General features: G+C 40.3%; 5 protein-coding genes across 9 annotated transcripts; 3 read left to right on the top strand and 2 right to left on the bottom strand.

Moving 5' to 3' along the window:
• Positions 1 to 23,952: 23,952 nt before the first annotated feature.
• LOC149323272 (metalloprotease TIKI1-like) lies at positions 23,953 to 106,770 on the top strand. 2 transcript variants are annotated; one of them, XM_089510563.1, is made up of 7 exons: positions 23,953 to 24,190; positions 43,963 to 44,523; positions 78,806 to 78,952; positions 83,977 to 84,151; positions 97,672 to 97,762; positions 101,668 to 101,943; positions 105,753 to 106,770. In XM_089510563.1, exons 1-7 carry the CDS (start codon positions 24,044 to 24,046, stop codon positions 105,940 to 105,942), a joined length of 1,587 nt encoding a protein of 528 aa, XP_089366689.1. In that variant the 5' UTR covers positions 23,953 to 24,043; the 3' UTR covers positions 105,943 to 106,770. The 2 variants fall into 2 exon arrangements, with proteins under 2 accessions (XP_089366689.1, XP_089366699.1); XM_089510573.1 differs by having other exon boundaries at positions 101,668 to 101,926; positions 105,753 to 105,808.
• Positions 106,771 to 115,579: 8,809 nt separating this feature from the next.
• Positions 115,580 to 302,687, top strand: LOC149323271 (dynein axonemal heavy chain 6-like). Of its 3 annotated transcripts, XM_089488669.1 has the most exons (77): positions 115,580 to 115,644; positions 118,496 to 118,777; positions 122,310 to 122,486; positions 125,550 to 125,800; positions 129,608 to 129,875; positions 131,414 to 131,548; positions 131,640 to 131,763; positions 131,890 to 132,031; positions 139,748 to 139,916; positions 144,659 to 144,772; positions 147,284 to 147,484; positions 148,582 to 148,702; positions 151,338 to 151,489; positions 152,134 to 152,286; positions 152,490 to 152,741; positions 153,796 to 153,924; positions 154,978 to 155,091; positions 159,509 to 159,652; positions 161,607 to 161,819; positions 162,442 to 162,534; positions 165,266 to 165,385; positions 166,378 to 166,558; positions 167,095 to 167,191; positions 167,349 to 167,544; positions 168,913 to 169,077; positions 169,470 to 169,583; positions 171,141 to 171,266; positions 171,746 to 171,901; positions 174,171 to 174,332; positions 175,688 to 175,825; positions 175,913 to 176,080; positions 179,765 to 179,913; positions 182,175 to 182,282; positions 186,427 to 186,982; positions 187,721 to 187,843; positions 188,120 to 188,302; positions 189,691 to 189,834; positions 190,803 to 191,024; positions 193,128 to 193,275; positions 196,474 to 196,631; positions 199,070 to 199,201; positions 200,480 to 200,651; positions 204,382 to 204,528; positions 204,633 to 204,706; positions 207,468 to 207,622; positions 208,924 to 209,155; positions 211,882 to 212,034; positions 212,390 to 212,530; positions 213,863 to 214,105; positions 215,895 to 216,062; positions 216,939 to 217,174; positions 219,666 to 219,927; positions 221,043 to 221,166; positions 225,305 to 225,501; positions 225,931 to 226,134; positions 227,740 to 227,865; positions 231,969 to 232,133; positions 234,143 to 234,210; positions 239,692 to 239,872; positions 241,473 to 241,652; positions 242,999 to 243,232; positions 244,834 to 244,969; positions 245,421 to 245,578; positions 246,147 to 246,337; positions 247,676 to 247,836; positions 248,809 to 248,897; positions 250,375 to 250,521; positions 255,615 to 255,753; positions 268,985 to 269,104; positions 276,728 to 276,849; positions 278,776 to 278,905; positions 289,931 to 290,058; positions 294,609 to 294,794; positions 296,553 to 296,625; positions 298,203 to 298,354; positions 298,610 to 298,832; positions 302,401 to 302,687. In XM_089488669.1, the coding sequence occupies exons 2-77, from the start codon at positions 118,502 to 118,504 to the stop codon at positions 302,502 to 302,504; spliced, it is 12,495 nt and encodes a 4,164-aa protein (XP_089344795.1). In that variant the 5' UTR covers positions 115,580 to 115,644; positions 118,496 to 118,501; the 3' UTR covers positions 302,505 to 302,687. The 3 variants fall into 3 exon arrangements, with proteins under 3 accessions (XP_089344795.1, XP_089344797.1, XP_089344796.1); XM_089488670.1 differs by lacking the exons at positions 115,580 to 115,644; positions 118,496 to 118,777; positions 122,310 to 122,486; positions 125,550 to 125,800; positions 129,608 to 129,875 and adding an exon at positions 129,504 to 129,548; XM_089488671.1 differs by lacking the exons at positions 248,809 to 248,897; positions 255,615 to 255,753; positions 268,985 to 269,104; ... (6 more) ...; positions 298,610 to 298,832; positions 302,401 to 302,687 and having other exon boundaries at positions 250,375 to 250,467.
• An 88-nt stretch (positions 302,688 to 302,775) lies between these two features.
• Positions 302,776 to 461,862, bottom strand: LOC149323270 (neuronal acetylcholine receptor subunit alpha-7-like). The gene is made up of 10 exons (XM_089488673.1): positions 461,480 to 461,862; positions 408,204 to 408,343; positions 357,667 to 357,711; positions 355,625 to 355,734; positions 352,881 to 352,960; positions 350,066 to 350,233; positions 346,261 to 346,455; positions 344,719 to 344,805; positions 317,738 to 317,847; positions 302,776 to 305,271 (listed from the first exon to the last, which is right to left on the bottom strand). Exons 1-10 carry the CDS (start codon positions 461,547 to 461,549, stop codon positions 304,750 to 304,752), a joined length of 1,527 nt encoding a protein of 508 aa, XP_089344799.1. The 5' UTR covers positions 461,550 to 461,862; the 3' UTR covers positions 302,776 to 304,749.
• Positions 461,863 to 524,800: 62,938 nt separating this feature from the next.
• Positions 524,801 to 539,532, top strand: LOC149323269 (neuronal acetylcholine receptor subunit alpha-6-like). Its single transcript, XM_089488674.1, has 6 exons — positions 524,801 to 525,202; positions 528,192 to 528,331; positions 529,561 to 529,605; positions 530,302 to 530,411; positions 530,507 to 531,503; positions 536,297 to 539,532. The coding sequence occupies exons 1-6, from the start codon at positions 525,124 to 525,126 to the stop codon at positions 536,417 to 536,419; spliced, it is 1,494 nt and encodes a 497-aa protein (XP_089344800.1). The 5' UTR covers positions 524,801 to 525,123; the 3' UTR covers positions 536,420 to 539,532.
• An 8,106-nt stretch (positions 539,533 to 547,638) lies between these two features.
• Positions 547,639 to 573,180, bottom strand: LOC149323268 (neuronal acetylcholine receptor subunit beta-3). Of its 2 annotated transcripts, XM_089488675.1 has the most exons (7): positions 573,140 to 573,180; positions 572,175 to 572,286; positions 564,517 to 564,668; positions 561,214 to 561,258; positions 552,289 to 552,398; positions 550,899 to 551,772; positions 547,639 to 547,916 (listed from the first exon to the last, which is right to left on the bottom strand). In XM_089488675.1, exons 2-7 carry the CDS (start codon positions 572,227 to 572,229, stop codon positions 547,782 to 547,784), a joined length of 1,371 nt encoding a protein of 456 aa, XP_089344801.1. In that variant the 5' UTR covers positions 572,230 to 572,286; positions 573,140 to 573,180; the 3' UTR covers positions 547,639 to 547,781. The 2 variants fall into 2 exon arrangements, with proteins under 2 accessions (XP_089344801.1, XP_089344802.1); XM_089488676.1 differs by lacking the exon at positions 573,140 to 573,180 and having other exon boundaries at positions 547,833 to 548,111; positions 572,175 to 572,604.
• Positions 573,181 to 576,716: the final 3,536 nt, after the last annotated feature.

The following is a 576,716-nucleotide window of genomic DNA, read 5'->3' as shown; positions in this document are numbered from 1 at the left end:
AGCAATTACTGTACTTCCACGTTTATTTGAAAGTAAGTCTCATGAATCACACTGGGACTTACTTCTACTTAGAAAGGAACAAAATTTGTACTATAAAATGTTTAGTAGAGAACTTTTGAATCTATATTGCTGAAATCAATGTCACTATTTTCTCTAAGCTTTTATTCCTTCCCTTAACTTGGTGTAGGGTAATAATTCTAGCCTCTTTGAATAGTTAGGATTAATGTGAGGATGGGATGTTAATACACTGGAAGCTCGTAGAACAAGCAAAAGTTCTATGTAGATACTAATTATTAGAATTGATCCACAATGTTTGGGACAAAAGTAATTCAGTCTTGTGAAGATATTTGACAGTGAACAAAGATTAGTCCTAAATCCACACCAGGTTTCACTAATACACTATTCACTACCACCAGCTATTACAAACCTGAAGAAAGTTGACAACAGTGTGTTACACCTTTCCCGGTACTCTTGCAAATGGGGTGGGTATGGAATGCAAGCTGTATTTTGAACTCCAAGCATAGAATTGTGTCCTGAAGATGTATATTATATATATTTCATAATATACATCTTTTATAATATACATACATACATATGTCATAATATACATCTTGCTTTTTAAAGTTTGCATTACATTATTGCGTTGTTCAGATTATCTTCTGAACCGTACACATACATTATCTTCTGGATTGTACACATGTATGTGCTCCTTTTCACATATCTTGTTGAACGGTTGGACATCAGTGACTTGGTGGAGACCCAAATCTGCATGTTTATTGAATGCATGGAGAATGTACAAATAGGATTTTTAGTGCAGGCACAGAGAATGCCAAGCCCTAGCATTCAGTCCCTTCAATTCACACAGTTGACACATATTTCTTTCTGGCTTTCTGACATTTTACTAATCTTCATCAGGTCTTGGAAAATTTAGCTTTTAAACTACAATTCCAGGAATGGGCCAGCCAGTGTGGAAAGTGAAGGGATTCTGGGAGTTGTAGTCCAAAGAGTAAATTTTCCAAGCTCTCTTCTCTTGCCTTTGACGTGGACCCACACTGCCTAAGATTAGGGGAAGAGCGTGTGTGTGTGTGTGTGTGTGTGTGTGTGTGTGTGTGTGTGTGTACGCATGTGCCTGCCTTCAGGTCACCTGTTGACATGTGGTGATTCCAAGAATTGCATAGGGTTTCCCAGGCAAGGAATACTCAGAGGTGGTTTTGTGAGTTCCTTCCACTGAAATATAATTTACAGAACCTGGTATTTGTTGACTGTCTCCCATCCAAGTACTAATCAGAGTTAGATCAGGTGGAATCTGGTGCCTTTGAGGTATTTAGTCCCAGTATTACGGGCATTACCTTTTCTTGTTCTGTTAAGATATGGATATATATTTTTTGCTAATATTTCTTTTTATACCTATTTAACAGCTTGCTTTTTGAGACTTAGCTGCATGTTGTTTTTGTCATTCTTGCAGAGCCAGGCTGGAGGGTTAATGCAATTCATCCATCCCTGTTCTGGCCCTGTAGTCTCTCGTCATGCCCTTTCAGCGCCTAAGAGATTTATTTTTGTTTAGCTTTCTTTCTCCATTCACTTTGAGGTGACTATTATTAAGATGTGTTTAGAGTACACTCTTTCCTCTTTATTTTGAGCTTCTGGCTGACTACGCTTGGTAATTACATGTAACCACTTCACTTTGTAATATATTCCCCATATTTCCCTTCCAGCTGACCTAACACTTTCATACAGTAACATACTACAAAGTTCACTCACCCTTTTTATCTGAAGGAGTAAGTGGGCCTCTGTTGCATCAGCATCTTTGAAATCCACATCTTTCCTTCTAAGCAAACTTCTTTTCAAATGCAGATAAGGTAGAGGACTTTCCTGCACCAGCCCTCCTCCCTTCCCCACTTTGCCCCTGAGCCAGAATGAGAAGCCTTGTTCACTGCCTTACATAATATCTATGTTGTTGCTTTATACAAAAGATGCAGTAACATTATGTAAATTGCACATGAATATAGCATCCAGCTTGGTTGGGTTGCGGTCTGTGTGCATGTGTATGTGCACAACATGCTTGTTTCTTCCTAGCCCATTTAAATTATCATTTGAGGTCCATGTGAGAGAAGGCAGTGATGTAAGGCAGAGGCTAAATGTAATTCAGCATGGTGTAGTGGTTTGAGTGTTGGAATACAATTCTGGAGATCAGAGTTGGCCATGGAAATCCACTGGGTGATTTTGAGTGAGTCACACACTCTCAGCCCCAAAACCTCATGATAGATTCATTTTAGGATTGCCATAAATAGGAAATGACTTAAGATACACAACAATGTCATAACATTTTTAAGAGACCTCAGCTAGATATCCCAATGCTGCATACATACAGGCATCCAAGCGCAAATACATCTGTGCTTATTTTAACTTGAACCTCTGGCAAAGGGGGCCAAAGGAAGAAGAACACAGTTCCATAGTTTAAGCACTGTTCTGGTTGCAGAAGGTAAAGCCATCTGTGGTGGATACTTGCTTACTAGCGCCTATAACAACATGCCTCCCATATCTCTGGAGCAGCCAATGCAGAGAGCAAGTGGATTACAATAAAAACTTAACACACATGTATGTATGCCTCTTTACAAAATCTGTGGACATCTGCCTGGCATATGTGGGGAAGGGCCAGACTGTAGGCTAATGCACTTCCTTGGTATATGAAACAGCTCCCTATTCAATGCTTAAATTGCTGGGAAATCTTATGAGCAAGTATCTCTGTTTTCTCTACAAAAGCGTGCCATGAGCTGGAAAGTCCTTGTTTCAAATTTTGAGCCAGTTTTGGACCCTACACACACACACTCACACTGCCTACAGCAGGAACGGATACAACCCAAAGTCCTATTACCTCTTTCTGTGTGATGTTTGTTGTTGTTGTGTATCTTCCATTTCCAATTTATGGCAAACCTATCATAGGGTTTTCTTTGCAAGATTTGTTCAGAGGGGTGTTGCCTTTGCCTTCCCCTGAGGCTGAGAGAGTGTGACTTGCCCAAGATCACATTCCATGTTGGTCTTGTTTACACTGGATACTGTCTTTGCATTATTAAGCCGCTCCCATGTAAACTTTCCACACTATGTATAGATGCACTTACCACTCTCTCTAGTTTATTCAGTAGCATCACTGGAGTTGATGTGGTTAACCCATGCTGTCATCCCCAGGCTGCCTGGCATACATGCCACACACACCCTCTGCCAGCCAGGCCACCTCTGCCATGGTGGTGTGCTGTTACTTCTGTCCAGTAGCCTTTTTCTCATTCAGCCAGCAGCCCTGCCAGAACCAGAAGAAGCTGCCAGGCAGCATCAACACCCCACTGCCACTAGCAGAGAGAACCAATGGCTGGTTGAGGCTGGTGGAGGGGGATGACAGGAGGGGTCTTGGGATGGACAGAAGCAACTAGCCCACCGGGAGTTCATCCCCCTCTGAAGTGTCATCAGGTGTAGTCAACATCCCCCCCCACACACCTAATAATGCCCAGAGTCTATTCGTCTGTAACATAAGCATGCTAGTGGTGTCCACATTACCTGCTTGGCATTCTGAACAGTTGGACTTTCTGCCTTCTTTCACTTCCTTTTAACTACTAGAATTAGACAACCTCATCTCCACTCCCCAATGTGTCGAACCATCTCTTCCTTAATCTCATCCCACCATCCAATCTGCCATACGACTAAGTGACTAAGTAAGATCCAAAACACACTGCAGAAATTATTCACTTTGAGACCACTTTCACTGCCCTGGCTTAATGCTAGGGAATCCTGGGAATGGTAGTTTATTGTGGTACCGACAGAGAAGGCTTAATGTTCCAGAAAATGTCAGTATTCCTTGTCCATGATCAAGCATGCTAAGCATATCCTTTTTCAGAATACTCCATTTCCAGAATTCCATAGCATTGAACCTGGGCAGTCAAAGCGGTCTCAAAGTAGATTATTTCTTCAGCCTTCAAGGCACACAACTAATGCATCCCATACATACATACATTTTTGTTTTAACTTTTGCAAATCTTGGGTTTTCCCTGGGATTACTGACACTTTTGTCTTGTGGGCACTTGGTGCCATTGTAGCTACATCAGGAGCCATATGCAAAGAATGAGTTCAATTACTGGCATGTAGGACTGTGTTTCTCAGCCTTTGACCATCCAGATGTTTTGGACTTCAACTCCCAAACTCTCTCCCAGCCACCATAGCCAATAGTAGGTGATTCTGAGAATTGACATCCAAACCACCTGGAGGATCAAAACTTGAAAACCATTGATGTAGGCTAAAGTAAATAATAAATTATTCTTGTAAGAGGTATGGGATATAACTGTAATCAATAAGTTCATGTTGTCACAGAAATCTTAATTCTCCAGAGGAGAAATAAAAGCAGTTTCAAGTGCATCAGTACTCAACAAAACATTCTTTTAATGACAGGGGCATCCTTAAACTCTGCATTAGCAGTGCTGCCTCGCTGCCCAGACAGAACTATGAATCATGTTGATGGCATTGATTTTGTTGTACAGGTAGGCTTAAAACTTCGCTTTTTGCCAAAATGTAACAATGACATTTCCTTTCTATAAATTATATCACTTCCTCAGATGTTTTTCCCCATCACACGGTTTACTTTAGTGTAAATTGTATTTCTTTACACTCACCATGGAAGGAATATTTTGGACAAACTGAAGCTCTATCTGTTTATGCTGCTTTTAGCTGAGCTGTGGAAAATATGGTATATGATGCTGTGGGTTAGGCAAAGGAAACTATAGGGTAAACTAAGATCCTTGCAGTGGAATAATGTATGTAAATATATCTTTACATCTGCATTTCAAAAAGAAATTAATAAAGTAGTGTATTTTACACATACACAGAGAGAGAAAGAGACACAAACAGAAAGATATCTTTAAGAAACAAACCTTTTAATCTTCTGTAATGAAAGCCCATGTACTCGAAACTGTAACTGTTTGCCTCCAAACTACTTTGTCAACAGGAGCAGGCGATGGGCTGTTGAAAAATGTGAAAGGAAGGAAAAGGTAATTGACTGTGCTCTCACCTAGGAGCAAGTCTCACAACCCCTCCTCTCAGGGATGTAGCAATGGAGAGGGGGAACAAAAGGAGGGCACCCTCCCCATATGAATTTTGTCACCCTCCAATGAAATTTTCCTCCAGTCTCCTATTTTCTGGCATCACAGTAACTTAAAAACTTCAGCTGAGCATTTGGACGGAATGCAAACATGGCAAATGTACAAGTTCCACCTATATAATGGGCCCTTGGTATCCGCTGGGGTTTGGTTCCAGGACCCTCTGTGGATACCAAAATCTGCGGATGCTCAAGTCCCATTCAGTACAATGGAATAGTAAAATAGTTTCCCTTATATAAGATGGCAAAATCAAGGTTTGCTTTTTTGAATTTATATATTTTTTAAATATTTCAACTTGTGGATATTCAAATCCATGTAAGCCTGAGGGCAGGGAACTGTCTATTATCCCCTCTGTTGTAAGCCGCCCGGATTCCCAGTGATTGGGCAGCATATAAATAAATCCTATTATTATTATTAAAATAATCTGTGGATAAAAAATACAAAGGGTTGACTGTATTAACTACCATCAAGGTCTCACTCGTGCAAAGGAAAATTTCATTTGGAGGGGCAGAATTCTTGGGGGGGGGGGGGAATGTTCTCATTTTGTCTCTCCCTCATAGGTATCCCCTGCCTCCTGCTCAATGATAGGGAATGTCATTGGTTTCCTCTGCTTAAGAGAGACATGAATGCTTTTCTGACATTAGCATTCCTTACATCAATCCCATCCTCTTCATCTCTGACTTTGTTTCATGTCCAACAACCAACAAAGACTTACTGCAGGATGAGTAACCCTTTAAGAGCCAAAAGGTGAAGAATGAATTCAGGCATATAGCAACGAACAGCTAACACTATACCTGTGTGTTGACACAACTGTGTGATGTTTCTGATATAATTGCTAGCACCAAACATGTAAATATATCATTCTTACATGGGATATTTTCAAATTCTGAAGTTTCATTGTTTTCAAGGGAAATTACTCTCATACAAATGTGCCTAGGATTGCTTTCTTATGATCCACGAATGGATGGAAATAAATCTCACTAGTTTCAGAAGCATCCAATCCTCTTTCATGTACTCTGATTTGTATTATAGTTGATCAGTGACCAATACGTTGTGAACCTTTAGATCAGTGGTTCCCAACCTGTGGATCAGGACCCCTTTGGGGGTCAAACGACCCTTTCAGAAGGATCGCCTAAGACCATAGGAAAACACATATTTGCATGTAGTGATGAAAAATAATTATATGATTGGGGGTCACCACAATATGAGGAACTGTATTAAAGGGTCATGGCATTAGGAAGGTTGGGAACCACTGCTCTAGATAATTTTGGTCTGCCATTCCCATCAGCTCAAGCAGTACAGCCAATAATGAGAAACTGTGGGAACTGCAGTCCAGCATCTGGAAAACCACACATTCTGGCTTAGGACATCAAATGTAGCTAGGGTGAGATGTAGAAGTGCATTATGCATACGCATAATGCAATCATCTCAGTCAAGCTGATGATGTGAATCTTTCTCATTGACAACATCCTGCATGGTAAAGTGACAAATGCTGTGGGAAAATCTACCTCACATGGCTAAGAGGTGCCTATCTCTGTGAAATTTTTACAATATGGGAGCAGTTTCCATGCTGTTGACAACATTTCTGATGGGAGTGAAGTAAGTGTACTTTATGCATAGGACCAGCCTGCTGGTATCATTCATTTAACTGGGAAAACTAAGCACATGATTAAGGTTTCAGTTCTGAATAACTGAATTAAGAGCATGGTTGAACGAACTTGGCTGATTCTGATTCTAGGGCAGGTTACAGACCGCCTGTTTGGGGCAGGCTGCACCCGCCCCTTTCCCCGGGGTATTGGGGCCTCAGCGTCCAGAGCGGCAGCCGCTGAGGCCCCGATCCGCCGCTTTCCAGGCTGCAGGGAAGCAGCAGGAGGAGCTCCGAAACGGAGCTCCTTCCTGCTCCGCGCTAAGGGCGCACTAAGCGCCCTGATGCGGAGCGAGGACATCACATCCACGCCGCCCCGTATAGAGGTGGCGTGGTCGTGACGTCCTCATGGCGGCGGCCGTGTGGAACGGCCGCTGCCATTTTGTGTGCGTGGAGCGCGCACTAGAGTTTGGGGGGTGCGGAAGCACCGCCCCTTTCTAACCCTAGTACGCGCTCCGCGCGTACTTTCCTGCCTGTTTGTAACGGGCCTAAGTTCCCATCCATTCTACATACGTCTAATAATTCCACTTTCTAATTTCCCCTTCATTTCCAATAATTTTGTTAAGTGCTCACACTATACATGTGCTACTTGTTCAGTCCAAAAGAACATGCTGTCCTACTTGTTCAAGCAACATGTTAATTTAGGGACATTCACGTACTTCTTCTTCTTTTTTGTAGCACCATTTGCTAATATGACTTTCAAATTAGTAACTCGTGGCCCAATTCCATGTTTTTCTGTGCTAGCAAATATGTGTAAAGATGGAGGGTCTGTTGTTCCAGATGAATGCCATAAATAATCCAAACATATCACTCTTTCCAGGAACATAATTTTAGAATGACTGACCATTAAGTATACTACCATATATCATTCAAAGACATAGCCGTGCTAGTTTGGAAAATTAGTTTGCAAAGGAGTTATGCAGCACCTTTGAGACTAACTGAAAGTCAGAAGTTAGTAGTATGAGCTTTCATAGACTTGAGCCTACTTCCTCAAGTAGGCTCAGGTCTATGAAATCTCATTGTACCAACTTCTATCTTTCAGTTAGTCTTAAAGGTGCTGAAAAATCCCTTTTCATACCATATATCATGGGCCCGGTACATACCTTCCTTAATGTGCGGAGTGGTGGTGACCTTTTTTCCGCCAGAGGGTGGCCACAGTCACAAAACTGTGTGGCTTCCCGCCTGCGGAAAAAGAACTCACAAAAAGTGGGTTCTTTTTGCGCCGCCATTGTGATACCCGAGTGTGCCAATGGTGCACTTGTGATGTCACAAGTGCAGAGTGATGTGTGGACACTATGTGTCCATCACGTAACAATAGCGGTGCCCATATACATGGGACACCACCATTGTTACGACGCCGCGCTGTACTAGGGTTAGGGACTGTGCGGTTGCTGTGCAGTCCCTTAACCAGTATGCGCCAGCATGGTGCATTTGGCGCATCTGTACTGTGCCATGGTTTCTTTAAAAGAAACCCACACAGGCTGCATCCACACTACAGAAAGCATCCAGTTTGACACCATTTTAACTGCTATGGCTCCATGCTATAGAATTCTAGGAATTGTAGGGTTGTTAGACATTTAGGCATCTCTGTCAGAGAGATCTGCTGCTACAATTAACTACCAGTCCTAGGACTCCATACTGGATGATGTCTGTGGTGCAGATGTAGCCTCAGGATGCACAGGATGCACCTATCTCTGCTTTACATTATTTATCTTTTGGTCACTCAGGATACAACAGCTTGAGTCCTTGTTTTCCAATCCACTTTTCAAATGACAAGAAGATCATTTATGTGAAGTTTTATTTTATTCACTTTCATTCAGTCCATTACTGCTGTTAAGACACAGGTTTAGAAGTAGAACTGCTTCCTTGGATTTTGATGGGAAGGGGAGACGAAGCTAGCTGAAATCGATCATTCCCGCTTCTCAGAGGTCAGCTGAGAGTGTATGTGCATTACACAACTATAGCAATTTAATAGCCCCACTATACTTGTGTTACACTATACTGTTCTACTATGCAATGTTTGTTGTTGTGTGTTTTCAAGTCATTTCTGACTTACCATGATCCTAAGGCAACCCTATCACATGGTTTTCTTAGCAGGGCTTGTTCAGAGGATCATTACCTTCCTCCGAGGCAGAGAAAGTGTGACTTGCTCAAGGCCAACTAGTGAGTTTCACAGCCAAGTGGGGATTCAAATACTGGTCTCCAGTTGTAGTTCAGATCTCAAACCACTACACCACACTGGCTTGGATACATTTTACTATAAAGTTTTACCACTTTAACTTTCTTAGTCCCATCTTATAAAATCCTGTGATTTGCTACAAACCTCTAATGCTGATGTTCAGGGTAGTGGTCTATTGCTCCCTCTGGCAGAGGATTCTAAATATTTCACCATACTACAAATCCCAGGTTTCCCAGGAGTTGTGGCAAGCATCAAACTATGGGGTGAAGTGGATACAGGACTTCAATAAATTACTTGCTAAGGTGACTGAAAAAATCCCTGAGTCAACTGAAAACCATCCAAAGCAACCAGCCTCCTGAGGAGAGTGATTCAACTTGTATTTTTAGCCAGTTTTTTGTGTGTACAGTAGTTTTATCTTTATTTTATTTTGCTTACCAGCTTATGCATTTCCTGGAAAGCCAGCATAAAAGTGTTATAAATATCACCCTTTCACTGTTGTTGTTGCTTCACAAGACAGAATAAAGGATATGGTTTGTTTGCTTGTTCCTGTAAGGCTGAGTCACTAAGAAAAGAGTTCAAATGAATGTCATTTCTTATGTTAGACCTTATGCAAGCTGTCCAGAGGACAGAAAGGTTAGGCACTTCAAACAATCAGCATTTCAGAAAATGTGAAAAACGGATCTGTGGAATTTATTGTTAAGATCAATTAGAGAAAAATGAATGTTTAAGGGGAGAGAATGGAGAAACAACGTGTTTGAAAGTCATTATTTGTTAAATCCCCCAACTTCTCCCTCCTCTCCAAATAGCTCAGATTCCCTGCAGTGAAGGAAACACTGCCAATGGAAATGTTTGGAGTCTCGGTGGCTGTTTTTGGGGCAAAGTCCTTTAACTTTCAGGGCCGGGTGTCTCAAGTCTTGCAATGTGTTACTCATGTGATTAATTACAAATGACTTTGTCAAATGACAGACGGAATTAGTTGACACTCACCTTGGGTTTGTAAATCTTTGGCCAGGATCTTATCAGCTCTGCTGGTGGGATAACTATGCCAGAGAAGGAAGAGATGGAGATGGGGGGGGGGGGGGGAGATGGGAGAAAAACAGTAAAGAGGAGAAACCTGTCCATTCAACATTCCCAGTTTCTCTGGCTAGGAGTAAGCTCCTTCCATATTGCATTGACCCAATCCACAGTTTGTTGTTGTGTGCCTTCAAGTGGTTTTGGAGTTATGGTGACCCTAAAGCAAATCTATCACAGGGTTTCCTTGGCAAGATTTGTTCAGCAGAGGTTTACCATTGCCATCCTCTGAGAGAGTGTGATTTGCCCAAGGTCACACAGTGCATTTCCATGGGCAAGTTAGGATTCAAACCTGGTCTCCAGAGTCATACTCTAACTTCCAACTCTAGGATTCTATGGTTCTATGCCATTCTGGCTCTCCCACCCACAACAGCCAAACATTCGAGCAACAGCCCGTCCACAGCCGACCCCTTCTCCTGCTACCAAAAGCATACAGGGAACAGGTGATGTTATGCCCATTATACTAGCATACTGGCCCTATGGCAGTGGTGGCGAACCTATGGCACGCGTGCCAGAAGTGGCACTCAGAGCCCTCTCTGTGGGCACATGCACCATCATCCCAACACAGAGTTCACTAGAGTTTGTCACTAGAAATCCAGAGGGATGCGGCACTTTGCAGATAAATAAATGGCTTTTGGGTTGCAGTTTGGCACTCAGTCTCTAAACGGTTCTCCATCACTGCCCTATGGGATCCCAGGCATTTCTATCAGGCCTTTCTGGGCTACTTAAGATCAATAAAAGAACATATTAAATGCTCACCTCCCAACGTGAGGTGGGTAACAGCGAGCGAGAAGGGTAGATCTTTGTATTCCACATTATGACATCCCTGTAATGGAGGCTACAAAAACCATCATCTACAGATATTAACAAGTTGTTGTTATGCTAAATACTGTTGCATCAGTTTTTAAAATAAAAAGCAGTGTTTAAAATAAAAAATACTGCTGAGCACAGCTTCTCTTTGGCTTTTAATGAGACTACAGCATGTGAGGAGGAGGGCAGAGTTAAGCCTACTCCTCCCACATTCCCAATTAAAAACACAAGGCACTGGCTGCAAATACTGATAGGATAAAGCTCCCATTTAAAGCAGGACATTTGCAATAACATATAGAGTACATCTGCATAACACATCTTTTCATGGGTAGATGTGTTGGCCATTCAGCAAAGTATAATAATATCCAAAATCCATAAACCAGTGGTCCCTTTATTGGGCCAACCAAAATGCATAAAATGCATGATGCAAGCTTTTGAAGCTCCACTGGCTTCTTCATCAGGCAAAGGTGGCAAAAATCGTAGAGGAGAATAAAAAAATAACAATGTCACATGCCTCCATTTTGCCCAGTTGTTGTTACAGTTGTTCTCATTTGCATACATTGTTATTGCACTTTGATGCCACTTTATATGCCATGTTTCAACCTTAGCATCTCCTGGGATTTGTAGTTTGTTAAGGCAGTCTGCTGTTAAAGAGCTTTAGTAGTGCTGTAGTTCAGAGGACTTTGTTGTTGTTGTGTGCCTTCAAGACTTTTCCAACTTCAGTGGTGTCACCCAGTGCAGTCCCCACCCCCCTAGTCACACTACTGACTCAAACCAGTACATCATGTTGACTCTGGACTTCAAAAAAGCTCAGGAGATTAAGCAAGGCCTAGGCTTATGCACCTAACTTTTAAAAAAGCTATTGGGTCTGAAAAGCTTCATTAAAAGCTGTTGTTCTGCAAAAACAAAACAAGAACAAATGCATATGACCACCCTAGCACATAGGCACCAAAGTGTGCGCACACACACACTCAAAAATGGCACTAATGCCAATTTGAGAACAGATACTTGGTTCTCAAACTTTCGTCCTCCAGATATTTTGGATTTAGTTTTCAGAATGCCTGACCATTGGCCAAGTTGGCAGGGGCTTTTGAGAACTGTGAAGTCCAAAACAGTAGGAGGACCAAAGGAGGACCACTACTCAAAGATACACGTTTATGTCCCTTGTTAAACTTCAACTCCCGAAACTGCACATGGCACAGCCAAAACAATTAAAATGGCAGCAAACTGTTGTAACTGTGCAGTGTTACAGACTTTTGCCACATTGCAGAAGTGATGCAATTTGAGACCATTTCAACTGTCATGGCTCCATCTATGAAATCCTGGGATATCTGGTTTGTTGTGGCACTAGAGCTCTGACACAGAAGACTAAATATCTCTCAAAACTACAAATCATTCCTCAACATTGAGCCATGGCAGTTAAAGCGGTGTCAAACTGCATTAATTCTGCAGTGTACATGCTGTGCAGTTAAATTCCTTATGATCCTCCTGGTTAGGGGGAAGTGCTGAACTTGATGGGAAGCATTCCCTGTTTCATGGCCCCCAACCTTATTTTCACATGTCCTTGATTCAGGTCTATTTCTTGGTCTTCTAAGGCTGAGGTTGTCACATGCAGCAGAATGAACTGATACATCTTGAGGCAACACAATAGAACCCACCATTTTGGATTGCAGGGAATACATTTTGGAATGCGCCACAAGTTTTTTTTAAAAACCCATAACTAGGAATGGGCAGTGCCAAAACGTTTCCCCCTAAAGGTTATAGGGATGTTTGGGGTTTTTTTTCTTGCAGATGTTTTGGTGGTGTGTGGCTTTGTTTTGTAATAAATGTGTGAAGCATTCAAAAAATATGTAAGATATACTTATGTAGCCTGAAGGGTGCACTCTACCATATAATTCTGCAATAGGTAGAGGCAGAATCTGGAGTTTATTGCAAGTGAACAGAGGAACTGCAAGCCAGCATCTCTGAGTAGGTAGCCAGACTGCCCCAAATTCACCCTGAACTTCCCTCTGCCATCTTGTTTAGGACCTAGGAGGGACCAAAAAGCTTTGAGGCTTTGGCTAGAAAGTGGAGCACAGAATGTGGGATCTCCATGTATCCCTAATAATGTTGTTGCTGTTGTGTTTGTGTGCCTCCAAGTTGTTTTTGATTTGTGGCACCCCTAAAGTGGCCTTTTCATAGGGTTTTTGTGGCAGGTTTCTTCATAGGGGGTTTGTGGACTGTGGCAGTGAGACATTTAAGTAGTCAGTCCTGCCACCAAATGGGAGTGGGAGGTGGGGAATAACTAAAATGTAAGTCCTATATTCCTATTTGGGATATAAGCAACAACATGACATTTACTTCTCAGTGGAATTTTGTAGTGAATAAAGTTTCTAGGTGAAATAAAGTATAGGACCTCTGAGCTATCATGGCATAGTGCTTTGGGTTTTGGACTATGACTCTGGATCAGGGTTTGATTCCCAGCTCAGTTTGATTCCCACTGGATGATTCTGGGTAAGTCGCATACACTCAACCTCAAGGAAAGGCAATGGCAAAACTTCTCTGAACAAATTTTGCCGAAAGAACTTTCCATCATACAGTCCCGTCAGGGTTACCATAAGTTGGAAATGTCTTGAAGGCACACAACCAACTCCTGTATCTTTAATGGTTGTATAGAACAGGGAATTTGATTCAGCAGGTGTTGCTCCCAACAAGCAACACCTGCTGAATTTTTCTCTTTTACACAAAGTGCAGGATTCCTTTCCTTTCTGTCACCTGGCAGCCCTAGCAATGAATCTCGGAATCTTGGAAATTAGCTTTGAGGTATATTTCACCTGTCGGCTTGCACCACTATCATAATTTATCACAAAGAATTTATACCTTGCACATTTGTGAACTGTTCAAAACTCTTGTTCAGTATTGAATTACTTTTCATAAGAGTGCTATAAAACAGCAAAATAATACTGTTATATCTACATTACATACGGGAGAAGTGTTGAGGCTTGCCTAAAGCACCCATTCTTTTAATGCCTGGGCTAAGATTTGAATCAGAAGCTTCTAGCTCAGGCTCTTAACCATTAAACTACACTTGTTTCCTTTGCAGTAAATTAAAAGAGCAATCATTTACATCATTTTCCTCCCAGTGAAAATAGGGGTGATTTTTCCCCTCCTTCTGTGAACACTAGTTGTTCTGACATCAAAGTTATTTTTATCTTAAGGCTTCTTTTACACCACATCTTAATGTAGCAGGAGGGCTGTGATGCAGCACTTTTCTTTTTATGGTACTTCTATTTCTTGCAGTCAGGCACCCACAATAAATCTAACCTTAGCAAGCTTGCATAACATAGTGGCTGAAGCAGAGCTATGAACCAGAAAGCCCCCATTTCATGGATTGCCCTTGCCATGAACTCATGGGATGGCTTTAGGTAAGCCACTCAGTCCCAGGGCAAAAGGCAAATTGCTTGTCCCAAGTAGAGCAGACCCATCAAATAAATGGGACTTGTTCAGTCAACACTTATGTAAATCCCATTGATTCAACAAATCTGTTCTCACTGGCACTTGCAGTTTAATCTCCAGTCTCATATCTGTAATGTAACCTTAATTCAATTGTGAGTCCCAGCAAAAGCAGAGCTGCTGAATCAATGGAACCTATGTTGCTGGGTTCTCGTTAATGAAATGGGTCTATGCTAGTGAGGAACTAGAATGGGCAATGTTCTGGAGCATGTGATAGTCTCCACATTCCAGTAGTTTGTTGATGAGATGAATTATCTACATCCATTTTGATCTGGCTCCAGGCCTGACTATGGGATAGACACAAACCTGGTTGCCTTGGCGGATGAGCTATGCCAAGAACTGGACAGAGAGAGTTGTCCTTGTTGGTTCTGCTAGACCACTTGGGGACCTGATAGAGACACCTATGGCTTGGGTCCAGACTATCTCAAAGATCATATCTCATTATGTGAGCCTTCTCAAGGTTTAGGATACATGCAGGAGGGCTTTCTCTTGGTCACATCACCACTGTAGGCACATTTGTTGAGGACACAGAAGAGACCCTTCTTGGTGGCTGCTCCCAAGCTATGGAAGTTTCTACCATGAGATGTCCAGTTGACCCTTCCCTGTTGTCTTTCCTCTGGTCTTTAACTTGTCACAGCACACAGACCTTTAAATGAGAACTGTTGTGTGTATGTCTTTCTTATGTTTTTAGTAAACAGTATTTTTAAAACAGTATTTTTAAAACTGTTGTAATCTGTGTTTAAAACTGAAATGTTGTTTAACTGTTGTTGTTTTTTTTAAATTATACTAATTAGCTGTATATTGTTTTAGCTGTATATTGTTTCGACTTGTGAGCTTCATAGAATCCTGTGGTGGGAGAAAGGTGGAGTAGAAACTAAGAACTTTATCACACCCGTTTTTTTCCTCGTTACAGGTATGTATGGGAAAAGGATGTTCGTGTGCGCACGCAACCAGCCAAAATTGGATTTTATCGCACACCAAAGCGCTAGTATCATCTTTCTGTACCTATAATGGGGGGGAAATTGGTGCGATAAAGTTCTAAATAAAGAACAATTTGACTTGGGCTAGGGGTGGGAATCACCTGACTGGACTCAGGATGTTGTTGGACTCCAGCTCCCTATGATGGGTAGGGTGACTGGGAACTGAAGTCCAACAACATCTGGAGGACCACATGCTCCTCACCCCTGTTTTAGGCCAATGATATGAACAGAGTGATTCTGAAGCTTGCTAAGTGTTTGTCTTTGCAAGATTATGTCCTGACCTCTCTGATCCTATTCTCATGTTGCTCGATTAAACAAAAAAGCGAAATCACTTCCCTTTCAAGTTGTAAGCATGCATGACTATTATTTCAAACCATTCCCATCCTTTTCACAGTTTCGCTGTTCTATATCTCTTACAGTAGCCTCCTGCCCCACTTCCCTTAGGGGGATATGTTGGTACCTTCCCGGTTGTCTTTTCAGTGCCAAGTGAGGGCTTTTTTAAAGAAAAAGTATGCAATTTTAAAAAAATGTTACACATTTTTATAGAGATTATTTTAAGGTTAAGCCACCTTGGATCCCATTTTGGGAGAACAGTGGGACATATGTGCAATTAATAAACAATGCTACAGTAAATAAGTTATAATGATAAATAAATTCAGAATCTACAGGACTTAAGCAGAGGAGTGGAGAACAGGGGGGTTTGGAAATGTCTCATCCATGGAGTTGGGGATGACTCAAGGGCAGTTAACAACAAAGTTCTGCCCCTATGATCTGCTGTTGCACTGTGTTATTGTTGTTAATACTAGTAATTCTGTGTCATGTACTCCTTTTTCTTAAAATGTAATGCAAACCCTTTATGCATAGAATCAGTATCACAGAGCTGGAACGAACCCCAAACACTAATCCAACTGCCTGCCATACAGGAATATACAGCATCTTACACTTTAAAACTTACAACGTTAAAAATAACACACAACACCTTTCAGTAAGCATAAATTGACAGTTAAAAAGCCAGCAGTTGCATCCTATCAGATGACCTGGGAGTTGAGAATTGTGTTTATTCTGATTCAGAAAAGATGGTCAAGGATTTGAGCATCTCCTTCACCTGAGAGAATTTCACAAGAGAAGAGGGAACAACTGAAAAGATATTCTTCTTTTTTACTATTTTCCAAGCCCCTCTTGGAGAAGTTACTCAAAAGAAGGCTTTATTGTTTTATACAGCTCTAATATTTGCATTTTGTCAAAGCATCTATGACAACCAATATGGTGTAGTGGTTTGTAAAGGTTCAAATCCCTATTCAGCTGCAAAACCCCATTAGGTGACCTTGGGCAAACCACGCTCTCTCAGCTTAAGAGAAAGGCAACTGCAAACCTCCTCTGAATAGATAGATCTTGCCAAGAAAACCTTAGGATAGGGTTGCCATAAGTCACAGTCAACTTGAAGGCACATAACAATAACACTCAATCTATACTTCTTACTTAAAACTCTCCCTGGGAATGCTAACACTGAGGAAGAGAGACATAGGCTGCATCCACACTGAGGAAATAATCCAGTTTGACACCACTTTCACTGCCATGACTTCATGTTATGGAATATTGGGATTTGTAGTTTATGGAGACAGTGAGCCTTCTCTATCATAGAGCTGTGGTACCACAACAAGCTACAATTCCCAGAATTCCAGAACATGGAACCATGGCAGTTAAAGCAGTGTCAAACTGGAATATTTCTGCAGTGTGGACACAACTATAGCTGCATTATACTGAGTCAGACTATCAGTCCAGTTGTTATTATTGACACTGTCTGACAGTAAATCTCTGATACTGTCCAAGGCAGGACTGTCCAGTCCTTGGAGATGCCAGGAACTGAACCCAAGACCTTCTGTATGCAAGTGTTCTTCCCCCAAGTCACGATGCCTTGTTAGATATAAATTTTGAAATAAATGCATGAATTACAGATCAGCCTTGATACTTACTCCCAAGGAAACATGCATAGGCTTCAGGTTTAATTCTGTATTTAGGAATAAATCCCATTGAAGAAGGTGGGATTTACTTTTGAATAAATGTACTTAAAAATGCACTTCTAGCGTTCAAGGAAACTGCTACATATGCAGTACTTCAAGTATTTCATTCTTTAAATACTATTAATAACTAAACCCAAACCTTTTGTACATCCATGACATGTCTTTTTAGATTGTAAGCCTGAGGGCAGGGAACCGTCTAATTAAAAAGATTGTATGTACAGTGCTGTGTAAATTTACAGCGCTTTATAAATAAAGGTTAATAATAATAATAATAATAATAATAATAATAATAATAAAGCAACATTGTTTAGTCAATTAATTAGTTAGATTGATTGATTGGAGAGGTGGAATGTGATGTAAAAAGTTTCAAAATAGAACAATTAAAATCTAGCTATATTTTGAAGATACTAACAAAAATGTACTATATAGTTTGATTTGGGGGGAGAGCATTAAGAATATATAAATACTGAAATATAAAATAAATATTATGATATTATAAAATAAAATATTATTTGATTTGATGTTATATGATGATATATGTAGTTCTTAAAAGTAAAAATATATAGATTGATTAATCAGTTGAAATCAGGTACAACGTTATGGGACAACATCTTTTCTGTGGCAGCTTTGGACTTTCAGTAAAATTCCCTTCCCTCTGAAAATGGACATGACTCCTCTTTGCTGGACTTTAGGATTTTAGAGACTTACTTATTCCAGTCTGTGCTGGGCTACATTTAGTGGGATGTGTGTTTATTTTATTTTATTTTATTATTTTATTTTTATCCCGCCTTTCTCCCAAGTTGGGACTCAAGGCAGCTCACAACATATGTGTTTAGCTAGAGATGTTACTTGTTGCTGCTATATTACTTGTTATTTTAATGATTTATATATTGAACACTACAGTATTGGTTTTTGGAGGGTGGTTGATATTTTGTGTGTGTTCGAAGTCATTTGTAATTAACATTGTGCAGTTTTGTATCCTGTAAGATGAGCTAGAAATCTAATAATATTTCATTCTAAAAATTTAATTACTTCAATTGAACAAAAATAAGTTGACCTTATCGAGAAATTAATATTTTTAAGCATTAATATTCTTATGTTTGGGAAGCGGCAAGTCAATTATAGTTTGTGTTCGTTGTGTTAATTGGGTTTGTTTTTCTTCTGTTAATTGTTAAGAGTTTTATATCAGGGAGAGACTGAGGGGATGGGGGATAATTTTGTAGGGTTAGGATTTTATGTGTGTGACTGAATGTTTTTTACTTTGTATGTTTTATGTTTTACACTTAATAAAAATATTTTTAAAAAATAAAATAAAATTGAATTACTATATGTTAATTCATTGCCTGTGAAATTCATTGGGTCACAATAATTTCACAGGCTTATAACAATAAGTACATGATAACTATTTTGTTCATATGCAAATTTTACTGGATAAAACCTGTAGGAGCCACCAGCTAAGATTTCTTTAATCGGGTCGTGATCTGAAAAAATTAAGAAACAATTTCTATTTTAAAATTATATTTTAAAAAAATCAGGTCATGGCATCAATCTTATACCTGTTCTAGAAAAATGAGGGTGATAGACAGCCAAATCCTAATTGTGTTTACTTTGAAGCAAGTGTAACTGAGTTCTGTCAGACTTACTCCAGAGTGCTCTCCATGCTTAATTTGGGTGTAAGTTCCAACTGAATGTATGGGTATTCATGCAGAAGCTCAGTGTTCCCCTAGAGTTGGAGCCCACAACGCATGCTGCTGTTGTGTGCCTTCAAGTCCTTTCTAATTTAGGTGAACTATAGCTCATCTTCACTCCTTCTCTTCAAGTCTTTGCTTCCTGCATCAAAAAGGGAAGAAAATTGGACATTCAACACCATCACATCCCCCAAAACACTGATTTTGGAATGGATGGATGGATCATCTAAATCAGTGAATCCCAAACTTTGGTCTTCAACGTGTTTTGGACTTCAACCTCCGGAAGCCCTAGCCAACTTGGCCATCAGGAATTCTGGAAGCTGAAGTTCGAAACATCTGGAGGACCAAAGTTTGAAAACCACTGATCTAAACAGAAGGAACAGAATAATTACAATTTGACACATAATAGTACTTTAAAAAATATCTTACTGAATGATGAGGATACATGCAACAGTGCTTAGTTACCCCCATGCTCAGTGGGGTTAGCTCCAAGAAAGTATGTATAGGCCTGTAATCCTCTGGTTCCAGGAAGGAACCTCACAGCTATTTTAAGATGTGGAGGCCTCAACATCCTGATGCATTGGCAGGTGGAGGGCAAATTCCATCTTCATTCCATTACTCCCAAGTAAACAGCCTTAAATGTGAAGACTCTTTACAAACACAATGTGCACTTAGAGGTGCCCTCCATGTGTCCAGTGTCACGTACTCCCAAGTAAATGTCCACAGGATAGATTGCCTTATTATTCCTGGGAGGGCTCTATGAGAATCACATTCTTAACATTTCTTAGTGCTTGGTCATGTTTGTGTGGTATAGTGGTTTGAGCACTGGGCTACAACTCTGGAGATCAGGGTTCGATTCCAGCTCGGCCATGAAACCCACTGAGTGACCTTGGGCAAGTCACACTTTCTCAGCCTCAGGGTAAGGCAATGGCAAAACTCTTCTGAACAAATCTTGCCAAGAAACCCCCATGATAGGTTTGTCTTGGGGCCGCCATAAGTAAAAAATGACTTGAAGACACACAACAACATTTGAGGAGGCTGAACTACAAAGGATCCTCCAATTTTTCCAGGTCATTTCATGAGGGATGCAATCCCCCATCTTGTCTTGGGGAAGCTCGAGTCCTCTGTCTTGCTCTCCATTCCAGTGCTTATGTTCAATTGTACATGGAATGCACAGAACAGAAGGGATGTGTGTGAGAATCCCATTAGGTAGTGTGTGTTTCAGCAATACACCCCATAACCCTGAGTGAGAATGTGTAATCTTCACAAATCCATCATACCAGATCTTGATCTGGCAGTGGGATTTCTATCTAGTCTGTGCCTCATGCGGGCACTTTACATCTGGCCATTATTTCTTGCTGTCTTTCCCCACTAGCACTTGGGGCTGGAACCAATGGCTGCATTTTGATCTGACCAACCTTTGTATGTATGTATGTATGGAGTTTATGACACGGGACGGATCCTGTGCAGAAACTGATTTAACGTGGGGGAAAAACTTGCAAAAGTGGGTTGTTTTTCGCACGACACTCATGAGTTAACATGAACAGAAATGAGAAATAACCCACAAAAGCGGATAGTTTTTCAGATGATGTTTGCATCAATGAGAAATAATGTAACATTAATTGCAATGCAAATTTGAAGAAACCTATTCCTTTTTACTTTCGGGAACCTCCTGTACATTCAGTACTGAGAGTCAGTATGGTGCAGTGGTTTGAGTGTTGGACTATGACTCTGGAGACCAAGGTTGGAATCACTTGTAAAACCCATTGGCTGACCTTGGGCAAGTCATACTTTCTCAGCCTCAGAGGATGGCAATGGCAAACCTCATTTGAAGAAACTTGCCAAGAAACCCCCATCTTAGGGTCACCATAAGTCAGGAATGAGAGCCAGTGTGGCATAATGGTTTGAGCATTGGACTCTATAGAGACCAAGATTCACTTCCTGCTTAGCCATGAAATCCCCTGGATGACCTTGTGCAAGTCACACTCTCTCAGCCTCAGGGGAAAGCAAGGGAAAAAACCCTCTGAACAAATCTTGCCGCAAAAAACCCATGATAGGTTTCCCCTTAGGGTCACCATAAGTCAGAAACAACTTGAAGGTACACAACACACACATGTTGGGAACGCCTGGACAACAACAACAACAACCATTCCACACTAGAAATCAGGCTCTGACTTGAAGCAGGTGAGCAATGGATTGTCTCCCTTGAGGTGCTGACAGAGCATCTATTGCACGCTTTCTCATCCCACAACCTTTACCCCTCGGGCAGGGTGATCAGATGGTCTCACTGCCAAGGAGGACAAGGCACCACAAAATGTAGGATGTAACGGGGGAAAATGTAGGCCAGTGCTAAATAATTTTTTTAAAACCACAACAACCTCAAAACACTCCTGGAACTATAAAACCCTGTTTCTTAGTCTTGCTCCTTTTGGAATTCCCCCCGCCCCCAGACAAAAAGTTGAGATGGAGGATAGGTCCTGGAAAAGTAGGATGCCTGGGCACCTGGCCAGGGGGATGTTTTCTTCTTCTTTGATGGCTGGGCTGGAATCAGTGGTCACTAGGGGGGTGCAGGGTGTGTAGATTGCACCAGGTGATACTCTAAGGAGGGGTGACACCACTTGTCCTCAAACACCTACCTTTGGGCAGAAATGGGCTGTGGCAATAAAATCCTTTAAGAGATGGTGGGAGTGGGTTGAAGCTCAGTGGGAGGGAAAAGGAGATGCCCCAGAATTTTTTTAAAATTAACATTTCAAAATTTCATTTTTTTTTAAAAAAAGTAAGCTTTTTGGATTTTTTTAAAAATTAATTCTTTTAAAATTTTCTTTAAAAACATCCCATTTGAACCTAATCTTCACTCTGTAGATGCCAGTACATTTAGGTGGTTCTTCGTGGGTTTTTCAGACAATGAAGCCATGTTCTAGAAGGGTTTATTCCTGACGTTTCACCAGCAGCTGTGGCTGGCATCTTCAGGTGGTGCATCTGAAGTGTGATTTTTAATTTTGCCAGTTATTCACGTCACAACCATGAGTGTGACCTTCTGTGGCATATGGGGTGATGACTGGCGTGTAACCTGAGTGCAAAATTAAGGATTCTGTATGGTGTGACATAGGAGGAGGTCAATTATTTTATTTATTTATTTATTTATTTATTTAATACATTTATTTGTATCCTGCTCTTTTGCCAGAACTGGGACTCGGAGCGGCTTCACAACATTATAAAACAGTATAATTAAAAATATAGGAAAAAGTACACTAAAGAGGAATGAAATGATTACAGTATTAAAACAGATAGTTATTAAAAAAAAAACACATTTTAAAAAGATAAAACTATATATATATATATATATATATATATATATATATGTATATAAAAAACTGTATCAAATTTTTAAAACTGGTCCAACATCCCAGCCTGTCCTTTGAGCAATTCCTTAAACGCCTGTGTGAAGAGGTAGGTCTTCACCTGCCGGTGGAAGGCCATCAAGGAGGGAGCCATTCTGATCCACTCGCATCCCCACCAACTGTGCTTGTGATGGTTTGTGGAATGGAGATAAGGGCCTCTCCAGAGGATCTTAGAGTCCAGGCCAGTTCATAGAAGGAGATATGGGGCCCGTACAGACAGGCCAAAATAAAGCTGCTTCAGGTCACTTTGGAGGTATGCTGTTTAAATGACATACACATCTTAAGAGTCCAGAAGTTGCGCCAAAGCTGCGCTCCAGTCCTTAGGACTGGAGCATGGCTTTGGCATGGTTTCTGGCCTCTTACACCATCTAAACAGCATACCTCCAAAGTGACCCAAAGCAGCTTTATTTTGGCCTGTCTGTATGGGCCCATGGTTTGCCAAATAGCGTGGACCTGAGCCATGTAGGGCTTTATAGGTCATAACCAGCACCTTGAATTGTGCCCAGAAACAAACTAGCAGCCAATGAAGCTGTTTCAGAACGGGGTGTTGCGTGTTGTCTCTGTAACCTGCCTGTTAGCAGCCTGGCAGTAGCTCTTTGAACCAGCTGAAGTTTCCGAACACTCTTCAAAGACAGCCTTGTGGAGCCCATTACAGTAGTCCAAATGGGATGCAACCAAGGCATGTACCACTGAGGCCAGATCCAGCATCTCAAGGAACGGACGCAATTGGTGCACAAGTTTTAAATGTGCGAAAGCAGTTCTAGTCACAGCAGAGACCTGGACCTCAATGTTCAAAGCTGAGTCCAGGAGTACCCCCAAACTGCAAACCTGCATCTTCAGGGAAGTGTGACCCCATCTAACACAGGCTGATCTGCCTTCCGACTGACCAGGAGCACCTCTGTCTTGTCTGGATTAAGTTTCAACTTGTTTGCCCTCATCCAGTCCATTTGACCGACACTGGTTTAGGACCAGGGCAGCCTCCTTGGACTGAGGTGGGATGGAGTAGTAGAGTTATCATTGGCACATTCGTAGAATCATAGAGTTGGAAGAGATTGTGAGGGCCACCCAGTCCAACCCTCTGCCATGCAGGAACTCTCAATCAAAGCATCCCAGACAGATGGTTGTCCAGCCTCTGTTTAAACACTTCCAAAGAGGAGTGTGGTGTGTGTGTGTGGGGGGGGGGGATGACACCATGAGTCCCAGCAGTGGGTGACACCAACCCTAGAGGCACCAGTGGCTGGGATCTGAGCTGCAGGTGATCCAAGGAGGAAGAAAGGCTTGAAGAAGGGGGGAGAGTTTAGGTTAGTGTGTGTGTGTGTGATTGTGCTTGTGTGTGATGCTGCTGTGCCTCCTCCATCCAGGGGCTGCTCCAGGAACTGCACCTCTTGCAAACTGCAAAAAAGAGGGGAAGGGCTGGGAGGAGGAGGACCCCTGGGGAGGGAAGGAGGGAGCCTTTAAGGGGAAAAGGAGGAGGAGAGGAGGGCTTGGCCAGGGGCTGGCTGGGGATTGGGCCGAGCAGGAGGAGCAGGGGGCAACACACAAACCACGTTGGGCGCTTTAAAGAAGAGGAGGGAGCCCTGGGGGCCCAGGGCAGGAGAGGCGACCCAGGAGGCAGAGGATGGGGATGGTGGCTGCAGGAACAGCAGCAGCAGCTCTTGGCTCCTTTGCCCGCCTCCTCTGCTCCTTCTCCTTCTGCCTCCACTTTCTTCTCCTGGAAGGGGCCAAGCTCAGCCCGGACGCCCACAGCTGCCAACTCCAGAGGAAAGTAAGTAGCAGCAGCAAGGAAGGAAGCAAGCAAGGAAGGAAGGAAGGAGTGAGTGAGTTCTTGGGATCTGCAAGACTTGGAGTTTCTCCCTCTTGGGGGGATCGGGGGGGGGCGTCCTCCATTTCCAGGACCCCGCCCCCCTCTTCTTTTATTTCTTGTGTTTTGCAGCCCGCCTTTCTCTCCAAAAGGAACCCGAGGCGGCTCACACATTAAAACAACTTTCTGTCCCAGAGTGAATTCTTTAAACAGAGCTTGGGATCAGGCTTGGCGTCCTCCTTTTCAGCCTCCTCTCCGGGAGGAGTTTCCCAACGTCCTCCCTTCGGAGCAGGGCGTCCTCCTTGTTCTCCCCGGACGCCTCCTCCCCTTTTTAGAGCATGGCGAGGAAGATGCAGGGTGACTAGGCGTCCTCCATTTCTGCCTCCCCTCCCAAAGGTCCTCCCTTTAGAGCATGGCTAGGAAGAACATTCAGGGTGGCTAGTCGTCCTCTTTTCCCCGGACGTGTCCTCCATTTCAGCCTTTTCTTGCCCCCCAGGCCCTCCCTATAGAGCATGGCTAAGCAGAACATCCAGGGTGACCACATGTCCTCCTTTTTCCAGGGCATGTCCTCCATTCCCATCTTCTGTCCCAAAGGTTTTCCTTCCCTTCAGAGCATGGCTAAGGAGGAGCACATTCAGGGTGGCCACAGGTCCTCCATGTTTCCAGGACATGTCTTCCATTTCCACCTTCTGTCTGGGAGGAATCCTCAAATGTCCTCCATTTGGAGTAGGGCTAAGGAGGACATTTGGGGGTGACTAGACATGCTTCTTTTCCAGGACGCGTCCTCGATTTCAGCCTTCTGTCAGGAGGACTTCCAAAAGGTCTTTCCCTTTGGAGCAAGGCTAAGGAGCGCATTCAGGGTGACCAGAGGTCCTCCTTTTCCAGGGCCTGTCCTCCCTTTTTGCGCCTTCTGCCCAGGAGGAATGTCTTCCATTTGGAGTGGGACTAAGAAGCATGGATTTGACATTTCTCTTGAGTGTTGCGCTTTTATGTGGGCAGGTCCTCCATTGGTCTTGGATGTCCTCCCTTTTTGTGGGGCCTTGGCCTCCTTTGCAGTGAGGTCAGGACCCCTGGGCTAGGTGCTTTTTTGCCCCTCAGAGTTGGGCCCTTTTTTGGCAGCACTTCTAGGAAAGTTAGTGGTGGTGGTTGTTGTTGTTGTTAAGCTTTGTCAAAAGACCTGGTGGAGGTGAGATGGCAACTGAGGCTCCCTCAGACTGAGAGCCTGAACAGACAGGCCAAAATAAAGCTGCTTTGGGTCACTTTGGAGGCATGCTGTTTGAATGCTGCATGCGTCCTAAGAGGCCGGAAGCCACACCAAAGTCATGCTTCAGTCCTAAGGACTGCATTTCTGGGCCTAGTTGCGGAGGGCCTTCCAGCCCTTTCCAACTCATGGAGACCCTGGCCAGGTTTGTTAAGCGATTTGTTCTTCTTAAGATTTGTCCTTAGGCTGAGAGTGTGTGACTTGCCCAAGGATACCTAGTGGGTTTCCACGGCCGAGAAGGGACTCGAACTCAGGTCTCCAGAGTCGTAGTCCAGCGCTCAAACCACAACACCACCTGGCTCTTCTGTTAGACTACAAATGCTACCAGAGTGTCACTGGTTCCCAGTGCAATGTTGTTGTTGTGTGCCTTCCAAGGCGTTTCTGACTTATGGCGACACTATCACAGGGTTTTCTTGCCAAGTTTCTTCAGAGGGGGTTGGCCATGGCCATTCTGTCAGGTTGAGAGAGTGTGACTGGCCCAAGAACATCCAGTGGGTTTCTGTGGCTGAGCATGGACTCGGACTCAGTTCTCCCGAGTGCTCAAAACCAACATTCCACGCTTGCTTTCTGTAAGACGACAAATGCTGTGAGTCATTGCTTCCCAGGACACTGTTGTGTGTGTTCAAGTCATTTCTGACGTAGAGTGACCCCCAAGGTGGACTTACCATAGTGTTTTCTTGGCCAGATTTGTTCAGAGGGGGTTTGCCATGGCCATCTTCTGAGGCCGAGAGAGTGTGACTTGTAATCATAAAGCTTCCTGGTTGCTGACTGCTAACTAAACTTGCTTGGCCCTCTCTAGGTTGTGATCCCTAGACCCAGTAGGGGTGTTTGGGGTCCAGCCCAGCTTTCCTTGCTCCCATGTCCTTGGGACCCAGCTCTATGGGACTCCATTAGGACCAGGGCTACATTCACACTGCCCTGGCTCAATGGTAGGGAATTCTAGGAACTGTAGTTTTGTGAGACACTTGGCCTTCTCTGTCAGAGAGCTCTGGTGCCATAATAAACTGCAGTTCCCAGGATTCCCTAGCACTGAGCCAGGGCAGTTAAAGCAGCCTCAGACTGGATTATTTCTGCAGTGTCTTTGGGACCTTGGACTCAAAAGTCCTATAAGATCCCTTGGCATACTGATTTTTCAGAGTGAGGCTTTATCTGCACAGCAGAAACAATCCAGTTTGACACTGCTTTAACTGCCATGGAATCTATGCTGTGCTATGGAATCCTGGGATTTGTCATTTGTTGTGGCACCGCATCCGCACTGGTTTGCTCTGGTGCCGTGACAAACTACTCTTCCCAGAATTCCATAGCCTTGAGTCATGGCAGTTAAAGTCATGTCAACCCAGATTGTTTCGACAGTGCAGAGGCAGCCTCTGAAAGTGCGTGGAGCAAGAACTTAAAAGTGCATTCCTCTAAATGAAGTTGAGACTATCCACCTGAGGAAGAGGCTTCCTCCTTCAAGGGAAGCACTTATTAGTCTCTCCTTAGTAGGAAACACCTTTCTGGTGGTGTTACATTAGGCCTTACATCTTCTAAGGAGAGAGGGGAGGCGGGGTGTAAATTAGCCCTTGATGGGAATTAGAGTGCCTTTAATGAGATCCAGCAGGGAAAGGAGATAAGGTTCAATGGAGGTGCCAGCCTGCTGTTTGTTTTGGTGGAGGGCCTTTGCAGCTTTGTTTACTTTTAACACTTCTCACTCCTTTGCTAGCCTTCCCTCCACCATCATCACTACCACCCCCAGCATCCTGCCAGGAGGGGGGAGAGGGGCAGGGGATTTTTGCTTTCCAAATGCACCTCATCAGGGCTTCATTTGTTCTGTTTGTTCTGTCTCCTGTTCCTATTAGGGGAGGCATTTGCTCTTGCACGCCTTAAAAATGGCAAGATTTAACTGGGCTAAAGCCTTCCTTCCTTCCTCCCCCTCCATCCTTTCTTTTCTTCAACCCTTAGATGTCTCCCAGCAGGCTACTGAGAAATCTTATCTGGCAGAAATCATACCCTGTCTGTTTCAAGTCAGGTTGTCAAAACATCTTGGGCTAAATCCAATTGTTAGGTCCGGCTAAAGGAGGCCGGTGGAACTGATGATCCTCACAGAAGTGTTGACTCAGTTTCCATTGATTAAAAGAATCTACTCCAGTTGGGACATGCTGTTGGATTTAGTTTTCCACTGATAGTTTTCTTTACAATGGATTGGAAGGTCCAGGCGGCTCTGTGGATGATCTCTCTAATCTGATATCCTGGAATTTCTCATCATGCCCTAAAAATGTTGGGATGCACTGGTGAAATTCTTCTGAAATGAACAACGTGCCCCTGGCCCTGACCCAATGGATGGTTACCTGGTACTATTCCATTGCACCTATCCATTGGGGCTTATTCTCAAGTGAACATCTAGAGTTGCACTTTAATGTAGTGAGTAAAGTACCGCAGAACATAATGGAGCTTCTTCTGAGTAGTGGGCATAAGAAGAAGCTACCTTGAAGATGTTTTTGTGTGCCATTTATTCGGAAGCTACCTTGAAGATGTCTTTGTGTGCCATTTATTCGGAAGCTTATCACATGTTTTGTCATGTAGTTGTTGTGTGCCTTTAAGTACTTTCTGATTTATGCCCCTCTTCTCCATCCCTTTAAGGCAAACCTAGTTTTCTTGGCAAGAGGTTTTATTCAGAGGAGACTCAAATAACATAAAAAATCCATCAAACTGATATTTTTACTGGCCAACCAAAATGCACAAAATACATGTTGTGAGCTTTTGAAGCTCCACTTCATCAGGCAAGGTGTTAAAAACCATACAGGAGAAAAAAGTTGAAGATGTTAGTCATAGGCCTCAATTTTGCTGTTCCTATTCTCAGTTCAGATGGTATGGATGGATATTATTTGTAGGCTTCACCTCCTCCTCCTGGCCATGTGGCTGCTGGGAGATTCTCAAAGTCAAATTCAGAGGAGATTTACTATTGCCACCCTCTGAGGCTGAGAGAGTGTGACTTGCCCATGGTCATCCAGTGGGTTTATATGATCAAGCCGAGATTCAAAACGTGGTCTCCAGGGTCCTAGTGAAACCACTACCCCATGCTGGTTGTCATTGCATTTGTCATGTAAGGAGTGCAGAAGTGTACCAGCCTTTTCCTGAAGATCTTTGAATAAGATCTGCCAATGGAAGTATTTTAATGTCATAACCTTGCTTACACTTACTTGGAAATCTGTGCCTTTGAAATGGTTATGCCATCCCCCCCATGCTAATTAGATTTAAAAGAATGGCTACCAGTCCTTGCACATGCCTCAAGCGCATTAATTTGGTTCCTGTTGGTGAGAGTTTAGCCACCAGACTGTGTGAAAGAGTGTAAAACATCTGAGAAGAGTAGACAAGTATCTAGCCAGTGTAAGAGAAAATCCAGAAAATTTCTCTTTAAATTGTTTTTTTGCCAGTCTGGTTTGAATATTACTTTCCTTGGAAGGAAGTCTGTGCCGATTCATTGCTATGTCATGGATTATGGTATCGGTCAGTCAAAGTGGCCTGAGATACTGTTCTAAGTCAACTTTGACTGATGCCCCAGTCCACTCAACACTACTTAAAGTAATGGTCTATGGATCAGTGCCAGGCTGTGAGCTATTAGCTGTTGGTCCATGGAGAAGTTGCAGAAAATAATAATAATAATAATAATAATAATAATAATAATAATTTATTTTCTGCCTCTCTACACAATGCAATCAGGGCGGCTTACAAGGTTAAAATATAGAAAGAAACAGTTATAGTAAAATGGGCACAACCGTGGTGCTGGTTCCTGGCACATTGGAGGAAAAAACCCTACACCAGTAGATAATGTAAGAGTCACTGCACTAAAATATTGTTATATGGCCTGATACAGACAGGCCAAAATAAAGCTGCTTCGAGTCACTTTGCAAGTATGCTGTTTAAATGATATATGCGTCCTAAGAATCCAGAAGCTGCACCAAAGCCATGCTCCAGTCCTAAGCTTTGATGCAGCTTCCAGACTCTTAGGACTCAGGCATTATTGAAACACCATACCTCCAAAGTGACCTGAAGCAGCTTTATTTTGGCCTGTCTGTATAGGGCCATATTTATTCTTTTTTGGGTAGCTTATCTGAAAACACAATTGATAAAGGCTACATCTGCACTTTAGAACTAATCCAGTTTGACACTGCTTTAACTGCCATGGCTCAATGCTATGGAAGCCTGGGAATTGTTTGTTGTGGCACCTGAGCTCTCTGACAGAGAAGGTTAAATATCTCTCAAAACTACAATTCCCAGAATTCCATAGCATTGAGCCATGGCAGTTAAAGTGGTCTCAAACTGGATTATTTATGCAATGTGGATGCAGCCAATGCGAACTTCTTTAACAAAAGGCACTATAAAAACTGGGCTGCCTTGGCAGACGTTAGCTATAACTAATAGATATATCTTTTGCGTATGTATTCAAAAGCGAATCCCACTGAGTTCAATGTGACTCACTCCTAGGAAAGTATACCCAAGATTGTGGCTGTGTTCCCAGTGGAACTCAAGCTGGCCAATGGAACTTAAGCTAGACACAAGTTCTGTACCATTTTGTTTTATGGTAGTTATGGGCCACTAAGTCTTGTTTAATTGTATCAGTTGCATCCAGTGTACTCTATTGATTCTAAGCATGCAGAAAATGCTGATAGGTAGCAGTGGTGCTATCTGAAATAATGGATATTTCAGACCGATATTTTAGGCAACACTGTCCTGATGCTTTCGGTTGGTTGATGTCTCTGTGTGTATGTATGTATGTATTTGTAAAATCTGATTTGAAACTGTTCAGGTCTTTAAAGTACGTAGAAGGATATTGCACCACCTTTGAGACTAACTGAGCGAAAGTAGACATACCGGGTTAACCATGCTGTCCATGTAGCGAAGTAGAATAACAGCTAAACTCCAGTGATACCTTTTTGGGTCAACCAAAATGCACAAAATACATGTTGCAAGCTTTCAAATCTTCCTTGGCTTCTTCGTCAGGCAAAGATGTTAAAAATCATACAGGAGCATCTCTCTTTGTCTTGCTAATGAAACTTATTTTTTGTTTTCATTTCCCGGAGTACCCACATGGCCAGAAGGAGTGTTTCCCTCCAGTACCACATGAACTGAGAACAGTTACATCCTGGAAAAATGCAGGCTTGTGACTGACATCACCATAATTTTTTTCTCCTCCTGCATGATTTTTAACAGTTTTGCCTGATGAAGAAATCAGTGGAGCTTCGAAAACTTGCAACATATATTTTTGTGCATTTTGGTTGGCCCAAAAAAGGTGTCACTGTTCTGTGGAATTTGAATGTTATTGAGAGAAAAAAGGTTGGAGCAGGGCTTTAAAAAACATATTGGATCGGATCATTTATTGTGGCACCAGAGCTTCTGACAGAGAAGGCTAAATGTCTCACAAAACTACAGTTCTCAGAATGCCCTAGCACTGAGCCAAGGCACTTAAAGCAGTCTCAAATAGGATTATTTCTGCAGTGTGTTTTGTACCTCTGTGCCAGCACCTGAAAAGGCGTCTGATTCCATTTGCAAGAAGGCAGAACACTTCTTCCAAGACTGATCTCCTACTCCAATTTAAGCCCCAATTTCTACCCTAAATCCCTTCAGTGATTTATGACTTTCATAGCTTTCTTGTAATTTGATGGAAAGGAAAAGGAAATCAGTTCATCATCAGTATTCTGGTGACAATGCATGCATATATCTGTATGAGCTCTCCCAGTGGTGTCATGTAGATGTTGAATATCATGTGAAAGGGTAGGGAACCTTGCAGAAACACACATCCATGCCCAAGGATATACATCAAAATAAGTCCAGCAGAAGCAACAGAGAATACTCTTGTTCTGCTGAGGGACTAACATGGTCAAACCTCATTGTGTCCACAAGCTAAACAGAAAAGGATCTAGAATAGGGATGGGCAGTGTAGTCCAGCCAACTCCCATGATCCCTGCTATCAACTGTGTCTAATGGGATTTGTAATCTAACAGCTTCAGAAAAGCACAAATGTACCCCTGACTCAGACCATCACTGTTATCTAGAAATCCTGTAGTTGCCAATCCACACAAAATGCTCTAGTACTTTCCTCAAGAATGGTATATGGATGCTAGTTGATAAAATCAATAGCATCTAGAGACGTTTTCCCTGGCTAGGACCTTACCATGTCTTATTTCAAAAGATATGGCAACCCTAAGGCAACCCTCTCATGGGTTTTTCTTGGCAAGTTTGTTCAGAGGGGGTTTGCTGTTGCTGCCATCTGAGGCTAAGAGAGTGTGACTTGCCTAGGGTCACCCAGTGGGTTTCATGGCTGAGCAAGGATTCAAACCCTGTTCTCCAGAGTCATAGTCTAAGGTTCAAACCACTATATCATGCTTGCTCTCATCAAAAGTTGTGAGACAACACTAAATGCATTATGAGAGTTTTAAACTCTGCCATCCTGGTTACCATACTTTCTTTTATTCCTTTCACTTCACTAGCCAGGATGAAAATGGGCCAAGGGAAACCCCTCCACATAGTTACTTATAGAGGAAAAACTGAAATGTATCCAGTAGGGAGTGTACACATTAATTCGTTTTTCTTTTATAAATGTATTAAGGATCCCCACTGTACTTTGAACTCAAAGCTGTTCAGGCCTTAATTGTTATTTTGCTTGGATAAAATTCCTTTTGAATTAAAAATACTGAGTATCTTAAACAGAATAAATTGGTCTTCTAAAGTTTCATATAAAACCTGGGGTGGATTCAACGCCAGTGTCTGGTACAGATTCTTATGGTTGCCTGAAGATGCTTTTAGGCTGGATGTGGAGCTGCTATGGACCCATGGATCTGGAGTATTTCATGAAACATAAGGAGTGCCATGTAGACTGGGCTCTAAGGTGCAGCACTTTATGTGCTCCTCATCTCTGTATGGAGCAAGTGGATAAAAAATTGGTCTATGACACAGGAGTTTCCAATCTGACTCTTAGTTTTGCTGTGATGGGAATAGAATTCAGAGGCATAGCCCTGTAAGTCTAGACTATCAGTATGCAAACGGGTTTTGTAGCACCTTTGAGACTAACTGCAAAAGAAGTTGTAGCTTAAGCTTTCGTAGAGGTACGGAAACCAAGTCTATGAACTTTATCACACAGGCCCTGGAACGATCGGCAGCGGCGGCGGCGTTCTCGCTGTGCAGTAAACAGCATTCTTTGCCACCTCCCATCCCCATAACGTTCCCTTTTAGAACCTGACAGGCCTGTTCCAGGGCCTGCGCGATAAAGTTCTTTGAAAACTTATGCTACAACTTCTTTCATACAGTTAATATCAAAGGTGCTACATGATTCCTTTGCACTTTGCTCTGAGCTCACTGTGTAGTCCAGTGATCCCCAAACTGTGCCCTTTAAAAGATTTTGGACTTCAGCTCCCAGAAGCCTCAGCCATCATGGCCAATAGTCTGGGATTCTGGGAGCTGAAGTCCAAAATTCCTTAAAGAGCACAGTTTGGGGACCACTAAGCCTTGTTCTGCCCATCTATAATAGGGAGATAACTAACTAACAGGAAAGTCTAAATACCCTAAAGAAACGAGATCCCATCTCATCTTGGATGCTAAACAGATGAGATGATCCCATCTCATTTTGGACGCTAAACCCTTGGATGGTAGACCACCAATGACTACTAAGTGCTGTAGGCTATATTTCAGAGGAGAGAACTGGCAGAACCACCTTTGAGTATTCCTTGCCTAAGAAAATCCTATGCAGTTCATGAGGTCACCATAATTGATAGGCACATACACAAGGCACATACACAAATGACTTACAGGGATGTTGAAAAGAACATTGAGATAATTTATGCTAAAAACTTAGCAATTTTTAGAATTAGGCTCTTGTCCCATATTAACTCAGAATGTTGTTTGGGCGTGTGAACCCTTTGCAAACTGCACAAAATTTTGGATGCAGTTGCCGTTGGACAAAAACCTGATACTTATTTCGGCTTTAAGTGTTGTAATCTGACCTCTGGACTTCACTTTGCCAGATGGAGTCATGTTTTAATATAGAAGCCAGACCTTCAAGAATGGGTATTCATGATCAGAAGAAAAATGATTTGATACCAGGTTCAGATTGTCCCATCCTTATAAATGGATTTAAAAATGCCTTTAATTAGATTATGGCCCATTATTATTATTATTATTATTATTATTATTATTATTTCTCTCCTTGCTGCACTGAAATGTACAGTTTCATTCTGTACGTTTTGTCCTTTGAAATTCCTTTATATGGTGACAAGTCAGTTTTTGACAGGTTTTGGTTTAGTGCTGGGGCTTTATTGGTAGTCATGAGATTTATACACCTCCTGATCAGAAAGAAATGGGAGTTAGGAGTGCTTAATTTTGGTTGGGCCAGTGGCCAGGATCCATGGGGGACAGCTTGTGGGGAGAGCTTGCCTTCCTGTCAACCTGCAAATGTGGCTTTGAAACTCCCATTTCATTTCCCATAGAGCCAAGGCCCTGAATGATAGCCAGAAGGTTTTAAAAAAAGTGTTAATGAGGGCTCATTATCTCCTGATTACTCGGCCATTAAAATGTGTGGCCACCTGTTGCTTTTCTTAGTGTTAATCTGATTCCTGCAAGTTGCCCTGAAAATGGACAAAGAGCAGCTCCTTAACTGGCTGGGTCAGTCACTTTGCATAGCAATGTTACCTGGTTCCCTGAGAAACTTAAGTGTTAATGCAGTCTGTGTTTGCTCATTATTTACTGTATTCCATTTTTGTCTTGACCTTTCTCTTCTTCTTTTTGTTTTTTGGCTGATATCAACCATGGAAGGTTATTTAGGTTGGTTTTTTTTCTTCTCTCTTACATTTACAGAGGAAGAGAGAGAGTCTGTCATTTTCTTGATGATCAAGGCTGCTGCCAGACTGCAGAATTAATGCAGTTTGACACCACATTACCTGGCCCATCCTATGGAATCCTGGGATTTTTTAGTCTGATGTGGCGCCAGAGCTCGCACAATGACAAAAACCAGAATTCTGAAGCACTGAGCCATGTGCAAATCTACAGCGCTATATAAATAAAGACTAATAATAATAATAATAATAATAATCGTAGGTAAAGTGGTGCCAGGCCGTATATTTCTGCAGTGTATATGCAGTCATAATGATATTTGAACTCAGGTGTACCCTAAAGGCCCCAGATCCTTTCTGACCTCAGAAACTAAGCAGGGTCAGCTGTGGTTATTACTTGGATGGGAGATCACCAGTGTTGGAGGATGTATTTTAGAGCAGTGTTTCCTAGACTTTGCTCCTCCAGGTGTTTGGGACTTCAATTCCCAGAGGCACTGGCTAGTTTAGCTAACAATGAGTTCTGGGAGCTGAAGTCCAAAACATCTGGAAGATCAAAGTTTGGGAAACACTGTTTTAGAGGAAGAAACTGGTAAAAGCACCTCTTGAGTATTCCTTGCCTAAGAAAACCCCTATAAAATTAATGGGGTTGCCATAGGTCTGAATGGACCTGCCAGGGAGCCTGAAGAGACACACACTAACTCCTCCATCTAATCTTTACTGCACTTTGCCTCTTCTTTCTCATTCTTTACTACAGTACTTTCCCCTTGCCTTCTACAGTACTGTGTCATCACACGTTATTATAAAATAAAATAATTACTATAAAATTAGTCAACTATCTTGATATGCAGATGTTGTACTCTTTTTCCTGCCTGTGCTAGTTATGTATGTTTCCCATTCCCATATCATGCAGATGTATTTATATCCTGCTTTCAGGTACAGAGACTCAATGTGGCTTTATTCACTTTCTAAGTTAAATGGCTACAATGGGTGTTGTGGTGTGATGGCCATAAAATGTACAGTTAAAATTAATTTGCAAAGTCATTTGTTACTGAGAGGGTAAAAAAATGCCATGTTCAGAGGAATTGTTCAGAAGAGGTTTGCCATTGACACCCCCTGAGGTTGAGAGCATGTGACTTGCCCAAGGTCACCCAGTGGGTTTCATCCCTGAGTGGGAATTGAACCCTGGTCTCCAGAGTCACAATCCAATGCTCAAACCACTTCCTGGGTGGGCTACAAAACTGTATCTTTAATGGCCATTTTGGCTAGCAGCAGTTCAAGCATATCTCAGTTAAACCAGAGTGCAGATAAGCCTGTCACCAAAATGGACATCATAGGAAGAATTGAGCCTTTTGAAAGAGATGTCATTCCTGGGTGTGTCTTGGAAGAAGGCTTCAAGTGCTTTTTGAGAAGTGCAGGCCTAGCATGTTTATATCTGACTAAATGAATTTTGGTTCTTGGAGCAGTGTAGTTTTTCTTGTTCCCAATGGTTTAATATCATGTGAAAAGAGTATGCAATGGATATTCATGCTGTTCTGAAAAACAATGTTGTGGGAAGTGATAGTGAGGCAGTGACTTGTTAAAGTGTGTGTGTATGTGTTTGCTCTAATATGATCCACTAAACAGTTTTGAAATATTTTTTAAAATGGAAAGCAGTGGCAGATTGCAAGGTGCATTATGTTCCCATATGTAGAGGCCTAGATTCAGACAACTGGAGAGAACTGGTTAGTGTTTCTTAATTATTTCTGTCAACCTGCAATACAAAATATGCCGATTAACAAAAGAAATAGGAAGTATTTCTTTCTGGAATGGAATGTTACTTCCTGTTTTGGCCCTATAAATACCACCTTTTCCTTTGCTGGGGTCAGGAGTGAAGGCTGTCTGTGGCTGTGAACTCATTGGCAAACTTTCAAAATAGCCCAAGTGAAGTTGGTGTCTATTTTTAATGTTTTAAAAATAAAACTTATTAGAGAGGCAAGCAAAATATCTCTTCCCCTGTAGGAATGAACACCTCTATGCTGCCAAAGGCCATATGACAGTCCACTCAGACTCTCTGAGTGAAGCCAGCTTGTGATAAAAGGGAGCTGCTTGTAGCTTGTTCTGTTCACTTTTGTGTGAGTTGCTCATAAATCCCATTGAACTGTGTCGAAATTCATTCCTCCAGGCAGAGAGTACCTGTGTTGAGTATGGAAATCTATGGCCTCTTTTGTACATGAGCCTTCTAGGAGTGCATCTACAAATCCCAAGTGCAACTCATTCAATAGTTTGCCGTACAAATGTGTGTGCATGTGCCTTCAAGTCGCCTGTTGACTTACTGTGACCACATGAAGTTCATAGAGTTTTCTTAGGCAAGGAATACTCAGTGGTATACATCTGTCAAATCTAATTTCTTGCTTTGTAATTAGGAAGCATTACTTACAGGTTGAAACAATGGAAAAGCTTGCATTTATTTTTCATTTTATTGTAGTTGTGAATTTTTAATTGTATTCTTGGAGATTTATGTGTTGGGTTTCTTTGTCATACCTTTAGTTACTGAAGAGCCTGGGTAATGAGTTGAGAAGACGCATACGGTGCTAGTGAAGCTTTGCATGTGAAATTCTCCAAACGCAGCTTGATGTATCTGAGCCACATGTACGTGCACTTCTCTTTGGTGGGACAGATGGCGTGAAGAGGAAGAAACAGTTCTCTTCTTGTTCACAAATCTTTCCTAACTTGTTAAGAGCCTAAAAATAGCTCTACTGGATTGGGCCAAAGCTTACCTGACCCAGTTTTTTTCCTCTCCAGTGGCCAGTTTGGATGCCTTTGGGAAGCCTACAGGCCAGACATGAGGGCAGTAACACCTTCTGGCTCATGTTCCTCAGAAATTGGCCAAGGCATATGGATATAGGAGGTAGTTGACAGTCATCCTGGCTAGTAGCCCTAATGGTTGCTTAGAAGTGATTGTTACAAACTGAAGGCAACTGGTCAAGTGTCCATTCACAATTCTGTAATGACTTTATTTATTAACTGCAATGTATACCCTACATGTCTGTGGATTACTATATTACAAAAGTGGCTAGCAAAAACAGAGATGAGAACTTTTTTCCCCAGCAGGCCTTTGGGGAATGGGCATGTATAATATCCTGGATTTTTATTTGTTTTTAAGGGTGTTTGTTTTAACTGGCTTTGATATTTTTGTAATGTGGATCAGACACAGCAATGTTAATTTAATTACTTTTTAGCTTTTGTATGCTGTGAATATCTTACTATGGCCCCGTACAGACAGGCCAAAATAAAGCTGCTTTGAGTCACTTTGGAGTTATGCTGTTTAAATAATGTATGTGTCCTAAGAGTCCTGAAGCTGTGCCAAAGCTGCACTCCAGTCCTTAGGACTGAAGCATGACTTTGGCACGTCTTCTGGACTCTTAGGACTCATGCATCATTTAAACAGCATGCCTCCAAAGTGACCTGAAGCAGCTTTATTTTGGCCTGTCTGCATGGGACCTATGTTTATTTTTAGCTGCAGTATTTTAAGCTGCCTTGAGTCCCAAACTAGGAAAAAGGTAGGATATAAATGTGATGGGTGATGATGACAACATTTTAAAATATCTAATCAATGACATTGTAGATTGTGCAAGCAGGTGAACATGTCAAATTAAGAATCTGTTTGAACCAAAAACATGTTAGCTGTGTGTTTAAAAGCAAATGAAGAGGAAGCTTGGGGAAATGCCACTCTGATCCACAGTGGAGTTAGTGGAAGCCTGGGACCAACTATGTGAATAAAATTGCACTTTTAATGTGATGACATGAAAATCTTAGCAGCAATGTATCTGCTTACATTGGTTTGTAAAGAAGGAACTAACAACAAGTGCAATTTTTTTCTTCTTGCCTTAGTCATTTTGGAGTCATTTTGCACATCAGGATGTAATCTAGTAATTTAAAAAAAAACCTGTATGTATTTGTGTGTGTGTGTGGGGGGGGAGGCAGCATTGTATAGTGGTTTGAGGGTTGGGACTATGGCTCTAGAGACCAGGGTTCCAATCCCGGTTTGGCCATGGAAATGCACTGAGTGATCTTGGGCAAACCACACTTTCTCAGAGGATGGCAATGGCAAACCCCCTCTGAAGAAACTTGCCAAGAAAACCCTGTGAGAGGCTCTCCAGAAGTTAGAATGCACATGACAACTACAAATAGCTGAAAACTTGTGAATCCGCATCATTATTCTTGGTTACTTGGAGGGTGTATTGCTCCAGTGATAATCCTTAAAACAGAAGGATATCAATCATAATTTGCACTTCTTAACATTAGATTAATACTACCAGTAGTGCACCATGACAAGGCTAAAGATTTTAAAATCAACAACCCAAACTTGGTTGTGTGTACAACATGCTGCAGAGACTGCTTTGGTTGTGTTTCTCATTCTGTAGGGCCCTGGCTCTTAGCTGTTTTTTAAAGGGTGACAAATTTGTATTGAGGCGTAGCAGGGAAACCAATAGCAATGCCAGTATGGGAAGGGATCAACTGAAGGGCCAAACGTGTTTTTGTAGGGATGTGTTCTCAGCTCCACAGGTTAGATTTCAGAAATGGAAAATCTGTATATAACATTTCACATCACTGTAGAATTAAAAGTTATAGCCATGTTAATCTGTGGAATCAGTATGTAAAGAGATCTTGTAGCACCCTTGAGACGAACTGAAAACTTCATTCTTTCAGTTAGTCTCAAATGTGCTAGAAGATCTCTCTCCATACTGATTCCACATCACTGTTCCCATCCTAAACTTTTTTCCCTTGATTTTATTAATTCACCTATAGAAGTAATTGATTTTGATAGGCAACTTTCTAGTCACAATATTTAGGGTTAAAGTCTTATTTTAATTACCAGTTTATGGTTCACTGACATTTTGTATATGAAAATTGCCTCTTGTTGAAGTGAGCATAATGTCCACTTTAACCATAGGACCACTAATGCATATAACCCCAAAGAGGAATTGCATTGCCAAAAAGAGAGAGGGGACAAAAGAAGAAGCAGGTTAGGCTGAACACTGGCTAAGAGATGAAATCTTAGAAATAACTGCTAGAACTGAAATTGAAACACGAAACATGTCACTATGATAGAGAAGATAGAGGCCAGGTGAATTATATGCCTGTTCAGTCTGCTCTCCATGTGCTAATGGTGGATGGTCAATTTCAAGGCTGTTGCTTTCCCTTCTGTAGCTTCATGTTCGTTAAACTGGATTTGGACTGGACATTTCTTCAAATGGAGGATACCGTAAAACAGAGAATATGTCTTTCATTGTATACGACACATGGCTAGGGCTCTTAGATTGTTTGTCTCCTCACCAATGTGAACAGTGTTGCCAATGTGGTGACTTTCACACGAAAACGGGGACTTTTCAGAGCCTTTGGTGTGATTTTGGTGATTGGTTTTAATGGTAATTTTGAGAGTTGAAATAAGTATTTGGTGAGATATGGGGGGATTTGGTGAGTTTTGGCCAAACGTTTGGGGAATTATCTTTGAGGCTTGTTGGCAACACTGAATGTGAATAGTAGCTGAGGAAGGACAGCTACCAAAGTCTTTGATGGCATTTGTGTTTCAGGAAAAGGAAGTATTATAAGAAGCTCCATGTGATCTGTCTCTGTTGACATCTGGATACAGCCTCTCTAAACTGACTGCTCCCCATTGCTAGTTTTCAGCAGAATCTGGAAAAAAATGTTTTATAACAGCTCTCAGAATCCACTAGCCCAGTGATGGCGAACCTATGGCACGTGTGCCAGAGGTGGCACTCAGAGCCCTCTCTGTGGGCACACATGCTGTCGCCCTAGCACAGAGTTTGTCAGAGTCTCTTACTAGAAAGCCAGAGGGACATGGCACTTTGCAATAAATAAGTGGGGGCTGGGTTGCAGTTTGGGCACTTGGTCCATAAAAGGTTCACCATCACTGCACTAGCCAGCTTATTGTCCAGTTGGCCCTCTGAAGCTTATCCCTTGCTGATGCTTGTTTCTTCTCTATATTTTGTTCATTAAAACTGACTGTACCAAGTTGTACTTATTTTAAAAACGTAAAAATGTTTCCTGGAGGATTTACTCTCTTAGTGGATCCTGCATATTACAGGAGAGGGGTGAGTCAAACACATCTACCCACTTATTGCATGTCTGTTGGTGCAGTAGGAAACCAGGAAAATGGGAGCGTGCTGGCATTTTATAGCCACAGATAGGCTTGAGTGCCAATCTCTCACTATACTTAGCTATAGCACTATGATTCCACTTGTTACAGTGGATGGAACTATGGCTTCATCCCATGAAATCCTGGGATTTATAATTGTTAGCCAGAGAACTCAACAGATTGTAAACCCTAAGATTCTGTAGGATGCAGTCATGGCAGTTAAAGTAGTATCAAAGAGTGTGAGTGAATGAAGGGAAGAAAGAATGAATGGGATGGAAGGGTATGGGAAAGGATGCAGGAGAAGAGATGGGATTTTAAGGAGAGTATAAAGGGGTTTGTTATGCCTTTCAATACTGTGAGTGTTGGGTTTTGTGTACAGTTATACTTGTTTGTTTAATATGGTTTTTTTTTAAAAAAAGTAGTATCAAAGTGTTATGACTGTGTAGTGTAAGTGCATCATAAAGTCTAGGTGAAGCTACTTTCCACTGAAATAAGCAACCAGAGACCTGGGCAATGGCTGAAAACCCAAATACTTTAAAAGCCTGCTTTGGCATCTTTCCCAAAGTTTCTGGGGCAGTGTGCAAACCAAAAAAGCAGGGAGGCCTCTGCAGATGTTTTGAGGCTACTACTGTTAGTTCATCAGCATAGTAAAGTGGTTTCAGCATTGGCTAGAGGCCAGGGTTCAAATCTCTGTTTGGCCATGGAAACCCATTGGGTAACCTTGAGCAATTCACTCTGCTTCAACCTCAGAGGAAGGCAAGGGCAAACCCCCTCTGAACATATTAGGTTTGCCATAACTTGGAAAAGAGTTGAAGGCACATAGTAACAACAGCAACTATCAATGAATCAAAACTCTTCCTCAAGCTCTTTTCTTCCAGATATGTTGGACTATGGGAGTTATCCTTACATATCTGGAGGGCAACAGTTTGAGAAAGGCTGACTTACCATAATTAAGTAGATACAGAAATTTAAGGATGTGTGTTCAACTTGCATGACCACATCTCCCTTTCAGATAATACAGGGTTTAGAACAAGCGACTATGAGGACTAATACCCTACAAGCACCAGATACCATCTGATCTTGGAAGCTAAACAGGGTCAGATCCAGCTAGTACTTGGATGGGAGACCATTGACAAATTTCAAGTGCCACAGGATATATTTCAGAGGAAGGCAAAACCACCTCTGAGTATTCCTTCCTTAAGAAAACTCTATGAAATTCATGGGTTGACAGGCAACTTGAAGGAGTGAGGAAGGATAGTATTCTGGGATGAAAACTGGCCTCGTGCAAAACACCCACCAAAATTTAGTTTTAAATGTGCAGTCTTGGAAGACTTGACAGCTGCCACCAATGCCCTGCCTGGGATATTCATACAGATTGCAGGGCTTTGTCTCATTTTAGGTCTTTCAGTACTTTAGATCTGAAAACAGAGAGGGAGGTTAAATGAAATTCTGAACAGACCAGGGGGCAGTACCTTCTTTCTTTCTGAGAGGTCTTTTTGATAGACTTGGCTCCTTATGTGTGCTCTTTGTCACTTAAAGATCAGGCTTGTTTAAAACAAAGGAGTGTTGACCTTCCAACCTTCTCCATGCCTGTGGCAGATTTCAGGACTCTTTGTTTGCTTTTAAGCGGGAAGGTGACACTTCTCGCCTTTCTCTGGATTTTCGGTTATCTTCATTCATGTTATCACCACATAAAAGAGGGGTCTCTCCCCCTTCCCCAAATTGCTTTGCCTTTATCTAAGGCTGTGGGCAGGCCTCCAACTCTGTAAGAGATTTTTAGAGTAATAAAAATAGTTCATGTTGTTTTAGTATTGCATTTTCTTTCTTATGTGGAGATGCTGTGGACTTGGGCATTTTACAAAGGCACTTACAGAAAGTTGTTTTATATGTTACATGTCTTCTTCTCTTATGCTTTAAAATCTTTATCCTAAATAGTATCTGTTTAAAGAAATACATGTTTTCACTCAGTGGTCCTGTATGCACAAGCCAAATAAAACATCCTTCCCATCCTCTCAGTGGGGAGTTCAAACATCGAATGGTCCAAACCCCGGTTCTGGTGTGAACAGTTTAGCCAATGTCTGGCCAGTTCAGCACCAAACCCACTATATAACCTCTTTATGATGGATTAAAATAACTCCCCTTTTGCTCCAGATCTTCCCAGAAAGTCCAGACCCCTCTGTTGGATTGGATGCTGGGCAGCTGTTTATAATGCGTTCCTCTGGTTTCAGTTGGGATGTGGTTCTTTTTTCATTATCTGCCAAGAAGTAAGTTGAAATTTTGGGTTACCATTAGGGCCAGGGTTAAAGTTAGGGATATGACTAGGAGAGCTGTTTTAATCAGACGAAATTCATTGATTTTATTTCGGATTGGAGCATAATGTAGGGTTTGATTTGGAATACGGCTCTTTTAACAATGTTCATCAAGAAGGAAAGTGAATTTTTTGGGCTGAGGCTAGCTTTATTACAAGACTGTTTTGAACAAGCTCAGCGTACATTTGTATTGGGTTTCAGTGCAGAATATAGACTGGGGGTTTCATTTGCTATATGGTTCCATTTTCATTATCTATAAAGGAGTAAGTTCAAATTATAGGTTACCATTAGGGTTAGGGATAGGGTTATGGTTAGGAGAGCTGTTCTGAGGTCAGGTGCTCAGCAGTGTGATAGCTGGGTGCCTTGTTATGACCTCCAAGCAAGCACCTTGCAGTGGCAATGGCTGCAGTGAGTGTCACCGCAGGACACATGTGCAAACAGCTGCCCTGAACTGCAAAGGAAGTAGCCAGGTAAAAGGAAGATGTTGTGGCAGCTCCCTGGGCCAGACATATTCTGGCACCTGAAGACACCACCAATGTGCGTAGTGCTACATATTCCATTGATTTATACCTGATTTCAATCTGTTTTTTCTCTGGTTTTTATGAATCTGGTAGCCAATGCTTCTGCTTCTATTTACTGTTTTGCTTTATTTACATTCTCTAAAACTTGCATAAAAGGATAGCCCATGATGTTTTGCTATCCAAGGCAAAGGACAAGGTCTCTCCATCCCTCCCCACCCACCCCCCCCCAAAAAAAATTTCCACCTACAGAATTAAGTGGATGAACAGTTGACTCCTGACAGAGTTCTCTACTTTATTTGAGGGTAGCAGAGGTGAAGGGCATGCATCCCTGTCCTCCAATAAAAAGAAAAATGCAGAAGTTTCAGGAACAACATCTGAAGGTTTGCCAAATCCCCCCCCCCCCCGGCGCTTTTCCAGTATCTACTACCTGAGCTTGCCTTTGTTGTGTAGCCACTGAGGGTTGATTTTCCAGTATCTAGGAATGTTTATGCTGACACTCTAAATTTTTTGTAAAACAGGTTTAACACAGTTCAAATCTGTATTTTATAAAACAGGTTTAACACATTATCCCATCTTTCATCCCCAAGATTTACTCTGTTTTCTTGTTGGCTTCAGTCAGCCAACAATGATTGTTGTTAATCCCCTCATTTTTTATCAGTATATATAGTCCTGTTTGTCTTCACTACTATGTTTCTTTTCCTTCAGCAAAGTGAGTTGAACTCCTTCCTGTGGACTATAAAGAGAGACCCTCCATCATACTTTTTTGGTACTATTCATGTCCCATATACTCGAGTCTGGGATCATATTCCTGAGAATTCAAAGAAAGCCTTCCAGCAGAGCCATATTGTCTACTTTGAGCTGGACCTTACGGATCCCTACACTATCTCTGCTCTGACAAGTTGCCAGCTCCTGCCACAAGGTGAGAACCTTCAGGATGTACTTCCAAGGGACCTGTACCGCCGACTCAAGCGCCACTTGGAATATGTCAAGCTCATGATGCCTTCTTGGATGACGCCAGACCAGCGAGGAAAAGGCCTGTATGCTGACTACCTCTTCAATGCTATAGCGGGCAACTGGGAGAGGAAAAGACCAGTGTGGGTCATGCTTATGGTGAATTCTCTGACTGAAGTAGATATCAAGTCACGTGGTGTGCCTGTCTTGGATCTCTATCTTGCCCAGGAAGCTGAACGGCTCCATAAAAAGACTGGGGCTGTAGAAAAAGTAGAAGAACAGTGCCACCCACTGAATGGTCTAAATTTCTCTCAGGTAAGAGACCTGAAACTTCCTTAGTGTGCTTTATATGAAAAATGCAACCCACACTTAGATAATTTTCTGTTGATAATCCACAAATTTTTTCCCTTTGAAGAGGCAGGTACACATATACCACAAAATGTTTTGATCAGCTTACAGAGCTTGGAAAAATTATATTTTGGATGAAAACTGTTACAGTCCTCTAGCCAACATGGCCACCATGGGATTCTGAAGGTTTTGGTCAAAGAGAACACTCCCACCTATCAGATTTTGTGGGTTTATTGTGTGGGATAGTTTGTGGGAAGGACTGAGCAGTCTGATATTACAGAAGAAGCAAATGTGGTCCAGCAGTCTAGTTCATAAAAGTCTATTTCTATTAAGCTCCTCATCAGAGGAAACTTCTAGTTATTGAACAGTGTAGGTTGCTGAATCTTTTCTATGTGTGCAGTATTATTTTTATAACTACACACATACATTAGCTACTTTCAAAACCTTCAGAAAACTGGCTGCATTGATTTCTTCACTGTGGACTCTTCCAGACATATTATTTTTGTGTCACTCTGTTGGTGGCTTTGTTATTGATAATTATTGCCTTTCTTTTTAACATTCTGCTAATCAATAGGCTTTGGAGGCTCATTTTCCCCACTGCTTTTGTTCCTTCTGAGATTTCAAAAAACAAACCAATCAATGACTTCCTCATGCTGCTCAACTACATATGTTTCATACAGGCTCATTGGTTCTTTTATGGGCATGTGCTTCTTACGTTGGGTGTAATGTTAGGTCAAGGGGCATGTGAGGATTCAACTGGAAACAGAAGCAGAATTGGAGGGGAGGTGACAGGTTTGGATATACTAGAGCTGGCATCAAAAGGGCACCACAAGCAGATTTCTTAAATGAATAGAAATATGTCACACTTGAGAACCATGCTAGGTGGGGTTGAAAAGGAAAGGGCTGGAGGAAAATGCCCTAGTGTTCACAAAGGGAAGCAACAAGTAATGTTAAACAGCAAGGTGTGGTGTGGCACAAATCACTCAAAATTTTTGTGGGTTTTAACCCATGTGGACAGGGACATCAATGGGGGGGTGCGGTCAACATGAAGTGACACCCTAAGGGGAGGGGAGACTACTGCTCTGCAAACACCTGCCTTTTGGCAGAAACAGGCAGCGGTATTCATCTGCATCTTTTGAAAAAGCTGAAACTCAGTGGAAGATTCGGTGTGAATGGGGCAAGGCTCAGTGGTAGGAGAAAGGACAGGCCTTAGGTTTAAAAAAGATTTAAAAAATAAAGTTTTAAAGTTTTAAAATTCTATTAAAATTTTCTTTTAAAACATCACATCTTACCAAATTTTCACTTTAACCGCATGAAGTTATGTGCACGTAAATACATTTAGACTGTGTATGATGTAATTTGAAGGTATAATTTTAATTTTTCTAGTTGTTTATGTCACAACTATTGCCACTACATCCAGTTATATCTACAATCATAGAATCATAGAGTTGGAAGAGACCGCAAGGGCCATCCAGTCCAACTCCCTGCCATGCAGGAAATCCAGATCAAAGCATCCCCGACCGATGGCCATCCAGCCTCCGTTTGAAGACCTCCAAGGAGGGAGACTCCACTACACTCCGAGGAAGTGTGTTCCACTGTCGAACAGCCCTTACTGTCAAGAAGTTCCTCCTAATGTTGAGGTGGAATCTCTTTTCCTGCAGCTTGCATCCACTGCTCCGGGTCCTAGTCTCTGGAGCAGCAGAAAACAAGCTTGCTCCCTCCTCAATATGACATCCCTTCAAATATTTAAACAGGGCTATCATAACCTTCTTTTCTCCAGGCTAAACATACCCAGCTCCCTAAGGCTTTCCTCATAGGGTTTGGTTTCCAGACCCTTCACCATTTTAGTCGCCCTCCTTTGGACACGCTCCAGTTTCTCAATGTCCTTTTTGAACTGTGGCGCCCAGAACTGGACACAATATTCCAGGTGGGGCCTGACCAGAGCAGAATATAGTGGCACTATTACTTCCCTTGATCTAGACACTATACTTCTACTGATGCAGCCTAAAATCGCATTGGCCTTGTTAGCTGCCGCATCACACTGTTGACTCATGTTCAACTTGTGGTCTACTTGGACTCCTAGATTCCTTTCACATGTTGTCTCCTTAAGCCAGGTGTCCCCCATCCTATATCTGTGCATTTCATTTTTTCGCCCTAAGTGCAGTACCTTACATTTCTCCCTGTTGAAGTTCATTTTGTTAGCTGTGGCCCAGCTTTCTAATCTATTCAGGTCATTTTGAATTTTGATCCTGTCCTCTGGAGTATTAGCTATTCCTCCTAATTTGGTGTCATCTGCAAATTTGATAAGTATTACCCCAATTTTTTCCTCCAAGTCATTGATAAAGATGTTGAACAGTACTGGGCCCAGGACAGAGCCCTGTGGGACCCCACTGGTCACTTCTCTCCAGGATGAAAAGGTGCCATTGTTGAGCACCCTTTGGGTTCGTCCGGTCAACCAGTTACAAATCCACTTAACAGTTGCCTTGTCTAGCCCACATTTTACAAGCTTGTATGAGTGATGTTAGTACAAAAAACATTACTAAGGATTCTGTACGATTTGGTATGACAGGAGGTCAATGTGGGGATGGCACCATGAGTTACCCCACCAGGTGATGCCAGCCCTAGTGACATGTGGAAGAGCCCTCTGACTAAATCCAGCACATTACACATGACTTGACAGATACATTATTTATCACTTAATAGTTGGCAGCTGCAAACTGCACTTCAGATTTCCAACCTAAACCAGCAATATGATAATGTGGTCAGTAACTTAGATAGTGACATGCCATGGGTTTAGTAGAAAGATAATATATACATTATCTATAATAAAACATTATAGAGTACACTTAAATATAGTTAATAATGCATCACCCTTATTTTTTAAAATATCTCACTTCCATGGAACAGCTAGGTCACCAGTATTGGATGTAGAGGTAAATTGGAATTGGGCTGGAGCAGGGAATAGAAGATACAAGAATTCAACATAAGCAAGCATATTACCTTAACGTTAGGGGATCCTCAAACATTGCAGATCATATGCACAGCTACACATACACACAAAAAGTCAGACTTTAAAGGTGTGTTGAAAAGATAGCATGCTGTGTTGTGATGTATTTTAGATGTCATGGTATTGTCCTGATCAATCATTTTGCCATAATGCCCATTTTGTGTATGGGAAACAGTGCTGTGCCCTAAAATTATTTATTCAACTTGAACACAGAGCAATGTCCGATTTTAAAGAAAGAAAAAACATGACCAGGGTTGTCCTGACCCCTGAAGAGTTGCTGTATGTTCTTGTGTTTTCTCTTACAAGATCTGCTAGCAATAAGGCCTTTTGGACTTGCCTCTTAGAGATAGCAGGCAACACAAAAAACAAGTCACAAACAAGATATGTGCCCTTTTGGCCAGAGAACTAGCAAATGGTGGAGTGGGAGGCAGGGAAATGGAATTTGCAAGTATCCTGCAACTTGCTTACTTGAATGCTGACAAACCTTAATTTATTGTACCCTATTATTTGGTGGAGACAGAACTTAATAATTGTATTTTTGTGGGAGTGTATGTATATGTATTCTTCTCTGTATCTGTTTTTATGACTCTCACAAACACACACATAGTGCCCTAAATCCTATTGCTAGTCTCAACTAGAATACACTGATAGAATCAATAGAATTTACCTACGTTTTGACTCACCATTCAACAACTGATTCAAATGCATCTACTCTAGTTAGAATTAACCAACATAATCCAGGTCAGTATTAACAGCTCACTGATTCAGTATGTGAGAAATACATGTCTCCTTATATCTAACTGCTAGAATCTGTGAGGCTTGACGTTCCTAAATTTGGCTGCCTTATGTCCATTAAAATTGTTACCTAAAATTTCTCTGCTTCCACATAGAGAATCTGATGAAACAGTGATTCTCAAACTTTTTACCTTTGTGACCCCCCTTTACATCTTTGTGCAGACATCACAGCCCCCCCCCCACTCAAAGTAGTATATGAAGAAAATATTTTCTTTGTTTAGTCTGCATATTTTCATTTGCAATTCATGTATATTCATATTTTAACATTTATAAGGAAATAACATTGTTCAAGTTAGAACAGTTTTATTTAAATACATCCAATATTTAACTCAATTTGTTATTTGTTGTTGTGTGCCTTCAAGACCTTTCTGACTTACGGTGATTCTAATGCAAACCCTGGTATATAAGAGTTGCAGTTAGCACTCAACCCGCTGTGCCACACTGGCTCTCTTTAACTCAATATATGTGTAAATTTTACACACACAAAAGTTTGGAAAGAGGAGGAGGGAGAGATCAAGGTCTCTCAAGTATCATGCCCCCCCCTTAAGTACCTTTGCAACTTCCCAGGGTCATGCCCCACCAATTTGAGAACCACTGTGATAAAAGTCGAAGAGGTTAATGGGGAAATTCATATTATTCATTCCCATTTTCTCTCTTGTATAATATTAAATTAATGCACTTATTAACCAGTGTGGCTTAGAGGTTTGAGCATTAGACTAGGACTCTAGGGACCAGGCTTTGAAACTTGGCTCAGCCATGGAAACTGGGTGGTCTTGAGCAAGTCACACACTCTCAGCCTCAGAGGAAGGCAAAAGGTAAACCTGCTCTGAAGAAACTTGCCAAGAAAACCCCATGATAGGTAGACTTAGAGTTGCCATAAGTCTGAAGCAACTTGAAGGCACACAATAACATGTTTCAGTGGTAAGATTAACAACAAAATGGGGTTTAAAGCTCAGAAATAAATATTAAATGGAGGTACGTTTGATGATCTGTGGCTAAAGGTTTTTGAACATTTGCTTTTTATTTTCAAGCTGTTGAAATATAGTCTGGGAGACGGACTGTTTCATAGTGTAGCTTCACTTGTAGCAATATAGCTAACAATTCCCAGTCTGTTTATATTATCCATGTTAACACGTTAAAAGTAAGCAAGCAATCAAGATGACATAGAGGTACTTAGAGATTCCCCCCAGCAGGAATTCTTTCATACCGAGTCTGCTTACTTTGCTCATTTTTTATCTCTTAATTGGTGCAACGTATGCAGCAGTTCCCAGGAACTGCAGAAAATTGTACATATGCAATATTATGAAAGCCATAGGTCTCATTTTAAAACAAAAATTTCTACTCCCCACAGGTTTGCAGACATGTTATCCTGCTGAAATAACAAAAGATAAAGAAGTGGTCTAAGTAACATTTCCATGGCTAGGATGTATTTGTCCAGTGTTCTGCATGTTTCATTGGCCTGTTCCATGATAGCAAAAATAAAATAAAATAAAATAAAATAAAATAAAATAATATGAAACAGCATAAGAAAAAATGCAGAATGAATTGTGGATGTATACTTAGTTTAGGTTACATTTCTGGCAAAAATATGGATTGCGTATAAACAGAACTCTTGTTTGCTGAAGAGCAAAGATAGTCCTTTTAATAATAATCCAAGTTTGATAATGGTCCAATGATCCAATGTTGAGGGTGAGGAGACATTTCCTCCTGCTGCTGGAATTTTGTCATATCTGTATAGTCACTGAAATAGCAGATACTTAGTATCATTGGTTTAATGCCATGTTAAGGAAATAAGTAGTCTTCAAACGATTCTTCCAGAGCATGGCCCAATGCATCCAAGAGATGCTTCCAAGAGGTTAGGCCAACATATAATTTCTATGATCTCTTTGGAAGATTGTTTAACTTAATAACATTTATTAATTTGTCCAGGACATCTTGTCCCTTGTGTTGGTGACCTTTGCCACCTCTCTGTGAACCGATTGTGTGCAGAAAAATACTACTTTCCTTGAATTTGGTGTCAGTCTTCCTGTCTGTCACTTCAACTACATCTCTTCAGTTAAAAGTTAAATGACCAGTTTCTATTTGCTGCAGCCACACTCTTCATGCTTCTTTCCATGAGTTCCACATTTTCCCCTTCTGTTTTGGCTGACTGGTGTTGATACTTGCATAGCATAATTGGCTGTAAGCGGTACATTGTTTCTTACCATAAGCTAGAGTATTTGAGAATCCTTAGAGACTGTATTATAATATTTTGTAATGTGGGTAAAGGAGAGTGACTTGATGTTCAAAATTCAAATGACACATAATCTAGTTAAAAAAAATGTCACATACAGGAGCAGTTTAGTTCTTACATCCAGACTTTTAGTAGTAAAATCAGAAAAGCTTTATTCAGAAACTATAGATCAGTAACTCCCAAAGTGGGTGGTGTGCTCCCACAGGGGGTGATGGAAGAGTCCAAGGGGGTGTTGGGGGGAAAAGGGGCAGCAGGGGGTAGTGAGAGGGAAAAGGGGGTGGCAGGGGGGTCTTCAGTCAAATTATTGGTGCACAAGAACGTCAAGGGTCACAACGAGGGTGAAGGGTGTATGAAACATCTTTTCAGAGTCCCTTAAAATTATTGCACAGCTTGTATGGTGATGTCTCCCACTCTTCACCTCTGCACATGAGCTAACTCTCTTAGCCACATCTTTTGTTAGTAGTAGTGGTTGGGAAATTCCTACAAGGCTTGGGTGCAAGGCATTGCTTCTGTGGCTATGAGTGACACCATTTTGGGGCTGACTGACTGAAGCAAGGAATTAGAGCACATAGTGGTGAGGGAGAAGTAGTGTCAAAAAGGAGCTTTCAGATTTGGCATCCTGCTTAAGCTTTGTGGGCTTTGCTGGTATTTGGCTGACAGGCTGGAGCTGTGCTGCTGCTCCTGCTTTCTTTCATCAGACAGTCTGAGAGAAAAGGCAGCACAAGAAACAGTGTTGAGGATGCAAACATTAAAAACTGTGTGGGAAAGAGATGTCTCTGGGGAAGAAGGGAGAGGAGTGTCTGGGGTCAATTCTTGGAAAGAATCCTTTGCGTTGGAGTGGCTCCTGTAGTTAAAATCTCTCCCTTTCCCCATCCATGCCAGTCTACAGTTCAAGACTTGTGACTCTATGTATGCACAGGCTGCCTGGCTCTCCACCCCAACAAACGATTGAGAGTCCTTCCTCACTGAGGAGAAGGTGTCTCTCTTTGCACCTGGTCACCCTGGGAGCAGCAACTGAGAGACCTCTTGCCCACCCTCAAGGCCAGCATGGGCACAGCCAGCTGCTCAGTTGCTGTTCCTAGATTGACCAGGTGGCAAAAGGAGCAGCAACTGAGATTGGTTGTTTTGAATTTGCAGTAGAACAGTAGACTTAATATCAAGAGATATGCCAGGGGTGGGGGTGAGTGCTATGGTTGTCACCAAAGAGAAAAGGGGGTGGTAGCCCAAAAAAGTTTGGCGACCACTGCTCTAGGTGTTCACCAAAGATGTGTGTTGTCAGGTCTGAGACTCCAATGTTATTACCGTACAGTATACTTAAAGTATATACGTAATTATTCAACTTTTGAGTGGGCTGACACTCATCTTTCCATTAAACCAAACAACCTTCCTCTTTCCCATGATCACCCATTCTTTCATCTCCTACTATCCATTCTCATAGAAATGACCTAGAATCTCCAGGCACAGTCTCGCTTCCCATTTTTCCATCTGCTCATTAACCTCATTAATGTGAATTAACCGTCATACTGTGCATGTATGTTTGTATATATTGCATTTATACCCCACCTTTCTCCCAAAATGGGATTCAGTTAACTCGTGACTATATGGCCCATCATCCATATTAGTACCACATTATATGTTGTAAGCAAGTGAGCTACAATACACAAACCTGTTTTATTAATCATGGCAGGCAAACTAAAAAGCTCAGCTCCTGACAGAAAACACATACTGAATTTCACTGTAATATATTACTGTTTAAGAGAGAGATTATATTCTCTGTTTCCTAGCCAGACATTGGAAATATTAGTTTTTTAGATTACAAGTATGCTTCCTAGAGAACTGTAATCCCAAAAGTATTTTTACAACCACCTGTCTTGGCTTCTTTGAAAACAAATTCTGGACATGAGCAGTTTTGGATTGGATGTTCATTAATTGTGTCTTGAACATATGAAACAGTTTTCATTTTATGAAATTTCATTTTCTTCAAGAAGAATATTTTACTGCAGTGGTGAACTATGGTTTAAAATGAACAAAATGCATACTGGGACAGATAGCCTATTTGATAGTGCTTTGCTTCTCCTCCTAGTCAAACTAACCACAGATAGAAAATTTACTGTAATACTAAAATTTGGGGTCCTATTTTTTTTTAGTTGTCTTTTACAAACCATGATTTATAAAGCTTATAATTCCGGTTTGTAAAGTACAACAAACCAAGATACCATGTTTGGTCATCATAGCTATCCTTCAGTTTCTGAGTAACTTAATGTGTAGTTCCTTGCACATGGCTTTTTCTCCCATTTTGGGGCTATGTACCCCTTTAAGAATTTGATGGGAGCTGTGAACTGCAATGGAAAGACTACATGTTTACTTAATTCACAGCGACAGGAGGAAAACTGAAATTAAAAAATAATAATTTGACAGATAGATGAAACACGTGGGAGTGAATAGACTGTGTTTTGTCAAGTGGTTGCTGTGTGTATGTGTGTGTGTAATAAACATATATCCTTCTGTCTTGCTTGCCCTCATAAGAGATAGTGACACCTTTGCTTTCTGATGGTTCAATGTACACAAACTTTATTTAATGCACAAAAATATTTAAAACATCATGTATAAAATTACCTTAGGCTGCGTGTATAAGGTACACACAAAACATAAATGAATTTCATGTTTAGACTGGAACCATTATGCAAGATATCTCATTATGCATATGCAAAATATTCCATAATCTGAAAAAAATCCCAAACACTTCTGGTCCCAAGAATTTCAGAGAAGGGAAACTTTTTCTGTATAAATCTTTTTTATACCCTCACTCCCCACCCCCAGCTGCTGTTTTGTTTCCTTGCTGCTGGTTAAGATGCAGAAGGAAATTGGATTTGTAATAATTTAATATGTATATTCCCTATGTAGATCCACTTAGCTGTAAGACCAATTTAAGTTAGTAGGACATTTTCTTGGGTATATCAAAGGTCCCTGGTATACCCCCCCCCCCCCCAAAAAAAATACACCAGGAACTAGTCCTTCCCTACTTTTTCTTTATCACTGTTTGAATCCACTTTCCTAAAATCTAAGATTTGCACCCTTCCCTCTGTCTTCATTGATAAGATTCTATCTGTCCTTTTACCTATCCCCAGCTCCTCTTTTGCTCAGGGATGCGCACTCTTTTTGCCTCTCAGAAGTCTCGGGAAGAAGAAGTGGAGAGCCAGTCCATCCAGAAGTTGGAGTGAGAAGTTTTCTACCTCAGGCAGTGGAAAACCAGGGGCATTGAATTGACTTGCTTCCCAGCCCCTAGAGGACTTCTATGCTGTTGCCTTGCCTGCTTCTTCCTTTCCTTTCCTGCCTCTCACAGCTTCACTCTGGAACTTTTTTTTTTTTTAACCGCAAATACGGGAAGTTTATCACCTGAAATGACTGCCAAAGTGAAATAATGTGAAGTTAAAGTGAAGGTAACACGGAGAAAAAAGGTAGCTTTTTACTTTCACGAAGTTCCAAAAGTAAAAAACTGCTGATTTTCTCCATTGGCTTTAACTTCATATTATTTCACGTTAACAGTGACATCGTGTGATAAACTTCCCACATTTGTGGTTTTTTTCTAATTTAAATCTCATTTAAATCCTGTTTCTCTTTGGGATTTCCATAGTGTGATAAGGTCCTAAGTCTCTCTTCCTTGCTTCTTATAACCTACTGCTGCACATTCCACAATATCGTGTTCTCCTCTCTCCATGCCTCCCACCCTCACCCTCAAAAGAAAATATGGGTGCTTGCAGAGGTATTCTGGGTGGCACCAAGGCTGCTGCTGATCTCACTGCTGCAAGATGAAGACCAGAGAAAGAAGGAGACAGAGGGAGGCAAGGAGCAAAGGTAGCAGAAGCAGCAGTGGCTGGGTGAGGCAGGTGGAAAGAAGATGGCACTGTGAGACGGGGCTCTTCCTTCCAGATCAGCCAGAAAGAGAGTCCTGGCTGTCCCTAATAAAATTGAATAGGTAAGGAACTGAAAGCATGTCTCCAAGCAGCAAAGAAAGAGGAGACAAGCTCCATGTTCTCTAAGATGACCAACTGTTTATTCAATTTTTTAAAAGCCGAACCCGTTTCGGGCTTTATCTCTCTGGTTCTGTATTTGGAGAATGTTCACAACTCCAGTGATTTCTTTTGAAGGTCCCCAAGGAAGGCCTAGTGTGGTCGAAACATGTTGGGCTTTTGAAACACTGACTAAACAGTTGACCATCTCAGAGCACATGCAGCTTGTCTCCTCTTTATTTGCTGCTTAATAAAATGGAACTTGATTCCCATCACCACCAGAAGCCCAGCAAAAATGCATAATACTGTATCTGTGCCAAGTCATGCAAAAACAAATGAGTAAAATCAAGAGACTTCGTGGCCCCTTCAATACAACAGGGCTAACAATTATGGTACTAGCAAAAAAGTAAAGTAAAGAAAAGATTATTCAGTACAGGTTGAGTTTTCCATGTCTGGAATTCCAAAATCTCAAATACTCCTGAAACCAAAACTTTTTTCATGGGTGACACTTTTCTTTTTGGTGGTTCAATGTGCACAAACTTTGTTTCATGCGCACAATTATTTTAAAAATACTGTATAAAATTACCTTGAGGGTATGTGAATAATAAGGTGTATACAAAACATAAATGATTTTTGTGTTTAGACTTGGGTCCCATCACCAAGATATCTCACTTTGTACGTATATGCAAATACAGGTACTCAAAAAGCCCCCCAAATCCAAAACACGTGTGATCCTGAGCAATAAGGATACTTTACCTGCATGTTGGTACAGAATATAAGAAGTACTAGGTATGGTTGTTTTTCATAAGTTTTTAAAGAGCTGAATGTTGACAATCTCCAAATTCTGACTGGTAATATTATATACTTATAACATTGTATGTAACATAAAAATGTTTTGTTTAAATGTATACTGTACTATGATCTGTAACTCTCTTTCATGTCTGCAGTTTGTCTACAATTTTGAAAGATTGCAACGTCTTCCCCAAGTATGTCATACTCCTTGGATTAACAACTGGCAAATGACATAGTGTTTAATAATTCATCAGTAACTATGAGTCAGCCTAAGATTTGTGGAGGGTTATACACTTTTTAAAAGCTCGGTTGTTGTTTTGCACTAGAAATGATGATGATTGAAGGTCAGATATGTACAGCCAAGTATTTGGAGGACAGGATTTACTTTGTGTGGCGGACAGTGCATTTTGAGCCAGGTTAGAAGTGTTTGGCAAAATGGTCTATTGCAACCTAAATCCAGTATAACCAATTAAAGCTGAGAGCATAGCAAAGTTTAGGTTAGAGATTTGTTGTAATCACAGGCTGTCATATAACGGTGTGAGAAGAGATTTATGTAGCCAGCCTTGTAAATTTCTCAGAGTCTTGTTACCCTGCTATAACAAGATTAGCTCAGTTGCTATGTGGGCCAAATCTTGGATTATGTCTTTGTTGAAGGTGAACTACTTCATGATTTTGCACAGTATCTCTAGGGAGAGTAAAGACAGCTATACAGCACACATTTAAAGTGCCATTTGCATGTGCTGTATTGCCAGTCCTACTTGTTTTTAGACCTGACCCTTATCTGCAGAATGTGTTTTTCTTCCCACTTTAGCAGACAGCTCCTAAAAACAAGACTTGAAATGATACTATTTTGTTTTACACAGAAGATGTCAAAGAAGCTATGCTACTCAGAGTCCTAACTGTGATCAGTTTAAACCACTCATCCTCACACATCTTCATTACAGATTTGGACTGTTTGAAGGGATAGCCATTTTCCCTAGGGACCTCTGTGAATTCATTATATTGTATTTCAATTATTAATGATTTATATATATATATATATATATATATATATATATTTGCGGGGGGGAGGAATCCTTGCTATTAGAGAAGTCTCTGTTTTCCCCCAGGGTTCTTTGAGGAAAGTCATGGTAAACTGGTAGGAAACTATTAGAGTGGATCCTTGGTATCTGTTGGAGTTTAGTTCCAGGACCCACCATAGATACCAAAATCCGTGGATGCTGAAGTCCTATTAAATACAAAGGTGTAGTAAAATGATGTCCCTTATATAGCATGGCAAAATCAAGGTTTGCTTTTTAGAATTTATACTTTTATAAATATTTTGAACCTTGGATGGTTGAATCCATGGATAAGGAATCTGTGGATATGGATGGCCAACTGTATGAATTCCACATGCTCTCAGACATTACTGTCTTGAGATTCTTTAACTGAAAAACTCTGGAGACTTGGACTTGGGACTGTCTGTTTCAGAACCATGAGCTCCTTCCTTTCCTAAAGGTTTTTCTAGTTGCATATACTAAAATTCCCTCCCATAATTTTCCTCTATATATTCAGTTCCCCACTCGGTATAGAAACCCACTGGGTGATCTTGAGTGACTCACACACTCTCAGCTTCAGAAAACCCTGTGATAGGATCACTTTAGGATCTCCATAAGCCAGAAGTGACTTGAAGGCACACAAAAAACACCTAGAAAGGGCTGTGGATATGAGGAATGTATTGGTGCTCTTAAAGACATTTGTAAGAATGTGCAGTGTTAGCAAATACCAGAACAAATATTTCCTACTGCCTCCTAGAGAAATAATTAGGGTTCAATTTATCTCTGCCTGTGGGAGCTGGATTATTTGTTCATTTTATATTGTCATCAGGTTATGGATCTTCCATGTAAGGTAATGCGAAGATTGGACCCATTATGTGCTGCTTTGCACACAGTGAGAAATGTGAGAAAATATACACCTACAAGTGCACTCTTGCTGGTGTGTGTTTGCTTTTTTTCATGTCTTCATGTGCTGTAAGTGAGTAATAAAGGGTATGTGCAGACAGCTGGACTTGAGGCTCCCCTAGACCTTTTTGTCTGTTCTGAAATGCTGACACTTAACATGTATCTGTTTTATGTTTCTACTGGATTTTACTGTGGGACCACTATCTAATTTTGCTCTGTTAGTCTAATTGTAATATTTCTTCAAAGTGGCAAAATCTCTATTATTTTGGTGGCGGTAAATAATTAGCACCACTACATTTTTAAAATCCAATAATTTTGCATAGTGAACTAAAAAACTGAAAATGGCCCATCCCATTCAGAGCTCATGAGAGAGCTGTAGCAACACATAATTACTTGAATTAGAACAGGCTACTTTTCTCCAAATTTGGTGCTGGCCTAAAACTCAGAGCTGCATGACACTTGAAGCGCTAACTCAGCCTTTGGGAGGCATTGTTAATGGGCAGTGAAAACTGACTTGCAAAAGTAGACCTCTGCTTTCTCAGTGTTGAGTGTGCTTGATGGAGCATTTTCTTCTATGCTTTGAATAGACTGGGAGTCAGGGGCAACTCATGAGCAGGCCAATGCCACCTCCGTAGGCAGTGGCTAATGGTGCTAAGATTTCAGAACCATTAGGATCTTTTAAAGGGCTGCTTTGAGCCTGTCGGGGAGCCTGTCAGTTTGGATTAGTAAAGACATGCCATCTGCACAGTGGCCCATAGTTCCTGCTAGCTGGAGTGTAATGTTTTCATAACTTCCAGTAATTATGAGCTTGCTCAGGGCTCCTCGATAAAGGCACTCTTGTCTCCCTCAGTTTGCCATTGGTCATGGCGTGTGATCACAAACAACTGTTAGTCAAACTTGGGATTCTTTTTCTGGCCCCTCCTCGCCCCCACTCCACCATCAGTACGATCACAGGGATTAGTCATTGTGACATCTTGAGATCCTGTGATGGCTCAAAGGGCTTAGGTTTGGTGCCATTCTGGAGCCGGGATGCAGAGTGATAACTTCAGTCATTTTGCTCTTAAAGGCTTGGAGATAGTAGACTGAACCGCCCTGCTGGAAAAGTCTATTCTTCCTTCCCAGTGATCTGGAAGCAAAGAGATCTGAAATGTCAGTGTCCTGAAATTTTGCACATTGGAAGAGCATGGGTCGTACTAGAAACTTTCCAGTACTAATATGGTCTTATCCATGTACAGGTTGAGTCTCCCTTATCCAAAATGCTTGGAACAGAAGTGTTTTGGATTTCCTCCCCTCGATTTTGGAATATTAGCATGTAGGCATGTAATGAGCTATCTTGGAGGTGGGACCCAAGACTAAACACAAAATTCATTTATGTATCTTGTGGGGGTGGGCTATGGAGGAACGTAGTGGTGCAGCTATTCATGACCAGCTTAGTATTCCAACTAAAATGGAAGTGGTTCAGGACACGTCTGTATTATTATATTAACCTTTATTTATTAAGCGCTGTAAATTTACACAGCGCTGTACATACAATCTTTTTAACTGGACGGTTCCCTGCCCTCAGGCTTATTCAGCGTCTGTGACAGGTTGGAGACCAGCCTGTACAACCAGTGAATTACATGTAACTTGCTGACAGTCAGTGAGTCTCTTGAGATGTTTGCTGTGTTCTCATATTAGAGTAAGCCATAGTTTGGAGTTATGTGGGCAAATCCTGGGTGTTCTCTGTTTTTTATTTTCCTTCCTTCTCCACTATGCCTATAAGTGAGTGTTTGGAAACATTTCCTTCCATTTTAGACTAAATCCTGCTTGTCATTATATTTGTCTCCATGTAAAGTACTGTTAGTTTTGACTAAGGACTATGGGAATATATCAGTTTCAAACAATTTTTTAAATAGTTTCTGCAGCTAACCACAGCTGAAATTAACTACAATTTAGGATTCATATGTGTTTTATTTCATACAGGAGGGGAAATTTATAACCTCTTTCCAATTGTATCAGGATAGGAAGAGAGGGAGAGTGCGATGTCTTGAGATTCATGGCACTTCATCCTTATATAAGTCATGGAGAGCACCTTTCTAGAATAGATTTTTAAAAAGTATAGGCTCCTAATTATCTGGATTCTAGATTTCCCTATATCTTAAATATCAAACCTTATTCGTTTTCAGTTAAAAATTAATATTTTCTCTTTATGGGCTACCATTAAAATATCTGTCATTGTGTGATCTATGCTTTAAATTGGACTGTGTGTGTGTGTGTGGGGGGGTAGTGGCCTTCCAAATATTGTTGGACTGCAATGCCTATCATCTCAGTGCTTACGTTTTCTAGAGCTAACAAAAACATCTGGAAGGCCAAGGCACTTGGTGCTGAAAATCAGTAAGGATTAAACACTCTATCCTGCCATTTTTTAGATATGCTTGGAATTCTGGGTTATCTGGATTGTGTTTCTATCTAAATGTTACAATTAAGTACTGCTGTTTTGTTACTTGGGGTTTAATCTTCTGTTTTGCAATAGTTTACAGTGTTTTATTTACTGATTTCTTGTTAAACAAACCCTGAAAAAATGCTGTCTACTGTAGTCTGAAATGTTTAAAAACTGAATTTTCTTTTCTTTTCTTTTTTAAAAAAAAGGAAATTCTGTATTCTTTTTAGCAAGAGAAAGAGAGAGAATGCCTGGAAGCATCATGGGTTTTGATGCCATAGAAACACACCTAGACTGACTCTTTTTATGTTACAACAGCTTTGTAGACATGTATGCCAGACACCACAATATCAGCTTCATAGCACACCAAGTTTTCTGCTTTCAAGCCATCTTCTGATGCTTACATCACTGCCACCAAGTGAGGTGTTGGGAGAGGGTTTGGGTAAAGCCTGTGGCATCAAATGGCAGTAGAAACAGCAAGTGGAAACAACTCTTTGGAAAGCAGCTAGATATGAAACCCCTGCTGATGGCATAGATCTGTTGAAATAATTTAAGCAAGGAAGCAGGTTCTTTTCTGATTTTGTTTCCTGTCTTGTTCGGTTGGAAAATGTGTATTTCAAACAGTGAATAAGTCAATTATGTAGGAAATGTTTACTGTTTTGTACTGCTATAAAACAGAAATTGACCCTTATGTGGTGGGTCATTTTCAGCTCCAGCATCCCTACCATGTGCAAGGAAACAAACGTCATATTCTGGCCATTTCTATCTAATTTTTAGGGCAATTTTCAGTTGTTTTGGAGTGCTTCCTGAAACAATATTACAATACAAAATGATGCCCCCCCAACAGTTGTATTTCCAACTGAAAAAGATGGCTTTTATGTTTTAAGTTTTGGGGGAAACTAGCAGGACCCAAGTGCTACATGGGAGCCTACTGTGCTACACACATTCCATAGGGTGCATGATTCCTACTTCTGTGAAAGAGGCTAGTTATATTTGGAATAATTATCAGTTAACTTGGTATTTATTTGGCTTAGTTTCATCTGTCAATTTCTTGGTTTAGCGGTTACATCCATATTCCCCCCTTTCCTGCAAGGTGTTCAAGGTGATGCACATGACCGTCTTTCCCATTCTTATTCTCTATGGATAACAACCCTATGGAGGAAGTTAGACCCAGAAAGTGAGTGGCTGGCTTAAGGTGAGCTTCATGACCAGGTCAGGATTTGAATCCAGGATTCCTCAGTCCTATTCCAACCCTTCAGACACTATATAACATTATACTATTATTATTATTATTATTATTATTATTATTATTACCACTTCCACTGTAAACACACTGGCTCTCAGTGTGAGACAGCATACCAAGTATGGGTGATTGGACTGAACATGTGTGCATTACTTGTCAGCCTTTATGAATCTGGTTGTAGTTCTGTTTTTAGGGTGTTTTGACAGTAAAGTAAAATATGTGCTGACAAACTGAGTAAGAGTAAGGCAAGAATGCATTGTTCACCAAGTGATGAGGACCTTGGAAACAGGCAGAGAAATCCCCTCTGGAGATGCTGTAAGAGTTGCTTTTTCAAGAACCATAGAGCTATTCTGTCAGTCTTATAGCAACTAGTAAAAAGACAAGTGAATGAATTGAACACTTTTGTGTAAAATCCAAGTGGCAGAGATTCTCTTGGATATTCTCTACAATTATGTATAGCAGCAAATATTCAAAGTGTCTGAATTTTTAGTTAAGTGAAAAAGTATTTCTCTTGTCCCATCCCATTCTTGGCTCCACAACCCCGCTGCTTGCTATTTTGTCTTGGCCTTGTTAATACGATTTATAAACAGGCTGACTGGGGAGCTTAGAATATCACTGTACTAATATTTAAAGTACAGTACAGCATTCCAATCTACTTAATCACAAAAGAGCTGACCACTTTGGCTGCACGTATCACCTGCTCAGTATAGACTTCATTCAGGGTTCACAGACTGGGATTTCCATGCCTACAGTGACACCTGCAGTATGTTAGGGAAGCACTGCTCATCTGTAGTCATGACTTGGATGGATTTTCCTCGCAGAATTATTGTGAGGCAGGTTGACTGGAAAGCACCAGACAGTTCGTCATAACATGATGCAGGGCACTAATGCCAAAGCCAGCCTGTTCTTAGTACTGTTGACAATACTGAGCTCTTCTGGAATGTTCAAAGAGTATACTGTTCCAGTCAGTAGGCAAAGTACTTTTTCAGGATTCATCATTACTCTTTTCCTTGTATCTAATTTCCATTCCCCTTTCCAGTACTTGCCACTGAGACTGCTTAGTCCTCATTGGCCTGTCCCCATCCCAACACAACCTTTTTATTTTAAAGTCTACAAACCTTGTGACTTCACTGAGTCTGCTGAGGCTTCTTGTGCTCGGATTGTGTAATTTTCTCCAAATGTCATTACTTATGTCTGAATATCAGAAGTTCAGAAAAAAGGAAGACATGCAAGATAGTGTCCTGGAGAGAAACATTCCTGTTCATAGTTGGCTGGGTCCCTGGAACTTGCCCTCTTCCAAGGTAGTCCATTCCTTCCTATCACACTATTGTCATTTTCTCCCTTCACAACTGTTAGTATTCTGTTGCTGTGGCACATGCATAGTCCTTAGTCTCGAGGTTGAGGAAAACAGGGACAATTTGTGGTTGCAGAGAAGGAGGTAAATACATAAATACAGAGAAGGAGATGTTTTGTTTACATTCTTCATAATTTGGGGTCCCCCATTCCTCTTTTGCATGGGATATTGCTGTTTTGGCTAGAGTTGGAGAACTATGTAAATTTGTTTTGCTCTCTCATCTATATCATGTATAGCTTCCAAGTAAGGTACACTTCATAACAAAACTGAATTTGCTTCTTTATTATCTATGCAAGATGGCCTCTGTGTTCCCAGGAACATTGCTTTTTCTACTATGCTTCTGTTTGCTTTTTAGACTTGGATGGCAATCTATCAAATATTAAAAGTTCACTTTTAAAATTTGTAAACTTGTTATGACAGGGGCTAGAGCACTGGGTAATGTTCTTTATTAGGGAGAAGCAATGCTCAGCTGTCTAGATACTGTTAGAGTGTCAACAACACTTGCCGGTTAGCACTTTGCCCACCTCTGCTCTAGGTGGTTAACTTTCTTTTCTAACCTTGGGTACAGTCTTGAAAATCAATTCAAGATGGTTACACTGAGTCTGGGTACAGGGAGCTTACAGGTCCCTTGCTGTTGGGTACAATTGACAGTGACCTATAAAGTCTTGAACAGCTATAAGTCCAGGAAGTTTGAAGGGATGTCTGTATCTCTCTATACTATACGTATATGAGCCTCTCCAAGCTGTAAGATCTTTGTAGGAGGCCTTGGTTCCATTGGAAGATCTCTTGGTCCCATGCTTTTCCAGGCGTGTTTATGGATACAAGGGAAGAGGCTTTCTTGGAGGCTGCTCTCAGACTTTGGAACCACCTTCCTAGGATGGCTCCTTCATTGCTCTCCTTCTTGACTGCAATGGGCAGTCAACAATGGAGTTTGGGTTTGTTTTTGTTTTTTGTGGTTATTATACATCTTGTATTTTAATGAATCTTAAGTCATGTGCTCTCAGCCACAGGGAATGGCAGTGGCAAGCCTCCTCTTGAACAAATCTTGCCAAGAAAACCCAATGATTGGTTCACCTTAGGGACTCCATAAGTTGGAAATGATCTGAAAGCACACAACAAAAATAATTTTATTGTACAGATTGTTTAATTGCTTTTTAAAAGTAACTTTTAAATATTTTACATATGTTTTATATTTATTAATGTGTTCTGTTTTTAAAATTTTGTAGGTTTCCTTAAGTCCCAGTATTGGGGAAAAGGCAAGATATAAATGAAATAACAACATTCTCCATGGGGAACTAGCAGTGCATTTGCAGTAGAGGTATTTACTGATCTCAACTTGTGTAGAAATCATCTACATGAAAATTTATGGAGTAATTAGCTAAACCTATGGAGAATCGGCTAATTAAATTAATTTACTTGGAGAAATACACACACAGAGGATTAAGGATTAAGAGTACAAATGGGCTATTTTCTCACAAGTACATAATATTTGTGGATTTCTACAAATGTGTCAACAAAGTGAATTAGGCTTAAAATGTTACTGTACAATTCTTTGGGCCTAGGTTGGAGGACATGTTTGGGAGCCTTTTGGATATTTTTATCCCACCACCATCCTTGAAAACTCTGTGTTCCTTATCTTTTCTAGGCTGGAGATCTGATGCAAAGGAGAAAGGGGTTTAAATTGGTGGATCATACCTGAACAAGCTGGGATAGATATGGAGCCACACTAACCAGTTGCACAAGCTCACCATGGGGGTAGATGTATGCTGGTCTTGGCACTGATATAAATCATTCCCCTCAATTGCAGGGTGTGGGGAGGATTGAAAAAAAGGGGGAAATGAAGAAAAGAAATTCTGCTCCTTCTCTTTCACACTACTGGGATCATACTAGCTGGGTTTAGGAGGCTCCAACATCATTGTACAGGCAGACCTCAGTTAACAAAGGTGACGTGTTCCCGGTTATTACTGCTTTATCAGAGACAGTTTGTTACTAAAGGCAGAAATAACATGGAAAGAGTTGGGATATGTACCCGCAGCACAAAAAAGAGGAGCACTAAGATGTTTCAAACTTTTTCTTTAAAACTAACAATATTCATGTTTGAAATAAAACAAACAAGCCAAGCGCAGTAAACAAAAACATTTTGAACTTCCTAGAGACCACTGGGAGGAGGCATCTTCCAAAATGCATCCAGGTTTTTGTTTTTAACCTTTCACCAGCTTCACTTTTCTTACGGTTTCTTTTTTGGTGGCTGAACTTTTAACATGCTGGAGGTATAATCAAAGAGTTGAAAGAGACCACAAGGGCCATCTAGTCCAACCCCATTCTGCCATGCAGAAACTCTCAATCAAAGCATACCCAACAGATCGCCATCCAGCCTCTGCTTCAAGACTTCCAAGGAAGGAGACTCCACTACACTCCGAGGAAGGAGTGTGTTCCACTGTCAAACAGCCCTTACTGTCAGAAAGTTCCTCCTAATGTTGAGGTGGATTCTCTTTTCCTGTAGCTTGCATCCATTGTTCCGGGTCCTGTTCTCTGGAGCAGCAGAAAACAAGCTTGCTCCCTCCTCAATATGGCATCTCTTCAAGTATTTAAACAGGACTATCATATCACCTCTTAACCTTCTCTTCTCCAGGCTAAACATCCCCCACTCCCTAAATCGTTCCTCATAGGAACTGGATTCCAGACCTTTCACCATTTTAGTCACCCTCCTTTGGAGTTGCTCCAGTTTCTCAATGTCCTTTTTGAATTGTGGAGCCCAGAACTGGACACAATATTCCAGGTGAGGCCTGACCAAAGCAGAATACAGTGGCACTATTACTTTTCTTGATCTAAACCAGTGGTTCCGAACCTGTGGGTCGGGACTCCTTTGGGGGTCAAATGACCCTTTCATGGGGGGTCACCTAAGGCCATTGGAAAACACCTATTTAATTAAAGTTATGAAGTAGCAATGAAAATAATTTCATGGGTTTGGGTCACCACATCATGAGGAACTGTATTAAAGGGTCGCAGCATTAGGAAGGTTGGGAACCACTGATCTAAACACTATACTTCTATTGATGCAGCCTAAAATTGCATTGGCCTTTTTAGCTGCCGCATTGCACTGTTGACTCATGTTCAGCTTGTGGTCTACTTGGACTCCCAGATCCCTTTCACACGTAGTCTCCTTAAGCCAGGTGTCACCCTTCCTATATCTGTGCATTTCGTTTTTCCACCCTAAGTGCAGTACCTTACATTTCTCCCTGTTGAATTACATTTTGTTAGCTTTGGCCCAGCTTTCTAGTCTATTCAGGTCATTTTGAATTTTGACCCTGTCCTGTGGAGTATTAGCTATTCCCCCTAATTTGGTGTCATCTGTAAATTTGGTAAGTATGCCCCCAATTCTGTCATCCAAGTCATTGATAAAGATGTTGAATAGCACTGGGCCCAGGCTAGAGCCTTGTGGGATCCCACTGGTCACTTCTCTCCAGGATGAAAAGGTGCCATTGTTGAGCATCCTTTGGGTTCGGCCGGTCAACCAATTACAAATCCACGTAGCAGTTGCCTTGTCTAGCCCACATTTCACAAGCTTGTTTGCAAGAATGTCATGGGAAACCTTGTCAAAGGCCTTACTGAAATCAAGATATACTATATCCACAGCATTCCCTTCATCTACCAAGTTGGTAATTTTATCGAAGGAAGAGATCAGATTTGTCTGGCGTGACTTTTTTCTCTGAAACTCATGTTCGCTCTTTGTGACTAAGCCAGTAGGCTTATCTGCTTTCCTTTTATCTTTTCAGCTGTTCATGAATAGTCAGTAATGGATTTTGGAGGCAGGTGCTGTTTACCTTGCCTGCTTTAGGCATCCACACGCAACTACAGTAGGATCAACTAGAGTAGAAATTCATTATTTCCCAGATTAAGCTTTGTGGGAATACTGCTGTTTACTACTGCTGCGACCTGACATTTACTTTCAGCATTACAAGCTTTATCTCACTTTCTTCCAGCTAGATATTTTTTCCCTCACCAGTACAAATCCTGCTCTAAAATATTAAGTGGGTTATTTTTGTTATTCGTGCCTTCAAGTCATTTCAGACATACTATTGACCTTAAGATGAATCTATCATGAGGCTTTCTTGGCAAAATTTGTTGGGGGGTTGCTGGCTTTGCCTTCCTTTGAGGCTTTGAGTGTGGCTTACCCAAGATCACCAAGTGGGTTAGTTTTGCCAGCATCTAAATAAAAAGGTAGGATATGTTTTAAACAACAGGTTTTTCAAATGACTGGATCCTATTTCGTTTCAATTCTTTCTCCTTTTTTGTTGGAAAAATTACATGGTTGGCTAATGGCATTCAGCATATTCAGTGTTTTATGTATATTATCAAAATTATTTCTAAGAACAATCACTGTGAGTTTTGATGCAAAGTAATGTGTCCTGGGGGGAAAAGTTCCATTCATTAAAAAGAAACCACTTATATAGATAATTTTTTGTTTCATTCTCAGGTAAATATATGCTTCTGAAAAGCTTTTTGGTTATTATGACTAGTTCCCAGAGCAGTTTCAGGGTTTTTTGGAATAAGAGCACAAATGCATTTGGTTTTTCTTCGCCTATTTTCTCTACTCAAAAGCATTTATTCCTGCAATAGGTATTTGATTTTGATTGTTAGCTATTTGGGTAAAGAGTCTCTTTTGTAATGTGCTATTCAAAGTTTCCTTTCCTCTTTTCTTTCAAAGGAAGAAATGGCAGATGCTAGAATCAAACTCAGTTGGAAATGAGAGAAGTGATTGACACTAGAAGGTTGCTTTTAAGTAGATTACCAGGAAAAGATGCATGTTTACATCTGTACAGGGCAAGTGAGATGCCAAAGCATCAGCTGATTTGCTAGTGAATGCTTTGAAGTGGGCTTGGCGCTAATGTCCTTGAACTATTTCTTATAGGCCATTTCAAACCAAGGCACGATTAAATCAAGGCTACTTTTCTTTCTATCGCTAATGCAGGATTTATGTGTAGTAACTGTGAGCTGAGTCTCTCCAGTCAGAGAAGATGTGAAGTGCTTGCAGGTGCCAGAGCTGGGGGTGTTTTGAATGGTCCATGTACAATGTTGGCCATTTATTCAGCCAGGGTGACTTTCTTAGTAGCTGCCCCGGGCGCTCTCTACTCCTGTAATTCACTATTGTCTTAACAAAAAATTTTAACTTTGTTTTCTTCCCAATCTTTGAACAAAATGTTGGAAAGGAAAGGCTGAAGATGTATAGGTGGAAGTTTCTGCACTATATACCATAGTTGTCTGGAACCACTAGTGGTTATTTAAGGACTGGACCAGACTGGACAACATTTGATCTCTCACCAAATATGGCAACCTAGAGCTGAATCTCCTACATGTGTTGCTCTCTGCAGTATTTCTAGGTCTGGACGTCCTGAAGTCATTACAATTTGAGTTTCCTTACTCCCTCCAGTGGCAGCTAGTATAGGTGGAGACATGAGTATTGACAGTGACCTAGAGCAGGGGATGGGAAGGTTGCTTATTGGAGTATGACTCCCAGCATCTCCCAGCTACCCTGGTGCCAAAAGTTCAAACATGGTTCCAAAAGTTCAAAAAGTAACCTTCAAAGCTCCAAACATGGCTAACATAATATTTCTCTTGCCTCAAGCATTACGGAAAGATCAGGAAATGGACTTGGGAGTGCCATTTTTGGCACCAGTCCCCTGTTTCACTATTGTCCTCTAAAAAAGAAATAAAAAGTAAAAAATGAAAGGGTTTGAGAAAAGCAATGGAAATATTACTTCCAATAGTTGTTGAGTTAGCAAGATCTGAGCAGAGCTGTTGATAAAAGGGTAACTTGGGGGTCTCTCAGTCCTAGGGTCATTGTAAGTCAAAGCACACTTGACTTACAAGCAGCAAAGTAGAGCAGGAACACTTGCTAGGAGTCCCTGTTTCTGCTGGAGCAGTGTTCGTCATTGTTATGAGATTGCGTCTTTGGATGACAGGTCTGGCATGGCATGTGATCCCTTTGTGAGTAGGTTAGGCTTTTGACTGGCTGATCAGGAATGTGAAGCTAGGTTCCCCAGCTAACTGGGTGACTTTGTGACCTATGGATTAAAACAGTTGTTTGACTTGTGGATTCTTCTTGGAGGCACATAAAAAATTACAGTGGACCCTTCCTTTATGCAGGGGATCTGTTCCGGATACCCCTGCTAAGGGGAATTCCACGTATGCTCGCGCCCCATTGAAAACAATGGGGCACGTGCTTGCGGTACCACGCCATACACTTTATAGTTGCATGGCTTCAGTCTAAGCTTGAAGCCGCGTATAGTGCACTTGCATACAGTTCCGGTGCACTGTACTAGTGTTACTAGTATTATCAGTGAACTTTTCTCAGAATAAAGGTTAAGATTTAGAACAGTGGCCAAGTACAACTTGTTTGTATAGTGAGTTCTTAAGATTCTGTCATGCTTCAGTGAAACCAAGAAATGAAACCCACAGTGAGACTATGAAAATGGTGCTCCATGCTTTCTAAGGGACAAAGTTTATAATCTGAAATACAGTTCAGATGGATCAAACCTGCCTTTCACCCTGGTACTAGGATCACTGTGATTCTTGGTGTACATCCTGAGTTCTTCATTTTCTTTTGTATGAATGGTATAAGTTTTTCCGACCTATATGGAAAAGTGATGTGCTCAACTTAAAGCCACTGTTACAGTGAAGGGCAGACTCAGCTGACCTTCCCACATTCTGGGTGACCTGGCTTCTAGTCAAAGGGCTTCCATGAGAAATGCAGTATTGGTATTTTCAAATGCAGTATTGGTATTAGTATGAATACATACATGTCATGCTGTTATCGTGAAAGGCTATGTTGTCTTCTTTTAGTTTCTGATGGCTACATTTTGCCTGTTTTTTTAATTAAAATTTATTAATACATTCTAAAACAAAACATGACAACAAACAGTACACCAAAACAACAATAAATAAAGACAATAACCCAGATAAGGCCTTGAAAATTATAGATAAAAGGTGTATTTGGGGATCCTGAAAGACATCTTTCCATAAAAATTTTGCTAAAATTGGGGGATGTCTAGAGACTAAATCTTGCTGGATGTATTCAATAAATGGGTGCCAAATTTTATGAAAGGTCAATCCAGAGTGTAAGCCTCTCGCTCTGTTGTTATTATCTGCCATTTTCTCCATTAACCACAAGTCCCAGAGTCTAGTCCACCATCCTGCAATATTCAACTTTCCAGTTTTCCAGTTCTTGGCTATCTTAAGCCTGGCAACAGCCAGAAGCAAACTAATAAGTTCTTTATGCTGCAGGTCTTTATTTTCATTCATAAAAATGGAGAACAGGAGCAGGAGTGGTGATAATTGTATACTTTGTTTAGTGATCTTGGAGATCAATTGTAAAATTTCTGTCCAGTACTCATACACTAAACAACAATCCAGCCACATATGTAGAAAGGTTCCCCTACCTTCACAACCCCTCCAGCATTTTGGGTTAGCATCGGTAGACATATGAGTCAATTTGACTGGTGTTAATAGGGAAATATGTTTGACCTATAATGAGAACTTCCAGTGGAGCAGGAGCAATAAATAGAGTTAATTTAAACGTAGGAATCATGTGGCCTTCCAGATGTTGCTGGAATGCAAATCCCCGTGGTCTCAGCCAGCATAGTAGATGCTGAGGAATGCTGGGAGTAGCAGTCCAACAAGTTTGGGGTCAGCACCCTGGATTTAAAAGATGCTGTATAGCCCATATTAATGCTGTGCCTAGTTCCTCCTCTTCTTCATTGTCATGTGTGGTACAGAAATGCATAATATCACTAGGTGGCAAGACCATGGCCATCTTCACTCTTCCCTGCTCAGAAAAACTAGAGAGGAGGCAATGGCATCTTGGCTGCTTGTTGTTGTCCTTTACATTTTCTCAGTTAAGGAGGCTTCCAAGTGCTGCCACTGAGTCTCTTAATGTCACCATGCAATATATTTCTTTTGCTGCTGTTACAGCCATTGATGCTCAACACAGGCAGAGAGGTATACAAGGGGGAAAAATCACATCACACATTTTATTTCCATGTAAACACCTCAGGGTTGAGGATATGGAATAAAATCAGAAACTTGTGACTAGGGTGGTAGCTATCTGCTCTTGATAATGGCTACTTGAATACAAGCTTCACGATTTCTGGTAGGAAATGATGTTCCATGTGTTATTTGCAGCACAAAAAAGACTTGCTGGGGCTTTCTTTCTGCCTGATAACTCTTATCCCATTGTGGAAGGCAAAAACTTGGTAGAGGAAACAGGGAAGCAATAGAGATGGGATTAAAGTTTCATTTCGAATTCAGCCTGAATTTGAAGCTACTTTAAACCTGACATGAAATGGATTCACTCTGGGTAGTGGAGTATTTGCTATGTTAACTTTAGCTCTTGGAAATTTCATCCCACCACTTATTTATATCTATCCAGATTTGACAGTACAGCATATGGGATATTGTTGTTGTGTGCCTTCAAGCCATTTCCAACTGAGATGAACCTATTATGGGGTTTTCTTGGTGAGATTTGTACTTCCTCTGAGAGAGTGTGACTTGTCCAAGGTCATCCAGTGGATTTCCATGGCCGAGTGGGGATTTGAACCCTGGTCATGTGCATTTGTGAAAGCAGTTTGTAAGCAGATCCTTCTAGTAAGTGATGAGTTTATTGTGAAATTGTTTTAATAAAATGAATATTTCATGGCAGGTACAGGGAACCTATGGCCCTTCAGTAGTTGCTGGATTGGCATTCTTATTATCCTTTACAACTGGCTATATGTACCGAAGACTGATGGGATCTGCAGTCCAAGAACACTGCAACACCACATGTTCCCTTCCCCTGCTCTATGATGTGTGTGTTTAGAAATTATTACTTTTCTATCTGTTAGTTACCAGCCTAGCTTTATCTGTGTTTGGTTTACACTGAAGTTGCAGTAGGTGTTTGGTTTTAACATTAAAATATATTTCTGGAAAGCAATTTCAAAGCAGGCATGCTTTCTCAGAAATCCTGATTAAGCATAGGAGAATCTTCCTTTGCTATCCATTAGGATTAATAGGACATACAGTAAGTATGTAAGCTCCCAGCCAATATGGTGTAGTGATTTGAGCACTAGATTGAGCACTGGATTATGACTCTGGATACCAGGGTCTGAATCCCTCCTTGCCCTGTGATGGTTTGCCTTAGGGTTGCCATGTGCCAGAAATGACTTGTAGGCACAGAGCAGCAACAGCAATACATTGAAGGCTAAGCACCAAAATGGCATTGTGTTTGTTTTGCCTCTGAGGCTTTAGTCCAGGGATTGTTTGGAAACACTTGGGTCATATTTGAGTCATATTTGAGTCTAGTAAAAGAACCAAGGTAGCATAATGGTTTGAGTGTTGGTCTATGACTCTGAAGACCAGGGTTCAAATCCCTATTTGGCCATGGAAACCAACAGGGTGAGCTTGGAGAGCCTAAGAGGAAGGCAGTGACAAACCTCCTCTGAACCAATCTTGTCAAGAAACCCTGTGATAGGGTTGCCATAAGTCAGAAGTGATGTGAAGGCACACAGCAGCAGCAAGTATGTGTGTTTCCCACAGTGAAAGATGGATGAATGGCTCTCAAGTGAATGTCAATGGGATGGATGTTTGAGAAGTGAATGTCTGAGAACCACTAATGTGGTTACATAGGGAAATCCTACAGTCTTCACAGCAGTTGCACAGTCAGCCCTCCATATCCACAGATTCTACCATCCACACCTTGAAAATATTCCCAGCCCCAAAATTCCAAAATGCAAACCTTTAATTCTGTCATTTAAAAAAAATAAAGTTCACTATTTTAGTACACCATTGTATATACTGTAATGGTACTTGAACATCCATGGATTTTGGTATCCAAGGGCCAACTGTATTTTCTATGTAAATGCATGAGACGTGGCCTAAAGACTAATTTTAGAGAGAAATTGGAAGCTCCTCAGCAACAATGCACAACAGGATGTCTGTGGGCAAACCTGTTTTTGGCAAATGTATTAAACTGAAGGTTGAATTAGGATAACTTGCAAGGGAAACACTAGTATGGAACCATACTAATGGGAAACAACCATTGTATAAAATAACGTCCCACTCTGAAATCTTGCCCAGCCCTTTTTGTGTATTCATGTTCAGGGTGGTTCTTCGTAGCCACCAAAGAACATTCAGGTTATAGGCTTTGAGAAGGGCTTCAAAAGCAGCTGAGAGGCAGGCGTAGCACTTCTAAGGAAATATACACAGCATCTAAGCAGAGTCCTGCTTTTCTTCTCAGCTCTCCAGCACGGACCATTACCATGACAAAAGAGGATTATTGACTTTCATAGCCATGCTGCCTTTGATTCCAGGATCGCTTTGATTCCAGGCAGCAGTCTCCGCTAGAGCCCGGGTCTCTTTGCATCAGGTGAAGAAAGAGGGAGCAGGAGAAACAGGGCAATTGTTCAGGGATCCTGAGTGTGAGCAGCTTGGGTGAGTGTGGCAGTCCCCCCAAAAAAATAGGCCCGGGGGCAATTAAAAGCTGCTGAGTCCTCCTGAAGGAAAGGATGATGTTCTCCCTAAATTCAGGGAACTGAATGGCTCTTCAAACTGAGTGCTGAGCACACACACATAAACACACACAAACAGGGTATACCCAGAAAAAGAGAGAGAGAAGATGAGGCAAACAGACCCGAACAGATGTGGGAGCTTTTGTTGAGAGGCCTTGGAGGCTAGCGGGGTGGCGATAGGCTAATTTGAGGCACATAATGCCAGGTCTCTTTCATATGTAGAGCAGTGCTTTGATCCGGCTTGGATGAAAGTGATGAAAAGTGGAGAGGATGGCTGGGGGTCTTTTGTCTTTGACAAAAAAGGCATCTGCCGGGCTCTAACTCACACACACATACTCTCCGCCCCTTAGCCTAGCAGGCTGCTCCAGGAATGCTGGTAAAAGGGACAAGTGTCTCCCCCAGCCTTTGCCCCTGACAGCTGAAGAACACTCAGCCAGGAGAATGAAGCCTGAAGCAGTACATTGACTACAAAGCTTAATCAATTTTTCCACACTACCAAAAATGTGTGCGCATGTGTTGTGGTGGGGAAGGCTGCAGTGGAAATGGAAAGTTAAACATGAATGTGTGTGTGTGTGCTCACTGGGAGGGGGAGGTTTTCCAATAAAGTTGTTACTTTTGTTCTCTTGGTATATCTTTTCAGAAGACGCAACAATCTTGGCGTGACTACAGTTTAATAGGGATGGCATGTCCTGGTGTGGCTTATCGAGGATGAGAAATAGTTTCAGAAGGGCTACAAACTCAGTTCAACTTTCTGCAAATCTGTCCCAGGCAGGTTTTGGAACAGCAGAGGTGCAGTCCTGTAGCAGGGAACACAAATTGGTATTCAGTGCACTTTGTTGAGGAAGCGGCAAGGATAAAGAAATCTTAACAGTGGGTGATGTTCTGGTTAGCCACTGCCACCCAGGACAGATGGTTCAGTATATGGCTATTTTTTCATCAGAAACTTTTACTAGTGTTTAACATCTGCCTTATGAGGCTCAACCATGCATCAGTGACTTATGGTGGTGGCAGCATATGTGCCATATAGCATTGTAAAACACTTTGAGATTTCCCGCCCTTCTGGGGAAAAATGTGCATGTTGCATTACAAGTGTATACAACAAGGCTTTCATCGAATCTCAGGCTTTGAGAGTTCCCAGATGCCTAGAATATAATACTATATTGCTCTAAGAGTGGCTATCTAATTCTGTTGTATGGATTTTTTAAAGTGGTCTACTGTTTTATAATAGCTCAACATACTAATTTGTCCTAAATCTGAAATAGTGAATCTACAGTAGGAGTAACCAACTTGGTACCCTCAGATGTTTTGAACTACAGCTCTGAGCATCTGTTTTGATAATTGGTTATTGTGTCTGCAAGCTATAGTCTCAAACATGTGCAAGGAAACAAGTTGCATAACCCTGATCTACAAATTACATTCCACAAAAAGTCAGAATAGTTTCATGCATGACTCTTTCATTACGCTAGTGAAAATATGTTGTATGCAGAATTGCAGGCAAGAAAAAAACAGGGAGTAAAAGGCATAGTCCCGCATAATCACATTATTGTGTTTAAGATTTTCATATAATGTCACGCTCATCCAGGACTTCTCCCATGATAATTCTGCAACAAATCATTCATGGGGAGGTCCCATGAATGGCTTCTCGGTAGTGTAAATGACGTGCGATTGTGAGGGTGTGAAAGTTAATCACACTTCATTCGCACTACTGGGAAAGCAACCAAGGACATTTACCCAGACTGCATTTTGGCAGAGGCAATCCATTCTCATTGCCAGGACCAGTTTTGCAGTGGATTTTAGTCTTATTTTGAGATATGGGGGCATGATATTGTTTATACTGGATTAAAATAATGTGGTGAAGTAATAAATTTTATTTTATTGTATTTTATTCTGTGCAGGAGGTAAATATGATTTGCAGATATGCGCCAGAGTGCCAAAATGGTGCATCTGCGAAATGATCAGTTTCAGTGTACTAATGATTCATAATGATATGTGTGGAACACAATCACAATATTTTTTGGTATTTGTGTTGCAGTTATCACACAATTGTGTGACTGTGTGAAAATATCAAGTACTATAGGGCTATTGTTGTGCTAGCTTTCACTAACACAATTATTGCTGAATTGGCCCTGATGTGATAATTTAAATTTCCGAAGCAACGAGACTTCAAACTCCCAGTTTTTAAGGATGGAAAGTCATCTTGAAACATTTTGTCCAATAGAATTTTGAGGAAGTGCTGGCAAATAGTAGTACACCTGATCTGACAAGTGGACAGTTGTTCACTGGTGTCTATCTTTTTAAAAAAGTACCTGACAATAACTTGGAGAAGCTACTAAGCAGAATTTAAGCAACTCTATCTGAGCTTTAACACACATCCCACATGAGAGCAATATGGTAAGAAGAGCATTACAAGAGGTTTACCGTATTTTCCGGCGTATAAGACGACTGGGCGTATAAGACGACCCCCAACTTTTCCAGTTAAAATACAGAGTTTGGGATATACTCACTGTATAAGACTAACCCTCTTCCAATGCAAACCAAATAAAAATGTAAAAAACATCAGATTTGATTTCAATATGGTAATTTTAATTCAAATGCTTATGACATGCGGGTACTTAGCAGGAAAACTTGTTGTATACAAAACCTGCTTGGATTGGTCAGCTCTCCCTGCCTGCCCAGCCCTCCCTGTCTCCAAGACTGTCAGAGCGGTATTGCAAACACGGCTCTTTTTTCCATACCGCGGGTGTTCTAGACGCCTGCAGCTTACTCCGCCCTTCAGTTACATATGTGGTGACAGCAGATTGTCCAGTCCAGCTTGAAAGTTTCAGCACCTGCCGTATAAGATGACACCCGCCGTATAAGACGACCCCCGACTTTTGAGAAGATTTTCCTGGGTTAAAAAGTAGTCTTATACGCCAGAAAATACAGTACTTTTTTCCCCCAGGAACTGGGCAGGTGGAAGTAATGGCAAAATGGAACAATATCCACTGATGGCTGAATATAAAGTACTGTACCTTTTTAAAAGCACATGTTTCAAAAGTGCCTCAGATCTGCTGTAGCTGTCGTATATGGTTCTATACAATTATAGCTCGGATTGTATACTGTGAAGTCCGTATAAATTCCAAAAGCAAACTTTGATATTTCTATTTTATATAGGAAACACCATTTCTCTATGCCATTGCATTTAATGGGATTGGAATGTCCACGGATTTTGGTATCCATGGGGGTCTTGGAATCAAACCCCATCAGATACCAAGGGCCCACTGTACTAGTCCTCAGATCCACCTGCAGTACAGGATGATAACTGATATTCTTTTTCAGGATTGTTAAAATAGTATACATGAAAACCTTGGAATGCTCAAATCACTATAGAAACCCTAAAAATTAAAGTGAAAAGATGACGTTTTTCCATTTAAGCTAACATTCAAAAGGAAACTATAGAGTGGAAATTGTCTCACAGTGTTTATTTTGAGGGCTCATTTCTAGATAAGGTTGCATTTTATCCATTATTTCCCTTCTCACACTTTTGCAACTGAACAAAAGCATTTCCACAAAGGAAAACCCTTTCTTAAAATTCACAAGTGCAGGAATTTCCCGTTGTTATGAAACCCTGAGACTGTAGGTCACCTAACTGTGTACTAAAGATAAACTTTTCACAAAGGGCGCACTGTTTGAAGCTGCACCTGGTATCGCAATTGCTTTGTGCGATAATCTGAGCTAGAAAAACTGTATTGGGAAGCTTTTAGGTTCTGTTTCTGGATAAAGGGATTCCATTTATAACAGCTATTAGCTTTAAGTGATCCATCTGCCATAAAGGTACCACTGTTTACAGAATGTAAAAGGAGATTGGCTCCTTAACTACAATCTTATTCATCTCCTTGATAAGCCAGAACATAGATGCCATCATTAATTGTAGTGGTGTCATGTTATGACTATTTCTTTAACCATAGCTTTATTGGCATTGCTCATAACATGACTGTTCATATTTACTTGAAAGTAAATCCCATTGTGTTTTATCAGACTTCTTCCCCAGAAAATGTGCATAGGATTTCACCCTTAGGAAGAATACCTGAAAGTCCTATGCCACGCTGGAGGAGAGTTTCACAAGGTTGCAAAAGAATGAAGCCTATCAAGTATAAGAAAACTTAAGAACAAGTTGGTTGCTTTTATTCCCCCCATGTATTTTGTACATCGCATGGTTTTCTGCATGGGAAACTACTCAACATCTATTTAGTATTAGAATAACCAAAACCAATATACACCAGTATATTTCAGTTTCTAGAGAAGGTGTTTTTCAATAGGTGCTTCACCTTGTCTATCCTTTTAAACAGTAAGCTAGTATGAATATTAAAGCCTGGGTTAGGGACTAAAATGTTCCAAAACCCCACCCCCACCCCATTATACACACACACACACACACACACACACACACACACTTTTTTTAAATACACAAAGTAGCCAGATTCCAATCCAGAGATGTGGGATTGATTAATTATTTTCTTGGGACAACTCTCTCTTCTTGCTTTCTTGTTATTGCTTAATATTGGAATACATTTAAATTTGGAGGGAGGAGATGGTCCAAAGTACTGGGGACCCATTCACATCACACAATTATAATCCTATGATTCTACTTTAACTGCTTTAGGGAAGCATACTCAGAATTCTCAGCCAAAGTTTTCCTCTACTTCCAGACTACAAGCCCCCTATGTTCCATAGTATGTTGCCATGGCAGTTAATACTGAACCATAGCGCTGTCACTGTGTAGTGTGAAGGGGTCCAGGGTCTCAGTCAGGGAGGCTCTAACTATTGTTGAATTTCAGCTCCCAGAATCCTTGTTCACTGGCCATTCCAGCTAGGGCTTTGGAGAGTTGGAATCCAATATCTCATCCAAGGGTAAATGATCAAACAAGCTGTTCCGTCCAACAGTGTTTCATTCAGACTGTAGCCTGGCTACCTCTTTTTAAAATGGTGCAATGGGGATGAAATGGGTTGGGGGAAGCTTCACACAACTCAGTGAAATACATTGGCCGTTACAAATAAACTCTGTGTGTTTGTTTCTCTTCCACCTCCAAAAAAGCTATTCATTCTTGTAGCATACCAACAAAGGAGTTTATCACACGGGATTCCATGGGAAAATGGGAGTTAAATGAGATTTAAAGCAAAGAAAACCCAGAAATGCCCAAAGTTTATCACACAACATCGCAGGTAAGGTGAAATAATGTTTTTCTCTGCTTTGCATTCAGATTAACTTCACGTTATTTCACGTTAACTGTGATGTTGTGTGATGAACTTTGGGCATTTCCAGGTTTTCTTTGATTTAAATCTCATTTAACTCCCATTTTCCCATGGAATCTCGCTAGTGTGATAAACTCCTTTGTTGATATACTACAAGAATGAATAGCTTTTTTGGAGGTGGAAGAGAAACAAAGTTTATCACACAATGTCGCAGTTAACGTGAAATAACGTGAAGTTAATCCGAATGCAAAGCAGAGAAAACCGGCAGCTTTTTACTTTAGGAACAACCCAAAGGAAAAAAGCTGCCAGTTTTCTCTGCTTTGTGTTCTGATTAACTTCATGTTATTTCTCATGGGCAGGCCCCTAGTGTGATAAATTCCCCGAATTTGCAAGTTTTGCTTAAATTTGAATGTACTTTAAATCGCATTTAACTCCTGCTTTCCCACGGGATCTTGCTAGTGTGATAAAGCTCAAAGGGTTAAAGTAATATAGTTAGATGACTCTGAGACCTCCCAGTGTTAATTAATACCAATGTTCTTCTGATTTTTAATGGTATTAGTTATATCTCTGTTTAATAGACGTTGGGGTGAAGATGTGTACAGCTACAGCATATCTATTTTTCTCAGCTTAAGGACTGATGGGGAACTTTGCCTTTTCCTCTCCCCACCCCACCTCCTGCCTAGGTGATCTTTGCTTTGAATCAGACCCTTTTGCAGCAAGAAAACCTCCGAGCAGGCAGCCTGCAGATCCCTTATACAACCGAAGACCTGATCAAGCATTACAACTGTGGAGACCTCAACTCCATCATCTTCAATCATGACACTTCTCAAGTGAGTCTTGTCCTCTTACATTGCCAGTCAGCCTCGGCTGTCAGCTAGCTAACCACCCAGCATTTCCAAAAGACAGGAAATTTTAAAGGCATACCTTTTGTGCATTTGTATGAGCTTGAATGCTTTTCTGTTAACTTTGCACTCCACAATGCTACTGTGGGAGCATTATTGCTGCTCTTTCATGATAGACTGCTTCTGATTTGTTAGGCAGGCAAGGTGAAACAAGCAGATGTTTTTAAAAAATGAATAAGATGCAAAAGTACATGTATGTATGGAAAGAATACTAAAATTTGTTTTGTAAAATTTTAAAAATATATATAAAAAAACAAGCAGATGTCAAACCTTTAGCTCTCTAGCTGTTTTTGACTTTACCTCCCAGAACTCTCAGCTACCTTGCCTGGTGATAAAGAATTATGGGGGTGGTAGTTTGAAATATATTTGGGGCCAACTGTTCCCCAGCCCTGCATTCCAACAGGAGAATGTCACATATTTTGTAGTAGTATTAATGAAATGGGCATCTTCATACACAATCTTATACTAACTTACTTCAGAGGGAGTCTCATTCAATGCAATTGGAGTTGTTTCTTAAACACGCATAAGATTGCAGTTAGTTAAAATATTTGGAGCTCATACTGGCTTTTCCATCCATAGAAAAAAGTTAGTAGAAGGTAAAGTAGGTAAATAATGCCATTTTGCCTCTGCTGGTACAAGTCTTTTTAAAAAAGGAAAAGGGATGGGGGGGACTGAGATTGTTTTCCCATTATGGGAATGCTATTGTTAACTGCTGTCAAGTCAACTTGAATTTATGGTAACCTCATGAATTAAATTTATCCTAGAATCCTAGAGTTGGAAGAGACCGCAAGGACCATCCAGTCCAACCCCCTGCTATGCAGGAAATCTAAATCAAAGCATCCCCGACAGATGGCCATCCAACCTCTGTTTAAAGACTTCTAAGGAAGGAGACTCCACTACACTCCGAGGGAGTTTGTTCCACTGTCGAACAGCCCTTACTGTCAGGAAGTTCCTCCTAACGTTGAGGCGGAATCTCTTTTCCTGGACCTTGCATCCATTGCTCCGAGACCTAGTCTCTGGAGCAGCAGAAAACAAGCTAGCTCCCTCCTCGATATATGACATCCCTTCAGATATTTAAACAGGGCTATCCTGTTGTCAGCCAGCCTGCTCAGGTCTTGCAGATTTAGGGCTGTGGCTTCCTTGACTGAGTCTATACATCTATAATGTGGTTGTCATCTTTTCCTACTGCCTTCTACCTTATCAAGCATTATTGTCTTTCTTGGTAAGTCATGCCTTCTCATGATATGTCCAAAGTATGACAGTCCCAGTTTAGTCATTTTGGTTTCTAAGGAGAGTTCAGGCTTGATTAGCTCTAGGGCCTATTTATTTGTCTTTCTAGTAGTCCACAGTATCTGCAGAACTCTTCTCCAGCACCACATTTCATTGTTATCTCATCTAAAAGTTTCACTCACTCTCATTTACAACATGGCAATGGTGTGACTTGCAGAGGGCTGCCTTTGAAAATGATTTTGAAACGTTAACTGGTACAAAATGCAGTGGTGTGAATCAGAATGAATGTTACATCTTCTCTGAAATTGTTAGTGGTTGGCTTTCAGCTCCAAGATTTTTTTTTAAAATCTATCCATCATCACCACCATCATCATCGGTTATATAGTGCCATCATTATACATGGTGATGTACAAGAAAAGGAACAGGGAAAAAATAGCTCCCTGCCCTCAGGCTTAATAATCTAAAGACAGGACACAGGAGGAAAGTGGGTGGCAGTGGGAGAAGAGATTGAGTCCAGCAGATATTGCTTCTCCTTTTATCCCTCTGAGACCAGGGAAAGTGGCATTTGGGATGAAGGGAAGGCCCTTCATTTCTTAAAGCCTGTATGATAGCCTTGGTCTCTGAATACCTCAAGGGATATCTTCTCTACCAATTTCAAGCTCAACAGCTTTCAGAGTAGTCAATGGGTTGCTGTTCCAGGCACCATCTTTTTTTAGAATGGATATTGTTTTCCATAACTATCAAGCCTTTATTTTTTTTAATTGTGCTTTAAGTGCTGTGGAATTCTTTCCTCTGCAAGACCATTTAAGTGTTCATTTACATGCCCCTTTAGCCTCTCCTTGGAGAAATCTACAACTTTTGTTATTCTCCTAGACCTTTGAGAATATCCATTATGGCTTGTGCTGAACTGCTTGCAAATCTCCTCTGAACAAATCTTGCCAAGAAAACTCCTATGACAGGGTTGCCTTAGGCTCACCATGAAGGCATGCAACAACAAATTCTTTTTAAAAACTTTGTCAAGCATGAGTACTCTGTGACTGAATAAGAGGTTCACAGTGAGGCAGCCTGCTAGCCAGTGGTTTCTATGGCTGTGTCTTTCATTTTGAGACTTGATATGTTTTATATCTAGATATTTGTGAGGAACTGGATCTGGGAAAGTAGGAACTGGAGACCTTAAGGGTAGAGGCAGGAGTCTGAGTTTAAGTTCTGTTTCCCAACACAAGCCAAAGGGAGAGACTATTGCAAAATTATACCATTCATATGAATTAGATAGGCTGGTACTACATGACACCTTTTAAATCAGGAATGGGCAACTGTGGCATCCCTTGGGCCAGTTTTCTGCCCTGGGATGTTCTGGGGGCCCACCGGAGGTGGGTCTGCTGTTCTTCCTTACTTTGAGTTTTACAAAATTAAAATTTTATTGTAATTTTTATGGCAATGAAAATAGCCATGGATGAGCAAATCTGAAATCTTCAGTGTTAACCTCCAGTCAATTAAATCAGTGCGACATTGCAAAGTTCCCCCCTTCCCCTCTTTGAGTTTGTTAGTCATAACACCATTAGGAGGAGAGGTTTCATGTTCTGAAACCACTTGGCTGTTTGGAACAATCTGTAGTAGGGGTGGGCAGCTTGTGTCACTCCAGGTGTTGTTGGATTCCTCCTCCCATCTTTTCCTTATGAGCCTAGGCAGTAAGGAAGGATTATGGGAATTGCAGTCCAACAATATTTGGATTTTACCAGCTTCAGATCTGCAGTAGGGAGTGCTAGTGGACTGAATGGGATGAAGATGAATCTGAGTTACAGTTTGGCTAAGCTGCTTTCAGTTGCTGTTGTAAAGCCTCACTATTCTGGTGGGAGATTGAGTACACGGTGATATTTGATTTCATTTACTGTTGTGTTGTCTTCCAGTCATTTCTGATTAACTGCAACCCTGAGGTGAACTTATCATGGGGTTTTCTTGGAAAGATTTGTTCAGAGGAGGTATGTCTTTGCCTTTCTCTGAGGCTGAGAGAGTGTGACTTGCACAATCTCACCCAGTGGATTTCCATGGCTGAGCAGGGATTTGAAACCTGGTCTCCAAAATCATAGTCCAACACTCAAACCACTACACCATACTGACTGTCTCCTCTACTGTTAGATGGTATGAATAAACAAGAGCTTTGCTTCTGTCCACCTAGTCCTAAGGGCAGCTCACACTGGTATGTAAATGCTGAAGGTGACTGCATACAGTTGAACTAGGTGTTTCTCCCTGCAGCATAGATTGTGCAAGGAAGTCTCCTTAGCAACAACCATAGGCAATAAGCAGTGTGCAAAAGTTGCGGTGGAGAGAGCATGGAAAAGTTGCTTTCTTGAGAATAACTCTCAGAATCTCTCAGCCAGCATGGCCAGTGCTTTTCAAAGATTCTAGGAATTGCAGTCTTTATTGTTCATATCTCTGAGAGATCTACTTGTCACTTATGCCAGAGCTTTCTAATCTGTGCATTTAGGATTTCTTTCTTCAGCCCTGTAATATCATACCATATCTGTCTATTCATGCTTAGAGAAAGTAAGGCAACCTGTACAATAAGGGTGGGGAACCTCTGGCTTACTAGATAGTTTGGATAACATCTTCTTTTACCATTGGCCATGCAAGTCCAAAACACTTGGGAGGACAAAGGTTTCACACACCCCTGCCTTACATGAATAAAACCCCACAACTTGCAAAGAAACGCATTGTGTGGCTGAGCCATCTGTTAGTTTTGAGGAAAACTAATTCCATAACACACCGATTCTGTGTTACATGTAATTGTGTTATAGATCAGAAGTTATTATGTGGGTTACATTTACCTTCCATTGGAGCTAGCAGTGGTCTCTAGGAAAAGTGGGCAAGAACATTGATACTGTTCACTGAGAGAACTGGCAGTATGGTAGTAGTATTTATCTTTAAAGTACCTGGATTGTGCTCAATTTACTTTAGAGAATGGCATCTCCCATGTAGGCCTGTCTATCATTTTTGGTTGTCTAGGGAAAAAGTGCTTCACATTTGTTGTTTTTGAAGTTGCAGTGTGTTGCAGTGTGGAAGTGAACTAAGAGCTGTGAAGTCAGGATTCAGAAAGTAAATGAACATGGTTAGGGTACTAAGTAGAACCTTTTCTATAGGGTTACCTGTATAGCCAGACCATTCCCTTTCAGGGCATCTGCTGTGTTTAATTAAGGGGTTTCCAAAGTTTCATGGCATCTCCTATTACCTCATCTCTTTTTCTTCTTGGGCTTGTAAAATCTCTCACCATGTCCTTTCCTTCTGTAATTCCTTCTCTCCTTGTTTAGGAGAAACAAATATTAGACCTCAGAAGGAGTATTCCTGAAATACAATTTCAAATTTTAAGTAAAAAGTAGTTCATCATGTGATTTAACCACAATCCGTATTTTCCCAGAACTTGGAAAAGTTAATTTTTGAGCTATGGTACTCGGAATCCATTAGCCAATATGGCCACCGTGATAGCATGGGGGGGTTCTACAGTCTAAAAGAGTCATTATTCCACGCTGTGCATTTCCCTGCCCATTGAAGTGACTTGAGAAAGCCCTGAATTCAGTGATGTTATGTCATGTAATAACTTCATTATACAATTATTGTAGAAGCACCAGTTGGCAGCAATCCCATGTTTCTTTAAGAGATGGTTAGGCTCAAATATTCAATTTTAATCCTGGTTGCTTTTTAAACATTTTCTTTCACTTCTTGCATAGGTCCCAAATTTCATCAATGCCACTCTGCCGCCACATGAACGCATCACAGCTATGGAGATTGACAGCTACTTCCGGCAGGAGCTTATCTACAAGCGGAACGAGCGGATGGGCAAGAGGGTGAAAGATCTGTTGGCAGAATATCCCGACAAAAGTTTCTTCTTTGCATTTGGAGCTGGTGTGTATGTCTCGGGGTTTTTTAAATTTCAATTTCATCAAGTGCCAACATTAATTTTGATTCTGCTGATTCTGTACAAATACAGACTTTCATGTGTGGAAGTCCTTTTAATGGGTAGATAACTTGTGGCTGGTCTTTCACACCTTGTTGGACTTCATCTCCCATCTTCCTTCCCTATTGCTGTGTTGGCTAAAGTCGCTGAGAGCTGGAGGCCAACAATAACTGGGGGTTTAAATTTTGCTTTAGAAGCATTGAAATAATGACCTACATGCCTCAAGCTTTAGCAAAAGCACACCTGGGGTCAACTAAACACATTATTTTGAGGAGTTGCGCATAGTTGGGTACCAAGTATTGGCAAAAAGTTCAGTGGCTATCTGGTAGTACTGCTTTTATACAGTATGTTAAGAATTCTTTTAAAGAATCACTTAATTGTAAAACCAGGGCTAGGGAAAGTTTGATCTGTGGGCAACTTGTGACCCTCTACCCCACTTTTTTGCTGCTCCCCAAGTCTCTCATAACTATCAAACTCAAACACAAGCTCGCATTGAAATCAGACTGTGCATTCTCATAGTCACAACAATTCAATGGAAAATCACAATACAACTAGGTAAGAGTACAGAGTTTCAGTGCAACTATGAACTCAAAAGATGCTCTTACCCCATCCAGCTGTAAACTTCCCTCACTTCATCTGCCCTTTATTTCATTATCCTCCTTTCCCCAACAGAGTCATCTGAGTAAAGCTGGAGAGCTGAGTACTGTAAAGACACCTAGAGAGGAAGCAGAGCAAAAGACATGGGGAGGGAGCAGGACATTAAAAAAAAAACTACACTTAAATAGATAGGTGTTTAGGCCTTAATAGATATTTTGGTGCCTGAGTTGGGGGTGTGATTGTAGTTGCTCAGTGGTAAGGGAAAGGACATGCTTAGATGGACATTTCTTATTGCTACTGCTTTTGTGTGCCTCGAAGTTGTTTCTGACTTGTGGCACCCTAAGACGAACATGATTTTGTTTAAAAAAACAGAGCACTGAAGAGTGGGGATGGTTCCAAATAATGCAATTAAAGGACGATGGGGCTGCAGAATAAATCATAGCTGCAACTAGGTGCTGAGGAATACTCCAGTCTACTTTAAGAACAGATTCTTTTGCATAGATGAAATGCTCTACCTTGATACAAAGAAGCAGAAGCTCTTAGACTGTTTATAGTCACTTTAGTATAGAAGACTGCTAGCAAAGGTGTTCCAGTTTGATAAAGTAGCCCCTCTCTTCTAAATGAATTAGCTGGGTTTTGTCCATCTCCAAAGCATAAATCCTGAATATTTGGAAGCAGAGTCTTTGTTGACATAATTATGAAAAATTGAGTCTTATCCAGCAAGATACAGTGAAATACAGTCGGCTCTTCTTATACACGGATTTTTTATACACGGTTTGAAAATGTTCAAAAAAAGTATCACTTTCAAATATCAAACCTTGATTTTCCATTTTTTATAAGGGGCACCATTTTGCTATGTCATTATATTTAATGGGAGTTGAGCATCCACGGATTTTGTTATACATGGGGGATCTTGGAACCAAACTCCAGCGTATAACAAGGGCCCACTGTACAGAATTTATCAACCTAGATTTAAAAAAGAAGAAGAAAGAAACCAGAAAGTTGGGATAGGAGGTTCCTCAACGATGCCCTAAGTTTTCAGTGTTGCAATTGCCCTTTTCCTCAGGTAAACATAACAGTGGATGGGTTATGAGTATTATTTAACAAATAAAGCAGTCTCACTCTGTGCTTTATTTTGGCAGGGTGTCAGTTAACAGCTGCCACTTCATTTTCTTACCATGTGGCACAGAGTGTTTTTAATATGGACTAATCCCTGTGAGCAGTTAAGCTGTCCAGCACACACTCAATGCCAGTGGTTTTCAGACTATGAGTTCTACAGATCATGGATTGCTAAAAAGTCAAATAAGTCAGTACCACAATTCCAATGAGTTGATTCACTTCCTATCGGCTTTATTCAATGACCAGATTTCACAATCATACATAGAATTCAGAAATATGATGGCATGAACAATCCTGACTTCCGTATTCAATTATATATCTCTATACTTGAAGATCTTGTCCATTTCCTTCATACCTGTCCTTCCAAGTTCTATTCGTCTTCTGATTTCTTAGTAGTAGTGGATGAGTGGAAGAGGCATTTCTTGTTCCCTGCTTCCATTAATCACAGATACTGAGAACTGAGACTCATGCTTAATAATTGTTTGATCACACCAGGGTGTAACAGAATGCTGAGAACTGGATTTTTATATATATGTGCCAAGCGTTTACTCTTCCTTGGATGCTGAGTAAAAAATAGGAACTATTCCATTGCTCTATTATTTTGACTGATTATATGCTTCAGACCAGGAAATCATAGCTTCATATCCTTTTTCTTCAGAAACAAGTCTGAATGCATCAAGACAACAAATCTCTCTCACCAGTATTCAAATACTGTATATCATTTTCTGTATAGATGTCCTGCAATTTGTGAACAATCTTGGATAGTAGCCTGAATTTTTTTCCTGTCCAGAATTGGTGTTTTTTTTTAATGTGTGGAGAGCTTTTATATGTGTAACCTATTTTATTTTTCTTCACTTTTTTGCTGTCATTTTGTATGTGTGTGGCTTTGATTGCTTTCCATTCCTTGAATACTGTTCTTTTGTTGAGTTCACTGAATGCTCTTTTCTTGTTGAGTTCCTATTATGGAAACAATTACCAAATGCCAAGAGGAATCAGCTCCACAATTTATTTATGCCAGTATATAGTTAAGTGAATGTCTTACATGCCTAGTGTTATAGTTGCTGACATGAAGCCGTCTCCTATGAGAAGCTTTTCCAGTTTCTCAATGCCAGTAGAATACTACTGGAGTTACTCTGATTTTAGTGAACCTTATTAGGGGATCTATAAGATTAAAATATTTTTATATATTTATTTCCTATTGTATCAAGGCACAGTTCCAAAGAGACTTAATTTAGTTCCCCCAGATACTTGTTCTTGTATTTCACTGTTCTATGTGATTTGGACCATGAAATGATAAGAACCTCCTCACATAGGTATTTGTGTAGGGTTCTGTTATATTCATTGCCAGAAAATGGAGGTGATGTGTCACCAAAAGGAAAGGCAAAAGAGGATGCATTTTGTATACAATTTGCATTTGCTAATTTGTTAGTTCAGTGGTTCTAAAACTGTGGGGCAGGACCTGGGGGGGGGGGGACCAGAGTAGCTCATGCGAGGTTGCAAGATTTGGAAGCCTTCATACGCCTTACTCTTCCAAAACCTTTTTGGACCTGGAAGGGAAAAGGAAGGTAAGGAGGGTGTTTGGAGCCTCTGCCAGAGGGAGGAAGAGAGCTTTTTCTTTAAAAGATGTTATAATATGAATGTACATGGAAGTATTAAAGAAAAGACACACACTACACAAACATAATATTTTTATTCAGTTTATTCAGTATTTATGTTATACTACATTGAGCAAGCGGGGGGGGGGGGGGGGAGGATATCCAGACGTAGATGTAAAAGGAATCACAAGGGCAAAAAGTTTGAGAACCACTGTGTTAGTTCATTATTGTGTGCCTTCAAGTCATTTCTGACTTCTGGCAACCCTATCACATGGTTTTATTGGCTAGGCTTGTTCCCAAGGGGTTTGCCATTGCCTTCCCCTGAGCCTGAGAGAATGGGACTTACTCAAAGTCACCCAGAGGGACAAGCAGGGATTTGAACCCTGGTCTCTCAGAGTCATAGTCCATCACTCAAACCATGTACTTAGAAATAATTGTTACTATTTTAATAGAAATGCAGTGGTTTCCTCCATTGTAGGGAAGAATGTGACTGGGTTGAGCCCTCCTAGTTTTTTAATTTCAACACGAAATTAAAGCTCCTATGCAACCACCTATGTTTGCTTAAGTGTCTCTTGCTGTTCTTTCTCATTGGGATTGTTTGTGATTGTGCATTCAATACTTCATTGTTTAAAAAATCCCACCCATCATGTACTCTTCTTTTAGTATTTCTGTCTACGAGATCTCACAAAATATTTCCTTAAACTTATTGAAAGCAATGTTCTTAGAGTCAAGAGTACATGCACCCAACTATACTTAACTTCCCTCCCCCCCTCTTCTGAATAACGAAACCCAAGAGAACATGGTCTTTTAAGCCCTAGGTTCACACTATTTCCACCGCATAGCTTTTTCTTGTTGGTGAGCACTAGATCCAAAATAGTCATTTCTTCTTCCACATTCTGGAAAGTGGAAGTGTTAGTAAGACAAGCGAGGAATTCATTGGCCCTTACATTCTTGGCAGCAATTGACTTCTAGTAGATATTAGTGTATTTGAAATATTCAATCACAATCCATAGCTCCTCTTTCTGAATGTTTGTTAATCTCATATAGAAAGAAATTGTCCAAGTCTTTAGGGCTGCCTTGAAGGCTTATATAAGATTACTATGGAGATGTCACTGTTGTTTCCCACACATACTGTATATACTCATGTATAAGTCTAGACATTTAGGTCAAAAAATTGACCCCAAAAACTGCCTCGACTTATCCACGGGTCAATGTAAATATTGTATCTTAACTCTTATTTAAAGAAGGAACCATCTCCTGATGAAAAGCAAGAGTATAATATGTGAAGCACTGACCCCCTCTACTCTCTCATCCATCCAGTCTTAAGAGTATAGAGTTCATTTTGTAAGTTCTTTGACATTGTTTTGCTTTGCTTCATCCTTTAGATCCTTTGATATATGCCCCTAAGTTTTACCCTCGACTTATCCATGGGTCATAGCAAAGTCCATAATTTTGGCCCCAAAGCTTGCCCTTGACGTATACATGAGATCGACTTATAGTCGAGTATATACGGTATATTTTTACCCCCTCAACCCCCCTTCTGTACTTTAAAGATACAGTTAAGTATAGACTATCACAAGCCTGATAGTCACTTGCAGGCTATAGTCACAGCAGGCTGTGCCTTCAATGCCTCCCCACCCCTGCCCCTGGCAAAGCAACCAGAAGTGATAAAAACATAACTTCCAGTCACACAATTTGGCAGCTACAGTAGCATGGTGTTACCCCCACATGGCCACAAAATACTAGAAATGGCTCCATGACAATCAGCATGTGCTTCTACCTGCCTAAAAGAAATAATTTGAATGCTTTAAAGCCCCTGGTGTGTGGTTCTCATCCAGCGTACCTCATTGTTACCTCAACATTCAAACAGTGCAGAGTGAGCCAGCAACTGAACTGTGTGATATCCCCCTTCCTTTGTTTCACCAGTGAGAACACACTCCTGCAACTGTAAAAGTATCTAAACATTTACAGTAGCACTGTACTTTTACTGGAGTGAAGCTGCCCCGTGCATAATAAAATCAAGATTTATTTTCAAGACATTGCCAAAGGTGACTAATACAATCCCTGGAGAATAGTGATGGAAACTTTCTCCTCGAACTGCTCCACATACATTATCTTGTAAACATTGTAGCCTTTAAAATTTTATCTAAAGATTTTAAAGTGAGTGAGTGAGTGAGTGAGTGAGTGAGTGACTTGCTTAAGGCTACCTAGTATATTTATGCCACAGCCATGATTTGGACTCAAGCTTTATAATGCAAAGCTCCCACCTTTTGGGATATTATAAACATAGCTTTTAAACTGCCATTACACCAGGAAGGAAGCAGCTTTGGCAATACTTATCACATAATGATGCCTGTAGCTGCTCTGTCCCAATCCATCCGTTTTCATTGATGGCGGAAACCTGTTAATGACCTGACAAGCATGTAAGTTCAAAGGCATGCTTGGTAAGGCATAACACATGGAGGCATAATGGGGACAATAGCGCCAGTCACATGATTGAAAAGAGATGCTGTGATGGATTCTCGACAAGCAGTATGTTCCCCCCCCCCCCTTTTTTTTTTAAACTAGCATGATGGCTGCAAGAATAGGGCTCAGGAGAAAGAGTCCTTAACCACTATGCTACACCAGGAACTAGATTGCTGTCAAATGTATAGATTGCATTGCTCACAGTGCCATGTTCTTGACAAAGCTGTCCTCATTATATATTATATACCCCATATATATAATCTTTCAGAACATTTCTGACTGCGTTAAAATCCTTCAGTAATGAGAGTGGGACATAATCTGACTCTATAAATGTATACCAGTGTCTTGCAGAGGGCCTTTCTCTGATCTGCAGAGTCTTATTGCCACTTTTCACTTTCAGATTACTAACTATAAAACCTGGCTGCAGTTCTGAGATTTTCTGTGTGGGGCACTGGTCTCTCAGGTCTGAAGGTGTACAATTCAGAAACCAATCTAGGCCCATTCTGTACATGGATTGGAGACCATCTGGAAAGCTAGATCCACTCTCTTTTTTTCTTTCAAAAAAAGACAGGCTTGTAAGGCTAAATGTAGACATTGGCGGGGTACAGACCGCCGATTTGCGGCGGTCTGCCGCCGCCGCCAGTAGGTCCGCGGGGGAGCCGGAGCCTTCAGACGGCCCGACTCCCGCGCGGACCGAAAAAGAAGCTCCAAAATGGAGCTTCTTTTACCGTCGCGTTTGCGACGTAGCGAGGCGCCAGGGGCGCGCTCGCTACGTCACAAGCGGCGCGACGCGTACGGACGCTCAGCGTCCGATACGCAAAGATGGCGGCCCCCATGTGAAAGGGGCGCCGCCATCTTGTACGTATAGAATACGTACTAGGGTTAGGGGGGTGCGGAAGCACCGCCCCTTCCTAACCCTAGTACGTATTCTATACGTACTAAATGGCGGTGTGTATCCCGCCATTATTCTGCAAGTCACAATTGCATAGGGTATTTTTTAAAAAAGTAACAGCTGTTGAGGAGGGAATCAGGATCACAGCTGTAGTGTGGTGAAGTGATTTAACATGGACCTGACCTAAACTGCTCCCCACATCCACATCTGCTCTTTATTTTTCATTAAGTAATCATGCTATGAGCCGTGTCCTGGTTAGCACCATGTTTCATTTTATCCCAAATCAATATGTAGTCCCCAAGGGGCTAGAACCCTGTCTTTAAAAACAGCTAAAATATTGGTTGCATTCTCCCTACCCCCTGTTTGCCCCCTGTATTAGAAGTACCCAAGGGCGATGCTTCCTTCTTTTTCTCTCTTCCAAAATGGGAGCAGCAACATCATCCAAAAGAAAGAGTAAGGATGTAATCATTATTCCCAATGCCCTCCATGCTACACTGGCGAGGGCAGAAAGAATCCTGGGTGTTATTGTAGTCCAGGGAGCTGATCGCTGAGTGACTGGAGAAAGTGGAGGATGAGATCGTGAGAGACATCACAGGGTGTGCTATCTCACAGTTACAAAGATGATGCCTGCCTCTTGTTTAGAGTTGTGAGTAAGCGATGCTGCTTGTAAGAGAGAGAATCAGTCTTTTGGTGTATGAGAGGTGAAATTTGCCTCCAATATAAGGAATGCCAACATTAGTCCCAATTGGAGTAGGCTCATTGAAAGGAATGGGTCTTGTTAGTTGCCACTTAGAGGTATTCTACTCTAGTTGATATCAATAGTTTAGCCTTAAATATAGAAAGGATACAGGTAGTTTTGTTGTTATGTGCCTTCAAGTCATTTCCAGCTTAGGTTCGGCTTTGGGTCGCCATATCATTGGGTTTTCTTGGCAAGTTTCTTCAGAGAGGATTTGTCATTGCCATCCTCTGAAGCTGAGAAAGTGTGATTTGCCCAAGGACACCCAGTGGGTTTCCATGGCTGATCCAGGATTTGAAGCCTGCTCTTCAGAGTCATAGTCCAACACTCAAATCTCTACACCATGCTGGCCCTCGTAGAGGTAGGAAGTTTGCAAAAAACAATGGTCCAAGAAATACTGGGATGTTGATTTCTTTTACAGCCTAACCTTTTTGCATGATTGCAAATTTTAAAAAGGAATTCAGAAATCAATACCTTGTCAGATCTGAAAGCACAAATTACTCAGACTTTCCTGGGGAATGGCAGGTGGACAAAGCAAGGCTGCCAAATATCCTGCTCATTACAACAGTGGCACCTCGCAGCCTCTTGCTCGGGATTAAAACCAATAATCCTTGTTTATTCTTTAGTAGATGATTTGGCAGAATTTATACATGCAAGAAGGTCCTGCTTCTCCCCTCTTTTGAGTTTGGACACAGAAGAATAGAGATCGATGGTTGCCTACCCCCTGCCAGAGCAAATTGACCTCTCAAATGCATCCGTTCATCTAGTTGGTATGGGGGATAATGGAGAGAGTTGAGTACAAAAAGAGGAGCAGGACTGCTTCTTTTCTCTTTGGGGGCATTCAAGTGCATTAGGCCAAAATAGGAAACAGGTGAAAGAAGCCCTCCCCTCCTTCCTTAACATGCTTCTCTGGGCAGAGCCTCCCATCAAGCAGGCCTGTTTGATCTCATACTTTGGGAGAGTGAATCCCACTCACCCATAGTTTCCCCCCCCCCACTCCTTTAAAAAAAAGGGGGGGGGATTTTTAAGTGGGTGGATAGATCCCTTACACAGAAGCCATTCTCTGTCTGTTGGAGAGACCAGCCTCGCCTGTGTTTTGGGAAGGGAACCAAAGTATTAACTCATCACATCTTCACAAGGCTTGGAGAAAAGAACCCAAGCACTTGGTTATACAAAAGAGAAGGCCCTTGCCCAAGTTTAATGTTAATTGTTAGATTCTGGGGGTGGGGAGAAAGGGCTACCACAAGAGGGTGTAATGCGCTGGATGTATAGATTGTCAAGCAGAGGTACATTGTTGAGAGAAAAACAATGCCAGGCTCATTAAATGCAGCTCAAGAAGTGTTGAGGTGGGGATGTGTGGGATTTGCACACGTGCGCTTTTTGTATGTGCCTGCTTATTTTCTATCACACCCAAATGTTTGTTTGTTTTGGTCCCACATTTTCCCACAGTTGTTGAGAATGTTTGTCTTTGATCTTGTGGCCTGATCAGTTACTCCCTAATATTTGTGGAGTGCTCCAGTCTTAAACGATTCCCCTCTTAAAGGAAGAGTGCAGCTGGAGTGTAAAGAGTGTTGGGCCCATCCTAGTCCTGTCTATCTTTATTGAGACCTGAGTCACACTGTGTGCAATGAAGTTTACTTCCACATAATGTGTATAAGTTTGTAGCTTTAATGACTCTATCAAAGATTAATTCCACCCTGAATGCTATGGGCAAGCAGGACAAATAGCAATAGCAATAGCATTTACGTTTCTATACTGCTTAACAGTGAACTCATTTTACTGACCTACAAAATGATGGAAGACTGAGTCAACCTTGGAGCCCTGGATCGAACTCACAATGTTGTGGTTGCAGTACCAGCATTTAACCGCTGTGCCACCAGGGCTCCCTGAATATTATGGGGCTGCCATTTAGGGGTTTAATGGCAGTGGTGTGGTTCATTTCCCCCTCTTCTTTCCTATAAAATACAGTAATGGAAATGTGCTGTGTGCCATCATTAAATCATGACTATCTCCTTCCTTTTATCTATATCATTGATTGTCGCTAGGAATAGAAATGCAGTGGTTTTATTTATTTAAACCTTAAAAAATCTCTTATTCATGTGTCTGCACATTGTTCCCAACCCGCCCAAAAAGGGACAGATTAATATACATCAATGTTGTTGGTGTTGTTGTTTTGTGTCTGCAAGTCATTTCTCACTTATAGGCCCGTTACAAATGGGCTCTTGAGGCGCCCCCATCATGTGCTAGGGGTTGGCCGGGGACCTAGCGTCCACACCGGCCTCACCCCTAGCACGTGACGGGGGTGTAATAATGGCGGCGCCCTATACACACAGGCGCTGCCATTATTACGTGCCGGACGCATAGCGTCCGCACGTCGCACGGCGCTTATGACGTCGTGAGTGCGCCATTGGCGCCTTGTGGCATCATAACCGCGCCGCGGGAAGAAGCGCCATTTTGGGGCTTCTTTTTTGCTCCGCGCGGTTTGGCTGCTGCGGCTCCCTTGCAGAGCAACCAGCAGCGCCAGCAGACCACCGCTTTTAGGCGGTCTGTAACGTGCCATAGTGACCCTAAGGTGAACCTATCATAGGGTTTTCTTGGCAAGATTGTTCAGAGGAAATTTGCCATTGCCTTTTCTGAGGCTGAGAGCATATGACTTGCCCGAAGTTAATCTTGGGGGTTTCACGGCCAAGCTTGGAATTGAACCCTGGTTTCTAGAGTTGTAATCCAACCTTCAAATCACTTTTCCACACTGGCTGTAATATAGATCAATACAGTGGTGAGAGATACTGTGTTTCCAGTTAAATTACAGTAATTATTTCTAAATGTGTATTAATATAGATCAATACACATTTAGAAATAATTACTGTAATTTAACTGGAAACACTGTATCTCTCACCACTGTCAGGTATTGGGGACAATAGTGAGCAAGGAATCATAGTTAGTCTTCCATTCAGGCCCGCAGCTTTTCCTTCTTATGGCTCTATATCAGTAGCTCCCAAACTAGGGTTTCCAGATGTTGTTAGACTAGAACTTTCATAATCCCTCAGTGGCTTTGAAGGTTGGGGCTTCTGGGAGTTGAAACCCAAGACCAATATTTTTACATCACTTTACAGGTTTTAAAGACCACTGTCAAAACTTAGCCTGGTATTTTTTGTTCTCCACTTCACCTGCCCAAATTAAAACAGGTTACAAAGACCAGAACCATCAAACAAACAAACAAAAACCAAACAGAACATAAATAACGCAGCCCAAACAACAGATCTCAAAGGCTACTACTGTACTAGATCCCTCAAAAGCCAAAATGCAGATATAAAATAAGTTGAGGAGACAAAATCATTTTAAAAAAACAACCTCAGAAGATAACAGCATCCACATCATTTAATAGATAGGGTCACCCATAGAATAATAATAATAATAATAATAATAATAATAATAATAATAACAACAACAACAACAACAACAACTTTATTTATATACCGCCCTTCGAAACATCAGGGCGGTTAACAACAATAACAACATACATCCAATTTAGATTAAAAACAATGCAATTAAAACAATAAAAGAACTTGTGCCAAATCACAAAGTACTAACGGGGGGGGGGTAGAGGGGGCTCTCAGGGCAAAGAATCAGGGGTAAGCCTGCTTGAAGAAGAACGTTTTCAGCCCCTTCTTAAATTGGACCAGGGAGGTTGCTGAACGGAGCTCAATGGGCAGCGAGTTCCAGAGGGTAGGGGCCGAGGTGGAAAAGGCCCTTCTGGTGGTATTAACTAATCTAGCCTCCGGAACTCTTAACAAGTGCTGCCCGGTGGATCTGAGTGTGCGGGGCGGATTGTATGGAGAGAGGCGGTCCTTTAAGTACTCTGGGCCCAAGCCATTTAGGGCTTTATAGGTAATAACCAACACCTTGTATTGCGCCCGGAAGCGAATAGGCAGCCAATGTAGGTCTTTTAAGACCGGTGTTATATGACTGGTCCTAGGTATGTTAGTGACCAGTCTTGCTGCCATATTTTGCACTAATTGCAGCTTCCGGGTATGGTACAAGGGTTGCCCCATGTAGAGCGCATTGCAGAAATCCAACCGAGAGGTTACCAGAGTGTGTACCACTGTTTCTAGGTCCCCCCGGCTCAGGTAGGGACGCAGCTGGCGTATCAGCCGAAGCTGATAGCAGGTGCTCCTGACTGTCGCATCCACCTGAGATGTAAGGTGGAGCGACGAGTCAAGGAGCACCCCCAGACTGCGTACAGAGTCCTTCACGGGAAGCGTGATCCCATTCAGGACAGGTGGTACTACCGCCATCCCTGGGCCAGGAGAACCTATCACGAGTACTTCGTTTTCTCTGGATTCAAGCTGAGTCTGTTTTCCCTCATCCAGCCCATTACCGACTCCAGACAGGCCACGAGAGGAGAGATGCCATCCCCGGTCACTGCATCAGTCGGAGACATAGAGAAAATTATTTGGGTGTCATCAGCGTACTGATAACCCCGCGCCCCATGTCTCCGGATGATCTCTCCCAGCGGTTTCATGCAGTGCCCCCAACTCCCACCTCTGCCAGGCGCTCCAGAAGGATACCATGGTCTATGGTATCGAAAGCCGCTGAGATGTCTAAGAGCACCAACAGGGACACGCTTTCCCTGTCAATGCCCAGACGGAGGTCATCGACCAAGGCGACCATGGCAGTCTCAACCCCGTAGCCCGCCCGAAAACCGGTTTGAAATGGGTCTAGATAATCTGTTTCATCCAGGATCGATTGTAGCTGGATCGCAACCGCCCTCTTGATCACCTTACCCAAAAATGGCAACAGCGATACAGGCCGATAATTATTATGCATCAGGGGGTCAAGGGAGGGCTTTTTTAATAAAGGTCTTACAGTGGCCAATTTTAGATTCGATGGAAATTGCCCCTCCCTGAGAGATGTATTGATGATCCGGTGTAACATTGAAGTTACCACCGGTCCCCCCTGAGCCGCCAGCCATGAGGGACAGGGATCGAGAGAGCAGGTCGTCTTCCTAACACTCCCAAGGATTCTGTCCACATCCTCGGTACTTACAGACTCAAAGTGATCCAGTTTAACCAAGTCCACGGAAGCTCTGGGCGCCTCTACTCTGGTTTCTGCTCTAATACTGGCATCCAGACCTTCGCTTATCCGAGAGATTTTATCCGCGAAGAAGTTGTTAAATTGGTCACAGCAGGCCTTAGCAGGTTCAAGGATCTGGTTCGGGGCAGGAGGGAGCTGAGTTAGCTCCCTCACAACCCTGAACAACTCTGGCGGACGTGACTCCGCGGACGCGACACGTGCACCATAAAACGAGTTCTTAGCTGCACGTATTGCCTCTCCGTAGTCCTTCAAGAGATGGTCTAGGAGAGTCTGGTCGGATAAGCGCTGGTGTTTCCGCCAGTGGTGCTCTAGCCGTCGCAGAACCCGCTTCCTTGCCCGGAGATCTTCCGTATACCAGGGCATCCTTTTGGAAGCAGGTCTGAGAGGGCGCTTGGGAGCGATACTGTGTATAGCCCTGGAAAGATTGATATCCCAGATATCAGTCAGGGCATCAACAGAGTCGCCGTCGGTTCCAACTGTATACCCCTCTAGGGCTTCTGGGAACCCAGTTGTTGGCCAGCAAGGCGAGCAAGTATAAGTTTGTTTTTAAAGATGATGCCGGGGAATAGATGATAGAGGGAAACATTGCTTTGAGCAACCACAGAAGATTTTTAATACTTCATGCAAGCTCATACACACACCAAAAAGAAAGGATAACTATAGTAGACTTAACAATCACCTTTTAGGTCTGGGATCATGGCTTGGAAAAGCTGATGTGTCTGACTGCCCCTCCTTCCCTCCAGTTTTAAAAATGTTAATATTCATCTGCTCTCTTTTCTTGAACAGAAGGAGCTCAAAATAAAATACAAATAATTTTCTCTCTTTCTGAAAATTAGCCCATCACAACCCCTCTGAAGCATTAATGAGTGTTAAATAGACCCAGGTGATGATGTGGGGAGATTGATTCTAAATTGAACATATTATACATTTTCCCTATTATTTGAGGCTTTTATTTCTCCTTGATTATAGGTCATTTCATGGGCAACAATACAGTCATAGATGTTTTGAGGAGAGAAGGATATGAAGTTGACCATACTTCTGCTGGAGAAGTCATCAACAGGTAACATGTTCATCTTTCAAATTTGACATGATACCCCTACAAAAGCTGGAACACACTCCCATGTCTTCATGGAAGGAGTGAGCAACATGTACCACCACCCATTTTTGTGCCACCAGATTACCACTGTTAGGGAATTCGAAAGTGGCAGCGGTGGTGGTCAGGGTTCAAAACTAGGAGAATCACACTTCTGGAAGCCTCTGGAAGGAGTGATGTTTATTCAAAGCAAAGGATATAGCCTGGTTTTACCCCACAAATAGTGGACTTGTGAAATTAAAACCAAAAAATAAATCAACTTGTGGTCATTTTGGGTTTTAATATTTTAAACAATTTTTTTTGGAGAGTCACGGCAGGTCCTGGAAGAGCATTCTGCAATGGCTGAAGTTTTTGCTCTATGGAGTTAACCATCCCAGGGCTTGATGTGAGAGTGTAAGCTGTGATCACCTTCACACTGCCTTTAGTTTCATGTTGGAAGAAAGCACATTATAAATTCTCTTTCTGAAAGAGTCAATAAATAGATTTTTTTTCTTTTTTTCTTTTCCAAATTAGCACAGCTGGTCCTCCCCCCATTTCCCCCCAATTCCCTTAAAGGTTTGGGGGAAATCACTTGATTGCTATACATTTGGTGACTGTATAAAAGTTTTCCCTCTTGCTGTATTTTTGATGGTCACTTTGCATATGGAAGCCATAACCTGGTGTTGCATTCATCAAGTGAAAATGTGAATTAGTTCCAGCTCTCATGAGAATTTGTTACTTAGGGGAAAGTGTTTATAGTATTGAAGCCTCTCTGGTAGTGGATGCCATGAACCTGGAAAGTAGGAACTAGAATTTTGGAGAGAAGGTCAGGTTGTTTAAAAATTGAGACTCTTATAGTGATGATTTCTGCCCCAGTTATAGAAACTGAAAATCCTCAGTGTAGAGGACTGAATTGGTCATCAACTGTGAAATTGTATTCTGTATCTTTATACAATGACTTAAACTCACAATAGATTGAAACGTTGCTGGTGAAACCTATATTGCAGGGTTTAAATGTTAAAAATGTTTAACCGATCACCATTTGATTCATTAGTTTTTAATAATAGTTGGCCATAATCAAACTCTCAGAATCTTCATTATATCTGCACCTTCCCAAAGTGGAAAGGGGTTCTGCTTAAAGGGGGAGAGTTGGGGCATTATTTGTCCATGTTTGCACAGAAGACAAATGTTCTTCTGGACAGTATTTAATCATTGAAGCAGCCTTGGCCTACCTCTTCCTCCTCCCTTTCTTCAGTCTCTTTCTAGGATCCTAAATAACCTGCAAGAATGATTCATGAACCACTGACTCACTTGTCAGAGCCTAGAGGAGAATCCCCATCTAAGTAATCAGGGAATTGTCTGATTTAGGTACTTACACATAACTGGGCTTGCCTAGGGCTACTCCCTGGCTCATTCTCTTTTTTGGAGAAACAAATTCAGGGTCACTCTTGAGTTCACCTGTGACCTCCTAGAAGGGTCTTTCATTCCATCATCTACTCTTCTGTCTTTGATCAGTCTGTTTGAAATTTGCTTCACATTCCCACTCCCTTGTTCAGGTTCACCGAGTACATTTGGATGAGAATTAAGGGCATGGATGTTCTCACTTTTTTACATTTTCCCCTCCTCTCTAAACTCAGCTCAGCATTAGGGCAAGAAGAAAATAATAGTCTCTGTTTGTATAATATTGTCTGTTACTGTGTGTTGCTTCTGGCATATATTTTAGAAGAGATCTGTATATGATCCCTTCCCCGCAGTATTTAAATCCTGATCTTGTATAAGCTGCACTCTTCAAATCACATAATGGCAATTAACCACTACTTGAACATCTCTTTAAAACTTTGTATACCATGTGGGTCGTCCCTTCTTTCTGATGAATTCCTGTGGATAAAATGAGAATCTGGCTCTGCATCATTAGACCAGTAGTTCTCACCTACAACTCACTTGTTTCTAAAAAAACAACAACAGAGGCACACTTTTGTCTTCAAGCTTAAACAATTTATTTTCAGAGAAGAGACAATTCAGTTGTGATTCTGTATTGTGGGGATGTGCATCTTGTGGCCCTCCAGATGTTGGACTGGATCATTGGAAGTTCTGACTAGGGTTGGTGGGAGGTACAATCCAGCAACACAGAGATGATCATTCATACTCCATGCTTGCTTATTGGGAGTGATGGAATGATCCAATTATGGGAGCCCTGCCCCCTTTAGGCTGACTCCAGCAACGCAAGATTATAATTGTGAATGATGCAGACATTCACACCGAGGGAAGCCCTCAGTGGATGTGCTTCTTGGATGTTCTTGTTCCATGATACTGACAAAATGTGTACAGTCTTAAAAATAATACCAATGATATAACATATAAAATAACACTTCCCCCTACTCAAGAACAAATACTAATTACAGTTGTACCTCCACATTTGCGGTTTTGACTTTAGCAGACTTGGTTATTTGTGGTTTTGATTAAGATGTTCTCTCTAAGAATCTCTGTGTCCTCCAGCATAATTCTTCCTGAAGTTGACCATAGAGTTGTGCTGGAGAACATACAAGTTTTTAGAGAAAACATTTCTCTATACATTTGTAGGTTGTCCAGCATGATTCTGGATCAGCCTCTGGCCATAGAGTTGCACTGGAGGACTTGTAGATTCCTTAGGTAAAAAGAATAGTGTTTTGCTATTTGCAGTTTTTCCACATTCACTGGAGTCCTTCACCCCTAATCCCAGCAAAGGTTGAGGGACCACTGTATAATCAGTTGTCCTAAGGCCAATATTTATAAATTGGCTGATCATATTGCAGGTCTGGTCACATTGCAAATCTAGGAGTATTTCTCTAAACTCAGCCAAGAAAAATCTCTATCTATCTATCTATCTATCTATCTATCTATCTATCTATCTATCTAGTGTATTTCCTGTGGGAGAATAACAAAGGTGTGTTCATGTACATGCAGTGTAGTTTAAAAACTTGTGAGTGCACTTTTGAGTTTGGAAATAAACAATAAGGCTCTGCAAATTTTGCATACTAGGTATTACTGTGGCAAAAAATCAGTGGCTTGCATCCAGAGGTGCCAGGTTGCAACATTGAAAGAATGGTACTCCTTCTGAAAAGAAAGAAAATATGTGAAATATGATTTAGATACTGGTTTTCCTTTCCCTTCTGCCTGATTGCTTTAGCAAGGAAGACTCAAAATCTGTCCTGCAGATTTGGGAGTGGCCAATGCAATGTAAATTTTTGCTTATGTCATACTTCCATGGAAGAGTAAATAATTTCAATAGTTTTCCCCTTGTGGAATTACAAGTTTTAGTGTACAGTTGCCCCTCCATGTCTGCCGACTTGAGATCCGCAGACTTGAAAATCCATTGAGGGGCAACTGCCATTAATGTCAATGGGGCATACGCCCCATTCAAGCCTATGGGGGCTTGAATATGCAAGAGTTTTGGAACTTGCGGGGGGCTCTGGAATGGATCCCACATGAGTTCCAAGGGCCAACTGTACTTTAAAATGATTTTTCACAGTCTAGACCCTTATTTCTAAGAATCAGTTCACAAATGAGACTTGGTTTTTGCACAAAAGGACAACAGGAAATGCAAAATTATTGTTGTTGTTGTTGTTGTTATTATTATTATTATTTATATAGCACTGTAGATTTGCACAGTCCTGTACATAAAAACAATAAATATAAAACAGTGAACCTGCCTATGGCGTACAATCTAAGAAATAATAGGATAATACATCCTCATAAATAAACAAAATAAAAAAATCTGCATAGCAACTGATCCTCCATGCCAACAATTTATCAGATTTATAAGCTTGGAATACAGCTGAATCTTGGAAGGCAAGTAAGTCCTCCATCCCTCCAATCCTCCCTCAGTTTTTTAAACTTAATTTTATTTTTTGCAGTGGGAAGAATCAAAAGGCAGTGTCTGGCCTCTCGTCGTCTTCCTCAGAATACCCCTCTTATGTCATCTCCCAAGATCTCCATCCTCCCCAGCAATATCCACTGAAAGAGGAGGAGGAAGAAGAGGAGGAGGACGAGCTCCTGCCTCATTTGCTGCTGCCAGAAAGCATTGACCTGCTGGAGAAAGTGGACAAGAAATATAAAAAGAAGAGGAAGAAGCAGCAGAAGAAACAACGTTTGCGCCAGTTCAATGACCTCTGGGTACGCATTGAGGAAAGGTAATGAGCTTATGAAAGTGGCCAGTGGTGTTTTGTGCAGTGAGAGGCTAGATTTCCCTTATGCCCATTGTAACTGGTGGAATTGGGGAAGTAGATAAATAAGAAATTCAGAAAAATTGTAACTACCTAAACAGGGAGAAGACTGTAAGAGTCTGGTGAACAAGGGATTGTGTTAGTAAGCAAGTAAAGGTTGAGTCTCCCTTATCCTGAATTCTAAAATCGGAAGTATTCCAAAATCGTCCACATGAATGGCTGAAATAGTGACACCTTTGCTTTCTGATCATTCAGTGTGCACAAACTTTTGTTTCAAGGACAAAATTATTACAAATATTATATATAAAAGCATCTTCATGTGTATAATGTATATGTGTATAATGTGTATATGAAACATAAATGAATTTCCTGTTTAGACATGGGTCCCATATGCAGATATTCCAAAATCCAACACCTCTCACACACACCCAAAACTCCCTCTGAAATCCAAAACACTTCTGGTCTCAAGCATTTCAGATAAGGGAGACTCAACCTGTACACTATTCTGAGTACAGTACAACAAATTCTGGCAAAGCATCATCTGAAGAATGGCTTTTTGTAGGATTTCTGATTGTCATTTGTGATGGATAAGTGAAAGTATGATGACCTTAAGTTCCAGTATTATTTTTAGTAGCAGGAGCAGCTGTAGTGTTGCTTCTTTTTGGTGTTACGGCATGTTGCTGAAAATGTAAATATATATACTGTATATACTCATGTATAAGTCTAGAAATGTTAGACAAAAAATTGACCCCAAAAACTCGGGTCGACTTATCCACAGGTCAATGTAAATACCATAATTTAACTCTTATTAAAAAGTGAACCATCCCCTGGTGAAAGGCATGAGTGCAATCTGTCCTGCTCTCTGTTCCATCCAGCATTTAGTGTGAGCCAAAACCATATGCCTGCCATCATTTTGTAGGTTCTCTGGCATTGTTTTCTTTTGCTTCATCAGTTAGATCCTTTGTTGCATGCCCCTAACTTTTACCCTCGACTTATCTAAGGGTCATATCAAAATCCATAATTTTGGCCCCAAAACCTGCCCTTGACTTATACATGAGGTCGTCTTATAGTCAAGTATATACGGTATATGATGATTTCTGGTTGACACTCCAACTAAAGTGAAATCATTCACACACATTTCTAAAGATATGTGCAAAAACTTGACAGCTTATGAACAAACCAGGGAGCTCATTAGGGCCCAAAACATATTGAGGTTTGAGACCACTTTAACTGCCCTGGCTCAGTGCTAGGAAATCCTGGGAATTGTAGTTTATTGTGGTACCAGAGTTCTCTGAGAAGGCTAAATGTCTCACGCAGAATTCCCTAGCATTGAGCCAGGGCAGTTAAAGTGGTCTCAAACTGGATTATTTCTGCAGTGTGTTTTGGACCTAGGTTTGAGACAGGACCTTTCGTAACTTCAGGAGAGCCTGGTTCTGATTTCTTGACGCAGTGGGTTTTATTGCAGTACTTTGGTCTGGGCTCAATGTATTGACACATCTGCTGTCAGGGCTGTTGTTCTGTAGAATTGCAGCTGGCTCTTTTTGTTGAACATGTGAATGTCCTATGGGGGCTTGTAGCCATGGAGAAGTAAGTGTTTAAAAGGGATACTAATTGCTTTCAGAATCCCAAAGTGTTCCCTGTCTCTTCCTGGTCTTAATACACTCGGTCAGCTGTAGTAGCCTGATAGTGCTTAATTGAAACTAATATGTTTTTTATTTTGTCAGTTGGGATTTAATATCTGCAACTTAAAATAACATTTTGACCTAGTTATTCAAAGTGGGAATAATAGGCAAAGATTAAGACACTCAGCTTTTTTGCTTGAACCTTCATAAGATATATACACAACACACACTTCTGTGTGTGAGTAGTTGTTCTCCTGGATTTTTTCTTTACATCTGAGCATTTTGAGGGGATCTGGAACCAATTTTGTAGGCTTCATCTGATTTGATTTTTCTTCAGTCTCCCTCTTCCTTACATCTCATCTTCAATGCATTCATTTACTTGTAAGACAAAGTCTTGAAGTATGCCACAAGGGGGTGGGTGAAGATGATGGGATGGAAGGCTTCAAGTTTTAAGATTGCACTGGCAGATATAGCTATGCTGCTTGAGTAAAGATCTACTTCTAGAAAAGGCTCAATGGAAAAAAAGAAATGAGGAAAATCAGGGAGAATGACCCCCCCCCCCCTTTGCATGTTTTTAAAATCTGCAGTTGCTCATAAGATGTCATTATTTCCTAATTTTCTTAAAGGAAGCTACAAGCAATTTTAGCAACTCTGGGAAGACACTGCACTGTTTTCAAAGACCATTTGCAATTTAGGGTTTATTTTATGCAAAAATTTGCTGATGGTATTTTTTCACAGAAAACAGCATTTTTGGTTGAAAATAATATTTATGTGTAGAAAATGATTTTCTGGGCATCACATGCTGTTCCCTGCTCAGAAAATTCTGTTTTGTACACAACAATCCTTTGTGGTTTTTGCACAGAATAGCTCTATTTTGTTCACAGAGAACAACATTTTCAGCACTGAACTGCAAAGATTCTTGTTAGTCTGGCTTTCTTTTTTGTGAGGGTTTCTTGATAATCCAGAAACACATTTTCCTATCATTTCTTGCATATTTTTGAATACTCTTTCCAAAACTATACTGTTTTTATGAACCTTTTTTGTTATTGCGGTTTTTAGTTTTATATGTATTTCACCTCAAGTTTGATTTTATTATAGAAATACAAGTTATAAATATTGAAATAAAAGAAATAATGTATAAATTCTCTATGTATAGATAGTTTTTAGCTAGCTATGCTCAGACTGGAAAAATTGTATTTTACTGCATTTTATAAGAGAAGCATTTCATCATGGGAACCTATACTTGCAAGTTAGCTGTGGTATTGCCCACAGTGAGAAGCAGGCCTGAGAAATGCCTGGTTCATATGTTGTCTCTGCTCTGAACCACTGGCAAGTCTCCTCCTAGACAAGTCTATACTGATCTTTGGCTGCGGCCACACTGCAAAAATAAAGCAGTGTGACACCAATTTAATTTCCATGGCTCAATGCTATGGAATCTGAGCTTTGTAGTTTTGTGAGATAGTAAGAGAGCTCTGGTGCCCTACCACACTACAAATTCCATAGCACTGAGCCATGGAAGTTAAAGTGGTATCAAAACTGATTTATTTCTGCAGTGTGGCAGTAGCCTATGTCTGCCACAACACACGTATTCTTAGTACGTGCCCTTCAGATATAATAACATGGATGTAATGCACAAAGGTATGTCTACCGTCTGTTAATTGCTTGAGGGAATAATTGTTTTAAAAGGATCACTACTAACTATGGAATAGGTGGCAAGCCCTAATTTTAAGGATTGTTCAATCAATGTTAAGATCTATATAAATACTCAGCTTTGGGGTTGAAGTACAATTAGTCCATGTTGTTTTCTCCCTTTCAGTAATGTGTTATAAAACCTACTCCTCACTTCATAAGACTATGTATTTTTTGTCTCATTCCACATGACACACACACACACACACATCCCACTTTTCTCCCCAAACTGGGACTAAATGCGACTCACAACAAGATCAACACTGAAGAGTACAGAAGTTGTATCAGAACACAGTTAAGCAAAAATTAATATTTGTATGCCCTTGAATTATGAGCAGTTAAAAGTACAGCTATAAGGAAAGTACAGCATCCACCCATATGATTCTACTATTCTATCTGTCCTGCTGCTTTTTTGCTGAACAATATCTGATCAGAACGGTTTGTTCTGTCTTTCTTACCTTGCAGTATGACTGATCCACCTCCGCGGATCCGCATAATCAATGGATACATCACTGTAGAACCCCAGCCGCGGGGACATGGACGATCCAGTCACATCGAGGCGGATCTGAGCTCCTCCAGTGGGCTGTTTCTCTTTTTTTACACATTGACATTGACTTTGGTGCTGCCTACCATAATGGTGCTGATGCAGATGTGAATCCTCACAAAGAACTGCATACTCTGTTTTGGGGGATTTTGGTGGGCAAATGAAGAATGACTTCTCTGAATGGGAGATCATCTATGTGGGTGTGTTTTTAGGCCTCATCCTTTTCCTGAATCTGGACCATTTACATGATTAACTGGCTTGACTTTGCCCAATACAGGAAAAGGTATTTTTTAACGAAAGCCATTTTTTTTATCCTTCTCTTGCAGAAGAAATATTTCATGTTATCCCATAATGATTTTGGGAGATGTATATGTAATGTAGCTGTTATTTAGCTGTATGAAACTGACTTAAATGAAATTGGTTTGGATGTGTGTGTGTCATTTTCTACATTGTGTGTCTCTTGGCTGGGTGGTAAAGCAAATTTTAAGCACCCGAAAGCAATAACAACCTCAGTGGAAATAATATTTCAGTCACAATTATACCAGCTAGAATGTGATGCTGTCAGCCCTTGGCAGATGCACACAACACCTTGGTGCTTGTTCTTGTGTAATTTCCAAATGCTGCCCATTCCCTCTTGCTTTCCCCCAGTTCCTTGTGACAATATCTCATTCCTGGAACAGCTTTGTCTATTAAATGATGGTGTGTTTGATAGCTCTAAAGGTGGTTCCTCTCTTTGGTACAATTTAAGGTATATTTTGGTGCCTTTTTGAAATAACATTTTAGTGTCTGTTTGTAATAAATAAATGCATTATCCCTCTTGTCCCTTGCATAGGGTTGCTACAACCTTGTCTGGAAATTTGTTCATCTCACTGCTGGATTTCAGGGTTAGACCAACATGGTTACTTCCTGAGCTCATGTTAGTATGCCAGCCACACAGGGTCGGTCAGTCATCTCTCACTGTTTTTCTTTTTTCAAGTGTTGCCAAAGTGGCATGGGAAGCAGCCATGTTGCACCTATTCCCTATACTAGATATGTGATGGGTACACTGGGCTTTATTCCATGTTCATTGTTGCCTAACAGTGATGCTGCTGCAGTGATCAAGGTGGTAAAATATATTCAACTCTCCTAATCTTCTGTTGCCTTCATACACTTGAGACCGGGATTGCCATATAATACATAAGTTATTTCAAGGATCCAAAATGTGCTATCTGTTAATCCAGATTGTGCTGTGGTTGTGGTGATGGTGGTGAACTTCTGTGATTAAAAAAAGCCCATTCATAAACATTCCAGATGCTCAGTGTGTTTAAATCCAGCTTTGAGAAAGGGAAAGGCAATTTTTTTAATGATATGAAAGCCAAAGTTGCTTCTAAAAAATTCCAAAAAGATCTTTCAAAGTTGGGTGAATGGGTAACAAAAAGGCAAATGAGATTCAGAGATTCAAAAATAAATAAATCACAACTTCCCATATATATTTTGTCCATTTATTTGTTCATTTTCTCTCACCTTGAGGCAATGCACAACAAATAAAAACAGTCTTTAAGAAACAAATCAAAACACTGATGTAATTTAGATTGGCAGCTCACAACCAGGAAAGAGATCATGGGGTTTGGATGGCCTTTATTTTCCTTATACAGTGGCCCATGAACTGTTTGCCTATGCTGCCCTCATTTGCTGTGTGGAGGAGCCTCAGCGGCCAAACCACGCGACTCCTCCGCGCAGCAAAAAGAAGCCACAAAAAGTGGCTTCTTTTTGTGGCGCGGTAATAACGCTGCAAGGCACCAATGGCACACTTGCGGCGTCATTATCATGCCACAACATGCGGACGCTAAGTGTCCGCTACGTCAAGATGGTGATGCCACTTTCTGACCCTAGTACGTGCTGCACACATACTTTTGGCCCGTGCAGAACGGGCCAAAGTCTCCCAAAGCAGGAGGCTGAGGTGTCAGTGGGAGACAGCAGCCTCCAACTTGGGGAGTGGGGTAGAGGGAGAACCCAGGGAATCTGCCTCTTCTTAGCTCTAGACTGTTGCAAGAATGGGAGACAGCAGCCTCCAACTTCAGGAATGAGGTGTAGGAGGAATCTCTGGATTCTTCCTCATAATTCCCAAAGCAGAAGGCTCCAACTTCGGTAGTGGGGTGATAGAGAAACCCAGGGATTCCTCTTCCTCTTAACCCCCAGAGCCGAAGTCTGTTGTGTCAAATCTCAGAAGAAGCTGAAAGAATGTGTCCCTGGTACAGCCACATTCTCCATTACTGCCCTGAGACTGGTTCTTAGCTTGGCTGCCATCAATTGCAAGTTTTTAAAAAATCCATGAATGCTCAAGTCCCATTAAATACAATGGTGTAGTAAAATGGCATTCCTTATATAGAATGGCAAAAGCAAAGTTTGCTATTTGGAATTTATATAATTTCTAAATATTTTCAAACCATGGATGCTTGAATCCATGGATTAAAAAAATCCATAGATATGGAGGGCTGACTTTATTAACCATTGTGCTGTATTTAAAATTAGAGCAGCTTTTCTCCAACGTAATGCCCTTGAGATGTTTTGGACTATAAATTCCATGATTTCTGGTCATTGTCTATGGAGATTATTACACAAAGTTTTGAAACATGAGAAAAACTGAATGCTCCCGTCATTATAGTGCGTCCACGTGAAGATTTTTACATGACACTGTGCTCATCCATTACATGTCCTGTGAATAACCTGGAATCGTCCCGTAACTTCTTATTAATGGGGAAACACCATGAATGGTTTGCCAGTAGCACTTCATGCACACTATTGGAAAGGCACAGAAGCTAATAATGATGCATTTGTGCTATTGTGGAGCAGTATTGGGAAGCTTTTCCCAGACTGCAGTTAGGTACAGACAATTCGCTGTCATACCTAGGATTGTTTTGGGAGTAGATTTCTGTCTTATTCTGAGGTATAGTGCACTATTTTATTTGAACTGTATAAATATCATGTTGTTAAAAATATAAAATTTGTTCTGTTTGTTACGGAACCATATTTTTGGGACATGCGCAATAGCCTGATAATGACACGTGTATGAAACGCCGAATCATGATATACTAACAATACAGCTATCACATACTATTAGCTTTTGTATGTGGAATGTGACTGTGTTTTTCTTTCACTTTTATTTCGTTGTTATAGTGCAATTGCGCAACTCTGCAGAACTATAGATCACTATAGTGCTATGCTTCTGTTACCTTCCAATAACACAATTGTTGTGGAATTGGCCCTAGTGTGATAATCTGTTTGGGAGATGAACTAGGTTTGGAGGGCTGACTTAGAATAGTAACAGGTGGTTTGGGGTTATTTCGCACAACTTAAGATCACAAATATGCATGAATAAGGGGTGCTGACCTTGATTACTTATAGTAACCATGGTGTTACTCCATCCTTTCTCAAACTTTTTAACCTGGAGGAACCCTTGGAATCATTTTCAGATCTCAGGGAACTCTTGCATTAAAATTATAGGTTTCAGAGAACCCCTGCATAACAACAGTTATATCCGTAGCTCAAAAAGGTTTGTGGTTTTTTTTTAAGTTGTGATTTTTTATAGAACCACTAGTGATCTCTTATGGAACCCATGGGTTGCAGGGAACCCTGGTTGAGGAACCTTGTTTTAGTGTAAAATAAGTCTAGTTTATCTGTGTTTTAACTTTTGTACATAAAGCTTTTTAATTGCTTTGTTTTTAAATGTTGCATGTTTCCTTGGATGCCATTTTGGAAGAAAGGTGTAAAACATTAAAATGTGATTCTGAGTAGGGATTTGAAGAAATGGGGAGTAATGAAAGACTGCTCTTAAAGGGATGAACCAGGATGGAAAGCAGTGACAGCACTGGATTTTCAGAAGATAATTTATTTTTAAACAATGTGCCAGATGACTTGCTTCCAGCACACGAGTGAAGGGTGCTGAGTGCTGAAGTTGTGATCTCTCTTCCTAAGTCCTTCTTGCTTCATATGCTTTTCTCATCCACCAGAAATGTTTCCATCCATCCTATTGAACAGGTACATAGGTCATCTTTATCTTTAATTCGTACTTCTCTTTTTGATCTTCTATATTAGTCTATTCCTTCTCTCTTCACAGCATGACCCAATATGGCTTTTCCTCTCTGTCCCACTAGCAAAAACTCAAATCCATGCCCCAGTCATCCTTTGCCTAGGCTGTAGTCTCCTTTACAATCAGGACATCTTATACCAAATACACAAATGGTGCCATATTTAAAAAATGAACAGCACTCTTCTCTCACAGTCTCCCTCTACTGACTACTGATAAACTCAAGGGCATCAAAATCCTGTCATGTATCCTCTCAAAATCTTACAAATGGATGTTTTCCATTCCTCCCAGCTGTATGAGATTTAATTAGGAATGCAGCATTTATCTAAATTGTTATGAAAAAGCAAGCACTACTCTGGGAGAAAAGCAGAATATAAATAAAATATATTTCTCTCTCTGCTAGGAAAAAAGTGGGATAAATTTCCTCCATGCTGGGAGAAAACCAAGTTAAGTAAAATGACTTTCTCTGTGTACTGCAAGAAAGGCTTCTTCTCTGTGCCAGGAGAAAAGTTGGATAGAAATAAAATAAATAAAAATGAATTCATAGAAATGGGATACCCACTCACCTCTAAAGAGAACCCTAAAAGATAGCTAGTTTGGTGAATGTGCTTTATCTAAAAAGCTTTTTTTCTTTACACTGAAATTTTCTTGTAAAGTGGAATTATTTTATTCTCATGGATGGACACTTGTGCAAATTTAATCAATTAACCTAGTCAATTGACTACATTTCCTTTAGTGAGCCAATTGTCCCCGGCTCTGTAAAAACTATTTACAGAGAATGAAAATCAGGGTGGTTAAAAAGAGTAGTCTCTTCTTCATGTATTTATTGTGTACTTACTGTGTAAATGGGAATTCTAATCAGTATCATTCACACATACAGAATCAATGGCAGCAGTCATTTTGAATTAGCAATATTTCCTGATCCTGGTGTTTGTAGAAATTATCTGCATGGAAACCTATGGATTAACTAGTTTAAGACTCCAGAGGATTGGCTAATTAAATTAACCAATTTAAATTATAAATAAAGGTTAATAATAATAATAACAACCCACTTGGAGAAACATAGTGGGAGAGAGAGGGAGAATTAAAGAGTACGTATGGGCTTTAAAAAAATAAGGTCAGCAGCAGGCGAATGGGTTTTAAAACGTTACTGAACAATCTTGTGGCCCTAGGTTAGAAGACAAATTGGATTCCTTATCCCCCTCACCCCTGAAAACACTGTGCTCCTTACCTTTCCTAGGTTGGCGATCTGATAAAGAGAAGGTTGGTGGTAACTGAACAGGGTGGGAGAGCTGTGGAGCCATACTAACCAGTCACACAACTTTACGCTGGAGGGTGAATGAATACTGGTCTTGGAGCTCATGTACCGTAAATCATTCCCCTCGATTGATGCCAGATGAGGTTAAAAAAAAAGAAAAGAAAAAAAATTCCCTGCATCTTCTCATCCAGATTACTAAAACCATCAGTTTTAGAATTTATTGGAGGCGCCAACATCAAAACAAAGAAATATCTTAGCTTACAAAGGAGATATGTTCCTAGGCATTATTATTTTAATGGCAATTTGGAATCAGAGGCAGAAATAACATGGAAAGAAAAATGATAGGTTAAGCAATTTTTTAAACTTCAAAAGTTATCAATATGCACATGTGAAATTATACAAGAAGTCTTGCATAAGTAATCAAAAACATTTTGAATCTTCTAGAGACCACTTGGAAGCTTCTTCCAAAATGTGTCAAGGGATGACTTTTTTCTTTCTCCCATCTCCACATTTCTTATGATTTCCATATTAGTGGCTGAATTTATAGATCCAGCCTTTTTTTAACACACTGGAGGTAGCTTGTAGGTCAGGTTTATTTGCTCTCTTTTTCTCTGTTTTGCTTTTTAGGAATGCTCAGTAAGGGATTCTGGAGGCAAGTGCTGTTTGCCTTGCCTGCTGTAGGCAGCCACACACAGCTCCATCAGAATCAACTAGAATATAATCTTGTTATTTCCCAGATTAAGCTTTATTGTATTGTTTCCTGCATACCTAGTGCTGCAACCCAGCACCAAAAGTCTGCTTTTGCAGCCCTCCATCACCATTTGTTTCAGTGCCAATACTGCTTAAAAAAAACCCCTCTTCTAGCTAGAAAGAGGATTAGGAAGAAAGGAGAGCTGTGTTGCCATAAAATACTTAATAAAATACAGCTTTGCTGTCAGTGGCTTTGTTAAAGGTGGTATGCCTGTGTTTGAAGTCAGTGGGCAGGATTGCTCTATAAATGTATGAATAATGTAGTTACATTGTACCTAAATTTTGGAATTAATTGTTATATAATACTGTGCTCTCTGTCTGTTTCTCTGTCACTGTGTTTGTTGGGTGGAGTACTAAGTTTTTGATACAACTAGTTTAAGAAGTGTGTTGATGTGACCAAATTCACATGACAATTTCTTCTCCATACCCTTTACAGTCACCTTTCTAAGAAAAGCTGCATAATCACATGAAAAATAACTGTGTTTACATTGACCTTGCAATTAAGAAATAACCATGTCACTCATATCCACGTGGAGAGTCTACTGAATGCTATGGAGCTGTGTCAAATGAAAACAGGCCGGCATTTTGAACAATATATCACAGACTTGACACTAGATGTCGCTCAAGTGATTAGAGCTGAAATGTCCTTTGCTAGAAAAGTATGCACAGGTTGAGTTTCCCATCTCTGAAATTTGGAAATCCAATATACTCCAAATTCCAAAACTGTCCACATGGGTGCCTTAGAACAGTGACACCTTTGCTTTCTGACAGTTCAGTGTACACAAATTTTGTTTTATGCCCAAAAATATTATGTATAAAATTACCTTCATGCTATGTTTATAAAATGCTATACAGAACATAAACCAATTGTATGTTTGGACTTGGGTCCCATCTCCAAGGTATATACAAATGTTTCAGGTTCTGGAAAAAATCCAAAACACTTCTAGTCCGAAGCATTTTGGATAAAGCAGACTCAACCTGTAGTAAAAAACCTGGACAAAAGCATGTAGGCATAAGCAAAGCAGTTAAAACTTGTGCATACCTTTGCAGAGAGAGATATTGTAGTGGGCTATCCCACTTCAGTATTATATTAGGAAAGATATCCACTCTTGGGGTTACGGTAGCTTAATTCCTTCCATCCTTTGAGGAATAGGTGTAACAGTTTTGCACCATTGTTGCAACCATTGCAGGGTAGTCCAGAACACATCTATAAGGGCCATAAAAAACTTGTTTTCTGTAAGGACCAGTTTCTGTTTTGTTACCACTAATGGACCTCACTGTCTTCCCAGGGCCTAGTCAGTCATCCACCAGTTGAACAAACCAGGAGGGAGCAATCTCATAACTCTCTACAAAGGAGAAAGGAAAAGGATCTTTTCTTAATGTGAGAACTGTCTTTTGCGTAGCTGTAGAGTCCCATTCCCTCTCTCACCCATAAGCTTGCAACAATATACTTACTTCAGATTAAGGACTAGTAGTGTCAAAAGCACTTACTTTGAGACAACTGTATATAGTACTGCACTGTAGCTGGTCCTTGAGTGCAAGAACCCGCTGCCTTAGAATTCGAGCGAAAACATTCCACTTTTCCATTTCTTATTCACTTGTTTTCTCTACCTAATACTAACAATATGATTTAATGTAATTATATAGAATCTTAATAATTCCACTATTGATTTTGGGGGGTCTAAAGGCACCAGATCCTGTTTGATATTGAAAGTTAATCAAGTTTGGCCATGGTTAGTACTTGGATGGGAGATTGCCAAGGAATACCAGAGGAAAAATGGTCAAAGCCACTTCTGAGTATTCCTTGCCTATAAGAAAACCCTGTGAAATTCATGGGTTGACAGGTGATTTGAAAGTACATGCGCACACATACGGATTTTAAAGTTGTTGCTTGTAACCATGTAAGGAAAAAAAACAATTTCCTGATTCGGTATTGCAAATCCCAACTATCCAAACAGAACAATTCTAAATCTTACATGAGATTATAACCTGTCACGTCCCCTGTAAAGTCACAATCCTATTTTTTTCAGTCATAGCCTTTGCCCAGTAAATGTGATTTACATTATGTCTTAATTTAATTATAGCTCCAAACCCTGGATAAGTCCTACTCAATTTTACAGTACAATCCTATACTTCTCAGAAGTAAGTCCCATTTAGTTCCATGGGATTTATTCACAGATACCCCTATATAGCAGTTGTGGGAAACCTCTAGCTGTCCAGATAATGTTGAACTACAGCTACCCCATTCTTTAACCACTAAGTATATTGGTTAGGACTGATGGGACTTAGAGTCCAACATTGGAAGATCCCTTGGTTTATAGGACTGCAGCCTAAAAGAATTAAGATACTAACTTAAAAAGATTTATTATACCAACGTACTGTCATTTGTGATAATGTATTCCAAACCCATTTCCCCCCTTTTAACAGAATTATTGTGAACGTGCCTTTCACTTTCTTTTCATAAACATTTGGATTTGTATCTGATCCTGGCAACCTACTTTGCAATCTCTGTTTTTCAGTAATGCATTCCCTATATATCTGAAACTAGCGGAACCATAACAACTGACCTCTTTCAGTTTACTGTGACAATAAATATTATTTCTCTGTCATACAAAGTGTACTCCCAGCATTTATGAAACACAACTTTTCTAGTGTAATTAAAAAAAAAAGCAAAAACATATTGCCAGCAGCCAGGACTGACAGTATTTCTGAGGTTTTGGCATGCCCAGATTGTACTATAATCTTATACAATTGTTTGTTGTTGCTGTGTGCCTTCAAGTCTTTTTTGAGTTATGGTGACCCTAAGGTGAATCTATCATGGGGTTTTCTTGGCAAGATTTGTTCAGAGGAGGTTTGAATCTTCCCCTTGGTCATGTAATGGGGTGACCTTGGGCAAGTCACACTCTCTCAAGGGAAGGCAATGGCAAACCTCTGAACAAACCTTACCAAGAAAGCCCCACAGAAGTCATACTCTCTCAGCCTCAGAGGATGGCCATGGCAAAACCCCTCTGAAGAAAGTAGCCCCAAAACCCCATGATGGTCACACTCTCTCAGCCCCAGAAGCTGGCCAGGGCAAAAGCCCCTGAAAAAACCTTGCCAAGAAAACCCATGATAGTCACACTCTCTCAGCCTCAGAGGATGGCCAGGGCAAAACCCCCTCTAAGCCAAACCTTGCCAAGGAAACCCCACGATGGTCACACTCTCTCAGCCTCAGAGGGCAGCAATGGCAAACCTCTGAAGAAACCTTGCCAAGAAAACCCCATGATAGTCACACTCTCTCAGCCACAGAGGATGGCTATGGCAAAAACCCCTGTCTGAAGAAACAAGCCTAGAAAACCCCACGTCAAATAGAGGCATGATAAGGTCACCCCACTAGATTGCCCTTGGGCAGTAGTAAGTCACACTCTCTCAGCCTCTGGGGAAGGCAATGGCAAACCCCCTCTGAACAAATCTGGCCAAGAAAGCCCCATGCTAGGTTTTCCTGAGGAGGGTGGCCATGAGCCTTGGACGAATGGAGGGGAGGGTGGCAGGTGCTGCCTTCCCAAAAGCCAGGCCTTTGGCAGCCATTGGCGTCCCGCCCGGGGCATCATGGGAGAGGGAACGGTTGCCAGGCAACGGAAGGACTCTTCGGGCCTCGGAGGAAGAGAAGGAGGAGGAGGAGTGCCTCCATTTTGGGGAGAGGAGGAGGAGGAGAAGGGACTGAGGAAGGTGCCCAGGAGGAAGAGCCCACGGGGGGATTGTAAGGCTTCCTGGGGCTGTGGTTGTTGCTGCTGTGGTTGTGCTTGTGTGCCTTCAAGTCGTCTCTGATTTATGGAGACCCTATGTGCCAAACCTAGCATGGGGTTTCCTTGGCAAGGTTTGTCCAGAGGAGGTCTGCCATTGCCTTCCCCTGAGGAAGCTGAGAGAGTGTGACTTCTTGCCTAAGGTCACCCAGTCACTGGTTTGTTGCCTGCACTTGATTTGGAGTTTTCTTGGCTTGTTTCTTCAGAGTTTGGTTTGGTTTTTTGTTTTGTTTTTTTGCCCTGGCCATCCTCTGAGGCTGAGAGAGTGTGACTTACTGCCCAAGGTCACTCAGTGGGTTTTTATGCTGAAGTGGGGACAGACAGGGTTTTTTTTAGTCATGGGGAGCCATAATGGGCTGCATCTGCCCTGCAGAAATAAATCAGTTTAAGACTGCTTTAACTGCCCTGGCTCAATGCTGTGGAATTCTGGGAACTGTAGTTTTGTGAGACACTTAGCCTTCTCTGTCACATTAAACTACAGTTCCCAGGATTCCCTAGCACTGAGCCAGGGCAATTAAAGTGGTCTCAAACTGGATTATTTCTGCATTGTGTTTTGGACCTAACTCTCCTCTGTCAGAGAGCTCTGGTGCCACAACGAACTACAAATCCCAGAATTCCTTAGCATTCAGCCATGGCAGTTGAAGTGGTGTCAGACTGGATTATCTCTGCAGTGCAGGTGCAGCCTTGAATCATGAAGAGCCAAGCTTGAAAATTTCACCCAGTCTCTTATGGTTTTCTTTTCCCAATTGTGCTTGTTTCATGCCCCCCCTTTTTCTTTTAAGCAGTCAAATTTGTTGTTGTTGTTGTCGTGTGCCTTCAGGAGTGCATTTGCATCACAGAAATAATCCAGGTTGACACCACTTTAACTGTCATAACTCAGGGCTGTGAAATTTTGGGGTTTGCATTTTGTTGCACCTGAGCTCTATGTCAGGGAAGGCTAAATGTCTTGCAAAACTACAAATCCTATGATCCCATAGGATGGAGCCATGGCAGTTAAAGCCCTTCATAAGGCATTAATTCTGCAGTGCAGATGCAGTCTGAATAGTCTTTTAAAATGAACAAAGAATTGTTCTGAACCCTGGCAGGTAAAGCGGCATCAAACTGGCTTATTTCTGCAATGCAAATGCAGCCCACGTTGTCTTAGACTTATGGCAACCCTATATGTTTAATGGCTGTGTAGAAGAGTTTCAGCAGGTGTTGCTTGATACCAGGTTTAGTGCCAAGCAACACCTGGGGAAATCCCTCTTTCCTATGACCTTAAAGGTACAGCAGCTGTTGCCAGTTTTCATATCCATCAGTGCAGAATCCCATTTGAGACTGCTTTAACTGCCTTGGTTCAATGCTAGGTAATCTTGGGAACTGTAGTGTTGTGAGACATTTAGCCTCCTATGTCAGAGAGCTTTAATGTCACAATAAACAACAATTCCTGAGCCAGGGCAGTTAAAACAGTCTCAAACTGGATCATTTCTGCAGTGTGTTTTGGACCAAAGTGGAAATCCTGGGAATTGTAGCTTATTGTGACACTAAAGCTGTCTGACATAGGAAGCTAAATGTCTCACAGAACTACATTTCCCAGGATCCCCGTGGAGATGAAAATTTGCTCCTACCACCCATGCCCATTAGATGCCCACGTTTGCTTTAGATGTCCAGGTTTATGTACAGTGGGTCCTTGGTATACACTGGGGTTTAGTTCCAGGATCCTTCATGGATACCAAAATCTATAGATGCTCAAATCTCATTATATAAAATGGTATAGTAAAATGGTGTCCCTTATATAAAAGGGCAAAATCAAGGCTTACTTTTTGAAAGTTATATATATATTTAATGTTTTTAAGCCGTGGATGCTTGAATCCGTCGATAAAGAATCTGTGGATACAGAGAACCAAGTGTATGTGCATTATCTCACTTCTTTTTGCTTAAAATTCAGGAACAAATTGGTTGATTGCTAATTGGTAATTAGCAGTAGAGGTTTGAGTGTAGGACTATGACTCTGGAGACCAAGGTTCAAATCTTTTCTTGCCCATGAAACCTCCTGGGTGACTGTGGGCAAGTCACATGCTCTCAGCCTTAGGAGAAGCAAACCTCCTTTGAACAAATCTTGCCAAGAAAGCCCCATGATTGGGTTCCCATTAGGATCGTCATAAGCCGGAAACAACTTGAAGGCACACAACAACCGCAACAAAATTAAAGCTTATAAAATCCTCACTATTGCAGGGAAGATAAACGTGCTGCTGCATTTGTGCATGGTATATTTGTACAGTGTGTGTGAAATTCTTGCATATCTTGGGCCAGTGGTACAGCATTCAAGAAACCCAGCTATGTGTACTTAAACTAAATATCTACAGATAAACGTTGTAAACTCTTTTAAAACTGAAAAGTTCTTATATTGTAAATGGCAGTGATGTTTATTTTCTTTTGCTTTTGTACTTTAAAGAAGCTTCTGAGTAACAATGTGACAAATGATTTAATGCAAGCATAGTAGAGCAGTTGTAAAATCCCAACTAGAGTCTATCTGTTGAATCAATTGCTTGCATGGGTAAGTCGGTAATTATGTAAATCTCAGAATGGGTCTGCTGTCACTGGGACTAGCAATTGCTATTAAGACAAAAGGTTTAATTTTAAATTATATCCCAATGTGGACATGATGAAATGCTAAGTTGAGGGATATGGGAGGAATGGGTTTGAATTGGGTATTTCTAGATTGTGGCTACCATACAATTGTTTTGGAAGTAAATTATATGAAGTCAGTGAAGTTTAAAGCATATTTGTTAAAGTAGACTTCAGAAGTTATATCTGTTTTGTTTGCAGGCAATTATGTCTAAAAGGGTGTCACTGCCTTCTATCCAACCTCCTTCCCAGCCTACTTCACAACAGTCAGATACAGGCAGAAGTGAGCAAAGCAGCTCGGACGGAGAAACTTCCTCATCCAGTGGGAAAAATTCTCCTTTCAAAAATGAATTAACAAAGAGATTGGCTAGTGTAGCTCCACAAAAGATGGCAATAAACCCTGCAGATCTGAAATTTCAATATACTACAAAATCACAGGAGAGAACCAGAAAACGACAACAGCCCATAAAACTGGAGCCTTTGGTATGTTGATTTTAAACTACAGTGGGCCCTTGGCATCTGCTGAAGTTTGGTTCCAGGACCCCCTTTGGAGGTTTGCCCTTTGAATACCAAAATCTGTAGATGCTCAAGTACAGTACCACCAAATACAATGGCGTAGTAAAATGGTGTCCCTTTTGGAAAGTAACAAAATCAAGATTTGCTATTTGGAATTTATTTATTTCAAGGCATGGATGTTTGGATCTGTGGATAAACAATCTGTGCATACAGAGGGCTGACTGTACTCAGTGAGGCTCTGTTCTAGTTTTATCTTCTTTCTTCTGAAATTTACTGAAAGGCTTTATACTGCAAGGGTACCGTTTCTCCAGGAGCAAATAGTGACATGGTTGCCCATGCCCTCTATCTTGATTACAGGTTGATAAGAAAGTTTTACAGAAGTACTGTATAAGTCTAGAAATTTTATTTTAAAAATTGACCCAAAACAAAACCTGAGTTGACTTATCCATGGGTCAATATAAGTACTGTACTTTAACTGTTATATATTAAAAAGGAGTCATCTCCTGGTGAAAGGCAGGAGTGTAATCTTTCCAGGACACACTGACATCCTTCTTCTTCTCTCTCATCCATCCAGCTGTTAGTGTGAGTACTAACAGTTATATGTGCTCTAATTTTTAACTTCTTTGGCGTTTCTTCTTTTTGCTTCATCATTTACATCCTTTGTTACATGCCCCTAAGTTTTAACCTTGACTTATCCACAGGCCCCAAAACCTGCCCTTGACTTATATATGAGGTTGACTTATTAGTAGAGTATATATGGTAGGACCATGTTTGGCAAGAGTGTAGGGTTTTATAGGATCTGGAACCCTGCCCTCCATGTATACATTTTTATAATGCATGATGAAGGCAATTGATTCATGTAAATATATAAATATGTTCATTTTTACTAGTGTACTGTATAAGTCAACCTCATATATAAATTGAGGGCAGGTTTTGGGGCCAAAATTATGGCTTTTGATTTGACCCGTGGATAAGTCACGGGTAAAACTTAGGGGAATGTAACAAAGGATGCAAAGGATGAAGTAAAGGAAAATAATGCCAAAGAACTGAAAAATCCAGCAGGCACAACTGTTTGTGCTCACACTAAAGGCTGGATGATGATGAGGGAACTATGGTAAATGGTGGCTGTATGATGTGTGGGGAAGGCAACCAGCCTTGGTGGGGTTAAGAAAATGCACACATGTCAAAAAGAATGCAAAGGCAAGAGTTAAGATACAGTATTAACTCTTATTTAAAAGAAAGAGCTTACTCTGACACAGGGGCAGGTTACAGACCGGCATTAAAGTACGTGCGGAGCACGTAATAGGGTTAGGAAGGGGCGGTGCTTCCGCACACAAAATGGCGACAGCTGTTCCACACGGCCGCCGCCATCAATACGCCGCCATCAATACGTCAATACGTCACAGCTGCGCCACCTCCAAACAAGGCGGCGCGGTTATGACGTATTGAGGCCGGGCCATGGCACATAGTGCGCCCTTTGCACGACCCCGGAAGGAGCTCCGTTTCGGAGCTCCTTCCTGCTTTGCGTCGCTGGGCGCAAATTTAGACGGCTGCGCCCAGCGACGCAAGGGAGAAAGGGGCCAAGCGGCCCCTTACTCCTCCTCCCCGCCGCTGTGGGGTGTCCTTGGGGCTTGAAGCCCCAAGGACACCCCTTTCCAGGCTGCGGGGAAGCGGCCTTTTGCCGCTTCCCCGCAGCCTGCAAAGTGGCGGATCGGGGCCTCGGAGGCTGCTGGTCTGGCAGCTGAGGCCCCGATACGCCGGGGAAAGGGGCAGGTGCAGGCCGCCCCAAACGGGCAGTCTGTAACCCACCAGCAGAACTTTAATGAAGCAATGACCCTCTCTGCTATCTCAGCACTCTAAGGGAAAGCGCCAGTGATCTGCCACTGCTGTGATTTTCCCATCCAGGCATTCAAAAAGGCCAAAGTGGTGGCATGGAGGAAAGAGTAGCAGAGGGTCAGTACTTCTTTTAGGTTCTCCAGAACAGACTAAACTCTCATCTTTTGCCACACTACTCATAGAACTCTTTTTTTTTAATCAGAGTTAAAGTACAGTAGTTACATTGACCCATAGATCAGTCAACCCAGGTTTTTTGGATCAATGTTTTGACTATTATTTTTAGATATATATGGGAGTACGTACAGAACCTTATGTACTCATATATAAGGTACTGTATATACTTCCACATGAGTATATACAGTATCTTATATATGCATATTTACAGTACCTATAACTGGGGTTAAGGCTGAGAAGTGTAGGTAGTGGCAAAAGTAAAAACTGGTTGAGTTACTCTTATCCAAAATGCTTGCTATCAGAAGTGCACTGAGTTTTGGAATTTTTCAGATTTTGGAATATTTGCATATACATATAAATTTACCTCCAGACTACACATATAAGGTGTATACAAAACTTAAATGATTGGAGATGGGACTCAAGTAATTTAAGTTTTGTATACACCTTATATGCGTAGTCTGAAGGTAAATTTATACACAATGTTTTAAATAATTTTGTGCATCAAAAATGTTTGTGTGTGTTGAACCATCAGAAAACAAAGGTGTCACTATCTCAGCCACCCATGTGGACACTTTTGGGATTTGGAATATTTAAGGTTTTGGATTTCAGGACATGGGACACTTAACCTGTAGAAGCCTTACATTCCAAGGTGCCTTCAGAGATGACCGTAGCAACCAGTCAAGAGTTTATGATTTGATCAAATGTGGACTTTTGTTTGGAGAGGAAAAAAAACTTCCTAAAAAAAAACCCAGGCGGGTTACAGACCGCACATTTGGGGCGGGCTGCACCTGCCCCTTTCCTCAGTGTATCGAGGCCTCAGTGTTTAGAATGGCAGCCGCTGAGGCCCCGATCCGCCGCTTTTCAGGCTGCGGGGAAGCGGCAAAACGCCGCTTCCCTGCAGACTGAAAAGGGGTATCCCTGGGGCTTCAAGCCCCAAGGACACCCCGCGGCGGTGGGGACGAGGAGAAAGGGGCCACTTGGCCCCTTTCTCCTTTGGTCTGCTGGGCACAGCCGTGTGAAGGCTGCGCCCAGTGGACCAAACCAGGAAGGAGCTCCGAAACGGAGCTCCTTCCTGCTCCGTGCTAAGGGCACACTAGGCGCCCTGGCGTGGAGCGAGCACGTCACTTCCGCGCTGCCCCGTATAGAGGCAGTGCGGTCGTGATATCCTCATGGTGGCGGTCGTGTGGAACGGCTGCTGCCGTTTTGTGCGTGCGGAGCGCGCACTAGGATTAGGGGGTGCGGAAGCACCGCCCATTTCTAACCCTAGTGCGCGCTCCGTACGCACAAAACGGCCCGTTTGTAACTGGCCCCAGTGAGCTGGTAGAGATGTGTGATACCTGGTTAAATGGTCAGACTGCTATGATCACATTTTCCCTTCATTTTTACTCCTTTACAATAGATACATCAGAATGCCTAATAGTATTGTATAGAATTTGTCACTTGCACATATTGTTTTATTTCATATTGTCTATGTTTCTCCTCAACCAAGCCTGTGCTAAAAAAATATCAGTACCACAAGCAACCTGAATATATCTACCAGAAGAACAGGGAGAAGTTGCTAGCTTCTGGAGTATTACAACCTGTAACTTCAGCAGAGAAAAGAAAATGGCCTCCTTCTGTGGAACCAGTGTTAAGTGAGATCTATGAAGAGCTGAGGGAACAGCAGGTACCATCTCTCTCATTTTAAAAAATATGTTACATCATTTAAACCTTCCTTTTCAAACCAATATTTTGAAGACTATTTGCAGTGTCTTTTTAGAACAATCACTTGGGAGAGGTAAAAGTGTTTTTATTCACCTCCAAGCTACAATTAGTGGTTGGGGTACTGTATATCTTGCACATTTATCCACCTTTAATTTGAAAAAGGTTTGCAGCCCTGTGTTGCGATGTCTGGGCAGGTCAGACAGGCAACTTCTGGAATACCACAAGTATAGGTAGTTGTTTGTATATGTTATAAAATTGTGTTTTGATTTTATTTTCAATATCTAAGGCTGCATTCACACTGCAGCAATAATGCAGTTTGACCCCACTTTAACTGCCATGGCTCAGTGCTATAAAAATCTTGGAATTATAGTTTTGTGAGACATCTAGCCTTTTTTTTCAGACAGCTCTTGAGCCACAACAAACTACAGTTCCCAGAATTCCATAGCATGGAACCATGGCAGTTAAAGTGGGGTCAACCTGTATTGTTTCCGTAGTGTGGATTCAGCCTGACTGCAACCATATTAAGACATTAGGTTTGCTGAGATATTACCCTACCCCATTTATCACTCTTGAAGGATAGCTGTTCGAAGTAAAAAGCATGTTCTATTCATTTAGACACCCTCCATCCTGATATTTTTAGGGTTTTAAAATGCACAGGTTGCCTGATGCAGATAGCCATCTTCCAGCTTTTGGAAGGTATAGAAGCAAATATCTGAATAGAGATTGTGTTAAGACATGTGTGGGCGAAGTGTGCCTACAGGTCTCCCATGGCTCCTGAAACCCCTAATTGGATTCCCTAGATCCTCACAGCAGCCCCCCCAAGCCCCCAGGCTCTTTCAAAACATTTCACATTTTTCACGTGCAATAATAGTTTGAGTGGTGGGTTGTTGTTGTTTTTTTGGGAGGGGGGGGATGGCCTAAACTGGTTCAGATTAGATGCAAATGTAGCCATTTATTTTTTGCATCCTCCAGAGCTCTCCAATTCATCCAAAACCTCTGAAAAAATGACTATAAATTGGTTAAAATGATGACCAGGAGTGACATTATATCACTTATGGCATGCTCACATGTGAGGGTGCATCCACCAGAGGGGTGCATGAGGTAAAAATGGCCCCCACACCTTCTGCAGTTTCTCACCCCTCAGAAACTGCAGAAGGTGTGGGAGCCATTTTTATCTCATGCAAGAGATTGCAGTTCCATGTCTCCCCTAAGAGCAGATAAAGAGTAACAGTCAGCAACTTGATGACCACTTTAGTTTAAATTGATCTTTGTGGGAAATGATCCCATGCCGCAAGCTATTCTTGCAAAATATAAGCATTTTCTGTCCCTTCAGGGAGATATATGATTTCGGAAGACTTAAACTCATCCCTCTTTCTACACAGTGCTCTTTCTGTGTAGACTTTGTTAATCTGTTTTCATTAATGAGGGACAAGTGTAGGAAGTAAAACATATGGTCTGGTCTGGAATTATTCTTGTCATTGAAGATTATGTGTAACAAAGATGTACAGGTCAGTATTCACAGCTTTGATTTGCAAGATATTCGGATGAAAGCAGAAGTGGTATAAATGTCATGCTCTTGTTCAACATCTCTTGTACTTGCATGGTTGATACACATTTGTTAACAACAGCAAGATAGGTTTAAGAGAGGTGTGGTGAACATGTGGCCCTTTACATGCTATTTAAGTGCAGTTCCTAGCAACATTAGTTAATGGTGGTGAATGCTGAGAGTTGCCGTCTAACAAAATCTGGAAGGACCCTGTGATGATTTCCACCTCTGGGAGGTTTACATTGTCTGTCATTCCTTTTTCTATTTATTGTATTAAATAGTGTTGTCATTGTATTTAAAAGCTTTGACATTGTTGTATATTGGAGAGATAAGGCCCGTAATTATGCTTTTGAAAAGTTTTATAGCACATTTATAGAGTTTTCAGATTTGAAAAGTTTTATAGCACATTTATAGAGTTTTCAGGTCAGCTGATCCACATATAAATCTCGCATAGACTGTTGTTCAGTGTTATGTTGATGAATATGCAGAGAGGTTTTGGAAGGACAGAGTTGTGTATGTTGTGCAGCTAACCTCCTAAGATAGGAAGATACTATCTTGTTTAAAGCCCAAAGTAAGATTCAATTGCCAGTCCAATCAAAATGAAGCCAAATGCCTTTTGGCCACCTCAGGCAGCAAAATCTTTTTTTCTCCTCCCATCTTGTTTCTGTGTTGCTGCATGGAAGAGATCCTCTGCTTCCAGTTTTAAGCTAACCAGTCTCCAATTAAATTCAAACTGAGGAATTTTATTAAATTAATATGTGGTTTCTTCAAACAAGAAAGAATCATATACTAGAATTTAAGGTAAGTAGAGTTCCTACAGCATATGTAATGAGAAACATTTATTAGTTAAATCGGGAAGCAAAGGTTTCTGATGTCACTGGCGCTTTACAGACCGCCCAAAAGGGCAGTCTGAAAAGGGCCATCATTTGCTGTGTGGAGGAGCCTCAGCGGCCAAACTGCGCAGCTCTCCGCGCAGCAAAAAAGAAGCTGCAAAATGCAGCTTCTTCTTGCAGCGCGCTAATGACGCCGCAAGACACCAATGGTGCACTCATGACGTCATTAGCGCTGTGCGACGTGCGGACGCTAAGCGTCTGCTACATCAAGATGGCGGCGCCCGTGTAGAACAGGCGCCGCCGTTTTGTATGTGCCAAGCGTGTACTAGGGTTAGGGGCGTCCAGAAAGGATGCCCCTTTCTAACTCTAGTATGTGCTCAGCACGTACTAGGGTGCCCGTTTGTAACGGGCCATAGTTGTGCTGAGAAAGAGAATGCAAGTATGATAGCCTTTTCATTTTGCTACTCAGTGATAGTCTTGTCAAAAGGGCCGTTGTGATAATAAACTACCCTTGTTGGCACTCTAAATTTGCAATGAGATGCTGGGATTTTCTTACAAATTGTGATTAGAGAATCAGTTGAACATAGATAATTTGGGGTTTTAAAGTAAACAGTATGTCTAAGTTCCATTTACTTTGCCTTTACAGTTACTGAGTGCTAAAGTTCGACTCCCGACTCCTCCTAAACAGCCACGTAGTGCAGTAAAGCTCAGTGCTTCCATACCAAGCCCTACTCCACCACTTCGTACATTTCAAGAACCAGAAGCAGTAATTAAAGCTAATATTACAGATCCTTTGCAAATTATAAGAACGATATGTGAAAACAAAAACCTTGGATTCCTATATATGACTCCTGCAGTGCCTAGGTCATCAACTGAGTATGAACCATATAAACTGAAGTGAGTTATATTATTTGAACTTTACAATGATCAATTTTATGATAATTAGCTTTTTTGAGTATAAGGTGAATTATAAATTTCCTTTTTATACTACTAGATTTACAAGGTAGCAACAACAGATAAAAGGTTGTGGCCTCAGCAGCCAACAGAACTGTCCCAATTGTTATCAGAAGAAGAAAGCTGGAGATGTTGAGCAGCATATTTTTTTCAGTGCCTGGCTTCTAGGTGATTTCTTAGGGCCACAGTGTTCTGGAAAGGCAGCCTTTAAAAAGCAAAGTAAACAAACAAACAAGCCATCTGAAATCCAGGCATTGCAGGCATTGCCTACTCATTGTTTGGAAATCTTTTTTTCCAGACAACACAGCCAACCAAAAAAATGCTGCACTAGGAAAGCAAAATAAAAACAACACTCAAATCAGTTGGGAGGAATAAATCACCAGGAACAGATGACATACCAGTAGAAGCGCTACAATCCACAGAGACAGAATGAAGTTCTGTTCTAACTAAAGTCTGCTGACAAATATGGAAAACAAAACAGTGGCCCACAGATTGGAAATGATCGATATACATTCCCATTGACAAAACAGGAGACATAAAAGATATCTGTAATTATGGGACCATTGCACTAATTTCCCATGCAAGCAAAGTCATGCTGAAAATTCTGCAGGAAAGACTCCTACCACATATGGAGCAAAATAAATAAATAAATAATCCCACATGTGCAAACTGGATTCAGGAATAGAAGAGACACTAGGGATCACAGTGCAAGCATACAATAGATAATGGAGTACACAAGGGAATGCCAGAAGAAAATTTGCATGTGCTATAGCAAAACATTTGACTGCATAGATCAATCAAAGCTATGGATTGTTCTTAGAGGAATGAGTGCCATTACACTTAATCGTCCTGATGTGTAACCTATACTCGGGACAAATCAATGGGACTCCAGCATATGTGAAATTTTCCTTACGTGGGTGGTCCAGAATGGATCCCCTGTGTATGGCAAGGGCAGATGGTACTGCTGTTCCCCCTCCCCCCGAAAGCTGCTAGTTGTGATACTGAACACACAATAAAGAGGCATAGTATGCCATCTTAAGGCCAGTCGCACACATTAAAATCTAAGTTTCTGCCATTTTATCATTTAAAATTCTGGTGCTGATAGAAATTATAGCTATTGACCTGATAACAGGAAACCTGGCATCCCTTGTCTATTTGATGCAACCTACAAATATTCCAGATTTTTATTCTAATAAAAATGATTTTTATTCTAATTTTTCACATACACTGTGATATATTTCTGTCAAATTTTGTGAATGCTATTAATATACTTTATTCACTTATACTTTTATATTGGTTTAGTTAAGTTTGTCAAATGCTGTTACGGCTTTCCTGTTCCATTTAAGCCTATGGACTAAAACCAATTGGTAATCCTGACTAAAGGAGACAACTGAATGGTCCTAAGAAGCTGGCACGAAAGGGATTTTCGTGGGCTGATTTGAAGGGAGAATGAATGACCTGAGAGAATAAGACCACAGGGAGAATAACTGAATAAAAAGCTAGAAGTGACAGCACAAGAGAGGCTTGCAGCCAAATATGTTGACACAACAGAAGACCTCCTCTTTTTGTTTTTAAAAGATTGTTTGTTTTGTTTTTTGCAAAATTGGTCTGTAGAGACCCCATGTCCAATTTTAAAAGATATTTACCCCGTTGACACAATTCTCTGCAGGCCCCACAAATGACAAAATGACTTATTTTATCCATTGAAGAGCAGTCCTTCAACTGAAGGGGTTTGTGAAATAATACTGTACTGTAATTCTTGCAATGCTACCTTATTCCAGCAAACAGTAGAAATAATCACTTTGGGGGTCTTGAATAGGCGAGGTGTTTTTTTTTTAAATGTTAAAGTGCTACTCATAAAACTACTACTCCCAATCTACACAGAAATATGTAGTTTTGTAGGGCTTGCAGTGGGGTTTTGTAGGGATACAGAGGCTCAAGTGGTTAAGATGCTGACTGTTGATTGCAAGACTGGCAGACTGGCAGTTTGAGGCCTGGGTGCTGCAAGATGGGGTGAGATCCTGTCACTAGTCCCAGCTTCTGCCAACCTAGCAATTCAAAAGCATGCAAATGCAAGTAGATAAATAGGTACCACTTCTCAGTGGGAAGGTAACAGCATTCGGTGCAGTCATGCTGGCAACATGATCACCAGAGAAGTCCTCAGACAACGCTGGCTCTTTGACTTAGAAATGGAGATTAGCACTACCCTCTACCACTAGACATTCATGTCAAGGGACTACCTTTACCTTTACCCTTTGGGGCTTGCATAGGATTGTACTCTGAAAATGTTAACACCTAAGCCAAAATAAATAAAAATACTCCAGGGGAATACAATGGTTGTTTTTAATTTTGAGAGCTGGGGGATTCACTCTGGAATAGAAATTGATAAAGAAAGGAAGGGAAATGAAAACAATATCTGGAGTCTGATCCAATCTTATTCAGAAGCAAGCTTTTCTTAACATAAAGAGACATATCTAAGTGTTAATATACATTTAACCAGTCAATGGTTTGTTTGTGTCTTCTTTTCATGAAAAACTGTTAATAATACATTTTCTTTTCAAAAAGCAGGGGGATTCAATGATAAAATGTTCATGTATTACAGTTTAACACTAACATGTTGGCTCAACTTCTATAAAGCCAGGAAATTGAAAATTAAAGGTTGTGTCATAACAGACATGCACCCTGAACACTGCTAATGTTGTTCAATGCCACAAACTCTGCTGGCTTGCAACTTATCCTTCACACACCCAGGGTATTTCTTGCTCATTCAGTTCCAAATCGAAATGGTGAAAGTGACACGCCTGGCACTCACCAAATACCTCATGTTGTTTGAAGTACAGTGCACCCTTACTTTACACAGGGGATCTGTTCCAGACTCCCCCGCATAAAGCAAATTCCACCTATGCTCAAGACCCATTTAAATTATTTAATTTACTTGGAGAAATACACACACAGAGGATTAAGGATTAAGAGTACAAATGGGCTATTTTCTCACAAGTACATAATATTTGTGGATTTCTACAAATGTGTCAACAAAGTGAATTAGGCTTAAAATGTTACTGTACAATTCTTTGGGCCTAGGTTGGAGGACATGTTTGGGAGCCTTTTGGATATTTTTATCCCACCACCGCCCTTGAAAACTCTCTGCACCATGGGCACGCACCCCATTGTTCCCAATGGGATGCGCCGCCCCTTCTCCTCACATGGCTTTCAGCGTATGCTGAAAGCCACGTAAAGCACGCCCGCGTATGACACGGGCGCACTGTATCTGAGTCTTACGAGAAGGAATCATCCGGTGAATTGATCCATGACCATCAGCAACCACCCAGCCATGTCACTTTTCCCAGAGTGCATTCATATATTACCAATTATCTCAATCTACTGCTAAAAGACCTGTAGAGGAAAATATTTATGTGACTTCCCAAGAACTACAAAAGTAATAATGTTCTCTTCCTAAGAAATGTTAGAAATAAATCTTGACGTGGTGGAAAGTTCTATTAATTTCCTGCACTCTTTTCCCCTTCTGTTAACCAGTGAATTGGAACCAGAATGTGTGCAGGATGAATAATTTGGTTTTAAATAAGAAAACTGAAAATATCTGAAATAGTTCTTATTAGTCTCTCCTTTCTTACAGGTTCAGAACAGCCACAGAAAGAAATTAATCTGTTGCCCCCTTGTTCAGTGGATGGCAGTTGAGTGAATTAAGTTACTATGTATTCTACTAAATTAAATGTTTTCATTTATTTATAGAATTGTAAGTTATGATGGCATTAACAAAAATGACTACTACACGATTAGCCCAAATGCAATTATTCATACATATAATGGGGAAGTTGAGTATCTGGAACTTCAGCGCTGGGAGCAGGAATATCTCTATCACAGAGCACTTTCCAAAATTACTATATTTACAATATTTCGCAAATGGAAGTCATTTAATGTATGGAGGAAGAATGTCCGCTCTAAGAAGATAAATATGTGTCGCCGAGCTTTGCAGAAGAACTTATTCATTGTTAATGCTGTACGTATGCTTTTATTACTGAGGTGATCTATATAAAAAGGGTTGGACACTGAGGGGCGAAGCAGACTGCCCCTTTGTGCTGGCTTGAGAGCAGTATCACAGCACCTGCTTGACCACACAGCTGGCATATTTTTGTTCCTTCACCTTGTTCTACTCTTCCTTCATATTATCTTTCTGCTCATCTTAAGAGTATGTGCATTCTTTTGCTAACCTAAGGAAGGTGTTCCTGTTCCTCAACACTTGACCACACAATCTATATAGAGCAAAGCACTACTTTAATAGCTTTTTTGCTAAATGCTCATGTGGTCCTCAAGGTCTCCAATGAATGTGGTTACAAAGCACATTAAATAAGATATTAGTGGCTGAATCAACTTTCAGGAAGAGATCCAAAACACACTGCAAAAATAATCCAGTTTGAGATGGCTTTAATTGCCCTGGCCTCAGTGCTAGGGAATCCTGAGAACTGCAGTTTATTGTGGAACCAGAGCTCTCTGACAGAAAAGGCTAAATATCTCACAAAACTACAGTTCCCAAAATTTTCTAGCATTTAACCAAGGCAGTTAAAGCTGCCTCAAATTGCTGATTTCTGCAGTTTTTGGACCCTTATGACAGACAGTTTTGATCCATTCAGGCCATCCCACCATTACTGTAAAACCAATCTATGTTATATCAGCAAAGGGTGCGGGAGGGGGGGAAGAAAGGTTGGAACTTATCATGAAAGCATATTCTAGCTAGTGTAATGAAAGAATACAAGAGCCACCACACACTTTGTTTTAATCACTGGCTCTACGTTTTGCCTTTTCCATCTCATACATTCCATATCTTTATACACTCAAACAGTCTCATTGAAGCCAGCGCTCACACTCAGAAACTCCCTGGCTCTGTATTTAACCACATGACATGTAAAGGCATTTCCCAAGCATTTTTCCTTTCGTATTGCAATCTGACTCCTCTTCCTAAGAAAATGCTAATCTGTTTTCCAAAAGGATTAATCTCACACAAACTTGGCCCTGGAATGGAAGTGGGGAGCAACTGAAGCAGGAAAGAATCAAAGGGTCTAACCACTTGATTTCCTCCCTCTCAGCCTTATTGAGAATGTGAAGCTAATCTTTATGCTCTTTTATGCCAACTATGGCCCGGTGCAGACTGGCTATTAAGGCTGGCCTGGGGGCAGAGTCAGGGCATGGCTTCCACATGATGCATGCTCTGACTCCACCCCAGGGCGCTGTGACGCCACGTGCCACTCCACATGGTGTGCGGCAGCACGGTGCTCCACACGGTGCAGCGCCAAAGGAGCGCCTTAAAGCTGCAGTGCTCCCCTTCCAGGGCGCAAAAAGGACCCACTTTTTGCAGCTTCTTTTTGCACGCTAGAACGGCCAGATTGTGGCCGCAGCGTGCAGTTGCTGCGGTCTCAATCCAGCGCACCTGAAGGCGGCTGCAGGCAGCTCCTTAGCGGTAGTCTGCACAGCCTCTATGAGAAAGCTTCAGGATAAATTACAGTGGTTTGATCTCATTAACTGGTTCTTACTATTTTACAGTGTCTGAGACCAGCAATTCTGAATATCCAAGAAATGTGCTACCAGATCAGTGACTTGGCACTCTGTCAAATTGAAAAGGGCTATATATACACACTGGTAGAATTCAAAGGTACTCAGTTGGATCAGCTAAAAGAAGTGAGTTTCATTGGCTGTTTGGTCTTTCAAGGTTTTGTATGTAATTTTAGTGAGGTGAAATATAAACTCTTAACTGCATTGTAATTTTCAGGTGACGTCTCATCTGTCAGAGTTCAGGGAATTAGCCAAAGAAGTCGTAAGGGGTGCATGCAGAACTGCACTGCTTGAGTCAGGTTTTACCCCTGATGATTACTATTATGCAACAGAGAGTTCAGGTACAAAATTGTTGGGCATTAGAGTAGTTAATGTTTTAAAAGTGAATATATTATCTGTTTCCTACACATTGGTTTAGTTTCGTACTTCGAATTGTTTCAGCAATGTACATCTGTATTTTTTTCCAGAACAGATAATGATGACACCAAGACTAGCTGCTGGAAGTGCTATTATTCCTCGGACTGACAAAGATCTTTATGGTGAACAAGCTGAAAAAATGACATACACAGAACAGGCCAACAAAAGAGCTCAGTGTGGAAGACTGACATGGTTGGTATTTGGCACTTTGCAGATCCACATCTAATTGTTCTTTTTCCTAATTTAGAAATAATAATGTAAGAAGTTAATTTTTTTCTAGAAGTGTTTCTTGCAAATGAATAGCCACCTGTATATCCCCACAGGAAGTGCTTGCATAAAGTCTACTATGCTGGCTTCTAAATACTCTCACATACTTACTAGCATGATTAATATCACTTGAGTGGGAAGTGATTGTATAATGCTGGAATTCACAGCTTTGGGACAGGCCAAGGAAGAGTATTGTCAGAAATAGAGCTTGGAGTTCAGGAAACCTGATTTTATAAAGCTCATGGAAATGCTAGGTGGAATCCCAGGGATAGAGATGTGAAAGGAAGAAGACATTCAACAAGGGTGGGAATTCATGAAGAAGCAGTTGCAAAAAACCCAATCACAAACAATTCCATGGAAGAAAAAGAAAAGATATGCATCTGAAGAAGTCCATGTAGTTGCACCATAAACTCAAGGAGTAAGTTAAAAGGATAATGAGTTCTTTATATATAAAGAATGGAAGGAAGGATGAATTACCAAGGAAGAGTGCATGTATGGAGCTGAAGCTTGCAGTAATATTGTAAAGAAAGCTAAATCTCAGAATGAGGGAAATGGAGCAGCAGAAAGAGTTTTTTTCAGATAGGTTTAAAACAAGAGAATAACCAAGGAAATAGTGGGGCAGGAAATCAGTAGGTTTAGTAAAATGTTAATAGATCACAACAAAAAGGCAGAATGGCTCAATACCTATTTTGCTTCAGTTCATGGCAAAAAAGAGCTGTATGCAAGAATGCCTCCAGAGATGGTAAGAGATCCAAATTGCAAATCAAGCTTGATATTGAGGAATCACCTAGTTAACCTAAACGAGTTTAGATTGGCAGGGTGAGATGAACTGCATCTGAGCATACGGAAGGAATTTGCTGATGTACCCTTAACAACTTGCCATCATTTTTGAAAAACCTTAGAGAATAGGTGAGGTACCAGAAGACCGGAGGGCAAACATTGTCCCTCTCATGATGACCTAAACGAATTTAGATCGGCAGGGCGAGATATTCCATGATATTTTGATGAACAGACTGATTGAATGTGGAATAAATGGAAATGCCTGATTGCCTTCAATCCCATTTTGTAAAAAAGTTGGGATATAAGTGTAATGAATAAATAAATAAACAGAAAAACTTCAACACATCAATGGATGTGCTTCAAGCTTCAGGAAAGTCTACCATGGAGTGCTGAAGGGTTCTTTCTTGAAGCCATCACTCTTCAACATTTTAATCAGTGATTTAAATGATGAGTTAGAGGGAATCATTATCAAGTTTGTGAACGATAACAAAACTGGGAGGAGTAGCTAAGACACTGGAAAATAGAAACAGAATTCAAAGGAACTTTGATAAACCAGAAAACTGGGCTGAAACTAATACATAGAATGAAATTCAGGAGAGAAATTGAAATTCTGCAATTAAGCTTCAAAAACCAAATGTACACTATGGGATGAGGGATAATTGGCTTAGCAGTTACACATTTGAAAAGGACTGAAGGGTTACTGTGGTGTTATTGAGTCTCTAACATGAGTCAGCAATGTGATGCTGCAGCAAAGAAGGCAGATAATATTTTAATAGAACCATAATTTTAGCTCAATAGAAGTAAAAGTCCCACTACAGTGGATCCTTCATATTGGTGGGCCTGGCACTCTGCAAATTTGATGGCCTGCGGATTGCCATTCTCAATTTTATTCAGTAGCAGCAGGTGCATGCTGATGTGTCCATGCACATGTTGACACCAATGAAAACTATGGTGCAAAACTGACTGTTTTGTTCCATCTGTGGGGGGCCCTGGGACTTAACCTCTGCAGATGGTAAGGATCCATGTATATTCTGTGGCAGTCAGGCCTTACCTGGAGTACTGTGTTCAGTTCTGGGCATCTCATTTTAAGAAGATGATAGTGAGGTTGGAGTGGGTTGAGAATAAGGCAACAAAGATAAGAGGTACAGAGAACAAAATACACGATGAAAGGCATGTTCAGCCTGGTGAAGAGAAGACTGAAGGGTGATATTTAAAGGGCTGTCACAGAGGGAAGGGTGCAGATTTGTTTCTTGTTGCCCAGAGGGGAGGACGAGGTTGAATGGTTTTAAATTACAGGAAGACAGATTGTAATTAAACATTAGTAGGTACATTTTGAGGGTAAGAGCAGTTTGGAAATGGAACAAGTAGTGGAGTCTCTTTCTCTGGACATCTTTAGAAAGAGACTGGACAGCTACTGGGGATGCTCTAGCTGGAGTTTCTGCTTTGAGCAGAGGGTTGGACTCAGTGACCTTCCAATTCTGTGACTCTAGGCATAAAGTTACATTACACCAGTACTTACTGTCTTAAGAAATTATTCTCATGAAGAAAAGCAATGCATTTATTGTTAGGTTTCTCATAGATTGGTACTTTATATTTGTTGTTGATTTGGGGGATTGCAGTATAGCTTTTTGGTTTTTGCTGGGTTGTGCCCTTTGTTGCATCCATGTCCATGCTTTCCATTTTTTTTCCAGGTCTGTTTGTAGTCATGTCTTGAATGTGTGCTTGGGCTGTTCCAAAGAGGGGGATTCTTGGCTGTAATGCAAAAGCACCATTTTGTTGGTGTACTTACATGCTGTTAGCAGAGACGGGGCAAGATGGCAATGACTAACTACTGCTGAATTAATCTTCCAACATTATCTGGCTCTATCACTTCCATACACCTTAAAATGCCACACAAAGGCAAGAAAAGAATCTGGACCAGTCCCAACAACAATATTAAAATCCAGGAATCTTTCAAAGCAGCAAAACATATGGAGATTGACTCACTTTTTCCAGCAGCAGAGATAACACAACTTGTGAAAAACAGATTTGCAACTACATCTTTTTTCCCACTCTCTAAGTCATTACAGAAATCTGAATTAAGTAAAATAGCCTCCTCAGTTCTTCAAAGTCCAATATAAACTATTCTCCAGAGCAGCAAGATAGCAGAGACAACCCCCTGGAACTTGCTGGCAGTAATGTTGAGCCCTTCCATGAGGTCTGCCTGTTGTTTGCAGAAACATTGATTCTAATATTCTAATATTGCGGAGACTTAAATGATATTGCAAAGAAGGTGGAGAAATTCCAACAAGCCTTTCACATGCAAAACCCTGATGGCAAACAGGGTTAAAATAGCAGCTAGTTTTTGGTCACATGGAGGAAGATTGCCCATCTCATCAGGACACATGGGTGAAGCCCAACATTGCTGTGTACAGTGAGCCCTCAGTATCCACAGGGGATCTGTTCCAGACCCCCCCCCCACAGATACCAAAATTCACAGATACTCAAGTCCCATTGTCCCCATCCCCTCTCCAATGCCAGCCTCACCGTTCTCACTGCAGCAGGCAACAGGGGATACCTCTTCTTCCCTGCCTCCCCCCCTCTTCTCTTCCCCCATTTCTTCCCCGTCGGCGCTGTCATGGCTCTTCTCTTCCACCTCTGTTGCCCTGCCACTGCTCGTCCTCCTCTTTTTCCTCTTCTCCGCTCTTCCTCCTCCTTTTCCTCCTCTTCCTCTTCTCCGCTTTTCCTCATTCTTGTTCTCCCTCCTCCTCCTCTGCCAATGCCACCCCCCCATGGGCTTGACATCGGTGTATGCTCAAATCCGCAGATGGCAAGTCTGCGGATACGGAGGGCGGACTGTATTACAGAAAAATCGATTCCTCTTAGAAATTCATCTCAGTGTCTATATTTGGAATGGCAGGAAGTCAGTTGTAAGATTATTTTCCCAGATGGTAAACTCCCACAGCAGAACAACTGAATTAAAAGACTGTCACAAACACAAAATAATAAATTCCTTTGGCAAGCGCATTACATCAAAACTATCGGTCTTTAAGGATGAGGTTTTCTGTGACTTCATCGCAATAGAAACAACAAACAGACAGTGCTAATCCAATTTAACCACTGCACTCTGCTGATAATAAATCTCTACATGCCTCAGGTGACAAATCCCAAATCAGAAACTTGTGGACTGACCTGGAATCATATCCTGCTAATCTCTTTGTAGAATCCAAATGAATTTGTAGTCCGGGGGGGGGTGGGGGGAGATTTAAATGTTAGACTGGGCTTCAACAATCATATCCTGTACACCCGGCACAAACACCCTCCTCCTAACCTTGAAGATGACAAGATCTGATGCTCAAAAGACAAGAAATCAATTTTTTCAGGCCTATGTCTGGCTCAAACAGTCTTCAGACTAAACCTTTGTATGTTAAACAGTGCTCAGAAAAGAGACTGTCCAGCTGAATTCACTTATCTCTCTGGGTCCAGAATGAGCACCATTGAACATATAATCATTTTAGGGACTTTCTCCCCTATGCTAAGGACCCAGGTTTGAAAGTGATAATTTTGAAATTCAGATATACCTAAGGGATTTTACTCAGGAGACACATACTAAGGATTGTTATCAGCTCTCTTTATTGCCACCAGGAAGGACTTATCACTGAGCTAAATGGACCACCCCTCAAATATATCAAACAGTGTGAAATATTGGCCTCAAACCACCTTCACTGTCTTTGGACTGCCCTGATATCATCCAAGTCCCCTGATGAACATTTGAGGAACTGCAACACACCCAAGTGTTATTCCAGTATTTGAACTACCAGAATAGTGCACACTGAAGGCGACAACAGCACCACTCAAGCCATAGTTCCACAAGGAATGTATTAATGCTAATAAGGTTCTCATTGCCATTTACCAGGGTTACGTATCCAATACTATGCCAGAAGCTGTGTTAAAACTGCTTCAGCAGAAGAGAAGCTACAAAAATTGATGGTGTACAAAAAAGAAGAAGAAGAAGCCATGAAGAATAATTGGACACAATTTATCCAGGCAGTCAAATACAGTATCTAAGCTTTATTTTGGCATATTACACCAAGTTCCCAAAGTAATGCACCAGTTACAATGGACTGTCACATCCCTCCGGGGCTCTGGGAGGATCCCTTTCAAGCACTTTATAAGGATGTTGAAGGTGGATCTATATTGAAAGTGGATGTACGAGCCAAAATATAAAGAATCTCTCAAGATGGACACTGGTGACAGCATCAGAGATCAAGGACCTTGCAGCTCATCTGAGAATGGGGAAGGTTTCAGGGTAAGACTTAATACCTTCAGAAGCCATTAAAAAGTTTGGAATTCTGGGGCCCTATTCTGGCCTCGTTTTTCATCTGTATTGACAACTATGGTCGAGCGCTGGGGGCTTGCAGTCATTGTCCCCATATTTTGAAAAGGAAGGAGGAAGGATCCTGACAACTATAAATCAATTAGTCTCCTCAATATGATCGGAAAACTTTATGTAAGACACTTACAGTGGAAGCTCTAGACCTGGCTTCAACATGAAAACATACCTGCCGAGGAAGAAGCTGGCTTTAGAGAAGACCATAGATCAAAGCATTCTACTGCATCATTTCATTGAAAAATATTCCACCTGCAACACAATCTCTCTCTCTCTTTCTGTTGCCTTTATAGACTTTAAAGCATCTTGAACCAAACTGTGGGAAAAACTGGACGCTTCCTTGATGTAAACCCCAGGGTATTCTCACCAATGCCATTGTCACTGAGAAGGGCAGCAAGGAAGGCTGCATTCTATCTCCACTCCTGTTCAACTTATAAATCAGTGGCATGGTGTGTCGGGTGTGTCATCTCAACAACACAAACGTCCAGCCTCCAAAACTAGAGGGAATGCATATCTCAGCTCTGCTTTATGCATATGACACAGCAGTACTTTCGAGAACACTCAATGGCCTAGAAAGAGCACTGAAACAGAGTACTGCAGAGCGGGTCACCCAGTATTCAACTATATATTAAAAAAACCACCTTAAAATCATGGCATTTCTTTAAAAGGTCCAAGTACAATATCTGGAGTATAGATGGCCACAGGATTGAGCAGGTCTCCTGTTTCAAAACATTTGGGGGGGGGGGGGCGGGGAGAAAATCTTTTATGTTAGTGTTAGTAGGAAAGCACATAAGGAGTATGCTGCTTGTGATGCATAGAGGAGCTCAACAGCCATCCTCAAATTTCTTAGTGAAGAGAAGGCCATTATATACCAGCAGTGCCCAAACATTTTGAAGCCAAATCAGTTGAACAATTCCTTTGGATTCCAGCTGAGACCGCCTTCTCAACTTTGCACCATTAGAACTTGTGCAATCTAAATCTCCAAGGCGGGTTACAAACCGCCACTTGGGATGTCCTCAGGACGTCCCAGTTTAAAAAAGGGGCGTCTCTTCCAGACGCCCCTATTCCTGTTATGGACTCTGTCCGTAAAAATGGTGCCGGCCGTTCCACATGGCTGCCGCCATCTTGACGTAACGGACGCTGTGTGTCCGCACGTCGCGCGGCGCTAATGACGTCGTGAGTGCGCCATTGGCGCCTCGCGGCGTCATTAGCGCGCTGCCAGAAGAAGCTCCATTTTGGAGCTTCTTTTTTGCTCCGTAAGGGAGCCGTGCGGTTTGGCTGCGGCGGCTCCCTCACGGAGCAAACAGCACCGCAGGGAGACTGCCGCAAAGTGGCGGTTTGTAATGCCTCTAAGATCAGCTTTCCAAGCTCCAAAATGTGTCTCTAATGGAACTTTGTGTCTGAAGTCAGGCTTTATGAAAATGGAGGCCAGAGTGTGGGTGACTATACTCAGCTACTAACCTTGATTGATGACTTCCAGTTTAGGGAGAAACTAAAGTTTCATCACTGGACTTCTCTCCAGATTTTCTGCCTTAAAGTCGTGGCATGGGATATGATAAGGCTAAAGCAATTATCAAACAATGGGTGGTAGATCCAAAGTGAGAACTGGATCTAGCAAGTGCTCCAACTGCAGGGGGTTGGACTGGGTGGCCCTTGTGGTCTCTTCCAACTCTATGATTCTATGATTCTATTATTTTATTGCTAGCAAACCCAATAGATGTTTGGCATTACCTATGACATACTTAGCAAAACTTGAAGTACCTAAACAATGGAGATAATTTACTTTGGCACAATGTCATGCCTTTCTCTCAGCTGTCCTTGAAGGCCGATATAAGAAGATCCCCTTGTCAGACATACTATGCCCCTGTCACTCTGGCCAAATAGAAACAACATAGGATGTATTATTACAGTGCTACAGGAATGTCTGCCTCAGACTTATTTCACCTCTATTGCATAAACATCAAGGACACGCTGGTCAATTTTACACTTCTCTGTTGCTTCCAGACATCAATCTTGATACAATATATCAAGTTTCTGTGCAACTGTAGTTAAAATTTGCCAGGCAATGACTGTCTTTGATCTGTGTTTTTACCTTCTTTTAATCTGTATCCCGTTTCTACCTGTGCTAGCCTATGACCATAATAAAGATTCTATTCTATACTATGTGCTATAGCATTATAATCATAAAAAAAGTAAAAAGACATGGGAAGAGAAGTAGATACATTTTTATCCCAGTACTTCTCAGAATTCAAAAGAGCTCAATTCTACTCAAAGTTGGGAATAAAATGTTGCAGCTAGTGCTGAAAATTAGTCTGGGAACACAGAAGTGTTATTTGTTTTTGGGTTTTTTTAAAACCCCAAACTACAGCAACAAGTGTTTTTTTGTGGAAAATTCTCACTGAAGTATATTGCACTTTGAATATATATGAGGGCCTATGATATTACCTCTCCCATCAAAAAAATTCTATATTGCTTTGTTTTTTTCTTCCCAGCTTTATTCGTCTTGCTGACTACCTTATAGTAAACACTATGCATGTTTTGGCAGTAAAATCTGTCACTGCTCTTTTGAATTACATTACTGAAAAGGTGAAAAGAACACCTCCTTCAGAGGTGATCCTGAAGTGGAATACAGAAGAAGCACCTGAAGTTGTGGAGAAGAAGGTAAAGTGGATTTAGTTAAGGCCATGTTTGTTTGTTTTTAAATCGGCAAGTCTATCACTGTTCAGATGCTTAAGAAAAATGAAACTGTTTTGAACGAAAGTCTTATGTTTTCTGTTGATTAACATCAGTCTTTTTCATTTTGTCCTGACTTAGAGCCAGAACAGACTGGCATAAAAAGCCAGCTTCCAGTCGGCTTGGGGGCGTAGCATACGCATAACACATGCCTTCAAGACGCATAGAAGCCGGCTTCACACTGCCCAGCTGCCCACATATGGGCCAGTTTCTGGGCACTCCAGTGGCATAGCTTTTAGATGCTGCATGCTGCCAGAACGCCTTAAAGTCACAGCAGGGCAGAAAAGCCAGTTTTTTGCCAGCGCAAGAAGGAACGACAATTTGCCGCTTCATTTTGGGTCAACAAAAAGGCAGATTGGGACCACAGCATACAGTTGCTATGGCCCCAATCTGGCTTACTCAGGGGTGGTCTGTTTCACCCCTTATTGCATTACCAAAGAAAGACAAGACACAGCAAGATAGACGTGGCTTTTTCTCTTACCTTTCCACATGACGTTGTCATATGTCTGTTCTCCATCCAGATGGAGCAAGTCATTTGGTTTTTACCAAATGGATTTTTCCAGCAGGACAAAAGGCACATTTTTACAATCGTCTCCCTCAGCAGTAGAGTGGAAGTATTTTGTGGGCATGTGGGAAGGTAATCAGAAAGCCACTTCTGTCTCACTGCCGCTCATGTTTATTTTTAATAAGATAAGGCTCATACTATCTATCTCCTTTTATGTTAGAATTTGAATTTTTCATATTCTGTTAAGATGCCTTTTCTTAGTAGAGATCAACACACATTTCCCAGAAATATACATAATTGACTTTTCATTATACATGATACATAATTTAGAAAGTAAATACTTTTTCTGTTCATATTTCATCCTTAAAATATGGCACCTTTTGACAATAACTTATGTTATTTGCAGTTTTATTTTGTTGCTTTTAGAAGGACAAAAATAATAAAGCAGTCCACTGTATAGCTGAGGAAGAGAGGGAAAGTAGTACATGCTTTACCATTATAATAAATAAATAATTAGTCTTCCTTAAGATTACATTTTTGGAGACCTGATATAGTCTGGAAGAGGGAGCAGTTCAGGAAACATTGGCCTGGTACACATGGGCAGGAAACAGCGTGGCGGTGCCAATTCTAGGGTTTCAGAGTGCGCAGCAACCGCACGCTCCAGAACCCTAGAACGTGCCACCACTGCCGTCATGTTGGCCTCCCGTCCACACAGGGGCCACCATGATGACATGCGAGAGGCACAGCGTCTGCACATCGCACACAGGAAGTGGTGTCACAGGGTTACGTTGCAACCCTTATGACACTGCGAGGAAGAAGCTGCTTTAGGCAGCTTCTTCCTGACTGCGTATCGTTCCTGCACGGTTTGGCTGCTCTAGGAACGATACACAGCAAAAGGGCAGAGTTTCACCACCTGTATGTACAGCCCCATTATTAGATTTCAAAGTCACAGTCTGGAAGAGAGAGCTCTTTAGGAAACTTTAAAAGAATTAAAAGTCACATAAAGCCTGAGGAAGAATGATTAAGTGATTGGTCTGATTAAACTTTTTAACATTGGCGTGGTACACATGGTGCTAAAGCATCATGCTGGCACCGTACTACGATTAAGGGACCACGCGGCAACCGTACAGTCCCTAACCCTAGTACGGCACGGAGCCGTAACAATGGTGCGCCACATGTATACAGGCACCGCCATTGTGATGTGATGGACGCATAGCGTCTGCACGTCGCACCACGTCTGTGACGTCATGAGTGCACCATTGGCGCACTCACAACGTCCGCCCAGCAGGGCAAAAAGAACCCGCTTTTCGCGGGTTCTTTTTCCTCCAAAAGGAAGCTGCGTGGTTTGGCGGCTGAGGCTTCCCTTTGGAGGAAAGATAGGCACCAGCAGGCCTCCCTGTACCGTGCCATCAATAAAAAAAAAATGATAGGGATGTTGTAAAGAGTATAGACAGTATACGTCCGGCCCTTCTGATACACTGATTTTTTATACGCAGATTCAAGCATCCAGGTTTGAAAATGTTAAAAAAAAATATAAATTTCAAATACCAAACCTTGATTTTCCAGTTTTTATAAGGGACACCATTTTTCTATGTCATTATATTTAATGGGACTTTAGCATCCACTGATTTTGTTGTCCACGGGGGATCTTGGAACCAAACCCCAGCATATAACAAGGGTCAAATAGAGAAGTGATGTTTTCCAGATTACAGTAATTGGTCAGTTGAGTGCCAAGATGTCCATTATGGGGACTTTGATGAACAAATAGACCACATTGAAGCTGATTATTATGTCTCTGGATTTGAGTTTGAGGTTGTTGTTTTTTTCTGTGAAGTCCTTGATGTTCATCATCTGTTTGCGGGTGATGTGTATTCTCTCCTGTAACAGTGCATGTTCCATTCAATTGTAGGTACGGTTGGCCTGTGGGAATTTTTAGGTCCTTTTAGCTATGAGAAAGTATGGTATGTGCTCTCCTGGTCCAGACTTTTTCCAGTCTCCGGGTTTCTTGGAACAGTTTCTCCCCGTAGAGATTTCCAATTACAAACTCATATAGGGCAAACCCATCCAAACCATACAGGGCCACATTCCCCCCACTACATCAAGGACTGGCTGGAAGGTGTCCCTCCCTCACCCCAACAGCATTGGCACTGGGCTGATGGTGAAGGAGGGCTGGAAAAAAACAGACTTTCAGCAACGTATCTGCAGTAAGCAAAGTAATAAAACGTGGCATGGGAAAGAATAGGATTCGAGCTTAGGTGATCCTATTGAAGCTGTCCAATAAAAAATCCATCAGTGGCGGTTTACAGACCACCCTTTTGGGGCGGCCTGTTCCCGCCCCTTTCCCCACCGGATCGGGGCCTCAGCTGCCACAGCGGCAGCCTCTGAGGCCCCGATCCGCTGCTTTCCAGGCTGCGGGAAAGTGGCAAAAGGCCGCTTTCCCACGGCCTGGAAAGGGGTGTCCTTGGGGCTTCATGCCCCAAGGACACCCAACAGCGGTGGGGACAAAGAGAAAGGGGCCACTCGGCCCCTTTCTCATTTGTGTTGCTGGCGTGTAAAGGCTGCGCCCAGCGACACAAACCTGGAAGGGCGCCAGGATGTCACTTCCGCACCGCTCCGTTTCGGGGCGGTGCAGTTGTGATGTCCCCATGGCGGCGCCCATGTAGAATGGGCGCCGCCATTTTGTACGTACTAGGTACGTACTAGGGTTAGGGCGTCGGGAAAGGACGCCCTTTCCTAACCCTAGTACATACCTAGTATGTACTTTTTGCCCATCTGGAACAGGCCTGTGATACCTTTATTGGCCAACCAAAATGTACCATATGCATGTTGCAAGCTTTCGAAGCTTCACTGGCTTCTTCATCAGGCATGGTGTTACAAACCAAACAAGACCTAAAAAATGAAGATGTTAGTCATAGGCCTATATTTTGCAGTTTCTGTTCTTAGTTAAGATGGCATGGAGGGATATATCTTGCAGGCTGGCTCCTCCTCCTCCTGGCCATGTGGCAACTGGGAGATTTTCAAAGTCCAGGGAATTTAACACCCATTTGCATCACAATAAAAACAAAGACACTTCCTTTACAATCCAATATGTCTCCATCCTTGTGAGCCCCTTGCTGTTTGAGTTTATGTCCAACAGTCAAGGTAAACAGCTGCCTCTAGAATCACTTACTGAGCATGTGTGAGAAGCAAAGCAGAAAGCAAAGGGGAAAGCAGACTAGCCTGCCTCACCAGCTGTTCTGGTATGTTGAAAAAGCATAGAGCTACAATTTTGGTCACCAAAATGGAAATCATAAGTGCAGTTGTAGGGGTTGAACAGGGCAGTTGAGGACAGGGTGACATGGAGGTATCTCATTCATAGGGTCGCCATGGATTGACGTTAACTTAAAAGACAACAACAAAAGAAAAGTGGAGGCTCTCAAAAAAAAAAAATCATCCTGGGATGCATTTTGGAAGAAGCTTTCAAGTGGTCTCTAGAAGATTCAAAATGTTTTTGTTTATTTCAGCTAGTCTTAGTTGACCAGGCTGTTTCATTTCACATGTAAATACTAAAATATAGCCATGTTAGTCTGGATCAGTATGCTGAAAGCCGTGCTGGAAAAAGCGGCGCCATGTGCCAGAAAGAATAATGGGACACGCGCCCCATGGCGCATGGGGCTCAAGCATACGCAGAATTTCCCTTATGTGGGGTGGTGGTGGTGGTCCGGAACAGATCCCCGCATAAGGGATGGGACCACTGTATGTACTTGTCTATTTCATCAGATGTATAGAATGAAGTGCCTAGTAACAGACTTGCATATGAATGAGCTGGTTGTATGTTTGAATAGCAATAGAAATGCAAAAGTGACACATTGTGGGACAAAGGTAGGAGGAAAGATGTTGCCTGCTATTCTGAGCTCTGTTCTTAAGCACATCACTCCATATATCCTTAAAAATAATTTTAATTAGATGCTTTGGGGATGTTCTGTAAACTAAACAGTGTAATGTTGTGTGTATTCCTGAGTCCTTCAGATTAGTTGGAATTATATTGCTTTGAGAGAGACACACTACTTACAGGCTTTTGGACTATAATTTATTGTCAGAAATATGCTGGGACAGAGAAAACGAGTCCTTGTTTTTAATTTAAGAATCTAAATTCATTTTCTGATTTATTTTTTTTCTCTCTCAGGGAACCTCAGTGATTGGGGTACTAGAAGAAGATGAGTCTTTACCCATGTTTCTTGCGGAGCTAATTTTGGAAATCCATGCACTACTATTTGAACCAACTTTGGATGATTTTCAGGTTTAAGAACTATTTTATTGAACTTGAAGTTACTGTATGAAAAATAATTGTGATCATGGGCAATGCAATTTTATTTTCACATGCAGAGGTGAGGCTGGAACATTTAGGCATGATGCAACCCCTAAGTATACATTGGACTGAGATGCAGTGGGATTTCTATATTGTTTTATTGACTGATGGTGTGTTTATTTGCCCTGGAACCTGGCCTGAAATACCTGGAAGGCATAGGCAACCTAAGACAAAACAACATGAAAAAGATTTGTCCACTATCTGTTGCATGAGTGATCCAAATGTAAGTGCAGGTAAGCAGGAATGGAGTAACTAGTATAGAAGAAGGTATGTAAAGGCGAATGAGAGCACTGGAGAAATCAATATATAGAGGAACATTGTACAGCAGGTCATGGGTTACATGTAGGACTCAAGGCCATTTCAAAGATTCGAAGAGCCCTCCAGCACCCCATTTTAAAAAGTTTATTCTTTTAAGAAGAAGCAATACCCCAAAGCCTTTTTCTTGGCCTAAAATAGCTTGGAGGGGGATATTTCCCAAAATCCAGAAGTAATCAAGATTCTGATAAAGCAACAGTGTCTTCAGTGGATGATCAAAGTAGGCCATCACCTTCAGACAATGTTTGTTCTTTTCATGAAGAGATAATGAGGATGGGTAAAGCACTGGAAATAGAGATCAAGCTTCATGAAGAGCAAAAGGGTCCCCCCAAAAAAAAAAAAAAAAAGAGTCCAGAAGGTCTACTCCAATCACAATTCTTTCTCTCCTGAAAGTAATCTATGCCTTATGGAAGACGCCATCCTCTATTTCTTAAATCTTTACAGGGTGCAAGAAGATATCTCTCAAATCCTGTTCCACCATCTAGAACTGAACTTAGTAGTGGTGGATGTAGCTTAAAGAAAATCTTTCCAAAAGCAGCACTTTGCTTTTTCTGATAAAGAAGGCTAGGTAGTTGTTGCTAGAAAGTCTTATGCTCTCATTATACTGTTATTGAGGGTTGCAAATTAAGAGGGAGGCATGGAAGTGTTCCAGTAGTATTTGTGGGAAACAGATTTTTTCCGCTTCTGTGTCACCTGGCAGAAAATAACAAAAACAAACAAAATAGCAATTATCTTCCAATTAGCAATTATCTTCCAAGCTAAGACACATAGATAAGATGCATAACAAGTCACAACTGCATGGCTAGTGTAACATCCAAGCCTCCTAACTCTCAATGGCTTAGAAAATTCTTCCTTGTCACCATTGCCCTCAGGTAATTAATTTGGTGCTAAATCTGTCCACACATAATTCCTATATACTGAAATGGAAATGAAAAGAATACAAGGTCTTTGTAGACCAAAAGTTAAACATGAGTCAAAAGTGTGATGCGGTGGCCAATAAAATTAATGAGATTTTACACTGCATCAGCAGGAGTATAATGTCCAGATCAAAGTTGGTATTCATACCACTGTGTTGAACTTTGGTAAGACCGCATGTGAGACACTTTATCCTGTTCTGGGCACTACAATCCAAGGATATTGACAATCTGGAATGTGTCCAGAGGAGAAAAACCAAGATGGTAAAATGTCTAGAAACCAAGCATTATGAAAAATGGCTTAGGCAGCTTGGAACTTGGAAAAGAGAAGACTGAGAGGTGCTATGATAACATCTTCAAATATTTGATAGAAAATTTTGTAGAAGATGGACCAGGTTTAGATGGACAAAGAAATTAGGACATGAACCAGTGAATACAAATTACAAGAAAAAAGATTCTCCCTAAATATTAGGAAGAACTTATTAAACTCATTGCTGCACAAGAGTGGAACAGACTGCCCCAGAGGGTGGTGGAGCCTTCTTCTTTAGAGTTCTTTAAATAGAGGCAGGGTGCCACCCCATCATCATACAATATCATATTTTAAAATATGAATGTCTATTCGTAACCAACTGTAGGGAGCGGTGCTTGTCTCCGTTGCTAAGCCGAAGAGCTAGCAATGTATGAAGACGAATCCGGTGGTCATGTGGCCAGCATGTCTGCACTGAGCACTGTTGCCTTCCCTCTGAAGTGGTACCTATTAATCTACTTGTATTTGCATGCTTTCAAATTGCTAGGTTGGCAGAAGCTGGGTCTAGTCAGGAGCTCACCCCATCATGCACCACTTGGGCCTTGAACTGCCAAACTTTGGATCTTCCAATTGTGGGAAGTGGTGTCTTAACCACTAAGCCACTGCATCCCATAGTATTTAATCACTTAGTGATTAAGAGTCTGAGGTATAAACAAGAAAGTTTCTGACTTAAATATCATCCCTGCCGAGAAAAAAAAATGGGTTGCTTTCAGCAAGCCATCTCCATCATCAAGGCCTGTTTCATCTACAGTGTGGGGATAATAATAGTAACAATTCGTGTAAAGTTTATTTTTATTTTTATTCAGAGACCATTGAAAAGTGCTGTAAAGGTAAAATACAACTGTTCTTTCTTTGAAGACTGCAAGCTTTTTTAAAAAAGAGATTCTCTTCTATTTTGTCTAAAAGGATTGTATGTCGGAAATCGTCACTCAGTTTCAGGCAACTGTTTTATCTCTGGCAAACCTTGTTCCTGATCGATACTTTGATGCATTCACTCGTCCGGTTATTAACAACAAAATTGAAGAAAAAACATGTGGTGAAGGACCAAGCTTATCAATAATGTTTAAAGATGATAAATATCTCCAAAGTATTATCTTACAAATAAAGGTACAGAGCACCTATTTGGAAAATCTATTTACATTCTTTCTTTCACATTTCAAGGGGAAAATTTCAAAGACCATCCATTCTTTATCCTTTTCCCAACCATGACCACCTCCAGAAATGCACAAATGAGAATATTTTGAGCCACCTACCTGTGAGGCTAGAGTGATCATGCTTCATTTTTATTAGTGCACTAAAAGATATGCAGATAATATTCTGATCTATTTATAGAAGTGTATTTATTTATCTATTTATGGGATTAATACCCCGCCTTTCTCCCAAATTGGGATTCAAGGTAGCTCCAATGTGGGATTCAAGGTGGCTGCTTAGACTGAAAGATGATACTGTATAAGGTTGTCCCATCTTCTTTACTTTTGTGTGGAGGGGGCCCAGAATTTCTTGTGGCAAATTATATACAGCACGCCTGCACCATATGTGCATGTGCTATACGCGGCTTTACCCTTACGTGGAAGGTTAAGCTGCCATAAAATGAATGGTGCGTGCGCTGCGCCGAACGCAGCAATGCTCCCCATTGAAACTAATGGGTTTTGAGTGTACATGTTTTTCTCCATACACGGGGGGTGGGGTGTGTGTGTGTGTGTGTGTCTGGAATGGATCCCTGTGTATGGGCAGGGCCCACTGTACTGTCAAACAAGTTTTTATTTAATAGGCACACTCCTTTATCTTTAAAAATTGGATTACTTTTGTGGGGGGAGAGGCAGGCATTAATGGGATTTTATCTGACTGGCACCAATGGAAATTTTCCTTCTAATGCTAATGGTAGCTTTAGAAAAACAGTTTTCATCCAAATTACAGCAGGGTCTGATACACTCCCTCCCATGTGCTATGATTCCAATAGTTTTCGTTCTCTCCCAAGTGACTATTTTCATTTTTTAAAAAATATATACACATTGAAGGCTCATTTAATATTATGCATAGTCGCTTCTTGGAGTGCTGGTTACCAGTATAGAGATAGGTACCAGTCCCATCCACTCCAGTTTAATTAAGGGTTAATAGCAGCACTAGAGGAAATGAAACAGAGCATTGGTATGGACATAACATTAAAATTACAAGTTCAAAAACACATTTCTCTTAATTTTTAGGAAACAATTTCTTTAGGATTTGAAGCAGTCAACTTGTATGCAAGTACTTTTGAAAAATTTCGATTATTTTTTAAAGAAAACGAAAGCCTTGACTTAGAAGCACTGAAAAAGGAAGAACCTGGTAAATTTTGTTTCATACTGTGCCATATATTTTGTCACCAGCTAGGTAGTACATACAGTCTCTGGCAGTGACATGTGTAACGTTTGTAATGCAAAAATAATTTAGACGTGTCTTTAAATTAAAAGCTTTACTGTAAGACCTATATTTCTTGCACACTTGGGATTGAGAGTTGTTGTAGTGTTGTAGATACATTTGAGCTATGGTAACTTTAATTCAAATCTCAAACCACTAGATGATCTTAGGGACGTTGCTGTTTTTTCAGCCTTGCCCCTTGTTTCTGCCCATAATGCTACAGGGCTACTTAACAGCATTTTTCTAAGGAATATAGGGAAACTGAATACAAAGTAAATGAACAGAAATGCTTTGGCAATGCCAGGTATTGTTAATCAATAATTATTAGGAATTCACTTCCTTTTGGAAGTGACAGAAAAATCTTATGTTAACATTACACTTTAATTCACTATTTGGTTAGATCACAATGGTGTACAAGCTAAACAGAACCTCAAACGGTTGTGACTGGTGAATGTACCAAGTTGTATTGTTCTTATTTCCTTTTTGCTCATCTCATTTCTCATCTCATTTCTTCTGTCATGGCATATCTTCAAAATGTTCTGAGGGAGAGAAGAGGAGATTGTTCTATTCATTTTAAGATATTTTAAAATATTTTGACAGTATCCTGCATATTGACCAATGCTGTTCAAAGGGTTGTTTAAATATTTTAGGTGGAAGGTAAACAATTTTGAACTTCAAGATGTGTGGAATATGGAAGGCAAAAGAATATACTATTTTTTCCATAGAGAGCCATAAGATTTTTTTTTAGAATTGATATGTTTTTGATCTCCAAGGTACTGTATAATAGAATTTAGGACACAGAAGTTTTACTAAACCCTTTTTCTAATAACCCAGTCTCTTTAAGAGTAGCAGGCAAGGGTTTTGTTTTAATTGAAACTTTTGATTGAAACTTTATTTCAAGATGTAGAAGTGTTGAATAAGATTTTGAAAGGTTTTTTAAATGGAAAATTTAAATAAAGGCACTGATGTGAGAATAGTATGGGATGCTAGTAAAGCCTTTATGAGAGATTTTCCCCCCTATAAAACAAAATGTAGAGCTAAAGAAACGAATGGTAAGAATGCAACAAATTCTAGAAGCAATTAAAAATAAAGAAGAGGAATTAAAAAGAAGTCCATCCAAAACAGGTCCTAAAGAAGAAATAACAATTTTGCAAAAACAGCTGTCAATGAATATAGCTTTGGAGATTAGGAGAAAAATGAGATCTGCAAAGCAGAAACATTTTGAACATTTAAATAAGCCAGGTAGATGGCTGGCTTGTAAAGGAAATGACCTTCCAGTCAAGATGGTGTTGTGCTGAGCAAAACTCCTGTATGGTGCTGAGGGGGTACTCAATAATAAGTGGATTAGGGCAGCCCAGGAATATTTTTGATGGGCTGAAACCCCAAGGTATTGGGGAGTCAGAGTCAAATGGTTTATAAATTAAGAAAAGGTAAAGAGAAGAAATTAATTTTGAAGATCTGAGATGGGAAAGAAGATTTTTCATAAATATTTTTCATCTCTCATTAAAAAAAAACCGAACAGATTCCAGTGAAGAAAATAAATAACTACTTAAATCTGCCAGCTGTTACAGATGTTCAGAGATTGAGATTTAATGCATCTATTACTGTGACTGAAATAGTTGAGGCTATCAAAAGAATAAATACAGGCAAAGCTCTGGGACCGGATGGCTTATTATAAATGTTTGGAAAATGAATTTCTCTTCCCATTACAGCAAAAGATAAATTCAGTTTTAAAATCTGGGAAGATACCCAACACTGGTGTATTTCAAATCTAACCTTAATACTGCAACAACTCTTTAATAGTACTAGCCAGGATCCAAAGAATAGTTTAAGCGCATGCAGTGCATTTTCACTACTGTTACTGCTCCATATTCATGGGGGTTAAGGGCCCAGGATTCCTATGAAAATGGAAAAACCACAAATATGTTAGTCCCGCAACATGAATGAAGAGGGGTGCTTCAGGTTCTCTCCTGTTAGTTTGCAGGGAGCAGGGGCTCCAATCCAGGACTATTATACTGCTGTCATGAATCCCATTCTAGATAGCTTCCTTCACTGATGGAGTAAAGAATGTTGAAACCTACTGTGAATATTTGTTTTTACCAATGCTGCAAATCATCCAGCTTCATCTAATATGTTGTCTTGCTACTTGGTGTACAAGATGGGGCACTAGGTTGTCAGGCATGGTTAATTCAAATTGCTAGGATCTACATGAGTTTTCTGGGTTCTCTCTAATCGTAAACGTTGCTTTTATTGAAGTTCTTTAGTCTCTAGTGTTGCTGCCACTTTTTCAGTATTTCAGCTTCAAGATATTCTGAAGTTAGAAGGGTCTGCCTCTGCATGAAAGAGACAAATCTTGCTTAAATTGCACAAGCCCTGCCTTTGAAAGCAAGTGGGAAAAGAAAAGCAATTCTTGATATCCTCCATACACTAGTGAAAAGAAACATTCCTTTCTGCCAATAAGAGGAGGGGAAAGCTTTTGTTTTTGTTGAAAATATGACACAGCTGGTAAAAAATGCCTTTCTAAATGCATAACTGTATTTTATATTCTGTATATAATAAACAGATGTTGGGTTCTTTGCTGCACAACTGGAAAAGTATCACAAACAACACAAAGAAGCTGTGGCCATAGGTCAAAAGAGAAACATAGGCTTGTTTTTCATAGATGTTAAAAAGCTGAAAGACAAATTGATTCCATCACCAAAGCGCTGTTTGGAGGTAAATCTACCATTTGTTTCAATATCAAACTTGGCCGGTCCAATAACTATCAGTTTGGAAGTGCAATTGGGCCATGTTAAAATAAAGCAGTCATTTCTCTTTCCTTAGATAGTGTTCCAGGTATGGAGAAGTATATTCATATTTTATTTTACAAATGTTAATGGTCTGATAAAAAGCTCTTTATAGAGATATCCAGGGTTTATGGATTATTAAAAACAGATGAGCAAGGATTGCTGTCTATGTTGGGGGAAGGGAGAGGTGGACCCGGGAAAATAGTATAGAAATACAGTAAGGAAGACATTTTGCAGGTGTATTGGGGGACTGTAGTGAATTTGCTTATTATCTTTTTTGTTGTTGAATGGAAAAAGCATGTCTTTAACCAGAGCCTGGAATCGGTACTGTTCTGGCCTACAGTTCCCATAATGGTCATTGGACATACTGCATGGGAGATTCTGGAAGATGTAGTCCAAAAAAGTAACTTTACAAAGCTCTACATTTAATACACAATTAAAAAAATCATATTTTATAACATGTGTAATCTTTATTTTTTTTTATAAATTGAACAATACCATCTCTTACTAAATGTTCCCTTCTTGTTTCCTTTCCAGTAATGTCAATTCATTTTTTCTCCTTTTTTATTTTAGGTTATTAATGAAATGCTTCCCATTATTGCAAAGAAAAAGGTGACTGCCATTTTAGCTGAGGCAAATGATGCTAAATTTAAACTTGAGTTTCTGCCAACTACAACTATGGAATATGTATTTAGCTTAACATTCCTTGACGAAATACAAGACAGGGTAAGTTTAATGTACTGTTCCTATTTGGTAGATTTATCAACTTAGCAAATATATCTCATAGCACTTAATACCACCCATTATAGCAAAGCCTTTTCTTTTTATCTTTAAATTGTGAATTTTAAACTATAGATTTAAACTACAGTGCGGTAGTTTGCTTTCTGTGTTTTCAAAAGAAATTGAAAAATAATTGATTTCATCCCCAGATTGAAACTCTTGACGACGAATCAAAAGTAGTAACACAGATGTATCGGCTTATGGAACTGTATACAGTGCCAGCTCCTCCTGAAGATTTTGCTTTGTTTTCAAGTCTCAAACCATCCATTATTGCTGTTCGAAATGCAATTGACAAAGCTGTGGGCGAAAGAGATGCCAGCATTTTTAGATTCTGTCAACTTTTAGACTTGGACATTCATGAACTAAATGAGGAAGTTAAACTAGTTAAACGTGAAGCTCAGGTATAAAAATAATGATTTTAAATGTTATGTTTTGTAGAACTACCATTATGGATTTCTTTTATAATCACATAGTGATTGCTACTACTGGCTTTTTACACTGTTTACTTAAAGCAACAAACATGCAGAGCCATAGTTCAGTGGCAGAGCACAAATTTGCTCACAGAAGGATGCAGCTTCATGCTCTGCCATCTTCACTTAAAAATATCTCTTCAGTAGCAAGTCTTTGAAATATTTGCCTGAGAACAACCAATGCCAATCAGTTTAGATAGCACATTAACTTTGTTCAACCAAAAGGTGTTTCATATGTAAGGTATCCCAAAAATTCTACTGAGTCTCTGGATTTTAGTGTGATTTGGTCAGATTTGACATCAACCATCTTTCTTCTGGTTTTTTGGCACACCCGTAGTGACATGAAAGTCTTTCTACAAACAATTTTAACAGGGGAGATATTTTGAATTAAGCAAATATTTGACTCATTAGCAATTTGGGTTGTCTCCACCAACATGTTCATGGAAAAGCAAAGTGCTCCTCAAATCCTTCTTTTCCAATTTGAAAAATGGCAGATGAATTGGCAGAACCATCCATTTGTTTGAAGTATGTTATACTGCCGTTGGCAGTATTTTATGTCACAGCCTTCAAGGCAACATGTAACAAATGGGGAAAATGATTAAAAATATGCCTTGAACCTTGTCTTTATAGCTTGTCCCAGCTATAAGGGAAGTGCGTCCCACTTCTAGTACTGGGGGGGGGGGAGATTGTGTTTTTCTGAGGTCTTGCAGTGAGGATATCCTCATTATGCATTTTCCTGTTGCTGAGTTCTACTTTAGAGTTAATTGCAGAGACAAGTTGAAGAGTATGTTTTGGACGTCTTTGTAATAGGGATTAAAAATGATGGAGATTGTTTTAAAAATATGGAGGGAACGTATTTAATATACATTGTTCTGCATGTGTGGCTCAGATCTTATACTCCACTGGTTTTAATTTTACTAGTTTAACGTGCAGTACTTTTATTTAAAAACTAAATATAAAATTAATTTTATTTTGGTTTTAATAGGATCCTCAGATTTTGGATGTAGATGCTGACCAAGACAGAGTGAGACAAGTTTTAGCAGAGATGCAAGAAATTCTAGATGAGCTGCAGAAACGTGCATTCCAGTATAAATCCTATCAGAAGAATTTTAAGGTTTGTTTAGAGCAAAGTGTACGCTTTGTTTATTAAAATCTGCATTGTGGTTTTTAAAATCAAGAACATTGCAAATTATTACTGAACAGCTGGTGTGGTGTTCAAGTACTGGACAAGGTTTGGGAGGCCCAGGTTCATGTCTTAATTCTGTTCATCTAAAGTCCTGCCAGTCAAATATCTTGACCTAATTTATTTCTCCGAGTTGTTGTGAGAAAGAAGTTGGAATTTCATCTCCTCCTCCTCCTCCTCCTCCTCCTCCTCCTCCTCCTCATTATATTAATTTATATCCCATCTTTTCCCCAATACTGGGACTGAAAACAACTTACAGATTATTAAAATCATCCAGTACAAATGAAAAACGTACAAAAAACTCAATGAATGTGTGTGTGTTGTTTAAAAAACAATTTATTGTGTTAAAACTATTTCAAATTAAGGAAAAGATGGACTGTAAAAATCAATAGACCAGCACATCATTAAAAGTACATCACAGTTATTTGCTAAAATTTGTCAGAACAAGAAAGTTTTCTCCTGCTGGTGGAAGAACAGCAAGGAAGGACTCATCCTAGCCTCCCTAGGGAGGGAGTTCCTAAGTCTGGAGGACCCATAGACCCCTGGGTAGGTAGGTAGTGGGATAGAGAGAAGAGCCTCTTTCGAGTATATGAGAGCTTGAACAATCTTACATAGGAGGAAATGATACATCAGTGAGCCTGAACTGACTGTGTAGGGATCTGTGGGTTATAACTAGTACTTTGAATTTTGCCCCAAAACAGGCAGGCATCCAGTGGCACTGTTACAACAAAGATCTGCAACAACAGTAAATAACTAATAATAATGTATACGCTGCTTTCCATATCTAACAGTATTTTGAAGCGGGGGGCAAATTGATCCACTTGTTTTTATTTCACTTCTGCATATGAGGAATTAATTCATCTCTCTGCTACAGATAACTATGGACAGGTTAGCAGCTGGATATTTTCTTAAGGAACAAGCATAATAGCTTATTTTGCAATATAAAGTCTCAGAACATGTAAATATTCTGTTTTTCCTTGAAAGGTGGAAGTGACAAAATTTGAGGCTCTGGAGGAAGTTTGTGCAGAGTTGAAACTGAAACAATTGTTATGGGATTCTCTTTGTGAATGGGCAATACTTGAAGAAGATTGGATGGAGGTAAATTACATATGTCGTTCTTTAAATTATGGCATCTAAAGCACCAGAGCTACAATTATTTTACAGAGAGATAAATTATGTGTTGGCTATTTCTAAGGCAGTTACATTGTCCTATTGTTTGGCAATTACCCTTTTTCTTGCACAACATGAATGCTAAGAAAAGAGTATAAAAGAAAGTCTTATAAAATCTCAATAGCAGATCAGAGCAGTGCCATCTATGCACTGTTTATAATGCCATTTCTTTAGAAGAAGCTGATATGACTGTCAAGTTTTACTCATGACTCCTCTGATATACCGAGGGGCCATTCACACTATGGAAATAAACTGGTGTGGAACTGGTTTATTTCCATGAAGTTTATACTTGCCCTGACTGCAGTCAGTACAGTTTGCAGTGGGGGGCATGATTCGGCACCGGGTCCCTTAGTGGTTTTTTAAAAAAGAGCCACAAAGATTCACAGCTTAGGTAGTGTAAACACACTACCAAATCGATTCAGATCGTGCTGCATCATTCCTGGAGATGGAGGCACCTCCATTTTAAATTGATAATGGTGGCAAATGTGAACGACAACAGAGTTAAAATGGCATGGAGAGATTCAATCACAGTAAATGTAGTGGGAACACTGAACCGATTGTGAATCGGTTCTGAATCTGCACGCAGATGCGCATCTCTTTGTTCAAAAAAGTAAGTGTGAATGGCCCGTAATATTTAGGTTTGTTTCGCAGGTTTTCCTGTCTCCCATGTAGTTGACATATTATTCCTCAGTAGGGTTAGAAAAAGCATGGAGAAAGCATGGGGGGGGGGGGGGGAGCATGAGAAAGAAAGGGCATGGGAGACAGAACCAAGTCATGAAGGAGTGCATAGCCAATGTCCAAGGAGTCAAAAGGAGTCCCCAGCAGCACATGTTGCGCTTGCCCTTCCAAGAAGGAACAATTTTACTGGATGAAGGTACCTCCAGATCCTATCCCAGCACGACAGCCCAGAAGGATACCACGGTCTATGGTACAGAAAGCACCTGAGAGATCCAGCAGAACCAACAGGGACCTATTCCTCCTGTCCAGTTCCCAGCATGTTACTAATAGCTGAATTGAAACCAGAATTGAAAAGAATTTAGAGACTCCAGCTCCTTTTTTTCCTCTGCTGGGTGGGATTCTGGTGCTCTTGGAGTTATTGTGTGCCTTTGTTTCTGACTTAGGGCAACCCTAAGCTGAATGTATCACAGGGTTTTCTGGGGCTGAGAATGTCAAGGTCACCCAGTAAGTTTTCATGGCCAAGAGAGGAATCAAACTTGATCTCTTGTGGTAGTCCAACATTCAAACAACCACACCAGCTCTCTGTCTTGGAGTAACTTACTCAAAAAATGGAATGTTGAAAGCTGGGCAGAAGTTCTCCAATATAGTGAGGTCCAGGGAAGGCTTTTTCATCAGTGGTCTTATAACTGACTCCTTTAGGAATGATGGAAATCTTTCTTGTTTTACTCCCTCTGCCCAATCAGTCAGTCTTCCTGTGGCGATTTTAATAAGTGTGGAAGTGCAAGTTTCTTATCCAAATGTGGTAGCCTTCTCCTCTCCAAGCATCTTGTCCACATACTTGGGTTATATAGATTGAAAATCCCACTGAACAACCAAGTGGCAAAGTTGCACCCACTGGCTTTGTATTAAATAGCATCCAACTCAGAGCTGATCTAAATTTCCAAGTAATTTATCTGCAAAGTGCCAGTCAACTTGTTCACAGTGGGCTGTGGATTGGTATGGATTCTCTTCTTATGGGCCAATGCAAAAGACCTCTGACCACTCAAAACAGCCGTGTTGGCCAGCAATTTGTAGATGCAATGATGGCAGAGAATCTTTCTTTTCTCGACCCCCAACCCCACCCCACTTTGCTATGGAATAGGTCTTCAGATAGGGGTTGTCCTGTGTCCGTTAGGACCCCTCTGACTTTTCTACCAAAAACACTCTAGTGGCCATTTTATTTCATTGCATCCATCTACCTGGAAAAACAGTGTGCTGATTTACATCCACTCTGTAATAAGGGATGCTCAAGAGTGCTTATGTCTACCATGCTAGATCCATAAGCTTCCTGAAGTGAACCATCTTAAACATGCTTATAAAGGTTCTGAGTCCTAGCATATTTAAAACCCATCAGCTAGTATACTGTCCATGACAACAGAACTGTAGACAGTTCTTCTACTGTAACAGCAGCAGCATGTCACCAAGCAGAGAAAATGAGGACCAGAATGTGCTCAGCAGCGTGAGTGGGGTCAGATACCACTTGGGACAAATCCATGGTTGTCATGGCAGGCATGAAGTCCTGTCTCACTCTGGGCAGGGCAGTCTTCACATGGATGTTAAAGTTGCTCAGTAGGACAAGCCAAAAGAACTCCAACATCAAACCCCAAATCTCTACAACTAACTCAGGAACTATCTTCTTTTACATGCAAATAGACATTAAATTGCCTTGACAGTGAGAATCTCAAGTGACAGCATGGGCAAAGTGTGAGGTGCCAGCCTGTAGATAGCCCTCCTTATCATCTGAACTAAGACCAGAAACAGAAAATGCAGGCGTATGACTAACATCTTCAATTTTTTTCCTCCTTTTTTGCCTGATGAAGAAGCCAGAGTGATTTTGAAAGTTTGCAACATGTAATTGTGCATTTTGGTTGTCCCAATAAAGGTATCATTGTTTGGACATTATTGGATTTGTCATATGGCCAACACTGCTACCCCTAGATGTTCTCAGGAAGGGAAACTGTTGAGCAGCAGACTGCACAATAAAGCAGCAGAATCCCTAATGTGTCCTGACCACTCACTCTCAAAATACACTAATTCAAACCCTGGACCACCTGGTGAGGGAAGTGGAATCCCAACTGACCATTGCAAATCCATCTTCATAACCATTAGATTTGTCTGCTGTTGGACAGAGACAAACACTAGTAGACAAAACCTACATTAACACCATCCCCCCATAACATCCAGCCAGTTCTCTGTGATATATCAGGTCAGCATACTAATCTAAAATGGCAATTGTTTTGCCAATCATTATTGTTATTAACTGCCATCATGTCAACTTTGACTTATGGCGACGCTGTGAAAGAGAGACCTTCAAATCAACTTATCATCAAAAGCCTTGCTCAGGTCTTGTAGATTCATGAGTCTATATGTCTAACGTGATCTTTCCCCTTTTCCTACTGTCTTCTACCTTACCAAGCGTTATTGTCTCTTCTAGTGAATCATATCTAATGATATGTCTAAAGTTTTATTATAGCAGCTGCAAAGCTTGAATCATGGTTGTCCTGACAAATTGTTTTTTTTCCCCTGCTGATGAACAGAAAATGGCAGCTCCCATTTGAGCTGCACATTACCCAAAGCCAGCCAAGCTATTTTGACATATGAAGTATCATATCTCAGGAGCAACCTTCCTTAGCAGCCAAAAAGAAGAAATGTCAATTTCTTTTAACAATTTACTGCTCATTTATGCACCCCCAAATCTGCATCTTAAGGTATTTTCCTTCAGCTTCCTAATGGTAGAGCTGCCATCTACTAAATGCATGATGTTAAAGAACTACCAAGAAGAAAGAGTGGGCCATAAGGACAACACACTGTAGCAGCACTGCTCCAGTCCTCATATATTACAAAGTCTGGGAACTGTATCTAATGTACTTTGGAATACTTTCAAAATGTTATCACAGATGTACTCTTACATCCCCATGCCCTGTATATTATAGATGAATTTGCAAATCTATCATCCTTTTCAGAATTAATATGCTGTAATATTTTTAACTTAAATATTCAAATTTCTACTTGTAGGACAATTCAGTTCTCTCTTAATTTGTATGCTGACTTTAGGTCCAGTGATTTAGATTCAGGAAAGCAGATTTTACCTCTTGCTTTTCATTACAGCTCCTTTACCCACTGAAAATCCACTCCATGTTATCAGATCAGCAAGAATGTAGGGAGGCAAGAAGAAGAAGCTGGCATGGAAAATAACTGGAAATTAGGGGCCTCACCTCCATTGCACTGGAAGAAATGCCATTGCCTCTTTTAGGGATTTTGGATGACAGGCTTTGTGTTTGTGTTTTGTTTTGCCTATTCAAATGTGACAAGAATCTTTCATATGCTTATATGGGCTTTTATGGGATCTTTGAATGTGAATTTGTTTCTAAGTAGATGTGGCTATTGCTCTGAAGATGCAAATGCATATAAACTTACTGAAGTATGTTTTACTGAATACAGTCAGACTTACTTCTCAGCATGTGTAGCAATTTTGTGATTACAGTAGAGCTAAGTATGCTTTTTGGTCCCTGTTCTGGTCAGTATGGATCTTGTTTTTACACTTTTGTTTTAAATTATATTTTACATTTAATTCATTAAGAGAGATTTCTTCATAAACATGATAATTTCATTTGTTTGTTTTCCACAGTGTAAATTTGATAGCTTGGATACTGAATCATTGAATTCTCAAGTTTCCAAGTATGCTAAATTTGTGAATCAGCTGGAAAAAGGTTTGCCACCTAATAGTATTGTACCACAGCTCAAGGAGAAGGTGGAAAGAATGAAAGAAAAGGTACAAGTGATTGCTTAAAGACTTAGAGATGTATTTCATGGGCAAAAAATCCAATCATTCCCCACAACTAATTAGGGAAGTAAATTCCCAACTGTTCCATCTTCCCATGTAAGGATGAATATTTGCTAGTTTTGTCCCTGATGCATGAGAAACAACTATTTATGCACAGTATTTTCCTCGTATTTAATTTGTCCAGAGTAGTGCAGAGCATTATTCTGCTTGCCATACAGTATTGTTTTACACAGAGAGAGAGAGAGAGAGAGAGAGAGAGAGAGAAAGAGAGAGAGAGATTGAGGTGTGGGGGGAGGATTTAACTTCTGTCCTGACTGTTGGGTACTCTCATAGATTGCATGGGGGAAGAAGGAAAGGGGGTTGTATTGCTGCTCAGAATTAAAAGCAACAGATACACACAGGTTCACATGCTATTATGATCACTAACTTTCAAGAAGTCCCTTATCAGTAGTTAGGGTAAAAAAGCCTTATTACATTACACTTATGACATCTTCCCTTGTTTTTTGTTTTTCTTTTATTTAAGCATCCACAGATTTTGTTATCCACAGGGGAGCCCTAGCAGATCCCAAAGACCCACTGTATTACTTAATGTCCCTTATATGATATTATATTTATGTTTCTACTACATATGCACTCTTTTAATTTACAAAACCTAAAACAAATGTATAGCCCCAGTGGGAGTGCAAAAAAGCAATAAACAACTCCTAATATTTCTTAAAATTGTTCAAAGATTTGTCCTTAATCAACGTTGTCAATTTATCCATTTCAGCAAGTTTAGTTATCTTCATCAGCCAGTCTTTTGTTGGGATAAAGATGTCTATTCATTTTTCAGCATACACAGTTCTAGCCCTTGTAATCATATATGTAAAGTCCTTCTGAATCTCTTATCGATCTGTACATTCTCAACTGCTTTTTTAAGTTTAAAAATGTCTTCCAACATATTAGTCCATAATTTTTAGGATCTTGTAAATCACAGTCATAGTTTGTCCAATAAAAGAATAATTCACCAAAATATTACGAAGAGCTTCTTAACAGCAAGAGCTGTTTTATAATGGATTGTGTTCCCTCAGACTATGGTGAAGTCACCTTCTTTGGAAGTTTTAAAAGAGTGGCTGGATGGCCATCTGTCAGGAGTGCTCTGGTGGTATATTCCTGCACAGCAAGTGGTTATACTGGATGGACTTGTAGCCTCTTCCAATTATATGAATGGGAGGAATTTCTCTTAAATTCAAATGAAAAGAAAGTGGGGCCAGAACGCATTCACTTAAAGTTGCTAGTTTCGCGCAATTACCTGAATATGCATTGCATTCGAACTGGCTCCCCATTGCCCGAAAATAGCACGCCATTGCCTGAATTTGCATGTGGTAGTCTATCACGCCATAACGTGAAACCACATGATTGTGTTCATACTGACTTCCCATTGCCCGAATTTGCGTGTGGCAAAAACGTTAAACCCCATGATTGCATTCAGATTGCCATTGGATTATACTTCCAATTCCCCTTGTTTGATAAACTCCATAGTTTACTGAAGGGGTAATAATAGTTTGTCTTGAAATGTCTGATACTACTTTGCAAGTAGCCCCTCTAGGCCAGATGCTTTACCTGTCTTCATATTTGCTTTCACCTCCATTATTTCTTCCACTGTTATTGGTTTGCCAAGTTTTTTCCTTTGTACTTCAGATATTACTGGAAGGTTTTGCCCTCTTAAATAACTTAAATAGTCTTCATATCTTGCCTTGTCCCTAGATTAGTTCTTCACAAAATAATTAAGGTAGATCACCATGCAAGAAAAATCCCTGCAACTCCCACAAGGGACTGCTTATATGACATGTGTTATCATCACACTTAAGAATAATAGTCAGTTTATTGACAAACTGCTCATTTCTTAGGGAAGAGTTTAAGTTAATCACTAACTATATACGTATATATCTTATTCTTTCAGGTTCCTGTTATCATAGACCTTAGAAATCCTTGTTTGAAGCCCAGGCACTGGGCAATTCTGGAACAAATAGTTGGTGCACAGTTAGTGGACCTGGAAAATCCATTAACCTTGGAGAGACTTGTCGATATTTGTGCTTTTGACTACTCTCAGGAGATTCAAGATGTTTCTGGACAAGCTTCAGGAGAAGCATCCCTGGAAGCAATTCTCAAAAAGGTACTTTTGGACAGCATTTACATTTTTATAAAAACGTCTTGAACTGCACTGGTGATAAGAAATTGTATTTACTGCATTGAAGTTTCTGTTATAAGAACACTTACTGAACGTACTGGACCCTAACAAGCTGTGATAAAAATGCAAAGGGTAAAGACTGAAATCCTAAGAAATTGGAGAAGATTGTTTCCAATTAATTATGTTGAGGAGTGTACTGTTTGAGTAAGGAGAATGACTGCATTTTGGTGAATATGGATGGGTTAATGTTCAGGAAATCAGACTGTCTTTGTTAGAGTATGGTTTAATCCATTATATTGATTTTCACCTCAGATGGGCAAACTAATATTGACAAATCTATAAGAAGAATAGTATTAGAACGAAAATCAAGGTTAGTAAAATGAAAAAAAATCTGTGCTTCCTTCCATTTTGTTAAAACTTGTAATAAACTTTGTTTGTTTTAGGAATATCAAAGAAATATTTCTTTAATATGAATTGAAAATACCTTTGTGTTTGAAAGTCTGTTTGCTGAAAATTGCAAATATTAACTTATATATGTATTCAGTTTATCAAACCTATTTTTAGTTTTGCATGCAGTTTTTTAAATGATTGATCCTTTTCCCACCAGGTGGAAGATGCATGGAAAACAACAGAATTCATTGTTCTTCCACACCGTGATTCAAAAGATGTTTATATCCTTGGTGGCACAGATGACATTCAGGTTAGGAACTGCTTTAAATACTAATATGATAGATTTAATAAAAGTTTGTTGCTGTACAAAATTCTTTCAGTGGTCCACTTTCATATGACAGAGGAATTCTTAAATGTATAGTTCAAATTTTGAGTAGCCTTTTATTTTACATTCTAAATGATGATAAAGTTTTGTAAAGATAAATAATTGTATACCAAAGTCAGGATTCTCCATGCTATTGTAATTCCTATTTCTATGTATGGTTGTGAAAGCTGGACAGTGAACAAATGTAAGAAATTATTAGTATGTGTTGTGCAAAGCATGGCATGCCCCAGTGCATCATGAAGTTGAAAACAAGACTTACTTTATTGTTACAAAGAAATCCATCTAAATTAGGAAAGTAGATACGCAAAAGAAAATTGTCACATGAAAATTCCTGTCATATGAAAATGTTTGGTACAAAAATCCCTAGAGCTGACTCCCATATGTGAGGGCATGTGGGGGACAGCATCCTGCCACAGAGAAGCCTCTCATGGATGCTTGCTTCTTTGAAGAGTGAACAAGAACAAAGGTTGTAAAACTTCACACTTACTTTTAGGTGAGAAAGGGGAGTGGGAAAAAGAAGTGACTTCTTTAACCAGGAATTACACTGACCAAGAATCAAAACAGACAGTTAAGGAAGTACTCTCTCTACCCCTGATTACTAAAGTAACAAGCACTGATTCTTTCTTCTCTTCCAACAACAACAACAAACTGATAGGAAGAGTATCATCTCATTTGAAATGTGGTACAGAAGGAGAGTTCTGTGGACACCTTGAACTGCCAAAAGGAGAAATAAATAGGTCTTAGAGCAAATCAACCCTGAACGCTCCCTAGAAGCCAAGATAATTAAACTGAGACTGTTGTACTTTGGAGGTGATTCATTAGAAAAGACAGTGATGCTTGGTCAGGTAGAAGGCAGTATGAAATGGAGGAAACAGATGGATGGACTCAATCAAGGAAGCCACCACCCTGAGTTTACAAGACCTGAGCAGGGCTGTTGATGACAAGGTGACTTGGAGGTCTCTCATTCATACCTTTGCCATAAGTTACAGTTAACATGATGGCAGTTAACAGCAATAAATTTCTGTACAGCTTTCCCTTAATGTATATTTTAGTAAAATCATTTCTTCAGTCCTCTTCCGTGACCTTTCCTGTTATGAAACTCAGTTTGTTCAAACCATCCCTTCTTAAGCCATGTTTATTATTCATGAACAAAGCAAGTTTTTCTGTTTTTACATAAAGAGAGGAAGGTGGAGAAACTATCACTCCTACTCTGTCTTTCTTCACTGTGCTTGATAACTTCTTTCTAACTCAATTCACATCCAGCCAGATCTGGGCCCCATTCACACTACAAAAATAATCCAGAATGAATCTGGGTTATTTCCTTGGTGTTCACCAAATGCACTTGGTGCATTTTGGGGGTGGGGGGTGGGGCTACAAAAAAGCCACTTAACCCGGGATAAGATCTTCATTGAGCCACATCTTTGGCAATGTGAAAAAGCTACTGAATAGATTTGGACTGCTTTGTCTTGTTCAAGGAATGGAGGTGGCACCATCTCATTGCAGAATGATGGCATGCATGAACAACACAAGGGTTAAAATGACTTGAAGAGATTTGGAAACACAGAACATAATGGGAACAATGGTCCCAATATGTATCAGCATGGCAATCTGCAGCTCCGCGGGACAAAAAACTGAGTATGAATGCTTCCCTGATCTGGCAAAAAAGTGCCTGCAATTACAGCAATAAAACAATAAAGTTTTAGTGTTCATGCATGAATACTTATTTTCTTTTTAAAATGACCCACCCACTGTGTGAATGGGAAAGATAAGAGACATAAATGCATATGATGGACCCATTTTTAAATCAATGGGACAGATTTAGACGTTGCTTAATACAAGCATAGAATTTTATTTAATATTTTTCTTATTGCAAAAAACTGAATAGTCCAGAGCAGAATCTGCCACATAGCCATATAGAGTTAATGGCTCTCCATATAGGACTAAATGCACTAACCATTTTACAAGACCAGTTTTGCTTCCTAGAATTTGGAAAAGATTTCAGATCTTGGAGTTATTTGGTAAAAGAACATTTCAATTAATTATTCCAAGGACTGATGATTCTAAAGAGTTAAACACATCCCTATTTAATATTGTGCAGTAATTTGTGTACTGAATTTGTGAAAACTATTTGTGAAAATAATATTATATCAAAAATGTCCTTTTCTTCTCATGGGAAACATTACTTTTTACTCACTGAATGATATTATATGCCATCCTGTATTATATGCTGCTGTGTAAGTCTAGAAGGGTGGGGTATTTCTAAGAATAAAACAAAAATACATTATACTGTATATTTATTTGTGAATTTTAAAAAGCACTTGTTTTAAGGTTTAAATATTATGCAAACAATACTTTAAACAACTAATTGACTGATGGATAAATTAAAAGGCTAATTATTATTAACCAAAGAATATTTAATTGATACCTAGCCCTAGATGTCAGTGGGGCAAATCTGTCATTATTGCTGCCTTGAATAGACCATTGAAATAAATGCAACAAGATAAACTATTTAAATTCCCTTAATTTTAGTGAGTCTTCATCCCTCTAATGTTTACTTAACTAAAAATTATGTCTTAGCATACTTTAATCAGTGTATAATTTATTGTTGGAAATTCAGCCGTCAAATTTCTGAATGCTGTTTTACATTTTCTTCAAGGTTATTCTAGATGACAGTTCTATTAATGTAGCAACAATTGCGTCTTCACGATATGTAGGCCCTCTCAAGGCCCGAGTTGACGAGTGGCAAAAACAACTGTCTTTATTCAGTCAGACATTAGTGAGTATTGCATTATGAATGCATTCTTTTTGCCTTGGTGTTTGTTTTATAAGAGAGAGAACATAAAAAACCTAACCTAGCCTGACTTAAATGGTTTCTAGCAATTGTAATTTTGTGTTGGTTGCAGATTGGCATGTTTGCAGCAGTGCACTGTTATAGGATTCACTTACCTTCAGGTTCTTTTGACTTTCTATTTGAGAAAAATAACTAAGAAATCCCATTAACCTTAGAATAAGAATTAGGTACTTCACTTTATGTATCTCAGAATACTTCAGTAGAAATGTCAACGGACTGACGTTTCCAATTTAAGAAAACACAATATTTTTTTGGCAAGGTAATGTTTCCATTTTAGTTGCGTTATAGTTATATAAGTAGAAAGTGTCTCTGATGACTATATAATCCATTACTTTCTAAAGTGGTATAACTGATTCTTTAATGTATTGAAGAATGTAGGTATGGCACTGGCAATTTTTCAAGAGGACACTGCATTATTTAGTTACATGAAAGGCACAAAAGAATATGAAAGAACTAGGAGAGTTTATGTTAAAGTAGCAACAGTAGTTCAGCACAGATGTGCAGGGTTATACATTTTGGAGGGAAATCACCCCAGTGATACAACATGTGAAGCATTATATTGTATTTCCCACTCTCTTGAAAAGCTGTGGAATAAGCCCGGGTTTCATACAGGCTGCATACAGGCCATGGGAGAATGCAATAAAATCCATCATTGACAGTTAAATGTGCATGTTTCACATTATTATTATTATTATTATTATTATTATTATTATTATTACATCAGGATAAATAGTGTGCGATAATCTCCAAAGCCTCAGGCATCAGCAACTTCATTTACTTGATTTTCGTACAGTAGTATTTTTAAGACACTGAAGACAATCACTTGACAATCACAGCAATAAATAATAAAACAGTTTAAAGAACACAACCCTTTAATCTTACTTAGAAGACTGGGCATTTTTTGTTTTGTTTTCTAGGATGAATGGCTGACATGCCAGAGAAACTGGCTCTATCTAGAAAGTATTTTCAGTGCTCCTGATATTCAGCGACAGCTGCCAGCAGAAGCCAAGATGTTCTTGCAGGTGGACAAATCCTGGAAGGAAGTTATGAGAAAAGTTAATCGGCTCCCTAATGCACTCCGAGCAGCTACTCAGCCTGGTAAACATATGTCCAAAACATGTATTTTTTGCATGAAAACATGACACATTTGCCTGAAAAATCAGGTGACATATACTGTATCGTAAACATACTAGTCTGCTAAAAAGAGGTCTGTGTTGCTTTGCCTGCATTCTCCTTTTTCTTAGATAGTGTAATTTTCATAGTCTTCTTTTCTTATCTCATTTGAATGATGATCATGTATTTATTTCCTTGTATGTTTTATCCCTGTCATTTTCTCCAGGGTTGAATCTCCCCATCTTAGTGGGACCAAAATGCTGGTCACATCACATGATTATATTTTGTTGAGTTAGAAACTTCTATGCTTATCTATGTGAACATGATGCACTGACCCAAGAACATTTCTATGCTCCTTGTGTTTCAAGTTTAATTTCACTTTTTAGAAAGGCTCAAAGCATGGTGTATAAAATTTGAAGGTTTACTTTTTGTTGCAAATGATCTTATTGCCTTTTTTATGTTCACATATGCACACTTTTTTGCATTGCAACTTGATGAATTATTTCTATTCTCCGACATAGGCCTTTTAGAGACCTTTCAGAATAATAATGCACTTCTTGATCAAATTCAGAAATGTCTGGAGGCCTACTTGGAGTCCAAAAGAGTTATTTTCCCTAGGTGAGTTAAGAATTTGTAAGAATGTAATTAAACCATCTACACTATGGATTCAGCATAATATAGAAGTTTGCTGCACTTTCTGTATAAAACAGATTTTGAAATTGATCATATGATGAACTTCTAAGTTCCTTTTTAACACTTTCAATGTTATTTACAGATTTTACTTTTTATCAAATGATGAGCTCTTGGAGATTTTGGCTCAGACTCGCAATCCTCAAGCAGTTCAGCCTCATTTAAGGAAATGTTTTGATTCAATCTCTAAACTAGAATTTGCTTATATGGCTCCAGCTGAAGGAGAAGAAAAGGTTCTCACCAATGACATTTTAGCAATGTTGTCCCCTGAAGGCGAGAAGGTAAGAAATAATTTAATTCTAGCAAAATGCCCCTTATGTGTCATTTGTGTATTCATATGTTGTTGTTGTTGGTGGTGGTGGTGGTGGTGGTACTGGTATGTTGTAAACTGTAAGTTCCCCTAAGTGGATAGGAGATACTGTTGTTATACCTCTCTTTATAGACACATTGTACACTTCTGTGAATATGTCAGTATTTCCCAAGAAACCAGAATAAGAAATGGAAGGTGGTTTTTCCTGTCAGTGCAATGTTCTCTCCTAAATTCAACATTTTAGTTTTTCTCTTAGAAGAGAATGACAGTTATTCACTCATGCTAGAGAAAATAAGCAAACCTGCTTTCTGGTTTTGATGACCTAGTTTTTGAAAATTAAGTCTAGTGCTCTCTGTACTGCCTACTTCTTTTCATATTTACAGTTTAGGAGAATCGTGCGATGGGTTTTGCAGCCCTTCTGTAGTCTGCACAAACTACCAAAAATGCAAAAATAAAATAAAGTAAAAATGAAGCCAACAAAACTAGAATTTCACTTCTAGGTTTTCAAAAATTAAAAAAATAGTTTCAAATTTCAAAAATGTTGACATTTCAAACATTTCAAAAACACTGCAGGATGGCCTTGCAATGTATTTTAAGTGTGAATTGCTATTACTACAGGCTTTCAAGAGTGACAGTTCACCTCTCCCCCTCCTTTTATTTTGGAAAGAAAAAGAACAGTCTATAAGTATCTGGGGGAGTTGGGAGGGTTGTGTGTGGCCCTGGGTTTGCACTTTATCTTCCCCTGTCCCAATTCCATACTAGATCTAATTTCCTGGTCACATCAGATTGTGACATAGTATAGAGGAGTAGACCAGCTGAGGAAAACTAGCTACTAGATGATAATGTGTTTCCTCAAAATAATCATACTTCTATAGAGAATCAGAAAAATCAGAAATACCTATTTAAAATGCGTCCATGTATGTGGAACATTGTCTGAACAATGGGAGGAACAATCCACACACACATTGGTTATTTATTCTCTGAAGCCAGCATATGGAAGCACAAGTCCAAAAGTAAATAGAGAAGAGGGATATTGTGATATTGATAGCCACGTAAAAAATAAGGAGTTGAAAGGAAAACTTTGAGGTATAAGATGCAATAAATACATTATTTAAAAAGAGTTATCTGAAATAGCTCTTATGTTGGAAGGACAGGATTGAAAAAAACTGAAGAATGGGGAGAGCAGAAAATAGATAAAATGATTGCGAATCATGGGAAATAGTTCACATGACTGTGGATTGCTTCCTTGCATTTATACACTGATTTCTAACTTTTATGCCATAGTGAAATCTATATGATTGATAACATAACTGTTAACCAGCATTACTTCCTTTATTAGGTCAATTTAGGAAAAGGACTTAAGGCTAGAGGAAATGTTGAAGACTGGCTTGGTAAAGTTGAAGAAGCAATGTTCACTTCCCTTAGACGCCTGAGTAAAGCTGCCATCGCTGATTACCAGACCAAAGAGAGAGTAGAGTGGGTTGTTGCCGGACATCCTTCCCAGGTAACTACACTTATATACTGCTTTGTATTTGCAAGCACTTTGTAATTTTACCTTGGTGCCAAAGACAACATATCTCCATATTAAGGAATATAATTTCTCAAATATACTCCATTTATTGTTTATCTGATTCTGTTGCAGCTGCTTATACTGAACCAGTTAGGAACCTTTTTAGATAGGTGATAAGGCCCTTCTGCACAAGCCTTTTGAAATGATGGAAACAAGATTGTTGTTACACAAGGAAGAGAGCTCATGCAGCAGAAATTCTCAACTGAATTATGTAATGAAAACAACATGTTGTTAATAAAAACCAATGTCAGTTCCAGTCCCAAATATCCCTTCCATTAGAATCAAAGAATCATAGACTTGGATTCTGCCTTGTTTTCTTTATACAGGTTGTGCTGACCATTTCTCAGCTTATGTGGTGCCGTGATCTGACTCTGTGTTTAGAAGGAGATTTTCAAGATCATTTAGAAGCTTTAGAAGAATTTGAAGAGGAAAACTTTGAAGTCAGTATTAATACCTTTTAATACTTTTTAAGAAGCCTTGGTCCTCATAAGAGGCTTCTTTTTTAAAAAACCAATTTTGACATATTTTTAAAAACCAGAATGAACTAACCTAGGCTGCTGCCACATTGCAGAATTAGTGCAGTTTGACACCACTTTAACTGTTATGGTTTCCTCCTATGGAGTCCTGGGATTTGGGCAATTAGTGGGTAACAGCCCCATGGCTGTTAAGCTGTGGGATGCTTCAGAGTGCTATATTTCCCCCCATACTTTTCACCATGTATATGAAGCTGTTATGTGAGGTCATTAGGAGCTGTTTCTTCCTAGCAATAGCAATAGAATGTACATTTCCATACCAGTTATCAGTGAACTAACACTCCCTAAGCCGTTTACAATGTGTAAGCTAATTGCCCGCAACAAGCTGGGTACTCAATTTAGTGACCTACAGAGGGATGCAATGATGAGTGGTCCTTGGACCCCTGGGATTGAACTTACTTGTGGCTGTGAGTGGCTGCAGTACCAGCATTTAATCACTGCACAATCAGTGTAAACTGCTTAAAGAGTGTGGAGTTCACTATGAAAAGTGATATTGCTAGTGCTAACAGGGGCTGTGCAGGGGTTAGACCAGTTGCTGGATGCTGTAATGGGCTGGATGAAGGCTAGTAAATTGAAACTGAATCCTAATAAAATGGCATATCTGTGGATCGGTGGTTCTTAAGAACTGGTGGAATTAGGTAAACATCATGTCCTTAATGAGGTTGCACCCCCCTGAAAGAGCAGATGCATACCTTTTTCTTTATCTGAACTAGAAAGTGACTCATAAAAACAACAACTGACTTTACCTTAATGCATCTTACATCACTGACTGTATGGGACTGTAATCTGTTTCATCCTTTGAGCAGGTGGTGGCATCAATGCTCTTTTAGCAGAAATTTGTAGAGTTGCTCAATGGTTGAGATTCGGCATATTTGCTAGATTTTGCTATTTATCTCTTTGCTGCAACCGGAATGGATTCTGATAGATGGGTTTTACAAGCAGTAGTTGCTTTTGAATAGAAATTAATCACATACTCACCCTTATTAGAAATTCTCTCAGATGCTTTCCAGAGCATGTCCCAGAAGAGAGTACAAAGGTACTTACTATAAAGAGACCTTCTGTGGAGGAAAGCATGTAGCCCACCCTTAAGGTACTTGATGGCAGCCTAGATCTTTTTTCACAGTAGACTTACTTCTTAGGGAAGAGCATTCCTTGATGTCCTTTCCCTCACCACCTCCTTACTGTGCATACTGTACTCCTGACCGTCTCATTCTTCAGAAAGTGATCTAAGCATGGTTATAGGTGGAACTGGTGTTGGAGTTAGAGGGCAATTACTTTTGTTTGCATGATGTCCTTTCACCTCTATTGAGCGGTAAATGGAAAATAATCTGCTCTTTCAAATATCTCCCTTTTACCTCTCCAACAGTTATACCAATGCTAAGTACCAATTTACCCCTTTAAAATGTTACTACATTGAGTAAAATATGAAAATATTTCTAAATTTTTTTCCTTCTCATTTTACAGAGGTTAAATGCATTGGCTTCACTAGTTCGTGGCAGCCTTCCCAAGTTGCACAGAAATATCATAACAGCACTGATAACTATTGATGTACATGCAAGAGATATTGTAACTGAACTTGTAGGGCAAAAGGTACTTACCGTATATACTTGACTATAAGTCGACCTCATGTATAAGTCAAAGTCAGGTTTTGGGACCAAATTATGGATTTTGATGTGACCTGTGGATAAGTCAAGGTTAAAACTTAGGGGCATGTAACAAAGGATCTTAAGGATGAAGCAAACAATGGCAAAGAACTTACAAAATTCCAGCAGGCCTAACTTTTTGCACTCAAGACTAAAGACAGGATGGATGAGAGAGCAGGAGGGGGGGGGTTAGTGGTTCCATAACAAATTACACTTTTGCCTTTCACCAGGGGAATGGTCCCTTTTTAATAAGAGTCAAAGTACAGTATATGGATAAGTTGATTTAGGTTTTTTGGATTAATTTTTTGACAAAATTTCTAGATGAGTATATACAGTATTTATTTATTTATTTATTTATTTATTTATTTAATGTAAATATTTGTTGATTTACAATGTTATAATATCTATCTATCTATTTTTATAAAGGTGGATACTGTTGATAATTTTGATTGGCAAAGGCAATTGCGTTATTATTGGGACCTCGATCTGGATAACTGTGTGGCTAGAATGGCTTTATCTCAGTATACGTATGGCTATGAATACTTGGGGGCATGCCCCAGATTAGTGATAACTCCACTCACGGTAAGACTTTGACTTCATCTGCGTGAATATACTTGGAGATATAAGAGAGAGTTCATATAGTAGAGGTAATAGTCATAGCTGTTATATTTATTTATATCCTGCCTTTTTCATGGCTTGTGATTCAAATATTACAAGTTAAAATGGATAAAGTTGAAAAATTCACATTATTCAATACTGGAACAGTTAATTAATCCAACAATAAAATTAAAAGCAATTAAAAACATGACCATTAAAAGAAAACATAAAGTTGTTATTGTTAAATTGTTTTCATTAGATTTGTTATAAATAACATCCATCATCTTTTGTTTTCAAACTATTTTCTGTATAAAAATATGTTAAATTTGTTAGCAAATTAAGTGGGGTAGGGATAAAACCTGCACTCTGAATTATCTTTGTCTAAGGGTGCATCTCCACTGTAGAAATGGTGCAGTTGGATACTACTTTAACTGCCATGGCTCCATCCTATAGAATCCTGAGGTTTATAGATATGTGAAGCATCAGCACTCTTTGGCAGAGAAAGCCAAAGACCTTGTAAAACTACAAATCCCAGTATTGCATAGGATGGAGCTACTTAAAGTGGTTTTAAACTGCAATATTTCTACAGTGTAGATTTACTCTTAGCTTTAAACAATTTAGTTCAGGTTATCCCAGGGAGCATCTTCTTTCATATGGATATCATAATTAACTGAGACAAGTAAAGAGTTTGGGTCACTTCCTCAGACAATCCTCCTAATTTACTTGGCATGTAACACAGAGGTAATGGCAGCTATTGTTCATACTAATCTAAAAGGCATGCGTGATCTAAAATTTGACCTAAAACATAAGATAAAACACACCTTGACCTAAAATTTACTAGGATTATTAAAATTTGGCCTTATTTGTGAAAGTAGAGGTTTTACCCTTCCTGTCTCTGGCATGTGGAAATAATTTCTACTAATGTTATTCCATGCCATATGTGACAAGGTCATTTAGGGAATACACTTTTCCCTCCACATTCAATGGGGTTAGGGGCACAGGACCCCCGTGAATGTGGAAAATCTGCAAATAACAAAAACACTATGTTTTTATCTAAGAGAACACCTCTCTAGGAATCTCTAGGTCCTCCAGGGGAACTCTGTGGTCAACATCTGCCAGACATTGACCATAGAATTGTGCTGGAGGAGCCACAAATGCCTAGTGGCGTGTTCTCTCTAGGAATCCCTAGGTGCAACTTTTGGTTAAAGTTGACCATAGAGTTGCGCTGGAGGACCTAGATATTCCTAGAGAGAACATATTAATAAAATGCATAAATAATAAAATCTGCAAAAGTCATACCCGCAAATGTGGAGGGATGAGTGTAGCAGACTCTTTTTAAGTGTCCTTTCACAGTACATAGTTATAGCACTATGACTGCATGTAAACCACCATGGCTACATACCATGGAATCCTGAAATTTAGTTTCACGAGGCACTTCAGCTCTGGTTGAGAATTGTAAATACTTTTCTCTAAATGGCACATCCCAGGATTCCATAAGATGGACCATGATGGTTCATGTGGAACCATAGCACCATATCTGTGCAGTGTAAAAAGCCTCTAAGAATCATATAAAACACATGCAATCAGCTTTTAACAAACAAACAAACAATTTATTGAGTAGTCCAAGGGCCGTTTCAAAATACTAGTAACATAATAAAAAACAGTATCACAAAGCTATATATAAAATGTAAATATAGTGCACTAGGTGCAATAAACCTCCATACAATATAAATACATATGCATAACCTAAGCGTGCACCAGGACCAGAATATGCACTACTTGTATACAGCTTATATATATCCGAAAGATATACAATATGTGCTAAAGAATATACTAGTAAACAGATAAAATAGAATAGTTAACAATTAAACAATAAAATGTAACATAGTTAGTGAGGGCGATCTGGCTGAGACATCTGTCACCCCATTGATCGCCAGGGTTGATTTGGCTGATCTGGCTGGCTAGGCGGGTGTCCCCTTCCTCCCTCACCGCTCCATGTGCGTCCCTCCCGAAGCTGCGCGCTCGGTGGAAGAGGACGACCGTACCGTTCTTCGGTCAAGGGTATACGATAGCTGCGCTCCCCTGCTAGAACCTCCAAACAATCAGCTTTTAATTTCTAGAGGTAGAATATTGTGTTTCGGATAATGATTCAGAACTAGGATTATACTGCAGGGCTATTGTAATTCTGTCATCTGTTATAGTGGTATTCAATATCCATGCACATGTATTTTTTTTATGCTGTGACTCTCATTAGGATCGTTGCTACCTCTGCCTTATGGGAGCACTGCAGCTTGACCTAGGTGGAGCCCCAGCTGGACCTGCTGGTACTGGCAAAACAGAGACAACTAAAGATCTTGCAAAAGCACTTGCCATCCAGTGTGTTGTGTTCAACTGTTCAGATGGCTTGGATTACAAGGTGTGAAACCTGGATGCGGTAACAAAATGAGAGCATGCAAGCAGTTATAATTCTCACTAGGAACCTGCAGTTTATAATTTCTATAAACAATCAAATGCTATATCATAACAAGCCAATGATCTTGAACAAAATAAAATAAAAATAACCATTGGATGTTATGACCAATTGTAGGGCTAGGGGTTGCGAAAAGATCAACTAGTAATAGACCACTTTTGAAGGGTGTGGTGTTCACCCAATGGCTGTTAGCCAGGTAATACTTTAAGGAAATTACTTCCTTTTTATTATTGTTGTTGCATTTATTTGTATAGCACCATAGGCTTTATATAGCGCTTTACAAAGGAGAGAAAAACACAATTCAAAATAGAAACAAAAGCCTACCTACGGCACAAAATCTAAAACCACAAACAAGATTATAAAATTAATAAAATATTGCTTTTTCATGACTACTCAATCTTCCAAAGCAAGCAGAAAAATAGATTAGCAAGATCTTTAGTCCTTTAAAAAAGGAGGTGACTTAATTGCTGCAGGAACAGAATTAACAGGAAGTAAAAGGACAGTGCTATGTGTAATTGCATTTGTTGAACGTTTGACAGTTTACTAATGCTAAGAGCAAAGATCTGCTTTTAAAATATCCATCTCCCATTAGATATGACCCAAAACATCCATGGTCCCTTAAAATGTTTACCATGCCATTCTGCTTGGAAGGTAGCAGATGCACGGAATGGTGTAACTCCAGTCAGAGTGAAGAAGGAGATAAAGGTCTAGGAAAGCATCATGAAGTGTGTTTGAACCATATTGTTGGTTTTCAGTCTTCCCTTAGTCCTCTGAAGAACAGTAAAGGCCTGATGCTACAAAAAAGTTAGCATTAAACCAGGACAAAATGTTCAGACATAAAGACATGCCAAGATTCACAAGCAGACTTCAAAATGTAGTTTATGATCCTGGTTGTTTTGTCCCCAATAAATTATGATTAATTATCTGATCAGACTCAGATACATGTACAAGCCGTAAGCCTGCATCAACATTATGCCTGAACTAAATAGGTCATAATTACAGCAAAGTGTAAAGCTGTTTTTGCCATGATGATTTTATGTTTGACAAATTAATCATCTCCACATATAATACCAGTAAATTACGTTACTATGGAAAGTTATAGGAAAAAAGTATTTTCTTCAGACTTCTGCCACAAGATGGACCATACAATGTGGTCCTCATGTGAGATGAATACATGCATATCTTTAATTCTACTTTGAAGGAATGTATTAGCTGATATTATAGTTGATTTGAAATGGTGTGCTTGACTCATGCTAGCGAGAAAATACTAATATTACTAGAATATATGAATATTGTTTCAGATGATGGGACGTTTCTTCAGCGGTTTGGCACAGTCGGGAGCCTGGTGCTGCTTTGATGAATTCAATAGAATTGATATTGAAGTTTTGTCTGTAATTGCCCAGCAACTGATTACAATTAGGAATGCAAAAGCTGCAAAGGTAATATCTACAGTTTCTGGATGACAGAAGGTCTGTTCAAGTTTTTAACATTTTTTAATGTAATCCTTTTCCTTCTTTTTAAAACAGCTCAGTCGGTTTATGTTTGAAGGGCGTGAAATAAAATTGATTATGACTTGCGCAGCCTTCATTACAATGAATCCTGGCTATGCTGGACGAACAGAATTACCTGACAATTTAAAAGCGCTCTTCAGGCCATTTTCAATGATGGTTCCCAACTATGCTTTGATTGCTGAGGTATTTTAAAAAATACATTTCATTAGTATGCCAGAGATGTTTAAGAACAGCATTACCACATGAGAATAATGCACTGTATCAGTTCCTTTGATGGGAATTAAAGTTACACATTCTGGATGGCCCAGAGAATCAATCCACAGAGTTTCATTTATCCCTGTGTGCCAGCTCATGTGCAGGAGTTCCAAGTCTAAAATGATTTTCCCTTAGAACAGTTGACTCCTGTACCTTCACTTCAATTTTTAATTTTCCTGCTTAGTCAACTACATATTTTTGTCTTTCACTGTCAAGTAAAATTAGGGGATAATTTGGGCAATGGAGGTTACACAAAAGAAGAAGAGATTGTTTGAGAAGAGATTGTAGCTTCAGGAGAGGTGATTCTGAAAAAATGTGGGGGCGGGGAGACAAAGCATTGATGAATTGGCAAAGGATTCTGACTGTCAGTGACTGCCCCCCAGCCCCCCCCCCCCCATTAATATAAATATGAGTAATGCCCAGCCAGAGTGGAGTAGTGGTTTGAACATTGGACTATGATTCTGGAGATCAGAGTTCAAATTCTGGCTTAGCCATGGAGTCTCACTGGATGACCTTGGGCAAGTCACACTCTCAGTCTCAGAGGATGGCAGTGGCAAACCCTCTCTGAAGAAACTTGCCAAGAAAACCCCTTAGGGTTGCCAGGAATCAGAAATGACTTGAAGACACACAACAACCAAATGCCCAGATGGCCAGAAGACAGTGGACTTCTGATGCTTCAAATAACAAAGGACAGAGGAAAAAATCTTTAACTACAAGTGAGAGTGATTCAGACAGTGTTTCTCAAATGCAATTAAATCAATCATAAATGCAAGTAATGGTAAAGAGAAAAGCAGACTAAGCAATGTTAGGCTTAAGTATGATAAAATTTTAAATGGGCGCAAAAATAAGAAAGCAGAGTTACTGTACCTTTTCAGAAGGGGTAGTATGAATTTACGGTTAATTAAGGAATGTTTGTAAGATATTAGATTGTCAAACAAAGGGGCTTGACATTGCATAGATTTCCATCATGAAACTTAAATTTAGTGTTAAATATATTTACACAACTGCAATTTGAGCCATTACAGGAATCTTCATTAAGGCAGTTGACCTTTAAAGTAATTTTTGGTAGCAATAACATCAGCTAGTCAGATGTCAAAGATGAGAGCATATTCCAGACTGTGTAAATGGAATATGAAAAATTGACTTTGGTATTAACTCCCACCTTTTTACAAAGTGTTGTTTAAATAAGGGCCTGTTTCAATCAATAAACTTGCCAAATTTTTATCCAAATCCAACTCATGAGCTAGAAAAGAAATGGTACACATTAGATGTGATGCATTCTATAAAGGCATACATTAAAAGGTTCAAACATATTGGAAGGACCAAGACATCATTTGTCTTGCTTAATGTGAAGAAGTTATGAAATAAAGTATCCAAGACTGTAATTGTACTTTGGATAAAGGCGTATATATTTCTTTGTTATGATCTGGTGAAGGTTTCTGGGACCCAGAATGTTTGACTTCATTTCATTTCACAGATGTCAATGAGCACAGCATATGTGATGTCAGCATTTCTTGAGGATGTTTGCAATGCCACTGTGTGGAAAGAACCATTGACGTTTACATGGCATTATAAAATAGCTTGATATATTCTTCACAGGGTCACGTTTTGGCACACTGTGTTGCAGCCAGTTTTGCAGATGTGGCAGCTATACCCGTTCTGTGATGAAAGAGGGCTTGGGTACAAGTGATTGGTACTTACCAGAAAAGCAACCCACTCCTGCCTTAAAGGTGGCTGCATGTTAAAAAATAAATAAATATGAATGCATATATTTACATATATTTAATAGTGCCACTGTACTCTGCTTTGGTCAGGCCCCACCTGGAATATTGTGTCCAGATCTGGGCACCACAATTCAAAAAGGACATTGAGAAACTGGAACGTGTCCAAAGGAGGGTGACTAAAATGGTGAAGGGTCTGGAAACCATGTCCTATGAGGAACGACTTAGGGAGCTGGGGATGTTTAGCCTGGAGAAAAGAGGGTTAAGATAGCCCTGTTTAAATATTTGAAGGGATGTCATATTCAGGAGGGAGCAAGCTTGTTTTCTGCTGCTCCAGAGAACAGGACCTGGAAGAATGGATGCAAGCTGCAGGAAAAGAGATTCCACCTCAACATTAGGAGGAACTTCCTGACAGTAAGGGCTGTTCGACAGTGGAACACACTCCCTCAGAGTGTAGTGGAGTCTCCTTCTTTGGAGGTCTTTAAGCATAGGCTGGATGGCCATCTGTCGGGTATGCTTTGATTGAGATTTCCTGCATGGCAGGGGGTTGGACTGGATGGCCCTTGTGGTCTTTTCCAGCTCTACAATTCTATGATTCTATACAGTCGACCCTCTCCTTACGCGGGGGATCCGTTCCGGATCCCTCCACGTAAAGCGAATTCCGCCTATGCTCAAGCCCCATTGGAAACAATGGGGCTCATGCATGGCAGTGCGCGGGTGCCACGGGCGCACGCACCCATTCAATTGAATGGGACGCTCTGCCCGGCGGCTTGAGCTCATAAGCTCAAGTCCGCATAAAGTGCACCCGCGTATGACGTGGGCGCGCTGTATTTACCTAATGGATTCTGTGGGATACAACACTGACCACAGGCCTGAGAAGAAACTAAAGTGAAAGCATAGGAATCAACTGTTTTACTGGACAGAATTGTAGACTTGGAATTTCTGCACATTAGCCAGCACACAGGATAAACCCAAACTTGCGAATTGCTTTTCTGAGCCATCCAAGAATGAATCGTTACAACAAGCATCAATTCTCCTTCATTATTATTTTTAAAAACAGGCTCTCTCCCTTAACATGCCTTTGCAAAACAAAATACAAATTTTGTATTCTGACTTAGTTCATAACTGATGTAATGCATTTGGTATGAAGCTTCATCTAAAAAATACTAGCACATAATTTGGTGTAGTTGTTTGAGCATTGGATTACTACACTAGAGACCAATGTTTGAATCCTTCCTAAGACATGGAAACCTATTGGGAGGCCTTGGGCAAGTCACACTCTTTGAACCTCTGGGAAAGGCAATAGCAAACCTCTTCTGAACAAATCTTGCCAAAAAAAACCCATGATACGTTTGCCTTAAGGTCACCATAAACCAGAAATGACTTGAAGGCACGAAAACAGCAAAATCCTTGGTAAGGGCCTTGTTCTGCTTTGCCTCTTCAGGTGATATGTTCCAGATAAGGTCTGCAATTCTTATGCATAGAAAGGGGAAGAATAATTTGTTTTTGTATCTCTGTGTCCCACATACAGTTGTTGGCTGGTTTGAGAGGTTGTTGAATCTCATCCTCTATTTCTGCTATATTAAACCTTGCATTTTTTTCATTGCTGAGCAGAAGTAAAGTCACTTTTATTTAATAGAAATACTTGTGAAAGTAAGTTCTTAGGAATATTAAGAATCTAGCTCTTAAGATTTTACCTTTGATACCTTCTGTTGCTTTCACAGATAGAAGGATGCTGAATGTTTAAAAACTCATAATATATATGAATTGCATTCTTTGCTTCAGTTTTATATTACTGTGGCTTCACTTTGAGTCAGATTGTATACTTGTAGGGTTTTGCTTATGCATTATTTGTTTTGAAACAACAGTTAATACACTTTTTGTACTTCAGGTTATTTTATACTCGGAAGGATTTGAATCAAGTAAAACACTTGCAAGGAAAATGACTCAGATGTACAAACTCTGTAGTGAACAGCTTTCTCAACAGGACCATTATGATTTTGGAATGAGAGCTGTCAAATCAGTCTTAGTCATGGCTGGGTAAGAATCTACATACTATATGAAATTTTACAAAACCACACATTATGAATCAAATAGAATAGAATCTTTATTATGGTCATATACCAATACATAGAAAGGTGATACAGAATAAATGAAGGTAAGAACACAGGTTAAACACAGGAATTTAAAATATTCTTACAGATTACACACCTTCACTATAGCAAGATAAGATTGGTACTAGTCTATTTATACAAAATATAAAATTGATTGGTGAATCCTTGGTATTTATATAATAGAGGTGAAATAAGGTTGAGGCGGATGTCCCTATAAAATTAGCACTGGAGTAATACATGCTGTGTTGTTACTGTTTGGCCAGAGTCACGGGGCATAGTTTGTCTGAGAAAGAAGTCTTCTTATATCGGCCATCAAGGACAGATGAAGGGCATGACACTGTGCCAGAGTAAAGGCTCTCTGGTGTTTAGGTACTTTGAGTTTTGTCAAGTATGCCATAGGTGATGCCAAATATCTGTTGGAATCATTAGCAATAAAGGTTGGAATACTAGCTAGATCCAGTTGTCCCTCTATATCTACCACCCATTGTTTGATAATTGATTTAGCTTTATTGTATCCCATGCTCACCAGAAGATCTGAAGAGAAGACCAGTGATGAAATATTAGTCATCACTGTCTGTTTCCACTTAGACTAGAAATCATAAGCCCTATACTTTGTGAACTTCAAAATATGAATTTCCTAACTTAAACAAATACCAAATTAGTACCATTTTGATAACAGCTATGAACTCATACATGCTCTGGGTACAGATGCTCACATTTTATCTTCATTGTCAGGAGAAAGCTCTGTCGACTGTACATGTAGGAAAAAGTTACTTCCTGATTAAGTGGAGCTCAGTGAGTACAGTGGAGTCTCTAGGTCAGGGGCAGGCAACTGTTGGGGTTAGGGGGTTACATTGTCCCCTCCCACACCAGGACCCTATAGCTATGCAACCCTCACTATGCCCTGCATCTCTTGTTTTCAACTTTATAATTTATATATACAGTGCGCCCTTCTCTTCTGCGGGTGATCTGTTCTGGAACCCCCCCCCCCACGTAAGGGAAATACCGCGTATGCTTGAGCCTAATTGAAAACAGCATGCGCGCCATAGCTGCGTGCACCATAGCTGCATGCACCATTACCTTTTCCGGCGCACAGCTTTTAGCGTAAGCAAAATGTCCCCTATGTTTTATAGATGTTTGTTTAATTTGCCATATTTGGATTCCCCCATTCAGTTTTTGCTCCAGGAAAGGTCTTTTTAAAACCAGGAATTAAAGAGAAACAACTTACAGTTTACTTCTGGGTTTTAAAAATAACTCTGTCTTGGACCTAAAACGGACTGCACATTAAGGCAAAAATGGTAAAATTGCATGGAGAATATTTTTAGTTCCACAACAATTCTTTACTGTGGCCCAAAGAGCCAGCAAAATCAAATTCACCAAACATAAAATAAATTAAGGGACAAGGGACAATTGGTCAAGTCATATAGACTGAGCTTGTTTCAGACATTTTCCCTAATACAGAAGTTAGCTGTTTTCTGATCCTGATTGCCTCAGACAAAAACTTGGCAACCACCAATGTCACACTAGGAAAAATAGTTGTTCACTAAAGCCAATATTTTAAAAGGTTATTATTATTATTATTATTATTATTTTAAAAATCAGAATTGGAGAGTTTTTGAGTGCCTCAGATATGGCCTCTGGGGACTGTGGTTCACACTGTATCACCCTACTCTTAATCAATGGGTATCTGTATATTTTTAAGTAGTTCTGATTATCATAGGTCCATGCAACTTGGAATAGAACAAGCAGTTCACAGCTCACTGGTATTTTCTGGAGGCAAGATGCAACTCTTGTTTTTATTCCTGACCTATTTACTTGAAAAATGAAAGGGTTGTTGATCACCTGGCAGGGTACAAATCATTGCTAATGGGCTATTTGCTTAGTGATCACAAGCTCCGGAAGGAGAATGGAGATATGTATACAATACATTCAAGATCCATCACTTTTATTTCTTTCAAAGATTTGTAAAGTTACTGACCAAATCACAAGTAGGGAATAGTTGTATTATAAACACAGTTTTACTGCTGTTGTCCATTGCTTTAACTGCAACTTAGGTATTTTCTAATTTTTAGGGAGGCTGACTATGAATTTATTGTTATCTTAATTGACATAAAATAACTGTAAATAATAGCGTGAATGTTATTAACTAAAGTATACTTGAAAACCATTGTTCTTCTATAATTTTAGATCACTTAAAAGAGAGAATCCAAATCTTAATGAAGATGTTGTATTAATTAGAGCACTACGAGATTCCAACCTCCCAAAATTTCTCAAAGATGATGCTGTTCTGTTCAGGTACCTTATTACTTTTGAGATTTATTTTTAAAAAGTAATGACATGATTTTTATTTTTCTATCACTGAATTTGGCTATTCTGATGTTTCAGTTGAACTAGTTATAATATTAATTATTCTTGCTTTTCCCCACTCAAGGTAATTGACAAAGTAAAAACAAATATAGCTTAAAAATTCACACTATAGAAAAGTTAAAATATAATTAAAGTAACAATAGAATTAAAAATAGTTCAATGCATATCCATTAAAGAAAGCAACAAGTAAATAGATATTAACTATATTGCACAGTTTAAATAATGGAAATTAAATACAATGTCATACCAGATTAAGATAAATGGATTTTATGTCTCTTAGCTTTTCTGTATTTCAGTTAAAAATGTGTTTAGCTTGACTCTGCAGTAAGTTCATTGTTTTAATTGTGTAGGTGTCTGTATGTCTAAAGCAATTTTTAGAATCAGTTACATGTCTGTTCAGCTTACTCATAGGTAAGAGGATATGTAATTGCAGCCTAATATCAAGCAGCTCAGACTGTGTGTATATGTTACTTTTTGGTGTTGTAACCTGTCATTTGCATTCTGAATAAAAAGCTATAGGATCACAACTGATCTCATACTTTCTTAATGATCCAGGGCTCTTTCCAGCTTCTGATGCAGGATGCTCCCTAGAAAAATCAGAGTTATCAGTGGTGGTTCCTTTTCCCTGTCCCAAGTTTCATTTAAAGTATTCTTGTAGCACCTTTGAGACTAACTGAAAGGAAGAAATTGGCAGCATGAGCCTTTGTTGACTTCAGTTTACTTCCAGCATCTGAGGAAGTAGACTGAAATCTATGAAGCTCATGCTGCCAACTTCTTCCTTTCAGTTTGTCTCAAAGGTGCTACAAGATCTCTCCACATACTAATTCTACAGACTAACAGAGTTATATCTTTGAATTCTACCATTTAAAGTATTATTTGTTAAAACACTTCTCTCTCTCTTTTCTCTTTCTCTTTCTCTCTCTCTCTCTTTGTGTGTGTGAACTCTCCATGACTCTCTGGAGAGCTTACAGTACCAGTAATTGTTCAATTGTTTAAAAAAGTTTTTAAAAACCTGGAAGAATGTAAAAGTATTTCACCTGGGCAGTCGCTACAGAATAGACCCTCTTTTCAGTAGCCAACTGCCACATCTCATTTCATAGGAGCACCTGCAGAAGGCCCCCAGAACATCAAAGTCCTGGAACACATGGATTTCTTCAAGGAACTTAGCCCCTAACAATTTATTTCTTTAAAGGTCAAAAACAGTAGTTTAAATTGAACCCAGATATAGACTTGAAGCTGATACAGATGACAAAGCACAGGCATACAATGATCAAGTAATCCACCTCCAGTTAGCAGTCTTGCACCTTTGGTCTTGACTAATGGAAATTGTCAGTCTATTTCCAAAGAAAGCCTCATGGCAAGGTGATCTCTGTTGAGGTAGGATCACGACTGATATATCAGCCTAAGCTGGAAAAAGACATCCCAGTCACAAGACCATGTGCATTTCCATTTATATGTGTAGTAGTTTGTGTGGAACTAAGACTCTGAAGACCAGAGTTCAGTTCCTGTCTCAATCATGAAATCCACTGACTGACCTTGGGCAAGTCACATACTCTCAGTCTCAGGGGAAGGCAATGGCAAAACTCCCCTGAACAAGTCTTGCCAAGAAAAGTCCTTGTTAGCTTTGCCTTAGGGTCGCCATAAGTAAAAAATGACTTAAAAGCACACAACAACAAACTGTAAGCCTGATATTTTCCATTAAAAAGTGCAGGACAGATTAAACACCACTCAGCTGAGGAGACAAACCACATAGTGACAAAGCAGCACCTCTAAAATACAAAATTTTCCCAGAAGAATATTATGGGCAATTGTATCAAAAGCCTTTGAGAACTCCAAAGGAATCTGAAATATAGTCCTTGCCTTTCTCATACAAAATATAATATAACAACAGGGAAACAATGGCACACACATACTCCTGCTCCATAATTAAAATTCAGAGGCCTCCTTGAATAAAAATACCTTCAACTGCTGGCAGAAACAAAGCAGAAAGAGACCAACTGGATGTCCCATGGAAGGAGGTGCCACAGCCTGGGAGCAGCCATAAAGAAGGCTGTCTGCCAAATCCTCGCCAAAGAACTTGCAAACTGAAAGCCTTCCCCTGCAGATCTTAAACCTCACACTGGCTTGTATAAGTAGATGACATCTTTCTGACACTCTGGACCCAAACATAGGCATGTTAGTCAGGAATATCAGTATGCAAAATGGTCCTGTAGCACTATAGAGATTGTGCAAAAGAAGTTGTAACATCAGCTTTCGTAGACCTGAGGAAGTAGACCAAGTCTACAAAAGCTTGTGCTATAACTTCGTTTGCACAGTTAGTCTCAAATGTGCTACAAGATCTTTGTATGTCACAATATGTTTCTGAGAGTTCCAGCATCACTCCCTGGGATAGATTACAGAAGGTTTTAAATGACTAAGAAAAGCTGTGTTGGACAACACTAAAAAAGTAAATTCTATGTAAAGAATTGTTTCTTCGCCAACACCACATAGTAGACTTAATTGAGGCTTGTCATGAGGATTTCTGTACTAATTACATTCTAGTTGTCTACCATCTTGCTTCATTACCCTCAGCTCCTATATATATATATTGTGGAGCTTTATGAACGCTGCTGTACAAACTCTGCTCAGTGGGAGAGAGTTCTTGGGAGCAATCATGCCATCTGTGGAAGTAATCTCTGTGTTCCAAAACGTAACCAGGGATTCATCTTAGTGCCAACCCTACCAAGAAGAAATCCCCCCTGCCCCCTAGGATATGATCCATTCAGATCCCAGCCAAAATGAGCTTCAAGGATTTGCCAAAATGAAACAGCGTTATATATACAGCAGGATGGCAAATTATTGATTATATAGATATGATAAATGGATACATCTTTAGATTGTATAAATGTGATAAACTGATGCAGAAATAGTACATACCCAAGCTGGTTTGCACGAGATAGTTGCTCATCACCCAGTGTTACTGTTTTTCCTCCAGCTGCCAAAGGAACCATTCCATAACAAATCTAAATATTGAAAAGCATTTTGATCAACCAACAGCAATCAAAAATATCCAAAAGTGATGCATCCTCATTTCTTTTAAGTTTCCCATAGCCATGTTGATGTCCACCATAAACCACTTTGCATTCTAGGCCTAATTTGTTCCTTCAGATCATCGTCCTTATGGACAAAGGTGCATACCTGTACTACCTCTAGGAGCTCAGGGACTCCCTCAGTTGCACATACAAGTTACCCATTCTTAGGAATTGTCTGCAGTCGGTCCACACCTTCAATAAGTATGGCTTCAAATCTTTCTCCTTTGCAGATGTTAGCTTTGAGAGGAGGGTCATTCAGAAGGTGGTGAGATTAGACTGTGATTAGCAGTTCACACTGCTTTTCTACATTCCACTTTATTACACGAGTCATAGGAAATAAGGGAAGATATGAATTAGCCTGTCAATCCTTCTTAATTCTAGTTCCAGGATAGGGCAATCTACCCCATCCCTCTCCTGTAGAAATTTAGATGAATACTTCATAGCACTTTACGTTTCTAGACCACTTCATACACAACACTATAAATGCAATATCTTTTAACTTTACTCAGAGAAGCTGTGTTTGCAGTAACTAGATAAATTAAATTTAAATGTTGCTCACTAAACAACCATTTATAATGTGTAAACCAATACCACTCCTGTAGAAATTTAGAGGATGCAGATGCATTGGACAGCTGTAGGTATGGGACTTTTGAATCCAGTGTGTTTCCTTTCTGTCGTCTCATGTTTTATCTTAGTTATATTTAGTAGCTGTCCTTTAGAGTTTATTCCATGTTCTAGTAATGGACTGGAAATGAAAGGTTCTCTACACCTCTTTCCAATTTTTAACTTTGTGTGTGACCATGGACCAGCATCCCATCTTGTAAAAAAAAAGAGAAAGAGAATTAGCAGGTAAACTCAGATCCACACTCCTTTTGCCATATAAAATGTTTAGTGTGTTTATTGTGCTGTTTGTTTCAATATTGTCTTGAATGCAGGAGAGATCGGGCATAAATACTTTAAATAAACAAGCAAAGCTTTTGTTTTCTTTTTGTTTCTGTTAGTGGGATTATATCTGACCTTTTCCCTGGAGTTGTAATCCCAGAGCATGATTATGGAGTGCTGCAGTCAACAATAATAGATATCATGCTTGCCAAAGGATTACAGCCTGAAGATACCATGGTTCACAAAGTTATACAACTTTATGAAACTATGCTGGTAAGGCATGGTGTCATGCTTGTTGGCCCAACAGGAGGTGGAAAAACGACAGTTTACCAAATACTGGCAGACACGCTAGGTGCATTGCATGAAGCGGGTGAGCAAAATCCTTTCTACCAGCCTGTTAAAACATTTGTTCTGAATCCTAAATCAATCACAATGGGTGAACTTTATGGTGAAGTTAACAATTTAACCCTGGAATGGAAAGATGGCTTAATGGCTCTTAGTGTTCGAGCTGCTGTGGTCGACACCTCTGAAGATCATAAATGGATAATCAGTGATGGACCAGTGGATGCTTTATGGATTGAAAACCTAAACACTGTTCTGGATGATAACAAGATGCTTTGTTTGGCTAACAGTGAAAGAATCAAACTCACACCTTCTATTCATATGATGTTTGAGGTATTTTTATTTCTTGGCTTCAGATTCCTTTCTAATATGTCATTCAATATGTAACCACAGTTTGTTGTAATTCTGTTCTTGAACTCAGAAGAATCACCATTTAAACCTCCTAAAGAGTACTTTGAGAGCTAGAGGAGTTGCAAACAGAGAATCTGTTTGAATGTAGAGTGGGTAAAATAGGAGATTTCATTATTATCTGCAAGATAGTTGTTTTTTACATTCTTTCAGAGGATAGTCAACATGATGTGGAAATATTCAACCTCACTCTTGTTATTTTCAGTATTCACACTTTAACAAAACCCATGTTCTTTAAGATAGAACAAAATAATGGCCTGTTACAGACAGCCAAAATAAAGCTGCTTCGAGTCACAGTGGAGGTATGGTGTTTCAATGATGCATACATCCTAAGAGTCCAGAAGTCGCACCAAAGTCACGCTCCAGACCTAAGGACTGGAGCGTGGCTTTGGTGTGGCTTCTGGACTCTTAGGACGCATGCATCATTGAAACACCATACCTCCACTGTGACTTGAAGCAGCTTTATTTTGGCTGTCTGTAACAGGCCAATGGAAGCTGAGGAAGTACTATTATGAGTTAAAGGCAACACATTCTTCGTAATTTGATTTTTTTTTAAAAAAAATTATAAGATAGGCTAAAGATACTTATGAAATGTCTATGTCCAGGTATCTATTTTGTCTTTTTTGCATGTGTAGAAATATGTGCACTATCCATGACTTTCAGGTTGAAGACTTAAGGGTTGCTTCACCTGCCACAGTAAGCCGATGTGGAATGGTATACATTGACCCAGAAGACCTGAAGTGGATCCCATATGTAAAAACATGGATGGCAGGCCTTGAAGAAAAAGTAGGTTTTATGAAATCAATTTAAATACAAGAGTGTTTAAATTCTTTATTTCATTTGTCAGGTGAAACACAATATTCTCTGTCTCCTGGTAACTACCAAATATCTTCAGTCCACACTGTGGGTCGTAATTCTTTTAGCATGAAGACAGTGACCTATTAGAGAGAAAGAGATGTATGTTTTACATATAAATTAATATGTAAAATCCTTTCTTCTGGAATAGATGTTCGTATCTTTAAAGGATTATGAAAACAATATAAATATTTGTTGTTATTTTAGCTCAATGAAGAAACAAGAACATATTTGTTTGAACTCTTTTGCCGTTATGTTGAAGATGGTCTAAAATATGTGCACAAAAAGTGTACACAAGCTATAGCACAAGTGGATATCAGTAAAGTTGCAGCTCTCTGTTGTTTACTGGAATCATTGCTACTTGGAAAGGGAGGACCAAGTATGAAACTGGTAAAACTGTTTACTTTCTATGAACTATTCTTTCTGTTTGCAGGGTATGGAAAAAGGTTTTTCCCTTTCCCAGACCAGAAGTACTATAATAGCATATAATCCTTTCCTATGTCTTTTAGGCCCGTTACAGACCGCCCCAAAGGGGCAGTCTCGGGCCGCTGCCTGTTGCAGCGTGGAGGAGTCGCAGCAGCCAAACCGCGCGACTCCTCCGCGCTGCAAAGAAGGAGCGTGAAAACCGCGTTCCTTCCGGCAACCCGGAAGAGACGCTGCAAGTGCCAAAGCGCGTACTCGCGGTGTCACTTCTGGGGCGCGACGTGCGGATGCAGAGCATCTGCTACATCAAGATGGCGGTGGCCGTGTGGAACGGTCGCCGCCATCTTGTACGGACTCGGTCCGTAATAGGGGTAAGTGCGTGCGTAAGCCATGCACTTACCTTAAAGCTAGTACGTCCCCAGGACGTACTAGCTGCCCGTGTGTAACGGGCCATCAATAACTTTCTCTGTGAGTCTCTATATAATCTCAGTGATAACAAAACTAATGCATTATGACAAAATTAATGCTTATTTATTGCTTATTTACTGAATGAGATCTAGACTGATGCTCTCAACTTCTTTTTGACTCCCACATTCAGTTTTAGAACTATTGGAAAGCTGAACTAGCATAGCTACTTGGATCTGCAGCATTGTTATCTTACAAATGTTTATTCCATGTTATTTATGTTTTTTAAATATTGTTCATGTGTTAGGGTGAATTCTGGGGAAGGGAAAAGGAAAGGGGTACCTCTATAGGTGTGATCTTGGGCAGAAGAATGTATGGTATTGGGGGCTGAACATGCTAGGTAAAGGAAAGGTGGGATAGGTGCTTGATCTTCCCTCATTCCTCAAGATTCAGGTTGTCATGTCAGCTTGTCCTCTGATCTGTTGGTGCTGCCCCTAAATGCCAGGTCAGTCTGCAATGAAAATAACTATTATTTTCATGGTCAGGTTGTGATTGCAGAGGCCAACCATGTAGATATGGCATTCTTAGCCAACTTGACCTCTCCCACCTTTGTCCATATAAATATCTGTTACAGTCCTAACAAAAGTTGGAGAGTGGAGGTGCAGGAGAAGGTTCCATCATCCATTAGAATTCCATTTTCCTCATGAGGAAACCCATCTGCCCAGATACCAGTTTTGAGGACTTGCACCTTGTGCTGGGCCAGAGAGACAGAATAGGAATGTTACTGGTGTACCACCCACCCTGTGATCTCTTTTCCTGAACTGGCTGAGATGGTCTTAGAGAATAGGGTTTTTACTACATTTATTTGGGCATGAAAAAATAGTCACACGTATGTCTATTTATTTACAGCATTTATTTTGATTTTGATTTTCTTCTACTTTTGTGTTTAGGAACAGTCAAGATTAAATTCGCTTGTATGTCAGACTTTTGTTTTCTGTTATTTATGGTCAGTGGGTGGAAATTTAACTGAAAACTGTTGGGATGGTTTTGATACATTTATAAGACAGCAGTTCGAAGACAATCCAGATGCCAAGGTATGACACATATCATACTTCTAACACTTTTTTATATGTAGTATTGGTCACAACATATGGAAGAATAAAAAAAAAATTCTCCTCAATTCCAGATGTACAAAGACACTTCCAAAGGTTTTCCTTGATTCAGATATCCCCCAGACAAGTCTTTGCTTTTAAATGTTCTTTTTCTGTACAAAGATTTAGTTTTGGAACAACAGATTATTGCAAATAGCTAAACCCTGCCCTTTGTAACCTACAACCCTTTCAGTGTATCTTAGGTATGAAGCTGTAACTGTACAGTAAATTAGAAATAAATCACTGTTTTATTTCTTTACTCAGCATGATTAAAACAGGCCCCAAGATTGTACCCTGACTGTCTCTCATTGGGCCCTTTATTAAAGCAAACTAGCCATGATTCTTCTATTGTGACACAAAATGTCTTCTGTGGCATATAGTATGAATTATTTATCTTGTGTGAAATCCTTTCGTTTCAGAAAAATGTTGTAATGATCATGAATGTTGGCAAGTATCTAAGAATATATTGATAGATTCTGCTAATATTTTAGGAATTGAAGAGAATCTAAATGGGAGATGCATTTATTCAGAATGCAGAATTATTCAAAACTCTTACATGCGTGCAAGAGAAAAATAATAATAATAATTTGTTTTATTCATATACCGCTATTCCAAAGATCATAGCGGTGAACAGCAAGTAAGCTATTTAGCAAGTAAGCTAATTTGCCCCCAACAGTCTGGGTACTCTTTTTAGCGACCTCGGAAGGATGCAAGCCTGAGTCGAGCTTGGGCCCTTTTGCTGGTCTTGAACTCGCAACCTTGTGGTTTTGAGTGAATGGCTGCAGTACAGGCATTTAACCACTGCGCCACCAGGGCTCCTTGTTTGCCCATCTAGCCATGGGCTTCCCTATTTTGCCAGCCTCTCTTTCCAGTCATTGCCAAAAATGAAGGTCATTATTTTATCATTGTAGCTTCCAAGCTCTGGTGATTTGTGGAGTGTTTTCATTGATTTTGAAACAAAGCGTCTTGATCCTTGGGAGCGAATTATACCTACCTTTAAATACAGTCAAACCGTGCCATTTTTTGAAATGCTTGTTCCCACAACTGATACTGTGCGCTATGGCTTTCTAATGGAGAAAATGTTAGCTGTCAACCATTCTGTGTTGTTCACAGGAATAACTGGAGTTGGCAAGGTAAGAATCCTATAACTGCATAATAATGGGATCATTTAGAGGGTAGGAGGACAAGTATATCTACTTCACCAAAAATTATTAGATAGGAATTCTAGGCACCAGTCATTCTAGTAGTTATTTTGTATAAAGTTCTTGAATTTTGTAAATGGCTCTTGTTACACAGGTTTTTGTTAGATAGGATTTGTTTGCTTGCTTGTTTGACTAAATTGTCAACACAGCCCTGAGTCAGGATATGTTGTGTGGGAGGAAAAGGCTTGCATCTCTTGCTTCCACTGCAGTCCTAATTGTTTTCATTTTGTGTGCTGCTCTATTTCAGTTGCAGTGGTGGGGATTCAAAGTTAGTTCTCTTCACATCATGTTTCAAATCTGGTTTGCTCCACATCTGATTAGCTATTTACTAAACAAAGAATGCATATCCCTCGATTGAGTGTGATTGGGGAATAGGACTTTGCTCGCTCTGGGAGAGGAGAGACTAGAAAGTAAAAGAAGTGTGGCGCACATCCTTGCCCCATATGTGTGGTTATATTGGGGGAGATATAATAGCTTGGTGAACATCTATGGCACCCTCTTAAGTGAGGGTTAGGTCTCTGGAACTGCTTCTATAGGTCTTGAGACTACAGGGGTAGGAAAAGAGATTTGCCTTGTGGCTGGCCCAAGACATAAACCCTCACTTAAGTCTTGTGAGTTAAGTGAGGGGATCTTGGGTTGGCATTCCAGATGTGAGCCGGCCGGGGCGCAAGCCAATTTTGCATTGCCATTGGGGCTCAGGTGTTTCACCCAGGGGAGGCTAAGGAGGTGGTTTAGGAGCTTACAACCTGCCCCAGCCGCTAGGTTGCTCCCCCATTTTTTTGCTGAGCTCAAAGAAAACAGTTAAATAGGTTAAGTTAAATAAAGTTGCCCATTCTTAACCCAGATCTCCATGTCTGGTCTTGTTATTTCCTTAGTTATAGCAATAGTTATGCAGTGCCAAAGTATGTGTTACAAGTCACAGCTAGTTCGGTTTACAGAGATCTCTAAAGATGAGGAAGGAGAGATTGACAGTGTCTCAGACAGCTCATTGTTTTTGCCCTTAGGGAAAATTAGTTAATTAAACTATTTCTGTCATACAAGTTTCTATCATACGTATTTATACATTTATCTAATGGAGAGGATAAAATGAAAACAACAACAACAGAGGTATAAGAATAGGATGATATCTTATAAATTCATTGCACTGTTTAAAATATTTATTTAAAATTCTGCAAAGTGAACTGTCAAAATTTTCAAAATTTTTGAATCTGTCCATTATTGTGAAAAGCTTCATCACGCTAACTGAATTAGCAGCTTAACAGTGGTAAAGTATAAGTAGGCATACATTAAAAATCGCAAATGGATGTATTTATAAAAAATTGGAAACCATTTACAGGATATGTTGAGCAATTAAAAGGAGATATTAGTTTCATCGGGTTTGATAGGAAACTGAAACTTGAGTTTATGGGAGAAATGTAGAATAATGCTAATATAGTTAATATTTAGGTTAGAAGAAGAATTAAAAAAATTAAAGGGAAAGGAGAACATTACTATTTAAAAAACCAGGTAGAGAATAGGCAGTAAGTGTTTTAAATGGGAGGAGGAAGGGAATTGTTGTTGTATGTTTATATGGGTTTATGTCAATGTCTATATATGTCTATATTTATGTGTTACATTTTTAATAAAATTATTGTAATTGGAAAAAAATGGTATGACACTGTGAGCCTGAGCTGACAGCCAGGTTAGCACAGGCTTGGCCTGCGCTATCCTGACCCCAGTGCTCACCCGGGTTGCTCCCCTGGTAAGCACCGGGTTGGTCCCCAGGTGAGCACCAGTTGGTCCCTTGGTGAGCACTGGGACCAGGCACAGGGATGGATGAATATTCACACATCTGTCCCTGCACTCACCCAGAACAGGCGCATGGTCCTTACTTTGCTCTGCATCATCCCGACTGAGAAGCCCCGCTATATGGTTTTACAAGATGGGGGGTTTGGCCTGCACCATCTGCTCTAGATGATGCGATGCCAGGCGGTGGTAGATTCTTGTGTACCTAATGCATTCTGTTAGGCACACCCTCTTTTTCTTTTTCTTAAGTCTGTAGTTGCAAAAGCACTACTAAACCGTATACAAGAAGAAGCTGGCTATGTTCCTGTTTATATAAATTTCTCTGCTCAGACTTCATCATCAAGGACACAAGAGATTATTGAATCCAAATTAGAAAAGAAAAGAAAAAATATTCTAGGTAAGGAAGTTTAATGTTATTTTGGGAAATCTTGAATCGTGCTGGTTGTCTGCTTTACAGTTTTGTTTTTGTTTTGTTTTTCCCCTCCACCTCCTTCTCCTCCTTTTTCTTCGCTCATTCAAGGAGTACTTTAAACAGATGCTATCCTTGTTCAGATAATGGAGGATAAACTTCTTTCAGTTCCTCTACAATGATGGGACAGTTAATAAGCATTCTTCAAGAAGCTGAAGCGGAAGCTGCCAGATAATTATACCAGGAAGCTGGATGGGGAGCAGGAGGTGGAGGGAAGCTAAAATGTTCTCTTTTAAAGCAGTTAACTTCACTTAAATGAAATGTAAATGTCGGCTATAATCTGATGTAGTTTGGCCAGTGTTACACAGGAGGGCAGCATTGACTTTTGAGAAATGGATTATCTTACGATATCAAAATGAAAAGGAAATTACTTTAACCTATTACTGTTGACTAGGGGCATATTTCAGTCTTTCTCCTTACGCTCTCCCACATATGTGGCTTCATTCACAAATATTTTCTGTTGTTTACAGATTTCCCACTATATATACCTTGTGTGTGTTTTTCTCTCCCTGGCACCCCCATAAAATGTAGAATAATATATGTTTTGGAAAACAGAATAACATTGTGTCACTTAAGTGGTAAATCCAATCAAATGAATTCTCTAAGAATACAATCATATCAGATTTATTAACAATCCATACCAATGTCAACTAAGGTAATAGTCATTACTAGGATTGCTGATTAATGTTGCCTTACAGTGAATTTGGGTCAAAATATAGGTTTCCAATGAAGAAAACTTTTATTTAATGGAAAATAAACCTAAATATAATCTCTTTTAATCTAAATGAAATTTATTTATCTAGAAAAGAATTCTGCTACTTTCAGCAGCAAAGCAAACATACACACACACACACACACACACACTTTTATAATTACTTTTCAGATATTTTAAGTACTTTCTGATATCCTTGTTCAGATTCAGATTATATTTTAGTAAGTTGAATTCTAGATCAAAAAAAGTCCTGAATTTGCTTATGTTCTTATATAATCTTTTACACTCTTTTGTACCAAAACCATTCTGGAAATCACCTTTAATACAATATGAAGAAGAATTATAAAGTCATTTGAAAGAAGCAACCTTAAGATATCAAATCGCATGGTGAAGTGAAACCACAGCTGAAATATCCTTATCTAAAAATGTTCCCATTTTTATTAATTGAAACAGGCAGAGAACTAAAATCTCCAATGTGAATATGCAAACAAATTTGCTAGGAAAACATGTTGAGCTGGTCTGGAAAAATATTGTTCAGAATAGGAATCACATTTTGATCTTGAAGCAAATTCATTCACTGCATCTTGTTCAAATGCTGTTTGTTTAGGTTTCACCCCCTTCTGTTTGTCTGGTCTTGGTGGTATATGATGCTTCAAGGGAAAGAAGAAAATCTACCATATTCTTTGACAAATTAAATTCTTCAATAAGAACCAATTTTTGTCAAGTAACACAAGGCTTAAGTCCTGAGGAACAAATAGCCAATGAAAATAAAGACATTAAAAATGCCCAGAGAGCTAAAAGATATTTTGGGCTAGAGCCCTGCTTAGCCAAAGTATCAGGTAATAATGGTGAATCAACAAATGGCACTTGTACTGCGTCCATCACTTATAAGCTTTCAAGGTGTTTGCTGTTGTTCAGTCTGAACAACATGTTGCTAAGAAAAGAGGAAGCTGCTCTACTACACCTGTTAAGACTATCCGTCTACCTACATTTCTGCCTCTGAGCTTGCTTTCTGTGCCTTCCCTATTGTGCCTAAACATTTCATGTATACACTTTCACTCTGGATTTTGGTCTTGAATCTTCTAGTGAACATTATAACAGCACTCATATCCTCTAACTCTGAATAGGAAATAAATCCACCCATATTTTCTGTATCCAAAAAATAAAAGAAATAAGAGATGAAGCCTCTACCATTGCTGGTGTTACCAAGTTATGCCATACAGAACATGTATCAAGTTCTGTTCCAAAACCAAGTAATGACTTGTTCCCACAGTTGTTCTAAGGAGGTAATATTAGTATTTTACCTTGGTGCAAAGTCATAGTTCCTGCCTGAAGTGTATCAGATCCCTCTTTTATCACTGCTCAGAAGGAGCCTAGTGGTTCAGCATATGCCACTGCATTCAATACGACTGAACAGGGAAAAACTGATCAGATCCTTCATCAACTAGATGCTGCATGTCAGCAATACCTCTAATTTACAGAAGATTCTGTTATGAATGTTATGGTATACATAGAGGCATATGCTTTGATGGGCTACCAAAAGGAAAAAGACACTATAGAAGAGCAAGTGTCTGGGAATGTACTTTTACTAGGTGGAAGCAACAAAGTATTATAGATAGCAAGAAACAAACAAACAAAAGCAGACAATATATGATTTAGATTGCTTTCTTGTCCTAAATAAATGAATAAATTCTGTTATTATTTCATTATGTCCCACTGGTTTTAAGTCTGAATGTAGAAAATAAGCATTGAAAGCCTGCCAGTGGCTAACATTTATAGTTCAGTTCCTGGAAGATAGTTTAAGTAACCTAGAATTCTAGTAAAAAAAAAAGAATAGGATAGATCTAGAACTATCAGGCTTGACAGCAGGGTGCAGATTAATAGTCCAGATTGAAGACAGCAATTCAAAGAAAGCAGAAGGCTGAGCCATGAGTACTGCAGAGAGTAAAAATCTGACATTTTATTGGGGCTGAGCTCTCCAGAAGCTGAAATCCTGTCTGAAAATTTAAAATGTTGATATTACTGTTTGTGAAAACAACATTACAAACCAGCGCGATGTATTATTTATGATTGTTTAGCTGTGGCAAATATTTTAAAAATTTACTTGAAATAGTTCTCTATACAGTACTTTTAATTTAGGAATGAATTTAACAATGGCCCAGTACAGGACACATCATCAACACGGCGTGTGGATGCACACTCACCCAAAATGGTGCCAGGAGAGCGTGGAGCATGCGGATGCTCCGCACTCCCCAGCCCTAATTTCGGCCCCAGGCCACCGCTAAAAGGCAATCTGTACTGGGTCAATGGCAGCTGATTAAGCTCTGATGTATAAATGGTGAATATTTAGTATATATGGCTTTGTTGTATTGCATAAGCTTACCACCACTGATTTGTAATTTTTTATTGCTTAGGAGCACCAGGGAAAAAAAGAGTTGTCATTTTTGTGGATGATCTAAACATGCCTAAATTGGATCGTTATGGCTCTCAGCCCCCTATTGAGCTACTTAGACAATACCAGGACTTTGGAGGGTTCTATGACAGAGAGAAACTGTTTTGGAAGGAAATACATGTAAGCCTACTTTCAGTTTACCTGTGTCTTGGAATGTTATAATCTCACTACTACCGTGTGATGTAAGCAAACCAGAAATAAGGTTAATTGGCCCCTAAAAGCTAAAATATTATCCTTTATGTGACAAGTGCTCAGGTATTTTATACATCCAAACCAATACCTTCATCCCATTTCACACAATATAATAAAGTAACAATATAGAAGCTGTTTTAAATACAATGTGGAAGATTCCCCTATGCTGAAAGCTGTTCATTTGGACAGCTCACAAGTGGAACTGGTGGGTCTTTTTAAAAGCAACAGAGTAATAAAATTTGCCTTTACTTGTACATGAAAAGACTTCCAGATTATACTCTGTTGCATTATTGTACAATAGAACTTACAGTAGATAATAGGGAGAAATGAGGGCTGTGACTTATGGGAATGCGAATATTGAGCCTTCAGTGACTGTGAAACATCCTGTTTACATTTACATCTCAGGCTTTCTTTGGGAATATGAGCAAATCTTACATGATTTTTTCCCTTTGGGTATGAGGTGTTCAGATATAACATTAGCGGGGAGAATTAGTATGTCTGAAGGTAAAATATGACAGTGAGAGGTAATAACCACTTGTTTCACACTCTTCTTGTTCAGATCACACCCCCCTGGACACAAGAGATGTGATAACTATTTAACCACTGTATATTGATATGGAAGTGACTGGAAATTTTCATTATATGAATGCATATTCCAAATATAGTGAAAAGGTTGTTGTTAAAAACTGGAGTGAAAATATAATGTATGTGACAAATTCAAGAAGGTGAAATATTAGATTGGAGAGTGATGTGTATGACAAAAGAAAGCCCCTTATGATGTCTTAATTTTACAGCATTCATTAGTTAGGATCTGAATCTGCTGAACCTCATTGTTATGTAGGAATGTCAGAGTGAAAACTAGAGAGGTTTCTTGTACGTTTGATGGTCATGTAAATGGCCATGATCCGACGAGCAAAGGGCAGTGCAGAGCCATCCGCTACCCACCATCTGTTTTGCCCTTAATTCACCTGTAATGTTATCTTCCTCTTTTCACACTTGTTGTCTTTTCCAGTGAGTCATGTTATCTCATGATACATCCAAAGTATGATCCCCTTGGTTTGGTCATTTTGGTTTCCAGGGAGACTTCAGGCTTGATTTGCTCTAGGAATCATTTATTGGTCATTTTGGCAGTTCATGGTATCAGTAGAACTCTTCTCCAGCTCTACATTTCTAATGAGTTTATTTACACTTGAAAAATTTATCTGGTCCCTCAAGTGTGAAAATATATCATTGAGTACCAAAGACAGGCTCATCCATGCCATAGTATTTTTAATTTCTATATATGGTTGCTAAAGCTGAACAGTGAAGAAAGCTGACAGGAAGAGAATCAACTGCCTCAGCTGGGCCACACCTGGAATACTGTGTCCAGTTCTAGGCACCACAATTCAAAAAGCATGTTGACAAGCTGGAGCATGTCCAGAGGAGGGCAACCAAAATGGTGAAACTTTTGGAAATCATGCCGTATGAGGAGTGAAATAGGGAGCTGGGTATGTTTAGCCTGGAGAAGAGAAGGTTAAGAGGTGATATGATAGCCCTGTTTGAAGGAATATCATACTGAGGATGGAGCAAGATCCAGAGAACAGGACCCAGAACAAAGGATTCAAACTACAGAAAAAGAGAGTCAACATCAACATTAGGAAGAACCTCCTGACAATAAGAGCTGTTTGACACTGGAATACGCTGTCCCAGAGTGTGGTGGGGTCTTCTTTGGAGGTTTTTAAACAAAGGCTGGATGGCCATCTTTTGGGGGGTACTTTGATTATGTATTCCTGCATGGCAGGGGGTTGGACTGGATGGCCCTTGTGGTCTCTTCCAGCTCTATGATTCATTTGAAATGTGGTGTTGGAGAAGAGTCCTACAGATACCATGGTCTGCCAAATTGACCAGTCCTTTTTCTGTTAATCCATTAAAGGTAAAGGAGCCCTCTCCAATTTTCGTTATGGCAACCCTGCTGCTATGTAATCACTGCAAGAGACAATCCATTAGAGAACAGCAGCATTCTGATTAAGATTCTCTTGGCACAATCAAAATGTAAAGAGTTGTTTATGTGCACTTTGAGTTTCCTGGAAATTTCCTTCCACCTGAGGGCCATGGATGACATAGAATTTGTAGAATGAGATGAACCTGAAGACAGCACTGATATTTTTAGCCTTAGTTGAGCTATCTTAATTTTTATAATGTATATAATTTTATAATTGCACTTCAATTACAAAGTAAAATTAGGAATAGGGAGTCAGTCATGTTAGGTGAGCAGCAGGTTGTTAAAAATCCAGATGTTTCAACATAAGAAACTGGATATTATAGGCTTAAAGACATTACTGAGTATTATGTTCTGACACAAATTTTCTGTGATCTTTTCCCTTTAGGATGTAACTATTTGTTCAGCCTGTGCACCTCCAGGTGGTGGACGTAATCCAGTTACACCACGTTTCATAAGACACTTTGCCATGCTGTGTCTTCCAACACCCTCTGAGCATAGCCTTAAACAAATTTTTGAGGTCAGTAACAACATTGTCATAGTTACAAGGGACAAAAAATAGATTCTTCTTACACTGTCATAGCACATTGCTCTGTGCTGCTGGGCTTAGATTCTTAGTAGCACATGTCACTTTCTGAACTGTTCAAAGTTTTTGATGTGCATTTATGCTTTTTACTGAAGATTGGCAGTAATTGTTCCCAATCAGTTTCAGTGCACTTTCATGCAGCTCTATAGAGACATGATTATTAATTCTCTGTCACTGAAGGATTAGCCATCAATAACTTTCCAAAACATATTTCAATTAATTTCTTATTCATATATTTTTATATGTCACCTTAATAGTTCAATTGGTATATACTTTCCCATAAGCAAATTCCATTGTGTTCAGTGAGAAGTCAGTTTTCTTCAACCCAATTTTATAAATTTAAATTTAAATTAAGTTAGTGGTTAGCAACTATATTTGCCAGTAGGGGAGAAAACAGGTCTCTTTTCATTTTCACATACATGAATGAAAACTAAATCTCTAGAATGACATGTGTACTTTGTGGTAAAGGTGTGTGTGTGTGTGTGTGTGTGTGTGTGTGTGTGTGTGTGTGTTGGAAGGCGGGATCTGCAGGAGATGCCTTTCTGTTAATTTCTTTTCCAAACATTTCCAAACATGAAGACACTGATCTCAGCTAAAAGTTCAGCTTTCTTTACAAAAGAGTACCCAGGTGAGTGTGGGGACAGACATAGCTGTCTCTAAGTTTGATTTGGCTGAAGGCATCTCTGTTACCTACCTCGGAATTAACTAATGTGGATATAAATTACTATAGGCTCTGATGCACACTGAAGCAAGTACTCCATGCCCCAGTACATATCATGCTAAAAAATATTTCTTCTTCTGAAATGATGATGATGATGAAGAAGAAAGCCTTTCCTTAGAGGAATATTACATATATATAATTGCAGGTGTTGGTACATAACAGAATACTGATCTAGGCATGGCTGCCTTAGGTTCAAATTGACTCAGTCTTTTGACATTGTTAAAAGAATTACTGGAAGCTTTCAGTGGCTTGAGGATGTGGAGAAATTTTCTGGATATGTGACAGGGCACTCATATGCACCAAGTAGTTCAATAAATGAAGCAGTTGCCTTGTACAAACACGGTTCTTTTTACTTTACTTTACTTTTCCTTCCTTTCTTTCAATTTTTGGGGGCTTTTGATTTTATAGTGCTTGAAGAAGAGAGAGGGAGGGAAAACATTTAATTTTACGTTACATTTAAATATCTTTTGTGTCATTTTCCTTTGGTGCAGGCTATTTTAAAAGGGTTTTTGGCTGAGTTTTCTCAAGCAGTAAAGCAGACTGCGAAAAGCATAGTGGAAGCTGCTGTTGAAATATACCAAAGAATGAGCATTGATCTTCTCCCAACACCAGCAAAATCCCATTATGTGTTTAATTTACGTGATTTGTCAAAATGTGTGCAAGGTAAGGTGTATGCTTTCTGTATGGAACATTTTGTGTTCCAGGTTTGTGCTCACATTTTCAGTAATTCTTTTTGTCTAATAATTTCTCACTAGCCATCATGCAATTCCTAATTTCAGTATTACATGTTTTATACACCAGTGCCATGTCTGCATACATATTTGACCTTTAAATAACATTATTTAAGATGCTATGAAGAAATACTACATTATATAGTTTTTGTTTTATTATAAACTTTTAAATAAAGAAAAAGTGGGCTAAGAAATTAGGAAAATATGTTTGACAGGAGAATAGACAGGGGAATAATTTTGAAACAGAGGAGGAAATCCATTGCCGAATCAATGCCATATGTAGCCCATGAAGTTTTAGAATTTAGGGTAACCCTTTGGTCACATCTAGGATGAGTTCCGTTTCTATGAATTATTATTTGTTTATTTTAGTTCTAAGCTAAACCCTACCAGAAAGAGAGGGACTGCATTAGAGGAAAAGACAATAATGTTTGCTAAGATAGTAGGAAAAGAGGTGACCACATTGCAGTCAAAAGAAGCCACAGTCCTGAGTCTGTAAGATTTGAACAGGGCAATTGATTATAGGGTGACTTGGAGGATTCTCATTCATAGGTTCACAATATGTCAAAGCCAACTTGACAGCAGTTAACAACAACTTCATCCCAGAAGGATCAGAGCCTGCTATTAATAATTTCTAGTCAATAGTAACTGGGCATGAGATTGCTATAGCTGGCAGTTGCCTGTCAATAAGAGTAATTGAGCTCTTCTTCAAGTAGCCCCTTTGTCTTTTTTATTATTATTATTTTGGCACTCTATGCTTTAATAAATGAATTGTGGATCTCTAAAGGAACAGGATGGCAGTGCACACTAAAACAATAGTGGCATCATTTTATTTGATAATAAAATAATTATTTGATATGTGGCCAACTTTTGGAATTCTTAGTTGCAGGAATATCTGCAATACATTACCATAGCAGCACAGTTTTACTGCTAGTTATAGCTATCCATTTTAAGTGTACATAGGAAATCAAATCTCATGCTTCATAGCATAAAGTGATTGCTTTACAGAGTCCACTTGGATCTTTTTCTTAGTCTACAATATTATGCAACAGGTTTAGTTAATATGGATGTAAGTCTTTTTAGAAGTTTTCCTTGTGTTGAAGACAGGATATTAAATTGAATGAACAAAATTTCATCTAACTTTTTCATATATTTGTCTCCATATTCCACCACCTTCATTGTAAAGCACAGACATAGTATTTGATAGCCATATGTTAGGCTGGAATTGCAATAGCCATACATAATGAGAGAAAATTACAAACTCTTTACATAATATACATTCCGTTGCTTAGTTAGTGCTTGTTGTCATCTGGTACGTAGCTATATTTATATTTGGTATCAATGCATTTTTCTGATTCTTTTTGCATTCAACATGTAATATAAAAACCATTCCAGTCCTTTTGCTGTTTATCTATTTAGCTAAACCATTTATACCTAGTGTTTCTTCCAGGAAGCTTGAGGCTTCCATTGTCTGTACTGCATGTGTGAATAGGTTTACCTCAGGATTTATCATACCAGTCTGCTGTCCCACCAAAATCCTTTTAGTTTAAGAATGGAAGCATACCTGTTTGGCAATATTTCTTATCACACTTTCCCCCACAATAGTGCTTTGGCAATCAATTATTGCGTAATCTGTTTTCCACTTTTCCAAAATCCATCTTCTGTTTAGTAGACAAGTAGTCATGGCAGCCAACCACCCTCTAATGCTGACAGCAGCCAGCTTCAAGAGGGTGTTGGCATCTGGGATCACTTGCCCTCCTGCTTCCTCCTGAAGTATGGGGCTGCTTTGCAATTTGATTTAGATGCTTGGGGCATTTTCATAGTTCAATGTTGTTCCCTAGGCTATTTAACATACATGAAACCACTAGGAGAGGTCATCCGGCATTTTGGGGTGCAGTACTGCCAATAGACAGGTGACACTCAACACTACTGCTCCTTTCCACCTTAATCCAAGGAGGCTGTCCTGGTTCTAAACCAGTGTCTGTCATCAGTAAAGAACTGGATGAGAGCAAACAAGTTGAAACTTAATCCAGAAAAGACAGAGGTGTTCCTTGTCATTTGGAAGGCAGATCAGGGAATAGGGATATAGCCTGTGTTAGATGGAGTTACACTCCCCCTGAAAACACAGGTTCGTAGTTTGGGGATACTCTTGGATTTAGCTTTCAACCTGGAGACCCAGGTCTCTGCAGTGACCAGGAGTGCTATTGCACATTTAAAACTTGTGCACCCTGTGCCCATTCCTTGAAATGCCAGATTTGGTCATGGTGGTACATGCCTTGGTTACGTCCCGTTGGACTACTGTAACATGCGCTACTTTGGGCTGCCTTTGAAGAGTGTTCAGAAACTTCAACTGGTCCAAAGAGCTGCAGCCAGGATGTTAAATGGGGCAGGTTACAGAGACCACACAACTCCCCTCTTGAAAAAGCCCCACTGGCTGCCAGTTTGTTTCCAGGCACAATTCAAAGTGCTGGTTATGACTTATAAAGCCCTATTTGAACACCAGCCATGGGGCATTTTCAACTAATCTGTTGAGGCAATTGACTTTTCTGGGGCATCTTTTTCATCACTTCATATTCAGAGGTATGGGAGATTGAGGAATTGGGATGTATGAAAAAGGATGTGGGACTATATGCAATTATGTGCTATTTTTCCCATCCCACTTTCAGCATCATCACTGTCATTTTTGTTGTTCTTGTTAAAATGCATAATTAAAAATGGGTACGTGTCCAAAAATGACAACCCCATGTTTTAGCAGTATTGCATGCATGTTACCTACTGCAGATTTAAAAATAATGATATCACCAGTTGTTACATGGTTGTCGTCAGACCCGTAGTTAGGCTCGGTAGGGTGGAGTGTTCACATGTCCCTGAGTCCTACGCCATCTTGGCGCACTGCCGTTTGGGGCTCCCCTTTGGCTGGGCCCCCCGAGGTGGTGCCCCAGTTGCCCCAGCCTAGCTATGGGCCTGGCTGTCGTGTTGTCTTCAAACAATTTCTGACTTATGGCAACCCTAAGGTGACCCTATCAGAAGTCTTTTGGGGGACAAGATTTGCTTGAAGGAGAGTTGCTTTGTCTACCTTGGAAGCTGAGAGGGAGTGACATGTCTAAAGTCTCGCAATGAGTTTCCATGGCTGAGTGGGGATTCAACCCCTGGTCTCCAGAGTCATGCTCTAACACTCAAACCACTACACTAGGCTTCATCTCAGTTGTTACATTACTTTGTAAAAAATAAATAAGTTTATGGCCTTATGCCATAAAATGACACGCTACAGGTAATGTTGTTCCCTGTGATACAGTCCTCCTTGGTTCTGGTCCTGCTGTTTACTGATATGTTTTAATAGCTTTGTCTTTTTAATTATGTTTTGTATTATATATTATTCACCATTTAGAGCAGTGATTCCCAAACTTTGGTCCTCCAGGTATTTTGGACTTCAGCTCTCAGAATTCCTGACTGTTGGTCAAGTTGGCTGGAGCTTCTGGCTGGAAGACCAATGTTTGGGAACCACTGAGTTAGAGAAGAAGCAGCTTAGAAATATTTTAAAATAAATACAGAAATAAAGAAGTGTGGATTAAACTTTGAAGTATTTTTAAGGATTTTGATTTTTTGAAATATTTATATTAATTTATTTTGTAAATCACAGCCTCTGTCATATATTTTCTACACAGGTATATTGCAATGTGACCCTGTGTCAGTTCGAGACCAGGCACAGATATTCAGACTATTCTGTCATGAATGCCAAAGAGTTTTTCATGATCGACTCATCTGTAGCGAAGATAAACAATACTTCTATTCAATGTTATCTGACATGGCCAGTAAGAATTCTTACATTACTAAAATATATATTACAGTTACTATGCAAGTGATATGTACACACACAGTCAGCTAGCATAACTTTTCAATTTATTTTATTTTATAGGCAAACATTTCAGTGTTTCAGTTGACCCAGATTCATTTGTGCAGAAACCAATATTATTTGGGGACTATATAAAGGTAGGTGTTTGATCTAATGCAAAACTGTATAGAATGGTTCTTATATGATTTAACTTTTACATAATCTTGTTCTTATTCCTGAGATATGAAGATAAAATATAAATAACTTTTAAAAGCAACTAATTTCTTTAGTTTAACTAGTAAAAAAGAGAACAGAGGAAAATCAAGAGTGATATTTTTAAAAAGTATTTAATTAAATTATTCAGCTTTAAACTCATTATATTTGAAATGAGGAAAATAAAAAAATGACATACTAAAACAGGGGTAGGCAACCTGCGGCCCGGCGAGGCCTTGGGACCAGCTCCAGACCGGTCCTGCCGCCGTTTGCCGCCGGGGCCTTTGGCCTCTCGCGCGCAGGGGCAAGAGGGGCAATTGTCTATAGATGCCTCAGAAACATGCATTTATATTTTAAAAATTTTAAAAATCAGCATTTTTTTTGCGTGTCCTCCACTTTTTTTAAAAAAGTGTCCACCATTTGAAAATTTTGTCCTACATTTGTCCCGGTTTATTTATTTATTTAAATTTTTTAAAAATTATTTAATTATTTATCTTTTGGCTTCGGCCCCCCAGTTGTCTGAGGGACAGCAACCTGGCCCCCGGCTCAAAAATGTTGCCTACCCCTGTACTAAAGGGTGGCCTTTTTATGACCATATTTTGGTTCTTATCTCTGATATTTAAAAAAACCAAATCTTGAGCATTATATTAAAAATAATCTAATAACCAAAACATGTATCTCACTACAAATATATCAATGGAGATTTTATTACATTGATAGCAAACAGGGTTTAGCATGAAGACAGCTTTTAAAAAAAACATACACACACACACACACTCACACACACACTTTCCTTTCATCTGGTTTTCTTTATCAAGCAGAAGTCTGACACTTTCAGGACTAATACAGACTCTTCATATTTTACCCTGAGTTTCTTTATGGAAAAGTGGATTCTGTTTTAAAGAAAGCAGTGGTGATGCTTTCCCCCCAGTTTGTCTATGGGTAATGCATAGTTACCCCATGTCTAGAACCTCATGTTTGACTCAGTAGAAAAGCTAAAACAAAGGCACATATTAATGCAGAAAATATATTTAAAAGAAAGAATCATGAAGGTGCGCTGGAAATACTGTATTTCATTGAAGCCCAAAATATCTGATGTCAAAGATTTCCTCAGGGAGAACTGAAATTATTTGTCTAAAATTGGGGTGCGTCAAACAGTCATGCACTAAATTTAACAGTCTCTAACATACCTAGAGAAATTCCATTAATTTCAGTTTTCCTTAAGGAGGAGAGTAGATATGCTTTCACAACAGTCTCTTTGCACCCTGAAGACTAACAAGTTGATTTTCGGCCATAAGGTTTTATGTATTCAAGCCCATTTCATCAAATGCATTGGTCCTCTGTAAATGGTACTTTTTTCTGTTTAACACTGAGGTGCTGTCTCTTTTTTGGTAACAAAAAATCTTGAACCGCCTCAAGAAGTGTAAGGCCTCAACTAGAAGTTGTAAATGAAGCGTGAATATGAGTAGTACTGAGAGCACCGTCATCAGCTGAATAAAGGAATGGCCAGTCTGAAGTAAGAAATTTATTCAACTGGTCAGTTTCCTCTGTTAGGCTCTGGAGCAAGTGTGTGCTGCTGGCGATGGCCAACTTAACTGGCTTCACTTCTAGAACTTCAGCAATCGGCTCTAGTATTGGGATGTCAGTCATAAATAGTGGAGGCAGCTAGTCCAGACTGATAAAAAAAATCACAAAATTCTTTATGTTGATGCCTTTACTGAGGAGATGGAACATTCTAAAATTTCAGTGCTGGTTAGATTGCAAGGAACTGTCATATTCAGGAATAAGTTCTGAACCAAATTCAGAGCTAACAGGTCAAATAAATGCAGAAAGCCAACAGCAGACCAGCAGATGGCCATGGCACAGGCATATGGACCAAACATGTTGATGTTTTTTTCCTGCTTCCTTGCATTGAAATATTTCCTAGAGCAATCTCCAAAGCCTTAACAGATAAACCTCTGTAAATCTGTTTGCTAGATATTGATTTACATAAATGACTCCTATGTTCCTTAAAGTGTATTCCCTCATACTTAGGTTCGACAAAGGGAAATTCCTCAGTATTAAGTGATTTGCCATCCTTAGAACAATTAATCATTCAAATTATGATAACTTAACATTACTATTCTGTTAGTCACAGAAAGGGTGGAAGTTACCCCAGTAACTCTCATTAGATGTGCTGCTTAGAAAAGCAGCTATCAGTATTATACATGATTTATGACAAGAAAAACAAGGCACATTTGCCAGAATATTTATAATTGCTAGCATTCCCAAAGAATAGAACTTGAGGTGGAGCTATTAGATTGCAAAGCATTTAACAATCTGTAAGCCAATTGCCCCCAACAAGCTGGGTACTCATTTTACCAACCCTCGGACCCAAGGATGGAAGGCTGAGTCAACCTTGGAGCCCCTGGGATCGAACTCACAATCTTGTGTCTTCAGTTATTATCATTATCATTATTATAAACTTCCGGCGCGGTTTTCAGCTTCTGCTGATAGCCGCATATATTGCACCCGTGTATGACGTGGATACACTGTATCTAAAAAGGCACAACACAAAATAAAAAGTGGATAGGGAGGACAGATGGAAAAAAAGCAAGAAGTCTTTCAACAGGGCTGGTAGAATTCTCTGGCTTCTTAGCTTACATTTCTACAACATCTTTTTAGGATAACATTTAATTTCTTTTTTCTCTCAATATTTCCATTTAGATCGGAGTTGAGAAAGCTGATCGACTTTATGAAGAGCTACCTGACATGGAAAGGATTATGGGAGTTTTACAAGACTATCTGGATGATTACAACATAGTAACCTCTAAAGAAGTAAAGCTGGTATTCTTCCAAGATGCCATTGAACATGTTTCAAGGTAAATACTTTCACTTCCATTAGAGAACTTTAGAAGGATCTATCCTATCCCACTATGTGCAGTGAGGAGTAGCTGCCAAGTAGATGAATTTCTTGAAGGGGAATAGCAAACAAGGTGTTACTCAATGGGATTCTTAATCATGTTCAAAATGGATGATATTTTGAAATTCCTCCTGGACAGAAGGTTGAAATGTACATGTCCTGGAAAAGAGGACATCTGGTCTAATTGTTTATTTGCAAATGAATTAAATATTACAAAAATACTTGCATTCTCTCATCATATAAGAAGCCAAACCTGAGTAGTACTGCTCCTGAAACCTTTCATTGATCAGCGAAGCAAGGAGCAGCTTTGTATGATGTGGTTATTCAAATACAGACTTTAACTGACTTATGAAATATCCATACATTGCACTTGGGGGGGGGGGGGGTATTTTGTAATCTGGATTTGTATATGCCTATTATATTTATATACCTATGAGGCCAGAGGTTTATATCACTTTTTGGTAAATTATACCTGATAAATTACATAGCAACAGCCTGATATCTTCTTTCCTTGTGAAAAGAAGGGCGTGGTGGGGAAAGATATGTAATGTTTCACCGTCTACCATTCCTCTTCTCCAGCTAAGCAGCTTTTTCACTCTCAGGATTTCCAAATACAAATTTGGGAAGTCAAAGAGATGTGCCATGATGAAGCAGCCGGCATATGTAGTTTTAAGCTCTAATAGACAAGCAGAAATGCCTGTTTGACTGAATGCCATTATTCTTTTGCTCAAGCACAGTACTGGAAAAGGAAAATTCTTCTTTGTTTAATGCTGTATTTGGCCTCATTGCAATTGTTAACCCCAACTAGAGCATACCCGACAATAACTTGATAAGTCAACATTTATGAAATTTTTAGTCTGTTTCTACAGCCGGAGACTTAAGTTATCTGCAAAAGACTACATATTCAAAAACATATTGAAAAGTGGATTTCTAGAATGAAAGAAACCCATTATTTGAACCTCTTATAGTGATATGTTTCTATACTGATTTAAATGGAGGTATGTATCATTAGCCTTCCAAAAGTTTCCATCCTGTTTGTGGCCAAAGAAACTGGAAGCACTTCACCAAATTTATTTATTTAGAAACAGAGGAATTGTGTGGTGTTGGAGAGTACGATTAACAGCATCTGCCTTTCCTATGTTGTCCAACCCCCCCCCCCCTTGCTTAACACTATACCAGAAGATGAGAAAGATAGTGTAAAAAGCTCTGTACTTTTATGAATTTTAAAGAGTTCAGATTTATGTACAATTTTCTTTACAGAATTGCTCGGATGATTCGCCAAGAGAGAGGAAATGCTCTGCTTGTTGGAGTTGGAGGCACAGGCAAGCAGTCGCTAACTAGACTTGCCTCTCATATATGTGGATATAAATGTTTTCAAATAGAACTAAGCCGTGGTTATAATTATGACAGTTTTCATGAAGACCTTAGGAAGCTATATAAAATGGCAGGGGTGGAAGACAAAGATATGGTTTTCCTTTTCACAGATACACAGGTATGAATAGCTGAGATGAAATTGTAATTCATTTTACAGTTAATAAAATGCTATGTGATTTATATCCCGTTGCTTATGCAACCAGAGTGCTTCGGAACATGAGCCATTGGTTCATTAAATAACTAAACTTCAAATAAATAGAAAATTGTCCTCAGGTACTATAGATGAACCATTTTAGTAATGTTTTGTTCTTTCCTAGTCTAGACTGCCCAACTTTATTCTTTCTGTACATTTTACAAGATTATTCTGAGTATCAAAAAATAAGCTCCTTGGGTATAACACTAGGTTTTGGATGACACTTAATAGTTAAATGAAATGGTTGTCACTGTTTATTGATCCTCTTTTGCTACAACACAAGTTTAGCAAATGATTAACGTATTGCTTCTCATGGATTTATGCTCACCAATCAGACAAATGTTCAGTGTAGCATTCTTTTAAAGACAAGTGCATCCATTCTATTACCTTCTAAAATGTATTTTTCCTAGATACATGGATGGATTTCACAGTGTTTAAATCTTTCAACGAGCTTGAACAAAATCCACATCTTATCCTAATCAGAGCAGAAGAGAGGCTCATTATGAAATGTGTAATCAGACTGCAAAGTCACACATCATCTAATTGTGTGTGATGAAATGGGTCGCATACAGTTATTAGTGAAGGAACTGAATAGCAAGGCCAACATTTTAGGAGTTAGTCATACAGAAAGAAAAATATTTGTCAGAATGCCATGTAGCAATATCCCTGCTGAATCCATACCACAAATTCTTACTGAAAAGTGGGGGTTTTGTATACACTTTAAAATCACCTTGGCATAAAGTTTAATCCTTTAACCCTATGTTGCAACCTACACACTAAAAGGAAGTGTATACAGCATAACACAGTGGCATGATCCTGCTTACTCAAAGTAGGCTAGATTGGGGGGGGGGGGACTCAAAGTAACATATTATTTACTTATGGCTCACCTTTCTCTTAGCATGGGAACCAATGGAACTTAAAATATGGTTAAAGATACATAGTCCAAAAGTTCAAAAAAACATTAAATAAACAATCCTATTAAAATATTTAAAACAGTTTAAAATATATTTAAAATGTAATAGAGGAATTAGTACAGCATCCTGTTAAAATATCCCTTTGCCACACCCATTTAAAAGATGAAAATTGCTACTCACAAAAAAGCATACTATCTGTTCATCCCTTTTGTTAAAGTGCAGAAATCTTAACATTCAGAACTCTTATCTAGTTATTTGCCTATATGCCTCATCTCATCCAATTATTCTTTCCTCTTTCTGCTCAGTCCAAAGCATTTGAAACAACAACAAACTGTGACAACTCAAAAAGGAAAAAAAATTGTTACAGCATAAATGTTTGTTTAGAAAGTCTACTCCACCCGATGAATGGAGTATTAACAAGAAGATAAGGCAAACTTGTGCTGTTCATATAATTTTTGTAAGGTATATCCTGACTTTTGTTAGCCAGAAATCTCAAAATGAATAACGCTAAAATCAGAGTAAGAATGCTATAATCTATACATGTCTGGCTAATAGTAAGCACTATTGTATTAAATTGGACTTACTCCCTGGGAAATATGTATGAGGCTGCAGCCTACATCAATAAAACAACAAAGAATGAATGCTATAAAATAGTTCAATAGTGCAGACAGCATGTCAGTGGGAAAAGAAACAGTAATTTAAAATAAAACAAAATCGCAGAAGCAGTAGGCAACATGTTTCCATTAAGCTATTAATTTATTAATTATTTAGGAAAATTTATGTTCCCTTTCATTTAAGAAACACACAGAGCACACTGCTGGCTATGTATGTCAATACAGTAAGTTCTAAGTATCTGCAAGGGTTTGGTTCCAGGACCAGTGGTGGATACCAAAATTAGTAGGTGTTCAAGTCCCATTATATACAATGGGGTATTAAATGGCAAAATCAAGGCCTGTTTTTTTTTTGAAGTGTGTGTGTGTGTGTGTGTGTAATTAAGCCATGGAACATTGAATGTGTGGATAAAGAATCTGTGGATATGGAGGGAGAACCTTCATGTGTATTCCTGCATGGCAGGAAGATGGGACTGGATGGCTCTTGAGGTTTCTTTCAGCAATATGATTCTATTACTGCATATATTCATATATGTCTAGAAATTTTAGGCAAAAATTGACCCCCAACAAACTGAGCCAACTTATCCACAGGTCAATGTAAGTATGTACTTCAACCCTTATTTAAAAATGAGCCATCTCCTGGTAAATGTCAAGAGCATAATCTGTCCTGGGAGTACTGACCACTCTCTATTATCTCATCCATCCAGTCTTTAGGGTGAGCACAAACAGTTATTCCTGCTTGAATTTTGTAAGTTCTTTGGCACTGTTTACCTTTGCTCCATCTTTTAGATCCTTTGTTACATGCCGATAAGTTTAACCCTTGACTTATCCACAGGTCATATCAAAATCCATAATTTTGTCCCAAAACCTGACCTCAATTTATGCATGAGGTTGACTTATAGCTGACTACATATGGTATTTTATGATTCTATGAACTATATCATATCAGTGTAACTTAGCTAGGATCCTGTGTACCCTAAGCAGCAAAGTTAAGTAGAAAAGAAATTATTTTAAAACAAATACAATTTTTCTTACGTTAAGTTTCTGATCATTTTTGGTTGTGTGTTGTTGTTTTTTAAAAAAAACTATATGTCTTGTTGTTTTGACATGTTTATAAAATCTATAGATTGTTGTAGAAGAATTTCTAGAAGATATAAACAATATTCTGAATTCTGGAGAGGTACCTAATCTTTTTGAAAAGGATGAACTGGAGTTTGTTATGGCAGCTACCCGTCCCAAAGCAAAAGAAGCAGGGATAGCAGAGGGCAACAGGGATGAGGTAAAACCTTGTAAATGTTATTTTAAATGCTTTGGTTGAGTTGTGTGTGTTTTTAAAAAACCACAGGTAATAACATGTAAATTATAGTATATAGTCTTAGCTGTGTCATACAATTATCAACTCCAAAAAGATGCGGAAATTATTTTTGATGTTGTTGCGGTTCTCAGGCAGAATTAAAGATTAATCACATAGGCTACAAAAATAGTTCATTAAGTCATCTAGACTGCTGCTTTTTCCTGTTTCCAAGAGTAAACAGTAAGTTAGTTTTCTGTACATTTTAGAAAACTGACAGTTTAATTATTGTCATGCTTTCCTCTTATACTTGAATTAACACTTGTGAATGCCACTTTCTTAGGTATTTCAGTACTTTATTAACCGAGTTCGCCAGAAACTACACATTGTTCTGTGCATGAGCCCTGTAGGAGATGCTTTCCGAGCACGGTGCCGAATGTTTCCATCACTTGTGAACTGCTGCACTATTGACTGGTTTGTACAGGTAACTAGCTTCAATTGAAGAGTTCTGCTGAAACAGGAAGATACAGTTCTTATATAACGTGTAACATGTAGGTTCTATCTTAATGAAAAGCTGATATAATTTTGCTAATATTGAAATAGTAATAATATTGGCTCTTGGCTTGTCTCTCAGTCCAAACTCTCTTTCTTTGCATCCTAGAATAAATAATATTTCTCCTATAATAAATTTAATATTTGCAGACTTTACCTAGAAGAATTTTATTAATACTATTTTAATATTTTTATTAATACTGTTTGTACTGTTTTTACTTCCCTTAAAATTACTCAGAACTTTACAAGTCCATCTAGTGACATAATCGGGAGGGTGCAGGGGTTGTGAACTGCACCAGGAGACACCCAAAATTGGGTTGACACTTTCAGGCAGGATGGGTGCATGTGTGCCCTGGCCAGATGCTCTGGCCCTGAACCTCCTCCCCAGGGAGAAAGCCCATGACAAAAAGAGCACAAGGGGTGCACATATGCCTGTCCTGTTTTGCTCTTGGAAGGCCGGATAAACTCTCAGTCCAGAGTCTCAACATTTCAAGCACTGAGAGAGTGCCCTTGCCATCTGCTCCAGCCCTGGGCTTCCCTTCCAGGGAGAAAGCTGAAGACTGGAGGGGCACATGCACACCCTTGCTGGCTGCTCTGACTTCAGGCTTTCTTCCAGGAGAGAAAGCCCAGGCCAGAGGAGCAGAAGGATCACATGCCATGGTGAACCTTGGAGGGCCAGCTTGCCCTCCAGCTGCTGCTGCCACCTCCCCATCCTCCCCCCCACTGGGTGACACTTGGCATGGGGACGCCAATGAGACCACCTCAGCATTTCACTTTATGACTATTTTTCTGCCTTTTGGATGTTTGGAGGTCTTACCAAATGTCCAGTCCTTCACTAGGACCAAACTGAAAGTTTTTATTCTGTAAGGGTTAAAGGTTGTCATCACCATAGCTTTGAAATGTCAAATGAAGCACCTGCCTTGATTTCCACATCATGTGAACATTAAGCATGTTCTACAGTTTCATATGCTGTGCTAACCAACAACTTATCCACATGCACATACACCTTTCCTTGCTAAAAGGATTGTGTTTTTTCTAAATAAAGCCTCATTGTTGCTCATTGTGAAAAATCAGGGTGTTAAGAGTGAAAACCAATTCAGCTAATCAACAGAATTGATCTTTTAGCTTAAACATACTAATGTTACTACCCCTTTGAAAGCTGCTCCAATTCTGATATAACAATTAATTTCAAGCAAAATGTTTGAGGCACTGGCTATAGTATGAGAGAAAGATGTTTCAGATAGCCTTTTTATCCTTTTTTCAGTGGCCCAGAGAAGCACTTCTTTCTGTATCAAGGACTTTTTTTATGAACGTTGACCTTGGAAGTGATCGCATGAAAGAGAAACTTTCCATAATGTGTGTAGACATTCACATGAGTGTGACAGAGATGGCAGAGCAATACTATGCTGAACTCCGGAGGCGCTACTATACGACACCCACTTCCTATTTAGAGTTAATCAATCTTTATTTGTCCATGCTAAATGAAAAAAGGAAGCAACTGGTTTCAGTAGGTTGAATTTCTTTACAAAAAGTTATGAACTATGTATAAAAATGTACTTTGTTTCACTCTCATATTATTTTTCTGGCTTTGTAGAAATAGTGTAAATGTTGCTTACTTTTTTTCCTATTAAGAAATGGGTTTAAAATGAGTTTTTTTCTCATCTAAAGGACATCCATAGGACAATATTTATTGTTGGTTTCTTGTACTTTCTGAATGACACCAACATTAATAGAACTTAAAATCATACAATGTAATTAGTTTTAGTGACACTACCTGCTAAATCAGATGCAAATACTTTGTTCCTCTCAGATATTTTGAGCTAGAGCTCTCACAATCCTGCATGGGTCTTCAGGAGTTGATGCTAAAAACATCTGGATATTCAGATGTCCCTACCCTTATGCTAGGAGTTGTAATGCAGCCATTCTTAATGAAGATATTGGTGGCTAGGAATATGCAGAGAGATAAATGTCATTTAGTTATATATTAGAAAGAGAACAATTGTAAGAAATGGAAATCTAGTTCATGATGCAGGGACTGTCTGCACATGCCAGAAGATCCATTTCCTCCCTAGACTTGCACCATCCTGTTTGGATGACACAGACCATTAGTCCTGGGCTTGAGATCAGGTGGATCAGGCAGACTGGATGTGGATCCAGTGGATTTGGCCTGATCCTGGAGGAAAGGGGTCTTAATACAGGTCAGTATGACCTGTTGTTTGCTGCAGAGTTTCTCTGAAACTCTGTCGAAAACCCAATGCAAACCAGACTGCCCACACATGCCTTACCTTACACCTCCACTGCAGCTAGTGAGAAGCCCCTCTGTTGCTATCTGAGATGTCAAAATGCAGCACCTGGCTGCACCCACGTGATCAGGCACCCCATCTCAACATTAGAGGTAGCGACAGTAGGTGTCCTCACTAGTTAAGTGGAGGAGTAAGGGGTGCATAGCGGTAACAGATCTGTGGTGCAGGGACAGGCAGACATATAAACACTTACCAGTACCTGTCCCTGCACCAGCCTGGTTGAGACTTGGCCCAGAAAAGCAGGGACCCAGTCTGTGTTTTCCTGGCCCATCTGCTCAGCCTCTAAGAAAACATGTAAATATTTAATCACTAGATTCTAGTTTTTGTCCCTAACACCTAATTTTTAGCATGTTCCATGAAACAGGAAGATCATTTTGAATAAGAGTGTGCATGGAAAAATGCATTATTTCCAAAATGTGTATATAATACTGAATGTTGACAAACAAAGCATACAGTTTGAAAATGTGTACATTTAAAGGTATGAAGAAAGAAGGCAATGTCTTTCCTGTCCCCCCAAAAAAATCTGCATAGAACCAGCACAGAACTCACTTGGGTATGGAAAAAGCCAACAGCTGCTTGCAGAAAAGACAGCTTACATGATGGGGGCATTTGTGTTTGCTTTTTCTACTTCAAATTGTGAAAACTGATGACACATCAGATGAGAAATAGGATGTACATGGGAGCGAGGGCCACGTCCATGAGCCTGCATGAGGAGTGCCATGTGCCCCTGCCAATTGTAACCTGCAAAACTAAGTGGCATGATGGTGAAAAGTAGTGTCACTTTCATATTAAAATGACAGATTCCTTTAAAGAGAGTGTATAATCTCTGCAAATGTTTTTTGCAGGTATATTTGTCCTGAGGGAAACCAAATACTAAATACTGGAAATGGAAAACAATGGAGATTGCCACATGGAGGAGCAAAGCAGATTGCTTCCGTCCTTAACCTGTCGTATTCTCATTCTCATTAAACAGTAATATTTGCTGTTTTTCAGGCTCGGGATCGTGTAAAGAATGGCTTAACCAAACTATTAGAGACTAATGAACTTGTTGATAACATGAAATTAGAGCTATCCGCTTTAGAGCCAGTCCTAAAGGAGAAATCAGTGGACGTGGAAGCTTTGATGGAAAAATTAGCAGTGGATCAAGAAAATGCAGATCAGGTACAAAGAATTACATGTTCTTGGTTATGAAACATTTTATTATTTAATTTTAATAGTTTTAACAGTACAACTCTATGCGATGCCCTGATACCATGCTGAGGTTGTCAGATTGCCTTTTACCACTCATCAAATCATAAGATGAAGCAATGAACTTAAAAATTAAAAATTAATTTGTCCATCAATCATATAGTGAGAGAGAATCAAAGCGGATAGGAAACAGATTGAGAAACAGATTTGTAGTTTTGTTTATACTTTTGATCCTAGTGAGCTTTTCCCTTGGCTGAATAGAAAACAGATCGTTTTTGCTGTTTTCTCATTCCATGTAAAGGACTCTGTGGGTACATCTGCACTGTAGAAATAATGCAGTTTGACACAACTTTAACTGCCATGGGAGCGTCCTACAGAATCCTGGGGTTTGTAGTTTTGTGAGGCTCCAGTACTCTTTGGCAGAGAAGGCTGAAGACCTTTTAAAACTACAGATTCCAGGATTCCATAGGATGGAGCATCAGCACTTAAAGTGATGTCAAACTGCTTTATTTCTGAAGTGCAGATGAACCCTATGTCTTCCCAATCTTCTGTGGCATGTTGGCGACTTTTTGGAAGTATAGGGGAAGTGGCACTTGTCAGGGCTGATGATAGTGGAATTGGTGAATACTACCTTGCTCCCACTTTTATATCAGTGACAGTGTTCTGTAGAATATGATTCAGAGATACTCTGAGAAGCAGAATAAAACTCTTGCTCTAACCCTATTAATTGTTAATAGCAGAAATATAAAAGATGGAGAAGTATATAAAAGAAAGAAAGTTGAAAAATGTAGTACTTCTGGAGGGGGTGTAAGTGATTTATATTGTGTGTGTGTGTATTATTTATGATAGGTTCGGCGAATTGTTCAAGAAGATGAAGCCATTGCAAAAGTAAAAGCAGAGGATACTCAGGCAATAGCAGATGATGCTCAGCGTGATTTGGATGAGGCCCTGCCAGCTTTAGAAGCTGCCAACAAAGCTCTTGATTCTTTAGATAAAGCAGATATTTCTGAAATTAGAGTTTTCACTAAACCACCTGATCTTGTCATGACAGTGATGGAAGCTATCTGTATTCTTCTAAATGCCAAGTAAGTAATTATACCTTTTATCTAAATTTCATCATTTATATTTATTTCCAGTTTTGATTTCATGTAAAGTGGGGCCCATTTTCAAAAGTTGTTTATTCCAGTATATCTTGATGTGAGTGAACTATTATAAATTCCCTCACCTTTACAAAAAGCACCCAGTGAGGTGAAGCTTGGATGAAGAAACCATGGGTATTACACTATCACTGTTCTGCTACTCAATATTACAGGATAGGGAGGAGAAGAAAATTTGGGACAACTGATTCAACAACAGCCACTATCTCCTATAACTTCTGGTTCTGGGCTAATTCTTAAATCTACTACCAAATATTATGAAAAATGGACTGTGTCTGTGTGTGTGCATGTGCGGAGTGGGAGGGGAAAGAGAGAGAGAAAGGAATTAGTAGGGGAAAGTAGAACAGTAAATATTTAAAAAATAAAAATAAAAGATTTCAATTGAATTGATGGCAAAGCTATTATAACAGTTTTGAAGTTTAGAAATAGTCAAAAGTCTCTAATGGTAAAATATTTTTCTTCAGACAGTAGTTGTGTCAGGTTTTCACTTCTCCCAAAAAATATGTTAGTTATTGTAGAACTAGGTAATTATATGGTTTGCTTCAGGCAAAATCAGATCCTAATCAATATCCCAAAAGATTTTAAAGTTATGCATCAGTAAGCAAATGGAAGTGGCCATATTTATATAAGGACAAATAATCCAGTTTTTGATATGAAACAAAATAACTAAGTTTTTAACCCTTTAAGGCTTTCCAAAGTGAGTTTCCGAGAGCAGCATAAAATTGGTAAATTATACTTTTCCTTGCCTAAGGAGAATAAATCGGGGAACATTGTAAAGGCCCAGCCAGGGCAACTGAACATTGAGGTTATACACCAATTGGGCTGAAGAGGAGACTGTGCCAAAGCTGCAGCTGACACGGAGGGGGAAATGTGACAATGTCAGGACAGGAATTGTCTTGAGTACCCAGCATCAAGAGACCCTTTGCACTTGAAGGAACTGTCTATTCTCCCACTTCTCTGTCATAGTTGTGGGAAGTAGAGAAAGGGGTATAGGTCATGGAGAACTAAGAGAATAATAGCTCCCTGCCAACGCCCCCCCCCCCCCAGCCTGGCCCTCCTTACAGCAGTTTCAATCCCATGAGATGGGCCAGTGCAGTGACCAGTGCAGAACCCCTCCTGTCCTCAGTCCATGTGCCTCCACTAAAGAGACTTGGCCTCCCAGGAAGATTGGCCCAACACAGTCTACCGCCTGAGATGCAGCAAAGAGCTACATCTTCTCCCCAAAGAAAGACTCATTATTTTGGCAAAGAAGCTCCATGCATGCCCCCCTACTTCATCTCTGGGTGTCAGATATGCTAGGTATGCCACTGTGTAATTATATTCATTCTCAGGCACCTGGTTGCTTTCTCGGAATAGCAGCTCAGTCCATAATTAATTATCACTCATCCATGATCAAATCATGATCTAATCATGGATGACATAGACAACCTAGGATGAATAACCACTATGAGGTCATATAAGTTTGCATAACTCTCAGTCATGCATATCTTTCATGAGATGATAACCATTGGGCTTGAAGTTGGCTCTATTCATCTTAACAACTGTTAGATCGTCTAGTAGTTATATGAGCAGTAATTGCTCCCCTTGCAGATAAATTTCTGTAGACCAAGACCATGACTAAACTAGTTATTAGCTGGTCATTCCTTGTAATCAGTTTTGTCAAGTCTGATCGTAACAAAACTTATCAGCTAGTTTTCACCAAACACTGGAAATTATATAACTATACCTGATGTGATTCAGCTAGAATGTTAGTACAGTCGGCCCTCCTTTTTCACGGGGGATCTGTTCTGGACCCCCTTGAGAAAACAGAGTTTCACCTATAATCAAGCCCCATTGCATGGGGGTGCATCATGGGTGCACACCCCATTCATTCTCACTCTGTTCGTCCCTTGCACGTAAGCGAGAGATGAAGGTCTGAAGACCGCGAGAACGGAGGGAGGACTGTATTAGCAACTTAAAGAGCTCTGGAATGGTAATTCTGGCAAGGTGTTGTGCAATTGTATCTAAGGATTACATGAAATCCATAGAAGTAAAAACCTAAAATTCAGTTTATCACAAATAATAATAATAATAATAATAATAATAATAATAATAATAATTTATTTATATCCTGCCCCTTTGAGGTCAATCAGGGCAGCTAGTTGAAATATTACACATCACAGCTCTGTTTCCTTCATAGGTTGCTCCCTATCTACCTCCTCAGGCAGCTGCCATTCATTGTTCATAACTTTAAATTTCTTCTCTTCTCTTCTCCATACTGAGATTATTTATACAGGCTGTAGATGTGCACAGCTTGACACATTTTGTCCTAATACTGATTTAAAAAAATGGAAATTTCAAAAATATATAAAACTATGCTTGTTGATAAATTCTCTGGTGTAGATGTTTCTAAATTCCACCACTTTTTAAAATCTTTCAGGCCTGACTGGGCAACAGCAAAACAGCTTCTGGGAGACTCCACTTTCCTGAAAAAGCTTTTAGAGTATGATAAAGAAAATATAAAGAGTCAAGTATTGCTTAAGCTTCAGAAATATATAAACAACCCTGATTTTGTGCCAGAAAAAGTGGAGAAAGTATCGAAGGCATGCAAGTCTATGTGTATGTGGGTGAGAGCTATGGATTTATATTCCCGAGTCGTAAAGGTTGTGGAGCCAAAAAGGCAGAAGCTAAATGCTGCACAGGTGTGTGTTTCCCCCAGAAATCATTCCTATGCTGATTAATTATTGAATGAAACCCCCTACTCAAATGCCTTTCATGCGAGACATTGGCCTGTTACAGACTGCCAAAATAAAGCTGCTTCGGGTCTCTTTGGAGGCATGCTGTTTAAATGATGCATTGCATCCTAAGAATCCAGAAGCTGCACCAAAGCTGCACTCCAGTGTTTAGGAATAGAGTGTGGCTTTGGCGCGACCTCCGGACTCTTAGGACCCATGCATCATTTAAACAGCATACCTCCAAAGAGACCCGAAACAGCTTTATTTTGGCAGTCTGTAACAGGCCATTGCTTCCTTTTCCCAGGCTTCTGGAGTAAACTACTTTGCTAATGAGGGAAATTTTCTCTATGAAATACAAAAGTTTATTGTCCATCTTGAAGGATTGCCTCACCCTGTAGCTGAAGCAGGGTCAGCCTACTGTTTGACTAGTGGTTTGGTGAAGCATCAGAATGAACTTGATTAAGCCTGCTTTTCCCTTCCTACTTCACTGTCTCTTTTCTGTTACTACTATCACCCTTGCCTCCACCTGAAGTACTTCAGCATGGAGTGATAATGTGTGATGAACTAGCATATTTGCAATAGTGTCTGAAGTCAGAATGGCAGCCATCAGCCATTATATGCCAAATGGAACTTTGCTAATTTTTTAGGCAATTAAAGAAGGTTAAGAACAAGGATGATTGTCCCTTTTGCAGCTGCCAGGGGTAATGTTCTTTCTACATGTTTTTTTAAAAAAATTCCTCTTTAATACTGTTGCTATGACTCTTTTATTTTTTGCTCCCTGGTAGGTATGCCTATTAGTTGGTAAATTAAATATTAAAAGAGGCAATCCACTCTGGTAGTTACAGAACTGGCTGGAGATAAGTGTGGCTTAGGTCTAAAGCTCAGAGAGAAGGAGTAGTCTTGAGAAACCCAGAGAATTCTAACTTGGAGGTCTATGTAAAATATGTTAATTAAACAATTAATTTGTACTGTCCATTGTGCAGTATAAAAATGGTTTCCCCACAGAGTTGTTGTGGAAATGAATAAAATAATACAAAGCAATTGGCACAGTAATGATAAACATTAATTTTAATACTGGCTAGGCAGAGCTTGATGCGACTTTGGCTACCCTTCGTGATAAACAGAAGAAATTGAAACAAGTAGAACAACAAATACAGGAGTTACAAGACCAGTATGAAAAAAGTGTGAATGAGAAAGAGGACCTTGGTAAGTGGTTTGTTTTCTTTTTGAAAAAGATTTCAAATAAGATTCCTGAGTAATGCAGCAAAGACAGATTTTTACTATAGGAACACTCACATAGTCTGTACTGCTAATAAATAATACTCGATAGTTTATTCAAACCCTAGATATGATAGTAGCAACAGCAAGCAATAGCAAGTACATTTTTATACAGCTTATCAGTGCACTTAAACACTCCGTAAGTGATTTACAATATGTAAGCTAATTGCCCCCAACAAGTTGGATACCCATTTTAGCAACCTCGGAAGAATGCCAGGCTGAGTCATCCCTGGAGCCCCTGGCTGGTATCGAACTCACACCCTTGTGAATGTGAGTGAGTGGCTGCAGTATCGACATTTAACCACTGCACCACCAGGGTAGGCTGGAAATATACTGGAAGCCTTTTGTTATCATACTCTTATTAATAAGAAGATGAAAATCTGGCAAGCTTCTGTCTCTGAAGTTGCGCATAACACAAAGTGTCCATTTAAAAAAGAAAAGCAGGGAGGAATCTTAGAGAATCTTTAAGACTAATGGATTTATTTTGGCATGAATTTTCATGACTTTCAAACCATTTCTTCATTTGCTCTGATGGAGTACAATGTTAAAGCCACAGGTATTTGAGCACTTTCAGTGTAGGGGTGGTAGCCAATTGGCTCAAACATTGGAATCTTTGCTGTCAGGAGATCAGAATATATGAGTTCAATTCTCAGACCATTTGACATCAGTATTCCCATTTATGTGTGGTATACCACTAGCTTCCTGAGGAAACTACAGTTTACCCACAATCTCCTTGTAATTTGCCTACAGTGAGCAAGTGCCAGGAGAAGCAAGCTATATAGGGAGATGCAGTTATAGGTCAAGCCATTCCAGGTTGTACACAGGTAATCGAGAACATTTACTGAAGTTGAAGGGAGGTGCAGTAGCAAAGTCTCAATGATTCTAGAATTCATCATGGGATGCTAGCAGTCATGAGGACTGAAGTCACAAGAGAAAGAGATGTACACTGTAAGCACGCCAGGAATCCAAATAAATTCACAAACGGCAAGTGCACAAAAGCCAGGGAGAATGAACAGTTGCAAACAAAAACTGCCAGTCGTTGGTGTGGAATTTATAGCCACCTGACCTTGAGATGCTAGGTGCTTGATCGCTCAGCATTTCTTATTTAAGAGGTTTTAGCTCCTTCACTGCTATTTCTTATCCTGATGACATTCAACAAATAATAGAAGTGTCTCCTCAGTGTCCCTCAACTAAAGTTAAGGTCAGGGGGACATTCTGCTAAAGTTCTTCATTCGCTGCCTCTGCCACTAGTTGCACAGACCTGGTCTCCATCTGGAGACCGAGGAATTGTTATATCTGACCTCTTTAGATTGGATTCATCAGAATCTGTAGGGTGTGTTAAGATACCTCCAGTGAGACTACTCTACAGCAATACAGTCCGCCCTTCCCTTACACCGGGGATCCGTTCCGGACTCCTCTGTGTAAAGGAAAAAACATGGATGCTCAAGCCCCATTCAAATGAATGGGGCTCGTGCCCGCGGCAGGAGTGCATGGGGCGCACGCCACGGGAGTGCATTCCATTGTTCCCTTCCAGCGCGTGCCTCCCATCCTTCCATCGCAGCTTCCAGCGTATGCCATCAAATTAAACTTGGAACAGTCCAGATAACAAATTCACTTTCTTGACGCCATTATACAGCTACCCAATGGATATCTAAGGACCACACTATGTTGAAAGCCCTCTGATTGCTACATACTTGCAGGGTTACAGTTTTCAGCCTGAAAGCCACCACATCTATGGTGTTCAGCCAAGCCATCCAGTACAAAACAGGAATTGAAAAGTCAAAGACTTTCTGAAGGATTTCTAAGGGCCTGTACAGACAAGCCAAAATAAAGCTGCTTTGGGTCACTTTGGAGGCATGCTGTTTAAATGACACAGGCATCTTAAGAGGCCAAAAGCTGTGCTCCAGTCCTTAGTGTGGCTTTAGTGCGGCTTCCGGCCTCTTAGGATGCATGCGTTATTTAATCAGCGTACCTCCAAAATGACCTGAAGAGCTTTATTTTGGCCTGTGTGTTAGGGCCCTAACTAAGCATTTCTGAAACTTGGATGCCCACCTAATAGGTATGGGGAGGGAGAAACAAATTTAACAAGGCAAGTCTGGTATCCAGGAACAATCTATTACAATACAGATCAAAAACAGAAAATGACAGAGCACAACTATTTATTATCTATATCTGAGACACATACAAATCTATAATCAATGAGCTACAGCCAATTGGAGAATAATACTGCCCTCTCACAGACTTCAGGTGGCAGTCCTTTACTAGTTTACAAACAGACCCCAACCTTAAAAAACTGCTCACTTACAACTGCATATATAGCAAGGATGGGGATATGGGAGGGTGATGTGCTACAAACCCAAATGCCTGCTCTGTGCCCACATCTAATGTAGCAGCAATATAACATAGCCTAATAATGTCAACTACAATTTTAGAGGTGCATATACTTGCTCATTCTTCAATGTGATATATGCCATCTTTTACAAGCAATGCCCTTCTGTGTGCTACATCAGACATACAGGATATCTATATGCAAGGAAGTAAGTGGATGCAAATCTGATTACAAATAGCAGCTTCAGTGACACTCTCCCAGGACACTCAGTCACTGATCTTCAAGCAGCTTTCTACTTAAACAAAACAAAATAAAATAGGGAAGTTTTGCAGGAGCAATATCGAAATTGGGATATTTTCACAAATTCCAATCAATTAACAGAGATAATGGCTTCTTGGTATGCCACATATATCAATATGTAGGTTTTCAGCAAAGTGATACATGTATCAAAATAATACAAAATAGTTTTGTACTATGAGGGAAATTATTTTTGGGTAAGCAGAATGCATTGCTTTGAAACTTGAAGCCTAATAGGCCAGCTGCTTGTTAGACTTGTATAATTTTATACAGCTCTGTGAAAGGTTATGACCAGTTTTACCAGGGGTAGGCAACCTTTTTGAGCCGGGGGCTGGGTTGCTGTCCCTCAGACAACTGGGGGTCCGAACTCAAAATGGCGCCCGGAGCGGCGCGGAAGCTGAGGCGGGGGCGGCAATCGGCGGCAGGACCGGGCTGGGGCCGGTCCCAAGGCCTCACCGGGCCGGATCCGGCCCGTGGGCCGTAGGTGCTGACCCCTGAATTTTACTTTCTGCATCTTTCTATATCCTGTATCATTCTGCTCTCATCCCCACATGAAGTACTGGTGGTTTTAATATTGTTCTCCATCTGAAATCCATGCAAGCTCATGGGAACATGAATCAGAAGTGCTGCTAGATTACTCACTTCCCACTTTTAAAATAAATTCTATCATCAACCAATACTCAACGCTATAGGCTATATTTCAGAGGAAGGAACTGGCAAAACCTCCTCTGAGTATTTCTTGCCTAAGAAAGCCTTATGAAAAATCCATGGATCACCATAAATTGACCAATGACTTAAAGGTACCTAAACACATATCCCTCACTGTAGTTCACATTCCAAATGCATCAGATCATCCCGTTCTCTGTATTATCTGTCTCCCTGTCTTTGTGTGTGTTTGTTTTGAGAAGTATCATTACACAAGTAATGGATGCCTCCTTGCACAACATCTAAAATATTAGATATGATGGCATAATTTCTATTTACGATAGGTCATCAAGAGGATTCTTGATTCCAGAAATCTCTGCAGCTTCCAAGGACATATTAGAGAACAAAAATTTGAATGAAGTGGGAGAATGTAGTCAGGGAGGGTATCTAATGTTGTTTCCTTTGTAAGTCTAGAGTGCTACCATATCTATTATTTGAGGAACCTTAGGCTCAAGTAGCTTACTTCAGTTTGCAGAGGGAGTGAGAAATTGAAAGACAGGATGGTGGTTTAAGAAACTAGGGTGGAAGTTGTGAACAACAAATTCACTTGCCATAATCAGATTTTCTTAAGATAAATCCGATATGAAACGTTGCACTGTGGATGTTTTTGCACTTCTTAACTTTGGCTATGGAATCTTTTATTAACCAAAATGCAACAAAAGTAGGCTTAACACAAATGAATTATTGTTTTTAAATAAATCATGGCAGTGGTTTAGTAATTTTATCACTATTCAGCAAGGACCATGGCACTGACTCAAGCTCGTCTTAATCGAGCTGGAAAACTTACAGCGGCATTAGGAGATGAACAGGTCCGGTGGGAGGAGAGTATTTTGAATTTCGAGGCAGAGATTTCAAACATCACTGGAAATGTGTTCATAGCTTCAGCTTGTGTGGCCTATTATGGAGCTTTTACAGCACATTATAGACAGATGGTGAGTTTTTTTAAAAATCATTTCTCTATATGCTGCATTAAATCTATTGAGTCTGGGTTTTTTTCCATTGTAACAATGGTATACTATAAAGAAATATTTTTACATGTTATGGGAAAACTTACATCTCAAATAAATGTAAACTATTCTTCACATATTTGGAGAGTTTGGGCATTCTGCATAACATTGAAAAATCAGAAATCAAACCCTTCATATTTTTCCAGTTGAAACAAGATATTGCCCCCTCTGTTTGCAGGCCATATAATACATTTCTCAAAATATGCTTTGATATCATTATAGATCAACCAGTAGTTTGACGGTTGGTAAGATTGCAGCTTCATACAATCTCCATTGTAGAGCTAATCAGTTAACCATTCTGAAATATTATAACAGAAATAACTCTTCCTTCTTTGTTCCTTCTGTTTATCTCAGTTAATAGATCTCTGGATCAAACAATGTCAGGATCTAGACATTCCTATAAGTTCTGATTTCAGCCTTATAAATATTTTGGGAGACCCCTATGAAATTCGGCAGTGGAACACTGATGGATTACCACGTGACTATGTTTCTACTGAAAATGGCATTCTTGTTACACGAGGGCGACGCTGGCCACTCATGATTGATCCCCAAGATCAGGTAAGAACTGATTTACAAGGACTGTGCTTTGTTTAGTTTTTAAATCATTTATTCACAGAAAGCACACAAGTATACTACAATTATTACATGGTGTTTTCCAGAAACAAAGGAATGAAACTAACAATTTCAACAGTTTTTTCCACAGTGTAATTTTCTCTCCATAGTGAAGTTTTCATTTGGTATTCATTCATCCCAAGTATTTTGAGAAATTATTCTTTAATGAAGTGAATGTGTGTTATTTTTGCAAAATTACAGGGCTTTTTGGTAAAAAAAATAATACAGTTGTCCCTCCATATTCGCTAGGGTTAGGGGAACAAGACTCCCGTGAATATGGAAAAACAAAACACAATTTTTACCTGAGAGGACACCTCTCTAGGAATCTCTAGGTCCACCAGTGCAACTCTGTGGTCAATGTCCAACATACACTGGCCATAGAATGGCACTGGAGTAGCTTCAAATGGTCTTTCAGTGCAACTTTTAGTTAAAGTTGACCACAGAGTTGCACTGGAGGACCTAGACAGTCCTAGAGAGAACATATTAATGAAATCCGTGAATAATCAAATCCACAAATATCAAATCCGCAAATATGGAGGAATGACTGTAAATGCATTTCACACATACACAAAAACTGTTTACAAAAACTTTCTAGTTGTGAAACAGTGGTATGTGGGGTTGTTTTTTTGGGGGGGAGCACGGCTTGTTGTTTTTACCAAAACTGTTTCTGAGGGAAAAACATCTACACGCACGCACACACTCCAGTTTTCATGTAATCCTTCCCTTGTTTCTGTATTTAATACAAATATTATGGATATTATGCAAAAATCCTGCAGTTTTTCACAAGAAGCATGTGTTTCTAGAAAATGTTTGATTGTATGAAAGTGTTTTTAACAGAAAACCAACATGTGGGAGGCTTTTTGCACAATAAAACCCCGCAATTCTTCTGCCCAAAACCCATTTTTACATGCAGAATAGTTTCTTGAAAATATTCAGGAGGTGCAAATGCCAGACAAAACTCACACAAAATTCTTCCCTCTGTTCTCCCCACTTGGGTTTTCTGAGTGTAAGGAAACTCTTTTTACAGCCAGGAAATGAATAAATCAAATATTCTTTTCCAGACTGCAGTATTATAGAGTATTTTTTGGAAATAGTCTGGGTGACTATGGTTACTGATAGTCTCTACCTGATCTTTTCTCTTTGGAAATGAAATATCTTAGACTAGTTTGGTTTGCATAAATTCTTAGTGTAAGATTTTACCTGGGCAACACAAAGGACATGGAAATGTGCAAAAATTTCAGATCCAGATCTCTTCGCCAGGCAGGATCTTACAAATGTAACATGAGACTTGTGTAGAGGACACAAAGAGAAAATAGACTGACTTGATGGTAAAGTCACAATGTTTGTATCATCACAATCTTAAAATTAAATGAAGAAGAAGAGTGTGCAAACTCTCAAATTAAGTGTTAGCTATGAACAAGAAACAAATAAAATATCATTGATCCCTCCGATATTTCTGAGAATTTGAATTTTAAAAAATATTCACATATTTTGTTTACTATTCTAAGATTTGACATTCACTATCATGCTTAAGTATACTTTGATGCACAGGCAAACCGATGGATAAGAAACAAAGAAGCAAAAACTGGTTTAAAAATAATTAAGCTTACTGACTCTGGCTTCCTGCGCACTTTGGAGAATGCTATTCGTCTGGGTTTATCTGTTCTTCTTGAAGAGGTTTGTTGTTCTTATAATTGTTAGACATGGTGTCTATAAATATCAGACACAGTTCCTACCCTCTGCTTGACTACCAAAAGACAATGATCTGCAGATTCTTCCTTGTTCTTTTTCATGGTCTCTGTCATTCATACATCTGGGTTGTGGATATTTTTAATGTTGAGCACAGTATTAGAGCAGGAGTCCTGGACCACCCCACTGTATATTTTCAGGCAGGGCTCCTGCCTTCCCCTCAGTGCCTTTTTTCCAGCAGTGATTTGCATGACATAAAAAGGAACAGAAGAATCCAGGTGACAGTATCCTTCATCCACCTAAAAATTCTTAGGGCTGGCAGCTGAGTTGCCCTGTAGGAGCTAACAGCTGCCTCATTACTCCTGTCTCATCTTGAATTCTTTGGGTTTATCTGGATCTTCAGGTGTGGGTTTTTTTTTTTTTAGTGTATTCCTCCTAAAGTTAATTATTTAGGATTCAGGACTTTGGATTTTTATGCCATTTGTTTAACGTTTCACAAAAAATAAAAAGATCAAGATTCCCCAGCAGGAAGAATAATTTGAAAGGATAAATACTGAATTATGATCCAACAGTCAGAGCTGATCAGAAAATATTCTTTGCCCTCTTTATCCCAGAAGATAACCCAAATTGCTTTCCATAAAAAACTTAAGACTGTTTTGAAACCTCTTCTGAATTAGAGTAATAAAAGGACAATAGAGAACTTTTTAAATCGGCACCTAGAGCCCACTGTACGTTACTGCAACAGTCTGAAAGATAGGTAAACTACCTGTTCTGAATGAGATTCAACTCTGGCGGATCAAGTCTGGGAGGATAATAATAATAATAATATGGTTTATTTATAATCCGCTTTTCCAAAATTTGATCAAAGCGGCATACAATTGAAGTATAAAACATCTCAATAAAATCAATTAAAAACAGCATTAAAAACAACACAGTAATCATAACAACAAAAGGGCCAGATGAATAGGGGAGTCGATATACACATTACAAGGTCGTCAATAAAAGGAAGTAAGGGATTATATGATTTTCACGGTGGGAATGATTGGGAAAAGAAGAATGTCTTTAGATTCTTTTTAAAAAGAACTAAGGATGTGGTGGAACGGAGCTCATCTGGGAGATTATTCCAAGATCTAGGGGCCAGGATAGAAAATGCCCTCTGTGAGGTCCTCACATAGCGTGCTGTAGGGACCTCCAACAATTTCATCCCTGTCGACCTGAGTGTGCGGGGCGGATTGTATGGGGATAGGCGGTCCTCCAAGTACCCTGGGCCCAAGCCATTTAGGGCTTTATAGGTCATTACCAACACCTTGTATTGAGCCCGGAAGCGAATAGGCAGCCAATGAAGATCTTTCAGAATAGGTGTTACAGTGCGTCCTCGCCTTACGCGGGGGATCCGTTCCGGATCCCTCCGCGTAAGGCGAATTCCGCCTATGCTCGAGCCCCATTGGAAACAATGGGGCTCGTGCGCGGTGTTGCGGCTGCGCGCGGGGCGCAACGGGCACGCGCGCCCATTCAATTGAATGGGATGCGCCGCCCCTTCCGCCCTGCGCGCGCGCCGCGGCTTAAGCGCATATGCTCAAGGCCGCATATGGCGTGCCCGCGTATGGCGCGGGCGCACTGTATATGGTCAGACCCGGAACAACCAGCGACCAATCTCGCTGCCATATTTTGCACTAACTGTAGCTTCCGGGTTTGGTACAAGGGTTGTCCCATGTAGAGCGCATTGCAGAAATCCAGTCGAGAGATTACCAGAGCATGTACTACAGTTACAAGGTCCCTCCGGTCCAGGTAGGGACGCAGCTGGCGTATCAGCCGAAGCTGATAACAAGCGCTCCTGACTGTCGCATCCACCTGAGATGACAGCTGGAGCAACAAGTCTAGGAGCACTCCCAAGCTGCGGACCGAGTCCTTCAAGGGGAGCGTGACCCTGTTCAGAACCGGATGGCAAATCTCACCACCCAGACCCGGGGAACCTATCACCAGTACTTCCGTTTTCTCTGGATTCAAACTGAGTTTGTTTTCCCTCATCCAGCCCTTTACCGACTCCAAGCAGGCATTTAGAGGAGAGATGCCATCCCTAGTCACTGCATCAGTCGGAGACACAGAGAAACATATTTGGGTGTCATCAGCGTACTGATAACACCGCGCCCCATATCTCCGGATGATCTCTCCCAGCGGTTTCATGTAAATGTTAAATAGCATGGGGGACAGAATAGCTCCTTGAGGGACACCAGATGTAAATGCCCTCTTATCGGAGCAAACGTCCCCCAGCTGCACCATCTGGAATCTACCCGAGAGGTAGGATCGGAACCACTGGAGCGCAGTGCCCCCGATACCCAACTCCCTCAGGCGTTCCAGAAGGATACCATGGTCAATGGTATCGAAAGCCGCTGAGATGTCCAAAAGCACTAACAGGGACACGCTTCCCCTGTCCATGCCCAGATGGAGATCATCAACTAAGGCGACCATGGCAGTCTCAACTCCATAGCCCGCCCGGAAGCCGTTTTGAAATGGGTCTAGAAAATCCGTTTCATCCAGGATCGATTGGAGCTGGAAGGTGACCGCTCTCTCAATCACCTTCCCCAAAAATGGCAGCAGCGATACAGGCCGATAGTTGTTATGAATCAGGGGGTCTAAGGAGGGTTTTATTAGCAGGGGTTTAACCACTGCTAATTTTAATTTAGATGGAAATTGTCCCTCTCTTAGAGATGTATTAATTATGCGGTGCAGCATAGTTAGCACTGCATCCCCCCCCCCCTTGAGCTGCCAGCCATGAGGGACAGGGATCAAGAGAGTATGTCGTCTTCCTAACACTCCGAAGGATCTTGTCCACTTCCTCGGTACTAACAAACTCAAAGTGATCCAGTGTAACAGGGTCCACGGAAGCTCTGGACACCTCTCTAATAGGATCTACAATGAGCGTATTGAATCCATCTTTAACCCTGAAGGAACAGGTAGCTTAGTAGAGGCCCAGACAGTTTCTCAGGGATTGCCTCAGACTCTAGAATTTCCTTTCTAGGGAAGCTACAGTGGACCTCTCTTTGCTATATAAAATATTTTTATATAACAAAACTGCTTTTAAAATTATTTTTAATTGGGTGTTTCAAATTGTATTTAATGTTACGAATAATTTTGTTGATGATGATGATGTTATGTGCTTTCAAGTCATTTCAACTTCTAATGACCATAAGGCCTAGGTCCTATCATGGGGATTTCTGGGGCCATGATTGTGTTACTCATCCAAGGTCACCTAGTGAGTTTCCATGGCCGAGCAGGGATTCAAACCCATCTCCAGGGCCGTAGTCCAGTGCTCAGACCACTGCACCTCACTGACTTAGTTCTATTTTAATGTTGACTTTCAGTATGTTTTAACTGTATTGTATTGGTTTGAATTAATAAACCACTCTGAGTCTGATAACCTCAACACTGGGCTATAGCAGTGCATCCTGTAAGGAACTACCATTCTAGCTGGTTCAAAAGGATGAGGTTGATTTGGATAAAGACAAGGTATAGGGATGGTGGAAGAGAGAAAGAGATCAGTAGCCTAAGCACTATGTGTAATAAAGGAAGTGGCAAAATAAGCAATAAATTGGGTGGGAGAAACATTGATAATACTGTGTTATTGCAGCTACGTTTAGCTTTGTGTACTTGTTAAACTTTAAAAACATATAGGATTAGATTGAACAGGACTTTTTTGCATGTGTAAGATGTCTTCCACTCAGAAGGGCTGCCTTATACATTGTATTGGTGCACAAGAAAAATAGGGAAGCCAAATCCAAAAATGTTCTTCCATAAGAACTTCTATAGAGCATGTATATTATAGAATTGTGGAAACTTTGCATAAACCTGTGCATATGTGTATGTGGAACAGTACTAGCAGCTGTTTTCTTTTTGCTCTCATTTCTTTGGATCCAAGCCATAGTCCTGTTAGTGCATAAATAAATATTCATCACAATTCAATCAGCAAGTAATGAAGAGGCACGGGAGAGTCCCTGCTTTAATAGCATTGTAAGTATGCATGTGTGTGTGCCCACACTTTAACTTGTTTTTGCTAGTAATTTTCATCCCATCTGTTTTCCTCATTTTAATAGCTTAGAGAAACGCTTGATCCAGCTCTAGAACCCATTCTTCTGAAGCAAACTTTTGTTTCTGGTGGAAGATTGCTCATTCGTCTCGGTGATTCTGATATAGATTATGACAGGAACTTCAGGTTCTACATGACAACAAAAATGCCGAATCCGCACTACTTGCCTGAGGTATAATTATACACTTAATGATATCTACATATATAGCTAGAACAGCAATAAATAAAGTTCATATCTATATACTTTTTCTTTTTTCTTAGGATGAAATCATAGTTGGAATAGTTCTTCCAGATTTTCCCAGACCTACTGAGATTTGAGGGGGGGATGTGATAAATGGGAGCCCTTCCCATTATCAGAGCCCTCTCCTCTGACAACAAAAGTTTAAATGTGGGATGAGATACAATTACTTTTTAATGAGGTGAAGTGACAGAGGTGATAGCAATTGCCCAAAAGGGTGATCAGATGTACAAACATTTGAGATGCTTCTGAGCAGAGGTTATAAAAAAGCCTGAAGCAGCAAATCTCTCTCTCTCCTTGTCTCTGGCTGTCTCTAATCACACCAGGAGATGAGCTGTAACAAGGGGGCTTGGGGGATGGATGCTCTGGTCAAGGCTGGACAAGGGATTCGAGACTCCCAGTTACTCCCTAAAGATCAAAGACAACAAATCCCATTTGATCTCTGAGTAGAATTAGAAGAGTATGGGCCAAAACAGTAGGCCCTGAAGGGACAGCTTGATGCCGCCCCTTTGAACTCTGGGTTGGGGCCACAGCAAGCGCACGCCATGCCCCCAACCTGGCTTTTTGCAGGCACAAAAAGAAGCGGCAAAATGACACTCCTTTTTAAGCCGGCAAAAAGCCGGCTTTTCTGCCACTGCCATGGCTTTGTAGCATTCCTGCAGTGTGTGGCATATAAACGCCACGCCACCAGAGCACTGCAAACCTGCCTGATGTGTGGTTGGGTGGGCAGTGTGACACCACCTTGGGGGCATCATCATAGCACGCAGCATCTAAATGCCACGCTCTGATGCCACCCCCAAGCCAGTGTAAAGAGGCCGTCTGTTTCACCCCTATATTAGCTGTTCGTGTCAGGATTTTTAAAAGTTCTTTTTCCTGATTTGCCTGAAATTATTTGATCTGTTTGTAATTTGTAATCAGTGCCTGAAGAACAAGATGGTTCTACATGTAGATAAATATCCTTTTGCTATAAAATTTCCTTCCTTAGAATAAAGCCTTTTTCTTTAAATGTACTTTGCACCTCTTGCACTCCTTTTCAAGTGCCTTAGCCCAGCCTAGCGCTTGCCTATAGTTGGCAAGGGAATAATAAATTTATTTCCCTTGTGCCAGTAGAATCCCGTGTTGCTAAAGAGTAAGGATTCAAATCAGTGGTGGGGAATAGAGGTGGAGAGAGTTAATTATTTAAGAAAGGTAGTCTCAGTGGGGCCCATCTGGATCAGGCAAAAGCAGCAGAGGAACCCAGAGAACCCTCACAACTCCACTATAAAATAAGAGAAATCAATACAACTCATGGTTGCTGTATGGCTTTTCAGAATTAATGAGAAAAATAACTGCAGTTGAAACTAGTAGGAACATTGTTAGTGCTCCTGTATGTCAAACACCATCAAATTACATTAGCTTGGTAGGTTTGGCACTAAGCTGAGAAGCATTAGCAGATTTTAACCTGGCTATTGTGAAGATTTTAGGTGTATTCTACAAATACTTACACTGCCCACTGTCTTAAATGTACTTTTAGATTTTTATTTAGTTTTGTTGCTGAAAATAAGGACCAAATCCAGTTGCTCATCTTAACTGAAGCAGGCCCATTGAATCAAAAGGATATTAAAAATGCTGACTTCAACATTCAGCAGCAAGTTCAATAGGTCCACTTGGGTTGGATTTAGGCCAAGTAATTTTATTTTATAGTGAAGAAAATGTAGCTTTTAAAGTTTTTAATCCTCTCCATTTACTGATTCAGTGTCAGAAAACACTGCCTCTCTCTTATCTCCTTTTTTACAGTTTTGCTTATAAAAAAGTAATATAAAATGTCATTCTTTCTTATTTTGGAAGTTTATAATTTAGCTGCTCTTGAATAACTCTGCATTCATACATGAACCTTGAATTTCCTTTTCTTCCAAAATGTAAGTTGGTATTTAAGCCACTTTTTTCATGTGTTTCTCTTATAGGTGTGTATCAAAGTAACAATAATCAATTTCACTGTTACCAGATCTGGCTTGGAAGACCAACTGCTAAGGTATTGACCCCATTTTTTGATTTCATTACTTTAAAATGTAACCTTCCTCTCTTTTTAAGTTTTCTATAGCAAATGTAGGCGCCATTACTAAGAATAGCTGTTTATAACATATGGATTTGTGGAGCTTCTTATGGCTATATGATTAGTAGTACATTCTGAATGGTCTACTTTTTAGTTTCATCTGTCTTGTTTTCTGAGACATTACATACATCACTGATGAATGGATTTTACATCACTATTCCTCTCTGGTCCTCCTCCTTGAGCCCAAGTCATAATTTTTTGACACAGAAGCAACAGTTCTGCAGGTAAGCTCTGTGTTCAATGGTTAAATCACAGAACCCATCACATGCTTTTGGTTGGCTGTTGTTGTTATTTGCCATTATGTTGGTTTCAATCTATGGTAACATTATGAATGAGATATCTCCCAAGAGCCCCAGCCATCAACAGCCTTGCATAGGTCTTGCAAATTCAGGAGTGTGGCTTCCTTGATAGAATCAATCCACTTATAATGGAGATTTTCACATGGGGACAGGATGGGAGTGGGTTGCTCTCCTGTCCTTATCCCATCCATGACCACGATTGTGCGAAAGAAATTTGCACATGTCACGCTGATCCGGTCATAGTCCTGCCAGTGAAATGGAATTGTATTAACAGGTTCTGCCGTTAATACAAAATGACGGGAAATGAGGGGATGATTCCACTTCACTCATGGGACAATGACAGGATCAGCGTAATGTCATATGAAAGTCTTTCGCATGATTGTTGTCATTTAATTGGGAAGATCAGGACAGGGATGTCCTTTTCTCCATCTGATAATCACCATAGTCTTCCCCTTTTCCTACTACCTTTCATTTTTCCCAGCATTATCATCTTTTCTAAAAAATCATGTCATCTCCTGGCAAGTAAAAAATAAGATAGTCTCAGTTTAGTCACATTGGCTTTTAGTGAGAGATCAGCCTCAATTTGTTCTAGGATCTATTTATTTGGGAGGTATATTTTTAGTAGTGTATGGTATCCATAAGCATAGTGCTTCAAATCTTTTCTTTTAAGATCTTTAACTTCTGTAGGAATTTATCTAGATGGCTGGCTGCTACAGCCCAATCCTCCTCCACACCTCTGCTGTCCAGTTTTTATTGCAAAGATACAGTAACATTAATGGCTCACAGATGCAGATGCTAGATATAGTTCTATATGACCTTTCCTTCTTCCAGTGTGGAAAGAGAAATATAGAAAGGTGGATTTGTTTTCAGGAGTATATGTGAAATCTGTTTCCTGTTTTAATTCAGAAAAGGGTGTACCTAAGCCATCAAAGGTTTGAGAAGCATTGCATTCATTCTTAAGATACAGTTTTCTAGATGTTATTCTTGGAAGCAGTTATATAACACATAATAATTTATGTATAATTTTATAGATGTTCACATTGTTATACCTAAGAGGTTAGATTTTCAAATCACTGAACTCATCAAATCTCAGTAGATGTTGGATGCTTGCTATTGGTGATTAAAGAAAACATTAAAGAAACATGGCATGTTTGCCTAGAGTCCTTCAGCTGTGGGACCATACAAGAATTAGGTGGGGAAATTAAACATTTAGTACAAATAGATACAATCTAGTGAAAATTGCTGCTGTTAGGAACAGTGGCTAAGTGATTCTGAGGCAGTGTCTTGAACTAGATTGTCCATGTACCATAATAACTGTAAAGAACACATCCATTTACATGAGAAGTTCTAACTTTATTTTTCCTAATGTGAAGTAATAAGTAGGCATCACGGAATGTGTTATTTGGTGTAAATTTTTTATTTAAAGGATATACATGATTAGGTGAACAGTGAAACATTTGCAAATAATCCCCTGTCAATTGAGGGGTGAGTTATAAACCTACTTGGAATTTAAGACGAGTAAAATTAAGTCTTAGAAACAACCTAGTAAGCACTACAGATTACTTACCGTATATACTCGTCTATAAATCAAAAAATTTAAGCCCCAAAATGGGCTCAAAATCCTAGCTAGACGTATATAGTATGGTAATACTTCTCCGTAAGCCTTGGGGAAGTAGTGGAGAAGGGAGGGAGGAGAGAGAGGAGAGAAATTGGAGGTCTGTGTCCCCTTTTTGCAAGCCAACAGCCTTGGGGGAAATTGTGGGGAAGGGGGGGGGGAATGGAGGTCTGTGTCCTCCTTTTTGTAAGCCATCAGCCTTGGGGAAAGATGCCAAGAAGAAAGGGAAATCAGAGGTCTGTGTCCCCCTTTTTGTAAGCCATTAGCCGTGGGGAAAGTTGTGGGGAAAGGGGGGAAATTGGATGTTTGTGTCCACATTTTGTATGCCCAGACTGTGATCCTTAGGAGAGGTCCAGAGAGGGAGAATGAGAGAGCAAAGTGATGCCAGCTGACTAGGCAGGAGTCTAATATTCTTTTTCTTTTATGTCAGTTGACTATCTTTCTCTTCTCTGTTAGTTTTTTGTTCCCTGCCTTGCCAGGTAGACACATTTTTCCCTTCACTCACAAATATTAAATTACATTAAGAGTATTTAGAAATGGGGAGAAGTCATAAAAAGAGATGAGTTACAGACAATGATGTTGCCGAAGAGGACACAGCTTTGCATTCAAAGAAAAAAAAAGCCAAACCTCACCAGATCTAGTAACTTGAATCTAGCTCACTGACTGGCTCTCAGCAGATTGTGAGTCTAGAAGATAGTAATATTGCTCCAAATCAAATGGCCTCTACCCAGCAATCTCAGAAATTAGAGGGGAAGAATTTTTGTTGCTTCAAGTGAGAGTGAGTTGGAGGGCTTGGTAGTACTTCCTCTTCCTCATAAACAGAAAACAGAAAGAGTAGAAAGGCTGGCAGAGCATGAGGCACTTTAAAAGATGAGAAAATATTAACAATATTTTAATAATATTTTAAAACCTGAATTATTGCGCAGGACAGAGCCAGAGGGTCTTGATCCTAAACAGGAGAAAACATTGTCAGTTGCTTCAAGTCACCATGTTGGGAATGAAGGTTCCAAAACAGAGGATGGAGCACATGCAGACTAAAGCAAGTCAGAATGGTGATGTGAGCAGAGGTTCTGTACAGTTACTACAGATGACTGGCAGTTCAGAGCAACATCAGCAGAGAGGAATGGAATATTCCACGATCCTTGAGATACAGCTTTCTGTCATAGTGTGTTTAAAAACACTTCTGACAAGCATGCCACCAATTTCACAATCAGCCATGCTGTATCAACAACAAAGTAATGTTGCAGCATCAGTGCATAAAAAGATGTACAAGTCATGATTAAAGAGCCTGTAAGAGCAAAGAAATTAATTCAATGTTAATGCCACACAATGTATTGCAGTTTAACTCAGTGGGGTCAGGCATCAAATAAACTGTAATGCATTTAACAAGTTATTTAATGGCAATGAATTTTAAAAACCTGATTCAACCATTTAATTTATTTAAAATAAACTGTAACAGTGATTTTCAAAAATTGATGAATTCAATATCAAACAGAAGATAGGAAAGAGTGCAAGAACAAATAAATCAGTGGAATCAAACAAACAGGAAGAACAAGAGTAATAGGGGCCAGAAAAGGAAGTTAAAAAGAGGCTGGATGGGGATGCTTTGATTTGGATTTCCTGCATGGCAGGGGGTTGGACTGGATGGCCCGTGCGGTCTCTTCCAACTCTATGATTCTACGAAAAAATGCACACTAAATAAATAAATAAATAAATAAATAAATAAATAAATAAAAGCACATAGGTGATGATGGAGCTTTTTCAGAGTTAGAAATGGAGGATGCCATAGAGGAAAAGAAAGAAAAACATCATTTACAAAATAGCAATGAAGAGGATGATTCAAGAAACACTGATGAATATAGAAATTATTCCACATAGGCTATTTGCACAGGAGAAATATAAGAGCCTGTTGAAAAGAGTAATCCAAACATTGAGCTAAGAGCTGGGTCAAATGCATCACAGATTGACAAAGAAGGAAGCAATGACTATAGAATGGCATCAATTTTTAAAAGACCATTGCCAAAATCAATAGAAATTTTATTGACATGTGTTTAGGGAGGTGATAGACTTAGAGTGAGATACCATATTTTGTCCAGTGCAAGATACCATTGGTAATACATTGGTAATTTCCTCTTAGATTCTGGGAGACCATATATTTGTTTCTTTTTCTCCGTGTTTTTTCCTCCCTGGGTCATTTGTATGAGGTATCCCAAATTTCGAGCCCATTTAATTATGGGATCTTTTATAACTTTTTCTTCTAATTCCATTCTTAGTAAACTCTTATACAGGTTTGTAGTAATTCCTTTCATTTTCACACACAGTATCTTTTCAACTTCTGATTTCTTTGCTTCAAATCCCAGAATTTTTAGATAAACTTTATATCTCTCTTAAATTTGTCTGTAGGAGTATCACTGAATCTTGAATCCTCCTTTGTTTAATTCCTCCTGTGATTTCATCAAGTATTTTCCATCTTGCTTTTTGGAAAGATCCTCATAAGTAAACCATTTCCCCCCTAGTGTCATCTGTTTTCTGTGGAAGGCTTCCTGTGGTGATATTCAAAGGGGAGTTTTGGAAATTATCCTGGATTTACGTTTTCCTCCCCATACTCTAAGCAAGGCCTTTTGAACACATTTATTATTAAACACTTGGTTTATCTTATCTCTCTCAAATCCTAAGTAGGCATGCCAGCCATATCTTATACCTGTGACTTCAAGTTTTAACAGTGTTCTGTTTTCTAGAATTAACAATTCTTTTATCCAGGAAAGACAACATGCCTCATAATATATTTTTTATTTTGGAACTCTTAGGCCTCCTCTTTCTTTGGCATCTTGTAGTGTCTTTAATTGTATTTTCGGCTTCTGTCATCTCCAGAAGAATGCAGAGAGATTTCTCTGCTGTCCCTTAAATGGTAAATCGATTGTAAATATGGGAATCATTTGGGCCAGAAATGTTTTGGCTAATACTGTCATCTTAATGGTCTATAAATCTGTGAATAGCTATCACCTCCTTGGAGATAAATCAACAAAAAGAATTTAGTGTGACTGATCTTTCTGCACAATGATGCATTTATCTATATACTGTACTTTTTATATCTTTGTATGTCTTATTCTCTCCTCCTTTCCTAGACACTGTGTGTGCCATTTCCCTTCCCAATCAGTTTCCTGGACTTCCCTCCCATCACCAGTGAGCATTTTTGCCCGTGTTAAGTTCTTGTTGAGTATTTTGGTCTTCCCTTCACCTGTTAGGTTCCTTCTCCCTTGAAAATCTTTTTAATTCATAAAAATCTCAGCACTTTCTCAAGCCTTCTGATGTCTTCCTTTTTGCAGCTGTTGTGGCTTTGGCTAAATAAACAAAGGCACTCTTTCCTAAACCTAGGAAATAAGCTCTAAGAGTTTTAGTTGGTAAATGGAATAAAAAGTTGAGGCATTAAAGATACATTACATGTGGTATTCATCTTGTCAGCTAAACATTTCCTTTTTGTTCTAGTGATGTTGTGCGACTAGAGAGGCCTGAACTAGAGGATCAAAGAAACCAGCTTATTGTGAGAATAAATGCTGATAAGAATCAGCTGAAAGCCATTGAAGACAAAATTCTAAAAATGCTTTTCACATCAGAAGGGAATATTTTGGACAAGGAAGAACTCATCAACACTCTTCAAGAATCAAAGGTAGGGGGCACTTTGTATACATAAGGTTCTATCTCAATGTAATCTTAGGCCTATTGTTTAGGTTAGGCCCACTGACATATGTGGAATAAATTAGCTTAAACCAACAAGCCGTAATTATATCTGGGTCCAACTGATATTGCTATGATTAAAACATTGACTATAGACTTGGGACCCTATGAAATATTTTTAAAGATGTACATACTGATTTTGAGTTTTTTGCTCACAGTGAGGGATGTGCAGAGATGGATTTACTAGCCTCAAAGTCATTGCAAGATTATAAACCATATCATTATGAATTTTGCACTGATATAATTACAGATACTGCACACAGATGCAGATATGAGTCTGAATAATATAATAATAATTAATAATTTGTTTTATTTATATACCGCTATTCCAAAGATCATAGCTGTGAACAGCAAGTAAGCTAATTAGCAAGTAAGCTAATTTGCCCCCAACAGTCTGGGTACTCATTTTAGCGACCTCGGAAGGATGCAAGCCTGAGTCGAGCTTGGGCCCTTTTGCTGGTCTTGAACTCGCAACCTTGTGGTTTCGAGTGAATGGCTGCAGTACAGGCATTTAACCACTGCGCCACCAGGGCTCCTTTCAGTCTCTACTGAAATTCACAAGCTGCTAGCACTTAATGCAATGAGCCCAATTTACAACTACAGTTTTATATCTAAAAGTTTTCAGATAATAATCTTTCCCATCATTATGTGACGTTAACTCCTAACACTTCAATTTGCAAGTCACAACATCTCCACCTATAAATTATGCTTGCTATGTTTTCCTCTGTCACTTAAAATGTCAGTTCCCAGCTAGGCTGAAGATGATAAAGAAGATACATATCATGCAATCTATCAGTTGTTCTACTAATTATCAAACTGAGGGAAGATCTGATTGTTACAATGTTCAGCATCAGATAAAGTCTCAACAAGGCCAGCTTCAACATTGTGAAAACATGACATGCAGTTTTCAGAAGATTATGAAAATGCAGAAATAGTATCAGCTCTTGCTCATAATAATATTGAGATACAGCATGATACATAACTTGTTCTTGCAGTAAAAGGTTGTAAAACCAGAAAATAAAATAAATCTCTTTGTAAAGGTTTGCTGATTCAGGCTGTATCATAATCTCATCAGTAATCATTTTATTAATATATTAAATTTACAAATAAGTTAGATTTTTAAAAAGTATACAAGTTTAAATAAAGTTTAAATTGGTAAAGTACCTGTTGCTGCTGTAATAACTTATTCATTTTTATTTATTGATTCTGTAGAGTGGTTTTGAACACATTAACAGAATCTTGTGATTTTCTGGGATAAAAGTATTGTTAAAGAGGCTACTCTTTATTTCTGTGCTATAATTAATGACATTGTTAACTTCAAAAACCACAGCATGTTTTTATTGTGTTTCTTATCTTGTAGTTCACTATAACCATTTTCATAAAATGGTGATTATACGTCCGTTAAATATGCTGCAAAACATTGAAAATTGGTTATATGTTTGTGCTTGTTCAGAGTTTTATTGTGAGAAATTTGTTCTGTGTTTTCAAGGTACTCAGTTTCATATATGATGATCTGAAATTTATGTTCCTAGATTACATCTGCTGCCATTAAAGTAAGGCTTGTAGAAGCAGAAACCACAGAAGAAAAAATAAATGTAGCTCGTGAAAAATACCGTCCTGTTGCCACTCGAGGATCAGTTATGTATTTTGTGATTGCAAGCCTGTCGGAGATTGATCCAATGTATCAATTTTCTTTAAAATATTTCAAACAGGTTTGTTTTGTTGATTCTTTCTCTCAGTTTCTCTCTTTCTACCACCTCTGCTCCTTTCTTTTGAGCAATTTCAAGTAGCAAATAATCATATATTCGTAAGACTGCAACCTTTTTATAGTCAAAGCTTGGGAAAGAGTTTGGCTGTAGTTGGGGGATTCTGGAAGGTATAGTCCAAAAAGTGACTTTTCCAAGCTCTATGAGAAATCAATATTAGGGATTCAAAGAGCTACTTAAAACATGCAATTAACATTTTATTTTTTCCTTCCCCTCTCAGGTCTAGAAAGTATCACCCCATCCCTGTCACCTCATCCCACAATTCGTGCCTTACATGAATTGTCTGTGATCTCCCATTCAGTTTAAGAAATGATTCACTATGTGTCATGAGTGACTGTTGTTTAAGAGCTCAAGGACAGAACTTTGTTATACAGTTTCTTGGATCCTGGCCATTGGACTCTGCATTTACATAGTGTCTGAAGGACTTCTGCCATATCATATAAATAAGTGCACATTAGAACTCTGCCAATAGGAATGTTAACCTTTTAGTTTTGAGAAGTCTATGAATACTCCTAGTTTATTTAAGTGTTGCAGGAACACTTAATCCAAATTGAACATTACTTATATTACTTGAAGAAGAAGTAATCAATTTCATTTCAGGCTTTACAGTTAACAAATGTGAGATATTTGCAATTTCTTTAGAAGAGTTCCAAATATAGATTGAGCACAGTCTTGCATTGCCTGTCCATAGGCCAGTAGAAACATCACTGGAGGCTTAGTTATTCAAAGTGAGGGTAATAATTCCTGTATCACATTTGCCCCACTCTGGATAGGCAGCGGCAGAAAACATGGGCAGGTTAGCATATACCTTCTGCATGGTTACATCCACTCCATTTTAGCAGCTTTCAGCTGCCCACACTAGTTGAGACAGAGGCTGCTGTTGTAACATTAGGCATTGGGAGGCTCTTCCCTAAACAAGTAGACGTCTTGTGTAATTTAAAAGTGGGGTCTGTCAGGATTTTAAATCTTGAGGGCATCTTACACAAGAGAAACAGGCTAATAGCTACAGGTATCCACACTTGAATATGTGAAGATCATCGGTGCCATTGATAAGGAGGCAGTGCTGGCATTCCCATTTCCACTCTCTTTCTTGCAGTTCTAATTAATGGGAAACTGAATGTGAATATCCCTAGGGGGCTCTGGTGTCTAGTCAAGCACAATACTGTTCAGAGGGGTCAATTCAGACAATTAAGTTGTTTAATGTTGGGTGTTAAGAAATCAAGTGACATATATGTGTGAATCAGTCCAATGGTGTGCTAGTGGACCAACTAACCAAGGTCTTTTTATTGTAGCTTTTTAATACAACTATTGAAACATCTGAAAAAAATGATGTTCTGGAACTGCGACTGGCTATACTCCTTAGTCAGACCCTCTATGCAACTTATACTAATATTTCTCGAGGCCTTTTCGAACAGCACAAACTCATCTACAGCTTTATGCTGTGTATTGAGATCATGCGACAGAAAGAAGAACTTACAGATGCTGAGTGGAATTTCTTCCTCCGTGGAGCTGCTGGTTTAGATAAGGTAAAGAGAGGGGAGGGAATCGAGAGTGTCAAGATTTCATATCTCTGTGGGTTTTTTGGTGATTGTGTAAAAAATGTTAGTATCTCAACTACAATTTAGAACCCAGTACTGTGCCCAGCCAAGTTATACAGGCTATTGTACCAATGAGTTGCCATGTTTGGGGAAAACAATTCAGTGGAGTAGAAGCTTTTCAGAAGCAGGTTATGAAGGACTGGACCAGTGTAGACTTTTTGACCAACATCAGTCTTCAAGTGACTTACAACAGAAAAGCAAAGAAGGCTCACTTTTAGAGAGAGATGGATTTTTAAAATAATTTCTTCTTCATGGTCTTTGTGACTCACACAGGTGCTCCTTGATTCCTTTTCCATTTTAAATAGAATTAAAGAATTCTGAATTTGTTTTGAGTACCAAGACTGAGTAGTGATCCTAGTCTTTGCATATGTAAATACACCCCTGGTTACAACAGGCTTCCTTCTCTTTAGCACTATGATTTAGGTGGTATAATGCTCTTACTGTGTTAAACAATTGGAAGTTATACTGCTTATCTACTTCAGATTATCCAGAAATCTACCAGTGGTACCCATACTTTTTCAGGATACCACCCCCTTTTTTTCTTGTGCAACAGCTATTTTTTTATATTATATCTGAGTGCAGCAGCCAGTTTGCCAGTGACTTCTATCTCAGCCGCACTCAGCTCACCACCACCTCCTCTGCCTCAGTCTGTCATGTGTGAATACTGCAGCATCAGTGACCAGACCTGCTCTTCTCTCTTGCCTGTGCTGACCTTACAGCAAAAAGAAGGCTGGCTGACCAGCTGCTCAGTTACTGTTCTCAGGTTGTTTGGGTGGAAAAGGAGCAGCGATGAGCAGCTGATCAAGCAGCAATCGAGAAGCTGGTTGAGCAAAGACTGAGAAGCCTCTTGCCTTACTGGCTTTTGCTGCAAGGCTAGTACAGGCAAGAGGCTTCTTGATTGCTGCCTGACCAGCTGTTTGGTTACTGTTCCTAAGATGAATGGGTGCAAAGGGAGAAGGTTCTCCCAAGTGAGGAAGGATTCTCAATCCTTCTTTGCTGAGGCATAGAGAGGCACAGCTGGCTTCCCACTTTAAAGACTCTCAATTTGAAAGAGGTGAAGGACTCTTTCAAAGAATCGACCCCAGATGCTCCTCCTGCTCTTTCCCCAGAGAGTTCCCTTCTCCAAAGAGCTTCAAGTTATCCCTGCACACAATATTGTTTCTCCTGCTGTTTCTTCTCTTGGCCTGTCCAACAAAAGAAAGCAGGGGCAGCAGTGCAACTCCAACCTGCCAGCCAAATCCCAGCAAAGTTCACAAAAGTTAAGCAGGATCCCAAATTCAAAAGCTCCTTTTTGCCACCGCTTACTCACCACTGCCACATGCTCTATCCCCTCATCCCCATGGTCCTAAAGGCCACTTGTTCCCCCGTACACCAGTACTTTAACTGAAGGCTCCCTCTGCCATCTTCTTTTTCCTCACTGTCCCCCTGGATCTTTCCACTGCCCCTGAGGGAGTGTATTGCCCACTGTTTAGACCTATACAATCCTTCTGCACATTATTTGACACAACCTGTCTTTCTTTATATAATAGAGCCGGCCTCCCAAACCTGAAATTCCATGGCTTGAAGAAAATACCTGGTTCATGTGCTGCGACTTAGAAGAAACACTTCCAAGTTTTGAGGGGATACAAGATGACCTGTTACATGAGCACATTGTCATTACATTGGGTAATATGATAAAAATGAAAAAGAATTGCAAAACGTTTTTCCTGCCATGCATTTACATATGAGAGGGTTTTATGATCTGTGATGCATTCTGTCTTTTGGAGTCTTCATGTTATTGACTTTTATGTTCCATTGTGGGTTTTTTAAAAAATGTAGCTTGAATTTTGTATATGTCTGTTTAATGATTTCTCCAGGGTTGATAAGAAATAGTTGTTATACAGGATTTTGTACTCCACATGATATCTCATGCAAATAATATTTATACAGGATATATTCTATTAAATTTAAGATGTTTCTAATATTATTGCTTAGGTATCTCTTTGGCAAAAACCCCCACCATTTCTGAAATGTTACATGTCTCTTAGAATGGACACTGGTCTGGTGCTATCTAAATAGTAAGTTTCTTCTAGATGTTAAATGGAAAGGGCTTTGAATTATAATACTCTTTTGTTAGGACAACTTGAAATGCGTGTCAACCCAGAGGAATGGGAAGGTTATAAGTCAGAAGCTGAAAAAAGCAAAAGAAAAGATGTCATGGAAGACATTCCTTGGAATGTTAGGTTGACCATGTTTCAGAAATTAATTGCAGTGAAATGTTTCATGGAAGAAAAGGTAAGCTTTCTACCAACAACTACAGCCCTGCCCACAGTTATCTCAGGAAGAAGCTGCAGCATAGACAGAGTGTCCGTCCCATCAGTAATACAGATATTTAGAAATAGAAGAACTAATCTACTTTATTCATAATAATGTACAAAGATATGGACAAAAATGCCTGCATTTCAACTTGTATGTGTGACTGACCGATTGTGGTTATGATTATAAAATAAAAACCACAGTAAGTTTTTTTCCAGCATCAGCCATAACTGTCCCTGTCACCTTATTCAATGTATCTTGTGGGTCATTTAATCTTATTGCCACCTTATTCATTTTATCTTCTGGGTCAGTTAAGCTAGGATTATAATGATATAGCTTTTGTGCATATGGACAACAATCGTTAACTTGTTTCATTTAAAGAAGAGGGTGGAGCACTATAGATGTTTTTGTTTATGCAGCGCTAAAACTAAAATATTGTATCAGTTGTGTTATAAATATAGTTACTATTTATACTAGATACAATCACATTTCTTTTTTTCTAATGTTCTTGCACTTACCTGTAAATTGGCTGTGTTACTGTTTATAGATTGTTACTGCACTTACTGAATTTGTAATTGAAAACCTTGGGAAGCAATTCATAGAGAATCCACCAGTTGATCTTGCAACTCTTTACCAAGATATGTCTCCTTCTACACCACTTGTGTTCATCTTAAGTACAGGCTCTGATCCCATGGGGGCATTCCAGCGATTTGCAAGGGAGAGAGACTATTCAGAACGGTATAAACTATGTATTTTCATTATATTTACTACTGGATACTGACTTCCATATGACATCTGGGTTGAATTTAAAAGGTTTACTTGCATCACTCTTTGACTTTCCAGCTTTCATCATTTGGACTTGTTCTTAATCTTTTTGAAATATGACAAAAACATGTGTTACTAATTTATGGTGTACTGATATATACCAAGCATGAGGACCTCATGCATCTGAGGATGTAGGCTAAAGTCTACAAAAGTTCATGCTACCAGATTCTTTCTTTCACTTAGTTTCAAAAGTGCTACAAGATCCTTTTGTATACTGATATATAATTAACAACAGCATTGCTATTTAATGGTCATCTATGGCATGACACCTGTACTTGTGTTATGCCAAGGGAAACACAGCTACCATATACAGTGACCCACTGGATGCTTAAACAACTTTCTGGTTTTCTTGCCTGCACAGCCAGTGTGGCATAGTGGTTTGAGTGCTGGACTAGGACTCTGGAGACCAGAGTTCAATTCTCTGCTTGGTCATGGAACCCATTGGGTGATCTTGGGCACATGCTCTCAGCCTCAGGAGAAGGCAATGACAACACAATAACTTGTGTACTTGGAAGCACACAACAATAGACCACATGCTGGCATAAGACAACAGGATTCCAGCCCAACACTGTTCCCACGTGCTGATTTAAATGGGTGGTGAAAGGAGGCTTATTGTGGATTTTTTTTATTGTGTATGAGGACTACAATAGTCTCTTTAATTTGGTGAATTGTCAGATTTCAGGGTTCAGAAAAGACTATGAAATTTTACGAATAACTTAGATTTCACTTTAATATTACCTTCACTTTAGACACTGCAACTTGTATCTTTCATGGGGTAATGACATGAAATCTATAACAGAATTATACTCTTTTTCAAAAAGTCAGTAGTATTTGAACAGAAGTTCACTTGACAATGAAAAGTCACATCTATAGCCTGAAGGATTTTCCACTGTAAAATTTCAAAGGTCTTCAGCTATTCCTATCACTGGAGGTAGCTTCTAGAAAAATGTCATACTAATCATTTCTTTTAAAATTAGAGGCAATGTTAACTTGGAATGTTGAATATATTTGGTTATAAAATACCAAGCTGATTTTCAGAAGAGGTGTACTCCAAAACTACAATAGACAGCAATACGTATGACTTTGACTTTAGTGAAGATATGGATGTAAAACATATGTGAAGGTTGAGTTATTTTTATTTAGATACCTTAATAATAGGTACCACTCTAGACATTAAGCATAAAAATGTTTGAATAATGTATTACAAATATATGTAATGCAGCTACTAACAAAATATACTTTGACTTTCAGAGTGCAGTCGATTTCATTAGGACAAGGGCAAGGACCTATTGCAGAAAAAATGATTAAGGATGCAATGAACACAGGAAACTGGGTGTTTCTGCAGAACTGTCATCTAGCTGTTTCATGGATGTTACCAATGGAAGAGCTTATAAAAACTTTTACAGAGCCAAGTATGTATTTTTCTTTCATTCTTGCATGTGGTAGAGCAATTTCAGAATTTACCTTTTTAAAGAAGGTCTTATCAGCATTATTGCATATGGATTTCAATATAGTTTGCCTAGGCTATCATGCTGATAGGAGACAAGATTTGCATCAAGGACTTCCTAAATATTATGAGGAAGACATTTACACCATTCTTTCCATTCACAAGTAACAGCAGGAATGGAACTGGGTCTGTTATTTACATGAAAGAATCATATGGGGGAGCCAGAAGATGGTCGACCATCACCCCTTGCCTCATGCTCCGCTGCTTTTCTTTCAAACCAGTTCTAATACTTTATATGGCAATGGCAAAAATACATATTATATCTACTTTGCCCTTTACGTCTGTGCTAGCTCCATTAATTCTTAGCTTTTTAACAGAAATAAAAATGTTTATTCAAGGAGCCTTGATGTGCAGTGGTTAAATGCCGGTACTGCCACAAAGTTGTCAGTTCGATTCCAGCCAGGGGCTCCATGGTTAACAGCCTGGCATTCTTCGAAGGTTGCTAAAATGAGTACCCAGCTTGTTGGGGGCAAATAACTTACACGTTTCAAACCACTTAGAGATGGCTTAGTTCAGTATGAAGCATTATAGAAATGTAGCTGTTATTGCTATGTTAACTTTTAGTTGTATATATTTAATAATTTTTGGCAATTCCTAACCCAAACCTGCAATGTTATGTCTTGCTGCTGTGCCACTTTTTACATGGCATCATTCACTCTGTTTCTTTAAGCACCATCACTGTTTTAAAAATTATTCACTACACATTAGAAGTTGTTCTACTGAACATATTGAAGTGGACTGAAGTCAGTAAGAGAACCAGTTGGTAAATAGTGCTCACGATATTTTAAAATCAATTTTTGCTCTGAAACAACTTCATCTTATACTGAAACATAATTTACCTTATATAATAGTAACACTATAAAATTCTATTTTGCAGGTGTCTCTATCCATGAAAGCTTTCGACTCTATTTGAGTTCTATGCCATCTAATACTTTTCCTGTTACTGTCCTTCAAAATTCTGTCAAGGTAGTATCTTTTGAATATAGGTGAATATGCATTCAGAGTAAATAATGATGAACAGGTAGTTGTGCTGTTGTGTTGCGTTCATTGATACAGCAGCCAATAGTCTCCACCAGTGTTTCATCTTCAGAAACAGAAAAAAGCTGGAATAACTGTCTGAATGTCCATATAGGTAGGCAGATTAGCTTCAGTCTATCTGCTTTCAATGATGCCTTCAAAAGCAAAAAGCCAAATGCAGTTCATGTTGAGCTGTTCCCATCTCCAGTGCAACCGATGACAGGACAATATAATGGGAGGAGAGAAGAAAATGGCAAGGGTGAATGAATGCAGTTCTGTGTTTAGGTTTCATGTCAATTAATAGTGAAGACTGAGGGGACTGAAATGAATGAAGGAAGTGGCAGCATGTAATTCTGGAAAGGGATTCCAAATATAGCACAGGAATGGAGAATGGACAGAGACTATATTATGAAATGAGGGCAGAAACACAAAGGATGTTTATATGTGTTGTGTGGCTTCAAGTTGCTTCTGACATATGGCAGTCCTAAGGCTTGGGGTTTTCTCGGCAAGATTTATTCAGAGGAGGTTATCCATTGTTGTCTCCTGAGGCTGAGAATGTGACTGACCCAGGGTCACCTTTACTGCCATGGTTTATCCACTTCCTTTTGCCTTACAGTTGTTTCTTTGCTTTTGAGATCATTTCCCTTTTGAGATAATAAGGTTATTAGTAGGGATGAGTGAATTGATCCACTTTCTTCTTTGTGCTCTTTTGGCTCCATACATTACTATTTCGTTAACCATTTTGAATTTGTTGATGAAATCTGCATCTCCATAGCAAAGATTCCAAGCAAGCACTTTCCCTTTCTTCTGAATTATTGAGATGATTTATCCCTGCATTTCTGCAAAATGCAGTGGTTTCTGTGAAAGGAAGTATGTCTTACCATGAATTCCACCACCTCTAGAGATTTTATTAAGTTTTAAAATGATTAGTGTGGCTAAAATTCTCTCCACTCCGTAGGGCAGTCTTCTATCCACACAGATCTGTCAGTTTAAACTGATATTTTAAAACAAAAACTGTAAGAGGTCTGCTTCACTATCTTTCTTCTTACTTAAATTACTGTCGCTGCATATTTTTTCTCTCTCTTGTGTAAACGCATTTCTTTCCCATTTTTTTCTGCTCCAAATTTCTTTATTCATTCAATATTGCTTTTGATTTCCATATGCTTCCTGGGGTAAGCAATCAGTGTATTAACTTTGTTAAATGCCTGGAGTTTTCCTCTGAGTGGAGATATAATTTGCATACAGATAGCTACTAATTCTTGCATTAACTTGACAGCACAGTGAAGACTGGAAGAGAAATCTATAAAGCTTAGTCCTACAGTAAATAAATGTCAGAGTGTGGGTGTCATTTTAGTTCTTTAGGGAGTTTTATTAGTCTGAATAATTATTGATCAGTCTGTTAAGTGTATAACAATATTTCTTTCAGGTGACCAATGAACCTCCTAAAGGTCTACGTGCAAACATCAGACGAGCATTCACGGAAATGACAGCACCATTTTTTGAAGAAAATATTCTGGGAAAAACCTGGAGAAAAATAATTTTTGGCATTTGTTTCTTCCATGCAATCATTCAGGTAGCCTTTGTTAGTCAAAGAAAAGAAACTATAGCAATATTCACTTAAATACATGTTTAGAAGCCATACATGTGTAGAAAGCATTTGTTGTGTCCCTTTCAGTCATTTCCAGCTTACAGCAACTCTAAGGCAAATCTATCACAGAGTTTTCCTGGCAGAATTTCATCAGAGGGGGTTTACCATTGCCTTCTCCTGAGGCTGAGAGAGTGTGACTTACCAAAGGTCATGGTTGAGAAGGGATTTGAACCCCAATTCCCAGAGTCCTAGTCCAACACTCAAACCACTACACTGCACAGGCTGATATAGAAAGGATGTCTTGTATTAATTTACAGATATAGAGAAGGGCCTAGCTGGTATTTGGACATTTCTTCCCTCTCCTGCTAACAAAGTCAGTTTGATTCTTCAGCCAATAAAGTGTTCTTAAGGGGGACATGACAACAGGGAATTCTTAAGTGGCATTGTCTATAATGGAAGGCAGAACTCTTTTCTCCATGTGGCCATTAAAAAAAATCTCAACAGTGTTTTCCAGACCTCAGATTAATCTGAACACCAGGCAAGATCTCTTTGTGCACTCCCTCCTTCCACATCAGGGTAGGAAGCAGCAGAATCACTGCATGCAGGCTACAGGATCTGAATTATTTACACCACAAGTGGGAGGCTCTATCAACACAGCTAGGCTATGGACCCCAGAGTAATGTTCCACCCCTTCCCCACAAAATGGTATGAAGAGAGCTGTCTGTCATGTAGAGGAGCACTACTCAAAGTGATGGTCTGTGGATTGGTGCTGGTCTTCATGCTATTGGCTGATGGTCACTGAAGACATTACATAAAAGAAACAGTTGTAGTCAACAGTCCAGATATGGAGGCAATACCTAGTACCTTGGGGAAAAACCCTGACAGTCTCTCAGATCAAATAGCTTAAGAATCACTGATGAAGTACCTTTCCTCCACCCTTCATACTGAACAGATTCTCATCCAGCAGCAGTCATTCCATTATGGCTGAATCTGGTAGTAGCAATCCTTCATGGTTTCATTCCCTGACATCTCTGGAGAGGGGGTCTCCCCCAGTTTCTGAACTTGTTTGTTCCATCCAAATGTATGCTGGTCCATAGATGGGCGTTCTTCCCTTCAAAAGCACATTGTGGACCTGCTTCAAGGATCTGCAGTGACTGCCTCAATGCAACCATTTCATCCCTGGCAGTTATTTTAGCAGATTGGGAGATGTGACATGTTGCTTTATGTAGGGATTTTGAGGCCTCACATGCTGTATGTAGGGATTTTGAGGGCTCAGACTGCCACCATCTATTTTTGTTTGAAATGTGTTCCATTGGGCAGAAGAATTAATAGGTGTCAAGACCACTACATAGTAATCTAGGACATACCGAAAAAGATGGCTTTATCCACATGTATTGTGATACATTCCTCCCTGGATGACATCCAAACTACATAACACATAGAAATATATGTCTTTGAAACTGGAAGGTGGATCAGACTAGCCAGTTTCTCTCTTGACAGAGCCAGATTGTTTTGCCAACGACTGGAAGCAGTCCAATTCAAAGATAAAGGAAGTATTTCTTACTATTAAAAGAAGAATGCAAACCAAAGTCCAAATTCACTTTTCATGATTCCAAAAAAGTATCACAAATTATGTCTGTTTAGCAACTTGAAACTTCAATGGGACTGTGATGCTCAGGCATCAAATAAACAGGGCACTCCTCACTTCAAGAACACTGCCTTCCCTTGATCCAAGGATTCAGCTAAGAATGAGCCCTTTTTCATGGCCATTCATCATTTACTGGAACTCTGAGCCTCTTTTCCAGACATACTTCTATTCTTGGATATATTTCACATGCACACATCTGCCAAATTAAAATGGAAACATTTGCAACTGTCTTGGACCTCAAAGGGCTGAAGACACAACTGCAGAAGAAGCATATCAGCATGCAGGCCGGTGGATTTTCTACCTCTGTTTGTCTTTCAGAATCATACTTGCACATACCCAAAATGAAAAACAAACAAATACCAGCTTACATGTGTGTCTGTTATATTGACAAGGAGTATTCACACTCTATGCTCCTATTTGGTCTAACATTTGTTCTTCATGACTTCATGAACATACTATGAGTCTGTCTGGACCCAAGCCATCTGCCCACACCTCTCTTTAAATGACACACTGATCAACTGTCATGCATGGGGTCTAAGGGACATCCAAACAAATCTGTCTTGCCTCTAGTCAGTTCAGAGGCTCACCCACTTGGGAATGGATCAGCATGTAATGAATTGCCAGGTGTATCTGTTGGAGGAGAGATGTCTTGTGTCTTATGGTCCTGACAAATAGCCGGTTTCATGACCTGATCCACCTGCTGGCCATTTTTGTTCCCAGAACCCAGTGACTTGGACATGGCTCCATTCCTAGCCTGTGTAATAACTCTTCCTCCTATGAAAGGATTGGAATGTCTTGGATTTGCACCTCTAACCCTACCCTGCCTTGAGAAGTTGATGAATAAAGAGGGATCTGTCTCTTTCTGTGGTGCATCATCACCACAGAGCTGGCATAAACCCAGTGGAATGCCCTTCCATTGGAAACCTGACTGGCACCAACATGATTTTTTTTTCAGCACCAGGTCAAGACGTGACTTAATTAAAGCTTTGGGGGCCTATTTTTACTTTTAGTCAAGCCTTTTGAATGCTGTTGCCCGCCTTGTATGCTGTTACCCACCTCGATCCAATACAGGGAGAGGCAGGGTATAAATACGATACGAGCAGCTAAGAACTCGTTCTATGGTGCTCGTGTCGCGTCCGCGGAGTCGCGTCCAGCAGAGTTGTTCAGGGTAGTCAGGGAGCTAACTCAGCTCCCTCCTGCCCCGAACCAGATCCTTGAACCTTCTAAGGCCTGCTGTGACCAATTTAACAACTTCTTCGCTGATAAAATCTCTCGGATAAGCGAAGGTCTTAAAGCCGGCATTAGGGCAGAACCCAGAGTAGAGGTGTCCAGAGCCTCCGTGGACTCTATTAAACTGGATCAGTTTGAGTTGGTTAGTACCGATGATGTGGACAAGATCCTTGCAAGTGTTCGGAAGACAACCTGCTCTCTCGATCCCTGTCCCTCATGGCTAGCGGCTCAGGGGGGACCGGTGGTAACTTCACTGTTACACCAGATTATAAATACATCTTTGAGGGACGGGCAATTTCCATCCAGCTTAAAATTGGCCATAGTAAAACCGCTGTTAAAAAAGCCCTCCCTCGACCCCCTGATCTATAATAATTACCGGCCAGTTTCGCTGCTGCCATTTTTGGGGAAGGTGATCGAGAGGGCGGTTGCAATCCAGCTTCGATCGATCTTGGATGAAACGGATTATCTGGACCCATTTCAAACCGGGTTTCGGGCTGGTTACGGGGTTGAGACTGCCATGGTCACCTTGGTCGATGATCTCCGTCTGGGCATTGCCAGGGGAAGCGTGTCCCTGTTGGTGCTCTTGGACATCTCAGCGGCTTTCGATACCATAGACCATGGTATCCTTCTGGCAGAAGTGGGAATCGGGGGCACTGCGCTCCAGTGGTTCCGGTCCTACCTCTCTGGGAGGTTCCAGATGGTGCAGCTGGGAGACGTGTGCTCCGATAAGAGGGCCCTTACATCTGGGGTCCCTCAAGGAGCCATTCTGTCTCCCATGCTTTTCAACATTTACATGAAACCGCTGGGAGAGATCATCCGGAGACATGGGGCGCGGGGTTATCAGTATGCTGATGACACCCAAATAGTTTTCTCTATGTCTCCGACTGATGCAGTGACCGGGGATGGCGTCTCTCCTCTCGTGGCCTGTCTGGAGTCGGTAATGGGCTGGATGAGGGAAAACCGACTCAGTCTGAATCCAGAGAAAACGGAGGTGCTCGTGATAGGTTCCCCCAGCCCGGGGATGGCGGTGGTTCCACCTGTCCTGAACGGGATCACGCTTCCCGCGAAGGACTCCGTACGTAGTCTGGGGGTGCTCCTTGATTCGTCCCTCCACCTTACAGCTCAGGTGGATGCGACGGTCAGGAGCACCTGTTATCAGCTTCGGCTGATTCGCCAGCTGCGTCCCTTCCTGGACCGGGGGCACCTTGAAACAGTAGTACATGCTCTGGTAACCTCTCGTTTGGACTTCTGCAATGCGCTCTACATGGGGCAGCCCTTGTACCATACCCGGAAGCTACAATTAGTGCAGAATATGGCAGCTAGGCTGGTTACTGGCATACCCAGAGCCAGCCACATAACACCAGTGCTTAAGGATTTGCACTGGCTGCCAATTCGCTTCCGGGTGCAATACAAGGTGCTGGTTATTACCTATAAAGCCCTAAATGGCTTGGGCCCAGGATACCTTGAGGACCGCCTCTCCCCATACAATCCGCCCTGCGCTCTCAGAACATCTGGGCAGCAGCTATTGAGGGTCCCAGGGGCCAGACTAGTCCACGTCCAGGAGAGCTTTTACCATCTTGGCCCCGACCCTCTGGAATTCTCTGCCCATTGAGCTCCGCTCGGCCACCTCCCTGGCCCAGTTTAAAAAGGGGCTTAAAACTTTTTTGTTTAAATCAGCATTCCCCGACACAAGCCCCAATTAGCTCTCCCCCCCCCCCCCCAGGCCAGCAGCGGCAAGCTGGCTTGATTGTTTGAATATGTTGTAATTTTAATGTAAATGTAATTGATGCATTGTTTTGATGTTTTTACGATGTTGTACACCGCCCTGATTGAATAGAAGGGCGGTATAGAAATAAAAATTTTATTTATTTATTTATTATTTTAAATAAATACTACTATTATTATTATTTAGTCTAGTTTGAATTGTTTAATGTGTTTTATCTTGTTTAAATTATTTATTGATTTTAATTTGAAATTGTTTAAATTATATTGTTTTATCTGTTTGCCACTCTATGAGGTGGCATAATAAAACAGTGGTATAAACTATTTTAGTAGAAATATGCTGAACCCAACTTAAAGCCATTTCTTTTGCAGATCAGAAATTACTGCTAAGGAATCTTAAAATCATACTGTTGCCCTGTGAAATGCTTAGAAAACAGTGATTAGACTAATGTAATCTCTTTGTCTCTTATTATTCAAGGAAAGGAAGAAATTTGGACCACTTGGTTGGAACATATGCTATGAATTTAATGACAGTGACAGAGAGTGTGCCCTACTGAACCTCAATCTTTATTGTCAAGAGGGGAAAGTACCTTGGGATGCTCTTACTTACATAACAGGTAAAGTACATTGACAACTTAATGCTAACTGTGACATGAATACTTAGCAGTGAATAGCACAAGACTGTAAATTATTAATGAAATAAAGACCAGGATCCAAAGTATAACTTACAAGAGTCCAAGGCAAGCTTTCTTGGTTACCCAGTGCCATTTTTTGTTTTGTTTTACTTCTAAAACATCAACAGAGGTTGTACCAGAAATTATCATGCTAAATCACTACCTGTACTTTCTGTCTGTCCTGGACTCAATTCAAAGTGCCAGTTTTAAAATTTAAAGCCGATTTGAGTCAAATGTAAGCATGAGCAGCCCTCAACTTTGTTTCCTTCAGTTGTACAGCACCCTGCAATTTTATTTTATTTTTAGAAAGTTGCATGTGAGTACATTGTGAGCTATTTTGCTGTGTATTTTTGGGGAGGGGAGGCTGGCTGTTATGCCTCCCATCCCTACTTGAATTCCTCCTACATATACCTACTCTTATCCTAAGTTTATAATCTGAGACCTTTTACCAGACGAATAAGGGCTAGTGGCTACAAGAAAAAGGGTCTTTGGAGTATCCTCCCCAGAAAGACTCACCTTGCTTCCATTTTGAAGTGTGTGTTTAGATCTTAACACTCTTGCTTCTGATTTTTAATATATGCTATAACATTTTTACCCTTTGTTGCTGGTGTAATCATGGTTTTTATATGTGCTGTCTTCACTCAGTGTGTGTGTGAATATTATACACTACCCAGAGAATTCTGGTTATTGAGTGATCAAAAAGTGCAATACATAAGTAAATCAGCTCTTCTGCAACAGTACAAGGACAAGATTTTGAAATATTGTTAAGTGAAATGTGATAATATGAAGGGTGTGTGTGTGTTTGTTCCTTCAAATGTCCTGTCTACTAATGGTTACCCCATGAATTTCATAGGGTCTTTTTAGGCAAGGAATACTCAGAGGTGGTTTTTTGTGGGTTTTTCCCACACAAAAACTATGGAATGCCGGCCATGAAAGCCTTCGACTTTACACTCAGAGGTGGTTTTGCCACTTCCTTCCTCTGAAATATATGGCAGTCTCCCATTCATTTTTTTAAAAATTTTATTAATACATTCTTAAAAAAACATGACAACTAACAATACACCAAAACAACAGTAAATACAGGCAGTCTCCCATTCATTACTAACCAGGGCTGCTTAGCTTCCAAGATCAGATGGGATTTGTTGCCTTTAGAGTATTTAGAGTCAGTCTTTTCCAATTTCTTCTAGCAGTTACTGTTGCTTCTGCCTGTGGTATGTTTCAGTTCGAACTGATTAATTAATAATATGTTAATATTGCAGCAGCATTATTTATAATGTTTTATACAATTCCAATGCAAACCCATGAATGCTTAAAGTTCTTCTTTTTTTCTTATTCCATTCCCATTCCTGTTCTATAAACAGTGCCTCAATAATACTTAGGTCAGTGTGAATAAATGTGGGCAGTTTTAAGTTTAAAAATTTATGATTAAATCTAATAGCAAATCTTTATTTATTTATTTATTTACATCTTCTAAATCTTCATAATATATCTTAAATTAATTTAAAATCCCTTGTGGTGTTTTGGCTGTTTTATTCTTATATGCAGCACATAAAACACACACACACACAAGCTTGGAAACCTTTGCAAATTTCTGCGGTGCAAAAATAGGACTGAATCATATGGGGCCCAGAGGCCACTTTCTCTACCCCTATTTTAAATCCTTAAAGTCCTTTGATATTTTAGTCACACATCCATCTTACTGATCCTGCTTTTTAAAAAGCTTTTATTTTCTTTGCCACTGGTTCCCCAAAGCTATCATTTTGGCTACTGATTCTTTAATTTTTGTTGCATTATGTGTGCATTCACACAACAGGCAAGATGCAAGAGAGAGGAACCACAAGCACCTGTGCATTGTCAGCATCCTTTGACTCTGATAGATTAAATGGACCTTCGGCATCAGTCCTTGGCTTTGAAGACATCAAAGTTGAGTATGGAGAAGGCAGTCTCAACAGAAGTTGGTACCTCTAAATGAAAGGTCCCAAGAGATGATCTCAAGGTGTTCGTTGACAAGATGCTCCTCATCGCCAGGTCTCTCGACATTAAGGTCTAGTAACAACTCACTCCGATTGAGGATCCAGTTTTCCTGTGGATCCTATTGCAAGCAACCACTCCTGCAGCTTTACTGATACTTTCATACCTCACTCAAGTAATTCAGAAGTCTTGGTTGACACCATCATCCATTCCATCTACTTTCAGCAAATAAGACTCTCTGCAGAATAGATGATTTAGCCATTCCTTCTCTAAGGCAGCACCTCAAACCTAATTCCATCATTGTCAGTGCTGTCCAGTTGAAAGCTTCATTCTGTCTGCATTCTACACCTGTGGACAAGGAGGTCAAGAAACTCAAAGTTTTACTAATCAGCTGCTCTCATCTACCAAGATCCAAACTACTTGGTTTGTATGGGGGCCTCCAACCAATTCCTTTGGGAGAAAATGACACCATTCTTACAGGCTTGGGAATCAAGAACACAAGGTGGCTTCTCCCCTGCAATCCAAGGCACATAAGTTGGCAGGTCATCAGATCATGACTGATCAGTACATCACTGACTGTGGGGACAGTGGCTTGTCCAGTCTTGTTCCAGGTTTCACTATGGAGACCACAAGTATGGACAGTACTCAAAATGGTCATATGATCAACATAGTGAGGCGAGGCTATGCCATTGAATCCTCTGACAGGACTCTGCTGATCCACGTCTCTTTCTTCCATTCTGCTCCAAGAAGTAGACAGTTATATGCAGAAAGGTGCAATCAAGTGTGCACTCCATTCCAAGGCTCTCCACTGTTCCATGATCAGCTCTGAAATTTCCATCAGATGTGGAACCCTGAAGGATTGTTGTCTGAGGCTGATTCTAGACTTGAAGGGTGTAAACCTTTACATTTGTCTATGGGGCACCATGATGGTGATTTTATAATCTGCCCTTACATTGATGCAAAAGGGGGATTAGTATGCCATTTTAGACCTATAAGATGCCTACTTCCATATTTCAATTTCACCTTGTCACAGATGTTTCCTGTGCTTCGCTGTAGGAGGAAAGGCATAGAGGTTTCAAGTTCTACCATTCATCCTCAGCACAACTTCTTGAATGTTTACAAAGGTGATGGCTGTTGTGATTGCTTTTCTTCGGTAGCAAGGTGTCATCTTGTATTCATACATAGATGACTGGTTAGTTGTTGCCTCCTCCTGAAGCCTCTTGCTACACACGCACAGACAATTCTGTCTAAGAGTTTATTTATTTATTTATAGAGAACCATCACTCTACACAGTGCTTTACAAGAAAAAGAACAGGAAAAAAAAGTTACCTGCCTTCAGGCTTACAATTTAAAGACATAACACACAAGGAAAGGGGATGGCAGTGGAGGAACTCTGTACCGACTTGTATAGCTTGTTACAATGGTCGAGAGGTAGGAAAGTGGCCTGGGCTATGGAGTCTAGGATCTCTCCAATGAACTGAATTTGATGTGTTGCCTGAAGATTGTACTTTTCCTTGTTGAGGCAAGGTTCCAGTCTGACCAGGTGCTTGACCAGCTCTGCAAGAGACCCTGAGCTGATGGCAACATATGGTCTACAGCTGCTGTCATGGAGACTCCCTTTCTCATTGACATCGCAATTGCAAGGAGAGCTGGGGAACTTTGTGCCTTTCAGGTAAATGGCCCATATCTTCAGTTCCATCCAGACAGGGTTGTGTTAAGACCCAACATCACCTTCTTGCCAAAGGTGGTATCCTCCTTCCATCTCAACCAGAAAGTTGTTTTGCTTTCCATGTTTCAAAACACCAGTCTGACATCACCTCGATGTACTTAGGGCACTGGCCTTCTATGTGGACAGGCCTGCAGCCCTCCATACTCTCACAGACTGTTTGTTTGCTATTTGATATCAAGGAAGGGACTACCTGTCTCCTAGCAACATTTTTCAAAGTGGGTAACATTGACTATGTGGTTGTCTAACAAACTAGTAAAGAAGGACACTCCAACTCAGTTCAAGCCCACTCCACCAGAGCGATTGCCGCTTCCCATGTTTTTTATAAACGGCGTTTCAATCAAAGACATTTGCTTTGTGGCTACTTGGTCCCAGCATATGATTTATTTCACATTATAGAATGGACTTGAGGTCTTGAGCTTGGGAAAGCTGTATTGTATTGATTGAATGTTATCTTTGTACCGTATTGCTGGATACCTTTGAACTCAGCTGTAAATCATTACTGTTGAATGCTACCTCTCTACTGTATTGCTGAATGCCTTCAGATCCAACCTTGTCTTGGTTCTGTGTTTTATTGTCTCGGGGATTCTTCCTTTAAAACGGTGTGAATTCGGTCATTCTTTATGCATGACATATTGGAGCAGAGGGGTTGTTGTGCTTGTGGTTGTTGACTGTGCACATGTTTTTCAGTAAAGCTTGATTGTTTGCATCAACACTCATACCTCCTACTTGTAACTTGCTAGTCTCCCATTTGAGTGAGTCACAGAGACCAGAAAGAAGGACAGTTTGCATATCTGTAACTTGTTCTTGAAGTGGTCGTCTTTGAACTCACACAACCCCACCCGTCCTTCCTTCTTCATATCTTGCTGGTTCACATGGATGGCTGCATCAGCATTCTATGGAACTGGTGGGTTTCAGCAGGAAGCACCTTATATAGGCTGCTGTAGGGCTACTGCCCAAGCTCTTCAGAATGCTATAGAAAGATCCAAAGGAGGCACTGGGCAGGCATAGGATAACCCATTTGTGTGAATTCACAGATGACCACTTGAAGAATTACAGTTACATGTATGCAACCTGTCCTTACTCCCCAATAATAAAAACTCTCTTAAGCAATTTCCCTCAACGTTTGATCATTTCCCTAATTTCAGCTGCCATTTTATTATCTGTCTTTCAACGTTTGGTTCAATCTAGCTTCAAAATTTCTGAATTAATTATCCAAAATTATTTTAAAATAAATCAAGAGATCTTGAGATAGTTGCTCTTCTATTTCTTTATTTTCCAAATCATATGAAATCCCTTTATCTTTCCAAGGGTCATTATTTCTCCATATATCAGTAGGCTCCTTCTAATTTCTACTACTGTTCCCTTTTAAGTCAGAAAACAGTCTGATTTAAGCTCTCTTTCATCCATTTTGGAACCATAAGCACCTAAAGAGTATATTCAAAACAGCAAAAATTAAGGCAAGATATAATCGAATACAGTTTTTACACAGTTTTTACCAAAGTAAATTAATTATATGGGTCTCAACAATCAACTCCTACTACCCATATTAAAATAATTAATAAATTCCTGTTTTGTGAAACTGATAATCCTACTGCTTTTAGCTGCTGGGCTGGAAGTAGTCTCAAGGCAGAGGGAGAAAGTTTCTTCTAGCTCATCATTATGGAAGTGGGCAGTGAGTTTAGACTAGCACCATAAGAGAAGTCAACTGAAGCTAAGAGAATTCAGTGAAGGAGGGAGTAAGGATACCATTCTGCAGTAATTATATTATGCCAACAAAGAATTCTTCTCTCTACCTCTTCTCAATAAATATTTCTAATTTGGGGCGGGGCGGGGGGACAAAGACTGTAGTACCAAGTATGAGGTACACTCAGTTGTATTGCCATAATGACTGACATATATATGATACCCAAACTCAAGAACATTTTAATACTTGATGTCACATCTAACACGATATTTTATTATTTTAACATGTTTTTCCCAGTATGTTTGTATAATATCTATACAGTTGGCTCTCCTCATTTGTGGCTTTGACTTTTGTGGGATTTGATTATTTGCAATTTTGATAAATATGTTCTCTCTAGAAATCTGTTAAGTCCTCCAGCGCAACTCTGCCAGGCGTTGACCATAGAATTTTGCTGGAGAATTTAGAAGTCCCTAGGGAAAATACTTCTCTAGGCATTTGTAGGCCCTCCACCATGATCCCACAATCAACGTCTGGGAGAGTTGACCATAGAGTTGCACTGGAGGACCTGGAGATTCCTAGAGAAATGTTCTCTTAGGTAAAAAGAATAGTGGTTTTTTTATTTGCGTTTTTCCCCATATTCATGAGGGTCCTTAACTCCTAACACCAGTGAATGTGAAGGGACCACTGTACGTTTTTTGTGATGCTCCAAGAAATTTTGTAGAAATGGGATAGAAACAACCCTTATAGATCATATAATGTCTTTTGTTTTCTTAGGTATATAAACAAGAGTCCATAAGAAATGTCAGAATGGTAAAAAAAAAAGAGAAAGTTTTTTTAAAAGAATAGTAAAGACTTGCTTCCACCCCTTTTCAAATGATAGCTATAAAGATAGATATAAAGTTGTCCTTTGCTGTGTGGCACTGGTGTAGCGTAGCCTCCAGCTGCTCTTGTTTAAATGCAGGTTATGTTGATTGAGATATGTGTCTGGAGGAGATACAGGTGTTTTTCCTGGCTGTCTACCTGGAGCCATGTCCTACCACCATTTCTTCAGACTGTCAAGGGAAATCAGGAGTCAAAAGTCTCTTCTCAAAACTTCAGCCTCATCAACACTGGGGTGGCTGTTCTCTGCAAGAATAAAATATATTACAAAAAGATAAGTATATATGAGGAGTCATGAAGAGTAGAATATATATTAACTTAAAATGTATGGTTAGAACAGATAGCAACAGAAACCTGTTTATTTTGGATTAGGCAGTGCATATTACCTTTTGTTAATTTGCATACATTATAAAGTCTTTTACTTAATATTTTGTTTAAACAAATGTTGTTTGACTTGCCCAAAGGCTTGCATTTTCTCTTTGAAGAAGTAATAACTTTTCAAAGCCTTGAATGTTCTCTTTCGAGAAGTAATGACATGTCAAGTTAAATTTAAGTATCATGTTTACACATTTACTTTTGGAGGCTGTTTTTTTTAAAAAAAACCTTTCTCCCCATTAGTTACTTGTGCCACAGACTGAAATATCTCCCTCCAGTGTAAATGGCAAATAAGTCCCGTTATTCTGTTCACTGTTCTACCGAGCTGAAGATTAAAATTACTGCAAATTCTTTGAGCTGAATACAAGTGCTTTCAAGGTTGCTTGCTAAGTGAAGGTTGTTCAGTGGGCACAAATTGCAACTGAAAGTACTCTGTCAGTATGAGTTGTAAAGATTTGTTCATTCAGCCATGACCGTCAAACACTTGTTTACAGCTAATTTATTTTACTTCAGTGGCAGCCTCAGAGAGGTTCCTTGTAAGTTATACAGGGCCCAATTTTCAACCAATTTTTTTAAAAAAATAAATGTACGTACTTCCACAAATAAATACTATTTGTTAGCCACTTCTCCCCATGGATCAAGGCAGGGAACAATAATAGATTAACAAATACACATCAATTAAAAATGCAACATCGGTTAAAAACACACATCAATTTAAAAGGACAAATAAAACATTTAAAATACACATTTAAAATTCATCATTTAAAATTCACAATTTAAAAATCATCGGGATAGGCCTGCCGGAAAAGACTGGCCTTTATTGCTGCTTTAAGTTCAGATAATTTATTCAGCTGTTGAACCTCTTCTGGCAGGTTGTTCCACAGTCTAGGGGTGGCTGAAGAAAAAGCCCTGTGGTTGACAGCTGCCGACCTTCTCCATCATACTGTTAGCACCCCTTCCCTTGCCTCTGGATGATCTCTCCCAGTGATTTCATGCAGATGTTGAATGGCACTGAGGATAGAAGGGCACCTTATGGTATGCCATATAACAGTGTCTTTTCTAAGGATCAGTTCTTCCTAAGCATCATCATTTGGAACCTACCTGAGATATCTGGACTGGAACCACTGAAGTATAGTGTCTCTGATTCCCAGATCCCCCAGGCATCCCAGAAGGATACCATGGTTGATGGTATCGAATGTCACTGAGAGATCCAAAAGCACCGGCAGGGATACATTCCCCTATCAATCCTCAAACAAATCTCATCCAATGAGGTGACCATAGTAGTCTCAACTCTGTATCCGGCTCTGAAACTGGTTTGAAATGGGTCTAGATAACGTGTATCATTCAAGACTGCCTCAAGTTGGGAATCAACTGTCCTTTCTATTACTGGTTTATAGTTTGATACTGGTGTATAGTTATTTAAGTCCAGGGAAGGCTTTTTTAAATGTGGTGGTACCACTGCTTCTTTTAAACAAGATGGAAAACTTCTCTCTCTGAGAGATGCATTAATAATATATTGTAATTGAAATCTCCCCTGGACGGCTGGTCAAGAAGGACAGGGATCAAGAAGACAAATTGTCTTCCTTATTTGCCCCTGTAGCTTGTCCACATCTGCAGTACTCACCAACTGGAACTGATCCAGTGTAATCCTCCTCACAGGGTTCTGGCAGAAGCTTCATGCTGTGAAGGTGGAAAGGGGAGAGAGGAAGGGATTTAAATTCTGGCACTGGATTTGCGTTGCAAAGCTGGAAAAGAAAGTGAGGAAGGGTGTTTAAATTCTGATGCTGGTTTCAGGGTATGAAGGTGGAAAAGGAAGTGAGGAAGGGGTTTAAATTATGGCAGAGGCTTCCTGGGGTGAAGGTGGAAAAGAAAGTGAGGAAAGGATTTAAATTCTGGCAGTGGCTTTGTGATGGAAAGGCAGGAAATAGAGTGAGGAAAGATTTTAAGTTCTGGCTCTAGCTTTGAGATGGGATTGACTTCCATGGGGGAATGAGACCACACCACAGCCTCACTATTGCACTAGAACCACTTCTCAGCTTGGCAGCAGTAGATCTGATGAGTCTAAGACACAAGCTAATTCCATGAGCATAGACACTTAATACAGGCTGTCCTCTGACTCCTGATATCCCAAGCTTAACAGAGATAAGTACAAAATCAAGTTGTGGCCCTTCAAATAATCAAGTCAAGTCCTCCAGGAGGGGCTGTGTCAATCACATTACAGTTACTGTCAGTTGATGTAAGGCTTCAGCTGATTTTGATTCTTTGCTGAGACAACAGCATCCGGTTCATGTGAGACAGGGATAGGAAGTATGTAACCTCCAGATGTTGTTGGCATGCAACTTCACAATTGGTTATACATACTAGGATGGATGAATGTTACAATCCACCAACATCTGGAGGATCACACTCTCCGTCCCTGTCCTAGTAAAACAGAATTCTAGCCAGCAGGACTCACTCAGAAAGGTCTTGTTTCTTTCTTCCTCAGCAATGCCTAGTCTTTAGCTGTTTACTTGCCTGTACTGTATCTGCTTAATCTGATACAGTGCTGTGACCGAAATCTACTTGCTTGATAGGACTTTATTTGCTTTGATTGACTGCCATCAGCTTCTACCAGCTTCCTTTGGGAGTCTCAAGGAACAGCAGGGCATGTTTTTGAATATATGGAAAGGCAAGGTTTGCCATCCTGATCCTCTTCGTTCCAGGCATTTAAAGAGAAACAAAATAATGTTTGTGCACATTTATGGGCACACAGGGAATACCTAAAATGAAAATATGCATAATATTCATGTTAAAGTTTCAATTTGGGAGGACAATATCTCCCTCTTCAATTTCATTTCCCTTCTTCCTAGCTTTTTCAACAGATCATTACCAGTCATTTGTTTCCACCACTGCCTCTAGATTAGTTTTGGTCTTCTTTCCTATTATTTGAACAAACCTGAGCAGGAAACATCATAATTACTATGGTTTGCTACATTCCTTGTTTGGATTAAATTATGCATATCATAGTTTCTAAAAAGATGAAATGCTGGCTTTTCTTTTCTAAATAAACAAATCAGACATTTTGTTTAAACAAATCCTCCATTTATCAAAACCCATTCAGCTCATTTTACAGCAGCTCTCAAGATAGAAAGAATTTATAAACGAAAGCCTTTCTCCTGTGGATGGAGGCTGCAGCAGATAAATGCTGAGGCATCCGGCAGGCCTAAAAAGAACCTGCTCCCAGCAGGTTCTTTTTAGGCCGCACACAGGGCACCATTGGTGCCCTTGCATACAATGACATCGGCACAGCGCTGTTTTGGCACTGTGCCGCACAGATGTCATCATTGCACGCCCCGTATGGACAAGTGTGTGCAGTGATTGCTCCCACACACCAATCATAGAGCAGGGCATGTGCAGACGCCCAGCCGTACAAAATCCTACTTTCGGCCCCAGGCCAGTGGAAAGTGCCGGTCTGTACTGGGCCAAAGCTAACAATATCAGCTGAACCTAACTTGCCTTGCTTCTATGCGGATGTTCAGCAAGAATACAGCCTAGGTTTTTGGGAGGGTGATAGTTTCAGTGAATCTCAGTCTGAAGAGATTTTGCAAAGGCCATAATAAAGGAATTCTAATTCAGAGGACTGTAGAGTCATTTCAGGATTACATAATACATTCTGCATTTCATAACATCTTGAAAATGCCCTTGCCTATGCACAGCAGGGCCTGATTCAGCCTTTATTCAGAGTATTTATTTAGAGATGTGTCTTACATCATCAAATAATGTGCCTTACATAATCAAATATTATAACAACTTTAAAAATCCAGCAGTCAAATGGTGGTAAGAAATCTATATGTCAGTAACAAATCTATATGCCATTGATTCATCACCTGTCAATGATGAGAATCTGGGAGGGGGGATCAGAAAATCTAATGACATATAGAAAAAGAAACATCTTCTGGTAGAGATAGTAGAAGGTTGGATGAAAGTGTCCCTGGGACATTTCTGTGTTCCACCTCATTGCACATGCATGATTGACTCTGATTGACAAGCTCAACTGTGCATTAGCAACTTGTTGATATACTTCAATCCTTTCTGCATCATTGCCAGTATCGTTAATTTTCAGGGATTGGTTGCATAGCTGATCATGCAATATATCAGAAGGCTTCCTTGTGAATTGAGGTCTTAGCAAATCTGGGTTCTCCTCAGCCTCAGGCCATTATGGTCTTCATTCTGTATTGCAATGTCAGTGATATCACTAGACCTGTGATGAATCAAGAACCTGGAGTATAGGTCACCTGGAAAATCTAAAAATAGATCTGCCACAGAATCTTGCCAGATATAGTAAATCGTTATATCATTTCAGACAGAGTATCTACTTGAAACAGAACCCTAAAATCTGTTATGAATAAATGCCATAAACATTAGTGTCATCTTTTCAGTTGAACAGTTTCAGGTTCCCATTCCTAGAAAGACAAGGAAATGGGTCAATAAGCAGGAAAAAGTCATATGAATTATTATTACATCTACTCGCATAATCTATTTTAATTGTAATTTTTGCAATGCTACTGCAAGAAGACAGTGTGTCCTTGGGGTAAAGAAGTAGAGAAAATATAAGATTAAAGCAATGATGCATATATATTCCATAATACAAGAGCCAATGTGGACTGATAGTTCAAGCATTGAACCAGGCTTGGAATCCCTGTTGGGCCATGGAAATCCACTGGGTGTCCTTGGGGAAGTCACATTCTCTCAGCCTCAGAGGAAGGCAAAGGCAAGCCCTCTGTGAACAAATATTGCCAACAAACCCCCATGATAGAGTTGTCATAGGAGCTTCCGGTAGGTGAGCAGAGCACATGGGGGGAAGGGGTGTTGGAGCTCTGACACCAATGCCCGATCAGACACCAGAGGATGGAGGGAGGGGGTTGGGGATTTAGATAGAGGTTGTCTGTACTATTTTGGTGACTTGTATGTTTGTCTTGTTTTGTTTTGTATGGTAAAAAGAATATTTTTTTAAAAAAATGATGGATTATACAGTTTGGAAAGTGTTTATTTTAATTTTTATTATTATATTATGGCTGTAGAAATTAAAACAGAATAAAATATCCTATATGTGATCTTGTATGTGCATTATTTTACTGTGCAGAAATTTATTGGGTTCTTGCAAGTGAGTAATCTGTGAAGTCAAGCTAGAATCAGAATCAGTTCAGCTGATCTGAAGTATGGCTTAGCAGCTGGTATTCCTTCTAACCTAATATAAATTCCGATCCTACCATAATACAGTTGTATTCTAAATAATAAAATTAGATGGCTTTAGAAATTACACTATGTGTACACGACTATGTTAAAACGACAACTATTTTCAAATGTTATTTTTTTCCTTTTTGTAAAACAAACATTTTTTCTTATTCTTACATACCAGTTTAGCTAGCACAAAAACCTCTCTACTTCTGCAAAAGGGAACTGCAACTTTGGAATGAGAAAAAGATCTTTAAAACAAGACACATTCAATTATTAGTAACTGCTATATTGAAATGTTCACTTTGGTGTTCTTTTTCATGCCATTTCAAAACAGACCATTTCAAAACAGATGTATTTCTTTGATTAACAGTCTATTTTTAAAGACGCTCATATTGGAGCTCCTATATGAACAATATGCATTTAAATACTTATGTGGTTTTAATTGGGGTGAGAATCATGTGGCCCTGCAAATACTGTTAGAGTGCAACTCCCAGCATTCCTCACCATTGGCTATCTGACTAGATCTACAGGGGCTTGAAATTGTACAATTGCATGATTTGGTCTGTTTTTTGAAGCAATTCCTAAATGTACTCACAGTTCCTTGACAGCTGTAATCACTGCTTTGTGGAAGTGCTTGGAAACCAAAATTATGTGTTTAGGGCCTGCAATCAAGGAAGAAATCAATCATAGAAAGGAATACATGTTACTACAGGGCTCACTGTGCCAGATTCAAAACTGGCATGTCTAGTTTACACATGCTATGTCTCTCTATTAAATACTAAATTGACTAATTATGCGCCAGTACATATGCTATCAAAATTTGAGCAGTCAGTAATTGCATTTTAAAATTTGGAAGTTTGCAGCCACTTCCTTCCATAACATCTCAGTACAATATGCAGTCTACATAACTTCAAGCCAAAGTTATCCCTCCTGTCCTGTTTCCCCCTCTTTTTTACTGACAAAGAGGCCTGAATGATTTCTTAAGCTTGCACAGTTTTTAGTGACTTTGGGGTTGTTCTCATAAAGGTATTACTGCAATATAGATTTTGAAATTTATAATATGGCCAGCATGGCATCCCCAACACTATGTTTAAATTAGTAGTGCAATCAAATGCATAATTTGTTTAGCAATTAATATTTTCATATTTTCTCCTAAGGCATTTAGAGAACTGGATGCATGGTAACATCACATTTTGTTAAATGTTATTAATCATTATTTCAGCCATGTAAAATACATACTCCACAGAAAGTATAACTAAAATTACGTTATATTTCACAAATGAGTTATGAGATTGTAACCCATAAAACTAATTTTGCAGGGGAGATTACATATGGAGGGCGAGTTACAGATGCATGGGATCAGAGATGTCTTCGCACAGTCCTGAGGAGGTTTTTTTCTCCTGAAACATTAGAAGATGACTATAAATACTCCGAATCAGGTAAGGATAATTTAAGTTGGAGAGGTCACGCATTGATAGAATTTCCATTTAAATAATTGTAGCCATTTGGTGACTGAAGAATATCTTTCAGAACTCTGACATGAAATTGCTAATACAGTTTCCCCTTCTTAAAATCAATTAGGGAAATATCAATTAAATTTCTAATATAGATATCTCATTACATTCTATTATGAACATTTAGGCTGTTCATAATAGGGCGTAGGGCTGTAATGTTTCATCAATTTCATCCTTGAAAGAAGCAATGAGTAATTTTAGTGATTTTCTCCCCACTGTCTGAAAGTCTTTGAATATTAAACATTCTTGGGCCCATTGTCATTTTGCTTGAGGGATTCTAATTCACTGGATCAAATATTATTTTTTGTTCATGAACTGCTAAATGTCTTTATGGAAACCTATCTCTGACCACTGAGGTACACCTTGGAGAGGAAACATTCGGGGTAGCTGTGTTGACCATTTAACAAATATAAACAAAAATCCATCAGTGATACCTTTATTGGCTAACCGAAATGCACAGTATATTTGTTGCAAGCTTTCGAAGCTCCATGGGCTTCTTCATCAGACAAGATGTAAGCTTGAGGGAAGGGAAATGTCTAACTAACTTTCTGTAAGCCGCTCTGAGAGCCTTTTTGGCTGAATTGTGGGGTAAAAATACAGTAAATAAAAAAATAAAAATAAGATGTTACAAACCAAACAGGAGAAAAAAACAATTGGAGATGCTAGTCAGATGCCTTCATGTTGTTTCAGTCCTTAGTAAAGATGTTATTATGGGGAGGATATCTTTTGCAGGCAGGCTCCTCCTCCTTCTTGGGGAGGAAAGTTTGCATTTTGGCATCCTTTCAACAAAATAATTCATTAAATTTTGAAAGTTCACAGGAAAGTGGCAAATCAAAGTTTCATTAGTGGATTTTAAGCCACTACCTCTTGGACTCGTGCTGATGACAAGATGCATTTATTCCTTCATTTAACATAAAGCACTCCTATTTTCTCAAAAGCAAGTGGCAGAAGAGAGTCCTTCCTATAAACAGAAAATTGTCTCTTTGGAAAACAGTTGTGTTGTTTGCAGAACAATTAGAAACAGGAATCCACAGCTCACTGAAAACATTCTGGCTATCCACAAAGCAAGGAATGGGAGAATTATTATTATTGTTGTTGTTGTTATTTCTTTACAATTACTATTAATACTGTAAAAATAAGATTCAAATTTAGTACACATATGATTTCTTGATATTATAACCTTAATGAAATATTCTTCAACTGCTTTAAAGGAATGGGAGAATTTAAAGGCGAAGCCGTGTTTGTCATGTCAATATTAGGTGAAGTGTCCATGGAATTTGCAGAAGCTGAGGATGAAAAAATCTCAAAACATATTAATTTATATACACACACACACTCCTTTTTGGAATCTAATAGGAAACCATATAGGAGGGGAAACTCTCTTCTCTGGGTCCTGCAGAGAAGCATTTCATGCCACCTCCAAAAAATTCTCATCGTCAAGGCAGGATTAATAAAACTAAGATGGGGGGGAAAGGCAGTGGAATTGGGAGTGGAGGAATGGTATCATGGATTCTGCCTCTGGACTTGGCACATGGTGATATAATCCAAAGGACTCTTCACATCCAAGAATGGCTGTCCACAGTGTGTACCATTACACTGAGAGCCAGTATGGTATAGTGGTTTGAGTGCTGGACTATGACTCTGGAGCCCAGGGTTCAAATTCCTGCTTAGCCATAGAAACCCACCAGTTGACTCTGGGCAAATCACACTTTCTCAGCCTTAGAGGAAAGCAAAGCACATCCCATAATAGGTTTGCCATAGGGTCACCATAAACCAAACAGCAGCAGCCATTACCTTATTTTGCTTTAATGTGTAAACTGGACACATCTACTCTGGAAACAGCAGACAGAAAATACACATTCTATTTCACTGTGCTATTTTTATATAGTTGCCTTTCCGATTAGAGCTGCATGTTAAAGTTCTTAACAGAAATGTCGCAGTTCAAGGATTTAGGAGGCCTGCAGGCTTTACAGATTCTAAAGCGATTACTGCATATTTTATAAGCTTTACAAGGACTCTTTAAAGTCTTTATCAGATCATCTGAGTTTAAAGTTTGACATAACTTTAAAACTACAAGAACTTTTATTAGGCTCTCTGTGAGTCTTTGAATCCCACTGGGCACATTACCTGTACATCTTTTTTGACTGACTAATGTAGGTAATAATTGGAAGTTTAATATTTGTGTGCCCCATTGCTTTGCTTACACTAGGAAAATACAAAGATCCATCTTTCTGAGACTTTATTTTTCCCAACTGCCTGATATAAGCCTGTGTGCACTGCTGTTTTGTAACTCACTCTTTCTGATCTAAGCAGACAGGAATATAGAGGAACACCAAGAGTGCTGCTGTGTGTTCTGGTTCTTCTTTGGTTCTCCTACTACAGTTTATTCTCTTTCAGCCACAATTGGAAAGCCTCAGGCTGTAGGGTATCAAAAGGGGGGAGTTGTACCTCTATCCTGGATGCAAAACATAAGGGTGGCTAATCACTTGATGCTTCCTTCCCCCCTCCTTCACTGAGGCATAAGAAAAGAGAAGAAGGGCTTGGATGAAAGGAACATGACCCACCACAAGGAGTTGTATCACTAAGCTTGGCGTCACCCTGTGTGATAACTCATGGTTTCAACCTCCCCCATTGACATCTTCTCATACCACACCATACAGAATCCTCAGAAATTATTTTTGTACCAATGTTACTCATACATCGTAGTTCCCATATATCACTGAATATGATGGCAATAGTTGTGACATAAACAACTAGCAATATTAAAATTACACCTTGAAATTACAATATCATATGCACAGCCTAAATGTATTTACATGTACATAGATTCATGTTGCTAACGTGAAAACTTGGTAAGATGTGATGTTTTTAGAGAAAATTTTAAAATAATATTTTTTAAAAAAATTTAAATTTTAATGAAAAAGAAAACCTAGGGTCTCTCCTTTCTCCTCCCACTGAGCCGTGTATCACTCATACCATCTCATCAGCATTTTAAAGGGACGCAGGTGAATGCCACAGCTCATTTCTCCCCAAAGGCAGATGTTTGGAGAGCAGTGATGTCACCCCCCCCCCTTTAAGGTGTTACCTGGTGCTGCTCACACATGACACACAGTCCTAGTGATGCTTCTGGCCACAAAGCAAACTGATCTGCTCCCCCCTCCCTACCCTTCCCCTTGGAATTTCTTTGAATAAGGCAGAAAAGAAGAGAGGAGATCAGGGTTCAGGTGTGGAGCGACTTGCAACTTGAAGGCACATACAAACATATATTATCCAAGGCTCTAAATTCTAGACATTCCCGCCAAAGCCTGTTAGGACCATTAGGTAGCCTGAATTTTAAGATTTCATTTTTTAAAAAAGTAAGGACAATATAACCATAATCCAAGATTATGTCCCACCCAGAGAGGCAGAAGGAGGAGGAAGTGAAAGATCCTGTGCTGAAGTTCAGGGGAAAACTGATCACACACTCAAACAAGATATGTTGATAATCATAGAGAGTTGGAATGCTAAAGCAGAGCAGAACTAGAGATTTGGCCTGGAATCAAGAAAAGAATCAAAGATTGTGTACTTATAAGTTTATTTCCTGCTTTTGCAACTGTGTGCCAACAATCTTCAGAAGCTATGTCTCTGCTATAAGCAACATGTCCTGGTTACACAGAATCCTAGAAAAGTATTCTTTTGAGGGCAGGTTATGTGTGTAAAAATGGGACCTTCCTTACAAAAACAAATGTAAGCAATTAGGATGTGCATAACAGGGATTATGTACTCATCCCAGACCATTCTGGAAGAACAACTAGTGAACACTTTTTAAATAAAAGATGTATTTGTTCCAAGGCATCTTCATGAGTATATTGTTCTAATTCCTTATGCTTTAAATCAGACTCAATTTTATGTAAATTATTTGTATCTTTATGTAATCTTTCTATTTTATATAGTTTTAAATTGGAGTGTGTCAAGCTAGGTCCACTGACCTAAATAAAGATTGATTAATTGATCGATTTTATGTATGTCTATATTTGTTGGTGAAATCTCTTATCTTCAGTGGCAGGGAAGTTGATGCTTTCTGTGAACTGATCCTCTTTAGTCAAGCCAGACATCTTGGCTTGCTTGCAGATGAGCACAGTCATTGGAGGTGTCCACCATCGATCTAACCCCTCCTTCCATTGTTGCTTCCTAGACATTGTACTGCCTGCTCCCATCCCTCTGTACACTACAATTCGTGAAAAGACACATGCTCAAAATAGTATCAAACAAACTGAAAGTGTGGGCTAAGTTATAATGTGCTTTATTATCTTAAAAACGGAAAGGAACCCACTCAGCATCAAACAGCTGCAGCCTCTCCATCCCCATAAAACATGTTTGTGGTAAAAATGTTCAGTGGCTTTGAAGCTTATCACACACATTATTTTCCCCATTATGGGAACGGGAAGGGGACTCTCGGGGCCGCGCACGACCGGGAAATAAATGGATTTTATCATACAGCAAATCATCCTCAAAATGGTCCCGTTCCGCTCCCTGGTGCCAAGCCGTCCCCATTTAGGACTGAGGGGCACCATTTTGTTTGGCCAGCAGACTTCTGACCCGAACATTTAACACTCCTCAGCACTGAATAGGGCTAACTTGGTGCCGGGGGATGAAACAGGGCCATTTTGAGGATGATTTGCTGTGCGATAAAATCCATTTTCCCCGTCATGCGCAGCCCCGAGAGTCCCCTTCCCATTCCCATAACAGGAAAAATAATGTATGCGAAAAGGTTCTTTGACTTTTATTAACAACAGTGCCAGGTACAACATGGACAGTTCTTAGATAAGCCCTCTGACAGAAATACCCAGATGATTTTTAAACCGTGAATTTTAAATGTAGATTGTTTTAATGTGTGTATATCTTGTCCTTTTAAATTGTTGTGTATTTTAATTGATGTGTTTTAACTGGTGTGGTGTGTCTGTTAATTGTTGTTATTCCTTGCCTCGATCCATTGAGAGAGATGGGTAAGAAATAAGTGTATTATTATTATTATTATTATTATTATTATTTTAAAAGTGGGCTATACTTCCTTGCCCTCCTCTTTCCCTGAGAGTCCAAGGACTCTTTTCTGTCTTCTGCCCTGATCCAAGGCCCTTTTTCTAAGTTCCCATCAATGCAGATCCTCCCAAGGACACTTAAGCAGAGATATACTGTATTGCTCTTTCCAGAGCCAGCACTCTATCATTTGCCTTTGGCCTTCTCAGCTGTCCAGCTACCATGTCACCTAGTCCCTGTTCTTTCTTTCCAAAGAAAATGGAAGCTATCTGGTTCTCTTTAGGGCCTACTGGTATGTTTCCATGTCTGCAGTTCTAGCTGACCTTTCTGCCAGGTTTCACCTTACTTTCCAAAGACATGGTCAGGTGTTGAACTCTTAGGCTGCTACTAGCCATCATTTGGCCAGCATTATCAGTGTTGCCATAGGGCAAGGATGGAGAACCCCTGGTCCACCAGGAATGAATGATGTACTGCTACCATCATACCTAACCATTGGCCAAACTGCCCAAGGACTTTATCACATAGGGGGGAAATCTGGGGGGTGGGATTTCCCCGTGAATAATTTGCTCCTAGTTATTAAGGGAATAAGTCCTCTTTACAGTAATTGTGTGAAAGTCTTCAGCACTATTGCACATCTTTGACAGGATAATGACAGCTTAAACCCCTGCTTTCCCCTGATTTTCCCCATGTGATAAAGTTTTAAGGCTGATAATAATAGAATTTCAACAACATTTGAAGAGCCGCAGGTTCATCATTCTTGCCAAAGAGCCTCATGTGTGCATGCCACATCCATTTACAATATGAAAAGGTATGACTCATCCCAAAAAGTATCACTTGTTCTCATGATGCATTATGTTTTTTGATTCCTTGCATATTATTCTCACCTTCCTAGCTCAGACGTTGGCTAGCAGCTTGCTCAGATGAATCAGTGTAGTGCCTGCCTGGCCCTTTGTAAAATCCTTTTTCTGCCTGGAGAATGTAAACCTGTTCGGCTCTTATATTGTCTCTGCCTGGTACATTCACCTTCTGCCAAGAGATATAAGTGTCTTTTCATGTTCTCTCATGGGAAACCTGTTCTCAGCTAAGTGAATAGTATTCTTGTCTACTTGTTGATTCAGGAGGCATTTCTACATGCCTGTCTTTCACAGAAGCTGTTCTTACTGTCAGATGTCAGGCAGTCGCGCATTCACTGTAGGCAGCTTTACTGATTATACCCAAACTAATTCAGACATAGATAAATCAGCGGGAGGCAGGGAAAGACTTAGGTGGCAACAGGCAATGTCTGATGCATATATGTTTCAAAGAAGGTTGTCTGCTAGAAGGAGGTGCCATCTGCTTTTTACTTACACACATACTACTTTAAAACCATAGCCCTTGTATGAATTTATTATATTCTTTGGGGGGAGGGAAGCAAATGAGATGGGAAGGTGATTTCTTGCCACTGTCTAGAACAGACATTTCATAATAATGTCAAGCAGGAATTACTTCTGACCAGCAGCTGTAATATCAGCTGCACAAATGTTCCCTTCTCCTTGCTAGCCTCTTATCAACACATGGAAATTAAGAGTCATTTTTGTCCCAGTTATATCTGCCTTCCAACAGCTGAACACTCCCCAAAGGAAAAGAAATGTATATGAGTTCATCTTAAAAATTTGCCTACTCTCTGTGTGGTTATTTTACTAGCAGGACTTTTTTGGGGACAGTTCCTGGAGAGGGCACAAGGATCATCCATCACAAGAGCTTTCCTCCAAGTGCCCTTGACAAATGAGGTGTGGAAGACAACAACATGGGAATTGCCCTTTCAGAGATGGTGCCCTACCTGTGGAATACTCTTCCCAGGTTGCTTAACAAAATACCTGCTTTTAGGTGTCAGCCGGAGTCCTTTTTCTTTTCTCAGACCTTTCAAACAACCCTTAACCCGATACTGGTTAGTTTTACGGTACCTCTGTTTGCCATTCTAATTCTTCTTGTTGTTTTTATTTTATTGTATTTTATCATATGGTTCATTATAATTGATGCTTGCCAAGTTTTAGGTCAGTTCAGTTGCTTTTCTTTCAAATGAGATTTGTTCCAAAGCACTGTTCCATGCAAATGTATCTTCTGCTCTGTTTCCTGAGGCAACAAATACTCTATTGTAAGGATTTCTTTTCTACAGAAAACAAAGGAAAATTTCATTTGTGTCAAAACTTTTTATTCTTATGAAATGCCAAGATGTGTAAATGCTAATATAGCTATTTTTTCTGACATTTGTGTTGTTGTCACTCCCGGCACTCTTAATCTTCCACATGTATATCACTCCCTGCTTGAAAAAGAAGAGGGAAACATTTTTGAATACTATAATTATGATATGTGTTTATTGTTTTGCTTGGGCCTGGTACCAGATAATAAAGACTTTATTGATTTCTAGATTTATTACTGTTTTTGGATCTGTGTAAAAGGCTACTTGTGTGAAACACATGCCTAAAATATTGCCATTCTTTTTGTATTTTAAGTGGATTAAAAAAAATCTGCTTTTGTCTTTTGATATAACAGGTGTCTATTTTGCTCCAGTGGCTGACAGTCTGCAGGATTTTAAAGACTATATTGAAAACCTCCCTTTGATTGATGATCCAGAAATATTTGGAATGCATGAGAATGCCAATTTAGCATTCCAGGTTTGTGAATATATTTAACATATGGGCTAAACGAAGTAAGATAAATATTTCATAGTTTAACAACGAAGGGGGGAATTTGATATTATGATCGTAGTCTGTTAAACAGGAATAACAAGCACCGATTGCTAAGCTGATGAAGATGCATTCATCCCAACATGTGTATTGAGAGAATACATCTTTTAAGCTGTTTTCTTTTTTTTAAAAATGTCTGCGTTATGCTATGCTCACCTATCATTATCATCAGAAGTATCATTAGGTGTTTATGTTCTAATAAGAGCTTTCAGATTCTAATTAGAGGATAAAGATCTGCTGACAATCTGTTCATAGCTAACACATTTGTGTAACTAAGTCCTGTGGCATTTTGTCAAAGAAAAATTTTCTCTGGAAAGCAATTTTTAAAATATCCTTATTAAAAAGTCATTTTAATAAACATGTGTAGTTGTTAATATTCTCACTGCAGTAAGTTTACAAAAGAAGCTCATTTGCAACCAAAATTATTTGTGTTAGGCCATATTCCTAGAAATGTCTAATGGGCTGCATGGAGACATTATCCAGGGTTTCAATAAACAATGGATTATGAACCCATAGGTAAGTGCCATGCCCATGAGATCCTCCTTTCTCTTGTCACACTTCAGCTTCAGTACAAGAGATCTTTGTTTGCATTAAACCAGAGCTCTCTGCTGCGGGTTCCATTTTAATGCTGTTAAACAAATAAACATTATGTCACAGTTCAGATATAGTGACAAATTCTGTCTTCATGCAAACCAAGATCTCTTCGTCCAAGCTGCCAACATTCAACAGAAAGAGGGGAGATGTAAAGAAGGAGTGCCTAGAGCCAGGAATGACCATCTGAATGCAGCCATTGTCTTGTTCATGATAGTTTGCTGATTAGCAAACCCAGAGATTAGGGTTTCACTTTTGCAATGCTAATTATTCTTGAGTAGCCCCTATTGCACCAGCAGCAAAGCCTCCATTCCATAACCACACATTTAATTGTTGTTTTTCATGGTTTCTATAACTCACACATATAGGCTTTGCATCTGTTGGTGAGCTACTGTTAGGGAATTTTTTAGCATGATCCTTCCATTATTTCTGCACCTTAATTCCAGTGAATATCTTTTACCCTTGATACTTCTACCTACACTGTTGCAGTTTTAACTGGGCTAGCTTTAGAAACTCAGTTGTCCAACTTCCATATCAGATAGGTTTACTAGAGCTGAAGAGCACCGTTTCTCAGATGAGGACTTAGGTGTGGGTTCTTGCTCTGAAAGGGAAATAACTGATAATTCTCTGTCTCCCTCCCATGCCAGCCACTTCTGCTCTGCTGCCTAGAACACCAAGTGCACAGTCTATAATCAGCTATGGCCCTTGAAGACTAAACAATTTTTCCCCTCTAGCAAGATAATTATTTCAAATAATTAAATGTTCATTCTGTTCTTGACATTATACTTATAGTTGATAATGCATTTTAGAAGGTTCAGTGGATTCAGTTAGAAATATGTAGGAGCGATTGCCTGTTACTTCCAATGAAAACACAAAAAGTGATTGTTGGCTTTCTATGGATCAGTGAGGAGGTCATCAACTACTTTCACACAATTTTAACTTTTTGATTCAAGAGTGGAAATGGTAGTCAAGTGTCAAGAATATATTATGTATAAGCTTTTACAGATCATTTCAAATGCTGAAGGCAATAAAATTTATTACCATTGATGATTCTGGTTATTTTTTCATGAAGAACAATTTCTGATGAAGAACGGTTTTATTCAAAATAAAGTGTGCATGTTTTCTTTTTAAAGGGGGAATTAAAAATATAAACCAACTTCGAGCAGGAAATGGAAATGATTGGAATGTAAATAAAGTTTTTTTAAAATTGACACCTTAAAATTAATATGTTCCCTAAGATATTTTTTCATATCTTCATTAAAGCGTAAAGAAACTAATACCTTAATCAATACAATTCTTGACGTACAACCACGATCGACTGCCCAAGGTTCTGGAAAAAGCAATGATGAGATTGTTGAAGAGCTTGCTACCTCGATCCTGTCGAAAATTCCTGGTATGGAAGACACTGCCAATTTTCTTTTCTAATTTGCTTTTCTATCATGGCTGGTAGCTACGTAGTCAGTTCCTTACCTTGCTTAGCTAGGAAATAGTTTGTTGTTAAAATTGTACAATAATCTATGGCCCGTACAGACAGGCCAAAATAAAGCTGTTTTAGGTCACTTTGGAGGTATGCTCTTTAAATGCTGTATGCGTCCTAAGAGGCCGGAAGCTGCACCAAATCCATGCTCCAGTCCTAAAGACTGGAGCGCAGCTTTGGCGCAGCTTCTGACCTCTCAAGATGCGTGTGTTATTTAAATAGCATACCTCCAAAGTGACCCAAAGCAGCTTTATTTTGGCCTGTCTGTACGGGCCCCTAGTTTCTTATACAAAGGTTCTTTTAAAAATTCATCATTGTGTAAACCATTGGAAGGTAAGTCATGCCACAATCTGAACTGGATTGTGCCATGGGAAACACTGCTATTTTTAGTGATTTATTGGAGGGCAGGTTGTTGTTTTCAAAAAATAGAGATTGAAAAAGTGTGAGGGAAGATTGCTATCATAGTGTCCTCACCACTATGTTGTAGGCTCACCATAAAACTGAAATGACTTGAGGGTATACAGCATCTGAACTGCGGAATTCCCTCCCAATGAAGTCAGTCTGGCTGTATTGTTTATTCTCCTTTCCAATGCTCCAAATGTAACCAGGTTTCCCTTTTCATTTTTAATAGCATTTTAACAATAGCACTGTACATTTCTATACCGGTTCATAGATCATTTTACATTATGTTAGCCAATTGCTCACCAACAAGCTGAGTACTCATTTTACTGACCTACAAAAGGATGGAAAGCTGAGTCAACCTGGAGCCCTGTGGGGGTCAAACTCACAACGTTGTGGCTGCAGTACAGGCATTTAAACATTACACCACCAGGGCTTCTATTTTTAACCTCTCTTGCAGGCCTAAACTCTTGCACACTTTAGCCCTTCTAACTTTTATCCTTCAATTATCTTATTGTAATTAATTGATCAATCAATTATATGAAATGGTAGCCAGACCATTTCATACTTTAAAAACAAAACAGAACTCCAGTACGTATAAACATTTACAGTCAACACTCAACCTTTTGCTGCATCTTTCTTCGTTATTAATTCCACCCGATTTCTTCTTAGATTTTTATTTCTTTATTAAAACCCTGTGTAATTATAATACTACAGTTCTGAGAATTCCATAGCATTGAGCCATGCCAGTTAAAGTGGTGTCATCCTGGATTAATTCTGCACTGTGGATGCAGCCTTATCCTGGCTCTTGTGGGAGATCTTACCAGTAGCAGTGCTACTATCAACATAGCCTTTTACCTCACAAGACCAGGCAGGTAGTGCCATGGTGGGTATCTAGTGTTACATTTCTCTAAGTCCTTATATTGGAATCTGGACTATTCTGCTGGAATTGCAAGTAGGTTGCTGAATACAGTTCTCTATGTTATAACAAATGCAGAGATGTTGCTGAGTTGGAGTAATTTCAGGGAAATCAATTCTATTTGCTTTAGAATGTGGACTACCAAAGAGGTTAAAATATGTAACAAATGAACAGAGCCCTGTGATTCGTATATCAGTGGAATTAAATGTGTATAGCTTTTAAATGAAACTAAAGCAGAAGTTTAGGGATTGTTTGATGAGAATCTGAGTGTCTGAATATACTGGCATTCTTTTTCACATTGCTGTAGCTGTAGCATAAGCCATTTCTGTATCTGCTTTATATATGTAAATCAAGCTTGAATAAGATGTTTCACAAAATATTCAGAGTAAACTCTATTGAGAAAGAGAATGTTCTGTTTTCTTCCCAGAAAACAAAGGAGGCTTCTTAGCAAAGTACATGTCTTTTGTTGCTCTCCTACCATCTCAGATAAATTGGATGTGTAAAACACAACAGTCCTCTAAACAATTATGACAGCAAAGATCCATTTAAAACATAAGTATTCTCCAGCACACATCATTATGCAGTTAAAACACAAACAAGTCAAGAGAAATTACTTGCACGCAGTATTTTTTCTGAACTCTAACTCTAAAAGGGTATGTTGTTGTAACTAAAATGTCTTTGATATACTTGGTCACTATAAGAGTTTAAATTTGTTTGTACATGTTGCTTTTGTTTGAAGACCACTACTAAACAAACTCAGAGATGTCAGTTTTGCATTTCAATTAAATTAAACTGTCCTGACTTAAATGAAGTATATCTGGAAATCAGTAATGTTCATTTGGAAGAAATAAAATGTAGATAATAAGTTTAGGCATAGTTACAAGAATATCTGCTTGTAATGTTGCAGTGTTGTATATTGCATTCTCCTCTACAGAACAACATCTATTCCAAAAGACAGAGACCTCAGTTTATGTCAGTTAATATTAGCCCAGTTTTCTAACAGGAAGGATCATGTTTGTTATGGATGATTTTTAGATATAATTTAGAGGAACACGCCACTAAACACAGAGTGACACTTGGGCAAAACTCTTGATTTTTTAAAACTGTTTCTTCGTGGTCTCTGTAAGTTACACAATTGGGTTATCTGTGTCTGTGCAATGCATTGTTCAGAACCTTCTAGAAGAGTATATAAGGTTTTTAGTGGTAGCCCTGCCCACCTTCAGTTCTATTCTTCACTGTTTCTGCTCATTTGGTTCCAAAAGATACCACTACAGCAGCATCCAAAAGACTGAGGATACAGGACACTAAGAGGGGAGGATGAGCAGGTTTGTTTGAGTAACAGTTGACCACTCAAAGAACTACATTAACAGGTATGCGACCTGTCTTCCTTCTTCATAGTCTCTGACTCACACAATTGGGAGACTAGCAAGCTACTCACTATAGAAGATGGGAGTGTCATGCTGCAGACAAAAATTATATATAACAGTGAAAGCAATTTTATTTGAACACAAATAACACTATCCTTACCTAGGTAACATCAATAACACTAACTTTATTTCAAACAGAAAAAAAGACTGTCCTCCCAAAGGCAGCATTAGATCTGAATCAACCATAAAGTCTGTAATGAAAAGAAATGTTAGGGACTGTGATGACATAGCTGCACTGCAGACATGGTCAAACAGTATGCCTCTCAGGAAGGCAGAGGACGCAGCTACCACTATGGTGTAATGAAATCAAACTGGAACAAGGAGGATTATCAATACCATCCACTTTGAGAATTGTTGTGCCAATACCAGCAGTCCAAGTTTCAAGTGGGAACAGCAGACAAAAAGTCTATTGCTCTTTCCCGATTTTGAAATCCTATTGACATAGAACACAAGGGCTCTATGGAAATTGAGTGCATGCAAAGTCCTTTCAAATTCAGTGGATGAGTTCTGCATAAAAGCTGACAGAATAATGTCCTGATTAATATGGAAAGTGAATAAGGTCAGCAAGAAGGATATGTCTGTACAAAGGACAACCTCATCACAGTAGAAGCATAAGTAAGGTTGGTTGCCGCGTAGTGCACACAGCTCACCAGCTGTCCTAGCAGAAGTGATTGCAACCAAGAAAGCAGTATTCCAGGTAAGTAACCTCAGGTCACAGGATGCCATAGGTTTAAAGGGTCTCCAGAAGAGCTAATTCCAGGCTGCATGTGGGGGCAAGATCTAAAATCAGTGGATTCCTGTACCCTTTCAGAAAGTTCTTTACCAGAGGATCCTGGAAACTGGGCTGGAAACAATAGGAAATGCCTGCCAGGTGGCATTTTAGTGCCAAAAATGGGAGACCTGCCACTGACAACAACAGGAGGAATTCAAGGGCATGTCAGATTCGAGCATAGGATTGAGAGAGTTCTCTTGCTGATAGGAAGGAAGTGGACTTATTCCACTTGTTATAAGTAAGCTCTTTGAGTCAAAGCCTTCTGGGCAACACCAGTGATGTTCTGGATTGTGTCAGGTAACAATTCTAATGTCATATCCTCCAGCCTATCAGCCTGAGAGTCTCCAGATCTGGGTGATGAACCTGACCTTCATGGATGCTGAGCAGATTTTGTCAAAGCGGAAAGGAGATGTAGATCTTCTGAGCCAGATGGAGGAGTGGCGCAAACCATGGCATTGTTAGGATGTTGTTCGCCTCATTGATCTGCAGCTTTGATGCTACTCTGGTGACCAAGAGGAACAGTGGAAAGATGCATGCTACTCTTCCAGTTGAAGGTGGTATAATACGATCCATTTTGGAAGCCCCGAAGGAGAAATGAAAACAATGTTCTACAAACTGGTGAAGAGATCCACTTGTGGAGTACCTCAGAGTCAAATGTGTCTATGAAGAGTATTAGGATGGAGTCTCCACTCATGACATGAATTCAACAACCTGCTTATTTCATCTGCTAGGATGTTCTCCTCTCTGTGAGGGTGGATCGCATGAGATATTAGACTTGAAATGCACCAATCCCAGATGTGCAACATCAGATGAAGCAATGTGTTGGACCTCATTCCATGCTGCAAACATTTAGGTAATACATTACCATGATTTAGTCGGTAATGATCTGAATGGTGTCACCTTGCAGGAAGGATTTGAAAGCACAGAGAGCTTTCTCCATGGCCAGCAACACCAAGGCATTGATGAGCAGCTTGGCCTCTTCCCTCAACCACTTGCCCTTAATGAAGAGTCTGTTGAGTGCATGCTCCAGCCCTCTAGAGATGCTTCTATGGTAATAGAGGGAGGCAGCTGAGGAGAAAGAAAGGGCATGCCTACTTTGATCTTTATGGGACCGAGCCAACATTTCAAGGAGCAATTAATGCTTCTCAGAATGGTTAAACACATGTAGGATGAGTTCATTGGTGGTAGAAGATACTGAGGCACCATGACTGAAGAAGACTGCACTGAAGGTGAGCAATGGGGTGACTTCGATGGTGGATGCCATATGACTGAGCAAGACCTGAACAGACTGGGCAGAAACTGTTTGGGAGCACTAGCATCTTTGAATGGTGCACACCAATGTTTGAAACTTCTCCTCTGGAAGGTATGCTGAAGTCAAAGTGGAGCCAAGGATGGCACCAAATGAACTTCACCTGCTGAGATAAATTCAGACAAGATTTCTCAAAGCTGATAATCGGTTCAAGTGATAACCAGTCCTAGAAGATCGAGAATGTAGGAAATGTCCCGAAGTAACTTCCTTTTCAATCTGGAAACAAAGTGCTTATACAGGGAAATAATATGTAGAAAATACTATGATACCTCTCTGTCTCAGTCAAATAGTGATGACAGCTATGTATTTCATGAACAGGGAGGATGCTGAGGATAAACCAAAGGGGAGAACATGAAACTGATGGGTTCTTCTTCCAACCACAAATGAAAGGACTCATTTGTGCTCCAGTCGAATCCCTATGTGGAAGTAAGCATATTTAAGATACAGCATGGCAAAACAATTTCCTCTCTACAATAGGGGAAAGATGGAAGGCAAAGTTACCATCCTGAAATGCCTGGGAGAATTGTAGGCATTGACATCTCTGAGGTCTATAATTGCACGAAAACCTCCAACTCGTTGATGACGAAATAACAGGAGAAAAACCCCTGGTATCACGATATTGAAGAGATGGGTTTGATGACATCTTTGTCTAGCAGGGTAACAACTTTGTCAAGAAGAGTGTTGGAAGGGGAAGTAATTCAGATTATCCCTGTTGGAAGGCACTCTGCAACTCGATGGCATACCCCTTCCTGACAATGTTGAGATCCCCAGTGTTGACAGTGATAGAGGCCCAGGCATGGTAGTAATGGTCTAACCTGTTGCTGAAATGGAGTGTTGAATTGGGAAGAAGAGCAAGAGGGGGGTCACAGATTTTTCTTTCTGGTCATGATTTTTTTTTTAATGAAAGGCAGTACTGAGAGGAAACCTGACATTTCTCAAAGGAAGCTGAAAAGAATCAAGGGCCGATGGGAGGCAGATGAACTGTAAGACTGTCTTCCTCCCAAGGAAGATCTCTGCCAACCAGAATGAGGTGTGTTAGATGTGAATGACTGAGTGGGTAGATCATATTTTCATGCTGTTGACCTCATTTTTTGTGTGAATTCCATCTTCTCATCTGTACCCTTGTTGGAGAGGCCAGACTCATTGAATACCATGTCCTTGATTATAGTAATCCTGGTCTAGGTGGAGATGACATCTCATGTTCAACCAAATGCCTAGATGGTGAATAGGTGGCTGGAATGTCAGATGAGGAGGTGTTGGAATCAGTTCCAAATAAGGATAGCAGAAGGGGAACTCTGTGATTTTTCAGGAAAGCACATTTGCACCAACTAGTTTCTTGGAGGCATAGGTGGAGGAACATCTCGAGGTTCAGGCTGAGGCAAGACAAGTTGATATAGTGAGAAATAGTGGCAACCCTACCAGTCAAAGGTTCAGGACAGGCAGTCTCAGCAGGATGAGAGAATGGAGGAGACTGGAGCACAACTGATCTGGATGGAGACAAAGCACATGAACTGTGGGTATGATGTCTTGTGAAATAATGGTACGGTATATCATAGTTATGATTCCAAAAATCAAACATACATTGGCCATGAGGCCTCATAAGAAGGAGAACGATAGTAAGGTGAATACTGTCAATTGTGTTTCGATGGATCACCAGGGTGTATACTATGTGCATGACAATGATGATGTTCTTCCAACTCTCACTGTCTTTTTGAGGTCTTGTAATATACAGTCGGCCCTTCTTATACACGGATTCAAGCATCTACGGTTTGAAAATATTCAAAAAAAGTATAAATTTCAAATATCAAATCTTGGTTTTCCATTTTTTATAAGGGACACCATTTTGCTATGTCATTATATTTAATGGGACTTGAGTATCCACAGATTTTGTTATCCACGGGGGATCTTGGAACCAAGACTCAGCATATAACAAGGGTCCACTGTACCTTTACTATATATCTATACTATATATCTATAATATATATATATATATATATATATATATATATATATATATATATATATAGTTTAGTTAAATCAATGGTACCTAAACTGTGCCCTTTAAAAGATTTTGGACTTCAGCTCCCAGAATCCCAGATTATTGGCCAACATGGCTGAGGGTTCTGGGAGCTGAAGTCCAAAATCTCAGAAAGGGCACAGTTTGGGGACCACTATGTTTAATTAAGCAATTTATTTTAAATAGCCACAAAAATCTCCTTCATTAATCAAATAATTAAGAAAAGCTAAGGGTTGATTGACAAAAGAAACCTTTACTTGCATGCCAGCTCTACTAAATAACTTGTCAACCATTCTGACAGTAATATCAATCTCAAGCTATTGTGGAGTAGAAAGGAAGAGTGCTATTTTTCACTTAATTCCGCTTGTCTGTGCATGTTTATTTAGACATCCCATTGAGTTTGGTGGGTCTTATTTGCAGGTAGGATTGTAAATTCAATTTTTAGTAGCTCCAGAACATGCTAGTAGTAATTATCAATATCAAAGACATTCCTAAAATTGCTTTGATACATGATCCAAGAAGGGAAGTTAGTTCAAGTGATACATCCGCCTCAGCAGTGATTTTTTGAATTTGGTCTAATGCCTTTACTCAAGTTTGGTTCCATTTAGTGTGGTGCTGATTGGGCACATTTCATAGAGTACCATTTCATAATGATCACTTGCTTGTCTCTTCCTGTGCTGTTGCATTACAATCACATTCCGTTGTTGCACATGCAGGATTATTTTGTGCTAATTGGACTGACCCTAGAAGAAATTGCAAAATGTGATCCCTATGGTAGAAAAGACTCTTTATAGTCTACCATAGTTATAGTTTTTGAATTTTGCGACAAAATGTGATAAATTACAGTGAACCCTTCTCTCTTGTGCTGTGATACCCACTTTGTCAAATTCCTTTCTTGGGAGAGAATCCTGGCCCTACTCTCTGGCTTTTGTTTTAAAAATGGGTTGCCAGATTTGGCTGATGTGTAACATATCATTATACTGTCTCTTTCATTGAAGTATATATCTTTACAGTACAATGTTTCCCTTTGTCATAATGTTAGAATCTAGGATCATCCCCTAAAGCTAGAACACTTTTAAAAGGAGATTATACAAATTAATCAAGTTTGGGACCAATTAAATAATAATAATAATAATAATAATAATAATAATAATAATAATAAATCATTTATTTATAGCTCGCCTTTCCTTGAGATCAAGGCGGGTTACAACATCTTGGGAACAGCAAACGATAAATATACACACTACAATGTACAATTCAAACATTAAAAACAAAAGTTAAAAACACAGATTAAAACCATACAAAGACTAGCCAAAGTGCAAGTGCAAAGGAGGGGGGAGAGGAAGCGTTACAACAATTGGGGGAAAGCTTGTTCGAAGAGAAAGGTTTTGAGTCTCTTCCTGAAAAGGTCGAGGGAGGGGGTCGAGCGGAGCTCTACGGGAAGCGAGTTCCATAACTGCGGGGCTGAGATTGAAAACGACCTTTGTGCAGACCCAGAGTGTTTCGAGGGTGGAACCCTCAGAAGTTGCTTCCCGGCTGACCTGAGTGTGCAGGGCGGATTATATGGGAAGAGGCGGTCCTCCAAGTACCCTGGGCCCAAGCCATTTAGGGCATTATAGGTTATAACCAACACCTTGTATTGCGCCCGGAAGCGAATAGGCAGCCAATGTAGATCTTGCAGAACAGGTGTTATATGGCTGGTCCTGGAACATCCAGTGACCAGCCTGGCTGCCATGTTCTGCACTAATTGAAGCTTCCAGGTTTGGTACAAGGGTTGCCCCATGTAGAGCGCGTTACAGAAATCCAACCGAGAGGTCACGAGAGCATGTACCACTGTTTCAAGGTCCCCCCAGCCCAGGTAGGGTCGCAGCTGGCATATCAACCAAAGCTGATAACAGGTACTCCTGACTGTCGCGTCCACCTGAGATGTAAGATGGAGCGATGAGTCCAGGAGCACCCCCAAGCTGCGAACAGAGTCCTTCAGGGGAAGCGTGACCCCATTCAGGACAGGTGGACAAATCTCCATCCCTGGGCCCAGGGAACCAATCACAAGCACTTCCATTTTAATGTCTACTAGATATCATCTCCAGTATCACAGTCAGGGTACGTAGCTGGGGGAAATAATAATAATAATAATAATAATAATAATAATAATAATAATAATACTGGTTATTTATAGCCCGCTTTTCCAAAAAATGATCAAAGCAGGGTACAGCATAAATGTAAGCAATATACAATATAAAAACATACAATACAAAAATATCATAAAAATATCCCAGTAATAAAGCACAGTAAAATTCACAAGAATAAAACCAAAGAAACAAACTAGCTGGATAAGCAACTGTATAATGGGGGAGAATAACAAATGTCAAGGCACATGGGGGAATGCTTGTTGGAAGAGATAAGTCTTAAGTTTCTTCCTGAACAGGTCAAGGGAGATGACAGAGCGGAGCTCGTCGGGAAGGGAGTTCCAGGTCTGCGGGGCGGAAACAGAAAATGCCCTTTGGGAAGACGAGGTGTATCTCGTCTTGGGAACCCTTAAGAATTGCTTCCCGACCGATCTGAGAGTGTGGGGCGGATTATATGGGGAGAGGCGGTCCTCCAAGTACCCTGGGCCCAAGCCATTTATGAGGTGGAAGTCCTCCTGACATTGTTCCCATAGGTATCTGGTTAACATCTGTATGAATAGAAGTTGGTCTATAAAGTCCTTCATTCTGATGGTGTCTCTTACATTCTTATGTTCATTCAAGATTAAATTCCGTTGGTTTTATTTGAATTTATTCCGAGATAAGTTTGTGTGGGATCAAAGCCTTGATGTAAAAGAATCATGTCAGTTCTCTAAACACATGTGTGGCCAAAGATTCAGTTTCACTGATCATTCTGGAAAGATCTTCCTCCTTCTACCCTCCCCACAAATCAGGGCCATGCCCACAGCATTCCTAGATATCTGCCATTCATGTTTGGCTTTTTAAAAAGCTCAGTGCCTGTACAATTTATTATTGGAAGTACAAGGGAAAATAAGTTGGCATAATGTATACAATTGCTCAATAGGAAATAAACCTTCTGGGTTTTTATTAAAAGTGAGTACAAAGACACTAAACTGATTGACAAGTGTGGTATTTGTGTGCTTCTATGTAAATGTGCCTGTGAGTGGGGGGGTGTGTGTATATGTGTGTGTGTACATACATGATTACTTTATACACAGTAACAGGATTTTGAAATGTTTAAAATAATAAGACTGCTTGAGTTATGGCTTCTCTGTTAACTGTTTTAAAATGCAAAGCTGGTATTATTTTATTTTAAGCTGCTGAATTATTAAATGTATGGAAAGCTTTCCAAAGATTAGGTTTGTTTTCTCCTATGTTGTGTTGATATTTTCTTTTCCTATTTTTTATAGTATCTCAATAAACTTCTCATTTTGGGTTTCTGCTTTGCATAGTAAAATCACTGCCCGGAAACGTTGCCCACATTCGCCATTTCCATTGCACACTAGAGAGTGAAGGGGAGGGAGAGACAACTCAGAGAGGCTGAGTTGAATGTTCCTCAATGGGAACAGGGCACCCTAGTTGCCAGGCCTGCAGAGTTCTCTCTGTTTTTCATGGTCTCTGACTCACACAAATGGGTTATCCTGTGCCTGTGTAGTGACTCTTTCGGAACACACTAATGTGTTCCAAAGTGTTTTAGTGGTAGCCCTTTCCACCTCTGATATCTCTTATCATGCCATTGCCAAAAAGGTCCCTTCTGCCAGAGGAATGAGGATGAAGGAGGTGGTAATAACCTAGCTGAATTTAAACAAGAGTTTAAATTGGGTAAGATTGTAGAACCAATGTGCATCCTAATCTTCACATCACTTGAAGTGATTAAAAATGGTTCTGCCAAAGTGACTAGATCCTCTTGCTTCAGAATGGGAAAGAGTAAAATTGCCCTTTGCCTTTTTCTAGACATACTGTAGATGGGACTTAGTCCATGAGTAGTCCCTGCTTCATTGCTTGCTGGATCATGAGTACTTGCTCATTTGTAAACACAATTGTTCTTTAAAAATTATAGAGTGCGTGAACAAGCTTTTTCTAAGGTATCAAAACCATATCTGTTTTTCAGAGAAACTTGACATGGATGCTGCTACAGAAACACTTTTTCACAAGGATGACAAAGGGCGGGTAGACTCTCTGACTACAGTCCTTGGACAAGAAGTGGATCGTTTTAACAGCCTCCTCAATCTTCTAAGGGTATAGCTATAATTCAGTTCCCTGGTGTTATTGATTTACTTATAGTTGTGTTTAGGAACTACAGCTATGGAAAGGAATTATAAAAAACAAAAGCTTTTCTGATAAGAAACCACAGATGAATGTGACAGAGAATGTTGAGAAGGTAGTAGGACAATATAGTAAATGTGTACGGCCAAGCACTACTTCAGATCAACAGTCTTGTGTGTTAGCAATACATCACGTTGGACAGTTATTGCTTACTTCTCCTTTCAATATTTTCAGATATGACTTCTTAAAAAATATGCCTACATTTTGGAAACTATCAATACATTAAGGGAAACAACTTGACATTTTATTATTATGATATAAGACAGTTCTTTTGAAAAAAACTGGGTTGCTTATGAATGAATCAGAGTTACCAACACATGACATCTTGGCATCCCTTCATTTGTTTCATCCCATGAATGGCCACCCTAAATGCTATTATGATTGCCAAATACAAGATGAATCAAGTTTATTTCAGTATGGCCATCCTGGGATGTTTTGGTCTGATTTTTAGATCATAAGCTGAGGGCAGGGAACCATCTGAATAACTATCTGTAAGCCACTCTGAGAACCTTTAGGACTGAAGAGGCGGTATAAATACCATAAATAAATAAATAATGCATATTATGCCTAGTGGAACTTCGAAGTCTCTACCTCATTCTTGGAATAGCCATTTTTATTATTCCATGGACTTATTTCAGTATTCTGACCGGGCAGAAGATGATTTCGGGCTCCATGAACACCCATACCATCTCATTTAGGCCAAAACCTTTTATTATGATGATTGCCAACATCTTTGCTTTTTTATGTTACCTTACTTGCAATCTCTTGCATGTTTCAGTTTCATTGGTTATTCTTGCTGAACCCTTTTGTCTCAATGCCACAGCCCTTTGAATTTCCAGGGAATAATTCATCTTTCATGGAGCAAGTTATGGGGAATTGTTGTGTTCAGAAGTAAGACTTCCTCAAGAATCAATGAACGATCTTGTTTACAAGTCCTAGCATTTTCGCTGTGGTCAGCTAAGTGTTCCTGGTCCAACTTTTCCATGGTTCTTCTATCTTAACAGCATTTAGAGAACATCAATAAAGTGCAGGATAGAGTTTTTGACTTCCTTTTCCATCACCCTACTCTGGTCTCTACATTTATTGAAGCCTCTCAACCAAAGAAAAACACAAGATACATTCTGTGCCAGTGTAGAAGGAAGGGTGCAAACTAGATGCAGTGGGCTGCCATTTTTATTCCATTGTGGTATTAAGATGTTTTATTTCTAACTATGAAGTTATATATCAATCTATATGGCTGATTGTCAGCTCTTCCTGTGAGAGAGGATTGGCGCTTTCTTGGATAATTTGGCAGCTGGGCAGCAAAACTTGTCAAAGCTTTTCCTGCTTTAAGCTCTCATCTTAGCAGAAGAGCAAATCGTAACTGCTAGACACATGACAGACAGCAGTTCTAAGCTTTTGGTACACTCTGTTATTTTAAGATGTCATCTGAGTTCATTCCACTGATTTCGCACATGAAGGCTATACCCAGCCTGAAAAAACAGATGATGCTCTCAGTAGGGTGCAGGAGATAAAAGACAGATCCATAACATGGCTGTTAGTTACTAGTCCTCATATTATACCAAGTTTTGGAATCATAATTCTTGTAGTTGCCTTCCTTATTCCCCCACATTGCCTGATGCACAATAGTCTCCTTATCACTAATCTTGAAATTATACTCTTTCATCTAAGTCATGTTCTCCTGCTGCTTCACTTATTCCAAATATATATATCCTCTGATTTTCATTTAAACCAGGAGGTTGTTGTGTTTGCTTGCTCCCCCCCCCCCCCCCAAACCAAATCCATCCACTGGACGGGAAAGGTCACTGCATTTCCTTAACATCTCTGCCTTTTTCACAAGAGACAATTTTATTTGTCTTTGAAGCAACTGGTCTTTTTGTTTCTTACTAGGGGAAGACTTTGGGGCCACTCTTCTTTTGGCCAGCCTTTCAAAATGAACATTCTCTAGGGCCCTTGTCCTGTGCATATTTTCTCCTTTAGCATATCCCTTTATTTAATGCTTTGCTTCCTCAATTCTTTTCAATTTCAATGTAGATGATTTAGTCTTTTCTGCTTGTTTCTTCCCAGCATCGCCATTTGGGTTTAAAGGAAGGTACATTTATGGATATGGGATAAAATAGTCCCTGACATCTACAATAGCAGCATTGGAAAATGTTACTTTTGCAGGATGGTTCCCTGCAGCCTTAAGAACCACAGTACCTTTTTTTGGACGAGTATCATACAGCTGTTTGTCAAATTATTATTTTTTAATCTTTCTTAGTGTCATAGCTGAAACTGCTCAGTCGCCTTGTAGGCGAAGAGTGACAAAACAGGAAAACAGCTCTAAGAATAGCTCTCTATTTTCCAAGGCAGAAAAATTTTCCTGACAGAGAATTTTCACCCTTGTTTCTCAGCATATTTGGCTGTGTCATGTTTGATTATACATAATCCCTCATGCCAGTCAAGTGGGCTTTAGTGCTTTCATTTGGATGAAGCATTTTGAAACAAGAAACTAACATTATGAAACTAATTCTAGTGTCTTTTTCTGACTTTTTGCCTTTTAAAAGAAGTATGCAATAAAGGTTATTTTAGTTTGTGGATCTAATGTAAAAAAATGTTTGGATCCCATCTTATATATATAGGAAGAGTAATACTAGATGTTCAAAGCAGTTGAATGAGTAATAGTAGATGTTCTAAGCTATTTACTGCAACTAAAGTTTCACTGAAACAGAATCGGTGCCTTTAGGATTCAGGTGTAAAACAGAATGGCCTTTGTCTGGATTCAGTGCAGCATTGCAATTTAGTGCTATGTAAATGAGCCTCGTGATCATGTTTTTTCTTCCTAACCTTTCTTCCTGTGTTGTTGTTATGGATTCCTGTTAATGGTTTATTCAGATAAAACATAAAGTAGCAACAGTACTCTGTATAGGCTAACCTTGTTAAGTAGGGGGGGAAAGCAGATGATTTTCATCAAAGTTGTCACACTGAAATATGGAGAAGGGGAGTGGTCAGAATGTAACGCTGCAGTGCTTTAGTTGCACATCTGAACCCAAACAATATGAAATCCACTTCAGAGGTCCTTTGACAAATGTCTCTACTTTGTGAAGTGATGTGACTGTTGAGAGGAGAACTGTCTCCCCAGAGAGCCTCAGGCTGCATCCATACTGCATAACTAATCAGGTTTGACACCATTTGTATCTGGTTCAGTGCTGTGGATTTCTGGGAATTGTTTATTGAGTTACCAAAGCTTTCTGACAGAGAATGGCTAAATGTCTTACAAAACTAGAATTGCTAGGATTCCACAACATTGAGCCATGGCAGTTAATGTGGTGTCAAACTACATTATTTTTGCAGTGCAAATGCAGCCTCAGCCATTACTGACCCTTTTCTCTTTCCAGCACAAAGTAGAGATCTTTGTATTAATCATCCTGGGGAAATGGTGTTCTACATGTGTTTTACTTTAACTGAAGGACAGTATCAGAAAACCCATCTGGTACCTTTCACCAGTGCCAACTGTGCCCTCTCCTGGAAATAAATAGCTGGACAACATTTATCCATGCCCTAAATATATGATGAGATTGCTTTCAAAGACTGCTAAGAAAGGTAACTAAGGGCCTGTACAGACAGGTCAAAATAAAGCTGCTTCGGGTCACTTTGGAGTTATGCTGTTTAAATAATGTATGTGTCCTAAGAGGCCAAAAGCTGTGCCAAAGCTGTGCTCCTGTCCTTAGGACTGGAGTGTGGCTTTGGCGCAGCTTCCGGACTCTTAGGACACATGCATCATTTAAACAGCATACCTCCAAAGTGACCCAAAGCAGCTTTATTTTGGCCTGTCTGTACAGGCTCTTAATGCAGAATAAAGACAGTAGAGAACACTGTTAGGAAAGCCAGATGAGCTGTACAGAACATGTCCCAAAAGTTCTTAAGCAACTACATTGTTTGCTATTCCATTTCTGAACACAAAACTAGTGGTTGTTACCTTTAAAGGTGTAAACAACTTAGAGGTTGCCCACATGAAGAGCCACTTTCTACCACATGGACTCTATGATCTTCGTATATGGATTGCTTTCTGAGTCACTCTACCTGTCTTTTTCCCCCATCTGTTGCAGGGTAAAGTTTCAGTCCTATTCAAGGGAGAAGCATAAACAGGACTGGGCAGAGAACAGATGGGAGCACGGCAGCTATATAACCCCCTGTTGCCACATTCAGTAGGCAAGCAGGCAATTCATTTTCCCTCTAGGGTGCAAGCAGGCAATTCTGACCATAGAAGATGTAGAGACAGCTTGAGTAGGTCTTGTACACAGCTGGGGAAAACGACACTGCAGCACTGAGCTGCGTATACTAATATACATATTTTATCTCTATGGTAGTTTTTTTAGGGTAGTTGTTTAGAGTAGGATAGTGCTTTAGAGTCAAAATAGGATAGTCCAGTCTCTTGGTAATGTTTCTTTGTGAAAGTGAAACTTTCTTTGTTAAACTTTCAGACTTCTCTAAAAACACTCAACAAAGCAATTGCAGGTTTTGTGGTGATGTCTGAAGAAATGGAGAGGGTGTACCAGAGTTTTCTTAACAACCAGGTTCCAGCACTGTGGGCCAATGCCGCCTACCCATCACTGAAACCCCTAGGAGGATGGGTGAAAGATCTTGTTCTAAGAACTGCCTTTTTAGATGTAAGTATAAATGCTATTCATATAGAATCTATACAGTATATTAAGTTTTTATTTCAGAGTTCCTGCTGATCTGTCAGCTGTGGAATATATTAGAACTATTATTAAAGAATGCAGTCCAAGTTCACAGTTCCAACTGAATCCTTTATTTGTCATATGCACAAATAGCATGGATATTAACAGCTGGAGTAATAATAATCCTATTAGTATAGCTTTATGGAATAACAAGCAAAGAGAAAAATCTATGCCTAGACTCCAGATGTTAGCTAAGCCGGAGCAAACAGAGGAAGGAGAGAAAGAATAATGAGAGAAGTTGCAGCAGTTACATGTTTGTGTGCCTTCAAGTCATTTCCAACTTATGTGAACCCTAAAGCAAACTTATCATGGGGTTTTCTTGGCAAGATTTTTTCAGAGGAGATTTGACATTGTCTTCTCCTGAGGCTAAGAACATGTTATTTGCCCAAGGTCACCAGAGGATTTCATGGCAAACAGGAATCGAATCCTGGTCTCCAGAGTAGTAGCCCAATGCTGAAACCATTATGCCATACTGGCTCTCTTTGTATTTATTTGAATAAAGGGATGGAGGACCAAGGCATTGAATGAAAAGAGTAGCAGATTCTGAAGAGGACTTTGAAGAAATCGAGGAGGCACTGTGATCATTTTTAGGGCATAAAGAAAGCAGGTGGAGTCCTTTAAGGGACTTGAGAGCCCTTCAGGCAGCAGAGGCTCATAAAGCAGGAAGAATGAAGGTTGCAGCCGGTTCATTAACAAGGAAAAATAAGAGGGAAATATAAATGCTTAAAAAGAGAGGGAAATAGAAAAGAGTGTGTAAAATCCTGGCATTTACCATTTATTACAACTTGGGTCCCATCATGCTTAAAGCAGTAAATGCCAAATATGAGTCACAACAGATAATCAAACCAGCAAACTGTTCTTGCTTTGCACTTGGCAAACTGAAGCCAATATTCCCTTTTCTTGGCATTCTTCTTAGTGCAATGCTGACAGTAATAATGTGATTCCTTATCCCAGTTGGATTAACTGATCATTTACAGTAGAGAGACATTTTTCATACAAAAAGCATTAAAAATTAAGTGCCTTCCGTATTTGCAAGATGCATTTTCCCATACCTAGTTTTGTTGCCATAATTTGATACTGCATTAGTACCCAACTTTGAAAACTTCCATTGTCTAAGACAATTCTGCAGTTTTATTGCAGCTGTTAAAATAATGAGCTGTTGGGGTTCTGTTAGGTGAAAATTCCTTAGACTTGAGTTTAAACAAATTCAGAGGCAGTGAGTTGTACATTAAAAACAGCTTTTCATACCTGGGTCAGCTAAAAGGAAGGCACAAATCAACTGCTAAATACTAGAAGTTTGTTTCTAGATGATAGGGAAGGCTAGGTGCAACAACAACAGAAAGGGAATTTCCTTGTGCTACCTAACAAAATCAGCAGCTTCTTAATTGGAGGAGTTGATGCCTAGGCAGAAGCTAGGGCCTCCATCTTCTCCAGATTAAGAAGTTATTGTCTCTGATCAATCTGTGAGAAGGACAGACACTCTTAAGCAGCTTCCTCCTGCATTCAAGGTTTTTCTGGAGCCAGAAGAAAAATAATTTTAAAAACTCCTATCTATTTAAAATAAATATTTAGAATTTTGGCCAAACCCAATTCTGTTAGCCATCATGCAAATAAAATTATTTTAAGTAAATAAATGACTGGTATATCAGGTTCGTGCTTAACTTATGTCAACTTTTCCCCCTTCAGTTCTGGCTCAAAAGAGGTCCACCTAAATCATTCTGGATCTCTGGTTTCTTTTTTCCACAAGGATTTTTAACAGGTAAATAATAACCATTCCCTCTGTTGCTAATATTCAGGTACAATTGCTGCCGTTTATGTGGCTAAAAGCATGCGCAGGATGGGAGAAATCAAACTCACAGAAGCACAACAAATCTCTAGGGGGAAAATCTGAAAGTCCTCATTCATGGAAATGTGCATGCTCAGTGTCCTTAGCATACCAGCAGGGGGTGAGGGGTGGGATTGATAACTGGCTATGAAAGAGAATATAATCCTTGTTCTGGAAGAGACCCCAGAGCCATCCAATCCAGTCCCTGCCATGCAAGAAGACACAATCAAAGCACCTCCAACAGATGGCCATCCGGTCTCTGTTTAAAAACCTCCAAAGAATGAGACTCCACCACACTGTCAGGGACTGTGTACCACTGTCTTAGCTGATGGACTGGACCACTAAGCCAGACTCTGTATTATACATATACATAGACATATACATAGACATATGCATAAGGTTACACAGCATCCAGATTTATTGTCTGAATTTTCACTAAGGATTATATGGAGAAATGCAGAACCCAATGTGAACTTGACTTTCACATTGCCAGCTATAATTCGTTAAACTCTTTCTCTCATTGAGAAATCATTGAGAGTAATGTTAAGAAGGTGGTTTTCCTGGATTGCAGCTATCACTAAACCCTGTTTGAGCTTTCAGGAAACCATTTAACCTAATAGGTGGCCATTGAGCATGCTATACTGCATAGCTCCACTTCTGGCATCACGGGACATTGGTCCCCTACCCAGACACTGTGCATACCACATACATATTTATAGAAAGAGGTCTGCATGTACAATTGGTCATGTGTGGGCCTGTATGTGAGCCAGGACCCCAACAGTGTCCTATGTCTTTCACATGTGACATCAAAGTATGGAGTTTCACAGCACAGTCGCACTTGTGTGTTGTTATGGGAAGTGATTTCTTAAGTGTCTAAACTAGGGGGTTAATCACTATTATTAGTTTCTCACCACTACAAGGTCTTAGTAATTCCATAGGTTTTTACTATACTATTCTTCAGTGTGTCCATGGAATGTAGAGATGTGTGTGTTAGGGTTAAACAAGCTGCACTTCACAGACCACATGTCATTCTCTGCCACATCCCATATGGCCCAAGTTGATACAAGCATATTCTAAAGAAAGAATGTATTTAAGAAACTAGTGTATGTCAGAATTAATTATAAATTCTGAAGATTATATGAGCAACCTTTATTTTTCATTCTGTATTAACAAAAATAATAAAATATAAATATGATCTAGATAAAGCAACCACAAATTCACCACTATAATGAAGCCACAATAACTGTGTCTTCTGCTCCAAAATGGTATGCTTTCATTTCTTTTTGTTTAATAGGGATTGCTCCAGCATAGTGGTGGAGTTTACAATGACACATTGTTCTAAGATAAGTCTGAAATCATGAACTTTAAATTATCACCTAATTTTTTTTGTCAAGATGCAGTTTGCTCTTTAGCAAACCTAAGTTGAATAATAAATCCAAATTCCAGTTCCTTTCTCCTTCAATGACTGTGTGTTGTGTTTGTTTCACATTCTTTACATATTGTGCTTTTAGGAACTCTTCAGAATCACGCTAGAAAATATAACTTACCAATTGATGAGCTCAGTTTCAGTTACAACGTCATCCCTATCTATCGTGATCAAGTGCTTGTTGCTGAAGCTGCCAAAACATCTCTCTTTGGACAACAATTACCGATGGATGTTGAGGTACTTAAGCTCCTATTTTTGTGGTCAACAAGCAGCAACAGACAGGGGGAAACTTGTATCTTTTAAAAAAAATATCTGCAAAGATATCTATCACTCTTTGTTGCCATTTATCATGAGAGCATATATTAACCCAAGATGAGACATGCTATTCCTGATAGGTGGGTAGTTAGATCAGCATTGATTAATCCATTCTTCTTGGCTAGTTTCTTTGTGTGAATGTTGTTGGGATTTTTCACCTTTTGATTTTTATTTCAGCTACCTTCTCCTGAAGATGGTGTGCTGGTCCATGGGATGTTTATGGATGCTAGTCGCTGGGATGATGAAGAAATGGTTATTGAAGATGCTTTGCCTAGGCAGATGAACCCAGTACTGCCAGTAGTCCATTTTGAGCCCCATCAAAATTATGAACCAAGCCCATCACTGTATCATGCACCACTCTATAAAACTGGAGCCAGAGCAGGAACGCTATCCACCACAGGTAACCATTTCTTTAATTAAACTGGCAGTAAGTAGATATTTTTAATCAGTTTTATACATAGCATGAACAAAATTACATTATATGAAGAGTTCAGACAGGCACTAATCTAAACTACTGCAAGAAAACCATTATCTCTCAGGAATTTGAAATCTTGGAGCATTATTAAAAACTGTTGAACTTTGCAAGTTTCATTGAAATTTGGGCCATCAATCTGAGTCAAAATGGAGAACGCTCATAAAAAAAAATTCCCAGCAGTCTGATTTGGCTCAGAATCTCATCCATGCTGATGAACTTTTTGGGGACATATGGAGGCTGCTCTTCCTTCTCCTCTATGGCTCTTTGACCAAAATGAGTGATGAGGTGGGGTGTCTTTGGCCCGATATAGACTGGCGCAAAGTACCGGACTGGGGCCAATTTTAGGGCTCGGGATAGCGAAGTGTCCACATGCTCCTGAGTCCCACCGTGCCGTAATGGCTTGCCCCCATCAACACAGGGGCCGCCATGATGACATATGTGTGGCACCGCATCCAAATGTCATCATTGTGCGTGAGGGCACCCAGCATGCGCCCTAAAAAGAACCCGCTGGGAGCCTTCATGTGGGGCAGAATGGAGTGACATCTCGGTGCTCCTTTCTCCTTATCTGTATCCCCCCTTTGCTTTTGTGTGTCCCTTACACCACTTCTCCTGGTTCCTAAAATGCTAGAAAAAGTAGTTTTCCAGGGACATCTGAAATTATCAAATAATCCTGGGAAATTATCCTTTCCCAGTGTTTTAGGTGCTAGGAGGGGAGGGAGAATACAGAGAAAAGGGTAATATGTCTCCTTTTCCATTATTAAGTGAGGAGTGTATGCTGAGATTCCTACCTGGAACTACTCTGATTCTTTTGAGGGAATTAGAGAATGTTTCTTGGCTACCATAAGCATACCCATGTTATTTCACTGTGTACGGCAATAAATGTTGGTGCCACACCTGACTGCGGTGTGCCATATTTGCTAAAACCTTTACTCAGTAGCAGTGTTATGAGGAATAGCACATAGGACCTGTGTGTGGTATATGCTGGGCTCACCAGGCTCATGTTTGTCAGCCCACATTGTTCCAATCACTTGCCAGGAAACTAAGGGGTAAAAAAGTACAGTAGTTATCCTTTCCTGGAGAGATGCAGAAGTGTTTAAGAATTTCCCCTCAGTTTGTCCCATAACTGGCTTGGCATGTATGCACTGCTTCTGTGAGCATTTGGCAAACGTTTTCCCAAGGGTTCTCTTCCAGACTCATAATGTTGTCATTAGTAGATCATACATCCTATATTCGTGCCTCTCCCCTGGAATTGTAGATTTCCATACAAAATAGTGGGTCTCTTAGACTGCACCTGGAAGAGATGCACAGCAGCAGATACTCATATTATAGTACACCACTAGCATGCACACATAAGCAGGTGCCCGGGGAAGGGAGAAGTGGGAACATATCCCCTCCCTTAAATAAGACAAGGCAAGAATACAATAGTTCAAAACATGGGCATTTACCTATTGCTGATCCCATGGGGAAAATACCAAGGATGAATTTTCAAAAATATTAGAAAATTGGTTGAAAAGTATGTTTCACAAGTGTTGGGAAAATCCTGACAAGACGAATCCTGGAGTGATGATAATCTTCTCAATTGAAGGCTTATTCTTTGCAAAATAAGCACAAGATATTTTCCCATCCAAAACAGCCTTTTTTGTGTGAGAAACATTTTCCCTGCAAAAATAATACTTCTGTACAGAAATATTATTTTTCCATTCTTAATATGCTGTTATCTACACAAAACATTCTATTTTCTAAGCAAAATTCTCACATGCTAGTTTTGCGTAAATCCCAAACTGCTAATAGTTTTCAAAAGTTGGAAGATTTTCTTGCAGCAGAAAGAAAATTGCTAAAAGGACTCATTGCTTTGAGGATGAAATTAGCAAAGAATTCCATTCCTGAAAGCTATGACCCAGAGAAATATGCTTAATCTGGTGGTGTTCATCACACAGTAGAGAAAGCTTTATCATGCAGTCCTCCAGGTTTCTAGGTCTACAATTTGTTCAATGAAAGATCTGGAGAAGGACCCCAGGACTGGCATGGGATAGACCTGAATCTGTCTTCCAAAGAGTTCAATTGTTAAATACACAGCCGTTTCAGGCCATGAGTTTTTAATATAATATCCACAGCATAACATACTATTAAAATACTATTTTGCCATAAGATTGCATCTTCAAAATAAGAGCATTCTGGCAGAACCCATTTCCAGGTTAGCTGGAACTATAAGGTGCAGTGGCTTGTAATCCAGGAATTCTCCTCCATTTCCCATTTTACTCCCAGATGATGTTTTCTCTCTCTCTCAGCCAGTCCTCCAGCAATTATGCTCATCCTTCACCCTTTCTTGCTACTGAGATGGCAGAGCCATGTCACAGGGAAAGGAAAGAGCTTGAGAGAGATTCCTCTCCCCATCGTCACCAGATGTAGAATTCTTTTAAGAGATGTTAGGGAAGGAAATGATGTTTCTACTTCTCGAAGAGGCATCTGGACTGGCACAAAATTGTGCAAAGCAACAGGGATTAGAAAGAAAGAGAGACCCCCCTCTCTTCTTTGCTGCAGTGTTTCACCCTGCAACTGCCAGAGCGGGAAGAAGATGCTTCTTGGCCTTCCCAATCCCTACTTACTAGTGAGCAGTGGGATATCACTGGGCTCGTCCTGTCAATGGGATGGGAAGGAAAAAGGTGGAAGAGCATTTGAGGGTGTGTAGAATCCTTCTGGATGGGTGGAACAATATGTCCTGTGTTGAAAATGCAAATGCAGATTGCCTTCTTTTCTGAGCCAGGTTAATGCAAAACTGAGGGAAGGGCCTAATGTTTAATTGTAAATCACTTTCAACAGGTCAATATAACTTGTTGGACTGGTCTATGCATGATATTTAAACTAGCAACAGCAACCAAAATACTTTGTGCTTTGAATATTGTATTGGTTTGTACAATGCTGAGCACTTGTGCTCAGTGACAGTTTCTAGGGTGTTATAACTATTGAACAAAAAAATATTTTCTGTGCATTCAGAACTTCGATTCTGGTGGCTCCATTCTGAAGACCCACAAATACATTGAGCCTCAGGCCTATACGCCTCTTCCCCTTTCCAAGAAACTAGCCAATATCAAGTATTATGAGTGAACCAGGTTTATTAGGAACTTGGCACACATATTCAGATTGCATTTAGGCTGCATCAGTACTGCAGAATTAATGCAGTTTGACATTGTTTGACTGTCATGGCTCAATGCTGTGGAATGGTGGGATTTTCAGTTTTATGAGATATTTAGCCTCCTCTCTCAGTGAACTCTGGTGCCACACTACAAATCCCAGGATCCCATAAAATGGAGCCATGACTATTAAAGCAGTGTCAAACTGCATTAACACTGCAGCGTGGCAACCGCCTTAGTCTTAATAGGATGAAGTGCAGTGAGTTGCTGTGTTTCATTTATTTTAGATTTGTTCTGCTTTGTGTATATTTTAATGATTACTGCTTTTCGAGTAACAACTTTTCCCTCACTGTTTGAATTAGGTCATTCTACCAATTTTGTAGTTACCGTCTTATTGCCTTCAAAAAGACCAAATGACTACTGGATATCCAAAGGGTCTGCATTGCTTTGCCAGTTGAATGAATAATGAGGGCATGTTGCTGTCCACCAGCCAGATGTCTACATTGTGCTCAGATTGTCTTCCAGGTGCCAAGTTGTAACATTACATTAATGTCATGCCCATTGTATTATTATCTTGTGTGATCACACTGTCAGAAGACCATTCTTCACTTCCAAATGATTTTCTAAAAAAAAAAATTGCATTAGACTTTATACAAGGTGAATGTAGTGTTCATTTTCCATTTCTGTTTTGTTCCTTGTCATGTGTTTACTAACAGCTTCTAGGCTTTATACATCAGTAATATGGTGAGTTTTTAATTTTTTAAAAAAATCTAAAATTGCACGTTACAAACAAAGGAAACATGATTTGAATTGAAATAGTGAATTGCTACAAATCCTGTGCAGCCAGGTTTCATATCTCATTTGCTCTGTGAATGCAAATTGCTTATAATAGAAAATGTTTCTGAGAAAATAAATATTAGCAATCAGCTGTTGAATGTTTGGTTCTCTTTTATCTCTAAAATGTAAGCAATAAATGTTTCATGCACGTGCGCACGCACACACACACACACCCAAATAATATTTATGGGAATTTTATATAAGAAATGCTGTCATCAATGTGACTTGGCAACTTGCAAGAGAGTTGAAAACTTGTACATTCTACAATAGATCCAATAACCATAACAATACTCCTTTACATATAGTTGTACAGACGTTAACATTTTCTTACAGAAGAGATAATTTGATATACATTGTGATTTAGGGTGAATTTAATATTTGAGAAAATCTTTTACTCAGTAGCACTGTCTTTGGATTAGAGCCACAGAACTTCACATATTTTATGCTAGCATGTAAGAACAAATAGGCCCAAATTTAATACTTTGTTGATGATTTTTCACACTTAAGGACTTTTAAAAAATCAACCCTCATTTCTCCAGAAACTGGTTTTGTGCAAAAAACATTTTTGTACCAAAAAAAGTTGCAAACAACAATGTATTTTGCACAGAAAGTGTTGTTTTTTTTTTGCACAGCTATAGTTTTTTTGCAATAAAATCTCAAATTATGAAAAATGTCACAGTGGTTAACCATTTTTAAATTGGAGATCTTGAATCTGCCAAGATCCCATTTCTCATTGAGGGTGAGAGAACATTTGTATTTTTAGATATCTACTTTCAATGGGGAGAAACTCCTTACATAGATTATCAGCCTCTTATTCACTCATATGATGCCCTCCCTAGCTCATTCCTATGTAAACAGCCCTCCATAATGACTACAGTCAAGTTGTTTAAAAAAGATATTAATCTTGAAGAAGGTGCACAAGAGTGCCAGTGGAAACATCTACTCCATTCAAAGCAGTGTGGTGCAGATGCACTGAATCTTGCTTCAGTGCATGTTTAGATACTCATCTGAATATGCCTTAGATGTGTATCAGTTGTTCTCAATCCAGCAAGTGACACATGTGCTGCTTCTTTCATGCATGTTTGGGACTGCTATAGAATTCTACCAAAAAAAAAAAGGATCAGTAACTGTTAATGCAGTGCAGTTTAGAGAATTGGAATTATATACAAATAAATTGGAAGGCAAGAGTAATACTGTGCAGCTGCAACACTCCGTTTAGGGAAAGTGGCTGCTCAAATTCCTGTAATAGAAAACCCTGAATATTAAACAGGAAATATTTTTAACATCTTAGAAAAAGGCTTTTGCATTGACTTTACATTAGTTTGAACTGGCGAAGTATTTCAGACTATCACAGTGATAATAAAAGCTAAAACTCACTATTTATTTGGCAAACTGTAACTAACAATGTAATTCAAGGCTGAAGTTACCATAAATGAAACCAGTGTTAATGAAAGATTCGAAACAAAAATACTGAAAATGATACATTTAACAAAGAACTTGTTTCTAGGAAGGATTTACCAATGTAGCAAATTGTTCACTAGTGTTTTCCTAGTAGTACATATACTTTAATAGTTACTTGGTAATGCTTATGATGTATATCTGATTTCTTATCTAATATTTATCAGAGATATTGACCACAAGTACAGGAAGAAGAAACAAGTAACAGAGCCAGGTACTTAATCCTGTACCTATCATTTCGAACAGTGAGGGGGCACAATTTGATGTTGAAACTTATTTCAACTGCTTTCTGCTTTTGAAGTCAGCACAGAAAGCACACTTTCCCATTTTATATCTTATCATTTAGCAAAATTAATGGCATCAATTCATAATCCCCAGTTATGCTTTGGAGCGGGTTTTGTTCATTTCTCAGATCCTTATGTAAAATCTTTTGTAACGGCTTCGATAAAATTTGGAGCAGACATTAGTATTGTGAGTGTACAGATGATGGCAAAGAGTGAAAATGCCACAAGGCATAATCTGTCTATGACGGCAGCTGCAAACTTCCATTCACTGCAGACTTCTTCCCCTTCATCCTGTTTTCGGAAACGGGCAGCAATGAACTGCACTTCTTCGAGGATTTTGACAATCACAGGGATAGTATCCATTAAAGCTTTCCTTTGACTGATTTCATTATCTTCAAGTGAAGAGTCAGGGCCCTTGCCGTTCTTGTTGCCTGTGTCACTGTTCTGTGGGCAACAGGGATTTTCCATGGCATTGTAGCTGTAGATCACATTGCCATTGCTCGATTGGTGTCCTGGTAAAACATTCATTTCAACGCTGCTGACACTTGACTGGTGCCTAGAATGGCTGTATTTACAAGAAAGGGGCCTTATGCTCTCTCCAGGTTTTTTCATTCTCAAAAACCAAGCACACCAGTTCAGCAAAACGACACGGACCTGGAAAACAGAGAAACAACTGACACATTTTGTAGGGGCTTGAATGACTAAGTTTACACCAAATTCCCATTGCCCAAAATACAAGAGGCTATGTAAGTTTCACAAAGTGATATTACAACTTTGCAAGTTGCTACAGGAAACATCACAAGTCGTTACTGAGAGTTAAATAAAGATGCCAGACGAAAGCATTTTCTGTCATCTGGGCTTTTGTTAGTCTTTTCCATCTCAGCTTCCTCACCCGAAGAATAACTGCCTTACAGGTATGTCATGAGACCTCTTTTTATTGTTCTAATAGAGTACTTACTATTGCTTGACATCTTTTGTAATAAAAAAAATGTGGCATTCTGAAAACATTTGAGTGCTTGCAAGAAACTGAAATTTGTCTCGATATGACAATTGAACAGACGCTAATTAAAGTATTGAAATCAAAGAATTGAAAGGTAACAAAAGGGAGAAATCCAGCTGCTGATGTGCCACAGACAACCTGTACATTACAATTTCTGTTTACACCACTTTCCAATTTATTCTGGCTTTGGAAAGAAAGAACCTCAGGTGATTTCACAGCTGGTCACAAACAACAACTCTGTGGCACTCATTTTTCTTTTTTGGTCAAATCGGCATATGTACCATAAACAAGCAGTTAGGCTCATGAAGGTTCCTCTTAGGGCTGTCAAAACCACTAAACAAAATCTTAATTCAAAATTAAAAAGCTTTATTAAGGCCAGGGATAGAATTACAAGCAAAGATGGGGCGAATTTACAGAAATAGCATCAAAGAACTGTTCAATAATTGAAGCTAAACAGTGTAATCATGGAATCTTAAAAGGCCTTGGAAGAAGGATGCATCTGTGATGAAGTTCAGCAGGTGACTTACTTTTTTAAATAGGGAATAATTCCCGTTTTGAACCCCTTCAACCCAAAGGAATTAGTTACAAGGCAGCTGTTGAAACTAAACCTGGACATAATTTGGACAATTGGGGCATGGCAAGTGTAGAATATATGCAGGGACCACTGTTGTGTCTAGAAAGACAGAAAGAAAAGGTGAAAATTGGGAGCTTGTTTCCACTCTTACTGGTATTCCAAACTAGGAGAGATGGATTGGTTTTCCTATCTGTGTGCATGGAGAATGCTGGAAACTTGAACCATTACTAGGCAATAAAGAAATTAGGCCATTTTGCCAAACATGCTGTATTTATAAAAACATGAGTCTTTTTTTCTCCCTCCATATTGTTAATAAATGGGAAGCAGCATCTCTGAATTTGCAAACTTTACAAAGAAGGTCAGAAAAAAATATTTAAGAGGATTGAATTTAAAATAACAACAACCTAGTCTACAAAAACAGTATGGCCTTTCTCAGGGACTGCCTTGGCATTTACATGAACTGTGTTGAAGCCAGTGAGCTAATACATACTGAACTCTCTTTTTTCCGCCCCACATGATCAAAACGGTTGGCCTTTTTTCTGATCTTTGTCAAAACTGTGGGCAGTCTCTTTATTTCTACAGATCTGTACAGATGGGGAAGCAGCATTTTCAGCAGGTCAAGTATATTTGGATGAGCATCTCAAATAAAAATTAACTGAACTTAGCCATATATATATATATATATATATATATATATATATATATAACAACCCTACAAAGTTCTTTCAACAAATATTTGTAAAATTAAGGGGGAATCTTTATTGCAGAGAAAACAATCCACAAATTGCAAATTTAGCTAAATCACACCTTTTCAAACATACACAGCTCTCTGAAGGAGAAAGTGCCACAGGTGAGTCATCACAGCTCTAGAAATTAGAGCAAATATTGCTAATGCTGTTCTCTATCCAATAAATGCAAATCCTCACATTAGCCAAGAGACAAAGAACCAATTCTGTGAGCTTTCATCTTATTTCTTGAATTTTTTGGTGATGGCGTAGACATTCCTTAGCTCATTCCTGTGTTCTCCTGCAGTTTAAATGATGTTCAGTATTTCCATAAAATATTTTTGCAGAGGTACATTGCAATACCTGCCTTCTTATAAACAGCAGGGTGACAGTCCGTTGTTGTCTTTCCCAGGTAACTCGATTTTAGTGGTGAGAACCCAAGCAATTTGTTTTGCTCTCTCTATCACAGGAAAAAAAAGATCTCAAAGGAGCTTGCTCATTCCATTGGATGAGGGAGGAAAACGTCTCTCTCACATTCCTCTTCCGTTTATAAATTGTGCCAGCAATTGCGCTCTCTCTCTTTCTCACTCACTCTCTCTCATACAAATATAACACTGCAAACTCTTTCTTCTTGCAGGAATGCAATGATGCTCAGTGGTATGAGGGTTTTTCCCCCCATCCTTGTATGATTCTTGTATGACCGTGAACAGACATAATGGAGAGATTGCTACTTTCCCTGCCTGCTATTAAGTTTCCAAAAAGGCCTGTATAGCCATGGGATAGATGGACCTTTTTGCTCTGCATTGTAACTCACTCTTCCCAAGATACTAGGGCCTGTTACAGACTGCCAAAATAAAGCTGCTTCAGGTCTCTTTGGAGGTATGCTGTTTAAATGATGCATGCATCCTAAGAATCCGAAAGCTGCACCAAAGCTGCACTCCAGTGCTTAGGAATGGAGTGTGGCTTTGGCGCGACCTCCGGACTCTTAGGACCCATGCATCATTCAAATAGCATACCTCCAAAGAGACCCGAAGCAGCTTTATTTTGGCAGTCTGTAACAGGCCCATGTTGTTTTTTTTAGGGCTCCAGTCCGTTGCTTGCAAACCAAATTCAGATGTGGAGACCTGCATGGTTAAGAATTTGGTTTGTATGCCAAAAAAAGCTGCAAGCTCCTTCAGAGTGAATTAGGCAACAGCTAATGAAGAGACTTTCCGAGTCTGACTCTGAGTCTGAAGGGGGGTTGCAAACAAGGTAAGATGAGGTTCAAATCCTCAGGGTCTACCTTCTGACTTTCTGAAAATACCTGTGACTTTGAAATGAACCTTACTACTAAATAATATTTAGGAGCTTTTTATTCAGATTCCCACAAGGGCCTCCTACTGTGGCATGTAATAGATTGATACCTCCAGGAATATCTCTTAGCGTTTCTGCCTGCAGCTATTTATGGCATCATAAAATTCTACTCCCAGGACATACATGGAGATTATTTAACAAGCACAAAGAAGCACTAATGTATCCCTGATGGCGAATTTTTAATGTGAAAAAAATTACATAATATAGTAAGTTAACACACGAATAGGATGAAGCAGCTGGTGGGGCAAGAACACAATATGAGGGTCATTGATTATTCCAGAAGATATTTATGTGATTAAAGCTATCAGTGGCTTGCAGACTGAAAACAGAAGAAGGAATCTGAAGCTTTGAAAGAGGATTTGTCTCAAGGCTCTGAAATCCTTCCTGACAGGATCAGATTTACCACTAGACAGACTAGGCATGTGTTTTTATGCCCTCAGTGTTTTAAGGCCATGAAGTCTTTTACACTGCCAAACAGAATGGCCCTAGATTTAAAAAAATAATTCAGCTGAGCAAATGCACCCTTAAGTGCCCTTGGTTTTAATAAGTGAGATGTAACTTGTACTTAAAATGAAAATCTATTGAAATTAGGTGACTGTCACTAGATATTATACCTGTTGTGGTGCAATGGTTTGAACGTTGGACATTAGACAGGCCAGAGTTCAAATCCTCATTCAGCCATGGAAACCCATGTGAACAAATCTTGCCAAGAAAACCCTATGATAGGGTCCTTAGGGATACCTTAAGGTGATACCTTCGGGTCACCATAATTCAGAAATAGCTTGAAAACACATAACAAGACATCACTTGACATTAGGTACACATAATTAAGTTGCTATGCCTCACACTATTCCAATGGGTGCATTTCAGCCAAATTATGAGAAGAAAGGACTCACTAGAAAAGACTATAAAGCTTGGTAATGTAGAGGGCAATAGGAAAAGAGGAAGACAGCATTCCAGATGGATAGACTGAATCAAAGAAACCACAGCCATGAATCTGCAGGAGCTGAGCAAGGCAGTTGAGGATAGGGTTACTTGGAGGTCTCTCATTCATAGGATCACCAGTGGGCCAAAATCGACTCAAGGGCAGTTAACAACAACCACTTTCAATCCATCATCTTCCTCAGAATCCTGATCCTAAATATTCATGCTACTACTATAATGCTACAACTCTACAATGGTGACTGCTAATATCATACTACAGGTTAAGTTGCCCTTATTCAGAAATCCAAAATCCAAGACACTCTAAAACCCAAAATTGTCCCAATGAGTGCTTCAGATAGTGACACTTTTGCTTTCAATGAACACAAACTTTGTTTTGTGCACAAAATATTTTAAAAATATTGTGCATAAAATTATCTTCAGGTAATGTATATGAGGCGTATACGAAACATAAATGAATGTCATGTTTAGAGTTGGGTCTTAACTCCAAGATGTCGCTTTATGTTTATGCAAATATTCCAAAATCCAAATAAATCTGAAATCTAAAATACTTCCGGTCCTAGGCCTTCTGGATAGGAATACCCAAATTCTGGTTGAACAGCTGATAAGTCCCATCTTAGCCTAAAGGATTTTGTTTAGTTCCTGCAGCAAGTTTAGCAACTTATTTCATGAACAGTAGACTAAACAGTAGAAGATACACTGGTATATTCAAATGTTCAGAAAGTTCCAAAATAATGTTTCTAATGTAAATCATATTGTTTTACTACACAGTGCCACTGTTCTAGATGTCTCTAGAAGAGACAGGTTCTTACTTCATGCAAAACAAAACATGCTTTTCCAAATTGTTCAACACAGCAATAAGAAGCTGATGTTGTAATGTGCAGTACCATACGCAATACTGTCAAGCCCATATTTCTTCACAAACGGAAAAATGTTTGTTCATTTGTCTGTCATAAAAGCCATCTTACAAAGGTTTCCAGAACAACACAAAATAAGTGTAGCATGAAAAACAAGGTAGCTGGAAAGGCTGCGTAAACTAATTCTTGGAGGCCTTCCTAAAATGTCACCCTTGGGATTCAAACACATGATTACTGGCATATTTACTCAAAAGTAAACTCTGCTGTGTTCAATAGGTCTTCCTCTCAGGTAAATGGGATAGTTTTACAGCCCTAAAGGACAGGTGGGTGGGTGGAATGGTATTACTTACCTTACTGTCATATCTAGGCAGGTTCATGTATCAGTAGTGAAAGAACTATCAACATGCTGACTGGGATTCCACCTCAACAGTAAAAACAACTTCCTGACAATAATTTACAGGAACGTGGCCAACAAGGGAGCAATGAAGTAGTCCAGCTGCCCTCTCCCCTGTTACTCATGCACTCTGAAAAAGTTAGCCAGGTAAATGAAGAGTCCTACACATCTGTTCATCACCATTTATGTAAAGAGCCACATTGAGGTGTGGGCAGCCCTTTTATTGTCTTCCATTCATACCCTTTATAGCATCCTGGGCACATCATGCCCAATGCAAAGTACTTGGGTCTCTCCCCAGGGTAGCCATCAAAGATGTCACAGCCCTGTGCATCGTGCAAGTCCAGAATCCCATAACATCAAATGTCATTTCACTTGTTCTCTGAAATGATTAAGGAAGAGCCAAAAACTCCCAAACAGCTGAAACACTAATCAAAGTGATAATGTTTCTATCATAAAACATTTAGTTAAAAGCATATATAGTAATATATTTGTACACTGGGTCTATCTTTCAGGGTAATTTCTAAACTTACTCATTATTTGCCTACTTTTCTGGACTTTAATCCAAAGTCAACTTTCACGTACTCCTAGAACTTCTTATCCAATCTTCTGCACCATAGTTCCACATTTTCTCTCTTTTTTGCAAGCTCAAGTCATGCCATTATGATTGATATATTAGATCCTTAATTATCTTTAATTACTAATTACTACAAATTATCTTTGATTATCTTTAATTACTAAGGCAGCTATGTCACTTTAAAAGATCCCTGCCAGACAGAAAGCAAAGATGCGGTCATTGTAGATGCAATAGTTTCCAAGCATTTCTCTCCAGATCTCAGAATCATTTCAAAACTCCATGGCGCAGGCTTATCATCTGCTCTTACAGCTGAGCAGCTTTAGTGTGTCTCTGTCGTTTCTCTACTCACCTTTGCTGTTATGAGGTGCCAGTTATAAAGAACCTTACATAATGGCTTACCCTCAGATTGGTTGCTACAGGGTGCCTAACCTTGTAAGAGAAAATTGGTTCCATTTTTGGTTTTATCCATCGCTTTTTAGCTTCTGCCTTTTCTATTGCCTTTCAATAATAACTTTTACATCGTTAGCCTTTAAGGTGCCAAAGACTCTTTCGTGTTTTTGCTGCCGCAGACTAACACAGCTGCCCTTCTGGAAATTATAGAAGTTGGCCAAGAACAGTGATTTTGCTGCCCTTAGATCTAACGTACATTTTTCAAATGGCATGAGATTCCTTTTAGTGCTATATTGACTTGTTTTCCCGTATCGCTTTAATCCTAGTTTATACATCACAATGCAGATAAATAGCATGTGGGTACATTCAGCCTATTCCATCTTGCTTTGATACTCATTTTATGTGAGCAGGCAAACTGGGGAGTGAAGAGTTTTACATTATTTCCAAAACTGGGATTGTAGTTTGTGCCCCCTAAAAAGCCAGAACTTGTGAGTCAATAACAATGACAAAAATCCTTAATGTTGCTTTACAATGAATTCTGGTTTATTTGTCTGCAACAAACCATAACTCTGGGTTAAGACATAATCTCATCTTCCAGGTTTGTTCACCCACTTGCATGAAGAGAGGTACAAAACAGGAACAATTCGGCTGTATATTCATGTACATGTTGCTTGTTTATATTGTGTTTAAATGTGAAAGATTTCTTAGCTTAAAGTGACACGTATATGTATCAATTGTCTGATAAGGTACGTAAAAAAACCCACAGAAATATTGAGAGAACACATTGAACATATTTTCTGTAGGGAGCTCCTTAAAACATATGGCCTTATACCTATACATGCACAAATGAAACGGTCCATTTTACTACTCCATAAAATTCATTTGCTCAACTATTTTGTAGGAATAAGTGTGTTTTTCTAAACATCTGTATTCGAAATGTTGGTGACTGGCATTCCCAATCTCAATCTCAATGCGTTAAACATTCAGAAATTATTCACATTCATGATACCTATATATTCAATAGTGTAGGAATCATAAAAGTTTCCCAAGCCTACTTTTGACTGTCGCACTGGAGATTACTTGTGAGACGCAACAATCTGTTGTGTCTCAGTCAAAAGGAGCACAAAGTACCAGCTTGCAGTGGCTGATAGCCAGTAAGTCAGGATGGGGCAGGTGAGCTGGTTGGGCCAGTAGATGCAACATTGATCCAAAACACATTGCAGAAATAATCCAGTTTGAGACCACTTTAACTGCCATGGCTCAAAGGGAATCATAGGTAGTGTAGTTTACTGTGGCACCAGAGCTCTCTGACAGAGAAGGCTAAACATTTCACAAAACCACAGTTCCCAGGATTCCCTAGCATTGAGCCAGGGCAGTTGAAGTGGTCTCAAACTGCAGTGTGTTTTGGATCTTAGGGCCGAAACAGACAGTTCTTTTGTGCTGCTGTTCAGGCGGCTTCAGAGCACGGCATTTATGCGCCACATGTCATGAAGCCACCCTGAAGCTGCCCTGGCCATTTACATGTGGTGGCTTCAAAGCGCTCTGGCCACATGCTTTTGGAGGATGTTAAAGCCAGCTTCTAGCCACGGAGGGGCAAGAAAAGCCGGCTTTTTGCCAGCCAAAAAAGGAGCAGTTCTTTGCCACTCCTTTTTTGGCTGGGGAAAAGGTGGATTGGGGCTGTGGTGTGTGTTCACTGCATCCCAAATCTGTCTTTAGAAGGGGTGGCTTCAAGCCGCTCCTTCTGCTGGTCTGTTTCACACCTTAGTTAAGTATACTTAACTCTACTTAACTAATTAAATAATAATAATAATAATAATAATAATAATAAGGATTTATTTATAGCCCACCCAATCATGTAGAATCCAGGCGGCTTACAACAATAAAGAAATACAATGTAACGATAAGAAACTAATACAATACAGATCGATTAAAGGTCAGATAAAGTACAAAATTACAATACAAATCAATGCGATTCAAAATTAATCTCTAAACAACCTCCCTGTAAGTATACTTTACTAAGTAGCAAATTTAGAATCTTAGCCCATGATTTTTAATTGTGCTTATATTATGTGATCTTAAAAACTACATATAGATTTCATGGCTTATAAAAGTTATGGGGTGTATATCCCAAATAGCTTATTTTAAAAAAAAAATACTCAAGAGCATTCATTCCAGTGACAGGCATGACCAAAAGCAAAGGGCTGGGACCGAAATAGCAGCACATTTTATCTTTGAGCTTTTCCTGCCAGTGATTGAGTCTTATGAGAGGCTATTTCAAATGCTTAGAATGGAGGGGAAACACCATTCGTGAAACCGTTAATTTGTTAGATTCTCCATCCCACAATATGGGTGGACTTCATATAGACGTCCTGATTAATACACTTTATAAAATTATTTATTTGGTTCATTGGAATGAATAGGGTGGTTCTCTCTTCCAGATACAATATGAAGGTCTTAGTTAAAGAGAGACTTGTGGAACTACCTCAGATGGCTCTAGGCTGATTGGCTTGTTGTTCTAATTTACCTGCAACCTCATGAATTTTAGAACAAGAGAAAAACAAAGAAGAGAAATATTGAAACTGTGACTGGAATGGAAGCATGGAAAGAGGGGAGAGAGATAGAAGGTTCTCAGACAGCTAGGACTCTTTCAAAATATCAGGCCTTTTAGAGGTGAAGGCTGGCTCTGCCCCCATAACTTTACTGCCCTCTGGGGAAGTCATAAAGAGTCTTCCTTAGTGGTGCTGAATGAATGATTTATCTCCAATTAACTATCTTCAATTCTCCTCCTATTTTTATTGATTTTATTATGGTTTGTATTATATTATTATTTGATGAGAGCTACAATGAACCCCTTTGTATTCCTTTAGTGTGTTTACTGGTCACCCAGTGCTGAGCACTTGGCTCCTTATGTGAAACCTTTTTCTTATCACTATCCCAACACCTCATCTCTTGGCTTCTCGCCATCCCTATCTAACTTGCCGGTTTTCATCCACCACCTTCTTCAGGAGGTGACGGACGTCTCTGTAAATCCCATGGCTTGCTAATTAATTAATGTAATTCAGTGACAAATTAATTGATATTAACAAATTGATCTTTCCATTTTGAATAGTAATTTATTTTGGAACCAAACATCCCAAGCTCAAAAAAACCAAACACACCCAGATCAAAAATGGAGTCATGGAGAAGGGGAAATTGCCACCTGGAAAGACCCAGGAGGGTTGATTTCTGATCCCTGACTTGGGGCCAGGGCTTGATGTTATCATCATCCTGTCTTTGAACATCAGAGTTACAGAAAACAGAATGCATTTGCTTGCCAAAGAAAGGAAATAATAAATTATTGATTTATCAGAGGGAAGTAAGCTTTACAAGCCAGAGCTTCTTGAGTCTGTCTTAGTCCTCTTTCCCGTTTCCTTTCTAGACTCAACTCTATTATTTTTATTCACTGTGACATAAGCACAGATAACTGTGTAATTATTTGGTGGCCATTAGAAAAGGTAGAGTGATTTTCTCTCTCCAATACAAACCATTGCTTACTCTCCCTAAAGTCTAGCTCATCCTATTCGGAAGACTCCCCAGTCTACTGAGTAACCTTTTCTTGGAAATGAAAGGGACACTGTAAGATGAAAGAGAAGTTTTCTTCTGCCAGTTCTGCTGCATGAGTATAAATCTGGAACACATTGGCCTCGATCCTATTAAGTAGACTCATTGGATCAGCTGTTGAATTATGTGTCAACACATAGGTAAATCCCATTGATTTAATGGATATATGCTAGTTAGGACTATTAATAGGATTTAGGTATTATATCCTATGGGAAGAATCCAACTTTCTACTCCCCCCAAAAAAAACATATCCCAGCACTTTGCCCAAGCTATTACTCTATATTCCAGCTTTTAGACAAGACATTTCCACTCCTGCTAATATAGGAAAACAGCCATTTTATGTTTTCTTCCTTTTCATTATTGGGACAGTGGACTTCAGGACAAATGCATATACGCTAGCAACATATTAGTAGAAGAGTATATAACTGCTGCCACTAATAGCTACTAATGGCTGTGTAAAGCAAACTACAGAACTTACTTGCAAAATTCATTGCAGGTCCATGTAAGAAATATGCTGGTAAATTTAAATCTAAACAGCCACTAATTAAGAATTGGGTTGGAGGGGATTTTTCAGTGCATACTACTTGACACAGCTGTTCCCTGAAAATTAGTTCTTTTTAAGGCAGGAAATAATTGCACAGCAATATGCAATTAATTATAAACTGAGAGATAAAATTAGAAGATATCTCTAAACCATAGGAGAGCTTATTTATTAAGGGGGAGATCCATTGAGCTAGCGTGAGCCGAAAACAAGAGTTCTAGGAAGCCATTCAGTTTTCTCTGTAATCATCCTAATAGATTTCCTTTCTTCCTAAGCAAAGAACCACAGGCATGCCTATGAAAGAAAAATGTAACACAGCTTGCAAGAGACCTAGAGAAAGAATAACAGTGCTGATGTGATGGGAATCACAAGAGCAACAGCGCTTCCAGTTTTATTGGTCTGTGTGAAGGATGTGTCTTTTCAGTATTCAAGAGAGGTGAACAGCTACAGAGATGAGTCTACGCTGTGACTCTCCTGAGCCAACCTTGTATTCAGAACTGTATGTCTTGTTTAGCATGTCCTTTGCACATTTCAAGCGACATGCTATGCAAATATCACCATATTCTTAGATGCATTAGGAGAGCAACAGCAACATTTCCAGACAACCTTCACGACTTTTACAATATAACCTGCAAATACATCAGGACACGTTGCTGTCTGTTTTATTTGAACTGGAGCTCACAGACATAGATGTCTGAAAGATTCATATCCTAAGTTAGTAACAAAAGATTTGAGTGAAATCATTTCACAGAAGATCATTTCAATGGAAGCCATCCCTGTGATGTTGTTTTCTTCCTTTCAAACCCTGGCTAGATTCCTGTTAGAGCAAACAAAATTCTAGGATTGTTCTGGACAGAAAGCTAATTACATTATTGTGGATTTTAAGATGGGTTTGGTGTGGCTGATGGACACGAATGAGCACACAAAGGGTCCTTGCTTGTGGCTTTCTGCCAGGGGTCAGCTCCTTTGCCTTAGCCATCTGTCAGCGTCTGAGAGTCTGGCTACATGTTACACTTATCACAAAGATATAGAGCTGCCACCTGTGAGCCAAGATGGGCTATTGAAATTGTGGGGCCTTCTTTGGAAACAGGCAGAAAAAAGCCGGAAAGGGTGGTAGACTGAGCAGCCAGCTGCCTGTTTCTGCCCATTCTTTGTCTTGCACTATTCTTCTCTCTCCTTTATCATCTAACTGTCCCAGCTCTTCTCCCTCCCAACTCATGAAGGACAAAGGCAAGAGAACAGAAACAATGGCTGGAAAATGGCTACAGCTTCTCCTCCTGCCTCAGCTATCCAACATTTGAGAAATAGTGTCTATTGTTTTCTCTCAGCTCTAATCCACTGAAAGAACTGGCTTCACTGTTCCTGCTGCTGGTTTTCCTTGGGTAGTTTACAGGCAAGCTTAAAGTTGGTTCATCCCAGCCACACAACAAATTTCCACACTTGTGACCAACCACAAGCCCATGCAATAAGAAGGAAGGAAGTGGGGAGGATGGCTGGGCTATTGGTAAACTTCAGGCTGTAGTTGTTGTTGTTGTGTACACCTTCAAGTCATTTCTGACTTATGGTACAGGTGAAAGCAAAGGTCAGAAAACGGCCTATATGGTGTGGACCACATGCATCCCTGTCTGTTTTTTCATACACTACTGCCCCCCAGTGCTGTTTCTCCTACAAAAATATACTGCCATGCTGCTGAAATTTGGCAGCACAGCACTGGAAAACAAATATCATTGCTTTAAAACCAGGCATACAAGAGTGTGTGTAACTTGCTTTAAATTAGAACATGCTCCCAAAAGTGTGATCCAGCTCAGAGAACATTTGTGTGTTATGATTTGAAAGCAAGAGTGCTCTTTCCCCCCCTCTTTGATAGCAGTGCAGTGGCAGGATTCAATAGAAGGTTCAGTGTGGTTTGACAACTTATATTAGTTGCAAAACCTAGTCTATGTTGTTGTTTTGTTGTTGTGTGCCTTCAAGACATTTCTTACCTTTGGCAACCTTATCATTGAGTTTTCTTGGCAGGACCTGCTCAGAGGGGGGTTGCTTTTGCCTTTCTATGAGGCTGAGAGAGTGTGACTCGTCTTCCCTTTAACATAGACATTCCATTCATCCTATCATCTCTCAAATAATCAAGTATAGAAATATCTTCATTTATATGTTTGTACTGGGCACTTACCCACTGAGGCATCTTTCCTGCTTGAGGGTCATGATGATGAAATTGAAGAACCAAGACAGTCACCACCACCGATAAGCCAACAATTACCATGATGCTTGCGAAATACTGAGCTGTAGAATGAAAAGGCAGGTGAGGAGGAAGCAAAGTTAATCAATGGTTATTTAATGTTTTGAGATACTTAGAACAATTGGTGGCTGGTTTAGTTTTTACAAATGAACAACATAAAAAGTGCGTAAGAATTGTAAGATTATTCTACATTCCAAAACTGCAACTCTAAAACATTTCTGAATTTTTGAACAATTTGAACGATAAAAAACAGAAAATAAACTAAAATGTCCATCTATCTCATGATCTAAATCGATGTTGCCTTTTCTAGTTTTTCCATCATTTATTGTGCTACAACAGCCATCCCCAACTGAGTAGCTATAAATGTGTTAGACTCCAGGGAATTCCTCCAGTCTTTGTTTCAGCATTTCAAGAGGAGGGATGATAGTGTTGTGGTTGTCATTATATAATCTATCATGGGGTTTGCTTGGCAAGTTTCTTCAGAGGGGTTTGCCATTGCTATCCCCTGAGGCTGAGAGTGTCACCCAGTGGGTTCACATGGACGAGCCAGGATTTGAACCCTAGTCTCAAGAGTCATGGTCCAATGCTCCAACTACTAGATCATGCTGCAAAATTTGCAAATAGCCCTGCTTATGTTGCCCTTTTCCAACTGCCTACCTGTCAGGTAACAAGCATCACAGCACTTGTTGCTTTGCCAAATGTCTGTCACATTCCCTAAGAGGCTGTTCTCTCTTCTAGAAATCCACACCATCTTACTCTCCCTTACTCTCCTATTTCAAACTCTAAGAAAATGGCCAGTTTCCAATGTCTTTGTTCACTTACGACCGTAGTTAAAACTGGACTTGCTACTTCATTTCTGTACACAAAGGATTTTGAATTTGAACTGACATTCTCACATACCATTGGCATATATATGTCAGTCCCTGGTTTCTGAAATGCATTTGAGGAAGTAGACTGAAGTCTAGGAAAGCTCATGCTGCCAACTTCTTTCTTTCAGTTAGTCTCAAAGTTACTATAAGATCTCTCTACATAATGGTCCAGCAAGGTAACTGAACCATATACAACACTGCCGTGTACTTGAAATAATCGCAGCTATAAAGGTTTTCTGAGCAGTTCCTTAATATATTTCAGAATTAAATTATAAATATCCAGTGAAGAGAGGTTGAGCACTTTACCTGCTTTTAAATATAAGACTGGTTTTGTTTTGTTTTTTGAAGAGCATCATATATCAAATTTGGTGGCATTAAAAAAAAAACCCAATGCAGTCATTTTATTTCTCTGTTGACCCATGCTTCCATGTTGACTTGCTCCATTGGTCAAATCAACAGGTTTATGCAGCTGAATCTACATCAACCAGGAACTGCATAATACTCTGCCCGCACAGTTCTGTGTTCTCTCCCTGCCCTATCAACTCTGATATTTGGAGGGAAGTACAAGGAGTGTGCCCTCATGAATAGTGCATCCTCCTTATTCCCCCAGAGGCCAGACTAGCTGCATTTTCATCATTGGAATTGCCTGCCCACTTTCTCCTCTCACCACCAGTAAGCAACAACAATAGTAGCCCCTTCCAGAGCAAGAAAGCTATTGGAAAGGGGAGTTCTGGATAGTTCATAAACAACTACCAAATAGCCCTGGCACCTCATCCAAAAATAGATATATAAGCACATAAGCCACCCTTACATGCACGTTTGTCACAAACACACCCTCTAACACTTCACAGATAAAAACTGTGATATATGTGGCCAAGCCACATCAGAGTGTGGTTAAAAGGATGTGGCCAGGCAGCAAGAGGACAAAAGTTATTAATGAGGAAAACCACACAAAACGACCATTTTAAGCAGAGAAATCTTGAAATCAATGCACTGAATTTAGGAAAGGCAAGACTCCACACCCTCTTCTCCTTTCTCTCCTGTTGCATTGAGTGTGAACTATGTCTTGCGCTTTGAATTCAATTTGTAGCAACTGAAATAAGCTGAAGCGAAAGTGGGAGAAATGGGTAGAAGAGAGAGAAACTGGGACATTTTAAAACTATCTGAGAAAGTTGGGTGATGGAGGGTTAATAGGGACAGTCCCTGCCAAGCCGGGCGAGTTGGAGGGCAGGGGAATTACCAAGGAGGTGCGGATAGTACAGGCCACACCAGGTGGCACCCTAAGAGGAGTTACACCACTGGTCCCCAAACTTCTACCTTTCGGCAGAAACAAATAATAAGATATGCCTGCATTCCTTTAAAACACTGGAGCTCAGTGGAAGAAATGGTGTGAGTTGGGTGAGGCCCAATGGGAGGAGAAAGGAGATAATTCAGTTTTTTAAAAGAAATAAATATCAAAATATTAAAATTATATTTTTTTCAAAAAATCACATCTTACCAAAGTTTCACTTTAACCACATGAAATTACTTAGGTACATGTAAATACATTTAGGCTACGTGTATGATATTGTAATTCAAAGGTACGGTTTTAATTTTTCTAGTTGTTTATGTCACAACTGTTGCCATTACATTCAGTGATATATGGGAATTATGATTTATAAGTAAAATTAGTACAAAAGACATTAGTATAAGGACTCAGTATGGTGAGGTATGGGAGGAGGTCAATGAAGGGGGAGTTAACATCATGAGTTACCCCACTGGAGGATGCCAATTCTAGTGATGCCATGGTTGGAGGGTATTCACTAACAGTATTCTAGATGGTAGCTCCCAGAACTACCATCTCTTTTGTAACATGCGCCTTAGAGGCATTCTGGCCTTTTGGTTATAAGAATTCTATGGGGTCAGATGACTGTCTCATTTCTTGATACCACTGGGCAGTTGAACACAAGCCACATCTCTAGCCATAGTTCCCAAATGAAGGGATGCTGCTGCTGGTAACAATAACAGCAACACGAATAACACAAACACATGCAATAAGTACTACTTTTCATATTGTGGTACGCAGATTATCTAGAATCTACCAAACCTATATAAAGAAATAGGAAGAGCCATGCTATACAAACAGCAAAGCATTATAGTTATTAGAATACTTTTACATTGATTCTTTCTATTTTTCCGTAGGGGTGAAGGAAAATTTAGAAACTCAAGGCAAAAGTCCCAGTTATATGGAATCATTAGTGTCCCTCTGAGCCATTTTCTTCCAATAATAAATTTTCATCTTGATCAGATGCTTCATTTTTCCATTCTCTGCAACCAATTCCCACTACAGTGTTGATGGATTATAATATTTTAATTTTCTTTGTTTTCTCAACTGCTGTTTATTCTTGATTGACCCAGCTGAATCCTTCAGAGTCGTCTGTTTCAATTACAAGCAAAATTCTCTCTTAGCTCTGAGGAGCCTAGAAATGTTATCAATGCAAAAATTATACATCTGGTGATGATAATGCATCGTTACAAGTATTTCATACTTTCGGTTCTGTTGCATTTGATAATTTATCAGCAACATGAGGTTTTATTGCTTTTTATGTTGCTGAGTTCATTAACTGATTAATTGAGCTTGACTCCTAACATTGTGGGACTCCCTAGAGGAAGTATAGAAAGTTGTTCAATATCCCAAAGAAGAGAAAGCAAGGAAACAAACAAGCATTAGCTGCCAGCCCTGAGAGCAGTTAATTTTTATTTTCCAAGACTTCCTTGCTTGCTTGTCATTGACCAGAAGCCATGTCCCCTGGTACTCAATGGTCTAAATCACACAGTGGATATGGCTTCCCAGAACTACTGCTATCTGCAATCCAGACCTTTAGAAAGTTATATTTTTGGACTATAATGGTCAGAATCCCACAGTCAATACAACCAGTGGCCAATGGTGATGGTGGTATCTTCCAAGCCAGTGGGATGATGAATCTGTTCTGGGTCTTATTCTTCACTTTATTGTATAGGTATAGTGTGGATATAGTGGGAGATCAGAACGGCTCCCTCCTTGATGGCCTCACGCCGGAAGGTGAAGACCTACCTGTTCACACAGGCATTTAGGGAATTACTATAAGGAAAGGCTGAGATGGTGGACCAGTTTAAAATTCCTTTTCAATGTACTTTTTATTGTACTGTTTTTTAATGCTGTGAAGCCATTCTGAGTCCCAATCCTGGGAAAAGAGCGGGATACAAATAAATAAATAAATAAATAAATAAATAAATAAATAAAGTGTGGATAGCCCCTTTGAAGTTCAGATTCACCACTCCCCTGGCCATACTGGTTGTGGTTATATGACCAGTGCAGTAAAGAAAAAGTAACTTTTCTATGCTTTAGTGCTCCCTTAGGCAAGGGTTCTCTTCTTACTGGTTAAGTGCAAACTAGGCTCCAAAATACAGTACCATAGTTCTCTGAATATGAAAGTCTTCCATGTCTGTTGTAGCCTTCATGGAAATACAAACTACAGCTCTGGCAACTGGGTGCAAAGATGGGTCTAGAGTTTGGAAATGTTTCTTCTTTTTTTTGGACTACAGTTCCCAGCATCCCACAGCCAGCACCCTAGGAGTCCAAAAGAGTAACCTTTCCAAGCATGGCCTACCAAATGGGTTCTGCTGCTACTGACAGCTTCTGCCAGGATTTGTCATTTGTTAGGCAAGGAGGAGGGCTTGGCCACCATCATGGGATCCAAAGCCTTCTGTAGCTAAACAGGTGGTCCTTTGAACTGAACCTGGCCCCTCCAGGTTCTGGGCTGCTTAGATCTGATTGAGATTCTCAGACTGCACAAATTGTTTTTACCATGGGCTACAATGGGTATTTTGTTCATGTAGCTGCTATCCCCAATCTAACAGGAACATCATTTGGCTGGCTTGGCCTTTTTTGCCATCTGGATTTTTCACTATAGCTAAACAGTTGGCTTCCTAGCTGTTTGACCCAGGCATCCTGCCAGAAGTCTCCAATGATTATGTAGCACCCTGGTTCATTTGTAGCCTTTCCGACTGTCATGAATTGGACAACATAAGGGCACATGTCACGGAAAGATGTCTGGCTATGGAATCAGAATGAATAAGGCTTTTGCTTTACAACAAAGGCTGCTCACACATTTGTGCCTTCATTTTAAACAAGTTAATGGGAGGACTTGACAGTCAGCTCATGATTTACAGGTTAGGCCCTCAATCAGGCAGTCTGCAAGGAAGCCTCTGCTTCCCTCCTTCCCTCCCCTCTTTCTCTCTCAATCTCTCAATCTCTTTTCACCCCACCCCTCCAGATTCATCGTACAAAATGGAAAGACTGTAATAGCGATTACAGCTCTCATAAATCCATTTCTTTCATTCTCATTCTCTCTTGCAGATGCTCATGGGCACATGAGTACAGGTCACAAATCTCTGGTGGAGAACAACAGCTGCAAAGCCACAGATTGAAAAAAGAAAGGAGGGCAAATGCCACCAAGGCACAAGATGGAAGTCACTATGTGGTAAACAGAGAGTGCTGGATGGGTACAGTATCCTTTGGCTGACATACAAACTGCTGTAGAAATGATGGAAAGAAGACCTAATGCTGGATAAATTAAAAAGGAAAGCAAACAAGATTTTTTAATTAGCTTTGGACTGTGTCAAACCAGCCTGCCAGGGAGCATTACATTCAAATGTGGCAATCAGGGCATATGCACAAATGAAAATCTGTGGCTTTATCCCCGAGTGGGAACGTTAAAGTGCAGAAGTCAAAGGTTTTAAGGATGGCATGTAAAGAAGTTATGTTACTACCCTGCACATAGCAGTTATATAATCATAAAGAAGCTATGAAACTTGTGCTGGAAAAAACCCCCATTAAACTAATGAACAGCTTATGCTTTAATGCAAATATGGGCAAAGTAGATCCCCAAGCCCCCTTTTGCTGCACTCCACATACCCTCTAATGTTCCACAGATAAAAACCAGGACACATATGGCCATGCAACATCAGTAAGGAAGAACAGACAAGCTGGGAGAGGCTGCAGCAGTTTGCTTTTTCCTGAGCCTCGCCTCTCCTCTCCTCTCCTCTCCTCTCCTCTCCTCTCCTCTCCTCTCCTCTGTTCAGCAAACTGCTTGTACAGTTTCAGTTTACAGCAACAGAAATAAGTCAAGGATAAGGAGGAAAGTGGGAGGGGTAAAGAGAAACTAGGACATTTTAAAAGCAGCCGAGGAAGCAAGACAATAGAAGATTAATTGGAACTATTCATGCCAAATCAAGACAGTAAGAGTTTACGACACTCCCTCCCCCCATCCCCAGCACTTTACAGAAACAAAAATGAGTAAGTGCTGCCTTTCAGCATTTGGTCAACCTAAAAAGTGGCCCCCTATGACAGTTGCCCACCCTGGCTTCATACTATGCAAACTTTTTCCTGAAAGGTAAGGGGAGAAATGTTTGCCTACAAGACACACTGTTCTTCACAGGAGCATGCATGGTAAGCCAAATCATGTTCCAAAGCACAAAGAAAGCTGTAGTGAGGTGAAATGGGCTTGACAGTTTGTTACAGTTACAGATTTATCCTTTCATTGTGGCTCCTAAAACTAAACTTAGCTCAGGTTTAAGGGCACTTCTGCCTTTTAAGAAAGATAACTTTAGCCCTTTACCAAGATAGAACACTTAGATATTAAGAAAGGATCCAAACCACATATTGTGGAAAGGCCTCTTTCTTTCTGTATCCTTCTTTGCTGGCAGAAAGTGGAAGAATAGCGGTACAAGAACGAATACAACCAGTCCCAGCAAAATGTACAAGGTAGAGGATGGAAGTGGTGTCTCCTTACTTGCAGACTTGTTCTACCTTTGCACATAGGCAAAACCTTCACCTTGATGTTTATCCTAATTTTGTAATGCATAGGATTTGATGTGTCCCCTTCCCTTCTTATTTACAAGAAAGCATTCAACTGCATGCTCATTGAATATTCAGCATCAAAATTCAGAAAGTGACATTTCATTTCACTGCTAAAATAAATATCCCCTTTTCTTTCAACATCAGTTTCCTTGACTGAGATCCATGTCTCTTGATAGGGAAAAAATAGAGGACTCTGAATTTTTCAAAGCTCACTATGCATGTTCATTTCACAGCAAGGACAACTGAGCAGCTTCCTGGGCAGCATTCTTCTGCCTGGGAAACTGTTCATGCCACACTTCCAAATAATACAATGCACATCCTTATGCCTGCAAGAAGCTTGATCTTCATGATGCAAAATTGAGCTTTTTAAGAGGATCTGAAGACATGCTCAGAGAACACTTTTCTCTGAGGACAGAAAGGGTAGCCCTTCTATATCAGGAAGCCTCTCTTTAACTCAGCAGGCATACTGAATTAACTAACATGACTCCTAAGGAAGCTGCACAAATATTAATGATACTGGGACAGAAGTAAAGAGATTTTGGCATGAGAAAACCTTAAGCAGAGCCCGAAGTCAAATTAACACAAAGCTACTTATTTCCCCACTTTCTGTTTGTATAACCGCTTTAGCAAAATGGAGATTAGTCCTGCTTATATCCTGCAGTTTTCCCAGTTTGGCAGGGACAGTCCCAAGTAATCTCCTGTCATTCCACTTTTTCAGCTGCTTTTAAAATGTCCAAGTTTCCCTTACTTACTCTCACTTGTCTATTTTGTTCCCAGCTTACTGTAACTGCGGCAAAGCATAAACATATAATTTGTTTCCTTCTTGCCATCCCTCATTTGGAGATAGTACAGAACTGGAAGACTGGCTGCCTGCTCATGGAGAATTGGTGGCAAAGAGACTGGAACACTTTACTAATGGAAAAGCTATCAGACAGGATTAAGAGTTCTACTTTGTGTCAGACTCTTTTTGAGGAGAAATGGTTTCCCTTTTTGTCTTTTAATAATTCTTTAGAACATCTTCTTTGCCTCAGTCTTCTCACAAAAGGAAAAGGGGGCGGTCAACATGAGGAAAATGGAGCAGAGGACACAATAGGGAAAATGCAACACAGAATAAGTAAAGAGATAGTACAGGAATATCTGGTTAATCTAAATGAATATAAATCTCCGGGACCAGCTGAACTACATCCAAGGGTATTAAACTGGCAAAGATAATCTCAGAGCCATTGACAATAATCTTTGAGAACTCATGGAGAACAGGAGAACTTCTAGCAGGCTGAAGGAGGGCAAACATTGTCCCCATCTTCAAAAAGGGGAAAACAGAGGATCCTAACAATTGTCCAATTAGTCTGACATCAATACCAGGAAAGATTCTAGAACAGATCATTAAACAGAGAGTCTGTGAACATTTAGAAGGCAACACCATAATCACAAAACGTCAACATGGGTTTCTGAAAAACAAGTCATGCCAGACAAATCTGATCTCTTTTTTTGATAAAATTATCAGCTTGTTAGATGAAGAGAATGCTGTGGATATAGTATATCTTGATTTCAGTAAGGCCTTTGACAAGGTTTCCCATGATATTCTTGCAAACAAGCTTGTTAAATGTGGGCTAGACAAAGTAACTGTTACATGGATTTGTAATTGGTTGACTGGCCGAAGCCAAAGGGTGATCAAGAATGGCTCTTTTTCATCCTGGAGAGAAGTGACCAGTGGGGTCCCACAGGGCTCTGTCCTGGGGGGTTATTATCAATGACTTGGGGGACAAAATTGGGAGCATACTTATCAAATTTGCAGATGACACCAAACTAGGGGGAGTAGCTAATACCCCAGAGGACAGGATCAAGATTCAAAATGACCTGAACAGACTAGAAAGTTGGGCCAAAGCTAACAAAATGAATTTCAACACAGAGAAATATAAGGTACTGCACTTAGGGCAGAAAAATGAAATGCACAGATATAGGATGGGTGACACCTGGCTGAATGAAACTACATGTGAAAGGGATCTGGGAGTCCAAGTAGACCACAAATTGAACATGAGTCAACAGTGCAACACAGCAGCTAAAAAGGCCAATGCAATTTTAGGCTGCATCAATAAAAGTATAGTGTCTAGATCAAGGGAAGTAACAGTGCCACTATATTCTGCTCTGGTCAGACCCCACCTGGAATATTGCATCCAGTTCTGGGCACCACAGTTTAAAAAGGATGTTGAGAAACTGGAGCATGTCCAAAGGAGAGTGACTAAAATGGTGAAGGGTCTGGAAGCCGTGCCCTACGAGGAACGACTCAGGGAGGTGGGGATGTTTAGCCTGGAGAAGAGAAGGTTAAGAGGTGATATGATAGCCCTGTTTAAATATTTGAAGGGATGTCATATTGAGGAGGGAGCAAGCTTGTTTTCTGCTGCTCCAGAGACTAGGTCTCGGAGCAATGGATGCAAGCTCCAGGAAAAGAGATTCCATCTCAACATTAGGAAGAACTTCCTGACTAAGGGCTGTTCGACAGTGGAACACACTTCCTCGGAGTGTAGTGGAGCCTCCTTCCTTGGAGGTCTTTAAACAGAGGCTAGAATGGCCATCTGTCGGGGATGCTTTGATTTGGATTTCCTGCATGGCTGGGGGTTGGACTGGATGGCCCTTCTGGTCTCTTCCAACTCTATTATTCTATGAGATGCATATAACATAAGACTTAAGACAAGCAATCAGATCAGTGAGAGAAAATATCTGTCTTTTTTAATGTTGTGTGAGAAATTGGTTTTATTTCCAGTCTGGGAAAAATAACAGAATCTCAGTGGAAAGTAAATAAGAGAGGGAAAATGCCTGTGCAGTTTTACTCAGGAGGTGAAAGAACTGAAGCTACTAGCTTTACCCTATAAAAAAAGGTCAATCAGGAATAACCCTGTGAGTCAGTGGATTAGATGGCACTAGATGATGAATCACTGTGACAGGGAAAAAATGACATCTAAACATACAGTGATCACTAGATAATGACATTCCTAGTGTACCTGACATGGAGTCCTAGATAAACTGATCTAGGAAAAACTGAGTGGGTATCAGGACAGAATAAAAGTGCTAAAATGCTACCAGCCCTAAGATTAGACTGCCTTTGGGCAGTTCTGCACCATATAAAGAGACGGCAACTATGTCACCTTTGACACCTGCTATTCCTGATAAGATAATAATGGGATAATTTGCCTGACTTGCATTCTCAAAATGTTGATTGATGCTGGTACTGATAAGATGAACACTCAGGATATATTATGAATAGAAATGTGTTTATGGGTTAGTAAAGCTGTTAAGATTTAGCAGTGCTCAAGGAGATTACTGTATATACTCCTATATACGTTTAGAAATTTTAGTCAAAAATTCACCCAAAAAATCTGAGTTGACTTATCCAAGGGTCAATGCATGTACAGTGGACCCTTGTTATACACTGGGGTTTGGTTCTAAGATCCCCCATGTATATCAAAATCCGCGGATGCTCAAGTCCCATTAAATATAGTGGCATAGCAAAATGGTGTCCCTTATAAAAATGGAAAATCAAGGTTTGATATTTGAAATTTATACTTTTTTGGAACATTTTCAAACCGTGGATGCTTGAATCCTTGTATAAAAAAATGCATGTATAAGAAGGGCCAACTGTACTGAACTTTAACTCTTATTAATAAAGAAACCAGCCACTGATGAAAGGCAAGATTGTAATCTGTCCTAGAAAAACTGACCCCATCTAGACTTCTTGGTGAGCATAAACAGTTATGCTTAATGGAATTTTGTAAGTTCTTTGGCATTATTTTCCTTTGCTTCATCTTTTAGATCCTTTGGCTGCTAAACTTCCCCTCGACTTATGCGTGAGGTAGACTTATAGTTGAGTATATATGGTAATTGTTGGATGCCAGTGTTTTCAAAGAGGCCTGTTAGGGCTGTGTAATTCCATAAACAGATGAGAATGTATACCTAAATGGATTATAGGCTAAGTCGTATGGTTCAGAGGGCTATGGATTTGATACAAGGGACAGAAGTTGTACATGTGAAAGACTCTATCAACATCTGTATAATCCTTTGCAGACATTATGATAACCCATGGAAAGAACTTGATTATGGATAAAGACTATATTAAATCACCATTTAATAAGGGTCATGGAGTGTTAACATGTGTTAAGTTATTACCAAGCCTGTTAAAGAGCTGAATAGAGAGATAAAGCCTTTAAGAAATGACCTGATGAAAGGATAACTTTTTGATGACCTTGAGATGTGATGTGCTGAATATGTGGTGCCTTACATAGAATGCAATGCAATGTTATATAATGAATCCAAGTGCCCAGACTTTGCAGAAATAGGAATATGCTTTTCAAATCAGAAACACTAACTCTAACACATGAGGAAACTATATTTGTTGTTGTTGTTGTGTGGCTTCAGGTCATTTCTGACTTATAGTAACCCTAAAGTGAACCTATCACAGGGATTTCTTGGCAGGCATTGTTCAGAGATGCCACTGTGCGATTGCTTCCTTTGAGTGTGACAAAGTGCAACTTGTCCAAGGTCACCTTCCTTAGCAGAGGATGCCATGGCCTGGACCGTGCCCTTGAAAAAGTTGTTTTGGGATTGAATTGGCTAGATTCTGAGGTGATGCTTAATGGCTTATGCCACTTCAAGTTGTGAGGATCACATTTTAATGCTCCCATATTGACTTTCCCCATCTTAGCTGATCACAGAAACCATTTCTTACAGAACTTATACACTTAGGACCTTATCACACTAGAGGAATCCCACTCAGAAATGAAATTTAAAGTAGATTTAAAGTAGGAAAAAACCCACAAATGCGGGAGGTTTTTCATAAGACGTTTCTGCAAAACAGAAATAATCCGAAAATAAAGCGGACGTAAAAGGGACAAAAATGACACCTTTTTACTTTTAGGTTCTGAATTTTTTTCTACTTCTAAACTCCCATTTTTGAGTAGGTTTTATCTAGTGTAATAAGATCCTTAGAGAAGAAATTGTCAATGTTATAGCAAATATGATAAATATTTGAAAATCTTCAGGTTTGCAGCTAAATGGTATGCTTTTTTCCTTCTGTAAGGTCCAAAACACACTGCAGAAATAATCCAGTTTGAGACCGCTTTAACTGTCCTGGCTCAGTGCTAGGGAATCTTGGGAATTGTAGTTTGTTGTGGCACCACAGTTGTCTCTGACAGTGAAGGCAAAATGTCTCACAAAACTACAGTTCCCAGAATTCCCTAGTACAGTAGTTAAAGCAGCCTCAAACTGGATTTTTTCTGAAGTGTGTTTTGGACCTTAGAATCCAGCCCCCTCTCTTCATCATTAAGTGATGCTCATATTATTCTGATACCTAAACCTGGTAGGATTCATGCTCGCTGTGCTAACTACTGCCCTATATCCTTATTTAATGTTAATATCAAAATATTGATAGCTATTTTAGCTAATACACTACAAAATCTAAATCCTTACCAAGTGGGATTTATCTAAAGCAGGAAGGGAGCTGATAATATTCAATTGGTTTTAGGCTTGATTGTTTTAAACCTGGATAGAACTGATTAGCCAGCCATTATTTCTTTGAATGCTGAGAACACTTTTGATAAAATTGACTGCCTATTTATTTTCTACAGTATTTGCTAATTCTGGGTTTCTTAAAATATTTTTGAAATGGTCAAAAATTTGTATTTGGCACCAAGGGCACAGATTATGACTATTTTCCCCCTCAGCCTTTATTACATTGAAATAAGGATGTCCGTTGTCTCCTTTATTATACAATTTGTGCTTGGAAAACATAGCTTATTGCATTAGACAAAATTCTAGGATCAATGGATTTGAACATGTTGGTTTAGAATTTAAAAATGATCTTTTTGCAAACGATCTTTTGTGGTTCATTTCAAAGTCCCAGCAGTTGATCCCTGTTTTGATGAAGTTGATTAATAATTTTGGTAAAATATCAGTATATTCAATTAACTGATCCAAGTCAGAAATACTGCCAATTGGAGACAAGACAGGCTTTAGCATATTTAAAGCAGGACAGTTTAGATACTGTCCAAATTCTACTACTTATTTGGGTACAATAAGGAGCCCGGAGAAACCCAGCTTGCATATGGGCTGTGTACTCTCTGGCGATGGGGAAATACAATAAAACCCACCTTAAAGTTACATCCTGTGTCTATCATGGAAGCAAAGCCAATGCGATAAACTCCTATGTCTTACACAGCAGAAACTGCTCTTTTCGGTATATTGGTCACTACAGCTCTTCAGCAAAAGCCTTTCTAAATCAGCAAATTGTTGGAGATGTAATACTGCTAATGCTTCTTTAATGCATATGTTTTGGAGTTCTTCCATAGTAGCTACATTTTGGGAGGAAATAATCACATTAGTAAATTTGGTTTTGGAAAGTTCCTTGATATTCAGGGATGTGCATGTTCTTTACTTGTTTCTTGGAAATTAACAAATGGCAAATGGAAGTGGATTTTCCATGCCCTTTGACTGTTTAAAGATTAATATTTCATTACTGGAAATATATATATGTTTGGATATATTTTATATTGTGATGGCTTTTAGCTTTTAACAATAAATTTCTATTCTATTCTATTCTATTCTATTTTCCTGCTTTTGTTTTACTTAAACATTATTGTAAATAAGAAAAGATAAGGGGGGGGGGGAATATTTTAACGCTTCCAACAATCACTACCACCCGGAAATAGCAGCGTATGTGGTGTGTGGGTAAAACCTATTTCCTTCATATGCTACTGCTACTATGATTTTTTTAACATGACAAAGTGGTTTAAAAGGTTATGGTCTCCCTCGTCTGACACACTCCCTCCTATCACCTCAGCCCAGCTCATTCTTCTGCATGTGTAGACCTGCCCCTAATGTTTCAAAAGTAATTGATACCCTGTTGGGACACATCTGCAATGAGGAGGTCTTATTATTTGGCACAATGAGAGGCATATGGTTTGGTGTTGAAATCTTGCCACGACGGGGGAAAGAATGCCAGCCAAATTACCTTTGGGATGTCCTCCAAATGCATTATTCTGTGAAAAGAGTTCAGCAGTTTGAGTGAATATCTGGCAATTACAGCCCTAAATGGAAAGTAAATTCTGTTTCTCTGTGCACTCTTTGAAAGTTAAATGGTTTGGTACATAGACTGCACATTGCAAATGCTCAGAAAGCAAATGCCAGCACACACAGAGGCATAAATGCAATTGTTATTCCCATGTAAAGTACAATCAACAAGAACTTAGTAAATCAACACTTATATAAATTCCACTGATTTGTTGGGTCTACTCTAGTTGAGAGAGCCAGTGTGGTGTAGAAGTTTGAGTGTTATATTATGACTCTGGAGACCAGGATTTGATTTCCAGTTCAGCCAAGAAATCCATTAGGTGACCCTGGGCACATTGAATGCTCTCAGCCTCAGGGAATGGCCATGGCAAACCCTCTCTGAACAAATCTTGCCAAGAAAACCCCGTGATAGATGCCTTAGAGGCGCCATAAGTTGGAAATGACTTGAAGGCATACAACAACTCCTCTAGTCAAGGATTAGAAACTGCATTTAGGTCAGTAGCTTCTTCCACAACTGGTGTCTATGTGAAAAGGCAAGTCTTAAGCATGACCCTCCAGACTATGGATCTGAGTAAACTACTAAATGGTTGTTATTACAGTATTGGCTGTTATTTTTAAATAATAATTTGCAAAGACTATAGTTTAGAGGCAGAATTTGCAAACAGAAAATCCCAATTGAAATCCCCAGCATTATTGTTGGGATGGCTTTAAAAAGACACCTAGTGAGGTTCCTGAAACCCCAGTCAGTGTTGACGATACTGGTCCAGTGGCCTCAGTAGAAGGCAGTTTCCTTCTGCAGTTTCAGAAACAGCTTCAGTCTAAATCAAATATATGTTTTTCTGTGCATCATGTAACATACAACTTTGCTTTAGATAGAATTCTTGCAAGAATGTTCACTTAATATATTTTTGTATGCTGTTTCTTCCTTAACACACAAATGTTGGCATGTGTTAGTGAGTGAAAAAATGTGAAGCAAAATTCAGAACAGTGTGTATTTCAAAGTATAACCGCATCTCCATTTGCAGTTTTCGTTTAAAAACTAAGAGCTAAGTACATCCGCACTGAAATGTGAACTGAATGTATCTTTCTTCCATCAGGATCCCATAAACTAGCTTGCAGTGAGTTTGGCTTTTGTAGCAGCATCATGTGTGGAACCTGGAACTTCTGCATAGGTAGGAAGAGAGGGCATACATGGTCACCCTGATTTCTAGCCACTACCATTGGTGGTGGCTGGGGTCCCCAATGTCAGTGGAAAGATGGATCCATTCTGGGTTCTAATACAAATTTTAAAGGAGCTATCAAGGATGGTGAAGATATTTCAGAGATAGGGCTCAGCACCTTGAATTTGTTGTTACTGTTGCATGCCTTCAAGTTGTGTCCCACTTATGGTGACGCTAAGGCAAAACTATCATTTCTTGGCAAAATATTTTCAAAAGAGGTTTCACATTGCTTTCCTCTGGGGCTGAGAGTATGTGACTTGCCCAGGTCTCCCAATGGGTTTCTGTGGCCAAGCAGGGATTTGAACCCTATTCCAACATTCAAACCATTACACCACACTGGCTCCCAACACCTTGGACAACTCTTTTAAATTTAGGCTAAAAGCCAGAGGAAATCCTGCACATTGACATGGGAGCAAGGAGCCACCACTGAGAACCATCACAGATTGCCAAAGGGATGCTGACATACAAATCACCCTAGCATTCTATTTATTGGATGGACTGCAAAAAAGATGGTAGAAAGAAGCAAATATACGGTTTTTAAAAAATATTACTCCAAAATAAACCTGGGCTCCGTTCTTTTGCCTTCCTGGCTCCATTCTAACTGAATTGGCAAAACCTGAGTTTGGGTTGCACCACTTCAGACTGCTGGAAGGTGTCATGACTGAATACTCATCTACACAAAACCAAAGCAAAATATAGTTTTTAAAAAATCTTCTACAAAGGAAATTAGGTGTCAAGGAGAAGGGTTCTTGCCTAGCCTGCGGACTGAAATAAAATGACACAAAAATTCAATGGACTAACAGAAAAGGAGAGATTTGCCCAACTTAACACCTCTCCCACTGAAACAGAGGAGATTATCGCACTGCGTTCTGAGAACGTTCCTATCATCACGTGATGAGAACTTTCCTGGAACAGATATTACTGCATTAGTAAACTAGAACGTGATCAGACCGTGATCAGAACTGCATTTTACCGCACAGCGATTCCTGAAACCGTTCCGAGAACATATTCCACCAAGGCCGCCTCCGTCTCCTGATTGGCTGAAAGAATGACAGGCAGGGAGGCAGGAAAGCAAGCAGGCGAGCGACTGCAGTGAGGGAAGGGGGGTGTGTGAGAGAGAGAGGGGGGAAAGGAGGAGGGAGGGAAGGGAGGGAAGAAGGAGGGATCGGGAGGAAGGCAGGGAGAAAGAGAAATGGGGATGCAAGTTACATCCCAAACCTTCTTTGCAAGGCTGGGAAGAAGGAGGAGCTCCATGCAGGTCTCTTCAAGCCGAAGAAAAGCAAGTTGCCAGGGAGGGGACTGGGCCAAGGGCAGAGCCCCGGCAGCCATAGCAGCTCTTTAAACCGGTTAGAAAAGAAGAGTCCTCTGCTGTCATCCCAATTCCCCATTTTGGCTGCTTGTCAGCCTTTTGCCTCCTGTGTGTGTGCGCATGTAATGTGTGCCTTCATAGAATCATAGAAACATAGAGTTGGAAGAGACCACAAGGGCCATCCAGTCCAACCCCATTCTGCCATGCAGGAAATCACAATCAAAGCATCCCCAACAGATGGCCATCCAGCCTCTGCTTAAAGACCTCCAAGGAAGGAGACTCCACTACACTCTGAGGAAAGAGTGTGTTCCACTGTCGAACAACCCTTACTCTCAGGAAGTTCCTCCTAATATTGAAGTGGGATCTCTTTTCCTGGAGCTTGCATCCATTGCTCCGGGTCCTAGTCTCTGGAGCAGCAGAAAACAAGCTTGCTCCCTCATCAATGTGACATCCCTTCAAATATTTAAACAGGGCTATCATATCACCTCTTAATCTTCTCTTCTCCAGGCTAAACATCCCCAGCTCCCTAAGTCGTTCCTTGTAGGGCATGGTTTCCAGACCTTTCACCATTTTAGTCGCCCTCCTTTGGACACGCTCCTTTTTGAATTGTGGTGCCCAGAACTGGACACAATATTCCAGGTGGGGCCTGTGAGCTTCCCTCCCCGCTTTAATTCTTGTCTGGCTCTTTGCTATGGAATTCTGGGAGTTGTTTGCTTGCTTTTGTGTGTTGCTCCAAACAGAGGAGCTTTTGTGGGTTCCTTCCTGGAGGGAAGGAGGAGAAGGTCCTGGGCATTCCTGCCATCCTTGCCTCCTGCAGGCTGCCAGCACAGGAGCCCCGCTGGACATGACACTAGAGGCCCCCCGCAGAAGCAGCCAGACCCTCTCCCTCTTGATCTCTGCTCTGGCCCCCCTGTTTCCCTCTCTCTTTCTCTCTCTTTCCCTTCTTTCCTCTTCTCTCACTTGTCCCAACTTTCCTCCCTTCCCTCCCTCCTTCTTTCCCCCCTCACACACACACAGCTTCCCTCACTGCAGTCGCTCGCCTGCCTGCCTCCCTCCCTGCCTGTCATTCTTTCAGCCAATCAGGAGACGGAGGAATGCGAGAACGGATTTGAGAACACATAAGAATACCGCACACACCTCTGTTGGAACGTTCTCATCCCGTTCCAGCTCTCTGGGAACACATTCATATCTGTACCCTCCTGGAACACATTTGGAACGCATTTAAGCGTTCTGAGAACCCGATTGGAACACATACTGTGCGGTATACTCAAATGCGTTCCGTTCTCATCACGTGATGAGAACGGTCTCAGAACGCAGTGCGATAAACTCCCGAGTCAAAACAATAAAGCAAAAGGGAAATTTATAGGGAGAGAGACATTAGTGGTGGCGGCGGCGGCTGCAGCAGAACAATGATGGTGCGTTGAAGACAGCAAAAGCAGGGGACATGTCATGCTTTTCCTGCCTCTAGCCAGTACCACTCAAAGCACATATTTTCTCTTGTAAACACTATACATATGACTCTAGAAATCAGCCAAGGCACAGGTCTCTTAATTCCCTCAAGTAGTTTTTGTACTCGTGGAGGGTCACACTGCAAGAAATTATACAAAATGGTTATTGTGGGACAGATATTTTTTGTGTTCTCAGTCACTTTATGATGATCATGGGAGACACTAAGGAAACATGCATATGCATGTGATAAGCCTTATACATATTCCCTGTTTTGGCTTAGAAATGTTTCAAGTGTAGCACTCAGAAAAGTAATAAGCAGCCCAAGGGGCTACTGGGTGCTTTGTGTAGAGGAAATAGCACATGGGGGGGGGGACATACTCCTAGCACCATCATCCTAATTGTATTCACCACTATCACCCCATGGCAACCATGAAACATTAGCAAGAGAAGAAGAAACTGGAAGTCTGAGGATGAGTTGTTTGATATCACTTGTAATTTCATACATAAATGCAGGTCAAAAAGAAGAAACGTTCCAGAGGAGTAGCAATGTTAGTCTATTACCGCAAAACCTGCTGAGTCTTGTGGAATTGTGAAGTCGATGGCTTTCATGGCTGGCATCCATAGTTTTTTGTGGGTTTTTTGGGTTATGTGGCCATGTTCTAGAAGGGTTTCTTCCTGATGTTTCGCCAGCATCTGTGGTTGGCATCGAAGATGCCAGCCACAGATGCTGGTGAAACGTCAGGAAGAAACTCTTCTACAACATGGCCACATAGCCCAAAAAACCCACAAAAAATCTTGTGGAATTAATAGATTTATTGTAACACAATAAAGCCAGTAGATCTCAATGTGCCATAACATTCTTTTGCTGTTTTAATCAATACAAACAGTATCACTACCACACTCCACCTTAAGACAAACAGGAACAGAGCTCAGCTAAAATTTATTTCTTTTGGTTCTGACATTTGAGGCAGTGCCACTGAACATTTCTCTTTTGTGATGATGATTAATGGCAAAACATTTACCACTCATGCATATTTCTGTTCCTTATTCTTATTCTCAACTGATTTCACTTGCCCTTGCAGCTTACATTTATTATAAAATATTATGACATCACCCTCTTCAGTAGCTGATTTCTGAATTTCTGGGATCACCCTCATGAGCCAGGAAAGAGAAAGAAGCAGAGGCCAAGTTAGAAATGTTCCCAAACAAAGAGTGGTCAGCAGAAAAAGTAGCTCTTTGTAGGATGTTAGAAAGGTGAAAATTGACACAAAAGGATTTTCAGGAAACATTTATATCTCACTGACATATTTATTTGGGCCCCAAATTCAGATCCAAGAAATATTTGGCAGAGTTTACAGAGAGATGGGACCAGTACTTTTGGCTCCTTAGCTGGCCAAATGGTGCTGGCCAGAGTCATCCAATGTCTCTCTTTCTCTATCTTTGTGTTGCCTTTATGCAAAATAATTCCACCAATCCTAATGGGACACAGCCTACAGAGGAGTGACTATTTGTGGAAAATACTAAAAGTGCTACACCACTGGTTAGCTCCACTTTGCAATGAACTTCCTGAATAAGTCAATCTTAAGCAACTGTGGGGGTTGCCATAGACAGATTTTCTCATTGGCTCCACTGCCTATAACATGAAAACAAAACATCTCTTATGAAGTCTCATTCTCACCTTGGTCTTGCTTCATGAAGACATACTGGTTTTGGAGCTTTTATTACCATACCTTTCTTCAATAGTGCAATGAGGGTTTTTTGTGCCACTGCTGGTCCCCGTGTGCTCTTTTCCTCATTTCCCCCTTAACCCCACCTTCCTGTCCTATGCCCTACGCAGCATTCCCTCCTCTTTTAAAAGGTTAATTAGTATTTGTAATGTAATTGCAGAGTTACAGGAATGTGATTTAGTAAGGAGGAGGATGACAGAAAGTGAAAAAGAGTGGAGAGAAAACAGGCTCCTTGGGAACAGTGAGAGGGAGGAGGAGAGGAGAAAAGAAGAGACTGACACCAGTGCAAAGTTTCTCGATATTGGGACTTCTGTGAACTATCTCTGTCATTTCTGCGAAGTAATGGGGTGGCAGCACAATTGGTTGCTTATTATCAGGTTTTCCCTTCAGTGAAAAGATGCTCTTTAACAATGCTTCAAAGGCACAGCAGCAGTGGATCAGAGGCAATGTTGTGTGATAGGTGCTGACAAAGACGCTATTCACTTGATAAAATTGTGGTTTAAGGCCCACAGGTGATAAGGTCAATTATCCAGTGGTTCCTAGAGAATGATAGACTAGACCCAAAGACCTCATGGAAGAATTTTCTATATATTTTATGGCCCTTACACATTAATATGAGAGCCAGTGTGGCACAGTGTGACTCTGGAGATCAGGATCCTTGCTTGGCCATGGAAACCAACTGAACAAGTCACATACTTGCAGCCCTTGAAAACCCCGTGACAGATTTACCTTAGGGTCACCAAAAGTCGGAAATAACTTGAAGGCACATAACAACAAACATGTTAGTATACATCATATACTTTCATGCACCTTGTTGGGGGATGGCACATTTGTACCATACTTGGAATAGGAAGAAACTCTCTAAGGCACAAACTGTGAATTGAACTGTATGTTCATAAGCTGACATTGTACAAAAACAGGCTGCCAGTTCTCTCTCTTCCACACACATAATGAAAGTGACCCTGGAAAGCTGCCCTGGAATTTTCTTCCACTGAGGGTAAGGAATGTAGAAAAATATTACAGAAATTAGGTATTCAGAAAGCAAACCTCTGGCAGGCTGCCTCCACTGTTGCGTAAGCTGAGTCCAAGGGTTACTGCAAGGGCTATGCTCCATTGTCAGCCACTGAGAGGAGCAGAGTTCCTCTCATTTGATCACAGATGGCTGGGGTTGGCTGTGGCCAAGCCATTGTCATTGAAACACTATTCTGGAATCAAATGTGACCGTTAATGAAGGGTCTTTTAAATATACATGCAGCCAGCCCTGTGGTTTTTTTCCTTGTGCAGATTGCACTTGAAACTGCAGTAGCTGTAGCAGCCATAGTTTTAGCCAATGCCCTTTCTCTTGGTGTATCTGTTAATGGCGTTGAATGCCTTCAAGTCATTTCTGACTTATGACAGCCCTAAGGCTTTCTTGACAGGGTTTGTTCCATTGCCTTCCTCTGAAGCTGAAACGGCGCAATGTGCCCAAGGTCACCCAGTGGGTTTCCATGGCTGAGCAGGAATTCAAACCCTGGTCTCCCAGTGTCCTAGTCCAACGCTCAAACTACTACACCAGGCAGGCTCTCTGCATATCTGTTAGAAGTTCCTTTTTCCTTCTAAAAAAAGGAGGTTTCACATGATGTGAGTTTTTTAAAGAGACTGATCTGTAGAGTTTCAAGCTCGCTCTTGATCGCTTTGGTGCATGCTGGTGAAGTTCAAAGGATTTACCTCAAAAATAATTTGGTATGCTTTCCCTTGTACTCCCTCCATCCTATTGGGTTCAGTTTTCTCCAGAAGTATGCCATATTCATTTAATTATTGAAAACTTTTAATGCTGCTATTTTTGAGCTAAAGGAGACTATCACTAAAGAAGCATTTAAAAAATAACAAACACCCTCAACATTTAGGCTTAAAGCAACCAACTCACAACAGCAAACTGTTTTAATAAAACTACCCAGCACAGTAGATCCTGGTAACCAAAATGCCATTGGGAATGTTCTGCCACCCTTCCCAGAAAAAGACAATGAAGCAGAAAAGTTTCCACAACAGCAGCAAGGAATCCTCGCTTGTGCTGATTATGTCCTTTCCAAGTCAGCAAAGATATCCCAAACAGGGCGAGAATTGGCAAGGGAGCTTGTGCTGATGATATTGATGTTATTTGGGTCTGAGGCCTCAAAGGACTTTAAAGTTAAGCAGTGTATTGGCTTTTAGATGCTCCAAAAAGCAGTCTCTATATTAGGAGGAGAAAGGCACTCACCACTCAGAATACTCTTTCCTCTCTCACATAACTTGCAGCAAACATTCATATTTTTACGCGTATATTGAAGACACGTTTATTTATGCAACCCTTCCTGGTGTTGTTTATCCAGCCATGCTTTTTATTCTTGGGGATATGTAAATACAGTATATATTCATTTTATATGTTTCCATATTTAAATTTTATGACATAAATATATTCTTTTTAATGTGTTTTTGTTTTAATATATTTATAAACTTGTTTTATATGCTCATATATGCTTGTATATTTATGCTTTAATGGCTTGAATCAAGTGGTTTGAAATCTACAGATGTCAGTGGACTACAAATACTCAGAAAGAAATGGCCAACTATATTTTAAATCAATCTGGCAAGCCAAAATCAAAAGTTAAAAAAACAGCACATTGGCCCATACTGCATCAATATTTCTTTCACAAGTGTGCAGTTAAAAACAGAAAAGAGCCCTATTACAATGTTTGATCTGCAGTAGAGAAGGCATAAGAACATAAGGAGGGTCATGCTGGATGAGATCAAAAGCTCATCTGGTCCAGCATTCTGTTCACTCAGTGCCCAACTGGTTGCTTAAGGGAATCCTATAAGCAGGACTTGAGCTGAACAGCACCCTCCCTTTTACATTCCCTAGCACACAATATAAATATAGATGCATCTCCTTCCCAGTGGCTTCTTCACATTCTTGCTGCTTAGCAATTCTCACACCTGTCTGACCAACTCACATCTAGCTTATTATAGGTTTCACAATTGCCAGAAGTAGAATACATGCAGAAGAAGAACCTGTACTCTTCACATAAAGAAACGTTGCCAGCTTCAGCTCATAACTAACCAGTAGACTGCCCAGATTCCTGCTGGGCAGTGACAAATGTGTAACTACAGTTATATACACAGGACCATTATGTATTCATGGTCTCTACGAAATCCCTAGTTTAGGGTATACATAGCAAATGTAAAAGTCTCCCGATCCTCACTTTCCAGGCAGCAGCCACTTTAGTCAATGGAGGTCTTTTCTTTTGTTGATTGGAAAGCAGCTGGATGACAGTCCAACTTCACCTTATTGCATGACCAAATCTCTGGCACGAAGGGGAATTGAGATGGGGCCCAGCTTCTGCCCGTTACACAAGAGGTGGGGTGGGAATGTCATTTAGCTATGTCCTGATCAACAGAGGAATGGACAGCACTGACTGCTGTGGATACTGCCTGGTAAGTGGGCACTGGAGGGATCGGGATGGGATTCATAACTCTCCAACAGGATTCCAGCCACTGCTTTCTTTTTCCCCCATGGACCTACATGAAACTGATCAGTCAGACTGATGATCCACCTTGCTAGTCCTGGCTAGTCTTATCAGTAACAACTTTGAGGTCCTCAGGCACAGATCTTTCCTTGCACTAATCTCTAAGTTCTACTAACTCCAAGACAGGCAACTTCAGAGGGCCTAAGAGGGAACTTTACCAACCACTGGAGCTATATTCCCTCCCCATCACTTCCACCAAAATTAGAAATGGCTGGAAGCCCACTTCCAGTTTCATAATCGCTTATTTTTCACTGATCTTTTAATAAAACAAATGGCTTAGGGGTTGTGCACAATGGCCAATAAAAGAGTTATACTTCTTGGAGCACAATTCTCCCGATTTCAACCAAAAGCATTTTATGCAAGGCAACATGACCACGAAACGGGAGCATCACATGCAGCCCAACAGCCACATTTCCCTGCTCTAACTAAGGCAAATTAGAGTGTCAGTAATTAAATCGGGAGGTCTTCAAATGCTTTACCCCCATCATGGAAAGCCTGTTACAGGTGTAACAGAGGAGGTAGGATTATTTCCCAGCCCCACCAAAAGATCTCTCAGAGTATCTTTGAGCTCTCTGCCTGCCTGTTTCCTGTGGAGAGTATCCTAGGTGTAGTCTTTTTATCCTGCTGTGGCATTTGAGCAAGAAAAACGAAATCTTGCAAGCAGACAAAAGGAACAACATGCCTTTGACCTAGATGGATACTTTACAAAATGCATTTCAAAGAATTCGATATGCTCTAATTATTTAGGTTTTACATGAAAATATTGCAAAAGTGTTAATGAGGATTTTTAGATATATTTTGTCTAGAGAATCTCAAACTCTGGGTTGTGGAGGCCCCCCCCCTTTTTTTTTAAAGGATGCTTTATGTGTGACTAATCTAAATTTGTGGAACACTTGATTAGAAGTTGGTTGCCTTATAGTAAACATATAAATCTTTTCAGTATTGTCTTACTGAATTAATTTTGATAAAGACTTGTTCATCACAAATTCCCTGAGTTCTTCCATACAACCTACTTTTTAAAAAGCATATTTCTTTGAAATCCTCACGTGCTTTTCTCCTTTTTCTTGGATGGTTAGTTTTGAATAAATCCTACAGGGCTATCGCAATTACAGTACTTCGCCTTCCCACTTCTCTGTTTTATTTGTTTCATCGGTTCTGTGAAAAACAGTCCCAATGGATTTTGAATTGCTTTAGGAATAAAGAAAAGCTTCAAAACCAAAAGTGAAAATACTTTGGAAATTTTTACAGGTATAGGATTAGAATTGTTTTCTTTATCTTTCTGTCTGAGAGAGCTGTAGTAGAAGGTTTAATAGAGGGGGATTGTTTTCAGGCATATAGCTATACCATGATGGTAAAACAGCCATATGCCACCAGCGCTAACTTATCAAACAGCCTCTGAAGCCCCCCACCTTCCCTTCTTCATGGGAAGTGAGCAGGGCTACAGAAGCATCTGGCTACATCCCTGTAGCCAGACACAAAAGGATTATAGCAGTACTGAATCCCCCCAAAGGATGACACATGTGGCCCATTTCATACCCAGCTATGTGTAGATGATTCTGCAATCCTGTCTGCTTCTCACAAAGCAGAAAATAGCCCTAAGAGGAACTTCAGAGATGGTTCAACAACTGGGGCGGGGGGGGGGGGGGACTATAGCGATATAGTCAAATATTTCTCAGATGCCAGTTGCTCTCTACCAGACACTAAATGAGTATGGATTAGGGGCTACAGTGGTGGAAAGATGAGTCCTGGAGGCGATGAGAGGGGAAACGTATTGTAGACAAAGTTCCTTTATGGAACTTTACAATATGTCTCTTGATGGAGGATCACAGCCACTAAGGAACTTTTCTAAAATCCTCTCCAGTTGCATCAGCCCATGGTGTCATACAGCGCTGAGTTACAAAACTACTGTGTGTAAGGAAATGCGGAATTAACAGTTGGGAACATTGGGAGACTTATGATTATCTCAGGAGTATGTGAGTGGGATTTGTTTTTAAAATACTGTTATTACTTTAAGGACGAGAAAGATTAAGCTCAGACCTTTTCTAATTTTGAAAAATTAAAAAGTAATAACTGTTCTATGTAATAAAAAAAGTTATCATTGAAAACTTATTAATGGCAGCAAAAGTTGTTGCAAAACACAGGAAATTTCATGGGCTGTTATTAAACACTATAGAATGGTTTAGGAAAACATTTTCAGCGGGCGCAAAAGGCACGTTATCTGCACCTTTTAAATAGAAATGTAATAAACTTTGCAGAGATGAGTCCTTTTAAAATACATATACATAACAGTCCAAGCCGTTGTATTCTTCATTACCATGTATGGATGTGAGAGGTGGACAGTGAAGAAAGCTGATGGGCAGAAAATTAATTCACTTGAGATGTGGTGCTGGAAAAGAGTGCTGAGGAAACTGTGGACAGCCAAAAAGACAAACAATTGGATCCTAGAACAAATCAACCCTGAAATCTCTCTGGAAACCGAGAAGACTAAATTGAGGATGTCATACTTCGGCAACATCATGAAAAGGCATGACTCATTAGAAATGACAATGATGTTGGGGAAGGTGGAGGGCAGTAGAAAGAGAGAAAGATCGCATGCCAGATGGATAGAGTCAATTGGGGAGACCATGGGCCTGAGCCTACAGGACCTGAGCAGAAAGATAGAGGATAGGGGGACTTAGAGATCTCTCAATCATAGGGTCACCATGAGCTGAGGTCGACTCAAAGGCAGCTAACAACAAACATAACAGAATGATTACTAAACATTCTCAGTTAATGGGTCATCTGTTCTCTCTTTAGTGATGATGATAGCACAGCCAAGCAATCTGTGTAGTGAGCCCCAGCAATGAAAGCTTCATCTGAATAAACAGCACCAAGTCATGTGGAGCACTATCACTCATATGTGAGTAATGCTTCTTCCCATCCATTGCTCTCCAGAAGTCATGAAAACTGTAACTACTTTTCTGGCAACTGTGGCATCACAAGTCGCTAGAAAATTCATCACTGTCAGCATCATATGAAGGCTGCTGTCAAACTCAGAGGATACATGGATGCCTGAAAGGAATGATAGATTACACCACTCTCCCTGATAGTTAAAAAGTCTGGCCTTTGGACTCTTTGAGCTCTGGTTCCATCATGCTACAAGTTTTCCTTTGGCCTAATATTCTCACGTGGTCCTAATTTTTATTAATCTCTAACCAGGGGTGACCAATGGATCTGTTATTACGGGGGCTGCAATTCCACTGATGATTTTACAGAAGTTATTCCCACAGCTGCTCCAGATTTTGTGGGAGCTATCCATGCACTTGACCGTATTCCTGACAAACTTTAGGAACAAGGAAAACTCAGGTGCAATAACAATTTGGTGTGGGAGGAGGTCTTGTAACACAAAGTAGATTTACCCACCATCTTGTAAAACTAAGTAGATTTATCCACCATCACCATCATGTTTTGCTTTCTATGGCTCATCTATAATTGTGTCACTCATTTTATAGCCCACTGATCCCCTGGAATATCCATCTTCTTTCCCACTTCCCATTTCCAGTTTCTCTCAGTTTCTTACAGCAATTATTTTCCTTCACAAACACAAAGGAGACTTGTTATTTACAGGCTAGTTCCAAGAAAAGACTTGAGGTTTAGATTGCAATATGAAGAAAACTATTTTTTAAAAGAAAAATTCTTCCCTCTACCCACCATCACTCCTGCTTATGAACATGATCTAAACAAAGTTATGCATTTTAACTCTGATTCATTTCAACAGATTAGTCTTACATATACTTAACCTGAGTCTAATGAAATCAAGGACACTTAAAAGTGCTACATTTTGCCAGATGGTGAGAAAATGGTGCCTCCATCAACATACCTATTAAGGGAACAGAATCCGAAGTGGCAGGCATTATCTCTGCTACAAGCAACATGAAAACCGTCAGGGAGAGGAGGACCGTAATGCCTGCAAAAGAATTGAGAAGGTGACAAAAGGTGAGCCAGGTAATGAATTCTTGAATGCTTTCCATTTTAAATATCACGAATGATGACTATTCCATTTATTAGGTATGCAATTAAATGTTACATACCCATTTTCAGGGTTCATTTTAGAAACCATCACTGGTTCAAGGATTAAGAGGAATGAACACTACATAGCCCAAATCGGAGCTGCTCCACACATTATGTAAAATATTTTGACAGTCTCCAAATAGTTGCAGAGCCTCCAGCCTCTATTGTCTGCATGCCAACATTCTCCTAAGTTTTGAAAAGGTGACACTGACATAAGGAAGAGGCACAGAGTGAACATTTCCCACTATACAGAAGAAGTTGGGCTGCCATTGTGTCCAGCTTTTCAGGTAACACAGGAAGAAGTCTTGAAGAGGTAAAACTGCTATGAAGATAGTAAAATTCTAAAGGAACCACTATAGAAAGTGGGGGAGGGTGTCATATATTGGAACATTCCCTCACATCTCTTAAGTAACATATTTGTGAGACATTTAAGCTCAGCCTTTATCTCTGATGTGATAGTTGCACATACAGTGTGTGTGTGTGTATGTATGAGTCCCCCACCCACATATTCAAGAATTTTAATCTTTCCTCCTTCAGCTAAAGTGAAACAATCTAGAATTCTACGGTCCAGATTTCTGCCACCTCATTCTTTGTTAATGTGTATATTGGCTTTAGATTTTCAGCTCTTTTGTGTGTGTGTGTGTGTGTGTGTGTGTGTGTGCCTTCAAATCACCTACTGAATCATGGGTGCTCCCATGAGTTTAATAATAATAATAATAATAATAATAATAATAATAATTAGTGATAACATGCTTTTCATCAAAAGCCATAACATCAGACATACTGAATGGAAAATAAAACAACAAAACACAACACTATAATATACTAAAAACAAAATCTTCATCACCCCATAAGTTGCTCCCCATCACACACCCCTTAGGCCAAGTGCTGCTAACAGCAACCTTCCCCTTTTACAGATGGAGAGGAGAAGTTAGATCCCTGGTTCTCCATGGTTAATTCGGTGACTTTACACAGTTTTGCCCTTTAATTATCTCTTAGTGTGTTTGTCCCATTTGATTCTTAAAAACATATGGGCATTTCATAGGTTTTCTTAGGCAAGGAATACTCAAAGGTGGTTTTGCCTTCCTCTGAAATGTAGCCTACAGCACCTAGTATCCATTGGTGGTCTATCATAAAGAAAAGTACTAATCAGGGCTGATCTTGGTTAGCTTCCAAGATTAGATGGTATATGGTTCCTTTAGGACACTGATTCCCAAACACTGGTTCTCCAGGTGTTTTAGACTTCAACTACCAGAAGCCCTTGCTGATTTGGCCAACAGTCCAAAGCATCTGGAGGACCAAAGTTTGGGAACCACTACTTTAGGAAATTTCGGCCCTCCTCAGCTCTTACCCAAAGATATTTTCTCTCCAGAGTCAGCCGGCAGCAAGAAAACAAGCAATGCTAAGCCTGATATAAGGACACAGGGAATCAGTAAATTCAATCCATAGTAGAGAGTACGGCGCCGCATTGTTACAGTGTAAGTCACATCCGGATATGGTTCTTTACAGCACTCGTAATACAGCTCATTCCGTTTTCCGGGGACACCTGCACAGAAGCAAATTGGAGATATAAGATGCGGAGACCTATTTGAGAGTGCCTTGTCATCAGAAGTGCTGAATGGTTGCTAAGTCATCCATTGTTACAATAGTTTTTCAGTTGATTAGGTCAGTGATCTGCCTCTTCAATCTGATTCTCCTTTAAAGTGAAGGGTCATTGAAGAAGCGTGCAAAGCTTAGCCTGGGATTACTGCTGTTGATGTTTTGGTGATATTTTAGTAGATACATTGAGGACTTTTTTAAAAAAAACACACAATCTGGATTGTTTTGAGATAAGGCAGAGAACCGGAAGGTGAAATTGTATTCTGAAGCCAATTTGCCAAATAAAAAAATTGTAGTGTTTATCATCACTTCCAGTCCTGAGGCTAGTATGCTTTAGAGATGGAGGACATAAGCAGAGGTGAAATGAAAGCACAAAAGCCCTTAAAATTCCTTAAACATCCTACCCTCTCTCCCTTCGTTAAAACCAGATGCTCATGGGCTCAGTCTTTCTGCCTGTTTGTCTAAGAGCTGAATCCAGCTGTTAGTTCTGACTAAAGAAGATCCATTGAATCACTGGAGTTTCCATAAGTGCTAACCTTTTCCAAGTTTGCACTCAGTAAATTGTTCAAGTAGCACCTACTTTTTGAACAATAGGAGATAGCCAAGTAGCTCTCCACCAACAGCATAACTTTTTGATGCCTAACTGGGTAATTAATTCCATAGATCTCAGCAACTTTCTTCCCTTTTTACAAATAGAGGGAAGGAATTAGCTCTCTGCTACTCATTCATCTTTTAGTGACTTTAACTGTCCCTTAGTGTATTTGCTCCATTGATTCTCAAAAACCCCTGGGAATACATTAAATTCTGATGTTTTGAAAAATAAGGGAAATTCAAGCCCTGGTGATGGGTTTTTAGCTCTTTTGTGGGGCTAATATAACATACTGGGCATTTGACTGTGTGCACATACTGAGGGGAAAATCTTTATAAATCAGGCCTGTAATGAAATAATGACCTAGGCTAAAAATGACTGCTGAAGTCATTCTAACCATCATCAGCATTCCTTATGAATTGTCATAAAAATATAGTATCCACCACTCCTCTGGGCAATTTCATTACCAGCACTGTCAGACGTAATTGTCAATTCTTCATACAACAATCAATAGTTATTATAATGTTCTGTATATAGCATGATGGGTTTCAGTTTTCTTGAGGTGTTTATGACTCAGCTGGAGCTGAAATGATTTATACGTCTTCTGTTTTTACACAGAACAAACATCAACTCTGTTTTTCACAGGTTTTATGGCACCTCTTTTTAAAAACCTTTGTTCATTTACAACAAGGCTGTGATTTCTCCAAGCAAGCCCTAAAAGAACACGCCTGGAGAAGCTCACTAGCCTCGACTGAAATTGTTGCACAGTCTGAACAAAAGCCCTACAAGGCCAAGCATGGGGAAAACTCTGAAGCCTTAGCTCAAAAAGTGGTACACTTGCCAACTGTACCTTTAAAAACATTGCACCCTGGAAGAACCTGCCCAGCTTTGGGGAATTTTTCTAAAATGCAAATTTTCAATGTAGAAATAATAATAAAAAATACAAATGTTTGGTTTTATTGGTGGCACAATGTGGAGGAAAAATTAGACTTTCTCCATTCAGCTCGGTAGCAACACTGAATATAAGGAAACAATTATAGACTTTTGTTGTCATTGTAAAAAAGATCCATACACAGAAAGTCCAATGCAGTGATGCTACACCTAGGCAATTTCATACCACACAGCTATAACACTATGATTCTACTTTAACTGAGATGGCAATAGCCTATGGAATCTTGGGATTTCTAGTTTATGAAGGGCTACTTACAATTCCTAGCCATAGAGCTATAATGCATTACTGAATTACTAACGTCAGGATCCCTTAGGAAGCATCTGTGGCAGTTAAAGTGGAAGCACAATGCTATAATTCTATAGTGTAACAGATTTTCATGCCTATGTCCCATGATGTTCCATGAAAAAGAATTTAACTTAATTCTTAGGGCACTTTTGCACGTCCACATTTCTACTGGTGATTCTGTGCCCTGTGTATCACCATCTCAATACAAAACACAAGTGGTGCAATTTCACTGCCAGCATCTAGGAAAGGATCAGAATAGTGTCAGCACAAGATCTCACGCACTGCCTTCCCTTTGTACTGATGTTTCTCACAGCCCCTTGAAACAACAGGTGTGATACATTCATAGGGAATTCTGGCCAATGTTTTCTCCCGAGTAAATTTTCTTTAAAATGTCACAAACTGAAAAATAATCAGAACTCTGCAGAACTCTCACAGAAACTAAATATTGTTGGTAGTTCCAACTGTAGTAGATTCAGTGAATCAATGGGATCTACCTAACTGATAGTGGACCACTGCTCAACAGTTCATTCAATCAGTCTGCTTTAGCTGGAGTCTCTCATAGGATTTAGCCCAAAATTTGACCTAGAAAACATTGGAAGATTGGACTTCATTAATGGCCAGGAATGAAATGAGCATAGATTTAGCCTGGGTGTGTGTACTTTAATGTGACTTGAGAAAATTATTGTGAGGTACTCTTCCATCATTGCACTATAATAACCATGTTGGCATTTGCTTCTGGGATGCTCAACAAAATGCGAAGGTAGGTGTGTTGATCCACATGGGGAAAAGAAACAAACCTAAAACCCACAGCTAAATACTATGACAATGAAAATATCACAAAAGTAGTCAGCAAGCTTTCCACATCTCCAAGAATCTTTTCAACAGGCTGGATGTTAAGCAAAGCAGAGGATTAATGTGGTAAAGGGGAGGGGGGACTGCTCAGATGTTGCAGCCATCAACAAAATGTGACAGCGTGAAGACAAGATTCTTCTTTCCCTTCTAGCTTTGTTTGCTTAAAATCCAGCCTGACAGAGAACTCTAAATCTTGTCCACTCTTTCTCACACAGCCTGGAAATGTTGCCTTCTTGTTCTCCAACTCTGAGAATCTCATGCTGGCTGGAAGATTCTGGGAGTTGTAATCAAATATAAATAAATAGAATAACACTCCCAAACTGTGCTCTTTTGTAGCCATTGGTCCTAATGAAGATAGTATCCAACTGTGGGTTTTGAATGACTGCATGATTCTCTCACACCTGATGCTGAAACACACAGGGTGCATCTACACTGTAAAACTAATGCAGTTTGATACCACTACCATGGCCCCATCTTACAAAGTCCTGGAATCTGTAGTTTTGTGAAGGGACAGGACTCTTTGACAGAGAAGGCTAAAGACCTTACATAACAACAAATCCCAGGATTCTGCTACAGCACTTAAAGTGGTGTCAAACTGCATTATTTTTTACAGTGCAGATGCACCTACAGAAGTGATTACTCAGTTCAGCTTTTGCCCAAGCAAGAAGCATCTGTAGAACAGCATTCTAAAAGAAGATGCAGAAGAGGTGAGTTGTCCTTTTAAGGTAGACTATTTTGCTGTGTTGCAACCTGAGCATGTTGAAGGAGATCCTTAGAGGATAATTCAGGAAAAAAAATAACTTTATTATTTTCCTCAACTAACAGGACTTTAGAAAGATCCTCTAGAGTCATTAAAATTATTCAAGAAAGCCAGCTTACCCACTAAATCCCATTCACCATTTGATATATAATTGGAAATATCAGCTTCAAGCATCTGCAGATCAAGCAGCCAGCCATTATGCGTCCATGAACCAAACTTCAAATTGCATTTCTGCACATCGAAAGGAAACCAGCGGACATCGATGTAACATGTGCTCTTTAAGATGCCTGTAATTAGAAATCTGTTTATTGACTTTTCTATGGGGAAAAAGTATGATCTTTAAGGCATGAGTGAAATGGGATGAAATTGCACTTGTATGTGCCTGCTATCAAGTGTTCAAAGGAGCAGACAGATTTGAAATGCATCCCAAATTGATCTGCTAACAAATGGTGCCTATTAATTTTAAGTTTTGGACATGGTGTTAGAGGCATTATTGGATGAGAAAGACGGAAAAAATACCTAGAGCCTCATTAAGCTGCATGGTGCTTATGCATCCAATATACAGATTTCTGATTTCCCTTCTTTTCCCTTTAGCTATTTGCATCTAGGTGAGAGATTGATGATATTACTGTACCCATCATGCTGCTGCAGGCAAAACTGACTGCAACAGCACAGTTGCTTTCTGTGATGTGGAAGTTACTCATACTGCTGATTTTCTCCTACCAGCGTCTCATGTCTCCCTCATCGCTGGGCAGTGTGATGTTTACTGTCTCTCTTTCCTTGTGAAGAGACACTATTGCCAACACTTGTTTTAGTTCACTGAGCAAAACTGAGGCCTTTGGTTTAACATGACTGTTCAGTATTCTGTATTCTCCAATACCTGTCAAATGGTGCAGGGCTGAAACCACTGTTCTCAAAGATTTCACAGTGGCTTCCTAGTCTTCATGCTGTTGGGTCTGCTGTCCAGAAGGGAAACCACAGGCAATTCCACCTGTTTATAGACCAATGCATACTTTCTCTGGTCTAGTAATGCTGTTACCTTCCCTCACTGTGGGTCATTTGTTACTGGAGAAGAGTCCTCTCATGAGGTCCCCCCTCTGTGCCACCAGACTACATGTCCCGCCATAAGGTTTATGCCATGATGAAGAGATATTTCTTGTTATGCAAAAAATTGTTTCCCTCATTTCCATTAAAACATTTCAAAGTAGCCATGTTCTTCCTTGTTACTTTTCCTTTATATTTTGTACGCCAAGTAGTACTGTTTTCCTAATTAATAATCTTGCCTTTTATTGACTGCATGCTGTGCTTATGGATTTACAGTTTTGTGCCTACAGAAATGCAAACGCTTTGATGATGAACACATTATTTTGGTTTACATGAGACAGTATGGCATTCTCAAATGCCCGCAGAGTTAATGAAAAGCCTGACCAGGGGTGTGAAGCCTGAAGAAAAAATGCTATCATCCTTAACTTGTGATATTTTGCATCATAATTGAGTTTAAAGTAAAGTTTTCTGTGACTGCTGTTAGGTACAGAAAACTCTGCTTTAAACTCAATTTTAAATTTTACACTTTAATGCTCTGCTTTAAAGCCAATGTTTCTAATAATAAATATAAAATGGTGCCTTATGCTCCATTATCCACATTTTTGTCTACAAAATAGCATCCCTTCTCTCTGCGTAGAGCAAGACAGACCCTGAGTACAGAGCCAGTCAAAATTACATTGAAAACAATCATTTTTTAAAGATTGCTCCAAAAGTTGTGAAAGTGAGGTCACCGATGTAATGCCCTTCATCTTCAATAAAAAGGTTTGACAGAACTTTCTGAAACTGGCAGCTGCTGTTAAATCAGAGGTGTTAGTGGAACAAAACATGTATATAAATGTTGGGGAGCTATACTTCTCTTGCAATATGACAGACCACCTAATCGTTGGTGCACAATGTGGATTCTCTATAGCCCTATAAATACTTAAGCTAAGGAGTATTTTCCTCATCTCTTCATTGCTGTTTGACCCTACCATGGTCTACCTTCCAACCATTTACCTAAATCTATCTGCACATAATAATGCATGCTGTCAAACATCAGGGCTGATTCTCCACTCACATTGTTTTCAGCTTCCTTAAAATCTATTACCTGCTTCCATCCTTAATTAGATGAGAAATGTCCAGATTTGTGTATACAGCTGGATTCCATGCACACATAGCTCAGAACGAGTCCCACAAAGGCGAGTAGGACTTACTTCTGAGTAGACAATTTTAACTTCTCAATGGAGCTCTTATCGCCTTTACTTCAGCAGCATTGTGCTATGAATCCTTACATCTTGGGTCCAATACACACTGCAGAAATAATCCACTTTGAGACCACTTTAACTGTCCTGGCTGAATGCTAGGGAGTTCTGGGAACTGTAGTTTTGTGAGACATTTAGCCTTCTGTCTCAGAGAGCTCTGTTGTCACAATAAACTACAATCCACAGGATTCCCTAGCACTAAGCCAGGGTAGTTAAAGCGGTCTCAGATTGGATTATTTTTGCAGGGTGTTCTGGACCTTTGACTACAATCTTACACCCTTTTACCCAAGAACATGTCTTAGTGACTTCTGTAATTACTTCTGAATAAATACAAATAGCAAATTCAAATTCTTGGTATCTTTAGTTCACATTTTCCTCTTATTACTGAAGTAATATTGAAGCTTGGGCTGTATGTCAAATTCACAAAGGAATTTCACATCGTAAAATATGTGTAAAGATTCAGCCTTCCTAATTTTCTTAAACAAGAACTCCACTGAATTTGTGTGCCATACTAATTAAAACACATGCAAGCAATAGCATAACATTGCCTAACAGAAGCCTTATAATCCAGATTCATGTATACTGATCCCTTTTCTAGGCAACATTTTTTTAAAATCTATTAAAATAAATGTTTAAAGATGTTTCCTACCTGGTGGTATATACTGACATGATCCTGAGTAGTTTACCAGAACATTTGTGTGAAACGTCGCATCAAATCTCTCATCTGCACTACAAAATATAACAGAAAAGGTTCACTGGGCATTGCATAGTGATTGAATAAGTGCTAAGGATCATATCCATCATCATCATCATCATCATCGTCATCGTCATCGTCATTGTCCTTTGTCTTTTTTTAAAGAACATAATATTTAGCTGATGTATTAGAATATTCAAAATTATTGGCCACACATAAATATCATGAATATAATACGGAGTAAAATCTAACCCTTTAACTACACTATGAAGTAAAATTACTTGTGCAAAATCCATTATCAGGTGCATTTTTTGTACAAGTAATTTTACTTCATAGTGTAGTAGGCTGTTTATGTAGAATTAATTTTGAAGGTTGGATTCAAAATTGCTCTTCTGATTTTGAAATTTACTTTCTCCTTACTCTCATTAGACAGTTTTGTTCAGGAATGTCTAATACATCTAGGTTAAGATCACAGAATATGAGGCTGTTCTGATTCTGGTGTTCTGTAATTCCTATAAGATCCATTCAGCATAGCCAATTGTGAAAGATGATGTGAAATGTTGTCCAACGATATTTGGGAATCACATGTTCCACATACCTGATTTAAGTGCTGAACAACATAATCATGCCAAATTGCAGTGGCTTTTTTTCAGTACTGGTTAATACATCACAATTTTTTAAAATTTAAAAAAAACTTATATTTTCTTATGTTGCCAGCCATACTGATTTGGTTGCCAGCTTTGAGGCCTGGAAATAAGGTGTTATACATATAGACTACAGAGCATAAGATATAGAATATGACATATAGAGTACAGTGGGCCCTCAGTATTTCCTGGGGTTTGGTTGAAGGACACCCCCCTCCTGCCTCCCATGGATACCAAATCCATGGATGCTCAAGCCCTGTTATATACAATGTCCTAGTAAAATGGTGTTCCTTATATAAAATGGCAAAAATCAAGGTTTACTTTTGCAGATTTGTTTCTTTGTTTGGATACTTTCAAGCAGTGGATAGTGGAAACATGGATGCAGAACTCATGGATACAGAAGGCTAACTCTAAACTTTGTGAATCAGAGAATGTATATGCTTTACTGAGAACATAGCAACAGGCATAATGCCTATTCAATTGTAAACGAGATAAGAAAACTAATAAGTGCCACAATAGCTGATCAATCAGTTGACTGACATAATCTGATAGATGGTAATCAAAAGCCAAGATCTAATGACTCCCCCGGGTTGTTTATATTAGCTCCAGAATCTGATTGGAGGAGAGGACGACATAAATGAGATTCACTAGAGGTCTCTTATCTTGTTGAACCAGATAGGACAGCTGTTAGGCTGAGCAAAGGCTGGGGAAGAGAATAAAATAAATCAGGAGGAGACAGAAATCAGACTATGTTTGCTAGTCCCAACCATATGAAGTAGGCTCTTTGATAGCACCTGCACTATTTCTAGCAGATGCAAAGGAATGCTGCTGGTGAGAGAAACAATTAGGCTATGCTAAATGGTAAAGGCTGCCCCCTGACATGAATGTCTGACCTAGACACGTGGAAATAGAAATAGTAAAAGGGTTCCTATACCTTGGCTCAAACATTGATCAGAACAAGCACTGCAGTCAAGAAACCAGAAGAAGTCTAAGAATGGGGAAGGCAGCTATGAAAGAACTAGAAAAAGTCCTAAAGAGCACAGACATACAACTAAACATGAAAGTGAGAATCATACAAGCAATTGTGTTCCCCATTACCATGTATGGATGAGAGAGCTGGACAATTAAGAAAATACATTCTTTCAGGATGTGGTGCTGGAGAAGAGTGCTGAGGATATCATGAACAGCCAATGAAACCCAAATAAATGGGTCCTAGAACAGATCAGGCCTGAGAGCTCCCTGGAGGCCAAGATGAGGGTGTCATACTTTGGGCCATAGTCAAAAATAGGATGAAAAAATGGGTAGACTATGTATCACTAAATACGAATGCTAATGAATAAAGAGATGCTACAAAAATTCTTAACCAATATAAATATAATTGAACAACACTAAATAAACATGAAATGATGATGTAATTGATATTGGAGAATAAGAAATGTAAATAAAGAGTTCAACCAAAAAACACCTTGCAAGGATCACTCCACTGTCACACTGGCTCCCCCTCCAGGGAGGGAGCTGGGCTGCAATGAAGGTACAAGGGACACACTCACTCCTCCATCACAGTGGGAGGAGGACACCTCCAGGATGTCACCTCTCCTGTGGGATGTCACTTGTGATTTGCACCCCCTGCACCCACCCTGTGACACAACTGACAAGGACACCAGACAGAAACAGATTAACTGATAAATGGCACAAAAACACTCCATCCCTAAATCTAAAGAACCTTGCCTGTTTCGCCTATTTCTATTTTCAATTGGCCAGTGGCGCCAAAACGTTATATGCATGATTGTTCTCAGCCAAATTACACATTCCAATATAATGTAGAATTTCAGTTGTAGTAAAACGTTGGATACAAGATGCCTAGCATAATGCTTCTGTCATAATTTTAGTTTAATGTGATTTAAAAAGGAAAAGAGACACAGCTCATCACATTCTGCCATCTGATAGAACATTCTTGAGTAATTGAAATAATTATGCTGAAACTCAATAGATCTGCACCAATTTCGAGACTTTTCCTTGGTTCTGAAAAACTAGTTTCATACATTGCTTCCTTACCTATTGTACAGAAGAATGTCAGGCACCCAAATCTGATCAGATGGAAATCTTAAGTTCTGTACTCCAGGATATTCATATTGATCCCATGACAAATATGCATCAACCCAGGACTGCAGAGAAAGAGAATTATGTTAATAAAGTTCAAGATGCCAGGGAATTCTGTTCCTATACTTCTCAAAATAACTAGATATTGTTGCAATGTGAATGAGTAATCACAAAGATGGAAAGATTATGCCACTGCCAGGAACGTATTCTCATGGGGTGGGAAGGTTATCATTGAGCTGTACATTTAGATGAACTGTGTCACAGAAACCAAAAATTTCAGGTGTCACTGCTCTAGTTATCAAGGCTGTCCCTACCATTAAGCCAAAATGAAGCAGTTGCTTCAGAAAAGGGATGCTGAGGAGCAGTGTTGAGGGAGAGAGTTAAGTACTGGATGGACTTCCCTGCACCCACTAAACTAGCAAGCTGCATTCAGTGGTGGAGAATGAAGTGCCATCATGACTAATATTCAATTGCAAAGGCAAGGTAGGTTTTGTATATGGACTGGGCAGGGACACCATCTTGTTCTTTGGCTCAGGTAGAAAAATGTCTTGGGCTAGCCTTACTGCATATATATGATTTTTTGAGGCTTGGATATTTTCTTGTATATAAGCAGGGTTACATAAACATCCAAGTGACTGAGATGGCATCAACAGTGACACCACTCCAATGTTAGTGGGATAGGCTTTAGAGTTCCTTCAAAGTTCTAAAGGTCAGAGAGGACTTTTTGCCAGCCCACTAACATTAGTGCTACTAGCTGGAACTACATGTAATCATAGAAATATACAGTATATGAAATCAGTCATGAATTATCCAGGTCCAGGCATCAAATCTATATTTCACAATCCCACTAGCAGCAGGATACCTGCCTATTCCCATTGATGAAAGAACAGAACAGAGCTTTGGAAGGTATGAAAGAGGTTGAACTTCACACCCAGAATCTCCCAGCCAGCATCTTGAATTTTTTATTGTTCAAAAGAGCAACATTTTTAAGCTCTGCAAATCAGGACTGGAAGAGAAAGCTCACTAGACTAGACAGGTTCACCAGACCTTACTTCCAACAACTGAAAGCTAGCAGATTCATGGAACTTGAGAGAAGGCTTCCTTTTATTGAGGAAAAAACTATGGCTCACATTGACAACTCCATGCATTATGGATTTGTGGTAGCAGTTCTGATATTCCAAGCTCATTCTCTTCCCCATTCATGTCATGCACATGTGTGCATGCATGTGCACACACACTAAGAATCTGTGTTGTTGTTGTGTGCCTTCAAGTTGTTTCCAGTTGATGGGAGCCCTCAAACAAACCTATCACATGATTTTCTTGGCAAGATTTGTTCAGAGGGGATTCAACTTTACCTTGATTTTAGGCTAAGACAGAGTAACATGTCCAAGGGGGATGTCACCCAGTGGATTTCCATGGCTGAGCAGGGATTTGAACCCTGGTCTCCAGGGTCACTAGTGTTAAATAATTGGGAGTAAAAAAAAACAAACTTGCCAATCTATTTTAGCAGAGAATTCTAGGTACTCTATCAAGCTAAACATTTCAGAATTTCATAGGATGACAAGATGGTAGACAAAGGGATATCAAACTGGTGTAACTTGGATAATATAGATACAAGGGACCCTTTCCATCCACTGAAGTTAGGTTCCCCACCACCACCACCACCACCACCACCACCACCACACCCTCAAGCCCCATATTATTCAATGGCATATGTGTGTCCACATCAGAACATATATGGGCATATGCCACTGATGTATCATATGACGCAGGGTGAGTCATGGACACTCCAGTCTGCCGATAACAGTTTGTCCACTGTAAATATCATTTTTAAAAATCAAAACCAAACATGACTTTTAAATATTCCAGAGGTAATTTGCTTATTCCTTATTCATCCTGTTCGTCATATGACAAAGTTGTTTCTTGTCAATTAATTAATTCATTTTTAATAATAACACATTCATCATTTCATGCTGAAAAATGGCAACACTACTTACCATCTGTAGCCAAGCATTTGTAATCAAGACCTGATTCTTTTCATCCTTAAAAAAAAAAAGTGGTAGGAAAAATAATTAAAAAGTTTTCTTCAAAGTATGATTTCATTCACATTTTCCCCCAGGCTGGTTCTTAGGAAGATATGGTCAAATTCAAAAGCTCATGATGTAAAATATGTGTGTGTTACATACAAATAACACCTACAATGAAATGCTGCAATATGAACTGTTCTTGTTCAGGGTCCCAATTGCTCCATTTCATTCTCTGTATCTTTTCTGTAACTAATCAACAGTCACCATTTCATGGCCATTGAGCACAATCAGTCCTTGTTTTGGAGAGATTTTGTTGTTGTTGTTGTTTTTAGAAAAAGAAATCTATTTTGCAAAGGTTGTGGTTGCCTTAAGCCTGCATTCCCCGTTATGTGTGAATGGTGCTCTTCTACTTTATAACAACAGATGAGAACCAATGTCATGATTCAGAGACTGGAAACATTACTCTTTAGACTACAGCTCACATAATCCCCTGATTCTGTGACTTGCAGTCTAAAAACACTAGCTTTTCCAGGCTCTGAGATTAGTATATATAATAGAGACACACGTATTACTGGACAGAATACAGAATTACTCAAGCCGGTTTATGGCATTTAAAACAATCTTCAGATGTTGACTGCATTTCTCTCATGGTCTGATTAAATATATATAACCATACAATTCATTTCAAGTGTAGGAGCATTTTTATGTCATGGAATCCAGTCAATATTTATTAAGAGCTTAGCTGCAGGCTATTACACCACAAAATATCAAAATAAAAAGGAAACAGAAAAATGAAACTAATAACATATCATCTGGATGAAAAATACGGGCAGAATTCAGTTCCAGTTAAGTACTTCTTAGCGGGTACTGATTTCAGTGGAAGAATCAGGATGTATTAATTCCTTTCCTTTGAAATCAGGGAAATATAAAAATGCTCAACTTTCAATTGCAGCAAGCAATTGCCATTTAGTTTTAACAGAGAAGTAAAGGTAAAGTGTGCAACATCATTCACAGTTAGCTGGAGGGGAACCCTTTAGTCTTTGGTAGAATCTTAATTCCACCCCCCACCCAGACTCTACTTTCAAGTTCAGTGCCAAGTGCATAGACATCAGTTTCAGTGGGAGATATGTGCCCCTCTCCTCTACATGAAACTAGTGGTTCTAGTCCCCAAGATGATGTAAAGAAGTATATAAGACACTATAAGATGAGTTTGGGCTAGCAAACTCAAACATGAAAGACATGTGTAAACTTTGGTATGTGTAGTTGGCTACATTGTGGTCAGCTGGACAAGTCTACCATGTAAGAGAAGTAGGATATAAATAAAATTCAAAGATATAGCCGTGTTAGTCTGTAGAATCAGTATATATAGAGATCTTGTAGCACTTTTGAGAAGGGCCTCAGACAGACAGGCCAAAATAAAGCTGCTTCAAGTCACTTTGGAGATGTGCTGTTTAAATTATGCTTGCGTACTAAGAGTCTGGAAGTTGCACCAAAGCTGCGCTCCAGTCCTTAGGACTGGATTGTGGCTTTGGCGCGGCTTTCAGACTCTTACTACACATGCATCATTTAAACAGCATACCTCCAAAGTGACCCGAAGCAGCTTTATTTAGGCCTGTCTGTATGGGGCCTAAGAAAGCTTTGTTTCAGTTAATCTCAAGGGTGCTAAAAGATCTCTCTAGGATACTGATGTTCAAGGTCTTCACTGAACCCTAGGAAAACCTTTTCAACATGTGCAGCTCTGTGAGTTGCCTGGATAGGTTGTGATTAATTAATCTCCCAGTATTAATCTTCAGACAACATTTTAGGAAGCACAGAAACATGCACTCATGCACACACTATAGTGTATAGAATAATATACTGCTAACCATCTTTAAGAAAAGATGACTCATTATACACCAATGATAGGGTTGCCTTAGGGTCGCCATAAATTGCAAATGACTAGAAAACACACAACAACAACAAAAACACTAATTTTATCTCTGCCGTCTTTTGTTGGAAGTGAGCACTTATTCCAAACAGCAAACAAACAAACAAAATGCCAGCCCTCCTGCAGTTCTGTTTATAAATATTTAGATTTAGATTAAGTCAACTCACACATTAATGAAAGGCACACATTTCAGTCCTCATGGGACCATACTGCCTAAGAATGTGAACTTGAGTAAGGATTGTATCTTCAACTTCAAAAAGAATAAATAATCCTTGAAAACTGACAACAAAGCATTATGTGACATCTTTTTCCCATAAATGTTTGAAAAGTCTGAACTCATTCTTTAATATACTGTGGCATTTAAATATTCAGTGTCTCACCCACTGTTATGGGAATCAAAGTTGAAATAAACAGGAGACCCATGTTGTTAATTATGAATTATCATTTTTAAAATAAGCTGTAAACTGACCAGCACCCCTCTCCCCCGAAAATAAAAAAGAAAAACAACCATTACTGTCAATTCAATATGAGATTTAAGAAATAGGTTAACAGAACAATCTGATGCATGTCTCCTAAGGAGTAAACTGAAAAGGATTGCAATTTAGCTCTTGTACTGAAATCAAACCAGCTGGATTATATCAATGGCATCTCCCAGTGCATCCACCATAAATCCCTCAACCCTTCTGAAATGATTTATTGGGATAATCCTAATACCAGAATTGTATTTGAGTGTTTATTTTTCTAACTTTGGACAAGAATAAAGGGACATATGCTCCACCCTTGCCTGGTCCAAATCTGACTTCCATTTGTTGACAGGGAAGGACTGCAGAGAAGAGTAACTGTCACTGAGTGAAGAGCTCTGTGTGACTCCTTTGAAGAACTTCTTCATCAATCACAGGGAGGCTGGGAGAAAATACTGTCATGGTAGCTTTTGCTTTGTTTTTGTTTCATATTTGCTTTCCTCTTTAAAGTGTCACTTAACATAGTGTGCACCTTATATATCCCAAAAGCCAGCCTCTAATGAAAGAGGTGAGCCCTGAAGGGCATGGAGAGATCCAGAAACCACCATGATCTGTGTTTGTTTGGAGCACAGGAGTTTGCCAAATAAGGAGACCTGGGAGAAGAGTTATTAAGAGCTATGTTTTATTTTGTGTGAGCAGGCAGATTAAATCATTCGAAGCTGCAGGCTATATTTCAGAGGAAGGAACTGGCAAAACAGCCTCTGAGGATTCCTTGCCTCTGAAAACCTTATAACATTATTGGGGTGCTATAAGACAACAGGCAACTTGAAGGCAAATACACACAAACACTCAGTTTTCTTAAACTAGATTACTGTCTTCTGACCCCAAAGCTAAATCACACATATAGACAAAGACATGGATATGTGTGTGTTTATGAGTGTATACACACATATGTGTGTTTGCGCAAGCACACATATACACATACATCTTTGTCGTTGTGTGCCCTCAAGTTGTTTCCAACTTATGGCAGACCCTATTATAGGGTTTTCTTGGCAAGTTTTTTTTCAGTGTGTTGACATTGCCATCCTCTGCGGCTGAGAGAGTGTAACTTGCCCAAGGTCATCCAGTGGGTTTCCTGGATGAGCTGGGATTCAAACTCTGGTCTTCTAGTATCCTAGTCCAATACAAAAACCACCACACCATACTGGCCATATACATGGAAATAGGCTTAACTGGGGTTGAATAAAAGAAATCTCTGCACACAGAATTACTGGGCTGTGCTATGCACCCTGTGTTGTATAATTAAATGGCAAGTTATGCAATTAAAAGCACACCCAAATGTGCATATGCTTCCATACATACCACATGCACAGTAGTCCACTTTGCATGTGCAGTCTTGAGATGAATGAGGACATTACCCATTGGACAATAAAATTCTCAATGGCCAGAAACAGATGGGCTGAAAGTGCCATGCCTGCACCAAAATTAGGGTTCCAGAGCGTGCAGTAACTGCACGCTCTGGAACCCTAACACGTATGTACAGCGTCATCTTTATGTGGCGCCATCCATACATGGTGCACGTGCGTGACATAAGCACAAGGCCACATCTGCACCTCCAGGTGCCACGCTTACATCTTGGACGTGTCACAGTGTGCCAATGGCGCACTGGTGACATCGTCCTGGCATGCTAAAAAAACCCTGTTTTTTCTGGATTCTTTTTGTTCCAGAGAGATGCCATGCAGTTTGGCTGCTGCAGCATCCCTCTAGAGGGAAACTGGGCGCCTCCAGCCTATCCCTTTGGGGCTGTCTGGATTGCCCCAATGTTTCTGCAGGGGGGACTTATTTACACCTTCATAAGACACTAGTAGAATTCTGGCCACAGACTGTATATTTTAAAGAAATATTACATGAATGCAACTCTAAAGTGGATTTGTCATTTTTTTTTAAGACAGGCGTTTGGTGAGTAGATTTTATCTGAGTAATGTGGTTTGCTGTTTTAATGTTTAATGATTTTTTTAATTTATGTTTTAATGTTAGTATTTAATTATTTTTTTTAACTTTTATAATCAATGTTTTAGCTCTGTCTTTTTTAATATATTGTAACCCGCCTTGTATCCCACTGTGTGAGAAAGGCGGAATATAAATGCTTGAAATAAATAAAATAAATAAAAATAAATTGGTTGTCCAGCCAAACCAAAAGGTGCTCAACAATGTCTCCTCTTCATCCTAGAAAGAAGTAACCAGTGGGATGCAGTGGGGTCCTGGGACCAGTGCTGTTCAACATCGTCATCAATGACTTGGACTAGCAAATTTATGAATTCATGAATGAGTTTCAACAGGAAGAAATGTAAGGTATTACACTTAGGTAGAAAAAAATGAAAGACTCAGATATAGGAAGGGTGACATCTGGATTGACAATGGTAGATGTGAAAGGGATCTAAGAGTCTTCGTAGACCACACAAGCTGAACATGAGCCCACAGTGTGATACAGCAGCTAAAAATGCCAATGTGATTCTAGGCTGGATCAATAGAAGTACAGAGTCAAGATTGAGACATGTAATAGTACTATTCTGTTCTGTTCTGGTCAGATCTCACCTGGAATACTCTGACCAGTTCTGGGCACCACAAAGCTGCAGTATATCCAGAGAAAAGCAACCAAAATGGTGAAATGTCTGGAAACCATGACCTATGGAGAGTGGCTTAGACAGCTGGGCATGTTTAGCCTGGGGAAGAGAAGATTAAGAAGTGAAATGATAGCCATGTTTAAATATTTGAAGGGATGTCATTTTGAGAATGGCAAACGCTTGTTTCCTGCTGCTCCAGAAACTATGATACAGAGCAATGGAAGTAAGCTACAGGGGAAAAAAAGATTACGCCTAAACGTTAGAAGGAACCTCCTGGTGGTAAGAGCAGTTTGACAGTGGAATATACTGTTTCAGAGTGTTTTGGTGTCTCCTTCTGTGGAGGTTTTTAAATAGAAGCTGGATGGCCATCTGTACAGAGTGCTTTGATTGAAAGTTTCTGCCTGGAAAGGGGTTGGACTGGATGGCCTTTATGGTCTTTTCAAACACTATGATTTTACGACTCTGTTAACTGCAGTAGCAATGCTTCCATCAGTGAAACTGGGAGAATGGTGATTCTCTCTTCCTCTGCAGTCCAGTGTAGATTCACAAAGTCTGCTGTGGAGAGCTATAGGATCCTCTAGAGCAGATTTTCAGGGGGACTGAGCAGGGATTTTCAGAGGGGAGAAGGTGGGTGAAATGCCATTACAAGACCAGATGTCTGCTCATGTGATATTGGATTCTGCACACTTTAGCCAAGATCATCATCAAACATAACTACCATCATAGTGTTCTGTCATGGTAGTTACATCTAATGATTCCACCACCAAAAACAAACAAAATTACCTTTTTATTTTGGCAGTGTCACAACCAAAGTGTTTTCAAGGTGCTGCAGATTGGAGAAATGGGAAATGTTATCAACAGTCATCTCTCATGCATGAGGTTCACCAAGAACAGGCAGTTGAAGAGACTGCCTCAGGCTCTTGCCATAACAGCTTCTTTCAATGCACCTCGTAACTGGGAGACCACTGCAAACATCTTTTCCCAATGCCCTGATCTGCAGTGCCATGATAACCCTTTGGTTGGGACACTGTCAGGTAGGTTTTTGGGGTCGTGTTCAGTTCTTAACAACCATAAAGAACAATCCCCAGCAGTTACGAGATCATAACTCTAGCTTACAATCTTGTAACTATTGGATACGATGCCACTTTTGATTTATTTCCATGTTTTGAGCACACAAGCCTTTTAATTTCTACAGTTTAATAATATTTTTAAATTCCTTCTTTTTTTGGATGTATTCATCTCAATGGAATTTGAATACTGTGACCAATTATCACTTGTTTTTCCCATTGGAATTTCCTTCCTTGATTTCAATTTTCATAGTTTTGGAAAAACTTCAAAGTGTATCTGAGCTTATTCACATGTCCAATTACTTTGGCTTTATTAAGCATTAATTCACTCTGGCACCACTTTCATTTATAATGCAAGCATGGCTCAAAAGGTTTATGTACTCCTGCTATAGCTGCCACTAATCCCACACTTTACAACAAAATCCTTTTAAGAATCTTTCCCAGCATCCCTCTTTTTCATAAATAGAAGTCCATGTATCCCCGTGATTGGCAATTTCAAGTGAGCAAGGGAATTTCAGAACATAAGAACTGGGAAATATAGACCTAGATAGTTCTCACTGCTGTAGTAATCCTGCTTCTGAGTTGACCACTTTTCTGTCCTTCAGGTGGGAGCATGCTTCCATACAAACAAATAATAACTTGTATATTTTACATATATATTTTATTATGCTGGCACAACAACCTTTTCTTAAAACACATGAACCCCCCCCCCCCCCCCGGTGTAAAATGTACAGTTAAAACAAGTAAGCACTCTATAAAAAGCCCATCTAAAAATCAAATCTTGTAGCACGTTTGAGATTTACTTAAAGAAATTGGCCACATGAGCATTCGTAGACTTCATTCTACTTTGTACAGACTAAGACAGCTATATCTTTGAATTCTACAAATCAAACGTCAGCCGACAAAACAGCCTGTAGCCAGCTAAACATAATTAAATTAAAATGCAGGTTAAAGCATAGCAGAGCAAAGATAAGTTCAATAGGCCAAGTGTCTGTTTAAATTGAAAAAGTTTTCTAGCCACCAGAAGGCCATTAATTAGAGGTTTTAGATGCAGGATTGCCAGGACTTAGAGTGCCAGCTGAAGTCTTCAGAAATTGCAAGTGGCACTGGAGAAAGCTTGGGTTTTGTATGTGAAGTGACACAGCTTTAAAGCCTGGGCACCCTATCCTTTTCCTCACCCTTTCTCAGCTGATACAAGATCGCTCTGGTACAGCGTGACATTGTGTGTTTGTGTGTCATGCTTGTCCATACTCAGTGTATCAAACAGGAGTGAAGGAAGGAAAATGATAGATGCACGCACTAGGGCTCATTGTATGCTATTTGAAGTCAGGCTGGGACTGGAGTTCCAATGTTGCAACTGAAAAGCCTTCTTGTTTCAACAGCCCCGGCAGCAACCACACAGAGCCTGGGGGTGTGGACCCCCCAAGGCCAGACAGTAAAGCTTCTACAATACCACCACCACCACAACAGCAGCATAAAGTTGGGCAAAACTCCCCATGTGATCTGTGTATTGCAGTGGGAATGGCTGCATTTGTAACAGCGAAATGGGCACACTTTGCCACCTGTATGTTTATTTTAAAAACGTCTTAGGATGTTCTCCACTGGCTCTGGATTGCCACTGTGTCTTCATGCTTGTTTCCACAGTCATCTGTCCCAGAAGGAGGTCCAGCAGCCAGCCAACCCTTTCCTATCCCAGCTCTGTGGCATCACAAGGATTCTTATAGAACCACAAATATCCACCTCCTGGTTTCAGGTTTGGCTCAGCGAGTGTGTTTCTGACAGCCTATCAACCACAAAATAATCTTGGTGCAGCACTATCAGCATGCATCACTGTGAAGGCCCTTGCTCAAGTTCCTTGCAAAATGCATTGGAATTTGGAAGGACAAAGGGAAGGGCCTCTTAGGAGGTTCCCAACATGCATGCTCATATGGAGAAAGGCATCTGGTAACCTAGTCCTAAGTCATTCATGGGTTTAAAGGTCAACATCTTTAGAAACTTGAGATATCTGCTAAAAATGGTACCAGAAGAGGATGCCATGTTCTTCCTCTTGGCTGTTAAAACCCATAGGGCTATACTACATAGTAGATAGCATTACTGGGAGTTAACCATATTAGATCTCTGCAGAATAAAAGGAGCCCTTGAGCAGATGCTTTACACACCACCATGGAACCACAGAATCATAGAGTTGGAAGAGAGCTCAAAGACCACTGAGTCCAACTCCCCTGCCATGCAGGAAGACACAATCAAAGCACCTCCAACAGATAGCCATCCAGCCTCTGTTTAAAAACCTCCAAAGGAGGAGACTCCACCACAATCAGAGGGAACAGCTTCCACTGTTGAACAACTCTTACCATTTCTGTTGTTACCTGTCTTCAAGTTGAGTTTGACTCGTGGAGACCCTGTGAATGAGACATCTCCATGACCCTTATTCTCAACAAATCTGCTCAAATCTTACAGGTTCACGTCTGTGACCTCCTTGATTGAGACTAGCCATCTTGCACGCAGTCTTCCTCTCTTTCTTTCCCAGCATTATTGTGTTTTTTTTAAATGAGTCATGCCTTCTCATTACATGTCCAAAGTATGACAGCCTCAATTTAATCATCTTGGCTTCCAGAGAGAGTTCTGGCTTGATTCATTCTAATACCCATCTGTTTGTTCTTTTGGCTGTCCACAATATCCTCAACTCTCTTCTCCAGCACATCTCAAATGAGTTAATTTTCTTCCTATCCACTTTCTTCACTGTCTAGCTCTCACATTAAAACAATATTAATGTTTTAAATATCCTTCAATACATTCCTTATTGTGTATTAATCTGTATATCTATATTGATATTTTATTGCATATTTGGATAATTATATGTTGTTTTAATATTGTTGTGTTTAATTATTTATTGCCTCATGTTTTGTGGACTGCAATAAAGGCACTGATTGATCAACTGATTGATTACTTTAAAGGTACCAGTTAACACTTTGAATAGAGCCTGGAAATAGACTGTTGGAGACTAGGAAGCACACTGTCTGTATAATTGGACCTGATCAACATAACTGACTGAAGTTCAAAGGCAGCCCCACATACAGACATCACTATAATCCAGTGGTTATCTACCTTTGGTTGCCAGGATGCCCCAGACAGCACACCCAGTTAGCAAAGATTATATGAGCAGAAGTCAAAATCATCTAGAGTAGGGGTTCCCAACCTGTGCTCCGAGGATTCCTTAGGGCTCCACATGCATTTCCCAGGTGCTCTGAGGCCACTCCAGGAAAATGAAAGAAATAAACATTGAATGAAATTAGAGAATAAAAATATATTCTTATATATAGTCCTTAATACCATTACCTTGTAAGGCATAGGGTAGGCCTCTTAAGGGCTCTGCCACAGAAATAAGTGCTTCGCAAGTCAAAAAGGTTGGGAACCCCAATCTAGAGTGCCAAAGGCTGAGAAATCCTGCACTGATCAAGAAGGTCAAGGAGAGAGGTCTTCTCACTTTTCTTTTTCTGTAGTTTTGCTTAACATCCAGCCTGAAAAAGAGTTCTGTTGACTCCAAAACTTTGTCACTATTTTTATCAGTTGGTTATAACAGGCTACTGCTACTGTTTATGGATTAAACACCAGATATTTTTCCCTGATAGAACAGAATAACTGCTAAACCTGCTCCTTCCCCCAACCATTCTCTTTACTGTTTCCTCCAGTTTAAGATAAAGCAGCACAATGACTCTGTCCCATCATTGCCAGCACGGCAGATGTGTGTGGATAACATTAAGTCCTCTAGCTCAAGGTCACTGCTGGAGCTGAGCATTAAAGCAAAAACAAGCAAAACCTGCCAGAATCCTCAACACAGAGTTATTTTCTGTAACCCTCAACTCTCCTGCTGCCTTGCACAGGTTGTAATCTGTCTAGAACAACCTGTAATAAAACAAAAACAACAGCACACTAATCTGATCCCAGAAATCACACCTGGGTTCTAGGATGTCTTATGTCTCACTCAGGGAATAAAATCATAGCTGTGTATGCACCTGACAAGTGGCAGAACAGCATCTAATCTACAACCAACCTGCTCTTGACAGGATGACAAAACTGGCAGAATGTTCAGTGTTTCTTCCATGTTCCCCCAATGCAGCAAAAGCAGATTTTGCTACAAAGGGACACTGTTGAAACATTTAAGAGCTATACAGATGAAACGAAGTTCCTTTTCGACCTGCCCCTGAGTATAATATGTAGCATCTGTTTAGTACTGTAAGAGTGTTCAAACAGATTTGATGTCATCTTCCAGCCTACCAACTGTGAAGAGCTCCAACAATGAGGCACATGCAAGTGCATGCTATTGAAAACTCTTGGTCTATCAGTGGTTAAGGGAAGACAGAATATGACAAGCACAACAGCAGTAGCATAACTTGGAGCATGCACCTCGGGTTTTTGTCCACAACGCAGCCACGTAAAGGGCATGATGAATATAATAATAATAATAATTTATATATAATAATAATATAATATTGCCTACCGTGATTAAAAAAAATCCATAAGTTGTTTTGGGCTACTTAAAAGTGATATGATGAAACAAAGCAGCTGTGATCTCTTGGGGAAGTGCTAAACTATCTCAGGAAAGATACCACTATATTTGCCAAATATATGGAGAATAAGGCAAATAATAACCTAATTCCCTTCAGACCTGGGAAACAGAAGTGAGGGAGTGCTACTGTGTTTATGTCCTGTTTATGGGCTTCCTTTTGAGGTATCTGGTTCGTCATGGTGAAAAATAGGATGATGGATTACATTGGCCTTGGCCCTGATATAACAAGGCTCTTTTTATGTTCGTACATTGCCCAAAGTCTGCATTGGGTGTAAATCTCTGCATACTGAGCTATACCTGAATTGTATTGCACCCTCTCAGGCCATTTTTCCATCTGAGCTGCCTACATCAGTGGTGGGCAAATGAGTGACTGCAGCAGATCTGTGGTCCAATTTTATACTGCTGGAACCACATAGATGACTAAATATGTGGGGGGTGGGGATGAATAAAAACATCTGAGGTGGTTAATTTCTGGCCATGTCTGGTGGTTTTGTTTATTTTATGGTTTTACACAGTGCATAGATGCCCTGAAATGCAATCTATTTCAAAAAGAAATTGTCCCTCTTAGTGCGTTCCAGGAGAGGCCATTCACCTTCCCCACACTGGCAGAAAAAGTGACCCAGTGAGTATGAAGGATTTGAGGGCCTCTAAAATATTGGCAAGGGTCACATACATGGGGCATTTCCTCCACCTTGGATCTTGGTGAATTCATATCTCCCTCCCTCTTTCTCCCCAACCTTTCTTTCCAGGGATGCTGATGTTTGCACCCAGCACCCTTGGTCAGCTGCCAGGAACCTGGAACCATGGCAGGACTCACTGCAAATGCCTGGGCAGCATTGCTCTTGAAGACTGTGGGAAACTGAAAGGTTGGCTAGACACAGCTGCCTCTCACTCCTAGGAATCCTGTCATTGTCCCCAGGGAAGCCTCCCAAGAGGGCCTACTTACAGAAGAGGGGCACAATTCTCTTCAGATCTGCATCCAGTTCTCCTTCCTCCAAATTCCTCCTCAGAGTGTAATTTTTCTGTGAACTTTTTGGTTTAACTGCCTCCATCCTGTTTTTATAAGTGAAATGACTTCAAAGCAGATGTAATGGTATTTCCCTGTATTCATCTTTTGCTGCCTGCCCTTGCATTTTCCCTTTCATTCATTTCATTTCATTGATGGTGATGGTGAGAGGTTGCGCCCTTTCTGTCTCTCTTCCAAATTTGTACCTCCCATTTCTGAAATGCAGATTGCAAGTTCCTTTGGGATGGGAACTGTTTTTCTTCTGAACTCTGTATGAAACACTGAGAGTATAATGATAGTATAGTGACATCATGTCTCATACAGGAACAAGTGCATTCAGAAATCCAAGCCTTCAGTTGCAAAATCAATAAAGCTTTATTCTGAAACTACTGATGTTACCATGGACATGTGTTGTCAGGACTAAAGAACCAGCAGTAATAATGCATCATTAAAGCTCGCACAAATTTCAAAATTTCAGCAAGCTCCAATTTAATTTCTCATTAAACCAAACTATTCTCCTTTCCCTCTTTCCCTTGAAACACCATCCATTCTCATGAGACTGACCTTGTGTCTCCAGGCATGGCCTCAACTCTCTTCCCACCTGCTCATTAACTACATAGGAATGTGGGCATCAGTATTAGCAATTAAAACATTACTTACTATATATCCCATCACTTAGCAGTATTATTCTATAATACACTATGTGCAAGCAAAGCTATGACAAGTAAATTAAACTCTCATGACCGTGGCAGGCAAGCTGAAAGACTGTGACATGTGGCTTGGGGTGGGGACCTAAAGATTTTCAGCATTACAACAACAACAACAAAAACTGCCAAATGGACAGGGAGGACTGAAAAAGCTGAGTGAGTAATAAACATGTTCATGGGCATTGAATACTGACTGTTTGAGATGGGGAAATAAAACTGAGTGAATGAGGGGTGGAATGGCATATCCTGGAAAGGGGAGGGTGGTTGACTGGAATCCAGAAGGCAGTCCACATGTAAGTAAGAGACCACACAGAGATGCCATGGAGCCACTATGATTCTGCAATATAAACATTGTCCCTCCACATCCCCCAGATTATCTCTCCACACCCACTATTAAAGGGCAGAAATAGACATTCTGTCAGGGATGCACAGCAGTTGCCAAAAGCAGCATCCCATTGTCTCCTCCAATCTGCCTGATGTCACGCTATGAAATAAAAGAAATGGCAGCACATTCAAATGTACTGAGCCACTCCAGCTCAACTTCACTGGCAGCTGTTTGGCAGGGGTAGGGGGTGAGAGACTCTGAACACAGTGATGCCAAATCAATTGGTTTATTTTGCTGTGTGTTACTGGAAGGAAAGAAAAAGAAGAGACACATTTCTGCTGCTTAAGAAGGAAGTCGTGCATTTACTTATTGCTTCCAAAACAGTGAGTGTAGGGCACTTTGTAGGATGTTGGTCCATTTTTCAATTTTTAAGTATATGTTTGCAAACACCAACAACAAATTAATGAACTATAAAGCCATATATGGCTTAAATCCACACTATCTGACAGAGCGTATCTCCCAATATGAGCCTGAGGTCCACAGGAAAGGCCCTTGTCTCAGGCCCACCACTTTCATAGGTCTGGCTGATGGGAACTTGGGAGAGATTCTGCTCAGCAGCTGCACTATACTTTGGGACACCCTCCCTAGTAAGACTTGAATGGGCTCCTTCTTGCTATCCTTCCAGTATCAGGTGAAAATGTGTGTGTGTGTGTGTGTGTGTGTGTGTGTGTGTGTGTGTATATATATATATATATATATATATATAATGCACACACACACACACACACAGAGAGATAGTCCTTTAGAATTCAAAGCTTCAAGGAAAAGACTAAGTGCTACATTGTTTTACACTTCATTTTTAATTGGCTTTTTTAAATTGACAATGCATGTTTTTAATATGGTTTAATATTTGCTTATTGTATATTTTTAATTGCAATCTTTTTTAATGTGTAAGTTGCCTTGAGTCTCAGTCTTGGGGGAAAGGTGTGATAAAAATAAAGTCAACAACAACAACAACAAGTGCTAGTGTTAAAAAAGTGGACCCTTCCCATCCATGGGGGTTTGGTTCTGGAGGCCCCACAGATGGCAAAAAATTTGAAAGATTGTGACCCATATTATTCCATGGGCATTACTGATGACCTGGTAAATGGAATAATATGGGGTATGGTGATCTGCAGGCTGTTAAATCACTTGTCTGCCAATACAACACACCCACTGTAATGTTAATGAACTGTTCCTTTTTAAAAGGGGTGGGGGGAGGTAATGCAAATTCCTATCTGGATGTGCAACATGGCTCTGTCTCTTCTGCTACAAATATTATTTTATTTAGACCAATAGTCCCCAACATGGCATCACCATTGTTGAACTTTGGCTCCGTGAGTGTGATTCTGGGAACACTCGGGATTCAACAATAATTGGGAAATCATAGGTTGAAAACCACTGCTTTAGACAACACACATACTTCATAAGCAGAGCTGGCTTTAAGCTTTCCTGTCATGTGGTGACTATTCTGTCAAAAGCAATATGGACATTCCAACTTAAATACTTAAGAAGGCTGGAAAAGGAGGTGGAGGCCTGATATCTTTGCTGTGACCTCTAGCAGTTCCACACCTAATGGAGTGTCCCCTGAATAAGTAGACCAGCTGTTGAATTCCTATGTGTTGAAAAGCCTCTGTGCACCCAATTATCTGACTCCAGGCAGTGAAAAGTAAACATGACATCCAGATTTTTACACCTTTTCTTCTCGCTCACTTCTCTGACCCTTTGCATACATCAAGTTCTTTACCAAGGCCGGTAGACTCTGCTCTGTGCCCACACAGATACCCTTGAGCTGACCAGGTTACATGCATAACTGCATGGTATGTGACAGGTTGCCAAAATGATTCAAAAGGTCCCTTCCTTTATTTAAGGAAATAGCCAACCTTGAAAATAATACTTCAGTGAATACTATTGATATCTACAGGGTACGTATATAAAGTTTCTGAAGTGGCACCAAGCCAAAGCTTTTAAATAGCAGAAACTTGGAACACTGAAGTTTTTTCCTTGGCTAGTAAGGTGTTATTTGCTTGGATTACATGTGATTCATCGTGCTTAAAAGAAGGCCAGGCAACACTCGGTGCAATGTAACTAGATATAAATTTAGAAGGAAAAAAGAAGGTGCTGTAAGATTAAGCATTCTCTCTCTGTTACACATGCCCCTTTATTGGGCAATTGCAGATTTTAGATAACATAGGGCCCCTTGTATTGCTATACTCATTCTGATTTCTTTAGCTCGGGTATCTCTGTTTGCTCTTCTATCTATTGCAATGCATGATAATAAATTCTCAATAACCAGAGCATGTGATGCAAGAAACTTCTAGGGTTGGTGGTCATATGAAAACTTCCCCCTTTTGGTGTACTTTCTCTCTTTGCTCCCACCACCTTTCTCAATCAGACAGAATGGTGAGTTGAAAGTGCAGTAGATTGCATTTTTTTTTTACTTAATCTTTTCATTAGTTAGGATGTAGGCATTTTAAACACAATTTCTAAAGTTATTTAGTTTGCAACTTGATACTACCTGCATGGTTTTTTTAAAAACTCAAGCAACCTCAGCCAGAGAAGTACTGAAGACAGAGGCTGCTGCCACACTGAAGAAATCAAGCAGTTTGACACCAGTTTAACTTTCATGGCTCAGTGCTATGAAATTCTGGGATTTGCAGTTTAGTGGAGAGCCTCTCTAACAGGGAAGGCTAAATAGGTCACCAAACTACAAATCGTAGAATTCCACAGCACTGCATCATAGCAGTTAAAGTGGTGACAAACTGCTTTATTTCTGCAGTGTGGCAGCCGAAATTGTTAGTTCTGCTGAGGAAGGCTGTTTCCTGATAGATCTATAATTTTTCCAAAATGGAGTAATGCCCTGAGGTATACTTCTTTTTTCTCACAGAAGGTAAAGCTGGCATGTGGGTCTGTGGGGACCTCTATTTGTCCCATCACTGCCACCACTGGGGATATCCCCCTTCTGGTTATCTAAGCTGCTGCCTTCTGTGACTGCCCAGCTTAAACAGCTGCATTTACCTCTTGTAACAGTCACCTTTGTGACTCTTTTTGTGTGGATTCTTTTCCACACTCCCCACACTTCATCAGACATACCAACAACAATTGTACATCTGCTGCCAATGAAGGCAGAACACAGAAATCAGAGAAAAAGAAATTAGAAGGACTCCCCTTAGTCTACTGTAGGGTTAAAACACTGGGACACAAATTTCAGCACCCTGGTCAGCAACCAGACTGAAAGGGAATAGCCCAGATACCCTTTGGTAATAATTCCTAAAAACCCTCAGCTGTTTTAAGATTTCTCTTTAGAGAGGCCACAGCCTTTGGATTCAAAATGAACCAAAGCACAGCCATGTTGCCAGAGTTCCCAGAGGTTAGAAATAACCATGGAAAGCTTAGCATATCAGAGATACTGCTGCAACTGAAGAACTGCTAGGGAAGGTGGTTCCCATCGCTAAACGTGCCCTTCTTTGTTACATTTAAGCAACATGGGATAGACAATGGAGAAATAACAGATATTCTGTTGTCGAGTGTATCATGACACAGCAGGTATTTTCACCCAATAAAATCATGAGACTCTCTATGCTGTATACATGTACTCGTAACCTGCTGTGTCATGATATAAAAATTCTTGATATGTGTTAATAGAGATGTTCTTCTTTGCTCCTGATATAGACTATGGCGGGTTACAGACCGCCGAAATGCGGCGGTCTCCCGCCGCCGCCGCTTGCAGCACCCGGGAGCCGCAGCAGCAAAACCGCGCAGCTCCCGGACACTCTGAGGAAGGAGCACGGAAATCACACTCCTTCCTGGGCCCTGGAAAAGACATCGCGACGTGCTAGTCACGCACTCGCGGCGTCACTTCTAGGGCGCGATGTGCAGACGCAGAGTGTCCGCTACGTCAATATGGCGGCGGCCATGTGGAAAGGCTGCCACCATTTGTTACGGACTCTGTCCGTAATAGGAATAGGGGCATATAGAAGAGACGCCCCTTTTTCAAACTGGGATGTCCTCAGGATATCCCTAATGGCGGTTTGTAACCTGCCTATCAGACTTTCTGTAGAAGAGAAAAGGAAACCTCTTTGGTCAAAGATAATAATCTTTCCAGGATCTGACCCACAGTCCACATTTCAACTCAGGGTTGATGAGGTGGGGCTGATATCTCAGTTCTCCCCACCACTACCACTAACACCACCACAAAGATCACCATGTCTAACTTAATCTCAGAGCAGCAACACCAAAAGGTATGCATGTACATTAACAAAAGAGTGTATTAAACAGAAGATGATGAATCTATTCACAATTACTTCTTGGGCAAATGAACACAGTTATAATACAACATTGCAGCTTAGTTGTTACAGTTACATATACTCTTACATATTCATTCTAATTGTTGTCGTTGTGTGCCTTAAAGTCATTCACAATTTATGGTGACGCTAAAGCAAAGGGTTTTCACAGGGTTTTCTGGTGCTGAGAGAGTGTGTGACTCACCCAGCAGATTTTCATGGCTGAGTGGGGAATTAAACCCTGATCTTCAGAGTCATAGTCCAACACTCAAACTATTACACCACACTGGTTCTAATTTAATTTAATCTAACCTACTCACATCTTCAAATGTATATATTTAATGTCCAGCCAATTACCACGTACCTCCAACATTTTATGTCCTTGCCCCTTCCCAAGAGACCACATATCTTAATCTTTCTAATATACATACAAAGCTTAACAATACTTCATTTCCTCTAATATGCATTCAATAACATATTTAAAGAAGTCCTGAACATCAGAATCCTGCTAGTTTTGTCCTCAATATCTGGTATTCAAAGGAGAATCCTAAAATCATGAACTGGTGGCAAATAGGCTGGAGAATCCTGTATTCTATTCCAAAAAGTAACTTTTCCAAGTTCTGATTCATGGACACGCTGATTTTAAATAGCATTTTTATGGGAGGAAATAACCAGGTGGCAATGTTTATCCTCATGCTGTGAAAGTTTTCACTCACTGTCATCTGTGTATCAAGATTAAAGTCACAACAAGAACAAGCCGTGCTTTTTTCCTGACCAATTAGCAACACTCAACATCTGATGAGATCGTCAATTAGACTGTAGCTGTTAAGTCCTTAGGTACCATCCCACTTGCCTTACAAGTCATATAAGGATACACCCCCCTGGTTGCATGCTACAACTCATTGTGTGCAACCATATCTGGAAAAAAACACAGTTCACAGAATGAAATGTCCTCTTGTTGACCCTGCATGCTAGCAAAAGCAGTCAGTTCCTGGCTAAAGTCTCAGTGAACACAAACTAGTAATCTGTTTTATAGGAAAGAATAATCACTTGTAAAGAGGCCTGGGATTATAGAAAAATACAGCTGAGAAATTCATATCATGCAGCAAACAATAAAGGGGGGGGGGGGTAGTGGCTTTTTCCCCTTCTTCTAGAGAGTCCAGTGACTCCTTCTCTCACTCTCAGTTTTCATTATATAGTCCAGCCATCACACTTAGTTACAAAGAAATATCAGAAGGACAAAGAAGGGATCCAGGAATTGAAGAAATTTTCAATTCAACAAGACAGAAATATAGTTCACCCTCACTATTCCTAACTTCAGAGCAAAGTAGACTGCTCCTCTGTACATCCAAGAATGACTAATCATGGTGAGTGCCAACATCTCAGGGTCTAAATATCCTAAAGGCACCAGATCCGATCTGATCTTGGAAGCTAAGCAAGGCTATCCCTGGTTAATACTTGGATGGGAGATTGCCAAGGAATACCAGGTGCTGTAGGCTATATTTCAGAGGAATGAAATGGCAAACTACTTCTGAATATTTGTTGCCTAAAATAAAAAACCTCTACAAAATCCATGAGGGCATCATAACTCAACAGGAGATTTGAAGGCACATATACACAGAGACTTTAAACTATGGTTGGAGCAGAGGAGCAATCACAATCCTCTGGGATGTACCCAAGCCCTTATATACTGTATGTGCCAGGCTGCTTCTGTTTAAAGTACTGCTTGCAGAGCTCATTTTTAAAAAGGCTGCTTCTGCAGCTTTGAATTTATCAGTCTTATAGCACCTTATGAATGTTGATGCTTCCTTCCATCCTGCAGCCCAGCACATATCATCTCATGAAGTGTTTCAATTATAAGCTCTTGTTGTGGCCATTGCCCTAGTTGAACGTGCCCAAACATAAAGAGGTCTAGGTTCCTAATGGCATAACACATAAATATGCACACCTTAATCTCTGAAGAAGCCTTGGTCTCTAAAATTTGCGGACTGGGTCCTTTCTGCATCTCAACTGTTTTGTTTTGTCTACATAAATCTGCATTGTTCTGCTCACATTAGAAGTACAGTATGGCACTATTTATTCAATGACTGAGATGTTTGGGGGCACAATATAGAGAGAAGCAAGACCCTTGATATAGGAGATGTCAATGATGTCTTTAGAATAAAAGTTGGTCCCGAGTAATGCTCAAAAACTGGCACACTTTCTCGTTAATTGATCATGCTCCTTACTCTGAAACTTCATGCAGCTATTATTGCCACCAGAAATAAAACTTTTAGTCTTAGAAGACAAAAGGCATGTTTGTTGGGGCTCAAATGACAGGTTAACACAATTAAAACCAAATTCAAGTCCCTTGAAGGGAATATGTGCCATGTCAGTAGCCATTGCAAAGTAGCTCCCCTCAAAAATCTCTTCACATAAGGATGTGCTAACCCTCTAATGTAATCACGATTGCCAGTGCTGCTTCTCATCTTTTCAGTGTATTAGAAGTCAAGCCCTTGTCTAAACCTGTCTGAAGAATGGCTAAAATGTCTCAGTTGTATATCCTGTAAATTCACATTGTGCATTTCCTAAAAGCACACCATGTGACATCATAGATCATGTTTTTTGGACAAACCCCAAAAATGTGTCCAAGTTTTTTGCACACATTTTCATAAAAAAAGTCTCAAGATGGAAAAGAAAATATAGTGCAAAAACTATTGTAATTGCATCTAATTAAGAGAAAACTTTTGAAATTATTTATTCTTGCATAGGAAAAGGAAATAAGCAAAGATTTACATCCCTGCTTCTGACACCATTTTGTACAACCACTCTCTGTGTAATTGATCAAATTCCCCCATTACTTAACAGCACCAAAAAACATAAACCCCAAAGTGAAAACACAGGATTGAAAGGAACTGCATGGCGAATGACCAGACATTTCCTATTTGTGCAAATGTACAACTAAAAAAAAAAAGCTGTGATGTATGGGAGGATGTGATCTATCATAAGCAGATGAAATGACTGGGCTCCCCACCGTGAATGCAGAGTTATCTTCTAAGCCTAGGCCTAAATTCTCAAACTGTGAAGGCAGGACTTCCCGCTGAATTTGCTGCTCCTTCTGCTGCTGGAAGCCAAATAGCAGCTGGGGGTCTCCAATCCTCCCCAGCTACCAACCTTTTGTCTTGAAGCAAGAGCTCTTTGTGCCCGCTGCTCAAGTAAAGAACTGCTCAGTTTGTTCCTCTCTTCTAGTTCAGTCCTTCCACAAGCCAGGCTGACTCACTTACCACAGACAAGAGAGAGGGAATGATTGGGGTGAGGTTAAAGAGATTGTACTTCTGAAATCATTTTTTTTTTCATATCCCATTTGCACAGCCAGATCCATATTTACTTGCATGTACAGTCTCTATAAACTTACCCACTAAACACTACCTCTATAAATTTACCCTCCCAGAAAATAGAGAAATCTAGGAGGGGCCAAGACATTGCATTTAAGGCAACAGTTGACCTATCATATCTTCCAGTTGAACCATTTCAACAGTGATGGTCCCAGTTACTCATTTGCTGTCCCACTTTTTCAGCTGCTTTAAAATGTCCCAATCTTTTTTTCTCATCCTCCCACTTTTCTTTGTCTCCGGATTATTTCATTTGCTGCAAACTGAGCTCAAAGTGCAAAAGTAGTTTGAACAAAGTTGACTCGGCAGCAGGGCAAGAAGGAAGAATCTTGCTCATCCCAGTAGGCTCATGTGTGTGTTTTCAGTTTTCAGGCTTTCCTAAATGTAGGACATCAATAACAGGATTTTACTGCTTAAAATGTTGTGGATATTTCCCCCGTCAATCGGGTTTACCCTCTTTTTGCCTGGCCATAACCTTTTGATCACACTTTAATATTTCTTGGACACATGTATTCCAGTTTTCATCTGTGAGATGTTGAAGGGCAAAGGAAGCACTGAGCTGCTTAAATAGCCTAAAGGCACCAGACCCTGTCCAATTTTGGAAGTGAAGCAGGGTACACCTGGTAAGTACTTGGATGAGAGATTGCCAATGAACAGCAGATGCTGTAGGCTGTATTTCAGAGGAAGGAACTGGCAAAACCACCTCTGTGTATTTCTTCCTTAATAAACCCTATGAAATCTATAGGATTTCCATATGTCCACAGACAACTGAAAGGCAGGTATATATACACACACAGCAGCAATGTAATTGGATTTGTTCTCCAGGCCTAGTTCACTGTGACATCAGATAAGTAGCCTTATCTCAATTCATTCAAGGCATAGGCAACTTTGGCTGTCCTGGGGCCATATTTAGCCCCCAGCTTGTACTGAAGGTCACAATCCAATTGTGTTAAAAGGGAATATCTATTGAACTAGCTACCATTTGGACATCTTCCTTCTTGTGCTGATTCACTCATGCATGTTTTTCATGCATGCCCTCAGCATGAAGCAATGACTTGCGTAAAGCACCATCAAGGAATGAAAATCACAGTTATATAGTGTTCTTCAGTGGAAGTTATTTACCATTCGGCTGCAAATCATCAACTGAAAAGTCACTAAGATGATGAAAGACTGAGTGGCATAATGAGGGATAAATGAATAAGCTTTTAGTCAAAACCCAGAACTTGTCAGTGCGACAAGACTTCACAGGTGGGTCCTCAAAATGAACAAAACTCTCAAGAAGTACTTCTGGAACATTTTACTCGGGTTCCCAGTGGGAAGTCTGCGGTTGCCAATCTGCATCACTAACTCAATGACTAAAGACTCTAAACATGGTCAGCTGAATGTTACACATATACTCTGCCAGTGACTCGTATACTGATTTCCCAAGCGTGACTTGTCATCTTAAGTATTCAGTGATACATTTCACACCAAAATTTGCAGGTGCTGCAATAAAGAGAATGAGACACCAGCTGTTATTTCTAAAGTATTCATTATTCATTGTTACTGCTCCACCACATGCAAACATCAAGATGAGGGGGCAAGGGTGAAGATTAAAAGCTAAAACAATTGGATTAGCGGTCTTCAGATACAGAAATGGGACAGTAAGCAATTGCTGTGTGTGTTCAAGGACAAAAAGCGGAGGGACTTAAGCTGGAGGGGGTTAAATATGAAGACGAACTTTCTAAAGATAGGCAGAGTCAGGAAATGGAGAAAATTGCCAGAGGAAACTGTGAAATCACATCGCTTGGAGTTTTTTTTTAGAAAATGGACTAGACAAGCATCTGTCAAGGAAGGTGTGGGTATTATGAATTGATTAAATGGCCATGTAAGTCTTTTCCAGCCCTCAACTTTGTTGTCACACTTGTAGACATGTTGGCTGAGAGGATTCTGGCAATTCTAGGACAAAACCTAACTTTTCCCAGCTGCATTCAGAACCACAGTGTATTTCATCTCACACATATGTGAGGACTGCATGGACCCATATAAAGATAGAGAGACATGTAAGTATGTAGTAGTGATCAAAATTCAAAAGGGCCCTGGGCAATCAAGATAAGGCAGCAATATTTCCAGGGATGCCAATGAATTAGTGCATTATCTGAGTCTACACATTATTACCCCCTGATAATATTAGCAGAGAAAGCTCACAGTATGCCTGCAGCTGCAGCTGACTGATCATACACTAATACATGTGCCTCTATATGTTTATAGGAAAAGGTTGTATCTTAATCACAAAGCACATGCTTTGAATACAAAATATGCCAGGATCAATCCCTGACAACTTCAGATACAGCTGGAAAAGCCCCCTCTCTGAAATCTTGGAGCACTGCTGCCAAACAACAATCTTCACCAGCATCAACATCTACTTTTATATGCTGTTTTCATTCTAAAACTAGGACACTGGGTGGCTAAAAACTATCAGATCCAGCTTGCCCACAGGTCTTCTTTCAGCCCAAAAAGACAGATTCCAGACTCTAAATCAAAGAATAGCCTTATTGTCCAAAAGAAAACCTTAAGACAGGCTCACAAGTTTTTTGTCAGGTCTACAGTCACAATGCATTCAGACACATTTATAGTAAATCACAGGATCCATCCCCTTGGGACCATGTATCTATATGATTGGTTACTTTAGCCCCAAGCTTCCTGCACTTTGTCTGTGTTAGTGACGTAAGGTTCAACCATCTGGAGGTCCAGCATTTGGCATGAGCTGTGTGAATGAACTGCCTTTCTACCGCCACCAGACATAACAAACTTGGAATCATATTGCACCCTTTTTTCCAGTAAGTCACAGTGACATTATTTATTTATAATTATCAACACCTATAATAAATCAAGCTACCTATATAATCACATCTTAATATTATATATCTATGTGTTATCACAATCCTAAACAATATTATATTTTAAACTTCCCCCTCTTATCCAAGCCTCTGGCCACAGCCAGGGTTGGAATATCCATATATACCAAAGCATCCATTCTAACTTCAAAGTAGCAGCTAGTGTGTTAAATAATAATAATAAAATTTTTATTTGTATCCCGCCTCTCTATCAAAGATAATTGAGGTGACTTACATATTAAAACTCCACACAAAATCTCAATATTCCTTTCCCTCCCTCCCTTATTAAACCCTTCCGTTTATGACCAGTTAACATTAACCCCTTCAGTTTATGACCAGTGGCTTTAATCTTTTGTCATATGCCCTATATATAAATCCACTCTGCAACTTAAATGAAATTTGGCAGAAAAGCATCATGTGAATTATGAGAAAAATATGATACATTTTAAACATACGTAAAACTACCTAAGATGACTAATGCCATAACTGACTTGGAATAAGGTGGTTTCATCTTCACCCATCTTCCAAAACCATAAGAACTGCTGGCACAAGTTGTCCCAAGTGACTGCACATCACATGATTCAAGAAGCACATTCCAGCATCCTCTCCCTTGCAATCTCAAGATGGGTGCAGTGTTGCAGAATGTGTGCAATTGCTTGTTGCATAAGCTCCTGAGGCACTTGGGGCATCAAGTGCATATAGCTGCTCTTTGTACATAGGGAGCACAGCTCAGTGACATAGTACACGCAGGCTATCCTGCACTGAGTTTTGATATGCCCAGATAAAATGATGTCAAGCAGCACAGCAAAGAAAAACCTGTGCCCTAGAGAACTATTGACAATCATAGTGGACAACACTGAATTAAATTAAGGTGGAGAGCTGTGGCTATCCAGCTATATCTTGCTTTTCAATGCTCATAATGCCTCTCTCTTACCTACATTGACTTGGTCTGATGAGAGTTGTAGCCCCTGCATGGACAACCCAGGAAGACATATTGTATCTTGAGGAGGTGTAATGGCCTGTCACTGTTCTCTTCCATGTTACCAAAATGGAGCCTCTTTTCATTTCTTTCAGCAAAACCTTGCATCATGTGTCTTACTAATGTCTGTTAAAGATAACACATAGAAGTCTAAACACTTAAAAGAGATAGCACATTGACCTAGACTAAACGATAACATATAGATGGAAAAACACAGGGAGTAATCCAACCACCTAGAAGCTTACACAGCTGATCCACACAAAGACATAACATGCAGCTGAAAATGCATAAGGAGAAATCTAAAGATAGCAGACTTTGAAGTGGTGTCAGGCCTATGGCTAACACCTCTAAAAACAACAATGCCATCAAAGACCTAGGCAGGATATGATCTAGGAGTGAAATGGACTTGGCGAAAATCTATAAAACTCCTAAGAAATTGGCACAAGATTAGACCTTCAGCATGGACTTTCAGGCCTGGAGTGCCATGCCTGGATGGCTATAAAAGGGGTATACTCCACTGCTATTGTTGCGGTGCTCCCTGCAGCTGAATGGAGGTGTTTGCTTGGTATGATTTCATGCATATTCCTTTGTATAACTGACTGTAGAGTTTGTGTGGTATAATTTATGCATATTCCTTTATATAACTAACTGACTGTAGATTAAATCACAAGGTTTTTGCAACCACAACGGGTGTTTTGTATTACTTCTGAATCACAGAAAAGAATCTCTTTGCCTTTGGCAAGACAGCCCCCAAACATCTGGAGGTCCACAGTTGGCTCCCCTTGATTAGACAGACAGATGAGTACAAAGCTTAAGTATGATTGCAGCAGAAAATCATTTGCAGTTAGACACATACAGAGAGGGCCTGAGTCAATGTTCTAGGCACACCTCCACGTTATTAATGGTTCATGCAAAGATGCAATGGACAGCCATACTCTAGATGTGCAATTCTGCTGCATAGCTCTGTATCTATAGTTATTTCAGCCACATCAAAGGAAAAGTATGGACAAAATCACCTGCATCCAGTAATAGCAGAGTGGAAGAACCAAAGCCCAAAGTGCTGAATAAAGATACAGCAGTGCAGTCTCCCATGTAGGCAAATATTTTGGCCTCATGGGAACATTTAATTCATGTATTCTTTTTACACAGGTATGTTCCCTGCTTGGCCATGAAACCCCCTGGATGACCTTAGGCAAGTCACCCTCTCTCACCCTCTCTCAGCAATGACAAACCTCCTCTGAATAAATCTTGCTAAGAAAACCCCATGACAGAGTCACCATACATTGGAAATGATTTAAAGACACACAACAACAAATGCCCAACAAAAGGAAACTAACTCAAAATTATTGCGGCGGTGCAATTCTTCTAGTTTTCAAGGATGTTGTTTAGGGAGAACCTGTTAGCAAGATAAATTAAAACTGTGGTTTTGCTGTCGTCATTTAATCTATGCATGCTGTCCCTCTTTCTATAAAACAACTTAGTGATGTTACAAGAGGATCAGAATCACAATGATGGACAAAGAGGCGGTATTCTCACCCCCACACACCACAGCAGTTCCTTTTATCTTTTTATAGACGCTTTCCATTAATACTTTATAAATGAAAAATGCTTACTGGATGCTTAATCCTTTCATTATTGTAGCTTTCTGTATCATGTTTTCTGTATGTTTCAATCTTGACGGTCAAGCTTACACAGTGGAAGTTAACTGGTTGGAAAAGATTTGAACAGGATGTACTATAGGGATTATGGTTTTATCTCGTGAATCCAGATGTTATATGGGGCATAATGTGCTGACCACTGTATATTACAACATATTTAGATGAGTTTGTTGTTTCAATGGGCCTTAAAAATCTTGATGTAGTATACTATATGATCAAGAACACACTTCTAATACATAGGTATATCATCTGTCTTGGCATATAAAGAAGACAGAAAACCTTCAACTAGGACCTGGACTTAGACCCAAAGGTGCCCTTTCAGTGGTGACAAGCTGTTTATGATGGAGTGAAATAATATTGCATGACAAGAGTGAGTCACTGGCAAAAAAACTTCCTCTGTTTGCCAAAACACTTTTGTGAAGAGTTCACAAGCTTATTCTCAAGACCTAGTCATGATGGTTAACTGAAATTTATACTCTAATCTGCACTTTTCTCATTTGCGATTTCTCATACTGTAATTCAACTCCTGGTACATTGTGGCTCTGCACTATGAAAGGCCTTCTGCAGATCTTAAGAAAAATTACTTTTGGGGCTACCCTTCCCAGAATCTCCCAGCCAGCATCAGAAGATGGAGCTTATTGCATACTTTCCCTCCAAAAGCAACATTCCCAAGTTCTGGTAATCTAGCTCAGGGGGAATTGTGGGGCCCTCTGGATGTCACTGGACTGGAATGCACAGCATTCCTCACCATTTGGCTACCTAGGGTTGCTGGGAATTGTAATTCAATAACCTCTGGCAAGCTACATTGCTCCCTCTCTTGCACAAGAGTTTATTGAACAATTAATGATGCATTTTCTCCTTATCGCTGTACTTTAGATCCAAAGCATTTGTTTATTCCAGATGGACATTTGCCCACAGTATAAAATGGTATACAAAAATGTATTTCATTATGGACATTCAGTCTTGCCTCTAGATTTGCCTCTCCTTCTTTGACAATTTGTGTGTCATTACATCTTAGAAATTAAAATTTTGTGACTGGAAGTAACGGTGTCATTTTCACGTTGGAACAATCATGTCCTCAAGTATCCCTATGAAAAATGACACAGTATTGTGTCAACATGAAATTGGACTGTGGAATGAGGATTAAAAATTTTTTTGCCATTTCAACCAGTTCAGCTCTTCTTCTGAAAGGAGGTCAGTATTGTGAACTGTACAGGAATTTAGGTCTAGGAAACTAATGAAGCTTTTTAACCTTATTGCCCAGTATGTGCAATCTTTAGTACAACTGAATGCTGTGATTATTGGGATCTTCAGAGAAATGTCTTTTCTCAGCAGAGTTTTAATGAAGCTATTAACTCTGCATAAAAATGCCACACAGTGCATTTTGAAAAAATATATATTTTTACATTCTAATCAGTTGCTTCCCCATTCCTGAAAGGCTAACACATAGCATAGAGGTAACGGATCTACGCTCACATTGTAGAGTATCAAACTAAAGAGTGAATTTTGTTTAGAAGGCATCTGGGACAGAGTGTCTATTCTAAATTTCTTCTTAAATATTCACACTTAGAGATAAACACGCTATATCTGTGGAAAGAAAAATAATTTTTCTTCCACATTAGGGGTGGATTTTCTGGTCAGAATGCTCTATGCTACTTGTTCTAAAGTTTTGTAAGGAAGCATCCAATACCTTCTATAGGCAGTGGTTTTGCCAGACCAGGTGCATCACTAGGAGATGTGGGGCATATTGGGGGGGGGGGGTATGGACCACACCAGGTGACACCCTAAGGGGGGGTGACACCACTACTTCCCAAACATCTGCCTGTGATATTTGCCTGAAGAGACAGTGTGAGTGGGGAAGGCTCAGCGGGAAGAGAAAGGAGAGTCCCAATAATAATAATAATAATAATAATAATAATAATAATAATATTTTTTAATTTAAAAAGAATGATGATTTATGAGTAATGTTAGTGCAAAAAGCATTATTAAGGATTCTGTATGGTGTGATATGGGAAGAGTTCAATGGGGTGGTGTGACACCATCAGTTACTGCACCAGGTAATGCCAACCCTTCTTCGTGAAAACCCTTCTTCACGAGCTGATTTTTCTGTTTCCCTTTTTCCATAGCCAGAGTCTCTAACATTAAATCGCATGCTAGAAATTCTGGCTTCAGAAAAAGAGAAGCAGAAGAATCAGCTCATGAAGAAGGGTTTCCCCAAAATGTGTCAGAAGGACAAATAAAAGCTTTTTGCAACAACAGCACAACTTCAGTACATCTCTCATTTTCCAACATTTCACTGTGTTTTCTCCCCTTCGGCCTTCAAATTCCACCAGCTTCAGATGGGATCTTGGCCTCAGTTTCTAGAATTTCTTGTCTAACTCATAATTTATGCCATAATGTGGTATCAAATACATGTAATGTCCCACCATATCACTCAAAGCCCATTTGTATTAATCTGCGCAGATGAAGGGAAGTGAATCAGGATCATATTATTCTGCATCTGCCCTTCACTGGCATTCACGGGTACTAGAATCACACTTGTATAATTTCCATAATGCAAAAATCCAGTGGGTCAAGGAATTCATTCATAACGTGGGGTGTCTACACCTATGTCACCAACAGAGGAGCTAGCACAATATATTATATCGCAATTTTTGCCAATCTGCATTCATAGATTTAAAGTGAACAACAGGATTGAAAGCTATTATTTTCCCTTGTCACTGCTATTAAATTTTGAAATGTCTCATACACACGCCATGTCCCCCTCAAAATCTAAATGGAATTAATATGGGAGAACAGAGAATATGGTGATCAATCAATCTGGACACCTCCATTCTTCATTTGTTTGATAGTATTATTTTTAAAGCTTTCCATCAAGGCATTTCAGACTCTAATTTAGATATCTTGCATGCTTATCAAACCATTATTCAAAATCTTAGACCCAAATTGATCTGTAACAAACAATTTAATCCCAACAGGGTGGTAATCCAATGGCTTGATCTTGAATGCAGAGGTGTCCAAAAAGCATCACTCTTGACAGGCACTTAGAAATAACAATTCTGCTTCTCCAGACATTTTAGCTTCTATGAGGTTATCTTGTAAGACTTTTGCAAAACAGAAAAAACCCCACATATGTGATAACACAATGGAAACAATTAGCCTTAGCTGTAATGAAAAAGAATGAGAAGCAGTTTTGAGATATTATTTATTCTGGCATGCAGATGATCAGACCAATAATTGTTGGGTAAATTTTGTCACAGAAATGATACACTTATTTTAACAGACTTTGTGGAGTTATACTCTCAGGGAATACCCCTTTTATTGTTTCTGAAACTACTTGCTTGCCTTATTGGTCCTCTGTGTCAGTGTCTGAGATAAAGAAGTTGATGACAGCTCTCACTCTGATCAAGGCCCCAGGAGAAAATTTGGTGTCTCCAGAAATATTTAAATACTTTCCCAAGTGATGGGCCCCAATATTAGCCAAAGTATTTACTCAAATTGACAACACAGATATAATTCCACTGGGCTGAAAACAAGAGTGTATTTGTTCCCATTTACTATAACAGTGATAAGCAAAATCCCAATAATTATCAGCCTATTAATCTTTTGGATATTGACTTCACATTAAATAGTAAATAGGTTTTTGTGAGTTTTTTGGGCTATGTGGCCATGTTCTAGAAGAGTTTATTCCTGATGTTTCCTCAGCATCTGTGGCTGCAATCTTCAGAGAATGCTGGCATGGAAGAGAGTTGGGTATATATATATACTGTGTGACCCTGGGTAGGGAGGAGTGATTTCCATGTTAATATGTATATTGTTCTGTTGTTGATGGCAAGGCCTCAAGGTGGGAGGATATGCAGAGAGGATTGGCATCTGCTTAACTGGTGATCGTTGTCTGCTGGGAAAGCCCTTGACCCTGGATGGTTTCTCATTTGCATTTGCTGAGTCCTGATTTTGCTGTTTTTCAGGATTGGTAGCCAAACATTGTTCACTTTAAGAGTTTCTTCTTTCCAAAGCTGTCCAAGTGTTTGTGGATTTCAATGCCTTCCCTGTGCATTCTGAACTGATAGTTGTTGGCATCGTCCAGAATTTTTCTTTAATTTTTAGGTCAAAAAAGAATTGCTGCTTCTGCCAATCACTTATTTGTTGCCTTGGTTGATTTAGCAGCAGGTTTTGACTCAATAAATAGAAACCTGCTGTGGCATAAACTGGCCAACACTAATACAGATAAGTGCCTTTTATTTCTAATCAAGAAAATTTATTACAGTACAACTGCTAGAATAAGAGTAGGTATTTCTGCCTCATTAATTGATCCTATTCCAACAAATAAAGAGGTAAAACAAGAATGTCTGTTGGCACCATTACTCCTTACGTTACACCTTAATTACACAATCCCAGCATTATCTGGTCCAGAATTTTTTCAGTTGGGACAAAGAAAATTTATATGCTTTTATACACCACTGATATGGTTTTTATTTCACTTGTATATGTCTGAGGAGGCTGCTCTGTTAGCTCAGGGTATTTTGTTCGAAAGAAAAGCTGAACATGAACTATACTAAAGCAAAAGTAATGGTGTTTGGGGGAAAACATTCTCATTTTAGATGGTCTATCAAAGGTCACCAGATTGAACAATGTTGGGAATTTAAGTACCTTGGCATTCATTTTAACCTCTCCCAGAAGACCCATATAGCAGCTACCAGAGTAGTAGCCCTGAGATCTATTGTAGCAATCCTTAGATTTACAACACTGCAGGGGGCACCTGGTTGTTCCAGCCCTGAAAATATTTCAGAGCAAAGTTATTGCCCCTGTTTGAGGATGAGATTACTCTCAAGTGGCTAAATTTGAGGTCCTTCAGAATGCATTTCTTAAGACACTCTTAATACTTCCACCTGATACTCCTGAAGCCTTGGCCCAGGCAGAGGTTGGTTTTACTTTCATTAGATCTTGTCAAATTGCTACGTTTGGAGTTCAAGGTATCCCAAATTGCTTGAATCATATCCTACTCTACTTGACAATTTTGCTATACTGAATTCAAAAGAGGAGCTTCATGAATACAATTTTTTTACCATGTAGCTTAACTGGACAGACAGGCTATAAACAATTCTAAATTTCCAAAATGGAATGGACTCAATAAATTTGACCATCAAATTCCTGAAATTTAGGCAAGCCCTTTGTTTTCAAGTCATGCCTAGAGCTTTGATTGATGGTAGATATTCTCACACTCCTTTGGCCCTACATCTGTGTATTTGTGGGGCCCCAGAAATTGGGGATTTATCTTATATTTTTTTCCCCTCTTGTTTATTATATTCCGAACCTAGAACCTAGAACCAAATTTCTGGGATCTATTCTGCCCTTATCTGTATTCTGATACTGTTTCAGAAAAGATTCTTTATCTCCAGCCTATGGTAACTCACAAGTTTTCTCTTTTTGCTCTGGCAGCAAAATGAAATTTCAGGCAAGTTGCAAATTGCAGTTGATTGCTCTGGGAACGGTCTTATCTAATTATAGTTTTATTATTATTATTATTATTATTATTATTATTATTAACCTTTATTTATAAAGCGCTGTAAATTTACACAGCGCTGTACATACAATCTTTTTAATTAGACGGTTCCCTGCCCTCAGGCTTACAATCTAAAGAGACACGACACAAAAGGAGAAGGGAGTGGTGGTGGGGAAGGGGATCAGGTCCAGCAATCTTCTCTACCTCCAAGGCCTGGACCAAGGCAGATGGTGGATGAAGGGAGGGCTCTTCTCTTAGTACTGTTGTTTATACTCTGTGTTTTAACTGTATTGGATTGTAATATTTTTGTGTCCAAGATTTATATGCTATTTATTTTATGTAGTACTTTTATATCCTTGTGCTTTTATCTTGTGTTTATTCATTTTGTATGTAAATAACCTAAGCATTAAGAAATTTTACAATTCCAATTCAGCTCACCTGAACCAAATCTTCTGGATTAGTGTAAAGATTGTAATGTATTTAACCAGGGGATTTTGCATTTCCTTGAATTTTGTGGTGCACTTCTTAATTTTTTTTAAAAAAAATGAACACTTGTATTTTAGGATAAAATGTATTAAGAAATGTGTACTGTGCCTAATTCCCCCAAAGGCACCAGATACTATCTGAGCTTGGAAGCTAAGCAGGGTCAGCTCTAGCTATTGGATGGTCGACTGGCAAGGGATAGCAGATGCTGTAGCCTATATTTCAGAGGAACTGGCAAAACCATCTCTGAGTATTCCTTGTCTATGAAAAACCTATGAAATTCATGTGGTCACCATATGTCAACAGGTAGCTTGAAGGCACATACAGACACCCTCTGTTTATAAATGTCCATTTAGAAATTGGCATTGTATGTGAAAATACCTTCAATAATAGATAGATGTGCATTTAAATGCACATTTAAAAAGAAACAGATTAATTCAAACATGGAATGCAACAGATTTAGGAATGAACCCAGGCCAGAAATAGACTACAGTGGACCCTTGTTATACGCTGGGGTTTGGTTCCAAGATCCCTCGTGTATAACAAAATCCATGTATGCTCAAATCCCATTAAATATAACGACATAGCAAAATGGTGCCCCTTATAAAAAATGGAAAACCAAGGTTTGATATTTGAAATTTATACTTTTTTTGAACATTTTCAAACCATGGATGCTTGAATCCGTGTATAAAAAAATCCATGTATAAGAAGGGCCGACTGTACTCCCATGGGTATAGTCAAAGAGAAGGAAGGTAGGTACAATGGGAGTAGAAGCTGGATTTGTTTCTTTTCAGGTAAGTTGGAACTTCCAACTCTGATATTTTTTGTACATGTCTAGCTGGTTATTGTATATGCCTCCAGAACTGACAGTCTTTCAGCAGCTACATTAGCACACAAATACAAAAGGTACAGTCTAATTTGATTTATGATATCAGTTTAAATGAAACATTAAATCCTTTAATAGAACTGGTCAGGTCAGGCACCAGGCCAGATCTAAAGGTTTAATGCAGTCATTCATCACTGACTTCAGTCTACTAGATATATAGGGGCTGACACATCCTATAACAAGAGAGTAAACTTTTGTCCCTCAGATATATCATATTGAGAGATTTGACATGATGTGTTATGTTAAACTATGTTCAGTTATGTGGGATAATAATTTAAGTCTGTACATAAAGGATCTTTTCTTTAGATGAAACTTTAATCTAGTTTGAGGTAATATTTATATCTCATGTAAGATTTGATTTTCTGTTGTGAGGTATTCTTGATGAGCTTTAGTTGATATTTAGAGAAAGGTTTTTCTTTTATGTATTCTGTGTGTGTGAATGTCTGTCTGCCTGCCTATCTGTCTGTCTTCCCTCTTAACATCACTTATTCCTTTTTGAAACAGGCATAGTTCTGCACTTCATCTCTTTTATCTGAAGGAGTAGGCTTTGGCAACTAACCTGTATCTATCTGGAGTTGCTCCTACTCACCTTCCAGTTAGTTGGACTTCTAATTTATGAATTAGAATTATGAATTAGTATTATCCAGATATCCAGATTAGCACCAATACTCCTGTTAAGTAATCTTAAGCATTGGAGATGGATGGGAATCATATGATGTGGTTGATCATTTTGCCTCACTAGGTTTGGCAGTGAGGGTGATCCCTGGTGTGTTGGTACAGCCCATAGAAGAGTAAATAGGGAAATCTGAAATGCCTTGAAAAGAGAATTGGGTCACTTTCTTCCTCATCCAGCTATAGATTTTCAACTGCCCAACCTCTGCAAAACTGACTGCATCCATTTATCAGAGGAAGATAACATGTTGTTCTTGGGGGATTTGCAACAGAACGTAATGGCCCCATTGGCCAGCCTAATGGGGGAAAGGGACTAAGTAAATGCTTTGCCCTTGCCTGTGGCATGTAATAGGAGCAGAAAACAAGAGTACAGTGAACACTTTGGCCACTTATTGGTGAAGGAAGGGCCGCTGGACCTGCTTTTTAGGTCCTGAAACATAAGGAATAGGGAAGGAGACTACCTTTGGGACAGCCCTGCAGGATCTGGCCTCATTTTAAGTCCTGCGACTGGTGACTAATTTCTTCTCTTTCAATATACAGGCTTAAGGACCTCACATTTTGCAAAATATACACCAAATATAGTCTCCAGCCTGTAACAAGCCCTCATATGCGCCAAATTTATGGCTCTGGTGTAGTGCTTATGTAACATGTCTTGTTTTAACTTTTGTATCTTGTGTGAATTTTTAACAATGTGTTTTTTAAATTGTTGTAAGCTGCTTAGAGGCAAGATATAAAATGATAATAATACCAATACTATGTTACACAATAGGCCTTTTGGAAGAAATAGTTGAGTGTGATAGTGAAAAAATGAGTTTTTCAAGATACATGCAGTTATTTCCTTCTCTGTCTGGCCTGAAACAAGGAGCGAGGTATAAAATCAGGAAAGGGATTTTTCACCTGCATTCAGGCAAAATTCTTATTGCAGTAATGTAACAGAAATTTAAATATTTTCATTAGAGAAAATTGAATTTCTTCTTCTGCTTCCAGTTATAGAGTATACTTGATTTCTATACTGGCCATCTGTGATATCTCCACATACAGTTGGGGTTTATCACTTGGCTATTAAAACCAGCTTACCTCTATCCGGTTTAAAGCTTAATTTGGGTGTCATCCTGATCTTCTCAGAAAGTTTTTGCAGCTGAATTTACTACCCGAATACATCTTGGATCCATCCTCGCATCCAGGAGCGCTCTGCACAGCTCTTTTCAGATCCAGGAGTTTTCTGGCTTAAGAAAATGGCTGGTAGAGTGCTCCTGGAAGCGGGGATGGACCTGGGATATATTCAGACAGCAAATTCAGTGGCAAAAACCTTCTGATAAGATCAGGATGCTGTCTGAATTAAGCTTTATACTGGATAGAGGTAATCCGGTTTTAACAGCCAAGCGATAAGCTCCATTGTCTATTTGTTTGCCACGGTCTCTCTGCTGGGTCCCAGGCCAAAGGGTGTTGCATGCTATCTGTGGCACCATAGGTTCGCCATCAGAGCCCTTAGGTGAACCTATCATGGGGTTTTCAGAGACTGAGAGTGTGTGACTTGCCCAAGGTCACCCAGTGAGTTTCTGTATCCAAGCAGTGATTCAAACCCTGGTCTCCAGAGTCATAGTCCACAGCTCAAACCATTATGCCACACTGCCTCTACCAAAAATAGTGGGGGGGTGGTTGTTTTTTGTTTTTGCTAACTTTCCTATATCTCCTCATTTTTGGTCCTCAAATTGTTCAAACTGGCAACTTACACCATAGTCCCTTTGATTATTTCAGCTCATGCACTGTGTGCTGAACTCTTCAGCCAAGTTCTGCTCCCAGGTCAGTTATACTATGAAACAGTGACTTGGTAATTCATTACTTTATGATTCCCTTTTTTTTACTACAGTGGGCAAAGTGCTTCTGTACATGATTAAAATATTTCTCATTCTATTTGAATAGAGTGCAATTTGACCACACATGATTTGGAGGAATTAAAACATTACATGATTGCTTCCCACAAGGAAACACAACTATCTAAGTGGTAGGTGACAAAGAAAGCAGAAGTATGTATGTCCACATGCTTGATGGACAGCTAAAACAATGCACAGCAGCCATTCACATATGACCACGAATCATTTGGAGAAACTTTCTTCCTGGGCTCCATTTTAATTAGCAACAACACCACAATGGTGTTGCATGTGTCCACTGAAATTGAATAGATGCAAATTGGCACAGGAGAAGTGAAGACAATTAAGCATTGTTGTGAATGTGTGAAAATCCACAGCAGTTCACATAATAGACTTATGTGTAGACTAGCTTCAAGAACTGAACTCCAGATGAACTATTCATCTGTCTGAAGTTAGTAACTTTGTGATACATTTAAAGTGTGTATGAGAGGATGGTTTATTTCCCATGCTGCTAATGAAATAGAAAAGAAAGTGCCAAACAGTTGTTGCAAAAAGAATTCACAAACCTTTGTTAAAATATAATACTAAGTCCTATGCCTTTTAATTATTGACCACTGTACAAGGAGAAAGTCATGATATAAATTCAATAAACAAATATTCAAAATATGAGGTGAGCATAATGCATGTCAACAAAACAGATTTTGCTGTGCCTGCATTTCTCACATTATTAGATGGAGCAGACCAGCAGTTCTCCCCCTTCCTCTAAATATGTCAGAGACTGAAATGAAATACAAAATAGCTTTATTTGCAGACAATGGATTACTATTTATTTCAAATCTGCAGAACTCTACACCAAATGTGATGTCAGTGTTGGCCAACATTCATGTTATAATATCAACTGGCAAAAATCCAACATTATCTCATCATTTGTAGAGTCGCCAGCTAATCTTTGTCTTTTGCAGATTCGCCCTTCACTTGGAGACCTAAATATTAGCAGAGTGCATGCAGTGGTTACAGATCCTGACTAAGGTGGAAAGACACCAATAGCTTAGAGGACAAAGTAAAATCTTTATTATGCTAAAATGGGAAGTTACTCAGGGAGCTATTCTGATCTGGCTACATCTCTAGGGAAGAGCTCTGAGAGCTGTGCGAGGAAAAGAGGTGGAAACATCCATAAGAGTATCAGTTTACATCACAGATGGAGTCGAGATAGGTAGACAGAGAGGGAGCTCATTGCAGGTCACTCAGACTATCTAAACCTATTGCTACTGCCCACTTTGAATTAATTCTTTCATTGCAGAGCATTGTTGCATTTCCAACACTCAATACCCCAAAGATACCAGGTCTCATATGAACATGAAAGCTAAGCAGGGGCAGCCATAGTACTTGGATAGGAGACCACCAGTGAATACCTGTATATACCAGATATCTTTCAGAGAAAGGAATGGGCAAAACCACATCTGAGTATTCCTTGCCTTAAAAAAAAATCCTATGAAATTCATGGAGTCACCAAAAGTCAATAGGCACAGGCACAGACACATTTTCACTTGGGAAAAAAAACAGCCCCTTAATTATTTAGGGTCTAAAATAAGGCTAAGCCTCACCAGTTGGTCATGTGTATCAATGAACATATGCAGTAAAATAAATACTTTTGAAATGAAAAGGATTTTCATTTTTACGTCATTGATAAAATGAAAATATTTTCTAAACTGGAAAGCATTCTGTTTTTATTGTTTCATAGTCTTAGAGGCCTTCCTCCAATAATTCCTCAAAAAATGCTTCAGACAAGTTGATCAGATTTCCAGGAAAAATTAAACCCGCATATCACACAGACTAAATTGCAATTATTCATATCGCAAAGTGGTTTTATTCTTCCTAATCTTCGAGCCTACTATAATCCATATATAGTATTGCAGGCTAAGTAGTGGCATGCTAAAGCAGGAAAGAAAATCCCTGCATGATCTAAAACAGAAGCAATTACAGAAGCTTTACTGCAGAAAATTTGGTAGCACTGGGTGCAATGGATCTTTCTTGCCCCTCACATTATAATGCTACAGCGATTCCCACTAGACAGGCATAGAAATCATTTTTATATCAACTCGGTTTAGATCCATTTACACATATAACAAATACATTTACATATGAGCTTATTCAAAAATCCTCAACTCCTAATTTAAATACTGTTAGGGGCAGATGGAAAACTGAACTGAATAGCAGCTAAAACCTCTACAATGGACACTTCTTTTACAATCAGTCAGATGATCTACATTACATATTCAGCTGAGGCTTATACAACAAAAAATTATGCTTAAAGTATATTGGGCATCAGTTTCCTTTCAATGATTGTTTTCAGTTCTAGAAGATTGGTGCTGGAGATACCTGCAACTGGAATGCAATCTTGTACATCTTTTATTGTCATGTCAAGCTAACCACTGAGAACCAGCATGGTGTAATGGTTTGAGAATTGTACTGTGACTTGAGATCAGATTTCAATTCCCCGCTCAGCCATAAAAACCCACTGGGTGATATCGGATGATATCCAGATGATATCCAGAAAACCCCATGATAGGTTCACCTTACGGTTGCTGTAAGTCGGCACAGTGTGAAGGCACACAACAACAATAGGTTGCCTTAGTTGCCTTAGCTGATGACCTTTGTCTTGGCATCAACAGGAGTAGTGTGACCCTGTTGGTGCTTTTAGACCTGTCAGCTGCCTTTCATGTGATTGATCATAACATCCTTTTGGAACACCTGAGAGAGTTAGGAATCAGAGACATGGCATTGCAATGGCTCCGTTCCTTCCTCTCAGGCAGATTCCAAAGGGTGGTGCTTGGGGACAGTTGCTCTTCAAAAAGGGAGCTAAAATTTGATGTCCCTCAAGGCACATCCTGTCACCGATGCTATTTAATATATATGTGTGTGTGCCGGGAGAGATCATTCGGAAACATGGGGTGGGGTGTTACCATTATGCTGATGACACCCAGATATATTTCTCCATGTCTCGGTCTACATCTTTGACAAAAGATGGCATCTCTCTTCTCAATGAATGTCTTAAGGCGGTAATGGACTGGATGAGGAAAAACAGACTAAAACTGAATCCAGACACTCACAGTAGAGGGTCCTAATCTAGGTATTGAGATACATCAACTGGTCCTAGACAGGGTCAACGGGGTCACACTCCCCTTAAAGGACTGTGTCTGGAGTGTAGGAATGCTCCTTGACTAGTTGTTCCAAATGTCAAATGAGGTAAATGCAATGGCCAGGAGTGCATGTAATCACCTTCAGCTGATATGCCAGCTGCATCCTTTCCTGGAATCTAGGAACCTGGAAACTGTGGTACAAGCGCTAGTAACCTCACGACTCGACCTCTGTAATGCACTCTACATGGGGCTACCCTTGTGCCTAGTCCAGAAACTTGTTAGTTCAAAATATGGCAGCCAGGTTGGTCACTGGAAAAAACAGATGTGACCACATAACACCTATCTTAAAATCGCTCCACTATTAGTTTCCAGGTGCAGTACAAGGTGTTGGTACTGATCTTTAAAGCCCTACATGGTTTGGGTCCAACCTATCTAAGAGATTGTCTTCTTCCATATAATCCACCTGCACACTCAGGTCCTCTGAGAAGAACCTACTGCAACCTATAAGGACCAGGTTAACTGCAACTACCCAGAGGACCTTTTCTTCAACTGCTCCCAGATTATGGAATGGCCTGCCAGAGGAGATCCATCATATTACCAGCTTGGACAGCTTTAAAAAGGCTGTCAAAATCGATCGCTTCCAGCAGGCCTTTCCTGAATAGCAAATCCGGCCACCAATTCAATCCACCATCTCACTGTGTAATCTGTAGCCCCATTCGCCCATCTCTGATTATTTTAATGTACTGTTTTAATGGTTAATGGGTTTAATTGATATTTTAGGGGAGGGAGGAAGGGAAAAATTGGGATACTGGGTATTGTATACTTTTTTTAATTGTAAGCCACATTGATTGTCTTCTGACACAGAGGTGGGTTAAAAATAAAGCTGCTATTATTATTATTATTATTATTATTATTATTATTATTATGTTATTACTTCTTCTGTTACATTCTACAAATGAAGAGGGAGAGTTATTACCATAGCTGATAAAAATATTTATGTGGGAATAGTTTTCAAGAACTAGACTGATAACTAAACATAAAACATAAAAAATCTTGCATCCATTGTTCTGAGTCCTAGTCCCTAGAGCATCAGAAAACAAGCTTTTTCCACCCTCAATGTGACACCCCTTCAAATATTTAAGCAGGGCTATCATATCACTTCTTAACTGTCTCTTCCCCAGGCTAAACATACCCAGCTCCCTAAGTCTCTCCTCATAGGGCATGGTTTCCAGATCCTTCACCATTTTTGTTGCCCTCCTTTGGACATACTCCTGCTTCTCAACACCCTTTTTGAATTGTGGTGATCAGAACTGGACACAATATTCCAGGTGAGGCCTGACTAAATCAGAAGAGTGGCACTATTACTTCCCTCAGTCTAGACACTGTATTTCTGTTGATGCAGCCTAGAATCATATTGGCTTTTTTAGCTGCCACATCACACTGTTGCCTCATATTCAACTTGTGGTCTACTTGGACTCCCAGATCCCTTTCACATGTAGTCTCCTTAAGCCAGGTGTCACCCATCCTATATCTATGCATTTCATTTTTCCACCCTTACATTTCTCCATGTTGAAATTCATTTTGTAAGCTTTGGCCTATTACTTTTTAATTAAAAAAATAATCAATAGCTGACATTAAATTTGAATAAAGCAATATAATTTTTTAAAACATGGGGAAAGGAAATAAAATACAACTACATTCAAATGCAACATATAACACTCCTTTCATGTGGGATTCTATTTTCATTTTTATAAATTTCAAACATAAAGTCAAAGGTAAGGATACAATAGGTACAGCACTTGTACAATGCAAGTGCAACATAAATACCCTCAAGGCACCAGATCCTGTCTGATCTTGGAAGCTAAGAAAGGGTCAGTTCTGGTTAGTAATGTCAGGGATGATGGGAGTTGTAGCTCTTCACCTCTGGCTCTAACTCACCACCTTGTTATGCAGCAGAGCTGACCAGCTTTGATCAGTGATTAGTGCTTTTCCTCCAAAGCAGCAGAGTTTCAGAGAATAGGCTGAAGACCCTGACAAACTCTCCAAGCCTTCTCACTCTTCTTCCTGAGAAGTCTCCAAACTTCTCCAGGATTCTGCTGGCCCTTGTATCTTCACTCAAGACACCAGACAACTCAGTAGTCTTATACAAAAGATCTATTTTATTCTACTATATACAAAATACTGTATGTCCTACAAATCACAATCTCCAAAAATACTCCAACTACCCACAAAATACATTGGCAAACATAGCAATTATTATAGCCATTGTCAAACACCACCCACTTGGTCAGTTTCCACCCAGTGGGCGTGTACAGTCATTTTGATTGGTTCTCATAGTTCAACCCATACTTAAGAATTTCATCATTTCACCTTGTACACTTAATGAATCTCAGGTGCTTCCAATTGTACATTCTATAATTCTGTCCTTGACATTCAGGACTTCTAAATTACATTAGCTTTTTCACCTGTGTGGCTTCTTAATTGCTTTTGCTTAGTCACTGTGACTTTCAAATGCATGTTTTATTTCTTCTACTGTATGTCCCATGTTGCATTTTCCTTAACAAGTAATTGGATGGAGGTTCCCAAGAATGTCAAGTGCTGCGGGTTCTCTTTCACAGGAAGGAACTAGCAAGACAATAGCTGAGTATTTCTTGCCTAAGAAAACCCTTTAAAATTTATAGGGTTCTATATGTCAACAAGTAACTTGAAGGTACATGCACACACATGTAAAGAGGCATGCAACACCTCTTTATTCCAGGGGTTTCCTCCAATCACTGGCCAGTAGTTTTCTCTATTCACTGCTGCTCCACTGTGCAGAGACAACTCCTTTCACACACTCAAGCCAAACCACGCCATGCCAAACCAAGCCAATATTGTTCCCATCCAGATATGGGAAATGCAAGCCATGCCACTGTCAGGCTGACCATCCCTGTCCTCCCTCATCAACAATTTCCATTTTCAGAATTCTACATAAACACAAGAGTTTCAACTCTACCACAGTTAAATAGGATCTTGGCCACAATTTGTAGCTGAACCAATTAAGTATTTGCTGCTCTAGAATTGAGGCAATCATCAAATTATTTTTCTACTTGGGAGTTTGGGAGAGAGACAAGAAAAGGAGTTAATTATCTAAATTAGGTTAATTAAATTTGCCTAATGTCAATGGTCCCTATTATGGAACAGGGAGGAAACGTAAGTACTAAAATTAATCCTGGTCTGGAGGTTACATGTTTACTGATAAGTTTGACTCTTTGGCTGAATCTGCACTGCAGAATTAACGAAGTTTGATGGCACTTTAACTGTACTGGCTCAATGCTATGGAATTCTGGGATTTGTAGTTTTATTATATATTTAGCATTCTCTATCAGAGACGTCTGGTGCCAGAACAAACTACAAAATTCATGATTCCATAGGATGGAGCCAGAATAAAGTAGTGTCAAACGGCATTAATTCTGCAATGTGGCAGCAGCCTTTGTCAGTGTTGTTGCCCTCCCCATATATTATACCTGGGGTAATTGCCCCTTTTAACTTCCTTTAAAAGAATCTAAAATTAAAGCTGTAATCTTTCCACTACTGTTGTTGTTGTTGTGCCTTTAAGTCGTTTCTGACCAATGGCGACCCTAAGGCGAACCTATCACAGGGTTTTCTTGGCATGTTTCTTCAGAAGGGGTTTGCCATTGCCTTCCCCTGAGGCTGAGAGAGTGTGACTTGCCCAAAGCCATCACCTAGTCAGGTTTGATGGCCTGTAGTCAACTAGAAACCAAAGTTTATGATCAATTTGAAAATAATAGCTGACTTGGATTCCAGAAGAACTATAAAAGTAAAGTAAGAAAAACTCTACAAGGCATTCACACACTGTTCTTTGTGCTAGAAAGTGGATTCAAATGTTCTGACCTTTTAAAATGTTGAGCTGAGCAAAATGGGATGAATTCTCTTTTTGAATTAATGATGACTCTAAATTGTGGCAGGCTGACTGACTGTGTTATTCTAAATCCTCTCCTCTCCCACTGGGAACGATTTTTGACCAAGCTGAGAATCTGTTTCTCAAGCAAAGCCTAAAGGATCTGAGCAAGCTAGAACCCATCCATAACTAATTTATGATGCAATCATGAAGTAGTAAGACTAAGGGTAATTCCCTAAGTTGCCTTCTTCGTGAACATTTGTGTATCTGCAGAACCTTCTCCAACCTCATGAAGAAAAGAACAAGTACAGCCCAAAACATTTTGCTGCCTGAGACACGACAGCCAATGGAGCCCCCATTTGCTCACAACAATGTTCACAGTATCCTAACATAAGCATGTTCTTTTAGTGCATAAGACAAAAAATCCCGCAAATACCTTTTTTCTGTCTCTGGCAGTAATAATTCAACAACAACAACAAATGAGTAATTAACATCTATGTGGACCTTTCATGACAATCCAAACCTACAGCCTGAAAGTGGTGCTTCCTCTGCTTAATGGTAGGGCTATCCCCAGAAAGGAATTTCATCTTAGTGACAGGAGTCTGGAAAAAAGATCTGAAAATGCTAAAAGAAGTTGACAAAGAACAATCCACTATTGCTACACAACCCTCAGCACAAAGTAGCATATCAGACCATCCATTTTATTTTCAGGGAGGAGGGGATAACCTGTTTGCTCTTCCAATTTATTTATTTATTTCATTTATAAGCTGCCAACGAATACCAGGTGCTCTGGGCTCTATTTGAAATTTTGAATATTTAAGTCAAAACAAATGAAAATATGTGAAAAATTCGAAAACTGAGTCAGCTGTCCATGCTTATCCCAGTTTCAATCCTTCAGCTGATGCTGCTGCACTAAATCAAGCCATAAATGCCAAAGGAGTTGATGAAGCAACCATTATTGATATTTGTACCAAAAGAAACAATGCTCAGCGGCAGCAGATCAAAGCTGCCTACCAGCAGTTAAAGGGAAAGCCTTTGGAATATGTTTTGAAAAAAGCACTCAAAAGCCACTTGGAGAATGTTATCTTGGCTCTTTTGAAGACTCCAGCCCAGTTTGATGCTGAGGAACTCAGGTATTCCATGAAGGGGCTTGGGACTGATAAAGATACCTTAATTGAGCTTTTGGCCTCAAGAAACAACAAACAAATCAGAGAAGCCTCCAGAGCATATCAGGAAGGAAGAAGCTGAAGACCTACATCTTCCAACAGGCTTTCCCCCATGCGTTGTGACATCTGTTCTCTTCCCATCACATTGCACTTTCAAGCTAGTTTGTTGTTGGTTTTAATGTCTCTAATTTTATTCTGTTTTTAACATAGTGTATTTTTTATGATATTTTATCTGTTGTAAATTGTACAATGTTTTGTACCCTTGTTGTAACCCGCTTTGATCTCTTTTTGGAAAAGTGGGCTATAAATAAACAGTAAAAAAAAAAGAGTTACAGTAAAATAAAATAAAATAAGTTAATTTTTAAAAGTGAATGGTATTTGTTAGTCAGGAAATGCTTGTTTGAAAGAATGTCTTCAGTGGACATGAAAAAACAGAGAAGTGTTAAGAGGTGCATGTCTAACCGTCAGAAGAATAGCACACAGGGTGGGAATCAGCACCTTGAAAACCTGTCGCTAGTGCAGATCCACGTGGAATATTTGCTTTTACTTAATCAGCCTTTTACTTAACATTGATGTTAAAATATTAGGTGAAGCTAGGGATATAGGCCTTTGCTTATGCAAGAATGAAACTTTTCAAAAATTGTCTCCTTGGTGGACAAGGTTACATCTCTCTATCTCTCTCTTGCATTTCTTAATATTTTTCACAGTTCGGGATTATCATCTTTTGCAAAAATTCCATATGTGCAAAATACTCTTTTTATGCAGAAGACATTGGCTGCATCTGCACTGCAGAAATAATCCAGTTTCACACCACTTTAACTGCCATGGCTCAGTATGATAAAATTTGGGGAACTGTAGTTTTGTGAAACATTCGGCTTTCTCTGTCAGAGAGCACTGATGCCACAATATACTGCAAATCCCAGAATTCCATGGGAGTTAAAGTGGTGTGAAACTGGATTACTTTTGCAGTGTGGGTGCAATCATTATTTTATTGTGTGTGTGTGCACGCGCGTGCGCAGAACCATCCCAAACTAAAAAAATGACATGAATGGTTTTGGAGTAATGGTTAATATCTGAGCTGGTATGCTGTTGCTGTCTTATAAATACATAAATTCCTCTATAGAAAAAAATAGACATTTTTGCTTGATGCAGAATAGCCATATTTATGTAGCTGACGGCTGCACAAGTGGAATTACACATATGGCACCACTGTAAAGAATGGCACACTGCACATTGATGCACATATGTGTGCACACTGATGTGAACTGCACATTGTGCATCCAGATGTGCATATACATTTAGCAATTCACTAATGAGGTGGAGAGTTGTACAATCTCTGTGTAATTCCATCAGTGTTAAATTACACTCCATCTTCTTCATGTACGGTACATTCTTGGTTTCCATGTTACTTTACTTCATTATATTAATTTGAGAGAAGATTGAACATTTTTACCAATTTGAAATGAGCATTTAAAACTTAACAATTTAGCAATTAATGAATTAATCAATTGTTTTATAAGGTTTGCTTTCCATTTACGTTCTAGGGATGTAAATAATATTCACATTTTCCCCCTCTTGTGTGACAAGAATGGGTGTTTCATAATGTCTAGACACTCCATTAAAAAAGACCAGCATATTTTTGTTTCACTTCATTATGTTTCATTTCCTTTCCTTTTGTGTGTCTCTGTGTGTGTACTGCTTGTATCCAAAAAGGGCATAAGAGAAGATTTACGTCACCAGAGTAAGCATTATAGCTGGATTTTTGCAACTGGCAAGTAATGTATCATTGTATTAAACCTTTGTTTCATAGTGTTGAACCAACATTTGAATCCCAATGCTGGCTGATTTCCAGAGAAATGTCTCACTCCACAGCCCTAGTATGGAAACAACTCAGATTACATCAGAAATCTAACTGGGGTCATCACGGGATAATGATTTCTGAAATATTGTATATAAAGTACTTTTCTCTTAGGATTCTCTCAAAGTTGTAGCTGTGTGAGCTTTAGCTGAGATTTGAGAGCATTTTCCATGATACTCAATACAGCAATTGAGTGTTTCTAAAGTTTCATTGTGTTCCCCACGTCTGATGTATTTTACAAATACATTTCAAAGGATTTTCTTTGCTATCTTCAGGACACTTCCAAGTCAAAAATAACAATAATTTCTCACACACCAAGGAAACAAATTTGCCAAGGTTACTAGACAGGTTAATCCAAATAAACCAGGGTTTCAATTTTACTTTTTGTATTGAGAAAATGAATCCTATCTTAGCTATATATCAATATTTGTCACAAAAAGAAGAAAAATGATTTATGTGAAGTCGGAGGCTTTCATGGCTGGCATCCATAGTTTTTTGTGGGTTTTTCATGCTATGTGGCCATGTTCTAGATGACTTTATTCCTGATGTTTCGCCAGCATCTGTGGCTGGCATCTTCACAGTTGCAAAACATCAGGGATAAACTCTTCTAAAACATGGCCACATAGCCCGAAAAACCCACAAAAAACTAAAAATGATTTATGTTTGTGATGCGTCATTCCCCTTCTTTCTGTGAGGGCAGGGAGATTGCATGGTATCTGAAGTGTGATTCTCCAACTTTTTCAATGGCATCCAGGACATTTAAGCACTGACCTAAGTGGCAGCCAGTGGTGTGGTGAATCTGCTCTGGGTCTTACTCAAAATGTTAAAAATGAGCTACTCAAGATATTGAACTGTCCCCAAGATAAATCCAGCACCTTTGATGTTTCCTTTCAAATTCCAACTAAAGCCCAGAGCAGATTCGATGTCTCACTGACATGGAAGCCATAAGATACCTCAGATGGACTGAAGCATCCCTCTATGGAGCCTACCTCATGGCAAAAGTATCCAGCCTAGGTATGTGGAAGGCTCTGGCCTCACTAGAAATTGATGGACAACTCCAATATACAAGTAGTTTATTTACAAAGCACATGTAGTATACCTTTTCAGTACACAAGTAGTATAAACTCAGTCCAAAAAGCCAAGGCCCTGAGTGTATAACGCCTTAATACCAGGGTATCTGTGGTGTGAAAGACTGAGGTAAACAAAGCTGCCATTTCATAACCCTGCACCATTGCAAACGTGTTTATGACACTACTGATTAGCCTCATGCAACCATCAGTGGATTTCTAGCAGGCCAGCTAAACTGCCCATGCATTTGCAAGGCAAGTAGCGGTGCACACCAGTCATAATTATAGCTTTGCAGGAAACTCTGAGAACAGCATCTGATGAATCATTTATAGGAACACATGGCTCATAATTTCTTTCAATATACACGATGCTACCATGTAAAATTGTTATAAAGCTTCATAATTAATCAACAAATTGCTTGTGAAGCATCAGGGACATCTGTGCATTTCAGGGTCGCCTTTAGTATTCCAAAGTGACAAAACCCATGTGTTAACATTCTGGGAAACACCTAATCATTTGGTGCTAATCAAAGCCTCCTGGTCCTCAGTTACAATTAGACAACAGCCTGGTTAAGAGACAGAATTCAAGCACATACAACTCACAGCTCAGATCAAGTAATTAGATCACATTCTTTCAACAAGAGCATACTACTATTGATGAGCTCCTGTACAGGTCTAATACAGGATAGAGGTGGCAGAAAAGAGAACGGAAGCTCCCAGCATCCTTAAGACACCCCTTAATATCCAACTCAGAAAGTCCACTGTGATTGAGAGAACAGACTGCAACTCCAGAACGCTCTGATAATAGCCCCTGAGGAAGGCCGGTTGGTGATAAGGCTGAAATGCGTTGGGCTTTTTAAGAAATAAAAGGTTTTGGACAATCACATAGCACATGGGATTTGTCTCTTTTCCTTCTTCTACTGTGAATATGTGTGTTCAAGGTTTGTTTGGGGTTTTTTTGTTCACTTCCTAAGCAAGTGGGTGACCTCATTCCACAGTGATAGGGTGAGTGACACGCACATACTTGCCTGGACCATGGACTGCTAGTACTTTCTGAACATGATATTTTCAAGGTACCATAGTTCATGGGAAATTAGTACCTTACCTGTCCGGAGGAACCTTTTTGACTGAGCGTGAATCTATACTGTAGAAATAATGCAGCTGGACACCAGTTTAAATCATGTAGCTCCATCCTATGGAATCCTGGGATTTGTAGTTTGACAAGCTAAAAGCCTTCTCTGTCAGAGTGCTGCTGCCTCATAAAACTCTGAATCCCAGGATTTTGAAGGATGTAGCCAAAAGAGTTAAAGTTGTGTCAAATTGCATCATTTCTACAGTGTAGAAGATGCACCCTTTAAGGCAGGGTATAAACTTAACAAAATATGTGAGGTGGGATTAATTTTACCATTGAAATTGCTGCGATCCATAGTAAAAACCAAATAGATGTGAGAACTAGCACATGTCTTTTCATTGGACAGTTGAATTCCTGCACTGTTGGTTGGACATTGGCAATTGAACATTGAAATATCTATTTAGGAAAGCACAATGTCTATCTAGACATTCTTTGAGTTCCATATAGCTCATTTGCTGTGTATGTGTTTGGTACCATTGCTTCTAGTGACTGGACAGACCTGCACTAGCAATGGACCTCCTCCTGCCTCCAATTTATGGGGACTGCTTTGTAGTTCTCATGAACACTCCAAAATGTGATTGAAAAAGCCCAAAACGCCTTTAGTTCTTTTAGTACCTCCTCTGCACCACCTCCCCAGTGTTTGGTGTTGGCAGGTGATCAGATCAAACGGACCAATGAAAGAAGCAATTGAGAGCCCCACCTACCCACTTCTCCAAGTTGGGACCTTGCCTTCCTGCCTGCTGCATTTACTGCTTTCCCTCACTGGTGGAGCAAGGTTGCATATGAGAGTGCACTGGGTGCCATGCAGTCAGTCTGGCTCAGTCCTAGGCAGAGTCTGCTGCCAGGCTTTGCCAGGGCTGGGGCTTCCTCCAACCACTGTAGTTAGCAATAGGAGTAAATCCTGCTGTTGCAGTGGCTAGCCACCACCTTGACCAGTGGAGAGAAGGAAGATACTGGTGACTACCATCACCCTCATGTTCCCTTTAGCTGGCCCACATCTCTGTTCCTCTCTTTTCTGATTGCAACCAATACCACCACTTTCTTCTTGTCATGGAGGTACAAAGAAGCTGTTGAGAGGTCTCTAGGTTTCTAGGTACCCCTGACTCCTGAGTACCTTATTTATGGTGTGAAAGTGGAGCTAGGTGCCTCTCTGCAGCCTCCATTCCACTGAGGCTTGAAAAGGAGTTTCTTTGCCAACCAGACATGCACACAAAAATCCACAAACACTAATTAAATTAATGGAGATGGAGAAGCAAAAAGGACCCTATTTAGTTTCAGGAGGAGAATAGTTTGAAAGAGTCCAGGGGGAGGAAGAAGCTGCTAGTTCTACTGGTACTGCCTTCCAAATGGATTCCTCTCACTTCAGGTCTAAGGCCCTGACTCAATAGGCACTGTGTTTGCCATCACTCGCAGCTACTTTGCCTGCGAGGGTTAAAAAACCAGGACCTGACAGGGCTCTGCTGCAAAACACCCCAGCAGAGAGAATGAAAGGACCACAGTGACTATCTGGGGCCAGGGGGAAGAAGAAGCTGCTGGTTCTATTGCTACTTGGACCTCTGCCTTCCAAGTGCCATCTAAGAAGCAGAGCCCTCCCTCCAGTTCATCTGGTGCCATCTGACCATGGAGGGAGAGATGCAGGCCCAGCTCCATCGAGCCTGGCCTAGATTAAGAAGCTGAGCCCTTTCTCCAGTCCATCTGCCTTGGTCCAGCCTCAGAGGGAGAGAAGAACTGCTGGACCTGATCCTCTTCCCTACCATCATTCCCTTCTCCTTTTATGTTGTGTCCTTTTAGATTGTAAGCCTGAGGGCAGGTAACTGTCTAATTAAAAATAATAATAATTGTAAGCCGCTCTGAGAGACTTTAGGGCTGAAGGGTGGGGTATAAATATCGTAACTAAATAAGAGGCCTCTCTGTCCCTCTATATTCTGGCACATTCCTAATTATACAACCAGAAGCTTGAAGAACCTAGAGGCTTAATTAATTCAGGAACAAAATTGTATTAATTTCCAGACATCCAGTCCTGTATATGTCTGCTCAACTAATTCAATGAAACTGCTCATCACTAATTTTCTCACCAACCAAAGTCAATTCACACTGCCTCACCCCCTTTTATTTTGGGTTCAATAAAGCAGAAGTACTGCCGCCCACTCTCAGCAGAGCCCATATTCACCATCATTAGGGACAAATTAACAAGATCATTTCTGACAGTCAATAGTATCCACACATAATTCTCTAATGGTTCAGCTTTATAGTGAAATCACCCACACAAAATGAGATGTAGAATCAGCTACATCAGAATTTTTTTTTTCACCATGTTCTCTTCTATGTGTGCTACACATTTTCATTATTATGGTGCACTATTAACTCATTGGGGGAAACACTGTTTGTACATTTCTTGTTACTGTGATGCATTATCATTTTGAGTTCCTCTAAAATGGAAGTGAAAGTTGTGGTTCTCCTGTTATGGTGGGACTACAGATCCCATGAATCCTAGTCAGCAGTACCATTAGTAAGGGATAAATCACAATCTGACACCATAGATAAATCTGGCTACACGGGACTACTTTTACAAGAAGAAATAACTGTGCAATATCTCCGTATTGTGATATGGAGACTTTTGCCTGTCAACAATTCAACTTAATATTATTAAAATTCTGCTCCAGACATAAACAAGCCTGGGAAAACTGGAAAAAAGCCATGATTCTGCCATTCTTTAAGTACCCTTGTAATAATACAATAAGATGGTTAAAAGGTATTATGGGGTAACTGATTTGTTTTTAATTCGACAAGAGAGAGATTGGGACAGAAGGAAGATTTGTTCACATGGACTTGCAATAGAACAATGCTGTATACCAATATTATTTTGCTATTCAGTACCAATGTAAAACTTGCTTTACTGAACACTCAGGAAAAGGAAGCCATGTTATAACCTACTTACCACATCAATTATCTGTAGTAATGATAGTTGAAGCTCCACTACAAGAGGTTGTGAGTCATTCACGACAGGCCGTTCCAGGCGATTATAGTTTTTCAGTAATTCTCTGTAGAGTCGCCTTTGGTTTTCACCTTGCTGGGAGACTGTGAGAAGAAAAGTAAGACATTCTTTTAGGTATATGCCTATATTTGAGATTGTATCAACCACTCCGTTATGGTTTATTAGCTATATGTTCCTGCGCAAATTGTGCTTTTCTGAAAATCTATATTGCAATGATAATTCAAGGTCTGGAAACTCTGAAGAAAGTAACCTATAATAATATTTTAAAAAAAGGAATGAATACCAGCTCATCAATCTTAATTTGTGAGAAGATTTCTTTTTTTTTGTTGTTGTTGATTTGTCAAAAAATTGATGGAGGCACATTGAGAAAGAAAAGCTTTGGCCTGTTACAGACTGCCAAAATAAAGCTGCTTCGAGTCTCTTTGGAGGTATGCTCTTTAAATGATGCCTGGGTCCTAAGAGTCCAGAGGTTGCACCAAAGCCACACTCCATTCCTAAGCACTGGAGTGCAGCTTTGGTGCAGCTTCCGGATGCTCAGGGTGCATGCATCATTTAAATAGCATACCTCCAAAGAGACCCGAAGCAGCTTTATTTTGGCAGTCTGTAACAGGCCTTTGTAACTTAGTTTTTTCTAACAAAGTTCTATGGTGGCAACCAGTGTTAACACTGCAGACCTGGGTTCTTCAAATCCTAGTGTTTAGATGTCCTTGGGTAGAAAGGATCTGACAGTTCAGCCTTGCTGGAAACCTACTGAGGTTTGTGCATCTGAGGAACCCATTGGGGATGCACTGCCAACTTATATGAGGAAAAGAAAAGCCAGCTCTATTGTCTCTTTGTAAGGTCTGCCATGCTGATTGGACATGGAGAAAGAAGGCCAGTGGTGAGGAAGAAGAGGGTACAGTTTGGTTAGAGAGCAATGAAAACATCTTCCTCAAGGACACTAAATTCTAAAGGAAGTCTAGGCCTTCAATATGCATTATGGTCCAGCTTAATTTCATCCTACAGGTATCTTAAAGGTAAAAATAGAACAATGCCTACACTCACTGGTGTAGTGGTAAATTTTGACATTCAAGTAAATACTCATCTTGACAACAGCCATAATGACACCTCTATTAAAGGCAACCAAATTCAGACAACAATGATGACACATATCAACAAATTATTTCTAGCCATTTTGGGCCTAAATCCAATTGTTAATCACAACTGGAGTAGTCCTGGGTAATCAATGGAACATAATATAAGTGATGACTTACCATGTTCCCATTGATTCAATAGGTATACACTAGTTGGTGCTAATCACTGACTTTAGGGGCATTATCCACACTGCAGAAATAAAACAGTTTGACACCACTTTAACTGCCATGATTCAATCCTACAGAATCATGGCATTTGTAGTTTGGTGAGGCACCCCAGTTGTCTGACGGATCTTACACAACTATAAATTCCAGGGTTCCATAACATAGAGCAATAACAATTAAATTGGTGTGAAACTTCTATTTCTGCAGTGTGGATAGACGGCAGGTTTCCATTTCTACCACAAGCTGAGCTATTGTAAAGCTAATGAATCTCAATTGCCAATTCAAAATCAAGTCAACCCAAAATATTTTGCATTAGAACAGGAACAGTTCACAATAATAATATATTGTTTTCAGGGAAACACACGCTTACATACACACCCCATACTACTGTGAAGACTGTAATTAAGCTAAGAGGGGACAAGGGAGCTCAAGGGCATATAATTGACCCTACTAAATAAAAATATTTAATATTGCTCTGACCCCGCAAAATTGTGAGTTCACTACTCCACTGTCCAGGAGATCCTTGAAGAGAGCCTGGGATAAAGATGTAATAGATATTGTTAGCTTTCATTGCATTTTATCACAATATCTGTTTAACTTTTGTGGTGAACATATCATATGTAAGGCAGGATTAGACTCAAAGTTAGGATGGTCCATACAACTGCATTTCCTATTTCTATGTATGGTTGTGAAAGTTGATAGAAAGAAAACTGATAGGAAGAAAATCAGCTCATTTGAGATGTGCTGCTAGAGACGACTTCTATGGATACTATGGACTACTAAAAAAGCCAAATAAATGGGTCCTAGAGGCCTGTTACAGACTGCCAAAATAAAGTTGCTTCGGGTCTCTTTGGAGGTATGCTGTTTAAATGATGCATGCATTCTAAGAATCCGGAAGCTGCACTAAAGCTGCACTCCAGTGCTTAGGAATGGAGTGTGGCTTTGGCGCGAACTCCGGACTCTTAGGACCCATGCATCATTTAAATAGCATACCTCCAACAAGACCCGAAGCAGCTTTATTTTGGCAGTCTGTAACAGGCCAGAGCAAATCAAGCCTGAACTCTGTCCTAGAAGCCAAGATGACTAAACTGAGACGGTCATACTTTGGCTACAGCACGAGAAACCATAACTCGCTAGAAAAGACAATAACGATTGGTAAGGTAGATGACAGCAGGAAAAGAGGAAGACCATATTCCAGATGGACCAGGCTCAATCAAGGAAGCAACAGCTCTGAGTCTGCAAGCCCTGAGCAGGGCTGTTGATGATAGAGTAGCTTGGGGATCTCTCATTCATAAGTCAAAGCTGATTTGACAGCGGTTAAGAACAACAAAGTTTTCATTGTTAGATCACAGGAAATTACCAATGTACCCCCAAGACCCTATGTTAGTCCTTGATCATCCCTCTCCGCATGTCATAATTCTAGAATTTAGTCACAAAATATGAATTCTCAATCTATTTCTGGTTTGCTAGAAATTGAATCATTAAATTAATGCACCAGTTTGTAGATCTACGCTCAGTCCTCTTTATATTCCAGAGCAAGTAAACTTGGCATTATATTTTAGTAGATTTCAACACAGCTTAACAATTCCATGTGTTTAGTGAAGCACTTCACATCAAGCTATACTTTAATGTGAAACCTCTCTAGGGAATGGAAGATAAGGAGAATGATTCTCGCGGTTGTTGCAGATTGGACTGATTTTGCATCCTCCTGTTTTTCCGAGTGTTCTGAAGTAGTTGTCTGTAACTCTCACAATCAAAAGATGGGGTTGTTTATCCCACCTATTGTTTTTAGCAAGACAAATGGTGTTTTATGTCCGTATGTTTGCATCCAGATTTAATTTTTGTGTTTATAAAATTATGCAAATTCCTATGCAAGCAGAGCTGTTGGATTCCTGGCAAGTCACCAAGGCAGCTGTTGGCGTCGTACATGGTTGGCCTATCTAATCAAGCTATCTGTTGTTCTCCTTCTGACAGCCCCAGAGCAAAAGTAGTTGTGGAACAAAGAAAATATATGAGGGGAGGCAGAACAAAAATCTAAGGAAAGGGGAAAGGGGAGCAAACACCCCAAATATCACATATGTAATGTCATATTCAGTCTTTCTGTCTACATAAAAGCCATTTCTCAAATTTCTATCAATTCACAGCATGATTAAAGAGACATGCTGTGTAATCTCTGTGCCATCCAATTAAGGGAAACCAGGATGGGGCAATGCAAATAGGAGCAGTTTTCATTTTCAATTATTCCCATTAACCGTTATGGTATAAAATTAACAGCCAGCAATCTGGCCTACATTTAAGAAAGAGTTGCCAAGATCAGAGCTTGGAAAAGTTATTTTGGGGATTAGCAGTTGCTATGCTGGCTTGGAGATTTGTGGAACTGAAGTCTGAAAAAGTAACTTTTCACAAGTTCTGGTCAAGCTTCAAAGAGATATTTGGATAGTAATTTCACCTTCAACACATGGAAAAAGAATTCATGGCTTTTGTGAATAAATTGGTAAATAACTCTTGATTACTGACTATTAACTGTGACCATGACTCACCACAGAGCAAGCAACTCTTATATTCAATCAAATCCATGGGCCTAGGCACCCTTAATTCTTGTATTCAGTGCTAGTCCTTGCATTAAACCCTTTTCAGTTCAGTCCCCTATCCTAGTTATTCAAGCTCACTTCGACAGAGTGCCATAGGGCAGATTCAATTGGGGAGAATATAGAAACACAACCCTCTGACCTCAGAAAACATTTCCACAACTTAACTGGCAGCAGAGCATGGGTTCTTCATTGTAGGACATTACCTCCCTTGTCTTGGTCTTTCTCATCTCCCTTGTTTTTCATCAGTTTTTGCAACAACAACAAAAGATGTGTTTGCCAATATATATTAGGACAGGTGTTTCCCACGTTTCCACCGTATTTCAGTTGCCTATACATCTTAATTAAGGCTGCATTACTTGGCCTTGATTTTAGCAAGCACTGCTGTTAATTTAATCTCTTTGAATCAGTTTCAGTTTCATTCCATAGATCATGCCTCTGAAGTCCAGCTAGTGAATTCCCTAATATATTTATACAAGTCCCTAATCTTTTTGGTTAATCATTTTCCAAGCATGCATGCATTCTTTCATTCATTCATCCCATTTACACCCACCTTTTCTTGAAGGTACTCAAGGTACCATACATGTTTCATCTTATCCCCTCCTTTACTTTGAAAGCAATATGTTCAGGTAGGTTATGCTGAAAGACAACAACTGGTCCAAGATTAGCCAGTAACATTTGGGAATGAGTGGTGATTGGATAGCTCTACTGAGAGACAATGTGATGTATTATGGTGTAAACAGAACATTGGATTGGGAATTTGGGCATCTAGCCTTGAAACTCACTTGATGATCTTGGGGCACTGTCTGTCTCAGGTTGGCTTACTATGGAGGGTTATGTTGAGAATAAAATACAACTGGCCCTTCACATTTGTAGCTTTGACTTTTGTGGATTTGATTATTTGTGGGTTTTATTAATATGTTCTTTCTAGGAATAGAGCGCAACTCTGCCAAAGGTTGGCAATAAAGTTGTGCTAGAGAACCTAGATGTTCCCAGAAAAAGACACTTCTCTAGGCATTTGTAGGTCTTCCAGCATAATTCTATGATTAACTTCTGACAACTTCTGGCACTTGAGCATCTGGAGATTCCTAGAGAGGTGTTCTCTCGGGTGAAAAGTTTTTTTCCATATTCACAAGAGTCCTTCACCCCTAACCCCAATTAATCCATCAGGGAGAGGCAGGGGAATATAATTAATTGATGATGATGATGATGATGATGATGATGATGATGATGATGATGATGATGGATGGATCACTATAAAGTGCACATATGGCACCTAGAGCTCATTGGAGGAAAGGCATCATGATCCACTCCTCTTACACTGTTCATGTTGGAGACAGACCAGTTGTGGTGGGCAAACTATCTTCAAGGAAGTTTCTGTGCCATTATTATTATCATCATTTATCTATATAGTGCCAGTGATATACATAGTGTGTTACATCTTAGTCACAATCAAAAAGGCAGAAAGATGAAGGAAAATTCTAATCAAGGAGCAGTGACTCAGAAATGGTGGTTGTTCCATATTAATCACCACTTCAAAGAAAAGATTTCTTAGCTACATGTGAGAAGAAGCACCAGCTGGCATGACCAGTTGACCAGAAGCAAAAGAAAAGATCATCTGCACATTACTAGAGGGACTAACTACAGCTGGGGCCACAAAACTGCCATTCCTGCTGTTGTAGTTTTGAGATCTTCTCATTGGTGAGCCACTTACAAACTTTCAAAAGATCCTAAGACTTCAAAAGATCCTAGTTTTAAAATCACTACTTTAGATCTGTGCTATTCCAAGGGGTGGACTATGGACCAGTGCCGGTCTGTGAGCCATCATTTGTTAATCCATGGCAAACTGCCAAGACATAAAGAAACAGATATAGCCAATGGGGACTGTTTGTTTGTCTGTCTGTTGTAGTACCAATCCCTGGCACATTAGGAAAAGAAAAGTTTCCCAGTCTGACATCAGACGGGCTAAGCGGCACTGCCTTCAATTGATTTTGCCTTTGCACGGTCTACAGGATTTAACTGTAATTAGTGCATTGTTTATTTACTTCTGTACCATCTGTTTTCAGAAACACATTTCCTTTACCTAAATATTTTCCTTGCAAATAAGAATTATTAAGTGTGCTTAGACTGATGCATTTCCTTGCTTGCTTTATTGAATTAAGTCCCATTTTTCTACTAAAAAGTATGTTCAAAGTGGCTAAGGGATGGCCATGCAAATAGGTATTGCAAATATGTTCCAAGAGATTTTTGATGGTCTTCATGCACACAGAATTGTCCCTTCCATAAGATTACAGGTTATTGTTGTTTGTTTTGTTTTGTCTTTGCATGAGATCATGCATCCTAATGAAAACCATCTCACTACATTACCTGCTTCACACGTTGACTGTACATTCTTTGGCCAACAGGGCTATCATCTGCAGCTACAGAGATAGGGAAAACTAAAATGCAGGAAGAGACTCTGGCAGTTTACTTAGAGGTAAACCTTGCTTGGGTCAGTTGGCATTAATCCCAGGTTAAACATATATAGAACAGCACCCACAACTGATTTTACTACCAGCCTTCCTGCAACTGTTCTGAGGTTGGCGGGAGCTCTTCCAGTCCTAGATCAGAGTTTCAGCCCTGGCAGAGTTCCCATTCAACTCAGAGCAGCTGCAGGAAAAGTGGTAGTGAAATCAGGAATGCATTTGCTGCCCCTGCAGCATATCTACCAGCTATCCTTGATGCATGGGATTGTGCTGGGACTATAAAGCATCAATCTACATTTACTATTCTATGGAGTAGTTTCCTTTACACCTGTGGGAGTACACTGATGCACAAGCATAGCTAGTTTCAGCCTAAATGGTTTTACCAAAATACAGGATATTTCATCCTCTTTGGCGAATATGTGCAAGGCATGCAGCTTTTTGTGTGTGTTTTCCAGATTTTTGAGAATGTAAAGCATGCAGTAGCCATATGTCATTAAATCCCTACAGATATAAATGTGTTCCATCTGGTTTTGTTCTCTGATGCAGCCAGGACTGTGGCGTTTGTTTACAACTTCAAATGCTTGTATAAATATCCTTAACACTATTTCTGTTTTTAACCTTGGTGAGGGAGGGTGGTGAATTCTACAAATATCCCTTTCTGAGAGGATAAAGCTGTGATAATGCATTCATCACAGCTTTCAAAAACGTTTTGCTCTGTATTTAAGCATTCCTTGTCTTTCATTAGAAATTCATCTTGCATTCATCTAGATTACTTATCGAAGAATTTGATTTTGATCCTAACCTTCAAGACTCATTTTCTTTTCCTTTGATGAATCTAACCTTCAGGCCCCAATGGATATTTATGAAGAATGAGCGAGACAAACAGCCTATTTCATTTCTGGATGTTAAAGCATCAACATTTGGCAAAGGAAAGCTGGCCCAATTGAGGCCTATTGCCAGCGACCAGTGTTAAAGGTCAGTTAAGGCTGCCACTAAAGGCACAAGTCCAATGGAGATATTACATACAATGAAGCAATTCCACACACACCAAGGATAATACAGGTCGTTACATAATGCAAAGTCTGGCAAATGATGAAGGAATATAGCTATGCTGGTGCAGATGGTCATAACTGCTAGGAACATAATATGCAATGTAAATTAAAATGTGCATAATAATACTGTTGATGACTGCATTCCCTACAGAAGAGGCTGCTTTTTCGGGGGGGGAGGTCCAAGTTACTAATTATTACTTTTAATGAAGGCTTCCAAGTTAATTAAGATATCAAGTACAGAAACTTCCTTTAGACAAAAGCTAAGTTATATTCACTATTCCCTAAGTGAGAAGCAGATTATGCAATATTACTGCAAATGAACTCTACAATATTTCTATCCACTTAAAAAAAAAAACCACCCAATTTGACAAGCATGGGCTTCTTCCCAAGAATCCTGGGAATTACAGCCAGCAGTGAGTGCTCAGCTCAGGTTTCTTTGTTAAAAGACACACATTTCCAGAGCTTGGAAAAGTCCCTTCTTTTGTGGGGAGAGGACTACAACTTTTGGCGCCTCCAGACAGGACAAATGTGATAGAAGGCTGCTGAAGGTTCAGGTGTTCATTGCTATAGATATTGGATTCATTTGCAAGTATGCAAATAATGTTTCTTTTGTCCCAGGCTATTTTCTGGCAATTCCTGGCACCAGCTACCACATTTTATCCCCACCCTTAAGTGAGTTTCTCTTTAATTACAAGACATATTAGTACATGGAAGCATAATTTTCTCCTCCTGCTTTCTCTCTTTATGGTGTGTGTGTGTGTGTGTGTGTGAGAGAGAGAGAGAGAGAGAGAGAGAGAGAGAGAGAGAGAGTGCATCAGTGAAATGGCATTTTTGCATTATAAATCTAAGAAAAAATGCAGAGGAGAAAATCTGCTTTTCAGACCACAGACCACATCAGCAAACTATGCCCTAGGTTTATTTTTATTTTTAAAGTTTGGAAAAGGCCTTGTACAGATTCAATAAAAGCTTCTCAAAAGAGTGGAACGTGTAGATGCATAGGTGACAGCAACCAGAAAAACCTGGCAAAACAAAGAATTATATTTCTTTGTTATACTTCACACTTCTTAAGACTGTACTGGAAGAGTCCTCTGCAAGCTGAAGTTCTGTAAAGAAGGAAATGGGCAAAGCCTGGAAAATTCCTGCACAAAACGCTATTACCTTCCCAACAAATTGGTACCTATTTATCTACTTGCACTTTTACATGCTTTCGAACTGCTAGGTTTGCAGAAGCTGGAAATAGTGACAGGAGCTCACTTCATACAGCACTTGAGCTGCAAACTGCCGGCCTGCTGATCTTGCAATCATCAGAGCCAGCATCTTAACCACTGAGCCACTATCATACAAAAAAGTGCACTACAAATCAGTATCTGACTAGTGTAGCTCTGGCTATTGTTTCCTTTAGTGTTGTTAGGTGCTTCCATGTTATTTTTAACTTATGGTGACCCTAAGGCAAACCTATCATAGAGTTTTATTGACAGGTTTCTTCGGGGGGGGGGGGGTGCCATTGCCATCCTCTGAGGCTGTGACTTGTCCAAGGTCACCCAGTGGGTTTTTATGCTTAAACAGGGATTCTAACTCTGATCTTCAGAGTCGTAGTCCAACGCTCAAACCAATACACCATGCTAGCTCTCAAGGTTTACTGAAAAATATAGTTTCCTCATTGCACTGAAATGAATGTGAAATTTATACAAGAGAGGTGAAGGAACAACAATATGCCAGGGAAGAGGCACGTTGAACTACTTGCCTAGTTATGGTCAATGTTATGGACAAAAAGTTTTTCAAATATGCAATTTCCTTTATGCATTTCTGGACTGGCACTGTCCTGGCAGTGCCCTTTCTTGACAGTTGAATTGGTCTGAAGATATAACAAGATACAACATGGAGCACTTTGCACAGCTGTAGATTTTGTCTCATTCCAAGGGTAAACGTGGCCATGACCCAAGATGGAACATTAACAGTGAAAGTCACCAGAAGAGGAAAAATAATAATCGCATGACCTCAATGAATAATGAATGTTGAACTGCAGCATTTGGGGAACAACAGGGGTGTAAATTGTGCTGATGCTACATTTAGGTGGGAGGAGGATGCCCCCCCCCCCTTTGAACCCATATGTCATAATTCCTCATAAACATCTCTGGTTATTGGGAACATCTTTGTTCATTAGATACAAAACATGTAACCCTGAATTTATTCTTGAAAGTATTTAACAGCAGGCCTTTGATCTTGAAGTGAGTCTGTTGAGACATCTTCAAGCCCCTCTAAACTCCACCGCTCTGCTTAGATATTATAGATTCAGGCCCATGCCATCCAGCATGCGGTCTTCCTTTCTTTCTACTGCCTTCGACCTTTCCCAGCATCATTGTCTTTTCCAATGATTTATATCTTCTCATGGTGTGGTCAAAGTACAACAGCCTCAATTTGATCATCTTGGCTTCCAGGGAACAGTCAAGATTGATCTGTTCAAGGACCCATTTGTTTGCCTATTTTTTGGCCATTCATGGTATCCTCAGAACTCTTCTCCAGCATCACATCTCAAATGAGTTGATTTTCTTTTTATCCACTTTCTCCAGTGTCCAGCTCTCGCAGGTGTAAATGGTGGTGGGGAATCAAATGGTGGTGGATTCTAACTGTAGTGCTCGGTTATATATCTTTACTCTTTAGGATCTTGTCTTGTTCTTTCATGGCTGTCCTTTCCATTCCTAGTCTTCTTCCTATTTCTTGACTGCAATCTCCATTCTGATCAGTGTTTGATCTAAGGTATAAACAATCTTTAACTATTTTGATTTCCTCATTGTCTAGGTTGAATTACCAGATCCTCCATGGTAATTATTTTTGTTTTCTTTATATCTACCAATAAGCCTGCCTTTACATTTTCTTCTTTAACCTTTCTTAATAATTGTTCCAAGTCTGCTAGTAGTATGGTGTCACCTGCATATTTCAGATTATTGATATTCCTTCTGCTTTCTTCTTCTGAGTCTAAATGTGCTATTCTTATTATATTTTCTGCAAACAAGTTGAACAAATAGCATAGAAGAGACCTTGATTGAATATGGAAGAGCCTCAGGCTTTAAAGTAAATCAAGAAAAGACGGTAATGCTGACTAAAAACACATCACAGAAAGAAGATAAAGAACTCGCCGAGCTATCAGGATATAAAATCCAAAAGGAAGTAAAATACTTGGGAATAAATCTAACTAAAAGGAACATAGACCTTTTCCACAATAATTATTTAAGAACTTGGAAAGAAATACAGAAAGATCTAGGGAAATGGACCAAACTACAACTTTCTTTTCTGGGTAAAGTAGCTGTTATTAAAATGAACATCCTACCAAGATTTATGTTTCTTTTTCAAAATCTGCCGGTAATTTCACATTTGCGCTTCTTGGAAGTATGGCAGAGAGAACTCTCCAAGTTTTTATGGTCTGGCAAGAAAGCAAGAATAAGCTGGAAAATATTAACAGATGACCCTAAAAGAGGAGGTTGTAACCTGCCTAATTTAAGACTATATTTCTTTGCATCCTGTTTACTATGGATAGAGGACTGGGTCAAATTAGAGAACAAAAGATTGTTATGCCTGGAGAGTGTCAAATTGAGATATGGATTCCATGCCTTCCTTTGGTATGGAAAACAGAAAGGGAACATTGACTTCTCCCATCACTTCGTGAGGAACGCATTGTTAAACTCATGGCTTAAAATTAGGGATATCTTCTACAACAAGTTACCATCATGGGTATCACCCCACGAAGCTTTTTGGCGAAGAACACAAATAAGCCACGAAAACAATTATATAACTTATAATGCAATACTAGAAGGAAGAAAGGATATCAAACTAAAATCACTGGAACAATTACAAGAGGAAGAAATAGTAAAGGATTGGTTTACGTATAGACAAATGACAGAGAGATTCAAAGCAGACATAAAAAGCATGGGAATAAGTATGAATCATAATGAATTGAATGAAATTATCTTTGATAAAAAAACAAAACATGTCTCCAAATATTATAAATTGCTAAAAAGTAGAGATCTTGAAAATGAAACGGTAAAACACAACATGATAAAATGGTCGCAGGATCTTGGGAAAGTTATAGAACTGGAAAAATGGGAAAAGGCTTGTTCAATCTCCAACAAATTTACACTCTGCCAGAATTATAAAGAAAACTTTATAAAAATGTTGCATCAATGGTACATATCTCCGCACAAAATTAACCTAGTATATAAAAAACAAGATGCAGCTTGCTGGAAATGTAACAAAAAAGATCCAAATCTCCTACACATGTGGTGGACATGTAAGGAAGCGGAAAAATTCTGGAAAAGAATACATCAAGCAATGTGTGAGATTTTAGATTGTACTCTCCCATTCGACCCTTGCCTCCTTCTATTAAACATGATCCCAGATATAAATTCCGGAAAAGAGAAGAGTTACAAGCGCATCATACTGTACATGGTAACAACTGCAAGGATTATCTTTGCCAAATCATGGAAGAACCCTGTGTCACCTAAGTTAGAAGATTGGCTCTCAAATCTTTACGAGGCCATAGAGATGGATATATTAACAGCCTTGATGAGAGGAAGAACAAGGGAAAAAATTGAAGAAGACTGGTTGTGTGTAATAAAATATAGAGAAAAAAAAGAAAATAAAACAAGAATGGGAAATGGAAATAAGGATATCAATATAACTCATCTGTTCCCTCCTCCTCTCTCCCTTTTTTTTTCCTACGTCTTAGCAATAGTTACAACATTAGGTTGCATGTGGCATAAGAAAATAATCCTAATGGTTAAAGAGGTACAACCCCTCGGGTTAGAAGCCTGCAAACATCATAGATAGTCTCATACTAATCTTCTTTTAAATATGTAAGAAATGTATTGCTACCGTTTGTAGGCAACTAGGAAGCATGTTGACACAAAGCTTACACTATGACATGGGAAATAAATAGAAAGCTTCAAAGGAAGGTTTGAAAATCTATCTTGGAAGTAATTAGGAATATTTAGTTAAAACTACGCACAAGGCAGTTTATGTTTATTCGCTACTTTGGCATAGTAGCGATCTGTGTGGTGTTTTGTAAATTTGTAAAGTGTATGTCAGTGTGGATGTATGTCATGATGTTTTTACGTGAACTTATATTTTTAATAATAAAATTAATAAAAAAAAAATAACTGGTAGCTCCCATGTCAGTCAAGCAGTAAAACCACTCTGGCTTTGAAGGAGCTATCCAAGGTCTTGAAACTATTTTGGTGACCAGGTTCAGGACCTTGGATATCTCCTTTAAATTTTAGAATAAAACTCAGGTTGGATTGACTTCTCCAATGACATGGCATCTACCAAACATGATCATCTCCATGTTGGGCACAGTTCTACACACTTAAGTTAACCAGCGCACATTGGGGAGAATTTCAATGGGCTTGTTTTTAACTAAAGTTTATCAAAAATTGACATAAAAAGAACATAAAAAAATGTAAATACAAGAGAAAACAGAACTGGCAGGTCTATCCACTTCTGTTTGACACCGCTTCAACTGCCATGGCTTCATGCTATCAAATTCTGGGACTTGTAGTTTTGTGAGATATTTAGCCTTTGCTGTCAGAGAGCTCTGGTGCCACTTCAGATCCCAGGATTCTGTAGGATGGAGCCATGGAAGTTAAAGCAGTGTCTGACTGCATTAATTCTTCAGTGTGGCAGCAGCCTGGCTCATCCTAGAAACATGCTACGCTGCAGAAATAAAGCAGTTTGACACCACTTTAATGGTCAAGGCTCCGTCCTGTGGAACCCTGAGATCTGTAGTTTGCTGAGGTTTTCAGGGTGCTCTGCCAGAGAGCCCTGGTGCCCCACCAAACTACAAATCCCAGGATTCCATAGGATGGAGTCATGCTAGTTAAAGCTACACTAATTCTGCAGTGTGGCGACAGCCCTAGCCTTATTTAACAACCCTTCTTGACACTTTTTCGGAATGCTTGCTGAGATGCTGAGAACGTGAGGAAGTCAACTTGTGGGACAAAAGAACAGAGTTTGGGAATTTTGGAAAGGACTATTTGCACGGACTTAGTGATGGCCTGGAATAAGGTTTATATACTTGTGCCTCCCTCTCCCATCTGCCGTACTTTCCCTCCAGTGTTTCACAGATAATAACAGAGAGAGTCTTGTACATTTGTAATTGCAGTACAAGGGACTACTGTCTGAATGCCATTGTCCCCCACCCCAACCAACAACTGCACACTGCTGAAGGCTCTTCTCTATCTTCTGCGTATTATAATAATTTAGTCTGCAATTGTCTGTCCTGCACTAATTAAAACCAAAGAGTATACTTGGTCATTTACTAGAAACATGCAATTGCCCTATGATACATGAGCAATAGTTCAAACTGAACTTTGCCCGCTGCTGTTTTATGAAATGGTAAGTTCTACATTATAAAGAGCCCATGCGGTGTAGTGGTTAGAGTTGGGGATTTGAACTTTTGAGGTCCAGGTTCTAGTCCCAATTGAGCCAGTTTACTCAGTAACTAATTTTGGACCAGTGCCACCCTGCAACTTGATTTTCAAGGTTGTAGTGAAGATAAAGAGGGCAAAGAGAAGGGTGACCAGGTGTCCTCTTTTTCCATTCCCTACATTCCAGCCTTTGGCCCAGGAAGAATTCCAAAATGTCCTCTATTTTGAGCATGACTGAGAAACATGGGCCTGTTACAGACAGCCAAAATAAAGCTGCTTCGAGTCACAGTGGAGGTATGGTGTTTCAATGATGCATGCATCCTAAGAGTCCAGAAGTCGTACCAAAGCCACGCTCCAGACTGGAGCATGGCTTTGGTGTGGCTTTTGGACTCTTAGGATGCATGCATCATTGAAACACCATACCTCCACTGTGACTTGAAGCAGCTTTATTTTGGCTGTCTGTAACAGGCCTCGATTTATCTTTATATTAGTGCTTTTAGCTTTTATTTTGTAATGTCCTACATTTTTCTTTAATGCCCTACTGTTTGTGGTTCCTTGTCCTCCTTTGTGTTTATGACAGCTGGTCACCCTGGCAAAAAGACATCTACACCATCTTGAAGAAGGCAGGGTATAAATGTAACAAATCAGATACAGCTTTAGTGCTCTTGGGACTACAATTGGAGTAAAGAACGAAGCAGTGATTTGTGACACAGTTATTGAAAATACTGATCCGCAATTGCTATCAAGAAAGGGAAAAGAGCCTATGACCCTAAAGTGGTTAATCACAAAGCCCACCAGCCCCACACAGCAATGCCAATAATCAAAGATTATGGGCATTGTGGTCTGGCCAAGTTTCCATCGGCACTAACAAAACATAGCCAGTGATGAGGGATGATAGGTGCTACCATCATCTGGAGGGCCACAGGCTGCCCATCACTAGGAAAAGGTTTAGTCCTTCAACCATCAACCAAAATTAAGCAAAACAGGGTGAGTGAGTGATGGAGAGAGGTTTTACAACTGGGAATTGGTGGACCAGTTTTGTATGCAAGGAGCTCCAGAAAAGGTATCAGAAAGAATAACTGATCAGTGCTCTGAATGTGCAGTTAATGGGGATAATGGCTAGGCCTAGCCTGGATTAGCGGTGTTCATCTGGTTCTGGCAGTAGTACTTTCCATCTCACTTCCCAGCTGACAGGCACTTAGGAATACAACATCAGAGTGCCAACATGGCAGAGAGCAATCCAAAACATTTGTTCTAGCAGACCTGGGAAGTGCCTGAGTGGAATGCCAGAATAACACACATTGTGGTGCTGTTTTGCTGTGAAATAGCAGCTTACTCACATTTAATTCTCCACATCCATTCATATGTGCAGAGTTTGGAATGTTATTTTTTAAAAGGCAGATAGCCACTCATTACATCTTTTAAAAAAAAAGGGGGGGGTAACACATTAACATCATTTATTCGTTGCACAATAATGGGAATGGAGTACAACAGGAGTGAAGAACTGGAATGAAGAAAAGTATATTAATTGCATGTTGCTGGCATGTTTATTGTTAGTTGATTTTTTTAAGGAGACTTTAAAAACACAAAATGGCCAAGAGGCCCCTAAATACCACCCCAAATCAAACATTTAGGAGTATAAAAAGGATCTATATTGCCAATTATTTGTAGAGAGTAACATTTAGTTTGTAAAAACTATTTTAAATTTTAATTAAGAACTAAATAATTTTCAAAAACTAAAATTGTTGCATTTTCTTTATTCCACTCCTTCATATAAAACAATACAATGAAAAACGTCCCAGAATAAAATACTCGGCTATGAATAAGACTTCCCTATTTATCGAATTCTGCCCGTGATTATTGTTTGGATTTTAAAATGTTAGTTTTAGTTTTATACTGTTTAATCTTGTTTTAAGGGGGGTATTGTGTATAATGGATATGGATATATTTTAGTCTGCTGTACACCACTTTGATTGCTTGGCAAAAATTGGGATAAAATTTTTTAAAAAATTATTATATATTATTTATAACTTTACTTATAATGCCTTCTATCTGAGCTCTATGTGCATGTTAACTGGTAAAGTTTTAAAAGTGAGAGGTAAAGCTTTGAGATGAAACTTTGCAGGGAGAGCAGCAGTATTTATCAGGTTAACCTGCCCACAGTCCTGATCCAAATTTCAATGCATGGGTGTCATTTGCAAAACTTTCAAGAGACCAGAGGTGCATCTACATTGTAGAAATATACAGTTTGATATCACTTTAACTGCTGTAGCTCCATCCTATGGAATCCCAGTATTTGTATTTTTACAAGGCCTTTAGCCTTTTCTGACCAAAAAAGTGCTAGTATTCACAAAACTAACAAATCCCAGGATTCTGTAAAATGGATCCTTGGCAATTAAAGTGGTGTCGACCTGCATTATTTCTGCTGTGTAGATGCACTCTAGGATAAGTAATCTACTTATCCTGGCATCCCTCTTGTCGTGTGTACTTTGACCCTTAGCTTGGTGCTAAAGGCAGAGTGCATCATAATCATCAGTGAGATGCTATAAAATACAGCCTTACTGTGGTAGAAATACTAACTCTCAATAACTGCAGTATCTTTAATGCCCTCCATTTAACAATTGATGCGTAAGAAGTAGAGATTTTCAGATTTCACTAGCTACTTGACATTTGCCTTACCTCTATGACCATTATTGGCCTTGTACATTTGTTGTACATAAATAGAGAGAGAAATTCCAGAGGTTCACGCAGGATTCAGAAAAGGAAGAGGCACTAGTGGCCACACTGGAAGCATATGACGGTGTTTCATAGACTACAGAAAGGCATTTGATTGTATAGATCATGGAAAGCTATGGAATATACAGTGCTACCTCGGGTTACGAAATTAATTTGTTCCGCGGCGCCGTTCGTAACCCGATACATTTCGCAACCCGAAAAGGTTTTCCGTTAGCGCTGGAAAGCCGCTAGCCGCGCTTCGCATTTAAATTTCGCGCCGAAATGAATTTCGTAACCCGAAAAATCTTTCGTTACCCGGAACAGTTTTTTCCAATCTAACTTTTTCGTACCCCGGAAATTTCGTAACGCGATCAATTCGTATCCCGGGGTACCACTGTACTCAAAGACATGGGGGTGCCACTACATCTGAAAGTCCTGATGAGGAATCTGTACCAAGGAAATAGGGCCACCTTCAGAACAGAATTCGGAGAAACACAGTGGTTTCCAATAGGTAAAGGGGTCAGGCAAGACTGCATCCTACTATCCTACTTGCTTAACTTATATTCTGAAAACATCATAAGAAAAGCAGAATTAGAATCAGAAAAAGGAGGAATGAAGATAGGAGGAAGGAGCATTAACAACCTAAGATATGTGGATGACGCTATATTATTAGCAGAACACAGGAATTGGAACAGACAAATAAAAAAGGTCAAAGATGAAGGATGAAAGTGCAAAGGCAGGTCTGATGCTGGACATAAAGAAAACAAGAATAATGACCACACGAGAAATACACAAATTCAATCTCAACAATGAGGAAATTGAAATAGTAAAAGAATTCCCATATCTAGGATCAAACATTGACCAGAATGGAGACTGTAGTCAAAAAATATACAGGGCGCCGCCATTATGCTGCCACAGCTACCTGTTCGGGTTGCGGGGCATCTGTAAAGGACACCCCGAGGCAACCCTAGCACGCATCCAGGCCTGTGCAAAGCACCAGTCTGGATAAGGCCAGCAACTGTAAAAGAACTGGACAAGACACAGAAATGCAAAGGCATACAACTGAGCACTAAAGTCAAAATTGTCCAGGCCATTGTATTCCCAATTACCATGTGTGGATGCAAGAACTGGACAGTGAAGGAAGCAGACAGAAAGAAAATCAACTTATTGAAAATGTGGTGCTGGAGAAGAGTACTGAGAGCACTGTACCATGGACAGCCAAGAAGACAAACAAATGGGTCCTTAAACAGATCAGTCCAGAACTCTCTTTGGAAGCTAAGATGATCAAGTTGAGACTATTGTACTTTGGCCACATAATGAGAAGGCACGGATCACTAGAAAAAAACAATAATGCTAGAAAAGGTAGAAGAAAGAGAGGAAGAAGAAGAAAGAGAGGAAGACCAGATGGGTAGAATTGATCAGAGGGGTTATGGGCAAGGGATTGCAGGATCTGGGCAAGGCAGTGGCGGTTAGGGATTCTTGGAAATGTCTCATCCACAGGGTCACCATGAGCCAGAGTCGGCTCGGAGGCAGCTAATATTTATGGATGTTTTTTAAAGTGTATTTTTAAATAGCTTTGAGATTATCTGCTGGCTAATTGAAATAATATGATATTTTGTTTCATTTTTTCTCGGCTAGTTCTGTTTTCATTTCCCGTTCAGTTTTGTTCACATAAGTGGAGTGGGTTTTCCCCCCCCTGTTTTTACTGACTTTGAGAAACAGGACTGGGACTACAAGGCAAAATGTCTACTGTTGAAATTATGTCAGTGAACATGAGTGATTTCAGGAAAGAACAACACTGAAGGGAATGAAAATATGCAGAACTGGAGCTTGGAGCAGGAATGGGAAGACATGAAGGACTAAAACAGGGGAAGGCAGGGGTCAATTCTCCCTCCCCAGTTCTCCTGTGAGTCACAGAGAACAAGCTTTGGGAGCCACAAAAATGGGATCCAGGGGCTATATACAGCTCATGGGTTGCATTTTGACCACTCCTCGACTAAAGCTTAGGCTATCATCTACCAGGCCCTCCAGATATTACTAGACTGCAGTTCCCAGAGCCTTTAAGAAACCACCATGTTAATATACAAAGGGAATGTGTTGAAACCAGCTATTTAATGTTAACTGTATAATTACTGTTGTTTTTAAAAAGTCACACATTGGTGGATATATATTATTTTACAAGTATTGCGTGAATAACAGGCTTCTAACGATGGCAGCATAATGTGTTGTGTTTTAATTAGCTCCCTTTAAAAAATAGGAAAATGGCCAAAGACCTCGACAAATAACCCTCCAATGATGTTTACCACCACTGCTATTTTACTAAAAGAAATAAATACCATTTTATTTCAATTAGCCAGCAGACCATCTCAAACCTATTTAAATATACATTTTAAAAAACATCCGTAAATACGTTGAAAGAGGGTTAGTTTTAAAAATACAGTATATGTTATTTTATAAAAGGATTGCTGTTATCTTCCATTAATTTTTTTTTAAAAATGTACTGAAGGTATTGTAATTTAACATAAGAGAGTCAGCATAGTGCAGTAGTTTAAGTGCTGGACTAGGACTCTGGAAGACCAGGGTTCAAATCCCTACTTGGGCATGGAAAGCCGTTAGGGCTGTATAGGCACTGTAGAAATAATGTAGTTTGACACTGCTTAAACTGTGATAGCTCAGTGCTGTGGAATTCTGGGATATATAGATTTGTGACACATTTATCCTCCTGTCAGATGGCTCTGGTGCCACAATAAACTATAAATCCCATGATTCCATAGGATGGAGACATGACACTTAAAGAGGTGTCAAGCTGAATTATTTTCACAATGCAGATGCAGATGAGTTTAAGCAATTCATGCTCTTTCAGCCTTAGAAGAAGGCAACAACAAACCTGTTTTGAACAAATCTTGCCCCAAAAAAATCATGATAGACTTGCTTTAGAGTCACCATAAATCAGAAATGACACAAATCACACAACAACAACTGTAACCTAATAGTTAATTTTCAAGCTTTGGCAAATCGCATAATCCTTCACCACTGGCTATGGCTGGCTATAGCTGATGGGAACTGTAGTCCAACAAACAGTGCACACACACACACACACACACACACACAAATCCCTGGTTTAAAGGCTCAGATTTTCTGCTCAGCAGCTAAGACCAGTCCAGTCCTGAGATGGGCAAATATGTCAATTTTGCTTTCTCCCACGTTTAAACATTTGCAAAGTTTGGAAAAAATTGATAGAAACCAACAGGGGGAAATGTTTCAACCATTTCTGTTACAGTTAAGAGACCCAGGCTCTGAGGACCATGTTAAGTTTCTAGGCTGAATGTCTATGAGCAAAACTCATAATTGCAATGTGACTTTTAAGAATTGTTCCAGTAGAAAGAATTATAACCTTACCTGTCTGCTCAAATTATGTTACTATCTGAAAAACAAGGCATGGGGAGAACATTTTGAATAAATTTTGGTAATCCCCCTATCCCCTGTTTCCAAATGAAATGAACCATAAGCATGTTTCCGTTAACCCCAAAGGGCTAACGTTCCAGTCAAGTGCAGGAGTTCCTTATGCATAAAAAGCAGAAACATGTCACTACAGCAATGCTCATTTTGGCCCTTGTTCACCAGCTGGATTTACTGTTTGGTGCATATGGGGATGTGTTGCATGTCTACTCAGGTCTACCAATTGATATGTGTTACTTGTTGACTGTGGACCAAAACACACTGCAAAATAATCCAGTTTGAGACTGTTTAATAGCCCTGGTTCAATGCTAGGGAATTCTGTGAACTGTAGTTTTGTGAGTCATTTAGCCTCCTTTGTCAGAGGGCTCTGGTGCCACAATAAACTACAGTTCCCATGATTCTCTAGCAGTGAGCCAAGGCAGTTAAAGTGGTCTTAGACAGGAATATTCCTGCAGTGTGTTTTGGATCAGTGACTTCAGATGCACTAGGAACATTGCTCACATTACAGTAAATTGCTCACGTTTATTCTTCTTGCCCATGGTATTCTCTTCCCTCACATTGGATCCCTTGTTGTCAATAAGTAAACTACAGATTCCTCAGGTAAGGAAGTATATTATCTGTTATGTAATTCTTTAAAGTACTAGAAACAATGACCAGTGACAACAAGATAATAGCTATTAGCTGGTGAGTAGAAAATTTGCAGACTTAAAATTTTAAGATTGATTTTAATCTTTCCACAGCCAAGAATAGCTGGATGGGGTGGGGGATATCAGGGCAAATATAGCAAAGGAGGAAAGAATTAACATCACATATCATGGTCCACAGGGTGCTCACCTGCTTTTAGGAAGACGTTTGCTCTGCAGGGTCACAACCATAGATATAAAGGGGCTGCAGGTTCAACACACAATACTCTCAACTTTTAAGGGTCTAGCATTTAAGGACCAGCTGTGCGCGGCAACGCACTCGCCCGCCTTTTTTTTGGGGGGGGGGGCGAAGTACTGGCGTTCCTTCTATAGGAGGAACAGGTTCCATCAACTCGCCGAATTTGTTATTTGGCTTGAGTAGTGGTTTTGTATTTGGGGTAATTGGATAAGTTTGATATTTTTTAGGGTATGATACCTTCTCAGATTCTTTTTTCTTGTGGGGTTTTCTGGTTATTATTGGGTTTGGGGGTGGATATGGGATGTGGGAGGCCAGCTATGGTGGTGGATGCTTGTGAAATGGGAGCCCCGATTGAGGTGGTGTGGGGCAGGGGGAGGTATGGCGGTAGGAATGTGGAATTGTGTCAAAATGGAAGGCGAGATAGATGCGTGATACCTATCTCCCCTTCCTTCCACTTTCCTAACCAAAAAGGCCTGAGGGTCATCCCAGTCGTACCACAAACCCTGTCTCTGCTCCTGTGCAACGCCAGGTCCATAAAACACAAGACCCACATCATATACGATCTTATGCAGGATAACAACTGTGACCTGGCGTGCATTACTGAGACCTGGCTTGGGCCTGAGAGTGATGCAGTGTGGGCCCAGGCCCTCCCAGCCGGGTTCTCAGTTAAGGACCAGATCAGGTTAGGTGGGCGGGGGGGGGGGGGGCGGTGTCGCCTTGGTCCATAAAAACACCCTTTCCTTAACCAGGATCCCTGTCCGGAAAACAGATTACATAGAGTGTATTTACCTGTCCCTGAGGGCCAAAGACAGTCTGGGGATTCTGTTGGTCTACCGGCCACCCCGTGCGCTAACAGACTCCCTGGCCGACCTCACACAGCTGGTCTCGGAACTGGTGTTGGAGTCCCCTAGGCTTCTTGTCCTGGGGGACCTCAACATCCCTTTCGAGGCCAGTGATGTTCTAACAGGTGCAGCTCGGGAATTCATGACTACCATGACAGCCATGGGCCTGTCTCAATTGGTCTCAGGGCCTACACATTGTGCAGGTAATACCCTTGATGTGATCTTCAGTACGGACATGGAGGCTCCGTGGGTAGAGATTTCTAATGTCTCTCCCTTGTCATGGACGGATCATTTCTTGGTTGAGGCTCGAATCAAGGCTTCTACCTTAAGCCCCCCCGGGGGTGGCGGACCAATTAGGATGGTCCACCCTCGAAGGCTGATGGAACCCAAAAGGTTCCAAGAAGCCCTAGAGGGGTATACGACTGGTACTGACGGCGATTCTGTTGATGCTCTGACCGACATCTGGGATACTAACCTTTCCAGGGCTATACACAGTATCGCTCCCAAGCGTCCTTTCCGGCCTGCTTCCAATAAACAACCCTGGTATACGGAAGATCTCAGGGGAAGGAAGCGGGCTGTGCAACGACTAGAGCGTAACTGGCGAAGACATCAGCGCTTATCCGACAGGACACTCCTTCGCTCTCATTTGAAAGCTTACGGGGTGGCAATAGGTGCAGCGAAGAATTCGTTGTATGCTGCACGTATTGCGTCCGCAGAGTCGCGTCCAGCAGAGCTGTTCAGGGTTGTGAGGGAGCTAACTCAGCTCCCTCCCTCCCTGAGCCCTATCTTGGAACCATCTAAAGCCTGCTGCGACGATTTTAACAACTTCTTTGCGGATAAAATCTCTCGGATAAGGGCTGATCTTGACGCCAGTATTTGTGCAGATCCTGCAGGAGAGGTGTCCGAAGCGTCCGTGGCCCCTGTTATACTGGATCACTTTGAGTTTGTTAGTACTGAGGAAGTGGACAAGATCCTTCGAAGTGTTAGGAGGACGACTTGCTCCCTCGATCCCTGTCCCTCGTGGCTGACAGCTCAGGGGAGAGATGTGGTGCGACTTATGTTGCATCGCATAATTAACACATCTCTAAGTGAGGGTCAGTTTCCATCTAAATTAAAATTAGCCGTGGTCAAACCCCTGCTAAAGAAGCCCTCCTTAGACCCCCTGATTCATAATAACTATCAGTCCATCTCGCTGCTGCCTTTTTTGGGGAAGGTGATCGAGAGAGCAGTCGCTTTCCAGCTTCAATCGATCTTGGATGACACCGATTTTCTGGACCCATTTCAAACCGGCTTCCGGGCGGGCTATGGAGTTGAGACTGCCATGGTCGCCTTAGTTGATGACCTCCGTCTGGGCATGGACAGGGGGAGCGTGTCCCTGTTAGTGCTCTTGGACATCTCAGCGGCCTTCGATACCATCGATCATGGTATCCTTCTGGGACGCCTGAGGGAGTTGGGAATTGGGGGCACTGCTCTACAGTGGTTCCGTTCCTACCTCTCGGGCAGATCCCAGATGGTGGAGCTGGGGGACTGTCGCTCCGATAGCAGGGCCCTGACATCTGGTGTCCCTCAGGGAGCGATTTTGTCCCCTATGCTATTTAACATTTACATGAAGCCGCTGGGAGAGATCATCCGGAGACATGGGGCGCGGTGTTATCAGTACGCTGATGACACCCAGATAATTTTCTCTATGTCTCCGACTGATGCAGTAACTAAGGATGGCATCTCTCCTCTAGATGCCTGCTTGGCATCGGTAATGGGCTGGATGAGGGAGAACAAACTCAGTGTGAATCCAGGGAAAACGGAAGTACTGGTGATAGGTTCCCCGGCTTCGGGTGGTGAGATCTGTCACCCGGTCCTGAATGGGGTCACGCTCCCCCTGAAGGACTCGGTGCGCAGCTTGGGAGTGATCCTTGATTCGTCGCTCCAGCTGACTTCTCAGGTGGATGCGACGGTCAGGAGTGCTTGTTATCAGCTTCGGCTGATACGCCAGCTGCGTCCCTACCTGGACCGTAAGGACCTTGAATCTGTCGTACATGCTTTGGTAACCTCTCGATTGGATTTCTGCAATGCGCTCTACATGGGGCAACTCTTGTACCAAACCCGGAAGCTGCAATTGGTGCAGAACATGGCAGCTAGATTGGTCGCTGGTAGCTCCACGTCGGACCATATAACACCTATTTTAAAAGACCTTCACTGGCTGCCTATCCGCTTCCGAGCTCAATATAAGGTGTTGGTTTTGACCTATAAAGCCCTAAATGTTTTGGGCCCAGGGTACTTGGAGGACCGCCTCTCCGCATATAATCCGCCCCACACACTCAGAACTTCTGGGACTAAATTGTTGGAGGTCCCTAGGTCTAACCTTGTACAGACTTCACAGAGGGCTTTCGCCATCGCTGCCCCTTCATTCTGGAACAAGCTCCCTGTAGAGCTTCGCTCCGCCGCCTCACTAGTTACTTTCAAGAAAAACTTGAAAACGTATCTATTTCGGCTGGCCTTCCCACCTTAGTTAGATTGTTTGTTTATTTCCCTGCCCTCTTTTTTCCCTTTCGACCTCGGATCGATGTCAATTATTCTCTCCTTCTCTTTGCCCTTGACATGTGTATTTTATTGATTTTCGGTTCCTGTTTTTGTTTTTTGCAGTAGTATTCTTAACTTTTTATATTGAATTTTTATCCTGTTTGTAATGTTTTTAAATTTTGTAAGCCGCCTTGATCATATTTTGGAAAGGCGGGGTAAAAATAAAATTTATTATTATTATTTATTATTATTATATATTGCAGCCTGATCTTCAGTTATGTAGCCAGAAACCAAACAATGTGTATTTGAAGAAAATGTAGTTAACATTTGATATAGTTCCTTGATTGTGTGGCGGCCTTTGGCTCTTTTTCTTTTTTCTAGTTAGCGCAATGTATACTCCTACACTATCGCTGTCCCTATCCTGCAATAGAGAATGATTCTCACACGATGAGGAGCACATGATCCCAGCAATAATGTGATCCCAGAGGTAGCATCGAGGAGGTGGCAAGCATAGCTGAACCACTCCCATCCCAGTGGTATTCCATTGCCTGAGCCATTTTAAAAACACTGTCCACCAGCACAGCCATGAAACTAAACAAGCCCAAGACAAAGGTGGGAATCATGTGTTTTACACACACACACACACACACACACACACACACACACACAGAGAGAGAGAGAGAGAGAGAGAGAGAGAGAGAGAGAGAAGGCTTTCTAAAGCCCCAAGCTTTCCCTATCCCTTCCCCCAGTCCTGGATCGTCTAAAAGTTTCTTTTTTAATTTGTGGGAATGTGTTTTTGACCATCAGATTGCTCAGTCACCACTGCTGGAGTTCTTCAGGAATGGTGGAGCACTCTCTGAAAAGGTTTTTAAAAAGGTGCCAAGGATGATCTTTCATCAAGGCATGAGCTAAACACTTCCAGTGATTTCAGTTCAAGTAAATCATGTACTGGAAAGGAAAAGAAAGGAAAGGAAAGAAAGAAAATGCAAAGGTATGTTTACATTTGAACATTAAGAACACAAAAATAATGATGAAAGATTATTTACATAACTTTAAAGAGACAAGGAAAGCATTGAAATAGTACAAGATTTTCCATACGTCAGTTCTATCATTAAGCAGAATGGAGGCTGCATTCAAGAATCAGAAGAAGACTAGGACTTGGAAGGGCAGTTATGAAGGAACTAGACAAGATCCTAAAGTGTAAAATATATCATTGAATACTAAAGTCTGGATGGTCTGTGGCATCATATTTCCCATTTCTATGTATGGTTGTGAAAGGTGGACATTGAAGAAAGAAGGCAGGAAGAGAAACATTTGAAATGTGCTGGAGAAGTGTTCTAAGACAAATACTTGTACTGCTAAAAAGACAAATAAATAGGTTCTAGAGCAAATGAAGTCTGAACTCTCCCTAGAAACCAAGGCGTGTTACAGACCGCCCAAAACGGGTGGTCTGCCGCCGGCGCTGGTTTCTGCATCCGGGAACCGCAGCGGCCAAACCGTGTGGTTCCCGGGCGCAGCCAGAAAGAAGCGCCGAAATGGCACTTCTTTCTGGGCCCTGGAAGTGGTGCCGCGAGGCACTAGTCACACACTCACGGCGTCACTTCTGCTGCATGACGTTCGGATGCTATGCATCCGCGATGTCAAAATGGTGGCCCCTGTGTGGACGGGCGCCGCCATTTTGTATGGACTCGGTCCATACTAGAGTTGAGGGGCAACAGGAAGTGACGCCCCTTCTCAACCCTAACATGCCCCTTCCTAACCCTAGCCCGCCCCTTCGTCGCGTCTGTAACACACCCAAGATTACCAAACTGAGGCTGGCTTACAGTTGGAAGAGACCAAAAGGGCCATCCAGTCCAACCCCCTGCTATGCAAGAAATCACAATCAAAGCATCCCTGACAGATCCAGCCTCGGTTTGAAGACCTCCAAGGAAGGAGAATCCAGCACCCTCTGAGGGAGTGTGTTCACCTGTCAAACTGCTCTCCTAATGTTGAGGTGGAATCTCTTTTTCCAAAGTTTGCATCCATAGTTCTGGATCCTGTTCTCAGGAGCAGCAAAAAACAAGCTCGCTCCATCCTCAATGTGACATCCCTTCAAATACTAAAACAGGGCTATCATATCACCCCTTAACCATCTCTTCTCCAGGCTAAACATCCCCAGCTCCCTAACTCTTTCCTCATAAGGGCAAGGTTTCCAGACCCTTCACCATTTTGGTCACCCTCTTCTGGGCATGCTCCATTTTGTCAACATTCTTTTTGAACTGTGGTGTCCAAAACTGGACACAGTATTCCAGGTGAAGCCTGACCAAAGCAGAATAGAGTGGCACTATTACTTCCCTTGATCTAGACAGTATACTTCTATTGATGCAGCCTAGAATTGAATTGGCCTTGTTAGCTGCCGCATCACACTGTTGACTCATGTTCAACTTGTGGTCTTGGACTCCTAGTTCCCTTTCACATGTAGTTTCATTCAGCCAGGTGTCCCCCATCCTATATCTCTGCATTCCATTTTTCTGCCCTTAGTGCAGTACCTTACATTTCTCCATGTTGAAATTCATTTTGTTCTGCTTATCAGAGTTAGAATGTGCTATATTTGAGTTTGATTGTGTCCTTATTTTTTTAAAAAAAGAAGATATCAGAATTCTCAGGTCCTTGCTATGTTAAGACAATGCCGAGTAGTATAGAAGAGAGTTTTATAAAACTCAATTAATCCTTTCTTCATCTTTCCCTGCAATTAATCCTTACTTCATATACCTTCTCCTAATATAGGAAATGAAATGAAGTTATGAAGTTACAAGTTCTGCCACTGTAAGACAAAGGGAAGGGTATTTTTTTAAAGTAAAATGTTAGTTGCAAAGATCTGACAAACCCATACAATAGACTTCCCGCATAGTTTTTGTGATGCCTGGATGTGAAAACTTGAGTATATATCTTTTCCTTTGCTGCTTCCCCTTAAGACTGCAATCATATACCCACTTATGTAGGAACAGATGCACTCTAAGCTCAATGAGACCTAATTCTGAGTCCACTGCTATAGGGCTATCGTGCAGTTGGTTTTCATCTTTTGGTATCCACTCTTCTACTTCCATTTTCTTGTCCTGTGGGAGAATGTCAATGTGCCTATGACCTTTTCTCAAACCTGTTCTTAGATGTACAGGGAGATATCATCTCTCTCTCTCTCTCTCTCTTACTACACTGTAAAACGGAAACTTTCAAGTGCACTGAAAATAACACTTCACATCTGTGTGGCCAAAGGGCCCTTGAGAATTATATATGTCATTCCTTTCCTTGCATTTCCTTCAAGTTGACATTAAAAAAAGCCCAGTATCATGTAAGTATATTGATTTGTGTAATTTTTAAAAAAAATATCTGCATCTCAACTCATTTCCCCCCATCTTATGTCCATTCTACAAAGAAAATAGTACATTCAAATAGAGAGAAGAAGAAGTTGTAGCTGTAGAGCTGGGGTGTGCAAAGTGAGTCCATGGGCCATTTTTGTTGCCACCAAGGGCCCATCAGGTGTCTGAAAATGCACTTTTTCCTTCCAAAAAGGGTTACCACTTAAATGAGTGATACACATGAGGGGCGGTGAGTATGTGGTAGTGAGGCAATAGCATTCCTTCTACATGGACCTCTCCTGTGATGTGACTAAATAAAAAGTGTCTTAATGTACAATGTTGACATTTGGAGCACATCTCCATATTCATTCTCCATCTCTGCTTCCAGCTTGTGCTACTCATGAAATCTAAAGCCTCTCTGTAATCTTTAACAAGTCAGATAAAAAAGTTCTTGTAGGAAAGAATGGAAAGAATTTCCAAAAATATTCAAAAATTGTGTGAAAAACATGTTTCTTGAGTTTCAGGGAACCCTGAAAACGTGAATCCCAGACTGATGAGCCTTTTTCTATGCAAAATTCACACCTGGGGCTTTTTAAGCACAGTAAACAACATTTTCCTCAAAGGAAGCATAATTTTCTGCATATAATATTTCTGAATATTATTTTGTATAGAAGATGTTGTCCCCTGTGTAGAAAATATGGCTTTCTGCACAAACGTGTGATTTTTATTCACAATAATTCCCAAACTATAAATAGTCTTCAGAGCCTGAATAGTTTTCAAAGACTTTCATTTAGTAGGAAGAGAAAACCACTAAAATTATTTGTTGCTTCCTTTGAGAACAATGTCAGTGAAGAATTAAATCTCTATGGAAAAGCACTATTCTTGAGGACCTGGACACAGAAGCCCATGTGCTGGTAATGTCCCAATTGTTGTTGTTGTTGTTGCATGCCTTCAAGTTATTTCTGACTTAAGGCACACCTAAGGTAAACCTATCATAGGGTTTTCTGGGGCTGAGAATACGTGACTTGCCCAAGGTGACCCAATGGGTTTCTATGGCTCAGCAGGGAATCAAATCTGGTATCTAGGGTCATAGTTGAATGTTCAGACCACTACACCATGCTGGCTCTAGTACAACTGTAATGCACTTTATGTGGAGCTACTCTTGAAGATGGCTGAGAAGCTACAATGAGTGCAAAATACAGGAACTAGACAGCTGACAGAAATGTCTTATAAAACCATACTGCAGTTCTAAAGAATGTGCTGTGACTATCAATACACTCGGGCAGTGAATAAAACCATTGCTGTGAAGATGATAGATCTATTCTCAGTTTTACAGCCACTCCTTTTGTTATTGCTTTGGATTGTACAGGACTTCTCCCAGTAGCGATGTTCTGTTGGGAGCAAGATCTAGCTCAGTGATTCACAAACCTTGCTCCTCCAGTTGTTTTGGACTTCAGCTCCCAGAATTCCTGACTGTTGACCAAGCAGGCTGGGAGCTGAAGTCCAAAAAATACTTGGAGACCAACATTTGGGAATCCCTGGTCTAGCTCCCATACAATGCAGGGAAGCTAAGAGAAGGAGTAGACATAAAACCAAAAACAGATTTGCCATAATTGTAGCAGTGAATCCACGAGCAATCCCTGAGCATGCATGTTGTTTTGTTATAGTTGTTATCCACCCTTGAGTTGATCTCGGCCCATGGTGAGATGGGACATCTTCAACATTTAGATGAGACATCTCCAAGATATCCTGTCCTCCACTGTTCTGCTCAGTTCCTGCAAATTCATACCCATGACCTCTTTTATAGAGTCCATCCATCTAGCACGTGGCCTTCTTCTCTTTCTGCTTCCCTCCATCTTTCCTAGCATTATTGCTTTTTTCAATGAGTCGTGCCTTCTCATGATGTGACCAAAGTACGACAGCCTTAGTTTTGTCATCTTGGCTTCCAGGGACATTTCTGGCTTGATCTGCTCTAGGGCCCATTTGTTTGTCTTTTTGGCTGTCCACAGTATCCTCTGCGCTCAATAACCAAACTCTGGAGTATTTCTCAGAATGGATTTATTGACAAAAAGAAGACATAGAATAACAGGCACGAATGACTTTGGAATATTGTCCACTCTGAAATATATTTGGTAACACACACCTTTATACACTTCTTTTGGGGATCCCACCCCCCACCCCCCCACCCCGAAGTCAAGCAACAGCTGTCATTGGCCAATTTAATTTAGAGGTTCCCACTCAAACAACTTTCCCACCATATTCTCACCACCATGTTGTTTGTACTATAATTCTCAAACATCACATTCCTTCACTCAGACTGTTTTCCCTTTTCTCACCCCTTCAATACAGGATGGCATTTAAAGGACCAAAACTATAAACATGTCCCCCTTCTCACGGCGATAGCACCCCACCTGGCTGTCTCACAAATAATCCTCCTTTTTAAGGTTTCAACATGCCCTGAATTGACTGTTATGCTGGTATGCACACACAATAATCCTTTTAGCAAACTCTATAAAATAATCTAACATTGATCTGCTAATAAACTTTATCATAGCATATATCTCTTCCATATATCCTCACCCCACCCCACCCCAATATTATGGAGCTGACTCTTTTCCATATATACAACCAACTTCTCTTTATATAAACAGGCATCCATTTCATCTAGAATTTAAAAGCCATTTAATCCACCAATCTACTTTAACATCAATTCATCATTGGCTGCAGCAATCCACCAAAGCAAATAATATCCTTATGACAGTTAGTTGTCAAGCACACTATATAACAACTGGGTTAGACACCAGGCATCCTAACAGGCAGATATTATGCTAACAGGAACAGGTAACACATAACAGGTATGACAGCTGTTAAACATGTGAACATCAACAAATGATATAACCCCCCTGTCTCAACAACAATTCTTCTTCAATGTATAAAATCTAATTATAATTCCAGAGTTCTCCAGAGTTATGGCATGGACCATAACATTTATGGGACATGACAGCTCTCTTCTCTAGCACCACATTTTGAATGAATTTATTTTCTTCCTATCCACTGTCTGTCTAGCTCTCACATCCATAAATGTTAATAGGGAACTGTGCAGCTCTCACATCCATACATGGTAATAGGGAAAACAATGGCTTGTATGATACTAAGTTTCATGCTTAGTATCATACACGACATTTTAGGATCTTTTCTAGTGCTTTCATAACTGCCCTCCCCATTCTTAGTCTTCTTATGATTTCTTGACTACAGTGCCTACTCCAATCAATGTTTGTTCCTAGGTATGAGACCTCTTTTAGTATTTCTATTTCCTCATTGTCTAGGTTGAATATGTGTAAATTCTCCCTGGTCATTATTTTTTGTTTTCTTTATGTTCAACAACAATCCTGCCTTTGCACGTTCGTCCTTGATCTTGCTTAGTAGTTGCACTAGATCTGTGATGTTTTCTACTAGTAGTATTGCTTTCTTCCTTGATCTTGCTTAGTAGTTGCTCTAGGTCTGTGATGTTTTCTTCTAGAGGTATTGTATCATTTGCATACCTTAGATTATTGTTTTTCCTTCCACCAATTTTCAGTCCTCCTTTTTCTGTGTTCAAGCCTGCTTTTTGTATAATATGTTCTGCATACACATTGAACAGATAGGGTGAAAAGATGCAACCTTGCCTGATCCCTTTATCAATTGGGAACCATTCTGTTTCTCTGAATTCTGTTCTGACAGTAGCCTCTTGTCCTAAGTACAGATTCCTCATCAGGACTATGCTGATATGAATTCGGGATGTTAGTGATGACATTTAAAGGCCTAAGGGGCTTGGGACCTGACAGCTTAAAGAAATGCTTCTTCCTCAATACTTCTGCCTGAGGTCAGATGTATTGGAGGAGATCTCTTCTCTGTCTAACAGACACATGGAACCAAGTCACTGTGGGGTGACACAGGAAAATGGCCTCCTCTGCTTTGATGCCCTGTTTATAGAATGCCCTTCTCCTTGAGGCACAATTGACACTGGCCTCTTTCTGATTAAAACAAGAGGGTTTATCAGACCCTTTGGCATCTAATGATTTCACCCAGATCTGAACATGTACATGATTTTAAACTGTTATAACTTGTTTTAAGAGAGCCAGCATGGTGAAGTAGTTTGGGTGTTGGACTAGGACCCCTGGAGACCAGGGTCTAAATCCCTCCTTGGCTCATGAAAACCCACTGAATGGGACCTTGAGCAAGTCTCTCAGCCTCAGAGGAAAACACTGGTAAACCTCCTGTGCCTTCCAAGAAAATCTAGTGACAGATTCAACTTAGGGTTGCCTTATGTTGGCAATGGCTTAAAGGCACACAACAGCTTGTTTTAAACTGCTAAATTGTTTAATATGATCTTGACATCATTCCTTATTGTGCTTTTAAAACATTTTAAATGGTTTCTATTATTTACATTGACTCCATTGGCATGCTGCCCTGAAATCTTCTGTTACAGGCCACAATATACAAATTTTAGTTAGTGAATTAAAAAGAAATAAATGTTTCAGCATATGTTTTCTGTGGTGCACAAATTCTCCACGTACGCCATAAAAATGGTAAAATGCCTCTTTCTTCTATTACATAGTAGGTAGAGGGTAGAGGAAGTTTCTTTTTATTTGATATATCCTAAAGTGCTCAGTTCTTCTCCAACTGCTCAAAATTATGTAAGCCATGCTGCCTTCTACAGTATTATCAAGAGTGTTGATGTACTCTCTTGATGTACCACGTGTCTTTAGTCTTCATGAGATCATTATGTAGCCACCTTACATGCCCCCATCTGCTTTGGGACTCTCATGGAGAGGAAGTTTTTTCTTTTGCTACTTTTCTGTTTTTGAAAGACGTAGGATACCTTTGTGTAACAGAGTGGAAAATGAGAGGCTGTTGTTGCAAATAGATTTTTTTTTAATATTTACTTTGAATTCTTTCATTCCTAATCTTTAAAAAAAACCCAGATTGGTCTGTATTCTTACACTGTGTGAATTGTACTCTAGTGTGCCTTTAAAATTGGAACTGTGGTTCTGGGCTCATTCCCACTATGATTTAAAGCCATTTGCTGATACCTTTATATGGGCCTCGTTCATATTGTAAATGGCTTCAGATACGATTGCAATCGGTCAGAATCACTTTGAAGCAAGGCAAAAAAAATGTTATTTTCAGAAACTATTTTTTTGGTGGTTCTTTTGAAAAAAATTGAATCAGAAGAATGCTCAACAAGTGTGAACGATGGATTTGCATCACACTGGAGGGGAGGTCTTGCCAAAGCCCAGCTCCCCAAAGTTGAGGGTGGTGAGCTGGGCTCCCTTGGCCTCAGAAGCCCTCACCAGGCAGAGCAGGCCCCACTTTGGGGGCTCCCAGACCCAGCTTTGGGGCTGCTGTAGTCATTGGACATATGGCCCAGAAGAAGAGAGCCAAGCACGGGACCTCTCCAAGCCTGGTGGCCACCTTGAAGGAGTTGGGGGCGCTCAGCTTCTCAGCCTTGCCCACTCCTCTGGAGATCTCTCTGGTCCCTGGGGCCAGGAGGACAGTGGGGTAGTAGAGGCACAAGGCACCCCTTTCCTTGCCTTACAACAGGACTCAGGAGACCACACTGAGCTTGGGAACTTTGATTTGGCCAGGTCCTGCCTTTTTCTGGGGTGTCCTTCCTTTTGCAGGGCCTGGTCCTCCTTTTCAGTGAGGACACCTGGGGTCCCCCTGGGAAAGAGACAGTCCCTTGGAGCTCTTTTTCCTCAGAGCAGCTTCTTCTGGGATCACCTCTTTAATGAGCAACCCACCCCCCCGGCTCTATACAGCCTCCCAAGCTCAGGAGGCACCCCAGGTGTCCTCAGTGGCAAAGAGGATCAGGCCCCACAAAACAGAGGACATCCCACAAAAGGCAGGACCTGACCAAATCAGGAGCCTCCAAGGGAGGACCTTTGGGGATTCCTCCTGGGCAGGAGACTGGAATGTGTCCTCTAGGAAAAGGAGGAGGGCCTGTGGCCATTCTTCTCCCAGGGCTCAATTCAGGCTGACAGGTGCACAGGCAGACAGGCAGAGGGGGGGTCTTCTTTTCTGCCTCTGGAGTGAAAAGGGGACCTTTGGAGCCAGACAAACCTGGTCCCCCCCTGGCTCTCCCAGCCAAAGATCTCTGGGGCCCAGTCCAGCCCACATGAATAGCTGGGGTGCACTAGTGGGAACAACATGGAATAAGGAAACAATTTGCTTCCATAGTGGAAACTACACATTGGCTTGAATCAAATCTACAACCTGGTGTCAAGGTGATTTGCAAACCGGTTTAAAATGTAAGTGGGAATGGGCCCTCTGTGAGTGATTATGGGGATGATAACATCTTGGGAAATTTATAACAGGTGAGCAGGTAGTGGTGTGGGACCAGGAAGAATTTTTTTGGGGGGGTTCTGTTTAGTAAGAAATAGGTATTGGTGAATTTTCTCTGGGAACTTATTTTATGGGCTTATAAGATAAATAGAGGTTCCCTATTAATTCTAACTAAATGTGGGATTTGTTTCAGGATTAATTAATTGGTCTATGAAGGATTTCCCTTTTAACGCAGAAGGGCTTTTTACAGCCCTTTAATCAAATCCTTGTAAAGAGATTGAGAGAAATTACTTCACAGCTGTTATTCCTCCCTGCTCCCCATTTTGATATCTTACCACTTTATTGTTGGTCCCATCAGCTCACAAAAATAAATAAATAAAAAATATGGTGGTTTTTTTCCCCTTATGACATTCTATGTACTGGAAATCAGTGTATTGTTATAATTGTACTATCTCTGTCCTAGAACAAGGTCCTGTACTGAGAGGGAATTAAACAGGAAATCTGTTCATTTCTGTAACTTTTTATTTGTTTACTGGTATTCTTAATAATATGGCCAAACTGTTTTTGGAAACAGATTTATAACCAATAGATGTATGCATCATATTCAGGCTATGTGCTTCTTCTTTTCTTTGATTTGTAGCATTTATAGTGCTGATGTTTGTTTTAAAGCTTCTGTTTGAACCTACAGCTTTCCATCCTTCTCACCCTCTTGTATACTACACATATGGAAAATTGTTAACTTTGGCCCGATCTAGACGGGCAAAAAGTACAAAATGGCAGCACCCTATAGACATGGGCATTGCCATTTTGACGTGGCGGATGCTTAGCATCCGCACATCTCGACACCCTTGTGATGCTGCAAGGGCGCCATTGGCACCTTGTGACATCACAACGGTGCCGCAAGAAGAAGCCACTTTTTGTGGCTTCTTTTGGCTGCACAGTGGTTTGTCCGCTGCGGCTCCTTCGCGCAGCAAACACGGGCGCCGCCAGACCACCCTTTTGGGCGGTCTGTAAAGCGCCATTGTTGCATCATCACAACATGCACTCTCTAAAAGCATTATAGTCATGATATAAGATTCTGTTCCAGGGACCCAAGACAAAGTACTGATGTAGCATTTTAAAGGCCCACAACCACATGAGTGAGGCCAGCTGTGAGAAACCTTATCACTAAATGTATGCCCTGTCCAGGTTTCAGGATCAAAAATTCATACTAATGATCAATGCCAGTTGTTGGCTTCCATGTTTTTTAAAGGAGCTATTCAAGATGCTGAACCAATGGAGTAGGGTAGGGTTCAGCCCCTTAGATAATGTCTTTAAAGTTGAAGCTACAACCCAAAGGAAATTCACCCTCCCACTGTCAGGATTATGGTTCTGCCATGCTTAATCGCTGTCATGCTTATTGCTGTGTTTGACTGTATATGTGTAAATGTGGGATGATGGGTTATGATAGCCTATTGGTGAAGCTGGGAGATGTCTAAATTATGTATCAGGCACAACATGAGAAAATGAGCAAATGTGTGGGAGGAAATATGAGTTGACAATTACCAACTCATTTATGTTCTCATGGTAATCATAGGCCTCTTTACAGAGGAAAAATAAGTAGAGGCCAGACCTGGGAAAAGAGTATGTTTTGATTTATTGACAAATGGGGTAAAGCATTTTGTAATGGGTGAATTGTCTAAACTCAAAGTATACTGGTGTAACTGGGGGAACTTCCTCAGTTTTGACAACAACGGTGTACCATGTTTTATTCTTCTTGCTGAATAAAGCTTTTCTTAATCTTCTGAAGGCTTGAGTTCCTGAGGCAGAGGTCCAAAACACACTTCAGAAATAATCCAGTTTGAGACTGCTTTAACTGCCTTGGCTCAATACTATGGAATTCTGGGAACAGTAGTTTTCTGAGACATTTAGACTTCTCTGTCAGAGAGCTCTGTTGCCACAATAAACAATAATTCCCAGCATTCCCTAGCACTGAGCCATTTTCTCTGTGAACTTGTTTTATGGGTGTCATTTTTATAAGGTAAATAGAAGTTCCCTATTAATTCTAACTCAATATGGTACTTGTTTCAGGATTAATTAATTGGTCTATGAAGGATTTCCCTTTTAACGCAGAAAGGTTTTTTACAGTTAAAGCAGTCTCAAATTGGATTATTTCTGCAGTGTGTTTTGGACCGCAGTTAGCCCCTACATTACACTGACATGTAAAGCACCAGCTGCTACTGTTAAGCATCTGCACAACTGCAGGTTACCCAGCCTGTGCAGCTGTGCAACTTGAAATGCCAACTGTGTGATGACCCCAAGGAAATGTAGCTTCCATAATGCCACTTTCCTGCTAAATTTTCAAAGGGATGGTTGCATCGGTCTGTTGCAGCTGTAAGAATAAACATTCCTGTCTGGCATCTTAAAGACTAACAAATGTACTGTAACATGGATTTTCAGAGACTAGGGGCCACTTCACCCAGTGGAGGAAGTATTATCCAGAATTAATTCACATTGAAAGTGTAATGCAAGTGTAATGATCAATAACCAGTTTTTGAAAACAGTGAAATGCAAGTAATTATAAATACATTGCAATATTTATAAATAGATGGATAAACAGGAATAAGTGGGGGAACACTTCAGCCATCCAGGAAACTCTGTGGCCTCCGGGGAGAAAAGAAATTCCTGAGAGAGAAAGGAGCAGGAGGCTACAGCTTTACAGCAATCCATCAGGGAGTTTCAGTCAGCCACCAGAAGCTTGACTCAAGATGACAGTTATTACACTACATGGGTTAATTCACTTACATAGTGCAAAAATGTTTGCGATATCAGCAATGGAATTTGTGAATGACAAATAAACTTAATGCAATTATCACCATCTGTACCTTTCACGTTTAATTTCTCTCTTTTCTCACTGTGACAGTCCCACCTCCCACCTTTAATATGCGCTGGACATGTCTACAGCTGCACTAAAGGGATAGTGTGAAGTAGTGCACTCCCAGCCTAATGCTTTCATTTAAGCAGAGTGAGGCAGCTAAGTCAGGCCATGCATGTTGTGTGTCATAGAAGGGCTGGGAATTATTTTTTATTTACTTCATTATTACTATTATTATTTTTAACAGCACAGAAGAGGAAAAAGCATTTATGACATTGTTGTACCTTCTGCATCAAAGTAACTTGACTGGCTTTAGGTATTACACTTGTTAATTTTACAGAAGGGCAGACAATTGTTCTGCCTCAGGCAGCAAAATGTTTTTGGCTGTCCCTGATCAGCCCTTGTGACCAAACAAGCAAAAGATTTTATAGGTAGAGCATAAGTGCCCTGACATTTATTTTAGGACTCCTGAAATTTGTATAGTTGCTGGTTTTCATTTTACATTTTGTATTCAGAGATGCCCCAATACAAAATATATGAGCCTCTTGTCAAGTCTGCATGGTACATGTGAATAAAATATGGAGCATCTCCCTTTGAAATATTCAAAAGTGGCAATCACAGAGATACAGACCATAGCTCATAAGTATCTTAGTGGGACATGCACCTAATTTTACACACATGTGAGCTTTGCACTTAATGCTAGACTTTTATATTTCATTTTGAAGAATCTGGAGCTAGGATAGTGATTTTAATTTGGGATGGGCTGCTGCTAACTTCATGCACGACAAAATACCCACAAAGTTACTGCTTCCAAATAGAAACGTAATGGATCCTATAAAGTGTGATGGGGCTACACTTATGCAAATCACTGTATTTGCACATGGTGTAATCTATATATGCCTCTCTTGCCTTCTTTAGAAGTTTTTAAAGCAGAGGCTGGATAGTCATCCATTGGGAGTGCTTTGACTGGGCATTCCTGCATGGCAGAGGCTTGGACTGGGTTGCCCTTGTGGGCTCTTCCAAATCTTATCATTTTATGTGAGGTCACCAGACATAGAAATCAAGATTTTAATTTTAAGTGGCTTGTTTCACAGATGCTACTTTAGGTAAAAAGAATACCACTGTACCTCGAGATAACAAGTCGCTTTATCAGATTTCCACAAGTTGGTATCTTTCAGATGTGTGAGACATACTCAGCTCTGACATAGTCAATACACTGTTATTCCACACATCTGGAAACCACCAGCTTGAGAAAGGCTTCTTTTAAATCATCTGCCACAGTTTCATTCTTTAAAAAAAACCCTAAAGTTTAGAGGTAGGGACATATATTATTTGTTCATACTGACTGCTGCAGTTCTCTTTTATTTACTGCGGAATATTACACCAGAATAACTCAGCTTCTCAAAGGAGTTGAGCTGGAGGTCATCCACATCTTCCCTCCAGCTCCAAGACAAGAAGCAATTCATATGCCTTATCTTTTCCTCACAGCCCTACTAGCTTAGCTCTGAACCCGAGGCAGAAAATCGTTGTGTTATCTATAGCAGTGAATTTGTCCTCGCTTTCTGCACCAATGTTGGTGCTGCTGCTGCCACTACCATTACCAGCATCCTTTTAACCACAAAAGTAGACTGAGACAAACATTAGAAAGACTACATTAGATTACATGAGAAAGACATTGTGTGTCTCAGTGGCCGCTTCATCGATTCAAAGTCAGAGAAGATTGTTGTTCATCTACCTTCCAGCACTCTAGGGTCAGGTAATGAAGGCTTGCTCCCCACACATCAGCATCCGAGGTGAAGGAAGGGGTTACAAAGGAGAGGAACTTCTCTTTACTAGTCAGAAAATACAGACATATTTCTGTATTTCCTTTATCTAATAGGAAAGTTTCAAGAGGAAAGTTGAGACAGAAAAAGCACACACCATGAAATGTATTTAAAAGTAAGATATGCTTTTAGATGGTTTGAAATCCAAATCTTGACAAGTTACTTTAAAATTAGTTACCATTATAGTACCTGATTTTCAAACTAGTTAGTTACTATTATAACATAAAATTTCAGTTTAAAAGTTGCTCTTTGCTTTCCTGCTTCTCAAAGAATCTTTTAGTTACCTTAAAAAATTAAAGGGAAATAAGAAGGGGAAACTATCTAAAAAGGGTTCACCGTTTGTACCAAACCCCATAAAACATTGCAAAAACTTACAAAACAGAACAAAAAACATGTTGGACATGCCAACAGGCAATAAAGTTTTGGTACCATATGTAGTGGAATTGCCCACAGGTGAAAACATTCTGGAAAATAATACATATTACAATAAAAGAGATCTTGAAAATGGCCAGAGATATATTTATTGTATATGACTAATTTAAATATTACAAAATAGGATGAAAAGGAATATTGGAGAACCCTGCTATACGTGGTTTCAGCACTCAGGAGATTACTAGTGCAAAAATGGAAAACAAAGGAAATCTTAGCTACAGAAGACTGGCTGATGAAACTAACAGACATGTTCAAACAAGATGAATTAACAAACTGTTTAAAGATTTAAAAAAAAAAAAAGAGGAAAAGTTGATAAAGACTGGCTACCAGTTATAGAATACTGTAAAAATTGATGGATATGATAAAAGAAAAAGATGAAAAACAGGAAATAAGAATAATCTGGAAAACCAAATTATGGCCCAAAATGATAGAGATTACAAACAGCAAATGGAGAGACAATACTAAAATCAGAATTTGTTAAATTAGAAGTGGGGAATGTGTCTTACAAAATCAGATGAATGAATAGGAGTACAGAATAAAGGATATTAACAAGTAGGAAACAGACCAATAGAAAATAAAAATGGGTAATAATGAAGGAAATGAAACGTACAACATTACTGATGTCAAGTTGAAGGCTTTCATGGTCGGCATCCGTAGTTTTTTGTGGGTTTTTTGGGCTATGTGGCCATGTTCTACAAGAGTTTATTCCTGACGTTTCACCAGCATCTGTGGCTGGCATCTTCAGAGAGTTTATTCTCTCAAGATGCCAGCCACAGATGCTGGCGAAACGTCAGGAGTAGACTCTTCTAGAACATGGCCACATAGCCCAAAAAACCCACAAAAAACTACGACATTACTCCTTTGTTATTTATTTATTTTACATTTTTTCTTCATTATAAAAAATAATAATAATTATCTAAATGCAGCAGCACAAGACACAGTAGAATCAAGCACTTGAATCATGAGCTCTTTCTTCTGCTCCAGCATTTAGTGAGGACACGCTCCCCAGAACTATGCAATTAACTAATTGTTACACTTATACAGCAGAAGGAATGATGTTGCCCCTCACTGTTATAACATAGCTTATAATTTCATTATTAGAAAAAGGGACTAATTACAAGTAACTCATTATATGTGACTTTTTGCTTCCATACCATGGTCAGACTGCATTACTTAAGAGTTATTTGACATGCTCAACAAAAATAATTTGAGTGTCACCATAACATATCTTAAGTGTCAATTCACAGAACTGCATATTCCAGTCTATGTATCGACTATGTATATCTGTAATATCTGTTTTAGGCTGCCATTGGAGTAAGAGGCAGAAATAAAATAGAGACATCTAGAGCATGTATTTTTAAAACATATAAAGATTTGAATGTCTATCATCTCTGGAGTTCATTTATATTAACTATTTGAAAAGAGCCAGTGCAGTGTAATGGTTTGAATGTTGGACTATGGAGATCTGAATTCAATTCCCAGCTCAGCCATGGAAACCCACTGGGTGACCTTGGGCAAGTCACATTTTCTCAGCCTCAGAGGGCAGCAAAAGCAAAAACTCCTCTGAAAAAACCTTACTAAGAAAACCCCTTGATAAGTTCACCTTAGGGTCACCCTTAGTCAGAAACATCTTAAAAGCAAACAACATCAACAAACACTAAACAAGCAAATAGCCCCAGCATGTGATGAAGCCCAAAGCTTGGAAGACACAACTGTTTTCAGGCTCTGATGAAATATTGGTCTCCATATTGGCCTTCAGATCAACTGATAATGCCCAGGAGTTCAGACCCTATATAGTACTGGCATAATCCATGCATTATGCCAGTATTATATGAACTGTTATTGTAATACAGTCTGCTATCATTTCAGTAACACATTGCAGTTTAGACCACACATACCACTGAATCATCAGCTTATACAGTGCAGAAAATGAGTGGGTACATTAAAAAAAGAACATCCTCCAAAAGGATAATCATAACATTAGGAAAAGTGAGGTGTCTGCCTCAGGCAGCAGATTGTGGTTGTAATGAAAAGGCAGCAAACCGCTGTTATTTAACATTATTATTGTTGTTGTTGTATTTTTGCTGCCAAGAATGGGGAGAAGTACTTATGAGATTTTCTGCCTCCGGACCTAAAATAATTTGACTTGACTAAAGTCTTTAATAGTTCAAGGCACTGTTTCCCCTCTGCCTTAAACACAAAAACAATATTTTGACAGCTCTTGTCCTTCATGTGTTTCTGAGACAGATGGGCTGGGGTTACTGCCAAAAAGCCGCCTTTTAGATGCACGCAAGTTCTTTAACTGACCACAAAGAGGTCATAACATTTATATTATTGTCTCAGTCTCATGCCTTAATAGTCCAGTGGCTTAAATAAGTCATTCTAACATTGTAATTCTGAAAATGATTAGAAAAGAAGCCACTCTCTAAATAGTACTTCTAAATGAAATACAAGATTAGCTTGGCTCCTTTAGACATTACCTCACATTCCAAATATCTTAGCAACAATTGGAGCTATATTGGGAAGGGTCCTCTGACTGCTCTTAAAGTAATCAGAAAGAATTCACTGAGAAATGTATTAAAACTCACAGAAACCCAAAATAAATGTGCAATAAAGTTAGCAATGCAACCTTTTACTCTTTAACCAAAGCCAGAGGCAACAGCTATTTTCTGCTCAAATAACCCCTTACCTATCTAGAATTAGTATTTGACCTTATGTGGGTTTTGCTGGTGGCTAAATAACATGCCATTTTCCACTGTAACTTGCTATTCTGCAACAGAGTTTATTAATGTCTTTCAATGTCCCTAAAAGACTGCTTGTTCGATACTACCAGGTTCCTCCTGGAATGAGCAGCCGCAGGGGAAGGTTTCTTAGAATCATCTATCTTTCTATCAGACCCAATGATTATTCACATCAAATTATTTGTTATTGATAACAATTATATTGGCTTAAACATAGTAGACATAGTGCACGTTAAAGGCAAAAATCCCTGGAAAATAAAAAGAGCATTGCTGTTTGAACTGTGCTGATAACATTAATGACAATAATACTTAGCATGTATATAGCACTTTTGCAGGGCTCAGGCAGGCTTTGTGGGGTCTGAAGGATAGAAAAAAGTCCTTGCAGCCACCTATGGACCATAATTGCACCTAGATTTAGAACATATGCCTGATATTTCAGGGGAGTACAATCCTTCATCATCTCCTGGATCAGGCAACCCAACTATCAACAGCATCCCTGCCTTGTCATACTTGCATTTCAGTTTATTGTCCCCCCATCCAGTTTACTACCATTACTTTCAAGCATCAATTCAGCACATCTTCACCTTCACCTTTGTTGCCCTATGGCACACAAGAGGCTGTGGCTGAAAGACAGAGGCTTGTCTAAATCCACTGACAGTTTATGGCTGAAGTGTTTCTATTACCTAGGCTCTTTGCCAGACTGTCAGACCAGCACTTCTAGACCTATAATTACAATATTGCAAGAGTGATTATCCTATATACACTCATATATATAGCTAACAAGCAGTCTGAAGGCGTGCACACAGACAATGCTTTTAAAGCATAATACTTTTCTGGAATGCAGTGTTTTTTCTTTGAAATCCCAAAGCTTGCTTTCAAACCTTGCTGAGAATCTTGTCCTCACTTCTTGCATTAGTTTCTTTGTTCACATACTTCTCACTGCAATCTGAAAGGATACCCTTTTAAGCAGCTGCAGCATTCCACACACACTCTGCCCATTGTCTGATGGGCTGCACATGTTAGAAGTCCCTCTCTTACACTACTGTTAAAGTTCAGAGACAAAGCCGCATTCGTTTGTCATATCAGTATTTGGGACTAACTGTGTGAAAGAGGTTGTAGCATAAGCTTTCATAGACTTGGTCTACTTCCTCAGATGCATCTCATAGGCCTAGTCTACCAAACCTTCTGCTACAACCACTTTCACACAGCTAGTCTCAAAGCTACTACATGATCCCTTTGCATACTGTTAAAGGCACAGGATGCCTTGCTTTTCTTCACAGCAGAATATTACATAGGACCCAAACAGACAGGCCAAAATGAAGCTGCTTCAGGTCACGTTGGAGGTATGCTGTTTAAATGACAAACACATCTTAAGAGGCCAGACACTGTGTCAAAGCTGTGCTCCAGTCCTTAGGACTGGAGTGTGGCTTTGGCGTGGCTTCCAGCCTCTTAGGACGCATGCATCATTTAAACAGCATACCTCCAAAGTGACCCAAAGCAGCTTTATTTTGGCCTGTCTGTTCAGGCCTATAGTGTCACTTCTTTTTTAAAAAAGAACTGCTCATGCCTCATTACTTCCCAGTAACATTAATTAGTGACATGTTATCAATACAGTTGGCCCTCTGTATCCATGGATTCTTTATCCATGGCTTCAAGCATCCACAGCTTGAAAATATTCAAAAACTATGTTCATTCTAAAAAGCAAAGCTTGATTTTGCCATTTTATATAAGGGGCACTATTTAGCTATCCCATTGCTTATAATGGGACTTGAGCATCCATGGATTTTGGTATCCATTGGAGAGTGGAAGGCTGGAACCAAACCCCAGTGGATACCAAGGGCCTACTGTATAAGTTGCTGAGTAGCGGTGTTGACTGTAAAACAAGAAAACAAAATCCAGAATCATCTTGCAGAGATACCCCAATCAGAAAGCATGAATTATATCATGCAAGCCTTTGAAGCATACAGGCTTTTGCATCAGGTAAAGATGAAGGGCGGGGGAAAGCATGCAGGGAAAGGGAAAATTGGTGTTGGGGTCACAGCATCTACATTTTTGCTTTGGGAAGTGTCTGTGTAGATGAAATGTAAGGCCACATGCCTTCATGACCATAAGCTGATTGGAGGAAAAGACAATAAAACAGAGGCAATAAAGTTTGGCTTCTCTATCTGAAGCTACAAAGAGAGCCATTAAAATGTGTTACTACTTAAAAAAAAAAGAATGGTTTTAATACCAAACGTTGTTGTTGTTTTTAAAGACCCCTAGTGCCCCCAAATGATTCTCCCCATAAGGTTTTCATGTAATGAGTAAACCTCTCTGGCCACATCAGAAAGCCTGCTGTGAGTCATTACATCGCTTCTCAAAGAAACATCATTAGCCACCCCCTTACCAAAAAAAAAAAAAATGTATTACAAGAAAGCCATTTGTTACTTGTGTTGTTACTTGTAACAAATTGCTACTAGGCTCTGCTTCACTAGTCCTAGGGTAATCAGATGCACCCGAGGCTCCTTTGTGGATGTAAATGGCTTACGTGCCGTTGACTAGGTGGTTCAGCACATGCCTTACTTGGTTTGCCAAAGCAGTGCCTGAGGCATGTTTTGAAAATCCCTCCTCAGCTTTGCAGAGGAACTATTCACAGGCTTGGCTGCTAAACTGGCACATTCCTACTGACACTGTACAGAAGCTGTCACATTAATGAAGCTTTTTCTTCAGTGTGTCCCCTGTATTACATCCTAAACAGAAGTACAGCATTAAAAATACAGGGGAAACAGTATTAAATAATAATGACATGCCACTAATTCTTCTCTCACCAAAAGAAATCATCCCACACAGTTTCCCCTACCCACCCCCCCTTTTGGTGAACCATGAAGGTGTGTTGACAGTCTTAAGTTTGTTATTTTGTACCACCTACCCTTTAGCATCTTTTGTGTAAGGCTGTCAGTTTCACCTCTCACCCCACATTGCCCTTGGCGGCCCACTCTATCAACCCAAATAAGGCCTGCACAACTTGCAGTCAGCCTTGTCTAGCAGCCCATCGGGGCTTTATGTAAGCCTTTTGTTTTTATTGCCTGCCTGGGACCACACAAACTGAGGGTCCATTAAGCACCTGGCAGGCTCACAAATCAGCCAGATGCGTTCAACTTGGCAGCTCACACGTTGTGCAGCCTTGGCCCAATTTATTATAGTACTAAGGTGCTTTTTAAAATATCATGTAGCTTCATAATTCCTGCTTGACTGGGATGCTGATCTTCAAACCATTCCATTGTTGCAGGCAATATTAATTTTAATGGGCTTCCGTCAGTATCAGGCTGTGGAGATGAGCCTAGTTTCTTTCCCCTGCAGGCCAATGCTCTTTTGGTGGCTCTGTCTTTTAATGCACTCATACAGCAGCAGGGGAAGTACCCCTGGCTGCCTCCCCCCATTTCTTCTCTGTGTTCTTTTAGTCTGTTCCCCTCCTACACTTGTAACTGGGCAAACATGGAGTCCCACTTCCAACTTCAGAAGAAAAGAGAAGCTAAAGGAGCCAAGGCAAAATAGATAGCAGCAGACCCAACTAGCTAATATCCTGATTCATCTCTATGTTTAAAAGTACTTTCTCCAGGTTGCAGACTGGCACACTTATCTGAGATCTGCAGTACTTGCTTGTCTCAAACATAAGGTTGGATAAGTCCAACATTTCACACATGAAATCTGGGACACAGGTGGCCAAGCAACATCAGTGTCTGGTCAGAATGGCAAAAAATATTAATGAGGAAGAACACGCAACCTAGGAGATGATGCAGCAGTTTGTTTTTGCATGAGCCTACCAAGAAGGTCAAGGTAATACCCCCTTAGGAACCCTGGAGGCAAAGTCATTAAATTCCTGTACTGAAGCCACTTGCTCACAAACCACAAGGTTGTGAGTTCAGTACCAGCCAGGGGCTCAGGGTCAACTCAGCATGGCATCCTTCTGAGGTCGCTAAAATGAGTACCCAGCATGTTGGGGGTAATTAGCTTACACATTGTATACCATTTAAGGAGTGCTTAAGTGCACTGATAAGTGGTATAGAAATGTATTTGCTTGCTACTGCTATGGCTATCAACTTCTCTTCTTCCCCCTGCTAATATAGGCAATGTCTGCACAGCTCAAATCTCTCTCTCTCTCTCTCTCTCTCTCTCTCTCTCTCTCTCTCTCTCACACACACACACACACACACACACACACACACACCTGCTTCTCAGCAGGAAGTTTCTGACATAGGGCCCTATCCAGAGTTTGGCTCAAACAGTCGGGATGACATCTGGGTCTTTCAATGCCAAATCTGGGGTTGTTGTTGTGTGCCTTCAAGTCATTTCCAACTTGTGGTGACCCTAAGTTGATTTTCTTGGCAAATTTCTTGGGGGGGGGGGGGATTGTCATTCCTATCCTCTTAGGCTGAGAGTGTGTAACCTGCCCAGTGGGTTTCCATGGCCAAGCTAGGATTTGAACCCTGTTCTCCAGAGTCATAGTGCTCAAACCACTACACCATTATGGCTCTCATCAAACCGGGATATACACCTCTTAAAAAGGATTTTTAAAAATCCCTGTTTGCTCCAGAACTTCCCAGAAGATCCAGGGCCCTCACTTCCAATGCTGGGTAGCTGTTTAAAACATGCTTTGTTGTGTGACCCAGTGCAGCATCAGCAGTGGCGAGTAGCTTGCTCTGAGATTAGAATGAGGTGCCCACCCATGTGATTGACACTGAGTGCCTTGTTCTGACATCAGGAATAACTCACTGACACAGCAGGCAGCACAGTGGGATGTGTGTGAACAGCCGCCCAGCATCAGAACAGAGGGCCTCAAGTAATAGGGGGAGATGAGGGCAATTCCAAGGCCAGGATACTCCAGGCTGCTCCCAGACTATCCTGGCCTGTGCAGAGAAGACAAGACCATCATTGACTGCACTATGAATTCTGTTTGCAGCAATTCAGGTAAGCCAGAGACAAAAGGGAAAGTGAGAGGAGGAGAGACAAATTGGTACATTTTGAAAGCAGCTGAAAAAGTGTTATTAAAAAGTATTAACTGGGACTGTCCCTGCCAAACTAGGACAGTTGGAGGGCATGGAGGTCTGCCCCTGGAATCAGAATACAAAACACTCTTTGTGAAACATGAAAGGGTGAGGCTGAGGAAAGTTACTTTTCTCAGGAAATTCACAACTACATCTCTTCCAGGATCTTTCATCCCAGCAATGAGGTGGATTAGAGTTGCTTCAGAGCAAAGTCCTTCAAATGGCCCTTGCTCTCATAAAATACTTGGCCACTGTGGAGTATAACAGGCATTGCACCTCATACAGACAGACTTTCTTTTGAGGAAAGGCCCTCTCACAGAATTTTCACAAACCTTAACCCATACTCTCTATTAGCTTCCTGATGGCCAGAAGAATGACAGGATGCTATGATTAGTGAATGTACTGGATCTGGGGAACAGCTGAGTAAACCCTTCAAAATCTAAGGGCTCTGAGCATTACTTTGTCAGTTGGTTTTTCCAGCTTTGTATGTGAGTTGTTTTGGTACGGGTCCCAAAAAGAGTCAGGATCAAGACATTTTGCTGTCTGAGACAAAACAGCAAATAATGCCCTTCCCACTCAGATCAATGCTCATAATATCCAAAGGTGGTCAAGTTATTTTTGTATGCTCCAAAAGAGAGATGGAAAAGGAAATTTTCCTTTTGAAAAATGCATCTTAGGGAGCCACCTAATAATCATCAACATGAATTGATGAAAACCAGCTAGAGTCATTCTCTTTCACGCCTGAAATGGAACCCTTCCCAGCTTCCAGAGGACATTGTATTTACCTAAAGTGGCACCACTGGCTAATACCAGTAGATGCAGCAGTAGTGGATAAGTTGTTGCTTTCCGCATGTTTTGGACTAAAACTCCCACAGTCCATTACAATTATCTGTGTGAGTGTCGCTGATGGGATCTGATGAGACTTGGAGTGGAGGGTCAAAGGTTCTGCATCTTTAAACCCTAGTCTAGTTAGGATTGGGTAAGAAGAGTTTGATCCCAGCAACAGACCTTTAAAACCTGCATGGTGGCCTGGAGTATTCCAGAGCCTAGAGGGAAAGGGTTGAGTGGGGAACTTGGGGGATTGTATTCTTTAAAAAAGTAACTTTTGCAAACTGTGAAGCACATCGATTGCACACATTCAATATCACACTGGCTGTTATGGGAATTAGAATTCCCATCAATCTCTACACTGTTAAATGCACCATGCATCAGAAACATCCATGGCATTTGGAGCCTATAAGAAAGGGTGGAGCAGCACAAGCTATGGTCCTCCAGATGTTGAACTGTAACTTCCAGCATCCCTTATCACAGATGTACTGGACATGGCTCCTCACTTCAGGTCAGTGGTTTTTAGAATCCCTGTCTGCATCATGGCCAAATGTTAAAAACTGTTAGGCAGCACTGACATAGTTGTTTTGTATTTAATAGGCCCTACTAGATAGTTTCATTTAGTTTGGCAGTTCAAGGCTCGAAAGAAATGGCAGCTGGGAATGGAGGACAGTAATAAACTTTCCTATAAGCAATCTGCTTGTACAATTCTTATAGCTACTAAAATGTCTTATGGGTCATGCTGTGCACTTCAATTTATTTTGTTTGCTACTGTACTACATAAACCTCCCATCAGCCTTGCCTAGGGACCCCATTAGCTAGCCATGAGGATCTGGATTGTCAGCCATAAGATAGTTTGGGTAGAAATAGTTGCTTAGCTGCTATTTGCTGCCAGGGGATACTGAAACCCATACACTGAAGGATTGTGATGCATTCTCTGGTGAACACCTTCTGTTGCATCATTCACCAACCAACAAAGTTTGTTTTAAAACAGTAATATGTATCATTGCCAGTGTCCAATGAAGTTTTGGGGATTTCTAGAACTGCAATCCATACCATCTCAGAAAATTGTGTTATGCTGATTAGAGCTGAGGTGAATCACAGCACAGGACCCATCTGGAGGGTGGCAACATGCCCAGTGCTGCTGTAGGACATGGATGTGTATTTCCTCCTGGTCCCCTGGTTGATATTCCCAGGATGGAGCTGTGCCCAGTCTATAGTATATTGAGCAAGCTGTAGGCTGCCAAGAAACCTCTGGGAGTTGGCACACACTGATGACATCACCTGCATGCTATAGTATATAAGGAATTCTGAAGCGGTCGGTGTGTGTGTGTGCAGTGTTCATTTTTCTGAAACATCTATGGAGGAGTTCTGCATTCGTATCTAGCTTTATGGAATTGTAGGATACAATTCCATTACACACTTCTCTAGGAGGAAATTCCACTCAGTGCAGTGTAATTTGCTTCTGTATCAGTGTAAAGAGGATTGCACTGCACATACTGCATATGGTAATTGCTATCATAAATAATATTAATGTAGCTCAAAATGCTTCACACTATCCTGTAAAATAGGGCAGAATTTTTAACCTCATATTGCAGCATTTGGATAGAAGCAAGCCTTGGCCATCCTATGAGTTCATGGCTCTGATGGCTCTGATTAAATTCAAGCGAGAGCTTGTAGCTAAAGTTTTTACCCACTATAGTACACATAGCTAAGCGTTATGGTGGGATGGATTTATTAACATATAGTGCACCCCTGCCATGCGTGGATGCATTTTACATGGCTTCCAGCTTATGCAAAAGCCGTTGGGGAGGTAAACAATGGCCACATGCATGTGTCCCATTATTTCCTATGGGGCTTGAGCATAGGCAGATTTTCCCTTATGCGAGGGGATCCGGAACGGATCCCCCACATAAGGAAGGGGCCCATTGTATATACCATATATATCTCACATCTGAGAGTAAATCCCATTTAAAGAAATGCTCCAGGAAAACATGCACAGAATTTGGAGACTGAACTCACAAGCAGGTATCAAAAATCCCTATAGGGGATCACTGAGCGAAAGACTCTGAAGCACTTAAGAGAAGGCACTGTATATAAATGTCAAGAATCATGATGAGGAAGCTGCCAAATCAATCTAAGCTGAACCTGTACCTTTTCTCAGGTAGAAAGAATCTCAGGCCCTCATATAAACTAGAGTGAGGCAGCTGTCCCAGACAGCAGATTTGGACTGTCATGAAAATACAACAATAATGAATAGTTATTTGCTACTCCTGTATTTTATTGGAGAGGACCAGAAGTATTTGTGGGCTGGTGGTGGTTTTGGCTCAGTTGACAAAATAACTTGCCATGGATGCTATGCGCTTGCACTGCTGTAGGGTCTTTGTGCAAAATTGTGTTGGACCAAACCTGTAGCTACACACACTTTAGATTAGGAGAAAAAGCACACCCTGCTTTCAGATTTCTACAACTTTTACAGTCCTGCCTAGATTTCTCTAGGCATCACAGCTCTCTAAGCTGCTGACTGGAGCTGTTTGCATGCATAACAGCAATGACCTATTAGGTTTGAAGAAGGAGGGTATGAATGTTATCCCAACCTATTAGGTTTGAAGAAGGAGGCCATGAATGTTTATCCCACAGAAAAAGAGAGTGAAACAGTCAGAGCTGACAGCACTGAGCAACAGTTTTTCCAAGACTGCATGCGTGACCCAACCAGAAAAAAAGAAACGACACTTGCGCCTCTGTGAGCTCAATGTACAGGACTGAGGGATAAATGGATATGCCGCCAACACGCAACCCAACACTTCCCCAGTCCAATTGAAAAGTTATTTTCACACATTACAACAATCATGTATGCCTTCCCTACTACCTACCTCTCTTAATATTTACAGACATACTATTTATGGGCAACTTATATGTCCAGGACTTTTCCACATGTGCTTTTCTTCATTCTTCTTTTCAAGGTTACTCATAATGCAGAAGGAACGTGACAGATCTACACTTTTTTTGTGCATGGGATTTCTGCACACACTGAGCGATGTGCATGGAGCTGGGATGGTGTGTCCTAGCTCTCCCACACTCAATGCATTCAAGGTAACAAATACTATCTATAGTTATCTGTTTTTTTAAAAAATTAAGCATGTGGAAGTGATCTGGATATTCTAGTTTCAATGAGGTTTTCCCTCAAAAACAAGTCAAGCCAAATTTCTCAAGTAACCGTGGTGTTTTAACCATCTTTGTTGTACGGGTGCCTATCTGGGGCAACTTTTTAAACAAGTTTATTATGGTCCACTAAATTATGTTTTAGGGCCCATGTTCTTTTTAGGCCTTACTCTGGCTTTCATTTTACTATTTTTTTAAAAAAAACAACAACAACAAAGTGCATCACTCCTGTTCAGTTTCGTATCTTATTGCAACTATAAATCACAGGATTACATTTATAGATTCGTTTTTACGTATCTCTTACATAATAGATTCATATCCGCTCTGTTTCAACAAATAAAGTTAAGCCAAAACCTATTTAGACCACTTGGCATGATTGGAATATATAAGATTAAATCCAGTATCGTACCAACTATAAAGTGATCCGGGCTTCTTTTCTAATGCTCTTACTTTAACAAAACAAAAACAAAAAAACTTGATTTTTGAATCTCATAATATAAATTGAGGGGGGGGGGTAAGAAAAATATAGAAATGTATGTTTTAATTTCTCTCCTCCATATATGCCGTCCAATAAGGCAATTTCTGAATCCTCTAAAAGGTCTCCTATCTTTAATTTCCCTCCTCCATATATGCAATCCAATAAAGCAATAAAGCTCCCCTATTTTTATGGTGTCATTTCTGAGAATATAATGATATGCTTTTTTCACAGCTGTACCCATCACAGTCTCTTCTTCCTATTACTAATATTTCTATTAGCTAGGAAAAAGTTGTCAGAGTTGGGTGGGTAATACAGTCTAGCACATTTCCATAATAATTTAAACAATAACCTTCCTCCAGTCTATTTTCTAGGTTCAGAAATGTCTGTAGCCCCATTTTAGTCCATGCTTTGATTTTTCCAAGGTTGCATGCATAACTCAGCACAGCAAAAGGAAACTATACATGTGGCTCTGTGAGACAAAGAACAGCCCCCGGAAAAAACTTTCTAGAGGAACCTCTCCCTGGGCTGCATCTACACTGCAGAAATAATCCAGTTTGATACCACTTTAACTGCCATGGCTCAAGGCTACAGAATTATGGGAACTGTAGTTTGTGGCCACATAATCCGGTTTGACACCACTCTAACTCCCATGGCTAAAAGCTATATGGGATTTGGGGAACTGTAGTTTGTTGTGGCATAATCCAGTTTAATGCCACTTTAACTGCCACGCCTCAAAGCTATGGAAACCTGGGAACTGTAGTTTGTTGTGCCACAACAAACTACATTTCCTATAATTCCATAGCTTTGAGTCAAGACAGTTGAAGTGGTGTCAACCCAGATTATTCCTGTAGTGCAGTCACAGCCTACAACTCTTCGTTTTCCAAGACTTTCTTCACTATCATCCCAGTACTGATGCTGGTAAAAATACTGCTCTGGGAACTGTAGTTTGTGCTGCAATAAACTACACTTACCAAGAATCCCATAGCCTTCAATCATAGCAGTTAAAGCGGTGTCAACCCAGATTATTCCTACAGTGAGGATGCAGCCCTGGAAATCCCAGCGACTCAGGTGAAGAGGAAGAAAACAGGCTGTACTAAAAGAAATGACAGTACTTGCCCATAGGGCAACCATACTTGCCCATAGAGAAACATTGGTGAATACTTGCCCATAGGGGATCCTTGGAAAATACTTGCTTATAGGGGTACATTGGGGAATACTTGCCCATAGGGGAGCATTGGGGAATCATTGGAGAATATTTGCACATAGGGGTTATTGGAGAATACTTGCTCATAGGGGATTGTTGGAGAATACCTGCCCATAGGGAACCATTGGAGAATACTTGCTCATAGGAGAACATTGGGGACTACTTGCCCATAGGGAATCAATGGAAAATAGTTGCCCATATGGAATTATTTGAGAATAGTTGTCCATAGAGAATCAATAGAGAATAATTGCTCACAGGGAATCAATGGAGAATAATTGCCCATTGGGGAACATTGGAGAAAACTTGCCTATAGGGAAGTACAGTACTGGAGAATATTTGCCAATAGGGAATCATTGGAGAATAGTTACCCATAAGGGAACATTGGCGAATACTTGCCTATAGGGAATAATTGGAGAATACATGTCCATAGGGAAACATGGGGTAATAGTTGCCTATAGGGAATAATTGGGAAATAGTTGCTCATAGCGGAACATTGGGAATACTTGCCTATAGAGAATCATTGGAGAATAGTTACCCATAGGGAATCATTGGGGAATACTTGCCCATAAGGAAACATTGGAGAATACTTGTCCATAGGGAAACATGGGGGAATAGTTGCCCATAGGGAATCATGGAGGAATACTTGCTCATAGGGCAACATTGGGAATACTTGCCTATAGAGAATCATTGGAGAATAGTTGCCCATAGGGAATCATGGGGGAATCCCTGCCCATAGGGAAACATGGGGGTATAGTAGCCCCTAGAGCCCGGACTTACCTTTGAAGAAGGCGAGGAAGAAGGCTGCCCAGAGGTACCAGACTAGTCCCAGGCCCCTCTCTGGGAGCATGGTCGAAGCAGCCCCAGCCCAGGACTCTCTGGAAGCAGACTAAGCCCCAGCAGCAGCAGCAGCAGCAGCAGCAGCAGCAAGAGCTCCTCTTCTCAGCAGCTCTGAAGGGCTGGCAAAAGGGGGATGATGCCAAGGTGCCAGCCAGCCAGCCAGCCTTACTTGCCAGCCTGGAGGGAAGACAAAGCACATGGGTCCCAGTCACATCGCAGGGGTGGCCCTGCTGGAGGCGTGTGGGTTGTGTGTGTATGGGTTGTGAGGGCGTTGTGTTGCCTTCCTCCTCCTCCTCCTCCCCTCACCAAGGGCTCTGAGCTTTTGCTTGTTGTGCCAGACAGGAGGCGAGAAAAAAGAGGGAGCTAATAGTGTGTCTCTCTGGGAAGGGGAGGAGAGAGGCCAGGGACACTGGTGCCTGAGAGGGAAAGGGTTGTGTGGTTGTGTGTGTGTGTGTGTTTAATTTCATCCCCTCCTTTGCCTCTTTGCCTCACACACTCCCTCCAAAGCCTCAGCAGTGCTTTTGTTGTCTCCCCTCAGAGGTCCCCCTCAGCCCCAAGGAGGAGAAAGGCACCCTGAAAAATGGAGGACGTGGAGGACGTCGAGACTCAATAAAAACATTCAAAAACACTCGTGTCGTGTAGATATGAATCCCTGCTTCTCAGCCCTGCTCCAAATGGAGGACCCTGGGGAAGCCCTTCTGGGACCTGGACTGAAGGAGGGCATGGAGGACGCGTCCTGGAAAAGGAGGACCTCTGGTCCCCTTGAATGTGCTTCTTAGTCATGCTCCAAATGGAGGACCTCGGGGAATCCCTCCTGGACTGAGGGAGGAAATGGAGGACGTGTCCTGGAAATGGAGGACCTTGAATGCTCTCCTTAGCCAGGCTCAAAATGGAGGACCTTGAGGAAGCCCTTATGGACTGAAGGAGGAAATGGAGGACATGTCCTGGAAAAGGAGGACCAAGTCTGGTCACCCAGTTTTCCACGCTAGTGAGGCAGTGGAGTTTATCAGACAAGGGAAATTGGAAGTATAATCCAATGGCAATCCGAACACAATCATGGGATTTAACGTTATTGCGTGATAGACTACCACACGCAATTTCGGGCAATGGGAAGTCAGTCCGAACGCAATCATGGGGTTTCACATTATTGCATGAGAGGTGATCACACGCAATTTTGGGCAATGGCAAGCTATTTTCAGGCAATGGCAAGCCAATTTGAACGCAATTTGAATTCACGTAAATTTGCTGAATTCACATGAATGCGTTCTGGCACCATTTTCTTTTCATTTGAAATTAAGAGAAATTCCTCCCATGTGATAAACATGTCTCAAACATGCTGCAAGATCCCTTTGCATTCTGAACACTGAAGCGAGGGTCATCCAAGCCATTGTATGGACAGTAAAAATCAGAAAAGCTGATAGGAAGAAAATCAACTCCAAGAAAGCATTTTCACCCCTCAAAAGTCAAAGAAGAATTAGCATACTGTGTAGTGTGTTATTTGTTACTTCTTATATTTGAAACTATATTTTCAAGTATAACAAGTAATATATATAACAAGTTTCACGTTTTATGTGGAACAAGTAAAATAATTTTTTCTTTTGTTGCCTTTTCCATTTACACATTTGCAAACTAACAAACACTGGCTTCTAATCCAGCTACATGCTGACACAGTTATGACGATGTATTGGTAGTGTTGTGTGCCTTCCAGTTATTTTTCCGACTTATGGCAACCGTAAGACAAACCTATCATAGAGTTCTTGGCACGGTTTGTCCAGAGCAGGGTTGCCATTGCCTTCCTCTGAGGCTGAGAGAGTGTGGCTTGGCCAAAGTCACCCATTGGGTTTCATGGCTGAGCAGGAATCGAACTCCAATCTCCAGAGTCATAGTCCAAGACCCAAACTGCTCCACCGCACCAGTAACTCAGTTCAGGAGAGCTTTATCATTAGCTCAATTCAATGTTCTCCCAACAGCAGTACTTGGAAGGGAAATATGGGGAAATGCCCTATGACTCCCAACCCTGTCCTTGTGATACTAGTGCTATAGAAACCACCGCTCATGTACTTTTGTATTGTCCATTCGATAAGGACATTCACCACCAAAGAGATTACTCCCCTTTTAACCAAATTTCTGGGACACGCTGATGTTTTTTTATTTACCGTGTCTCTTGGATAATCAAAACCAAAGTGTTATTCTTAAAGGAACAACATTTTGCTACATTATGTGTAAGATGCATCTTCAAGTGGTTAATAGTCATTGATGTTAGATGTCAAAGGTTCATTTTCCTCCTTGGCTTAATTATTGTAATCATTGTTTATATACAACAATACATTGTTGTTGTTGTACTTGAAATATTACTGTAACACATGGAAGGTAACAACTTTTACTATTAATAACTTCTTCCTCTTGTTCTTCTTAAAAGAATGTTTATTTATGATTCCCAAAAATTAATGCTTAACACTGTTAATGCTAATCTATTATTTCCAAGCTTTGGTCTTGGTGCACATCAGCAAAGATAGGAAGGGTTTTGCTGTGTTAATCATTTTTTACATACAAATTGTGCACATTTTTAAAATTCTGAAAAGAACCAATGGAACCTATGTTTGAAACAAATACTTATTTATAATGCTTGTCTATTATGTTTATTTATTTATAATGATATGGGTTATAAAAGGAGAGACCAGGAAACAAAGGAAATTAAAATAGCATGTTCAGGCTGCATTGATTGGGAAACACCATAGGACATAAGAGTAAATATATAATATAAACATATGTTATATATTTAAATATAATATATATTTAGGGTAAATATAGTAAGGGTTAACTATTGTTGAGGCCAATATAAAGTGGTCTGGATTGCCGAGGAATAAAGGCAATTAATGCAACTGAATTCAAATGAAGGGAGTGGAATCTTACCCTTGTCAGCTGTTTCTTATATTATTTTAACAAGTATTACGTTTTCCTCCCCCTCAATATTTTTGTTGTTTGTGTTATGTACTTCCTTGTGAAAAAGACAAGCTCATATAATTTCAAGTTTTGGCAGGCTTTCAGTTTAATGTTTTGAGTTCTGGGCAGAAACGAGGATTGTACTTAGACCTGCATCACCTTCTAGGGCTGGGAGCAGATGGAGAGAGAAAAACCAGCTTACCCCTTAGGTTTCCTGATTCGCGGTGAGAACCCACTGACTGCACTGCCGACTTTTACAATGGCTCAATAACTGCACTTCCCGTTCCCTCCCCCCTCCAGCTTGCAAGGAAAGACCCACCAAAATGGAGCATTCGTGGATACAAGCTGCACTGTGTCACTGTTTTTTCCCATTTCATCGCAAGTCCATGAACATGAGTGTACAGACATTCTGCCAGCAGCTGCCAATCACCCCTCCCCCATCTCACCCAGCTGCCAAGCCATTAGATGCCCAGTGCTATTGGTTTTCCAATTGCATGATTGACTGCCTGCCTGTATGGTGCATGAGTGTGCCCAGTGACACATGATTGGCACAGCATGATCATGGACCCCCCTGTACTGCATTCTTCCCCATGGTTCCCTGTTGGATTGGCCAGTTTGTTAATGTTGTTAATAATTAAATACAATTTATTGTTTGTAACCTGGTGTGTTTGTTGTTTCACTCCACAGGGTATGCAACAGGTTGATGCTACAGCTGTCATCTTGTACACTTGTGCAATAGATTCATGGGTAGATGGGGGGGGGGGATTATGGCCAGCAATGGCACCGGTTCTCAGCTGGGCTAGCCACATTTGCTCCTGAAAGCTTCCACATTGGTGCATAGCCTGCACACAAGTGTGATAGTCCACACTTTCTGGCTTGGATCAGAGCATACCAGGATGTTTTTTGCTCCAGTGCTTAGCCCTGGAGTTCAGTTTGCTTCCATTTTCCTCCCATTTTAGCCATGTGTGTCATTTGAACAGGTATGTTTTGTACTATGATGAGGCTGTTTCTTTCAGCCTGTGTAGACAGTCCCCTGAGACCAGGACAATTCTTACTCTATTTCAGTTAAGTTATTTTTCTTTGAAATCAGATAGTGCTCTGTCTCCCAGGAAAGTTTTCTTTTTTTGAAGAAGTAGTGTTGTTTGAAGTCTACCATGTGTAGGTCTATTTCCCACATTCAGAGCCTTTGTTGGTCAAACAAGTATTCCTAAACATCCTTGCATAGAAAATGGCTTTTTTTAGATTTCTTCAACAGTGGCATCAGGCAGCTTTTGGCATCCTCTGCCCACTGTAGTCTCTACAGTTTTGTTCTTCTAATCTTAAACTGATCTGTGGAAGCTGCTTTAGTTCAGCCATCTATTCAATTCGCTAATGGAAACAAAATCTCTGTCCTTCTTTATTGTGTGGTTCAAGTTAGGATAAGTTTACACCAACAGTTCTAATGAGGAAATGTCACCATTTTAAGCACATCTTCCTTCCACATTGAACTGCTTGTCCTCTGCTGTTCCTCTACTGAGGCTCTCTGATAAAGATGATGTACATGACTTTCAGGGATAAAGGTTTTGTTATTATGGTGTCCACATTCTGGAATATCCTCCAGAATGAGGCACACATGGTCCTCCTGCTCACTTTTGGAATAGTAGTACAGATGGCACTGTCCCAGTGAGATCGAGCTAAATACCCTCATGCTTAAGTAGGCTACTCAACACCACTAACCCTCATACAGAATAGCACGATTGTACAACACATGTCAATGACTGGGTATCATTGCAAATGTGCATTGCAATGTGAAAGTGCAGTGTGTAATGCACAATGTGCATTGTGAAACTGCAATGTGCAGTCACAATCAGTGGCAATCCCACACTGAGTGTCACCCGGTGCAGGGGCAGGGCCTCCGGGAGCAAGATTTCTGGGGTGGTGCATCTGCATCCTTTCCACATGGGAGTGGCCGCAGAGGCCTAAGGCATGCCTGCACAGCTGGAGGCATACCTGCGCAGCTGGGAACAGCATCGGCACAGCCGGAAATGATGCCTGCACAGCTGGAAACAGCACCCACATGGCCCAAAAGAGCACTCACACAGGCTGGAAACAAAGTCCACATGGCTGGAGCCGCAGCCATGCAAGCCCAAGGGACACCCACATGAGCCTGAAAAGCACTCACGCAGCCCCCAAGGAATATCCCCATAGGTCTGGACAGCAACTGTGGGGGCAGGGGGCCAACTAAGTGTCACCTCCTCTTCTGTGGTGTCACCTGGTGTGGCCCACAACCCCACACACACCCAGTGACACTACTGGTCACAGTACATAACCACAATGCACAATTGCAATGCACAACATTGCTGGTATGTGTAACTCCACTTCCAATGCAATCAACAGAATTTATGGCAAATAATTTGCCACATATGCATAGTATGACTTATGCATGTGTGTTTCACTAATAAGATGAAATCCATTTTTGGTTAAATAGCTATTTTTTATTAATTTTATTTATTTGTTTTACTCATCTTTGATGTTGATTATATTGTCTTAGTTTATAAATTTCTAGTTGTACTGAATACATTTTATACAAAAGGTGGTGTATAAATGAATTAACGATCCAAGCCAAGTTATAAAGCTATGAGGTAACCATTTTATATTATTCTTCTGTTAGTACTGCCACTTTCCCAATTTTGATTCTGTATTTCCTCTTTCCATATATCAGCAATTTTGAATTTGTACTGTTGAAAAACTTGGATTGCATTTGAACTCACTTTGGAGAGTTACCATCAGTAACTTTCCTATTTCTCTGATAGCCCTTTGTTTGTTGAAACCTTAGCTCTGTTTCTTAGACCTCAGCATCGACATCTCTCTACCTGATCTACCTGTTGGGTGTGTGAATTTTACTGGTACTGTGTTTTAACTGCTTTACTTTACCAATGGGATGTCCTCTGAGAATTGGGACATCCACCTTTGAAGGAGCTTGTCATCATGTCACATGACGACAGCTTAACTTCCTTCCATCTTAGAGTTGACCCTCTATAGCCACAAATTCCTTATCCATCAATTCAATGATCCATAGCTTGAAAACACTTTTAAAATATATAAATTTTTTTTTAAAAACCCCACCAAACCTTAATTTTTCCATTTTATGGAAGGATACCATTGCATTTAATGGTAGTTGAGCATCCATGGATTTTGGTATCCATGGGGGGGGAGGGGTGTTCTGGAACTAAACCCCAAGAAATACCCAGTATCCACTGTACCTCTTTGCCTCTGGGTTTTCTACTGTGGAATTTTGACAGTTTGCTCCCAGGGTGGAATTTGGTCAAGGGACCAATACCGTATATACTCATGTATAAATCGAGGGCAGGTTTTGGGGGCAAAATCATGGATTTTGATATGACCTGTGGATAAGTTGAGGGTCAAACTCAGGGACATGTCGCAAAGGAGCTAAACGGAGGGGGGGAAACACCACTTTGCTCCCTACTTCTCCCTCTCTGGGCCTCTCCCAAAGGTCATAGTCTGGGGAGGCAAAATGTGGACATAAACCTCCAATTTCCCTCCCTTCCCCACAACCTTCCCCAAGGCAGTTGCCTTGCAAAAGGGGAGAAATAGACCTCCAATTTCCCTCCTCTCTCACCTTCCTCCTTTCTCCACAGTTTTCTCAAGGCTCACAGAGAAGTATTACCAGATTGGCCTGTATATATGTCTAACGAGGATTTTGGAGCCCATTTTTGGGCTTAAATTTTTTGACATATAGGAGAGTATATATGGTAGTTGGCAACCCTCCCCAGCTATACTGCCCTTGCAGGAACTCAAAACTCATCCATAGAAATGAGCACCTCTGACACCATATTGGAACACTTTATTGGAAACGGTTCTTAATTAAAACCAACCTAGGCTTTGACTAGGTCAGCAGAATGCCGCAATTTGAGATTTGATTGTTTATTGCAGTAGAAGGTTGTTAATAGAGTTTCTCAACTTCATGACCTTTTAAAATCCAGCTAATCATATGTCTCTTTTCCCATTTAATTTTAATAGCTGACTACTGTCATCACGATACATCACAAAAGAAGCATTGGCAAAAGAGCCTCAGTTTTTCATGGTATGCTGATACTTCACTTCAACCCAACAGTAATCATAATTAAGATTCTAATTCTCATTTTCTATAGTGACATCTCAGCAATTAAATTTCACCAGAGTAATTATTTCTCTTCTTTTATAAAAGATTTCTGTTCCCTCACACTTCACTCTCTCTGGCCCTGCATGTGCAGGCACATACTGAAAAGATATAAATCATCCTTTGCATTATTATTTTTTAAAACCATTGGCCCAGAAGATTAAGATTAAGAAATCAACAGTATCTAAACAGTGGGTGTGAAAATAAGGATTGGAAAAACTGTCACAGTTATTTTGCCAGATATTGAGGCTGCTTGCTGAGGTTCCAGTGATTGTTGATAAAGAATAAGATTTATGGTGGAGGGTGAAGTTCATTTTTAAAATGTTCTTTTGGTTAGTTGGAGGGGGGAATTAAGGGCCAAGTTATGGTCATAAAGTTCACCTGGAGGTGATTGGTAGCTCTCATATTAACAAGTTGGTAAATATATTCTGAGTTTCGGCCTGTCATTTAAAGGAACTGTCCAAAGTGCTGAAACCTATCCACAAAATAGACCCAGCACTTTGAATTGCTCCTTTACAGTTCAGGGTAAAGACTATAGATTCATTGTACCACTGAAACAAGAGCCACCTGATGCTTGTGCTTATATCCATGGCCTCCTACATGATATAAACTAGAAGCACAGAAAACCTACAGAAGGTGGTGCAAGTTTCTAAATTCTGTTTCCTAAGAACAACTGATTTCATTGTTTCCTCTTTATTTAAGAGAAAAATAGGAATGGCAGGTATATTTAAAACACCCCAAAACAAAGGAAACTTGACAAAAACTGCTGAAAAAGGAAACCACAACCTACACATGGTTTCATTTTTGCCTAATTGGGGGGGTGGGGTCCACTATGGGGACAATGACATGGAAAGAAATCATACAGATTTGTTGCGCACACACTGTGTAGTTACCCACTTTTGTTCTATAGTGGCTGAGAACTTCTCCCCAAGGTTCAAATGAATGGTTCCTTTGGCACTATGCACATACGATGCAGCCCCGAAGGAGTGCCACCAAGCCACAGCAATATGGCTAACACACCCTTTGCAGGGCACAAAAAAAGCCACTTTTTGAGGCTCCTTTTTGCACCCTGCAAAGGCCAGATCGGGACTGCAGCATGCGGTTGCTGTGGCCCTGATCTGGCTGTAACAGGGGTGGCTGGAGGCTGCCCCTTCGAGGCTGTGTGCACAGCCCCTTGGTTAACAATCTGTTTGTAGCCCTTTGGGCCAAGTGACTTTTCTGAGGACTTTTCAAAGGCAGACCCACATATAGTGCATTATAGTAATCCAAACAAGAAGTAACCAAGTTATGTGTTACTGTTGCCAGATCCAACTTCCAAATAATAAAAATAACGATGATAATAATAATAGGCCACTTTACCTAGCAGCCAAGCTGGCTCTATCCAAGCACTATATCTGGCTCACAAGAGCATAAAATTGTTCATGCCTCACAGAGAAACACACACAAAGCCAGCCTTCTGTTACTGACTAGGTAAAATGTTTTGAGTTGAAAACAATTGTTATGAAACATGTCACATGAAGTGTCAGATTGGTAATGTATCAAGTGCCATTTCTGTAAGATCTGACAAAACATGATGTGAAAAGCCTGTTGGGAAGAGGAAATACAAATCTCAATGTCAGGCAAATGCACCTTACAAAACAGAATGGGGATATGTGTCATCAAGTTCCATCTCGTGGAAAAGGAAAGACAATTGCCTTCACTGGCCAAAACATAGCAGCCACAAAAGGCAACTGAAGCCTCTGAAAGTGGGTGTCATGTAAGACTTTTATCAACGTCTTAGAAAGCGGAGAGATATGCAAGCAAGCTGAAGGATCCTTCAAGCAGCACAGCTTGTAGTGACAGAAACAGAAGGAAAGAGACCATATGCAGAAATTGTTCATGACAAGAATGGGCAGACAAAACTAAACTGATGAATAAATGAAGGAACAATATGGAGGGAGAACACACCGTGGGGGAAATCAGCTGTTACAGACATAGCAACAAAGAAAGCTGTCCAGCCCAGAAATCTGTCCTAAGGACATCCATGTTCACCATTTAAAAGACCAGATTTCCATGAAATGATTTGAAGAAGGCTTCAAGTGTGAATCATGCTGTCCTGCAGATGTTATTGGACTACAAGCCCCAGCATTCTTCTGCAGGGGCTGTGCTAGGTCTTCTGGGATCTTCATTCCATTATCATCTAGACACAATTCCCACCTATGTTTTAGATCCATCACAAGAAGCTGCTCTTTGCCAGTTCAGGCCATTTGCCCACTTGCAGCCTTCACTGGAGTTAGTTCAACAGAGGCTGGATGACCATCTGTGAGACAGGTTGAGGCTGCACCTGATACTTCAGTTCTGCCCTGTGCAAGGGACTAGATGAACTCAAGATTCATTCCAAGTCTTATAATTCAAAACCAACGTTGTCTACTCTGATCAGCAGCAATTCTTCAAAGTTTCTGGCACAGGTCTTCTACATCACCATCAAAGGACCCCAAGATGTGATCTTCTACATGTAAAGGCTGTGCTCTGTCAATATGGCATTCCATGAGATCTAAGAACAGAGACCACCAGTAAGGCTAACCCTGCAATTAGACCAAGTGGACAACTGCACTGAAAGCAGGGGATCTCTCTCTCTCTCTCTTTCACACACACACACACACACACACACTGCTGAAATGAAATGGAAAACAAGGCAATGTCACTTCCACTTTCATTTGGGTTGATTCCCACCCCCTGCCCCCAATTTTGTCTATTTTGGTGTTCTTTGTAGTTGGGGAGGAGTAAAACTGTTGTATCTTGCTGTTGTTTTGCATAGCTACAGACTATTTGAGCACAAAAATGTCCCTGTTTTTTTTTAAAGATAAGTCTGGGGCCTTGGGGGAATATCGTTGGAGGGAGCTTAGATGCCACACTTTCCCCACCTCTGTATTAGACAGAGTGAGTGGATTTTCTCAGACAGCACAGGATGGGAGGCAACAACCAGGCATTGGAGGAAAGAAGGGTATGCCAGATGTTCTGTCCTGCAACCCTTAGATAATCTGTTACCTTCAGATACTTTGGAGGACTTTCTTGGAGAACAAGAAAGTTTTAGCTGCCAATCTAGTTGACCTCTGCTCATGGGGTGGTAAGGGGGTTCTATTTTGGACATAAGCAACCAAATCATAGAATCGGAGAATCATTCACAAGGGCCATCCAGTCCAACCTCTTGCAGGAACATCTCGGGCCATCTAATGGAGTTCACCAGCCATGTTTGCTGTGCTTGTTTACTCTCTCTGCCTCCATTTTTGCAGACTTAGAGAAAGTGTCAGAAAGTAAATATGGCTTCTCTTCAGCACGTTTTGCATCATCATATATGTTTGGTACACCATTGGATGAACCATAACTAAAGATGTCTTATTGCATTTTTTCTGAATCCCACCTGCATTTTCTTCCTGTCATTTTTTTTAAATTGGGTTGTGATATTCAGGCTTTATTCACATGGAAATTTATGAGCATATTTAATAACATGCCCATCTATTTATCCATTTTCCCAAAGTATGCATTTCCCCCATTGACAAAAACTTGTTTGTGTGTATTTTTCCCCCCCAACGGTGATGATTTGCAGCCATACAAACATATGAATAGTTCTGTGTATGCTTTAGTATTTCTCTGAAATGCCTGGCAAAGCTTGCAAATGTGCAAACATTCAAGGCAAGGCTCATTTCTTCTTTCAGCAACTTTCAAGAGATGCAAAAATCTGGCTTCACAGAGACTGTCAAATCCAATGGAATTATTTTCCTTCCCTAAACACAAACCTGTCCTTTAAAAGGACATAAAGCACCCTGAATAAGTGAGCTGCATTTTCTCAAAAGAACCTTGATTTGGTAGATGAAATAGGCTGAAGACAGGCAATTAAGATCCCCCCAAACAAGATATTGAAGGTAACATAATTAGACAATATGCTGCAATACACATCCCATCACCACAATCTCTGATCTAGCCTCTTGTTCTCAAGTCTTTGACGTGTCTTTGCATTTCTTTCTTTGACCCATCAACAGTGGAAGAAGGAGATGAGTGTGCATACTCCTTGCTGCAGTATTTCTGTTGTGCTACTTGTGTCTTTTTTTAAATCTACCTCTCACTTTAGGTACTTGTATAAACAACCACACACCAATGGAGAAAAAGAAATGTCATCCATGTTGCACATAAATTGCAGATACATTCCTATAAGAATAATGGCACATTTTCCAGGGTTTTTAAATCTTGGAAGCAGGCTTGTATGTCATCATCCATAGATTTTCTCTCTTCCTTCCCAAGCAAAGCAGCTTATAATTATTCACTCCTTCATGCACTTAATGCTGAATTAGATGTGATCTATGATCAGATCTTCCAATATCTTACTCTACAGAAAACAGCCCTGTTGAGAATAGATTTAGACAAGAGCCATGGGACGAGGGAAGCATTCCTAGATTCTCTACTCCAGGCCACAGCCCTGCTATTAGCCATGGAAGAGAAAACATAAAAGCATAAGACAAGTGCTTGTACATTTCCCCTTCTGCAGATAGCAACAGTCTGGTGGGAGAGAGCAATTTCTATTAGGTAATCTAAAACCCCTTTGGACACCACATCCCAAAATGGATGTTCCCTCAGATCGGCTTAGGGAAAGTAAAGTGTGTTGGAAGAGGTAGTCATGGAATAACTAGACTATAACTAAGCACTTGCAACAGATTCACTTTTTAAAAACAAAAATATAACTATGTTTTACTGTTACTAGTGAGGGATGATACCACTCCTTCTGCAATGCAGTTTTATAGTTTGTTTTTTAGTTAGAGGATGTGGTCTCACTAAATTGTGAAGGAAGATATTCCATCACTCAGGCATTGACTCATACTGCGCTTCATGCTGTTGTCTTGCAGTGAGTTGAGGAGTGTTGAGCTGATGGCAAGGTTTATAGAAGAAGAGTGTCTTTTGCAACCAGTTCTTCAGCTTGTAGCATTCAGATTTTTTAAAAAATAATAGAAGTATTTATTTCACTAGTTTTTAAATACCCTACAGGTACCAATTCCTGTCTGATCTTGCAGTCGCCAGAGTCAGCATCTTTACTGCTGGACCACCACATCCCTAAGAGCTTTAAAGAGTTTTTTCTTTTAAAAAAACCTACAATAGTAACTTGTTCCTTTTGGGAAACACTGTGATCTAAACTGTAACCAATTGCGTAAAATAACTGTCCAGTCTCAAAGCACTTTAACCACAATCTAAAGATTGCTGTTGTTCTTGTTGTGTGCCTTCAAGTAGCTTCTCATTTATGGCAACCCTAAAGTGAATCTATCACAAGGTTTTTTGAGGGTGAGTCTGTAACTCGGCCAAGGTCACCTAGCGGGTTTCCATAGCTGAATGGGGAACTGAACCCTGTTCTCCAGAATCATAGTCTAACACTCAAACCACTTCACCATGCTGGGTCTCGATATGCTGCCCATATTAACCAGCCTAAAATTTGAAACCTGAGAAACCTACTTAATGAGCAATGGCAAACAATAAGTACGGGAACCTGTTTGTCTGATTTTCAACCAAAATAACACCTCCAGGATAGCCAGGATGTAGTGGTTCAAGTGTTGGACTAGAACAGTGGGAAACCAAGGTTTGAATCCCTATCCAGCCATGGAAACTCACTGCGTGACAAACATTAGTTAAATCACATTGCACTCATTTTTACAAATGATTCGAAAAAGAAGAGGAGGAGGAAGAAGAAGAAGAAGAAGAATTAAAATGATCTGAAAAGCCATTTCTGATTTTAAAGACTAAATGTAATGCAAAACATTGCAGCATTGGCTGCCTGCTGGAAACATAGTGGGAATGGGGCCAGCCTGATTTCCTTTGGGAGAGAGTTTCACAACCTTTCAGCTCTTACAATGTTTTCAATTGTAAGCCTGAGGGCAGGGAACCGTCCAATTAAAAAGATTGTATGTACAGCGCTGTGTAAATTTACAGCACTTTATAAATAAAGGTTAATAATAATAATAATAATAATAATAATAATAATAATAATAATAATAATAATGTGAGATCATAGTTGTACTAGGTCACACAACAAGCCTTGATTTAAAAGGCCACATTTCTGAGATGAGTTCAGACTCCCCTGGGATTTTAGAGAGCATTGGTTTTTTTGTTGTTGTTGTTGCTTTTAACTGCCTTCAGGTCAACTTTGACAAACAGCAACCCTATAAATGATAGATCTCCAGTTCACCCTGTCATCAACAGCCCTGCTCAGATCTAGATGACTCCAGGCAATGGCTTCTCTGATTGAATCTATCCATCTGGAATACAGTCTTCCTCTTTTCCTCTTTCCTTTTGCCTTACCAAGCATTATAGGTTTTTCTACTGAGCCATATCTTTTCATAATATGACCGAAGTGCACCAGCCTCAATTTAGTCATCTTAGGCCCGTTCCGGATGGGCATAAAGTACATATCCAGTACGTACTAGGGTTAAGAAAGGGTGTCACTTCCTGATGCCCCTAACCTTAGTACGTACTGGATACGTACAAAATGGCGGCATGCTTCCACATGGGCACTGCCAGCTTGACGTAGCGGATGCATAGCGTTCACACGTCATGGCCCGGATGTGATGCCATGAGTGCGCAACTAGAGCCTCATGGTGCTACTTCCGGGGCGCAAAAAGAAGTGTCATTTTCGGGCTTCTTTTTGCCGTGTCTGGGAACCGCGCGGATTGGCCGCTGTGGTTCCCAGATGCAGCAACCGGCAGCGCCGGCAGACCACCGCTTTTAGGCAGTCTGTAACGCGCCTTAAGGAGAGTTCATGCTTGGTTTGCTATAGGACCCATTTATTTGTCTTCCACCAGTCCATGGTATCCATGGAACTCTTCTCAAACACCACATTTTCAAATGAATTTATTTTCTTCCTCTTGATATTCTTCAATGTCCAGCTTTCACAACCATACATAGTAATGGGAAATATGATTGCATGGGCCATCCTAACTTTAGTATTCAGTGATATATCTTTATACTTCAGGATCTTGTCTAGTTCCTTCATATCTGCCCTTCCAAGTCCTAGTCTTCTGCTGATTTCTTAACTGAAATCTAGTTAATGATTGACATGAAAAACCTTGAATTTCTTCATTGTCTATATGTCTACCTCCCCTTGAGAATTCATTTTCCTCTGAAGACCAAGCAACTTACCACAGCTTGAGAAAATGTCTGATGGCCAGCCAGATCTTCTTCCAGTTCAGAAAGAACAAGGGATGGAAAAAAGACTCACCAGCTCCTGAGAGAAGTGACAGCTCTGGCCTCTGGCACAGACCACCACCACCATTGCAGTGAAAGGCTATGCACTCACAACTGTGAAACACACTCTTTAAATGCTATCTGGCATGCAGCTGTTGGCTGAGCCAGTTGTCTTTAAAAATAGGCTCAAACTCCTGGAAGCAAACTTTCAATTCACCCTTCAACTGGGCTACTTTAAGCGTTTGATTTATGACTCTTGGATTGTTCACAGGCCTGTTTGGACACTGTTCTAATTTACAGCTTCTGACCCTGGACTGCTTGACCTCTTGTTGCTACAACTTCTGAACTTTGAGCACTCTGAATTCTGATTCAGTGTCAGAGCGGGACAGTCTACTTTAAAGTTATGTAAATCCTATGTGGTCATTAATTTTGTTTCCTTAATATTCAGCTGTATGCCTGTCTGAACTTTTTGCCTTAACTTTCTTCAATAACCATTCTAAGTCGTTGCTATTTTCCACTAGTAGTATGGTGCCATCTGGCTATCTGTTGATTGTTGATGCTCCTTCCTCTAAATTTAATCCTGTTTTGTGTATGATATTTTCAGCATACAAATTAAACAGATAGGCTGATAAAATTCTGATTTCCTACTGGGAACAGGGACGTAGCCGGGGGGGGGGGGGGGTTCTGGGGGTCCGGACCCCCCCTTCCATTAGAAAAATGAATGGTGTGTGCTGCGGCGCCGCCGCACTCAAGCCCCATTATAATGGTGGCACTTAGTCTGGACCCCCCCCCTTCCTAAAATCCTAGCTACGTCCCTGCTGGGAACCATTACAACCTAACAGTAGCCTCTTGTACAGGTTACACATCAGGATAATCAAATGTGGCAAACCCATTTGTTTAAGAGAAAGCCATAGCTTTTCATGCTCTATACTATCAAAGGCTTTGCTATAATCTGTAAAGCACTTGCTGATTTTATTTTAAAATTCTTTAATGCATTCCTTTATTCAGAATATGTTTGCAATGTGATTCGCTATTTTTCTCTCCCTTCCTATTTTAATACAATTGGCAGAATTTAAGGGCAGGTCTAGACTGGCCAGAATATTCTGGCTGGGCCCAAAGCTGTCCACAATTTCTCCCATTACCTGGGCACTCTGGAGCAATGCTGAGCTGTTGTCTACAAACATATCCCACTGTGCTGACCAGTGTGAGTCGTGCCCTGAGGTCGAAAATGAGGTCCCCAGCTTTGATCATATGGCTGGGCACCAAATTGTGACCTCAGAGGGAGTGGCCCATGCCAGCAGGTGCCCAAAGGTGGGACACACAGTAAGACACAGGCATAAATAGCCACACCATGTCACTCTGGAGTGCTCCAGACTTTCCTAGAAAATCCGGAGCAAAATGTAAATCATTTTAACCTGTTTAAGGGAAGGATGGCCACGATTTGGTGCAGAAGTACAATAGGTAATCCATCCCTGTACCAGGGTTTGGTGCAAATTTTATTTAATTTTTTTTTTATAAGAACTTTCCAAAACCCACACATTTTGTAAATCTGATGGAAAGAATACTGTTGAGTTTTTTTTAAAGAAAAGTGTGTGGAAAAGAGCAAAACTGACAGATTTGCCAATCTAAGCAGAAGCCTTTTAGTGCTTAGCTTGTAATAGCCTACTTGAATCCTTGTATTCAGCCATGTTTGCAGAGCTGAGTAAGGATTGCCACCTAATTTTTTCTGACAGTTTCCTCATCTTTAACATTTACATGGCAGGCAGGTCTAGAGCCTGGTTCTCTCCAGGCTGAAAATAACCGTACCTGTTGCACTGGACTGGGGCAGATGACTGAGAATTTTATTCAGTTTGTTTTCAAGAAGAACTCTTCAAAATTCACAAAAAGAATTATTACATTTGACAGAAAAAAATTGGGGTTAAAAAAAAAACAATGTGAGAGAATATTAAGTTGACTACTCCTTTCTGTGAGCATCAGATTCCATCTGATCTTGGAAGTTAAGCAGGGTCATCCCCAGTTAGTGCCTGGATGGGAGACTGCCAATGAATACTATCAGAGGATGGAACTATCAAAACCACCCCTGAGTATTCCTTGCCTAAGAAAAGTCTATGGAATTCATGGGGTCACCATAAATTGACAGTCAACCTGAAGGCACACAAAAACACACCCACACCCACACACATACACACACCTCTTTCTGCTATGCAAATAAATTAAAAGGAAAATAGTAAAGTTGTACCTAGGAAAAGGAGATCTTCTGAACCTGGATTTTCATAAAGTTTTAGAGAAAGGAAGGCTCTTTCACCCAGTTGCAGGGTAGTCTCTTGGGAGATGATAGTGAGGAAGATGACATTTTCAAGGGAATTCCTTGGGTTTCCCCCCCCCCCCCCCCGCCCCATAATATAAAAACCAAACCCAGAATGTATCAGGCAGTCATACCACTGTCAGAGCTCCAGACAGTAATCTGATAACAAGAATGCCAGATTTCTAGCTGAGGAAACAAGACAGGTAGCTAGGTAACCATGGCACCGTACAGAATGCCAAAAAACGGTGGCCTGCCAGCACCTGTTTTTCCTCCAGAAGGAAGCCACAGCCGCCAAACCGCACGGCTTCCCTCCAGTGGAAAATGAACCCGTGAAATGCCACTGGTGCACTCATTATATAAGCGCTGCATGGCAACGTGTGGATACTGCACGCTGCTTACGTAACAATAGCGGCACCCATGTATACAGGGCACTGCCATTGTTATGCCAGCATTACGTTCTAGGGTTGGGGACTGTGCGGTTGCCGCGCAGTCCCTAACCCTAGAATCGGCCCTGGTACGCCACTTATTGGCACTATGTACTGGGCCTAAATCTGTCTGATGCTCTGGGGAAGAGGACATGGGAATAGAGGAGCAAAATTATTATTATTATTATTATTATTATTATTATTATTATTATTATTATCGCCCGCCTCTCCCTACGGTTTGAATTGGGTTACAATACAAATAAAGGTGGCATAAGGCACCAATGCAGTACTACCAGCAAGACCTGAGCTTCTGTATTTCCCCGGAAACTTGTTAAATCTACGGAAAGCAAGTTGACACCCTCCAGATGTTTTGGAACATTGTTGGCCATTACTCATATGCTGGTTGGGGCTTGTAAGAGTTGGAACTTTCTACTCCTCTATTTGTTTCAAGATCCAAAAAATAAGCAGCAAGCAAGCAAGAAGCAAGATACCAAAGGCTAAAAAGATCCAGATAAGCTACCTAATACCTATGAGATCATGGTAGCTAAATAATAACACCATGATGGTTCATACAAGAGCAGTCACTGTACTTCCTCACTACAACTGCAAAATGGCAAATGAAGATCTGAGAGGACCTCATTCACAGTGGCCTATAACAAACTACATAGATATAAGCCTTGACCACTAGCACTGTGATAGATCCTCTCTCCAGGTTCACCCTGACAATTTCAACTCTTGAGCTCCTGTCATTCACTTCCCCACTTTTCCCTGCAAGATCCCTCCTTCGATTGGGTACTTGGACCTCAAGGTGATCCCTAGGTGAACCAGTGAATGTGTTGTTCTGTGGGGTCACTGTGGTAAGCATGACAACTTATTAGGAAGAACCAGACACAATTGTTACCTAAAAAAAAATTAAAAATCCAGAAGTTTATTAATGGGCCCGTACAGACAGGCCAAAATAAAGCTGCTTTGGGTCACTTTGGAGGTATGTGTTTAAATGATGCATCCATCCTAAGAGGCCAGAAGCTGTGCCGAACCCATGCTCCAGTCCCAAACCAGTGAGACCTGGGAGCTGACAATTTGAATGCACTGCTATAGCTAACATTTCCCTGCACAGGAGGCTATGGACCTCCATCTATCCTGCCACTGCCACTGCCACTAAATGTGAGGACCTTATAGATGTCCTTGTGGTCCCTGTGTGAGACTTTATGCCTATTATTCGACCGCTGGACATCCTAAGCCTTGAACTACTGTTGTCATCACAGACATTGTGTCTGAACTCAACCAGTCCTATAGTCCTTTTGTAACACAGAGGCATGTATAAAATCCAAAAATAATTTATTAAAGGTAAGTTTAAGAAACAGTTAACAATTACTTGGTGTACAGAAGCATACAGAATTCCCACACTTAGTTGTTACAATTACTTATTTAATGCATCTAACTCCTAATTGACTCTAATACATCTCATTAATTCTTTAACGATTATAATTCTAGCTGAGTCTAACTAACTATCCTGAGTCTAATTAATCCCTATTATTTGCCCAGCTGTCATATGCCCTTTTTAACTCCCTTCAAGCCAATCAACAGTCATCCCTATCAACATTTTACCATCTTCCCTCCCACAGCTGAATAGTTACCTTATTACATACAGTATACATCACACTGAGAGCTAATGTGGTTTAGTGGTTTGAGTGGTAGACTACAACTCTGGAGACCAGGGTTCAAATCCCAGTTTGGCCATGTAAACTCACTGGGTGACCTTGGGTGAGTCACAATGGCAACTCCCCTCTGAAAAAACTTGCCAAGAAAGCCTGAGCGGGTAGCAAGGCCTATCTGTCAGGCATCCACTCCTTGGGCAGCTGGCAGGATCTCCAGGAGCAAGGAAGCACAAAGAATATGTTCCTAGTGGCCCAGTCCAACTATACAGCCACCCCACCCAAAGACCAAAGCTGCCATGTAAATGTGCACAGAACAGCCTCAAGCCTCAGGAGCAGGAGCACAAATAATGCATACGTAGCAGCCAAGCCATCCCACCTCAAATCCCAAGGCTGTTGCACAAATGTGCATACAATGGCCTCAAGCTTCATGAGGAGGGGCAGTGGCAATAAGGCCCAGCCACAGTGGTGTCACTAGGATGTGAGAGGTGTGGACAACACCAGGTGACACCCCAGAAGAGGGGTGACCCCTGTTCAGGCCCTCCTCCCACTGTGGGGTAAGGCGAGCCGAGCCGAGCACATCCACTGGGGTAGTGGAAGCCTCCTCACAAGGAGACCTCTGCTGCTGTTGCAAAGGAGAGGGCTGAGTGTGTGATGGCAGTGAAGCCCTCTTCAATAGCATTAGCAATAATGAGGGCATTCCTATACCACTTATGGGTGTACTAAGAGGTTTAAAAAGTGTAAGCTAATTGTCCCCAACAAGGTGGGTACTTATTTTAGCAACTAATAGAAGGATGCCAGGCTGAGTCGACCCAGAGTCCCTGGGTGGTATTGAACTCACAACCTTGTGGTTTGTGAATGAGTGGCTGCAGTACAGGCATTTAACCACTGTGCCACCAGGGCTCCATTCCTTCACAAGGAGACCTCCACTGCTGTGGTGAAGGAGAGGCCCAAGCCATGGCTTTGCTATGGTGGCACAGGCCTACTCACAAGGAGATGTCCACTGCTGCATCAAAGGAGAGGGCCAAGCGTGCCCCTCAGCAGCCCCCCCCCCCAATACACACCAGGTGACACCAGGGATGGTAACACTGCTGCCCCAGCCACTAGGCATTCTCCTCATGCTCCGTAGCCCATAGATAGGAATACAGATTGAGCCAAGATTGCCAGGGGTGGTGGTGGCATAACTCAGTCTACATTCCTCTCTCTTTGGGCTAAGGAACCTGAGTGAAGCACCACTTCCATTGTGGAAAGTGAAAGGAAAGAGGTTGCTGTGGGATGATGGCAAACTCAAGAATAATTGAATGCATGGAAGTTAAACCCATAAAAGTTGAAGCTGAACTGTATATCACCTGATGTCTGTGTATTTCAGCACTGTACAAGTCAGGGCTTGGGGGGATTTGTGGTCCTCTAGATGATTCTAGACTATAGCTTGGTCAATGGATTTGGAGGAGATGATGTCCAAAATATCGAGAGGACCAGACAGACATTCCCCCAGCTCCTGATATAAGTGATGGCTGGTAGGTAAGTGTGCATTCTGACTCCACTATGGGGATTGTGAAACTTTGATCTGTGCTGTTTCCATCTAACAGAGCCATTCACAGATGCAAGCCATCACAATGTTGCAGACATCAAGTGGTAAACACACATGTGTGACTCCAAGCATATCTCTAGTGCATAGGTAGTTAAAGTTACTGTTTGGACAACTCCCAGAATTTCTCAGTCAACATGACTGATAATCATGTGCAATTATCAGCTGGGGCATTAGTAAGGGGCACCTCAAAAGCCTTGAAGGGGCACACACACACACAGTAAACGTTGATTTTATCTATATGCTGTAGGCCCTTCTTACTGCAATTTCTCCATACATATCTTTATGTATCTTTATGCTGCTTTAAATAATAATAATAAAACTTTTATTTGTATCCCACTACTCTGTACAAGTAACCAGAGTGGCTTACATAAAATTCCAACCATCCATTAAATGTAACTCACAATTCCTTCCCTCCCCTTAAAATAGCAATTAAACAAGTGATGATTAAAATAATCTGTAAACAGATCCTAAATAAAATATCACAAAAATAGTAAACTTTGAGTTTCAGCTTTGGAAAAAAGTGGGATATAAATAAATATAATAATAATAATATAATAACAATAATTTATATAATTTAAGAATGTAGTAATGTCAGACTGGAGAATGTTAGGGAATATGTTGAGGATAAGATGAGAAAAAGAAAATCGGTGTTATTTAGAGTGATGAAGTGCTTGGAAGTTTATATGAAGAGATGCATTTTTATTTGCTTTCGACATGCTCTGTATTCTAATTTTATTGAATGAATAAAAAAAACTATAAATGTTGATTTTATCCATACGCAGTAAGCCCCTCTTGATATAATAGCAGAAATGTATAGCAACAACAACATGCAACTCTCACATTTGTTACAAACCAACCTGGGTTTTTCCTCTCCCTTACTGTTGGATTGTAGCTTTGGTCAGCAACACATTGAAGATTGCCACATTACTCTTGGTGCTGAACTTTTAAGATCTGTAAATAATTACAAACCATCAAGAGTAATTTTGGGAGTGATTTATAATAGTTGCAGCTTAATGGTCTGTCACAGGGCATTTAGTCACTGTCAGACAAATAGGGGGATCACCACTGCAAGATTCTGCTGCCATCTACTGTTCTGATATTTGCATGGAAGATCTCTTAGGAATTTTGTTCCTAGTTAGGGAAGGCATGGAAGAAATGAAGCACTGAAAGAAACACTAAAATACAGAACAGTCCCCAGCTTGTAGCAGAAAACTGACAGCAGGATAGTCCAGTTCTGACAAGTAGCTGATTCACACAGTAACCATGCTGTAGTGCTAAAAAATGAAGCGCACTGGGACAATCTCTGTAGCAACAGCCCCACAGAGTGTCCAGAAATTCAGGATCTGAAATGGTTTTCACCTCTACTAGCAAGAGGTCTTTTGTAAAGCCACACACACAGTGGGTTACATCATGAATAACTCATAACAATACACTTTTGCTGTGAAACTCCATTTCCCCTTCAATAACTGTGGGAGTTGAAGAAAATTCAGAGAAGACAGGGAAGTCCAGGGCATATGTGATGGCATGGACAATGTCACACTCTCTGATCATGAACAAGTTTCCAGGTTTTGACCTTGTGAGTCCTGGATCCACTACACCAGTGTAAAACCATGTTCTTGATGGATTTAACTGAGTGATAACCCACATGTGCAAATGTTTCCCATCATAGATATTTAACATCACACATTTCTTTCATATCACTTCAATTTGCCACTGGCTTTTCAAACATGTGTAGTTTACATATGCATGTGCATGAGCATAATTATGCATGTGCATAATTTCATTTGTCTATATGATTGTTACACACTTATTTGCAACTGGACATGTAAATCATGTTCAACAATAAGAATGGTGTATGAGGTGTTACTAGGCCAGAGTCCATGGGACCTCAGCCCTGTATCTATTTCCAGATCAGTTTTAAATGCTTTAAATGTCAATAATGCTTTAGCATGCATAAATTTTATTCCAGAGCTTGCAAATAACTAGTTGCAAATACTTGCAATTAATGCTCTTTTACAATACCTAAGGTGTATCTAAGGCCCAATTTAAACGGGCCTTTGTGCCACCCCCGTCTTGTGCTAGGGGTTGGCCGAGGATGCAGCGTCCATACCGGCCTCATCCCTAGCACGTGACGGGGGTGTCAAAATGGGGGCACCCTGTACACACAGGCGCCACCATTTTGACGTAACTGCTGCATCGCGCCCAAATGGCGTGGTGCAGCCATTACGTCTTTGCGCCGCAGAACGGTGTTTGTGGCGCCCTTTCAGCAGCGCCAGAAGGAGCTCCGTTTCGGAGCTCCTTCCACTGTGTGTACCTCTGGTGCGGCCTTTATATAGCTGTGCCAGCAACTTGGCCCCTTTCCCTCTTCCCCGCTGCTGTCAGGGTGAAGCGGCCTTTTGCCGCTTCCCTGAGGCCTGGAAAAGTGGCAGATCAGGGCCTCTGGGGTTGCCGCTGTGGCCACTGAGGCCCCGATCTGTCGGGGAAAGGGGCAAGTGCAGGCGGCCCCAACGGGGCGGTCTGTATCCCACCATAATTATATCAGAATTGTAATAACATGACTTAATGTCATTCTTTTTGCAGTGTAACAACAACTGTTCATCATCCTGAGTTTTTCAAAAAAAAAAAAAAAAAAAAAAAGAACTAAAGCAGCAATTATTCTGAGACCTGGAAAAACAATGTGTTACCTAAAAAACTGTAACATTGGGGATCGACAGACTGCCCCAAAAGGGCAGGCTGGAGGCCCCCGTTTTCCCTCCTGAGGAACACCGCAGCAGCCAAACTGCGCAGCCTCCCTCCGCAGCAAAAAGAACCCACTGAAAGCGAGGTTTTTTTGCTGTGTGTGGCAGGTGCCCTGAGTGTGCCATTGGCACACTGTCACACGTTGATGATGCAAGTGCAATGCCATGATGTGCGGACGCTGCACCACGCTTGCATCATCATGGTGGCCCCCATGTGGACAGGAGGCTGCCATGATGGCGCCGCCACCACACACTAGGGCTTGGGACCATGTGGTTGCTCCTCAATCTCGAGCCCTAAAATTGGCCCCAGACTGCCCCAGACTGCCACCCTAGTATGTGGTGGTGGCGCCATCATGGCAGCCTCCTGTCCACATGGGGGCCACCATGATGATGCAAGCATGGCGCAGCGTCCGCACATCATGGCATTGCACATCATGCTTTCCGGCAGTCTGGACCAGGCCTAAAACAGTAACTATTTAGCTGTAGGGTCCTGAAACTGTAAATGAATAAATAAATAAATTACTTTTTAAAAACAATAACCTCCAAGTTCTGGTTTATGAAATCCAGTGTCTTGTGGGCTCAGGTTCCCAACTTTTTAAATGCTTAGCAGCATTCCTGATTGCATCAGTGTGAGGAAATGAAACCTCTTTCTTTTCTTTTTCTTTTCTTTTCTTTTTTTGTGTATTTTTCCTCTCTTTTTTCAGTTATACCTGATATGCATATTGCTTGCTGTCACAATTATATCATCAGTATAAAATTATCAGAATAAAATAATGAATTACTTACTATATTGAGAGCTGGGGAACCCTATTTTTTTAAAAGTCAGCCACCAAAATCTCCCAGCCAACATGGCTAGTGACCATGTTTAAATTTCCATTGGGCCAACTGTATTAAAAAGGTAGAACTAAAAAGCTGGAACGAAATGAAATGCTGGCTGTGGGATGAGCAATCTTTTGACCTACAACCTAGAACAGATGGAAAGAAAACTAACCCATGCTCTGCCAGGTGCTCAAAAACCCCTGGGCAAATGTAAAGTAACTCTTTGAATCACAGGCTTCCTTGGAAGGGGTCAGCTCACAAAATGTATTTTGAAAAACAGCTGTAATGTGTGTGTGCGTGCGTGTGTGCGTGCAGCTATTTGGCCAGGAGGTGGCATCTGGAAACTGGGAATGGATTCTCCATGCTTTAAAACATTAATGGTGTTTTATAACCATATTGTGCTTGTATTTCTTCTTCTGTGCCTTATTATTATAGATATTTCTTCTTCTGTATATTGCTCTTTTTGACCTGGAAAGGGGGAGCAGGTATAGTTTTTGTTTCAATTGGGTGGACTTAAATTTAGAGCAAGTAACCAAAAACGAGGACAGGTTTTATATCTCTGTTCTTTGACCCTGTGAGAGGAACATCAACCTATTGTAGTCTGGACAGGAAAATGTTGCATACACACACACACACACACATTTGAATACCAATATAGTGTGCCTTTCATTCATGTCCTGACCCAGTGTTGCTATTATGCATCTAGCAAAGACACTTCAATTATTACACCCAGGAGTGTAAATCAAGATTCAAATGAAAACAACAGCATTTGGAACTGAGATTCTTATGTAGAAGGGCTTGAAATTAAAGGCATAAAAGGAAGGACTGGTAGACGGAGGGCACTGTGCAATCCAGCCATTAGGATGGCTCTGAGGATATTTGCTGCACTTGATAGGACAAAATGTCACCGACAATGTATCACAAAGTCTTTCATCCCCATTTGAAAGTTATAGTTGTTCTATAAGTGACATATTAGGACTTTTTACTTGTACGGCCTGTATGTTAGATAGAGTGACAGAGCTGGATTGGACAGTTCAAATCTGCTGTTTAATATAATTAAAATTCAGTGAATGATTTTGGGTGGGATGAGAAATGTGCCACACTTCCAGATGTTGTACTGCAACTTTCAGCAGCCCTACCCAGTGGTGAGGAATGATGGGAGTTACACTTTAACCACATGTGGGAGTTTATCACACTAGCGAGATCCCACAGGAAAATGGGAGTTAAACAAGAATTAAGTTAAATTCAAATTTAAACAGAACTTGCCAATTTGGAAAGTTTATCACAGTAATTGCTGCTAAAACGAAATAACATGAAGTGAATCCACAGTTAAAGTGGAGGAAACCAGCAGTTTTTAAAATTCGGTTTGTTCCAAATTTAAAAAGCTGCTGACTTCCTCTGCTTTAACTGCAGGTTAACTTTGTGTTATTTCACATTAACTACAACGTTGTGTGATAAACTTTGGGCATTTCCTGGCTATCTTTGCATTATATCATGTTCAACTCTCATTTTCCCGTGGGATCTCACTAGTGTGATAAACATGATGGAATGTTGCACAGATCCTATCCCTAATTTAGGGCCACAAGAGCCAATGTGGTGTAATGGTTTGAGTTTTGGACTCTGGAGACCAGGATTTGCTTCCCAGAATGCCCATGAAGCCCACTGAGTGATCTTGGTCAAGTCACATGCTCTCAGCCTCCGAGGAAGGCAATGACATATCTCCTCTAAACAAATCTTGCCAAGAAAAACCCAAGATAGGGCCGCCTTAGGGTTGCCATAAGCCAGAAACAACTTGAAGGCATGCAACAACAATAACAAAATTTAGGGCCACCACACATCACAGCTTGAGGCTGTTTCACACTATACAGTTATAATGCTATGATTTCACTTTAACTGCCTTGGTTGCATCCTGAGGAATCCTGGGGTTTATGATTTGTGAGGCACTAGAACTCTCTAGGTGGTACTTCTAAATGCCCCTCCCAGGATTCCATAGGATGGAACCATACCCACCAACATTTCAATGATGAAAACTGGGACATCTGGCCAAGTAGCATCAGAATGTGCTCAAGATGGCAAACAGCTATTAATGAGGTGCAACAGACAGGTTTGGAGAGCCTGCAGCAGTCTGCTCTTGCTTGAGCCTACTGAGAAGGACAAGACTCTGTCTCCTCCTCTCTTCCTCCTCCTATTGAAGAAATTAAGTGGAAATTACATTAGTACTCTGACCTCCATTTTCAGCAATTGACGTAAATTGGATAAAGGAGGATAGTGGAACGAGTAGGGAGAAAGTGGGACATTTTAAAAGCAGGTGAAAAAGTGGGATGATCAAGGATTAATCAGTACTGTCTCTGCCAAACTGAGACAACTGGAGGATACATGGAACCATGGTAGTTAAAGTGGGATCATAGTGCTATATATATAATTATAGCTCTATGATTCTATGAAAAGGAGAGGGTTACTCCCAAATAAGCTTTAAAAGCATCTTTTTGGAACATGAATGTATTCATCCAAATTCTTTCCATACAATTGTCATTAACACTTTTTTAAAGAAATGTGGAAGATTATGTTCATATAGTTTAGTTAAATCATTTTATCGGGTTGTAGTTAAAATGGTTAAAAATGAGATATGTGTGTGTGCGCGCGCACACTCCAATCCCTGTACTTTTCAGAGGAAGGTCAAAGTACAAATGAGATAAATAAATTTTTCAAATGGTTGCTTGGCATCAAAATCCAAAGCGGCTCAAGGGAAATGAATATTAGAATCTGGTTTGTAGATATAAAAGGGCTGTTCACTTGAGCATCAAACTGGATGCTTTTTTCTCTTTTTCTCACTTCTGTTTCACCTGAGGAAGGAATCACTCCATGTATTTTTAAATAACTATTTTTTCTCAGTTCCATCTACCCGAGATGAGACATTCTGCGTCAGTGTCCTGTGGGGTTTCCAGCAGCCTTTTATTTGAAAGCGTGCTTGGTGTTTCTCATAATATGTCCACCCCCTCACTTCAGCCTAGTGCAAACAACACTGGTTCATAATCAGTTTTATTTTGGAAAGTAAAGGTCTTTCTTGACGGTGTTTCTCCGTCCCTCAGCAATATTTAATTGGTTTTGTGGAAACTGCATTTCCCTAGCTATTACATTACTGCATCAACCTATATATACAGATACAAGTACAGATAAGAGAAAACATACTTTGCAGTAGTTAGCATATATTAGGGCTCTCCATTGCTATTCTCTGCTGTACATCTCTTATTAGAAGCTAAATATCACCTTGAGACTAGGGACATTCATTCAGACTTATAAAATATTAAAGTGGTCAATTCCAGCAAAGCTACATGCTCCTGCCCTGCAGAAATCCTCTCATCCCTTGTACCTCTGAAGCTGGAAGAAGCCATGTTATTTTGTCCCCATGGGAACTACAACAAAGCAGGCTTTGCTTGGTGAGAAAAAGTCCATACATGTAGTAATCACAAGTCAGTAGATCCCAGTGAGTAGGATCTTCGTGTTTCTCTCAATCCTAATTCCCTCATTGCTGATAAAAGAATATTAGCCTCAGTTGAGAGGTACTCAGTTAAACACTCCTGCATGAGCTGAGAAGTATTCAGTTCAAGACTCCTCACACATCTTCTCTTCAGGGAAAAGTATAGATCAGTGCTTCCCAAACTTTGATCCTCCAGATGTTTAGGACTTCAGCTCCCAGAATTCCTATTGGCCAAGCTGGCTAGGATTTCTGGGAGTTAAGGTCCAAAACAGCTGGAGGACCAAAGTTTGGGAACCATTGCTATAGATGAACCATTTTCAAATGTAGCAACCAATAGAAAGCTTGTACTACAGATCCCATCACACACACTCAGTGTATCTCTCAGAATTTCCAGTTGTAGTACCAGGGAGTGATGGATACTATAATCTTGAAGACATCGGTTTGGGGGAAGGCTGCTGTAGATAAATTCTTCCTGCTGATGGGGGAACCCCCTGGGGAAACTGGCCAAAGATCCAACCCCTGGGAATCCCTCTGTACTAAAACACAGCCAGGTCCCTTCTTTCCTCACTTTTCTCACAAGCATGGCGATAGGGGTATTTAGATAGCAGAAACCAAATGCAAAAATAAATAAATAAAGTACAGTGTTTTATTTTAAAGTAATAAAACTTCCACTAAAATTACAGATTGAGTAATGTTTTATATATCCGCAGCAACAATGGGAAAGCTAACAGGGCATATTAGTGCTGCTTTGTCATATACCCTAACATGCTCCCTAAAAACTATGTATTAGACTACATTCTCACTTGCCTTTCAACTTGCAGCCACTAATATCCCCCACCATATCCAGATGTTTCAAAAAACAGGATCTTTGATTTTAGGTTCCAGTTAATTCTCTTTTCTAAAGCTCTGTCTTTTGTTAGGATTTGGAAGCCAGGAAGTTAAACCTCTGAAATCTCTAAAATGTATATCTGTAGCAAAATCGGTGCCCTCCACAACTAAAAGATCTCTCTAAACAAAGAAGATGCATAGCCATTTGTGCGCACCAATTTTTTTTATTTTCTGCACATGTGAGACTTCAGTCCCACTGCTAGGACCCAAGACTAGTGATGGCAATTCACACCAGTTAGACAATGAAAGAATCTTAGAACTGGAAGAGATGCCCACAGCCACCTAGTTCAACATCCTTCCATGGAGAAATATATCCACCTAAATGATATAAAGGTTGGGTTAAGGTTGGGGATAAGGTTAGGGTCTAGGGTTTATGATAGGAAGCCCATTGCTCCAGAAATTCTTAAAGGTCTTAAAGAACAGTGGGCTCTGTTATGTTCCTCCCCTTACAAGGCCAGTTTGTTTCATGTAGTGGCATTAACGGTTTTCTTTGGGGCTTTGAGAATTAGTGAATTGGTCATTGCATCAAAAAATGGCACCTCAAACAGGGCCCTTGTACTTACTGATTTGGTCCTAACTAGCCTGACTGCTATACTGCAGATTAGAAGGTCAAAGGCTGATCAAAAAAGGTAGAGAGACCTCTATTATGTTAAATTGTTGTATTGTGGCTGATCTTTGCCCAGTACAGGCATTGACAGAATATGTGGCCCTTTGGGGCCAAACTCCAGGACTCTTGTTTCTACATTTAGACCACTCACCCCTGACTAAATTTCAGTTTTGGATTGTAGCAGCTAAGGCTTTGGTTAATCTTGGAATAAAGGGGGTTAAATTCGGTACTCATTCTTTCCGAATTGTAGCGGCCTCCATGGGATTTGAGAGCACAGATATCAAACGCATTGGTTGATGACAATCTTCAGCTTTCGAGAAGTATGTGCACATGACTCCTACCAAACAGTAAATTGGTTGACTCTTGCTTCTTTTAGTTTTCAGAGTTTGTTCTAATAGAATTCACATCCTCATCTGTGGGCACAGTATGATCTATTGGGCAGTGAAACAGGCTTGAGCTGGTCAGATGGGCTCTCACCTTGGTCTCAGCCAGGCTGGCTCTAGGTATTTGGCCACCCTAGGTGAGAAATATTTTGGCACCCCCTGTCGCCCCTCATAATTATTTTCACCCCTTGATTTCCTCTGTTTTGTTTGTTAAAGCTAAACATGACATAAAACTTAGGTTCCAATCTCTTGTCATAGTATTGAGAATTAGCCAAAAAGCCAAAAAATTATACAAAAAAGCTGCCAAGCCGCCCCTAAATTTTGCCACCCTAGGAGGCTGCCTAGTTCGCCTATATGGATGAGCCACGCTGGGTCTCAGGGAAGACGAAGCCGATGCTTGTCCCTTGTCTGTGGCCCATACGGGGTTAAAGAATTGTTTGGTACACACCATTGATACTCCTTTGTGGTGAAATGTTAGGCTCTTGATCAACTTATATACATCAAGGAACATGGAGTTGTGAGAGAACCTGCCTTTGGGGTAGACATTGGGGTTTTGCTCAACCTTACAAATTCAAGGGAGTGTGAGGGAGAGTGCCTTATGTTTACCTTCCTAGGACTGGCTGAGGATGCAATCCGAATCATCGGATTTACCTAAGGGTTCAGTGTTTGTACCCAAAGGGAAGGCTGAAGAGAAGGTCTAGGATTGACACCTGGCTTCAGCTGGACCTGCACCAGGCGTTCATTTTAATCATTCTCTCACAGTTTGACGTTTAAGGTTTAAGTTCAACTGCTTAGATTTAATTAGGATGTAGGTCAAATAAATGGCCTTTTATTCATCCAGTTTACATGTCTGGTCTCTTTTATTTCATGGTTGGGTATCAAGTCAGATGCATCCATGTAGGATGCTAGAAATGGAGGAATGTACAACTGTAATTGCACAAGTAAGTACACACATCCACTCCTAGGGTTGCACGGTCTCAGGGCCCTGGCTGTAGTCTTAGGGGAATGCTGAGTTCCTCCAAGTCTCCAGGTGGGAAACACTGGTGGAGGAGAAGGAGGACATTTGATTTATTGTGTAAGGTGGCTTTGAAGCCTGGAAACTGATTCTTTTTGGCAACAGAAATGATGAAGAGACACAATACCAGTTAACGCTGGAAATTTCTCAGTTACATTAACTATTTTAAGTGACAGTAGATTTAGACAGAGCTTGGAAAATCACTTTTAAAAATGATTAGTTACAGTTATAGTTCCAATTACTATTTTATTATTTTGTTCATTTTAACCCCATATTTCTCTTGATAATGAGACTCAAGGTGGCTTGCACCATAAGTATAAATGTATAGATCTATAAAATATAGATTTAAAAAACAATTAAACAATGTATGAAATTAACACACTAAACATTAAAAATATTAAAGTGTATTAAAAGACTATATACCAACCTCAAAACAGAACTGCACAGTTAAAAGCTCAACCATGGTTAGTATATAAAAGTCTGAGAGCACAAAAATGTTCTTACATGACAGTGAAAGGAATTCCCTCTAGGGAGGGAGTTCCGGAGCCTGGGAGCAGAAACCAAGAAGGCCCTCTCCCTTGTTTCCACTAAGCGACTCTGGGAAGGGACTCTCTTAACCGTCTTAGAGCTCTAATGGACCCATAAAAGGAGATGTTGTTTGTTGTCATCTGCCCTTAAGTCAGTTGAAACTCATGGCAACCCTGTGGATGAGATATCTCCAAGCCCCCATATCCTCCATTGCTCTACTTAATTCCTGTAGATTGATGCCTGTGATTTCCCTGATTCAGTCTAGCCATCTGGTTTGCAGTCTTCCTCTTTTTCAACTACCCTCCACTTTCCCAAGCATTATTGTCTTTTATACTGGTTCAAGCCTTCTCATGATGTGGCCAAAGTATGACAGCCTTATTGCCATCATCTTGGCTTCCAGAGAGAGTGCTGGTTTGATCTGTTCAAGGACTCATTTGTTTGTCTTTTTGGCTGTCCACAGTATCTTCAACACTCTTCTCCAGCCCCATATCCCAAATAAATTAATTTTCTTCCTATCTGCTTTCCTCACTGTCCAGCTCTCACATCCATACATGGTGATGGGGAATATAATAGCTTGGATGATTCTGACTTTAGTATTCAGTGTTGTATCTTTTCAATTTAAGATCTTGTCTAGTTCTTTCATAGCTGCCCTTCCCATTCCTATTTATCTTATTTCTTGGCTGCAATCTCCATTTTCTTCCTATCTGCTTTCTTCACTGTTCAGCTCTCACATCCATACATGGTGATGGGGAATACTATGGCTAAGACGATTCTGACTTCTGTGCTCAGTTGTATGTCTTTACTTTTTAGGATGTTATCTAGTTCTTTCATAGCTGCCCTTCCCATCTCTAGTCATCTTTTTATTTCTTGGATGCAGTTTCCATTCTGAACAATGTTTAGAGGGAGATACTGTATCATAAAGGGAGATACAGCCATTCAAATAACCTGGACACAAGCCATATAGGGCTTTTTCAAAAGTAGCACTTTGAATTGTACAAAGTAGATGCACCCTTGGACAGATGCTGAGTGCTCTTAACTCTCTAACATATTTTGCCCAATAGAAATAAAATACAAATAAAATTAATTAATTGGTTGATTGGTTAAAATAAATGTCGAGCACTCATGTCCAGTGGCAACTGGTGGCTTCCATGTCAGTGGGGCAGTGAATTCATTCTGGATTTTCATCAAGACTTTAAAGGCACAATACAAGATGCTGAAGCTGATCACCCAATTCATTCAGCATGTTGGATAGCTTTTTTAACATTCCGACAGAAACCCAGAGCAGATTCAATGCCTCATTGACATGGAAGCCACTATCCACCACGGCTTGTTAGTTGACCCCCAAGCAGGGCTGAACTCCTGGGCTCCGACCTCACGGTCTTGTGCTAGCTCTGGCCCACACCTCCACTTTTGAACACTGGGGCCTGAATAGGAAGGTCCCTCTTAAATAGGAAGTTCTACTCCTGAGCATCTCCTGAATATGTTTGTCTACATCACGCGGAGCACCACATCTTTCCAGAAGCTTACTCACAACATGTCTTATTCTGACTGCTATCATCAGCCTAAGAGTTCTGGGGCAAAGGTATAGCCCAACAGTATGGCCCCACTCTGTGGCTCCAGTGAGTTTCCTACATAAGAATGACAGGGTTTTAATCCAAACTTCAAGGACCCAGTAAAGGTGTCATGCCACACTTGGAGAGTGCTTTTTCATTGGAAGACTGAACTAGACTTACTGGTGGAAGAGTCACAGCAGAGGCCTGACCACCAGCCAAGCCCACCTTTGGTATGGCAGGTCATGTTGGGTTCAAAGCAGGAAGAGGCCCTCCAGTCCTAGAGAATGGTGGGGGCTCAGGCATCTGGCTCTGACCATTCCCCACAGATGAGATAAGAGTCTTCAATCATAGTGACAGGAGGAGCACAGCATTGGAAGCCTCTTTTTAAATACTTCTTGGGATCTGGGCTTGGTTACACAAGCCACCTTTAAAAAGCAGTTATGAACACTAACTATGTTTCTGAGAACAACCTCAGTCCTCCTCCTTATCAAGCTGCTGCTGATGGATTTATAGCTCCTGGGCTGTTTTAACTGCTTGGTCACATCTACGCCCTGGAATCCTGACTCTGATAATTGGTTTTCTTCAGCCTGGATTGTTTTACACCCACCATCTCTTGCTCCTTATCACAGCAGATGCTGACTCTGGCCTGGCAATGGCTTACGGACTCTGGACTTATTCATGGTACTCACAGTTAAGAGCAGGACAAAGTGAGCTAGTAAGGTTAGTATGGCATACTTGTTTGAGTGTGTTGGATTATGACATCGGAGACCAAGTTTGATTTCCCACGAAACCCACTGGGAAACCTTGGACAAGTCACATTCTCTCAGCCTCAGGGGAAGGCAATGGCAAACCTCTTCTGAACAAATCTTGCCAAGAAAACTCCCTGATTGGTTCACCTTAGTCAGACAGATTTGCCGTGCACACAACAATGTTAGTACTTCAACGGGAGACTGCCAACAAATATCAGGTACTGTAGGCTCTATGTCAGAGGGAGGAACTGGCAAAGCCGCCTCTGCATAATCCTATAAAATTCATGGGATCACAATAAGCCAACAATTGACTTGAAGGCATATACATACATAAAAGGCCAAACCTCTTTAGGACACAGAGTTCAGTAATTTGGATACCTCCTTTAAAGTTAAGACTAGAACCACTGCAGATCCATCACCCCACCAATAGAGGATTCAACAACTGCCTCTATGAATTTCCACAAATCTTCTTTCTGCTTGTAGCAGCCAATTACATGGAGAGGGCAAGAAAATGTTTCAAGCTTCTAGAGAGCTTCTAAGACCATTTTATTCCATTTTTATTAATGTGGATTAAAGCCTTTATCTTCTTCCTTTCGAATTCAATGGTTTTAACCTGTGGTTTGTTTTATTATATGACACCAAGCTGGATTATTGTTAGTTTGCTATAACTGTTCTGTGCATTATACAGAATCTCATACACTGCTTTGAGTGTTTTTATATTTTGAAAAAAGCAGAGTGGAAAAAATGATATGTGAATGAAATGGGCAGGGGCTGCGGAGGGGAGGCAGTGCTGAGAACTTCTTCTCTGGTTCACAGTAAAATCCAAACAAGGAGGGGAAAACCTTTCAGGAGTATGGTGTTCATTTTTATCTGAGGCATACAAATTAAGTCATTAAGTATCCATTATCCAAATCAAAAAATACAAAACTTAATGATAGGGATGGTAAAGATTTTCCACCTAGGAGGCTCAGCAATAGCAAGTCTCTGCGGATGTATCCACATTGCACAATTATAGCACTTTGATACCTCTTTATCTGTCATGGCTCTGTCCCATACAATCCTGGGACTGTTAGTTTGGTGGGGTACTTAGAGTTCTCCAATATACTTCCCTGAACTACAGTACTAGATCTCTGTTTAAGTCATTTCTTGGGGCTCATCTACACCAACCAAAATACTCTGGGTAGCTCCTAGGGTATTCTAGCACCAAAGTTGCCCTAGATTCCCCCATTATCTCTGCACCCTGTAGTGACACTGGGCAGCTGTCTACACACATGCCCCACTGTGTTGCCTGGCACCACAGCTGCTAGCATAAGTCACTCCTTCTAAGGTCAGAAACGAGGCACCCAGCATCGATTTCAAGGCTGGGAACCTTGCTGTGACCTCAGAGGGAGTGACTTGCACCAGTGGCAGTGGCAAGATGCATGTGTAGACAGCCATCCAGAATTGCTGCAGTGTGCTGTGGATTTTATTGCAAAATCTAGAGCAAAAGATTAGAGATTTTGTACTGGTTTAAGGGATGGATAGAGCAGATTCAGAGCAGAACTGCCCCAACATAGTGCAGAGAGGCCCCATACAGACAGGCCAAAATAAAGCTGCTTTGGGTCACTTTGGAGGTATGCTGTTTAAATGATGCATGCATCCTAAGAGTCGGGAAGCTGCATTAAAGCCATGATCTAGTCCTAAGGACTGGTGCGCAGCTTTGGCACAGCTTCCGGACTCTTAGGATGCATGCATCATTTAAATAGCATACCTCCAACATGTCCCAAAGCAGCTTTATTTTGGCAGTCTGAATGGGGACAAAGTCCACAATTGAATTTCCAGTGTGGCCCTGCATTATGTAGACAGGTTGTGGTGTGGGCGTAGGGAAACCAACTTAATTGGCCCATGTAGTCATGCCTTAGATACCTCAACAAACTACAAATCTTAGGATTCTATAGGATCATGGCAGTTAAAGCAGTACTGAGGTACTAGAACTGTGTAGTGTGAACACCCCTTGAGTATAAAAGGGGGAAAGGAGAGGGAAGGCAAGAAAAGGAATATAGCGGCGCCTTTAAAATGAACTGATTTTTATTTTAACATGGGCTTTCATGGATATCAATCCATTTATGCCATCTGTACATAAAATCCACTCTGTATGGGTTGAGCAGTGGCAGCAGGTCAACTCTAGCCAGATGGCCTCTGTACTGTCAGCCCAGACAAAACCCAGACTTCACAAATGCTGAGGAAGGACCAGTTCTGTCATAAAGCGAAATGAAGCATCTACCTCAGGTAGCTCATCTTGAATATCATGGGCAAAGCTCGAAAAAATCACATGCTTGGACTACATTGTCCACTATCCTCCACCCAACATGACCAGTCATCATAGTGACTGGAGAATCCTGGGAGTTGGTAGCCTTTAAAACAACTTAACTTTTCACATTTATGATAGTGTAGCAGAACCACTATTTTAACAAGCTGGATGGAGACCAATAAATTGAAGCTGATTCCAAGTGAAATAGAGGTTAACTTGATAAGCAAACTGAAATAGATGGGATTCCACTCCCCCTGAAGTAGCTGGTGTGTAGCTTGGCAATAACCCCAGATACATCTCTGTCTCTAGAGACTCCAGGGGATTTCATGGATTGGAGTACTGGCCCACTATGTACAGCCTGTCCAAGGAAGGGATAACCTGGATGCATTATATAATGCACTGTTAACTTCCAGATTAGACTACTGCAGTGCATACTGTTAGTATGCTTCCAGTCCAAATTCAAGATGCTGGAGATAACATTTAAAGCCCTAAATGGCAGGGGATATCAGATATTCATACTAAATGTGCCTGCTCAAGGATTAGATTCTCTAGTGCCTAATGACTTTATGCAGCTTGTACATGTACATGGCTTTAACTATTTTAAATTGTTTAAAATTGGTGTGTGTGTGTGTGTGTGTGTGTGTGTGATAGATAGATAGATAGATAGATAGATAGATAGATAGATAGATAGATAGATAATGTTTTAAGATTATGTGTTATCTTCTCCTGGTGTAAAGTTGGACACTGTCCTGGGTTCTTTGGGTATAGGTGGAATAGAAATATTTCAATAAATAAATATTATATATCATCATCATCAGGATTAATATTAGAATTCAGGTTCTAGAATTTATCTGTCCTGATGGGTATGGGACACCAGTTGTCTGGAAACAGCATGACATGTTTTGCATGTGGTTTATGTTCTTTGACATGTTGCAGTCCTGGATTTGCCTGCTCCTTTCCAGATTCTCTTTATTCTCCTGTCTTCAAGCTAGGGTATTCACTTGATTTACAAGGCTAAACTTTCTCCTCTTCTTTCCTTTTTCCTTTCCTTTTTTTCTTGCTTTCCTGGTCAGCAAAGTTGGCCCCACCATTAGGAAGAGTGGCTTGGGTAGCGGATTTGGAGTGTTAGGTAGCAAAAGGTTACTATTTCATTTATTTTGCATTTTTGCTGCTATAGACAAGGAGAGGTACTTGACAGATTGTGTGCCTCCTGTGCCAATTTAGCATGGTTTGTATTATTATTATTATTATTATTATTATTATTATTATTAAACATGTTTTGTTTTAAGCACTTTAACTTGGGATTCTCTTTATTGTTGTGTGCCTTCAAGCCTTAAGGAGCCCTGGTGGTGCAGTGGTTAAATGTGATACTGCAGCCCTTCACAGCCCACAAGGTTGTGAGTTTGATCCCAGGGCTCCAGGGTCCACTCAGCCTTGCATCCATCCATAGGTCACTAAAATTAGTACCCAGCTTGTTGCAGACAATTAGCTTACACATTGTGAACTGCTTAGGAGGTGCTTAAGTGAACTGATAAGTGGTATAGAAATGTACTTGCTATTGCTGCTGCTAAGGTGAACCTATCACTGGGATTTCTTGGCAACATTTGTTCAGAGGTTTCCCATTGCCTTCCCCTGAGGCTGAGAACATGTGTCTTGCCCAAGGCCACCCAGTGGGTTTCATGGCCAAGCTGGGAATTGAACCCTGGTCTCCACAGTCCAACATTCAAACCACTATGCCACAAACTTGGGATACATAGGAGCATTTACTAATGGACCTCAAATAGAAAAAAATGTCTTGAGTTGTTCCAGCCATTTTGTTTGCATCCTGTTCACTGAGCAACAATAGAACATTAATAAAATACTAGAAGAAGCAGACTGAATTATGCAGACTTCTGAGGAATTACGCACATTTGTCAGATTTGCATAAACATCTGTAGTGGGTCATTTGAGTGAGCTTTTGTTGACACAGGATCTGAAATACACATATCCCTGCTTATGACACCCAAATTATGCACAGGAAGAGACTATAATACTTGGAAAAGTTGAAGGCAATGGTAAAAAGAGTGAGACTGCTGTACTTGAGAAGCAGATAACTTAGAAAAGGCAATAGTACTCAGTTAGGCAGAAGACAGTAGGAAGAGAGCGAGACCACATTACAGGTGGATAGATTCAATGAAAGGAAGCACAGACCTAAGTTAGCAAGATGTGAGTAGGTCTGTTGATGAGAAGTCTCTCATTCATTGGGTCATCATAAATCAAAGTCAGTTTTGATGGGAATTAACCATTTGTGGGGTCACCCTAAGTCAACAGGCGACTTGAAGGTACATAGACATACACAACAAAATTCAATCCCTCTCACTGTCTTTTGGCAAAGGGAGGCTCCTGAAGCTCATACGTCCATCCAGGCTTACTTGGATCTGGAATTTTTCCCCTCTGGGATCTCACTTCACTCCAATTCAAGCATCCAGTTCTCCACAAATACCTCACGATGACCTCAGAAGGCAGCAGCATTTCAAATACCTTTCCCGTCAGCCGTTCTGTGAATAATTGAGAAGAAGCACTTCCCTTACATTGTTTGTGTGAGCCAAATGGAAGAGATGACTGAAGGGCAACAACAACAAAAAGAACGTTTTCTTCTGTCAATTCATTATTTTTCTAATGTGATTTTTTTTCTGTTGAGTATAATGAGCCATGATGCCAAAGTTCAAACACCATAACAAACAGAGCAGGGGGGGACCCAAAAGCTTTTGCTTGATCTTCATTCTGGCAAATCGACAGTGTGTTGCTAATCCTTTTTTATATTCATCTTGTGTAAGCCCTAATTAATGTTTAATGCCATACCAAAGTCTTCCATTATAGCCCCGCTTTCTTTCTGGAAGCTTTCTGGAAAGCACGGGGCCATCACAACTACCATGTCTCATTTATGTGACAGTTTTATGGTTCACTTGGAACAATTTGCAAAGCTGTCCATCATCTTCATCCTAGCGACTTTGTGGCTCTGCTATTTTAATCCCAAGCTACGGAACAGTGGAGCCTGAGAGCCCCTTAAGTGAGACTTCTAAACTGGAAGGCCGAGTTCAGAGGAGTACCACATATCACAAAACACCTCCTGCAAAATAAAATGGTTAGTGGCTCATCATAACGCTTTCAGATTGTGTGTCATATGGGTCTAGATGCTAGCAGGTTTGCCATGAATTTTTCCCCTCCTGCTCTGGTTAACTCATTTTTGCAAGCAGTAAGATTTGCATGTGGGAAACTAGGGGTGTAACTACTTGGAAGTGTGCAAAATGAGGGCATTGTGCCTCCCAAATAAGAGGGGAAACCGAGGGGTGGGATTATATACTCTAAACAAATAAACACATACACAAAAATTCTGTCCCCTCAATGAAATTCCCCTTCAGTTCCCAAATTCCTAGCATTGCAGTAATTCAGTTAAGCATTTAGAAATACAGTTTAGGCATCAAAGGGGCAGACAAGGGGCAGGCAAAGCTACTAAGGGAGTGAAATTGTCTGATATTTATTTGAAATCTTTCAGTTTCTCCACTCCCCTTTGACTGATGTTATTGTGATTGTGTGTCTTCAAGTCATTTCCAATGTATAGCACCCCTTAGGCGAATCTTTCATGGGATTTTCTTGGCATGATGTTCAGAGGGGTTTTGCAATTGACTTTTTCATAAGCTGAGACAATGTAATGTTCCCAAAGTCAGCCAGTGGGTTTCCGTGGCTGTGGGATTCAAACCCTGATCCCATGGAGTCCTAGACCAACACACAAACTACTACACCATGCTCCCTCCAGATTTTGATGAACAGCACATCTCTCAACCCTGACCTCTGGCATGGCTGCCAAGGGCCGATGGGAGCTGTAATTTTCCTATCTTTGCTCAAGACCTTTCCAATCTTGCAGCCCAAAATCCTGAAATGAAGCTTGAATATATGCAATTTATTTATTTATTCATTTATTTCTCCCACCGTGGGATTCATCTCCTGCTTTTTTGCTCTCTACAGGCTCAGAGCTTAGATCACATGTTCATCAGAGGAGCGTCCTCTATATATTGCTCTTTGCTGAGGCTTCTATGAAAAAACAATTCCCGTGGATGTTGCCATATAAATAAATAGCAGTATATTGTCTCCATTATCATTAGTATATTATTTACTAAACATTCTCAGTGCCAGGTAGAACCTTAAAATTGTAAGCCGCCCCGGTTGCCTGAGTGAAGAGAGGTGGGATATAAATAAAGGAGAGGGGTGAGGGTTCGGACTGTATATATTCATCTTGTAAGCCTCCCCGATTGCATTTTGTAGAGAGGCGGGACATAAATAATAATAATAATAATAATAATAATAATAATAATAATAATAATAATAATAGTTGTTATTATTATTATTATTATTATTATTATTATTATTATTATTAAAATAAATTACTGTCAGGACCAGCTATGGCATTTTCTGCTATTTCTAGACACTTCTGGGCATGTTTACAGTTGTATGCATTTGTCCATATCATCCACACACATAAGGAAAAAGTCTTCCAACAGTGCCCCCTTCAATCTGTAGAATGCATTCCCTATGAAGGTCTGTTGTTGTTTTTGTTGTTGTGTGCCTTCAAGTCATTTCTGACCTATGGTGACCCTGTAATGGAGTTTTCTTGGCAAGCTTCTTCAGAGGGAATTTACCATTGCTGTCCTCTGAGGCTGAGAGAGTGTGACTTACCCAAGGTAACTCAGGAGGTTTCCATGGCTGATCAGAGACCTGAACCTTGGTCTTCAGAGTCATAGTCAAATGCTCAACCACTACACTATGCTAGCTCTCATGGAGGTGTATGTTAGCATCCTTATTTTATATATTCTACATAGTAAGACCTTCCTCTTCTGGCAAACAGTTAATCTTTTCACATCTGGTGGTTTATGATCAGTTGTATCACTCGCTTCAATATGAATATTTTAACATTTTAATGCTGCCATTGGCTAACTAATTTGTTCCTGTAGTTTACGGTTTTATCAGTGTGTAGAGAGATCTTGTAGCACCTTTGAGACTAACTGAAAGAAAGAAGATGGTGGTGTGAGCTTTCATAGGCTTCTGTCTATGTCCTCAGATGCATTTGGTGACGTGGAAGCCAGGGACAGACATATTTATGCCATAGGTATGTGAGAATCTCAATTCAAATTCAAAATCCTTTGTGTAGGTAAATGAAACAGCAAGTCCAGTTTTAACATGGTTGTTTGTGGACAAAGACATAGCCATTGGATACGGAAATGAGGTAGCAAGGCCAGTTTGGCCTTGGAAACTAGCCAGCAAGGGAGGAGAATAGATGAGTGTAGGATGCTCCCCTGAGGATGGGGTCAGATAGTGTTGAAATGTGTGTAGTTCGCTAGGAAGCCATTGTCCCTGTTCAATCCATTGCTGAGGGATTAAACAGGGACAATGGCTTCCTGGCTTAACTACACACATTTCAACACCTTCTGACCCCATCTCGCTACATACTGATTCTACAGACTAACAAGGCTACATCTTTGAATTTTACTGTCTTATGTTTTTTATGTGAGCAATCAGCCTGAGGACAATTGCCAGTAGGGTAGTATACAGATTAAATGGAGGGAGGTAGATGTTGCATAACTGCATATGTCTTGGATCCAGACTTCCCATATGATGATATCTTTTGGGGAAAGCTTTCTCTCAATGCCACCATCCTTACAGGCATATTCTGGTGAAGAGACAAGGGAGGGCCCTCTCAGTGGCTACTCCCAAACTGTGGCACTCCCTGCTGTGGGAGGCTTGGCTGGCCCCTCTCTGATCTCCATTTGGCAGCAGAAAAAGATCTTTCTATTTAGACAGATTTTTGACCACAAAATGGGTCTCTTGAGGGAGGGGATCATTTTGCTTTGTTTCCCTTTCTTCTTATGCTTTTAGATGTGTTTAAACTGTCTTAATTCAATGTTTGGCTTTAATATACAGTAACTGTTTTTAATTGTTCTCTAATACCATAACTGATTCATTTTTAGATGTTTTGCTTTGTTTTCTGCTGGAAAGCACTTTGGCTCCTTTACTGGGAGAAAGGCACTATATCAGTATATAAATTAATTAAAGGATGGATGGATGGATGGATGGATGGATGGATGGATGGATGGATGGATGGATGCCCTGCAGGCCACCAGATTGTTGTGTTAATACTACCTCCCAGCAGCCTTGCAACTAGCATTTCAGCTTCCAAAATGAGTAATATAAAACCTGAAAAATCCTGCCTTTTTATCTTATCAGCCTTCAGGAACCTTTCAAACTAGGAAACAAAGGCTGAAGTGTTGGCAAGGGCCTTGAGCATTTCCACTACAGTAATTCCCAGGAAAAGCTGGACTGCACCTGCTGAAAAGCAAAAGTATGATGCTCAGCCAGGCTGTTGTAGGCAGCTGTTAACATTAAGGCACTTTGAATCATTCACACATCCTCTGGGCTGGTTAGCACAAGTCTCCCTGCACCATGATGACGTGTTCAGGTGTCGTCCATGACTAGAACTGCCAGACATCTGTTGTTTTATTCATGGATGCCCTTTGTTCCAGGGTGCTGTAACTCCATAGTGTCTTCTCTCTGTGAGAAAGTTTGACTGTCAGACATATCACCGACCTGTGGCCAGAAAAATACTTTCCCTTCATCCAGTGTAGTTATTGCCCATGCCAGCTTCTTGATCCGTCTGCCATACTCTGATAACTGGCTAGTATTTGGAAAGGTTTTCTTTTGAACTCCCAGAACACCCCGAGCCAACATGGTGATTGGTCATGCCAGCTTTGAATTCTGAGATCTGTAGTCGAAACAAATTGTTTCAAGTTTTATCCAAGACTGACTGCCAATCTCATCAAATAAAGAGGACTGGGGTGAGAAAAGAAGCTTCTCTGTAAGAATCAATGTAAAGCACTTTATTCATATTGACAAATGTTGTGACTGGTGCACTCAGTATGACATACTTCCCACAAGGAGTGTAAGCTCTTTAGTTGTGTAAAGGTAGGTAAAGGTATTCCCCATTGACAAGGTTGTCATGTCGTGTCCGACCATAGGGGGTAGTGCTCATCTCCGTTACTAAGCTGAAGAACCAACGTTGTCAGCGACTACTTTGTGATCATATGGCCAGCATGATTGCACAGAACACTACTTACTTTCCCACTGGAGTGGTACCTTTTAGTATTTACCTATTTACCTTTTTAGTTGAGTATCCTTAACTAATTAAAGTCTTCTGGCCTAACCTCCAAAACCTGACAGAAATACTTTTGCTTTAAAAAATGAACCTTCTTCTTCTCCCCATGCAGCAGCTGTCTGCTAAAGTAGGTGGGGAGGAATTACAATCACGACAATAGTGTTGTGACAGTTATGGCAATTGTGACTAAGAAGCAGTCATGAATATGAAGCAGTTATCTAGATTTACTCATTAGTAATGGTTCCATATTCATGGTCATTCCTTAGTTAAGTATGTTAAGGCCTGGGACAGACTGCCCCAAAGAGGTGACCTGGCAGTGGCCTGTTTCCCTCCAGAGGGATGCCACAGCAGCCAAATGGAGTAAAAAGAACCTGGTTCTTCCGAGTTCTTTTTATGGTACCCAGCTTACGTCATGAGTGCACCATTTTGCCACACAGCTGTTACATAAGTCTTGAATGGTGGCCCAGTTTAAATGGATATTGCCAAAGCAAATGCAATGACATTGAAATAGCCAATTAAGGAGGAGATAGATTTGATCATTAAAAGGAAAGGGCCACTCTACTCCAATCCTGCCACAAGCATTATACATTGTAGCTAGAACTCCTTGCTTATTGGGCTGGATAATTACTAACTCTTTCCTTCTCATTCAATGCAACTTGCTATCCTCCTGTATAGATTTCCCCTTCTGCCATATGCTCCCAAGCTCCCCCAAGCAAGACACACAGAGATTTCCTTCCAATTCCAATGACGTCAGAATTACTACTTAATTCTCTCTCTCTCTCTCTCTCTCTCTCTCGCTCTCTCTCTCTGACTAGAGGCATGCAAAGCACAGAAGGGTTTTGATGTCCCAGAAATGTCTGAACACATGATGTTCAGAGAGCCATGCATTCAAGAAATCACAAAGGTTTCTTTCCCTATCTTGCCATTAACCTTGAAGGTTCATTTGTGACTTGTAGATTAGCAAATACATACACACACATGTACACACATGCATACCCCCATCTTGTTTTGCTCTTTTCCAACTTGAAACATTTCTTAAGAGAAATGTTTGATCACCTTTTCCACATGGAGACATCACAGCAGTGAACGACAAAAACAATATAGAAACTGATCAAAAGAAAAGAGAAAACATAACAGCTCCTTGTAGCAGAATGTGCGAACTGATTCTAAAGAAAAGCATTGTGATGGAAGGTGGAAAGCTTAATTCAGGGCTTTTGATTTGTGGTGCAGAACATTCCTGCACAACAAGGCACTACTTGGTTCTTCCCTTGCTAAGCAATGGACATCCACATGTGAACTCCTCCTTGACTGCTGGCCATGTATTGACAAGCTATCAAGTGATGAGATGCATAAATTCTATCCAGGCATTCCACCTACAACGGTAGAGGAACACATGTGCAGGGGGAGGAATAGATATGCCAGCTTCACACCTAGTATCCATTCCCCAATCTCCCCTTGTTTAGCACAGAGGCTAGAAGTGGAATGAGAGCCAGCATGAAATAGCAATTAGAGCATTGGACTATGACTTTGGAGATCAGGGTCTGATTCCCTGTTTGGACATGGAAGCCTACTGGGTGACCTTGGGTGAGCCACACATTCTTAGCCCCAGAAAATCCTATCATAGGTTTGCCTTAGGGCCACCATAAGTCAGAAATGACTTCAAGGCACATAACAACGACAGGAAAAAAGTGGAATCCTTTGCACAATTGCACAATGGTTGCCAAAATTAGCCCACCTCGTCGTGTTCCTTAATTTGTTTGTCTTGCTTCTTTGTTAAATGCATTTATATACCACCTTTTGCCCCAATGAGCTCTAGGAGGCAAACATACATACATACATACATACATACATACATTTATTTATTTATTTGGGTATTTATACCCCACCCTTCAGCCCTAGTGGCTCTCAGAGTGGCCTGTTCCTCCTAACAGCAACAACTCTGTGAGGTAAATCAACCTGAGAATGAATGAATGAATGACCTAAAGTCACAGGGCCCAAACAGACAGGCCAAAATAAAGCTGCTTTGGGTCACTTTGGAGGTATGCTGCATGCATCCTAAGAGACCGGAAGCCATGCCAAAGCCATGCTCCAGTCCTAAGGACTAAAGTGCAGCTTTGGCACAGCTTCTGACCTCAAGATGCATGTGTCATTTTAACAGCATACCTCCAAAGTGACCCAAAGCAGTTTTATTTTGGCCAGTCTGTTTGGGCCCCCAATGAGGGTTGTTCAAGTTGGGTTTAGTAAGTATGAGTTCTCACACTGTATCTCCTTAGGGTTTGCCAGTTGCTGGCACCCCCCCACCACCATCCATACCCAATCTTTGGGGAGAAGGGCTGTTTGTAGTGAATTCTTGGACATACAGTCAGATTCTTCCAAAGGTATTTTTTTTTTAAATTTAAAAAAATTCTGAAGCATGTTTTGCTGAAGTGGCCCTATGGTTTGAAAACATGGTCCTCTCTGATTTTTTTTTTTTTAATAGTTTGGGTGTTATAGAGCAAGAGTGGCATTTCACCGATGCACTGATGAACTATAACAACAGCAACAAAAATGTCAAGCAGTTAAAAGAGAAAGGGGGACTTCTTCTGTTCTGATATGTCTATAAATTAAAATGAAATTGCCCTGAGGGTGGGAGTAAAATGTTTCAGCTGATGCCAGTATTTACTACAAAATAGTCTGGGACAACAGGAACTAATTTTGACATTTAAAAAAACTGAAAGCAACAGAGATTAATACTGTGACCTCTTCATACATTTGCCCCATCTGGAAGAGCCATCTGTTTCACAGCTAAATGTTGATCTGACCCTAGATCTCCCAACTCCCAGTCCAACACTCTAACCACAGCTCCCTTTCAGACCTTGCTGTTCAGTGTGGGGAGCTCTGGGACTTGGAAGAACAGTGTGTGTGAGGACATGGAAACATATTCTGGAAAGAACCCTGCACAACAAAGTATTAGAGAAAGTCAAATAAAACTATTCAGCACTCCTTGATTTCTGTAGCATTGTAGATTGGACTGTTGTTGTTGTTGTTGTTGTTGTTGTTGGGTGCCTCAAGTCATGTCCAACTCATGGTGATCCTAAGGCAAACCTATCATGGGGTTTTCTTGGCAAGATTTGTTCAGAGGGGGTTGGCCTTTCCTTTCTTCTGAAGCTGAGAGAGAGTGACTTGCCCAAGGCCACCCAGAGAGTTTCCATGGCGAAACAGGGATTCAAACCCTGTCCTCCAGAGTTGTAGTCCAGAGCTCAAACCATTATACCATGCTGGCTCAGGTGGGATTGAGTCTGCTTAGGAGGAGCTAAAGGTCAGTATAAATGTATGCCCCCCCCTCTTAGTTATGGACTCAGTTCCTATTATATAGTCCCAACAAGACTAGATTTGTTGAATCACTGATAAATGGTGAGTCAAGGTATAGAAGGTCACAGCGTATAAATGGGTCACCCAGTGAGTTTCATGGTTCATCAGGATTTGAACCCTGATCTCCAGAGTCCTTGGACACTCAAATCACTATGCTACTCAGAATTTTACAGTGCTTTAACTGCTACAGAAAAGCGTTGTTCAGGCTTCCAAAGGTCACATTTGGGAATAGTAATAAACATCTGAACAATTATTTTAATTGTAATGAAGTATTAACTAGAAAAAGGAAATGAAAGAAGGAGTTACAAGTATGCTGAGTCAAAGCTACTTTTCCACTGAAGGAAAGTCAAGTTGTACACACCTGCATTGACTTCACAGAGAATATACTGCAGAATGCACAGGGCTGAAAGGAGCTTGATTTCCTTAATGCTGTTATATAACCTTCTGTGTCCAAGCAGGACAGAAAGTGTCTCTTTTCTATTTTTTCCTGCCACAGTCCCAACCTAGGATGATTAGGTATAAAAGCAAGTGGCAAGGCTGGCCCAAGACATTTTGCTGCCTGAGGTAGAGTGACAAATGGTGTCCATTCCCATCCATCTAAGTCAAGGTATATAGATGCTAGCCATGTTATTTTGCCACACAAGGCAGAAGATCTCACAATCCCCTAGAGCCGCTTCTGCCATTAGGCAGGGAGGAGAAGTTGTCCCAGGCAGCAGATGCTGGGAGGTGATAGAAATAAGTTGGAAGGAAGAGTTATGTACCACGTAGTAGAGTACCCTTAGCTAGTCCGCTACCTTCAGAAGCTGCAGAGGACACTGTCCCACTTTAAAAGAATTCAGCTGCCAATCTAGTTGGCTCTGGCACATGAAATGTGGAGAGGACACCATCTTGTTCTTTGCCTCAGGTAGCAAAATGTCTGAGGCAAACCATAAAAGCATCTCTCTCCATCACTGGCAGCAAAAAATAGAACAACAAATTAAGTTAACCAATGGCTTTACCAGGCTTGGTGTCACCCACTGTAGGGGGATGTCTGGGTGAGGGCGGTAGCAGCTTCCCCTGCCCCCCCCCCACTCACTTGCTCCCACCTACCACCTGTCCAGGGTTAGCATGGAGGCAGCTGGGCAAGTAAGGCAATGGGAGGGGACTGAAGGGGCATACTCACCCCTCCATGATCACTGCCACCTTGTTTCCCTTCCAAGAAGAGAGATGGGTGGCAGCAAAGCCAAGAGGTTCATGCTCACCCTTTCTCCTTCATTGCAGCTCCCTTATGAGGAAAGAGCCAGGCAGTGGTGAAGCCAGCAAGGGCACACTTGCCCCTCATCGTCTCACTTCTTCTCTCACCTGCCCACCCAGGAGGCATCACCTGGCCAAACCCAGAAAGAGCTGCTGGGCAGCATGGCCTACACTGCCCTCCCTCTGTACTGCTGCCTCACTTGCTCACCTGCCCACTGCCCACGCTAGGCTGCCAGAGTTGTGGCCAGGCAAGTAAGGCAGTGGGAGATGGTGGAAGGGGCACACACTGCCCCTCCTCCTCTGCTGCTGCCTTGGCTTCCTCCTCATGGAGAGAACAGGGCATCAGAGAAGAAGGGGTGGACACAACACCACCACATCCCGCAGCAAGAGAAGGCCCAGTGGGGTGTCACCCCTCTTCTAAAGTGTCACCCGGTGTGGTACACACACCCTGCACCCACTTACTGACACCAATAAAATCAACTAACAGTTTCTTGTCCTTTCATGTCCCCCAATCTGCTGCTGGAGGCTGCCACCTCCACCTGTCTGATGAATAGGCTGGCCCTGTAGATGGTTATATAGGAATGGAGGTCTTCACACCTTCTTTCTCTCCATTCCTTTTCCTCCCACATTCAGCTGTTTCTTTGCTCTGTTGATGCCAATGTAGACGGGGAGAGGGAAAGCCTGAAAGTGGAAGGAGGAGAAAGAAGAGAGAAGGGATGGGAGGTAGCCATTTAAACAAGACCAAGTGGGAAGGGCAGTGAACAATCATCGAGAAAATGCTGAGGCTTGTAGCAGCCCTGCTACTCTCAGAATGCATAAGTACCATTGTGGCATAACTATAAAAGAGGATGGAGAAGGATGTTAAAAGTTCTTTGCCCTCTCTGTGACAGCTGAATAGAAACCGTGAATTTTGGAGTTTTCAGGGAAGTGTTCCAAACTCATCAAGTAAAATATGTTGCAAGCCCACTTCACTTACAGAGAAGAAGCAGGAAAAGGTGACAGCTGTGTACTTATGTTAGTTTATGGAACGCTATTCATTGCTTCCCATTAACCTTTAAAGAAGGTGTTTTGAGGGTGGGGAAAGAACTATTTGCCTATTCTGGAAAGGATGATGCCATTGGGAGAAAGCTGGTGGGGCAGTATTCCAAAACAGAGTCAGAGCAGGAGACCAAGAGAGACAGGGAACTGTGTATCTACATAAGCAATAAAAGCAGAATGCAAGAGGCAGCAGTGAGACTGGTCTTTCAGGACGCTGGACAGATCCCACAGACTTGCAGCTTGTTTCAACAAATATTCTGATGCTATCAGAGCCTTTTTTGTTCAGGGGTGGGAAACCCACAGTCTTGTGGTTGGGTTTGGACTACAGCTCCCACCACTCAGGTTATGCTGGCAATTCTGGTTGGGGCCGATGGGATCTGGAGTCTAACATCATCAGAAGCCTGACGAGTTTCCTATTCCTTCTTGTATGGTGTGACTTTCTCTCCCAATCCCCATCCTCTTTGGTGACCAATGATAATGCTTACATGGACATCCTTTTAACTTGGTGCCTCATACTGTACTGACTTTCCATATTTATCTCTCAATGGGCCCTCTGTCTGTGGTGGTCAGAAACATTCATATGTTAGGTCCTTGGTAAAGTTGCCATTTTCTCCATGCAATATAGGTCAGAGGCTTAAAGTTCTGTCCATATCCAAACAAACAGCTTCATTTATATACCGCTTCATATTGAACTAACAGTGTCTAAGTGGTTTACAACTGTAAGCCGATTGCCCCCAACAATCTGGGTACTCCTTTTAGCGACCTCAGAACGATGCAAGCCTGAGTCAAGCTTGAACCCCCTTAGCAGGGATTGAACTTGCAACCTTATGGTTTTGAGTGAATGGCTGCTGTGTAGGCATTTAACCACTGTGCCACCAGAGCTCCTCTCTCACCAGAGCTCCTCTGTCTGCCTGAAATCATTCCTTTTCCATAAATATTCAGTATAGTCATAGAATCACAGACTTGAAAGAGACCACAAGGGCCATAAAGTCCAATCCCCTATCATGCAGGAAGACACAATTAAAGCACCCCAAAAAGATGACTATGGGCCTGAACAGACAGGCCAAAATAAAGCTGCTTTGGGTCACTTGGAGGTATGCTGTTTAAATGATGCATGTGCCCTAAGAGGCCGGAAGCTGCGCCAAAGCTGCGCTCCAGTCCTTAGTACTGGAGCATGGCTTTGGTGTGGCTTCCAGCCTCTTAAGGTGCATGCAGCATTTAAACAGCATAACTCCAAAGTGACCAGAAGCAGCTTTATTTTGGCCTGTCTGTTCAGGCCCTATATTAGACTATTCATGACAAATAAAACAGGCAGCCACCAACGTATGAGAAGTTACTCAAAATCTCATTTAACTGTGAGCCCTTTTTATATTGAATGTCAATGATTCCCAAACTTTATCCCCAGATATTGTTGAACTACAGCTCCCAAGAGCCCTAGCTAGGATAGCCAATGGGGAAAACAGTCTGGGACTTGTAGTCCAACAATATCTGGAGAACCAAGTTTGGAAGCCAGTGTTATAAATATTTCTGAAGACTTGTTAATGAAAAATACACCCGTCCTTGCTGTAAACATGTAACATCTTGCCTGATGAAGAAGCCCATGGAGCTTCAAATGCTTGCAACAAGTATATTGTGCATTTCGGTTGGCTAATAAAGTTATCACTCATGGATTTTTGTTTGTATCCATCCTTGCTGTGTCCAGCTGGTGGTCTATTCCCACCTTCTTCTTTCAGAGCAGGGATATGCAACATCCAGGGGTCAGGGAACTGTTCTGAACATCCATACACACACACACCCATGTTCCCTCACCCCCCAATTTATGCTGCATGCGCTGGACAATCTTGTCCACTTGGATCCTGCTCCATTTAGATTCAAAGAATACAATGAAATAAAGCCAAACCACTGAGAGTACAAATCATAACTTTATTGAAACAAATACATGGGGAAAGGATAGAGAAACAGAAACAGACCAAGGACTCTTTCTCACTACACCATTACTGTATAATGTTTTGATCCCACTTTAATTGCAGTGGTTGCATCCTAAGGGGTTTATAGTTTGAGTTTGGAGATCATGGCAGTTTTCCCTCTTCCTTCTCCTTCTGAGATTGAAAGCGGAAGTGGAAGACTCCTGCTCTCCCAAGAGAAGCATTCTTGTCAGCACCTTGTCTCTCATAAGCTGCATTTGTGTTCTTATTTATTTATTTATTTATTTATTACATTATATCATATTTATACTCCACTCTTCAGGCAAAAAGATTCCTATTCAAATCATTAATTTGACAGTTGACAACTTTTGGATGAATTTTTGAACAGCCCTTACTGAAAAATGTGCGACAGCCAATTATAAAACCACTATCTGTAGTATTTGATCTTTCTTTCATGCTTAAAACAAAGTAATCACTTGATGCTATGTCATCACACAATAAGCAGACCCCAAGGGGCATTTCAGAGATTGTCTATCCATATACATACCTTGGGAATTAAATGCACATTATTCTTAGGATCTGTGGTTTCTAGGTAAGTTACAGCAAATCCATTCCTTGTCTTATTCCAGACATTAGAAGTGCCATCCAAAATGTTTAACGACACAGTTGAGAACAGTAGATAGCTCTTTCAAAGTCTGGAATAAAATCTACAGTATATTCACCACACCCCTGACTACATAGAAAGAGTATTTATTGTTATGTTTCCCAAATGACAAAGAGGTTACCCATTACTTAGGAAACCCCATCAGGAAAAAAAGAGAGACAGCTAGACATCTGCTATAATATTCTTACAGTCTAAATATGTTATGAAACAATCAACTGTGGCTCTAAACCAAGCTGTCTGTATGATAGATAGATTAGATAGATAGATAGATGATAGATAGATAGATAGATAGATAGATAGATAGATAGATAGACAGACAGACAGATTGTGTATATGTGTGTGTGCCCGCGTGCGCGAATACACATACACATGCATATATACAGTGGGACCTTGTTATCCACTGGGGCTTGGTTCCAGGATCCCCCATGGATAACAAAATCCATGGATGCTCAAGTCCCATTAAATATAATGGCAGAGCAAAATGGTGTCCCTTATATAAAATGGAAAATCAAGTTTTGCTATTTGGAATTTATACTTTTTGGGAATATTTTCAAGCCGGGGATGCTTGAATCTGTGGATAAAAAAAATCCATGGATTAGGAGGGCCAACTGTACATGCTGCTGCTGAGTTTCCCAGTGGAACCACTGTTGCAGCTGAAATCTGGTGGCCATTGCAGTGGATCTCAGTGGTGCATAAGATTGCTCTGGCAGTCTGTGAGGCAGAGGATCTGCTAGAAGCAACATCAAGGGAGAGCAAGCAAACAAACACACGCACACACCACTGCAATTTCAGTATTATGGATTGATGTAGTGAATCTACAGCAGCAGAGCAGACCCCCATGGGGTCTGCTTATTGTGTGATGACATAGCATCAAGTGATTACTTTGTTTTAAGCATGAAATAAAGAGCCTCTAGAAGGGGAGGATGCAAGGGCCTTTGGTAGCCCACCCTCACTGCAGAGCCTGCCTTCTGCATCCAAGAATCCCTTTATAAACTCTGTTTATAGCCAAGATAGACCTTGAATGTTCAAGGAGAGTAAGACTAAGGAGGGGGAAATAAAATGTTTACTCATGCAGAAGAGCTAGGTAAAATATTGTTTCTGCAGCAAGTAATGAGTGCAATCCATTTGTTTATGTCCTCTTAAGCTCTATTGGTTCTTGCAAAATTTTTGTGTAAGCAACTGTGTGCCGAATTTCAGCCAATGGATCACACAAAAGGCCCACTCGACAGATATTTGAGTTGTTAAATGAACGTTTTAAATCTTGTCTCTAGGACTACACATTAAGGATACCAGCAAGATATCCTCCTGGGATTCATCAAAGTTTAATTTTTAATAATGTGTAATGGATCAGATTTAGCTGCAGTGTAAAGAAACATTCACAAAAAATATACGAGCTGTTGTTATCAAAGTAGTATAAATACAAATGTTAGAAGTTTGTAGATGTCTAGAGGGAAGTTTCCATATATTTTAATACGGAATACCTTAAAAACATGTGCTGTGTTCTGTTCTTCATGTAAAATTTCACTCATGTTATTTTAACATATTTCAGCATCAAGCTCCCAAGGCAGCTAGGAAAAGTTGAAAACAAAGTAGAGTGCCAAATTCATTAAGGAACCGGCCTTCTCCAAGGGTTTAAAGCAGGAAAAGAGTCTTTCCTAGTACTACCTGGAGTTACCCGGGGTTAACTTGGTACCACTGTCTTGTATATAGCATGCACTTGAACACTCTGCTATGACCCTTAACTGTGAATTAATCTGATGGTCTTATTGTACAGGCAGGTTTCTATGAGAGCCAGTGGTTTTTCAGATACCCTGATCCTAACCTTGTTGTTTTACCCAGCTTAGCAGGTAAATAACAGCATCATCACTCTGACACTGCATCTAGACTGCTGAATTAATCTAGTTGACACCACTTTTAACAGTCACAGCTCAGTGCTGTGGAATTCTGGGAGTTGTAGCTTTGTGAGCTATTTAGCCTTTGTTGTCAGAGAGCTCTGGTGCCACAACAAACTACAAATGCCAGGGTTCCACAGGATGGAGCCATGACAGTTAAAGTGGTGTCGAACTCCATTAATTCTGCTGTGTGGCAGCAACCTGATTTTGGGAAGTCTTACCCTGAATAACTCAATAGAAATAGTAGTAATAAGAGCAGCAGTGGTAGCAACCAAAGCAGAAATTAATGTTGCCACCAAACTTCCAAATATTGGGTGCAAATTGACCCAATTCCCAAAACATTCAAGGTCCATTTTGCACCCGTTGCCCAATCCTAGACAAATTTGTGCAGTACAACTGAAAAACTTGTTGGCCCTACATAAGGTCACTTTCCGTGCAATCGAGCATGTTATCTCTTCTAATGGATGGCTAAGTGAAATGAAGCAAATGATTTTAAGAAATCCTTCTCTATTGGAGTGTGTTCCTTTGCTGGCTAGAAAATAATTGCACAACTCATCCGCAAAACATACTATTGCCAAAGAGTTAATGACCTACATTTTAGCAAACTTTTCCCCTCCATTTACAAAGAACAGTGCTGTGCTTTATGTCCCAGTCTGGTATCATATTCCTCTGAGTCAACACTTTCTCTTCTTTAATTCCATTTTCTTTTCCTGACTTGGTTGAAGCTAACAAAAGAATCTTTCTGAAGAAAACTTTCAGATTTAGACAATATACAGGCCTTTCCTTAAGGATAACCTGATCTACAATAGGTTTCCCATTCAGTATTCTATGGGCTACCAGACACATACATATACCAGAAAGCCCTCAACATTGGTGGAGAAAACCTTCACATAACAGTGAGAACTCATAGGTCTTCGGTTTTACTGAGGACGACCAAAATGGTGAAGAGTCTGGAAACCATGCGCTATGAGGAACGCCTTAGAAGCTAGGGATGTTTAGCCTGGAGAAGAGAAGGTTAAGAGGTGACATGATAGCCCTGTTTAAATACTTGAAGGGATGTCATATTGAGGAGGGAGCTAGTTTGTTTTCTGCTGCTCCAGAGAACAGCACCCAGAGCAATGGATGCAAGCTACAGGAGAAGAGATTCCAGCTCCACATTAGGAAGAACTTCCTGACAATAAGGGCTGTTCGACAGTGGAATACTGTTCCTTGGAGTGTAGTGGAGTCTCCTTCCTTGGAGGTCTTTAAGCAGAGGCTGGATGGCCATCTGTCGGGGATGCTTTGATTTAGATTTCCTGCATGGCAGGCGGTTGGACTGAGTGGCCCTTGTGGTCTCTTCCAACTATGATTCTGTGATTCTAAGAGATTCTATGATTCTAAGAAGAGAAGAATTATCAGTCATAGGTTTACAATCTATGGGCTTTCCTTTAAACACACAAACAAACTAGGAGATGAGATAGCCACAGGCTGGATTATAGTAGGGCTAACATGGAGCCTGGCTGATGTATACTGCAACCTAGTCATCTGAGAACTATTTAGGATACAATGAGAGACAAACACTTCCAAAAGGTGTACAGCACTTCCATACTACTGGATACGCAAAAATCAACCTAATGTAAAGTTTTGTGAAAGCTGTATGTTTGGACTGTTTGGGCAAAACTGTTGGCCCTGAATGCCTTCTAGAAAAATCTAAATGAGCCTTGAGGACCTCTAGGTTTTGCCTATTAAAACCTAAGATTTTGAATTGTATATGACCACAGTCCCAAAAGTTATGAACAGATCAGAAAATCACAGTCTTGTTGTGTTCATTTCCCACTGTAGAAATGAGGCTGTACAACTAATGTGTTTCATTGCTTTTCAGAAGGGGTCTTCTCACATTAAACAGTCATAGCACTAGGATTCTACTTTAAATGCAATCTAATGGAACCCTGAGTTTGGGAAGTGGTATTTTAAAATGTCAGTCAGAGAGGTCTAGTTTGCTTTTGTTGTGCACCTTCAAGTCATTTCCGACTTATGGTGACCCTAAGGAGACCCTATCATGGGATTTTCTTGGCAAGATTTGTTCAGAGGAGGTTTGCCATTGCCTTTCCCTGAGGAGAGAGCTCTAGTTGGTTTTGTAATCCATTGAAATACTAGAGAACTTTAGTACCTCAACAGATAACAAACCCAAGAATTCCACAAGGTGCAGTTAAAGTGGAATCATAGTGTTATGACGGCATAGTGTGAAAAGACCCCAGGTGGAGAGACCAGATTTTACTTCCTGAAAAGGCACATTGAGCCACTTTGTCATATTTCACCTCCCTGGCAAAGATGGTTGTCGTTTTTTAAATAATTTATCCATTTGCAAATGAATTATTTGCTGTTGTTTTATTTTATACTTGTATGTATACAGGTGAAATATTTTAAAAATATGTCTTCAATTCATAATATCTTGAGTTGACAGCAATAAAGCTTCTTGAAACACATATTACTGTTTAGGCAGAAAGGAAGACCTTGTCTATGATGAGATTCAGCAACCTCCATCTCAAAGAACAGCCTAATGGGATTAATTTGGAAAAGGGAAGGAAATGAAACTGCCTTGCCACTTTCACAGTCTCAGGGGGTCAATTTGTAGGGCAAAAGGCACTGGAACCCACTAAATGTTCCATATTGGGGCTTGGCCAACCCAAATATTAAACAACAAAGTCATGGCCTCAGGCTGCTGAGTTTTATATATTGTGCAAAAGCAGCAAATGATTACTTATTTATTAGCTTTTGTATTTTTATTGCCATGGTGAAACCTTACGTGAGGTTTTCAGTGCCATAATAATTTGATGGTTCTTTGAAACTGACAGGACCACCAATAGAGAGAGCACAGAGGCAGAACGGCACACATATAAGTCAAGGTGCATAATGCACAACACCAGCCAAGTTAGTTTTGCCAATGAAGCAGAAAATCCTATGAACATTTTCCCCCAGTTACTGACAGTGAACATTAATAATTAAATTAAATGGCTAACCATTTGCTGATCTTTCATGACACTCAAAATGAGAGGCCTGAGGCTGTTGCCTCATTCTATGTAATGTTCGAGCCAGTTCTGGCACCTTGGCTAGAGTAGGAGGCATCATTTACTGATCCTCCTTGGGAAGAAAGATGTCTGGGGTTAGCCTGGGATGCAGCTGCCATTTTGCGGTTCCTGGAATGCCCTGCAATGGAGGACTAGTCCCCCCATCTTTGACACGTAAACCAGTTTCCCGAGCATCATCCTATTGTATCCTGGCTGCAGAAAAAGAACATGTAAATGAGTGGTGAGAATCATGTGTTTCTCCAGATGTTGGGTTGCAAGTCCCAGGTGTCCTAATCAGCATAGCCAATGGTACGGCGTGTTGGGAGCTGGACCTGAACATCTGGAGGGCTCCATGATTCAGTCTGCTAGAAAATGAAATTTTAAACTTTTTCCACAGGTATTGCTTGGACATAGAAGGAAGGGAAGTGAAGATAAGAGGAAGGAATATCAACAGTCTAAGATATGCAGATGACACCATACTACTAGCAGAAAACATCACAGACCTGGAACAACTACTAAGGATGATCAAAGAAGAAAGTGCAAAGGTGGGCTTAGTGCTGAACATAACAAAAATAACAACGAAGAAATCAAAATAGTGAGAGAGTTCCCATACTTTGGATTAAACATTGATCAGAATGGGGACTGCAGTCAAGAGATCGGAAGAAGACTAGGAATGGGAAAGGCAGGCATGAAAGAACTAGACAAGATCCTAAAGAGTAAAGATATACAACTCAGCTAGTTAGAGTCATACAAACCATTGTATTCCCCATTACCATGTACGGATGCAAGAGCTGGACAGTTAGAACAGTGGATAAGAGAAAAATCAGTTCTTTTTTTGTAAATATTTTTTATTAAATTTTTCACTAATCAGTATAAAATACTACACATTTACATCATCATTACTTCCTTTCAACTTTATCAATTCATTATATTTGTCATTTCTTATATTTTTACTTTCTCTTGCCATTTGAAATGTGATGCTGGAGAAGAATGCAGAAGATACTGTGGACACTAAAAAGAAAAAACAAATGGGTCTTAGAACAGATCAAACCTGAAATCTACCTGGAAGCCAAGATGATAAAGCTGAAATTGCCATACTTTGGCAACATCATGAGAAGGCATGACTCATTAGAAAGAACAATAATGCTTCGAAATATGGAGGGATGTAGAACGAGAGGAAGGCCACATGCTAGAGGGACAGACTCTAAGGACCTAAGCAGAGCAGTGGAAGACAGGGAGTCTTGGAAATGTCTCATCCACAGGGCTGCCATGAGTCAAGATTGACTCAAAGGTGGTTAACAATAACAAAAACTGTTGACTCTGGGTTGAGAAACAGGAGATCTGTCAGCTGGTGTGCACATGATGCCTGTATTGCCAAGTTACATCTTGCAGGTGCGACCAAGCTATCAGAGATCAAACACTGCAAACACAACACATGTACCACATCACATGCTATGTGAAGTGTCCAGAGATTTCTCCATCCAGGAGCCATGAATCAAGGACAATGTAACCAAATGTCGACAGTGCACAAACATGTGTCTGAATCCTTTTGGCAGTCCCAAATAGAGTAAATTCCTTCAATCAATGAGATCTACATAAAAACTGACATCTTAATTGATTCAATGAATCTACACACCATCAGGATTCTGCCCTTTGGCATTTATTTCCAAAAAGAGCAACCTGGGGAGGGGCTGATTTGGATCTGACTGGAGGGAGGACTTAATCCCTTCTCTATGTACCATTTTTTTCTGATGAGAATCCCTCTCTACTCACTGTAGCTGCTATTTATCCAGAGGAAAAACATATGGGTACCACATATGTTTCTCCTCCTTGGGCAAAAAGCAAATTTGGGGTTAACTCCTTCCCTTCCTACTACAGTTTCGATCTTAGATTCAGGGTAAAGTCAGTCTTTCACACACTAAAAAAAATCCAAAAGAAGTATTAAAATAGTCGCACTTTTATCATTTGGCTTGGCCCTGAGCCTCTGTAATAAGCTGGAATTATTCCAAACTGAAATTGTGTATGGCAGGGTTTGGCAACTCATGGTCCTCCAAATGTTGTTGATGTGTAACTCCTATCATCCCTCAGTGTGGAATATGCTTTTGGGTAGGGCTGATGGGAGTTAGAGTTCAACAATTTCTGGAGGGCTGTGCATCCCCCACTCCAGCTTTTGCCTTGTATGGATCCTTGATCATTCAAAGTGTGTGTGTGTGTGTGTGCATGTACCTTCTAATCATCTGTCAACCAATGAATTTCAGAGGGTTTTCCTAGGCAAGGAATTCTCAGAGGTGGTTTTGCCAGCGCCTTCCTCTGAAACATAGCCTACAGCACTTCGTATTCATTGGTGGTCTCCCATCCAAATATTACCCATGACTGACTCTGCTTAGCTTCCAGGATCAGACAGGATCTGGTGTCTGTAGTGTATTTAAGTCCTCAATATATGGGTGGGTGTATATGGCTTGTTAAAGGTAAAATTACAATACTTGATTGAGCTTCAGGACAAGGGTTGCCAGCAACTCTGATATCATTGTATTTTATTCCAAATTTTAAAGGAGCTGTCCAAGTGCTGAACATGTTTCGGGAATAGATTTTCATACCTTGGGTAGCGCCTTTAAAATCTGGAAGTTGCACTGGCACGCTGATATTGGAGCCACCAATGCCATTGTTCTGTGGGGTGGATGTAGGGAGTATATCATGCGGCATCAGCATAAGACTCCATTGGCACTTGGTCTATATGAATAAAATAACAACGTCACACAATTACACTTTTCATTAGGAATTAAGGCCAAATCATTATTCTGTGTTGTATACTGGTTAGGATGTTACATACTGAGCAAGGTACTGAACCTGGAACAAAGAAACCTGTGGGGTTCAAAAATGTTGTCTTTCGCAAGTAACTATATCTCTTCATAGGACTGTTGTTAAAGATAGAAAGGAACAACTTGTGTGTGCTATTCTAAGCTCTTTGTGTCAAGCAGAGTAGAATACATAGGAATGGGAGGGGGAACAGTGAAAAATGGAGCACATGGTTAATTTGAGATTTGAGGTTTCAGATGCCTGCAAAGAAAGCGACACTGGCATAGATTGCTATTAATGTCTAGATTGCCTGGACTCTGTCTTTTAAAATGCATGGAGATTTAGCTCTGTTTTGCCAGTTTGTTTTCTTTTCCATACCCCTCAGCTATCAAAGGTTACTGCCCCAGCTGCTCTTTGCTTACATAAGGCCCAACAGAAGGCTGCTTTGGTCTCTTTGATTATGGATTAGTGTAATAACAATTGTGCATGCAAGAATGTGACAGCTGTGTACTGCTTTCCAGGGCCATCTCAGACTTGTTGTAAAACTACCACCTATCCCAGCTGTGTAATCTGCTGCTTGTTCCTCACAAACTGCCTGGCAGAACAGTCCTGCAGTTTAAAGCTCTCATCCACAATCTAGAACAGAGCTTGGGAAAGTTCTTTTGGGGGGCTGCAACTCACAGAAGGCTGTGGTTGTCCTGGCTGAGGAATTCTAGGAGGTGTAGTCTAAAAAAATAACTTTTCCAAGCTCTGTTTGGAAAGGATGATGAGGAAAATCTCCCCAAATATAACCTGATTGTGGGTTCAAACACAAAATCCAAAGGTCCCAAAGCAATTAAAGCAGGGGTCCTTAACCTGTTGTCCATAGACCCCTAAGAACAAAAGGGAGTTTGTGAACCAAGCGTCAAAAATGGGAAGGAGGTTGGTTCATTTTCCTTCCCATTAATTTGAAAAAAAAAATATTTATTTTATATTATTTGTATCCCGCCTTTCTCCCAAGTTGCCAAGGGAGAAATATATAATTAAAACAACACTTTAAAAAACAATTAAAATAGTCCAATTAAAACAGTAAAAAGTTTTTTAAAATACAACATACAAGATTAAAAAATGCATTACTTTGCATATTTTTCCTGGGCAGGGAGTCCATAGATTTCTTTACTCTCAAAATTAATAACTTTCAGGTTGATGGAATGAACAATGTTGTGGTGCTTTTCAATTTGGAATAATCTAGCATGTTTTCATGGTATCCCATGAGGATGAGCAGCATAATGGTGAGCTCTTTTTGCAGGTGGTGGGGGTGGCCTGTTTTGCAGATAGCCTTTATGTGAAGGTGCCAATCTCTGCAAACAGTGACTGTGAGATGCAGAATTTTTCAGAACCTGAAAAGTTCTGGCCAGACTATCTATCTATCTATCTATCTATCTATCTATCTATCTATCATCTATCTATCTATCTTCCTTCCTTCCTTCCTTCCTTCCTTCCTTCCTTCCCTCCCTCCCTCCCCTACAACCAGAGGCATATGGTGACCCAGTTCTGTTTTAGTACCAGCTCTAAAGGAACTATTCTACAGAATTAAAAGATATAGAATCTGGAATATCAGTCTGCAAAAGAATCTTGTAGCACCTTCAAGACTAACTGAGCAAAAGACATTGTAGCCTAAGCTTTTGTAGACTTGGTCTGAAGTAGACTTATCGTACAACATCTTTTAGCCTGGGGATAAAGTTCAGTACTCTGGATAGCTTTTTAAAAGACTCAGAGCCCATTCACCTCCACACTGACATGGGAGTCATCAGCTGCCATTGACTACAGCTCCCAGAATCCTCCAGCCACCATGCCTATGGTGTTGCATGTTAGAGGATGCTAGTAGTTGTAATGTTTTGTTGTTGTTGTTGTTGTTGTTAAAAAGGTTTTCCTCCCGCCTAAGCATATCCGTTTGTATGCAGAACAATATCTGTAAAGGTCTACAGACTAAAGCTGTCTAATATAAAGATGGTAACCAAATTTCAGGAAGATGTAGTATCACAAGGGCCTGGCTCAAGCTTTGAGCATCTAGCAACAGCAAACAATAGCAAGTATGGTGCGCCCGCGTCATACACAGGTGTGCTTTACACAGCTTTCAGCATACGCTGAAAGCTGCACGGGGAGGAAGGGGTGATGCATCCCATTGGGAGTAATAGGGCATGTGCCTGTGGTACGTGTGCGCCGTCGTGCTGCCACGTGCACGAGCCCAATTAATTTAAATGGGGCTTGAGCATGTGCTGAATTTGCTTTATGCAGGGGAGTCCGGAACAGATCCCCCAGGTAAAGCAAGGGTGCACTGTACATGTCTATACTGCTTATCAGGGTACTTAAGCACTCTCTAAGTAGTTTACAATGTGTAAGCCAATTGCCCTCTACAAGCTGCGTATTCATTTTTGCAACCCACAGAAGGATGCAAGGCAGAGTAGACCCTAGAGCTCTGCCTGGGACTGAACCACAACCTTGTGGCTGTGAATGACTGCAGTTCTGGCATTTAACCAGTGCGCCATCAGAGCTCCCTGATTACAGCACAAGAGGGCAAACGTCTTCCTGCCATGCATTCTTTCTCTTGGGCTGCATACCAGGGACAAAAGGGCTGAAGCCAGTGGCTCAGGGTGGCTCCTAGGTCAGTAGAGCAGTGATATCCATTCTGGCTTTTAGTCTGAACTTTTAAAAAGCTATACAAGAGGCTGAGCCCTACTCCCAAAATAGATGCAACCTCTTGAATAGCTCCTTTAAAAGTTGGACTAAAACCCAAGAGAGATGTGCCATCCCATTGACAGGGAAGCCACCAGGGAGTGGGGAAAGAGTAAAAAATGTGTATGTCTTTCTCTGTGTATGTCTTTCGCTCTGTCATTGCTTTTCTCTGCCTTGAAGGAATATTATTTATTTATTTATTTATTTATTTATTGCATTTATATCTCTCCTTTCTCCGAAAATGGAATCCACGTTGGCTTACAATAGTTTAAAAAACAAAGAGTTCAACACTCTGATTTCAGAAGTTAAAAGAGAATTAAATATCCTAGCCAGTATGGTATAGTGTTTTGAGTGTTGGACTATGACTCTGGGAATCCGGGTTTGATTCCCCCACTCGACCATGAAACCCACTGGCTCATCTTGGGCAAGCCGCATGCTCTCAGCCTCAGGGGAAAGCAATAGCAAACGTCCTCTGAACAAATCTTGCCAGGAAAACGCCATGATAGGATCTCTTTAGGGTCACCATCTCTATGGCTACCTGTTGCCTACCCCTGGAATACACCATGCCATCTCATGGTAGCCATCAAATAATGACCTGATTGGTGGACATTACCTCAAAGGTTAATCAGTTGGAAAATGCATAATGAAGATAAGCAGGTAATGGAAAATAGATGCTCTGTACAGAGGGTTGTTACTTAGTTGCAGTGGCATCATTAAAATTGGCATCACCCGGTGCGGTAACTCATGGTGTCACACACCCCCAATTGACCATCTTCTATATCTCATAGTACAGAATCCTTAGTAATGCTTTTTGTACTAATGTTATTCATAAATCATAATTCCCAAATATTAATGAATGCAATGGTAATAATTGCAACATAAGCTAGCAAAATTAAAATTATACCTTTAAAATTACAATATCATAGGCACAGCCTAAATGTATTTACATGTACATAATTTCATGTGGTTAAAGTGAAAACTTGGTAAGATGTGATGCTTTTAAAGAAAATTTTAAAAAATATTTTTAAAAAATTAAAATTAATTTTTAACTTAATAATAATAATAATAATAATAATAAAATTTATTTATATCCTGCCCCTCTACAAAATGCAATCGGGGCGGCTTACAGCATTTAAACTATACATAGCCAAGTAATTCAATCCCATCCCCCCTTAAAATAAAATTAAACAATAAGAGATAAAACATGTTAAAAATATGTTAAAATTATTATTATTATAACAACAATAAACAACAATAAATACTGGACAGTGGTCATAGCGAGACATAGCTAGATTTCCATATTTTAGTGGCCAGGAATTCATTCAGGAAAGGCCTGCTGGAAAGTTGAATCTTTTTTTAAACCTGAGGCCTCTGTTTTCTCCTTCCACCTTGTGCTAGGGTTGCCATAATTGTCCACTATTACCAGGGACAAAATGTAGGACAAATTCGAGACCAAACTGTAGGACAACTGCAGGACAAAACTCAGCCCAAAATGAAGGACTTTTAAGGTCCTCCATCTTTCTTAAATGCCCTACATTTTGGGCTGAGTTTTGTCCTGCAGTTGTCCTACAGTTTGGTCTAGAATTTGTTCCACATTTTGTCCCTGCCCCACTCTCACCATCTCTTCAGTGTTTTAAAGAGACACAGGCAAACACCACAGCAAAAGGCAAATATTTGGGGAGCAATGGTGTCCCCCCCTCAGGGTGTCACCTGGTGCAATTTCCACCCCCCGCACCTCCCTAGCGATGCCCCTGTATAGTTGCCAACTTTTTAAAACAGAAGATGCAACTATGAAGTGGACTCTCTCCTACGCTTATTATTTTTTCATCATTCACTTTTTCCTAATACGTCTGGCTTCAGATATGGGCACAGGAGTCCAACCAGTACTAAAGGGCATCACTTGTACCCTGTAGTGTCTCTACAGACAAAATTAAAAATCAGAAGAGTTGAAAAGACTCAGAGCAACACTGCAGTGCTGCATACAAGCCTCTGAGGAGGACCTGGGATGTGCTCTTGCGCTCCCCAGCCCTCTCTGCTGTGCTTCTCCCTCCCTTATTCACACATGCTCCCCTCCATACACATACACACACACACACACACACACACACACACTTGTGCAATGTGAGGAGTCTCCTGACATTGGTCTCTTTCGCCTCCTCTTAACTTGCAGATGGTAAAACTCTTTCATCTCTGAAAGGTTTCCTCTTTTTCTTCTTCAAGAGGCTGCTACATTATTTAAAAGCCATCAACTGGGGGTATCTGCAGCTCTGGATGGGAAACCAAAATAGTCACTGCAGCAGTACCAGCAACCAAGGGGTCTCATTATTCACCTCCCGGTCTTTTGTTCGGTTCTTCCTAAGCACATTTCTTTGCTCTCTTGAAAAAGAAGGGAGCTGTACGCTTTGCTCTTGACGATGCTTTCGCAGAAATGGTTGGGGGTGCTTTACTTCACTTTCTACTTATGGGCTAATATATCCTTCTTCTTCCTTCAAGGTAAGTTCCTTTTATTTTTGTCCCCCACCCCCACCCTATCTATTCATTTCGACATTTGTAATATTGGTTGCTTAATCCTTTTGGCTCCAGCTTAAAAGAAAAGATTTGTGTGCGCTTTTATTATTCTGAATGATGTTTAGGTAGGTGACCCACATACACTCTCCAAAGGGGCTGCTTTCTTTGTCCAAGCAAAGTATGAGGTTGCTGTATTTAAGGACTGGTTGGCTTGCTTTGCTGCAGTTTAAATGGAAAGCCTTACCTTGACAGAGAGCAGTTGCACAGCTTGTAATAAAACATCAAATGGAGTATGTTATTTGAAAAGATAAAGTCGCTTTAGATTAGAAGGTATGGTCATGTTGGCCTCTGTTCCGCACATCCTGATAAACCTGTGCACACTTACTTGGGAGCAAATTCAACCAAAATCAGTGAAACTTATTTCTGAGTCAGCCTACATAGCACCTGGCTGTCAGTGGCAATTCCGAAATCATTGCCATGCTCAAACGACAAGGGAATTGCAAGGGCTGGATGGGATATCTACAGACTTCTTGTATAAAGTCCTCTAGCCACCTACTATCATCAGTCTTGTTGAGCAAACTGTAACCTCCCCCTCCCATTTGTGATTAATTTCAGAGGAAGTTATTTTAGTTAGGGCTGCCAGCATTTTTACTGACCTTGCTCCTGTGTCTTTAACAAAAAACTAACATGCAAAGAATTAAACCTGTAAAGTTTCTTTCCCCCTTAGCAGTGCAGGAAAAGTGATGGGGGGTGGGTGGGTGGGATTTGCCTGCTGAAATTCACCTTGTTAGGCTGCTGCTAAAAACACAAGATCAGAGCTGGTGTCAACAACAACAGAAACAACAACAACAGTGTGACAACTTTTGGCTCATGTTTGCAAGTCAGTAATTGCCAAACTTTTCTACCAAGCAGGAAATAACTCATCTGTCACTGTCTGGCCAAGAAGCATTTCCTCCCTTGAGATTCCTGTGGTTTTCCTAAAGCTTATTTGTTCTCCTCACCTGGCTTGCCAATTGACAAGGAGGAAGAGGAAGAGGTTGTTGCTGTTGTTTGGTCTGCTTCTGTGACTTCAGCAGTGCAATGATGGGGAAAAACCAGGAGCAGAAGCTTTTCACACCATGGAGATCAATATTAATCCCTATTCCGGATAGGTGGAAAAAATGGGGATGAAACTATATAGACATCTAAATACCAGTTGTGCATTATAGCAAAGATAAGGAATCATGTGTCCCTCCATATGTCACTGGTTAGGGCTGCTGGGAGTTGCAACTGGAGGGCCCCATGTTCACCATCCCCACACTACAAGGCCCAAAAGAGTGCATCCTCTTCCATATGCAGAACTAGGCACAGAGGATTATTTCCACATAATTGGACCCAAGCGTTTCCAATAACATAGAGCCAGCTTGACACAGTGGTTTGAATGTTGGAACTACAACTCTGAAGACCAACTTGGCCATGAAATTCTCTGGGTGACCTTGGACAAGTCACATACTCTCAGGCTCAGGCAATGGCAAACCTCCTTTGAAGACACTTGCCAAGAAAACGCCATGATAGATTTGTCTTAAGGTCAAGTCAGAAATGACTTGAAGGCACACAACAAGAAGAAAAAGGCAAATGCAAATAGAGTTGTAGATGGAGATGTCCCATCCAACCTTACAAGTAATACATGGAATATGTATATGAGTGTTTTCTTTCTCAACTTGAAGCATGCACACTAATGCTACATTTTTTTGGTAGAAAAACAATTTTCTAGGAATAATTGCATATAACTGGAATGTTGTTAGCTCTCTGCCTTCCCCCCCCCCCCATGATTCAAATATGAATTTCAGCCATCATCAGGGGGGGGGGCACAAAAAAGTTTCTTTTTGTGGTAAAGCAAACAAAGTGATAACACATACATATATAAAACAAGTATGCGAGTTGTTGTCAGCCATAGGAGTACAGAGTCTTATGTTCATTGCACCAGTCAGTTAGCCATGTCCTTTCCCAGGATACTCTGATCATTTCCCCTCATATCAGGATTCTGTCCACTGAGCCCAAAGTCACATGCTCTCAGCCTCAGGGGAAGGCAATAGTAAACCTCCTCTGAACAAATCTTGCCAAGAAAACCCTTAGGGTCACCATAAGTTGGAAATGACTTGAAGGCACACAACAACAAACAAAAGCAGTTTCTGGGTAGTTATCTAAGGCATCTCAATGTACAGCACATCACAGCAGCCTGCAGATTTACCAAAGCAGGGATAACTGTGCTCAGGCTATTTCTAGTTCTCTAAGAGGAACCATAGATGGTTCAGGAGATGGTAGAAGGCAAAACCAGTCACAACTTGCCACTAAAGCCTCTTGCACCTCTACTGGAAAGGCTGTATTAAGGAACAATGCCAGATTGTGTCCAAGATCCAATGTTTTGGGGAAGTTAGGTTTTGGACTACAGCTCCTAGAATTCCCTAGCCAGATTTGACACTGACCAAGCAGAATGGCAGAAGTCTGAGTGTGTTAGCCCCAAAAAGTAATGCTCTGGTTGTTTACAGGGAGTGCAATCCCACTGAAAGCAGGTTGCTCGCCACCTTTCTGAGCAAAAGTACTTCATTCACATGTGCAAGCCATCACAAAATGAGATTCAGTTTATATGTATCTGTGAATTAGGACATCGTTCAGCTAGCTAGGTCTGTAGCCTTGCCACTGATATTGATACTGTTACTTCTATAAATCCCTAACTAATTGCCATTTTTCTTGACTGCATGTTTCGTACTATGACCAAACGTCTTACTATGGAAGAATAAGTTGGTGGTTCCTCAAGCATCAATTTAGCTTGCAGCATTTAGCGTTATAGCATGATCTTTAAAACTATTTGTGCTATTTGGTGTTAAGTGATATATAAATAAATGTCTAATTATTCGGATACTGATCTCCATTCCATTCCATTTCCTTGCCTTGTCTACACTGATAACTTCTTGTGTTTCTTTTCCCCACACAGGTTGTTTGGCATGTAAATCCGAAGAAAGGCTGTTTCATAAACTGTTCTCCCGTTACAACCAATATATCAGACCTGTGGCAAATGTGTCTGATCCAGTTACAGTGCATTTTGAGGTGGCAATTACCCAACTTGCAAATGTGGTAAGGCTAAAGTTGGAGGGCCACTCAAGTACTCCTGGGGTTAAGGGTGCAGGACCCTGATGAAATTGGAAAACCTCAAATAAAAAAATAATATTTTTTGCCCGGAGAACAGCTCTCTAGGAACCTTTAGGTCCTCCCGTGCAACTCTATGGTCAACCTCTGGCAGAGGTTGATCATAGAATCACACTGGAGGACCTACAAATGCCTAGAGAAGAGTTTTTTTTCCTAGAATCTCTAGGTCTTCCAGCGTGATTCTATGGTCAACATCCTCAGAGTTGTGCTGGAGTACCTAGAAATTTCTAAAGAGAGCATATTAATCAAATCCACAAATAATCAAATTAGCAAACATCAGAGCTGCAAATGAGAAGAGCTGACTGTACAGAAATTCCTAAAGTCACATTATTTATCTCCCATCTTAAGAGGGACTAGGAGACCCCTGCATGCATGGATCTCTGTGTTTGCAGCTGAGTTCCTGGGGAACTTTTGATTATTGTGTCTATGTTCAGAAACCCTTTATCTGTATCTATTCACTTTTTATATTGTTCAGAAGTGGGGGGAAATCTGCTAGGCAACACCACCAGTATTACGACTCTTACGGTTCTTCACTATTCGAGTAGTTGTGAAGACCTCTTTCTATATTGCTACTATGGCTTCTTCCCAACCTCTCTCATAGCAACAGAACCTTACAGGCAAAGCCAGCCACACAGGTCCTTCCCACTTTGTCATTGTACTATGTCTGATAATAGGTGGAAAGGACAGATGGGGATACTGAAGTACACAAATCTGTGAAATCACCAAAGTACAGTATATCAATTCTTCAGAAGTTCACTTGTGGACATCTCTGATCAGCAAGCTTAGAGGTTAATGAAATTCTCCTTCAAAAAGACGAAAACAAATATAATTTGAAAAGAACAATGTGATATGGTTACTTTTTGTGCATTCCATTGTGAATCAATGACATGATAGATGTTTGTTATGGCTATACTGGCTGTAGCCCAATGTATCTAGAGACTATGAGATTGGAGAGGACTGATGTATAGCATCTACACTTGAATGTGTTGATCTCTACCTCTACTCTGTGGAGGGTCCACATCTCCTCATCTCTTCTGATGCCCTTCCTCAAACTCCCACTGCATCCAGGTCTGATTACATCCTAGGCTAAGGAAAAGCATGAAAAAATCTTATAACAACTCTGCAGGACTACAATATTGGCCTTTTTCTATCCATAGGATGAAGTCAATCAGATTATGGAAACCAACCTCTGGCTGCGACATGTAAGTAAAACCTTGTCTACAGTACCGCTGGGCTTTATAAGTATGGCTATGATAGGAATTATTGTCCTAAAAGACACGTCAGTAAAAAGAAACAGTGATCCATCTAGAGATGGTCAGTATATACATAATAAAAAGACCCCTAAAAATAACTTTTTTTCTTGGTTCCACACCAACAATTGTCTGGGTTTCACCACACATTTGTGTCTATATAATATGTATGCCTTCTGTTGTGTGTAAAGAGGCCTTGATATAGTTAAAGGAAGCATTTCTTATTAACTTTCATTGGGCCTGTACAGACATGCCAAAATAAAGCTGCTTCGGGTCACTTTAGAGATATGCTGTTTAAATGATGGATTGAGCATGGTTTTGGCATGGTTTCCGGACTCTTAGGACGCATGCATCATTTAAACAGCATACCTCCAAACTGACCTGAAGCAGCTTTATTTTGGCATGTCTGTATGAGGCTGAATCTGTGTCAACTATCATGGCCATGATGGCTGGGGAATCTGAGACTTGTAGTACAAAAAAGAAATTGTTCCATGTTAAACCCAGGATCATTCCCACTTTTATCAAACAAAGAGGTTTGGAGTGAGAAAAGAAGCAGTTTCAGAAAAGCCCTAAGAATCAAGGTGTTCATATGTGATGAATTTCTGGGACTGAAGTGCCCATAATTGTTGTTTTTTCTTCTCTTTTTAGATTTGGAATGACTATAAACTGAGGTGGAATCCAGTGGAATTTGAGGGGATTGAGTTTGTCCGGGTGCCAGCAGATAAAATTTGGAAACCTGATATTGTGCTGTACAACAAGTAAGAGCTGGTTTCAAAGCATTTTTTTTACAATGTTGTTTTTGTGTTTGTGTTGAACAACACAATCTAAATCTGTCTTGTGTTTCTATTTCCAGTGCTGTTGGAGATTTCCAGGTGGAGGGACGGACCAAAGCTCTTCTCAAATACGATGGCACGATCACATGGACACCACCTGCCATTTTTAAAAGCTCCTGCCCTATGGATATTACCTTCTTCCCCTTTGACCATCAGAACTGTTCACTAAAATTTGGATCCTGGACTTACGACAAAGCTAAAATTGACCTTCTGATTATTGGTTCCAAAGTGGATATGAATGACTTTTGGGAGAACAGCGAATGGGAAATAGTTGATGCTTCTGGCTACAAACACGACATCAAATACAACTGCTGTGAGGAAATCTATACTGATATAACTTATTCCTTTTATATCCGAAGGCTGCCCATGTTTTACACTATTAATCTGATCATCCCCTGCCTGTTTATTTCATTCCTGACTGTATTAGTTTTTTACCTGCCATCTGACTGCGGAGAGAAAGTGACCTTGTGCATCTCTGTCCTACTTTCCTTAACTGTTTTCCTCTTGGTAATCACAGAGACAATTCCCTCTACTTCTCTGGTAATCCCACTAGTGGGAGAATACCTGCTGTTCACCATGATATTTGTCACGCTCTCCATCGTTGTCACTGTGTTTGTACTGAACATCCACTACAGGACTCCGACAACTCACTCTATGCCTAAGTGGGTCAAAACTGTTTTCCTCAGTCTTCTGCCCAAAGTTCTGATGATGAAGAGACCCATACAGAAACACATTGAAACCCAACTTGAAAAAACCAAAACAGGCAGTGACCCAAAAGCCACAAAATCCAGCAAGCAAAAAGCTGATAACTCGGGAGAAGTGAAAGTCTCCAGTGAGCACAGGTGCTGCCACTGTGACAAACTCAGTGAACCAGCTGCGAGTAAGAAAAGGAGACCAAGCCACCAGTCTGCAAAGTGGGTGGCTGAGCAAATCGAATACTCCCCAGAGGTCAAAGAAGTCATTAGCAGTGTTCAGTTCATTGCAGAAAACATGTGGAGTCAGAATAAGACCAAAGAGGTAAGTCAGAATTATACCAAAGAGATCCAGTGTCTGACTATGAATTTGGACTGCAGAGGAGTTTAACTGGTTCTTATTTCAATGAGCCAAGGTCTGGTTAAGGCCCTGGGACAATTTTGGAATAAAGTTTTCTATTTATTCTGGGAATGGTGAGTAGGGCTTCTGCCAAACTACAGAATTAATGCAGTTTGACACTAATTTAACTGTCATGGCTCCATCCTGTGGAATCCTGGGGTTTGTAATCTTATGAAGCATCAGCAGTCTTTGACAGGGAAGTCAATATATTACAAAATAACAATCCCAGAGTTCCATAGTATTGGGCCATAGCAGTTAAAATGGGGTCAAAATGCAATAAATCTACAGTATTGTTGTTGTTGTCATTGTTGTGTGCCTTCAAATCATTTCTGACATATGACAACCCTAAGGCAAACCTATCATGGGGTTTTCTTCACAAGATTTGTTCAGAGGGGTCACCCAGTGAGTTCCATGGCTGAGCTGGGAATCAAGCCCTGGTCTCCAGAGTCATAGTCCAACACACAAACCACTACGCTGTGGAGCAGCTGAAAGATCTTCATGGGTGGATCTATGTTTAGATCTGCAATATCTGTGAGACTAATGGCCTCATCCCATGCTTTTCACTCAATAACCCAAGTAACACATAAAATATTGATGATAACAGAAGCATCAAGAGATTCAGAATGTATCCTGAGAAGAAGAGGAATTAAGCTATACCTTTTTTTCCTTCAGCACTGGACCCCTAGTCAGTGACAGCCCTTGAGCCATTACAACAGTTGAACCCTTGAAAATCCAGCCCTGAATGGACCTAAATCCAATCGCTAATCCCATTTATCATAAGACTTTATCACACTGGGAAAAGTGGGGGTTTAAATGGTCATTATCCTATGAAAGTCGTACAATCATACTGAAGATTTTCACACAATTTTGCAATTAAAGAGGATTTATCCCAGCAATAACCAGGTAATAGCCAACAACAAATGATTCATGGGGAAATCCTGTGAATGATTTGTTGCTTGTTATTATTACCTGGTTATTCCCGGGATAAATCCTCTTTAATTGTGATGGGTGTGAAAATCTTCCTGCAATTGCTTTACTTTCCCAGGATAAGGACAGTTTAAACCCCCAATTTCCCCTCCAATCCCGCCCCCCATTATGATAAACTCCATAGACCAGTTGAACCAATTGCTGAATGGTAAATCAATAGTTACATAAATTCCTTTGAATCAATGGGCCGACTCAAGATGGGACTTGCAATTGGGTTTAGGCCTTTTCCCCTACTGGAGATGCCAGTGATTGAACCTGAGATCCTTTGCAGGTAAAATGGGTACCATTTTACACCATATCTCAATCTATTGTCTGCTTTTAAACAAGAAGCACTTGGTGTTTTATGTTTCCTTGAAGTTTATATAGAATGTGGCATAACTGGGATTTAACCTCAGTGGTATTCATGAACAGTTGTTGTAATGTTAATAATGCAATTATTCTGGAAGCTGCTGGATAGAGAGTTTCCTATAGTTTCAACAGAAATGAAGGATGCACCTCAGGGAGAAACACTGTGATTTTATGTAAGCAGTCATACCAGGAAAGCTTTTCCATTTTAGAAAGAAATTGTTTAAGGGTAAGCAGTCAACAAACTTTACAAGATGGGCATCCTTTTCAGCCCGTCTGGACTGGGCCATAGACAAGTATATACAGTACCTTGACTTTGGGTTCTTTGATCCTTAAGGCACTTATCTTTTAGGATTATTCAACACTGTCACCCCAAACTGAAAAGGTCCCTTTCTGCAAAGTTTGTGGTGCAAACATTATGTTGATAACAAGTTAGTTTCCTGAGCATTTGGGTTGTTCATGGGTACCAGATGAACCAGTCACGGACGGAGACTTCACTTGCAAACGTATGATACAATATCAGGAGCAGACCTTCAGCAAAGGTGCTATAAGCAAAAGGCTGAATGGTTGACAAGGTTGAGCGCTCCTACTTTAAACCAGCATAAAGCTTTCCATTAGAGTAGCGACCTGGAAAAAAAGGTGAGCTCCTCCATCTTTAACTATTCCATAGAGAAGAGAATTTCAACACCTATACCTCATATGACAAGCTGACCCTTCTGAAAGTCTTACTTCCACACAACTTATTAAAGGTACAGGAGCCTTTTGCTCTTCTCAGTCTGGCCTTCCTACCTGCCATCCAAAATACTTCCTGCCAATACGATAGCTGAATTAACTTGAACATTTTGACTATTTTGGTTTTTCCAAAAGAAGACTAATGGTGTATCATACTGTATGCACCCACACTACCATTTATTAGTGAAAATTTAGAATAATATGGATGCAACCAGGCTGTAAACCAGTTCTATGTTTTGATTTGTTAGGAATGAGTAATGATGGGTGAGCATTTTGTTTCAGTTCATTTTCATCAGTGTACTTAAATTTGCAAAATTCAAAGGTGGGAGAAAACAAAATGGTTGCATTTACCCAGCCTGTGATAGGATTGCCAGAGTGAAAACTGAAGACAGCTCTTATACCTTTAATAATTGTGTGAAAAAAGGAATTTCGGCAGGTGTTAGTTGTGATGTAACTAGGTAAGAAGCAACACCTGCTGAAATTATCTCCTCTGTACAGACATGAAAGATACAAGAACAGTCTCCAGTTTTCGGTCTGAAAACCCTACTCGTGTCCCTCTTCCTCAGATTTCTACTATTTTCTGTTATTTCTGCAAGAGTGGGGAAAGGGGTGTCTTGTGGGTTGCATGTGATTTCCTCCAAGGAACCCCTTGGAGGTGCCTACCTCTACCCCTACCATTTCCCCCCCCCCCCCCCCACTAAAAATACATTTAAGGGAATGTAGTAAATTCTGTCTTATTTTTGTCCTTTGGGATGTTTTAGACCCAGAAGATCCATATATGTAACTAGGCAGTAAACTGGAACTTCAGGTTTGCTTCCTGGTTAAATAAAGATCCTTTCTGGGCCTAAATCAGCCCAGAGGAAGCTAGACATCTGAGGGGACATGTGGGGCATTTTTAGTTTAAAAACCAGAAGAACGAGCTCATGATTCTGAAGAAGGAGACCCTGCCATGGGTCAGTGTCCTGTTTCCCTAGATTTGTTCCTCCAGATCTCAAAACACTCAGTGCAACATCCTAACCATTTAGTTCTTATTTCATACCTTCCAATTGTCCTCTTTTGGAAGGGACATTGTCAAAAAATAATCTGCACTATCACTTTCTAAGCTGTTTTTTTTTTAAGTCCCAGTTTTTCTCTCTTCCTCTCACTTTTCTCCTTTGGCCTCAACTTATTTCAATTAAACTCAGTTTACAGCAACTGAAGTAGGTATTTGTAGTGGGGCCTTTACCATATTTATAGTGGGCCCTTTTTGGGGCATGGTTCTTAGCAGGTGCCTGGAAGTGCTGATCGCAAGGTGGATATTGCCTGGCAGCAAAAGGATAAAGAGTGAAGATGGGCACATATAATGGAAAGTAGCAGCTAGCAATGCTTCTTCATAAACGATCATATCATTTGGTGAGCACTTTGCTTGTCAAAGTACAGTGTGTCACAGGATTATATTTAGAAGTAAACAATGGTTTTTAAAATGATACTCAGCAACTGCGCTAATGCTTTTGAGATTTAAATAGCTAAATATTTCATGTTCTTAGCTTAGGCACTAACTCTTAGGAGTTCTGCAGGTACAAAGGCTTTCATCTCAAGATGGTGTTCAGTCAATGAAGCTCTATTGAGTTCTGCAGAGATATGATTATGGTAGGAACTATCCCAACAGATAGCTGAAAGTGCAGCTTTAGAGCCAAGTCTCGATTATGAATTGTAATAATAAACTGTAATGCAGGAGCCCAGCAAGACCGAGGTCTTTGCAATACTGGAATTACTGGTTTTTTTCCTAATGCAGAGTTGGCGACCATTTTGCTCCGTATAATGAGCTCTTTAAAGAGCAACAATTTACTGTAAAACTAGGGAATACTGTAGTTACTGTTTCTCTGTAAGGGGAAAACCTGAAATTAACACCATCCTAACTGTAACATATGGATCAGGGCATGGTAGGAATAAGTGTGGCTATCCTTAATTCATAGATCTACGTACAAAATGAAATTCTGGCAGATCTCTGGCAGACATTTTAAACCAAGAGTCAGCATCTGCAGACCTATTTGGCCAAATATGGTCTCTGAATTCGTTCTCTTTGTGTCCCCAATCACCAGCTCCACAGATGAGTATTGGTAAACTAATGGGATTTGAGTACAGACGTTTTAGCATGAGGTTTTAACCAGCTATTTCTCAGTCACTTCATTACACTACAATAATCTGTTACAGAGCCAGTGTGATATAGTGGCTGGAGTAGTGGACTAGGACCCCAGGACACTAGGGTTTGAATTCCAGCTCAACCATGGAAACTCACTTGGTTACCTTGTGCAAAGACAAAACCGCCTCTGAACAAATCTTGCCAAGAAAACCTCATGATAGGGTCACCCTAGGGACATCATAGTTCAGAAACAACTTGAAAGTGCACAAAAACAAAAAACCCTATGATAGAGTCGCCATAATTTATATTCACCTTAAGGGTACATAGTAACAAAATACATTATCCTTTAATGTTGCTAGTCTACTAATATGAATCAATTAAAAAATCACTAATGTTTGTGTGTGCATTTAGTGACCCACCAGCCTACAGTGGGCATGCTCTCACAATGTGATATTGTTTTACTATATGCAAACAGTTGGATCGACTCTGTCTCTACTACACAGAATATTATCTATCTTCTTGTATATTGCAGGTGGAAGATGACTGGAAATATGTCGCCATGGTAATTGACAGAGTGTTCCTGTGGGTGTTCATCATTCTCTGTGTATTTGGGACTGCAGGATTGTTCCTACAGCCATTGATAGCAGACACATAATTTGCTTTTATTTGGTAATTTCAAATTAGGCCTCTGCCCTCACACATTTTCCAGTCTTATGTTTGAGTCACTCATGTGCAACAATTATAGAGCAGAGCTGGAGAAACTGTGTTGCTCAACTCTAGATCCCATCAGTCCTAGTCAACCTGTCAAATAGTGAGGTACAATGGGAGTAGAAGTTCATCAATATGTGGAGGGCATATATTTATTACAATTTGGTTTTTCACCTTGGACCCTGAGAGCAATATTTTCTTCTTTGTCTCCTCACAACGCATTAAGTCGCCCTCTCCACAACCTATCACCCTCCAAATATGTTGGACTGCAACCTGCATCATCCTCAGACAGCATGGAGGATGGTGGAAATTGAAGTCCAACACATCTGAAGAGTGGCAGGTTAAGGAAGGCTGCGTTAAGCCTCTAGCTTCCAAATTGTTGACTCTCCAGCACAAGGAACTCTTTCCACACTGAAGTGTTTACTGAGGAACTCCAGGATAGATGGGAGATAGCAGGGAGGTACAGACGGGAGATACCTCCATGAACTGAAAGTATGTTCTAGAACAATCCAGTGCTCCCCTGTGGCTGCATCTACAACCTGGTTGAATAGCAACTGATGGGTTTCCAAGGAGCTCAGCTAAAAAAAACAAATGTGATAAGCCAGTCATAGAGGGTTGTTCCATACACTTTCACTAGCCAAGTTACTTCTCTTCCTCTAATGAAACGTGACTCAGGCTGTGTCTGCATGCAGGAAAAGAAACATTCCCACCCTGCTTCCACCCTGAGCTGTTTAGACAATGCATGGGTCAAAACGGGCAAGACATGGGTCCAATCCATGCTCCAGGGCAATTGGAGTAAAAGGAGCCCCCGTTTGTCCCAAATCAGGCCAGAAACTGCAGAGAATCCCCTAAGTATGTGGACTGCATGCTGGTACAGGGATGAGGGAGAAGTGCTGGTGGCCAGAAGAGGTCAGGAGGAGATGTCATGGGCTGGGCAAACCACTGACCTGAGGGATTGTATGGAGAGTGCTGCCAGTACTGGTTCATTGTGGGTACTAGTTGTGTGGGCAGCTCATCCTCCCCACAGATCCAGAAGCCCCAACAGTAAGCTTGTGTTTCCCGTCAATGCAGACATGGCCTTAGATGTGAAAAGATATACCCACATATAAGCAGCAGGGGGGTGGAGATGAGCCAAAGGGAAAAAGAACCTAAAAATAAGAACCAACTACAGCCAGCATGGCCAAAATTCTTTGGCTTGGAAATAAGATTGGTTCATAAGATTGGTCCATAAATTGCTGGTTGGTTTAGAAAAGCTACCCACAATATTTATTGTTCATTTTTGTATCCTAGTTAGATCATGTTAGAATGACATTGCATTCCCCAAGCTGATATCCCTCCAAATGTTTTGGAATATAACCCCCATAATACAGTAGGTTTCGAATTGATGACAGCTGCAACTGAATACCTTGGGAATTGCTAGATTAGAACTATGGGCAAATGTTCTATGCTGGCCTAATGGCACTATGAGAGATGATAATGGTACAAGTCCCAATCTAGGAGAATTAGACAAGAGTAAAAATCCATCACATCTGTTTATCCATGTCCTCTAAATTTATTTCTGTATGCCCCTTAGGCATAATTCATGTGAATTTAACATTAATGATTGAGATATCATTTATTCATGAACTCTCATCATGCTACAGTTGACTGTGCAATTTATTTTAGTTATGGTGACATTTCACATAAAGAAATAATTGAAATGTAAGTCACATGCTCTCAGCCTCAGGGGAAGGCAATGGCAAACCTCCTCTGAACAAATCTTGCCAAGAAAATCCCATGATAGGTTCACCTAGGGTGGCCGTAAGTCAGAAATGACTTGAAGGCACACAACAACAACAATTAATTTTGCTATATGTTTGCTAAATGCTCATGGTTTTTCAGTAAAGCAAAACAAATATCCTATCCCCCCCCCACCCCCAAGCATTATGAAATTTGTGAGATAACTTTAAAAGAACAACCCAGGATCAGTTTTCTTTTGAAAAGAAAGAGCATTGGGGAGTTGTTGTCATTTTTCTTGGGAGTAGCTTTCCTCAATATGGGCATCTCTCCCCAAGGCTTCAGGGAGGGTTTGTAGTGTTTCATTTACTCAAAACTTCAGTTGATCATTTAGAAATACAGTTTAGGTATCCCAAGAAAGATGGCAGGCAAAGCTGCAAGTGAATGCAAAGAAAGCAAATAAAAGGCATCTAGGTGTGAATGCTTTTCAGTGACTTGCTCTAAGCAATGGTAAAAATTTGAGGACTAAAAGAAGGTTTCATTTGGGAGAGCAGAATTCTTATTTGGGAAGCAGTGCCCTCACTTCTCCCTTCTGTAGCTGCATTGCTGTTTGTAAGGAAGTGGGTTCTGAAAACAGACATGGCAACCACAACCAAAAAAGTAATTAAAGGATTTCTCATCATCAATAAACAACTGCAAATCATTACTCTTGCACTCTAAGGAAATTCAAGACTGCTTATTTTTAAGATCCATTACTGGATCATCTCCAGCTGTTAGCTCCTTCTGAGGAAATATCATCCCTGTCTATTAGCAAACACTCAAGCAAACAACAGAGTTATTTCTAACAGCAGCAGCATCTACATATCAAGTTGAAAATCATTCCCAATAATAAATCATCCTAAATTGCCAATGGCTGGTTTCTTCTGTAGGCGCTAGATCCTGTCTGATCTTGGAAGCTAAGAAGGATCAGCCCTGATTAGTACTTAGATGGAGGACCACCAATGCATACCAAGTGCATCACTGAATGGATTACAGCAGGTTGGAGCAGTTGTGGCTTTGTGATTTTTTTATAACAACAGTTATGTCCCCGTGTTAGACTTGTAGAATCCACAATCAGTAGTAACTCAAAAATATATTAGTGTGCAAGTCATTAGTGTACACAGCCAATGTGGTGTAGTAGTTTGAGTGTTGGGCTACAACTCTAGAGACCAGGGTTCGATTCCCATCTTGGCCATGAAACCCACTGGTGACTTTGGGCAAGTCACATGCTCTCAGCTTCAGAGGCTGAGAACAAATTTCCGAATGAATCTTGTCAAGAAAACCCCATCACAGGTTTGCCTTAGGGTTGCCTAACAACAACAACATCAACAATATCCATAAACATGATTCATGGACATGAACACAGGATCCCTTTCATTGGAGGTTTTTAAACAGAGGATGGATGGTCATCTGTCAGGAGTGCTTTGATTGTGTATTCCTGCATGGAAGGTTACACTGGATGGCTCTTGAGGTCTCTTTCAACTCTGTGATTCTATGATTCATGGGATAGGATGCTGTAAGAAATTGGCTTCATAAATTGAGTCATTATTTTCTACCTGGTTCTGGATGGTGTGGCATGCAGAGCTAATAGGAAAATGAACACACAGGTAGTTCCCATAATGTGGAAATCTCCTTGCATCTGCTGTAAGGGTGGAAAAGGCTTATTTCAATTGCAGTAAACTGTGTTCAAAATGCAAAAGTAGTTTGTACTCAGTTAACTCGTTGGGATGAGAGGTGGGGTAAAGTCTTGCCCTTCCCAGTAGATTCAAGCAAAAGCAAACTGCTACAGCTGCTTCTAGCCTTCTGTTCTTTCTCAATTTGCCATCTTGACCACACTCTACTGTTGCTTGGCCATGCATGCCCCAGTTGTCATCTGTCAAATGTTAGAGGGTATGTAGCCCAGTATGACTGGCATCCTCTCTTTCCTGGTTTTCAGGCAAGATGGTTTTTCCCTAGCTTTACTCAGCAATCCCTACTGTTTCCTTTCTGGAGATCTCCAAATACTACTCAGGTCTGACCTTGCTTAGCTTCCAAAATCAGACAAGATTGGGTGTGTTCAGGGTGATGTGGTGGAGTTTTAGATAAGGATTATAAATAGAGGGCAATGTGTCGATAGCGTCCCCTCTACTTTGTTTATTTTTGCAAGTTAATTCCTATGACACTAGCACCTTGGCTTGCTCATGCAAGGAAACATGTTTGTGAACAATAATATGCATGCGATATGCATCTTTCTTGGTATTATAAAGACACAAAGAATGGCCACATTCCTACACGGTTAGATGTACATACGTAAACCCAGTGAAACTCTAGGGCTGAAAGTTGCCAAATAATGAATGGGATTTTTCTGACTCAGTGCAAAGTTCATGTTTTCCTGGATTCACATTTGTCATTTTATTCAGAACATGGTTGTAATTGTAATTTTATTTACAGTCTTTGACAATGTACATTTTGACAATATAGGACATTTTAATGTGCTTCAAATAAAATTAATAAACAATATTTTTTTTTAAAAAAAAAGTAGATTGGTGAGTTTCAGCTCTATTGAAAATAGATGTGTCAGTCTCTGCTTTAAAAATCAAAAGGTGAATCCAAAGACCTTCTTCATGAAAACTGATATTGATATACTATAAAATGTCCATAATATATTGCAAAGGGATTCATAGTCCAAGTAGGGATTCACCATTAGGGTTCCTCACCTTGGTGGGGGGCCTCTTCTACAAAACCTTGACTTTTATTTAAATACGATTAGATTTGCACCATTGGTTTACAACAGCCACCACAATATGTTTAGATGTTTCAGAATACAACCTTTCTTTAGCCTCAGCTAGCATGAAAGTTACACTTGGACTCATCCCCACTCAACCATGGCAAATCACACTGTCTCAGCCTCAGGAGAAGGCAAACCCCTACTGAACAAATCTTGACAAGAAAACACCATGATATGTCATAAGTTAACTTGAAGGCACACAACACCAAAGTATGTTTTAGAGTGATGTCAGTTTCTTCACAGTCCTACGTGCAGCAGCCTGGCCTGATAATATACAGACTCATTTTGATTTTAGATTTCAGAAATAGCCATGTTAGTCTGGAGTTTCAGTATGCAAACGGATTTTGTAGCACTTTTGAAATTGTGTGAAAGAAGTTGTAGCATAAGCTTCTGTATACTTGATCTACTTCTCCAAATGCACAGTTAATCTCAAAGGTGCCACAAGATCGCTTTGCATATACCTATATGGATTTTGTATGAGCAAGTCACTATTTTTTCACAGAATCTTGGGAGATGTTGTTTGGTGAGTATGCTGATAATTGTCTGTTACAGATTCTTAGGTCCAAAACACACTGCAGAAATAATCCAGTTTGGCCCCATACAGACAGGCCAAAATAAAGCTGCTTCGGGTCACTTTGGAGGTATGCTGTTTAAATGATGCATTTAAGAGACCGGAAGCCGCACCAAAGCGACGGTCCAGTCCTTAGGACTGGATCATGGCTTTGGCATGGCTCCTGGACTAATAGACCCAATGCATCCATGGGATTTACACAAGTATTAATTTATCAAGCTTCCATTCCATGGTCCTACTCTGCTTGGGAGTAACAATTGGGTTTAGATCTAGGAATATCATCGCAACAATGGACTATTTTTATCAATGCTTGCCTGCAAACCAAGAACTTAAAAGAACCAGACAGATGTAAATTATGTTGAAGAGATGGCATAAGATGGATGGTCTTTAAAATATAAGATTCATGACCATAAAATTAGATTAATTCGTTGATTAATTGTCCCTAGCCTTATAATTAAATTACTGCTGATTGCTAGTAGATTTTTTTTACAATTTCTCATAAATTAAATTAAGATGCTAAGGAACAATTTCATACCCTACTGCTGTTTTACATTTAAAAAACTGAAGTAAACCCTCCTTTGCCAGGATATTCTATGTGCACAGCTCAGCATTGTTTTATGTATTTTGGTGGTATGCTCTGCATCTATCCTAGTCAAGGCTTGACTGCTGAAATTGAAGAGCTCATACCTGTATATAGGGGGAAACATAGGGAAGCTTGCTCAGTTATGAATTCATTGCCTTTATATTCCACCTTTCCTCCAATGAGTTGAAGTCGGCACACAAGGCTACATTCTCCCTACTTTATCCTCAAAACAACTCTGCAAGATAGATCAAGCTGAGAGATTGTGATTGTTGGGTTACGTATTGAGGTTTGTGGTCTAGTCAGGACTAGAGCCTCCAAAGTCCCAGTCCAGCTGAAGGCTGAGCAACTACTAGGGATTGGAGGCCACATGGGTCACAGTGGGATTGGAGGTCACATGAGTCCCAGCCCTGGAGAGCTATGCAATCAATTTCTATCATCCCCACAAAATCCAGAGTCCAAAATGATTTTGCCTCCAAATGATCAGTAGCATCTCTGAGCCTCCAATAGGTACTATTGGAGACTCTACTGAATTTGCTAGCAATTTAGCATCCCTCACCTGTTTCAGGCCTGTAGAGACACCCACCACCACCACCAAAAAAAGCAGTTCCTCTTAAAATTTCTTTGAAACAGTAAGAGGCAAAGATGCCCTCAAATACTTGAGAGTAGCCAGCTGTTCCTCCTGGAGGTTTGGGCATGATGACCATTTCTGCATGAAAACACAAGGGCAAAATTGATCAGGAGATCATTTGGGGCTGTATGTAGAACAGGGCCAACTTTTTCTTCACCCTTGTTCTGGCATACAACAACTGTCACTGGGATGCAGACTCCCACCCCCAAAGATCCTCTCTGAAAGTTACTTCAGGCTGAAAGAGGTGCTTGTCCCAAGGCTAGGCCTTTTTCTCTCTCCCTTGCCAGTCCTTTACCAATAAATGAAAAACCATCCTCTTGACTCAGGATTTATTTATTTATTGCCTTTATTAACAGTGTTTACACCCAAGCGCAGTTCTTGTCTGAGACAACCTAATGCCATTTCAGGCTGATAACATTCAAAGCAGTGTTATAGTACAGACAGGTATTGCAGCATTTTGCGAGATGTTTACATCCAATGGCTAGGGTCGAGCCTAGGGGATGCAGATGGAACAAAAAGCAAAATACCATCTTGTGAGCTACTGTGGGAAGCACTGTATGGGATGGAGCAAACAAGGGAGAATCAGGCTTTCAGCATGCACATTTGGTGAATCAATTCCTGAGAATATTTGCATTCTCCAGTCTGCAAGCCAAGACCCATAGAGGACTTGCTGACCAATGATCAGACTAAGAATATAGAAAATACCTTTAAAGGTAAAAGGTAAAAAGGATGAGCAGGGAAAAAGGATGAGCAGGGAAAAAGGAGCAGGGAAACAACTGGCCAGCCCATTGCACATTTTGGAAGTCAGGAGTTTGGGATTACAAGCATAATATGGGGACCCTGGACAGAACCCATGAAGCAAGGCTAAGGTCAGTGAGCACATTGTAAGTTGGTTCAGCACAGACCAGAAGTCTACTAAGTACTTAAAATATGACTGCAAGAAGATGTGTTGTTCGGGCCTTACTCTCTTGGATAAAATCATTCATATATATATATAGGATAGGGACAGCAGCCTGGTTAAATGTAGAATTCAGCAGCACTGATAAGACGTCTGACTATCCACTGCTGTTTCTAGAACCAATATAGGAATATCTGGGAAGTCATATCCAATTTTTTCAAAAAGGGTTTCTTCTTAGGAATGCATGAGCGAAGCACAGTTCCTGGAGGCTCTTCTTCACTGCCTAAAGGGGCTTGTAAAAAAGGTTTCCTAGCAGCTGCTTCTGGCTAATAGGGCTCCACAAACCAAGAGTCCTGCACTGTCCCAGGGTACCCTGCAATTTTTTAGTATAAGAGTGACTGCATTAATTATTTATAAAGTGCTGTAAACATCTCTAGGCACTAATCCAAAGGGTTCCTGAAAGGGATGTGACTCTTCACTTGCTCCATTCTTACATGCAAGTAAAACAAATTTCAAATGCCCTCCACACTTATGGGATTACAAGAGGTTTTGCACTCATTTCAACTATTTTTTACATTTCAGATTTTTTTTTCCTACCAAAAAACTTGCTTTTTGCACAGAAAACTGTACTGGGCACAAAATACATGTCTGTTTGTTTTTACCCAAAAACTTTTTACCTAGAAACATATTTTTTTTCCACAAAAATATTCTTGCTGAAAAAAAATTTGTTTTCATACAGGAGGTTTCACCCAACATTTCCAAATTAAGAAAACTCTCCCATAATTGGCCTTTTTTAAAAAAGGAGGTTTCTCAATAATGTATGGAAGACATGAAAATTTGGAAGTATGTTTTTACAAGATAGGTCTACAGCATACTGGATCAGGTAGATACAGTACATGCATCCATTTCGTTCTTAAAAATATCTATTATACTTCATATGCCCCTGCAAGACAAGTCACTTAATCCTATGACAATCTCATTTCAAAAAAGTAAGATGGAATTTGGCTTCAGCCCCCTCCAACACAAAATTTATCAGTACAATTAGCCATTTTGTAGTTAAAAATCATTCATAGTACCACCAGGTTCACAGTTATACAGTTGATCCTCTGTATCCACGGATTCTTTGTCCAAGGATTCAAGCATCCATGGCTTGAAAATATTAAATCTCTCTCTCTCTCTCTCTCTCTCTCTCTATATATATATATATATATATATATATATATTCCAAATAGCAAAGTTTGATTTTGTTAAGAAAGAGGGAGGGGATGGTGGAGAGGGACACAGAGAGAGAACACTTATTTTCCACTGAGGAAAAAGTTAGTATTTGGCATTTTTTTCATTTAAAAACAAATTGGAAAAAAAATTACATTTCACTGAAACATTCCAGTCCTCAAGTTCTCCAGTCTTTGCTCTTTCATGTCCACTTAAGATCCCACCACAAATCGTCTGTGAGCCTGAACATGATGCGTAAATGTTTATGAGCACCAAGCATATTGTTTGGGCTTCAATATGTGTAGTTTTATCCACTGTTGCAACAGTTGATGCTCTTTCCTTGTGTGTCAAATACTGAACAATGTGGGAGGAGACCCATAGGCCTGGAATAAGGAAGGGGAAAACTTGCTTCTCGTCAACTAAATACAGCTTGCCCTCCATAGCCACTGATTTTTTTTAATCTATGGATTCAACCATCCATGGCTTGAAAATATTTAAAAATAAATTCCAAAAAGCAAAACTTGCTTTTGCTATTTTATATAAGGGACACCATATTACTATGCCAGTATTTAATGGGACTTGAGCATTACCAAGAGCACATACCAAGAGCCCACTGTAATGAAGTAAATAAATAAATCACGGATGCCATCCATAATACTGCCTGCAACAGCTCAGATGAGTAGCTGAAGTGTTGGCTGCTGAGGTACTGAATGGTTGGACTAGTATGAGCTAGCTCTGGTGTTCTTGGCTGCTCAATGTGCTACAGAAATCTGCAGAACCTGTTTAACCAAAGACTATGATGGTATAAGAAGACATTAACATATAAGCTTTGACATCCCCAGCTCTGAGAAGCCATATTTTTTTTCATTCCAAAGCAGGGATGATAAATCCTCATAGATGTCAAGAACAACTAAATAGTCTTTCCTCCTATAGATTCAAGACACTCAGGTTGTTTTGATTCCTACATACGTCTCTCAAAGGGTCGGGAACTCCAAATTCAACCTTATTTAGGAAACCGACAAATTTCCATTCCATCCTTTGGAAAAAGTAAGTACCATTGTGTTTCATGGGATTTACTTCTTAGATTCAGACTGCACACTTTAAAAGGGACTGGTGGTGAATCTATAAGGGGTGAAAGATTCCAAGCCAGTGAATTTAAAGCAGAAATATTCAGTGACATGAAAAACTTTTCAAACACTCCAAAAGCCATCCAAGAGCTGAGAAGTACCATTAATGGGTGAGACTTTGCCAAACCAAAGAGGGACCTGGGAGTTTTTCAGAAATGAAAACAAATATGAGATGTCACTCACAATGGACAAATTACTGTGCACAGTGTGCAATAAATATATATTTGTATATATTCAGCTATTGTTAGATTAAAATATAAAGTATCTGTGCTTATTATACTTACCTTTCATAAAGTTTATGCACATGCTCTATGCCTTTATATATTATTAAACTTTTTTAAAAAATAGTGCAAGAAATACACAAAGATATCCATTTTCTGTAGACAATTTTCATGAAATAGAATATTTACATCTGAGTGAAGAAATTGGGAAATTGACTGAATAAACTTATATAAGGTCCACTTAATTTAAATCTTTATATTATTATTATTATTGGCCAATGATCATAGTAGATTCTTATAAAATCTTCCCACTGTCACAGGAATATTGCTAAATTAATAATTCTGAGAGTGACTGGGACAAAAAATAAAGCTTTAAAAATAGGATGTATCTACACAAAATTTAATATTCTCCTCTTAGGGTTTTTGGTCTTTCTTGTCAATAAATTTATGCAAAATAGCAGTGATTCTTTCCAGAGAATCATCAGCAAACTTCCGAAGCTCTAGCAATTCTTTGGGGGAAAGCCATTACTATTTAAACTAGTGATGGGGAAGAGGTGAACTTCCAAATGGTGTTGGACTACAACTCCCATCATTCCTGACCACTGGCCAGGCCAGTTTGGGCTGTGTGTAACTGGATTCCAACAACATCTGAAGGTCTACAGGTACTCCACACCCAGTATAAATGGGCACAAAACCAATATAAGTTTTTAGCTTAGATATATTTGGTTTATGTGCTTACTGCATATAGGCTTATCTTTTTTTCCAGTGCATCTAAGTTAGCATATAAATACTTACAAATATAACAGATACGGACATTGGAGCCTTCATTTGTGCAACAATTCAAAAGATTACTGGTGCAATCCTATACATGTCTACTCAGAAGTCCTTAGTAATTTGAATAGGGCTTACTCCAAGGTCAGCAGGCACAAGATTCATCCATAAAACTTAAGCAAGGTGTACACCAGGGGTAGGCAACCTGCGGCCCGCGGGCCGGATGCGGCCCGGCAAGGCCTTGGGACCGGCCCCAGCCCGGTCCTGCCACCGATTGCCGCCGGAGCCTTTGGCCTCTCGCGTGAGGGGTATGGGGCCTTTGGCCTATCAGGAGGAGGTGGGCAAGGGGGGGCAAGCGGCGGGCAAGGGGGGCAATTGTCTATAGAAGCCTCTGAAACATGCATTTATATTAACATTTTTTAAAAAACCAGCAAATTTTTTTGCGTGTCCTCCATTTTTTTAAAAACGTGTCCTCCATTTGAAAATTTTGTCCTACATTTGTACCGGTTTATTTATTTAATTAATTTTTAAAAAAAACTTATTTAATTATTTATTTTTTGGCTTCGGCCCTCCAGTTGTCTGAGGGACAGCAACCCGGCCCCCGGCTCAAAAAGGTTGCCTACTCCTGGTGTACACTCATCAACACAAATTTTCTGCAATTTGCAGTTACACTTTGAGTCTTCTCTGTAGGCATTTGAATGTTAGCTAATCATCAACTTTGGCACTCTGCTTCCATCCTTCCTTCAGCAGATTCTCACATAAGGAGAAATGGTGATCTACACACCACTGCGCAACCACGCCTTCAAAGCAGGAGTAAATATAAGAACAGAGCCCAACACAGATACTACCAAAAATAGCCACAGGAAGATGCGATCAAGGACCTGAGCAACAAACTTCCAGTCTTGTACAACCTAGAAAAGAAAATGGTAGCCATTTTTATTTTATTCCAGGACTGGACAATTTGTGACCTTCCAGATCTTGTTAGATTGTAGTTCTCAGCATTCTTCACCATGGACTTTGCTGGCTAAGGCTGCTAGGAACTGCAGTTCATCGTCATCTGGAGGCCCACACAATCATGATAAATATCATGTTGAGATTTTTAAATACTGAAAAAGTGGAGTTGAAAATATTTTTAATTGCAAGTATATTTAAAAGAATTGGATTTGTGTTGTAGATAAGTGGTCTCAGTTTGTGGTTGCCCAGTTCAAGACCCACCTTATGGCTCCCTAGTCCCTTCTGGTTTGGCTGCCCTTTCTGCTCATCTGGATATGTGGCTCAGGCATAATACTGATATACGGCATCTGAGATGCTCATAAGTGAGTGACTGGGTGCTATTTACATATGCATTGTTTTCAGGGCAGCCATCAGCCAGCTACACTGCAATAGCACTTGTGAAACATTTTAAGGTTCAGTTTGATTATCTATGGACTAAATTCCATTTTGGATCAAATGAATTAAACATAGGTGTCAATGGGCCAATTTCTCAGGGATTCAATCGATCTACTCAACTTGGGATAAAGAAGTGGATTTAGGCCTCATTGCCATTATGTCCGTATGAGTGATTTACATGTATATACTCATGTATAAGGCTAGAAATTTTAGTCAACAAAATTGACCCCCAAAAAACTGAGTCCACTTATCCACAGGTCAATGAAAGAACTGTACTTTAACACACACACACACACTCACATACATATATATATGGACCATCCCCTGGTGAAAGGTAAGAGTGTAATCTAACCTGGAAGCCCTGATCCCCCCCTCTCTACTCTCTCATCCAGTCTTTAGTGTGAACACAAACTGTTGTACCTGCTAAAATTTTGTAAGTTCTTTGGCAATGTTTTCCTTTGCTTCATCCTTCAGATCCTTTGTTACATGCCCCTAGGTTTTATACTTGACTTATCCATGAGTCATATAAAAAAATCTATAATTTTGGCCCTTAAATCTGCCCTCAATGTATATATGAGGTCGACTTACAGTTGAGTATATACATACTTCTTACCATTCCTGATGTAACTATGCAGCATCAGCCACTTAACAGATGTAAAGTGTATATAGTGTACTACTATTTCCTAAATCAGGTCTGGGCAACTATGGCGGGGGGAGCAAATCTCATCCCTCCACACAGACCCTGTATGTTGTATGCAGGTCATACAACATACATTCTGACATGGTATCACTTCTTACTGACATCTTGGGCCAATTTGAGCTGTTTTTCAAGGACATGGTGGATGTTGGTGGCCTCTGGAGGAAACAATAATTAAATTGGGGTTGGTGGGGGGCTTCATGGTCTGAAAAATGGGGTTCAGGAAGCTGTATGCTCACACTTCCCAACCCTGACCTAAATCAATGACAAGAAAGTAATCTTTAAATTATATAAACTATGCCTTTCTGCAAATTGCAATCTAGTCTGCTACTGCTGTAAGTTAACATACAGTCATCTCTCCATATCCATGAACTTCTTTATCCACTGATTCAATCATCCATGGCTTGAAAATATTCCCCAAAAATATAAATTCCAAAAAGCAAACTTTGATTTTGTCATTTTATATAAAGGCCACCATTTTAGAATGCCATTATATTTAATGGGACTTGAGAATCCACAGATTTTGGTAGCCACAGGGGGTCCTGGAACCAAAACCCCAATGGACACCAAGGGCTCACTGGAATTTAGTGATGAAATTTCCATCATTGGTCAAAAAAGTGTGAAGATGTATCAGGGAAAACTTTAGTAAAAATCAATAATTTAAATTAGGGTGTTCTCCTGGTAATTTAACTCAATGACTTAAACAGTCTTGACTGAGATCATTCCACTGTGTTGCTCCAACAGACTAGACTTCCTTATAGTTACCGCTGCTTTTTCCTGCTCTGTAAAGCAGTCTTTACTCCACCTGTACTAAGGATCTGATTAATTCTAATCCCCTCATTTGTAGTGATAAGCACTGATGGCAATTTGAATCAGCTGTTTAAGGCAGAAAAGCCCACTTAGGCTGCTGCCACGTGGCAAAAATAAAGCACTTTGACCCCACTTTAACTGACATGGCTCAATGCTATGGAGTTCTTGGATTTGTAGTTTGGTGGGGCACCAGAGCTCTCTGACCAGGAAGGCTAAATATCTCACAATGCTACAAATCCCGGTAGCGGCCTTAGAGACATGAAATGTATTAATTCACATATATGGAGCCATGAAATATCAAACACTTGATGGCAGATTCAGGAGCTCTATTAGCTTTATCCTGTTTGGGGTGGGGGGGTTCAAAATCAACATGGGGTTATGGTTCTGTAATGAATTTTGGCCAGTTTCTAATGGATGATCTAAGGCTAGTCTTGGGATGGACAGCACGTGTTCCCTCCCAGATTGTGCAGCTCCTATTATGATTCTCACAGCCACCAAGCCTACCAAATTCAATGACACTGTGACTACATTTTTACTTTAAAACCATCAACATGGGTAGCTCCCACCTTGTTTTAAAGCAGATGTTTATCCTGGAAGTATGATTTAAGACAAATTGCCAATTTCCCATGCACTGATTTTTTCCTTTCCCTGCTGCCACACCAGCATATTTTAGCAGCAGTGGAAAGAAGCCTAACCCTGACTGTATGTGGGGGGCACCTGGTTCAGATGGATTAAAGTTGCCCACCCGTTGACCAAGTAGATTCAGGACTCAGAAAATCTTGGCTTGATCCTGCAACACGCTTCTTAAATTATTAAACAAGAAGTGCTTTCAAAAGATCGCTTTACACTGTTCAGTTATGCCTTAACAACGGCAAGATCCTGAGCGTGCATGCTTGTTTTCTAAATTTAAAATCCATTAGCAGACCATAGTGATTCTAATCTGAAAAGGATAGACTGTGCAAAGGTGTAGTCAGCCCATGCTTGATCTCTGACTTACCTGCCTGATAAAGTGTTCTTTTTTAACATGCCTAGAGATGTATTTGATGGAATCCGCAGCCTTTTCCAAAAATGCAATCACGACTTTTTCTCCATCTTTGAATTGTTTGTGTTTATGTTTCCTCGCCGGCTTTTGTTTCAGCGTTCCTTCGGGATCGGAAAATGTGTAGCGATCGACATGCCCTTTCATGCAGAGCAGCCTTGGAAGTTTCTGAAGGAAAAGTCTTTTTACCCAGGGAGCCATTGGATGATAGGTTGAGGAAGAGCGATGATGCACATTAATTACAAAAACAGTGACGATGATGGAGAGGGTTACAAAAATCATGATGAACAACAAGTACTCGCCAATCAAGGGTATGACTTTGGAAGAGGAAGGGATGATTTCTTCAATGACTAAGAGAAAAACGGTGAGGGAGACCAGAACAGAGGTTGAGAGTGATAGTTTCTCTCCCTCATCGGAAGGCAAGTAAAAAACCAGCACGGTTAAAAAAGACAATCCAAGGCATGGGATTATTAAAAAAAGAGTGTAAAAGAGTGGCAGGCGTCTCAAAACAAAGGAATAGGTAATGAAAGGGTAGGAATACAGTCCGTCTTTTCGATTTCCTTTCATTCCCTTTGCATTTAGGATTTCCCATTCCCCATTGTCAAAGAAGTCTGTCCTGTCTACATTTTCATCTACTAGGATTAAGTCAACCATGTTGCCATCGTACGTCCACGATCCAAATTTCATTGAGCAATTCTGCCTATCGAATGGGAAGAAGGTCACGTCCATAGTGCAGGAACTTTTGTAACTGGCTGGAGGAGTCCAGACCACTATCCCATTGTATTTGACAATGGCTTTTGTCATCAGTGAACCTTCAAAGCGCCCATCAGCACTGGAAAAGGGAGGCAGGAAGAATAATAGGTTTTGAATGTGTTTCAAGATAGCTAATTCCATTTCTTTTAACATTATGGTTATTCTTTCCCTAGCTTTGACAAGTGGTTTGAGTAATGGACTTTGGAGACCAGAGTTCAAATCCCCACTCAACCATGGAAATGGGCAAGTCACTCTATCTCAGCCTCAGAGGAAGGCAAAGGCAAACCCCTGCCCCTGAACAAATCTTGCCAAGAAAACCCCATGAGATTTTAATCTTAGGGTCACCATAAATCAGAAACCACTTGAAGACACACCACAACAAGCAGCATCTTTGGTAATAGCAGATAGGCATCCTGTTATAAACAATCTGTAATAAATTATATTAAGCTTCATTAACCTTTAATATCTATCCCTTCTGAACTCAACCATGCAGGTATTCTTGTGTGTCTGTGCTCTAGGAACTCAGAAAGAATGGATAGCAAAGCTTGAAGATACCCAACAAATACAGGTTTTGGTGCAAGAGTCTTATACTCACTTTTCAAACAAAACAATGTCTGGAAGCCAGAGAGATTCAGATGGGACTCGAATGGCAGTGATGCCACCATAGTCTTCAGGATTCCAGCACAATTTGTGGTCAATCCACTCCTGCAGTAATCCAAAATAGCAGTTGAGTTACAGTTTTACAATTACAGTAGACAGCCACAGATATTGCTTAGTACATGGAAATACGGTTAAAAAGTCATGCAAGGCAAATAAATAAATAAATAGCAATTTATACATGATGAATCATCTATGTGACTCAAACCAACCAGCAGACTTCTTTATTTTTTTAGAAATGCGGGTGGTTAACTAAAGCAGCCTTCCCAACTTAGAACTCTTCAAACGTATTTGGTCTGCAATTCCCATAATCCTCTTGAAACATGTGAAGGATTGTGGATATTGTAGCCCAAATGCATCTGGATGGTGCATGTGTACCAGATGGGACAAATGCACCAAGATATTACAAGGTTTTTTTTTATGTAGTTCTCAGGGTCTCTAAAATATCTAGTAACATTTGTGTTGCCTCTGGCTATTTTCTGGCAATTTCTGGCACCAGCTGCCACATTTTATTCCTACCTTTAAGTGGATTTCGTTTTAATACTGAGACATATCAGAACAATATGTTCTCTCCTCTTCTTTCCTTTAATTTTTTTAGAATTATAGTGCTAAAGCTTATCAGTGAAATAGCACTTCTACACTAAGTTTTTTGAGTCTACAAATGTAGAGAGGAGAAAATTTGCCCTTCATTCAATAGAACCACCTCAGCAGATGGTAAAAAAAACCCTTAAAGAATCCCAATGAAGATCCAAGAAATCATTACAAACATAAACGCACACACAAAATGGCACTAGTGGGTGCAGAGGTAACAACAGCTGCATCAACAGTGCAGAAACAATCCAGTTTGATACCACTTTAACTGCCATTCAGTGGTATAGAATTCTGGAATTTATAGTTTTGTGATACATTTTACCTTCTCTGTCAGAGATCTTTGGTGCCACAATAAACTACAATTCCCAGAATTTCACAGCATTGTGCCACAGCAGTTAAAGCAGCATCAAACTGGATTATTTCTGCAGTGTGGATGCAGCCAACAATAGGCAAAATTTAACAAACCCCAAGAAGCTGTATCACTAGAATTTATCATAGAATCATAGAATCGTAGAGTTGGAAGAGACCAGAAGGGCCATCCAGTCCAACCCCCTGCCATGCAGGAAATCTAAATCAAAGCATCCCCGACAGATGGCCATCCAGCCTCTCTTTAAAGACCTCCAAGGAAGGAGACTCCACAACTCTCCGAGGAAGAAGTGTGTTCCACTGTCGAACAGCCCTTACTGTCAGGAAGCTCCTCCTAATGTTGAGGTGGAATCTCTTTTCCTGTAGCTTGCATCCATTGCTCCGGGTCCTGTTCTCTGGAGCAGCAGAAAACAAGCTTGTTCCCTCCTAAATATGACATCCCTTCAAGTATTTAAACAGGACTATAATATCATCTCATAACCTTCTCTTCTCCAGGCTAAATATCCCCAGCTCCCTGAGTCGTTCCTCATAGGATATGGTTTCCAGACCCTTCCCCATTTTAATCACCCTCCTTTGGAGATGCTCCAGTTTCTCAATGTCTTTTTTGAATTGTGGTGCCAACCTGGACACAATATTCTAGGTGGGGTCTGACAAAAGCAGAACACATTGACACTATTACTTCCCTTGATCAAGACATTATACTTTTATTGATGCAGCCTAAAATTGCATTGGCCGTTTTAGCTGCCACATCACACTGTTGACTCATGTTCAACTTGTGGTCTGATTGGACTCCTAGATCCCTTTCACGTGTAGTCTCATTCATCCAGGTGTCCCCCATCCTATATCTGTGTTGAATTTCATTTTGTTAGCTTTGGCCCAGCTTTCTAATTATTCAGGTCATATTGAATGTTGATCCTGTCCTCTGGAGTATTAGCTATTCCTCCTAATTTGGTGTCATCTGCAAATTTGATGAGTATGTCCCCAATTCTGTCATCCAGGTCATTGATAAAGATGTTGAATAACACTGGGCCCAGGACAGAGCCCTGTGGGACCCCACTGGTCACTTCTCTCCAGGCTGAAAAAGAGTCATTGTTGAGCACCCTTTGGGTTCGGCCAGTCAACCAGTTACAAATCCATGGTAACAGTTACTTTGTCTAGCCCACATTTTACAAGCTTGTTTGCAAGAATGTCATGGGGAACCTTGTCAAAAGCCTTACTGAAATCAAGATATACTATATCCACAGCATTCCCTTCATCTACCAAGCTGGTAATTTTATCAAAGAAAGAGATCAGATTTGTCTGGCATGACTTGTTTCTCTGAAACCCATGTTGACTTTTTGTGATTATGGCATTGCCATATGTTCACAGACTCTCTGTTTAATGATCTGCTCCAGAATCTTTCCTGGTATTGATGTCAGACTAACTGGAGGATAATTGTTGGGATCCTCTTTTTTCCCCTTTTTGAAGATGGGGACAATGTTTGTCCTCCTCCAGTCTGCTGGGACTTCCTCTTGAAATATCTGAGGGACTGTGTTGTTGTAGCCCAAATGCATCTGGATGATGCTTGTGTACCAGATGGTTTTTTATGCTTTTTTAATGCTTTTTTAGACCACTCTATTACAAAGATAAACTTGACCTTTGGGAAACAAGCAGTGTTAACTGCAGCTCCCTTCACAAACTGTAAGGCACAGAAAACCACCAATGCAATGGGGCTTTTGAGGACAGGGAGGTGTTGCATTAAGAGTCGCAAGTGTGTGCGTGTTGAAGGTGCCTTTAAAAGCAGCTTGATCTCTGCAAACATTCGTAGAAGATAATAATTATTTCTGCCTCGTCCAAAGTCTCCTGTGTTTATTTCTAGAGATTTAGCTGCCCTTAAAGCAAAACAACAGCTGGCCAAATTGCTTTCTTTTTTCCCTGGTCATCTGACAGGCTAATGTTGCCTTCATACTGCAGCGCGTGAGTCAAACTGTCTCAGCATGGCAACTTGCTTACAGTAATAGAAAGAAAAGAGAGTACCTCTCCATTTATATGTATTATTTATACGTTTTTAGGTTGCCCCCTGGGAAGGCAAACGAAGAACAAGCGTGCTACTTAAAATCAATGCCAGCAATGAAAGCATCTTCTTGTAGAGAATTCAGGCACAGGGCTCTTACAAAAGCCAAGTCCCTCTTTGCATCTCCAGCACACGCCATTTTGAGTAGCTAGGGATTTTTCAAACAACCCTCTCTTTGCATTGCACTTGTATCGTGCATTGCAAAAATGAAATAGAATTACATACGTACACCTCTTTTGCTTGCTTCAGCAGCTTGCAAGACAAACAGTGAAAGATGAGAAATAGCCAGGGGCCCTTTCACACTACAGAATTATAACAGTATTATTTCACTTTAACCATCATGGTTCTGTCCTGGAGAATCCTGGGATTTGCAGTTTACAGTTCTGATCTGAAGAGCTCTAGTGCCTCATCAAACTACAGACCCCAGGATTCCACAAGATGAATTCAAGGCAGTTAAGTGATATAACTGTGTGATATAAAAGAGCTACTCATTTATTTACATTTGCTGTGTTTGCTTTCCCTTGGTAGCTTTGCCCTTTTCTTTGGATTTCCCCCCTTTATTTACAAATAAATCCCATGCCCCACTGTCTTAAATGTTTGACAGAACCCATTTCCACCCACCCACCATTCTTCTGCTTGTAACACACTCACAAAAGATCCCTCCCCAATACACACATTTTTTTAAAAAAGAAAGATTGCCAGTTTGGGATCATCTTAGGCCTTAAGTTTCTGGATCAAAACTTGAGACCTAGGTACAGTTTCTGGTGATGTCATTAAGCACTGTGCATGAAGTACAAACCACAGTTGCTCACAGCTTCCCACTGCAACACACACACACAACACACACAAATCTTAACTAAAGGAGATGATCCCAGATCCAAGTAAAATGAGGGAATTCTTCTTTCTTCGGGGGACATCAGATAAGGAACAGTTAATCTAGCCTACTTGCTTCTAGCCAGAAGGTGGATGCAGAGCAGATTGGAGGGTGAGACCTGGTGCAATAATGATTGGGAGGGCAGGAAGAAGATAGCTTTGGCCCAGTACAGATGGGCAAAATGTGTCGTGGCAGCGGTGGTACTAGGGTTAGGGAACACACACCATGCAGATACTCCCTAACCCTAGTACGTACTAGCAGTGTCAAAATGGCAGCGTCCTGTCTACATGGGCACCTCCATTTTGGCACGATGGATGCTTAGCATCCGCACATCACGGCGCACTTGTGACGTCACGAGTGCGCCATTGGTGCACTCAGGCATCACAAGTGTGCCAGAAAAAGAACCCGCTTTTTGCGGGTTCTTTTTTTGCTGGCAGGAAACCACACGGTTTATCCGCTGTGGCGTCCCGCTGGCGGAAAAGGAGGCGCTGGCAGACCGCCCTTTTTGGGCAGTCTGTATCCCACCTAAGAGACTAAACAGACTGTCCAAAAGAGCCAGCATCGGGGTGGAGTGGGGGCATGGCAGCCACACGCCCTGACTCCACCCCCAAGCTGCCATCACACCACCCACCTGACTGCACAGCGGGCAGAGTTAGGATGCTCCTTTGGCATCTCGTTCAGACACCGCATGCCAAAAAGAGTTCTGAAAAGTGGCATTGCCACAGCAAAGGTGCCCTTTTTCCACTCCCAAAAGGAGTGGCTTTTTGCTGCTTCTTTTGGAGCCAGAAAAATGCCAGATTGGGGCCGCGGCGTGCAGTTGCTGCAGCCCCAATTTGGCACTCAAAGGCAAGGCACTCCTTTGGGGTTGCCTGCTTTGCCCCTTAGTACATAGACCCCTGGAGAATGAAAAGTGGAAACACAGGGCTTACATTTTGAACCACATGGGGAGGCAGGCAGAAGATACTTGGGGTACAATCTGGAGTACAGAAATTACGTGGGGGAAAGGGTTAAGTCTCCCTCCCTCAGTTCCTCTCCACTTAAATCTCCACCTTCAAATGATATTTTTAAAGCCATATTGGGGCTCTGTATCACAGATTTGCACATCATGTATAGTTGGACATTTAGCTTCTTAATTTCATTTAGTGAATCCTAGTTAAGCTGCTCTGTATGATGTACTAAAATATTCTTCCTCCTCTTTGATGCTTATACGCTTCAGATACTAATAATCAATTACAGTCTGCAAGCAAGTGATGCATGCTTAATCCTTTCCACTACTTTTCCTTATGCCACTTTCTCCAAGCCCTCTGAATTTGTTTGTGTGCCCTTCTGTATAGGTGAGTTCACCCACATCATTAGCCTCAGAAGATAGGAAAAAGCGCGACAGAGTACTGCAAGTAAATACTTAAACTGTTTTAATTGTTCACTGGTTCCATGTTTAATTTTTAAAACATATATTTTAAGATTTGCTAAATTATTTTGTATTGCTTTAAATTTAAATAGTTCAAATTTGTTTTTAAATCAGAATTTCACTTTATACCCCCCCACCTTAGATCCTTCAATATAGGTCAAACATTTTAACAAAAAGTACTAAGTATGGTTCTATCCTGTGCCAAAAATTCTTCTCAGTATGTGGACCTAGACATTCCTAGGACTGTGGTTTTCCAAGCAAGGTAAGCCAAAGCCTGCTGAAAGCCTCTCTCATTTATCATCAGATCTACAGAACAGGAGCTAGTGGCATCACAAAGGGAGAGGGGTGCAGACCGCACTAGGTGACACTATCAGAGGGGGTGACACTGGGAAGCAATGAGGCATCCCAAGACACCTTCCCCAGAAAGAAAGAGGGTGTTTTCTGCTCCCTGTTGCAGGGGGTGAGAACAGGGGGTAAATCCACATACCTTTCTCTCAGCTCCTCCCTCCTGCAGCCTCCCTTTCTCCATCTATGTGGCTCCTTTCCACTGTTGTTCCATATGGAGCAGACTGTTTGCTGTTTCTTCCTCTTTCCTTGAGGGTGGAGATCTGTTTGTCATTTTTAAAAATGGTGCTAGCTGAGGGGGGCATCTCATCTTTGTTATGTTGGCTGGGGTGGTAGTAGGATGCTGGGTTCCTCAGAGTTATCTGCACCTCAATCACAGGAGATCTATGGGGTAACACCATGAGTTACTGCCCTGGAGTAGTGATGCCACTGACAGGAGCTCTGACCTGTTTTGCATTTGACCACCCTACAGCAGCCCAACTGGGAAAAAAGAAACAGAGCAGCACAACCTGCAGCCAAGGGCTTCCGACTGTGCACCCATGTAACACAGGAATAAGATACAGTTAGTCATCGTTGGGTTGTTGGTTTTCTTTATGTCTTTCTGCATTGAAAGACTTATTATACTGCCTATCACTCCTGTGCCCTCCAAGAGAAAATTAATAGTCCCCAAGGTCTGCTTTGGCCTGCTTTGCCAAGAGTTAAGCAAAAGGCACTTTTACATGCCTGATCCTGCTATACAAGTCATTCAGAAAGAGGGTTTTTTCAGTGGCCCATCTTATCTCCAACTCAGCAAGCCTACAGCCAGAAATGTGGGAGTGTGGTGTGCAGGCTTTATTACCTAGAGCCTTATCACACAAGCCTATTGGCACACATCATTGCACTTGAAAAAGGCTTTCACATTGGAAAGCTAGCAAGAAGACAAATGAACTAAGGCTAGTTCAGTGGCCTTAGTTTTTATATTTCCCTTTTTGCATTTGGATTTTAAAAACAGTCTTTACCTTATTCTCTGCACTCCCTCTTCTTTCCCATGATACGGTGGTCTTGCCAGTGAACATCTACACATCCAAAATAGACAGACAGACAGACAGACAGACAGACAGACAGACAGACAGACAGACGCAACACTCTCACTCACTCTCTCTCTCTCTCTCTCTCATCAAATTATCACACGAGGACTATCTACAGTTTAATAGCACTATTCTAACATTATTTAGCAATAATGATACAATGGTGAAATAGCAACATTTACTTTCACACAGTGTCACAATAATGGGGCATTAACAGCTCACGAATGGTAAAACAGTGCTTTCACATTCCGCACGTCAGCAGCTTTTAGCATTGGTGTCCCGTTTTTCTCTCGCCGCTAAGGAACTCTCTTGGGACTCACAAGTGTGACACAGGAAGTGATTCTGCTGAATGGCACACTGGGGAACTGGGGGATTCAATTTATTACTGGAAGGTTTAATCACAGACTCCCAGTAGCACTATTGAAATGTGCCGTTCACACATTGGTGATAGCGCTAATGAAGCGCTATTGGCAAGCCATTAATATTTTTGTTGTTAATCAGAAGTTGCACTAGCATGACACTTTGATAACAGGACAAGTACAGTATGTGCACAACGTTGTGTGAAAATGTTCCTGCAATCATGCAAACATGACTGGAGCATAATACTTTTCTCCTGTTCCTTACCCCCATGAGATAATCTCCTCTCTCTCTCTCTCTCACACACACACACACAGACAACCTGAAAGCTACAATTGTGTTATTGTACTGTTCTGATACCCCACTACAAATCATGTCTCATGATTACTGATCACCCAAGACAGTTACTGAAAGATAGATCAAGGAAGAGTATTCTGTTAGAAAGCCAAACACACACCAGTGGCATCGCCAGGTGGGTACAGGGGTGCGACCTGCACTGGGTGACACCCAGTTGTGCCCTCCCAGCTTTGCTGCTGCAGCAGAGACCTTCTTATGAGGAGACCTCTGCTGCATCAGCAAAGGAGAGGGCTGAGTGTGCCCTTTTGGCTGCTGTTGCCTCATCCCCTGGCAGCAGGTGACACTGGGGTGGGGGACGCCACTGACACACACCATATTTTACCACATATATCATTTTTCTAATGCTTTTTCCTTAGGCCTATTGCTTTCCTAGGCCTATTCCTTCTGCTTTTGTATATTTTGAAGAGTGAGTATATGTGTGTGCGTGTAGGGCTTATTTTCAATTCATAGCATAATAGCAGTATTGAAGTACAGTATTGTGATTCCTATTCTGTAGTGGTTTGCAGTGTTATCTTCCAACGGAATTGATGGTTACTGTCCTATTGAAAAGTAAATACAACACACTGTCCGAAGTGAAGTAAGCCTTGAGATAAATTGTAACAAAATTCAGTTATTCAGTGTTATTCTATTGACATTATTTAAGGTAGCTTTAGATTAGGCATTTTCATTTTCATTTTCATAACAGTTGGAAGTGTCACATGTTTCCCAATTCAGTCACTGTAGGGCAGAAGTAGGCTGCTTTCTTACTGAAACATTTGGTAGTAGAATATTGCCTGTCTCTCTGTGTCCCCCTTTATCTTCTTATGTAAAAACGCAGAATAATAATAATAATAATTTGTTTTATTTATATACCGCTATTCCAAAGATCATAGCGGTGAACAGCAAGTAAGCTAATTAGCAAGTAAGCTAATTTGCCCCCAACAGTCTGGGTACTCATTTTAGCGACCTCCTCGGAAGGATGCAAGCCTGAGTCGAGCTTGGGCCCTTTTGCTGGTCTTGAACTCGCAACCTTGTGGTTTCGAGTGAATGGCTGCAGTACAGGCATTTAACCACTGCGCCACCAGGGCTCCTAATGACTTAAGAAAGCACCAACTGAAATTTCAGGGAAGCGGTTGACATTCTCCCATCTCTCAGACTCTAGCCCTGCTTCACCTCTATCTCCAGCAAGCAACGGACATCCTTGGTTGCTGCTGTAGTCCAACACATCTGGGAAGTACTGTATTGGTGAAGGCTGCTCAAAGAAGCTCAAATAGCACAGCAGTCAAGACAGAGGCTGCATCCATACTGCAGAAAATAATCCAGTTTGACACCACTTTAATGGGTTTGGGAACCTCTGTCTCCGTACAGTTATTAAATCTTTACAGACATCATCAAAATACCAGACTCGTGGCAAAGACATTCACGACAAAACTGTTTAAAATTATACAGTGCCATTTATATTTTACCTGTTTCAGCCACACATTAGTTGTCATCAGCTGATTCTTCTCATCCTATGGAGAGGTAGGTAAAAAGAGAAGCAGACCTCGTCAATTTCTTCTAATAAAATAAAATAAATACAACTTTTATTTCTACCCCGCTTTTTGTCAAAACAATCAAAGTGGCTTACAATATTAAAAATAATACAACAATATATACAAAATATTGCCCTCTTAAAAAGAGAATTAAACAATTAAGATTTAAAATTACATAAAGACAATTACAATTAAAACAATTAAAACAATAACAGCGGGCAGAATCATCACATCTATGTGTGTGTGTGTGTGGGGTATTTACATGGCCGAGTAGTTTATTCTGAGAAGACCTGCCGGAAGAGATCTGTTTTAACAGCTTTCTTGAAGCTATCTAAATTAGTAATTTGACTTCTGAAGAAAACAAAACCTCCCAACATCCCCCTCAGCCTAAGAGAAAACAATTCTTTCAGAATTGTACAGGGCATCCAGAAGAATTCCTATAGATAGCTGTTATGTAAACTATCTAATCCCTTCATTCAGAAATGTAGCTGTGTTAGTCTGGTATATCAGTATTCAAAGGAATCTTGTAGCACCTTTGAGACTGTGTGAAAGAAATTGTTGCATACACTTTTGTAGACTTGGTCTACTTCCTCAGATGCACAGTTAGTCTCAAAGGTGCTACAAGAGCCGCAATCCCTTAAGGATACACTTACTTTGGCTAACATTGCCATTTGCATTTAATGGTGAGAAGAGAAGTATAAACCTACTTAGAAATCACTAAGCCAGCTCTTCCGCTTGAGTTATAACCCCTGGGAGCTATTCTTGAGCCTTTTATAGCCGCATGATTGAAAGGAACCCAGCTGTTCTGTTTTGTCTTTCAGCATGGTTATTGGGGATTCCAGTTCTTGAAACCTCATAGCCCAGTGCTGGTAAGAACCACATGAGCTATCTAGGGCCAACTGTGCTGACAACTAGGTCTTCCTTAAGCACAGAAAAGAATAGGGGTGAGCAACATTGCCCTCTGCAAGTGACAAACAGTATAATGTCTCCGGATCTGGCTGGGCAGGGGCTTCACTGAGCATTGCAAGTGTTCCTGCCACTGTTCTTTTTTGCTTTTAGTTGTTGTAACAGTAAATCTCCTTTCCTTCCCTGCACAAGCTCTGTTCTCTTTACCCCCATCCTAAGCTTACTAGGCCTAGCTGTACATTGGAAAATATGGGAGAGGGGATGGTGGCATGGTTACCCAATAATAATTCTGTCCATCCTTTCAGTCCACAAAGTTCTAGCATTGCAGTCATTTAAAGCTTCAGATGAGTCTTTGGCCCTTATCACACGGAGGATTTTGCAGCTCTGATCTGAAGCCACTGCGGGTCCAACCATGCGAAGTCACATTAAAACATGATGTATTATTTCACATGATTGCTTTCTATGGGAGGTCGTTCCGAGGTGGATCTACAGTTAATCCAAAATGACTCCTGATTTTTGTGAATTCGGTAACAAACAAATTCACAAAAATTGTTTCCAAGCTCACTTTGATTTCAATCCGAATTGGTCTGGTGTTGAATGCAACTTTGCTTCCATTCTGGTACACCCCCCCAAACCTCCAAGGTCCCACATTTCCCATTATGCTGCGCTGCAATTTTACTCCATTTGCTTCCGGTATTCCTTCAAGAACAGAGGCTGCATAATATTTCAATAATAATAATAATAATAATAATAATAATGATGATGATGGAGAACAAGGCACTGCAAAATAATAATAACAATAAGTTATTAGTTTGCTGAGGCACCAGAACTCTCTGGCAGAGAAGGCTCAATGTCTCACGACACTACAGTTCCCAGAATTCCACAGCACTGAGCCAGGACAGTTAAAGTGGAGTCAAACCGAATTATTTCCCCAGTGCGGATGCAGCCTGAGAGAAGGCAACTGTTACAAAGGAAAGGAGAGTGGATTGCATTCAGGGAAGTGGTACTTTAGGGAGCATACAAAATACAGTTTAGGCATCCAAAGAAAAGGAGGCAGGCAAAGTTCCCAAGGGAATGCAAACACAACAAATGTAAGTGTTCTAGATGTGAACCATTTTCAGTGTCTCACTCTCTGCAATGCTAACATTGGGTACTAGAGGAAAAATGTATTGGGGGAGGGGGCAGAATTCTTATTGGAGGCATTGCCCTCATTTCGAAAAAGTTGGGTGGGAACCATTTCTGTCTCAATGCTTTTTGGTAAGGTCAGCAGGGAGAGGACTGGGGACAATGGCATCCCAGACTATGGTGTCACTGAGGGCAGGGTGGGCTTCGGAAACAGAAGGGGCAGGGCTTTCAGAAGGAGGTGGCGGGCAGGCTCAGGTGGGCCAAGCACATGCTCCCCCTACACCTCCCTGCCACAGCTCAGTTTTCCTCAAGGCAGAACCAAGTGGCAGCAAAGAGCTGGGCCGCAGCAAAGAGCCAAGGAAAATCGAGCCGCAGCAGAGGTGAGGGGAGGACTGGGTGTCACCCCTCTTTGGGTTGTCACCCTGTGCACTCTGAACCCCAGTGATGCCACTGGGAGGAGATGCATTTTAATGAGGTTTTACATCACAGATGATGAAATGGCACCTGTCCAAGGATATTGGCAGTTGAGGGAAAGCACAAACCTTTGAGATGCTTCTGAGAGACAGGTTTTTCAAAGCCTGGATGCAACATGAGGCTTTTGTCTGTTCATGAGTCACCTTGCTTTTGTCTCTGACTCTCATGAGGCAGGCCATGAGGATGCTGGTGGAGCTGGACAATGGAGTCCAGGCTCCCAGCTATCCAGAAACATCAAGGACTAAAAATCCCACCTGAGCTGTGAGTAAGATCAGGTAAGGTCAGGTTCTTGTACCGTGAACATATCAGTGGCGTCAGGATTTTGATTTGATTTACTGGTTTGAATGAAATGGTTGTACTCTGTAACTTACACTTTTTTCTGTTTGTGCCTGGAGGACAAGTTGGTCCTTCATGTACTTTTCTTTAAAGTACTCTACCTCTTTGCACTCTTCTTTGGGTGCCTTAGCTTGGTGAGTTCCTGACTGGGTTTGCAAATACAAGTGGAATCCCTGGCAATGTCCCAATACATTGCTAATGTGTAATAGGTTCATTGGGGGTGGCAGCAGCAAGGTTTGTTTTTAGATAAAATCATGTGGTCTCAAGGGGTCTCATACAGCTCAGCAGGAGTAGAGGGGACTGTAGAGAACCTTCACAGACTTGTTGTCTCTGGCCCTGGCCTAATTCAGCCCTGATGGAAGAAGCAGCAGCTTCTGGATTAGATGAAAGACCTACCACATCTACCAGTTGGGAGATCTTCAATCCAAAGTACACCTTTATGGTATCATTGGAATGTCTCACCGGTCTGATCCACTTCTGATACCCATGAAATAAGTGCCGCAAAAGAGCATCTTCGTTCTCAGCAAATGAGCTGAACACAGTAAAAGCTGAATTGGAGGGGCGGGAGAGAGAAGAGGGAAAATGTGGATCAATACAGAGATACTTGTACCACCGAGTAAAATCAAAACATGAGGCAAAAGTCTGCTTTTCAACCAATAAGACAGATGGGGGGGGGGGGGGACCAACAGGGTGGCAGTGTCATGGATCTTCCTTTACTAATCCCATTGGAACTGCACCATGTGTGACCTGGGACTTTATCACACGGGGAACATCAGGGGGTTAAACAGCAATTATCCCATGAAAATTGCTCCATCACAAACATGATGTCGTGATTAAAGTGCCATTATTCCAGGAATAAACAGGCAATAAACAGCAACAAACCATTCATGGGGAAATCCCATGAATGATTTGTTGCTGTTTGTCGCCTGTTTATTCCTGGGATAAAGACTCTTTAATGTGTGTGAAAATGTTAATCACGATTGCACAATTTTCATGGGATAATCGCTGTTTAAACCCCCGATTTTCCCCGTGTGATAAAGTCCCTGAAGAAAATGCATGTAAGGGCAGTTTAAAATACTTGTGATTTAATTGCTATTGCAGGCATGAAGAATAGGGCACTGTGGGAATTAAAATGGTGGTTCACTGTCTTGGAATTAAAGCAAAAGTATAAGTGGACAACCGGTTTGACAGAAGGGGGGTACCTATACAAACAGGAAGGAAAAGGTTGCACCAGTAAATGCGGAAAACATGTAAGACCTGCCCATGGCAAATAGAATTTTGACAGATTTTTCTCAGAGTACTTGTCCAAAACATACTGTTTCTTTTGCTATTTCCAGCTAGAAGCAACTTTTGCTAAAGGGAAAGGGAAAGGATTTCTCAATTCTTATATAGTATTTCAAACCACATCGTAATGCTGCCTCTACGTCAAGCAGGTGTATAGAAGAGGGGAAAAAACAGGAGGTGATCCTGGTTGCACTTGCCTAAATTCCCTAATACACTGTTCACAGCTGTGCACTATGGAGCACTTCCCCTGCTCTAAGGAACACTTACACATCACTGATCAAAGCCTGGAAAGTTACTTCCAAGCAGGATGAATATAGCAACATGCTGAAGTCATCCATATTTGAGTATTGGTACAGTCAGAGGTTGGAAGTAACATATTAAAAGTAACATTACTCATATAACACATTGGTGTTGTTATTTTTTTAAAGATAGTAACAGATAGAACTTTTTTGATTTCTAATGAAATCAATATAAACATTTTTAATTGCATAACCTTATTTATTTGGGGAAAGGATTGAACGTGTGGTGACCTTTTTTAGTTTTTTAATTACAGGTATAAACATACTACTAGGACTCTCAAGATCAGAGTTCAAATCCCAGCTTGGTCATGGAAACCTACCGGGTGACCTTGGGCAAGTCCCACTCTCTCAGCCTCAGAGGATGGTAATGGCAAACCTCCTCTGAAGAAACTGGCCAAGAAGACCCCATGATAGAGTTGCCTTAGGGTCGCCATAAGTTGGAAATGACTTGAAAGCACACAACAACATAACACTAGCATTAGTTCTTCATTGTATTATTGAGTGCTCATAAGTAGTAACTGATGTATTAATCATAAAACTCCAATGAATAAGTAACATTTTTTAAAGTATTGGACAGGATGAATGTCTCGTTTCTAAACCCCCATAAGGCAAACTAAGGATGCATCTACACTGCAGAATTAATGCAGTTTAAAACCACTTTAACTGTCATGGCTCAGTGCTATGGAATTCTGGGACTTGCAGTTTTGTGATATATTTAGCATTTTCTGACAAAGAGCTCTCTGGTGCCACAACAAACTACAAATACCAGAATCTCATACAATGACAGTTAAAGTGGTGTAAAACTGCTTTAATTCTTCAGTGTGGCAGCAACCTAAGTGATCTAAGAATATGCTCCAATTGTAACATGCATGGTTCAGTTTTGGCAGAATCCATTATGCCACTACATTATGAATAGCAAATACTAGGTCTAGTGCATTTGGTGTTTGAAAGAATACTAGTATGGCTAATTATATCCAAACCTGGTATGGAAGTACTTGGGTATAATTTTATGATTCCAAACTGGATCAGGATTAAATGGTGTAAAGATAAAGAGGAAGAAAAATGAGGCAGGAAAAGAGAGCTTATCTCATAAGCCATATAAAATGAAGAAATGTGTTTGAATTATGTCATTTGATGTAATAATTGTACAGAGTTGGATAATTTTTAAAAAACGTATTAAATGTATTAGAGAAGCATCCCCAAGGCACTAATCCTTTGGTTAAAAAATAAATTGATGGGGGAGAGAAGAGAAAAAAGATGACTGTCCTGTGCTGATAACAGTGTTTTAGTAATTAAAAGGCACAAAAAAAGATAGAGAAAACGACAATAAATGCCCTTAACATTCTCTTCTGTTTCACAGACTTTAACAGTGAGTGGGTCCGAGAATAGCTATTCAGTGCTGGCAGTGTCCTGCCTTAAACAGAAATCTAAAATGGAGTTCAAGGAAGGTTTTTAGCCTGGTAGTAAGCAGTAGGTAGGCTAATAATGTCATCTGCAATGTTTTCGCCAGAATTTTACAAATGACTAACTATTAAAAATCCAGTGTTATATACATGGATAAATCGGTCTGTCTTGAAATTATTACCCCACTGTGCTATTCACCACACCAGAATGTCTGACATGGAAAAAGACTGTGGTATTGTGCTAATGGATATTGTTTAATAAGCCAGAAGGGCAGATCCATTAATTCTGTTAAAACTTCTATCTGGTGGTACAACATATGCTGTTCGTTGAGAGAATTGCAGTGAGTCTTTACCAGAGTGGATTTCCCAGCAGAAAAAGCAGAACTGCTATAATTAGCAAAAGTGGAAATGTTAATAATAGTAATAATAATAGCAATTAGAATTTATTTCCACCCTACAGTGAAAAAAATATAAGAAGTTGTACAGATTATACCAAAGACCTATATATTCAGTAATTTGTTTCCTCAGTGGCTCGATCCATATGGAAAGCTCAGAAGCAGGTTATGATTGCAAGGATCTGTTTCCAAGGAACTTATATTCAGAGGGATGTTGTCTCTGATATTGCAGATCAAGAGTAGACAATGTGGGGCCTAGATGCCAATTCCATGCAACCCTTGCCCTTCCCCAGTCCCCAACCAATGCTCCAACATTTCTTTTATCAATTGTTTTTATTTAAAGTGGCCAAAAAGAGGGGGCAGATTTGCTTTCTAATTTCATGGAGGAGTACCCAAAAAACAAAAAGAATTGCCCTCAAAATTGCCTGAAGTGATTTCTTTTTTCTGGGATGTCACTTCCAGCTCCCATTAATGGCAGCCATGTAGGTTGTCTGTGTTTGGAAAGAACCAAAAATCACTCTCCACCAATGACTTGCTCTCCTATTTTCTCCTATTGGAGAAAAGAAGCAGGAAAATATCTATATTATATGAGATTTATTAAAACGAGAGCTGGAACAAGAAACTATCAAAGAATCAGTGCTAAAATGGAGCCAGCTTACACACCATAACATAGAAGAAGAGTACTGCGAAAGATCATGGAACAAGACATACAAGTTTATCCTATGCCAAAATGTTAAAGAAAATTATTATAAAATGCTATATATGTGGCACCTAACACTAGTGAAACTTGCTAAAATATGCAGACAATCAGATGTTAAATGTTGGAAATTTCAAGAGCAAAAGGACTACTAGTTTCCTATGTGGTGGAACAGTAAGTTAACCAGAAATTATTGGAAAAGAATTCATTTGGCCTTGATGGAAATCCTTGGAAATACTTTCCCCATGAAACCAGCACTTTACCTTTTAAATATGACGCATGTGATAGGTAAAGAAATAGAGAGAAAATACTGGAAACCAACATTATATATGATCACCACCACATTATATATGCCCCAAAATTGAAACTTAATCAGATTTTTTCAACTGAAGAATGGCTAGCCAAGCTGATGGACATGAGGGAATTAGACAGACTTTCACAAAGAATGGATGAAAATGTACAAATAATAATTGAAAATGACTGGGATTTAATAATAAAATATTGGAGAAGGAAACATAAAAGAACTCAACTCTAAACCAATCTAACATATACAGATAATGGAGACTATATCATCTCACATTATTTGGGGGGAAACTGGTGGGGGGATGTTATTCTAGAAGAGAAAAGAACATTTCACCAAGGAAATTAAGGAAGCTTTCTGGGATATCACTTCCAGCTCCCATTAATGGCAGTCATGTGGGTTATGTGGGTTTGGAAGCAGCCAGAAATCACCATGCAGAAGATGACTACATTCTCACTCCTGTTGTAGTAATAAATAGATATTATGGCCAGTAGTCATTGGTACATACTGTCCAACTGTCCTGATCTGGCAAGAAAAAATTAATCCTCTGCCATCCCACTTTTTCAGCTGCTTTTAAATGCCCCGGTTTCTCTTTCCCTCCACTTTCCCCTTTGTCCTCAGCTTACTTCAGTGGTCGCAAATGGATTTCAATGTGCAAAAGTAGTTTGCCTTCAATTATCTCAGCTGGAGGGAGCAGAGTCTTGCCCTTCCCAGTAGGCTCAGGAAAAAGGACTCTCTCCTAGTTTGTGCTGAAGGTTCCTCGCTTTTTCCATCTTAACCACACTCGGACGTTGCTTGGCCATGCGTGTCCTGTGACATGTTGTGAGGACACGCTGGTAGCCTTATCCTCCAAATGAGAACTGACAAAAATATCTCTGAAGTGGAAAACTGCTTCCACAATAATGGAAACGTTACTGATAATTTTCAGAATTTACTGAAATTGCACCCGTAGCTCAAATCTCACCTCTGCCATTACCTCACCAGGAGGCCGAGAAAAATCATTATTTCTCTACTTCAGTCTCTCCCTCAGGCTGACTACATAATAGTAACATACTTACAGGTTTTCTGGAAATAAGGGATTACAGAGATAATGTATTAGAGGTGTTTGAAGTCATTAAAAATGCACAATAACTGTGAAGTGTTGTCACGATGAGAACCAGTGTGTTATAGTGGTTTGAGTGTTGGACAAGGACCCTGGAAGACCAGGGTTCAAATCCCCACTCCAGCATGGAAACCCACAGGGTGATCTTGGGCCAGTCACACACTTTCAGCCTCAGATGGCAGCCTATGAACAAATTTTGCCAAGAAAGCCCTGTGATATAAGTTAAATGTTGCCTCTAGTATATGTCTAGAAAAATGTGCAAACAACACAGTCTTTTGCATGTTTATTTATAGACATGTCCCACTAAGTTCAACGGGTTTTACTCAGAAAAATATATATTTAGGATTCCAAACTAAGGGGGTTCTCTGTCACTTCTTGAATTTTTATGTGTTGTATTTTGTAGCTAGGCATTTTAGACCACTGGTGGACAACACAGACTGTGGATCACATGTGGCCCCCATGTGGGACCCCATAGATCCCATGCTTCTAGGGTTCCTAGGGCGGGATACAGACTGCCCAAAAAGGGCGGTCTGCTGCCACCCTGGTTTGCTGCGCGAGGGAGCCGCAGCAGACAAACCGCGCGGCTCCCTCGCACAGCAAAAAGCGGGTTCTTTCTCTGGTGCCACTGTGACGCTGCAAGGCACCAATGGCGCACTTGGGGCGTCACAAAGGTGCTGGGACGTGCGGACGCTACACGTCCGTTACGTCAAAATGGCAGCGCCCGTATGTACAGGGTGCCACCATTTTGATGCCCTCGTCACGTGCGAGGGGCGAGTAGCATCTGGAAGCACCGCCCTTCACACATCACAACAGCACCCCATAGGGCCCGTCTATCCAGCACCAGAATCTCAGGTTCTGGATCCTCTTTTCCAGTTTTCAGGCCTGAGGGAGAAATCTCAGGGTCAGAGCACAGCCTTTAAAATTACACACATCTGTTCTTGGTCCCTTGTTAGTGCAGTTGCATGACAGCAGCTACTATGGAGAGTTTAATGTGGAAAACAACATGTAGAAAATGTAATCTGGCTGGACTACAACTTCAATGTGCTCTTAAAAGTAATGTTTATAAAGGTAAAAACAAAGCAGCAGAAACCTGTCCCCCTTTCAATGCAGAGCTAAAAAACTTGATTTTACCAACCAGAAAAATATTTTCACATTTGCTAGACTTGGTGTTTATTATTTGAATTACATGCGCTGAGCAATTGTGATTGATGTATTATGTCTAAGGACATTGACAGCCCATGTTCCCAGAACTCAGGTTTTGGCCCTGAAATCTCAAGGTCTGGGATGTTCCTGATCTGTCAATTCAACCTGCATCCATCCATATGGGGGAAAAATGGTGGTCTGAGTGATGGACTATGACTCTGGAGGCCAGAGTTCGATTCCCTGCTCAAGCACAAAAACCCACAGGGTGATCTTGGGCAAGTCACATTCTCTCAGCCTCAGAGGATGGCAATGATAATGCCTCTGTGAAGAAACATACCATTGAAAACTCTATGATAGGTTCACTTTAGGCTTGCCATAAGTCAAAAAGACTTGGAGGCACACAACAACAAAAACTCACAGAGGATTGCTCTGTAAGCATTTAGTGCTCTCTTCCTCACAAGCCAATTAAACTTGTAAATGTCTGCTTTTGGGACTTCCTAATGCGCAAGGGGAAACAACAAACAGTATTATATTCTTCCAGACTTTTAGGGGAAACGTGGTGGAAAGGAGGCGAAAGAAAGGAATTAAATCAAATAGAGAACACTTTGGGAAGTTTTGGGAGCTGAACTCACATGTAGCATAAACATTCAGAAGGGGCACTCTGTAAAAGAGAAGAACTGGTGCTTATAATGTTTTACAATTTCTTGTTAAAGCTAGGTGTTTCTACTAACACGCAAAGATCTCATTAATGAAAAGCAAACCCTTCTCACTCACAAACATTTCATCAATGACAGTTGAGGGCTTTGAAAAGAAAGCAACGATGACCCTTGAATTGTATTTACTTCTATCTATCCTTCATTACCCTTGTCTCGCCTTCTCCTTTTCACTGCCTTTCTTCCTCCTTCATCCAAATTTAGGATGCAACTCAATAGGACTTGCTTCTGAGTAGTCAAGCATAGGATAGGGTTGCACTGCAAGACTGTGAGCTACTTTAGGTAGAGATTTGTCTTTTGCAGATGTTTCTCAGCGATGCACTATGTATACCGACTTTGTGAAATAAATTAATAGCATACTCCAGTTGTTTTTATTATGCGTTATGTGCTAAAACGAAAGTGGAGATCGTAATGTCACAATTAACAGAAGTCTTCTCGAAAAGAAGATACTTGGAAGATGAAATACAAGACAGCAGTACTGAAGTGGCTATCAAGTATCGCTTAATGGGTGCATGTTTATGTATGTAAGTGTATATAGCGCTCTCTATATATATGTCCGTGTGTGCAAAAGTGCACACTCACATGCTCATAAGTATGTCAAATAAGTGAGATCCAGTAGATTAATTTTTGCACATACATCGCTGTGTGGTTTGCAAGCAGTCAAAGATCTGTCACATCCCCCCCCCTCCATTTTTAACTTGAAAAAATTGCACTTACCTGAACTGTGAACACAAAGGAGAAGAGAGACTGTAATAACATCTAGCACCCCCATTATCACGGCCACATCTCTCACTGGATTTCTTGGTTTTCATAGGCAAGCCATTTCCATCTGTGAAAGGAGTTACAGCAAAATAATTCTAAACCATGAGGGTTAATAAGCTGGGAGCAGGGAGAATAGCTTTTGAGCCTTATCTTGCACCACTGTGAAGCTTCTTAAAGTACACTTCATTGATTTTCGGTCAGCTGTCACAGGCTGCAAGCCAAAAAGAAAAAGGGAAAAAAAAAACATAACACACAAAAATAATCCCTGGGTCCTAAACTCTGCCTTGTTCATCCGGTAGCCAGGATATTGTTAAAAGTTAAAGTTGTGTGAACATCTGAGACAGAGATAACCAAGTGGGAACCCACATTGCATTGCATGAATGTGTATCCATAGTCTCTGTGCCATATGGTAAGCAATGAGAAACATTTCTCTGCCTTTTCAAATGTCAACAGGAAAACAAACCTTTCAGTCCTCTTTTCAAAAACGTAGGTATGATTATCTATTTCAGTATAAAAAGAAGAAGAAAAGCCATCTTTTTGGCACCTTTCTCCTTTTTTCTTTCAGTCCTCTGTCTTTCAGAAGTATTTCCACCATGAACCAAGTGAAGTAAATCACTTCCATCAACTAGTCAATGTCATAAGAGGGGACTGTTTGCCTGCTTATAAACTTTATCTTTGTAGGCCACTTTTTAAAAAAGGAAATCTTGGAAGGAATTTGGCTGTTTAAGCACAAAGCTTAGAAACGTCCAGGGGTTTATTGCTTGCTCAACTGATGTAGCTGCTCTGATAGCCTTTAGGGATGAAGGACGGGGTATAAATACCATAATAAATAAATAAATAAATAATGTTGGCATAATGGCCATGCTGACTGGAGAATTTTGGGTAATATAATCCAAAAAGGTAAATTTTCAAATATTTACCTAGTACAGGTTTATCTTGTGAGCATGGTTTACACAGAGGTTTTTCTTCATCCAGGGCAGGCTTTCCCAGATTAATTCTGTTGATCAAAAGTATTGCTGGTCACTCTCCCTCTCTCTGTGTGTGTATAAATTTTAAATGATTTTAATATTTTTGCTATATGCATATTTTTGCTACTTTTTATTACACATTAGAGTACTTTGATAAGTTGTATATAATGCCATGTATAATAAGTGACATATAAAACATCCAGCAAGAAGAAATCCAACAAAGACAAAAGTTCTTTAGGTGCAGGTGCCATTTGGCATATCCTCTAACATTTCACAGGTGGAAATCAGGACATATCTGGCCAAGCAACATTGGAGTACAGTCAAGATAGTAGAAGTTATTCAGGAAGAAGAACTCGCAAGCTAGAAGAGGAGAAGCGGCAGCAGTTTACTTTTGCCTGATTCAACTGGGAAATGGCAAGATTCTGCCGCTCTTATCCTCTCCCTCCTGCTGAGTTAACTGAGTTGAAATACTTTTGCACTTTAAACTCAGGCCCCATTCCCACTCACTCATTAGGGTTAGGGTTAGGGTTAGGCTCGGAAAGAAGTTTCCACTATCCTTTACCTTGATCGATGCAATCTGCCCCTCTGAAGTTCACATTTGCAGTACTGCTTTAAAATGGAGCCTCCTTTGTTGTCAATCAAATTCACTTCCTCTTTCGTCAAAGGTGACATATCTTACAACCATTGGCCAACCAAATGGATGCTTTCCCCCCTCCTTTAAAAAAAAAACTGGCGGCAGTGTGAGCATATTCTGTCAACTTGTCAAATTTAAAAACCTCCAGGTGTGTTCGTGTGTTGTGTGTATTTGGGTCATTACAGATTATGGCAACCCTAAAACGACCCCATCTTGGGGTTTTCTTGGCAAGATTGGTTCTGAAGAGATTTGTCATTGCCTATCCCCTGAGAGAGTGTGACTCCCCCAAAGTCATGGGTTTCCATAGCCTTCCCTCTGAATGCCAGCCTCTAGCTTCCCCTTCGCTTCCAGCCCAGCATTTCTTCCTCTTTGGAACCTCTTCCCTTCCCTTCCCTTCCCTTCCAGCCCAATGCCACCTCCAAAGCAATTGCCCCCCCCCCCCCAATGCCAGCCCCTTCCCTTCCAGCCCAAAACATGTGCATAATCTGTCACAATAATGATAATAATAATAATAATAATAATAATAATAAATTTCGCTTGCAGGGGAGGCCACCTCAGAATGCCATCTCTGCATCGTCTTTCTTTGCTTTCCCTCCAATTGCCACCCCAGAATGCCATCTCTCCTTACATACACATATGCAGCAAAAGCATTCACACATTGTGTCAATTTGCCAAATTTAAAAGGGAACACAAGCATTCGCATATTCTGTCTCACACACACAAAAAAATAACTTAAAACAAATGCCGCCTGCAAAGCGACTGGTGCAAGAGGGGAGGCATGTTCCACCCACTGCCCACCCTCTGACCTAAATCCCTCCCCTGAACTTGACCCAATCATGACCAGGGGGGCCAAGTTCACATTTGCCGGCAGCAGGGAAGAAATGGGTTTTCCTAAAAGACACTGGAAATAATCCACTTTCGGAAAAACCGCTCTAAAGGGGATTTGCCCTGGATTGGGTGTGCAAGACCTTAATTCTGATGTGTTTAAACCAGTGCCAATGGGAACTTCCCACTTTTAATCTGGGTTACAATTTGGTACAAAAGGTAGTCTGAATGGCCCATCAGTTTGCAGCAGTTGAAGTGAGCCAGAGATAAAGGGGGAAAATGGCAGGAGGAGAGACAAACTGAAATGTTTTAAAGGCAGCTGGAAAATGCAGTGGCAGGGGATTAAACACAACTGTCTCTGCCACATCAGGACAGTTGAAGGGTATGATAAGAGAGGGAGGCCAATTGGTCCTGTGAGACAGGGCACTACAAAGTTTAGGTGAGAAGATCCTCTCTGTTGTTTCTGCCAAAGAAGGTCACATACTGGTCAGACATACAACAGGATCTCTTGTGATGCTCTTAGGGAGTGGGAGAAATCACACCTTGAAAGTGTGATGGATCTCCGAGTTCCCCTCCCACTTCTGCTGAATAGGATGAGACCCCCCTGAGACCACCTTAAATGAGCTAAGCTGCCACCGCCTACTGAATTAGTCTCCCTTTTTTCTTGTAACTCAGTAGTAAGTTACTTTGAGTTACTTTCCGTCTCTCATACTGCAAAGACTTTCCTCCCCATCAACCCTGGAGAGGAGATGAAACTGAGCAAAAGGTACATGAAAAAAGGGTGTGAGAGAGGGAGTACTTCCAAGAAAACATTTGTATTCTAAATAAATCAATAAATAAATAAGAAATCTCCATAACAAAATGATATCTCTTATGTGAGGGATACCTTTTCCCCAGGCATATTTAGCGATTACAAGATAAAATAGGCAAATCAAGAAAAGAATCAAAAGACTGTAACGCAACTAATATGTTCTCTGATGCTACTCACAGAACAGATGGGATTTGTAAACCTTGGTGTTCATGGGATTGGCTGAAAACCTCTATGGTCCAGCTCCAACAGTCCGGGGTGACCAGATGTCCTCCATATATCCTACATTTCAGTCATCTGTCCAGGAGGAATTTGAAAATGTCCTCCATTTTGAGCATGACTAAGAAGCATGAATTTATATTTACATTAGTGTTTTTGGCTTTTATTTTGTAATGCCCTCCATTTTTCTTGAATGCCCTACATTTTGCAGTGCCTTGTTCTCCTTTGCAGTTATGACTTCTGGTCACCCTGCACCAGCCTTCTCCCATGGAGACTCCACTCCAGATGTTCCTAAGGGCCTGAACAGATAGGCCCAAATAAAGCTGCTTCGGGCCACTTTAGAGGTGTGCTGTTTAAATGAAGCATGCATCCTAAGAGGCCGGAACCTGCACCAAAGCCATACTCCACTCCTAAGGACTGGAGTACAGCTTTGGTGTAGCTTTGGGCCTCTTAAGATGCATGTGTCATTTAAACAGCATACCTCCAAACTGACCTGAAGCAGCTTTATTTTGGCCTGTCTGTTCAGGCCCTTAGTTTAAAAAACCTCCCCAGCTTTTTATAACCTCTGTTCAGAACCATCTCAAAGTTTGCACTTCTGCCCAACTGGCCATCCCGTTGGACAACTGTTATCTCGTCACCTGTTGTCAACTGCTATCTCGTCACAGTAACCCTCATTAAAATGTAACTTTATCTCCTCCCACATTTAATCCTTTATTATCTGGGGAGAAGGCTCTCATAAATGGAAAGACTCTCATGTATCACAGGAAGTAAGATATCACAATAGCAATAGCAAGTACACTTCTATACTGCTTATCAGTGCACTTAAGCACTCCCTAAGCGGTTTACAAAGTGTAAGTTAATTGCCCCCAACAAGCTGGGTACTCTTTTTAGCAACCTCAGAAGGATGCAAGCCTGAGTTGAGCTTGAGCCCTGCATTGGCATTGAACTCGCAACCTTATGGTTTGCAAGTGAGTGGCTGCAGTGCAGGCATTTAACCACTTTGCCACCGGGGCTCTTGACCTGGTTAAACATGCTTTGTTCAA

The sequence above is a fragment of the Sceloporus occidentalis genome, unplaced genomic scaffold (genome assembly GCF_023333645.1).
Source record: "Sceloporus occidentalis isolate IW3139 unplaced genomic scaffold, rSceOcc1.0.p SCAF_1, whole genome shotgun sequence".
Lineage (NCBI taxonomy): Eukaryota > Metazoa > Chordata > Lepidosauria > Squamata > Phrynosomatidae > Sceloporus > Sceloporus occidentalis.
Note: the sequence above shows the minus strand (reverse complement) of the source record. Positions and strands in the feature narration are given on the sequence as shown.

Coding starts and splice junctions, on each gene's coding strand:
- LOC149323269 (XM_089488674.1), top strand. CDS start 525,124: ATGCTTTCGCAGAAATGGTTGGGGGTGCTTTACTTCACTTTCTACTTA. Junction 530,412..530,506: donor GATATTGTGCTGTACAACAA/GTAAGAGCTGGT, acceptor TTCTATTTCCAG/TGCTGTTGGAGATTTCCAGG. Junction 531,504..536,296: donor GTCAGAATAAGACCAAAGAG/GTAAGTCAGAAT, acceptor TGTATATTGCAG/GTGGAAGATGACTGGAAATA.
- LOC149323272 (XM_089510563.1), top strand. CDS start 24,044: ATGGGGATGGTGGCTGCAGGAACAGCAGCAGCAGCTCTTGGCTCCTTT. Junction 78,953..83,976: donor TCAATCATGACACTTCTCAA/GTGAGTCTTGTC, acceptor CTTCTTGCATAG/GTCCCAAATTTCATCAATGC. Junction 97,763..101,667: donor GCTGGAGAAGTCATCAACAG/GTAACATGTTCA, acceptor TATTTTTTGCAG/TGGGAAGAATCAAAAGGCAG.
- LOC149323270 (XM_089488673.1), bottom strand. CDS start 461,549: ATGCTCCCAGAGAGGGGCCTGGGACTAGTCTGGTACCTCTGGGCAGCC. Junction 352,961..355,624: donor GACATTCTTCTGTACAATAG/GTAAGGAAGCAA, acceptor TATATTTTGTAG/TGCAGATGAGAGATTTGATG. Junction 305,272..317,737: donor CAGGAAAGATGCCTCAGTGG/GTAAGTGCCCAG, acceptor TCTGTTTTCCAG/GTCCGTGTCGTTTTGCTGAA.
- LOC149323268 (XM_089488675.1), bottom strand. CDS start 572,229: ATGGGGGTGCTAGATGTTATTACAGTCTCTCTTCTCCTTTGTGTTCAC. Junction 561,259..564,516: donor TCTCCCAACTGGTAGATGTG/GTAGGTCTTTCA, acceptor ACCTCTCCATAG/GATGAGAAGAATCAGCTGAT. Junction 547,917..550,898: donor AAGAACACTTTATCAGGCAG/GTAAGTCAGAGA, acceptor TTTCTTTTCTAG/GTTGTACAAGACTGGAAGTT.
- LOC149323271 (XM_089488669.1), top strand. CDS start 118,502: ATGTCTAAAAGGGTGTCACTGCCTTCTATCCAACCTCCTTCCCAGCCT. Junction 144,773..147,283: donor CAACTTTGGATGATTTTCAG/GTTTAAGAACTA, acceptor TTTGTCTAAAAG/GATTGTATGTCGGAAATCGT. Junction 296,626..298,202: donor TCCACAAGGATTTTTAACAG/GTAAATAATAAC, acceptor TTGTGCTTTTAG/GAACTCTTCAGAATCACGCT.